This window comes from Capricornis sumatraensis, chromosome 13 (assembly GCF_032405125.1).
Source record: "Capricornis sumatraensis isolate serow.1 chromosome 13, serow.2, whole genome shotgun sequence".
Taxonomy (NCBI): Eukaryota; Metazoa; Chordata; class Mammalia; order Artiodactyla; family Bovidae; genus Capricornis; species Capricornis sumatraensis.
The window spans coordinates 7604564-8181279 of NC_091081.1; the positions used below are offsets into that span (position 1 = coordinate 7604564).

The 576716-nt window shown below is 39.9% G+C and overlaps 2 protein-coding genes, 1 non-coding gene and 1 pseudogene across 4 annotated transcripts; 2 read left to right on the plus strand and 2 right to left on the minus strand.

Annotated features, from left to right (window-relative positions):
- The first annotated feature begins 8775 nt into the window (after positions 1 to 8775).
- Positions 8776 to 46259, plus strand: TTK (TTK protein kinase). 2 transcript variants are annotated; one of them, XM_068985448.1, is made up of 21 exons: positions 8776 to 8914; positions 11693 to 11915; positions 12274 to 12380; positions 12759 to 12902; positions 14009 to 14120; positions 14281 to 14353; positions 14444 to 14538; positions 15860 to 15947; positions 17007 to 17127; positions 20355 to 20527; positions 27066 to 27202; positions 28551 to 28677; positions 31569 to 31661; positions 36751 to 36908; positions 37033 to 37184; positions 38381 to 38505; positions 39846 to 39926; positions 43208 to 43384; positions 43841 to 43925; positions 44452 to 44549; positions 46134 to 46259. In XM_068985448.1, exons 1-21 carry the CDS (start codon positions 8776 to 8778, stop codon positions 46218 to 46220), a joined length of 2595 nt encoding a protein of 864 aa, XP_068841549.1. In that variant the 3' UTR covers positions 46221 to 46259. The 2 variants fall into 2 exon arrangements, with proteins under 2 accessions (XP_068841549.1, XP_068841550.1); XM_068985449.1 differs by having other exon boundaries at positions 27069 to 27202.
- Positions 46260 to 113735: 67476 nt separating this feature from the next.
- On the plus strand, positions 113736 to 385910 carry BCKDHB (branched chain keto acid dehydrogenase E1 subunit beta). The gene is made up of 11 exons (XM_068985095.1): positions 113736 to 113931; positions 124634 to 124711; positions 126614 to 126682; positions 171300 to 171433; positions 171656 to 171811; positions 174806 to 174914; positions 206512 to 206609; positions 209876 to 209986; positions 317860 to 317946; positions 383831 to 383977; positions 385660 to 385910. The coding sequence occupies exons 1-10, from the start codon at positions 113736 to 113738 to the stop codon at positions 383969 to 383971; spliced, it is 1179 nt and encodes a 392-aa protein (XP_068841196.1). The 3' UTR covers positions 383972 to 383977; positions 385660 to 385910.
- Positions 158896 to 159307, minus strand: LOC138089483 (UBAP1-MVB12-associated (UMA)-domain containing protein 1-like; annotated as a pseudogene).
- Positions 169506 to 169577, minus strand: TRNAW-CCA (transfer RNA tryptophan (anticodon CCA)). The gene has a single exon. It is a non-coding gene; the product is annotated as a tRNA-Trp (tRNA).
- Positions 385911 to 576716: the final 190806 nt, after the last annotated feature.

The window sequence follows — 576716 nt, forward strand, 5'->3', positions numbered from 1 at the left end:
CTTCAGCATCATGTATACCTAATCATGTATAACTAAGAAATCATATATATCTAATATGTACCTAATCTATAATAATAAATAATAATCTATTATAACCTATAAATAATGATTATACCTAATCATTTATACCTAATACATCATGTATACCTAGTATGATTGTTGATGAGTGGATTTAATTTTATTTTCTCTTTTTTTAGTCTTTTCTCCCTGACTTCTGCTTCATTTTTTATTAATTGAACATTTTGATTTTTCCTCTTCTGTTCACTTTTTAGCCATAATTTTTTTTTATTTGTCTGCTTGTTTAGTTTTACTTGGTTTTCAGTGTTTTACTGAATTTAGAGGGTTTTTTTTAATACTGTTTTTACTGCTTCAGAGTTTTTAACAACACTATCTGATATAAGATGTGAGCCACATATATAATTAATATTTTTTCTAATAGCTGTATTAAGCAAAGTTAAAAGGAATAGGTGAAATTTTAATACTTTAAAAATCTAATTCAATATATTCAAATTATCATTTCAACCCATAAGAGTACTAAACTATTAATGAGAAATTTTAAATTATTTTTTCCACTATGCTTTTGAAATCTGATATGCATTTTACACTTGTAGGCTATTTCCTTTCAGATGAGTCACATTTCAAGCGGTAAAGAACTATTTGTAGCTAATAGCTACAGAGGTAGACCGTGGGGGTTTATAGAATGCATTCTTATCACAAGCGATAGAATACCATTTGACATAAAGTAGAAAAACCTTAAGCAAAACACCGTCCCTCCCCCCGGCCTTAGTGCATTCAGTGTCATTTGTTTTTCTTTTGTATAGACACGACTAAGCGACTGAACCGAACTGAACTGAACAACATGTTATTATTGTTATTATCTTTTTGCTTTGTATATTTTAAAAAGATTTTTACAGTAAGAAAAATGTCTTTTATATGTACTCATATTTACCATGTTCAGTGTTTTTTGGTTTTTATGTAGATTCAGATTTTTTTCTGTCTGAAGGACTTCTTTTAGTAGCTCTTATACAAATCTACTGGTGATTAATGCTTTCAACTTTTGGATATCTGAAAACATCTTTATTTTTCCTTCATAGAGAAAAATATATTCATAGCCTATACAACTGTAGGTTGATAATCTTCTCTCTTCAGTATAGGCATATCTCATTTTACAGTGCTTCAAAGATATTGCTTTTTTTTAAATAAATTGAAGGTATGTGGCAACCCTGTATCAAGAAAGTGTATTGACACTATTTTTCCAATAGAATTTGCTTGCTTCAAATTTGTCTGTCACATTTTGATAATTCTTGCAATATTTTAAACTTTTTCATTACTGTGTGTTATGGTAATCTGTGATCAGTGATCTTTGATGTTACTATTGTACTAGTTTTTGGGTGCCATGAACCACATCTATATAAGATAGTAAAATTAATTGATAAATCTGTGTTCTGGCCACTCTCCCAACCAGCAGTTACCCCATCTCTCTTGAGGGATCTCCATATTCCCTGAGACACAATGATATTGAAATTAGGGCAATTAGTAACTGTACAGTGGCCTCTGAGTATTCAAGTGAAAGGACAAATTTCTTGTCTCTCACTTTTGATTTAAAGTGAGAAATGGTTAAACTTAGTGAGAAGGGCATGTCAAAAGCAGAGATAGGCAACCAAAGGTAGGCCTCTGGCACCAAGAGTTAGCCAAGTGTGAATGCAAAGGAAAAGTTCTTGAAGGAAATTAAGTGTGCTGCTCTAGTGAACATGAACGATAAGAAAGAAAACCAGTCTCACTGCTTTAAACAGTCCCACTGCTTTTCCTCTAAAGAGAAAGTGGTCTGGATAGAATATTAAACCAGCTTCAACATTCCCTTAAGCCAAAGCCTAATCCAGAACAAGGCCCTAATTATTTCAATTCTGTGAAGGCTGAGAGAAGTTAGGAACCTGTAGCACAAAAAATTAAAGCTAGCAGAGGTGGGTTCATGAGGTTTAAGGAAAGACATTTGTCTCCAAAATATCACAGTACAAAGTGAAGCAGCAAATGCTGATGTAGAAGCTGCAGCAAGTTATCCAGATCTAGCTAAGATGATGAATAAAGGTGGCTACATTAAAAAACAGAGGTTCAATGTAAATGAAACAGCATTCTATTGGAAAAAGATGCCATTTAGGAATTTCATAGCTAGAAAGGAGAAGTCAATGTCTCTTCAATGCTTCAAAGCAAAGGCTGACTCTCTTGTTAGGGGCTGATGCAGCTGGTGACTTTAAGTTGAAGCCAGTGCTTACTTGCCAGTCTGAAAATCCAAGGGCTGTTAAGAATAATGCTAAATCTACTCTGCCTGTGCTCTATATATGGAACAGCAAAGCCTGGATGATAGCACATCTGTTTACAACATGGTTTACTAAATATCTTTAACTTACTGTTGAGATCTACTGCGCAGAAAAAAAAGATTCAAAATTTTACTGCTCATTGACAATGCACCTGGTCACCCAAGAGCTCAGATAGAGATGTGAAATTAGCTTACTGTTGTTTTCAGGCCTGCTAACACAACATCCATTCTGCAGCCCGTAAATCAGGGAGTTATTTTGACTTTCAAGTCTTATTTTCAGAAGTCTTAGGTGCAGAAGGTCTGTGGGTAAGAAATACACTTCATAAGGCTGTAGTTGCCATAGAGAATGACTCCTCTGATGGATCTGGGTAAAGTCCTTCTGAAAAGGACTCATCATTGTAGATGCCATGAAGAACATTCATGATTCAGCAAAGAGGTTAGAATATTAACAGGAGTTTGGAAGTGATTCCAACTCTCATGGATGACTTTGACAGACTCACGACTTCAGTGGAAGATATAACGATGGATATGGTAGAAATAATAAGAGAACAAGAATTAGAAGTGGGGTATGAAGATGTGGCAGAATTGCTGCAACTTCAAGATAAAACCTGGATAAAACTAGCTTCATAAGGATGAGCAAATGATGGAATCTACTTCTGGTTAAGATATTATTAAAGATGGTTGAAATGACAACAGTGTTTATTTTTCAAAGAAGCCCCACACTCATTAGCACCCTATTTATTTGTTTATTTAGCTGCACTGGATTGTAGTTGTGGCATGCAGGCTCTTTAGTTGCAGCATGTGGGATCCAGTTCCCTAATCAGGGATTGAACCTGGGCCCCCTGCATTGGGAGCATGGAGTCTTAGCCACTGGACCACCAGGGAAGTCCTGACAACAGAGTGTTACCTCAGCTTATTTGAAACAGCAGTTGCAGGCCTTGAGAAAACCGACTTCAATTTTCAAAGTTCTGTGGGTAAAATGTCAACAAACAGCATTGCATGCAGATAATGCAGAGAACAGAGAAACGATTCACTCAAGCAAGAGTCGATTGATTTAGCAAACTTCCTTGTTTTATTTTAATAAATTGCCTTAGTCATCTCAATCTTCAGCAAACCACTGTGAACAGCCAGCAGCCTCAACATCAAGGCCAGACCCTCAACCAGCAAAAATGTTATGATTTTTTGAAGGCTCAGATGATTGATTGATTGTTAGTACTTTTAGCAATAAAGTATTTTAATTACTTTGTATATATTTTAGACATAATGCTATTCCACATTTAATAGTTTATAATATATGTGTTTTGTATGCACTGAGAATCAAAAAATTATGTGACTCACTTTATTGCAATATTTGCTTTCTTGCAGCAGTGTGGAGTCAAATCTGCCATGTGTCTCAGGTTTGTTTGATCTTAAAGATATCGCTCCATTGTCTCTGCGCTTACGTTGTTTTCGATAAGGAGTCTTCTATTAGCTTTATGATTCTTCTGTATGTGTTGTTTCTCTCTGGTTGTTTTTTTAAGACTTTGTCACTAGTTTTGAGCAATTTAATCATGTGCCTACATGTAACTTTTATTAAGTTTCTTGTGCTTGGGATTTGTTGAGCTTCCTTGATCTGCTGGTTTATAGCCTTTACCATATTTGAACAATTTGGGGCCATACTTCCTTCAGATATATTCTTAAGTTCTCCCTCCTTTCCTTTGAAAATTCCAAATTTTAAGAATTTTTTATTTTGGAGTAATTTTTGATTACACAGAAGCTGTAAAGGTAGTGCAGAGAATTGACATACATGCCTCTCTCCATTTCTCTACTAAGATCTTATATACTGTTGTACCTTTGTCAAAATTAAGAAACCAACACTGGCACATTACTATTAACTAAACTTTAGTTACTTATTACTTGAATTCCATCAGTTTTTCCATTCATGTCCACTTTTTGTTCCAGGATCCAATCCATAATACCTCCTTGCTTTTATTTGGCAAATCTTCTTAGTGTCCTCTGGTCTGTGACTGGGGATATTAATTTTAACAATATATTTTAAGACTATATCAAAATATCATTTCAAACTGTGATCAGTATTTTTAAAATTATCTATTATTTTACATTATTTTTTTCATACTAAATCTTTAAAATCTAGTGTGTATACTCACAGCACAAATTACACTCTCTTTGGAAGTACTTCATCTGAATTGAGAGCTCACAAAATTTACAGTTGAAAAAGCAGACTAACATTCTCTGGTGGTTCCAATACACTTAAAATTCTTCCAATAATTGCACTATCAGTTTTTAAATTAAAATTAATTAATTAATAAATTTAATTCCTCAGTTGCAATAGCCATATTTCAAGGGCTCAATTGCCCTATGTGGCTAATGGCTACCATACTAAATAGTGCAGCTCCACACCACTGTAAGACTTTCGACATTTATTATGACCTCTCAAGTGGAAGAGTTAGTCGCCCTGTCGTGTCTGACTCTTTGCAATCCCATGGACTATAGCCCATTAGGCTCCTCTGTTCACGGAATTCTCCAAGCAAGAATAATGGAGTGGGTAGCCATGCTCTCCTCCAAGGGATCTTCCTGACCCACAGATCAAATCCGGGTGTCTGCACTGCAGACAGATGCTTCACCGTCTGAGCCACCAAGGAAACCAAGTAAAGGAGTGACGGGATCTCAATGAAGTTGACTCTGCTCTGCTGGAGAACAAACTGAAGTGAGGGCAGAAGCAAGGAGTCCAGCCAGGAGGCTACTACCATAACCAGGTGAGTGGTGAAGGTGTCTCAGACTAGGGCAGTAGTAGTGGAGGTGGAAAAAAGTGGTAGGATTCCAACATTACCTTGTTAGACCTGACACAATCTGCTTATGGATTAGATGTGGGATTAGGAATGACACCAAAGTCTTGGGCTTAAAAAAATATTATGAATGTCTTTTACAGAGATTTTGTAAGAAGCAGATTGAGAGCAGGGAGATTAGGGGCTATTTTGAACATTCGAGTTTAGGCTTCTCCATCCATGGGATTCTCCAGGCAAGAATACTGGAGTAGATTGCCATTTCCTTCTCCAGAGGATCTTCCCGACCCAGGGATCGAACCCAGGTCTCCCGCATTGGAGGCAGACGCTTTAACCTCTGAGCCACCAGGGAAGCCTCTATAATATCTACTTTACATTGACATGTTAAGTAGGCAGTGGATATGAATCTGGGGTTCAGGGGAGAGAGGTCTGCTAGAGTAATGCATTTGGGAGTCATTAATGTGTACATGGTATTTTAAAATGTAAGAGTGGAGGCTATCACTGTAAAGTGTTAGCAGTAGCATTTTCAGAAAAATGCAAGTTTTGGGGATTGGGTCCAAGAGCTCAACAAAAATTGGTGGCTCAGTGGTAAAGAATCCACCTGCCAAGCAGGAGACAGGAGCTCTGGTTTGGGAAGATTCCCCTGGAGAAGAAAACAGCAACCCATTCCAGTATTCTTGTCTGGGAAATCCCATGGACAGAGGAGCCTTGCCGGCTACAGTTTGTGGGGTCACAAAAGAATAAGACACGACTTAGGGACTAAACAAGTTATCTTGTCTAAGCTCGCTCTGCTCGCTTTACAACAGGCCAATGAATTGCAGAGGATGAGACAAGGAATACAACTTTATTCCGAGAGCTGACTGACCGAGAAAATAGCAGACTAATGTCTCAAAATAACCATCTTGTTGGGGTTTGGATGCCAGGTTCTTTTATTGATCAGAGATGGGGGGAGGTGAGGAAACAAAAAGGCCATTAATCTTGCAGCTATCTCCTAGAATGGCAGGCCTCAGGCCGGGTATATGTTCCTCCTTCCTGCCATCTAGAGGTGGACAGGTCTCTGAACAAAGGCACTTTAACAGGCACAAGGGCATGATTCTCTGAGGTAAGCCATTATGTATGATTATAATAACAAAGCAAGGAAAAGCAAGTCCACGACAGTTCCAACAAATTGGCTTTTCCCTGCAATAGCAGCAGCAGCAAAAGCAGGTGCTGGACTCAACAATGCAAAGGCAGGGATGAGCCAACCAGATACAGTAAATCATTTTGCTCTGATGAAACAAAAATACAGAGCCAGAAGGTATTTTAAAAATGTACTCAGTTGGGGCTGGTGAACGGTGATGACCCAGAGAGATCTTATGGGGAGGGAGGTGGGAGGGGGGTTCATGTTTGGGAACGCATGTACACCCGTGGTGGATTCATGTCAATGTATGGCAAAACCAATACAGTATTGTAAAGTAAAATAAAGTAAAAATAAAAATTAAAAAAAAAATGTACTCAGTAAGGAAGGGCTTTCAGGCTGGCCGGGTGGCTAATCAAGAGCTGGGAACGCGAGGGTTCAAAAGACAAGCTTTGGCGTTAACAAGGGACAGCTGCAGTTAAGTTTCTTACACGTACACAAAACCGACCAACTTCTCCTACCATAGAGCATACGTCATTCTGCTGGTACAACAGGCATCTCGTTTCCAAGAAGGAGAGAAAGCATCGCCTCCTACCGCAAAGGAACTTAGCAGCCAAGCCAGCCCTCGCGGAGGGTACTTGAGCTCTAAAGTGGGACAGGCTCGGAGGGGGGTTAGGGAAGCTGATAAGGCGAGTTCAAGCGTAGAATCTCGGTGGGCGTGTGTGTTCTGCGCTGAATTCTGACAGAATGGGAGGACCTTGGCTTAAAGAAAAGGCAAAGGGTCATTTAAAGATAGTGGAAGGACTAAGATTAGTGGAAACTCAAGGACAAAAAGCACTGAGACTTTTGAGCTGGCGGCTGGGCTGAAGGCATTGCGATCGACCCGCCCCTACCACATCCTCCGGCACCGAGGACCGGGAAGGACCAGTAAGTGAGGCGGCGGAGGGGGCAGAAAAAGGCCGACTCACCAGGCACCTTTAAGGTCCTGATGCTGAGAGCAGCGTCTGCGGGTCCTATCTCCCTCTCACCGACTAACTCCTCCCAGGAGTGGCTCCTAATGGGGCAAAACCCTGGCCCGGTTTTTTAACCGGAAGGTGCCGAGAAGCTGGTCTATCTATCCGCTCCTCGAACTTCCGGGGGGCGGAGCCGGTGGAGTCAGAACGGAAGACCCCTGCCGCGAGGGACGTTCGCAGAAAAAGGGGCGGTGCCGGCGCGCACCGACCAATCACAGAAGACGATTTCACGTGGCCAGCACTGGCCAATAGACGACCGCGTCGGTAGCGGCGGGGAAATTCAAACGTGTGTGTGGAGAGGGGCTGGAGTTCCCATCTTTTCTTCTCAGCTCCGCTTTTCCGCAGAGAGTCCTACCTTGGTGGCGAACGGAGGGGCGGAGGCGGCCGGGGTCTGTGGGCCCTTGAGCCGAGCCGCGCTGGCCGGTGAGCGGTGGGGACGAGGCGGGAGGTCCCCGAGCCTGGAAGAGGACGTGGGGTGCGGCTCACAGGCCGGAGGGGGAGGGGCGGGCCCGCTGCCCCGGCCGGTTCTCCTGTTAGTGCCGGGGGTTGATTTGTCGAGAACCCAGGAGGCGAGAGGTAGGTGTATGGACTTGGCTGGGAGAAGGGGCCTGCTAGGGCCTCTGCGGGAGACTCCTCCTCTTTTGTGGTGTTTTAGAACCAGAAGAGGAGCCGGTGGCCGTGGTTCTGACAGTTACCTTTGGAACCTGGCTTCAAGGGATGATACCAGGCACCGGCTTTGTCGCTCCTTTTCATTAACTATGGTCGGGGGCGGCGTTGATATCAGTGACCTTGGGTTACTGGATTGATGGGTGTGAGAATCATCACAAAGATGACTGACGGGAAGAAAGACTGCGGACCCTTTGTGGACTAAACGAACATCAACACCGTGGAGATGGAACAAGTACTCAGTACTGTACAAATACTGTAGATTCTTGGTATGGGAATGATTAAGGTAGCACATCACCTTTCTGCCAGATATACAGAAGAATAAGCCTGCTGATATCCCATTTGTGAATAAAGGGCTGTGATGTATGTGTTGTGCTTTGTAACCACTTGCAACGTGCAAGTTTACTGACATAAAGCAGGTGAATAAAGGAATGGTTTTTATCATTGTCAAAAGGATTTTTTATGCCTATATGTTTCTACCAGAATCCAAGCAAATATACTATCACATTTTTAAAAAAGACTGAATTTGCAGATGGCCTAGAGAAAATAATTCTGGAAAAAGAGTGAAAGGAAGGCATAGAAGAAAGTTTGAAAGGGGGCAGCAACTTCCCTGTTGTGCAATACCTTTTTGAAGTTCTGATGGAAAGAAGGAGAGTACTGAATACTTAACCTGTTGGAAACCTTGCTGGACAGATTACAAAGACATGCAATTGTTTTTGTGCACATAGCTTTCCAAATACCACCCTGATAATATCTGTGTTGAAATGTGTTCATTTAACTAGTGTTTTAGTCACCTGGGTTCTGAAAGGCTAGTTGCAACATTTTTTTTTTAATGCTTGTAAAAGTAGGAATTATGATTAGTTCGATTTTTTTTTCTTAGAAATGGAGGCTGAGGAGTTAAGTGGCAGAGAGTTGACAATTGATTCCATAATGAACAAAGTGAGAGATATTAAAAATAAATTTAAAAATGAAGATCTTACTGACGAGCTAAGCTTGAATAAAGCCTCCACTGATACTACAGGTGAGTTGCGTTGTTTTGAGTGCCTTCTGAGGTAGAGGAAGAAAATGTTAGCTGATTGATGCTCACCAATGAGAGCACAAACATTTTATGTTTTAATCCTTTTGTGTGAAAATAGTTCCACGATTTTCCACTTTCTTAAAAAAGGAAACAACACTATTTATTACAGTGTGCTCAAAGGTGGTTTTCTTACTCTTCCATTATTGGCAGCTGTCATTTCTGCTCATATGCTTGCCATCAATAGGTACTCCTTCCCCCCCCCCCCCATATTTTGCTGCAATCTGAGAATGTCTCACTAAATACACCTTAATAAAACAGTGTATAAATTTAAGGCTAACCACACAGTATATGATTTGAAGAACCTTTCTGTTACCCTCCCAGCACTTTTCCAGGCTTCTTTCTTTCCTGTTCTGCTTTGCTCATTCTGTTTCAGCCGTAGCAGCTTCCCTACTGTGTCTCCTGTGTGTTGGACCAACCCCTACCTCAGTACCTTTGTTCTTGCTCTCTGCCCATTCTTAAACCTTCTTCAGGTTTTTCTTCAAATGTCTTCTCAGCAAGGCCCTCTCTAATCCATTTATTTATTTAATTAAACTTTTTATTTTGAATTGGGGTATAGCTGATTAACAACGTTGTGATAGTTTCAGGTGGACAGCAAACGGGCTTAGCCATACATATACATGTATCCTTTCTCTCTCAAACTCCCCTCCCATCTGTGCTGCAGCATAACATTGAGCAGAATTCCCTTTGCTATACAGTAGGTCCTAACCCACGTATTTAAAATAGCAACCTGTTGTATTATTTTTCTCCACTGTGGTAATCGCCTCATATCTCCTTTGTTGTTGTTCAGTCACCAAGTCATGTTCAATTCTTTGCTACCCCGTGGACTGCTTCCCTGTCCCTCACCATCTCACTGAGTTTGCCCAAGTTCATGTCATATCTCCTTTACTCATTTGTTTGTTGTCTGTCTGCTCCACTAGGATGTGAGCTCCATGAGGGCATGGTTTTTATCAGTGGTGCTTTATCTACAGAACTAAGAATGGTTCCTGGCAAGTAGTGGGTACTTAAAATATTTTTTGAATGATGAATGAGTGAAAATACCCAAAGTTTAATGTCTTAGTTTTATGAAAAGTATTAGCTCAGAAGCTGAACTCTTTACTATATTTTAGATTGTTGAAAAAGTCACCTTTAGATAAGTTTTGTTTTATTTGTACTAACCATTCAATGGATGAGGGATTGGAAAGCAAAGGGAAGAATCTATCATATAAATAGTCATGATGGCAGGTCATATTCCTTGAAACAACTTAGGGACTTATCATTTTGGTATTAAGCAAATTTTTTAATGGTGATAGAATAAACACATACTTTACTTTGTGTATTTAAGTAGCACCAATGAAGGTTATGGCTTCCCTGGTGACTCAGTGGTAAAGAATCTACCTGCCAATGCAGGAGATGTGAGTTCTATCCCCGGGTCAGAAATGTCTCCTGGAGAAGGAAATGGCAACACACTCCAGTATTCTTGCCTGGGAAATCCCATGGACAGAGGAGCCTGGTAGGCTACAGTCCATGGGGTGACAAAAGAGTCGGACACGACTTAACAATAAAGCTTGTTTACAGTAGGGTAGATGAGTCCTTATTTAAAATCCTTAGCTTGCTCAAAACTGTGAATATGTAACACGTTGATAAGTGGGATATAAGACATTATAATACTGAGTAAGGTTAAACCTTGTTTCTAGATGAGAGGAATTTACCTATTTACCATGCTGCATTGTAATACATGTTTAACTCAAATGACTACTGACATAATAGAGACAGGAAGTTTTGAATAGAGAGAGCACAGTGCATGAGAAATAATAAGACTTTTTTAGAAAACTTGAAGACAAATTTGTTAGGGAAGTGATGGGAAATGAAACTGGAAAGTGAAGTTAAGATCAGAACAGATTACAGGTAAAAACAAAGTTCTGAATCTGTTATGTTTTAGTAAAAAGCAAAAGCAGTAATTTTGTTTGTAAAAGGAAATATTTAGCCCTTGTTGAAGGTAACAAACTAATAGAAGGGATGATAGTTTCTCTTAAAAATCTAAATTTAATAATGTTTAGTAATGACTAAAGTAACCTGACAAGGACACTGACATTAAATCACGTTATCTTTTAAAATCTATTAACACCAAAGAAAATTAAAAATAAATTACAATGTGAAAATTATGGAGAAATGTGGGTTACTTGGAAGGAGAAGAAAATGACCATAGGAGTTGCTTATCTTCTGTAAACTGGTTTTGTTTGATTGATTGAAAAGTAAATTGAGTATGGAGATAATATTGGATGGATAAGGTTGTAAAGAAGGTTATGTTAGGGCTAGGACCATACAGTTTCTAAATTTTTAACGAGTCATTGATGAATTTTCCAGGAAAGTTGGTACTGGTGGTGGTAGGAGAGGCTGAGGTTTTCTTTGACTTGGTAGGATGCTAAAGTAAAGTTAGGCTGCTACAGGATAGTTTTCTTAGACTGCATATGGTATTTTAAAGCTACTTATAAACATTTCCAAATTCTCTTTTCTTCAAAATATGCAGCTTTTTACAGTAAAACATACCTTCTTAAAAGATATATATGCAGTAAATAAGTTGTTTACATTTACATGAATTGTTAAAGTTTTAAAAAATATTTTAAGGAGTTTGTGTGCATTCGTACTGAGAGTATAAATGATTACCTGTAATTTGAGAGAAAAGTGCAATTTGGCATTTGTTTTTTGACTTTCTTTTTTTGCTATATTTTGTCCCTTATTCAGATAACTCAGGAACTGTTAACCAAATAATGATGATGGCAAACAACCCAGAGGATTGGTTGAATTTGTTGCTCAAACTGGAGAAAAACAGTGTCCCTTTAAATGATGCCCTTTTAAACAAATTGATTGGTCATTACAACCAAGCAATTGAAGCACTTCCTCCAGATAAATATGGCCAAAATGAGAGTTTTGCTAGGATTCAAGTGAGATTTGCTGAACTAAAAGCGTAAGTATTAGCATTTTAATTGTATTCAGCCAACCACATTACATAATACATAACTACATCACCCAAAGGTAAAATGAAAACATGTTGTCAGAACTACTTGTAAGAAGTTTAATATTTTTTTTACCAAGTCTTTTTGTTTATAATTAACAAGTGAATTTGTAAACTTTCTTTACAATGTACATATTTCCACAAAAATTACATACTCTAGACTCCACCTAAAATTTTTTTAAAATTAACTTATTTAATTTTACAGACAGAAAACAATATTCTGTGTCTTCTGGGAAATAGGATGAGGAGTTATCAAACAGGCAACTGTGTTTTTTTTTCTTAAAACTTAACTCTGAAATCTTTATTTCAGTATTCAAGAGCCAGATGATGCACGTGACTACTTCCAAATGGCCAGAGCAAACTGCAAGAAATTTGCTTTCGTGCATATATCTTTTGCACAGTTTGAACTATCACAAGGTAATCTGAAAATGTCAAGTCCAGATATTAAGTAAAAGATAACTTCCTATTGTAACTTAAATCATGTGTGTGAAATAGAAATAATGAGGCAAAAGGCATGAAAGTTGATCAGATGAAAATTCAGGGAAGGATGCTACATAAGTGTATGAAATATTTGTTATACTAGCCCTTTCACTTGCACATTACACAAGTTAAACTGTTTAACATGAATTGTTACCAGAAGTGAGAAATTGCTTGTTTGCTTATAAATAAAATGTGTGAGACTTGGAATAAATATTTTTGCCTGAGACTTTAAAATTTTTTTCCTAGGTTCTGAAGAATATGTATCTGGGGAGTAAAGGTTGCTGAATTAAAATGACGTATTTTTTACTTTGTTAGGTAATTTCAAAAAAAGTAAGCAACTTCTTCATAAAGCTGTGGAATGTGGAGCAGTGCCACTTGAAATGCTGGAAATTGCCATTCAGAATTTAAACCTTCAGAAAAAGCAGCTGCTTTCAGAGGAGGAAAGGAAGAGTTTATCTGGTAAATATGTGTGTGCTAATACTTTTCTGTGGTGTTTAGTCCTGCAAAAAAAGGGATTCAGGATAATATTTTATAGAAAAATATTGTTTATTTAGAATGATCAAAATCTAAGGTTAAGTTTTAGATGTAAAGGCGGTAAGACTTGCAGAAGTAACAAAGTCATTACTCTCTTATCGGCATTTTTTTTTTCCTAGTTAAACTCTAATTAGTAACACATTAAAACAAGTCAGTAAAAACAGTAAGGTCCTGGGACTCCCCTGGTGGTCTGGAGATTGAGACTTCTGCTTCCACTGCAGGGATACAGGTTCAGTCTCTGGTAGGGGAACTAGGATCCCATATGCCACAAAGCATGGCCAAAAAATAAATAAATTAAAATTGACATCTACAAAAAAAAAATACACTTTAAAGTAAAACAATAAGGTCCTAATGTATAGCACAGGGAACTATATTCCATATCTGCAATAAATAGTAATGGGAAAGAATATGAAAAGGTGTATATATATGTATATGTATGTGTAATTTAATTACTTTGCTGTACACCAGAAACTGACACACCATTGTAAATCAACTCTATTTCAATTAAGAAAACAAACAGGGACTCCCCTGGTGGTCCAGTGGTTAAGAATCTCCCCGGTAGTGCAGGGGACCCAGGTTCCATCCCTGGTTAGGGAGTTAAGATCCCACATACTATGGGGCAGTTAAGCCTGTGAGCTTCAAGTACTGAGCCCTGGGTTCTCTGGAGCCCGCGCACCGCAAGGGAAGATCCTGCATGACGCAGTGAGGATCCCGCGTGCTGTAATGAAGACCCAAGGCAGCCAAATAAATAACAAACCAAACAAACTTGATCTAGGCAAGCGAGCGAATCACCTTTTGCTGTTAGAAATAAGGAATGTGCCTTTACTCTGGGTAAACAGTTACGTAATTATGAAACAATTATGAAGTATCCTTGGAGAATTAGCATCACAGCATCTTCATATCTGAATATCTTATTTAGGGACAAATATTTACTATGAGTTGACTGTTAAAGTATTATGTATGAGATTTTTGTGTGTGTGTGTATTCCTTATGTCTTTACAAATTTAATTACAGTTTCAAAATGTTTACAGCATCTACAGTATCAAGTGTGCAAGAACCATTTCCCAGTACACATGGACATTTACAGAATAGGAACATTAGTTGTGATTCTAAAGGACATACTAAAGCCTGGTTCTTATATGGGTAAGGAAACTGAATTCATTTTTAAAATATTCATCCTACATTTATATTATTTATACATCTGCATATATGTTTTCATGTTATAATAGTGTTTAGCAGTTGATGAAAATGCTTGTATCAATATTATTCTTTTAAAAATCAGTTTTTCTTTCTTTTTCTTTAGAGAGAACATCCCCCCTCAAGATGCAGAGATAGGCTATCGAAATCCCTTGAAACAAACAAACAAGGCTAAACGGGTAAGTTATTTTTTACTTTGATTAAAGCAGTAGTGGTGAGGTCTATGCTTATTTCCTAGTTAGTTACTTAATCTTCCAAAACATTTTTAGTCATGCCCATTTGGAAGAGTCCCAGTTAACCTTCTAAGTAGCCCGGATTCCCATGAGAAGATGGATGTTTCAATTGCACCACATTTTACTAAAAGGTATGTTTGAGTTTTAACTTTTATTTCCAAAACTTGAAGACTGATGGCAAAATGATCATAAATTCTCTTACTACGTAAAAGTGGTTACGAGTACATTTTTATTTAGAATGAGGAATGAGTGGGAAATATGACTTTATTTTGCTTTTTCTCTCATTAAAAATATTCATTAAAGCAACTGATAAAAAGTTAGGAAAAATAGAAGAAAAAGTATTGTTAATATGAAGCTTACAGGACTATGCACAGACGAGCCCAGCAGTAAAAACTCATGACATTTGAATCGCTTATGGTAGCCTCTCTGGTAAGACACTCTAGTGTGTGTGTGTCCACTGGGGGTGGGAAGTCTGAAAACAATTTTCTCTGCAGCTAGTTCAAGGAAAAAGCAGCTATTGGTAGGAAAAATGATTAACTCACTCATTTGCTTCTGAGCCTAGGGCTTCAAGAAGTGGGGCAGGGTAGGTAGAGATGAAATATTGTCCACCACACCTGAAGTGTTCTCCTTCCTTCAGTTTGAAAAATGAGAATCTCATAATCCAGTTTAGCTAAGAGTCTTCATTTTTCTGGTGTATTTTTAACTCTAACCACTGTTCATAACATTATTTCTTATGTAAAAGACTCCTGGATTCCACAGAATCATTTTGCCAGTAAACTTTAGAGATAAAACACCGGTGTCTTCTCTACTTAAATGCTTATTATACGTAAGGTTTGACAGAATATTGATATTAAAGAGGATTTTGGATATCAAGGTTAAGCTCTAAAAATCTTACGAGGTGACTATTTTCCGGTTATCTTCAAGTACTAGCTCAAGAATAAAGGAGACTTTCTCCACTCCAAAAAAAAAAAAAGAACAAAAACAGCCATTTTCTTGGTGCTTGTATTGATAAACTGAGCTAGGCACTGTGGAGGCCAATAGGAGGGTCTACACCCTAGTTCTTATCCTTAAAGCTATTTACAACCTGAAATGTAGTTTAATCTACACACTGCTGTTTCCTTATTCTTTCCCATATTCATGCCTTGACTCCAGCTGTTACTTGTTATGGAACAGGGGAGGCAGTCAGTCACCTGCTTACTACTCATCTCTGTCACTTTTGTCACTGCCTACAACCTGATTTAGTCACATTTATATTGGAATCTTGTTATTGTTAAAAACACCTTTTCAAGTGATTTTTCCAGTTAAAAGATAACTTTAAAATGAAAAAGATTAAATGACTTTGCTAATTCTAAAAAATAATGCTAATAATAAATAAAATGAAAAAGATAATACCCTGAATTCCCTGAAATGATTGATTTCAAGTTAAACAATTGTTTTGTTTCATGGTAACAGACATATCTCTGGGTCAGAGTGCCGAGATACAATCACACCTGGATCTAAATCAAGTGGAAATGATTCCAGCGAATTGAGACATTTAAAGGTTTTTCCATTTTCAAATGTTTATCTGGAGCAAGGGTTCCTGACCCGGGGTTCATGGAGCTTTTTCTGGGGAAGGGATCCATGATTTATGTATCTCCAACAGTGTTCCTAAAACCCCAGGAGAGGTCGGGCCACTAATGGGAAGTGACACAGAAGTCTTAAACTGTTTCTCCTCAGTGGAAGTGGGAGGGCAAGGAATGACCGTCTTCTGTTGAAGCAGTATTTATTATATAGTGTTTAAGCAGGTTAGTTGGCCTGGGTTTGGGAATAATGGGGCAAGCATTGTCCCCCAGCTTTTGTTTCTTGGTGTGTTGAATCATATGATCTGACAGAGCAAATTAGACAAAAATGAGAGGGTGTCTTTGTGGTGGAGCAGAGGTGAGGGCTTTAAGATAATCAATCCTGACGTCTTGATATGGCAGACACATGAACTTCCAAGCCAGGAGGTAGCTTTAGTCCCTGGTGCACTGATTTTTAGGGGTTATACTATTCTTACTGAAGTTCAGTTAGACCCTTGGCATCATACTGTGGGTCTTTTCAGCTTTACATTCTTTGTAATTTCTCTCTCTCTTTCATGATAACATCCTTTTAAATGAGTTTAACTAATTTACAGCTATCTTAGGGAATAGCACATAGTTGTGTCAGGAGTTTACTTTTGGGATTTAGAATAAGTACTGTCTCAGACTTCTACAAATCTTAATTTTGACCAATGCTGTTATTTTTGGTGATAATATAGTAACAAAATAGTGAAGCATGTTTTATATTGAATTTAAGCTTTCTAACCTCCCTTTGTAAGTGAATATGTCTTATTATTTGATAATATGTCTCCTGAAAGCAAAATGGCTAAATCTATCATTATGGCCATTCCCATTGCTCTAGTCAATAATTGAAGAAGTTATTTTTGTTGGAAGTTTGTGAGTCTACATATAATTATGATAATTTTCCTAGCAGTCTTTTCATATAGATGAGACTCTAGTATGTTGAACACTAAGATTAGTACTACTTCTGTTTTTAAGACTTTGTCTTACATCAAATTGAAATAAAATCTTACTCTATGTAGTCTGTTCAAAATATTCGTTCCAAGGAACCTGTGATGTCAGATGAGAAGAGTTCTGAACTTATTACTGATTCAGTAACCCTGAAGAATAAAAGTGAATCAAGTTTTCTAACAAAATTAGAAGGTAAGAGTGACAAAATAGACTACCTCTTTAATTAAGAGAACCACTTTTTTACTTGTGAAAGTTGACCAGCCCCCTAACAATTGCCATGGAAGAGTAGGTTCCTTTATCTTGTGTTTTGGTTAAATTCTATACAGCATATGAAAAGTTTTAAATTCTATAGTAGAGGATTTAAAAGGTGTGTAAGAGAATAGAGGGAAAATTCAATGGCATTGAGTCAGTTTTCTCAGTTGGCTTGAGAAATATTTGGGAAAGCACATGGAACGTGTATTTATATGACAATTCTCTCTTTCCTCTTTTGTCAAACGTTTGCTTTTCCACTATATGTGTGTACTATGGTGAATATTCTAAGAGCATATAAATGAATGAGACAGGTTTTAGCCCTGAAAGTCCCATGTCTCAGGAAACCCTGAAAACTGGGATGCAATTATTTTGATTGGGACCATCAGCATTCCTTGATACCTGCAGGGAATTGTTTCCAGGATCCCCCACGGATGCTCAGATCCTAGAATGCTCAAGTCCTTTATATAAAATGATGTATAGTCAGTTCTGTGGAACCTGTGGATATAAAGGGCCAGCTATAGATTCCTTTTCCTGATATTTGGGGGAAATGATTTTATTTTATATTTTCATGGCATCTGTTACAAACTGATATGATTGAAAAAGCATCTTTACCAGAAATACTTGTTTATAGTACTGATCTGGCACCTAATTTAATGCTAAGTGAATGCTTATTGAGTACCCACACTATGTTAATGGTATTTTATTATGTAGTAAAATTTGCAATCAGAAAACTACCCAAAGCATAAGAATACAGCCCAATGAAATATTTCTTTCACATGCATTTCTGTCAAGTATGTTCAGGGTGGGGTGGTCAGGTTCACAGGAATTGTATACATTCAGCTCATCGATAGTACCAAGCAGTTTTCCAAAGTGTTGTGTTTGACCAGCACTTATATTGGCTCTTACTCCATATTCTTCCCAATCATTTTATTGTTGGTTTTTAATGTTACACATTCTGATTCTGCTAAGTAATGGTTCATTTTGGTTTTAATTTGCATTTTCCTGTAGTCTAATGACGTTGAATGCCTCTTTGTGTTTATTGGCCATTTGGGTATTACCGATTTTTCTATTGAGTGTTCTTTTTTTTTCTCAATGATTTTTTGGTCTAGATACAGTTCCTTTGTTGGGTACATGTGTTACAAATAACTTCTCCCATAATGTGGTGGAGACTTGATTAAATTTTAAATTATCATGCATTTTAATTTATCAGTCTTTTCCTTTGTGGTGAGTGTTTTCTTTGTCTTTTAACAAATCTTCCTACTCCTAGATCATAAAGATATTTCTATATGTTTTGGAAGGTATCATTTTACCTTTAACATTTAGACTTGTATTCTACTTGAATTTAATATTTATGTATGGTTAAGATGAAGGGGCAGGATTCACTTTTTTCTTCTCCATGTAGATATCTAGTAGACTCCAGCAGCATTTATTGAGAAGACCCTTTTTCCCCCTCAGTGAATTGTTATAAGTTAGATGAGTCTGTTTGTGATGTCTGGTTTTTGGATAGTTCTCTGTTCCATAGTCCTTTTATGACTTTGTGCTAATTCTGTCTTAATTATTATATCTGTCAGTGTAAATCTTCCAACTTGTTTCTTTGTTACAGACTATTTTAGCTATTCTAAGCCTTTTGGATTTCCATATAAATGTTAGAATCTGTCAGATTCCTTTTTTTTTTAAATGGTATTTTGTTTGAGTTCTAGTGGGACAAGTTGACATCTTAACAAATAAATTTTCTAGTCCTCTAACCTAGCATACCCCTTCATTCATTTAAGTAGTCTTTAAAACATTATTGAAAAAATTGTTTCCTGTATAGAGATTTTGCATTTCGTTTGCTAGAGATATACCTAGATATTTGATATTTTTGATAATACAATGATGAGATCTTTAAAAAAAATTTTATCCATACATTGACATGAATCCACTATAGGTGTATACAAGCTCCCAATCCTGAATCCCCCTCCCACCTCCCACCCCATATCATCTCTCTGGATCATCCCCATGCACCAGCCCCAAGCATCCTGTATCCTATATCGAACATAGACTGGCACTTCATTTCTTACATGATAGTATACATGTTTATGTAAAGTAAAATAAAGTAAAAATAAATAAATAAATAAAATAAACCTACCAATGCTCCATCAAAAAAAAAATTTTTTTTATCCTTTGCTTCTTTGTTGCTAGTATATAAAACTACAACTGATTTTTAACTATTGTTCTCGTTTATAGAGACATTGCTAAAATCACTGTTTACATCTAATATTTGCCTATGAATTCTTTCATGTTGTTGGAAAATAATATAACATTTTTTTCTTCCAATCCTTTTACTTTAATTTCTTTGCTGTGTTGCACTTATAACCTCTAGAATAATGCTGAATAGATTGACAGGTGGCATTTTTCATTCCTTAGAGAGATACTTTCACTGTTTTACCCTTGTATAATAACTGGCTTAGAGTCTTAAAGCTGTTCTTTATCATATATCAAAACAGATTGAGGTTAACAGTTTTTTTGTGACTGAATGTTGAATTTTATGAGATACTTTTTCTGTGTTTATTGAGTCGGTCATGCACTTTTTTTTATTATTATGCCAAATTAATTTTCAGTGTTAGGCAAACTTTGCATTTAGGAATAAACACAGCTTGGTCATAATTTATTGTACCTTTCGTATATCAATTGCAAATATTTTGTTTAGAATTTTTGCATTTGTCATGATAGGGATAGAATAGTGACACTCATAAAATAGCCAATATTGTTGAGTCTCTTTTGTTCAGAGACCCTTAAGATAGTAAATTACAGGCTAACTTAAGGTAAAATTTTTGTTAAAAAAACTAGATCTATAAAAAGTAGTGAACTGGCTTTTATTAGACTTTATGATATATGTTTTTGGACTTTTGTGTATTTATTTCTTTGTTTTCTGGTAAAAAACAGAAGTATTTAAACTGAGAATTGTCTCTGATAAAGCTCTAGATAACAACCTAGGAAGATGGCTGTTGCAGCTTTGTAAAGTTGACTTGCTAAAAGCAAATTGTCAGTAGCTAGCTAAAGCTTTTAATTTCTGTTTTTAAGAGCAAAACACTAATACAGTTTGTAACATGTTCTGTTGTTTAGGTTTAATTTTGTTATTATTCAATATTTTTGTCCATTAATGACAGCAATACATGCAATTGCAGAAACTAAAGAACATCAAGAACTAAAGGTTCCAGAAAGTGATCTGAAACAACGGCAATCAAAGAGGAAGTCTGAATGTGCAAACCAGCATGCTGCTGCACCTTCCAGTCAGCGGCAGATTCCAGAGGTAATCCCCGAAGTCGATACAGAGGAAACTTTCTTTTCCACATCAAGTGTAGTATTTTTCATAATGTGATGATCATGTTAAATGTTTTCTTCTTGTATTAAATTCTTTAGTGGAATAGTTTGCTCAGAAGTATGTGTGTGTGTGTTTTAAATTCACAAAACAATGATCAGTAACAAACTAAACAATAGGTTTAGTTTAGTAACAGTATATATCAAGCTGAATTCTTTTCTGCTTTCAATTAGTATTTCTAGATTGCTGGTAGACTGGTGCAGAGGTCAGCAAACTACAGCCTAGGAGCCAAATCTCTTTCCCAGCCTGAATGTAAACACTTTCTGGGAACACAGCTATGTCCATTTATTTACTTACTGTCTTTGCCTGTTTTTGAACTATAAAAGCAGAACTAAGTAATTGCAACAGAAACCTCATGGATAAAATAGAAAAATACAGACTAGATAATGTGAATTCATAACGAGTTGAATGATCATTCCCCATGGCTGGGGTCTGTGTCAGAAGAAAGGATCTATTAGAGAGGTACATCTGAATATAGTCCTTGGTCATACTCTCCTTAAAATTAATTTTCAATTGTAGTCTCGCTCAGCAGTTCTCAGATATTTCAGTCTTGGGATCCTCTTTTATATTCTTAATTGTTGGAGCCCCTAGAGAACTTTGGTAGGCTATGTTGATCTCTTTTTGCTATATTAGAAAGTAAAACCAATAAATTTTTAAAGCATTTGCTAATTTATTAAAAATATCAATAATAAGCAGATTACATGCAAATAATACTGTTATGAAAAAAGTGTTTTGTTTATTGAGGTATAATTGATATATAACATATTAGTTTTAGGTATATGATGTTATGATTCGATATTTGTATATACAGTTGACCCTTGCACGACATGGGTTTGAACTGTGTGGGAACTTATGCATGGATTTTTTTTCAGTACATATGTATTATAGTACTACATGATTTTCTGTTGATTGACTCTGAGGATGTGGAATAGTGGATATAGAACTCCAACTGTAAAGTTATACATGAATTTTTGACTTTGTGGGTAGTCAGTGCCCCTAACTTCTGAGCTGTTCAAGAATCAACTATATTGCGAAATGATCACCACAATAAGTCTAGTTAGCATTCATCACCATACCTAATTACACATTTTTTCTTCTGATGAGAATTTTTGATATCTATTCACTTAGCAACTGTCAAATGTGCAATACAGTATTATTAATTATAGTCACCACATTGTGCATTACGTCCCAATGATTGATCTGTTTTGTAACTGGAAGCTTGTACCTTTGATCCTCATTATCCATCTCCACTCCTCCCACCCACACCCCTTGGCAAGCCCCAAACTATCTGTGAGCTTGGTCTTTTGCTTTTTTCCCCTCCAGATTTTACATGTAAGTGATATAATGCAGTATTTGTCTTTTTCCGGCTATTTCACTTAGTATGATGTCTTCAAGATCCATCTGTGTTGTCACAAATGGCAAGATTTCATACCATTTATGGCTGAATAATAGTCCATTGTATATATGTACCATATTTTCTTTATCCCTTCAGCCATCAATGAATATTTAGATTGTTTCTCTTTCTTGGCTGTCATAAATACTGCTGCTATGAACATGAGAGTACAGACATCTTTTCAAGTTAGTGTTTTCCTTTTCTTTGGATAAATACCTAGAAGTAGAATTGCTAGGTCATATGGTAGTTCTGTTTTTAATTTTTTGAGGATCTTCCATACTAGTTTCCACAGTGGCTGCACTAATATACATTTTCACCAACCCTGCACAAGACTTCCATTTTTTCCACATCCTTGGCAACACTTGTTATTTCTTATCTTTATGATAATAGACATTCTGACAGGTATGGGGTAACCCATCATTGTGATTTTGATTTACGTTTCCCTGATGATTGGTGATGTTGAACTTCTTTTCATATCCATTGGATATTTATTTATATGTCTTCTATGGAAAAAATATCTAATCAAGTCCTTTGTCCATTTTTAAGTTGGTTATTTGATTTTTGGTATTGAGTTGTAATGAGTTCCTTGTTTATTTTGGATGCTAACCTCTTAATGGATATGTGGTTTGCAAATATTTTCTCCTATTTCATAGATTGTCTTTTTTATTTCGTGATGGTTTCCTTTGCTGTGCAGCTTTCTAGTTTGATGTAGTCCTATTTGTTTATCTTTGCTTTTGTCTTTACATTTGGTGTTTGATCCAAAAATTCATTGCCAGTACCCATGTTAAGGAGCTTACCACCTGAGTTTTCTTCTAGAAGGTTTAATGTTTTAAGGTCTTACATTCAAGTCTTTAATTCATTTTGAGTTAATTTTTGTGTGTAGTGTGAGAAAGTAGTCCAGTCTCATTGTTTTCCAAGTGCCTGTCCAGTCTGAAGACCATTGATCTGTGTCTGTTTCTTGCAAATATCATATTGTCTTGAATACTGTAACTTTGTAATATGGTTTAAAATTAGGGAGTGTGGTGCCTCCAGCTTTGTTCTTTCTCAAGATTGCTTTGGGTATTCCAAACTTTTGTGATTCTATACAAATTTTAAGATTGTTCTATTTCTGTGAAAAATGCCATAGGAATTTTGATAGGGATGGCATTGTATCTATAGATTACTTTGGGTAATATGGTCATTTTAACAATATTCTTCCAGTCAATGAGCACAAAATATCTTTCCATTTATTTGTCTTCTTCAGTTTAAGAAGAAGACATCAGTGTCTTACAGTTTTCAGTATACTAGTGTTTCACTTACTTGGTTAAATTTGTTCTTAGGTACTTTATTATTTTTGATGGGATTGTTTTCTTAATTTCCCTTTCTGATAGTTTATTATCAAGGTATAGAAATGTAACAGGTTTTTGTATATTGATTTTGTTTCCTGCAACTTTACTGAATTTGTTCATTTTTTCTAACAGGTTCTTTGTGTGTGTGTGTGTGTGTTTGTGGCATCTTTAGGGATTTCTGCATATAATATGTTATCTGCAGATAGTGACAGTTTTACTCTTTCCTTTTCAATTCTGATACCTTTCATTTCAGCTTCTTGTCTACTTGCTGTGGCTAGAATTCCCAATACCATTTTAAGTAACAGTGGCAAGAGTGGGCATCCTTGTCTCGTTCCTGATTTCAGAGGGAAAGCTTTCATCTTTTCACTGTTGAATATGATGTCAGCTGTGTGCTTGTCATATGTGGCTTTGTTATGTTGAGATATGTTTCTTCTGAAAAATAAGTATTTTTCAAAACAAACTAATTACAGTGAGGAGAGTGATATTTGTTTTACAGTCTTTACAGTTTTTTTTAATGGTTGGCATTAGAGGGCTAGATTTCTTGTATCTGCTTTTGCATCCAGTCTGTTTCACTATCACATGCCTTGGGAAAACTTTAGTTTATATTCATGAAAGAATGAAAGTGAAAAAGGCAAATAATATCTTAGTATGATTATGAAAATAGTTTTAACCTCTCAGACTCCCCGTAAGTATCTTGGGGAAACACCAAACTTTCTGCTATTTCTGGGTCACTCATTGAGAACTGTTTATCTAAGTAGTGGAGTGAATAATAAATGTTAAATGAGAAGAATCCTGACAGGTTGAATTATGGACAATCAGCATCTCCTGTATTTTTCTTTTTAAAAGTTATAAACTAATAGAATGGTGAAAGGACTTAAAACTATTTATTTGTCATTAGGGAGATTCAGACTAAAACCACAATGAGGTGCCATTTCACCCACACCAAGATGTCTGTAATTAAAAAGAAGTGTTGGTGAAAATGTGGATAAATTGGAACCCTCATACAGCATACACTGTTACTGAGGAGCTAAACTGATACAGTCTCTTGAAAAATGGTATGGCAGTTCCTCAGAAGGTGTAGCAAACAGTTCCTATATAATTCAACAATTATATTCGTAGGTATATACTCAAGAAAATATATATCTGCAAAAAACCTTGTATGTTAATGTTCATAGCAGCATTATTCGTAATTGTTAACCCAAATAGCCATCAACTGGTGAGTGAGTAAACAAAATGTGGTATTCTGATTTTATTTCATTTTCTTACTCAACAGTAAAAACTAGTGAACTTTGGGAAGGTCATGTAAAAAATGCTATATGTAAAATGGATAGCCAACAAAGACCTATTGTATAGCACATAGAAGTCTGTTCAACATTATGTGCCATCCTGGATGGAATGGGGGTTTGGGGGAGAACGGATACATGTATGTATATGACTGAGTCCCTGAAACTACCACAACATTGCTAATCGGCTATACCCCAATGCAAGATGTTTTTGGTCTTAAAAGAAAAACATTTTTTAAAAAGTAGTGGAGTGTTGATAAATGCTACGGCATGGTAAGTGATAGAAACCTGTCACCAAAGGCCATATATTTTGTGATCTCCTTTATAAGAAATGCCTGGGATCGGCAAATCCACAGAGACAAAAAGTAGACAGGTGGTTGCCAGAGTCCAGGAGGAGTAGAGGTTGGGGATAATGGCTAATACAGAGTTTCTTCTTAGAATAGTGAAAATGTTCATAATTTAAATCGTGGTGATGATTGCATACTCGTGAATATACTGAAAACCACAGAAGAGTACACTTAGGTGAAAAAGAAAAGACCAGGCAGTTTTTTGTAAAGAATCCACAGGCAGTGCGGGAGACCCCGGTTCCGTTCCTGGGTTGGGAAGATCCCCTGGAGAAGAGAGAGGCTACCCACTCCAGTGGTCTTGGGCTTCCCTGGTGGCTCAACTGACAAAGAATCTGCCTACAATGTGGGAGTCTTTGGTTCGATCCCTGGGTTGGGAAGATCCCCTGGAGAAGGAAATGGTTACCCACTCCAGTATTCTGGCCTGGAGAATTCCATGGACTGTATAGTCCATGGGATCGCAGAGCAGGACACGACTGAGCCACTTTCAGTTTGCTTCACTTACCTTACAGCAAGCTATAAGCTCCCCCTAGCTATGTCCAGACCATTTCTTCCCTTGTAAAAACCCTGTCCTTTTCTTTTGGCGGTGTATGCTGCATGCAAGATTTTAATTCCATGACCTGGAATCAAGCCTGTGCCCTGTGCAGTGGAAGCGTGGAGTCTTAGCCACTGGGCCACCAGGGAAGTCCCAAAACCCTGCCCTTCTGAGGTGCCTTCTTTTGGGCTGTGCTCTCCTGCAGTTGCTCATTGCCATCATCTCTGAACATCCTCGTGACTCCCCATCATTCTCTGAAAATATTAGGCTCTGGATCACTTCTTTCAACTTCAGCCCAACAACTGTCATCGTGTTTTGTTAGCTTCTGTACCCCTATGTATCACTAGTCCTACACCAGGCCTCCAAATTCATAACTTCTTCCTCTTTCATGCCTACTTTCTTAATTTCACCTTAGCTACCCATTCCTGTGTCCTCAGTTCTGATCTCCAAAATCTCAAATGCAAACATCTAAACCTATGGTCATGAGTATAACCTTTCCCCTTTCCTTACTAAATAATCTTGCTACCACAGTTTCTCAATACCATTCTGGCTACTAATCCAAATATGTGTGTGTGTGTATATGTATATACACACATATGCATATATATATATACACATATATATGTGTGTGTGTGTGTGTGTATATGAGGAAATCTTAAATGGAAAATTTATCTGGGAAAAGAGGTATAGTGGCCAAAAACACAAAAGACTGAAAAGTAGAAAATAGTTTAGATTTATCCATTGTGGATCTCCAGAGTATAATGTGGACCCAGTGGGCTGAAATTGTAGAATCTGATTTAACCTAGATATCGGTGAATACTTACTAATAACTAAAGCTGTCCCCAAATTAAAGTAGAGGTAGTGGGTGATCAGTCACTAATAGTGTTCAAGCAAAATGTGATTTGCAGGAGTTGGCAAGATTTTCTGTAAAACCTTTGTGAGGCAGATGGTCACTGTTGTAGCTTTTGAACTCTGCCATTATTGCGTGAAAACAACCAGAGACCATATGTAAACAAATGGCCTTTGCTGTGTTCCAATAAAACTTTATTTACAAAAACAAACAACAGGCCGAATTCAACCTACAGGTGGTACTTTGCCAGTCTCTGCTGTAGCGGATGTTCATTCATCATTGCTTTGGAATGTGTATGAGATAAATTCAATTGTAAGCTATATGTCTTTTACAAAGGAGAAGAACACTAGATAGGTGTTTGCCATTTCAAATGTTGCTAAATAATTAGTATTTGATCATTTTCCCTCCAAACATAAAAGTAGGGGATGATTCTATTTGTAAAGACTGGTTTTCTGAAGCACAGAATACTTATTAATATAAGTCCAATGCTATGACAGTAGCCCTAAAGAGAAAGGATATTTAGATCCTGTTTTGTTCAGCACTGCTGTGTGCCTTCCCTCTAATTGCAGTCTCTTTGAGGAAAGTGTAACAAGCTTCAAAATTTAGAGTAAGAGAGCTTTAACTGAAAAGTTATTGAAAGCCTATAATACATACATCTACTTATTTTAGCATGTTTTTGTATTTCATATTTTAATTTTCTCTTAGAAGTTTAATATTTGTGAAATTGTTGAACAGGAGACTAATTAAAAAACCCAAAATCATGATGTTTTTTATTTTGATCTAGCAGAAACAAATCACTTTTGAGCAACCTGCCTTTTCCGTTTCAAAGCAGTCACCACCAATATCAACACCTAAATGGATTGACCCAAAATCTATTTGTAAGACACCCAGCAACAGTGCCTTGGATGATTACATGAGCTGGTAATTCCTTTTGGTTCTTAGCTTGGTACAACATGTGCTTTGGGGCAAACAGATCTGGAGGTGAATCCTGCTCTGTTACCTGAAAGACTTTCTAAATTCATGTTATTTTTCTCATCATCAGTTTTTTCATCTGTAAAGGAAGGGAAGGTAGCCACAATATATTTTTAAGGATTGTTATGAAAGTCTCTGTCATTGTAATCTGTACCTACTCTATGTATATGCTTTTTATACCTATAGGTCTATAGGCAGTACCTTTAAATACTTTGAGTATGCAAAAATTCTTGTCAATCAAGCACTGCCACTTGTATATCTCTCTAACTGAGAGACTTTAAAGATTACCATTCTTACAGTAGATAAAGGGTGGGTGCATATTGTAGGGAAGGAGGTGTTAATTGGAGTGTGAGAGAGGTTGGTAGCATAACTCACCTAGTTCTGGGCTTGTTCAAGATCGGAGTAGCTGCTAATGAGAAATGAGTGAAGAAGCTGATCAGTGCTGATTGACAGAAAACATAAGGGATGTTGAAAAGCAAATCAGTGGCATTTCTAAGAAAGAAAAGAGGGGATATGGCATGTGATATCCTTCAACTAGTGGCTATATTTTTAGTATAGTTTTAATGTCTTAGAGGATAACTGAAGTTCACGTCTTCTGCTTTTCATTTTCACAATGTGATCTTGAATCCTAATCAGAACTGGCCTTGGAGTTTTATAACTGATTCTATTAAATAAGTAAGCTATTTAATACAATTTTGCTATTTATTACCTCATTTTATTATACTTAGAATACTTTAAAGAATGACTGCTAACTAAAATAGGATATCATTATTTCTTATGAAGTTATTTATTTTCAACAAATATTTGTAGAAATCCTTTGTGCCAAGCACTATTCTCGGTGTTGAAGATACAGTAGTGAATAAGAGAAGCAAAGCACAAATGCGAGCTGAACAGCTTTGTGTTCCAAGGTCAAACTCTCATGTAATTGGCTTTCAGATATTTCTAGTAGGTTGTCATAGAACATTATTATTAAAAAGCACTCATAAAATCTATGATAGACTGAGCTTTGTCTTGGCTAAATTTTATAAAATAACTCTTAACTGTATTTTTAAATGACATCATATTTATTTTAATAAGGACTTCTTGTCTGGGAACAAAAAGTCCATTCAGAAAGAATTCCCCCAAAGTGAAATTTCTGGTGATAGTGAATCTGAAATAAATATTTCAGATATATTAGGAAAACTGACTTGGGTTCTATTTGATATAACACATTTATATTCACCACACAAAGTCTGAGTCACAGTCTTGTTTTTAAAGCTTTAATGTTTTAAATTTTAAAAAATATATCTTTCCCCAGTTTTAGAACTCCAGTGGTAAAGAATGACTTTCCACCTGCTTGTCAGTTGTCAACACCATATAGCCAACTTGCCTATTTCCAGCAGCAACAGCAGCAGATACCTGTTACTCCACTTCAGAATTTACAGGTTTGATAAACTTTATTTATGATAGTACAGTTACTCCATTTCAGAATTTACAGGTTTGATAAGCTTTATTTATGATGGTACATGATACAGTGTGATCAAAGATTTTATTTTTGCAGGATTTATTTGTTAAGAACAGTGTTAAAAACTTATTCAATCTTAGTCCCATTAGGCCAAACTGATATTATGATAAGGGTCCTCGTGACTTTGATAGGTTAGTTACTGAAGAAACTAATGAAGTATTTTTCATTAACTTGCCCAAAGTATCTAGTCTGAATAGCTAGATAAAATTTCTTTTGTAATCTAGGTGATTTTTCATTCCACTTAACTATTTAAACCAGTTGTTAGTGGGCAGCTTCATTTCATTAGATGATTAATATACAAGTATATATATTAATATATATACAAGTAATATATAAGTTTTTAAGAATATCAGAATAGCAATATGAGATGCTGCTAGAATATATTATTTTAAAAAATCCTTTTTTTGCTGGTGAGGCGATTGTATTGCCATCTGGAAAGATAATTATTTAGATACTCTTGATATCAATACTAAAATTAATTTTTAATAACTATCTGAGAAGCAGCTGAATATTGGTAGAAAGAATAGGCTTTGGTGAGAGTTTGCCTGGCCTTGACTCTTGGCCTCACTACTTACCAACTATGTGACCTTTTGCAAGTTAATTAAATTCTGTTTCCTCATCTATAAAATAGGGATAATAAAGCTCTCTGTCCCATAGGATGACTATGAAGATTAATTTAGTTAATATATATGTAACTCTTACAACAGAAACTAGTGCTTGGTAAAGAATAAAAGTTGGTAGCAGTTGTTTAAGAAAAACAGCAAAAAAAAAAAAAGTAATGAACTAAACAAATCAAGAGATTAAAAAATTAGCTGACAGAAAATAAATCAGTGGTAACCAGGGGCTATAGGAAGAGGAATGGGTTTCAGTATGAGATGAGGAGAAGGCCTGGAGATGAGTGGTGGTAATGTTGGCACAGCGATGTGACTACTCCATGCCACTGGATAGGACACTTAAAAACAGTTAAGATGGTACATTTTATGGTATGTAAATTTTACTATAAAGCAATGGAACAAGAAGTTTAGCTGACAGTAGATTATGCTAGAAGAGGTAATAGTGTTTTGAGGGTTGATTCAACAGTATAGTAAACTACAAAAAAGAGAAAGAGAAAGATAGCCTGGTTTGCCCATCATGTTAATTCAAAGAAAATTCATTGAGGAATTACTCATGTCAGGCCTTGTTTGAGCTGAACTCTGAAAGGCAAGCCAGAGGATCCTTCTAGAGGAGCCTGGTGTCAGGAGGAAACTGAAAGGCCAGAGTGTGACTGGAGTTCACCAAGGGGCAGGGCGATCCTCAGGGTTCTGCTGGGCTCTTTAGGCTTTGATCTGAGGGAATTAGGAAGCTGTGGAACAAGCTGGAGTCGGGGAGTGAAGCAGTCTTACTTGTATTTTGGAGAAATCTACTCTGGTCATGGGTGAGGAGGGTGGACTGAGCAGGTTGCGGGGTGTCCTGGGTAGGACACTGAACTTCACACTGGTGTTGAATCAGACATAGGTCAGAGTTACTGTATTCTAAAAAGTCAGCAGCTAGGAGGAAAGGATATTGGACTGCTTCCTTTGCTCTCAGAAATTTTCATAGGAGAGGAAGCTCCAGAAGGAAGAGTAGGGAAGGGCAGTGAAGGGCAAGTCAGTGGAAAATAAGGTGTCCATATGTCAAAGCCTAACACTTTCTTACAGAAAACATACTTCATGGCTCAACAGTGTCTTTTCAACCCTAAAAGTTAAAGAAGTTACAGTCCTCTTTTATATCGGGGCTTCCCTGCTGATGGCTCAGCAGGTAAAAAATCTGCCTGCAATGCAGGAGACACGGGAGACCCGGGTTCTATCCCTGGGTTGGGAAGATCCCCTGGAGGAGGAAATGGCCACCCATTCCAGTATTCTGCCTGAAAAGTCCCATGGCCAGACGATCCTGGTGGGCTACGGTCCAAAGGTTGCAAAGAGTTGGATATGACCAAGCACGAGCACGCTGTACCAGTTACATCATGTAGAAGGAGAGCACCCGAGAAAGATTCTACCGTTTGGGATCTAAAGCAGGACTTAGTTGAAGAACTGAAGTTCATTTAGACCTTGTTTCAACTTGGTTAGTCAGCTGATTGGGTGGTCTCTGGGTCCAGCTTCCTGCTCAGCTCAGAGTAAGTCCTCACGCTCTCCATCTATTCAGAGCATTTATAGGTCCACAAAGGGCTCTCACGTCAGGGAAGGGAAGGCATGCAAGTTGAATATGGTGCATTAGTTGAGAGTTTGCTGAGGAAGATGCTCAAGTTCAAACTAAGCATTTCGTTGAATATTATCCAGCATAAAGGGGACATTGCTGAAATCTGCCTTTGTCTGATTGACTCAGGAACACTTAGCACTTTAGCATGCCGCTTCCTTTATAATGTTAGGCTAAATGAGAAAAAAGAATATGATAAAGTTGTGTGTTTGTTTATGTATATATGTATGTATGCAAGTAAAGAGGTTTGTATAAGAAAGAATAGATGAGAAAGATGAAAAGTGACAGCTTGTGAATTTGTCTGTTGGACATTAAGTGGGGTTTTTTTCCCCCTTAAAGTTTCTGTTTATGTATGTAAAGTCGAGATAAGTTAGACGAGGAAACTTTGAATCATTGCCTATATATTAATTTAATAAATTTATTTCTTTGACTGAAGTACGTAAATTGCTTCTGTAAAATATTGAAATATTGTGACATATCTGATTGCTTAAGATTTCAGATAACTTCAAAATTGGAAATGTTTCACTGTATTAAATGCAAGTTAGTTTCTCAGGCATGTTCTATGAATGTTTGAAGCTTTATCTTATTTTAATTATTTAGATTTCAGCATCCTCTTCAACAAATGAATGCATTGCAGTTAAAGGAAAAATATATTCCATATTGAAGCAGATAGGAAGTGGAGGTTCAAGTAAGGTAAGTTTCTTAAATTTTTAAGGAATGAATGAAAATATTTTAAACTTTTCCTGTTTGTCTGTGTACCTTTTGGGGCCTTTTTTCTTAATTTCTAGTGGCCCATATTTCCCTTGAGCCAAAAAATCCTTATCCCTTTCTCCCATTTCCCCCCGCCTTAGCACATGGCATATTTCTTTCAATCTCAATTCCCTGCTCTTCCCCTCCAGTGGCCTATGATTCCGTATTTCTTCTCTAAATAACATTAACATTGACTGGGGGATGGCAAACGACAGCTTTGTGACATTCCCAAAGAATCTTTCTGAAAGCGAGGCCGACGGTGATTAAATAGTTAGTGTGCTGAGTATGATTCAGCAAGCTTTCTGATTAATGGGTCTTGTTTTGAGTTTTTCTTTTCAAAAAACAGAGTTTAGCAGCAAATGATTCTCTAGAATTGGACTAGATCATTCTGAAACTTATCTCAGTTCTAAATCCATACGGTTCTAGTTCTCTGGATAGAAGGCATCTCAAAAGAGTTTCCAACTTCAGTACTTCTCTTTCTGTTCTCTTCAATTCACTTAAAACAGATTTTTATTTTTACCTTCTTTGCTCTTCAAAACAATTGTTATCAAAATCACTAGGACTTTTCTGAGAGTCCAGTGGTTAAGAGTGCATGTTTCATTTGACAGAAAACAATAAAATTCAGTAAATCCTTCAGTTAAAAAATAAATTTAAAAAAGACAAAGAGTGCACGCTTCTACTTTGGGAGGCTTGGTTTTGATCCTTGGTTGGGGAACTAAGATCCTTCATGCCACACAGTGTGGCCAAAAAAAAAAAATCACCAATGACCTCCATATTTTTACCAAAACCAATTCTTGCCTTTGATTCTGGGCTACACTGCAAATGGGACTGCTGATCACTTTCCTCACTGAAGCTCTCTTTCCTTCTTGGCCTCTCCATGTTTCTCTTCTCCAGTGGCTGTTGTGTTTTCCTCATAGCGCTGACCTCAGTGGAGCAAGGCCCCTGAGCTCGGTTTTGACCTCTTTTCTTCTGTCTCTAAACTCACTCACTCCCTTGGTGCTGTCATCCAGTCTCGTGGTTTTACATACCATGTATACGCTGACAGTTCCCAAATTTGTATTTCCAGCTCAAACTTCTCCCTTGAATTCCAGCCTTCTGTATCCAGTTTGACTGCTCAGCATCTCTTCTTGGGTGTCTCTAGATATTTAAAACTTAAAACAAGCATAACTCTTGTTTCATAGCCTCTCATTTCAGTAAATGGCAGCTTCTTCCTTCCAATCACCAGGCCAAACACCCTGGGTCATCACTGACTCTGCTTACACTCACACATTCATCCAGCTCATCGGCAGGTTCCACCTCAAAGTCCATCCAGAATCTGACTCTTCCTCATCACCTCCACTGTTGTCCCTTTGGCCAAAGTAGCTTCATCTTTTCACCTGAATTCTTAAAATCGCCTCCAAACTTGTCTCACTGACTGTTGCTCTCCTTGTCTACTTTAGCGTAAGGGTTTAGTTTCCTCCAGATACCCTCACATCTTTGCTCAGGTATCTTCTAGATCAGGCCTTCCCTTGACTACATTCTAAAACCATCACTCTTGCCTTCCAGTCCCCAGCACACTGTATTCTCTCCTGCTGTACTTTTCTCCTTAGCTTGTCTAATATGCTCTGTAAGTTACTTACTTGGTTTTGTTTTTTATGTCCCCTTGCACTTGAATGTGAGTTCCATCAGCATAGGGATGTTTGCTTCATTATCTAGAACGGTGCCTGGAACAGAACAGTGACTGAGGTGTTTGTTAAATGAATAAGCTGACCCTCCTCAGCTGTTTCGCTGCTCTAAGTTGTTATGGATGATATATATGCAATAAACCATATTGGGTTCATTTTAATCTTAACAGTGTTTTAAACATTATTTTCCTTGGAAGATAATGATGATGTAAGCTTGGTTAAGTCAAGGGCCAAACGATAAAGTTATGACCAGCCTGTATTTTCTTCGTGCAATTAAATTATTTAATTATTATGATGGCCTTGCCAAATTCAGTATGCCCCAGGGAAAAGAGGGTAACATGCTTTATGAACCTAACATTGTTTATGCTCTGTCTGCTAGAGTTTAGACTGTAGAGTTTAGAGTTTAGAGTCTACAACTTAGACTGTATTAAGAACATTTTAGAAGATTCATGGGGCTAGTAGAAATGGTCAAGACATTGACCTTTCTATTTCTTTCATACTTTGCGTGAAACTGAAAAATTATAACTGACACTATCTCTAACTGGAAGTAAATGCTCCCTAATCTTTTTCATCAGCTATTGCCAGAGCAGGGACATTAGGGGAGGACAAGCACATACAGGGAAAAAACTGATTTAGAAGTTGCACTTGCTCAAGATTTTTGAGATCTTTGTTTTAATATCCTGCAAATCTTTTTTTCTGATATACCTGACAATGGTAATATGTTTTGAAATATCCACTTTATTCTATCCTAATTGTCTCTAATAATGGTAGCCAGTGGTTGCTACACACAAACATGTCATCAGCATCCTTCCAGCCCTGTGCAGAAGGTACTCCTAACATTCTAATTGTATTGAAACAGAATAGTAGATACTCTAAATTCTCTGAGAGGTATAAGGCTGTTTGTTGTTGTTTCGTTGCGAAGTTGTGTTTGTCTCTTTAGGACTTCATGGACTGTAGCCCCATAGGCTCCTCTATCCACGGAATTTCCAAGGCCAGAATACTGGAGTGGGTTGCCATCTCCTTCTTCAGGGGCTCTTCCCAGCGCAGAAATCGAACCTGCGTTTCCTGCATTAGCAGGCAGATACTTTACAACTGAGCCACCAGGGAAGCCTGTAAGGCTGTTTGCTGCTGCTGCTGCTGCTGCTAAGTCGCTTCAGTCATGTCCGACTCTGTGTGTTTACCTCATGCCAAATAGCTTTGTGCTGTTTTTAAATTGTTTTTCTTTCCTTCCTTGCTGTGTCTGCTGCCTCTTGCCCTATCACTGTTTTATCTTCCTCCCCGTCTAATTTGCTTTCTGTGCAAGTAAACCAACAATACTTTGTTAGAGTTTTGTATTTAAAGTACAGGTAATTGGATGTAGCCAACAACCTGATAGACTCTGCTTTCAGTGCAGTTTTAATGCATGAATCTCATTTACTCTTGGGCTCTTTTCTTATTTCTTGCCACTATTTGCTGGATCAGTTCAGTTCAGTTGCTCAGTTGTGTCTGACTCTTTGCAGCCCCATGGACTGCAGCACGCCTGGCCTCCCTGTCCATCACCAATTCCCAGACTTTACTCAGACTCATGTCCATTGAGTCGCTGATGCCATCCAACTATCTCATCCTCTGTCGTCCCCTTCTCCTTTTGCCTTCAATCTTCCCCAGCATCAGGGTCTTTTCCAGTGAGTCAGTTCTTCGCATTAGGTGGCAAAAGTATTGGAGTTTCAGCTTCGGTGTCAGTCCTTCCAATGAACACCCAGGACTCATCTCCTTTAGGATGGACTGGTTGGATCTCCTTGCTGTCCAAGGGACTCCCAAGAGTCTTCTCCAACACCACAGTTCAAAAGCATCAATTCTTTGGCACTCAGCTTTCTTTATAGTTCAATTCTCACATCTATACATGACTACTGGAAAAACCATAACTTGGACTAGATGGATGTTTGTTGGCAAAGTAATGTCTCTGCTTTTGAATATGCTGTGTAGGTTGGGCATAACTTTTCTTCCAAGCAAGTGTCTTTTAATTTCATGGCTGCAGTCACCATCTGCAGTGATTTTGGAGCCCCCAAAAATAGTCTGTCACTGTTTTCACTGTTTCCACTGTTTCCCCATCTATTTGCCATGAAGTGATGGGACCAGATACCATGAGCTTAGTTTTCTGAAGGTTGAGTTTTAAGCCAACTTTTCCACTTTCCTCTTTCATTTTCATCAAGAGGCTCTTAGTTCTTCTTCGCTTTCTGCCATAAGGTGGTGTCACCTGCATATCAGGAGACGGAAATGGCAACCCACCCCAGTATTCTTGCCTAGAGAATCCCATGGACAGAGGAGTCTGGTGGGCTGCCGTTTATGGGGTCGCACAGAGTCAGGCATGACTGAAGCGACTTAGCAGCAGCAGCATCTGCATATCTGAGGTTATTGATATTTCTCCTGGCAATCTTGATTCCAGCTTGTGCTTCATCCAGCCAAGCATTTCTCATGATGTACTCTGCATATAAGTTAAATAAGCAGGGTGACAATATACAGCCTTGATGTACTCCTTTCTTGATTTTGGAACCAGTCTTTTGTTCCATGTCCAGTTCTAACTGTTGTGGATAGTCAAGGTTACTTGGCTTTTAAATAAATGATGTTTTCTTTAATGTTAAAAGAGATAAGTTAAAATTTCTTGCTTATACTGGCATTCTGTATCTGAATTTATACATTTTAGAAGCCCCATCCCAGTTGCACATTTGCTGAAAGTTAAACACCTTACCAGTGTTTTTCCAAATGTATTATCTGCCTTATAAACATTGATTATAAATTGACTGTCATTATAGCTAGAACAGTTTGGCCTGGACCTCACCATGCTTATAGCAACATCTTGTTACTGTCAACTTGATTTTGAAAATTGAAACTCAATCTACTTTTCACAAACAAATACACTGATAGCTTACAATTAGCACTTATTTTTAAATATTGTTTACCACATGGATGAAATTGTCAACTCCAGTCATAGTGGAATCAATACCATCTGTGAAATGAATTACTTTTTATTCCTTATTCAGCCTTTAGTGTTCCTTGGCATTTTTTAATGTCTTTTTCTTCAGATTATTTCCCTGGTTATGACATCTAACAGAGTGTTATGAATGTCTATGAAATTTAAATTACCTTATATGTTAATAGATGTTTTATTAGATTTATGCTTTGGAGTAATTCAATACCCATTGTCATAGGTAGTTGAAAAGGTACTGTTATTCTCCTAACATTTTTTTTTTCCTTTCTATACTCAGAATAAGGCCAAATATTTTAAATTATTTACATCAGTAATCCTTAAGTGTCTGTCTAATAAATGTAGAAGTATTGTGACAATATATAAATAGTTTTTTCTAAACTTTTTCCTTTGTTTTACTGTATAGGTATTTCAGGTATTGAATGAAAAGAAACAAATACATGCTATAAAGTATGTGAACTTAGAAGAAGCAGATAGCCAAACAGTTGATAGTTACCGGAATGAAATTGCTTATCTGAGTAAACTACAACAACATAGTGATAAGATCATCCGACTTTATGATTAGTAAGAATTTTTCAGTTTAAAAGAAAACTTTTTTTTTTTGCTTTAATTCTTATGATAAACACTTAAATCTTGGTAATATAACCTAACCATTTATTGTTTTGTTTTCATTTATTTTTAATGGCAGTGAAATTACAGATCAGTACATCTACATGGTAATGGAATGTGGAAATATTGATCTGAATACTTGGCTTAAAAAGAAAAAATCCATCAGTCCATGGGAACGGAAGAGTTACTGGAAAAATATGTTGGAGGCAGTTTACACAATTCATCAACATGGTATTTTAAAATCTCTTCATATATAATGTTAAAATATTCATTAGTAGTGCCATCTTAGAGAAAGACACTTATAATTTTAAGGTATTGGTTATTGGCAGCTTTAGGCTAAATAAATATTTGGCAGTTTAATAAAGATGAAGAGATGACACCGTTTCTTTAAAATACTGTTAACAAAAGAATACAGGGCATGAACTCAAATCCCCACATTCATGAAGCATCCATAACACCAAATGTTTCATTATCAGTAATAACATAGTCCCTAGTCCTGGGTCTCCAACTATTTGAATAACAGCAGATCTGAGACTAAGGTTCAGGCATCCTAAAAATCTTAAATCTTCATTTTACTCATTCTAGTTGTTTTGTTTGTGCACCTGTGTGAGAGGTTTTTTTTTTAACTACTAGCTCTACATTCTGGGTTGGCTTTTTACTTGGACTTGGTTCTTTTTTGTTTGTTTGTTTTGCTTTTTTGTTTTATTTAAAACTCTTTAATTCTGTCATGGCCTTATATACTGTACAGAGCAATTGTCTCTTGTTTTTGCATCCCAGTCTCTCCCTGCAACCCCTAATCCATTTCTCTTTCCTCATAGAATCCTGAATTTCCTTCTAACTTTTCAACAGTTTGGACTTTTTTTTTTTTAGTGCTTCTTTGCCTTTTCCTTATTTTAAATAACTGATAATATAGGTAATTGTAAATTATCTCCTTATGTCTCTTTTCCTATAAGTTAGAAGATAATTCACCAGTGATCAAGATCAGGCTTAGGGGTGGGTACGTGAGGGGCATTAGAGTCCTACCATATGGCAGCGTAATTTACAGTACTGTCTTGTGGTCAGAGAACCACAGTGGTTGTTAAGAGCATAAACTCTGAAGTCAGACTGCCTGGTTCAACTCATGACCTTGTTCCTTAGGCTGTGTAGCCTTGAACAGATTGCTTAAACTCTGCCTTAGCTTCTGCAACTAAAAATGGGGATAATAATAGTACTTGCCTCAGCATTGGTATGAAGGTTGAATGGTTCAATACAAGCTACAGACTTAAAATAGTGCCTAGTGTGTAGCAATTTGCTGTATGTTCACAGAGTATATTAAAAATGAATATTTAATTTGACTAAAGGAAGCAACTCATGAGTAGACTGTGCAATATCTTTGTACTTAGAATGTTTGACATTGTTTGATTTTGTACTGGGTTTTTATTTTGAAGGTATTGTTCACAGTGATCTGAAACCTGCTAACTTTCTGATAGTTGATGGAATGCTAAAGCTAATCGATTTTGGAATCGCAAACCAAATGCAACCAGATACAACAAGTATTGTTAAAGACTCTCAGGTAATGAATGACTGGTTACTACACAGTAGAGTTCAATTCCTTTTCATCTTTGAAGTATTAGTTTGCTAATGAGGATTTTATTTTTCCCTACTTCATTTTTCAAAGGATTTGAAACCTTTTTTATAAGAATAGATATTATAACCATAAAAAATAAATCAGTCACACAGTTAATACAATTTAGTATAGAAAGTCAAGACCCAGTAGACATATATCCAGCAATTTTGGATGATTTTCATTTAGCTGAGGTAGAGAAGCAGTGATACCTGCCTTGAAATCATTTTGGTTTTCTAAAATTCACCTAAAACTTTGTCTCAGTTTCCTGGTAGCAGCCAAAGAGAATTGCAGTTTTATGTTTTTCATTGTCCTTTATGAGGTAAGATTATTTCATTCTTCCAGAGAAGTAAAGCTTTCCCTATCACTTAACATTTGAAAAAAATTCTTAAGTGGGCCTTCATATTGGAAACAACATAACAAATATTGTACTCAGCCACATTTTTATAATAAGATATGCAACAGCAGTCTTAATAAACTTGTTCCCATAAAAACATTCTTTGATGACAATCAAAGAATGACTAAAAATAATCCTGCTTAGAGCCAGGACAGTGTGCTCCATGTATGCAGATCTCTGATGTGGATCTGCCTGAATCCTAGGAATAAAACTGGATTTTTTTTAGGGGTAGCTGGGCAACATGCCCTTCAAACAGTTCTGTTTGACAGTTACTTCTTTTTATATCAAAAATACAGCTGAACATTTTGTTGTAAATTGGTCTGACGATAACTTCTATGGCAAGGCTCTAAAGTATAGGCAATTCTATATTTGAAAGCAGAACCATTTTAGAATAAAACAAATGCAGTGTAAGGTTGGCATGATCCTGCTGCGGAAACTGTTGCATGATGTAGACACCCATCCTGTCTCTATTTGAACATGGGCCCAGGGAGTACTTACAGACAAACTGGATTTTTGGTTGATTGGTTGGTTTATATTGAAAAGTGTTCTGGGTCTGTTCCAGCACAGAAATGAGTAACTGATCAATTCCTTCAAAGTTTATGGCCATTAATAAATTTTATCCTGTGAAATGTTATGGTCCCTGCCTACCATAATCATAGAAATAGCTCAGCATTCTGAAAGGAGTCAATTTTTTGATTTTGAATCTAATTTATTTTGCTGGAAATGTGAAGAAATTTGTTTTAATATTTTTGTCAGTTATTTGAGTTTCACAAATATATTGCTGAAATCTGTTAATTATTCAGGTTGTCAAGAATTTGGTATTCATGTTCTTAAAAATAGCAGACTGAAGTATTTTCATTGATTTCTGTGTTTTCTGTGATTTGGCAAGTAGGTTGGGACAGTTAATTATATGCCACCAGAAGCAATCAAAGATATGTCTTCTTCAAGAGAAAATGGGAAGTCCAAATCGAAGGTACTTTAAGATTATTTATATCCCATTTATTTGGCACAAACAGGAAATGGGCTGGTCTCTGACTAAATTAACAGATAACTGAAAATTTATTTCTTTAAGTTCTAAAATTAGGCCGTTTTAGAGACCTTGCCTTATTAAGCAGACTGTCCTGGGATTCACTTTTACCCTTCTTTATTGATTTGAGATTGCTCTTTTAATATTGTGCTTTTAATGTGGTGATGCCTTACAATGTGCTTCTATAAGAAATGCACATTGGATATGTTTTTAATTTTAAAAATAAGACTAAATTAACTCTGATATGGACATCTTAATTAACACTGAACTGATAACCTTAGAAGTCTTTATTGTTTGTTTCCTCTGACTCCTAACGTTTTATTTCTTACCATTTCTTCATTTTTAAATTTTACATTTCCAAGTACAACTCTAGCAGGTGATTTTTTCTAGGTACTTTCCCACTTCCCTTATTTCGCTACCACTGTGAGCTCTCATGTTAGTCTCGCTTTGTTGAGTCAGCTTTGCCTGCCATGGTGCCTCTGGCTCCAGACTCATCCTTCTTCTGCTATAGCAGTGTAGTCTAACGGATACAAGCGTACATCGCTGTGCAGTCCCTGTGTTCAAGTTACAGATCTACCTCATTATCAACTGTTTTTGTGACCTGACTTGCCTGTTTCTTTGTCTATCAGTTAGGCTTCCGAATAGTACCTATTTTAAAAGTATTTGAGGATTAAATGAGAAAGAATATAAAGTGTTTAGTACATTGTCCAGCTGAAAACAGTTGCTTAATAAATATGCTTTCACTTGCTAAATTATACTTTCCTCCCGAGAAGATTGTGGTTTCTAAATACCTTTTCAAATAACTGCCTAACAGTTTCTCTTATAAAAATTCTTCTTAAATCTCTTTAGCTTCTCCTTTTAACACTTAGATTTGTCTGCTCTTTTTTCTTGATTAGACTTGCCATAGTTTTGTTAATTTTTAAGAGCCAGGTCTTGGGTAGAGGTAGGAGGGAGGCCCTAGAGGGAGAGCATGTATGTATACTTATAGCTGATTCATATTGTTGTACAGCAGAAACTAACACAGCATTGTAAAGTAATTATCTTCCAATTAAAAATAAAAAAAGAACCAGGTCTAGATTTCACTTATTATATTTTCATTTGCTAATTAATTTCTGCTTTTATCTTTGTCATTTGTATTCCCTTTAGTTTTTTTTTCCGCTTCTGCATTTAAATAATTGCTATTTTAATTTTAGTAGTCTTCCATATAAAGTTTTACTGTTGCTGCTACTGTTACTATAGTGTTTCTTATTTTCCCTAATTTCCAAAATTCTTGATTTCAGGTTTAAATTTTTCTTTAAAATAAAATTGGGTTTGAGCTGCATGTAATGTTCAGATCTTTTTTTCAGTTGTCAACTCAGTACCTTAATATGTAATAATGGGAAATATCAATTCCATTGTATCACCTGCTCTGCAGTGGCCTTAGGGATTCTGAATAGAAGATAAATTTTTATCCCAACATGTAAGCTCATCGTTTCTATAGAAGAGCTCAGGGCCCCTCCCAGTCTAGCTCTGTTCTGAAATTGCTTTCCAGTGAACAGCTAATGGCTACTTGGGGCTTCTGTTCTGAGGTCTGTCGGGCACATTGATTACTTTTCTCTGCGTCAAATGCCTCTACCATGCAGGACTTGTGGCTGTGGGTGGTTTGTCTCCATTCACATTCTAGTTTTATTGTAAATATTTTCCTTATGTTTATGGTTTTGCTACCAGGCAGCTCTGTCTAACTTATCTGGGGATTTGGAGAGTTTGAAAAACTATGCTGCCATAACACTGCCATTTTCCCAGAATCTGAAATTCTTTTTAGCCTGTGATTTAGGTTTAGAAATGGACTTAAATTTCCAAGTGATTAAATTGGAGGAAAAGGTTATTTATTATTATTATTCATCAGTTTTCTTTGTGTGCAGATAACGAGATCTATTTTCTTGCTCGTGTTCTGAAGAGCATGTTAAAATTTGCCCCCACTTCAAAGAATTTAATATAGTTGCTTAATATAGGACTTCCCTGATGGCTCAGATGGTAAAGCGTCTGTCTACCATGCGGGAGACCCGGGTTCGATCCCTGGGTTGGAAAGATCCCCTGGAGAAGGAAATGGCAACCCACTCCAGTACTATTGCCTGGAAAATCCCATGGACAGAGGAGCCTGGTAGGCTACAGTCCACGGAGTCACAAAAGAGTTGCTTAATAAAAAAAATTTATAGTTGCTTAATATAGTTCTATTAAATGTGGTTTCAGTGCATAAAAATTCATAACATCTCTTAGTTGATTATACCTTTTATTACAGTGAAATGACTTTCTTCTCTTAGGAGCATTTTGCTGTGTTCTCTTTTTCTAATATTAATATTGTCTCTTCTTTTCCTTTTTTGCATTTGGTTATATGTGTCCTTTTTTCCCCCCTCTAGCTTTCTGTGTCATTTGGTTTAGATTAATCCTTTGTATAGAACATATGGTTACTTTTGTTATACTATATATTGAGTATGTATCTTTTAAAAGAGGAGTTTAGCCATTGTCATTTACTATATCACTGCTGTGCTTTGTCTTAATCATGTTTTTTTAAAGTCAAAAGTAGAATTGTGTTGTAACATTGCATTACTTCTAATAAGGTTATTTAATACAAAGAACATTTAATAATTAATATTTACTGAGAACCAGAAACTATTCTCTGTTTACCCATATCTCATGGTTGTTTAATGTGCATGACAGTGTCCTTTTACTATTTCTGTTTTGGAAGTGAGGAAACAGATAAGGAGAACTACCAGCTAGTACTAAGGTAGGGATTCAAGCCTAGCCCAGCCCAGTCTGGCTCCATAGTTTATGTTCTTAGTTTTAGGGTAGCTTTAAAAAGTCCATACATAGTTACATATTATGAATTTATTTAAAACCATATTTTAATCCAGTAATTTTGGGGAAAACAAGTAAATTTCATACTTGCAGTTATGATTTTTAGCTTTGTGTTTTCACAGACTGAAAAGAATGTAATATTTTGTTTCAGTTGATCAATTTAAATATGAGTTTGTTGAATTTTTTCAGGAGCTCATTTCTTTTGATAAAATAGCCTAATGTAATAAAAACTAGAAAAGGATGTTTTGTAATGAACATCATTTAATACTTGACACATGTAATGAGGTTTATTACGATTTTAAATATGAGGGTAAATGTGTGTGTGTGTGTATAATACTTTAATTTTATGCTAAAATAACAGTAACTTCTTTTCTTTTTTTTTTTATACTTAGATAAGCCCCAAAAGTGATGTTTGGTCCTTAGGTTGCATTTTGTACTATATGACTTATGGAAAAACACCGTTTCAGCATATAATTAATCAGATTTCTAAATTACATGCCATAATTGACCCTAATCATGAAATTGAATTTCCTGATATTCCAGAGAAAGATCTTCAAGATGTATTAAAGGTAACATTAATAGTATATAAATATAGAAGAAATATATTTCATATAGTACTTAATTGTTTACTTAAAGAAATAGCTGAGGGAATTCTCTAGTGGTCCAGTGGTTAAGACTCAGCACTTTCACTGCTGTGGCCTAACTTCAGTTGATTGCCAGGAAACTAAGATCCCGCAAGCCGCATGCATGGCCAGAAAATGAAAGAAAGAGAAATAGCTGAAATGATTGGAATTATGTATCTGGAGTAGATAAAGCTTGTCTATTGAAAGTTCATTTTGAAGGCTTTTAAAATGTATGAATACTTGGAGATTTTGAAGACATGGTGTGTAAAATTATCTTGTCATTTCTGAGTAGGCAGAAAGCAGCTTCTGTAATATGATGCAATCTGGAAAAATACTTTATCAATATTGCATAAGGAAACTTGCTTTGTTTTTGTTTTAAAAACTTAACCTTTATGTTTATAGCATTGTTTAATAAGGGATCCTAAACAGAGGATATCCATTCCTGAGCTTCTGGCACATCCGTATGTTCAGCTTCAAACTCATCCAGGTACTTCTTTAAAAATAAATTTGTTACCCAATTGGTAATATCAGCAACCTTCTGACTACTCTTTTCCTGCATGCCTCCTTCCTTAAGGAAGTTCCTTAATGCTAAATACTAAAATAAATGAGATTGCCTTCCTTTACTTGCCGGCATTCATTTTAACTTATCCTAGGAAAGGGACTATGATCAGTGATAAATTATAAGAATGTGGTTATTGTGCTTTTAAGCAGAATACACATTTATATATGAACTTCTATTTTTCTTACTTGATACCAGTGTGCTATGAATTCTATATATATTTTACACCTGGGCTTCATAGGTGGCTCAGTGGTAAAGAATCTGCCTGCCAAGCAGGAGATGTGGGTTCAATCCCTAGGTTGGAAAAATTCTCTGGAGGAGGAAATGGCAACCCACTCGAGTATTCTTGTGGGAGATCCCCTGGAAGAGGAGCCTGGCGGGCTATAGTCCATGAGATTGGACATGAGTCAGACACAACTTAGCAACTAAACAACAAAACCAAATTATTTTATAGGTAACCAGATGACTAAGGGAACCGCTGAAGAAATGAAATATGTTCTGGGCCAACTTGTTGGCCTGAATTCTCCTAATTCCATTTTGAAAGCTGCTAAAGTGAGTATGTCTATGCTCTGTCTACACTATCTTGTTTTATATAGTTTAGTGAGTTAGGCACTTAAACAGGTAAACCAAAGGAAAATTGGCCCAGTCATTAGATCAGCTATGAAGTGTGTTTCTGTATTTAGATACTTAATATGTGCTTTTTAACAAATACAGATTTATTTGATTTACACTCTTACAATGGGCAGACAGCTTAATTGAAAATGGATTGTCATATAAGGTGCATTGAAAAGATTGCTGTCAAGTAGGTCTCAACTAGACTAAATTCAGTAAAGAATCTTTTAAATCAACCCCATTTTTAACACAGCTTTTGAATTTATTTGTTATAGCCAATTTTATTTTTAAACCATCTTAGACAAATCACAGTATCACATATAATGACTTTTGGGTAGATGTATATAGCAGTCAGTACTTTTCTCAAAGCAAATGTCTCAAACCTGTTAGTCTACCAGTGCCTGTTTATACCATAATGTTTTGGATCTCACTGACATTAAATACCTAATCATTTAACACTGTATACTTAATTGACTTTAGTTACTAGTTTAATATTTCAGCTATAACATTATTGTAAAATTACAGTAACTTAAACTAAAAAACACTTTTAGCTCTCTGGATAGGGATAACACCAATCTAAGATGTTAAGAACTTCAATACATTTCTGGAGGGATTTATTACATATTTACCATTATATTTGCATTTATATAAGATAAATTTTTTTCTTAAGTTTTCTTGAGTTCTAATAGCTAAATCAATGGCTTTAGGAATTGAAATTGGACCAAAATTTGTTATGTAATTTTTCTCTATATTTCATTTCTCTAATTCTACCAGTGTATTGTTTAAAGCCTTTTATAAATAAAATTAGGTGGATTACATTTATCACTAAGGCTATGTATTCCTTGATGGCAAAGATATCTTCTTTCTTCATAAATTAGATGTTGCCTTAGCCTTAAATCCTTTACTAAATGTGTAGATTTTAGTATATTAATTAGACTTTTTTATATAGCAGTTGTATTTTTTAATGTCTTCCATTGTTTAGTTTAAATATCAATGAAAAGTATATTTCCTGTTGATTTTATTTTACAGTATAGGGCTTTATCTAAGACTGGCTTTATTTAAGAAAAAGTTAGGTATCTTGTAATAACATAATGAAAAAGAATATATAGAGGAACAGACAGATATAAATATATCTGAATCACTTTGCTATATACCAGAAACTAACACAATATTATAAATCAACTTTATAATACTTCATTTAAAAAGTTTTGCTATGTAAAACTATGTACATCAGCTATAAAAGAAAAAGTAAGGGAGATTAAGGTGACCTTGAGGATGCATCCATACACTTAAAAATAACTGTTACATTTTTCTTCCAGAAAGATTGAGCTGCATCTCATGATAGCTGATTCTTAGGCCAAGCTAGGTGTTTAAAACCTTTAATTATCTCCAATAGTGTATAAAATAATTTGTAATTATAAGAACAATAGAGAAATATCTTACATATTAGAAGATATGAAGTTAATTAAACCTTTGTTAATCTGATTTATAAATATTACAAATCAGATGTGTTTTTAATTTCAGACTTTATATGAGCAATACAGTGGTGGTGAAAGCCATGATTCCTCTTCATCATCCAAGACTTTGGCAAAAAAATGGGAAAGAAAATGATTTGTGGTTACTCATGAACTGTCAGGTATCACCTGTAAAATATCGGGACTGTTAAACTCTTGGTTCTCTGTGGAAATCTCTTGAAGACAGCTTCACTCTGAAATGTTACTGACAGAAAAACCTAGTGGATTATCCTCAAAAGAAAACTGTAAAAACCTGCTAATGGCACTGTATGTATTGAATTGTAGAACTGTTTTCCCTTTTATGCTTCCCTGTAAATCTAATCTATTTGATAACATTTTCACACTTGGGGTAGTAGATGGAAAATGGAAATGTATTCTGAAGAACTATGTAAATAGGCTTTGTATAATATAAAATGACACTAAATTCTCAAAGCTATAGAATTGTTTTCTTCAAGCGAATATACTGTTGGTGGGGCAACAGATTTCTTAAGACAATGGATTAAGGGAAACATGAGAGTAGACCTTCGGAAATTAACTCTGGGGGAAAATTCCACAGGTTTCAAATCCTAAAAAAGATTTCCCGTTGCTTCATGGTACTGGTAGTACTTCATCATTGTGGAGCTGCACTTGGCTCTTTTAATTCTCTTTGCTTCTTCATAATCTCTTTGCTTTGGGTGTTCAGAGTGTCACGCTGGATTCCTAGAAGTAGGCAGTATAGAGCATGACCTCATTGTATGAGCAGTTACAAATGTGGTCCCAGAATTTCTGAGTCTAAATCTAACAGGTTACTTAAAGATATTATCATATAGTATTCTTTTCCCCAATTTTTTCTTTAGATTTTGATAGACTTTTTTTTTTCTTAATGAAGACTTTTTTAGAATAGTTTTGGATTCACAGCAAAATTGAGGGGAAGGTGCAGAGATTTCCCATTTAACCCCTGACCTGACACATGCATGGCCTGCCTCCCTATCAACATCCACCACCAGAGTGGTACTGTTGTTACATTTAATGAACCTACATTGACACACTAATAGTCACCCAAAGTCCATAGTATATATTACAGTTCTGTCTCGGTGCTGCGTGTTCTAGGGATTCAGACGAATGTATAATTACACCCATCATTATGCTATTTTAAGTGTTTTCACTGCCTGAAAAATTCTCTGCGCTCCACCCGTTCATCTCTCTCCTACTTCTAATCCCTGGCAACCACTGATCTTTTCACTGCATCCATAATTTTGCCCTTTCTAGAATAATCCCATATAGTTGGGATTGTACAGTGTTTAGCCTTTCAGATTAGCTTCTTTCATTTAGCAATATGCATTTAGCCTAGTAACATCCACCTTCCTGTCTTTTCATGGTTTGAGAGCTCATTTCTTTTTAGTGCCTAATAGTATTCCATTGTCCAGATGTACCACGATTTATCCATTCACATACTGTAGGCCATCTTGATTGCTTTCAAATTTTGGCAGTTATGAATAAAGCTGCTCTAAACATCTGTAAGTAGGTTTTTGTGTGATATTCAGCTTCAAAGAGTTGAATAGCAAGGAGCATGATTGATATGGTTAAAGTATGTTCAGTTTTGTAAGAAACTGCCAAACTGTCTCTTTGCATTTTTTCTAACAGTGAATGAGAGTTTCTGTTGCTCCATATCCTTGTCAGCATTTGATGGTGTTCATCATGTTCCAGATTTTGGCCCCTCTAGTAGATTTGTTGTGATAGCTCATTGTTCTTTTTATTTGCATTTCCCTGTTGACATACATTGTGTAGAGAATCTTTTCATATACTTACCATCTGATAGCTTCTTTAGAGAGATCTTTTCTCCTTTTTCAAAGATCTGTTAACTATATTTATGGGTAGTCTATTTCTGGGCTATCCATTCAGTTCCAGTAATCAGTTTAGCTTTTCCTTTCAATAAACGCTGTCTTGATTATTGTCACTTTATAGTAAGTCTTGAAGTCAGGCAGTGTCAGTCTTCCAACTTTCTTCTCTTTTAGTAATGCCTTGACTGCTCTGGGTTATCTGCCAATTCATGTAAACTTTAGAATCTCTTTGTCAATATCCATAAGGAAACTCTTGCTAGAATTTTGGTTGGGATTGCATTGAATCTGTAGATCAGATTGGGAAGAACTGACATCTTGACAATATTGAGTCTTCTTGTTCCAAGAACATTTATTCTCCATTTATTTAGCTCTTCCTTGATTTAATTGTTCAGAGTTTTTCAGCTTTCCTCATATAGACCTTGTACATACATTGTTAGATTTATACATAAGCATTTCATTTTGGGCAGGGGCTGGCTAATGTAAATGGTTGGAGAAGGAAATGGCAACCCACTCCAGTATTCTTGCCTAGGAAATCTCATGGACAGAGGAGCCTGGCGGGCTACAGTCTATGGAGTCTCAAGAGTTGGACACTACTAAGCAAGTAAACCACCACCAATGTAAATGGTATTGTGTTTTTAATTTCAAATTCCACTTGTTCTTTGTGGTTATATAGGAAAACAATCAATATTTATATATCAATGTTGCTGTTGTTGGTTATTTGTTTCAGGAGTGTTTTATTGATTTTTTTTTAAATTTTCTGTATACATGATAAAGTTTCTCACTATTAGGTATGCTGTTTGCTGTATGATTTTTTATGGCTATTCTTTATCAGATTGAGAAATCTCTGTTTCTAGATTGCTGAAAGTTTTATCATAAATGGGTATTTGATCTTATCAAATGCTTTTTCTGTATCAATATTAATAATGATTATGTGATTTTTCTTTTTTTAGCCTGCTGACGTAATGGATAACTGTATGGCTGTTAGTGTAGCTGACATCATCTTGGGCCCTTCTAGTTTCTCCTGTCCCCCTGCTGACCTTAAGCAGGATTGTACTGTGTCTTGTTTTCAAGCCCCTGCCCCTTCCCTAAGTTAGCTGTGCAATTGCCCCAGTGGCCCCTCCAGTGCACAGTGCAGCTGTCAATGCTTTTGCCCAGTCCCACCCTATGATTAACTTACCCTATTAATTTTTACTGATCTGTTTTCAGAAAAAATCAGCTGTTGGTTTTGTTGATTTTTCTCTTCTGAGTTCCTGTTTCCAATTTCAGTGATTTCTCCTCTAGTTTTTATTAATTTTTTTTCTTCTGTTTGGATTTAATTTGCTTTTCTTTTTTGGTTTTCTAAAGTACAGACTTAAATCACTGATTATAGATCTTTCTTGTATTCTTATTTAATTTTGCTGTAAATTTTATTTTATGTACTGCTTTTACTGCATCCCATAAATTTTGATAAATTCTATTTTCATTTCTATTAATTGAAATATCTTAAAATTTCTCTCCAGGGTGTGAATTCTAGGAAGCAGAGATCATCAGGGGCTACTTTTGAGACTCACTACCAGCAAATGTTAGCTTTCTTTATGATTATTTTTCCCTATTTCATACAGATTTGAAAACTTACCCTTAAGAGTGTTGGGCTAAATTACCTTTTCCTTTTTTTAAAAAAAGTAACTGTTTTACATATGTATATATTCTTAATCAGTATATTGATATCTCCTTAATTTGTTCTTGAAAAATCAGATCTTCTATGTAAAAATAACATTTCATAAAATAGTAAAACACCCTTAAACAAGGGACAAGCTATCAAGTTAGGATTACAGTGTTTAAAATAACATCTTCTGATTGCTGGATTATGTCCAGTTTTGCCCTATGTATTTTGAGACTATTTCACTAGATGCATACAAACTTGGAATTTTTTTTTTAATCTTCCTGTTAAATACAATGGTCACCATTTCATTGGGATTCTCATTGATTTCTAAATATATATTTGTCTTGGCCTTTCTATGTTTCTTTGGTTAATAGTTTGCCTCATACACACATATATTCTTTAATTTCTGTGTCCTTTTAGGAATATCCCTTGTAAATAACATACCTGAATTTTACCTTATATTGTCACTGGCAATTTCTTTCTTACCTGACAAATTTAATCTATTAATATTCATTATGATTATATTAAATGTGTTCCTACTACATATGCTTGTATTTCTGTTTAATCTATTTGTTCTATGCTTCCTTTTTTTTTAGTCACCCTTCCCATCTTTTTTCCTAGTTTTTTCCATCTTTTTCTATTTCATAATTTCCCCACCAATGGCTTAGAATTTTATTTCACTTTTTTTCTTTTCAGTTGTTAGTCTTAAATTTTACCATGCTTATTTAACTTAACAAAGATTTAAGCAAATATCTCGACTTCCTGCCAGAGAATTCAATGACTTTAATGTATTTTAAACAGATTAACACAACTTCTGTGGCATCGTGGTGTAACAGTTTTATCCTACTATAACCCCATAGACTATTATCATTTTGTACAAACAATATTTATTTAAGATTCACGTAAACATTATTTTTTTCTGGTCTGAATTCTAAACTGATAGCTATTTTCTCTTTGCACATTGAGGTTATTATTTTACGCCTGGTTTCCATTATTGCTATTAGAAACTCTTCTATCCATCTCATGATTATTTCAAAATAAGTGATCTGCCTTTCTCTTTGGCTGATTTTAAGATCTTTCTACCTTTTGTAATCTGCTATTTCACTAAATTATGGCTAGTCTTTTTTTTTTCTTTTAATTGTTTGGTACATATTATGCTTTCCAAGTGTTTGGAATCACATATCTTCTTGACTCAAAATTTCTTAGCTATTATGTCTTAAAACTTTTTCATTTTTAAGAATTCCATTTGGTTATTTTTCGAATGTGCCCATTTTTCCTTGCTGATTTCTTGCTTCTTCCTCAAATGTGTGATTCTTTAATGTTTTTATGTTATTATTCTTTAATCATTTTACATGGAACAATTTTACATTTCATACCTATGATTCCAGTCACATTTCTGCATTGAAATTTTTTTTTTTTCCTAACTCTTATGGTGATTTTTTTTTTTTTCTTTTTTACTGAATTGGAGATCTCTAAGACCACTCCCAAGTTTGATGATTTGCTCAGAGAATTCAGAGGATTCAATGTATGGTTATGGCTTATTCTAGTGAAAGGGTATAATTAGCAAAGGAAAAGGTGTGTGGAGCAGAATCCACAGGAAACAAGACATTAGGTCCGAGGGTCCTCTCCCAGTGGTTCACATAGGGTGCATTTAATTTCCTAGCAACAATTTGTGACAGTACCGCAGAAGTGCATTAGGGAGTTGGCACCTTGGGTTTTTAGTGGGGCCTGATCACATACTCACCCTTTGTCTGGGATGTACCAAAGTTTTAGGCTCCCAGAAGGAAAGAAGATGTTTAGCTTAAACCGGATTGCTTGTTCGTCACAGTTTAGGCATAGGGACCCATTCTTACTACTTAGGTAATGCTGGGAACCCTTCCAAAATCCTAGTTCCCAGACTCCAGCCAAGGGCCAGCCTTACAAGAAAGCCTTTTTAAGGACAGCAGTCTCAGGCTTGCCATGTTGACTCTTCTGTACGCTTCCCTTCTTGTGAGTTTTGTTGGTCTTTGTTTGTGATGTATTTGCTTGATCTCAATTGTTGGAAGTCCTTAAGGAAGCTGGTGTTTGCTGTTAAACCAGTATTAGTATCAATCAGAGTAGGTTATTGTCATGGTAACAAGCAACCCTAAAAGTATTAAAAGCTTTAAGCAATAAAGTTGTTTCCAGCTAATATCTATGGGGGAGGAAGGAGGACACTTTTGGGTTGTCCTTACACTCTCAGACCCAGACTCAGGTTGCCATGGCAGACAGAAAGGGAAAGTGTGATAAATTTTACACTGTCTCTTAGAATTACTCCTTGAAAGTGACATCCTTGACTTCCATACACAATTCATTGGCTAAAGAAGTTACATGGCTTAATGTAATAACCCTGTGTTCAAAAAAGAAAAGGCTAAAAATATATGATGAACAACACTAATTAAAAGTTAACAGAAGATATAGCAATACCCTTTCTTATTTTGCTTCAAACAGGGGTTCCTACCCTGTAGTTCAGGGCTTCCCAGGACTGCTGGGCGTGGAGTGACACAAAAAGAGAGTAAGAAGTATTGTCTTTTTTTTGGCTCTGTTGAGTCTTCATTTCAGCTTTTCTCTACTTGCTGCAGGTGGAGATTGCTCTCTAGTTGCAGTGCTCGGGCTTCTCATTGTGGTGGCTTCCGTGGAGCACGGGCTCTAGGGCATATGTGCCTCAGTTGCTGTGGCACACGGGCTTAGTTTTCCCATGTTGTGTGGGATCGTCCCAGATCAGGGGTTGAACCCATGTCTGCTGCATTGGCAGGCGGATTCTTTACCATCAAACAACCAGGGAAGCCCAGAATAGAAGTATTCTCTTTTGTGTCACTTTGGTGGGTTTTTATCTTATGCTCCTTTCCCAAAGAGCAACTTTGGGGTGCTCTCCATGGTGTTCTCCTTCCTCTTTCTTCTTTTCTTTCTTCCTTCCTCTCTGCTCTACTTCTACACTTTTACCTCCAGGGAGAAAGTATATTGTACTGAAGAGGAAAATGTATTTGTAATGACACTACCTAATTGTTTAATAGTGAAAGTAAGAAATAACTTTTATTGGGTTACAATGTTTGTAGAGCCATAATTGTGTGTGTGTGTGTAAAATGTATGTATATATGTATAGATACTGAGTTAGTCAGAAAGTACATTTGAGTTTTTCCATAAAGAACTTTTTGGGCAACCAAAAGTTGTATATAACCAATTTGTATACTGTTATTAGAAATGTACTAAATTAGTGCATTTGAGAGAATAAGGTCATAAAGGTCCTCATAGCCACAAATAGGGTAAGGAGGAGGTGATTGTGGATGGTTGTTTTATATTCTGGCTACAACTTCACCACTGAGGTAAAGCAAGAACACAGTTGGTACTCAAGCAAGTAGAGCAGAGGGTCCAGCCCAAACTCTGTAAGAAAGTCTTCACTTAGTTCAGGGATATTATAATGTCCTTATAAGATACATATTATGTGTATGTGTGTATATATATATATATATATATATATATATAAAGAGGTATAATATGCTTTTTTAAAAGCATTTGCAAATAAAGAACAGTGATAACTAGTCATGGAGCAATGGTGGACTAGCTAACTCTACCCAGGAGGAAAGTCTAACGGAGTTTGTGGTGGTGGTGGAGTCAGGGTGGGGTGTGTTGAAGGCAGATAATGGAGCAGTGGAAAAGAATTGGAGAAGGGTTAGGAACCACACTGGGAAGGCATACTGGGGGAGATTGAGCATGCTACCTTTCTTCCTTTGGTGGGACAGATCAGAGGGCATCACAGGGCAGACACACTGAAACCATACTCACAGAAAACTAGTCAATCTAATCACACTAGGACCACAGCCTTGTCTAACTCAATGAAACCAAACCATGCCTGTGGGGCAACCCAAGACGGGTGGGTCATGGTGGAAAGGTCTGACAGAAGGTGGTCCACCGGAGAAGGGAATGGCAAGCCACTTCAGTATTCTTGCCTTGAGAACCCCATGAACAGTATGAAAAGGCAAAATGATAGGATACTGAAAAAGGAACTCCCCAGGTCATTAGGTGCCCAATATGCTACTGGAGGTCAGTGGAGAAATAACTCCAGAAAGAATGAAGGGATGGAGCCAAAGCAAAAACAATACCCAGTTGTGCATGTGACTGGTGATAGAAGCAAGATCCGATGCTGTAAAGAGCAATATTGCATAGGAACCTGGAATGTCAGGTCCATGAATAAAGGCAAATTGGAAGCGGTCAAACAAGAGATGGCAAGGGTGAACGTCGACATTCCAGGAATAGGCGAACTAAAATGGACTGGGATGGGTGAATTTAACTCAGATGACCATTATATCTACTACTGCGGGCAGGAATCCCTCAGAAGAAATGGAGTAGCCATCATGGTCAACAAAAGAGTCCAAAATGCAGTACTTGGATGCAATCTCAAAAACGACAGAATGATCTCTGTTTGTCTCCAAGGCAAACCATTCAATATCACAGTTATCCAAGTCTATGCCCCAAGCAGTAACGCTTATCACAGTTATCCAACTCTATGCCCTAACCAGTAACGCTGAAGAAACTGAAGTTGAACGGTTTTATGAAGACCTACAAGACCTTTTAGAACTAACACCCCAAAAAGATATCCTTTTCATTATAGGGGACTGGAATGCAAAAGTAGGAAGTCAAGAAACACCTGGAGTAACAGGCAAATTTGGCCTTGGAATGTGGAATGAAGCAGGGCAAAGACTAATAGAGTTTTGCCAAGAAAATGCACTGGTCATAGCAAACACCCTCTTCCAACAACACAAGAGAAGACTCTACACATGGACATCACTAGATGGTCAACACCGAAATCAGAAAGATTATATTCTTTGCAGCCAAAGATGGAGAAGCTCTATACAGTCAACAAAAACAAGACCAGGAGTGGACTGTGGCTCAGATCATGAACTCCTTATTGCCAAATTCAGACTCAAATTGAAGAAAATAGAGAAAACCGCTCGACCATTCAGGTATGACCTAAATCAAATCCCTTATGATTATGCAGTGGAAGTGAGAAATAGATTTAAGGGCCTAGATCTGATAGATAGAGTACCTGATGAACTATAGAATGAGGTTCATGACATTGTACAGGAGACAGGGATCAAGACCATCCCCATGGAAAAGAAATGCGAAAAAGCAAAATGGCTGTCTGGGGAAGCCTTACAAATAGCTGTGAAAAGAAGAGAGGTGAAAAGCAAAGGAGAAAAGGAAAGATATAAGCATCTGAATGCAGAGTTCCAAAGAATAGCAAGAAGAGATAAGAAAGCCTTCTTCAGCGATCAGTGCAAAGAAATAGAGGAAAAGAACAGAATGGGAAATACTAGAGATCTCTTCAAGAAAATTAGAGATACCGAGGGAACATTTCATGCAAAGATGGGCTCGATAAAGGACAGAAGTGGTATGGACCTAACAGAAGCAGAAGATATTAAGAGGTGGCAAGAATACACAGAAGAACTGCACAAAAAAGATCTTCACAACCCAGATAATCATGATGATGTGATCACTCATCTAGAGCCAGACATCTTGGAATGTGAAGTCAAGTGGGCCTTAGAAAGCATCAGTACGAACAAAGCTAGTGGAGGTGATGGGATTCCAGTTGAGCTGTTTCAAATCCTGAAAGATGATGCTGTGAAAGTGCTGCACTCAATATACCAGCAAATTTGGAAAACTCAGCAGTGGCCACAGGACTGGAAAAGGTCAGTTTTCATTCCAATCCCAAAGAAAGGCAATGCCAAAGAAGGTTCAAACTACCGCACAATTGCACTCATCCCACATGCTAGTAAAGTAATGCTCAAAATTCTCCAAGCCAGGCTTCAGCAATACGTGAACCGTGAACTCCCTGATGTTCAAGCTGGTTTTAGAAAAGGCAGAGGAACCAGAGATCAAATTGCCAACATCCGCTGGATCATGGAAAAAGCAAGAGAGTTCCAGAAAAACATCTATTTCTGCTTTATTGACTAACTATGCCAAAGCCTTTGACTGTGTGAATCACAAGAAACTGTGGAAAATTCTGAAAGAGATGGGAATACCAGACCACCTGACCTGCCTCTTGAGAAATCTGTATGCAGGTCAGGAAGCAACAGTTAGAACTGGACATGGGACAACAGATTGATTCCAAATAGGAAAAGGAGTACGTCAAGGCTGTATATTGTCACCCTGCTTATTTAAGTTATATGCAGAGTACATCATGAGAAATGCTGGACTGGAAGAAACACAAGCCAGAATCAAGATTGCCGGGAGAAATATCAGTAACCTCAGATATGCAGATGATACCACCCTTATGGCAGAAAGTGAAGAGGAGCTAAAAAGCCTCTTGATGAAAGTGAAAGAGGAGAGCAAAAAAGTTGGCTTAAAGCTCAATATTCAGAAAACGAAGATCATGACATCCAGTCCCATCGCTTCATGGGAAATAGATGGGGAAACAGTGGAAACAGCATCAGACTTTATTTTTTTGGGCTCCAAAATCACTGCAGGTGGTGACTGCAGCCATGAAATTAAAAGACGCTTCCTCCTTGGAAGAAAAGTTATGACCAACCTAGATAGTATATTCAAAAGCAGAGACATTACTTTGCCAACTAATGTCCATCTAGTCAAGGCTATGGTTTTCCAGTAGTCATGTATGGATGTGAGAGTTGGACTGTGAAGAAGGCTGAGCGTTGAAGAATTGATGCTTTTGAAATGTGTTGGAGAAGACTCTTGAGATTCCCTTGGACTGCAAGGAGATCCAACCAGTCCATTCTGAAGATCAACCCTGGGATTTCTTTGGAAGGAATGATGCTGAAGCTGAAGCTCCAGTACTTTGGCCACCTGATGCGAAGAGTTGACTCATTGGAAAAGACTCTGATGCTGGGAGAGATTGGGGGCAGGAGGAGAAGGGGACGACCGAGGATGAGATGTCTGGATGGCATCATGGACTCGGACGTGAGTCTGAGTGAACTCCGGGAGATGGTGATGGACAGGGAGGCCTGGCGTGCTGCGATTCATGGGGTCGCAAAGAGTCGGACACGACTGAGCGACTGAACTGAACTGATGCCTGGTAAATTGCCTCTTCCATCTCATCTCTTGGGATAAATATAAACTAATCATGTGTTGTGTTAATCGCTCAGTCGTGTCCAACTCTTTGTGACCTCATGAACTGTAGCTCAGCAGACTCCTCTGTCCATGGAATTCTCCAAGCAAAACAGAGGCTTTTCCTTTTGAATATGTGATTTAGTGCTTTTTGTTTGTTTTGCCGGAGTATGGTTGATTTACAATGTTTTAGTTTCAGGTGTACAGTGAAGTGATTTAGTTATGTACATACATATATCTGTTCTTTTTTAGATTCTCTTCCCATATAGGTTATTACAGATTATTGAGTAGTTCCCTGTGCTATATAATAGGTCCTTGTTGATTATCTATTTTATTCAGTGTGTTTTTAATTGCAAAAGGAAAATAGTCTCATCTTAATCTACCTGAGAAGTAAAAGAGAAGCATAAATAATGCCTAATCCCATCACCCGGAGTTAGTTACTGGTAACAGTTGGCATATTTGCACAATTGAGATAATATATTAATAACTTTATACTCCTGCTTTTTTCACCTGCCTTTCTCATAAGCATTTTCCTAAATCATTTAAACCTTTCATAAATATAATTTTGATTCCTATGAAATATCATGTGAATGTAAATAATATATATTTTTTAAATTTTGTGTTAAATAATTCAGAATAAACTATAACAATTTTTGTTAAATAATTCAGAATAAACTACAACAAAGCTGTTTTGCTTTTAAGGAATGGATGTTAATCGTTTGTCCTGAAACATAACTAATAACATAAATCCATAAATATATAAAGACTGTGACACTGTCATGGATTTTTTTTTTTAATCTATCAGCAATTTGATATTAGATTTGGAAACTGAGATTTGATTTTACATTTAAACCATTCCTGATGTGTAGTGGTCAACCCAGTGCCTTTGTAAGTAGATTCAATTTAACAATATTTTGCTGCTGCTGCTAAGTTGCTTCAGTCGTGTCCGACTCTGTGTGACCCCGTAGATGGCAGCCTACGAGGCTTCCCGTCCCTGGGATTCTCCAGGCAAGAACACTGGAGTGGGTTGCCATTTCTTTCTCCAGTGCATAAAAGTGAAAGTGAAGTTGCTCAGTCGTGTCCAACTCTTCACGACCACATGGACTGCAGCCTACCAGGCTCCTCCGCCCATGGGGTTTTCCATGCAAGAGTACTGGAGTGGGGTGCCATTGCCTTCTCCAACAATATTTTAGGGAGAAGAAAAGGCTGTCTAACCAGAAAATCCTGTTGGTTCCACTTTCAAGGTATATCTCTAATTGGAAGTCCTCACCCACTCCACCTGTATCCCCTTGGATCACTGCAGTAACTTCCTACCTGTTCTCCGTTTCTCCCTGCTTCCACTGGCGTTGCTCTGTACTGTGCTCTTCACAGAACATGCAGCTCGAGTTGCTCCTCTGCTCAGTACCCTCCACCTGTGTATGCACGCTCAGTCTTGTCTGACTTTGCAACCCCATGGACTGTAGCCTGCCAGGCTCCTCTGTCCATGGGGATTCTCCAGACAAAAGTACTAGAGTGGGTTGCCATTTCCTACTGCAGGGAGTCTTCCTGAGCCAGGGATCAAAACTGTCTCTGCACCTCCTGTATTGGCAGGTGGATTCTTCACCACTGCGACACCTGGGAAGCCCTGCCGTCCACCTGAGGCACATCTAATTTAACATAAATGCTCATTGTCTTGAAGGTGGGGTTTCTGTATGCAGTCATATCTGGCCAAGGCCTTAGGGCCTTTGTCCTTGCTGTTCCCTTTCCTAGAATGCTTTTACCCCAGTAGTCACTCTGCTTATTCCCTCATCTCTTTATGTTTGTTCAAGTGTCGTTTTCCTAAGAAGGCCTTGCTTAAACAGCACATTTAAAATCACAACCCCCTTCTCCCTGTGCTGCATAATCCCTTTACTTGCTTTATTACTTTTAATATCGTTTATCCTCCTGAGTGAAAACTGAGTGATAGTCGCTCAGTCGTATCCAACTCTTTGCGACCCCATGGACTGCAGGCTGCCAGGCTCCTCCGTGGGGATTCTCCAGGCCAGAATACTGTAGTTGGTAGCTGTTTCCTTCCCCAGGGGATCTTCCCATCCCAAGGATTGAACCCAGGTCTCCCGCATTGCAGGTGGATTCTTTACCAGCTGAGCCACCGTTCTAACATTCTCTAACATCCTCCTAACATTATCTATAATGGATTTAACTTTTTACTGTTCACCTCCCTCCATTGTAATACCAGGCTCAGAAAGCAAACCGCTTTTATTAGTTTTCTTCATTGCTGTATCCCCAGTGCCTAATGCAGTGCCTGGCCGGTAATTGCCACTTGATACATGTTAGTTGAAAGCATGAAAAAAGCTTTTCTTCCTGGAAAGGAAGAATGAGAACACATTTCTTGTGGAGATACGATAGGAGCCATGTTCGCATTTTCTTCCCACCCCAGGCTGAGGCTCCCGTGGCTCCACATGCTTGGCTGGCTGAGAGGGCCCCCTGGTGGTAAGGGTGGGAGGTACTAAGGGTGCCGTTCACCCCAGAAGTTTGGAAGCCCGTGGCTTAGTGAGTCAAGGTTCACAACCCCCAGGTTGGGTGTGGAGCAGCAGCAACAACATTTGTGTTTCTGGTCTTCAGCGGGAATTTCTGGTTTGGGTGTGAGTCTGCACCAATGACTGACTTGAAACTCTGCTGTAGGTCTTAGCCAGGGACCGGCTTGCTAAGTGGGTCAGGTCAGGTTGAAACACTGACAACGATTGCTGGTTACCCAAATCTGTCTGGTCATTGCCCAGAGAACTTTCCTTGCGTTGTTGCAGATCATTGCATTCGCTTTGTCCTCAGCAACTGGTCCTTGGTGCTTAACCTATGATTGGGGCAACATGGAACAAGTCAAGAAGGGTTCAGCTCAAGCAGCAACTCCTTATGACGAAGAATGATTTTTTTTTTTTTTTGACAAAGACTGAGTTTTTGGTCTTCTGATTATCAAGATGGCTCTACAGCCAACATTCTCCTTTTTTTTTTTTTTTTTTTTGCTGTGCCGTACAGCATGTAGGATCTTAGTTCCCCAACCAGGATCAAACCCATGTCCTCTGCAGTGGAAGTGAGGAGTCTTAACCACTGGACCACCAGGGAAGTCCCCACATTCTCTGTCTTTTTTCTTGCCACTTCAGTCCACAGATTTGAACTCTGAACAATTTTGTCTCCCTTTCCCCCCACTTTTCCCATACCTATCCCAACCACACACCAAATTTGTAAATAACTCCCTCCCATTCTTGCACTCTCGTCTCTAAACCACCTTCTTCTCCTGACACTCCCGTGTCCTCCATTCCATCCTGTACAATGGTGGTTTTCAAATTGTGCTTCCTCGAGTAGCAGCATCAGTGTTGTTTACCTGAAAATTGGGTTTTCCTCTTAGTGGGTGTCGAGCTAAAAGATGCAACCAAGTCAGGAGAAGGAAGGATTTTTATTTGCAGTAAGTAAGGAGAACACTAGGGATCTTTCCCAAAACAGTGTCTCCTGGAACAGCAAAATTGGGGAAGTTTTAATTTAAGGGTACATGCATATTCGTGAAAGTGCTTGAGCAGAGGAGAATTCAGCATAGAATTGGGGCAAGGGTTGGCGGAGTCCAGGCTTTAGTCGACTGAAGTCAAGAAGGTAATACTATCATTCTTTCCTCCAACTGGGTGGGGGCCTTACTTTGTGCAGAGCTCAAAGACATGTATCAGATTGTTCTGTGTATCTGGAGGAGGATCTAGGGCTTTGTTTTGTTGCTGAACTATTATTTTTTAAATTAATTTATTTTTAATTGGAGGATAATTGATTTATAATATCGTGTTGGTTTCTGCCATGCATCAACATGAATTAGCCATAGGTATACATATGTCCCCCTCCCTCTTGAATCTCCCTCCCACCCCATGAACTATTGTTTCTTGACTTGCTTTTCCTTTCTTCCTGCATTCTCTCCCTTCCCTTAAGTTCATTAATTAACTGAGGCCTGTTCAAGGGCAAGCAGTGTGGCCAGGCTTAGATCACAAAATGGCTTGGGCAAAAATGGCTTCTCTTATGTCAAGAAAGCCATGCCTGGTTTTCTCATCCATGGACACCCTACCCTATCTGCTTACAGTATTGTTTGGGAACTTGTTAGAAATGAAGTTTTTGGGGCTTCTTCCCAGACCTCCTGAATCTTAGGGGGTGGGGTTTAGCTTTGGGCTTTAACATGCCCTCCAAGTGAGAACCCCTGAGCTGCTAATGAACCTTGTAACCATATTCACCTGCTAAAAACATTGTTTCATCAGTTCCTTCTTCAGCTCAAGTGTCTTCAATGACTGTACCTTACAGGTGTGAGTTTGAACGGATCAACTCCCATCCTGCATTTCCTTTGCTCGGGTCAGACTCCTGCTCTCCCACATGTTTCTGCCATTCTCCACCCCATGCCCTCCATACTTACACATCATCTTTGAGTCTCCAGCAGCAGAACCCAAGTCTTAATCCTGAGCCCAGGCCAGAGCTCTCTTCTCCCTCTGAACTTATTCTAATCTTGTATGGTCTAATGCACATTTGCCTCTTGTTTATCCCACCTTGTATTGACAACCATTGCTTTCTGTATATGGCTTTGGTTTCCTCAAATAGATGATTAGCTTCTTAAGGTTTTATAATATTGAACATCCTAGCATTACATACATAAGACCTAATTACTTCCTTGTCCATCAGTCTTCCAAAACTGGCCTTATAGTAGAACCCCTGGTGCATTTGTGAAAGGTGTGGGCTCACACCCTCACCCCCAGCCATAGACCTTTGGAACTGGACTCTTCAGGGGAAGGTCTTAACGATCCATAGTTTGAATAAGTACCCAAGTGCTTCCTCATCATCAAGCCATGTGTGTGAAATACCACTGTAAACATTGTGTCCAAACACTGATTTTTGCTGTTGCTGTTAAAATGACTCTTTTTTTTCTTTTTAAGATTTATTTAGGTATGGCTGTACTGGGTCTCCATTGCTGCACACTGGATTTTCTCTAGTTTGGGCCAGCAGAAACTACTCTCTAGTTACGGTTCTTGGGCTTCTCATTGCAGTGGCTTCCCTTGTTACAGAGCATGGGCTTTGGGCCCGTGGGCTTCAGCAGTTGTGGTTCATGGGCTCTAGGGCACAGGCCAAGTAGCTGTGTCACATGGGCTTAGTTGCTCTGAGGCACATGGGATCGCCCCTGACCAGGGATTCAACCTATGTCCCTTGTATTGGCTGGTGGATTCTTTACCACTGAGCCACCAGGGAAGCCCAAGATGGCTTTTTGATTGAAAGAAACAAACAGAAAGATAGGAGGCTTTGTTAGACACACCCTGTAAACACATGATAAATACTCGTTGAATGCCTGAGTCTGAAAAGGGAGCTGAGAGGACATCAAGGAAGGTGAATGGGGGCGTCAGATACCAGAATATACCAGTAAGAGGAAAGAGGAGTGACAGGAAACCAGTGCAAGTGGACAGTTTGATTTAGATAACACCCTGTTTCTCCTGAGAGGAGCATGTCACCTTCATGCCAACTGGTGACTAGGAATTCAGGTTGTAAGGCGAGCACATGAGTAGAAATCAGGGGAGATGATGACCAAAAAAAACCATTTTGTCTTGCCTCATTTTGTGAGCTGAGTGACTTTGACCCTCAGGAGTCAAGGAACTGCTTCCTTCCTGAGTTGTAATTGTAGAAATGCCTAAAAAGGGCAGTCTTCTTAGAATATGTCACTCAGTAGATGAAGAAACAGCTATGAAAATTAGCAAGTTGCCCAAGGATGTGCTGCTGTTTCTTTTCAGAGTAGAAACTAGGATCCAGATCTTGACTGACCATCCTAGACCTCTTATTTTTTCTTGAAATCTCTATAGCTTTTTTTTTAAAAAGAAAACTATGTTAATTTTTAAGAGTCTGTATCTTATGAATCTTTATTTATCTAGGTGAGAGTAATTAATACCTAACTTGATCCTAGATTTTCAGAAGTGAGACGTAATTTTAAAAAAGGTTTAATAACTGAGATGAACTTAAATTATGAGGTAAAAGCAACTGTCAGAGTGATTGGCATAGGCTTGGCCTTTAATGCCTCTGTTTTTCTAATCTTTGAATTATAATTCAGGTCCTCACCTGAAAGTTTCTCCTCATCCTTTGTTTGCATAATTTAGGGCATTGTCTTTGGAGTTATTCAGATATGAATTTGAACCCTGGCTCTGTCATGCTCTGTGTAATTTTTTCATAATTGCTTAATCTCTCCAAGCCTTGCTTTCTCCACTACAAAATGAAACTGACAGTACCTTATAAGTTTTATCAAGAGAACACACCACACTGGTCATAGCAAACACCCTATTCCAACAACACAAGAAACAACTCTACACATAGACATCATCAGATGGTCAATCCCGAAATCAGATTGATTTATTCCTGCAGCCAAAGATGAAGAAGCTCTATACATTCAGCAAAAGCAAGACCTGGAGCTGACAGTGGCTCAGATCATGAGCTCCCTATTACAGAATTCAGGCTTAAATTGAAGAAAGTAGGCAAAACCACTAGGACATTCAGGTATGACCTAAATCAAATCCCTTATGATTATACAGTGGAGGCGATGAATAGATAAGGGATTAAACCTGGTAGAGATCTCAAATGCCTGAAGAACCATGGACAGAGGTCGATAACATTATGCAGGAGGCAGTGGCCAAAGCCATCCCCAAGAAAAAGAAATGCAAGAAGGCAAAGTGGTTGTCTGAGGAGGCTTTACAAATAACAGAAAAGAAAAGAAGCAAAAGGCAAGGAAGAAAGGGAAAGACATAGCCAACTGAATGCAGAGTCCAAAGAAAGGCAAGGAGAGAGAAGAAGGCCTTCTTAAATGAAAAATGCAAAGAAATAGAGAAAAACAATAGAATGGAGAAGACTAGGGATCTCTTCAAGAAAACTGGAGATACCGTGGGAACATTTCATGCAAAGATGGGCATGATGAGGGACAGAAACAGTAAGGACCTAACAGAAGCAGAAGAGTTTAAGAGGTGGCAAGAATGCACAGAACTAACTATACAAAAAAGATCTTAATGACCTGGATAACCACGATGGTGAGGTCACTCACCTAGAGCCAGATGTCCTAGTGATTGAAGACATGCTACCTCAAGTGGGCCTTAGAAAGCATTACTACAAACAAAGCTAGTGGAGGTGAAGGAATTCTAGCTGAGCGATTACAAATCCTAAAAGATGATGCTGTGAAAGTGCTGCACTCAATATGCCAGGAAATTTGGAAAACTCAGCAGTGGCCACAGTGGAAGAGGTCAGTTTTCATTTCAATCCCAAAGAATGTTCAAACTACCATACAGTTGTACTTATTTCACATGCTAGTAAGGTTATGTTCAAAATCCTTCAAGTTAGACTTCAGCAGTATTTGAACTGAGAAATTCCAGAGGTACAAGCTGGTTGTAGAAAAGGTAGAGGAACCAGAGGTCAAATTGCCAGCATTCATTGGATCATAGAGAAAGTAAGGGAATTCCAGAAAAACATCTACTTCTGCTTCATTGACCATGCTAAAGCCTTTGTGTGGATCACAGTAAACTGTGGAAAATTCTTAAAGATATGGGAATACCAGACTACCTTATCTGTCTTCTGAGAAACATCTATGTGGGTCAAGAAGCAACAGAATCAGACATGGAACAACTGACTGGTTCAAAATTGGGAAAGGAGAACGAAAAGGCTGTATATTGTCACCCTGCTTATTTAACTTATGTGCAGAGTACATTATGGGAAATGTTGGGCTGGATCACTCACAAGCTAGAATCAAGATTGCCGGGAGAAATATCAACAACCTCAAATATGCAGGTGATACCACTCTAATGGCAAAAAGTGAAGAGGAACTAAAGAGCCTCTTTGAAAGTGAAAGAGGAGAGTGAAAAAAGTAACATTCAAAAAACTAAGATCGTGGCATGCAGTCCCATTACTTCATGGCAACTAGAAGGTGAAAAAGCGGAAGCAGCAACAGAGTTTAGTTTCTTGGGCTCCAGAATCACTTTACATGGTGACTGCAGCCATGAAGTTAAAAGATGCTCCCTTCTTGGAAGGAAAGCTGTGACAAACCTAGACAGCATATTTAAAAAGCAGAGACATCACTTTACTGACAAGGGTTCATATAGTGAAAGCTTTTCCAGTAGTCATGTATGGATGTGAGAACTGGACTATAAAAAGGCTGAGCACTGAAGAAATGATGCTTTCAAATTGTGCTAGAGAAGCCTGTTGAGAGTCTCATGGACTGCAAGAAGATCAAACCAGTCAATGCTAAAGGAAATCGATCCTAAATATTCATTGGAAAGACTGATGCTGAAGCTCCAATACTTTCAGTTCAGTTCAGTGGCTCAGTCATGTCCGACTCTTTGCGACCCCATGAATCACAGCACGCCAGGCCTTCCTGTTCATCACCATCTCCCGGAGTTCACTCAGACTCATGTCCATCGAGTCTGTGATGCCATCCAGCCATCTCATCCTCGGTCGTCCCTTTCTCCTCCTGCCCTCAATCCCTCCCAGCATCAGAGTCTTTTCCAAGAATCAACTCTTTGCATGAAGTGGCCAAAGTACTGGAGTTTCACCTTCAGTATCATTCCTTCCAAAGAAATCCCAGGGTTGATCTCCTTCAGAATGGACTGGTTGGATCTCCTTGCAGTCCAAGGGACTCTCAAGAGTCTTCTCCCACACCACACTTCAAAAGCATCAATTCTTCGGCGCTCTGCCTTCTTCACAGTCCAACTCTCACATCCATACATGACCACAGGAAAAACCATAGCCTTGACTAGATGGACCTTAGTCAGCAAAGTAACGTCTCTGCTTTTGAATATACTATCTAGATTGGTCATAACTTTTCTTCCAAGGAGTAGGCGTCTTTTAATTTCATGGCTGCAGTCACCATCTGCAGTGATTTTGGAGCCCCCCAAAATAAAAGTCTGACGCTGTTTCCACTGTTTCCCCGTCTATTTCCCATGAAGTGATGGGACCAGATGCCATGATCTTCGTTTTCTGAATGTTGACCTTTAAGCCAACTTTTTCACTCTCCTCTTTCACTTTCATCAAGAGGCTTTTTAGCTCCTCTTCACTTTCTGCCATAACGGTGGTATCATCTGCATATCTGAGGTTATTGATATTTCTCCCAGCAATCTTGATTCCAGCTTGTGTTTCTTCTAGTCCAGCGTTTCTCATGATGTACTCTGCATAGAAGTTAAATAAGCAGGGTGACAATATGCAGCCTTGACATACACCTTTTCCTATTTGGAACCACTCTGTTGTTCCATGTCCAGTTCTAACTGTTGCTTCCTGACCTGCATACAGATTTCTCAAGAGGCAGGTCAGGTGGTCTGGTATTCCCATCTCTTTCAGAATTTTCCACAGTTTCTTGTGATCCACACAGTCAAAGGCTTTGGCATAGTCAATAAAGCAGAAATAGATGTTTTTCTGGAACTCTTGCTTTTTCCATGATCCAGCAGATGTTGGCAATTTGATCTCTGGTTCCTCTGCCTTTTCTAAAACCAGCTTGAACATCAGGGAGTTCATGGTTCACATATTGCTGAAGTCTGGCTTGGAGAATTTTGAGCATTACTTTATTAGCATGTGAGATGAGTGCAATTGTGCAGTAGTTTGAGCATTCTTTGGGGTTGCCTTTCTTTGGGATTGGAATGAAAACTGACCTTTTCCAGTCCTGTGGCCACTGCTGAGTTTTCCAAATTTGTTGGCATATTGAGTGCAGCACTTTCACAGCATCATCTTTCAGGATTTGAAACAGCTCAACTGGAATTCCATCACCTCCACTAGCTTTGTTCGTACTGATGCTTTCTAAGGCCCACTTGACTTCACATTCCAAGATGTCTGGCTCTAGATGAGTGATCACATCATCATGATTATCTGGGTCGTGAAGATCTTTTTTGTACAGTTCTTCCGTGTATTCTTGCCACCTCTTCTTAATATCTTCTGCTTCTGTTAGGTCCATACCATTTCTGTCCTTTATCAAGCCCATCTTTGCATGAAATGTTCCCTTGGTATCTCTAATTTTCTTAAGGAGATCTCTAGTCTTTCCCATTCTGTTGTTTTCCTCTATTTCTTTGCACTGATCGCTGAAGAAGGCTTTCTTATCTCTTCTTGCTATTCTTTGGAACTCTGCATTCAGATGCTTATATCTTTCCTTTTCTCCTTTGCTTTTCGCCTCTCTCCTTTTCACAGCTATTTGTAAGGCCTCCCCAGACAGCCATTTTGCTTTTTCGCATTTCTTTTCCATGGGGATGGTCTTGATCCCTGTCTCCTGTACAATGTCATGAACCTCATTCTATAGTTCATCAGGTACTCTATCTATCAGATCTAGGCCCTTAAATCTATTTCTCACTTCCACTGTATAATCATAAGGGATTTGATTTAGGTCATACCTGAATGGTCTAGCGGTTTTCCCTACTTTCTTCTATTTCAGTCTGAATTTGGTAATAAGGAGTTCATGATCTGAGCCACAGTCAGCTCCTGGTCTTGTTTTTGTTGACTGTATAGAGCTTCTCCATCTTTGGCTGCAAAGAATATAATCTTTCTGATTTCGGTGTTGACCATCTGGTGATGTCCATGTGTAGAGTCTTCTCTTGTGTTGTTGGAAGAGGGTGTTTGCTATGACCAGTGCATTTTCTTGGCAAAACTCTATTAGTCTTTGCCCTGCTTCATTCCGCATTCCAAGGCCAAATTTGCCTATTACTCCAGGTGTTTCTTGACTTCCTACTTTTGCATTCCACTGGAGAAGGGAATGGCAAGCCACTTCAGTATTCTTGCCTTGAGAACCCCATGAACAGTATGAAAAGGCAAAATGATAGGATACCAAAAGAGGAACTCCCCAGGTCATTAGGTGCCCAATATGCTACTGGAGATCAGTGGAGAAGTAACTCCAGAAAGAATGAAGGGATGGAGCCAAAACAAAAACAATACCCAGCTGTGGATGTGACTGGTCATAGAAGCAAGATCCGATGCTGTAAAGAGCAATATTGCATAGGAACCTGGAATGTCAGGTCCATGAATCAAGGCAAATTGGAAGTGGTCAAACAAAAGATGGCAAGGGTGAACGTCGACATGGGTGTATTTAACTCAGATGACCATTATACCTTCTACTGCAGGCAGGAATCCCTCAGAAGAAATGGAGTAGCCACCATGGTCAACAAAAGAGTCCGAAATGCAGTACTTCGATGCAATCTCAAAAATGACAGAATGATCTCTGTTCGTCTCCAAGGCAAACCATTCAGTATCACAATTATCCAAGTCTATGCTGCAACCAGTAATGCTGAAGAAGCTGAAGTTGAACGGTTTTATGAAGACCTACAAGACCTTGTAGAACTAAGACCCAAAAAAGATGTCCAGTACTTTAGCTATCTGATTCAAAGAGCCGACTCATTGGAGAAGACCCTGATGCTGGGAAAGATTGAGTGCAGGAGAAGAAGGGAGTGGCAGAGGCTGGGGATAGTCAGATAGTATCATCAACTCAATGCACATGAGTCTGAGCAAACTTCAGGAGATAGTGAAGGACAGGGGTGCTTGGCTTGCTGCAGTCCACGGGGTCACAGACATGATTTAGCAACTGAACAACATCAGTGCTTTACATGATTACTCTGAAAAGTGAATGTCATGATGCTTCAGAGTACTTAGCACAATACCAGACACTTAATAAGTACTTAATATATATGGCTTATTTTTTTATTATTGATATGCAATTAAACTTTAGTCCAATCTATACTTTCTCATTATGATGCAGTAATGGAAAGAGAGTATGGTTTGAGGCAACTACCTGAGGTTGAATCTTGACCCCACTGCTTACTACTTGTGTGATCTTGGAAACATTACTTAACTATTCCAGGCCTCAGTTATTGTCCCCATTTTACAGATGAAGGTCCTGTTCCTAATTTGCAGGGTCACAGTGGGCAATGAATGAGTCAGTACATGAAAAGTGCTTAGATAAGTGCATGGCACAGCAGAAGTACTCAGTAAATATTCGGATTAATATATTTCTTTCAGTACGTATTGGCTTGAGATTTTTCTGACTTTGAAGAGATCCCTTCCTCTTGGCAAGACTGAACTTGAAAAACTCTTTTCTTGTCATTCTCCTATTCTATGTCTGTATTTGCACCTGATGGCCTACACCTCCCAAATCTTTTATTCCCTACCTTTCTCCCTGTTGAAGTTAGAGGAACTCTTTGCTCCATGATCAGAAAATAACCCATTATGCATGAAAGAAACGGTCGGCAGTAAAGGAACAAGAAGACTGCTGATAATGTTAGCGGTTTAAAATAATTTTAAAAAACGAGAGGACGTACCTGATGTTCCAGTGGTTAAAACTCCATGCTGTCACTGCTGGGGGCATTGGGATAATCCTACATGCCGTGGGGCATAGCACCCCCTCCAAAAAAAAAAAAACTAAGGAAAATTTGAGGATGTTAAAAAAGAAATTAATGATCTAGACAGAATAGAAACTATGCTAGATTATTTCCTATTTAGTTGTCATGTGAAGGAAATAATACATCTTTCTGCTTGCCCAAAGACGCATTCTTTTATTCATTCCTTTTTTTCTGTATTTTCAACAAGTAGCGCAAGAATTCTCATTCTGGTCTGCCTAGCTGCCAATCCAATCTTGTGCCCATCCAGTACTTCATGTGACACCCTTCCTGGTCGGCTTCTAGAGGGTAGCCACCTCCCTATCCTGTGTGCGTACGGCAACCACACTAACTGCCTGCTCACACCTCTTCCCTCTTTCTGCCTGGAAGCAGGGCTCAGGTTCCACAGAGGTGTCCAGACCCCCCTCCAAGGGACTCAGAGAAAACTAGCTCTGTCCCTGGCTCTAGGAGTCGATCTTGATTGGCTGAAGCCCTGCTTGGTAGTCTCATTCTTCTGCCAAAGACAACTTCAGTTCTAGGCACGGATCTCAATTCTGGCAAATGAAATACAAAGGGAAGTCAGGGAGCTCTTGGAAGTATATCCTAGTGGTAAAAATACACTTGTGGAAAGAAGCAGTACCTGGTCTTCTGGATGTAGTCATGTCTGCACTGATCTTAAACTAGTCGCTCCCCTGCAACTGTGAAGGGGATTAGAAAGAGGAGGGCAGACCAGAAGGGTGGGAAAAAAGCATGGATCCTTGGAGATGTACCGGAGCATGAGGTTAGCCCTGAAGCCATCTCACTGTGGAAGTTCTTGTTTTATGGGATAATAACTTTTCCTTAAGCCAATTTGGGGACTTCCCTGGTGGTCTAATGGCTAAGACTCCATGCTCCCTACATAGGGGGGCCTGGGTTCGATCCTAGGTCAAGGAACTAGATCACAACTCAGAGTTTGCTTGCCACAACTAAAGATCCCGTGTGCTGCCACTAAGACCTGGCACAACCAAATAAGTAAGTAGGTAAATAAATAGTTTTCAAAATAGTTATAATCAAGCCAAGCTGCATGTCATCTGTTATATGTAGTTGAAAGCATCCTAAAATAGCACACATACCTTTGTTCTGCTTGGACACAGACATCTTCTTCACTTCTACTGCCTCGGTGAGTATCCCAGCCCAGAATAACAAGCCTCTCCTTTGAGCTCCTTTATCCACTCAGTGTGGCCTCTCCATGTTTATCTCTTCCTATAAATGCAAGACCCTGATATATCTTTTTGGTTCCCAATGTCCAGCATACTGCCTGAAAAACAGACACTTAATTGCCAGGGGTACTTAGGATGGAAAGAGAACAACTCTGGCCTTTACCGTCTGCATGTTGGTTGGCACTCATTTGCATGGTCAGCAGTATGTTTTAATGGAAAGAGGGTAGATTTAGGGGTTGATGGACTTGAGCCCCAGCTTCATCACGTGCTAACTGCAGGTTCTCCTGCCACTTTCTTAACCTCTCTCAATGCCTTTTCCCCCTTATGTGCAATATGGTGAACAATACCTTACCGCATTATTTTGAGAATGAAGTGGAGCAAGGAATATAAAATGACAAGGACATACTGGACACTTGATGACATCGTATACAATAGCTGATTCTATGTGACTAGATAGGCAACTTCTCCCGAGTTTGTGATTTCTAAAGAGAACGCATGGAAAGAGGACAGTCAGCAGTGGTTGCAGGAAGTGAAGAACTGGCTATTTCAGTAATATATGTAATTTCACTAATATTCTGAATATACCAATGAGGAAACAGGCCCAGAACTGTTCTAGGACTTAAGTCTTACTGCTCTTGGATGCTTTTTTTTTTCAGTCTTTGGCTGCGCTGGGTCTCCTTTGCTGCACATGGCCTTTCCCTAGTTACTGCCAGCAGTGGCTACTCTGTTGCAGTGCTCAGGCCTCTCATTGTATTGACTTCTCATTGCAGAACACGGCTCCTAGGGAGTGCTGGTGTCCGTACTTGTGGCTCAGGCGGTTGGTTGCCCCGAGGCACGTGCATTCTTCCCTGACTAGGAATCGAACCCATGTCCCCTGCACAGGCAGGCAGATTCTTAACCACTGAACCACCAGGGAAGTCCTCTTGGGTGCATTTTAATGTACACAAATGAGCTTCTTGCCCCAGATTAAGATACATTTACTCCTCAACTTTGTCCCTTCTTGCATTGAGGCTCAGGTCAGGTGACAAAGAAGAGGATGTCAATATGAAATACTTTCAAGACCAGGCTAAGTGAAACTGGGTAAGAAAGAATCTGTTACGGGATCTATAAAAAGAATCATTGCATCCTTCCTGAGAGACATGATATGAAAATTGGTATCGTGAAGTAAAAGAGCAAGAAGTAAGGGGAATCATCTCTGTTTGACACCAGGAGAGATGTTTTAACTGCAGCAATTTGATTAATCTTATTTCCCTCATCTATAGATGCTTTTGCTCTCTAAAGCACATTCTCTCCTTGTTATTTGAAAGATCACAGTAAAGGAGAGGAAGAGAGTGGAGAGCAAGGAAATTAAGAACATGGGACACCTTGACACCTTGGTCCCCACGAAGTCACCCAGTCATTAAATGCCAGCAGCCCACAGGAGTTGCTCAAACTCTCACACCCTTGACATTTGCTCAGAGGAACACTCAGGCCTCTTTTGCAATCCAGGGTTAGAAGGCTTTGTAGAAAAAGTGATGCTTAGATTTTGGTTGTGCTCTTGGCCTGTATGTTTAACATAGCAGATGGCCCTGGACAAGGGGTCTGAATGTGTTTCCAAACTCAGAGGCCATGACATAAACATTCTACCCTGGGGCTAGTCATTGCTAGGATGGGGAGGGGAAAGAAAGCCCAAGTAGGTCTTGGGTTCTCAGAGCAGAAGCAGAGGAGTCTTGGCTGTTGCTGTACCTGGTTACAAGGGAAAGACAATGGCTGTTGCACGAGTGAGTCATGATGCATGATTACATGAGTGAGCCAAGAGCGTGATATAATGAATATGAAGTATTTATACTTTAAGAAATCCATTTCAGAAGTCAGTCGCAGATCTTGGCCAATCTTTCTCTTCTTTCCACAGCACAGCAGAAATATTAAAAAGGAAATGGATATGTACCATTCAGCCAATTGTTCCATACTCTTACTTGTGTTGTAGAAGAATAAAACTTATATTGATTATTCATCGGTTGTCTTCCTACTTTAAAATGTAATTTTTTTCATTTTAAATTCAATTATTTAAATTCTTTTATTTCTCACTTTTTTTCTGACTCCCTAATTCTTGTCAAAGATAGCAGAGACTACACTTCAACTTTTTATTGCAGTGACAGTTTCTCATTTAAATTGTTAGAATTTTTAAAGCTTATAAGACTAAACAAATATTCACAGAGAAGCATTCAAGGATGTTTCTGTCAACACATTTGTGGGCAAGAAATTGGAGGCAATCTGTCTTGGAAGAAATGGGGAAATCAATGGGGGAAATGCCAGTAGCAGTATACTAGTTGTCCATGAGCCACCGTGCAGAGATCTCAAAAATAGTGCTTAGAAAGTGAGAAAGAGAAATAAGAGCATTTAATTAAATAAGTGCACACAGAGACATCCCTGGTGGTCCAGGGATTAAGACTTCATGCTTCTAACACAGGAAGCCCAGGTTCAATCCCTGATCAGAGAACTAGGCCCTGAGAACCTAGTTGCAGAGAACATGCTGCAACTAAGACCTGGTGCAGCCAAATAAATATTTAAAATATAATAATAAAATAAGTACACAAAAATATTTTTATAAAGAAATATATAACTTAAATGGTGAATAAGTGAAAGTCGCTCAGTCGTGTCTGACTCTTGGAATTCTCCAGGCTAGAATACTGGAGTGGGTAGCATTTCCCTTCTCCAGGGGATCTTCCCAACCCAGGGATCGAACCCAGGTCTCCGATATTGCAGGCAGATTCTTTACCAGCTGAACCACAAGGGAAGCCCCAAGTTAAATGGTATTCAAAAATGAAAATAGGTATTTATTTGGGGGAAAGGCAATGCTAGAGAAGGAGGGAAAACAGTTAATTGATGGCAAAATTTAGAGAAGATATTTACATGTATTAGCAATGAGCATGTGCCGTAAATGGCACAGGAATAGTATCAGTATAGAGTAACTCAGCTGTGCACTGGAGGGTCCAAATAAATCTATAAGTAAACAGAAGAGAAGGGATTATCTATGGTGGAAGAGCTGAGAGATGTTTTTGAATGCTGTTTCTATAAAGGCAGACTTGATGTGTCCCAGGAATTGTATCATCTAAGGCCAGGCGAATGACGGTTCGCTATCTGTGGGGTAGCTAGAGTGTGATTTACCTGGTGAGCTGACATGACTACATGAGCACCCTACTGGCAGGAATGACTGCTGAGAGCCATGGACTCAGTCTTGCCAAAAGACCACAGAAACGTTGAAGGTTGCTAAGAGTCAGACACGATGAGCGACTTTACTTTCACTTTTCACTTTCATGCACTGGAGAAGGAAATGGCAACCCACTCCAGTGTTCTTGCCTGGAGAATCCCAGGGATGGGGGAGCCTGGGGGACTGCCATCTATGGGGCCACACAGAGTTGTACACGACTGAAGTGACTTAGCAGCAGCAGCAGCAGAAACGATAATACCTTCCATGTGTATGACATTTCACATTATTCAAGGCACTTTTGTGTTTACAGATTCATCTGATTCTCCTGAGAGAGGGTAAGTGAGATATTATCATACATTCACAGATGAGGACTCTGACACACAGTGTGTCTCAGTTACTGTTCCAAGGCCACACAAGCTAGTAGAGGACCGAGATCTAGAAGACATGTCTCCTGAGCAACTGCTGTGCTTCTGTTCTTTCTCCTGGCGAGAACAGACAGTTGAATGGGGCATACCCCTTTTTGCTTTGGTTCCCAGGAAGCTTTTCTGAAAGAATTATATCTGGGTTTTTGGGGTAATATTTATTTATTTATTTGCTTGTCCTGGGTCTTAGTGGCAGCAAACAGGATCTTCAGTCTTCATTGCAGCATTCAGGGTCTTTCGTTGCAGCCTGTGAACTTCAGTTGCAGCATGTGAGATATAGTTGCCTGACCAGGGATCGACCCTTGGGCCCCCTGCATTGGGAGTGTGGAGTCTTAGCCACTGGACAGCCAGGGAAGTCCTGTATCTGTTCTTATCATCTGCACATTTATTCTTTTTCCCTTGGTCTTGACCTTTGCTTTTTTTTTCCTTATTTTCCTGGTCATAGTTCTTTATTCCTACTTAAGTTTTACCCTGATTTTATTCTGTGGCCACTACAGACTACATGAATTCATTTGTACAAGAGGTAGGAGTATAAATAAATGCATGAAAGTAAAAATATGGGGTCCACAGCTTTACATAAAAATAAGAAGTTTCCACAGTGGCAAGATAAAAAGCACATTTTCCTAGGATGCTCAAATAGCTAGCTCTAATAAGGCTATATTAGAAAACCACGTTTAGAAAATCATAAATGCTTGGATTGTACATGGTTTGATTAGCATTTTGAAAACCATGGCAAAGAAGAGGACAACTTCTCTAACACTAGATTAAGACCATGATGTAGATTTTGAAACTTAACAAATCAAAATGACCCTGGCTCAGTAGTCCTTGTTGCTTCATGGATAAGGAACAGTCCTCTGTGGAATCCCCCTCTGTGGAGTGGCCTGGTTTCAGAGCATCAGACTGGCATGCTGGGTTTGCAACTCTTGTAGGCTTTTGATGTGGATCATTTTTACAGTCTTTGTTGAATTTGTTACTCTATTGTTGGTTTTATGCCTTGGTTTTTGGGCTGCAAGGCATGTGGGATCTTAGCTTCCTGACCAGGGATTAAGCCCACACCCCCTGCGCTGGAAGGTGAAGTCTTAATCACTGGACCGCTAGAGAAGTCCCTTCCATTTATTATTTAGATTGCCCTTCACACCAATCACTGACCTCAGCCAACCTGTCCAGCTTCCTTTCCATCCCTTCCCCTGACGTTCCATCTGGCGCCTACTTTGCCATGGATTCACCATCTCCTTTGCCAGTATGCCCACTGAGTCCTGTGATGGATCTCCCTTCAAGGCCCAGTTCAAGTCACTTCCCTTGAGAAACTGGTTTAGGCTCCTCAGTGGTCCCATCACTAAGGCAGAAGCTCCTTCCTGGGGTCAGAGCATTTTGAATATGCTGCCATAATTAGTAGCTAATTTATAACTTTGTCTCTCCTGCTACATTTTGAACTCCTTCAGTCAAGACCTGTTTTACATCACCTATGCCTTCTGACCTAGCATAGCACTTGTTATGTAGGAGGTACTCAGTTGATGTACTTGATGATGTGATTTACAGGTGGCTGAAATGGTGTCCAATGAGTTGCCACATGCAGGGGTCAGCCAGACACTCTACCAGGTCACAGCTGCAAAGGGTCAGGTGTGCACTCCTTGGAGCCTGATTCTTGGGCTTCAGTCACAGCAACTCCTTGCCTTTCTTTGTGGTCTTACTGTGGTCTTCTTTACCCTCTATTTTCCTAATGATGAAGCTAATCTTAAAAGCCTAGATGCCTGCTTTAAAAGTTAATTTTTAATTATCATGATTTAATTTTTTAAAATATCATTTTTTTTTAATCTGGCAAAAAAATATAAACATCAACATGTTTATCATGCTAAAAGATATGTAGGTTTTTAGGAAATAATATTTACAGTCTATGAAAAACATCTCTGTGTGTATACATATATATTAGTATATACACACAGAAACATATATATGTGCATGCATGCATGCTCAGTCATGTCTGACTCTTTATGACCTCATGGACTATAGCCCACCGGGCTCCTCTGTCCATGGGGTTTTCCAGGCAAGAATGCTGGGGTGGGTTGCCATTTCTTCCTCCAGGGGATCTTCCCAACCCAGGGATTGAACCCTAGTCTCCTACATTGGCAGGCAGATTCTTTACCACTGAACCACCTGGGAAGCCCTATGTATATGTACTTACATGTTTTAAATACGGTTTCTACAGTTGGTTCAAATTGAGTTTCTAGCTGAAATTTGAAGTTTCACTTTTACAGTCTGAAAGCAAATTTGAACCATTCATAGAAAACCTAGAGCTGAAAATTTTCTTTTTGCTTTTTAAGTTTGTGCTTGTTATTATGCGTGCAGGCATTCCTGCCTTCTGCAGATATTTACTGAATCTAGGGCTGGGGACACAAAAGTAAATAAGACAGTCAGTTCAGTTCAGTTCAGTCGCTTAGTCGTGTCCAGCTCTTTGTGACCCCATGGACTGCAGCATGCTAGGCCTCCCTGTCCATCGCCAACTCCCAGAGTTTCTATCCCAAAAAGCTGGTAGGGGCATAGCAGGAGCTGGAGTGGGGAGCAAGGGACAAATCTGAGGAACTTGTAGACCACAGGAAGGAGTTACTTCTTTTCCTGCCACCTGCTGGGAACCACTTAAAGCTTTAAAGCAGGACTGAGAATCAGTTCTGTCTCTGCTGCTGCTGCTGCTAAGTCGCTTCAGTCGTGTCTGACTCTGTGCAACCCCATAGACGGCAGTCCACCAGGCTCCCCCGTCCCTGGGATTCTCCAGGCAAGAACACTGGAGTGGGTTGCCATTTCCTTCTCCAATGCATGAAAGTGAAAACTGAAAGTGACATCGCTCAGTCGTGTCTGACTCTTAGCGACTCCATGGACTGCAGCCCACTAGGCTCCTCCATCCATGGGATTTTCCAGGCAAGAGTACTGGAGTGGGGTGTCATTGCCTTCTCCACTTGCACTTTAAAATGTCTTTCTCATTCTTCGAGAAAAATGGAGTAGTGGGAACATAAGCAAATAAGATGATTGCTAAAGGCTGTGTCATCAGTGAGACAGTGAGGGCTGCAACTATGGCTGTGGATTAGGGTGGAAAGAAGAGGAATTCAGTAAATACGAGGTAAAAGCAATAATACGGGGGGCTTCCCTGGTGGTCCAGGGGCTAAGACAGTTCTCCCAATGCAGGGGGGCCTGGGTTCGATCCCTGGTCAGGAAACTAGATCCCATATTCCCCAACTAAGAGTCTGCATGCCCCATTTGAAGCTCTCACATGCTGCGAAGATTAAAGATCTCATGTACCTCAACTAACACCCTACAGATCCAAATAAAATATTTTCTTTTAAAGCAATAAAGTGAAAGTGAAAGTCGCTCAGTCGTGTCCGACTCTTTGCGATCCCATAGTCTATTCAGTCCATGGAATTCTCTAGGCCAGAATACTGGAGTGGGCAGCCTTTCCCTTCTCCAGGGGATCTTCCCAACCCAGGGATTGAACCGGGGTCTCCTGCACTGCAGGGGGATTTGGTCACTTTAACTGGGGAAAATGACAAACGAGGGCACTAGTAGCTTTCTGGCTTTTGCAGTGTGGGGCTGCTATTTGTGGGAATTAGGAACACAGAAGACCAAAATAAACTAAGAATCTGTATATAACTACTTCTCAGAAATAGCCACATTTGAAAGTGAAGTCACTTGAATGACTCTTTAGAGGTCAAAATCCTGAAAGCAGCACTTTACACTGTACTTCTGAGGGGACTGCAGGAGAGGGTATCGGGTTTCTTTGGTCAGTCTGTGTTCTTCCCTTCTAGATCCTCAGACGCAACTACACCGCTTGAGTGGGAAGCGAAGGCTGACCAATGCCTTGGGCCCAGTTACTCTGAATCTCAATGTGCTGTACCACCTGGGGGTCTGTGCTGGATCCCATCAATACACTGACCACCTGGGGCTGGTCACACATCAAACTACTGAAAACATTACTAGTAAGTTGGGAGCAATAAAATTTATCTCCCCAAGTCTAATGTTTTAAATCCCTGGCTCATGTTCCTCATCAACCGTTTTGCAAATATATGTCACACAGAAAGTCCAAGTTAACTAAATATGCATGATCAATATAGAAAATACTAGTAGTAGCGTAATTTATGCCAGGAACTATTCTAAATAAAGGGCTTCCCTGATAGCTCCGTTGGTAAAGAATCCACCTGCAATGCAGGAGACCCCAGTTCTATTCCTGGGTCAGGAAGATCCGCTGGAGAAGGGATAGGCTACCCACTCCAGTATTTGTGGGCTTCCTTTGTGGTTCAGCTGGTAAAGAACCCGCCTGCAGTGTGGGAGACCTGGGTTCACTCCCTGGGTTGGGAAGATCCCCTGGAGAAGGGAAAGACTACCCACTCCAGGATTCTGGCCTGGAGAATTCCATGGACTGTATGTGCAGTCCACGGGGTCGCAAAAGTTGGACACAACTGAGTGACTTTCATTTCACTTCATTCTAAACAATCTCAGTGAATCATCACAACAATTCACGGAGGTAAGAACTATTATTTGACCACTTAGTAAATGGGGGAAGGGAGTTGTAAGATTTACCCAAGGCCATGTATTAGTAAGTAATTCAAGCTAGTACGGCCTGACAACCAGATCCTTAAATCATTACACTCACTGGAGTAAATATGACCCCATAATAAAAATTTTAAAGTATATTTTTGTGGACAGTAGCTCATCATTTTACTATGAAAAACCCAGGGAAAGAAAAACTCAACATATGTTGGGCCACAAGTAAGTGTTAAGCACAATTAGTAACAGAACTAGGTTATTTATAAAAAGGGGCTTCCCAAGTGGCCCTAGTGGTAAAGAATCCATCTGCCAGTACAGGAGTCGTCAGAGACATGGACTCGATCTCTGGGTCAGGAAGATCCCCTGGAGAAGCAAATGGCACTCCACTCCAGTATTCTTGCCTGGAGAATCCTATGGACAGAGGAGCCTGATGGGCTATAGTCCATGGCATTGCAAAGAGTCGGATACAACGGAGTGTCTGAGCATAGCACAGCATTTATAAGAATTCAGCATTCATTCTGTAATTCTCAAATCCATTCTGTAATTCTCAAATCACTGAATCACAGCATTAAAAAAAACTGGACAGAAACTGCTTTCATTGTAACTGGTTTACTTAATATTTGTGCACTTTGGGAAGAGTTTGTCCTTCACTGAAGATTAAAGTGTTACTTTTAAAGGTTGTGGACCTGTTAGGCAAAACACACTGACTAAATCTGCGCACCCTGATCAGGAACCATAATAACCATTTTTGTGAGTTATTTCAACACAGGAGGTCCTGATAAGGAATGCAGAACTAACAAGACACCACCAACCAGAAGAATTCGGGAAAGGTCAAAAGAAGACATCAAGTGTCCTACCACCTCCCAGAATCCTTGTTGAGTCCATCTTGGCTGAGCAATGAAGGCAACGCCAGGAAGGACCCGGAGCCAGAATGATTGGCTAAAGACAACCCGGAAACTAATCCCATCTTCATAAAACCCAAGACGGCGAGCCTCTTGGCAGAGCAGCTCTCCTGGGTTCCCTTACCCTGCTGCTCTCTGCCCAGGTGCCCCTTCCCAAAACGTCTCTTGCTTTGTCAGCACGTGTGTCTCCTTGGACAATTCATCTCCAAGTGTTAGACAAGAACCCCCTTTCTGGTGCTGGAAAGGGGTCCCTCTTCCTGCAACAGACCTGTTGCTTTCTCGCCACTCATGCTGGGGACCAGGAAGAAGTCATAGTGGGAAGTTCCCATCAGTTACAATGAACACCCATGAATCATGCCTTTGCATCATGAAAAGTGCTCTCAGACCCTTCCTCTGAAATCCGATTTTTGGTTCACATGACCTCCCTCTGAACCACACTGGGCATGAAGTATCATTAGAGTGGCCAGAGGTCATGGTTTGTCAAAGACCTCCCTGGTTGTGTCACTAGAAGCGTCACAACCCGGGAGACATCTCAGTGCTAGTTGATGGTTCAGACCTGAGCAAGCCTGGCCAGCTGAGGTCCCTTGCTCTATAGCTTGGTCGGACCTTAGCATCCAGATGAGCCAAGTCCTGGGGAAATGCCAGGAAGCGTATCTCTCCCTGGAATCTTTGCTTTCAGTTTACTTTTTCCAGTGCCAAGTTCCTCTAAGCTTGCTTATCCTTTCTAGAGTCTGAGGCTCTGAGACCATCATTGATATCTCCAAAGTCATTCCTAATAGCATGTTTATTCTCCCAGGTTTTGGCATTGACTTTTTAGTCTCAATTCTTAAAGTCCTTTCAGGGAATTAGGATGGGTGTGGCAGGTCATTTAGTGAGGGTAGCCATGCCCCTGTAGTAGCACTACAGAATCAACAGGGCAGACAGGCACGCACATCTTGTTTTCCGTGGCTCCTCCCTTTCATTTATTTAATGGGGACTTTCCCATTCCTGCTTGTTGTTCAGTCATTCAGTTGTGTCCAACTCTGACCCCATGGATTTCTGCACACCAAGCTTCCCTGTCCTTCATTATCTCCTAGAGCTTGCTCATGTCCATCGCGTCATTGAAGCCATCCAATCATCTCATCCTCTGTTGCCCCCTTCTCCTCCTGCCCTCAATCTTTCCCATCCTCAGGGTCTTTTCCATGAGTCAGCTCTTCACGTCAGTTGGCCAAAGTATTGGAGCTTCAGCATCAGTCCTTCTGATGAATATTCAGGGTTGGTTTCCTTTAGGATTGACTGGCTTGATCTTGCAGTCCAAGAGACTCTCAAGAGTCTTCTCCAGCATCACAGTTTGAAAGCATCAATTCTTTGGCTGTCAGACTTCTTTATGGTCCACCTCTCACATCTGTCCATGACTATGGAAAACCATAGCCTTGACTATATGGACCTATGTCGGCAAAGTGATGTCTCTGCTTTTTAAGACGGTGTCTAGGTTTGTCATAACTTTTCTTCCAAGGAGCAAGTGTCTTAATTTCATGGCTGCGGTCACCGTCTGCAGCGATTCCTGCTTACTGTGCACTTGACCTGCCTTTGCTGGTTCACTATGGGCCAAAATAGGCCACTCTTACTTTAAGAGAGAGGATCAGTGAGAGTGGTAAAGAACTGGTTTGAAACAAGTATAACTTTTCATGTGAATGCCAAAAACAAACCAAGGAAAAGAAAATAAGGCATGAGACACCAAGACCCTTTACTTTTTAAACAACAAAACGAAATTAAATGCACAAAGGTTGATTTACTGTTGAAGGTCTAGAATTGAGGAGTCTCTTACGTGGGCAAAGGCTTTTCTTGTTTCTAGTGTTGTCTGGGTATTCCGTTAGAGCTATAGTTACTTCCTCGCCCTCCTATTCTCAGAACTGATATTTTTCAGGCAGAGGCAGAAGTACAGGACAAATAGTCCAGAATCCCTAAGAGAGTACAACCAAAGAGACTGACCAGATAGTGATGTGGAAGTGGGTTCAGGGGAGTAAAATTAAGGGAAGATTGGGTAAGGATCAAGAGCTTGTGAATTCTAGCTAGTGGGGTGCAGGTGGCTTGGCGTTTGAAATGTACGTTTGTAACAAAGATGGTGACAAAGGGTATCAGAAAATAATTGAAATTAAATGAACAAAACTCTAAAATAGGTTCATTACTTGAAGGAATTTTAATTACATGAGTTGCTTCCAGTTATAGTCAAAAATGGTATATGGTTATGCAGCTTGATAATCTTCTGTATGTAACAGGTTAACCTGGTGGCTTCTTGTGATTAAATCAGTAAATTCTATTTGTGTGTGCTCTCTGTGAATTTTTATTTTTATAGCATGACCCTTTGTTCACCACTTGAAGCAGCAGGGCAGAGATTCCTCAGAATTAATTTTAAGCACATGTATCTGTAAGGTTGGACATTGTCTTGAACACTTTACAAGTATTAGCTCATTGAATTCTGACAACAATCCTTTGACGTCCTGTTATTAAGGCCATTATTCGGACTGACATATATACACTGTTGCTGCTGCTAAGTCGCTTCAGTCGTGTCCGACTCTGTGCAACCCCAGATATGGTAGCCCACCAGGCTCCCCCGTCCCTGGGATTCTCCAGGCAAGAACAGTGGAGTGGGTTGCCATTTCCTTCTCCAATGCATGAAAGTAAAAAGTGAAAGTGAAGTTGCTCAGTCGTGTCCAACTCTTAGCGACCCCATGGACTACAGCCTACTAGGCTCCTCTGTCCATGGATTTTCCAGGCAACTACCATATGTTAAATACACAGCTAGTGGGAACTTGGTATAAAGTTCAGGGAGCTAGTGTGGTGCTCTGTGCTGACCTAGATGGGTAAGATGGGAGGTGGGGTGAGAGGGAAGTCCAAGCAGGTGGGGATATATGTATACACATCGCTGATTCACTTCATTGTACAGTAGAAACTTAAATTGTTTCTATTTAGTAGAAACTATTAAATGATAGCTTAATATTTGGTACTATTAAATAGCACAACATTGTAAAGCAATTATACTCCAATTGAAAAAAAAAGCAAACGAGGCATAGAGAGGTTAAGCGACATAGACAAGGTGAAGTACTGTGTAAATGATGGCAGAGGCTGCATTTGAACCCAGGCCTTGTGTCTGCGGTGTGCACTCCACTCTCAGACATGGAGGTGCACTGGGGAGAACCTCTCTGGGGAGAACTGCGCTCTGGTCCCTTGGTTCTCAGTGGAGTAGGAGCAGCATTAGAAGACAGGCTTACTCTAGAGCTGACCCCATGAGAGCTTGCGGCTTAATAGGAAGAGAAGAGGCAAAAACAATGCAATGAAAAGAAAACAGATTTCACAAAAGCCAAGTGCCCTGGGATCATTTGTGAACATGGCTTTTGCAGAAAGAGTTAAGTCCCATTGGGAAATTGAGGGTGTTGTTTCGGATTTACAAAGTCATTTCTAAGGGAAGAGGCTTGAAATTCTATTAAGACAGTCAATCTAAACTATCACTCAGCCGACTTTAGTCCAGGAAAGCTTTAGGCACAGGTAAGGTAAGGTAAGGTGAAGTCACTCAGTCGTGTCCGACTCTTTGCGACCCCGTGGACTATAACCTACTAGGCTTCTCCATCCATGGGATTCTCCAGGCAAGAATACTGGAGTGGATTGCCATTTTCCTTCTCCAGGGTATCTTCCTGACGTAGGGATCAAACCCGGGTCTCCTGCATTGGAGGCAGATGCTTTAACCTCTGAGCCACCCGGGAACTCTTATGCACAGGAGAACCCAATAATAACCAGGCATGATGATGACCCTGACTCAAAGAGAAACCTCCTCAATCCACATACATGACTCATAAATACAACTTCATAAGGCAAAGATGTGTGTGACCCACTTTAAAACATTTCCATGAATTGGAATGAGATGCATCCTTACGTAAATAACCCATATGTGACATTTCTTAACTCCCTGATTCTTTCTAAATGACCTTTAGAACTGTAATTTAATGAAGTATAATGCATAGTGTCTTGGTCTAGAAACGTCACCTGTACCAATCCATCCAACTTCAAAAAATTATCAACATTTGAGCCCCTCTATCATCATCTGTATCACCTCCATCCACTCCCCACCCCTTATTATTATTTTCAGAGTTTGTTTTATGTAAAATGTATATTGTTGTTGTTTAGTTGCTAAATCGTGTCTGACTGTTTTGAGATCCCCTGGACTGTAGTCCCGTGTGTCCATGGGATTCTCCAGGCAGGAATACTGAAGTGGGTTTCCATTCCCTTCTCCAGAAGAGGATCTTTCCAATCCAGGGATCGAACTCATGTCTCCTGCTTGGCTGGCAAATCCTTTACCACTTAGCCACCTGGGAAACCCTTGATTGAAATGTACAAATCTTCACTGTACGGTTTGACCAATGTATATGCATGTGTAACCCACATATTTATCATACCGTAGAACATTTCCATTTCACCAGAAGGTTCCTTCTTAATCAATCCCCAACACGTTATGGTAGCCAGCCTCTAAGATGGGCCACAGAGACTTCTACCATCTGCCCTAATAGTCTCCTCCCACACTGAGTTAAGATAGCTCAGGTGACTGTAGGATACTGTTGAAATGATGGCGTATATTTTTAAAGATGCAGACTTCACCTTGTTCTATTTTGGATGGCCTGCTCCAGGAGAAGCCAGCTGCCAAGCTGTGAGGACACTCCAGTAGGCCTATGGAAAGATCCCCTGGCAAGGGACCAAGGCCTGCTGCCCACAGTCAGTGGGATGAGAAGCTCTCTGCCAGCTGCCGTGTATGTGAGTGAGCCATCGGGAAGGTGAATCAGCCAACCCTGCTCAAAGCTTCAGATGGCTGCATGCCTGGTCAATGTCCCGATTTCAGCCTCACAAGGGACCCTGACCGAGAACCACTGGGCCATGGCACTCTCAAATTTCTGAGCCATAGAAACTGTTTGATAATAAATGTCTGTTATTCTGCACTGATAAATTTAGGGTCCTTTATTACAGAGCAGTAGATACTGCTGTATCCTCACTCTCTCTTGATTTTTTATCTTATTAATAATTTTGCTGATTTTAGAACTTTATATAAATGGAATCAGGCTTCCCAGGTGGTGCAGTGGTAAAGAATCTGCCTGCCAATGCATGAGACGCAGGAGACATGGGCTCAATCCCTGGGTGGGGAAGACCCCTGGGAGAAGGAAATGGCAACCCACTCCAATATTCTTGCCTGAGAAATCCCATGGGCTGAGGATCCTGGCAGGCTACAGTCCATGGGGTTGCAAAGAGTTGGACGTGATTTAGTGATTAAATAAAAACAACAACATAAATGGAATCACACTGTGTGTCATTAATAATTGATTTTAAAATGTAATTTGATCCTTAGTAGCTTGAGCTACTCCCTGAAATAGCTTGAGCTATTCCCTGAAAAATTTCTAAAGAACTTTTTGCTCACGGGATTAGAGAGGCACCTCTTAATTGCTTTAGCAATTTCTTATTTGTGTGTATGTATTTCATTATTTCACTTTCATCAACAGGCTTTTTAGCTCCTCTTCACTTTCTGCCGTAACAGTGGTGTCATCTGCATATCTGAGGTTATTGATATTTCTCCCAGCAATCTTGATTCCAGCTTGTATTTCTTCCAGTCCAGCGTTTCTCATGATGTACTCTGCATATAAGTTAATTAAGCAGGGTGACAATATACAGCCTTGACGTACTCCTTTTCCTATTTGGAACCAGTCTGTTGTTCCATGTCCGGTTCTAACTGTTGCTTCCTGACCTGCATACAGATTTCTCAAGAGGCAGGTCAGGTGGTCTGGTATTCCCATCTCTTTCAGAATTTCCCACAGTTTCTTGTGATCCACACAGTCAAAGGCTTTGGCATAGTCAAGAAAGCAGAAATAGATGTTTTTCTGGAACTCTCTTGCTTTTTCCATGATCCAGTGGATGTTGGCAATTTGATCTCTGGTTCCTCTGCCTTTTCTAAAACCACCTTGAACATCAGGGAGTTCATGGTTCACATACTGCTGAAGCCTGGCTTGGAGAATTTTGAGCATCACTTTACTAGCATGTGAGATGAGTGCAATTGTGTGGTAGTTTGAGCATTCTTTTGCATTGCCTTTCTTTGGAATTGGAATGAAACTGACCTTTTCCAGTCCTGTGGCCACTGCTGAGTTTTCCAAATTTGCTGGCATATTGAGTGCACCACTTAAAGAGGAGAGCGAAAAAATTGGCTTAAAGCTCAACATTCAGAAAATGAAGATCATGGCATCTGGTCCCATCACTTCATGGGAAATAGATGCGGAAATAGTAGAAACAGTGTCAGACTTTATTTTTGGGGGGCTCCAAAATCACTGCAGATGGTGACTGCAGCCATGAAATTAAAAGATGCTTACTCCTTGGAAGAAAAGTTATGACCAACCTAGATAGCATATTCAAAAGCAGAGACATTACTTTGCCGACTAAGGGCCATCTAATCAAGGCTATGGTTTTTCCTGTGGTCATGTATGGATGTGAGTTGGACTGTGAAGAAGGCTGAGCTCCGAAGAATTGATGCTTTTGAACTGTGGCGTTGGAGAAGACTCTTGAGAGTCCCTTGGACTGCAAGGAGATCCAACAAGTCCATTCTGAAGGAGATCAACTCTGGGATTTCTTTGGAAGGAATGATGCCAAAGCTGAAACTCCAGTACTATGGCCGCCTGATGCGAAGAGTTGACTCATTGGAAAAGACTCTGATGCTGGGAGGGACTTGGGGCAGGAGGAGAAGGGGACGACCGAGGATGAGATGGCTGGATTGCATCACGGACTCAGTGGACATGAGTCTGAGTGAGCTCCGGGAGATGGTGATGAACAGGGAGGCCTGGCGTGCTGCGATTCATGGGGTCACGAAGAGTCGGGCACGACTGAGCATTTGAACTGGACTGAACTGATTTCATTATTTAGCATTTTCATCACATTTTTTCTTTAATAAAAATAGTTATTTCATCCATAAGCGTGATCCTTATGCGGTGTCTCATATAACCTGGTGTCCCAGGGCCTTGAACCCAGGAATTACTCAGTTGATACACAATAACTGCGTAACTAAATCAGTGTTATTGCCAACCACTCCAATGACCTGAGTGATTTAAAAAAATTCAGTATGTGATCCTTCCTCTCAGTGCTGCACTTTGTCATTCATGATTTCTGACCTGTAATCCATATCATATCCCAAGCCATTCAGAAATAGGTGTTTGAGGGGGCCGTCTGAGCTTTCTGGAGCAATCAAAAGCAACTGGAAGAGCATCTTGCATCACTGTGTACCTGAAATATGTATTTCACTTACTAACTGCAGACTTTGGCTGGAAATTCCTCCCTCAGGAATGTCACAAAGAGGGACAGGACACAGTCTGTCTTTGCTGAATACAAGTTTTACCAGCTTCTCTGAATCATTCTGTTATTTGTTTTGGAGAACACATACATTGTTTAATTCCAAAGATGTCAAGATAGAAAAAAAATCTAGGTCTGTTTTATTTGCAACCACTCCACCAGCACTCTTGCCTGGAGAATCCCAGGGACGGAGGAGCCTGGTGGGCTGCAGTCCATGGGGTAGTGAACAGTTGGACATAACTGAGCGACTCACTTTCACTTTTCACTTTCATACATTGGAGAAGGAAATGGCAACCCACTCCAGTGTTCTTGCCTGGAGAATCCCAGGGACGGGGGAGCCTGGTGGACTGCCGTCTCTGGGGTCGCACAGAGTCGGACGCGACTGAAGTGACTTAGCAGCAGCAGCAGGAGGTATGAAAATGGTAGTCTCTAATGAAAACTTGGAGAGGAGACTCTAGGTTGTTACTTAAGGAGATAGATGGGAAATTGTCCAATTCTGGCTTTAGTTAATAATGATCTCAGTAGTCCCTGGGTCTTTTTCTCACCCCCTTGGGAGACTAGTTCAAATCTAACTCTTTGCATCCAGTTACAAGTGAATCATGAATTCAAAACATTGGGAAGATAGTCCCTTACAGACATGCTTAAAAAGCTGAGTTCCCCTTGTGTTGACTTTTTTGCATTTTTAAAAAATTATATTCCTCTCATTATAATTGTTTTATTTATGCATGTCTAAGACTGGGCCACATTTCTTCAACCCGAGTCACTAGGGAAGAGTCCTGCAGAAAGCAGGAAATCAGAATGCAAACTCTCCAGCCTCAAAACAGGACGAGAAGACAAGAGCCAAGTTGAAGGGACTCACATGAGCTAAACTGGAGACAGCTGAAGCAACACAATTATTGATGGTGTAATGAATTATAATCCATGTGAATAAAATAATCCATGGATCCAATAAATAATATATAAATAAATGTTGAATAAATAGTTAAATGAAGGACAAGGAAAAGCTAGTTATTAAGGTAGAATTCTAGGTAAAAAGTATGGAACGAATGATGAAAATAGAAAAATCGTATTTTTCAAAAACCACAGTAATCACTGCCTGAGGCAAGTAGCATCAAGCAATGCTAAAATTAGCTCATGAAAGTGTTTACATAGTTTACAATATCTCCCCACAAGATACTTTAGATACAAAGAGAAAAATAGTAACATTGTGATGCAGAAACTTGGCAGACACTTTAATCAAGTGATCAACACCTTGATGGGGACACAATGTCATTTCCGTGAAGTCCTTGCCCACAAAAATGTATAACCTGAATTTAATCATGAATAAGCACTGATCAAACCCAAATGGAAGGATTTCCTACAAAGTGATAGCCTTATATTCCTCAAAAGTGTTAAGGTCTTAAAAGACAAAGATGAGTACGTTGTCTAGATCAGTGTCCTCGAACTCTAGCACACATCATAAACCCTGTGGGAGGGCTTGCTAAGGCACAGGTTGGTGCTTCCTTAGTTTCTGATTCCTAAGTCTAGGAAAGGGTCCCCAAATTTACGTGTCGGTTTTTTTCCATGATATACAAGCTGATGGTCTGGAGACCATTTTGAGACACATTGGTTCAGGATGAGCAAGCTATAACCCATCAATCTCACCAGGTGCTGGCTTTTCCATAAAGTTATATTAGAATACAGCCACACCCACTTGTTTATGTCTTGCCTATGGCTACTTTTGCCCAGGTTGATGGCTCTAATAGAGACCATCTGGCCTGTGCAACAGAGAATAGTTACTATCTGACCCTTTTCAAAACACATTTGCCAACCTCTGGCACAGAATCTAGGTTAAGTAGGTAAAGTGATAATACAGTTTGCCCCAGCTGTCCAAAAGTAGGGCATCCCTATGACACCTTCTGTAAGTGGAAATAAAGGGAAGAGCAATTACCCATGAGTACATCTTGGTAGAAAGTGAAGAGGAACTGAAGACTCTCTTGGAGAGGGTTAAAGAGGAGAGTGAAAAAGCTGACTTTAAAACTCAGCATTCAAAAAACAGATCAGGGCATCTGGTCCCATCACTAAATGGCAAATAGATGGGGAACAAGTGGAAACTGGCAGGTTTTTATTTTCTTGGGCTCCAAAATCACAGCAGATAGTGACTGCAGTCATGAAATTAAAAGACGCTTGTTCCTTGAAAGAAAAGCTATGACAAACCTAGACAGCATATTAAAAAGCAGAGACATCGCTTTGCTGATAAAAGACCATATTGTCAAAGCTATGGTATTTCCAGTAGCTTGGTTGCTCCGTGTCATGTGGGATCTTCCCAGGCCAGAGACTGAACCCGTGTCCCCTACCTCGGCAGGCGGATTCTGAACCCCTGGACTACCACGCAAGTCCCAGTCTTCTCTATTATTATTGTTACTACTCCTGTGCTTGACTTTGTGGCAATGAAATTCCCAGCCTGCCCTATGGTGTCTCTGTAAGGCCCAAAGAGGTACTGTTGGGACAGACCTCAGGCTTTGCCCAGCTCAGGGACTGGAGCTTCAGGGGTGGGGAATGTCTTCAGCTTGGAGGGCACCCCTTTCCCTGTGTACCTCGCTATACCCTGTGACTGGGCTCCTCTCTCATCTCTCCCTACAGATACAAAAAAGGGATTCATTCCAATTTTCTTTCTTCCCTACCCCAAGCCTTGTGAAGCCATCACAGATTCTTTCTGGGAACAAAACAGTTCAATGATTTAACCATATTAAGCCAACAGCTTCAGTGATTTCTAATCTCACACAAATTGACAAATAATGAAATATTTTTTTCTAGAAACAGGGTGACATGCAGGTGTTTGTCTCACAGCTTTTCACTTTCAGTTTGCCCTTGAGATTTTTGCCACTGATGTCTCAGGGCCAGGCTCTTGGGTCATCTTAGACACTGAGGTCAGAGAAACACGCAACCTGTGAAAACGAGGCCCCCCAGCCGGAGGTCCCCTGCTCCCATTTCTTGATTGTGCTTTCTGGGTGACCCAGGCCTAAACTTCTGCCCTCCTGAAATGTTATGACCAGCCATAGACAAGAGGAGAAGTAAACCAGAGTCAGCCCTCTCCCAAACTGGATCCCAGGGATAAGCTGGGAGCCAGGCGAAGCGCATTCCACCCAGACGACCTCGTCCTTCTAGAATGGCTTCTAGCGATCCCCCTTGCATACATTTTCTCGAGTCTTTGCCATGCTGACACCCATGAGACGAGGCTTCTCTCCTCATTCACAGCTCAGCAAACCGAAGCTGAGGGATCAAGGACTTGCCCAGGACTACATGGCTCGTAAATCATGGCTCTTTCATCTTTAGTTCCGTTTCGTTTGTTACTTTTTGTTTTATTGTCGCCACGCAGCATGCCGGATCCTAGCTCCCCCACCAAGAATCAAACACTGGAAGCACAGAGTCTTAATCATCTTAACCTCTGGAAGAGCAGGGATGGCCCTCTCTTTTCTTTCTATTTTTGTTTCTTTTTATCAGAGGTTATAGGTCATATGCTAGGAGATTTGTTCAGTTCAGTTCAGTTGCTCAGTTGCGTCCAGCTCTTTGCCACCCAGTCGACTGCTGCACACCGGGCTTCCCTGTCCATCACCAACTCCCAGAGTTTACTCAAACTCATGTCCATTGAGTCGGTGATGCCATCAAACCATCTCATCCTCTGTTGTCCCCTTCTCCTCCCACCTTCAACCTTTCCCAGCAATAGGGTCTTTTGTAGTGAGTCAGTTCTTCACATCAGGTGGCCAAAGTATTGGAGTTTCAGCTTCAACATCAGTCCTTCCAATGAATCTTTAGTACTAACTCTTTAGAATACACTGGTTGAATCTCCTTGCAGTCCAAGGGACTCTTAAGAGTCTTCTCCAACATCACAGTTCAAAAACATCAATTCTTTGGCACCGAGCTTCCTTTATAGTCCAACTCTCACATCCATACATGACTACTGGAAAACCCATAGCTTTGACTAGATGGACATTTGTTGGCAAAGTAATGTCTCTGCTCTTGAATATGCTGTCTATGTTGATTATAGCTTTCCTTGAAATGAGGAAACGTCTTTTAATTTCATGGCTGCAGTCAGCATCTGCAGTGATTTTAGAGCACCCCAAAATAAAGTCTCTCACTGTTTCCATTGTTTTCCCATCTATTTGCTATGAGGTGATGGGACCAGATGCCATGATCTTAGTTTTCTGAATGTTGAGTTTTAAGCCAACTTTTCCACTCTCCTCTTTCACTTTCATCAAGAAGCTCTTTAGTTCTTCTTCACTTTCTGCCATAAGGGTGGTGTCATCTGTGTATTTGAGATTATTGATATTTCTCCCGGCAATCTTGATTCCAGCTTGTGCTTCATCCAACCCAGCATTTCACATGATGTACTCTGCATATAAGTTAAATAAGCAGGATGACAATATACAGCCTTGCTGTACTCCTTTCCCAGTTTGGAACCTGTCTGTTGTTCCATGTCCAGTTCTAACTTTTTCTTCTTGACCTGCATACAGATTTCTCAGGAGGCAGGTCAGGTGATCTGGTATTCCCATCTCTTTATTAATTTTCCACAGTTTGTTGTGTTCCATACAGTCAAAGGCTTTGGCATAGTCAATAAAGCAGAAGTAGATGTTTTTCTGGAACTCTCTTGCTTTTTCCATGATCCAGTGGATGTTGGCAATTTGGTCTCTGGTTCCTCTGCCTTTTCTAAATCCAGCTTGAACATCTGGAATTTCACAGTTCACAAACTGTTTAAGCCCGGCTTGAAGAATTTTGAGCATTACTTTGCTAGCGTGTGAGATGAGTGCAATTGTGCGGTAGTTTGAACCTTCTTTGGCTTTGCCTTTCTTTTTGGGATTGGAATGAAAACTGACCTTTTCCAATCCTGTGGCCACTGCTGAGTTTTCCAAAATTGCTGACATATTGAGTGCAGCACTTTCACAGCATCATCATTTAGGATTTGAAATAGCTCAACTGGAATTCCATCACCTCCACTAGCTTTGTTCGTAGTGATGTTTCCTAAAGCCCACTTTACTTCTCATTCCCGGATGTCTGGCTCTACATGAGTGATCACACCATCGTGGTTATCTGGATCATGAAGATCTTTTTTGTATAGTTTTTCTATGTATTCTTGCCACCTCTTCTTAATATCTTCTGCTTCTGTTAGGTCCATACCATTTCTGTCCTTTATTGCGCCCATCTTTGCATGAAATGTTCCCTTGGTATCTCTAATTTTCTTGAAGAGACCTCCAGTCTTTCCCATTCTATTGTTTTCCTCTATTTCTTTGCACTGATCACTGAGCAAGGCTTTCTTATTTCTCCTTGCTATTCTTTGGAACTCTGCATTCAGATGGGTGTATCTTTCCTTTTCTCATTTGCTTTTCGCTTTTCTTCTTTTCACAGCTATTTGTAAGGCCTCCTCAGACAACCACTTTGCCTTTTTGCATTTCTTTTTCTTGGGGATGGCCTTGATCCCTGCCTCCCATACAATGTCACAAACCTCCATCCATAGCTCTTTGGGCACTCTATCATAACTAATCCCGTAAATCTATTTGTCAGTTCCAGTGTATAATTGTAACTGATTTAATTTACATCATACCTGAATGTTATGGTGGTTTTCCCTAGTTTCTTCAATTTAAGTCTGAATTTGGCAATAAGTCTTTCATGATCTGAGCCAGAGTCAGCTCCCGGTCTTGTTTTTGCTGACTGTATAGAGAGAGCGTCTCCATCTTTTCCTGCAAAGAATATAACCAATCTGATTTTGGTATTGGCCACCTGGTGATGTCCATGTGTAGAGTGTTCTCTTGTATTGTTGGGAGAGGGTATCTGCTATGACCAATGCATTCTCTTGGCAAAATTATGTTAGCTTTTGACCTGCTTAGTTTTGTACTCCAAGGCCAAATTTGCTACTCCAGGTATCTCTTGACTTCCTACTTTTGCATTCTAGTCCCCTATGATGAAAAGGACATCTTTTTTGGGTGTTAGTTCTAGAAGGTCTTGTAGGTCTTCATAGAATCGTTCAACTTCAGGTTCTTCAGCATTACTGGTCGAGGCATAGACTTGGATTACTGTAATATTGAATGGTTTGCCTTGGAAATGAACAGAGATCATTCTGTCGGTTTTGAGATTGCATCCAAGTACTGCATTTTGTTGACTATGATGGCTACTCCGTTGCTTCTAAGGGATTCTTGCCCAAAGTAGTAGATATAATGGTCATCTGAATTAAGTTCACCCATTCCAGTCCGTTTTACTTCACTGATACCAAAAATGTCGATGTTCACTCTTGCCATCTATTTGACCACTTCTAATTTACTTTGGTTCATGACCTAACATTCCAGGTTCCTATGCAATATCGCTCTTTACGGCACTGGACTTCCATCACCTCACATCCACAGCTGGGTATTGTTTCTGCTTTGGCTGTGTCTCTTCATTCTTTTTGAAGTTATTTCTGCACTGATCTTCAGTAGCGTGTTGGCACCTACTGACCTGGGGAGTTCATCTCCAGGAGATTTGTAATGGATACCAAACAAGGTCCCCCACCTTCACAGTTTTAATCGGCTGACAGAAGTCTTTCTGATCACTCCCTGCTGTTTTCTGAGTCCATTTCCACACAAATCAAAATTTAGAGCAATACATATACACAAACACACACCCTATCTCAACAGACACTTACAACATCAAACACTTATTAACATTAAGTGACACCAACACAGCTCCTCCGTACCTAGATTCATTGACTATCTTCCCTTGAATCTCAGCAGCCCCTTGGAACACACCCCCTTCCTACACACCTTCTCCCATTCAAGCCTCACTTACCTTAAGGGCATCTTTGGAACAAAAAGCCTCCTGCCAAATGGCTCAGGGAAGTGGCTTTTGGTGGAGAGGATCAGAGATAACCTTTCATCCTGGGAGTGGGCGTTCACATTTGGAGGGAGGACACAGGCTGACTGTCCCGTATCCACTGTCACCTGATGACTCCACCTGCAAGCCCTGGAGACTGTCGGAGACAGCCCACCGTTGTTGTTTGTCCTTTGTTGAATCTGAGGGCATCTCAAGATTTCACAGTTGGGTACTGTGTTGCGTTTCAAAAGAATGCCCTCAGCAAAATTAATTTTTCCCTAGATTTTAATTAAAAAAAAAATCACTGTAAGAATTTAAAAAGTTGTTGTGTGATGATAGCACTATGGTTATGTAAGAAAATATGAATATCTAAAAAAATTAGAAATAAATGAGGCAAGTGGGCAAAATCTTGATATTTGTTTGGATCTGGGTCATGGATAAATGGAACCTCATTGGGCCATTAGCTCTACTTTTCATTGTGCTCTTAAGGTTTTTGTAGTAACAATTTGAAAGAAAATGCAAAGGGATGATCCTTGAAGATGTGTACAGAAGGAGAACAAAAAGCATCATTTTCAAGCTTCCCCAGATTCCTTTGGAGGCTGTCTTATTTTTAAATTGTATTTAATTTTTGAAAATTAAAAAAATTTTTGGCCACACTATGTGGCATGTGGGAGCTTAGTTCCCTGACCAGGGATTGAACCCGTGTCCCTGTATTGGAAACAATGAATCTCAACCACTGGACCACGAGGCAAGTCATGGAGGCTGTTTTATACTCAAACCATGTGGCACCTTGCTGCACCTGTGTGAACTTAGGTAGGTCACCTAACCTCTCTGAGGCTTCATTTTAAACATATCTGAGTCTAAACCATGTGGCACCTTGCTGCACCTGTGTGAACTTAGGTAGGTCACCTAACCTCTCTGAGGCTTCGTTTTAGTCATATCTGAGTCTCTTGGTTTTAAAGTCATTGTATTTTCAGGATGTGACAAAAAGTGTCATAAAATCCAAAAAATAAGGAAAAAGAGTGGAATTTCTAAAACACTGGCACTCTCTGCTTGAGTCTCTGCCATATTGCTTAGAGCAGAAATTCAATTCTATCTTTAAAGCATTAAATGAAAAGCTGATTTTCAGGTAAAAACAATGTCAAATATAAGAAACACTTGTATTTATGTTAAGCAAGGTAATAACATTGACATAATATGTAGTACAATACAATACATAATTTACATGATAACATAAGAAAGCTGAGCACCAAAGAACTGATGCTTCTGAACTGTGGTGTTGGAGATGACTCTTGAAAGTCCCCTGGACTGCAAGGAGATCCAACCAGTCCATCCTAAAGAAAATCAGTCCTGAATATTCATTGGAAGGACTGATGTTGAAGCTGAAACTCCAATACTTTGGCCACCTGATGCGAAGAGCTGACTCATTTGAAAAAACCCTGATACTGGGAAAGATTGAAGGCAGGCAGAGAAGCGGACGACAGAGGATGAGATGGTTGGATGGCACCACCAACTTGATGGATAGCAAGCTCTGGGAGTTGGTAATGGATTGGGAAGCCTGGCAAGCTGCAGTCCATAGGGTTGCAAAGAGTTGGATACAACTGAGTAACTGAACTGAATATAGTATTACAATGCATGCATGCTCAGTTGCTTCAACCCTGTCTGACTCTCTGCGACCCTATGGACTGTAGCCTGCCAGGATCTTCTGTCTATAGAATTTTCCAGGCAAGAATACTGGATTGGGTTGCCATTTTCTCCTTCAGGGGATGTTTCTGACTCAGGGATTGGACCTGTGTGTATCTCCTATATCTTCTACATTGCACACAAATTCTTTATCCCTGAGCCACTAGGGACGCCCACAGTATTATAATAACTATTATTATTTTCATAGATTATTATGCTGATTAATTAAAAGCAAAAGTGTATGATAGATATTGGTACCCCAACAGTGCTCTGGATACCTCTGTGTACAACTGAGGAGATAGCAGGAGGCCAAGTGACCCCAGCTTTCAAGCAGTGAGTTAGAACAAGCTGTGGTAACAAATCCCACTTGCTTAATCAAATCGTCCTCCTTCTCACTCATGTCACAAGGTCTTGGGAAACAGACATCTAAACATCTTTGTCAGATTGCCATAGCTGAGAAAGAGAAGACTGGAGGATCAATTGGTCCAGAAGTAGGATTTGTCCCTTTTACATATCAGTCCATGTTCTAGAACTAGTTACAAAGCTCCATCTGCCTGGAAAGAGAGTGGGAGAGAGGGGTGTGGCCATTCAGGGGGCTGTGCATTTCTCTGATACAGGTGGATATATTACAAGCATAGTTCCAACCTAGATCTGAAGATTGGAGAAGCCCTTCTGCCTACAAAAAGCCTTGGGAAAGAAGCACTGGATCTTCCAGAATACATAGTCTCTGGAGAAGCAGAGTGGGAGTTGCAGATAAAGGAACAGCACAGAATAATAAAATATTACATGTTTTAGAGATATATTTTGCTAGAAAAGTCAGGCCCCTTAAGAAGTATGGGAACAGGGAATTTGCTGGTGGCCCTGTGGCCAAGATTCAGTGCTCCCAATCCAGGGGGCCTGGGTTTGATCCCTGGTCAGGGAACTAGATCCCACATGTTGGAATGAAAACCTGGCACAGCTTAATAAATGTTGTTCAGTTGCTAAGTCATTGTCTGACTCTTTGCAACCCCATGGACTATAGCAAGCCAGGCTTCCCTGCTGTTTACTATCTCCTGGAGTTTGCTCAAACTCATATCCATTTAGTCAATGATGCCATGCAATCATCTCATCCTCTGTCACCCACTTCTCCTCCTGCCCTCAGTCTTTCCCAGCATCAGGGGCTTTTCTAGTAAGTTGGCTCTTTGCATTATGTGGCCAGTGTAAATAAATAAATTATATATCTAATTATGACTGATTTGTGCTATTGTATGGCAGAAACCAATGCAACATTGTAAAGCAATTTACCTCCAATTAAAAAATAAATTTTAAAATAAAAATAAAAATTTAAATATAGGTATGAAAGTGTAAATAAATAAATATAAAAAAAATCTGGGAACAAAGTCTGGAAATCACTAGTCAATTGTATAGAGCCATATATACCATGCTAATGGGCTAATTAGCTAGTATCTAGACAAATTTATAGAGAAGGCAATGGCACCCCACTCCAGTACTCTTGTCTGGAAAATCCCATGGACAGAGGAGCCTGCCTGGTAGGCTGCAGTCTGTGGGGTCACAAAGAGTCGGACACAACTGAGTGACTTCACTTTCACTTTTCACTTTCATGCATTGGAGAAGGAAATGGCAACCCACTCCAGTGTTCTTGCCTGGAGAATCCCAGGGACGGGGGAGCCTGGTGGACTGCCGTCTATAGGGTAGCACAGAGTTGGACACGACTGAAGTGACTTAGCAGAAGCAGCAACAGCAGACAAATTTACTGAACATTTTGAACTTTGAATGGATATTATGCAATAGGAAGAGATAGTCTAACCTTGCCACACTGTGGAGAAGATGGCCCCACACCCAGGAAGATTAAGTGGCATGCACAGGGTCATATAGCTCATTAGTAAGAGAACCAGGATTAAAGTCCCTGTTTCCTGACTCCCATTTCAGGTTTTGTGTGGCAACCCTATGATCATGGCCTGATGTGGAAGACTAATCTGGAAGTGATGCTCAGAATGGATGAGATGGTGGGAAGGCCAGAGATGGGAAAATCCATTTAGAGATGACAACATTTTCTTAATGAGGGTGGAAGGACCCTGAGCTAGGCCAGTGATCAAGAGATAGGAACCAAGATGGGGTTGGAGGGAGAGTGAGAGGATTAACTCCCCACTGGAGCATGAGACACTTTCTTATTCCTTCCACTTCACATGTCGGCACTTCCACTAGGGTTATACACCTACCTCTGCATAGGTTGAGGAACAGATGAACTTGTGTGGCTCATTCTCACATTCTCTCTTTTATTTTTCCTCTGCCATGGGTTAAGGGCAGGAGATGTGGGACTGTGGTGGTGAAGTTCAGCCTTGACTTTAATTGAATTTAATTGTGTGTTGGGAGGGAGAGTGTTAGCATATGCATGAGGCCATGGGTTCAAATTATATATTCAAACTCAGCATTATCAGTAAGTATATCCTTCCCTTGGTTACCATTTGTCTCTCTCTAGTGTGTTTTACTGATGTTGAAACTGAAACTCCAATACTTTGGCCGCCTGATGTGAAGAGCTGACTCATTGGAAAAGACCCTGATGTTGGGAAAGATTGAAGGCGGGAAGAGAAGGGGCCAACAGAGGATGAGATGGTTGGATGGCATCAATGACTCAATGGACATGGGTTTAAGTAGACTCCGGGAGTTGGTGATGGACAGGGAGGCCTGGCGTGCTGTGGTCCATGGGGTCGCAAAGAGTTGGACACGACTGAGCGACTGAACTTAACTGGACTGAGTGTGTTTTATTTCTTAATTTGTTCTAAACTCAGGGAGAGAAAGGTAGTTATTTATTATCCCCACTCAAACTGCAACAGAAGGAATAGAGGCTTCAAAAAGAGAGACAGAGACAGAATCATAATTTTGGAATGAAAACTTCAGAGAGTTTATGGGTCAACTCTCTCCATTCGTAAGAAAAGGAATTGAGTTCTGAAAAGTTTGGCCTACCTGAGATGACAGGTATGCTCTTGGGTTAAGTGTTGAATACTAGTTCAGAGATCTTTGTCCTACTTGATTATGGGTAAGATGGTGATGGGAAGAGAGCAAACTATAAAGAGACCTAGGATGCAAGCCAGTAGCATGGATGGGAAGGAGGTGGAAATATAGGCTTGGAGCTATCGATGTAAGATTTTTTTTTTCCCCTCCTGGAAGTTTGATGTTTTGGGTAGCCAAGTCTGTCACTAATTTATTTATGCTTTCCACCTTTAGTGGCATGTATTGAAAGTCCTTCCCCATCCTCTATGTTATACAAATGTAACCCTGAAAATACAAGTCAATACAGAACACAGCAGAGTCTTTTCCTGCGAGTCAAGCTCTTCTGACTCGCAGGAAAAGGCCCTGATGCTGGGAAAGACTGAAGGCAGGAGGAGAAGGGGGGTGACAGAGGATGAGATGGTTGGATGGCATCATCGACTCAATGGACGTGAGTTTGAGCAAACTCAGGGAGATAAAGAACAGGGAAGACTGGCGTGCTGCTGCAGTCCACGGGGTCCCAGAGAGTTGGACACAACTTAGAGACTGAACAATGAGCAACAAGAACAGACTTGCAGAACAGCAGCCGTTCCCACTGACTTCTGAGTGATAGTGGACAGAGTTAAGATCTGCGAGAGACAGAAGTAGCAACCCAAGGACAGGACTGTGAAGGATGCTTACATTCAGAAGGATGAAAGGAGGAAGAGGAACTCCTGCAGGAGGCAACAGTGTGGTAGTGGAAGGAGAAGTGGCAGACAAAAAGTGGGAAAACAGCTGATCAGCAGCATCTAATGTTTCATATCAGTCTAGAGAGATGAGTGCTGGGGAAGGGCCAGTGAATGCCATTTCCTGCTTCCTTTACAATGACAGTTTCACTGGCAGGTGTGTCTGGGCAGAAGCCAACTAGAGCTGAGGAAGGGTGTCATGGTGGTGATCCCGTTTGCCGGTTCTCACTGATTTACTTCTTTTAGCTAATTGCACATGACATCTCAATCTGCTGTGACTACTTGTAAGAAGACAATGTCAATCCAAGGTCAGCAGTCATCAATTTGAGAGTCTTCCTGCCTTGTTTAACTAGAGTGCTTTGGTATCCTGTGGTCTAAATAAACTGCTTTCTTTGTGGTTGTTGTTTCCTTGCCAAGTCATGTCAGACTGTTTGTGATCCCGTGGACTGTAGCTCGCCAGGCTCCTCTGTCCATGAGATTTCCTAGGGAAGAATGTATCCCCTTCATTGGCAGGCAGATTCTTTACCCATTAGCCACCAGGGATGCCCAAACTATACCTGTATTTCAAAAAGATACATGATTGCAAATACAACTGTGTAACTTTTTGTGTTCAGTTCAGTTCAGTTCAGTCGCTCAGTCGTGTTCGACTCTTTGCGACCCCATGAATTGCAGCATGCCAAGCCTCCCTGTCCATCACCATCTCCCGGAGTTCATTCAGACTCACGTCCATCGAGTCAGTGATGCCATCCAGCCACCTCATCCTCTGTCGTCCCTTCTCCTCCTGCCCCCAATCCCTCCCAGCATCAGAGTCTTTTCCAATGAGTCAACTCTTCGCATGAGGTGGCCAAAGTACTGGAGCTTCAGCTTTAGCATCATTCCTTCCAAAGAAATCCCAGGGCTGATCTCCTTCAGAATGGACTGGTTGGATCTCCTTGCAGTCCAAGGGACTCTCAAAGTCTTCTCCAACACCACAGTTCAAAAGCATCAATTCTTCGGCTCTCAGCCTTCTTCACAGTCCAACTCTTGTGTAGAAATGCTTAATAATATTTTAAATGTTAATACCACCAATTTAGCTCCACCATTTCTGAAAGAGTTAGATTTTCAGCCACCTCACTATTTTTGCCAGAATGTTTCTTTGTTTACTTACTTCTAACTCTAAAGAAGAAGATAACCTCCTTAGAACGATTCCACCAGCAAACCTTCTACAGGCTGCTGACACGGCAAAGTCATTGATGGTAACTGATCAGCCCTCATTCACACTTTAATCATCCCATGGGCTCTTTCACCTGTGAGCTAAGGGTACTGAACATAGAAACGAGGCTAGAGAATCTGCCATGGTGAGAGATTCTTTCACAGAATGAGATTTGAGACAAAGTTAAAAATTTATGGAGATGTTTTCAGTATGAGACAGTCTTTCAGAGGGTCATTGAGTCCTTCTTCAAGAGACAGAAGAATTTTTCCTTGACAAGGAGACTTGTAGGGTCATTGACTAAAGAGACAATTAAAGATCCCATCTTTTTCAGTCACGTCTCATGCCCCTTTCCCTTTGGAGTCTAGCATATTTCAAGCATTTTCTTCAAATGAGAGGTTACACTCAGTTAAACAAGGTGGGGAGACACAGAGCTGACTGGCCTCTCGTGTGCTGCCAGATTTTGCAATCGTAGTTTGAAAACCACTATACTCAATCTTTGTCCCTGCTGATAATCTATGGCTTTTTTGAACAAAAGAAATCCTTCCTTTGAGTTTATTCAAGCTTGAGGGGATTGTGAAGATGGAAAAATAACCCAGTGGGTTGGGTTGGTGTAGGACCACAGTAAACCTGGCTGGAATCAGTGTTGTATCTTAACTCATTTCCCAGCTCTGAAGAGAGAAGTTCACCCTCCCTGGCATGACATATACAACTCTTCTGACCTGAGCCTATGGACCATTCCAGCTTTATTTCTTACTAAGGACTGTCATGCATCCTTTGGCCCACTCCAAAGGACTTGCTCTTACACTCTGCTTTGCCTTTGTGAAGCTACTGTTTTCCTATGGTGAATGTTCTTTCCCTGTATTCACGGCCTTGATTCAGTGACACTCCCCTCCTTGATTCTCTTGGGTAAAAGAAATTCTCCAATATTTCATTTTCAAACTTGTTTTTAAAGCACAGTCACCTAATGAACCTGTTAAAAACCTGATGTGGATTCCCTGGCCCTATCCCAGGGGCTACGAACTTGGTAGGTCTGGAGTAGAGGCCAGGGCTCCATACTTGACTTACCTTCTAGCTGATGACGATACAGACGTCAGGGACCACACTGAGGAACACTGCTGTGCTCTTTAAGGATGTTATTACTTTACAGTTTGTTTTACATACTATGTGGGTTGAAAGATGGTCTCTGGAATGGTTTAGCTGTATGGTAAGTCCCCTATATACAAATGAGTTCCATTTGGGGAGTACATTCATGTCGGGGTCCTTTAATGAACTGGAACCTGGTGGTCCAAAGTCGACCGATAAGAAAGTAAAGGAGAGAGAAAGAGGCTGATATTCCTTGGTTTACACAGAAAGCCAATAAACCCCCTGCACGGGACTTGCTCTGTTGACGAAGGCCTCAGGTGCCCTCTCGATGGGGTGAAGGCACAGAGTGCCTTCTCAAGAGGGTCTTAGAAGCCTGGGGAAGGAAAGTGAACCCAGAGGACCTCTGCACTCCAAGGAAATAGCCTGAGAGAGAGAAAGAGAGTAAGAAAGCAAGACATGGGGACCAGAGTTCTGATGGAGCAAAGGTGTTTTCATCAACATGATGTGGGCACATATACTGTAGTTATTCTCAGCAAAGATAAAGATTAAAATTCCACACTTATGAAACATAGGCGGTCCATATTAAAGAGAGAGAGAGTTGTAAATAATCACTTTTACCATATGGTTCATAAAAAGGAAGAAGGTGCATATCACTGTATAGAAAAACTAACGAAGGAAATGCCTGGATTCCTCAGCAACCCGTCCCCGCCACCCCGCCCCACCCCCCAGAGAGGCTTGCCTCTCCCTCTCCTCTTAATTCCAGAATATTCAGGAATTAATAAGGAACAGAGGATTCCTGACAGATCCAAAACAGCACACAGGAAGCCTCCTGTTAAATGCTTCCTGACACATTCATAAACCCAGTTTGTTTATAGGCCAACTAAGTTAGCACAGGTACCCAACAAGTACAATCAGCTATATAGTACTGTTGGGCTTCCCAGGTGGCACTAGTGGTAAAGAATCTGCCTACCGATGCAGGAGATGCCAGAGATGTGCATTCAATCCCAGGGAAGATCCCCTGGAGTAGGAAATGGCAACCCACTCCAGTATTCTTGCCTGGAGACTTCCATGGACAGAGGTTTATAACACTTTCCACACAAATGAAAAACAAACACACACAAAATAAAGAGAACGTTTTAAATCTTACAGTGCAGTACCTTGAAAAGTACAGCAGCACAGTACAACAGCTGGCACACAGCGGGTGGCATCGAGTGAACAGGCAAGACGCGTTACTGGAGGAGGGAGAAGCGGGGAGCGATGCGAGAGCTGAAAGATCGTCAGCAATAGGAGACGGAGGGCAAGCTGGAATTTCACGCACACTGGATGTTGATGGCATAAGTTTTGGTCCCCTCTTGAAAAAACAATCCCGTGATGGGTAATACTGTACCAGCTACATCACTGCTGCTTTTACGCTTGCGTCTGGACATCCTGGGCTTGAAATAAAGATGCTTTACTGTTCTACTCTATACAGTACTGTACAATAAAGTACAAAAAACACAACCACTTGTAGAGAATGCAAGCATGCGGCAATGCACAGCAAACTCATGAACTAACTGACACCATCAGATATGTCGATGCACATTTGCATCTCTGAAAGTTTGAAACTTGAAGGTTTGTTTTAGGGGACTTAACTGTATCTATCCTCAGGCTTCCCAGGAGGCGCTGGTGGTAAAGAACCCGCCTACCAATGCAGGAGACATAAGAGACACTAGTTTGAACCCCGGGTGGGGAAGATTTCCCTGGAGGAGGAAATGGCAACCCGCTCCAGTATTCTTGCCTGGAGAATCCCATGGACAGAGGAGGCTGATGGGCTACAGTCCATAGGGTCACAAAGTCAGACACGACTGAAGCGACTCGAATGCACGCATGCACTGTATCTGTCCTAGCTTACACACATTTCCAATGAATGGACATCTCTGCACCAAGGTTTTTACGTCTGGGAAGGAGATCGATGTTGGTTGGGAAAAGAGCAGTGATGATCCATCTCTGTCCTCCCATTCCATGGCCCCAGGACAGGACCTCATTAAGGTCTGGAGTGCTTCTCCTTCAGGAGACAGATGTTGGGGACAGCTCTGGAGCTACAGAGTTAGGTCATGGCATCATCTCAACACAAAGAACTAGTGTTCAGTGAATGAAAAGACAAATAAATAAACATTACTTTGGTCTAGGGAACTAAGCACATGCGCATTCTAAAACCAAGTTCAAGATGGGTTTGGAGGGAGCAACTTTGATTAAATGACTTATCCCCATATGTACAGTGTTCCTTCAGTTGTAAATGGAAAATTGTGATGCCTGTTCACTATATATTACTTACTTTAAAACCACGAAGTATTTTAAAACTCTTGGATATGAGTGTTATATATGTTTTTTGCATTATTAATAGTTTTCAATTTAAAATTCTTCATAATATGCCTGTTAAATTTAATACTGTACATTCATATGCAAACTTATAAAGCATAATAAGCTTGGAGATTTCTTCTTATATTTCCTTGAAAAGAGTTACTTTAGTTATTTCCTGATTCACACTTCTTGAGAGAAATTAAGGACCATAGGAGAGCATGCAATAGACATTTTTCAAGGCATTTCTGTCAAACTTTGGTTTGCCCTAGCTTCAATTTTCTCCTCTGTTAAGTAGAGTTAATACCTCAGTTCAGTTGCTCAGTTGTGTCTGACTCTTTGTGACCCCATGGACTGCAGCACGCCAGGCTTTCCTATCCATCACCCACTCCCAAAGCTTACTCAAACTCATGTCCATCGCATCAGTGATGCCATCCAACCATCTCATCCTCTATCATCCCCTTCTCTTCCTGTCTTCAATCTTTCCCAGCATCAGGGTCTTTTCTAATGAGTCAGTTCTTCCCATCAGGTGGCCAAAGTAGTGGAGTTTCAGCTTCAGCATCAGTCCTTCCGATGAATTTTCAGGAGAAATTTCCTTTAGGATGGACTGGTTGGATCTCCTTGCAGTCCAAGGGACTCTCAAGAGTCTTCTCCAACACCACAGTTCAAAAGCATCAATTCTTTGGTGCTCAGCTTTCTTTATAGTCCAACTCTCACATCCATACACGACTACTGGAAAAACCATAGCCTTGACTAGATGGACCTTTGTTGGCAAAGTAATGTCTTTGCTATTTAGCATGATGTCTAGGTTGGTCATGCTGTCTAGGTTAGCATGCTGTCTAGGCAGGAGTTAATACATACCTCCCAGGAGAGATGAGGATAAAATAAAACCATGTCTATAATGTTTGGGCTTGGCTTGTCATTACTTGATGGAGGCAAAGGCAGATACACTGAACTGCTAAAATGAAATTAGTTCACCAGAAGGTGAACTGATAAAGGCATTTCAAAATTTGTGTGCTGGGATTTCCCTTGTGGTCCAGTGGCTGAAACTCTGTTCTCCCAAAGCACTGGCCTTGGGTTTGATCCCTGTTGGGGAACTAAAATCACACATGTCTCAACATGGGTTCACATGCTGCAACTAAGACTGAGCACAGCCAAATGAATAAAAATATATATTTAAAAGTTGTGTGTTGACTTAGGAAATTTGAGTGTCAACTTTTCAGGAACAAATGTAGGATGAAAATCTGTAATATTTGCATCTTTGCTTTTCTACTCCAAAGTGGCAATTTTTATTATCTTCTGCCACCTGGTGCCTTGACCAAGTTACTACAACCCAAAAGTATGAGTTGCTAATAAAAATAATCATAGTAAATATTACTTAGATATCTTTTTTTCTGGAGTAGTCACTGTATCAAACCTTTTATACATAAATTTTTAGCTAATCAATGAATTTAACAACCACTTATTGAGCAACAACTGTGTACCAGCAACTTTTATGTGTTACGTGGTTTTATTATCATGACATCCTTTTAGGTAAGTTTCACATTCTCCCCATGAGACTCAGACGGAATAAGTGATACACCCTCCAAGGTCATACAGCCAGAGAGGGAGGAACTGAGATTTAAACCAATTATTTTTCTCGCTGCCTTTATAATATATGGTGGTTAATCTATTCCAATTTATTTATGTAGCAATTTTTATTTCATGGGATGATGATGACTCCAATATAACAACCTTATCAATCAAACTTTATCACTGTCTACTTAGACTCAATATCAAACCACCTCATACTAATAGTAAGAACACATGAAGTTGGAGTTTTTAGACTTCTGTGTGTTCTAACTCTTCTGGAGATATAGATTGCATGTTTTTAATTTGCTTTCCCTTTTACTCAGTTTCTTTTTTAGAAGACGCAGAGGAATTCAGATTTATTCTGCAGAAATTCAGACACATATTAAAATAGGCTTATAGTCTAGTTTCACTCTAGTTTGAAGAATTCTGAGGAAGGATTTTTGTGGTGAAATTTTTACAACTGGAGGGACTACACAGGCACCTCCAGGAGGGTTTCTTTTGAATTCTAAACACAATGTCCACCTCTGGTTGACAGCAGCTTCTTGATTTATGTTTGGGTAATCCTCTCTTTTACTTTGCATATAATCTTGGTCAATAAGATACCTTTCTTCTCTTTAGTCAACAAACAGCAATCAACTAATTTGGGCTAATCAGAATCTCTCCCTTGAGAGCTGAATCTCAAAAAAAAGTCAGTCAAAGACAGTAATAGTTGGAGTCAATTCATCCTTTAGAGTTTTAATATCCTTGTAAGTCACTAAATCACCTCCAATTACCTGGATCTTTGGGGCTACCTTGTTTTATGCTCTTTCTGAGCTGTTTGCTGCTTCCATTTTGGTGGGTTATCTCATATCTTCTGATTACTGTTGTTATTGCTGTTTAGTCGCTAAGTCACGTCTGACTCTGCGATGCCATGAACTGTAGCCTGCTAGGCTCCTCTCTCCATGGGATTTCCCAGGCAAGAATACTGGAGTGTGTAGCCATTCCCTTCTCCAGAGGATCTTTCCAACCCTGGAATTGAACCTGCGTTTTCTGCAATGGCAGGCAGATGCTTTACCACTGAGCTACCAGGAAAGCCCCATTCTAATTATAGTTCTGCTTAAATCAGTGAAATAACCCTAACTGATGAAAGAGGGAGCAGGGTAAGAGTGCTGTTCTCCTGATAGGGAACACAGTGTATGGAAAGGTTATATTGAAGTTATGGGGTTTGTCTGCATAGTGTGTGGACTGTCCATATCAAAGACACTGGGTAGAGGAAGCTTGTAAGAAATGCAGATGCTATGTGAATCAACTATATTTCAGAAAAAAAGCTCAGATGCTTTATTCTGTGCTTAACAGACAAGAATTTCTCAGTGTGAGGTCCAGGGAGTCCGAAATTTTAACAAGTTTCTCAGGGATTATTCTGAAAAATACATTTGAGAACCACATAAGGGCACAGGTTTTGAAATTTGAAAAACATGCATTGGAACGATTTAAGCTGTGGTCAATCCATTAGCTCTCTGATTCTGTTTTGTCATCTGTAAAATGAGAACAGTCAAGACTTTATTCATTAAGTTGTTTTAAAAGTCTGAAATGTATATAAAGGACTTTTATATTGCCTCAACAGAGAAGAGTTGCATCATTTTTGGGTGTTTAGATTCCCAAACCTAATACGTCCAGGTAAAACTGTGAGTAGCCAATATTATGGATGAAAACCATGTAAATCCACGGTGGCAACAACTGGCTACATGTATGCATCATGTTGTGGACAAATGTATGGTCTTCGTCTCAGTTGTGACTTAGGGAGAATTTTCCTGAAGGATTAGACTAGGTTGCATGTGTGCTCAGTCGAGTCTGACTCTTTGAGATCCTGTGGACTGTAGCCCGCCAGGGCCCTCTGTCCATGGGATTCTCCAGGCAAGAATACTGGAGTAGGTTGCTATTTCCTCCTCCAGAGGGTCTTCCCAACCCAGGGATTAAATCTGTATTTCCTGCATTGGCAGGCAGATTCTTTACCATTGAGCTACCTAGGAAACACTTAGAATAGGTGAGAAAAATATCCATGCAAAATAGTTGGCCTGCACTTAGAAGTCATGTTCTATTATTTTAAAAAAGAACCCACACTTTACATTCTCAGATTATTTCTCACTCATGCTCCATGTCAAACGAGGTGGACGGGGGCAAATGATGCTCCTGGTAATGTCACTCCAGGAACAGGCTGATGGCTGCTCTAGCATCTGGAACACTGTGAGCTGATGAGGCGGCAGAAGAAAGCACAGGGCAGTGGCCACCAGCTCTTAAACTCTTCCCCCAGAAGTTCTCCACACCCGTGCTCAAGTTCACTGGCAAAACACGTCAGGTTGCCATGCCTAATTTCAGGTGTCCAGAGACGTGCCATCTGCCTAAATCCTTAGAAGCAGAGTAAAGTGAAATATATGCGAGTATCACTGATGGCTACCCCATGGGGCCTGGACATCAGTGTGTTCTGAAATCTCCCCGAGGGATTCTAGTGTGAAAGTTAAGGACCTGGTCTTGGGCTTGCACGCTTTGACAGGAAGGGAGGTAAAAATCACCTGCACTATTTAAAGCCTCATATGAACATGGGCAGGTTCAATGTGCACATAAAGTGATCTGGGTGGACTTCTACGTCACTAATATCTATGGGTGGCTTTACATGATGGGGGGACAAATTACTGAGGGTCATAGGCGGTGATCACTGCTCACCTGCCCCTGCTGTCTCCCTTCCTTTTTCACACTGGTCACCACCAGGCATAGCCAACAGCTTCATAAAGTCTCCGATGCCTCCAGGGGTATGGTTGTTCAAGGTTTTGAAATCATATAAATGGGTAAAAGTCACAACAGGGGACTTCTCTGGTGGCCCAGCGGTTGAGACTTCACCTTCCAATGCAAGGGGTGTGGATTCGATCCCTGGTGGGGATCTAAGATCCCACATGCCTCTTGGCCAAAAAACCAACACATGAAACAGAAGCATCACCAACTCAATGAACACGAGTTTGAGCAAACTCCAGGAGACAGTGAAGGATGGGGAAGCCTGGCCTGCTGCAGTCCATGAGGTTGCAAAAAGCGGGACATGATTTAGGGACTGAACAACAACAACAAAACAGAAGCAATATTGTAGCAAATTTAATAAAGACTTTAAAAATGGTCCACATAAATTTTTTTTTTAAAAGTCACAACAGAAAATGAAGGGAAGGTAAAATATGAGTCTCAAAACTTTCTTGCAGTCCCTACTCATAATTCTGTCAACCATGAATAATAAGGCTTTTGGAAACCTTGCAATACTCACTAATTATCTTGGGAATTAAAAAAAAAACTTACAACTACCAGGCTGGCATGTTTTTTGTTTGTTTGTTTGTTTACAGATAAGTGACCATCTCTGAAACTTGGTTATGCATACAGGCAGGTATCAATATTTGGAGCGGTAATCCGAGGCATCATTTGTTCAGTTCAGTTCAGTTGCTCAGTTGTGTCTGACTCTGTGACCCCATGAATTGCAGCACTTCAGGCCTCCCTGTCCATCACCAACTCCCAGAGTTCACTCAAACTCACGTCCATCGAGTTGGTGATGTCATCCAGCCATCTCATCCTCTGTCGCCCCTTCTCCTCCTGCCCCCAATCCCTCCCAGCATGAGTCTTTTCCAATGAGTCTAGCCTACAAGACCTTTTAGAACTAACACACAAAAAAGATGTCCTTTTCATTATAGGGGACTGGAATGCAAAAGTAGGAAGTCAAGAAACACCTGGAGTAACAGGCAAATTTGGCCTTGGAATGCGGAATGAAGCAGGGCAAAGACTAATAGAGTTTTGCCAAGAGAACGCACTGGTCATAGCAAACACAACAACACAAGAGAAGACTCTACACATGGACATCACCAGATGGTCAACACCGAAATCAGATTGATTATATTCTTTGCAGCCAAAGATGGAGAAGCTCAATATAGTCAGCAAAAACAAGACTGGGAGCTGACTGTGGCTCAGATCATGAACTCCTTATTGCCAAATTCAGACTCAAATTGAAGAAAGTAGGGAAAACCACTAGACCATTCAGGTATGACCTAACTCAAATCCCTTATGATTATACAGTGGAAGTGAGAAATAGATTTAAGGGCCTAGATCTGATAGATAGAGTGCCTGATGAACTATCGATGGAAGTTCGTGATATTGTACAGGAGACAGGGATCAAGACCATCCCCATGGAAAAGAAATGAAAAAAAGGAAAATGGCTATCTGGGGAGGCCTTACAAATAGCTGTGAAAAGAGGAGAAGCGAAAAGCAAATGAGAAAAGGAAAGATATAAGCATCTGAATGTAGAGTTCCAAAGAATAGCAAGGAGAGATAAGAAAGCCTTCCTCAGAGATCAATGCAAAGAAATAGAGGAAAACAACAGAATGGGAAAGACTAGAGATCTCTTCAAGAAAATTAGAGACACCAAATGAACATTTCATGCAAAGATAGGCTCAAAAAAGGACAGAAATGGTATAGACCTAACAGAAGCAGAAGATATTAAGGAGAGGTGGCAAGAATACACAGAAGAACTGTACAAAGATCTTCATGACTCAGATAATCACGATGGTGTGATCACTCACCTAGAGCCAGACATCCTGGAATGTGAAGTCAAGTGGGCCTTAAAAAGCATCAGTACGAACAAAGCTAGTGGAGGTGATGGAATTCCAGTTGAGTTATTTCAAATCCTGAAAGAGGATGCTGTGAAAGTGCTGCACTCAATATGCCAGCATCATTTGTATCTGAGCACAAATGCCAGGTATGTCTCTTTGAAGGATGCCCTTTCTGCAGTGTCTGCTCACAGGCTTTCTTCCATGCAGGCTGGTTCAGGTTCCTGAGGGACCAATCACAGGGCATCTCATGCCCCTGCAAGAGATGAGAAGCCAGAGAGAAATTGTCTAGATGCTTAGGAAGGGTGGACAGAGGGGTTACTCAGTAACTCACACGCTGGGTGAAGAGGTGGGTTAGATCCAAGGTTTGGCTTAAAATAAGTTTCATTAAAACACAGGACCTGGTGCATGGAAGGCTCTGAATACACACTCATGAATAGTAGAAACCAGATTCTTAAAAACTAGAAAGACCCTAAATGTTAAAGTGTTAGTCACTCAGTCACAGCTGACTCTTTGCGACCTCATGGACTGTAACCTGCCAGGATCCTCTGTCCATGGAATTCTCCAGGGAACACTGGAATGGGTAGCCATTCCCTTCTCCAGGGGATCTTCTCAACCCAGGGATCGAACCCAGATCTCCTGCATTGCAGGTGAATTCTTTACCGTCTGAGCCATAAATGAAATGAAGCATAAATCATTTCATTATTATAGTCTTCATAAAGAGATTCCTTCAATGGTGTTCATCCAGTCTGTACTTGACAATCTCCAGTGATATGGACTTGATTACAGTTGGTCCTCCACATCTGTGAGTTTTGTATCCATGGATGTAATGCAATACAGATCAAAAGTATTTGGGAGAAAAATTCCAAAAAGCAAAACTTTTATTTGCTATACAACAGCAATTATTTATGTAACATTTACCTTGCGCTAGGTATTATAAGTAATCTTGAGATGACAAAGTATGAAAGGATGTGCATAGATTATATACAAATACTGTATCATTTTATACGAGGGGCCTGAGCACCCTGGATTTTGGTACCCTTGCAGGATTCTGGAATCAATCCCAGGGGGATACTGAAAAACGATTGTACTTCCTAAGACAATAAAAAGAGTCTACTTAGTAAGCTCTTTTTATTCAGCTGGCATTTGCTTCTTTTGTTTCTTGTTCTTTCCTTTGAAACTCATTGAACCAAGTGAAGCTTAGTGTAAACTATGACGTTTGTGTGATTACAATGGGTATATACTCATTGATCGTAGCAAATGTACCACTCTAGTGTGAAATGTTGATAGTAGGGGAGTCTGCCTTTGTGTGAGTGCCGACTGTCAGCAAACTGAGAAAACGCAACTTGATGGGTTTTTATTCTTGCTTTTTGCCCTCTTTTTTAAAAATTAAAATTTGACTATATACATGTAATTTTATTTTGTTGCCCTCTCCCTTCATTCAAATAAAATAAAAAATACCCTTCACTTACATAAAAATACACAATATAGTGTGCATGCATACACACACACACACACACACACACACACACCATGAAACAGAAGAGGTGACCATAACAACAAAAAATGACAAGATGAAAAATCCTCAAAAAGTTGAATCTGGGGGGCTTGATAGGAACAATGGAGACATAATTCTGGTGCTCTCTTGAGCAGTTTTAAATTCATGTCTCCCACCCCTGCCCCTGGAATAAGTGCTACTTCTTTGAAACAGACCACTGTGCTGAGTGACTTGAAGTCTCTTCACTGGAGGACTCATCTCCACGCTGTCAGAGCTGTTCCTGACGATGCTGCCGGGGTCCTTGTTTGACCAGAGGGCTGCTGCCCACTCATGCTTGTCAAGAGACCTGTTGCCAGACTGTTGCTTGCGCTGTGATACCTCCTTCCAGGACTTCTCCTTGGAGACTCAACTGTGTTGGTACTATTTGCAATAAGCTGAGTGATTTATGAATGGGGAAAAAAAATCTCATCTCTTAACCCCAATCAGAAAACAGGCAGCTGGCGCCTCTCTTTGCCTCTCCTTTCCCCATTTCTCCTTTTTGCTGTTGTTCAGTCACTAAGTCATGTCTAACTCTTTGTGACCCCATGAACTTTAGCTCGGGAGGAATATCAATAACCTCAGATATGCAGATGACACCACCCTTAGGGAAGAAAGTGAAGAGGAACTAAAAAGCCTCTTGATGAAAGTGAAAGTGGAGAGTGAAAAAGTTGGCTTAAAGCTCAACATTCAGAAAATGAAGATCACGGCATCTGGTCCCATCACTTCATGGGAAATAGATGGGGAAACAGTGGAAACAGTGTCAGATTTTATTTTTGGGGGCTCCAAAATCACTGCAGATGGTGATTGCAGCCATGAAGTTAAAGGACGCTTACTCCTTAGAAGAAAAGTTACGACCAACTTAGATAGCATATTCAAAAGCTGAGACATTACATTGCCAACTAAGGTCCGTCTAGTCAAGGCTGTGGTTTTTCCAGTGGTCACGTATGGATGTGAGAGTTGGACTGTGAAGAAGGCTGAGCTCCGAAGAATTGATGCTTTTGAACTGTGGTGTTGGAGAAGACTCTTGAGAGTCCCTTGGACTGCAAGGAGATCCAACCAATCCATTCTGAAGGAGATCAGCCCTGGGATTTCTTTGGAAGGAATGATGCTAAAGCTAAAACTCCAGTACTTTGGCCACCTGATGCGAAGAGTTGACTCACTGGGAAAGACTCTGATGCTGGGAGGGATTGTGGGCAGGAGGAGAAGGGGACGACCGAGGATGAGATGGCTGGATGGCATCACGGACTCGATGGACGTGAGTCTGAGTGAACTCCTGGAGTTGGTGATGGACAGAGAGGCCTGACGTGCTGCGATTCATGGGGTCGCAAAGAGTCGGACACGACTGAGCGACTGAACTGAACTGAACTGTAGCATGCCAGGCTTCTCTGTCCATTACTATCTCCCTGAGTTTGTTTAAAATCATGTCCATTGAGTCAGTAGTGCCATCCAACTACCCTATCCTCTGTCTCCCCCTTCTCCTCTTGCCCTCAATTTTCCCCAGCATCAGGGTTTTTTTTCCAATGAGTCAGGTCTTCGCATCAGGTGGCCAAAGTCTCCTTGCAAAACCGAAGGTGAGCTGGGAGGTCAGGAATAGCACAGGGGAACATCCTTTCCCCTGCTCCTTCCCTTTCATTATTTCCCTTTCTTCTCCAAATTCTGCTTGGGGCCTGTTCTTTTCCACTCTCATCGGATGGAAACACTTCCATTCTTCTCTCTACCATATTTTGCTGTAATGCGTAAACTCATCGATAGAGAAGGTATCCTTTTATTTTTATTTTGAAAGTATACTTTGAAACATTTGAGTTTTTAAGAGGAAAATTTACAAAGCTGATTATTTTAAATGTAAATTAAGAAATTCTTAAATTCTCCAGGTCTCTAAGCTAATCAGGTCATTTTTGCTGCACCTGGGCAAAAATGCACCTGAATTCCTATGAAGTGGATTTGCAGGTAAAATATGTTTTAGCTCTTTTCCTCTCGTTTAAACCCAGAAAAACAAAGTTAATAAAGGAAAATCAATACATACTTATTAAGCACAAAGGGAGGGTTTGAATAAACAGAGGAGGCTTACAGCACTGTTTCCCGCAGTGTTCTGAAACCCCAAACTAATAACCAAATACCAATCCATAACCCTTTCCATCTCTTGGAGGATAACAGAGGTAAAGAATGGGAGAGGATAAGAAAGGGTTCCATTTCCAAAGAAAACAGAAATCTTAAGGTGATAAAGCCTCACGGCGCAGATGACAATGGAAAAAGCAGGAACCCAGGCCTAGTGGGGAATTGGCGGACAGGCGTGCGGAACCGCTGACCTCGCAGCGGACCCTAGCAGGACTCCACCTCTGGGAACCATCTCATTGGAGCTCACCTGTCAGCTTGCACCCGCCCCAACCCCCTTACCGCATGCGCACCACAGGCCAAAGCGACTGGGTCGTCTCGCAGCACGACCCACCCCCCGAATTCCTGGTTCTCATTGGTCTGAGTGGCAGGTCCGCCCCTTCGGCCCAGCCAATGGAAAAGCCGCCTCGGCGCTCCGCCCTCCCGGCCGGCAGCTGGCGGCCCGGCAGCCTGCGAATCCTGGTGGTGAGCCGGGATGGCGGCTGTGGCGGCGTCCGCGGGCTGGCTGCTGCGTCTCCGCGCGGCCGGGGCCGACGGACCCTGGCGTCGGCTGTGTGGCGCGGGGCTGCCGCGGGGCTTCCTGCAGTCCGCCTCGGCCTACGGGGCTGCGGCCCAGAGGCGGCAGGTGGCTCACTTCACTTTCCAGCCTGACCCGGAGCCCGTGGAGTACGGTGAGCGAGGGGCTGCCCTGTCCGCTCCGCTGCAGCCCAGTCTCGCAGGCCCGTGGGAGGTCACTGAGGGTGCCGCCCTGCCCGTCCTCGGCGGGGGCCGGTAGGCTGACCTCCTTGCATCCCAGCAGAGTCCCTGCCCTGCGCTCGAGAGTCCGCTACCTGTGTGTCTGTGATTTCCTCCTTAGTTCCATGATCGTGCTTTCGAGAGGCAGCCCCATCTCACTCGAGATGGGTGAGAGGGCGCGCGGGGTGTGCTAGGGCCGGAGAGTGGAGGGGCGTGCTTGGGAACGCCTCCTTGTCTCCGCTCTCTTATCCTTGATTTTCCAAGTCCGCCCCCCCCTCCACCCCAGAGTTGTCCCAGCTTGCCCACGGGGGGCCCACAAACTGCAGGCAGAGAGGTATGTTTAAAGAAAAAAGCAGTCCCCGCCCCCTTTTTTGTTTTTGTTTGCTTTAGTAGAGAAAACAGAGGGACTAAAGTAACGGAATTGGTTTTCCCAAGGTCACAGAACAGCTTCTTCCTAGAGATGCGAAACAGCCATCTTCCTTTCTGTCTGAGCCTAGCACTGAGCTTGTGCTGGGCATGGCTGCCACTTAGCCAAGGAAGGGTAAGCGGTGTGGGTGGGTAATGAGCGGAGGAAGCCATCGAGTGCTTCCAACTGCGGCAAAGAATCAAGCACCTCTCACACCTCGCCGAAAGGCAGTTGCATGACTGTTGCAGCTGAGTTTTCTGTAACCTCCGAAAGATCCAGGGCCTATCATCGCAACGTTGGGAACAGTAGGAAAACAGTTAACTTTTCCTTGGCTGGTTAATCACTTCTCACATACTGGAGCCGACTTTTGGGGAGGTGTGTCAGTATTTACTTGTGAGTAATAAAAATGAATATTTATTGAGCGCTAACCACAGGCAGGCCCTGGACTGAGAAATTTACATTCATTCTCTTATTTGATGCTTAGGACAATCTTAAGAGGTAGGTAATCTCCTCCCCCCGCCCCGCCCCGCCCCTCAGTTTTTCAGTTGGGTAGCTGAGATCTTGAGATAGTTTGTCCTGGATTACACAGAAAAGTTAGTGGTATCTTGTCTCAAGAGTGGGAGACCACTGAAGCAGCTTAGCATGCACACAGCTTTAATTTAATTGTTTAGATTCCAGAGCTTCCATTCTAAACAATGTGCTAAACTGCATGTGGAAACTATTTACTAAGAGGTGTTCTGGTTTTGTGAAATAGTAGACACCATAAAGGTGAACACAATTTTTTCTCACCAACAAAATGAACCTTGAATTCTGTCTTCAAAGAAACTAGCCCAATACTTGAGAAATACCGCATAGGTGTTCTTAACCTCCTTCCATAATTATGAAATCCCTATAGCTTGAGTAAATGATAATAAAATGCTTGTTCTTATTATAAAAATAACGAAAGAATATTATAGATAACTTGAATAATAGAAAAAACAAAAAAGATAATCTCAACACCCACTACTGTAAATATTGCTAATATTTCTGGATGTATCCTTTTAGGGATTTCATTCCAGTTTAGTGGAATTAAAGAATTCCACTGGTAAAATGGGGCTTTCCAGATGGCTCAGTGGTAAAGAATCCACCTGCCAGTGCAGGAGACAAGGGTTGGATTCCTGGGTTGGGAAGATCCCCTGTAAGAGGAAATGGCAACCCACTCCAGTATACTTGCCGGGATAATCCCATGGGCACAGGAGCCGAGTGGGTACAGTCCATAGAGTCATAAAGAGTTGAATACAACTGAGTGACTGAGCACACACACGCTAAGATGAATGGAATAAAAATTTCCCATAATTGTAGTTTTAATATACAATCTGCATTATTTAATCAGAAGCATTTCCCCATATTGTTATATAGTTTTTTATAGCTTTCTTTAGAAGAAGACATGTTTTGGGAATTCCCTGGCAGTCCAGTGGTTAGGACCCCATGCTTTCACAGTGGAGATCCTGGGTCCAATCCCTGGTTGAGGGACTAAGATCCTGTAAGCTGTGTGACATAACCACCCCTTCCCCCCACCAAAAAATCCCAACGAAACTAAAAAAACCTGTTTCTGTTGAACAGAAACTCTATATAGGTCAGTGGTTAATATCTTGGCTCTAGAATCAAATTGGCCTAGGTTCCATCTTTATCCTTACCTATAACTTTAATAAACTTATCACTTAACCCTCTATAAGCCTCAGTTTATGAGGACTTAATATCTATTTTGGAAGGCTTTTATGAGGACCAAATAAGGATAATGTATATAATGTACTTAACACAGTCTGACTGCTAAGAAGCAATCACTCAGAAAATAAATGGAAACTTATACCCTTATACTTTTGTTGTTACAGTTTTTCAGTGTTATAAATAATGCAGATGGAAACATTTCTTGTATCTTTTATGTATCTGAGATTATTTCTTTAGGATAAAGAATAAATCCAGGGGTGAGATTTCCTACTTGAAGATATGAACACTTCATTGGATTTTTAATGCATAATTCAAATTACCAGTTGATACTCGTATTTGCAGTATGAGTGTGAGTACTGGATATCATGCTAAAATCACAGGTGTGCTGTGATCCTGTGATTTGTGGTAGGAAACACGTATCTGGTGTTTGTTCTGTTCCTGGAACAGAACCCTTGAAAATTCCCATGATGATAGCAATAAAAATGTCTTTAGTTGTATTACTGTTTGGTAAGCCCTGAAGTTACCTAAGGGGCTTCCCAGGTGTGCTAGTGGTAAAGAACCCACCTGCCAATGCAAGAGATATGGGTTTGATCCCTGGGTCAAGAAGATCCCCTGGAAGAGGAATGACAACCCACTCCAGTGCTCTTGCCTGGAGAATCCCATGGACAGAGGAACCTGGTGGGCTTCTGTCCATGGTGTTGCACATGACTGAAGCACTTAGCATACAGCACATAAAGTTACCTAAGGATGGGGATTATCACCAGATGTGCTTAGCGAGTTGGAACTTTCAGTCCCACCCGGCTCACCTCTGGAAAGGGTAGGGGGACCTCCAGGTCAGTGGATTGCCAATGGCCAGTGATTTAATCAGCCATGCCTATCTAGTGAAGCCTCCTTGAAACCCCAAAGGACAGGTTCTGAGAGCTTCCAAAGGAGTGATGCTCTCAGAGAACATCTCACATCTTTCCACACACCTTGCTGTTTGCAGCTCTTCCATCTGGCTGTTCCTCAGTTATATGTATTTTATAATAAACTGGTTATCTAGTAAGTAAAATGTCTCTGAGTTCTGTGAGATGCTCTAGCAAATTAATTGAACCCAAGGAGGAGTTGTGGGAGCCTCTGATCTTATGTCGATGGGTTAGAAGCACAGGTGACAACCTGCACTTGGGGTTGGCACCTGAATTGGGGGAGGGACGGTCTTATAGGACCAAGCCCTTAACCTGTAGGATCTGACATTATGGGAGATCGTATCAGAATTGAGTTGACACCTGGTTGGAGACTTGCTCGGTTATATGTTAAAAGACCCACACTTTGGAATTGGTGTCAGAATTGTATGTGCTCATGCACACGCGCGTGCACACACACACACTCACTATGGGGTATTTTGTGCTAACTGCACTTTGCTTTAATATGCATTTATTTCATTTCTATTGAATATGTTCCCATATATTTGTTTGCTAGATTTCTTTGCACTTGTGTGAATTGAACGTTCCTTGTCTTTGTGTACTTTAAAAGTTTGTACATGGTGTACTTTTTTCTGTCAATACTAATGCTACCTGCCATTTTTGAGCAGCTGCCCTATTCCAGGTGGTGTTGTAGACATCAGTCTATAATCCTCCCAGTAGCCCTGTTGAGTTAAAGAGCATTATGCTTATTTTACAGATGAGAAAATTGAGGCTTAGAGATGTTGGTGTCTCGCCCAAGTCTGATAAGTAGCAGGACAAGAATTTGAACCCAGATGCGTCTAACTCCAAAGCCTCCGATACAAATGTACTAATGTTTTGTGTGGTAAAGATACTAATGAATATATTTATTCTCTCTCTGCCTTAATATATTGTTATCTCTCTGACTTTCATTTGTGCTGCAAATAATTTTTATTCTTTTGATTATTTGACACATGAGAGGGCCTCCCTAAATAGAATAGTGGTCAGAGTGGACTCTGAGGAGGTGACATTTAAACTGTACTGTAAAGAAAAGTAAAGGAATCATTTCTGCAAGGACCAGAGGGCAAGTTTGTTTTCCAGGAAGAAACAAGGGCAAGCAAGGGTGAAGTCCCTGGGGTGGGGTGAGTTTGTGCTGCAGGACCTGAGAAAGCCACTGTGGTTGGGATGTTCTGAGTAGGGGATGGTAGGCAGCTCTCAAAGGTCAAGCATAGAAGGAAGAGTCCTTGTATTGTGGAGATGAGGGTGTTCTTTCCAGTACAGTAAGTCCCCAAAGTACCAACGAGTTCTGTTCCGAGAGCATGTGCAAAGTTCAGTTTGTTGGAAAGTCCAACGAAGTTAGCCTAGGTACCCAACTAACTCAATCTGCTGAACAGTACTGCACTGTAATAGGTTTATAATATGTTCACATCTTTGAAAATTCACAACTTGAAGGTTCACATGTAGGGGACTTACCGTATTAGAATTTTTAGTATTGGGAACAATATAAGTAACGAGATTAGAAAGCATAAAGTTTATACAAGGAACAAGAATTAGTTTATTTGGAGGAAAATGGGAAGGGGTAGGAAATAAGTTTGGAAAAGTAAATGGAGGTGCCAGGCAGCAGTAATTGCAGGGATTATCTTATTGAGTGGGGGAGGGAAGGTTAACCAGTGCAGAGTAGATGGTCCGTAAATATTGGACATTTGATAGTAGTTACCTCACTGAATTCTCACAGTCGTCCTGCATCTTAGATAGCATTACCCATGTTTTGTAGCAAAGGAAGCTGAATGCCCGTAAAGAGCCTTCCCAGAATCACACAGGGAGTGGCTAGCATGCCGTGGTCTCAGGTGCTTTAGCTCTGTGGATTGTCTCTGTCTCCCTTCCGTGCTGCGAAGGGAACAGTTGCTCAGAACAACCGAGTACTGCTCATCAGACTGGCCCTGCAGCATCGCCTTCCCTCACTCCCCTTTGCCCGGAATTGTCTTTGATGTGTGATGTTGGTAGAATTTTTTTCCCTGCTCCGTTCCTCTGTTTTCAAGTGGTTGATGAACAATTTGCTCTGTGTATTTTTTAATTTTTAAGAAATGGCCTCATAGGTTTATTTGCTCAGCCATTCACTCAGCAGATATTTACTGAGCACCTGTTACACATTAGATACTGTTGTAAGGTCTGAGCACCTTGCTATGATCAAAGGCACTTAAGAATCCCTGCCCTCTTGGAGTTTATGTTCTATTATGTCCCTTACATCCTGCCAGCATGCCACTTTATTTTTGCAGCAATGATAATGACCTGGCTTATTTTTTATTTAAAATTAAAATATTTTTTATTCCTTTCCAGTATAGTTTATTATAGGATATTGAATATAGTTCCCTGTGCTATACAGTCTATTTTATGTATAGCAGTTTGATCTGCTAATCTCAAACTCCTCATTTATTGCCTCCTCCATCTTTGGTAACCATAAGTTTTGTTTTCTACGTCTGTGAGTCTGTTTCTGTTTTGTAAATAAGTTCATTTGTAGCATATTTTAGACTCCACATATAATTGATAACATAATATTTGTCTTTTTTTTTCTGACTTAATTGGGCTTTCCTGGTGGCTCAGATGGTAAAAGATTCTTCCCGCAGTGAGGGAGAACCAGGTTTGATCCCTGGGTCAGGAAGGTCCCCTGTAGAAAGAAGTGGCAAGCCACTCCAGTATTCTTGCCTGGAAAATCCCATGGACAGAGGAGCCTGGTGGGCTACAATTCATGGGGTTACAAAGAGTCGGACACGACTGAGCTTTGAACTCTGACTTAATTCACTTAGTATTATAATCTCTAGGTCGATCCATGTTTCTGAAAATGGCATTATTTCATCCCTTTTTTATGGATGAGTACTATTCCATTGCGTATATGTATTGTATCTTCTTTATCCATTTGTCTGTTGAGGGACATTTTAATTGCTTCCATGTCTTGGCTTTTGTAAATAGTGCTGCAGTGAACACTGGATTACAAGTATCTTTTTGAATTAGAGTTTTCTCTGGATATATGCCAAGGAATGGGATTGTAGGATTATATGGTAGCTCTAATTTTAGTTTTTTAAGGGGCTTGATACTGTTTTCCAGTGCGGAAAACATCCCCACCATCAGTGTTGGGGCGGGGGGTTCCTTTTCTCCACACCCTCTCCAGCATTTATTTGTAGATGTTTTAATGATGGCCATTTGACCAGTGTGAGGTAATATCCCATTGTAATTTTGATGTGCATTTCTCTAATAATTAGCAAAACTGATCATCTTTCCTTTTGCCTGGTGGCCAGATGATGGCCTGTTTTTTCATGATGTTCTACTTAGGACAGTTTTGAGGAAGCAGCTCTGAGTGAGTGAGTGAAAATCACTCAGTCGTATCTGACTCTGCGACCCCATGGACTATACAGTCCATGGAATTCTCCAGGCCAGAATACTGGAGTGGGTAGCCTTTCCCTTCTCCAGGGGCTCTTCCCAACCCAGGAATCAAACCCAGGTCTCCCGCATTGTAGGCAGATTCTTTACCAGCTGAGCCACAAGGGAAGCAGCTCTGATCTAACCATGAAACACTGTTTTACCAGAGGATACCCTTTAGCTTTCATCTTTGGCTTGGGAAATTGCACTGCTGTGTATATTTAAGTTTGTTTCATTATAACTTTTTATCTTAGGAAAGAAGAGTCATCAGTCCAGCTTTGAAATTTTGCAGCCAGTTAATGATACTGGTAATTGTGTGATTTGGCAACTGGATTTAATAATTTTGTAGTGGTGTTCAGAAACACTTTTCTTTTTTTTTTTTAAAAGTCTTTCCAGTGGCAGAGCTCTGATTAGATATGCTCAGTGTATGTTTATCTTATTAGGAGGGAAGATTAGGCATACTTTATCAATAGTTTTTGCTGTCACCTCCAGGAAAATAAATAATTCTAAGGAAAAAAAGCAAGAGAGTTCCAGAAAAACATCTATTTCTGCTTTATTGACTATGCCAAAGCCTTTGACTGTGTGGATCACAATCAACTGTGGAAAATTCTGAGAGAGATGGGAATACCAGACCACCTGACCTGCCTCTTGAGAAATCTGTATGCAGGTCAGGAAGCAACAGTTAGAACTGGACATGGAACGACAGACTGTTTCCAAATAGGAAAAGGAGTACGTCAAGGCTGTATATTGTCACTCTGCTTATTTAACTTACACGCAGAGTACATCATGAGAAATGCTGGACTGGAAGAAACACAAGCTGGAATCAAGATTGTCAAGAGAAATATCAATAGCCTCAGATATGCAGATGACACTACCCTTATGGCAGAAAGTGAAGAAGAACTGAAGAGCCTCTTGATGAAAGTGAAAGAGGAGAGTGAAAAAGTTGGCTTAAAGCTCAACATTCAGAAAACGAAGATCATGGCATCCGGTCCCATCACTTCATGGGAAATAGATGGGGAAACAGTGGAAACAGCGTCAGACTTTATTTTTTTGGGCTCCAAAATCACTGCAGATGGTGATTGCAGCCATGAAATTAAAAGACACTTACTCCTTGGAAGAAAAGTTATGACCAACCTAGACAGCATATTGAAAAGCAGAGACATTACTTTGCCAACAAAGGTCCGTCTAGTCAAGGCTATGGTTTTTCCAGTGGTCACGTATGGATGTGAGAGTTGGACTGTGAAGAAGACTGAGCACCGAAGAATTGGTGCTTTTGGACTGTGGTGTTGGAGAAGACTCTTGAGAGTCCCAAGGAGATCCAACCAGTCCATTCTGAAGGAGATCAGCCCTGGCTGTTCACTGGAAGGACTGATGCTAAAGCTGAAACTTCAGTACTTTGGCCAGCTCATGTGAAGAGTTGACTCATTGGAAAAGACTCTGATGCTGGGAGGGACTGGGGGCAGGAGGAGAAGCGGACAACAGAGGATGAGATGGCTGGATGGCATCACCAGTTCGATGGACGTGAGTCTGAGTGAACTCTGGGAGATGGTGATGGACAGGGAGGCCTGGCATGCTGCGATTCATGGGGTCGCAAAGAGTCGGTCATGACTGAGCAACTGAACTGAACTGAGGAGAATAAATATTTAAATGATATTACCTCTGAATAACTTGTGATTTCTTCCTGATTCATCTGTAAATCATACTGCATATTTAAAAAGAATCAAAAGTAAATATTGCTCTATTAAAAATTGTCATTTAAAGCTTTTAAAACCATCTAGTAGAAGAGTAGTTAATCTAAAACCCCAAAATTCTGATTCTGATTCAGAAAAATAAGTATTCAGGAGTGAAAGAGTATGTGTTCATATGGAAATATAACCTTTAAATACCCTTACCTGTAAATTGTTTTCATATAAGATGAGCAAATTCTTTGTGGTTATGAAGCAATACTGTCCAGATTCACTCTGTATGATTTCTATTATTAGAGTCTTTACTTTATTCTTGTACTGGAAACTTGCCAAGCTGCAGTTCAATGAGATATCTTAGGGGCATTCAGTATTAATTCAAATGATCAGCAGACTTGAAATAAATACTAGCATAGATGTTTAGGCATTTTCATTTTCCCTAGGGTCTTAGCTGTGAAAATCCTCATAGATTTTCATAGATGAAAATCTTACTTTAGGAAATGTTTGAAAGAGGAGAAGGAGTGGGAATGTCATGGTGGTTAAGAAAACAGTTTACCCTAAGCCATCATCATTTGATACCCGGCACCAGTCAACTCTTCCAAGAATTTTTCTAGAATGGAGAAAAGGATTTAAGCAAAGTACCGATTAAATGATATAGACTTAGCCTGAAGAAAAATAATTTGTGAGGTAATTATGGACACGGGGTGTGATGGTGATATGACAACAATTTCTTGAATAAATTCCTATTCTCCACACCAGAAATATGAGTAGAAACAGGCTTTATTATGGGCTCAGAAGGCAGCAGGGCAGATCTGATTGAGTATTTGTTGTTCAGTTGCTAAGTCATATCCGACTCTTCGTGACCCCATGGACTGCAGCACACCAGGCTGCCCTGTCCTTCACTATCTCTTGGAGGTTGCTCAAACTTGTGTGCATTGAGTCGGTAATGATACAGACTGTCATTCAGCAGTGTGGAAGGGATCAGAGAGATGTGTGAGCCCAGAGCTGGACAGAGAATCAGAAGGCTGGGTGTCAATGGAAGATGGCAGATTGGTGGTGTCCTGAGTCAGAGCCTGCTGTGGAGCCAGGCTGTTCTGGGGATAGGTCTCCAGGAAAAGGACAGGTGATGAGGGTCTCATGGCTGCAGGTTGAAGGCAACAGCAGTTGCTGTTGTGATCCAACCTGGAAATTAGACCTTGGCTTTGAGGACACACAGGCAGCTGACGTTCACAGAATTTAGGTGGACCAGTGGTTGGGGAATAAGCAGCAGGCATTGGAGGGATTTGATAACTGCATAGCTATGGATTAAGGTGCATGGATCAGGCACTGACATGAAGACAGTGGCGGTTTAGTCGCTAAGTCATGTCCAACTCTTGCGACCCCATGGACTGTAGCCTGCCAGGCTCCTTCCTCTTTCCATGGGGATTCTCCAGGCAAGAATACTGGAGTGGATTGCCATTTCCTTCTCCAGGGGATCTTCCTGACCCAGGAATCAAACCCAGGTCTCCTTCATTGCAGGCAGATTCTTTATCAACTGAGCTACGAAGACAGAGCTTGAGCATCAGAGAAGACATGGACAGAAAGGAACCTTTTTTTTGCTCTGAGTTGTGTTTTCACAGATGATTTGACCCTAAATTTCTAGGAAGACCGTGGGCACTGGGCAGCAGTGAGGCTTAAATCAAAGCCCTAAAATCATGATTATTTTTGAACTCTGAAATTTGGAACTTTATCAAATAAAGCTTCATACCATTCAGAATAATGGCCAAGGTCAAGATGAAGGACACAGACACAGTCCAGAGTCTAACAAAAATTAGCTAATATTTATTCAGTGCTCACTAGTCACGCACTCTTCACTGTTCTGTGCATTTATTGTTCCATTTAATCATCTTAACAGCGCATTTAGGGAGATAGAGATTGGCTGACAGAGATTCTACTTGAGCAGTAAGATAATAGGAAGGACCAAGCTGTTGTGTTAAGGCATGGGATTGTAGAGTTCTCCAAACAGTTCTGGGCGCTGAAGTTCTTTCAGCCTTTCTCATTGTTTATGGTCCATGGCTATTTGCTCTTGTGGGCACATTTAACACATGCCATTGGTCATGCGTGTGTGTTATGACCTGTGTTCCTAAAACCCATCCAGGGCATCTTCCCAGACCCCTCCCACTCTGCTTGCTTCTCTTTACTGACTTTCTATAGCTTTTATTTATGTGGCCATGTATTTGTTCAACTTCATTGTATTCTTTCTTCCTTTTTTTTTAATAGTTGTTTTTAAATTGTTTAATATGTTTCAGTTTTGGCTCCTCAACAAGCATTTTAAAGTTGTATTGCTTTTATATCTTCCACAGAGACCTTACCATGGTAAATAATCCAGTAAATTTGTGTAATATATTCCATGCTTTCCTTTCTACCTTGGCTTTAATCAAAGTTTAATTGACTGTTAAAAAACTGATTATTTTTTATGTATGTTATAATACATGGTTTTTCTTTTTTTTTTTTTTTTAAATTTTCACAGGGCAAACTCAGAAAATGAATCTCTTCCAGGCAGTAACAAGTGCCTTAGATAACTCATTGGCCAAAGATCCTACGGCAGGTAAACTTCCATGGTGCTTGTGGTTATTGTTGTTTAGTTGCTTAGTCATGTCCAACTGTTGTGCAACCCTATGGACTGTAGCCCCCCAGGCTCCCCTGTCCATGGGATTTCCCAGTCCAGAATACTGGTGTGGGTTGCCATTTCTTTCTCCAGGGGATCTTTCTGGCCCAGGGATCGAACCCTCATCTTCGGCATTGGCAGGCAGATTTGTTACTGCTGCGCCACCAGGGAAGCCCTGCTTGACTATGTTGGTTGTGTTAATTCAGAACTGAAGATCTGCCAGAAATATTTGTCTGGAGCTCAATGGATAGCATTATATCTACCTGAAATTTTTACAAGACCTGAACAAATGCTTAAGGCTAAATAATAAAATTATGATATTAAACACATTTTTATCCTCATTATGAATTATTTCTCATGCATATCTGACACTGACATTATTAAATTAATTTTTTTCCATGGTATGTGTGGTCCTGATAATACATTAACATAATACCTTTTAAAATATGTGCTACTGTTCTCTAGCATATAGAAAAAATGGAAGATAGCACTTTGTTCAGTTATCTATTTATTGATATAAAATGAAAGTTTAGTTCTGTGCTTTCCTTTGGGATACATTATCATTCAACTTGTAAGATTTTTTTGGAAAATAGCTTTAATATTGATAATTAACTTTATAAGTACCTTATCTTATTAAATTATTGATATAAAAAGAGTTGTACTGCTGGGTGTTTTCTAAATTAGACTGACTTGACTTTATATGTATATTTAGTATACCTTGGGTTTCCCCCTTGAGAATCTCCGGTTTTAAGGTCAAGTGGAAAGCAGATTAGTTTTTAGGAAAAGTGAGAGCTGGACTTGCTTTGTTTTGAAAGAGAATGACTGATATAGTCACGTAGATAAGGGTGAGTTATTTTCTTGAGGTCTTTGAAGCAGGTGAGGTGCATTAATGGGACTAGAATTCAGCTTTGTGAACATCCCTTATTCAGTTTAATTTGCCTTGCCTACGTAGCACCTCTGAGTTTTCACCAGAACTATTCTTTGCCTTGCTCTTTACATTCCATTATACTTGCAGTCTCTGTCACTTTCCTACTTGTGACTATTCTCTCAGCTTGAAATGCTGTTCCTTCAGCTTCTTCAAATTGCTGATTCTCATTGTATATTGTCTATTGAAAAAAAAAAAAAAAAGAAAATCAGGGGACTTCCCTGGTGGTCCAGTGGCTCAGACTTCACCTTTTGATGCAGGGGGTGTGGGTTAGATCCCCAATTGGAGAGCCAAGATCCCACATGCCTTGCAACCAAAGAACCAAAAACATAAAAACAGAAGCAATATTGTAACAAACTCAATTAAAGACTTTAAAAATGATCCACAGGATTCTTTAAAAAAGGGAGGGGGAATCACGAACCACTCCCCACCCCCCCAAGCCAACAGAAACAGCCCTCAAAAGCCACTGCCCAAGGGACACAGAAGCCTAGTGTGAGTCACAGTTCTGCCTCTTGCTTTCTGGCTTATTAAGTTACTCGACTACTTTTCTGACCTTGCTTCCTTCATGGGTGAAACACGATGAGGTTCCAGATTAGTGTTTCTTTCTCAGCGGAGGATTCTCCGCATGCACTTCTCACTGTCTGAAGACCCTGTCGGCTCTTGCTCCTGTGCGGTCAGCGGCCCACCCGCTGCACGGAGACCAGGCGTGTTGCTCTGTGTCTGCAATGCACAGGACAGGCCACTAGGACAAAAGGATTATCCAGGCCAAAGTGTCACTGACATCGAAATTGGGAAACCTTGATTTAGATCTCGGGATCCATTTCTGTTTTCTAATTTCATATGTAGACATTTACATTACTTATTGTTAGCCTCCTTTAGGAATGATTAGATACAACATGTTCTTTATTGTTTTTCAGTAATATTTGGTGAAGATGTTGCTTTTGGTGGAGTCTTTAGATGTACTGTTGGCTTGCGAGACAAGTATGGTAAGTTAGCATCTTTCTATACTCACAGTATTCCTGTAAAGTGTACACATCTTGGCAGTACAAAGTATGCCTGTAATGCTTGCCATGCCCTTATTGCATCATCAGATTCCTTTTGTTTCCACAGCCACCCCCAGACTCCTTTGGCCTAGGTTTCACTGAATGTGTTCTAACTGTAGCTTCCCTGTGGTCTAGTTCCTATTCTAAGTATTATAGATTCTAAAGTATTCTTCATTAAATGTATTGTTTGCCATGTCATTCATACGTCTGGGAATCTTCAGCCTCTTATTGCTGCCCTGCCTTTGCCAATTTCAATCCCATTCAAAGTTCTGCCCTGTTGGTCACTGCTAATAGATTTCATCTTTTATTATCTGCATTAGGATTCTCCAGAGAAATCGAACCATTAGGATATACCTATATGTGGGTAGATGCGTGTGTGTACAAAAAATGCACCTGTATATGTGTGTGTTTTTATATCTATGTGTGCTGTAGTGTGCTCAGTCGCTTCAGTCATGTCCAACTCTGTGACCCCATGGACCTTAGCCCGCCAGGCTCCTCTGTCCATTGGATTTTCCGAGCAAGAATATTGAAGTGGCTTTCCATGCCTTCCTCAGGGGGCCTTCAGGACTCAGAGATCAAACCAGCATCTCCTGTATCTTCTGCAATGCAGGTGGATTTTTTTTTTTTTTGCCTCTGAGCCTCTGGGGACACCCCGTCTATATCTATGTTTATACATGTACATGCTTCCAAGATGGGGCTAGTGGTAAAGAACCCGCCTGCCAATGCAGGAGACATGAGAGACACGGGTTTGATCCCTGGGTTGGGAAGATGCCCTGGAGGAGGAAATGGCAACCCATTCCAGTATTTTTGCCTGGAGAATCCCATGGACAGAAGAGTCGCGGGTTACAGTCCATAGGGTCGCAAAGAGTCAGACCGGACTGAGGCGGCTTAGCACAATACATAAATCTATATTGAGAGAGCAAGAATCAGAGATTTATATTTTAAGGAATTGGCTCACAACTCAGAAATCTGTAGGGCAAGCCAGCCGACTAGAAAACCAGGCAGTCTTCAGGACAAATTTCTTTTGGTTTGGGAAACCTTGCTGCTGCTAAGTCACTTCAGCCGTGTTCGACTGTGTGTGACCCCATAGACGGCAGCCCACCAGTTTCCACCGTCCCTAGGATTCTCTAGGCAAGAACACTGGAGTGGGTTGCCATTTCCTTCTTCAATGCATGAAAGTGAAAAGTGAAAGTGAAGTCACTCAGTCGTGTCTGACTCTTCGAGACCCCATGGACTGCAGCCCATTATGTACCTCCGTCCGTGGGATTTTCCAGGCAAGAGTACTGGAGTGGGGTGCCATTGCCTTCTCTTTTCCTTTAAGGCCTTCAAGTGATTGGATGAAGCCCATCCTCATTAAGAAGGATAATCTGCTTTGCTTAGATGTTAATCACGTCTAAAAATACCTCCCCAGTGTATCTAGACTGGTATCTGACAGCCTGGCCGCATCACCTAGCCAACTGGACACCTGTCAGTAAGCATCCTTTCACAGCATCCTTTCACGTTTCATCCCCGCCAGTCAGTGTCTTCTGCCTGGCACGTGAGCCATTTCTGCCCATTGCTATCACTTGCTTCATTCAGCTCAGACTTAAAGCCGTCAGAAGAGGCATACTGGCCCATTCCAACATTCTCACAGCAGATTTGCTCTGTAAGGAATGTGTTCCGGTGCCTTGTTGTTGCACTGCCTTCCTTGGAGGCACTTTGACCTTTCATTTGTTTCCTCAGTCTTATCTAATCTGGAAGTCAAAGCAGTTGAGCTTGGGTAGGAGTTGACACTTGCCTTCCTTCTGGCCTTGACCACTGCACTGTAAAGCTCATGTGGGTAGAAAAAGGAGTGAGGGGCTTTAAGATTTTGTTTTCCTCCCAGTTGTTCCTTCTTGCTGCCCTCTTCCTCTGATGTTATACTTGCATCCAGGAAACCCTAGCTGAATCCAGGAAATCAAGTGTTCCATCCCGCTTGTTAGGAGCTCTCAGGTTGTTCTTTTCCTTTCCCTTTATAGCAGTTTGGTTTGGGTCCCATCCCCCTCTGCTTTCTCCTCGCTGTCTATTTTAGTAGAGTCGAGATTGTTGGTTCCATCTCAGCCATCTCAAACTATCTTAGCCCCAGCTAATTCTGACTGCTAGAGACTTTAGATCTTCAAAAGGAAGTCAAAGGGACTTCCCTGCTGGTCCAGTGGCTGGAAATTTGCCTCCCAATCAGAGGATGTGTGTTCCGTCCCTGGTTGGGGAACTAAGAGTCCACATGCTGTGGGGCAGCTAAGCCCTGTGCACTGTGACCGCTGAAGCCTGCAGGCTCTAGAGCCCATGCTCTGCACCAGGGGCAACCTGTGTCCTGCAACTAGAGGAAGCCCTCACACTGCAAAGAAGACCCAGTGCAGCCCCCCCCCAAAAAAATTAGAAACCTTTATGCATTTGATGTCTAAATGCATATGCATTGTGGAAAATTTGGAAGATGTAGAACAGCATAAAGAAGAAAATAAAAATTGCCCAAAGCAGCAGAGAGAAACTCGAGAAAATCACTATACCTATCTTGATATTATATACACTTTAAGGACATATTTGAATATATTTATCTATATTAACCTATATTTAAAGCATAGAATTAGCCTTTTTTTTCCTTAGGATTTTAAACTCTGTTTACGTTGCCCATCTGTTGTTGCTTGCTGTCTGTTTTGTCCAGTAGAGACCTTAGCATATTAATCATGTGTGTGTGCATGCGTGCCTGCTGAGTCGCTCAGTCATGACTCTTTGCAACCCTATGGACTATGGCCCTCCAGGTTTTTCTGTCCATGAGATTCTCCAGGCAAGAGTACTGGAGTGGGTTGCCATTTCCTTCTCCAGGGGATTTTCCAGACCCAGGGATTGAACTGGCGTCTCCTGTATCTCCTGCATTGCAGGCAGATTCTTTACTGCTGAGCCACCAGGGAAGCCTAGCATATTAATCATAGTTGTTTTAAATCCCCAGTCTGATAATTCTAGCTTCCTTGCCACATCTGGTTCTGATGTTTGCGCTGTCTCTTCAAACTGTGCTTTTTGCCTTTTGGTGTGCCTTGTCATTCTTGAACCTGCTGTAAATAGGCCTTTAGGAATGAGGTGGGGAGGTGTTTGTGGGGTAAGGGACAGTGTTCTCTAATCCTCTGATTCGGTTTGTCTTTTAAGTGAGCCTGTGCCCTTGGACCATGAACTTCCCAAATGTTTCTCAGCTTTTTCTCTCCACCTCTGGTAGAACTGGGTGGCTAGAGAGAGCTGGAGTTGGGTCTTTTCCTGCCTTGAGGTCAGCTGGGTTCTGATGCTACACAGGCGTTTGGGCTCTGGTTAACCAGCGGGTTTTACTTGAGTGCTCAGGCTTGTTTCAGAATGGTTCCTCGTTTACTTCGCCTGCTGGAGGCAAGAGGGGATTTTCTCTGACATTTACTGTGAAAACCTGATCGAGCTCCTGAAGGGAAACTTCACAAAATTGTAGGGGGGGCCCCCTTATGACTGGGTCTTCTGAGTTTTTAACTCTCAGACTTGTCCTCATGGAAGCTCCAACAATTCCTCAGCCACAGCCCAGGTTTCCTGCCCTGCTTCTGGTCTCTGCTCTGTGTCGAGAGTCCCTGAATTCACTGGTCTGCCTCTCCATTCTTGGGGACAGCCGTGTGCTCTGTGTCCTTGCTTCTCTAGCGGGCCCAAGAAAAGTTGATTTTACAGCGTGTTCCGCTTTTTACTTCTCGTGAGGAAGGCTTGGCGACTTCCAAGCTTCTTCCGAATTTCCATCTCCAGTCTAGACCTCAGGCCTGAGCGTCACCTGTGTGTACTGCCCCTCACCCCACTGCCATCTGCACTTTGGTGTTCCCGTCACTTCAGCCTCAGCATGTCTAAGCTCATGTTTTCAAACCCAGCTGAATTTATTCTGTTCTCTCAGAAAATCTCCACGCCTCCTCCTACATTTCTTAGCGAATATACCGTCGTCCACTTGGTTACTTAAGCCGGAAAACTGAGGAGGTCCTGGTCTCTTCCCTCTTCCTCATTCGCCGCGTTCATCAGGTCCTCCGATTTTATCTTCAGAGTTTGTCTTTACCATGGCCTCTCCTTTCCATCCTCACTGCCTGGAGGCTCACTTTGGATCCGAATCGTCTCTGCTTGCTTCTCTTAGTAATCACCCTCCCTCCCGTCCCAACCTTGATGTCAGTGTGATCAAGCTAAAATGTGCATTTCTTGGCAGAATCTGCAGGAGATTTTGAGATCTGCCCTCTTCCCACTCACCTGGCCTCATTCCTTTATTAAAACTGAATCGTTTCCCCTTAAGTCTATGTGGTTTTCATCTCTCTTCCATTGCGCGTGCAGTTTGGATCTCCCCCGCCCCCACCCACTTAATTCCCTGGGGAAACTCCTGTTTGACCTTCACAGGTCTTCTTTTTAAGGCTCTTCCTAAAAGAAAACAACCAATCAAAAAGTGGGCAAAAGACTTCAACAGACATTTCTCCAAGGAAGGCCAAACGGTACATGAAAATTTGCTCAATGTCACTAATTCTTAGAGAAATGCAAATCAAAACTACACTGAGATATCACCCACCTCACACGGTCAAAATGGCCAACATCAAAAAGTCTACAAATAATAAATGCTGGAGAGAGTGGGGAGAAAAGGGAACCCTCCTACACTACTGGTGGGAATGTAAACTGGTACAGTTAGTATGGAGAATGTGAAGTTTCCTTAAACAACTAAAAAGTATTTTTTACTTTGATCACTGGTATTTCCCTGGTAATCCAGTGGTTAAGAATCTGCCTGCCAATGCAGAGGACATGGGTTCGATTCCTGGTCTGGGAACTAAGATCCCAAATGCCACGGGGCAGCTAAGCCTGTGGGCCACAACTGCTGAGCCTGTGCTCCCGGAACAACTAGAGAGAAAGCCTGTGGCCATAACTCCTGAAGCTCATGCGCCCTGGAGCCTGTGTCCTGCAACAAGAGAAGTCACTGCAGTGAAAAGCTGTGCCCGGCAAGTAGGGAGTAGTGCCTGCTTTCTGCAACTAGAGAGAGCCTGCGTGTAGCAGTGAAGACTCAGTGCAGCCCAAAGTAAAAAAATAAAAAGCAAGCAAAACTAAAGATGAAGTTGCCATATGATCCTGCAGTCCCACTTCTGGGCATACATCCAGAAAATACCATAATTTAAAAAGACGCATGGACCCCAGTGTTCATTGCAGCACTGTTTACAGTAGCCAAGACGTGGAAGCAACCTAAATGTCCGTCAGCAGATGAATGGATAAGGAAGATTCAGTACATACACATGATGGAAACTTCGCCATAAAAAAAGAATGAGATAATGCCATTTGTAGCAACATGAATGGACCTAGAGATTATCACACTAAGTGAAATAAATCAGATGAAAGATAAATAGCACGTGATATCACTTAGATGTGGAATCTAAGAAAAAGAAAAAGGTATAAACTCATTTCCAAAACAGAAAGAGACGCAGACATAGAAAACAAACTTATGGTTACCAAAGGGCAAAGGATGGGAGAGGGATACGTTAGGAGTTTGGGATTAACATATACACACTCCTGTATATAAAACAGATAACCAACAAGGACCCACAGTATAGCACAGGGAACTATGCTCAGTGTTTTGTAATTACCTGTTAACATAAGGGAAGAGAATCTGGAGAAGGAAACGTATACATATTTTTTCTTCTTCAGACTCTCAAATTCTTCTTCATATATATGAATATATGAATTGCTGGGCTGTACACCTGAAACTGCTGTTGCCAAGAAGAGAGAAAAAGGTTCTTCCTGACTCTCCGAGCTTATCCAGTCACTGCTTTATCGCTGTCCAGATGTTTACATCTTTTGCATATTGCAAAATTGCAATTACATGTTGTAATTGTCTTCCCAAGAGATTTCTACACCGGGCAACTTCTCCAAGGCAATAGGCATTTAAGTCATCTTGGATCCTTAGCTTCTAATATATATTCTAATACTATCAGACAGTATTGATTGAGTGAATGTTGCTGAGTGTCGTTACCCTTCACTTCTTTCACCAAGATGGGCCTGGTGCCTCAGAAAGGGGATTTCCTTATTTCCCTCTAATGATTTTAGTTGGTCCCATTTTTCCTTAAAAATAGCTTAAACCAGGGAGAAACTAGCTGTCATTTGAAAAAGTCCACTGCTCGTAGAAGGCGCTGGCAGACTTATGTTTACGTGACGAGGAGTTGAGCTAATTAACAGCTATTTAATTCTTAGCTTTACTGTAAGTGGATGTTGTGAATTTTTACACTAGCTTTAGGACTATGAATTCGAATTTTGAATAATTCCAGATCAATATGAACAATTAAATCACTATCACTCTAAGAGGAAATGAGCTTCAGTTTTCAGGAGTGAAGAACAAAGGAAATGGGGAAGAGAAATCTATCCAGACAGAACTTTTTGTATATTAAAGAAATAGCACATCTTTAAAAAATACTGTTCTACCCTTTTGAGTATACTCTGGGAATTTTAAGCTATACAGAAAGATGCTTAAAGGTAGTCGCTTTTTTTCAAGTTAAAAGATTTCATATTTATTTTATTTAAAAAATTTTAATTGAAATTGCTTTACAGTATTGTGTTTGTTTCAGGTGTACAACAAAGTGGTTCAGTTATACATATTTATATGTATTCAAATCTATATATTTTTAAAAAGATTCTTTTCCATTATAGTGTATTACAAGATATTGAATATAGTTCCCTGTGCTATACAGAAAATCATTGTTGTTTAAAGATTTTGTATTGAAAAGAATTACAAAGATTATGTTGATGTAACTGAATGCTTTGAATGACATAGCAGGAAAACCTCTTGAGGTGAATTGATTCCCTTTCTGCGGAGAGCTGGGTGTTGAGAAGGGATCGGCCAGTAGGTGGCAGCCTACACTTTGAAATGAGACCGTCCCTATCGAGGGTTTTAAATTCGATCAGAAGAGTTTGGATTGAGGGTTACTGACATAATAAACATTGTGAAGCTGGATACTACTTAATATTAAAAATAAGAAATTGGCTCATTAGGGGCAATCCTATTAAAACAAACGAAGGGAGATAGAAGTTAAAAAAATTTTTTTTTGCATGCCATGTGGGATCTTATATCCTTATCAAGGATTGAGTCTGTGCCCCTTGCATTGGAAGGGCAGAGTCTTAACCCCGGAACCACCAGGGAAATCCCAAGAGAGAGCTGTTTCGTACCCCAGATAACCCAGATGAGTGCGAGTTTAGCATCACCAATCTGCATTTCTGCTTCCTTGTCCTTTGCCAGAACAGAGAAAGAGTGCTTGGAAACATTCGAAAATAGAAGAGCATAACCTTATCAACACATGGCAGGTTTACCTTTTTATGGGAGATAACTCTTTGATTGCCAGTTCGATCCCTAGGTCAGAAAGATCCTCTGGAGAAGGAAGTGGCAACCCACCCCAGGATCCTTGCCTGGGAAATCCCATGGACAGAGGAGCCTGGTGAGCTCCACTCCGTGGAGTGTCAGAGTCAGACACAACCGGGTGACTGAGCAGGCACGCACGGAGGTGAGAAAAGGGACAGCAGAGGGCTTGGGGAATTCGTTCACAGGCCTGTACATCTGCCTTTTCGTGGGGTTTGATGTTTTTCCATGACTATTCATTTCTCGACTGTGGCTTGTAGCAGCTTGGGAAAAGGAATATAATCACTCACTTGTTTTCTTATGTAAACTTCAGAGAAATTGTATAACCAGATGCTTTAAGACACTGAATTCGGGAAGGAAGACTAGGACAGGCCCGGGGAGATGGCGAGTTTTCTTCTGTCATCTGCCAATATTTGGAAATTGACTTTGAGCTCCAGCATGCTCGTTGGTAAAGTGCAAGGAGAGCATATGTTCAGGCATTCTTTATGCTTTTATCTTCTTTTAGAAAGAGGAGCACGTTTGCTTTAGGCTTTAGTCTCTTCTACATTAAGAGGTTCTATGAGTATAATAATTAGGCCATCCTAGAACTGTGGTCTGCTCTGGGCGCTTCATTCTCTCCCTCTTTTTAATATTGTTGGGCTATTGTTGATCTACAATGTTGTATCAGTTTCAGGTGTAGAGCAAAGTGATTCAGTTATACATCCACATATATTCATTATTTTTCAGATTCTTTCCCCATGTTAGGATTACAGAATATTGGATAGAGTTTCCTGTGCTATACAATACCTTGTTAATTATCTACTTTAGTAGAGAGTAGTTATGGATTTCTTAATTTTCTCTTAACAAGTCCCCTTTCCAGTGTAAGTTTTAACTGTGGAGGCTGAAGGCAGAGTCTTTTGACATATCTCATGCTTGTACCTGAAATAGGAAATTAGCATCTTCAGCAGGAAAAAGTGAGCTTACATTACATGTTCCTCCTGCAAAGAGAGGGCTACTCGAATGGTGACCATTCTCTTGGATCCCGTGTCAGGTTCCACTGAAGAAATGGAACCTGTGAGATGGGGTTTGGCCTCTGGGCAGTTAAAACTAATTTTGCTGGGGAAAAAAATAATTTGGTAAACTAATGATAATTCTTTGGGAATATGGACTACCTGGCTTATCTCCCCTATTGAAGTATATTCATTTAAGACTTCAGGACAGACTGAATACCAGATTTAGATTGTAAGGTATCGTAACTGGTCCATGAATTTGGAGCAAAAACAAGAATTCATAAGATGGTGTAAACTTCTTTTTTTTCTAATATGCTTAAAAACTATTTTAAAAGGGTTGCTAGTAGTTGTGTTTTTCTTCCTTCCTAAAAGTCAGGCACTTCACATTGCTCCTGCTATTATAAGGCCCCTTTGCTTACTAAAAGCACACATGTAGATGAATTAGTTAAAGAACATGTCAAAATGCCTTTCTTTTTATCCAGTTGAAGGAGTTGTCCTCAAAAATGGGATGAATGTATTGTTAGCATGTACTTTACTTGTATTGTACACTTTACGTGTATTGGTCTGATTTCTGGTAGGGCCGAGTTCCAGTCCTCCCTTCTCTGGAGGCCCAGGGAAAAGTCCCATAACGCTTGGGTATCTGTAGGTGGCAGGAGACATCTGTAAGGCCACCCCTTTCGCCTGCTTCTCCCGCCTCCTCCCCCTTCTTCTTTCAACCTGGCTTCCTTTCCTCCCTTGGAAATCTTTGATGTTAGTACTTGGATCTGAAGTTCTGTGTCTCTAGAGGAGGTTTTCTGAGAGAATGTATTCTTGTATTTAAGGGTTTCCCTGGTGGCACAGAGGTTAAAGCGTCTGCCTGCAATGTGGGAGACCTGGGTGCGATCCCTGGGTTGGGAAGATCCCCTGGAGAAGGAAATGGCAACCCACTCCAGGATTCTTGCCTGGAGAATCCCATGGATGGAAGAGCTTGGTGGGCTACAGTCCACGGGTCGCAAAGAGTCGGACATGACTGAGCGACTTCACTTTCACTTACTTGTATCAGTTTCCTTTACATATTTCTTTAACGCCCTTTTGTAAATTTTCATTAAAGAAAAGTATATTAGAATTGGTACAGTCGCTGTATTTCAACTTCTGTAAAGATCACACTGAATATCATCACAGTCATCATGATGGCCAGTGAGTTAACAAATAACATTTAAGAGATTTAGATATTTAATCAACTTTGTACGGTGTTAGTGTGTGTATGTGCTCAGTCGCTAAGTCGTGTCTGGCTCTTTTGCAACCCCCTGGACGGTAGCCCACCAGGCTCCTCTGTCTGTGGGATTTCCCAGGCAAGAATACTGGGAATGGGTTGCCATTTCCTTCTCCAGCGGATCGTCCCGACCCAGGGATTGGACTCTTGTATCTGGCATTGCAGGCAGATTGTTTACCACTGAGCCACCAGGGAAGGCCATGGGATATTAGAACTGGAGAGAAATTGAGTATATATCTTGTTCAGGGATTCTCGGCTAGGGTGGATTTGCCCTCCTGGGAGCATCTGGCCACATCTAGAGAGACAGTTTTGGTTGTCGCATCTGGGGATTGCCACTGTACGCAGCGGGTAGGGGTCAGGAATGCTGATAATCATCTCTTGGGGCAGAAGGGAGCTGTCTAAACAAAGAATGATTTGACCCCAAATGGCAAAGCTCTGAGGTTGAGATACCTTGATCCAGTCCTTCTTCACATAATATAGAGACTGAGGTTCTGAGAGGTTAGATGCTGTTACCAAGTTGCCCAGGGGCAAGTGGGGGAACCACAGTCAGAACGCAGTTCTGAGCTCTTGGTTCTACATTGTTTTTTGTTTTTATTTATAAATGAGCAACTCACTGATATCGAAAAGCATGAGAAATATAAGGAATTGATAAGGAATTTTAATAAAGCTTAAGGGTTTGGATTGTTCATGGGGTCAGAAGCAGCTAGTCATCAGTAATCTGTATTAAAAAGTTTTTAATGACATTTTTTGTGACTTCTGTGGACAGATTTTTTAATGCATTAAGCTGTTCTGAGGTGGCAGCTGGTGCTTTAATGTTTTTTTTTATCTTAGTTGATTAAACAATAAATGTTAGAACTGCCAGCAGGTGTTCTCTTTGACATTTTCAGCATCAGGTGTAATGCCCTTAAGCCTTTTTTTCTCAACATTGTTGACAATGGCAGGCTTTTAAAATGATCAGATGTAAGTACCAGCAGGGGATTAGGAGATGGGCTTAGACTAAATAGCCCAGGAAAAATGGGAATAGAGGTCATTATTGTCAGAAAGGATGAACTTGATTCATATATCTTTTTAAACATTATCATTAAAATTTTTGAAAAATGGAAGTATATCAAGGACAACTTAGATTAAAAGAGAGTAAAAAGTCTTGTTTTATATTTTCACTGTCAAGTATAACATATCTCATTTGTCCATTTATTATCAGGGATAATGTTGCTACGTAGCTTCCTAAATCTGGTGCTAGGTCTTATGAAAATCCTCTTCTAGACTGGCACTTTTTAAAAAATTTTACTTTTTGGCCATGCTGCAAGGCATGTGGGCTCTTAGTCTCCTGACCAGGGATTGAACCTGAGGCCCCCACGTTGGAACGGCGCAGTCTTAGCCACTGGGCCGCCAGAGAAGCCCCAAGGCTGGTACTTTGAACAGAGGGGAAAACACTAACTTCTTTCTTCAGCATGTCATATTTTCTGGATTAAGATGTGTTTGGTATTTTTAATTGTTTTAGTTGGGACAGCTTACTTCCTAATTTTTACATATTACAACCAGCAATGTTTTCTAACTTCATTTTTCATGGTTTCAGAATTGCTGCTCATTTGACTCGTCTAATTTTTGAATTATAAGGCTTCATTTTAGATCCCAGATATGAATCCCAGATTCATTTCATTCCCAGGGAATGAAAGATGACCAGTAATTATTTTTATATGGGCAGTTCAGATTGCTCTGTGTCTGGGAATCCTTGGCTTTTCTCACCCTCTTTTATTCATCTTAAGGAAACAGATCACAAACCCATTAAATTACAACTGAGAACGCTCTTTCTTCTAAAAGTAGCGTGCCCCGTGGCCGTGGCAGCTTAGCTTTGACATGCTCCAGTGTGGAGCTATTGTTGTCACTTACTATCTCAGGAGGTTTGAATCTAAATGTGTAAGTGGTTACATGGCTAGACAGTCTGTGCTTCAATTCTAACTCGAAATTCCACTGGTTAGCACCTTCCATGGAGAAGGCAATGGCACCCCACTCCAGTACTCTTGCCTGGAAAATCCCCTGGATGGAGGAGCCTGGTAGGCTGCAGTCCATGGGGTCGCTAAGAGTCGGACACGACTGAGCGACTTCACTTTTGCTTTTCACTTTCCTGCATTGGAGAAGGAAATGGCAACCCACTCCAGTGTTCTTGCCTGGAGAATCCCAGGGATGGGGGAGCCTGGTGGGCTGCTGTCTGTGGGGTCGCACAGAGTCGGACACGACTGAAGTGATTTAGCAGCAGCAGCAGCAGCACCTTCCATGCCATTACAAAGTCATGGAACAATTAAATCCCAACTTTCTAGTCAAGTTGGGAGCAGCCAGTAAAAGCAGCCCCGCATGGAGAACAAATATTTATGTCATCTGCAAGATCCTGTGGCAAGTCAGAGATGATGGGAGCCCATGCTTTGTTTTCTGTTCCTAGTGTGTGTCTGCATGGCTTCGATTGGCAAATAGGATGAGGGATCAGTTAGGTAAAGGTTGGTGAGTGTCATGTGCTAAGGAATCACTTGGGAAACCTGTTGGACAAAAAGTTTTTGGTTTCCTGCTGAGCAGCTGTACCCAAAGGCAGCTTCAGCAGTGAAACGCCTGACCTTCTCCAGGGGCATCCTGCCAGCCCTCTCCCCGCCGAGGGCCTCTGACTACCAGCCAGAAGTGGTGGCATCGGGGCAATCTTAAAATTAGCCAAAAGGTTCTTTTTCTGTAGTTTTGCTTCTGGACACTTAAGCACTGCTGGTAACAAGGGACTTCTCCTCGTCTCTGCTTCTGGGCAGGCTGCTTCTCTTCCCCCTCCTCTTTCTCCTCCTCTGGTTGCTGCTGGCTTGGAGTGCAGCAGAAACAGGGAAGCTCATTTCTCAGCCAGAAGGGCACACACACCAACACAGTACTGCATGCTAAGTTAATCAGCATCCTGCAGGTGCTGAACTTGATCAGTTTGTTCTTTGAAAATGGAGAGGTTCCTCAAAACTCAAGAAGAAAACCTTTATATGGCTTTAGGAACATGTTAGTTCATTCATCAGAGGGAGAGAGGAACATGTGAAATGGCATAAACCCATACTATCTGCTCAAATCTAAATTAAATACCAGTAGACTAAAGGGAAAGTTCCACGGCCTTCTGAACAAATTCCTGAGTCCAATAGGGCAACTTAGTTATTTGCCCAAAGAAGGTACCTTTTCCTTTCTTAAATATTCTACTGAGTTTCTGCCTAGGGACCTTCTGCTGCTGCTGCTGCTGCTGCTGCTGAGTCGCATCAGTCGTGTCCGACTCTGCAACGCCATAGACGGCAGCCCGCCAGGCTCCTCCGTCCCTGGGATTCTCCAGGCAAGAGCACTGGAGTGGGTTGCCATTTCCTTCTCCACTGGAGTGGGTCACCTTCTCCGCCAGGGACCTTCTAGTTTTTTATTATTCTGTGTATGTATGTGTGTACATGTGTATCTCAGGGCTATGACTCCGCTTAGTGTTTAACCTTTATACAAAATGAGAAAAGTTGGATGTGGTGGCACCCACTTACTGCACTCGCCGTGTTCTTTTAAATGGCCTTTCTTCATCCCAGTCTGTTGATAGGGACTCATATGGGGAGCCAGGAACTTCTTGCCTGCGCAGCCTCTCCTGGTTTCTCTCAGATAATCAGAAGCAAGATTTAAGCCAAATAGTCTCAATGAAGCGTTGCCCTCACTCCGTCCTCGCCAAATTACTTTCATTCCCCTTCGTACCTAGTTCCTGTTTTTTCTTTCTTTTTTTAAATTTTACTATTTATTTTGGCTGTACTGCATCTTCTCTGCGGTGCACGGGCTTCTCTAGGGTTCTAGAGTGCATGGGCTAGTAGTTCTGGCACGTGGGCTCAGCTGTGACTTGTGGGATCTTAGTTCCCTAACCAGGGATTGAACCCGGGCCCCCAGCATCGGGAGTTCAGATTCTTAACCACTGCACCACCAGGGAATTCCCCTGTTGTTTCTGCAGGCAGAAGGCAGCTCACTACTCAGCTTTAGCTCCCATTAACACTTAAGGATTTCAGTAAAGTAAAATTTGGGTAAAATTGTTCCCAGTGTTTGCAGGCTGGGCGATCCTGTATTGTTGTTCAGTCACTAAGTCGTGTCTGACTCTTTATGACCCCCATGGACACACCAGGCTTCCCTGTCCTTCATTATCCCCCGCAGTTTGCTCAGACTGACGTCCGTTGAGTCGGTGATGCCATCCAATCAGCTCATCCTCTGTCGTCCCCTTCTCCTCCTGCCTTCAGTCTTTCCCAGCATCAGGGTCTTTTCCCATGAGTCAGTCCTTCACATCAGGTGGCCAAAGTATTGGAGCTTCAGCATCAGTCCTTCCGATGAATATTCAGGATTGACTTCCTTTAGGACTGACTGGTTGGATCTCCTTCCAGTCCAGGGGACTCTGAAGAGTCTTCTCCGACACCACAGTTCAGAAGTATCAGTTCTTCAGTGCTCAGCCTTCCTTAGGTGATTCGTGTTTAGTGAGGGAGCAGTAGCCCAGTGACTGAGAGACCTTCCACAGTTTACACCTCCTGGTGGCAGTGGAGTGCTGCTGCTGTCAGCTATGTCCGTCCACTTCCCATTGTCTCAGAAAAGTCTCTGCAGTCCAGATTTATAGGATCAGAGAGCAGACATGGTACTTTAGATAAGCTGTAGATGGCGCTCAGTGGGAGAGGGGTTTAACATACCAGTATGTCCTTGCTGCAGGTCCCCTTCTGGTTTGATCTGTGTCTCTTTGTGGATTCTCATGGGGTCTCAGTTCAACTGCAGGACCCTTTCGTCCTTAATTTCAGCAGGAGTGCTAAGGACTCAGGCCCAGTTGTTAGGCTTTGATGGGGTTTCTCTTTTCCTCTGGGGGAGTCCCTCTGGTGGAGGCTTCAGCAGTTGGTCACTGTCTTGCCTTGCCTGTCCCCTTCTAGCCCCCTCTCTGTGCGCAGCTGTAAGTGGACCAGTGTCCAGCCTCTGGAGAACAGCTGAAGGAAGAAAATGAGGAGGCCTGTGTCGATGGTTGCAGTGACATGGATCTCTGGTCCCTGACTTTGCTAGCATGGGGGTCTCAGGGGTGCTCAAGGCGACTTTGATCTTCATCACTTCCCCCAAATCATCTCCTGCCTACATAGAATCTAAGTAAAAATGATGCGCTAGCTATTGGAATATAAGATCAAGACAAGCCACCTGCCTTTAGTCTCTAACTAGAATGCTTCTTCTGTTCTCCTCCCGTATAGATATTCTGGGGCCTCTGCTGCCTGGCAACTGCAGCAGTTTCTTTGTTTAGGTCAGTTTTATAATTTCTGCAGAGCTGAAAGGTTGCCACTCAAAATAGCCCCAGGTCAGTTCAAGCATGTGATAGCCATGTTAGGCCAAGTAATGGATAATGAAGGCAGCGACCGGCTGAATTACACTTAATGGGGAAAGACTGGCACTGACTGTTATCATTGCCACATTGACTAATGGGCACAGGAAATAGATGGTTAATATTAATGTGTCATCTGACAGGTAGAAAACACATCCTCAAACTTTGTCTTGGGCTGAGGCACTTCTTTCAGATTTCCTTGGATTACTCAGGTTGTTTTCCTGGGTACAGAGACCAATGCGCTAGGTCCAGAAGCTTGTTGGAGATGCATCTTAGGAGGCTTGATGCCTTTCAGTGGCATGGTGCTTATGTGGGATAAGTGTCAGACATAGGTCTCCAGGTGACCATACCATTCTCTACCCAGCACTGATGCTCAGCTGTGCCCATAGGTTGCAATTCTGATACTTCAGTTTCACCCCAGAGATTTTGAGTCACTGGTCTGGGGTGTGGCTGGGGTGTGGCCGGGGTGTTGGGAGTTTGCAGAGGTCCCCAGGTGGTTCAAATGTGCAGCCAAGTTTGAGAACTCCTGTTCCAAAAGGTACTAAAAATTTTCAACATGTAGTCTCTGCCTTTTAGGACATCCAGTAAACTTGGTCTGCCAGAGCATTGCCTCCATGGTGAGTAAAATAACAGTGTAAGAATGAAGTGACAGTATGAAACGATGGAAGACATGCCTGGCAACTTTCCTTTTAGTCCAGAATGTACATGACAGAGGGTGAATGAAATTGTGTGCTGAGAATTTTGGTAGAAAATGGCAGCTGAGTCTTCTGGAAAAAGAGCGGGATATAGACATCGACATTCATTCCCTTCTGAATTCCCACTAATATGTCGAGTGATCTTCTTCTGTAAGAGGCTAAATTCATAAGGATGGGGACAGTGGGACTGGGGACAACATGAATGGCAACTCACTCCAGTATTCTTGCCTGAGAATCCCATGGGCAGAGGAGCCTGGCGGGCTACAGTCCATGAGGTTGCAGAGTCAGACATGAGTGACCAGCTAACTGAGCAGCACAGTTTCAGAAAAATTTGATTTCAAATTAATGTTGTTGAATGTATTGGTGTTGTGTTCTCTGTGTAAGAAATTATCTATGCCTGAAAAATAAGGATATTGCTAGTTTTATAAAACTTCTATGTCTGTACAAATTCAAGTAACATTAGAATGCGAATTTAAGTTAACATTTAATGTCTTTTTTGTTTAAAGAGTGTTTACATATTTTGAATCCTGTTGTAAAAGGTGGTGGATGACATAGTTAAATTGATCGTTTAGGATCTAATGCTGGCCACAGGCGTGGGGACACTGAGACATAAAGGACCAATAGCAGGATGATTCCTGATTACAGAGGTTCTTAAGTTTTAGTGCACATCAGAGTCACCTGGAAGGCTTACTCCATCATAGATTACTGGATGCTGCCCGCAGAGTTTCTGATTCAGTAGGTCTTCCGTGGGGCCCAAGCATTTTTTACTTCTAGCAAGTCTGCAGATGCTGCTGCTGCTGGTGGTCCAGGACCTGTAGTTTGAGAACCATGGAGTCTGTCTGAGAGGTAATGAGCATCTGACCCGTGGCAGTGGAGGAAAGGTGGAGCCAGGAAGGGGTCAGTGAAGAATCAATCGGGCAGAACCAAGAGAACACGTGATTGTTTGCAGGTGGAGGCAAATGGAAAGTAAAGGATTTAGAGCAGTTGTCAGGGGTTAAATATTGAAATATTGACCATAAAGTTTTCATTGGTTATGCAGTTAGGAGGCCCTTGATGACTTGTGACCTACAAAATAAAATAATTTTCATGGAAGAGCGGGGTCAGAAACAGATTAGATGGCTAAAGTTTTGAGGAGATATCATTATCTTGTAAGAGTGTATAGAATATAGATTTCTTTAATTCTGAAACATTGGATCGTCCTGTGTACCATCGCTTATTTTAGCTGGCCATCTGGTTTGGACCAAACTAAAGGCTTCATCAAATTGCACATTGTGATGCTTGCTAACTTTCCCCCTGACCTCTTGTTTAAAAATGGACTGACGTTTAAAAGGTTTATTTCAAGTGCAACTCATCCTTCTGAATGTATGTGTATTGGTTTTAAATCAGTGTGGCAACTATTTCTCTTTCATTTCGTTACATGCAGTGACTTTCAGGCTGCCTCTTGGATCCTGCTCCGTGGATTCTCGAAACAAGCCAGACTGAAAACTCCAGCTATGGAGTTCTTTTTTCTTTTCTAATTGTTTTTCACTGGAGTACAGTTGATTTACAATTTTGTGTTAGTTTCAGAGTTATCGAGTTCTGATGGTTCTATATTGGGGTTTCTCTCACTACTGTCCCTACTGTGACTGTTAGAATCCACTCCCTCCTTACTTCTCTTTCCTCTTTTAAAAATTTTAGAAATTGAAGTGTAGTTGATTTATTGGGTTTCCCAGGTGGCAGAGTGGTAAAGAACCTGCCTGCCAATGCAGGAGATGCAAGATACTCGGGCTTGGTCCCTAGGTTGGGGTGATCCCCTGGAGCAGGAAATGACAACCCTGAAAAATTCCATGGACAGAGAAGCCGGTGGGCTTCAGGCCAGGGGGTTGCAAAGAGTCGGACATGACTGAGCACAAGTTTATTTATAACGTGTTAGTTTCTGGTATACAGCAAGTGATTCAGTTATACATATATATATATAAATATATACATATTCTTTTCCATTGTGGTTTGTCACAGGACATTGAACGCGCTCCCTATGCTGTACAGCAGGACCTTGTTGTTTATTCATTCTATATATGCTAGTTTGCATCTCCTAACCCCAAACGCCCAGTCCATCCCTGCCCCCCCCCACCCCGTGGCAACCATAAGTCTGTTCTCTATGCCCGTAGGTCTGTTTCTGTTTTGTAGATAAGTTCATTTGTATCATATTTTGGATTCCACATGTAAGTGATGTCATATGGCATTTTTCTTTGTCTGACTGACTTCACTTAGTCTGATCATCACTAGCACCATCCATGTGGCTGCAAATGGTGTTCTTTCATTCTTTTTTATACCCCCTCCTTTTGTCTGATCTGAATGATTGCAGTCTTTGTCTTGAGTCTGTTCTTACTCTCCTCCCTACTCTATTTCGTGTTATATATATCAGTGAGATTAATTTTTCCACAGTGCAGCTCTGATCATCATACTTTCTTGCTTAAAATGTTCCTCCTGTTGAATGGTAAAGTCCAGTTTCCTTAGCCTGTGTTTGAGACTGTAGGGTGGTCTGGCTCTGATTTTTCTTTCCAGCTTTGGTCCCCCCTGCCCCACCACACTCCTGGCTGTATCCACACTGTTGCCAGTTGCCCCTCTGTGAATATGGTGTTGTTTCTGCACCTCAAAAAGTCCTCCCCTGCTTCAAATCTGACCCTACACCTGACCCAGTTCTTCTTTTTCAGCCTTTGCCATGTCAAAGTAATTTCTCTTGATTCTTCTATTTCCATCCAACATTGCATCCATAACTCATATGCTTATATGGTCCCATGTTTTACTTATATTTACAGTTCATCTTCTTATCTCTCATGAGGCCCAGAATAGCGCCAAGCATGGAAATTGGTTGAATGAATGCAAGAGTGGGCAGCTGGTTGTCAAGACTTAGTGCAAATAAAGTGATGATTCATTTAACTGTCACAGCAAGAGAATTACCTATTAGGAATGACTTCTAATGGGATTTTATTTTTATAGCTGCTGTGAGGAGGGCTTAAGGGACTTCCTTAAGGACAGTTTGTCAACTTCGTCAGATCTTTCTTCCATCAGAAATCTTTTTTATTCAACTTAATTCTTACTTTTTGATTGTGTCGCAGGTGGTTCAGTGAGCTGAATACTATTCTGATGCATGTGGGTTGTCACTATATTCTATTATGCCATTTATGGCATGCTTATTAAGTATTGCCTGGGTGACGCATATTTATGTCTATGTGACACATGACTGAAATTAATTTGGTAACCAGCTGTGTTTTTCCACACAGTGGTTTATAGGTGGGTTAATGGGTTCACTAGCTTCTGCAATGATCACCAGGAATGTTCTCCCTTTCTGAAAAATTAATTTTTTTTCGGAGAAGACAATGGCACCCCACTCCAGTACTCTTGCCTGGAAAATCCCATGGATGGAGGAGCCTGGTGGGCTGCAGTCCATGGGGTTGCTGAGGGTTGGACACGACTGAGCGACTTCACTTTCACTTTTCACTTTCATGCATTGGAAAAGGAAATGGCAACCCACTCCAGTGCTCTTGCCTGGAGAATCCCAGGGATGGGGGAGCCTGGTGGGCTGCCCTCTGTGGGGTCACACAGAGTCGGACACGACTGAAGCGACTTAGCAGCAGCATGGTTACATTACACTGTTGTGTTAGTTTCTGCTGCACAGCAAAGTGAATCAGCTGTGTGTGTCCATATAGCCCCCTTTTTCTGGATTTCCTTCGCACTTAGGTCACCACAGAGCGCTGAGTAGAGGTCCCTGTGCGCTACAGGAGGCTCTCGTGTTTCCTGTCTTATGCACAGAGTCGGTCGTGTATACGCGTCAAGCCCAGTCTCCCAATTCATCGCACACCCGCGTCTCACCTTGGTGTCCATGTTTGTTCCCTTTGTCTGTGCCTCTGTTACTGCTTTGCAGAGAAGGTGAATCTTTACAGTTCTTCTAGATTCTGCATGCATGCATGAATATATGATATTTGTTTTTTTCTTTCTGACTGACTTCATAGTCTCTAGGTCCATCCGCGTCTCTGCAGATGGCCCAGTTTTGTTCCCTGTTATGGCTGAGTAATACTCCCTTGTATATATGTACTTCATCTTTATTCCTCTGTTGAGGGACATTTAGGTTGCTTCCATGTCCTGACTATTGTAAACAGTGCTGAAATGAATAGTGGGGTGCATTTATCTTTTTGATTTGTGGCTTTCTCTGGGTGTTTGCCCAGGACTGGAATTTCTGGGGCATGTGGTAGTTCTATTTTTAGTTTTTTAAGGAACTTCCATATGGTTCTCCATAGTGGCTGTTCCACTTTTTGATAAAGTCCATTGATGTTTTCTGACTCTACTTTTATTTTCTCACTGAAGTGTGAACTGGAAAAGTGCTGTACACAAGTACTTAGACTGTACAAGTGCCATGTAGGATTTTTTTGTTATCATTGATTTTAGAGAACAAAATCCAGCTAGCAAAGGAAATGATAATGCTATAGGTTATAAAAATTATGAAACTTTTCAGATTTAGAAGAGAATGATATCATTAAATCTTCAAAACTAACTTCTTCTTGATTTCAAGTACTTGGGCCTTTTAGACTGTTTTACTTTGGGGACCATGTTATGGATTGTAATTTATGGTGTCTGTGTTTAGCTGTGCCTGAATATGGACCTTGAGTTATATCTCTAGCCCTGTGATTCACAGATACTTTAAAAAGGGCTGATAGAGTTAGTGAATGTTATTTATTTTCTAGTTAAAACTGGTCCTTCATTCTCTTGAGCTTTATTTTATTAATAGCTCTTCAGTTTGGACTTAGAATTGGTTTAATGTCAACTTTCTCCTATTTACAAAGGGGAAAGCTCATTTATTTTTCATGCTTCTTTGTCATGTTGTTCCCTCTGCTTCTGAGAAAAGGGCACCAGCCTATTTAGACAGGGACGTTTTGGCTATTTGTAAAGTGGAGCAGGTTAATTGAAATTGACAGCTTGGTAATGTCCTCCGTGGTGAATGACGCACATGGATGATGTCGGTCTGCTGTGTGGCCTTCTAGGCAGGAATCTGCTGGAGGAATGTGTGTGCTTTGAGCTCTGGTTTTGACGTAGGTACTGGGTATGGATATGTTTTAGGAAACATCTCATTTCCATATAAATGAAAGAAGATTAAAAAAAGCTTTTTTTTTCTAAGATGATTTTCCCTGAAATTCCAGCTGCTATCACAAGGATGGTGAAAATGTTTCTTTTGCTTTTCTGGAAAAACAACTTTAGATATTATTCATGCATAGTGAAGTCATTATAGGTTTATTCAGAAATACATTTTGTATTTATTCATTGGAATCTTTTTTCCAGTGTCAGCTATGTGTACATTTATTTGAAAAAATATGTGTTTTTGTATACATTTCTCTAAACAACACTCTAGGTTCTCAATAAGTTTTAGATAGCTTCACTTAATATATTTGTATAGTTTCATCAATAAGTATGTCCATTTGATTATCAGAAAAGGAAGAACCAAATAGGTCATTTTCTTTCTTACATGATAAAACTCTGGTTCTTCTTCTGAGACATAATAAAACATCAGTTTGACTAAAATGAGTTTTTGTGTTTTTCTTTCCATGTGTCAGTTAAAGAAAAGTCTTATTTAACCTTAGAGGGTTGTATAGTACCTATCCCCTAAAACCCAGGCATTCAGATTACATTTGTTTAGATTTAGTTTCATGCAAGACAAGGTGATTTTGTTAGTGGGAAATGGGTCTCCTTAAATCACACTGATCATGCTCAGAAACAAAGTTTCAGCTTACACATAAGTGTTAAAATACCAGTGGTTGATATTCCACTTATACTTGGTCCCCTGTGGGCCTGTAGCCCTCATCACAGTCAGGGTTGGGCGATTCCTGCAGATGCCCAGGGCTCTGGGGTACTGAGTTGGTTCTGTTCTGCCAGAGTCAGGTGGTTAACTCTGTGGATCATGTAAGGAAGGGTGTTACTCAAATGCCAGGTGAGCAGCACGGAGTTCAGGACCAGACATTGGTTTGCTTATGCCCAGTCAGGATGGTGGTGCAGAGCCCTGGCACCAAGTGGCCAACTGCTTGGATAGAACTGCAGTCCATCAGAATCAGCTGGCCCTCGTTTCCAGGCAGTGTCTTAGAAGGCTTTGGTCGCCTGGGGCTCAGTCCTTAACTTGCATCGTCTCCAGGCTTCTGCACATATACAGCTGCAGCCACAGAGCATTTGTTCTCCATCCAGGAGCTACCCTTGATTGGCAGCCCTTCATTCCCACTCCTAGGATATCTTTTTGTTGTTGTTGTTGTTATTATTGTTATTTTTTAATGGAAATATAGGTGATGTGCAATATTATGTGAGTTTTATGAAATGATCATCACTATCACTTTGATCACTGAGACCATTTTGACCCTCTGTACTGCTGGGATATATCTCACTTGCGGAAGGTTAGCAGTGGCTGGGCCTCTTGTGTGTAGGGCTTCTGAGGTGGCTCAGTGGTAAAGAATCCGCCTGCAGTGCAGGAGATGCAACAGACGTGAGTTCAGTCCCTGGGTTGGGAAGATCCTCTGGAGGAGGAAATGGTAACCCGCTTCAGTATTCTTGCCTGGAGAATCCCATGGACAGAGGAGCCTGGTGGGTAACAGTCCACGGGGTCGCAAAGAGTTGGACACGTCTGAGTGTCTAAACATACACGGGTTTGCATGTGTAGCCCTCCTCTGCCCAATGGTAAACCTCTGTCTTTGATGAAGGTGGGTGCCGGCCTCCTGCTGTGCCTATTCATGGTCTTGCTAATGGAACAAGATTGTGATTTCTAGGTTACAGTTGCTTGTCACAACTCTGCCACCATGACTGACCTTCCTTCCTTACCCCTCTCCAGCCATCACCCTGGATGGAGAGAGTACTCACTGTGCCCTTGACTTCACCTGCCATGCTGAGTAGAGTCCTCCAGCTGGTGGTCTGGGGGTCTTGAAGACTGCTTCTGGGCCCCTGTGCCTCAGTGCCAGCCCTTAGGATTTCTCTGCTCCCACTTGCCTCTTCTCTCACAGTGCTTAAATCCCATTGATTTTCCAGTGTCATGCAGGCATTTTCTCCATTTTATTTTCATTACCACTATCCTGATAATATTTTACATTCTTAAAATATTTCTGGTTTGCAAAGCACTTGTACATGCCTGTTGTGTTTGATTCTGATTGGTAGGCAGGTTAGTGATTTTTATCCTAATTTTATGAATGAAGAGACTGAATCCCAGTCTAAGATCACACACTCAGAAAGTGTGAGCTCTGACCTGAAGCCCACATTTTTGACTACCCTACTCACTAGTATATATGGGTCACTAAGATCCCTTGGAGACAGAATTGGCCATGCATTCCAGTATTCTTGCCTGGGAAATCCCTTGGACAGAGAAGCCTGGCAGGCTACAGTTGGTGGGCTTGCAACGAGTTGGACAACACTAGGGTACTGAGCACTTCCCATCTTTAGCTGCCATTACTCTCTAGTCTAGTCAAGGCTATGGTTTTTCCAGTGGTCATGTATGGATGTGAGAGTTGGACTGTGAAGAAAGCTGAGTGCGGAAGAATTGATGCTTTTGAACTGTGGTGTTGGAGAAGACTCTTGAGGGTCCCTTGGACTGCAAGGAGATCCAACCAGTCCATTCTGAAGGAGATCAGCCCTGGGATTTCTTTGGAAGGAATGATGCTAAAGCTGAAACTCCAGTAATTTGGCCACCTCATGCGAAGAGTTGACTCATTGGAAAAGACTGATGCTGGGAGGGATTGGGGGCAGAAGGAGAAGGGGATGACAGAGGATGAGATGGCTGGATGGCATCACTGACTCGATGGACGTGAGTCTGAGTGAACTCCGGGAGTTGGTGATGGACAGGGAGGCCTGGCGTGCTGCGATTCATGGGGTCACAAAGAGTCGGACACGACTGAGCGACTGAACTGAACTGAACTGAACTCTCTAGTCTCTTTGTACTTCATCTGCCTTGATTCACTTCCCAACTCTGAATTTGCACATTATTTCTTGCCTCTGTGTCTTTGATCGCTGTTCGTTCTTCTACCTGTGCCTAGTGAAATTCTGCCCATTTTTTCAGTGCCCAGTTCCACCACATTCTCTTTCATGAAACTTGGCATGATTCCTCCAGGCCTGAAAAAATCTCTTCTTCCCCCTCCTCTAATAATATTTTATTTTTGCATCTCTTTTCTATATCATAGTTATTTATATTTGTCCTATCTCCTTTTTACCTTGTAGGTTGTTTGAATATTTAAATGTTGAACATTCTTTAAATGGTATCTCATCTCTGTCATTTATCGTACCTTGTATATGGCCAAGTACACATTGTGTGAATGTTTATTCGATTGGGGGAAATACATTATATCAAGTAATATGTTCACTGGGTCAGAGTTGAAGTTCTGATGGTGTCAGAAGGATGCAGGGCTTGATAGTACACCTTGCCACATCTAATAACTTAGTTAAATTTGAGGTACCTCCCTTTGTTAGTATATCCTCAGTTTATGCTATTTCATAGGTATCCTAAGCTCATTTATTGAAGAGCTTATCTAACTTGGAACAAATCGAGCACATTGTTCATCTTAAAAAAAATTTTTTTTAAATTGAAGTATAGTTGATTCCCAATGTTGGGCTAATTATTGCTATATGCACAGTGATTCAGTTATACATACATATATATATATATATATATATATATATATATGCACACACATATATATACCTTCTTTTTAAAAAATATTCTTTTCCATTATGGTTTATCTTAAAATTTCATTTCAGTGTTCCATATGTTTAGTAGTCTCCAACTGATTATTGCTAATATTATTGCATTTCTTGGCAAACAGATGATCCAACTTTTGAGTCCCAAAGTCATTTTTATTTTGCCCTTTATGATTTCATTATCATTCATTAGAAAGTAAAAAAATCTTTTTAAGATTTATGCCCAGCTTCCAAGAGCATAGCAAGTAGGAAATGTTGAATTTAATTAAAATTTTTGAATAACTCCGTCATAATTAAGATCGTGTGAACTGTGATTGGCATACTCAGTTGGAGATATTTAGTTGAATCTAAACTGATATGCAGAGAAGGCAATGGCATCCCACTCCAGTATTCTTGCCTGGAAAATCCCATGGATGGAGGAGCCTGGTAGGCTGCAGTCCATGGGGTCGCTAAGAGTCAGACACGACTGAGCGACTTCACTTTCAGTTTTCACTTTCATGCCTTGGAGAAGGAAATGGAAACCCACTCCATTGTTCTTGGCTTGAGAATCCCAGGGACGGGGAGCCTGGTGGGCTGCCATCTATGGGGTTGCACAGAGTCAGACATGACTGAAGTAATTTAGCAGCAGCAGCAGCAGCAGCAGCAGCAAATTGATATGAGGACTTTCCCTGAAATCTCCCTTATATCAAAATTTTCCATATATCTAAGTACATAGAAATTATATCCAATGAAATAGATATAAGTATAACTTTACTCTCTGTAACATTGTAGTTTTATGTACAAGTTTATAGATTTCATTGGATGAAATGTGGACTTCCAGATGTTCAAGCTGGTTTTAGAAAAGGCAGAGGAACCAGAGATCAAATTGTTAACACATGCTGGATCATTGAAAAAGCAAGAGAGTTCCAGAAATACACCTATTTCTGCTTTATTGACAATGCTAAAGCTTTTGACTGAGTGGATCACGATAAACTGTGGAAAATTCTGAAAGAGATGGAAATACCAGACCACCTGACCTGCCTCTTGAGAAACTTATATTCAGGTCAGGAAGCAACAGTTAGAACTGGACATGGAACAACAGACTGGTTCCAAATAGGAAAAGGAGTATGTCAAGGCTGTATATTGTCACCCTGCTTATTTAGCTTCTATGCAGAGTACATCATGAGAAACGCTGGGCTGGAAGAAGCAAAAGCTGGAATCAAGATTGCCGGGAGAAATATCAATAACCTCAGATATGCAGATGACACCACCCTTATGGCAGAAAGTGAAGAAGAACTAAAGAGCTTCTTGATGAAAGTGAAGGAGGAGAGTGAAACATTCAGAAAACGAAGATCATGGCATCTGGTCCCATCACTTCATGGGAAATAGATGGGGAAACAGTGGAAACAGTGTCAAGCTTTATTTTTTGTCTCCAAAATCACAGCAGATGGTGATTGCAGCAATGAAATTAAAAGACACTTGCTCCTTGGAAGGAAAGTTATGACCAACCTAGACAGCATATTAAAAAGCAGAGACATTACTTTGTCAACAAAGGTCCATCTAGTCAAGGCTATGGTTTTTCCAGTGATCATGTATGGATGTGAGAGTTTGACTGTGAAGAAAGCTGAGCGCCGAAGAATTGATGCTTTTGAACTGTGGTGTTGGAGAAGACTCTTGAGAGTCCTTTGGACTGCAAGGAGATCTAACCAGTCCATCCTAAAGGAGATCAGTCCTGGGTGTTCATTGGAAGGACTGATGTTGAATCTGAAACTCCAATACTTTGGCCACCTATTGCAGAGAGCTGACTCATTTGAAAAGACCGTGATGCTGGAAGGATTGCGGGCGGGAGGAGAAGGGGACGACAGAGGATGACATGGTTGGATGGCATCACTGACTCAATGGACATGAATTTGGGTAAACTCAGGGAGTTGGTGATGGACAGGGAGGCCTGGAATGCTGCAGTTCATGAGGTCGCAAAGAGTCGGACACAACTGAGCAACTGAACTGAAATGAACTGAACTGAACTTGTAGATTTCATACTGCCTTTTCAAGGTAGAAACATGTATACACTTATGCAGAGTAAGTGTGCTATATTGCAATGCAATTAATTATTGACTCAAAGTTTTAAGCACCTCTTTTCAAGGTTCTTGTAAAGAAATTCTCAGGTGGTTTCTTGATCATTTTTAAAATCACTAGTTTAAAGATGCTTTTTGTTTTACTTTGTTGTTGGTAAGTATGTTACATGCTGTGATGGCTTAAACCTGCTATTTTATTTGCTTTAGTTTTTAGAGAAACATCAGGGAATTTGAGGATATTGTTTATAAAGAATTTTTACATTCAGATTAAATGTTCAGAATTATTTTGCCTCTGTGACTGTGGTGCCAGATCATTAAGTTCTAATTTGATATATTTTAGCATTGATGAGTTGAGTAATTTGCAACAGCCAATTTAGGAAAGAAACTTCTCTAATAGAATAGAACAAGTCTTTGTAAAGGAACCAAGGCTACACTTAAATCAAGCCTCAGTTTCCTTTTTTGAAGATGTGGAGCTGGTGAGAAGATATTCAGCAGTGGTAGGATATGATGATTCTATAATTGGTTTTCCTGCTTTCTGCCCCTTTCATTTGTTGCTATTCTTTAGTTGCTAAGTTGTATCTAACTCTTTTGCAGCCCCATGGACTGTAGCCCACCAGGCTCCTGCCAATGGGATTTTCTAGGCAAGAATATGGGAGTGGTTAGCCATTCCCTTCTCCAGGGGATCTTCCCAATCCAGGGATTGAACTGTGCTAATACTAATAGCATCTCTGTGTGCCATACCCAGAGAAACCAGCATTATAGCAATAACACATTCAAGTCACAGACAGATCAATTTCACAGATTCCATTTAACTTTCAACAGTTCATTAGTAGTTGGTATATCAATAATTAAACACTGAAGAATTTTCTATACCTGATTCCAGTAGTAATTGAATATTTACACATTTGATAAGGATTTCAATGTGGTTGTGATACCAACTTTATTTCAAAGTACCTTCCTTAAAATTAGCATTCAAGGAATGCTGTGGGTGTTTTTTTCTTCTTTCTTTAGTATGAGATCTGATTATCAGTTATCAAAGAAAGCCATGAGGTTACATACATTATTATATATGGTGAATTTAAGTGAAAAGGGATTTTTTCATCAGAATGATTTGAAAAATGAAGATTATGTATAGAATCTGATCTGACGCTACATTGCTACAGCAGAAAACCATTATTTGTTATACTTCAGTTTTGCTGTTAACTTGAATTTAATTATCAGATGTTTATTTTTTTGCATTTAAGATTTTTGCCTTTTTCTTTTAATAAGGGTAATAAATGCTGAGTTTAATTTTATATGTATTAAAATTGATTTAAGTTGACATTAAAAGTACAAGAGAATATCTTTCCCTTAAAAGTTATCCATCTAGTACTTCGTCTGAGAAATCGTGGTCTCGGATATTGAACGTCATTATACCTCAAACATAGTGCTCATCCCAACCAGATGTTCCCTATTTCAGTTTCTATTCACTGATTTTATAATTTCCCCAAATGTTGGCTATCATTTCTCATTTTAATGTTATTTTGGTCATTCAGTTTCTTCATTTATAACATTTTAAAAATGTTACATGTTAAAGACGACATAAGTCACTAGGATGACTGAAGATAGTTCTCTTCTTTATGCCTGGGTGAGTCTGTAGTCCCTTCACGGGCACATCTCCCCATTATTTGAATGAAAAGTTTCATGTATGTATTATTACGTATCGATTTCAACTAAACTATTGTCTGCCTTCCTGGCATATCTCTGTTTAGAATGCTTGGTGGATCATTGTTGAAAAGTTGTACTGAAAGTGTTAGTTGTTCAGTCGTGTCTAACTCTTTGTGACCCCATGGATTATAGCTTGCCAGACTCCTCTGTCCAAGGAATTCTTCAGGCAAGAATACTAGAGTGGGTTGCCATTCCCTTCTCCAGGGCATCTTCCTGACCCAGGGAACAAACCTGGGTCACTACACCCTCATTGTCACAGACTATGTGCCTTTTAGCCCAGGCATGATGGGCCTTTTAAATCTGGTCACTCAAGCAAAACTATTGAATGCATTGTGCTAGGTACTCCTGAGTGTTCAAAGATGAGTGACATGTAGTCTGTATTCTCAGTAGAGGAGCTCATGGATTCTAATCTGATCCTTAAATCCTTGGAACTGATTTGGACTTCGCAGGATCTGGACATTGCTGGTTCTGCACCTAGAGTTGTAGACTCATTAGTTACAGTGAGATGTCTGCATTTCATCTATCCATTCATTGAGTAAACATTTACTAAGCACATTTGCTCCTGGTTGATTTTTATCATCTTTAATTCTCCTGTCTTATCGGTTATAGTAACCCAGATCTATTTCCCAGTAGTATTCACAATATAATAGAGGTAGAATCTATAGGACAAGACACCCAAACAGCACTTTCTAGCTATTGTTGCCTAGAGGCTACAATTTGGAGAATGTTGCTATAAGATCATTGTAAATAGAGGCAAACTTACTAAATCTGGAAACCCTGGCACCTGGCACCTTCTGAAAGCAGAAAGGAACTGTCCAAAAGGGTTACAGTTCAAAGGATGGCCTTGGCCAACCTGTGGGATCTCTGGAGCCATGATGACCCTTTTGAGTTGTCCCTAGTTGAGCTGAAATGATCAGTCCTTTATACTCACACTGATCAATTATTGGATAGTGGCCACCAAGCATGACCTTGAATTTGGAGGTTCGGTGTGGTTGAGGCAGTCTCTGAAGGGGTGACAGCTGGTGTCGGTTTGCTGAGAGCACCCTTAGGAACCAGAGCAACAAGCTCTTCACACAGGGGAGCTGGGCTGCATGCCTCAGAGTGCCCCTCCAGGTAGTACACCATGATTACTACCTTGATGGTGGGAGTGCTAAGTCAACTCTTCCGTTTTCTAGTTATGGATCATGAGTAGCCTAATTGAGGATGCTAATCAATGGCAGATTAGTTATGGCTAAGTACTTGGTTTATATTTCCCCTGTAAGTTTCCACTTGTGTGTATTAGTTGTTCAGTTGTGTCCAATTCTTTGCAGCCCCCTGGACTGTGGCTCTCTAGGCTGCTCTGTCCATGGAATTCTCTGATCAACAGTTGGAGTGGGTTACCATTCCATTCTGCAGGGAATCTTCCCAATCTGGGGATCAAACCCGGGTCTCCTGCATTGCAGGCAGAGTCTTTACCATCTGGGCTACCAGGGAAGCCTAAGCTTCCATAATATTCCTTACTCTAATAATAAGTTTTGGTTTACCAAGGACAGTCCCGTTTTCCTGGGACTACTCAGGTTAGGACTGTTGATCAATTAACATCTGTTAATTATCTTTGGTATCCTAGCATTCCCAGACATATTTTCCATTTGGATGATAACTTGTATACTCATCTTGCTTAGTATGTTTAGAAAATTTTATTTGCATATTTATCCTCTAAATGTCTCTCTGGCCTATTTATCTAATGAATGCAACATTCTGTTCTTTTCTTTCTCTTATTTTAAAGAGGCAGAAGTGATCTGGATTAACTTTGTATTTTTACTTTGTTTGACCCACAAACAAATGCCTTTCATCTTGATTAAATTCTTCATCAGCAAACTTTAAACTGTGAAATCACAGCATATTCCAAAAAGTGTGTGACTAAAATTTCTTGTCATTAGGTGCTAAGTTGTGTCCAGCTCTTTTGCAACTCCATGGACTATAGCCTGCCAGGTTCCTTTGTCCATGGCATTTCCCAGGCAAGAATACTGGATTGGGTTGCCATTTCCTTCTTCAGGGGACCTTCCTGACCCAGGGATCGAACTTGAGTCTCCTGCATTGGCAAGCGGATTCTTTACCACTGAGCCACCAAGAAGTCTATTGTGATTAAAATGACTGAAATATACTTCCTGTGTCTCCCTATCCCTTGCCCCATTAAAATTGTATTGAATATGTATAATGACATTGATATCCTGTGGTTTATTTTGTATCTGAGTCACAAATGTTTATGTCCTTATTTATCTTTCTATCCAAGGAATCTGGGACTTGAGCTATTTCTCTGAGGAAGTTGATCTTTTTTCTGGAAGGATAGTCTGACCTATTCAGATTTGTGTCCTGAGGAAATACTGCTTACTTAGAGAAAGGCAGTTTTACAGCTGCTTTTTCATAATTTTTTTTTTTCAGTTTTTTAAAATTCTTGTTTGCTTAAATATCTTTTATAGACAAATTAAAATACTTATATGCATAGTTATGACACAGTAGACATACATATAAATGAACTGTATAAGTACTTTAGACAAAATTTAATACATATTAGACAAACGGATAACATGCTTACATTTGGTGTTAAGGTATATTTACATGAATATTGAAAAAAAATGTTTTCACAAAAACTGCTATAAAATATTCACTTTTGTCTTATAATAAGTTAGATTTCCTACACTGATGTTTTATGAAAATTATGTAAAGATCTAATTTAGGCATTCACCTCATATGGTACCATTATTTGTAAATAAAGCATATTTTTGTCAATAGAAATGTACATTTAACTCTTAATCATGTAACAGTTTATCAAGACCATGCCACATTTATTAAACAAACATGCATGCCACATTAAAACTTAATTCATGTACTTTTGTACACAGTGTTTAGTTTTGATATGGCACTCTATCTTTATGAAAAATATATTTAAGATTTGGTACAGAATCAATAAATTGTATTGGCACTAATCAGAACAAATATGATTTAAATTTTCCATGGCATAGAAAATACTCTATCATAATCTGTCTCTTCCCTTTATAGCTTATGGACCAATGGCAGTTTTCTATTTTGGTCAGAATAGACAGTGGATATTCACAAATTAAAAGCCCTAGCTAGGTGTTTTGCCTACACTCTAGCTGGAAATGAATCAGCTGTAGTTTTTCTGGCAGTTAAACTTTTCCTTCTGTATTGTGGCCAACAAATGTCTAAATAAGGGCTTTATCAGCAATAATGCATATCATAAGCGTCTTTTCTTTGGGAGGCAGAGAGGTCGGAAGGAAATGCGGGTCTCTTTATAAACTGTAAATACAAGAGGTAAGTAGAGAAAATGCCAACTGAAGCAGAAGCAGGGGATGTTCTTGTAAAGCTGGTGAGAGAGCAAACCATGAAGTAGCAAACAATAAAGACAGGAACCTGGGTCTCCATCAAGGTGGAGAAGACTGCCATGGGCTTAAGGAGAATCTGCCATTCAAAAGAAACAGTATCCAGAGCATTCTTCATACAGCAGTCTTGTCTCAGCAAACTACTATTGCCTTCCAGGAAAAGTTGTAAATTTCCACATCAATGTCTAAATTAAGACTGAAGAAATTGAGCTAACTAGCAACTTTTTTTTTTTTGGTCTGAATTCATTCATAAACACAGTGAAAGGAGAAAGGGGATAGCATTAAGTTTTCCTCCAAACCAGGGAAGTCACACTCTGAGTAGATATTTCAGAGTTGTGCTAAAAAAAAGTCTCAGTTCTTTTTCACAGTTTTTCCAAGATAAATGTGAAGTGCTATATTTTGAGAGACTGGTTGACAAAATCTCCTTTCAAAAAGCCTTGATAAATTAATCTTTATATTTATTACTAGAGGAAAAGGAAGTTGATCTTAGGTTTAGTTTTTATACATATATGCTTTATTCTAAAAAAAATAGAGCAATGAATAATATGTTATTATTTTCTTTCTGATAACCTTTAAGAGCCTTTACAAAAAACATCAGACGAGTGAAATAAAATCGGCAAACTTTTGTTTTAAAGTTTGTTAAGGTGCACATAGACATAACGATTACGAACCGTAGAGTACTGAGTTTTCGAGAGTGAAATCATACCAGAACCTTGGTAAGGTTTCGCTGACATCATAGGAGAGTAAGTGTTCGGGAAGGTCACTGACAGTGCCCTGCAAGGCACACGTGTGGGGCCAAGGTGAAGGGTACGTCGCTCAGAAGCTCAGCCATTAGTGAGCTGTTCTCCAGGATCTGGCCTCCCTTATTTTCCATTTCAGGCCCTGCCACAGTCACACTGGATGGGTGTTTCTTTGCCAGTTTACATTGTTAATTCCTCGCAGAGATGAATGATGACAAAAATTCAAAACCAGTTCCCTCATTCATCTGTGGGTTTATCCCCCTGAGCTGTGAATGACCAGGCTCCTCCAAAGGCTGGTTGTCTTCTACATCTGAAGTGTTGCCTCTTGCTGCCATTCTTTGTTCATGTGCTCTATCTCCTAAAAGGACAGATCCTTCTGCTTCTATCTCTGGTACCGTCGGCTTTTTAGATCAGGAGGCTTTCTGAGGAAGTGAAACACTGCTGCCGCTGCTGTTACCCGATGCTCATGCCTCAGTCCACCTTGCTTCCGGGATTCAGCTTTTTCAGAAAACTTTATTGGAAAATATTTAATTTTTACCCTGGGTAGATTTAATAGCTTACAGGACCACTTATTCACAAGGAAAGCTAATTTAGAACTAGCTGTGGGTTCTGAAGATACTGAGGTCTTCAGTTTTTTCAACCTACCAGGAGGTAACTGGTTGTCAGCTTAAACCACGACTACTTCTTTTTCCTAATTGTTGTTTCTTTGCACTCTTCTCACTGTTTCTGGCCTTTGCTTGTGGCAGAGATGTCATAGGGAACTGGGTTCACTGCTGGACTCGATTTGCTCATTTGTGATTCTTTGGACAGAGAAGTCAGCCGCTGTTGTTTTGATGTTTGGCGTCATTTAGTGGATGATAACTTCAACAGAGAGTATGCTGCCAGGGATGTCCAACTTCTTAATCACATTCTCTTTACAAAAAAAAAAAAAAGTTAGAAAGTGGTGGTATGACTTTATACTTAATCTTTAACAAATGAGAAGTTGAAGTCCTTTATTTAAATGGTCAACCATCTACACTAATGCATTCTTCACATTTTCATTGGCTCAGGGGGTCATGGAGTTACACAAAGATATTAGCCTAAAACTTAGGCAAAGGCAGCAAAATATAAGAAGATGGGATGCTGTGTGAATATCTTTTCTCACTTTTTAATTTTTAAAATTTATTTTTTAGTGTGTTGGAAGTATAGTTGATTTAGTATTTTGAAGTATAGTTGATTTACAATGTTGCATTAGTTTCTGGTGTACTGCAAAGTGATTTAGTTATACATATATATATATGTATACATATATACATATGTATACACATATATAGTTATACATATATATGTATAGTTATATACATATATACATATACACATATATATAGTTATACATATATATGTATACATATATATAGTTATACATATATATATATTCTTTTTCATATTCTTTTCCATTATGGTTTATCATAGGATATTGAATATAGTTCCCTGTGCCATACAGTAGGACCTTGTTTTATCCATCCTATATATAATAGGTTGCATCTGTTAATCCCAAACTCCCAATCCATTCCTACCCGCTCCCCAGCCCATGCCCCCCAACCCTGGGAACAAGTCTATTTTCTATGTCTGTGAGTCTGTTTCTGTTTCACAGATAAGTTCATTTCTGTTGCATTTGATTCTACATATAGGTGATATCATATGGTATTTGTCTTTCTCTTTCTGACTTCCCTCGCTTAGTATGATAACCTCTAGTTCCATCCATGTTGCTGCAAGTGAATATCTTCTATTCCTGTTACTGTATTATCAGTAACCATAAGTTTACCTGAAATGTTAATCTTACTCAGTTATCTTAAGTTCAGTAAGAAGTAATTCAGATGTTACTTACTCTTTTCTGACTCAGTCCAAGGCTGTTGGGCATTGAAGAACTTTCAGAGTAGGCATACTTTTTTCTTTCATGTGAACTCACAGCCACTAATCACCTAAGTAAACATTAATTGAGTTTGTTTGCAGTACTTTGTATCCGTCCCTCTTACAACTGTTGCAGGAAGAGGGAACCCCTTCCAGAGCCCGAAACTGGGCTCTTGTCTAACACTCGGAAATGAATTGTCTGAGGAGACACATGTGCTGACGAAGCAAGAGATTTTATTGGGAAAGGGCACCCGGGTGGAGAGCAGTAGGGTAAGGGAACCCAGGAGAACTGCTCTGCCCCGTGGCTCGCAGTCTCAGATTTTATGGTGATGGCATTAGTTTCCGGGTTGTCTTTAGGTAATCATTCTGACTCAGAGTCCTTCCTGGTGGTGCACGCCTTGTTCAGCCAAGATGGATGCCAGAGACAAGGATTCTGAGAGGTTGTCAGACATGTGGTGTCTCCTTTTGACCTTTCCTGAACTCTTCTGGTTCCCTGTTCCTTACCAGGACCTCCTGTTGTAAAACGACTCATGCAAATGGTTACTATGGTGCTTGGCCAGGGTGGGCGGTTTCAATCAGTATGCTTCCCCTAACACAGTGATCTTGGAGCCTCAGAAATAGATTTGTCCTTATAGCCTTTAGCTGCCATAGGAATTGCAGCTTATTTTAGGTTTTGTTTATCACTTGGTTGAATATGTTAAATTATCATGTGTTTCAGGAATATCCAATTTTTGTACCACCTGACCTAAGGTGACCATGTGGTCTCTGTGAGATTATGTAATCACATCCTTAATGCATATATATAATCACTACTTAAATGTACTGAATTCTAGAAGTTTGGTTCCAAATAGCAAAAAGTTGAGTTTGGTTATTTCAGAAAGTAAAGACACAGTCATATAGATTTGATTGCCTTTTTTTTTTTTTTTTTGATGTGAACTGTTTTTAAAGTCTTCATTGAATTTGTTACAATATTGTTTCTATCTCATGTTTTGGTTTTTTGGCCTCAAAGCGTGTGGGATCTTAGTTCTCTGATCAGGGATTGAACCCATATCCTCTGCATTGAAAGGTGAAGTCTTAATCACTGGACTATCAGGGAAGTCCCTAGAGTTGAATTCTAAATCCAAAGAAGCCTAGCTCTTATTATCTAATTTAGTCTCTCAAAATAAACATTTATTGAATGTTTGCAATAAATAATTCAATAATGTATTGAATAGCAAGTGCTAATGCTGTCCTTCCTTGGTGCCTGCTGACTCCAGGCCAGTCCTCTCTGTTCCTAGCGTGGCTCACCGCCAGCCTCACCAGCACTCCTGTCAGTATCCACATGGATGCTCTTCTTACTTTTTTATCCTTTGCTCTAGGGATCTTGTGTTCCATCCCACCTTGGCTTTTCACTCTTATGGTCCTGCCCCAGACTGTCATTCCTAGTCCCTCCATCCTCTCAATATGAAACCTTCTCAACTCTGACCTCCACCTCGAACCTCCCCAGCTCACTGCCTCTCATGCCTCCACCCTAGCAATCCTTTGACTGTCTTGATCCTTGAAATTCATGAATCCTGCCACCCTACCACTGACTCTCACTCCCCTGATGACCTTTCTTCCCTTTATACCCACTTTAAATTCCATGCCACGATTTGCTTGGCAAAATTCAATGCTGGTTAAATCCATCATTGTCTGTATCCTCAATCCTGAGGTGAATATTGTTGGAGCAAAACATATCATCTTGTCAAGTGAACTCACTTTCAGATCAATACTGGTGACCTTCAGGGCCCACCCAGCCTACATGTTCCCGTATGACTATTTCATATGCTCTTTTCTCAGCACTGCCTCCCCAGAATTCCCTAGTGGCCCAGTGGTTAGGATTCCACACTTCCATCCTGGGGGCACAGGTTTGATCCATGGTCTGGGAACTAAGATCCTGCATGCCACAGTGCGACCAAAAAAAAAAAAAAAAATACACTGCCTCCCCCATCCTTGTGTGTGTGTGTGTGTGAGTTGCTCAGCTGTGTCTTTGAGACCCCATGGACTGTAGCCCACCAGGCTCCCCTATCCTTCTCTTAGCAAATAGTCTCATTCACATTTTACTAAGACAGATGGAGAGAACAGAGAACTTTGGCAGACCCTCCACTGCATCTCCCCGTGTTCCAGCATCAGTGCCCACACGTGCCTTCTCTCTGAATGAACGTAAGGGTTCCTATCACTCTCCACACCGGACCCCCTCTTCCTCTGTCACCGTCTCAAGCACATGGTTCCGCTTGCTCATCCTTCTCTCCATTTCATTAGTTTTCTCAGTCATCAGTTTCCACCCCCCACCCCAACTCATCATTTCTACCAGCCTGCAAATATCCTTCTGTTTCTTCCATATTAAAATAACCCCTCCACTGATTCCATATTCTTCTCCAGCTAGTTGTTGCTGCTTTTCTCTTCTTTCCTTTACAGCAAATTTCTCCAAGTGAAATTGTTATTATTCCTTGTCTGCAATTTCTATTCTCCCATCCCTCTTGAATCAGGCCTTTGTTTTTTCCCTTTCTCTCACCTGGCAGACACTGTTATATCCGGGTCACCAGTTAGAAAGTGGTCAGCCCTCATCTCAGTTTTCTTTTTTCTTAATTAATTTATTTTTTATTGAAGGGTAATTGCTTTACAGAATTTTGCTGTTTTCTGTCAAACTTCAACCGGAATCAGCTGTAGGTATACATGCATCCCCTCTCTTTTGAACCTCCCTCCCATCCCCTTCCCCATCCCAACTTCTAGGTTGATAGAGAGTCCCTGTTTGAGTTTCCTGAGCCTTACAGCAAATTCCTGTTGGCTATCTATTTTACTTTCCAGTTGACAGCACGTGGCTAAGGTCACTGTAGTCTCTTAGGATCACTTCGTCTGACTTGTAGGCCAGCACGTTCTGCTAGTTTGCCTCCAAATTCTGGCTGTTTTGTCCTTTCCAAGGTTGCTAATTATTTTTCACATCTTGTCTTTTAAAAATGAATGAATGAATTGGCTTTGTCGGCTTTCAGTTGAGGCACTTGGGACCTTTCTTGCGTCATGCAGGGTCTTTCATTGAGGCACGTGAAATCCAGTTGTGATGCTTGGACTTTCTAGTTGTGGCGCGTGGACTCTAGTTGTTGTGCGTGGACTCTCTAGTTGTGGCCTATGGACTGTCTAGTTGTGGCGCCTGGACTCTCTAGTTGTGGCCCGTGGACTCCCTAGTTGTGGCGCATGGACTCCCTAGTTGTGGCGCCTGGACTCTCTAGTTGTGGCCCGTGGACTCCCTAGTTGTGGCGCCTGGACTCTCTAGTTGTGGCCCGTGGACTCTCTAGTTGTGGCGCGTGGACTCTAGTTGTGGCGCGTGGACTCTAGTTGTGGCCCGTGGACTCTCTAGTTGTGGCGCGTGGACTCTAGTTGTGGCCCGTGGACTCTCTAGTTGTGGCGCGTGGACTCTAGTTGTGGTGCGTGGCCTCTCTAGTTTTGGCCCGTGGACTCTCTAGTTGTGTCGCGTGGACTCTCTAGTTGTGGCGCGTGGACTCTCTAGTTTTGGCCTGTGGACTCTCAAGTTGTGGCGCATGGACTCTAGTTGTGGCGCGTGGCCTCTCTAGTTGTGGTGTGTGGACTCTCTGGTTGTGGCGTGTGGACTCCCTAGTCGTGGTGCGTGGACTCTAGTTGTGGCCCGTGGACTCTCTAGTTGTGGCGCGTGGACTCTAGTTGTGGCCCGTGGACTCTCTAGTTGTGGCGCGTGGACTCTAGTTGTGGTGCGTGGCCTCTCTAGTTTTGGCCCGTGGACTCTCTAGTTGTGTCGCGTGGACTCTCTAGTTGTGGCACGTGGACTCTCTAGTTTTGGCCTGTGGACTCTCAAGTTGTGGCGCATGGACTCTAGTTGTGGCGCGTGGCCTCTCTAGTTGTGGTGTGTGGACTCTCTGGTTGTGGCGTGTGGACTCCCTAGTCGTGGTGCGTGGACTCTAGTTGTGGCGCGTGGACTCCCTAGTTGTGGCGCGTGTAGTCTAGTTGTGGCCCGTGGACTCTCTAGTTGTGGCCCGTGAACTCTCTAGTTGTGGTGCATCGACTCTCTAGTTGTGGCGCGTGGACTCCCTGGTTGTGGCGTGTGGACTCTAGTTGTGGCAAGTGGACTCTCTAGTTGTCATGCGTGGCCTCACTAGTTGTGGCGTGTGGACTCTCTACTTGTGGCGCGTGGACTGTCTAGTTGTGGCACCTGGACTCTCTAGTTGTGGCCCATCGACTCTCTAGTTGTGGCATGTGGACTCTAGTTGTGGCGCGTGGACTCTAGTTGTGGTGCGTGGACTCTAGTTGTGGCCCGTGGACTCTCTGGTTGTGGCCCGTGGTCTCTCTCGTTGTGGCCCGTGGCCTCTCTAGTTGTGGCACGTGGACTCTAGTTGTGGCACATGGCCTCTCTAGTTGTGGCACGTGGCCTCTCTAGTTGTGGCACGTGGACTCTAGTTGTGGCCCGTGGACTCTCTAGTTGTGGCATGTGGCCTCTCTAGTTGTGGCGCGTGGCCTCTCTAGTTGTGGTGCGTGGACTCTCTGGTTGTGGTGCGTGGACTCCCTGGTTTTGACGCGTGGACTCTAATTGTGGCCCATGGACTCTCAGCTTGTGGCCCGTGGAGTCTCTAGTTGTGGCCCGTGGACTCTCTAGTTGTGGCCCGTGGACTCCCTGGTTGTGGCATGTTGACTCTAGTTGTGGCGCGTGGACTCTCTAGTTGTGATGCTTGGACTCTCTATTTGTGGTGCGTGGTCTCTGTAGTTGTGGTGTGTGGACTCTCTAGGTGTGGCGCTTGGACTTTAGTTGTGGTGCATGGAGTCTTTAGTTCGGTGCTCAGGTTTTCTAGTTCTCGGGCTTCATTACTGATGTACGTGGGCCTGTGAGATCTTAGCTTCCCAACCAGGGATCTAACCTGTGTCCCTTGCATTATAAGGTGAATTCTTGGCCACTGGACCATCAGGGAAGTCCCACACCATGTCTTTTTTAGCACTGGGTATCTCCTCTCCATGTACGCATTTAAATATACTTGGGAGTCTCATCAGTCCCATGGTTTTTAATCTTCATGCTGAAGACTTCCAACTCATACACCTAACAGTCCAAAGAACGGCTTTCCCTCTGTGTCTAAAGGCACAGCTCAGACGTAACATCTCCACAGTGGGACTTCTGATCTCTCACCTCCACCTGCTTCATAATTTTCCCTTCCTTGAGCAGTGGTAACTGTCCTCGGGCTGCCCAAGTCAAAAAGTCTCTAAATTGCCCTGCGCACTTCCCTGACTCTGCTTCACGCCCATTTCCTCAGTAAATCCTTCTGATGCTGTCTTTAGACTGTCTGTCTCGATGCTCACACCTTTGCTGCTCTTCTATGTCATCATCTCTTGCGGGGGTGATTGCAGCCTCCTGTTATCAGTCTTGCCGGGTCCATATTTGCCTATTTACAGGCTGGTCACCAAGGACCAGCCAGAGGGCTCCTGCTGGAATGTGATTTGGAGGATGGGGTGACTTTGCTCCATGTCTTCCCGTCTTGCTCACGTGCTTACTGACTCATTCTCACAGGCAAAGTCAGAATGTTTACTGTGACCACCCCCCCAACCCTACAAGGCCCTGTCTGACCTCTCCCACCTCCCCAGCCCATCCCCTTCACTCTTCCACTCCATGTCTTCCCACAATTTCTCTTACTCCACACCAGGCCCTCTGGACTCGATAACTGGCCTCTAATATGCTGAGCATGTTCATACCCCAGGACCTTTGCACTCACCAATCCCTCTGTCTGGAACACTTATGCCCTGGGACGTATGCACAGTATATTTCCTCACCTTCTTCAGCTCTTCCTTTAAATGTCATCAGGCAGTGGTGCCTCCCTGATCTTCCTGGCTACGACCACTGGAGTCCCACGTCCCCTCCCCTAAATGCTCCCTGCTTTAGTGTTCTCTCTAGCTCTTGTCATGCTCTCATGCACCATGTATTTTATTTATTTATTTTGATTAATTAAGTTTATTTATCTCTGCCTGTGCTGGGTCTTTGTTGCTGCACACAGGCTGTCTCATTGCCATGAGTCGTGGGCTACTTTCTAGTTGCGGTGCAGGGCGTCTCATCGCGGTGGCTTTTCTTGTGGAGCACAGCCTCTAGAACACGAAGGCTGAGTAGTTGTGGTGCATGAGCTTAGCTGCCCCCGGCATGTGGAATCTTCCTGGATCGGGAATTGAACCCGTGTCCCTTGCATTGGCAGGTGGATTCTTAACCACCAGATCACCATGGAAGTCCTTTGTCATTTATTTTGGTTTTATTGTCTGTTTTCCCTGACTAGTAAGTTCCATAAGGATAGGACTTTTTTTTTTTTTGGTTTTGTTTGCTGCTGTGTCCTCTGTATCAAGAATAGAGTCTAGACAATATTAGGTACTTTATAAACATTTGAACAAGTGTATGAATTGTTTTAATCTTTTCAGTATTGTGAGCGATTTGTTGCAGATAATGGAACTGAGGCTTAGGAAGTGTAGTAATTTGTGGTGATAGTACTTAAACCCAGAACAGGCTTGACTGAGAGTGCAATCCCTGTATGCAGTAATTCACCCATTGAAATATGGCGTGTAAGAAGTTACCAGTACTGTGCTTTTTATTTATGCTCTTACCCTCCATCATGACATCTTTGAGAGATAATAGAAGCAGATTTTTAAAAAATTTATGTTTTTCTTTTCTTTTCAAAACAGATTTTTAATATTTAGTTCTTGTTGAAGCAGTTTCTGGAGATCATAGGAAGTCATTGGAGAGAGTTATTAAACAGTTTCCTCAAACCATTTTGAAGTAAGAGCTGCAGGAAACTCCACTTTTGCCTTCTAGCAGTAAAAAGGGCTATACTAACTGAGATGAAAAATATCTGAATCTGGGTGCTTAAAGCAGCAGAGAATAGGTAGGAACCCTGTTCATCTGGTGATGGTGCTTCCAGTATTTCAGGGTTCAGGATTCTGCCCTTGGCAGCTGGAATCTGTGTTCATTTTCAGTTAGTGAGTTGCACTTGGTCAGTGGAAGCCTAGCTCTTCAGCAGTTATCAAGCTACTTGCAGTCAGATGGAGAGCTGATGAAGGATGGAGGTCATGATCTTAGTAGATAGTCCCAGGTCCCAATGAGTATGAATCATGCTGCAAGTTTCTGCAGCTGCCTTGAGAGTGTTTCCCAACACTTCCCCTCTGTGTGGGTCACTGTCAAAGGAATGATTGAACTGAAAGTGAGTTCTGTGCACCGAGAAGAATGGGTATCCTTGGGTTATGAACGTGAAACATGAATCCTGATCAGTCACCAGACTTTTGGTCCCCTGGCTAGATTGTTGGCTAGGCCGTTGCTTATGTCTGGCTAGCTCTCTGAAATGAGAATTTTTCATGAAATCCTGATACTGGCCAAGAGGTGGTGAAATTTCAGGTGACAATTGAGTTGTATGATGTAGATAATGTATCCTGCAGATTAATAGTAATCAGAGCTCCCGATGTAGGGGGCCAGGGCTCAATCCCCCCCCGCCCCGGTCATGGAAGTAGATCCCATATACTGCAGCTGAGAGCCTGCATGCTTAAATGAAGATCAAAGATCTTGTGTGCCGCAACTAAGACCTGGCACAGCCAAATAAATAAATAAATATTAAAAAAAAGATAGTACTGAATCTGTGTGTCTTCGTCTTAGCTGTCTCAAGTCATTTAGCCTGGGCAGGTCTCCCAGGGGAGCCCGTCCCGCCCGTGCTTCCTTTCCTTCAAGAGTCAAGTCTCCTTCTGTTCAGGCCTGCTTTTTTGTTCTCCCATGCCTTTAAGTAGTTGTTGGTTATATTCTCTCCATGTTTGAATCATTTGATGTGGGAGTGTTTGAGTGAAGAAAGCTATTCTGCCATGACCGAGACTGGAATTTTAATAAGTATTAAGTGAAAGTGAATGTGAGGTTGCTCAGTCGTGTCCGACTCTTTGCAACCTCATGGGCTGTAGCCTACCATGCCCCTCCGTCCATGGGATTTTCCAGGCAAGAGTAGTGGGTTTCCATTTCCTTCTTCAGTAAGTACTAATGCATAGTTTTCTCGTGCAAAATACTTTTTGGTTTCCATTATAATTTCTTCTCTGGGACATGGGATATTTAGCCATGTATTTAATGCTTTTTTTAGGCTTAAAATTTTTTTTGAGGCATTGTCCTCTGTCATCCCCTTCTCCTCTTGCCTTCAATCTTTCCCAGCATCAGGATCTTTTCTAATGAGTTGGCTCTTTGCATCAGGTGGCCCAAATTATTGGAACTTCAGCTTCATCATCAGTGCCTCCAATGAATATTCAGGATTGTTTTCCTTTAGGATTGACTGGTTTGATCTCCTTGCTGTCCAAGGGACTCTCAAGAGCCTTCTCCAACACCACAGTTCAGAGGCATCAATCACAGAAAACTAACCAAAGTGATCACATGGATCATAGCCTAATCTAACTCAATGAAACTATAAGCCATGCTATGTAGGACCACCCAAGATGGTTGGGTCGTGGCAGAGAGTTCTGACGAAACATGGTTCACTGGAGAAGTGAAGTGAAGTCGCTCAGTCGTGTCCGACTCTGCAAACCTGTGGACTATAGCCTGCCAGGCTCCTCTGTCTATGGGATTCTCCAGGAAAGAATACTAGAGTGGGTTACCATTTCCTTCTCCAGGGGATCTTCCCTACCCAGGGATCGAACCTGGGTCTACCGCATTGGAGGCAGATGCTTTAACCTCTGAGCCACCAGGGAAGTCAAGGGAATGGCATACCACTTCAGCATTCTTGCCTTTAGAATCCCATGGGCAGTATGAAAAGGCTGTACATTACATGACTTTATTTTGTAACTGGAAGTTTGTAACTTTTGACCACCTTCACTCATTCTTATTAACCCTCATTCCTACTTCTGGCAACCACCAACCTATTCTCTTATGAGCCTGGGTGCTTATGAGCCTGGGTTTTTGTTTTTGCTTCTTTTTTTCCCCCCTCCAGATTATACGTATGAATAAAATCACACAGTGCTTTTCGTTCTCCGTCTGACATATTTTACTTAGCAAAATACCCTCTAGGTCCATCCAAAGATGGTTGCAAACGGCAAGATTTCATTCTTTGTTATGGCTGAGTAATATTCCATTGTGTGTGTGTGTGTGTGTGTGTGTGTGTATCTGTATCTGTCTATCTATTTATCTATATGTGTCACATCTTCTTTATCCATTCATCAATCAATGGACCCTCAAGTTACTTCCATATCTTGGCTATTGTAAACATAATAGCAGTGAACATGAGGGTGCAGATGCATAGATCTTTTAAAAAATTTGCTACTGGCTTCTAGCTTAATTCCACCATGGTCTGAGATTATACTCTGTATGATTTTAATCTTTTGGATGTTGTTGATTGAATATATAGCTTGGTCTGTAGTCAATTGGTGTCTGTGTATTCTGTGTTTACTTGAAAAGAATTTATATTCTTAGCTCTTGGGTGCTCTATGTCAGTTATGTTTGTTAACCATGTTCAAATATTCAACAGTTTTTACCTTTAATAAGTATTAAGTGAAAGTGAATGTGAAGTCGCTCAGTCGTGTCCGACTCTTTGCGACCTCATGGGCTGTAGCCCACCATGCCCCTCCGTCCATGGGATTTTCCAGGCACGAGTAGTGGTGCTTTTTCTTTTATTTGATGTGCTTTTCTGTCAGTGAGACTTGTCCATGAAAATCTCCCACTGTATTGGGAATTCTATCTAATTATCCTTTTAATTCTGTTAGTTTTTTCTATTTATTTGCAGTTTGTACTATTATATGGGACTTCCCAGGTGGCTCAGTAGTAAAGAATCTATCTGCCAAGCAGGAGATGAGGGTTTGATCCCTGGACTGGGAAGATCTCTTGGAGGAGGAAGTAGCATCCCACTCCAGTATTCCTGCCAGGAAGATCCCATGGACAGAGGAGCCTGGTGGGCTACAGTCCATGGGGTTGAAAAGAGTCAGGCATGACTCAGAGATTGAGCATGCATGTCACTTACATGAGTATAAATTTAGAATTATGTCATCCTTATGAACTGGCTCCTTTGACAGTGTGGATTTTCCCTCTTTATCTCTGGTAGTACCTTTTCCCTTAAAGCCTAGTTTGTTTGCTTTTAATGTAGTGACATCAACTTCTTTTGGTTTAGGTTTTTCATTTTGTGTGTGTATTTTTTTTTCCTTTTCCTTACATTTACTTTATTTATTTTTTTAAGTAGCTGGGTTTTACTTTCTTTTCTCCTAGTGTGACAATCTTTCTCTTAATTTAGGACATTTAGGTCACTTAGTTAATATAATTACTATATTTGCATTGAAACCAACCATTGTACTATTTCTTGACTGTCTCATTCACGTGTTGCTTGTTTCCTCTACCTCAGGGTCATTAACTCTGCATTTTCCGTTGTATCATGCACCACATTACTCTCATTTGTCATATGAGGGTGACTTTCTTATCTTTTGTAGGTAAAGATAGAGTTTTTAATACCCCACTGTGTGAACAAGGAATCGTTGGGTTTGGAATTGGAATTGCAGTCACTGGTGCTACCGCCATAGCAGAAATTCAGTTTGCAGATTATATTTTCCCTGCTTTTGATCAGGTGAGAAAATTGCGTTTTGCCATAATGGAGCATTTCTAAGGCAAGTCCGTGAAGTTTGGAACTTTTAACTCCAGTCTCCTGCCCCCTATCTTAGGAACTTTTTGTTACGTTTGAGCTATTTTGTTGTGGGCATATATTTAAAGATTAGATAAAATGGCTTAAGAAAATGGATGGGAATAAAAGAACTCATCATGAGATATCTCTTCTGTCTTTTCCCTTCAGATTGTTAATGAAGCTGCCAAGTATCGCTACCGGTCTGGGGACCTTTTTAATTGTGGAAGCCTCACCATCCGGTCCCCTTGGGGCTGTGTCGGCCACGGGGCTCTCTATCATTCCCAGAGTCCTGAAGCTTTCTTTGCCCACTGCCCAGGAATCAAGGTATTCTCACTAATGTACTTCGCTTGCTCTCCATTTGATGTTTCCATTTTGGTTCATTCTATTAGTATTAACTAATCTGCTTATCTAGAGAAAAGCAATGAGAATTTTTGGAATTTATGTGAATTTAATTGTTTTTAAGAAAGAGAGCTTTTATTTCTTTTAGATTAAGCACCCAGCCTAGGTTTATAGACTGTTCTTTTTGAAGTGACAATGGCTTGACCCGAATGTTAATTTCATACACTTCAAATAATAAGACTGTCTCTTTCAAAGCTCTTTCTATTTTTTTATGCAATAAAAATCATATTTATTTATCAAAATAGCATATTTTACCAAGACATGAAAAATGAAAATGACAAAGTAAGATATACATTCCTATCTATCTTTGGTACATTTCACAAATTTGTTCAATAGAAAGGCCATGCTTGCAAATTCCATTTGAGCAGAAAGCTCTGTTTCTTTCTTCTGTGTTTTTAAAATATTTTTATTGGCGTATAGGTGATTTACAGTGTTGTTAGTTCCAGGTGTACAGCTAAGTGAATTGGTTAGACATATACATATATCCACTCTTTTTTTTAGATTCTTTTCCCATATATAGAGCATTACAGAGAATTGAGTAGCGTTCCCTGTGCTATACAGCAGGTTCTTAATGGTTATCTATTTTCTTAAGAAAAGCTTAATTTTGTATTGGGGTACAGCCAGTTAACAATATTCTGATAGTTTCAGGTGTACTGCAAAGGGACTCAGCTCTACATATACATGTATCACTTCTGCCCCAAACTCCCCTCCCATCCATGCTGCCATATAACATTGAACAGAGTTCCATGTGCTATACAATAAGTTCTCGCTGGTTATCCATTAAAAACATAGCAGTGTGTAAAGCTCTGTTTCTTTCTAATGGAGCTTTCTCACTTAACAGTTGATTCTGGCGTAATTTTAATAAATCTACTGCTTAGACCATATTGACCTCATAGTCAGAGGAGTAAAACTTTTGCTTTCAGTCTCTTACTTTTTAAATACAGTGATGTAAGACTTTTTTACCTTGGTGTGTTTTCTAGTCCAGGGTAAGGTAATACTTCCTCAAGCAATTAATTTTGCAGTCTCTCTCTCTTTTATAGCCTTCCACAATAATTTTAGGTCTTTTGATTAAAAAAAAAAATATATATATATATGCTTATTTTATGTCCCAATTTTTAATAATATTTTCTTTTTTATTTTCTGAAAAGCTTTCCAGTGAGTCATTATAGAAACTCATAGATATGTCTACCCAGGGCTTTATGCCTGTTTTTCAAAAACAGGAGTCATTTGTGGATGTGTGTGTATGTTTTACTACTTTTTCAACCAAATCAAAGTTGTAAAATTTTGTAGTTAAGTAATGGTTTGCATTACTTAGTATTAATTATTAAAATTAGTATTAAAATTAGTATTAATTTTTCAATATAAGCTGCACGTGGTAGTTTGGGACAGGAACATTTCAGTCAACAGTTATTTTTGTGCTTGAGCTGAAGATCAATTCATGTTTAATGTCTGTATTTTTAAGACCTCGCTCCCCTCCACATTTTCCCTTTATTTTATCCTAAATGAGAATATACATATAGTACAAAAGGCTAAAAATAAACATGAAGAAGGCAGATGAAGAAAAGCTAAAACAGGAACATAAGATGAAGACATGGTGTGTTACAATGAGCTGTTTATTTAGCAGTCTATTTTCAGAAAATAGTGAGATTTGTGCTATTTTATTTTTTAAATAAAAATCCTTCACTAAAACTGTATAAAAATGATTTTGAAAGTCAAATACAGTTTGCTTCAAGCAATCTTCTTTGGGTCTTTGTGATAAATTCAGATATATTTTGATGATACCTCTTCCTATGTGACACTTAGGTGTATGCAGTTATTTAAAAATCATTAAACTGGACAACAGCTTGTGATTTGAACCAAAGTGATGTAGAAGTTAAGAACCTGATGAGTCAGAACTGGTGAAAATCTCTGATGTAGCAAGTGATGTAACCTTGGACAAGCTACTTGGTTCCTGCTTACACCTCATTCTTTTAATTTCTAAGTTGGAGAAAATAATAATAGCTACTTCATGGAATTGCTATAACAGTAAGTGAATTAATCCACATAGTGAGTTTAGTCCAGTTAACACACTTGCTACCTGCTGCCTTTACTATCACTTTCCTCATTGTCAACCTCATTTTCAAGAAAGTCCTGAGCCCTTTCTCCACCTGGAAGTGTGCTGGATCCACACTTTCTTTTTGGAAAAGAAAAAAAAGAAGTGAAAGTGTTAGTCCCTCAGCAGTGTCTGACTCTTCTGACCCCATGAACTGTACCCTACTGGGCTCCTTTGTCTGTGGAATTTTCCAGGCAAGAATACTGGAGTGGATTGCCATTCCCTTCTCCAGGGGATCTTCCTGACCCAGGGATTGAACCTGGGTTTCCTGCATTGCAGGCAGATTCTTTACTGTCTGATCCACCAGAAACTTTTGCAGTAACTACATGTTATATTACCTCAATCATAAAGTTCAGTGGATTATTTTTCCACTTAAGAAGTGAAGGCCAGATTTATCATGGGAAAAGAGATTTTATTTAGCATGTTAAATTTGGAGAAGAAACTTGCATACCTTTAAAGCAGCAGTAGAATATTAGCAGAAAAGACTTTAGAGGTCAATACAGGAAGATATTGACAACTTTACTCATTTGCTTTGGTGAGTGTTGTTTGTGGTTTCCTTTTATTTTTTAATGTATGTGGAAGTTTAGCTCCTTGAAAAAATAACAGTATCTTAATTACCAGAATATGGTGGGCATGTGATAAATATTTGTGGAACAAATGGAATTGTTTTGGACAATATGTAAATTTTATGATTAATAGTAATTAGTCTAAAAATACAAGATTTCTATATTAGTAACAATTGGTTATTTAAATTTTGACTCTTATAAATGAGTTTACTGGGAGACATTTTCGCTTAAATTGTCTTTAAAAATAATCTGTTTTTGCAGGTGGTTGTACCCAGAAGCCCTTTCCAGGCCAAGGGACTTCTTTTATCATGCATAGAGGATAAAAATCCTTGTATATTTTTTGAACCTAAAATACTTTACAGGGCAGCAGGTAAAAGTTTTTTTTATTTTATATTTATAAACATCTTTATGCATTTTTTTTGGCATAGTTCAAAATTAAAATTTTTCTCTAATACGCTTGATTTGTATTTTCATTTTGGAAAAAGATCTGATTTATTCTATACTTAGTTTGTCCTCATCTATATATTTTAAGTTAACTTTAGGGGAAATCCTGTAGTTATTTAAATCTTAATTTTGGAAACAAAGAAGCAATATGAAGTGGTAGCAAGAATGTAGGGATTATGTTTGGCTACACAGTAGATGTTAAGTGGATGTGAGTTGAATAAAAAGGTGAATGAACTCATTGTACTAAATAATAAATGCCCTTTTAGCCAAAGTGTGTTTATAGGTCTTCATCTAAATTAGGATTCCTTTGAGAGTGAAATTGTTGTTCAGTCAGTCATGTCCGACTCTTTGTGACCCCATGGACTGCAGCATACCAGGCTTCCCTGTCCTTTACCATCTCCTGGAGCTTGCTCAAACTCATGTCCATTGAGTTGGTGATGCCATCCAGCCATCTCATTCTCTGATGTCCCCTTCTTCTCCTGCCTTCAGTCTTTCCCAGCATCAAAGTCTTTTCCAATGAGTCAATTCTTCACATCAGGTGGCCAAAGTATCGGAGCTTCAGTTTTAGCCTCAGTCCTTCAAAATGAATATTCAGTGTTGATTTCCATTAGGATTGACTGGTTTGGTCTCCTTGCTGTCCAAGGGACTTCTAAAGAGTCTTCTCTAGCACCACAGTTCGAAAGAGAGTGAAGGGGCCACTATTAAGCTGTGACATAAGGTCTACAGTGGGATGGGCGTCTGAGGCAGATGAAGTGTTTGGTCACCCTCCTAGCTCATCATCTAGAATCATCATTCTGTAAACACTCATCCATGATAGCTACTTTTTTAGCCATAAAGGACATTTAATCATCAAACTGTTTATTCTGCCTAAAGTGTATCTTTATTTTGAATTTGAGAAACAATTGCTTTGGCAAATCATTCTTTTCCATGAATAGTTAAACTGAGAAACATTTTGTTTTATGGTGATGTGAATTATGTACATTTCAATACATGTGTAAAGATATTAAGTGTTCAGTTGTATAGATTTGACAGTCTTATGTGTCTACATAACCACTCTGTAAAATAAGACTGAAAAATTTTCATGGCTCCAGGAAGCTCCTTCCTGCCTTCTCTCTGCCAATCCCTTCTCCTTACTTTCTAATTGCTTTTAGCACAGATTAGCTGCACACAGTTTTGAGGTTCATCTAAACAAATCAGTGCTGTATATATTCTTTTGTGTTTGCCTTCTTTAGCTCAGCAGGATAGTGTTGAGATTCATTCATAATGTTACTTGTATCAGGGGTTTATTCCTTATTACTGAGTAGCATTTCCACTGTATGAATATTTCACAGTTTATCCTTTGTTGACGAACAAATGACCATCATTGTTTTTAGTTTTTGTCTATTTTGTACAAGGCTGCTCTGGACATTCTTGCATAAGTGTTTTTGTGAACATGTTTCTTTCTCTTTTAGAGGTGGTGGTGGGAAAATAAACATCTAGGAACAGAATTGGTGTGTCACAGAGTAGATGTAGGTTGAATATTCTAAGACTCTACTGAAGCGTTTTTCAGAGTGCTTTTGCATTTTACATTTCCCTTGGAACTTTGTCAGATTTTCAGTTGCTCTTAAGCATACTTTAAATTGAATCTATATACTTTTAAAGAGCTCTACTATTATCTATCCCATTATGGAATGAAAAGTGACTAACAAAACAATTTGTAATCTTAGGTGAAGAGGAGAACATCAGTGTCATACAGAGTAGCTGTCTGATTTCTACTTACTTTGAATACTCTATGAGTATTGTATTTGTCAGGCCAACCAATTCAAGCTAATCAATTAATACAGGGTTTTTTTTTTTTTTCAGTATTTAATAATAGAGACTGAGTAAGAAACATTTGGAAAATATTCACTTTGCTACAGATTTTGAAATTGGGATTGGTGAGAAAAATGTTTAATGTTATAGGATTCCAGCTAAGAGAATGAGCTTGAGGAATTTGTTTTAGGTTTGGTGCTGGGAGCGATTATGAAAGAGCCAGATGAAGATTGGGGCTCGAAAGTTTTTCCGCAGATTCTGTGCCATTTCAGGGGCTCGTTTCTGTTGCTGTGTTGTGGTTTGGTTTTTCTGGCCACTGCCCGTGACTTGCAGGGCCTCAGTTCCTTGATGAGGAGTTGAACCTGAACCCTTGGCAGTGATAGTGCTGAGACCTAACCACTGGCCTGCCAGGGAATTCCTTCAGGGACTCTTAACTGAACCTTTTCTTGATCCCAGTTTGGTGTGTTAGTTCCTCATCAGGGCTGACTCTTTGTGACCCCATGGACTTTAGCCCATGGGCTAAAATAATGTGGTTTGACTTGTCTGCTTCTAGGGATTTATTTCAGAGTATACTGATAAAAGTCTGAGAAAATGATACATTGGTACAAATGGTTCATCACAGCACCATTTATAAGAACAAGGACTGGAAACAACCTGTTTGCCCATACTAGGCGACTTGGGGTTGGTTGTGTAAATTAAACTGGCTCCGTTTGATGGATTATACTTCACATCTCTGACACTCTCTGTCAGTCGGGGTCTGGTCAGGCCTCACAAGAGTCCCACGGATAAAGTCCCGAAAAGAAGATAGAGTCTCTTTGAGGAGGAACAAGAATAGACAGTGACAGCCCCTTTGAGACTTCAGATATTAGAATATCAAATAGAGAATACAAAAAAAGTAGGTTTTCTATTTTAAAAAGACACCTGAAAATAGAAGTAGTAGACAAGCAAATTTGAATGTCTAGGATGTCTAGAAAAGGGAAATAAAAGATGAAAGAAAAGAAAATGCCCTCTGATTTAACCAGAAATTACAAACAGATAAAGGAAAAATTAGTAAACTAAAAGATAAGGTAAAAAAAACTAAAATGACCAGAAGGTCGTCTAGAGAAGCAAAGAGAAGGAGAATAGGAAAGATACTGAGTATGAAGGGAGAATGAGGAGGTCTGAATATGTCTAAAGAAGAGAGTTGAGTAAGATTCTTAATAAAGTTCATTAATAAAATTTTGCTGACAAAGAAATTCCCTGTCGTCTTTTTGCTGCTCTATACAATCGGAACTAGATGGATACAATAGGAAATATTTCAGGGGAGCCTCAGCTATTACTTATTTTGCCCTCCAGCAGTTATTTTCCCAAATATGGAGTCATGTTTTCTCTATGATTCTTGAAGCATTTAAAAGATACTAAGTTAGGAGTTCCTTAGGAAGCTAAAGTATTAAGCATCTAAAAAAAAATGCAACTTGCCAACTCAAAGATGTGTTTTCCCTTAATGGAGAATTTTTATCTATGTATCACTGAATCCTATTCAGAAATGATTCAGTTATAGAGCGTTAACAGTTATCCAGGGCTTTAGCTTGTGTGCACAGCTGTCTCCCAGTAGGTAATTTTTCGGCGTCTGTTGGTCCTTTATTTTCCTGCGGGACATCTTCCCATGGGCACTGCTCCTAGTCTGCTGCGTTTGGTTCTGGAGGAGCTGAACTCCCATCATCTCAGGGAACGGGTATGTGGCTCCAGCCCAGCTATTCTCACTTTTCTGGGACTTTCTGTATGGAGATGCAGCTGCACTTCCTGTGGGCAATTTGCCTGGGGTGATGTGGGACTGCAGCCATGTCACTTGGTAAATGATGGTCTCTAGTAGAAGACTGTGAGGTCAAACAAACGTGTTCACTGTGGGTGGAAAGAAATAGGAACCCAAAGTGAAAATCTGCGCCATTCCTATTCTTTAGGTTAGTCCCTAAACTTCTCTGAGCTCCTTATTTCTTTTTTAAAAAAGTTATTTGTATTTATTTATTTATTGGCTGTGCTACACAGCATGTGGAATATTAGTTTCCTGATCAGGGACTGAACCTTTACCCCCTGCAATGAAAGCACAGAGTCTGAACCACTGGACCACCAGGGAAGTCCCCTGAGTTCTTTATTTCTTGAATCTTAATTTGACTAATGAATTTCCCCCAGGTCCTTCAATTTAATCTCACTGTAAGTCAAATCGCCTTTATGTTTCAGTCTTCCGTGTAAACTTTGCTGATAAAAATAGGTAACCTTGACTCATCTAACCTGATAGAGAAAAGATATTCTCTTTTAAAATGAAAACATCCCCAGTTGGATTAGCAAAATAAGCCGTGGCCTTTCACAGCTTGATGTAAATGCTACTTTTGTCCTCAGGCTAAAGCAGGATGCTCATCTGTTTATAATAGTACTTATTACTTCATAAGGTTGAGATAATCCGTGTGTACTGTTTATGTATTTTACAAATACTTATATGCTAGACACAATGCAGTATTATGTAGGCCAGTTATTAATCCTCAAAATAGCCTTGCAAGAAATTGTTGCTATTGCTACTTTATCCGTGAGGAACCTGAGGATGAAACAACTGCCCAAATCCACACAAACAGGATTCAAATCCAGACAGTCCATCTCTCAAGTCGAGTACTGGGCGTCTATTCACAGATGGTTCTATTTAATTGCCTCAAAAGCTCTGCCAGGTGGTATTATCCAGAAACGGAAGTTGAGAGAGTTTAAGAAACTTGCTCACAGAGGAATGAGTGATAGAGTTAGGTTTTAAACCAAGATGTTCTGACCCCAGAGGTGGCTTTTTGTTGAAAAGCTTACCCTAGTTTACATCCCATTTAAACACTATTGAGTAGAGGGCATCATTGAAACAGTTTGCTTTGGTGTCCTAGTTTCATGCGAAGAAATATACTATTGAAAAAAAAATTTCCTACAGAATTAAAATGATTCACTTTTTAATTGAATGGAAATATATGCTCTCAATAGCCATTCATAAGGCTGTGAATCCTTCCTCCAGTGTATGGGCCAAGGTTTGACTGTATACTGACTGCGTTAGATTCTCCATTGGCATAGGGTTAATTTGCTTCTTTGAAAGTTATAAAAATTACATGACACAGTCCGTTGTAGTCACAGGTGCTCTGTGCTGTCATTAAGGGACTTGGTCTCAGGTTCCGAACTAGAGGCAAAGGCAGCTGAGAAATGTAGTTTTCCTGCATTTCAGGGAGAAGGGTAGAACTGTGTGCCTGTCACAGCTCCTCTGAAACTCTTTGATCCCTCATTTTTGGACCTAGTCCCCAAACACTGGTCTATATTCAAATATCTGTGCTGTGGTGACTCTCCTGTATGTCTGGTCCAGAACATTTAGCAAGGGTTTCTTGCAGTTCAGCCACTAACTTTTTATAGTACCAAGATGAAAAAGAGGTCGGTCATCCATTCTTTAGACAGCAAATTTCTTGAATTTTATTTCTACTTGTTTAGAATATACAATAGATATAAACCTTGTACCTTCTCAATCTGGAAGGAAAAAGGAAATAGTCCTTGGGAACACATATTCTGATTATGACATTTAAACTTTTAGAAAATGGCAGAGGGACATTTAGAAGAGGCAGATAAGGAAGAGCCATCTCGACAGTGTAAAAAATGTACGAAATAGGTTCAGTTCAAAAAGAAAACGGGTCAGTGACGTTGCCACATGTAAGCATCTTGTGGAGAAGCTGTTCTTGTATGTCTTTTGAACTTTTTGGTTTTATTTAATTGAATAATTCAGGACATTAGTGATACTGAAGGAAATATGACTTTCATCTCTGATTCTTCCTAGTGTGGAAAAGTAAGACTAAAAGCTTTTGCTACCTTATTTCCTGAAATCATGCTACCCTTTAGGACAAAAATAGATCATAATGACAGCGAGGATTTTCTTTTCTTCTCTTTTAAGCAAATACACAGATTATATATGAATTCACACATTCTGAAGAGAAGAAAATTGTTTTAAGTAGTTTTTGAATGATAGTAGACTTAAAAATATTTCTGCCAAATACCAGTGTACACAAAAAAGAATTTGTATTTTTTGTTATAAATTTGTTTTGATTGGCATCATTAAGCGCATTATTTTTGTGTGGACTAGAACGTTTAATACTAACTATGCTCACTGATAAGAATTAAGTTCCATCCAGTAATGAGAGAAAATTCATTTGTTGGATGTTAGTTTTTAAATTAAAATGATGCATAGGATTTAAAAAAGCAAATAATGTTACCAAAAATGGTAGTTCCTCACTTCAGCCTTTAGCAAATTCATGCTTCTTTCCCCACAGGCAATCATTTCTAGTAGTTTCTTGTAACATTTTAGATCATCATATCTGTATTAATAAATAATATGCTTACACAGCTTTTTAAAATTTTAAGCATTATTATTTAACTTTCTACATCATGAGAAATGCTGGGCTGGAAGAAGCACAAGCTGGAATCAAGATTGCTGGGAGAAATATCAGTCACCTCAGATATGCAGATGACACCACCCTTATGGCAGAAAGTGAAGAGGAACTCAAAAGCCTCTTGATGAAAGTGGAAGTGGAGAGTGAAAAAGTTGTCTTAAAGCTCAACATTCAGAAAACGAAGATCATGGCATCTGGTCCCATCACTTCATGGGAAATAGATGGGGAAACAGTGGAAACAGTGTCTGACTTTATTTTTTTGGGGCTGCAAAATCACTGCAGATGGTGATTGCAGCCATGAAATTAAAAGACGCTTACTCCTTGGAAGAAAAGTTATGACCAACCTACATAGCATATTCAAAAGCAGAGACATTACTTTGCCAACAAAGGACCGTCTTGTCAAGGCTGTGGTTTTTCCTGTGGTCATGTATGGATGTGAGAGTTGGACTGTGAAGAAAGCTGAGTGCTGAAGAATTGATGCTTTTGACCTGTGGTGTTGGAGAAGACTCTTGAGAGTCCCTTGGACTGCAAGGAGATCCAACTAGTCCATTCTGAAGGAGATCAGCCCTGGGATTTCTTTGGAAGGAATGATGCTGAAGCTGAAAGTCTAGTATTTTGGCCACCTCATGCGAAGAGTTGACTCATTGGGAAAGACTCTGATGCTGGGAGGGATTGCGGGCAGGAGGAGAAGGGGACGACAAAGGATGACTGGATGGCATCACTGACTCGATGGATGTGAGTCTGAGTGAACTCCGGGAGTTGGTGATGGACAGGGAGGCCTGGCATGCTGCGATTCATGGGGTCGCAAAGAGTCGGACACGACTAAGCGACTGAACTGAACTGAACTAGAATTTAGCCCATCACTTCATGGAAAATCGGTGGAGAAAGTGGAAGCAGTGATAGATTTTATTTTCTTGGGCTCCAAAATCACTATGGATGGTGATCGCAGCAATGAAATTTAAACATGCTTGTTTCTTGGAAAGCTGTGACAAACCTAGACAGCATATTAAAAACCAGAAACATCGCTTTGCCAACAAAAGTCTGTATAATCAAAGGTAAAGTTTTTCCAGCACTCAGGTATGGACTTGAGAATTGGACCATAAAAGAAGGCTAAGTGCCGAAGAATTGATTTTTTCATATTACAGTGCTGGAGAAGACTTGAGTCCCTTGGACTTCAAGGAGATCAAACCAGTCAATCCTAAAGGAAATCAACCCTGAATATTCATTGGAAGGCCTGTTACTGAAGCTTCAATAGTTTCTCCACCTGATGCGAAGAGCTGACTCATTGAAAAAGACCCTAATCTTTCTATCTGAGAAAGATTGCAGGCAAAAGAAGAAGTGGGCAACAGAGGATGAGATGATTAGAGAGCATCACTGACTCAGTGAATATGAGCAAACTCCGGGAGATAGGGGAGAGCAGAGGAGCCTGGTGTGCTGCAGACCATGAGGTCACAAAGAGTTGGACATGACTTAGTGACTGAACAACAGCAACAACAAAGAATTTAGCCACCTTCTTTCCACCAGCTCCATGCCATTCCTCCTCTTCAGAATATCCAAACTTTTAAAAATATCCCTATAGAATTACAGTGGAATGTGAAGTCAAGTGGGCCTTAGAAATCATCACTACAAACAAAGCTAGTGGAGGTGATGGAATTCCAGTTGAGCTGTTTCAAATCCTGAAAGATGATGCTGTGAAAGTGCTGCACTCAATATGCCCAGCAAATTTGGAAAACTCAGCAGTGGCCACAGGACTGGAAAGGCCAGTTTTCATTCCAATCCCAAAGAATGCTCAAACTACCACACAATTGCACTCATCTCACACGCTAGTAAAGTAATGCTCAAAATTCTCCAAGCCAGGATTCAGCAATACATGAACCGTGCACTTCCTGATGTTCAAGCTGGTTTTAGGAAAGGCAGAGGAACCAGAGATCAAATTGCCAACATCTGCTGGATCATGGAAAAAGCAAGAGAGTTCCAGAAAAACATCTATTTCTGCTTTATTGACTTTGCCAAAGCCTTTGACTTTGTGGATCACAATAAACTGTGGAAAATTCTTCAAGAGATGGGAATACCAGACCACCTGACATGCCCGTTAAGAAACCTATATGCAAGTCAGGAAGCAACAGTTAGAACTGGACATGGAAAAACAGACTGGTTCCAAATAGGAAAAGGAGTACGTTAAGGCTGTATATTGTCACCCTGCTTATTGAACTTCTATGTAGAGTACATCATGAGAAATGCTGGGCTGGAAGAAACACAAGCTGGACTCAAGATTGCTGGGAGAAATATCAATCACCTCAGATATGCAGATGACACCACCCTTATGGCAGAAAGTGAAGAGGAACTAAAAAGCCTCTTGATGAAAGTGAAAGAGGAGAGTGAAAACATTGGCTTAAAGCTCAACATTCAGAAAACAAAGATCATGACATCTGGTCCCATCACTTCATGGGAAATAGATGGGGAAACAATGGAAACAGTGTCAGACTTTATTTTGGGGGGCTCCAAAATCACTGCAGATGGTGATTGCAGCCATGAAATTAAGACGCTTACTCCTTGGAAGAAAAGTTATGACCAACCTAAATAGCATATTCAAAAGCAGAGACATTACTTTGCCAACAAAGGACCGTCTAGTCAAGGCTATGATTTTTCCAGTAGTCATGTATGGATGTGAGAGTTGGACTGTGAAGAAGGCTGAGCACTGAAGAATTGATACTTTTGAACTGTGGTGTTGGAGAAGACTCTTGAGAGTCCCTTGGACTGCAAGGAGATCCAACCAGTCCATTCTGAAGGAGATCAGCCCTGGAATTTCTTTGGAGAGAATGATGCTGAAGCTGAAACTCCAGTACTTTGGCCACCTCATGCAAAGAGTTGACTCATTGGAAAAGACTGATGCTGGGAGGGATTAGGGGCAGGAGGAGAAGGGGACAACAGAGGATGAGATGGCTGGATGGCATCACTGACTCGATGGATGTGAGTCTGAGTGAACTTCGGGAGTTGGTGATGGACAGGGAGGCCTGGCGTGCTGCAGTTCATGGGGTCGCAGGGTCAGACACAACTGAGCAACTGAACTGAGCTGAACTGAATTTTTTAGTGTATAATTATAGTGCATACTTTTTGGTCAGGTCATTATTTAGTGTTTACCTTGCTATGACTATATTGGTATGATTCACAACTGAGCCAGAAAACTGTGTGGTTTTATTTCCTCTTTGGTACACAACACTTTGTTTTCTCTGAAATCTTTTTTTCTCTTCTCTTTTCATTTGCTTGATTTCTTATGTTTCTATGACTAATATAATTCCTACTATCCTCAACGTAATCTTGTTTTTTAATTATATTCAGACACATTAGGTGGTCAGTCTGGTTCTTCTTTTTCCCATAGGCAACTCTCTTTTTTGGGGCCATCGATTAATGTAGTTAAGATTGTAGATTTTTGAACCATACTGCCTGAGTTTGAAGTACTTACTCCACTGCTGACCAGTTAGGTGACTTTTGGCAAGCTGTTTAACCTCTGTGTTTTAGCTGTCTCAGCTATACAATGAGGATAATGACAGTACCTATCTCATCAAGTTGATTTAAAGATGAATTGAATAGATTTGAAGATACCAACATAATGAAAGTTCTTAGTCAGTGCTGCTTGTAGTTGATGTGACTCCCAAGGATAACTCAGTTCTATCATTAGTCTTCAATATGTGATTGAAAAAAGTCTATTTTTATATCAGCTATTTTATCTATACATATGAGGGCAGTGATAAAATTTGTTCAATGCAACTTGAAAGTCAAACAAAGTTCAATTACTCCATCTGATCTACTTTAGTTTTCTCTTTTTTTCCAATTAAAAAAAATATGCCTATTGAAAATAACATGTTTTATATTTCAGTGCAGACAACATTATAGTTATGTGGTTAGCAATGCCTCACATTGTTTTCTTAAAAGGATTAGTTTTTTATCATTATAAAAGTACCTCATGGTCTACTGGCAAGCTTTGATGTTTAACAAACCACTTAGGGGCCCAAATCAACTTTCTGTACCGCTTGTGTACAGGCCAGCAATGTAGGCTGAACTCACCTGAACAGGTCAGGTTTTAGGTGGGCTCTCTAATAGGTCTGTCATCAGTTGCAAGTCAAGTGTGGGTTGAATTTGCTGATGTTGGTTGGGCTGTCTCACGTACCTGGAGCTGCGGTTGGTGCGCCTTGGTCTACCTGTCTCGTTTTCCAGCAAGCTAGCTCAGACTTGTTCACATGCTGGAAGCAGCTGTCACAGAGAGCAAGCAGAAGCATGCGAGGCTTTTGAGTGCTAGGCTAGGAACTGGCATACCATCTCCTCCGCTAGAGTGTGTTGGCCAAAGCAAGTCACATGGCCGGCCCCACGTTCAGGAGAGGGGCAAAGAGATTTCTACCTCTCCATGGGAACAACTGCAAAGTCACAGAGCACAGGGTGTGGACAGACGTTAAAGGATGATGACTATTTTTTAATCTCTTGTGTGTTTGTTGAAGCTTCTGAAAAGTACAAGAGGCATCATAAAAGCAGCTCATAAATCCATCCCCTGACTGCTGTTGGTTGCTGTGCATACTGCTAGACTTTTACCTATAACGCTAGACATTTTATGACTGTCAGTATATTTGTTTTCATTTATTTGATTGCAAGTAACTTTTTACTTTTCATGTTTTTAGTTTCATATTTGTTTATTTTGCATGAATTGTTCACATAGACTTCAGTCTTAACCTTGGGAAGTAGCATTTATTGTAAACTTAAGATGAGAAGAAAATGCAGTGAATAGACCATTATTCCATTTTGTGTGAAAAGGCCTTGAACTACTATTGAAAAGCAAGAAGAATCAGAAGGTTTACAACAACTACAAAATTACCTTGAATTTGTTTATATATATTCTGTGATTGAGCTGGTAAGATGAAATATTCATGGACTGGGGCCCACTAGAATTTTCCTAATACTCTTTATACTGTTCATTCACTTGTTGGGCTAATTTTGAACATTAAACAGATGTCTATTTTTGATCATTGGCTTAATCCAACTGGGTGCGTTCTCAATGCCTGAGCTTACCCTATATATATAAGATCATACTATAAACATTGTTCGGTACTTTGCAAATCTTTTCCCATACATTTACACTTTTACGAATGTGTTATACAGAACACACATATACAAATAATAAGAATAAATGTGTTATGTGTAACTATTCTATAATTTGCTTTTCTTCTCAGTTTATTTTGGATACATTTCTGGTGTCAGTTCACAAATATTTAGCTGATTTTCAGCTTGTAAAGTTTCTTGGAATATACTATAATTCATTTTTTCTCCTATTATGGAGCTTTGAATTTTCTGTAAATTCTGCCCGTTCTAAACAGTGCTAAACTAAACATTCCTACTTATATATATTAGGCATATGGAAGGAGAAAATTATAAGCCTGTTTTTTTGTAGTATAAACTTTTTAATCTATATTTCTTAATTTTATTCTTGTTTTCTGTAAGCTTCTTACATTCTTTGATTAAGCCCTGAGTAATAAATAATAGATGAAGGCGGACACTGCAAATCTCCAAATGGCAACTAATGAAAAATTGGAAGGATCAGGTATTACTGACACAGATACTGTGGGGAGACAAAACTCAATATATAACTACTTATAACCTGAACTAAAAATTGAAAGCTGGAAATGTTTGTAAGACATTTAACTTGGAAATACTAAGAATAAAATGCTTGCATTTTTATTTTCCTGTGTATCAGAATTTAGCCTGTTCTTGTATTTTTAAACTTTCTCTTTCTGTGTTCTGTTATAAAAAGTGTCTTTTTAGTCTGTTTATTAGAAGTTCATCTTGTAACAAGTAGATCTCAATAGTTTAATGTTACCTTCTGGGAAATGTCACCATTCTATCTATATGGGCTATACCCATGGGCTGGTTGTCATTGAGAGCAGCATCTATCCTGTTATTTGGAAATACATATTTGTTTCCAAAAATATATTATTTGAAAAATATGTAGTTTTTAAGGTTTTTTTTTTTTTTTAAGTTGGCAAAAAAATTAGAACTTTTTTCTTCTGTTCTTTGCAGCTTGCCTGTAATGATTCTTCTTCTCCAAGAATGTGGTTGTTTCTGTTTATTAAAACTTTTTATGTTCATGAATAAATTCTGTAGGTATTTCCATTATGTTTGGCACACTTTATTGTTAGGGTTATTAGTAGGTGTTTCATTTTGTTGTTGTTGCTGTTATGGGTAGGATATTTTTTCCAGTATGTATTTCTGATTGGTTATGATTGGTTATTATTGGTATATGGAAAAGCTGTTGATTTTGTTTATTGTGTTAATATTGCATTTGGAGACCTTACTCGATTCTCTAATAATATTTCAGATAATAATAGTGTTAGTAATATTAATTATCTTAGATGTTCTAGGTAGAAAGTCTTATTCTCCATAGCTAATGATAATTTTACCTCTTTTTTCCTCCAATAATTGATGAGACAGTTCTTTTTTCTTTATTAGAACTGTCTCATCCTTTTAAAAAATTTTATTGAAGTATATTTGATATACGATATTATATAAGTTACAGGTATGCAATATACTGATTCACAGTCTCTAAAGTTTATACTCCACTTAAAGTTATTAAGTATGGGCTATATTACCTGCGTTGTAGTAGCTGGTTTTATACATAATACTTTGTTCTTCTTAAATGTTTCATTCTTTCTTAACTTTGAACCTAATTGGTACTCCATCTCTTATTTTTAACTTAGAGGACCCTCCCTCCCACTTCTCTTTATCAAGAGAGGAAATATAAAATTTCCAATTTGAACCTCACTTTTTAGATACAGTTTTCAGTGACATAGTTACCAACATTATACATATCTTTCAATTTTTTTTTTTCCTTTCTGAATTGTTCTAGTGAATAAAGGCACCAAGCGTCTGAGTGAGGTGAAAAATTTGTGTGCAGTGTTCCAAATGATCTCTTTGCTGACCTCTGTTTTACAGTAGTACTTGCTTGGGTGGCATCAGTGTGTGTGTTTTCTGTTGTTTTTTAGCTTACAGAATACTGAGGGCAAATATAATAACTAATAGGACAGAAACATTGCTATATATTGTCACAATATTATTAATAATATTACTGTCAAAACAGAGCTGTTAACATATAGGGATGTTTTGAACTGATGTGTTCATAGCTGATCTACAAAAATTCAAATTTGGAGTAAAAGACACACAAAAAAAGCTTTTTCATTTTTCATTCTCAATATATACAAGTGTGTGTTGTGCAAAAGTTGAAACTGTGTGAATTGAGGTCTGCCCATGCCAGTAGGTTAGAACGGTAGAAAGCACTGAACACGTAAGTCCATTAAGGTTATTTAGGAATTCTCATACATATTTACTTTTCACAGATAGAAATAAAGCTGTCAGGTTTGTAAAAATTACCATTGGGAACTTTTTCTCAATTTAAAGCATTTATTAATTTTATCTTTACTCTTTCAGCATCTTCCAGTGTTGTCTTTGAATTTATGGACTCTACCTAATTTATCTTTATCTCAAGCACTGAGTATGTCTTGGGTGTGAAATGATTATTTAATCAATGATATTTGTCTTCCTTAAATCACTGAACTATATATCATAGTTTCTGGCTGTATATGTATGCCCAGTGTTCTTAGTTATTTGGTAGTTTTAATCCATGATTTGATATGAAGGAACTTATATAAAAGAAAAATACAGAATTCTAACAGAGGAGTGACATAGAGCTATGCAGAGAGGCAGGTACTGAGTTGATATGAATGTAGACATTTTAAAGGATTGATTTATGGGATAAAAAGCCTACTTAGTGTATAAATTTGAGAAAATAGACAACCAACAAGGACCTTCTGTATAGCATAGGGAACTATACTCAGTATTTTGTAATAACATATAAGGGATGAAATATATATATATATTTACTATATAATATGTAAAATGGAATCATAGTGCTATATAGCTGAAACTAGCATGATATTATAAATCAACTATACTTCGGTCAATCAGTTGCTAAACATCAGATAGCATAAAAGCCCCACCTATTTTTTGGTCTCTGTAAACATTCACTTGTTTATCACTTTGGCTGCACTGAGTCTTCGCTGCCGCATGGGCCTTTCCCTAGTTGCCGCTGGCGGGGCTACTCCAGTTGTGGTGCGCAGGCTTCTCACTGCAGCGCTTCTCTTGTTGCGGAGTGTAGGCTCTAGGCCCTGTGGGCTCAGGAGCTGTGGCACACGGGCTCAGTGGTTGCAGGCCTCGGTCTCTGGAGCATAGGTTCAATGGTTGTGGTGCACGGGCTTACTTGTTCCGTGGCATGTGGAATAATTCCAGACCAGGTATGGAACCCATGTCTCCTGCATTGGCAGGTGGATGCTTTACCACCAAGCCACCAGGGAAGCCCCTATTTTAGAATTTCTTAATGGATTCATTTAAAAAGTGCTGCATCACTGATGGGCTTGCTGACGCAGAAAGGGGTATTCTGTAGAGAACGGGCACACTAATGATTATTAGTCAAAAAGTGAGTGGGAAGAATTAGATTCTGAAATTAGAGTCTGACAGATGGCTTAACTAACTTATTTTGCTTGTATTTTGTTATGTAATATATAAAGGTGATCTGTAATATTCACATCAGATTAAGTCTAAAGATTTTTTCTTTGAATAAGAAATAAGAATTTAAAATATTTTGTGTTTAACTCACTGTTCAACTACATTTAACTGTTAGTTCAATTTTCTTTCTTAGAGGTTCATAATATAATGGTGATTTTGCAATTTTCTGTGAAAATGAAAATGTTCTTTTTCTATGTCCACATAATTCTTTTTGTTAGGTGATTTTTTTTTTCTTTAAACTCTTGACATGCTGATGGAGAATGGCTTTAAAATAGTGCCTCCCCTCCAATTCAGCATTGCATTATTTTCTTTATTATTTTGCCACTTTTTCTTGTAAGAATCTATATGAATGAATTTCATTCAAATGTATCTCCTTACTATAGCAAATGTATAGGAAACTAGTTACTAAAGAAATTCTAGTGTCTTAAATATGAAAAATGGACAATTGCTACTCAAATGGTTGATGGGTGAACTTATATGAGATATGTTATTCAATGCTGTGCCATACAGTACATGAGGAAAAAACCCTGAAGAGTAATTGCAAAGATTTAACAAAGTATGTTACGAGTCTGGTTGAATTTTGGCATATATACTAAATACACTGATGCACACTGTGGAATAATATCCATCTCATAAAAGCTTTTCTGTTAAATTACATGAGACAGGAAAATGTAATGAGGCTAACTTTGAAATTGTGTCAAGGAATACGATGGTTGTTTTTATCACATCTTCGTTTTTGTGATATATTTTTTGCAAATTATTTTGAGAGGAAATCTTATTTGTCTCATTGCCCCAAAGTACTAGAAATGTGGGGTTTTTAAGATAACTAAAAGAAAAAGAATTAGCATGCATTTGAGTTTTAATAGACCCAGGACTTTTTGTTTCAAGTTAGTCCAGCTATTCAGTTAAAAATAATGGGTAAATTAAAAAGCAGATTTCAGTGGTAAGTGACATGACCTCCTGAAACAGTAACACTTGTAAAATAGTTGAAATCTTACAATCATATCTGTAAAAGTTAGTGTGAGAAGTTTCCTGGCTATATGTAAGATATTTGCTGATTCTAGCTTGATGTTGTATTTATATTCAGACAGTTTGATGGGTTATTGGTCTTTATTTAGCAGTTAAGAGTCTCTAGCTAAAAGTTGATGGGTGTGCACACACAGATACTAAATTTATGTCTTTCCACCTTCTTGTCTTTAGATAGTCAGAACTCGCTCCAACTCATCCAAATAGATTAGGAGTTCACAAATGCAACACTAAATGTGCCCTGACTTCTTTTATAGTTGGATAGGTTTATTGAGATCCTCATTTTCTCTATTTGTACCAGCATTTCCAAACACAGAGCTTATTTCACAAGATCAGGCTACAGTGCCTCTATCATGGCTCTCATGAGCTCAGTTTCCCATAGTTGGTTTTCAAGGACATTTCTAATTCCTCAAATATGTGTGAGGCTTGCTAAGGTGGGTCAGCTCCTTTTAAAAAACTTAACATTAAAAATTTAATTAAATGTTTCAGTTTTAGTAATTAAAAAATTCATTTCATTTGAACTTTCAAATAGAAAGGTTTCAGAAATTGTGCAGAGGATTCCTATATATCCCTTTCTCAGCTTCCCTGGTTATTAACGTCGTGTGTAACCACAGCAGTAATGATCAAACCCAGGAAATTAGCAATGATATAACACTGTTAACTCTGCTACACACATAACTCAAATTTCATTAACAGTTCCACTCTGTTTTGTATTTATTTACCACTGGCTGTGCTGTGCCCTGTGCGGGATCTTAGTTCTCTGACGGGGGATTGAACCTGTGCCCTCTGCAGTGGAAGCACCAAGTGGTAACCACTGGACTGCCAGAGAAGTCCCCACTTAACATTCTTCTATGGATCAGGAACTGATCTAGAATCTCCACTTATTGTTACTTTTCCATAGTCTCCTTTTTTGGGGGACAGATTTTTTTTTTTTTTGTCTGTTGTGATCTCTGCGTTTAGTTTGCTTTCTTGTAGAATGTCTTTTTTCATGCTTAAATTCAGGTTATGCCTGTTTTTGGTCAAGAATCCATACGAGTGATGCTATACCCTCTTAGCGCATCCTGTGAGATGATGGATGGCCTTCCTTGTTTACTCATTTTGTCGTTTCCGTTAGTCGTGTATGGTACTACGCTGCTTAGAATGCCAGCTTTTTGCCTTTGTGCATCTATTTTTCAGGACCTACCTTTCCTTGTGGTTTCCTCTGTTTGCTCCAGTTCATCTGATTTCTCACTTTTCTACTTTCCTCATTGCCTTAAGGCAGAGCTCATCACGTGGCTGTGACCTTTAACCAGTATGTCCCCCAGGATGCATCTCTTGGTTACTCCCTTGTGGTAGTGAGGCTTATTATTACTGAAAAAAGATGACAACTTGAAGAGTTGTGAGTTAAGTTTTCAGTTCAGTTGAGTTCAGTCACTCAGTCTTGTCCGACTCTTTGCGACCCCATGAATCGCAGCACGCCAGGCCTCCCTGTCCATCACCAACTTTATTTGGGGCAAAATGAGGACTGCATCCTGGGAAGCAGCATCTCAGATAGCTCTGAGAGACTGCTTCAAAGCAGCAGCGGGGGAAAGCCAATATATACGGCTTTGGTGAGGGGGAATTCAAACACCATGAAGCACTCATTTTACAAAAGGCTTTTTGCGAGTCATGAGGAGCTGACGTCACCATGAAGGGGTACTGCTTCTCTAGATGTGAGGAGATGCAAGGATTGAGATCAGAAAATCTGTTCCTGAGTGCATCCAACTATCTAAAGACCTGTCCCACCAGATTTCCTGGAGCACACAGTGCATCACTCCACTCTGAACTCCCTCAGGGGTTGAGGGGCAACAGCTATAGCAACATGGGGTTCTGTCTCCGTAAGAGGCAGATGGCAAGCGCCTTTGTTCAGCTGCTGGCAATGCTCTCGGTAAGTGCCAGTTTGTAGTTGACATTACCCATTTTGTGCTGTCCACACATGTTCCCAATGATAACATGGTTTCAGTAATATCAAAGTATAGCACCTAATAATTTTATTTATGGAAAGTTAATTTTATTTTCTAATTAGATAGTAGCATTTAATATTAGGGGCTTCCCCTGTGGCTCAGTGGTAAAGAATCTGCCTGCAATGCAGGAGCCTCAGGGGCTGTGGGTTTGATCCCTGGGTTGGGAAGATTCCCTGGAGGAAGGCATAACAACCCACTCCAGTATTCTTGCCTGGAGAATCCCATGGACAAAGGAGCCTGGCAGGCTACAGTTTATAGGATTGCAAAGAGTCAGACACGACTGAAGCAACTTAGCATGCACACACTTATTAATATTATAACAAATATATTGACAAATATAGACAAATATGATAGACCAATATTATGATAGTATATTGACTTTCTAATTTAAACTGTTAATCTTTAGATCTTCAGTAATTTGAGGGCCAGAGGACGGGGAGATTGTGTACAACAGTATTTGATTGGTAGAAGAAACGACGTTTAGTTTTCTTTTTCATGTATTCTTATCTGTAACATCAGTGTTAAAAGTATTTGTTAGTGTAGAAGTGAAAATCACCAAGAAATATGACCGTCATTAATACCCTCAAATTTAAAAGGAGTATTCGAGAAAGTAACAATGTAATGTAGAGATTAAGTTATGATTACAGATCAGTTTTGTATAGCAAATGGTAATAGAAATAAGAATAGTGTTCTTAGAGTGAAAACTTTAGAGTCTTAATGACTGTACCATTGAATTATTTTAAACTGTAAACCTGTTTTCTTCCTAAGGACTGAAAGAACATCTACAGCAATTAACTTAATGTGTCTTTATTCTGCTTCTGTGATGTGGCAGGGAGACACAGGCTGCTTTTCATGGTTTCCAGGTGAGAGCCTGGGGCACAGAAGTGATAGGATGCTTTGTCAGAGATTGGCGGATTAGATGCAGACACAGGGCTGGGAATGGGCTCTTAGGTGGGTGCCTGCCCTCCCCTATCAGACTGTAAATCCTGGCAAATGAGAGAGACTTCCTCGGGTATGGAGACTTTGAATCTGCTGATAGTAATCAACAAGAGTGAAGTAATTCAGAAATACACTTTCTTTTTAAAAACAACATTTAATGTTTTATCACAGCATCATGTATAATGCAATATGATAAAGCCCCACTGAGCTTGACATCTGTGGGGAAACGAGCATTACTGTAGATTAGTGCCAGGGCAGAGAAATGACCCTATTATCTCTGTAATGGTAATACTGTGCCTCCCAGGGAAACTTGCATCATTAAGAGTGAGCTGTTATTCTCTTGCTGATTCTCCACAGGTTGTTAATATATTAAATCAGAAAGCATTAGAAAGTTTTTCAAGGAGCTTGGGAATATAACTCAAAAGTTTCACTGTTCAGCTTGACCTGAAACGTCAAGTATATGTGTGTTAACACATGTATACGCAAGTCTGGACATAAACACTTAGACACATCTCACAGCTCCATTTCTTTGTACACACCTCTTTGTACGTGAAAAACCTCCCTTATTTTCTCTTAAGTACTTCTTTATCTCTAAGATCTTTGCTTTTTCAGTTTCATGATCTAGCATCTTGCATGATGTCTGCCTCTGTTGGGTACAGAGTGACTGTTAAAGAAATAAGCATATATTTATATTCTATATCACATAATATATCTGTAATTTATACACTCTTCCATATTTTAAAAATATGGTCTTTAAGAAGACCTGTAAGCATTCTCTTCTCTCCCTGTTCTATGTCAGCCAACTTAGCATAGTCTAAAGTCTTAGCATGCAACCGCTTGAGTCCTTCAAGAATACATCTGACATCTGTCCCTAAATTAGAAAAAAATTGGGAGGAAAGAAGGAAGAGAATGGGAAATTACAAGGGGCAAGTGTAAACTAATTCATGCCGTGAGCCCATCAGTGTGCATGTAATTTGATGTGTGTATTTGCAGTTACAAAGGGAGCATGTCTCTGGAACTTACAGTATACATTTAACAATCCATCTTGTCTGATTTTTGAGCAAAAAATTGCATCTTTTATTTGGTCTTGGAAAGCTCTGTCTGTCTTTAAAGGCACACATTTTTGTCAGTCTCTGGTGCTGAAGGGTTTCTCTGTAGGATGCTCATTTGTGCCAAGATTAGAATGTAATCAGCATGTGGTGAAATGGAGGGGCTCAGTTAGTCCCACTGCTGTGAAAACAGTAATCTGTATTGTGACTGCATAGGGGTCCTTCAGTTCCTGAAGTTTCACACTCTAACTCCTCTTACGTGCTCTCTTTCATAAAGAGATTTCATAAATCCATGGTATAGGAATGATGGTTGGAAGTAATCTTTTTGTGAAATAAGTATCTTTTTAAGGTAATAAAACAAAAAATACCTGTGAATTACAGCTTGCTTTCTTAGATGACCTGTTTGCCAAGTTTAAATAAATGAACATATTAAAATTGTATTCTTTTTGTCGAAATATAGTTGATTTACAATATTATATTAGTTTTACATATACAACATAGTGATTCAGTAATTTTATAGTTCATACTTCATTTAAAATTATGACAACATAATGGCTATAATTCCCTGTGCTGTGCAATGTACCTTGTTGCTTATCCGTTTTGTGCACAGTAGTTTTATCCCTTAATCCCTTACCTCTCTCTTGCCCTTCTTCCCTCTCCCTGTTGATAGCCACAAGTTGTCTATATCTATGAGTCTGTTTCTATTTTGTTATATACCTTTGTTTGTTTTATTGCACATGTAAGTGATAAAATTCAGTATTTGTTTTTCTCCCTTTGACTTATTGCACTAAGTATAATAGTTTCTGGGTCCCTGTATGTTGCTAGAAGTGGCAGAGTTTCATTTTTTTTTTATTGCCGTGTAATATTCCATTGTATTTGCAGTAGCTGTTCAGTCACTAAGTCATGTCCAACTCATCATCTTTATCCGTTCATCTGTTGATGGATATTTCAGTTGCTTCCATAAATTGACTATTGTAATTAATGCTGCTGTGAACATTGGGGTATTTGTATCTTTTCAAATCAGGGCTTTCATTTTCTTCAGATATATATGTATACCCAGGAATGGAGTTGCTGGATCACATGGTGGTTCTATTCTTAGTTTTTTTGAGAAACCTCTGTACTGTTTTCCACAGTGCCTGCACCAGATTACATCCCTATCAACGGTGTACAAGGGTTCACTTTTTCCACATCCTCACCAGCATTTGTGATTTGTAGACTTTTATTTAAAATTTACTTAATTGAATGAAAGTTTCTTTAAATTCTGTAGGGCTTTACAATTATCAGAATTTTTATGCACATGATTTTGTGCAGTCCCATAAAAACCCTTTTCCCCCCTACTCCAGTATTTCCCCTCCCTCTTCGCTCTCCCTATGGATAGCCACTAGTTTATTCTCTATATCTGTGAGTCTGCTGCTTTTTTAAAATTCACTAGTCTGTTGTATTTTTTAGGTTCCACTTAGAAGTGATAATCATATAGTATTTGCCTTTCGCTATCTGACATTTCATTTAGTACAATACCCTACAAGTCCATCCATGTTGCTGAAAATGGCAAAATTTCATTCTTTTCTATGCCTGATTAGTATTCTGTTATATGTAGTGTGTGTATATTATATATATATGTATCTCACAGCTTTTTAATCCATTCATCTGTTTATGGGTACTTAGATTGCTTCCATATCTTGGCAATTGTAAATAATGCTCCTGTGAACATTGGGATGCATGTATCTTTTTGAATTAGTGTGTTTATTTGTTTGTTTGGATATATACACAGGAGTGAAATTGCTGGATCATGTGATAGTTCTACTTTTAGTCTTTTGCAAACCCTCCGTAACTGTTTTCCGCAGTGGCTGTGGCAGTTGACATTCCTACCATCACTGTACCAGGGTTCCCTCTTCTCCACCTCTTCACCAGTGTTTGTTATTTGTGTTCTTTTTGATGATAGTCGTTTCAGCAGGTGTGAGGTGATATCTTCTTGTGGTTTTGACCTGCGTTTCTCTGATGATTAGCGATGATGAGCATCTTCCCCCCTCCCCCCACCATTTTTTGGCCATGCCTCATGGCATGTGGGATATTAGTTCCCCAACGCTGAACCCATGTCTGTCTTAACCGCTGGACCACCAGCAGAGTCCCCAGTGAGCATCTTCTCATATGCCTGTTGCCCACCTGTATATTTCCTTTGGAAAAAATGTCTGTTCAGGTCTTCTACCCTTTTTTAAGGATCATTTCTTTGCTTTTTTGGTTATTGAGTTTATGAGTTGTTTATATATTTTAGATTTTGGTCATATCATTTGTAAATATTTTCTCCCATTCAGTAAATTGTCTTCATTTTGTCACTGGCTTCCTCTGCTGTGCAAAAGCTTTTAATTTTAATTAGGTTTCACCTGTTTATTTTTGCTTCCATTTCTTTTGCCTGAGGAGACAGAGCCAAGAAAATACTCTTCTGATTTATGTCAAAGAGTGTTTGGCCAATGTTCTCTCCTGGAAGTTTTATGATTTCCGGTCTTACATTTAGGTCTTTTGTGTGTGAGTGTGTGTTTAGCAGAATTTTATTAAAATATGAAAAGTGACAAAGAAAGCTTAAGACATAGACATCAGAAGGGAGATGGAGAGTGCCCCCCCCCCCCGTCACTAGTCTAAGTAAGGGAGTTATATACTTTTTAAACTAATTATTACAACAAATCAAAAGAATGTCTCAAGGTTGAAAAAAATTTATCAGATGCACTCCCACAATTTACATTTTAAGGTAACAGGATTAGAACTTAACAATAGAAAGATCTTACCAGACCCACTCCCATAATATACATTTTAAGACGGCAGGACTAGTCAGAGGGTTTTCAGGAGGAGAAACTGTCCTCAACCAGGATACATTGTTGTTACCTAATCCTTAGTACAAAGTTTAAACAGAGTTGTTTGTTGTATAATCATCACTTCAGGGCTTAAAGAAAAAACATTTTATGTGACTAAGACTAAGGAATGTAAAGACAAAAAAAAAGACATTTGTCCTTTCCTCCTCCATGAGAATTTCAGGCCCCTATCTCTTCCTTGAGAGCCCCAGATCCCTCTCCCCTCCTTGGGGACCCTGGACTTCTTATCAACCTGCCTAGGAATTGACTCTCTCATTCCCTGCTTTTCTTTTAGGAGAATATGGCTGCCAAGGGAAAAGGGGCGTCACTCTCTTTCTGTAACTACTTCCCGCTCTCCAGGGGCAGAGGCCTTAAATTGTTGAGGCAGCATATTCTCCCGACCCTCATATTGAGGGTCTCTGATCCAGGGGCACCAAGTTATAATTGGAGGAGGTTGTGGCTCTTGTAGGAGCCTGGACACCCATTTGTAACTTAGAAGCTTTCAGACCGTTAGAAACAAATCCAGTTATACAGTCATAGATGTAAGGCAAAATAGTCATTAAACCAAGCTAAAACATAATCAAAATTAAAAGTTACATTATGTCCATGGTTACAGCAGTCCATCTTAGGATTGTTAGATGTCATCAGATCAAGAAGAAGGGTCACATATGATTGTTGTTGATGAAGGTATTCACAGAGCTGAAGAAGGTCCTTTTTTTGAAGCAGAGAAACCCACCATGGGAAGCCTGCAGTTGATGAGAAGGGGGAGTGCTGCAGAGATCCAGCAATTAGACTGATTGTGGAGGCTGGGTCGGGAGTCACCTCCCAGGGTTCTCGTAATGTCTGTTGAAAAGCTGAAAGCTGAATCACATAGTTAATTTTAAGGCTTTAGGATCTATGACAATATCTGTGTGCAAAAATGGTCTGCCACTGAGACAGTCCCTTCTTAGGAACAGTTTGAGCCCTCATTAAAGCTATGGGTAAAACTTTAAACCAACTATCTTGTGTTTCCTGAGTTAGCTTACACAGATGCCTCTTAAAAATGTCATTAGCCTTTTCATTGTGACAATAGTCTATCAGTTCAGTTCAGTTCGGTCACTCAGTCGTGTCCGACTCCTTGCGACCCCATGAATCACAGCACACCAGGCCTCCCTGTCCATCACCAACTCCCGGAGTTCACTCAGACTCACATCCATCGAGTCAGTGATGCCACCCAGCCATCTCATCCTCTGTCGTCCCCTTCTCCTCCTGCCCCTAGTCCCTCCCAGCATCAGAGTCTTTTCCAATGAGTCAACTCTTCGCATGAGGTGGCCAAAGTACTGGAGCTTCAGCTTCAGCATCATTCCTTCCAAAAAATCCCAGGGCTGATCTCCTTCAGAATGGACTGGTTGGATCTCCTTGCAGTCCAAGGAACTCTGAAGAGTCTTCTCCAACACCACAGTTCAAAAGCATCAATTCTTCAGCACTTAGCCTTATTATTGTCTGAAATAGGAATTTCAGACAATAAAGTATAAGGATTAGGCACCACGGGGTGTAAAGGAACTGCAGCCTCATTTATTATTTGTGAATCTTGAACTACTTCTGCTGCTAAGTCGCTTCAGTCGTGTCCGACTCTGTGCGACCCCATAGACGGCAGCCCACCAGGCTTCCCCGTCCCTGGGATTCTCCAGGCAAGGACACTGGAGTAGGTTGCCATTTCCTTCTCCATGTATGAAAGTGAAAAGTGAAAGTGAAGTTGCTCAGTTGTGTCCGACTCTTAGCGACCCCATGGACTGCAGCCTACCAGGCTCCTCCACCCATGGGATTTTCCAGGCAAGAGTATTGGATTGGGGTGCCATTGCCTTCTCCGGAATCTTGAACTAGTCTCCATTTATCATTTGATTTCTTTTACACCCAAAATAGGAGTGCTGCATGGGCTATTACAGGGAATTAATAGTCCCTGTTCTTTTAAATTTTCCATGATGGGTTTTAACCCTTCCTTAACCTTGGACTCCAGTGGGTACTGCTTTTGACGTGGACATAAGTGTGGATCTTTGAGCTTGACAACTACAGGAATAGCATTTTGTGCTCGACACACAGTTTTTCATCAGCCCACACTTTAGGATTTGCATTTTGTCCAATTAATGGAGAGAAAGAGCAGGCTCCACTTTAACGAAAACAAAGGGCTGGACCTTGTTCAGTACATCCCTCCCCAGAAGGGGTAAGGGAGACTCTGGCATGATCAGAAGCTCGTGAGAAGACAGCACGGAGCCCCAGCTGCAGCTTAAAGGATGGCTGAAATAGTAGTGTTTCGCTCATCCTGACAGTCCCGTTACCGTAGTGGATCAGGAGGAAAGTGGACCAGGGGCTTCAGTGAGCAGAGAAAGTTGCCCTGGTGTCCAAAAGAAAATCCACTGATTGGCCCCCCACAGTTAGTAATACCCAGGGTTCCTCAGTTGCAATTAGGATGGGAGCTTGTGTGGGGGCCCCTAGGCACCTTCAGTCCTGATTGCCTTGAGAGTCTGATCGCTGGGGCCTACCCTTCAGAGGGCAGTCTCTTCTCCAGTATGGTCCTTTGCAGACCAGACAGGGAGCCAGGTTCGGCTTAGATGCCTGCGGGCAATCCCACTTGAGGTACCCCCTCCTATCCACAGTAATGTGAAGTCCATCCCTTTTTATCCTGGGTCTCTCTGGGCATTTTCCCTCAGGCTGTTTCAGAGCTGATCTAACAGCCATTTTGGGGCTTCAGTCTTTTGCCTGGTTTGTTTTTTTTACCTTTCCTCCTCATATTTTCTGCCATAATAGATTGTCTGAGCCAGTTGGAACAGATTATCTAAAGACTGATTTGTTCCATATGCCTGTTTTAGTAGCTTACGGTGGATATCTGGAGCCGACTGAGTGAGAATCTATCTTTTAAGATTATTTCTCTCTTTGAATTTTTGGAATTAATTTCAGTAAACTTGAGGAGAGCCTCCTGTAGTCTATCTAGGAATTTACCAGGAATTTCCTTCCCTCCCTGTTCTGTGTCAGCCAACTTAGCATAGTCTAAAGTCTTAGCACTCAATCTCTTGAGTCCTTCAAGAATACATCTGACAAAGTGGCTCTGTTATGGGAATTTCTTGGCTCCCAGTAAGAAGGAGGGCTATTTCTTGTTCCCTCTTTCCTCTTGTCTCATGGTCAAGCCATTCATCTCCAAAAGTAGTAGCTTCTCCCAAAACTCTAAGTTTTTGAGGGGTCAGTGTCTATTCCAAGACATACATTACATCTCTCCAAGTAAGGCCATAAAGTAAAGTTAGTTCTGTAAAGGCTTCTGTGTACTTTTTTGGATCCTCTAATAGGCTCAACCACAACTGGGACTGTTGGAATTTCTACTGAGACTGAGGCAACCCCTCCTTGGAAGGGTGCTCTGACTCTCAGCCTGTTCGGTTGGGAGCCCCAGGTACAGGGGCAAAGTTAGAAGGCAGGAGGGAGCTGAAGGTTTCACAGCACCCTTAGGACACAAGTCTGGCATGTCTTGAAGAGGGATAAAGAGCAACACATACGGCGCTTCTACCCATTTCTCTTGTTTTCTAACTACTGTTTTAGTTGTAAAACAGTAATAATTGAGACCTTTCAACCAGTCAGTGTTCCCTCTTCCAAAGGATACTGTGGCCATTCAGTATCACAGAAAATTAGGTGTGTCTTTTTTTTTAAACTCGGGGGATCAAACTTCTCCCAGTTTTTTAAAAATACATTTTAAAGGAGTGGTTATGGAACCGGAGCTAACCAGAGCTAAGAAAAAAGCGTCATCCACAGCTGTGGCTTCTTTCCTCTGGAGACGTCCCTCTGTGCTCTAGATGGGGGTGTAGACAGACTTTCCACGGAAGCTTTCCTTCCCTGGTCAGACTTAGTCTGTCCCTTACTGACGCAGGCATCTTACTCGTCCCTCCTGGTTCTACCACCAAGGCGGGGTGGAGATGCACCAGGGGTAGACCTGATGGCATCGCAAATGGATTTCGAGTTCCTTACCACTAAGACCTTTGTTTGATTTGCCCTTTTCTCTGATGCCACCCCGAGTGTAACAGAGTAGCTTTCCTGGAATGTTTCCCAAGCTAGGACCACCAGGGGACGCATCCGTCTTCCATGTGCTTGTGCACATTGCTGAGTTACATTCCTGACCGCAGTAGAAACGGTGAGTCATCAAGGGACGAACAACAACCAAGATGTCCCTTCTGAGTGTCGCCACGCCGGTATAGCAAAAGAGGTGGTGGAGGGCTGGCCAGAGAGGAAAAAGTGATTTTTGTCCTCCAGCTACTAGGGCCAATCCTTCCAGTTCATTTCCACAGATTCCACACACACAGAAGATATCTAAGGATTTGAGACAAAAGCCGTCAGAGAGCTTCCTTGGATCCACTGAGAGCTAGCACTGCCAAAGGAAGAAGCCCATTGCACTTCCAATCTGACCAGATCCTGCAATTCCTGACCTGTGTTCTCAAAAACCTCATGGTCATCAGCAGTGCTTCTATCCATATAGATGGGAGGCACAGCCGTGATGAAGACTCACTTTCAGGTTGCTGGCCCCTGAGGCAGGCAGCCAAGAGCGTGACCTCTAGCCTGAGAGACGTTCTTGGGGCTAGAGCTTCACCTTGCTCCCAAACGTGCTCCTGTAACTCGGCTCGTAGCAAGGCTAGGCTTCCATACATGGGGTCTAAGTAAAAGTCCATAGTAACAGCATGGATTGCAAGTCCCTTGAAAGTCCATGATCTAACAGATTAGGTTAGTAGTTCTAATTCCCGGGCAATTACGATATGGTCAAAGGGACCAGGAAAAGCTGACCGAGGAAGGGAAGTTCGGTCCACACGCTTCGCCCATTTCTGGCTGCTCCCCTTGCAGGGACATTGGGTGTTTCCTGGTGTGGGCAGGTTGGTATAAACCCTCAACAAGGCTCCCTTTTCCGGGACTGCCTTCAGTCATTACGAGGCGCCATGAAACCGCTGAGAAGGGCTCTTCACTTGCTTCGTGCGGAGTATGTCATTCATTCACACAAGCACACTGAAGCGTTAGTAAAGCAGAAAACGTGTATACTGAGAAAGCAGAGAGGTCAGCGCTCTGAAGTGTTCTTGCCTTGTCCTGAAGATCCCGGACGAGCCCCCAAGGTGATAGCTTACAGTGGACGGTGTCGGATTTGTCATCTCTGAATAAGACGATTTAGCTTTGGGACCAGGGACCAGGCTTGATCACTCAAGAGCTTTTGTATATCAGAGTTTTATTGAAATATGAAAAGGGACAGAGAAAGGTTCTAACATAGATATCAGAAGGGGCACAGAGAGTCCCCCCACATTTAGGTCTTTAATCCATAAAACTGTAATCTTATTTTTATGCTCTCAGGATTAAATTTATGCAAATCCAAGGAGATAGGTTTTTTTAGGTTCATTTTAATATGTCTCTTCTTGAATCTCGTTCTTGGCATGCTTTTATTTTTTTAATGGAAGATTAAGCCTTGTTTGCCATGTTGTCCCTTAATTAGTTGTTAAAGTAATGAAGCCTTATTATTCTGCGTAATTTATTGAATACAATGAAGCAGTTAGTTAGTCAGTCACTGGCAGTTTTTCAAAGGAGGTGGGCCAAGATGCCAACCCACTTCTTTCGGTGCTCCAGCCCTTAGAGTTGTGTGTTCCAGGGATTTGCTAATTACTAGCTGGCACCTGATTTACAAGGCGGGAAAGACTGAGCTCTTGAATGGTGGCCACTGATTCACAGGCAGGGCGGAGCGTGTGCTGGCTTCTAGCCTTGACTTTTGGCATGCAGACCCTGCAGCTTGGGGAAAGAAGACTTGATGATGGCGAGGAGCCTGTGTGCTACCTTTGGCATGCTTGCCAGATGTTATCACTGTTGTTCTTAACCGTCACTTTAGTGCTGAGCAGCTGAGAACTGCTAAGTAAAATATATTATTCCAGTTGAATATGTCTGTTTTCCTATTTGACTGTTTCTTTGTCCACCCATCCCTTCATATTTCCATTGGTCCATCCATTCATCTGATACTGGATTTAAGCCATCAACGAATGGTCTGTAATTAACCTCTGAATGCACTGTTTAGAATTGAGGCTGGGAAACGCTTTCTGTAAAGGGATAGGCAATAAATGTTTTAGGTGTATAGGCCAGGATGTCTCTTGGAACTACTCAGCTTTGTTGAGGAAGGGCGAGAACAGCCATAGGTAATATGTAAATAAACAGAGGAGGTTGTGTGCCAAGAAAACATCGTTTACAAAAGTGGACTTGCCTACTCTTGGTTTAGACAGTTGGAAGTATCTGACTGAATGAACCTAGTTTGTGTGCTACACACACACATAAACGCACACAAAGAAAAAAGCCTTTATAAGTGTTTCTGATGCTCTTCTAACAGCTGTGAGTCAGGTTTCTTGGCTTAATCGTCATCTGTGTTGAGGTTTATCCACAAAAGTAGTTTTATAAGTTTTGCTATTTTATTTGTTCATTTATTTCATTAAACATACTGATGATTTAAAACGTTCATTTCTCTCTGGCACTGGTTAAAGACAAGTCATTGGATTGGAAGTATACAAAAATACAAGGAATAAAATTTTCTACTGTATCACTGATAGCAGCACCATTAAATTTTATAATTTTTAACTTACAAATATGATTTCAAGACTATACTTTTGATGTGAAAATATGACCAATATATACTGTTGAGTGGGAAAGGAGATTATGGAAGGGTTCTAAATAGCATGTACAGTGTGATTATATTTGTGGAAAGAAAACAAGATTTGCATATGTCTTTGAACTGTGCAGGTCCAGCTATGTGCAGATTTTTTGGACAGTACCCATTGCTGTGTTACTACAGGGCCAGAGCTGGTTGAATCTGAGGATGTGGAGGATCAGCTCTAAGCTGTATGCAGATATTTGACTGCACAGAGAGTCCTCGCCCTTAGCCATAATATTGTTCAAGGGTTAACTGTGTATGCATACTTACATACTGTAAATATCTGAAAAGATAGTGATAGCCAGGGTTCTTAATTTTTAAGTGATGAGATCAACTTTGTCCAATATAAGCAGAAAAGATTCATTAAAGGATAACAGGTAGCTCAGAGATCCCTGGAGTACCTAAGAACCAGGGTTGTGTGTGTGTGTGTGTCTCTGTGTGTACTCAGTCATGTCCGACTCTTTACAACCCTAAGGATTGTAGCCCGCCAACTCCTCTGTCCATGAGATTTCCCAGGCAAGAATACTGGAGTGTGTAGCCATTTCCTTCTCCAGGGGATCTTCCCTGCCCAGGGATTGAACCCATGTCTCTTGCATTGGCAGGTGGATTCTTTACCACTGAGCTGCCAGGGAAACCCTGTGTACCTAGATTCAGTACCCCAAATTTCACTGCGTGACTGGTGTTGCAAAGATATCCCAGCAGATGGCCGTGGACATGGGACTGGGTAGATGTCTGAACCACTGATCCCACTGAGCTTGGATGCTGGATCTGCCTCCACAGTTGCCAGGATTCTGAAATACTTGCTGGTCTCTTGTGTCATTGGCTTCCGCTTCACAGTCTGTCATGGGCGGGAGCATTTGATGGGCAGAGCCCACATTTTATGTCCTAGCTGTGTGGGAAGCTGGGAAAGTGAATATGTAGACCTGACTTCTGTAGTGGACAAGGGGCCCTGCTTCATAAGGATCATAGGAAGGATCATAAGATCTTGTCTTAAAGATATTTAAGATGTTGTTATCTTGCTGGACAACAGCAAGAGTGAGAGCTTTCCACTGCAGACACCCAGGAAATTGTTGGCATTGATTACTCCTGGACAGTGGAGTTGGAAGGGCTGATTGGAGAGCACAGGGAACCTTTTATTTTACTCTTCTGTGCTCCTTGAATTAAAAAAAAATTTCATATAATTTGTACAGCAGAAATTAACACAACATTGTAAATCAACTGTAATAAAATTTAAACAAAACAAAATAAGGCAAATTCATATAACAATGATAATGAAAGGACTCTGGGGGAAAATGAAGAAAAGGGAGTGACCTTTTTTTTCTTATCTCTTCCATTGTTATCCTGCTTCATGTGGTAGTTCAAGAAGACTTCCCATCATCGTGGGAGCAATTTGGTTTACTCAGTTTCACTTAAAAAATCATCATACCATTTCCTCTTGAGTTTGATCAACTCTCGGTTACTTGCACTTTGCTGGGCAGAGATATCATGAAATGGTTTTCTCTGGGATACCAGTGATGTATTCTTCCTTTGGCTTGGGGGAGCTGATTCAGTTTGTCTCTGAGGTCTACAGAATTCAGAGTTGAAAACTGAGGTGTTGTCATCTGCCGTGGTTGGTGAAAGTGTCCATAGTTGCAAGACGCAAAAATAAAATATGCTTAGAAAGTAGGCCATATTATGTGTTTTTTTCCTGTTTTTCAAGCACTCATCAATTTCTTTACTCTTTGATAGAAAAGTTATCTGAGTACTTAATTCAGTCCAATAAAGTTTTAGCAGGCATATTAAAATCTTTTTAAACTTTATTTTTGTATTGTTTTATGTTTACAGAAAAAGTATGAAGACACTACAGAGTTCCCATATACCCCTTTATTTGCATCTTATGTGTGATATACTTGGCATAATTAATGAACCAATACTGATGATATTATTGACATTATTATTGACTAAGTAACAGACTTTATTAAAATTTTCTTAGTTTTCCCCTATAGCTGATTTGATTGTACTTTTTCATCCATGTAGTGCTGTCATATAGTAATTCTATTTCAGTTATAAATAACTTCTGGAATTTGGAGGAAGAATAAATGAAATAAAGCTTTGCCACAATGAAGTTCTTATATTCTTTTTGCATAAATGTCACATAAGGATGACTAACCTTACATTTTTTCCCCCCCTCGTTTTATGTTCAGTGGAGCAGGTTCCTGTAGAGCCATACAACATCCCCCTTTCCCAAGCTGAAGTCATCCGAGAAGGGAGTGATGTTACTCTAGTTGCCTGGGGCACTCAGGTCAGTAACCATTACAGCAAGGGTTATGCCATTGGTAATGCCATCTTGTGTGTGGAAGCTCTCATTAAAAAAAAAAAAAAATTATTTATTTTTAATTGAAGGATAACTGCTTTACAATATTGTGTTGGTTTTTACCAGATATCAACATGAATCAGTCATAGGTTTACCCATGCCCCCCTCCCACTTGAACATCCCTCCCACCTCCCTCCCCCATCCTACCTCTCTAGGTTGTTACCGAGCCCGAGTTTCGAGTTCCCTGACTCATACAGCAAACTCCCATTGGCTGTCTATTTTATATATGGAAATGTATGTTTCCATGTCACTCTTTCCGTACATCTCACCCTCTCCTTCCTCCCCACAGCACGCCCCCACCCCTAGCTGTGTCCATAAGTCTGTTCTCAATGTCTGTGTCTCCATTGCTGCTCTGCACATTGGAAGCTCTCATTTAAAATTCTGATTCTCTGAAGCATGAAAAATGTCTCCCTTATTTCTCATATTTAAATCTTGTTTGATGCTCTGTCTGTATCCGGTACTGATTTCTGGTTGAAGGCAAGATGCCTTTCCATTCATATGCACATGGTGAAGCCTTTAAAAATATGTTGATAGTTTACAAAAATGTATTCATTAGACACTTTCTTTTGAAGCACACATTAGGCATCCTCACTACTTGTTGCTGCTTTTGACATCCTCCTTTTTTGGCCATTATTCTTATTATTCTATTGAATTAAAGATTTAAAAATTCTGTAGTGCTTTAGAATTTTCAAAAGTTTCACACACAAGACTTCATATAATCCCATAAAAATCCCTCCTTTTTTATCCCCCATCCCTGTAGTTCCCCTCTGCGCTTCTCTCTCCCCACAGGTAGCCACTAGTGTGTTCTCTGGGTCTGTGAGTCTGCTGCTGCTTCTGCTTTATTTACTAGTTTGTTGTGCTTTTTAGATTCCACATGTAAGTGATATCGTGCAGTATTCTCTGTCTGATCTTTTTCACTTAGCATAATGCCCTCCAAGTCCATCCATGTTGCTGCAGATGGCAAAATTTCATTCATTTTTTTTTTTATGGCTAAGTAGTGTGTGTCTGTCTATCTGTCTATCTATCTATCTATCTATCTATATTTCACAGCTTCCTTATCCATTCTATTGATAGATAGGTTGCTTTCATACCTTGGCAATTGTAGATAATGTTGCTATGACCAGTGGGATACATGTATCCTTAAAATTAATGTTTTCCTTTTTCTTTTTTGTATGTATACCCAAGAGTGGAATTGCCAGGTCATATGGTAGTTCTAGTTTTAGTCTTTTGAGGAACCTTTGTACTATTTTCCAGAGCAGTTGCACCAACTTACATTCCAACAGTGTACAAGGGGTCTCTTTTCTCCTTTTCCTTGCCAACATTTGTTATTTGTGTTGTTTTTGATGATAGCTGTGCTGACAAGTGAGAGGTGATATCACGTGGCTTTGATTTGCATTTCCCTGATGGTTAGTGATGTTTTCATCCCATCTGTTTCCATCTCTTGTGATTACTTTGCTGGCTACATGGACCCATCCACTGGTTTAGCCTCATTATATCATACCTTCCCCTAGTGAGTGGATCTGTCTTAGTTTTCCTCAGAGCTTATTATCATATTGCTCTATTTCCAAACTTTTAAGCTCAGAACTCATTCTCTGGCCATAGCCTTCTATCTCTCTTTGGGACTGACAAGTATACACTACTATATGTAAAATAGATAACCAACAAGGACCTACTGTTATACCACAGGGAACTGTAGTCTTTACTCTGTAGTGGTCTATATGAAAAAGCATCTAAAAAAGAGAAGATATGTGTATATGTATAACTGATTTACTTTGCTGTATACCTGAAATAACACAACATTGTAAATCAACTATTCTCCAATAAAAATTTAAAAAAAAGAAATGATCAGTTTTTTTTTTTTTCTGTGAAAAGGAGGTACTTCTTATTTTAGAAAATTTAATACTGTAAAATACAAAGACAATCATGAAAATCATTTGCAATCTGACCGCTTCCTTCTCTCTTCTGCACTTGATTTGTGGCCTGGAGAGCTGCAGCCCTCATGGTTTCTCACCTCCAGTGCATAACCATGCTGGTTGGTGCGTCACATCTGATGATGGTGCCCATGGTGGATTTTTGCAAACCTTTTCTGCTCTCCTTGAGTCCTCCTTAAAAAACTCACCCTCGGCGTGTGTCCTTGCCGCTCCTTTTACTAGATACGTTAGAGAGTGTTGGGTTGTAACTGCAACTTGCTTTTCCTTCACACCATCACCTCTGCTGCCAGTTATTACCTCTTTTTCTTTTGTTTTCCAAGAAGTGTCTGGTTTTCACAGCTACCTTTCCAGATCTGTTTCAGAATATATTCTGTTTCTCCTTCTCCAGGACTGCTTGCTATTCATCAGCTGGTCCCCCTCTCCTGTGTCTTCAGTTTCTCCTTTCCATGTCCTTCTTATTAAAAACAAAATGTGTCTCTCTCTTTTCTATTTAAAAAAATACTTTTCTCTCTGCCACCTTTCCTTTAAATATCAGTGTATCTTCCTCTTTTATCATTAAACTTGAGCAGCTACTTTCTATTCCCTATGTTTAATTCCTTCATTATTTTTTAAAAAAACTTATTTACCTATGAGTTCTGTTTCCTCTAGTTAAAACTCTTTGTGCTAATATTGCTAATCTTTCTAATTGCTAAATCCAGTCCTTATCTCATATTACTGTAGTATGAGACACCAACTGACTGCTGTCTTTATGAAGCCTTTCTTTAGTTTCTGGGATATATTGCCTTCTGGTTTTCTTTCTGTTTCTTTAACTATTTTTTTGCTTGTTTTTATTCTCCACCTCCTCCTTTCCCCTTTTCTTCTTTCTTTTCCTCCTCTTCCTATTCTTCAGCTCCTGTTCCTCTACTTTCCTCTTTAATGTGGGTCATCTACAGGGGCCTATGATTTTTGCCCTTTACTTCTCCAACATGCCTTTTCTAGAAACCCAACCTATTCCTCTGACTTGATTAACCTTCTCTGTGTTGGTATCTTTGGAATCAGTATCTCTGGCACTGACTGCTTTCCTTTTCTCAAAGAATCTCTTTCCAGCTGTTTTCTGGACGTCTATATCTGATTATTTTGTTGGAGTACTGGGCTTCTACATCTAAAAGAAATTCTCCTTGCAAGTCAAGTCCCCTGACCTTAAACACTGTCTCTTTTAGGAATGTCAGAATTCACCTCGCTTTTCTCTGTAGTCACCCTCTGCCTGTTTTCCTGTTTCTTCAGGTTCACGTGATCCGAGAGGTGGCTGCCATGGCTCAGGAGAAGCTTGGAGTGTCTTGTGAGGTCATTGATCTGAGGACTATACTACCTTGGGATGTGGATACAGTTTGCAAGGTAAGAATATAGTGTTGGTAGTGTCCTTTCCTCTAAATCTGTTTACCAAATACCCTTTCCCAAATTTGTTGGGTCCTTGCAAATAATTATTTTAAAATTGTGAGCTTCCTGAGCCTTTTCAACCGATTTTAAAACTTCAAAACTTCTACCCTGAATGAAATGTATGAGCTTGCTGCTCAAGGAAACAAATCGCTTCAGGATTTTTCCCTCCCATGGTTCTGTGTTTAAAATATTACAACTCCTGTTCTGCATGCAGCCAGCTCGGGTTGACTTGTGTGCATAATGGACCAGTGCAAATGAGAACACATCAGGGCTGTTGGAATCACCTGGGTTTTTAAACTTCTTATTGGTTATGGTTCTGTAAGCCAGGTTTAATACAGCCAGCTAAACCGTTTGGCTGAATTCTCATTTTGTTACTTCTCTGAAAGAGAAGTGAGGTGGATTTTTTTTTTTTTATTAAGCAACTTCTTTATATAACTTTAATAATGTGGATCACAGGTTCATGTTCTGTCATGGGATTCTGGCTGCTCTGATTTACAGTTTTCTGTCTAAGTAGTCTCAAGAACTTTGGCTTGTTGAGATTGATCTTGTTCTTACTGTCAATAGGATTCATGTAGTCCCCTCTCAAGAATACAGTTTAATTCTCACTTATTGGCTGTAACTGATATCTTTCGCATTAATGTCTAGATGAGTTGGAGTGCGTCTGTTACCAGATTGGTGCATAAGGAAGGTTAAGTTCTTTTCTATGTAAGTGATGATCTTATCTACTAAAGTTTAGGTCACATTGCATGTAATTTTTCTTGATCTACTTTTATAGCAAATGAGTCATAAGACTGAGAGCATTTCACGTTTATTATATTCAAGAGTTTTGGCATTCTTGTAGTTTTTATAGGCTGTTTCTTAGGTTATTACGTAGAAATAATCTGCAGTTACTGCTGCTATTAAAGTACAGCATAGGGTGTTTGCGCATGCTTAGTCGCTAAGTCATGTCCAACTCTTTGCAACTCCATAGACTGTAGCCTCCCAGGCTCCTCTGTCCATGGGATTTTCTAGGCAAGAATACTGGAGTGGGTTGCCTTTTCCTTCTCCAGTAGCACAGGGTGTTTTTAGGTAGCGATTGTTTGATAATTTAGAGGAAGATTTAACATTTGTTCAGTAAATGTTCAGTAGACGCACTGGACACTTTGGAATCACTTGAGATGATTACAAATGGCTTCAATAATATTCTAAGTCCTTATATTTATAGTTTTCAGAATAAAGGGCAGTGTTTTAGGTTGAGCTACTTGTAACTACATGAAAATAACACTTTTAGCAGGCATTTTCAAGTCATGTCAGACATTGTTTCCTTTCAAATAGCCAGTGTTCCAAATTATGGTTAAACCCAGGCCGATAACCTTTGCCCCAGAGGTTGGGCAAAGGTTTGGGCTTCTTGTTTGCAGTGTGTCTCCCTGACTTGGGGGTTTTATATTTATAATGTGAATGGTGCTTTTGCATGAGCATATGATGCTATGTCATGGTGCAGTGGAGAGTACTGATGTATGGTTGGAACCATACATCATGGGTAAACCGTATTTAAATATTTATATACGTTATATAGTCAAAAAATTTGAAGCAGCTTATGGTAAACGCAAATGAAGTAACACTCCAGTTAGTAACCATGAAAGTAAAGTGAAAAGAAGTAGAGGAAGAAAGAAGTGGAAAACTATTTTTATATCAGTTTGTGTCTGTGAGCATGAACCCTGTCTCCACCCCTACCCTTTATTAAATCTAGTGGGTGCGTCTTTGTAGGATCCTGGAATGTAGACCCTGTTCCTTAGGACTCTGTGTGACTGGAGATGATGAAAGAGGAGGCTAAAAGCCTCTACTGGACAAGGAAGAGATGCAGCGAACCTCTGACTGATGCTTTCATCATGTTATTTTTCCAGCTGATGACCCTCCAGTTACAGCAGTGAAAGCCAGCTTATCATTTCTTGATGACTTTGAGTATATTTGTGCCTCCCTTCATTGTTGATCATGGTACATCTTCAGTTTTCTTTTCATGCACAAAAGAAAATTTTTGATACTTGGCATCTTCTAGAAATCAAAGATGATTTTAAGAAAGAGGACCCTATAACTAGACACTGATTTTAAAAATGAGATTTTTTTTTGTTTAATAATAATAATTCAACTATTAAATAATAACTACCAAATAATAATTCAACTTTTTTTTATTTTTATGAATTCTATAGTCATCAAGATTTATGTCTATCTCTTTCAGTTAGTGCTGTTTTATTGGAAGTTTTTGTCTTATGACAAAATGAGATCTCTCAGCTTTATTCATTACATGTTAATCTCAACACCAAAATACATCGCTTGGAATACCTAGTCAAAAAAAGCCTATTAAAGGTAAACATAATTTATTGAACATAAACATTACCATACTGTGCATAGTACAAGGACTCTGGAACATTGGTTAACGTGATCTAAATTTCACTATGGTTTTGAAACGTTGTCATACTTTTTGCTTAAGCTTTAAAGCGTTGTTTAAAAGTTATAAACTGGAATAGTTGCTCGGAGGCAGGACAACAGAGTTTTTTTTTTTAAATTAATTTTTTATTGAGGTATAGTTGATTTACAATATTATATTAGTTTCAGGTGTAGAACACAGTGATTCAGAGTTTTTATAGATTATATGCCATTTGAAGTTATAAAATATTGGCTACATTCCCTGTGCTGTGGAATATATCCTTGTAACTTATTTATTTTATACATAGTAGTTTGTACCTCTTTTCTCCTCTCTTGCCCCTTCCCTCTCCCCTCTGGTAACCACTAGTTTGTTTTCTCTATCTGTGAGTCTGTCCTTTTTTTGTTATATTCACTAGTTTGGTGTACTTTTTAGATTCCCTTATAAGTATTTATCTTTCTCTGTCTGAATTATTTCACTGAGTGTGATGTGCTCCAGGTCCATCCAAACAGCCGGGTTTCTGATTGTTGCTCAGAGAAACTGTAAAGTTGGAGACTGGAGTGGGCCTAAGAACCATAGTCAGTTTATCTACTCAATTCTGAACCTGATATTAAACAGTTAAGCCAGAAGCCACTGGAAAGCAGAATAGAAATCCTTGAGTTTTGAAGTATTTAGGAGACAGGTACCTACGCTGAGGCCTGGGGGTTTCGGTAGGGGAGCAGTGATGAGGGTGCCAAGACCCGAAATGAGTGGTAAATTGACACTGACCTGCAGCTGCTCTTTACCTGGGGACACCAGTTTGTCTCAATTAGAAGCTGAGAATCCAGGTGTATAGAAACTTTGTTTCATGGAGTTGTAAATAGCTTAGTTGGTAAAGAATCTGCCTGCAGTGCAGGAGACCCCAGTTGGATGCCTGGGTCAGAAAGATCTGCTGGAGAAGGGATAGGCTACCCACTCCAGTGTTTTTGGGCTTCCCTTGTGGCTCAACTGGTAAAAAATCTGCTGGCAGTGTGGGAGACCTGGGTTCGATCCCTGGGTTGGGAATATCCCCTGGAGAAGGGAAAGGCTACCCACTCCAGGATTCTGACCTGGAGAATTCCATGGACTGCATACAGTCCATGGAATTGCAAAGAGTTGGACACAACTGAGCAAATTTCACTCATTCACTCAAGGACAGAATTGGAAATTTGAAGGGTCTTAAATACATAGTCTCTGTCTCAAGATATTTGCCAAATTCTAGGGCTCTGTATGATGGCAGCTAAGCAGAATGATCTGAAATGCCAAGCTGTCACTTGAGGCTGAAGTGACAGAGGCCCATCATACTTTCCACTGAAAGCTGTGGAGTCAGGTCTTTGTTTAGAGGCAGTCAGAAATAGATCACATCTTCCCAAACCTGCATGCACCTCTATCCCTCTCAGTTCCCTATTGAATTAATGTAATTTACCTTATGCTCTTATCTGCCTAGAGCACGGAGGCATCTTCCCATCACCTGGAACCTTTTGTTGTTGCTGTTCAGCTGCTCAGTCATGTCTGACTCTTTTTGACCCCATGGACTGCAGCACACCAGGCTTCCTTGTCCTTCACTGTCTCCTGGATCTTGCTCAAACTCATGTCCATTGAATCAGTGATGTCATCCAACCAACTCATCCTCTGTTGCCCTCATCTCCTCTTGCCTTTAATCTTTCCCAGCATCAGGGTCTTTTTTAATGAGTCAGCTCTTGGCATCAGGTGGCCTAAATATTGGAGCTTCAGCTTCAGCATCAGTCCTTTCAATGGATATTGAAGGTTGATTTCCTTTAGGATTGACTAGTTTGGTCTCCTTGCAGTCCAACAGACTCTCAAGAGTCTTCTCCAGCACCACAGTTGGAAAACATCAGTTCTTCAGTGCTCAGCCTTCTTTATGGTCCAGATCTCACATTTGTACATGACTACTGGAAAAACCATAGCAGTGACTAGACAGACCTTTGTTGGCAAAGTGATGTCTCTGGTTTTTAATATGCTGTCTAGGTTTGTCATAGCTTTTCTTTGAAGGAGCAAGCATCTTTTAACCTCTTAACAATCAGCATTCAATAAAAATTTTTTTTGCAAAGTATATGAAGAGACAGGACCAACTGAGCAAAAACCAAGAGAAAAATAAAGCAATAGAAAGCAGAAATTCAGGTGATCCAGATATTGGAGTTAGCAGATGAGGACGTTATGATTATTATGGTTAGGAACATAGAGAAAAAAGAAACAAAAGAGGTAAGAAGGTATAGAATTAGTCTAGATAATTGAAGTGAGTGTGTATGTGTGTGTGTATCAAGCATTGTAGAACCAAAAAAGATTTTTTTGACAGAACTCAATGGATGTGTTTAAAAGCATATTGAACTTAGCAGATGATACAATTAATGAACTAGAAGGCAAGTTAATAGAAAATGTCTAAACTGAAGCACAGGCAGGAAAAACAAATAGACTAAAATAGAAAAGAGCATAAAAGACATTTGTAATGTGATCAGAAGATCTGTTGTAGGATTGATAAAGGAGAAGAGAGAATGAATTGCTCAGATACAATATCTAAGAGTATTTGTCATGAAACTTTTGTAACATCAGCCCGCAAATTCAAGATGCTCCATGAACCGCTAAGAGGGATATATTGAAAGAAAATTACACCCATATACATGATGGAATGACATCTCAAATTGCTGGAGATGCCAACCTAGAATTCTCTACCCAGTGAAAACATTCCTTTAAAATTAAAGTGAAAGAAATAGACAAATAGAATTTGAGAGAATTTATCAGCAGTGCATTTTCACTAAAAGATATAATGATACATGTTGTAATCTCTAGAGTAACAACTGAAATAATAGTGAAACTGTATATCCAGCAAATTAAAAAGGGAAGTGTAGATTGATAAAAATATTGACTAGACCACAAGAAAGAGAGGAATACATGTGCAAAAAACAGTTGTGTCAATAGAAAACAGTAAGGTGACAGATAAAAATCCAGGTATTTTTGTAAAGATTAAATGTAGATGAATTAAATAATTCAAGTAAAAGACTGAGATTTTCAAACTTTATTAAAAAATGATAGTGATAAATGTGCAGCTTAAATGAGATACTTTAGGGACTTCCCTGGTGGTCCAGTGGCTAGGACTCTGTGCTCTTGGTGCAGGGGGCTCGGGTTCAATCCTTGGTCAGGGAACTGGATCCCATATGCTGCAACTAAAATCCTGCATGCCACAAACAAGGTCAACAGTCTCATGTGACACAGCTAAGACCTGGAGCAAATAAATAGTAAAAAATAAAAGAGAATAACAAATTAAAAAAAAGAGAAACATACCATAAGTATGAGGACACAAAAATTAGAAAAGTATGGAAAAATAAAGCTGCTATAGTTATACTAGTTTTGAATAAAATTTTAAGGCAAGAAGTGTTACTAAAAATAAAGAGGACTATTTCATAATGCTGAAGGGATTCATTGACCAGAGGATGTCACATTCTTAAATCTGTCATGTCCTTAATAGCATAGCTTCAAAATATATAAAGCCAAGGAAACAAAATCAAAGGAAATAGACATATCCACAATCACAGGGGCAGACTTTGACCCTTCTCTTAAAGGCTGATCAGGCAAGCAGACAACATCAGTAGTATGGAAGATCTGAACAGTTAGTACACTTGTGCTCATTGTGCACCCAACTATGAAAGAAATCATTCTTTTTAATTGAATATAGAACATTTGTCAAAAGTGACCAGATGCTAGGACATAAATATAACCTTATGGGTTTCCCTTGTGGCTCAGATGGTAAAGTGTCTGCCTACAATGTGGGAGACCCGGGTTCAATCCCTGTGTCTGGAAGGTCCCCTGGGGAAGGCAATGGCAACCCACTCTAGTACTCTTGCTTGGAAAATCCCTTGGACGGAGGAGCCTGGTAGGCTATAATCCATGGGGTTGCTAAGAGTCAGACAAGACTGAATGACTTTACTTCACTTCAAATATAATCTTAACAAATTTCAGAGTTTGAACTCATTTAGAATGTGTTCTCTGACAATAGTAATATTCCGTTAGAAATTGAGAGGGAAAAAAATAGACATCCAGAAAAGCCCCAGTTCAGTTCAGTTAAGTTCAGTCGCTCAGTCATGTCTGACTCTTTGCGACCCCATGAATCGCAGCACACCAGGCCTCCCTGTTCATCACCATCTCCCGGAGTTCACTCAGACTCACGTCCATCGAGTCAGTGATGCCATCCAGCCATCTCATCCTCAGTCATCCCCTCTCCTCCTGCCCCCAATCCCTCCCAGCATCAGGGTCTTTTCCAATGAGACAACTCTTCGCATGAGGTGGCCAAAGTACTGGAGTTTCAGCTTCAGCATCATTCCTTCCAAAGAAATCCCAGGCTGATCTCCTTCAGAATGGACTGGTTGGATCTCCTTGCAGTCCAAGGGACTCTCAAGAGTTTTCTCTAACACCACAGTTCAAAAGCATCAGTTCTTCGGCGCTCAGCCTTCTTTACAGTCCAACTCTCACATCCATACATGACCACAGGAAAAACCATAGCCTTGTCTAGATGGAATTAAATAATTGATATTTAAAGAGCCATGGGTTGTAAAAGAAAAATTGCAACAAAAATTAGAGAAGACACTGAACTGGATGGTTATGAAGATACTACCTGTCAAAAGTTTAATGACTCAGCTAAGCTCATGCTCAGAGGGAACTTTATAGTTACAGATACGTTTATTTAGGAAAAAAAATAATAACAACAAAATTAATCTCAGTTTCCATCTCCAGAAAAAAGATCAAACCTAGAGAAAGACAGAAGAAATTAAATAATAAAGAGTTGAAATCAATGAAACAGAAAATGTGCAATAGATGTATTTAATGAACTTCAGATCTTTGAAGAGACTAGTATACTTGATAAACTTTTAACAAGACTATTTGAGTAATACACCTGATAAATCTTTAACAAGACTAATGAAAAACATGGATCAAACAAAGTGACAAATACTAGGTATAATTAAGAATGATGGCAGAGTCTACAGACATTAGAAAGGCAATGAAAAGGTATTATGAATAATTTTACAAATAAGTTTTGGGTGAAATGGACAAATACCTGGGAAAATACAAATTTTTCAAAATTAATCAAAGAGGAATTAGAAAACCAGAATAGTCAGGTATCAAAGAAATTGAATCCATTTTTATCAAGCAAATACAAGCAAGCCCTAGGCCCATATGGCTTTACTGGGGAATTCTTTAAAACACAGCACTTTTTTTTTTAAATTGAAGTATAGTTGATTTACAGTGTTGTAAAACACAATTTAAGTAAAGTTTTGCAGACAGTAGAACAAGAGGGAAAACTTACAGATTCCTTTTATATAACCAGCTTGATCTTTGTATCATACCTGTTTAGGGCTGTATATAAAACAAAAATATAGACACATTTTTCTTGCGAACACAGATGGGAAAATGAGAAACAGAATACTGGAAAATCAAATCCAGCAATTGAAAAGGCCAACATGAGGGTTTATTTCAAATGAGCAAGGGGTGTTTGAGACCGTATTCACAGAGGGGTTGATGCAATTCCCCACATGAACAGAAAATGGCAAAAATAATCTCATTGTCTTGCTAATACAAAAAAATTGATTTGTTAAAAGTCAAATTCATTCATGGTTCAAATATCTTAGCAACCTACAAATGTGAAAGGGAATTCTATATTAACTTGGTAAAGAGTCACTTTATCTTTGTTTTATAAATGAGATTTAATCTGATAAAAAATAGGTTTATCTTATATCTACAAAAATAGCTATAAAAAGCCTGTGGACAAAATTTCCCAGTGAAATTTTGACAGTTTCCCCCTTGAAATCAAGACTGCAATAGGATCAGTTCAGTTCAGTTCAGTCGCTCAGTCGTGTCTGACTCTTTGCAACCCCTCATATTTAAAGGCAAGAGACATGACAGTTATATGGATTGAAAAGGAAGAAATAAAACTTATCCATAGATAACATGACTTGTTTACAAGAAAGATCAGTAGAATCTACAGGAAGATTATTGGAATTAAATGAATTTACCAAGGTCCCTGGAAGCAAGGTCAACATACGATTGTATTTTTGTATATTGATTGTCAGTACAATCAATTGTATTTTTATATACCAGCCACAGAAATTGATACTTAAAATTTGATAATAATGGAAATGTTTGAAATTAACTTGAAATATAATTAATTCAGAAGTTGATAATATTTTTAAAAATATCAAAAATCAAACACCTAGGGAGAAATGGAGTGATATGTGTATGAAAACTTTATGTAGAAAAACCACAAAATATTTAGAGAAATTAAAGAAGATCCACCCAAACAGAAGAACATAGTATTCTAATTATTGCTTTGGCTATTCTTGGCCTTACAGTCTTGAAGAAGAATAAAGCTAGAGGAATTAATAGTCAAATATGTTATAGGCAAAATGTGTTACAAGGTTGTAGGAATTGCAACAGTGTATTGGTGTAAAGGTGGGCATATAGACCAATGGAACAGAATAAAAAGTACAGAAACAGACCTGTTGGTTGTTTGATTTGGGACAAAGGTGATTGCAGTTCAGAGAAGACAGATGGACTTTTCAGAAAATGGTGCTGTTTTGGATACCGCAGAAAATAATTATGTTAACCTGTAAAACACAAATGTCAGTTTCAGAAAATTGCAAATCTAATTGTGAGAGAGAATATGATAAAGCTCTTGGGAGAACAGATGAATGTCTTTATGATCTTGTACAAAGATTTCTTAACTAGAACAAAACAAAACAAAAATGCAGAAATGCTAACATTAAAATAAATTGTTGAAACTGGATTTCATTAGTTCAATTTTGTTAAGAATTTATTGGGAATTCTCTGGTGGTCCAGTGGTTAGGACTCTGTGCTTTTACTGATGAGGGTGTGGGTTCAGTCCCTGGGCTGGGATCTAAGATCCCACAAGGCATGTGGTGTGGCCAAAAAAATACAAAAAACAAATGAACGAGAAACTTATTCATCCAAAGGCCTCAAAAGTACATTGACACACTTAGAGAAACTTAATGGAAATTTATGTTCAGAAATATAGAGTACTCTTACAATCAAAAGAAAAAAAAGACATCCGAGTAGAAATATGGATGCAAGTCTTGATAAGTTACTTCATGAAAGAATATATCCAAATGACTGATAAACATAGGGTAAATTGCTCAATTGCTTTAGTCATCAGAACATGCAAATAAAAACCACAATATTGTTGTTTAGTCGCCCAGACATGTCCAACTCTTTGTGGCCCCATGGACTACAGTACTAGGCCTCCCTGTCCCTCACCTTTTGCCAGAGCTTGCCCAAGTTCATGTCTACTGCATTAGTGATGCCATCCAGCCATCTCATCACAAATACGATGTGATACCATTAAACACACCATTCTGGCTAAAATGAAAAGTACTCCTCAGAACCAAGTGTGGCCAAGGATAGAACAATTTATCTTTCACATATTGCTGTTGGGGATATTAAGTTGTTACAACCATTTAAAAAATAGTTGGGCATTATCCAGCTGATTGCTATGACCCAGAAATCCACTCCTATGTATATACCCAACAGAAGTTTATAAAAGATAAGTTCAAGAATGTTCATAGTGCTTCACACTATTAGATGCACACCAGCCAGAAGACGGAAACATTATCATAGGATATTGTTCAGCAGTGAAAATGGATTACCAACAAATTTAATGGAACAGTGTGTATGCACCTCACAAACAGTTTGACTTAAAAAAGCTAGATTTGAATGAGTACATACTGTATGATTCTGTTTATATAGTGTGCAAAGACAGATACAACTCATCTGTGGTGTTGGAGTCAGGTAAGTGTCATATGGTGGTTAATCAGGAGGGCACCTGAGAAGTATGGGATGCTGTAACAGTTTCTTGTTCTGGGTGCTGGTTATATAGGTTCAATTTTGAAAACTGAGCAGAGCACTCATTTATGTGCTTTTTGTGTGTGTGTATGTTATCCTTCAAAAGAAGGTAAAAGAAGAAAAAAAATGAAAACATGGAAAAAGCACTGTGTTCCCACTGATTAGTTTCTTTGAATTTGGGTTGTGGTGGAGTTTGTGTAGACTCAGGGAAAGCTGTGGTGTGCTCTGGCCAAGGTAAGTTTCTCTTGTCATTAAATGTTGTTCTAACTCAGCTCAGCTGTCACATTGATGAAAACAGGAACTCTCATCCCAAGAGCAGTAGCTCTGCTCTTCCCAGGAATGAGAACAGTGGCTAAGTGCTGTGCCTTAACACTAAGCTAAGGGCTGGAATGGTCTTCCCTGCTGAGATACAGACCTCATTCAAAGGCATTTATTTAGAAGTGAAATGCAAGCTAACAAAGCAGTGGACAGGCTCAGAGTTAGCCGTTGAGGTGCTGTCCAGCTGGAAATGAAGATTCTTTTTTAATGAGCAGAAATTCAGAGTAATTGCCCATGAAAAACAAGAATTTGATTTTGGTAGGAGAATGATGGGCTTTGAAAGAAACTCTAGATTTCAAGTATCATATGGGCTTCCCTGGTAGCTCAGCTGGTAAAGAATCCACCTACAATGCAGGAGACCCCATTCTGATTCCTGGGTCAGGAAGATCCCCTGGAGAAGGTAGATTACCCACTCCAGTATCCTTGTGGCTCAGCTTGTAAAGAATCTGCGTGCAAGTGGGAGACCTGGGTTCAATCCCTGGGTTGGGAAGTTCCCCTGGAGAAGGGAACGACTACCCACTCCAGTTTTCTGGCCTGGAGAATTCCATGGACTCCATGGGGTCGCAAAGAGTCAGACATCACTGAGTGATTGTCACTTTCACTCTCATTGTCATTCAGCTTAGAATACAACATTCAACACTGTGAAAAGGAATAAGAAATAACCATTTACAAAGTGTAGGTGATTTCTGGGAGAAAGATCAGTCACCTCAGATATGCAGATGACACCACCCTTATGGCAGAAAGTGAAGAGGAACTGAAAAGCCTCTTGATGAAAGGGAAAGAGGAGAGTGAAAAAGTTGGCTTAAAGCTCAACATTCAGAAAACTAGGATCATGGCATCCAGTCCCATCACTTCATGGGAAATATATGGGGAAACAGTGGAAACAGTGGCTGACTTTATTTTTGGGGGGCTCCAAAGTCACTGCAGATGGTGATTGTAGCCATGAAATTGAAAGACGCTTACTCCTTGGAAGGAAAGTTATGACCAACCTAGATAGCATATTGAAAAGCAGAGACATTACTTTGCCAACAAAGGTCCATCTAGTCAAGACTATGGTTTTTCCAGTAGTAATGTATGAATGTGAGAGTTGGACTGTGAAGAAAGCTGAGCGCCGAAGAATTGATGCTTTTGAACTGTAGTGTTGGAGAAGACTCTTGAGAGTCTCGTGGACTGCAAGGAGATCCAACCAGTCCATTCTAAAGGAGATCAGTCCTGGGATTTCTTTGGAAGGAATGATGCTAAAACTGAAACTCCAGTACTTTGGCCACCTCATGTGAAGAGTTGGTTCATTGGAAAAGACTCTGATGCCGGGAGGGATTGGGGGCAGGAGGAGAAGGGGATGACAGAGGATGAGATGGCTGGATGGCATCATGGATTTGATGGACGTGAGTTTGAGTGAACTCCAGGAGTTGGTGATGGACAGGGAGGCCTGGCGTGCTGCAATTCATGGGGTCGCAAAGAGTCGGACACGACTGAGCGACTGAACTGAACTGAACTGAACTAATAGAGAAAATTGACAGCTAATTTTGGTATGCTTACACTTTAATTGAAGATTTTTTGTTGTTCACTTGCTAAGTTGTATCCAACTCTCTGCAACTTCATGGACTGCAACATACCAGGCTTCCCTGTCCTTCAGTGTCTCTTGGAGTTTGTTCAAATTCATGTCCACTGAGTCAGTGATGCTATCTAACAATCTCATCTTCTGCTGCCCTCTTCTCCTTTTGCCTTCAAAATTTCCCAGTGTTAAAGATTAAATAATGCTAATTATTGAAATAAATAAGGGTCTTCCTTTATATCTTGGGAGTCTCTGATTTCTCTCTTTCTCTCTGGCTCTGCTTTCCCACATTTAATTCCAAAGCAGACCCCCCTGGCTTTGTCTACACAATATGTACAAAATCTGACCACAGCTTCTACTGCTATTACCCTTGATCCTAGTCCAGACCACTAACATTTCTCACCTGGGTTTTGGCCACAACCTCCTAACCACTGTCCCTGCTTCTGTCCTATCCTTGCCACAGGCAGTGGTGATCCTTTGAAAGGTGATTCATATAATATCCCTTCTAGTCTCAAAAGGCATCAATGTTTCCCATTCAACTCAGTGGAAAAGTCAAATTCCTAATCAAGGTCTACAGGGATTCACCTGATCTCACTGCACTCCACACCTCACTGCCCATCCACTCTTCAGGAAATGCTCCTGGTTGATTCTTGTCAACTACAAATTGGCACTAGCCATATACTTCTACAAGGATTAAATCATCTGCTGCTGCAGCTGCTGATTTTCACTATTTCTTGAAAGAAGTTCAGGGTGGAGAGCAGAAGGGAAGCACTCTGTGCTTGAGAATAACTGGCAGAACAGGTCTTCAGATAGCTGGATATTTTCAGGAGCCGACTTTATGAGCCCAATTCTTGTATCTCCTTATATCTGTGAAAGCACTAAAATCCTTCATGGTGGTGACTGCTCACTGTGAAGAGCAGAAATCCGCAAAATTATGTGCTTGATTGTGTGTACTCCCCCTTCACCAAAATCACGTATATACTGATCTTTTCCTACTGCCTCTTTGGAGCAGTTTCTCAGAGCTGTCTGAGGTGCTGTCTCCTGGGCTATAGTCCTCATTTTGCCCCAAGTAAAGCTTAACTCACAACTCTCACATTATGCTTTTGTTTTTAAAGTTGACACTCTCAAACAAGGGACTCTGTTAGGTCATCACTCAAGTATCATTTTCTCACGAAAGCCTTCCCTGACCAGCTTATTTGTAAAGACTGAATCCCATTGTTCCTGCCAAGACTCCTTTTCATCTCTGTTTTCTTCTAGAAAGGTGAACACGATCTAACATATTAGGTAACTTTTGTATTGTTGATCTTCTCCCATTGGAAGGTAAATTTTGTCAGGTCAGGGATTTTATCTGTTGGCTCAATGCTGAACTCTCAGTACCTGAAACAATGCCTGGCTGGATGCTTGGTGTTTGATAAAAAATTATTGAAAAGTTATTAGGAATGATAGCAAGAGAAAGTTTGATAATATGCTACGAAAACCATTATAGTATTAAAATGTTCTGAATTTGGTGCTTTTTCTTACTCTTGGTGCTTTATACAAAAGTTTGAAAAGTAACTCTATAATATTGCTCTATGAATAAATCCTCGAATTTATTCTAAGTCAAAACATTTAAGTCTTAAGTTGACCTTTTTTAAAATACATTTTTCATAATGATGTATAGAATTTACTCATTTGAATCAATTTAAAATAGGACCAATATATCTATTCTGAAGAGCAAAGTGAAATTGACTACAGTAAACATCAGCCATCTGTAATTTCTGAGAAGTGACTTCTTAGGACAGTTTTTTATTTAGATGACAACTATATATTCTTTGTGGACTTCTCTGATAGCTCAGATAGTAAAGAATACCCCTGCGATGCAGGAGACCCTAGTTCGATTCCTGGGTCAGGAAGATCCCCTGGAGAGGGGATAGGCTATCCACTCCAGTATTCTTGGGCTTCCCTTGTGGCTCAGCTGATAAAGAATCTGCCTGCAATGCGGGAGACCTGGGTTTGATCCCTGGGTTGGGAAGATCCCCTGGAGAAGGGAAAGGCTACCCACTCCAGTATTCTGGCCTGGGGAATTCCAAGGATTGTATAGTCCATGCAGTTGCAAAGAGTCGGACAAGCCTGAGCAACTTTCACTCAACACTCAATCACTATATAGTATTTGTAGCAACTTTTAAAGAAGAGTCAGACATGACTGAGCGACTGAACTGAACTGAACCTTTTGGATATAAAAATTTCTAAAACATTTTCGCAAAGAAAATATGATGGATATAACTTCATCTCTAACAGTCCAATAGAGAATAGGCTGGTGGTTGCGAAGAGGGTGGAGTTTGGTGGAGAGATGGAGTGGGAGGTTGGGGTTCACAGATGTAAGCTTTTATATAGAGAGTGGAGAAGAACAAGGTCCTACTGTATCGCACAGGGAACTATATTCAATGTCCAATGCGAAACCATAATGGAAAATAGTATAAAAAAGTATATATATGTATAACTGAATCACTTTGCTGCACAACAGAAATGAATACAACATTGCAAATCAACTATACTTCAATAGAAATAGTAAAACTGAGAAGAAGAAGCCCCCCAAAACCAAGAAAAACCAAGTTCAATAAACTCAGATTGTCATACTCTATTGACAGTTATATTTATTGAGGTATTTAGCTGTTTGCTTCACTGATATGTTTTTATGCTTAATTTCTATGGTTTTAGGCCTTTTTAAATTTAAATTTTCTTTTATCCTCTTCTTTGCTGTCACATTGTTCCAGATGACCAAACTTTGTAACCAGAACACGTACATTGGCCAGGGCAGGCCTGTAGTGTTTCCTCATGAACTGAGAACACATGCTTCACTCTTCAAGCCTTGTGATATCAGTTTGGGCTTTTCAGAACCTTTCTCTTGTTATTTCCTTGTCTGCATTGCAGGTGGGTCATGATCGTGGAATTTAGAGCTGGAAGAGGCTGGTCTGGGCCTGTTCCCTTGGGCCTTCTTGCTGGCCCTAGGAGAGGCCTGTGACCTCTGCATCCATCACAGCTCTTAGGCACTGCTTCTGATCAGGGGTTTTCTCTGTTCAAGGGCGCTGTGGGTACAAAATACTGTGTTGAAATCTCACCCCCAACTATAATCTACTTTTTTTTGAGTATAATCTACATGGGAGGTGTTTTTGTGTTTTAAACAAAGTTAGGACATGACATAAAAAGAATCTTCTCTACCTCCTTCACTTTTCTCTCCACCTCTCTCTTTTGCTTTCCGTCTCCTTTCTCTCTTAAACCTAAGTGATGTAACAAAAGATAAGGATGCGTCCATAGATGCAAATGGTTGTTCTTTGGCTACATACTGAGGCAACTGTGGGCTTCCCTCGTAGCTCAGACAGTAAAGAATCTGCCTGAAATGCAGGAGACCCAGGTTCTATCCCTGGATTGGGAAGATCCCCTGGAGAAGGAAGTGGCATCCCACTCCAGTATTCTAGCCTGGGAAATTGCACGGACAGAGGAGCCTGGTGGGCTTACAGTCCATGGGGTCACAAAGAGTCGGACACGACTGAGTGACTAACATTTTCATTCTGAGGCAGTTGTAGTCTCCGTATTTCTGAGTTTAGGCTATCAAAGGAGCAGGTCAGGGCCTCAGTATTACTAGAGTGCAGGACAGAAACGAAGTAATTCAGCTGGGGCAAGGGAGGGACCACAGTTAGGAGGGAGGGCTCAGTGCTCCTAGATTTACCATCCTATCATCCTACCCAGTGAAGAAGGCAATGGCCCCCCACTCCAGTACTCTTGCCTGGAAAATCCCATGGATGGAGGAGCCTGGTGGGCTGCAGTCCATGGGGTCGCTAAGATTGGGACACGACTGAGTGACTTCACTTTCACTTTTCACTTTCATGTATTGGAGAAGGAAATGGCAATCCACTCCAGTCTTCTTGCTTGGAGAATCCCAGGGATGGGGGAGCCTGGTGGGCTGCCATCTATGGGGTCGCACAGAGTTGGACACAACTGAAGCAACTTAGCAGCAGCAGCATCCTACCCAGTCACCCTAGTTTTTTTCCATTCTTGCTTCAAAAGACTTCACTGGGACCCTAGATTAAGGTAAGGCAGGTTCTCAGGCTGCCAGGGAGGAGTGGGTGTGGAAGGGTTTTGGAAACAGAGGGTGCTTCTATACTCAATCCACGGGATATTGTAGGAGTGAAACTGGGAAGGTATTAAATGGTCATCTGAATATAATTTATACATCAAGAACCAAGTTTGTTTGGTCTTTGTATTTGCACCTGGTGTTAATTAGCGTTAACTGTGAACAGTGCGAAACATCTTTAGAAGACGCATAGTACCACTGAAGATAAACATAAAAATATATGGGTTGTATTTTAGGGCTGTTAAGTCTTACTTTGTTGTGTTTGTTTTTATCGTGATAGGGTTGGCTAAGACTACCATAGATTTCACTTTTATTAAGAGTTCAAGCCTAGCAAGGTAATGCTAAGGTCTGTGCTCTGTACTGAATGGTTCTAAATTGGCTTTATGACAAAGTTGGAGAATTTGCCCTTAGAGAATCCGTCATGGCACAGTACTACCAGTTATATCCATCTTTTTAGTTGATTTCTGGACTTCATTGAGTAATTCAGTGATTGAATACTAGCTATTTGCTTGAGGCTTTATATTTGTGAGGGAGAAGGGAGAATATGAGATTGAGTGAGCATTAGACTTGACCCAGGAGTGGGGGTTGGGGGAGAAGCGGCGCTAGTAACTGCTATCACCACTAGAGGCCTCTCTTAAACCAAATTTCATGCTCGATATCACCAGGTTTTCTCAGAGGGGCCTGGCTCCATCATTGTAAATTAAGAATATTTTCAGTTATGGTTCTGAATAAATAGTATGATAGAGCTTTTATTCTCGAACATATATTATAATGTAACCCAAATGTTTTCTATAAAGTATGTATCTTAACATCTCTGATCTATTAGTCTGAAAACAAATGAGGGATCTTTTTCTGCTCTTCACTTTCACTGTCTAAATAAGCTTTTTAGTGAAAACATGTAATCAAAGACTATGGCCAGATGAAAATTATATATCTCCCTGACTATGCAAGGATATTAGGCTGAACATTATTACTGATTTAACATGTGTTTAATCTTTGAGCACAGTTTATATTTTGCGGTCGGTAGACTATAAAATTAAGTTATATACTAAAAATTGCATGTATTCTTTTGTGATTATAAGAAGCTTCTAATATTAAAAACCTGTTTAAGAAATGATTTGAAAATCTTTCTAGATTTCATGTTATCTGGGGTAAAATTAAGTGCTTTCCTTTAGAAGTAATGAAAATAAGTCTAATTTTTAGTTTGGAATTATTTTGCATGTAGGTTGACCTTGGTGAGAAAGCAGGCAGGTGGGGCAGGATCATTCCATGTGGTGAGAATGGTTGTTCTGTTCCAAAGTTGGAACTTTATTTCACCTTCCATGTCATTGTTCCTATTGGATTTTCTTTGTTGTGACCACAGCTAGTTAGTTGTTACACTAAATGGAGCAAGTTCCAGGTTGTTGGATGCTATATCTAGAAGGTAACTAAGGATGTTTATGGGCCTGTGTGGTGGCCTTTGGCCAATTCCTCTGAGTTCCATGAAGGCAGGGAGTTTTTGTAGATCTCGCTTATTGCTGTGTGTATCTCTAAGAATCTTCAAGAGTGTCTAGTATGTAGAAGATCTGCAGTAAATTTTCTTGAATGATCTTATTGAACTGCAAAAATAACATGTAATAATAATTTGCTTTTTCAGTGAAAGAAGTTAAAGGAGAAACTGGTTAATTCCTGTAGAAAAAAATACATAGCAAGTATCACTCCTGCCCCCTGGCAAATTTTTGATATGACTTAGGATTTAGATATGTTTTGAAGAAGATTAAAATAAAAACTGGGTTCTGATCTAATTTTGTGTTGCGGGCATGCTAATCTGCTTCAGTTGTGTCTGACTCTTTGCGACCCCATGGACTGTAGCCTGCCAGGCTCCTCTGTCCAGAATTCTCCAGGCAAGAGTACTTGAGTGGGTTGTTGTGCCTTCCTCTAGGGGATCTTCCCAACCCAGGGATTGAACCCACAACTCTTACGTCTCCTGCATTGGCAGGCAGGTTCTTTACCACTAGTGCCCCCTGAAAGTGAAAGTGAAAGTGAAGTCACTCAGTTGTGTCCGACTCTTTGCCATCCCATGTACTGTAGCCTACCAGGCTTCTCTGTCCATGGGATTTTCCAGGCAAGAGTACTGGAGTGGGGTGCCATCGCCTTCTCCCTGGCCTTCCCTAATTTTGTGTTATATATTTTATATAACAAGACTTAAAGTACTGTCTGCTAATTGGTGAATAAAAGAAATTAAAGGGACACGTTTTACACATATCTCCCTCAGTATGCATGACAGTTCTTCTAATTAGACATCAGTATCATTATTTGATAGGTGAGGAAACTCAAGTTCAGAAAAGGGAGAGTAACTTGCTCCTACCAGCTCCTACCCAGCTGATGAGAGGCAGAGCTGGGCTCCGCCCAGATTACTGAACTCAGAGGCTTTCCTTTTTCTTTTTTACACCATGCAGTTTCTCAAGCAGAGTTTGAGCAGAATCTTTTACGTGTCTTTCAAGATGTGATGAAGTAACTGATTTGTGATGTAACTTGGAAGTATAAAAGATACTGGCTATAGAAATTTATTTCCAGAGATGGGTAGTCCTTTTGTCCATGTTTATTTCATGTGGGCTTTCTGTCAGAACTCCATATATTCTGATTTAATCCTTTCAGTTATCCTATATGCTAAGAATTAGGACTCCCGTTTTAGAGATGAGGTAACTGAGTCTCAGAAAAATTAGTAATGTCCCTAAGGCTTTTGGCTAATAAGTGGCAGAATTATGGTAGTTCAGTCCCAGATCTTCCTGAACCCTGCTATTTTTACAGTACAACAGTGCCTCCTGTTAGAGTAGTTATTTTAAAGTTAACTGACTTCATGCTTTAAAAATTATCATTTGAGTTTTGCTGATGAAATGCTTCTAAATTTGAGCTTGCAACATCCCAGTAATTTTCTTTCACATTTGCCCACCAGGATAACACTTTGAAAAGTATGTAACATTCTTAATACAGCATAACCTTATAAATCACACTATCTTATTTTGTTTCATTTGGCATTGTTATTTTTCTTCCATGTAGAACTGGGGAGAGCAAGGTTGACCTACTAATTGTATTTTTCTATTGCTAATCCTTTTTGATGGGTCCCCTTATACCGGCATACCTCATTTTATTATGCTTCACAGTGTATTACATTTTTAAAAATTGAAGGTTTGTGGCAACCCTGTGTCCACCAAGTCTGTTGTGCCATTTTTCCGGCAGCATCTGCTCACTTTGGGTCTCCGAGTCACATTTTGGTAATTCTTGCAGTATTGGAAGCTTTTTCATTATTATTATATTTGAGATGGTAGTCTGTGACTAGTGATTTTTGATGTTATTATTGTGATCTTGTGGGGACAACAGGGCGGAAGACAATGAGCTTAACTGATAAATTTGGTGTGTATTCTGGCTCTTCACTGATCAGCTGTTCCTGTCTCTCACCATCTCCTCAGGTCTCCATATTCCCTGAGACACAAAAATATAAAAACCAGTCCAGTTAATATCCTTACAAGGCCTCTAAGTGTTCAAGTAAAAGAAAAGGTGCTATGTCTCTTGCTTTAAATCAAAAGCTAGAAACGATGCAGCTTCGTGATGAGGGCATGTCCAAGGCTGAGAATGGCATAAAGCTAGTCCCCTTGTGCCAAACAGTTACCCAAGCTGTGTATGCAGAGAAGTTCTTTTTTTTTTTTTTTTTCTCCTCTTGGTTAAGCAGCTTGTAGGATCTTAGTTCCCTGACTAGGAATTGAACCTGGGCCCTTGGCAGTGAAAGTGCAGAGCCCTAACCAACTGGACTGACAGGGAGTTCCTACAGAAGAGAAGTTCTTGAAGGAAATTAAAAGAACTACTCCAGTAGAAGCACAGATGATAAGAAGGCAAAGCAGCCTTATTGCTAAAATGGAGAAAGTTTTTGTGCTCTGGATAAAAGGTCAAATCAGCCACAACATTCCCTTAAGTCAAATCCTGATCCAGAGGGAGACCCTAACTGTCTTCAATTCTATGAGGCTTCAGAAAGATGAGGAAGGTGCAGAAGAGAAGTTTCAATCTAGCCGAGGTTGGTGTGTGAGGTTTTTTTTTTTAAAAAAAGCCATTTCCCTAACAACAAAGTGGGACCATAAAGCAGCAAGTGCTGGTGTAGGAGCTGCAGCAAGTCACCCAGAAGATCTAGCGGAGGAAATGAATGAAGGTAGCTACACCAAATGACAGATTTTCAGTGTAGACAAAACAGCCTTCTGCTGAAAGAAGATGCCATCTAGGGCTTCCATAGCTAGAGAGGAGAAGCCAGCGCCTGACTTCAAAGCTGCAAAGGACAGATTGCCTGTCCTGTTAGGGGCTGATGCAGCTGATGGCTGAAGTTGAAGCCAATGCTCATTAATCATTCTGAAAATCCCAGGGCCCTTAAGACTCATGCTAAATCTACTCTGCCTGTGCTTTGTAAATGGAACAATAAAGCCTAGATGACAGCCATCTGTTGACAACATGGCTTACTGAGTATTTTTAGCCCACTGTTCAGAAATACTGCTTAAAAAAAAAAAAAAGGAAAAAAAGAAAAACAAAGATTTTCTTCAAAGTATTTACTGCTTATTGACAATGCACCCAGCCACCCAAGAGCTCTGTTGGAGATGTACAACAAGATTAACGATATATTCATGCCTGGTATTATAACATCCATTTTGCAGCCCATGGATCAAGGAGTAATTTTGACTTTCTTTGAGAAATACACTTCATAAAGTTATAGCTGCCATAGATAGTGATTCCTCTGATATATCTGGTCAAAGTCAATCAAAAACCTTCTGAAAAATTTTCACCCTTCTAGATACCATTAAGAGCATTTGTGATTCATGGGAAGAGGTGCAACTGTTAACATTAACAAGAGTTTGGAAGATGTTGATTTCAACGCTCGTGGATGACTTTGAGAGGTTCAAGCCTTCAGTGGAGGAAATAATTGTAGATGGGATGCACATAGCAAGAGAAAGTGAAAGTGAAGTCGCTCAGTCGTGCCCGACTCTTTGCAACCCCATGGATAGTAGCCTGCACCAAGCTCCTCCGTCCATGGGATTTTCAAGGCAAGAAGTACTGGAGTGGGTTGCCATTTCCTTCTCCAATAGCAAGAGGACTGGAATTCAAAAAGGAGCTGAAGGATGTGACTGAAGTGCAATTTGATGATAAAACTTGAAGAGATGAGGAGTTGCTTCTTATGCATGAGCATAGAAAGTGGCTTCTTGAGATAAAATCTTCTCCTGATGAGGACACTATGAAGATTATTGAAATGACAACAAAATATTTAGAATACACTATAAACTTATTTGATAAAGCAGCTGCAGGGTTTGAGGAGGCTGAAAGGATTTCCATGGGAATGCTATCAAACAGCATTGCTTGCTACAGAGGAATCACTTGTGAAAGGAAGAGTCAGTTGATGAGGTAAACTTCATTGTCTTATTTTAAGAAATTACCACGGTGACCCCAGCCTTCAGCAACCACCACTCTGATTAGTCATCAGCCATCAACATCAAGGCAAGACAATCTACCAGCAAAAAGATTATGACTTGCTGACTTTTGTCGATGGTTAACATTTTTTAAGCAATAAAGTCTTTTTAAATTTAGGTCCATACATTGTTTTTTAACACGTCATGTTACTGAACACTTGGTAGACTAGAATGTAGAGTAAGCCTAACTTTTATGTGCACTGAGAAACCAAAAACTTTCGTGTGAATCACGGTATGGTGACAGTCGCTTTTTTGCAGGGTCAAGGCAGTGGCACCCCACTCCAGTACTCTTGCCTGGAAAATCCCATGGACGAAGGAGCCTGGTGGGCTGCAGTCCATGGGGTCGCGAAGAGTCGGACATGACTGAGTGACTTCACTTTCACTTTTCACTTTCATGCATTGGAGAAGGAAATGGCAACCGACTCCAGTGTTCTTGCCTGGAGAATCCTAGGAATGGGGAAGCCTAGTGGGCTGCCATCTGTGGGGTCACACAGAGTCGGACACGACTGAAGTGACTTAGCAGCAGCAGCAGGAACCCAACCCACAATATCTCGAAGTATGCCTGTACACTTAAATGATTTGAGTTTTACTCAAGATTTTCATTTTGTTTAAACTCTCTGCTTTTGCTTTTAGGAGCAGCATGAAAAGAAAGAACTTCATTACTTCATTTATGGTGAACAAAGATCATAGGTACATTGTGTTCAGAGGTTAACATTTGAGATGTTATGTAAGAAATCTACATTTATTGAATTTTTGTGTTTCTCTCTGGTGACTCTCTAACATACTTTCCCATTAAATTGGTATTCGCACTTAGGAAATTGTAGCATTTATGCTACCATCTGTAACTTTTTTTTTGCCTTTTCTAAACACAGTGGTTTTGTAGTATTTTACTATTAAAATTTAACTTAAAAATTATTGAAACTGTGGTCTATAAAGGTTTTAAAAAATAAAATTAGAATGTATGCCATTTACCTGTTTAATTTATTTAATCCAGAATTGAGGCTACTGTTATCAGTCACGGATAGTCAACCCTTCCAAATATGTACACTTCCTGTCACATGTTTAACTTGACTTTTCTTCCAGAAGCTTGTTTTTGCTCTCTACTTGTTTATATTTTCTTTTATATCTGTAATTAAATATATATAGTTTCTTATGTAGCTGTTTGACATTTTAAGTTTATTTTGTAGTGCTTTGTTGATATTGTGAATAATGTAATTTTTCCCCCTTTTTTGCCCTCATGTTTCTTTTTTTGAGTGTGACAGTACCAGAGATGAAAATATAAAGTAATACATTAACATGATGGCCAAACACATAGCACCGCAGAGCTTGTAATGCAAGATAATGTTTTCTGTCTCTGTCCCTAGGCCCAACCTCTGAACCCATAAAGTTTAGTTGATTTACAATGCTGTTAATTTTTACTGTACAGTAAAGTGATTGAATATGTATACTACGGTGTTATATTCTTTTCCATATGGTTTATCATAAGATGCTAAATACAGTTCTCTGTGCTGTACAATAGGACCCTGTTGTCCATTCCTCCTAGATATAATAGTTTACATGTGCTAACCTCAACTTCCCACACCGTCCCTCCCCCACCACCCTTGCCCTTGGCAACTACAAGTCTGTTCCCTGTGGTCCGTAAGTCTGTTTCCGTCTTGTAGATAGGTTCATTCCCACATATAAGTGAGATCATATAGTATTTGTCTTTCTCTATTTGACTTCACTTAGTATGGTAATCTCTAGTTGCATCTATGGTGCCTCTGAGGGCATTATTTTGTTTTTTTGTCTTTTTAAAATGGCTGAGTAGTATTCTACTGTGTATATGTATGACATCTTCTTTATCCATTCATCTGTTGATGAACGTTTGGTTGTTTCCACGTCTTGGCTGTTGTGACTAGTGCTGCTATAAACATAGGGGTGCATGTATCTGTATCTTTTTGAATTAGCTTTGTTTGGATATATGCCCAGGAGTGAGATTGTAAACACAGCTACTTTTAGCCATTTCTCTTTTTTTCTTTTGATAACTACTTCTGTATCTTTAAGTAATACATTGTACAGGTATTTCTGCTGTAAGGAAATTTATTTATTTCTGAAAAGTCCTGAATTCTACAGAAATACTCACTAAAAAATGACATGGTTAATGGAAAAAATAGGTTGGATAGACTACTTAAATTTGTCACTTGGTATCTGGATCAAGAAAGAATTTATGACTAGAGTCAGGAAGAATTGAACCTGCTGAGTTATGGAGTTAAGGTCAAAATGCATTTAAGTTGGGGAGAACCATGTAATAAATACTTCCAAAACAGAGCAGATGGGCCAACCTGAGCCAAGAGGTATACTGTATGGAATGGTCTTTCTCTGAGACTCTCAGCTCCGTGGTTATGCTTTTTCCCATGTTTCTTTGTGGCATGAAACATTAATGTGTTAGGGCAAATTGCTTGTGTTCCAGCATGCCTCTGTCAGTTGCTGCTGCCTTTGGCCCCAAAACACATTCCACACCTTGTGCCCCAAACATGGGCTCCTCTCACCCAGTCCCTCATGTGGCTCACTGATGAATTAGTCTTGAATGACAGAGCCTCAGTTACATCTTTATCTTAGCTGTGATGGAGACTGGAAACTAGGTTCTTATATTTTACCTTGAGAAAGTGGGGGTAATAGGAAAGCTGTCATAGTGGAGAGTGTGTTCAAAAGTTTTGGGTTATTGGGAATAAGGTCCAACACATGTATATGTGCATATGTATATTCACACACACACACATGTATCCTTGAGCAAAGATCTTCATTCATCAGTTTTAAACATAATTTCCTCTCTACTCTGATACATGAAGATTCAATGTTCTCACATTACCTCAGCTTCACCTCATCATTTCCTCAATTTTGAGTTATAATATTTTATTTTTTCTACTACTTGTCTTGATTTTTTATTATTTCTTTAAATCTCTGTGATTGTGTTCCAGTAACTCTTCTCATCATACATGGACCTTTCACTGTGTAAGAAGGTGACATTAAAGTCCTCTCTCTCACCTCTCCACCTCTTTCTTCCTTTCTAATTCACACTTTTTATCAGTTACTTATTTTTATGTTGCCAAAACGTAACATTAAATTCTGCTCTATAACTGCAATAAATTTTCTTATCTTTGTCTGTATGTTGATTCTAAAAGTTAAAAACCAGTAAATACTGGTTGCTATTATTCTGATAGCATAAATATTTTTCACTATTAAGCTGACTAAGGGGATAAGATTCTATTTTCTAAATTTAGGCCAAGTGTTCTCTGCCCCTGAGCTCCTCAAAAGATATATTCTTATAGTTTCTTAGAGTGGATAAATTATATATAAAATCTTGCCACATTTTAGATGCTTCATATTTGGACCATTGACATTCTTCTAGATCATTTTGGATTTTTTAGAGTTTCAGACTACTGTTTGTTTCCTCTTTGAGAAAGCATAACCAGCCTTTGATATACCTTCAGGAGCAATAATATCTCTTGGAATCTACTTTTCTTTCTGCTTCTCAAGGGAGTCCTCTGGTCTCCAGTTCCAGGCTTGACTAGGCTTTACTACCATTTTGTAAATCTTCAGGGATATTTCTCCATTTCACTCTTACAGATATCTTTTTATGAGTCTTCCTTATTACATGGCTTTCTCCCTCATCTTGCCTAGGTAAGTACATAATTAACTTCTTCAAGCAGAAGGTATTTGGATGAGGGAGACTTGTATTTTTTTGTACTGACACTTGATTGATAGTTGGCTGTGCTTATAATTCTGCACTGATAGTCACTTTCACTTAGAACTCTGAAGAGGATGCTTCATTATATACTTACATTATATTGGGGTAAAAAAGTTTCATGCCAGCCTGATTCTCTTTCTTTTGTAAGTGATTTCTCTGTGTGTTTGTTTTTCTGGAAATTTTTATGAATTTTTTTTTCTTTTATACTGAAATGCCATAGGTCTCTGTTTAAATGCCTATCTGTTTCACTTACCTTAATTTGCCTCTCATGACTTTCCTCTGGAGACTTATTACTTACTTAAAAATAATTACGTCCTTTCTCTTTTGTACATTATTTTTAAAAAAACTCTTACTCGTTGGTGAGCAGACCTTCTAGACTGATTCTCTGTGGCTCTTATCTTTTCTGTCCTCGTTTTGTCCCATTGTGTTCTTGCATTATTTGGGACATTGCCTCTCTTTTGTCTTTTAATTCTTCCTTTGTCTGTTTTAATTTCAGCAATCAGAACTTTTTTTCTTATGCTCTGTTCTTTTTGAAGCATCCTGTTTGTGTTGTTTTATGTCATATCTTCTTCTCTTGTTCTGGGTATACTGACATGAATCACATTTATATATAATATAAAAAACAACTTTTTTTTTAACAGTTCTGTTCCATACATTATCTCTGTTTCTTCAGAAGTGTGGTTTCTTTGGTAATATTTATTTTTCCTTCCTGTTGACTGTTTGGGAGAGCAGACATACAGTTCTCCCATAGGTCTCTTTGCTCAGTAGGTGTCTCGTCCGTGGTGAAGTGTAGATCTGTGTACATGGGTGAGACTCTGCTATTCAGGGTGAGTGAATGGGCAGGAGGGGGTGCCTCTAGATGTGTAGCAGAGCTAAGATTGACTCTTGGACATCAACCTCCACAGTAGAGGCCTGTCTTTATAGGCAATTTGAATGGTTTTGTCAGAGACTAGTTTCTTTGGATTGTCTCTGGGGTCAGAATTGGAAAGATGTGTTTTATTGGGGCTGTGGGGCAGTTGGTACAGCTGTTTAATTTAATTCCCCTGTTTTCACTCCCTGTTCTTACACCCACCTTCCACACCTGCTCATGAACCCATAGGGGTCTCTGAGGACACTGGCTTCCTCTTTCCCTGTCCACCCCACTCCACACCCCGGGTCTGGGCTTCAGCTTGCTCTGCCCTTAGCCTGCGCTCCACCCCACACTCCTCAGAGGCTTCTTTCAGTCTCTTTTGCCTCATAATCACTACCCCCTCCTCCACTTTGTTGTTTTGGCTATTACAGGTTTTTTCCCCCTTTGTATTCATTTCCTGCTTTGGGAGAGAAGGAAGACAAAAGCATATATTCAGTCAGTTATCTTGAGTTGGAATGCTTCTCAGTTATTATTATTTTTTTAAAACAGGAAGCCTGATGATTTGTATGTCTTAATCTATATGTTATTTCACCCCAATTTTACTCACTTCAGTAGTTTCTTACATGATTATTGTCTGATTTTCTTAGTTTGTAATCTTATTCTGCAAGTGAGACCAATTTTGTTTCCTCTTTTAAAATCTACACACACACACACACACACATATATATATTTATTTATTTATTTTTACTTATTTTTTTTCTCATTTGGCCAGAACTGCTGAACAATGTGGAGTGTTATCTGTGAATGTGATGTTTCTAAAGCCTGATCTTGAACTGATTGAATTGTTAAGTACAACATGAAAAGTGTCAACTGCATTATATATTGATTTCTTGCTTACTGAGAAAGGTGTTAGAAATCTCCTGCACAGGTAGTGTTTTTGAGTGAATGGCTTTGGGACTTATCACCTGAGTACCTCTTATACTTCTTTAGCCGACAAGCACAATTGCAGACTAGGGGATGGGTAAGAAGGGAAAGTTAGCTTTCTAAAATAAAAATCTTTCCAATTAAGTTTTGTCAAATTTTAGATGACAAAGATGGTAAATTATCATTGGGCAGCAAGATGGATATTATTTCTTGACAGTAAATCAAGCAAAATAAGTCACTTAACTAGCAGCTGTAATGGATCTTCTATCCTAAAGCCAATAAAGTGTTAAGGATTAGTTGCTCAGTTGTGTTTGACTCTTTGCAAGCCCATGGACTGTAGCCTGCCAGGATGCTCTGTCCTAATTCTCCAGGCAAGAATACTGATATGGGTAGCCATTCTCTTCCTTAGGAGATCTTCCTGACCCAAGGGTCAAACCGGAACCTCCTGCATTGTAGGCAGATTCTTTACCATCTGAGCCATCAGGGAAACCCTAAAAGCCAATAAAGACCCAGGGAAACAAATTTAATTGGAAAGATGCCTGCCTGTGATAAATATGGCAGCTAAACAATGGGTCATTGCAAGGACAAAAAAATCCGGTTATTGATTATCATGTAGAAGAAAAGAACCACTTGATTTTTTTATTTTTTTTAATTTTTATTTTTACTTTATTTTACTTTACAATACTGTATTGGTTTTGCCATACATTGACATGAATCCACCATGGGTGTACATGCGTTTCCAAACATGAACTCCCCTCCCACCTCCCTCCCCATAACATCTCTCTGGGTCATCCCCGTGCACCAGCCCCAAGCATGCTGTATCCTGCGTCAGACACAGACTGGCGATTTGATTCTTACATGATAGTATACATGTTTCAATGCCATTCTCCCAAATCATCCCACCCTCTCCCTCTCCCTTTGAGTCCAAAAGTCCGTTATACACCTGTGTCTTTTTTGCTGTCTTGCATACAGGGTTGTCACTGCCATCTTTCTAAATTCCATATATATGTGTTAGTATACTGTATTGGTGTTTTTCTTTCTGGCTTACTTCACTCTGTATAATCGTCTCCAGTTTCATCCATCTCATCAGAACTGATTCAAATGTATTCTTTTTAATGGCTGAGTAATACTCCATTGTGTATATGTACCACAGCTTTCTTATCCATTCATCTGCTGATGGACATCTAGGTTGTTTCCATGTCCTGGCTATTATAAACAGTGCTGCGATGAACATCGGGGTACATGTGTCTCTTTCAATTTTGGTTTCCTCGGTGTGTATGCCCAGCAGTGGGATTGCTGGGTCATAAGGTAGAATAAAATACTTAGGAATATATCTACCTAAAGAAACTAAAGACCTATATATAGAAAACTATAAAACACTGATGAAAGAAATCAAAGAGGACACTAATAGATGGAGAAATATACCATGTTCATGGATCGGAAGAATCAATATAGTGAAAATGAGTATACTACCCAAAGCAATTTACAAATTCAATGCAATCCCTATCAAGCTACCAGCCATATTTTTTCACAGAACTAGAACAAATAATTTCAAGATTTGTATGGAAATACAAAAAACCTCAAATAGCCAAAGCAATCTTGAGAAAGAAGAATGGAACTGGAGGAATCAACTTGCCTGACTTCAGGCTCTACTACAAAGCCACAGTCATCAAGACAGTATGGTACTGGCACAAAGACAGACATATAGATCAACGGAACAAAATCGAAAGCCCAGAGATAAATCCACACACATATGGACACCTTATCTTTGACAAAGGAGGCAAGAATATACAATGGAGTAAAGACAATCTCTTTAACAAGTGGTGCTGGGAAAACTGGTCAACCACTTGTAAAAGAATGAAACTAGATCACTTTCTAACACCGCACACAAAAATAAACTCAAAATGGATTAAAGATCTAAATGTAAGACCAGAAACTATAAAACTCCTAGAGGAGAACATAGGCAAAACACTCTCAGACATAAATCACGGCAGGATCCTCTATGATCCACCTCCCAGAATTCTGGAAATAAAAGCAAAAATAAACAAATGGGATCTAATTAAAATTAAAAGCTTCTGCACAGCAAAGGAAAATATAAGCAAGGTGAAAAGACAGCCTTCTGAATGGGAGAAAATAATAGCAAATGAAGCAACTGACAAACAACTAATCTCAAAAATATACAAGCAACTTATGCAGCTCAATTCCAGAAAAATAAACGACCCAATCAAAAAATGGGCCAAAGAACTAAATAGACATTTCTCCAAAGAAGACATACGGATGGCTAACAAACACATGAAAAGATGCTCAACATCACTCATTATTAGAGAAATGCAAATCAAAACCACAATGAGGTACCACTTCACACCAGTCAGAATGGCTGCGATCCAAAAATCTGCAAGCAATAAATGCTGGAGAGGGTGTGGAGAAAAGGGAACCCTCCTACACTGTTGGTGGGAATGCAAACTAGTACAGCCACTATGGAGAACAGTGTGGAGATTCCTTAAAAAATTACAAATATTTTTGTTTTTTAAAAGTGCTTTAGAAATTGCCTTTAGCTATTAAAACCAATTCATGATATGAAAACCCAGAGTATAATATTTGGAAATGCTTGGTGGAAGTTGCAGGGAAGCAATCTTATGTCAAAGAGACTGTGTACCAGTTTTATCCACAGAGGGACTAGAAATCATTTGGAACTGTCAAAAAATGAAATGAGTTGCCTCTTGTGATTATGAGACCCTCACTGATGGGAGAAACTTGATGATCCATCTGGCAGAGATGTTAAGAGAAGAACTGGAGAGGGTGGCCTAAACAGCCTTCTGTGTCAAAGGTTGTGCAAACTAAAGAAAAATCATCCTTTAGCATTTTGGGAAATAATAAATATTATCTCTCAGTATAAAATACTATAATAAAATAATACAGATATATAAGAGGTTATCTATTTATATAGAATTTCTTTCTCATTTTTAATAAAATACCTAAGAGCACAGACTTTTCTTAACTTAATCTTCCTTTTCTCATAATTGAATGGTCAATTATTTCTTCAGTTCTGTGAGTAGAAGAGAGATCCACTAGTTTTATAGTGATTTTTGTGTCCATATATGTGTTTATTTTTAAACTGAAGGATAATTGCTGTACAAAATTTTGTGGTTTTCTGTCATACATCAACAGGAATCAGCCATAGGTACACCAATGTCCCCTCCCTCCTGGACCTCCCTCCCATCTCCCTATCCCTCCCTTCAGCCTGTCACAGAGCCCCTGTTTGAGTTCCCTGAGTCATACAGCAAATTCCCATTGGCTATCTATTTTACACATGGAATTGTAGATTTCCATGTTACTCTCTCTATACAGCTCCCCTTCTCCCTTCCCCCCATGTCCATAGGTCTGTTTTCTATGTCTGTTTCTCCATTGCTGCCCTGAAAATAAATTCTTCAGTGTCATCTTTTCAGATTCCATATATATGTGGCAGTAGATGACATTTATATTTCTCTTTCTGACTTACTTTCCTTGAGGAAAACCAAAATTGAGAAAGACACATGTATGTACCCCAGTGGTCATTGCAGTACTGTTTACAATAGCTAGAACATGGAAGCAATCTAGATGTCCATCTACAGATGAATCGATATAGTGATTTTATGATAAATCTCTGACAGTTGCCTTTAAACTTTCCCCAGCTACTCTCTCTCCACCCTTCCCAGCTGCTCACCACCCGCCTCATTGGGGTTATCCACTTTGATTTAGACTGGATCACCTGTGGTACCTCTTGAACCATTCCTTGCATTTTCCACGCCTTACTTAAGCCATCATGATTTCTCTCTAGGACATAGTGTCCTCTTGCTTTTTTGAAGCCCATCCTTCTTGCCAAGGTAATTTTTCCAAACTGAAGATCTGCATGAGTCCCTAATCCTATAGTTCAGTCCTGTCAGTGGATGTGGGTTGGCCTCAAGATAATGGGTCCTCCAGTCTCAGAGAAAGCAATGGCACCCCACTCCAGTACTCTTGCCTGGGAAACCCCATGGATGGAGGAGCCTGGTAGGCTACAATCCATGGGGTCGCTAAGAGTCGGACACGACTGAGCGACTTCACTTTCGCTTTTCACTTTCATGCACTGGAGAAGGAAATAGCAACCCACTCCAGTATTCTTGCCTGGAGAATCCCATGGATGGAGGAGCCTGGTGGGCTACAGTCCGTGGGGTTGCACAGAGTCAGACACGACTGAAGCGACTTAGCAGCAGCAGCAGCAGTTCCCTGAAAACATCATGTTCTCTGTTGCAGCAGCCCCTTGGCACTTGTTGTTTTCCTCTGTATCTCTTTCCCCTGGATGGATCTGAGGTCTAATGCATCTTTCAACACTCAGTTACATTTACCCTCCTCCAGGAAGCTTTTCTGAACCTGTTTTCCCATTGTCTGCTTTGGAGTCATTCTCTGTGTTGATGCAGCACTTGCCTTGCATCTCTGAGAGCAGGTTTCCCTTTCCTCGTCTTATTCCCGTTAGGCTCTTCCTCTTATCTCTGTATCTTTCACAGCTGCTAGTGTGTGTATGTAGTACTAGCACATGTGTGTGCTCAGTCATGTCTGGCTCTTTGCAACCCCAGGGACAGTAGCCTGCCAGGCTCCTCTGTCCATAGGATTCTGCAGGCAAGAATGTTGGAGTGGGTAGCCATCTCCTCCTCCAGGGGATCTTCCCGATCCAGGGTTTGAACCTATGTCTTCTACATTACCACTGAACAACCTGGGAAGCCCATGTAGTACTAGTTTATCTTATTGGATGTGTGAGATCAAAATTCCTCTCTCGTCCTGTGAACTCTCTACTTATCCAGAGGTTAGGTTTCTTAGACTCTGTTTTCTAAGACTCTTGAAGCAGGTAGAAAAAGACTTCCAAGTGCTTACAGTTTGTTGTCATAAAACCTATCCATAAAAGCACACACATTGATTCTATTGAGGCCTTTAATCACGTACCTTCAACTTTTACTTTACATAGAATTCTAACAAACTTGTTTACTTAATGTTGTAGCTCACATTACATCAGAAGCAACACATGAGATCAGGAAAAGCTGACAAAGGTATGTTGACAAGACTAAAGCTGACATACTCAGAGTCTAAAAACAAGGCACTCTTTAGGAAAAGAAAAAAAAACAACAGTAAAAAGTACCTAGAATATCTTTTTAAAAAAAGTTATAGTAGTTTGTAGTCATTTAATTTAGAAACAAGGTAGATATCTACCTTGACTGCATAGTATTATAATTGATGTCCCATATCCTATCCATCATCATGAAGAGATTAATTTTTGTTTTCTGTACTGTGTTTGAAATACAATCTGACTGCTTAAAGGTATGAGTCAGGTGAACTCTCAAATGTGTTGAATAACTCAACTCCCTATAGTACTGGATAAATGAGTTCTTACTGAGTCTCTTTCTAAAAGCTGCAGGATGACGGGAGCTTTGCTTTTAATCATTAATTTCCCTTTGGTTATATCCACATTACTAATACTGTTATGTAGCAATATTCTGTTAGGGCTTTTTTCTATTAATTTCTAATTTCTCATGTCACACTTAGAAAGTAACAAAATGACCCCTTCTCTTGGCTCTTCCTTTCTTTTTTTTTTTAAGTTCTTTCAATCAGGGAACTGTTCGTGAATTTTTGGCGGCAGAAACCTCAGTACATTATTAATTCTGATACTACCCTGTATTCATTTTCTCCAGCATTTTCTAAGCTTTGCTCTAACTAGATTGGTGGGGAGGAAAACGGGGAAGATTAAGTCTCAATGTCCATAGATTGGGATATTGACATGTGACACACACCATTTGTAGTTACAGTACTTCAAGTCCCCATGCTGGGGCTGGGACTGTTAATTTTCTTGGTGTGACTCATTTGAGACGTGATTCTTCTGTCTCTTGGTGTGGTTAAACTCCTCCAGCGGAGGTGGTGCCAAAGGGTGGAGGGGGGTTGACTAATCTGCTAAGTAGCCTTTTATCTGAGAGTCTAGTTTCTCATTAGTACTTCTGACCAAAAGTGTTGATGGTTGGAAATACGAATTTTTTTTGTTTTGTTTTGTTTTTAATTAGTCTCTCGGGGATGAGAGGCTTATTTTGGAAGAATGGAATTTTAAGGAAGCCTGACAACCCCAGTTTCCATTTGACTGAAACATTTTGGCAACTGAAAAAGCTTTCACAAGTAGGAGCGAGAGGCAGACTTTCCACTGGGAGTGAGACCCACGTGGAACCTGTCCCTCTACTCTGGGGTTACAGCGGTTCCCTTGGGACTTTTTTTTCTTTTTAAATTTATTGGCGTATAGTAGATTTACAATGTTGTGTTAGGAAACACAGCATTTCAGGTGTACAGGAAAGTGAGTCAGTTATATGTATATATATATTCATTCTTTTTCAGATACTTTCCCCATATAGGTTATTACAGGGTACTGAGAAGAATTCCCTGTGCTATACAGTGGGTCCTTGTTGGGGTGTCTGTTTTATATATAGTAGTGAAAGTGAAGTCGCTCAGTTGTGTCCAACTCTTTGCGACCCCATGGACTGTAGCCTACCAGGCTTCTCCATCCGTGGGATTTTCCAGGCAAGAATACTGGAGTGGGTTGCCATTTCCTTCTCCAGAGGATCTTCCCGACCCAGGGACTGAACCTGGATCTCCCGCATTGTAGGCAGACACTTTACTGTCTGAGCCTGGGGTTTTTTTGACCACAAAGCAAGGCATATGGGATCTGAGTTCCCTGACTAGGGATTGAACTCATGCCCTCTGCATTAGGAGCTTGGAGCCTTAACCGCTGGACCACCAGGGAGGTCCTATATAGTACTATGTGTATGTTAATCCTTTGAGACTTTTGTACTCCTTCCTCCCTAATGATTCCAAAGGCTCTCATGGGGTTTCACTTGCCATCCTGGAGTGAGTTCCATGTCTTTGGATATGTTAAGCAGATGCATGTAATGTCAGGGATATTAGAGATAAAAAAAAAAAAAAAATAGAAAGCATATTGAGTGTCCTTACTAAATAAATTAAAATGTCTGATTAAAAATACTTCTGTGAAATATCAGCTGTAAAATATAGAGCATATTAGGAGATGATCTTGGGGATGCTAGTTTGCTATTTTCTCAGGTTGAAGGCTTCCTGAATAAAGCATCTTTTTCCACCAAAAAAAAAAAAGGCATATTAGAATGTGTAATATTGGAATTAATACTTGAAAGTATTCTTTTCTTAGAAGTGATAACATTATATCGCTTAGATATTTTTGTTCTTTGACCAATCACTGAATCAGCTTGGAGGGATATTTTGCTTCTGTGAAAGACTGCATCTTTTGCCAAAAACCTTTAGTTCATAAAAATTTCGTTGACCTTTCCCCTTCATGTCTGCATATAGCGCTTTAGTTTTCTTCACATTTGTCCACATTATTTACTTATTCTTTTTTTTTTTAATTTTAAAATCTTTAATTCTTACATGTGTTCCCAAACATGAACCCCCCTCCCACCTCCCTCCCCATAACATCTCTGTGGGTCATCCCCGTGCACCAGCCCCAAGCATGCTGTATCCTGAGTCAGACATAGACTGTCGATTCAATTCTTACATGATAGTATACATGATAGAATGCCATTCTCCCAAATCATCCCACCCTCTCCCTCTCCCTCTGAGTCCAAAAGTCCGTTATACACAGCTGTGTCTTTTTTGCTGTCTTGCATACAGGGTCGTCATTGCCATCTTTCTAAATTCCATATATATGTGTTAGTATACTGTATTGGTGTTTTTCTTTCTGGCTTACTTCACTCTGTATAATCGGCTCCAGTTTCATCCGTCTCATCAGAACTGATTCAAATGAATTCTTTTTAATGGCTGAGTAATACTCCATTGTGTATATGTACCACAGCTTTCTTATCCATTCATCTGCTGATGGACATCTAGGTTGTTTCCATGTCCTGGCTATTATAAACAGTGCTGCAATGAACATTGGGGTACATGTGTCTCTTTCAGTTCTGGTTTCCTTGCTGTGTATGCCCAGCAGTGGGATTGCTGGGTCATAAGGTAGTTCTATTTGCAATTTTTTAAGGAATCTCCACACTGATCTCCATAGTGGCTGTACTAGTTTGCATTCCCACCAACAGTGTAGGAGGGTTCCCTTTTCTCCACACCCTCTCCAGCATTTATTGCTTGCAGATTTTTGGATCGCAGCCATTCTGACTGGTGTGAAATGGTACCTCATTGTGATTTTGATTTGCATTTCTCTAATAATGAGTGATGTTGAGCATCTTTTCATGTGTTTGTTAGCCATCCATATGTCTTCTTTGGAGAAATGTCTATTTAGTTCTTTGGCCCATTTTTTGATTGGGTCGTTTATTTTTCTGGAATTGAGCTGCATAAGTTGCTTGTATATTTTTGAGATTAGTTGTTTGTCAGTTGCTTCATTTGCTATTATTTTCTCCCATTCAGAAGGCTGTCTTTTCACCTTGCTTATATTTTCCTTTGTTTTGCAGAAGCTTTTAATTTTAATTAGATCCCATTTGTTTATTTTTGCTTTTATTTCCAGAATTCTGGGAGGTGGATCATAGAGGATCCTGCTGTGATTTATGTCTGAGAGTGTTTTGCCTATGTTCTCCTCTAGGAGTTTTATAGTTTCTGGTCTTACATTTAGATCTTTAATCCATTTTGAGTTTATTTTTGTGTGCGGTGTTAGAAAGTGATCTAGTTTCATTCTTTTACAAGTGGTTGACCAGTTTTCCCAGCACCACTTGTTAAAGAGATTGTCTTTACTCCATTGTATATTCTTGCCTCCTTTGTCAAAGATAAGGTGTCCATATGTGTGTGGATTTATCTCTGGGCTTTCGATTTTGTTCCGTTGATCTATATGTCTGTCTTTGTGCCAGTACCATACTGTCTTGATGACTGTGGCTTTGTAGTAGAGCCTGAAGTCAGGCAAGTTGATTCCTCCAGTTCCATTCTTCTTTCTCAAGATTGCTTTGGCAATTCGAGGTTTTTTGTATTTCCATACAAATCTTGAAATTATTTGTTCTAGTTCTGTGAAAAATATGGCTGGTAGCTTGATAGGGATTGCATTGAATTTGTAAATTGCTTTGGGTAGTATACTCATTTTCACTATATTGATTCTTCCAATCCATGAACATGGTATATTTCTCCATCTATTAGTGTCCTCTTTGATTTCTTTCATCAGTGTTTTATAGTTTTCTATATATAGGTCTTTAGTTTCTTTGGGTAGATATATTTCTAAGTATTTTATTCTTTTCGTTGCAATGGTGAATGGAATTGTTTCCTTAATTTCTTTTTCTACTTTCTCATTATTAGTGTACAGGAATGCAAGGGATTTCTGTGTGTTGATTTTATATCCTGCAACTTTACTATATTCATTGATGAGCTCTAGTAATTTTCTGGTGGAGTCTTTAGGGTTTTCCATGTAGAGGATCATGTCATCTGCAAACAGTGAGAGTTTTACTTCTTCTTTTCCAATTTGGATTCCTTTTATTTCTTTTTCTGCTCTGATTGCTGTGGCCAAAACTTCCAGAACTATGTTGAATAGTAGCGGTGAAAGTGGGCACCCTTGTCTTGTTCCTGACTTTAGGGGAAATGCTTTCAATTTTTCACCATTGAGGATAATGTTTGCTGTGGGTTTGTCATATATAGCTTTTATTATGTTGAGGTATGTTCCTTCTATTCCTGCTTTCTGGAGAGTTTTTATCATAAATGGATGTTGAATTTTGTCAAAGGCCTTCTCTGCATCTATTGAGATAACCATATGGTTTTTATTTTTCAATTTGTTAATGTGGTGAATTACATTGATTGATTTGCGGATATTGAAGAATCCTTGCATCCCTGGGATAAAGCCCACTTGGTCATGGTGTATGATCTTTTTAATGTGTTGTTGGATTCTGATTGCTAGAATTTTGTTGAGGATTTTTGCATCTATGTTCATCAGTGATATCGGCCTGTAGTTTTCTTTTTTTGTGACATCTTTGTCAGGTTTTGGTATTAGGGTGATGGTGGCCTCATAGAATGAGTTTGGAAGTTTACCTTCCTCTGCAATTTTCTGGAAGAGTTTGAGTAGGATAGGTGTTAGCTCTTCTCGAAATTTTTGGTAGAATTCAGCTGTGAAGCCGTCTGGACCTGGGCTTTTGTTTGCTGGAAGATTTCTGATTACAGTTTCAATTTCTGTGCTTGTGATGGGTCTGTTAAGATTTTCTATTCTTCCTGGTTCAGTTTTGGAAAGTTGTACTTTTCTAAGAATTTGTCCATTTCTTCCACGTTGTCCATTTTATTGGCATATAATTGCTGATAGTAGTCTCTTATGATCCTTTGTATTTCTGTGTTGTCTGTTGTGATCTCTCCATTTTCATTTCTAATTTTATTGATTTGATTTTTCTCTCTTTGCTTCTTGATGAGTCTGGCTAGTGGTTTGTCAATTTTATTTATCCTTTCAAAGAACCAGCTTTTGGCCTTGTTGATTTTTGCTATGGTCTCTTTTGTTTCTTTAGCATTTATTTCTGCCCTAATTTTTAAGATCTCTTTCCTTCTACTAACTCTGGGGTTCTCCAATTCTTCCTTTTCTAGTTGCTTTAGGTGTAGAGTTAGGTTATTTATTTGACTTTTTTCTTGTTTCTTGAGGTATGCCTGTATTGCTATGAACTTTCCTCTTAGCACTGCTTTTATAGTGTCCCACAGGTTTTGGGTTGTTGTGTTTTCATTTTCATTAGTTTCTATGCATATTTTGATTTCTTTTTTGATTTCTTCTGTGATTTGTTGGTTATTCAGAAGTGTGTTGTTCAACCTCCATATGTTGGAATTTTTAGTAGTTTTTCTCCTGTAGTTGAGATCTAATCTTAATGCATTATGGTCAGAAAAGATGCTTGGAATGATTTCGATTTTTTTGAATTTATCAAGTTAAGATTTATGGCCCAGGATGTGATCTATCCTGGAGAAGGTTCCATGAGCACTTGAAAAAAAGGTGAAATTCATTGTTTTGGGGTGAAATGTCCTATAGATATCAATTAGGTCTAACTGGTCTAATGTATCATTTAAAGTTTGCGTTTCTTTGTTGATTTTCTGTTTAGTTGATCTGTCCATAGGTGTGAGTGGGGTATTAAAGTCTCCCACTATTATTGTGTTATTGTTAATTTCCCCTTTCATACTTGTTAGCATTTGTCTTACATATTGCGGTGCTCCTATATTGGGTGCATATATATTTATAATTGTTATATCTTCTTCTTGGATTGATCCTTTGATCATTATGTAGTGGCCTTCTTTGTCTCTTTTCACAGCCTTTGTTTTAAAGTCTATTTTATGAGATATGACTATTGCCACTCCTGCTTTCTTTTGGTCTCTATTTGCATGGTATATCTTTCTCCAGCCCTTCACTTTCAGTCTGTATGTGTCCCTTGTTTTGAGGTGGGTCTCTTGTAAGCAGCATATAGAGGCGTCTTGTTTTTGTATCCATTCGGCCAGTCTTTGCCTTTTGGTTGGGGCGTTCAACCCATTTACGTTTAAGGTAATTATTGATAAGTATGATCCCGTTACCATTTACTTTATTGTTTTGGGTTCAGGTTTATACACCCTTTTCGTGTTTCCTGTCTAGAGAATATCCTTTAGAATTTGTTGGAGAGCTGGTTTGGTGGTGCTGAATTCTCTCAGCTTTTGCTTGTCTGTAAAGCTTTTGATTTCTCCTTCGTATTTGAATGAGATCCTTGCTGGGTACAGTAATCTGGGCTGTAGGTTATTGTCTTTCATCACTTTAAGTGTGTCTTGCCATTCCCTCCTGGCCTGAAGAGTTTCTATTGAAAGATCAGCTGTTATCCTTATGGGAATCCCCTTGTGTGTTATTTGTTGTTTTTCCCTTGCTGCTTTTAATATTTGTTCTTTGTGTTTGATCTTTGTTAATTTGATTAATATGTGTCTTGGGATGTTTCGCCTTGGGTTTATCCTATTTGGAACTCTCTGTGTTTCTTGGACTTGGGTGATTATTTCCTTCCCCATTTTAGGGAAGTTTTCAACTATTATCTCCTCAAGGATTTTCTCATGATCTTTCTGTCTTCTTCTTCTGGGACTCCTATAATTCGAATGTTGGAGCGTTTCATATTGTCCTAGAGGTCTCTGAGATTGTCCTCGTTTCTTTTAATTCGTTTTTCTTGTTTCCTCTCTGATTCATTTATTTCTACCATTCTATCTTCTATTTCACTAATCCTACATTCTGCCTCCGTTATTCTACTATTTGTTGCCTCCAGAGTGTTTCTGATCTCATTTATTGCGTTATTCATTATATTTTGACTCTTTTTTATTTCTTCTAGGTCCTTGTTAAACCTTTCTTGCATCTTCTCAATCCTTGTCTCTAGGCTATTTATCTGTGATTCCATTTTGATTTCAAGATTTTGGATTATTTTCACTATCAATATTTGGAATTCCTTCTCAGGTAGATTCCCTACTTCTTCCTCTTTTGTTTGGTTTGGTGGGCAACTCTCCTGTTCCTTTACCTGCTGAATATTCCTCTGTCTCTTCATCTTGGTTATATTGCTGCATTTGGGGTGGTCTTTTTATATTCTGGTAATTTGTGGAGTTCTCTTTATTATGGAGCTTCCTCACTGTGGGTGGGGTTCTATCAGTGGCTTGTCAAGGTTTCCTGGTTAGGGAGGCTTGTGTTGGAGTTCTGGTGGGTGGAGCTGGGTTTCTTCTCTCTGGAGTGCAGTGGAGTGACCAGTAATGGGTTATGAGACATCAAAGGTTTTGGAATAATTTTGAGCTGCCTGTATATTGAAGCTCAGGGGAGTGTTCCTGTGTTGCTGGAGAATTTGAGTGATATGTCTTGTTTTGGAACTTGTTGGCCCTTGGGTGGAGCTTGGTTTCAGTGTAGGTATGAAGGCATTTGATGAGCTCCTATTGCTTAATGTTCCCTGAATTCAAGAGTTCTCTAATGTTTTCAGGCTTTGAATTTAAGCCTCCTGCTTCTGGTCTTCAGTTTTATTTTTACAGTAGCCTCTAGACTTCTCCATCTATACAGCACCGATGATAAAACATCTAGGTTAAAGATGAAAAGTTTCTCCACGTTGAGGGACACTCAGAGAGGTTCACTGAGTTACAAGGAGAAGAGAAGATGGAGGGGGTAGTTAGAGGTAACTGGAATGAGATGCGGTGAGATCAGAAGAGGAGAGAGCAAGCTAGCCAGTAGTCAGTTCCTTATGTGCGCTCTATAGTCTGGACCGCTCAGAGGTATTTACGGAGTTATACGGGGAAGAGGAGAGGGAGGAAGTAGACAGAGGTGGCCAGGAGGATAAGAGAGAAGAATGAGAAGGAGAGAGACAAATCCTGCCAGTAACCAGTTCCTTAGGTGTTCTCCACCGTCTGGAACATACAGAGATTCACAGAGTTGGATAGAGAAGAGATGGGGGAGAAAAGAGACAGAGGCCACCTGGTGGAGAAAAAGGAGAGTCCAAAGGAGAAGAGAGTGGTCACGCCAGTAATCTCACTCTCAGGTAAACTTGGGTAGTGAAGTTTGGGTTTTTAAATGTACAAAATTGACAACAAAAACCTAAGAGCAAAGATTAAAAATCTAGAGTAGAGGTTGGATTTTCAAAAATACAATATTAAAGAAAAGAAGCAGAAGGAAAAAGGAGGAAAGAAAGAAAGAAAAAAAAACAAGAATTATTAAAACAAACAATACAAAACAAAACAAAAACAAAAACAAAAAAAAACAAAAAACCACCAACAACCATCCAAAGGCTATATATGGTGTTTGCCTTAAAAAAAAAATTTTTTTTTAAAATAGTAATAATAGGTTATAGTAATAAAAATTAGAGGAGAAATAGAAGACTTAACAATTTAAAAAAAAGTTAGAAAAAAAAAGAAAAAAAAAAGGAATGATTTTAAAAATAATAAAAATATTTCTGGCCCTTCTCTGATGTTTTGGGCCGTGTGGGATCACTTCCAAGGTGGTTCCCTCTGTTTAACTTCTTCCGTTTGCTGGTTTTTTAGGCTCACTAGTTCAGTCGCGCTGTGGGGAGGAGGGATGCTGCAAACAAATAGCACTATCGTGTGCACACAGTGTCTCAGCCCCGCTTGACCTGTCCCTTCTCGCGGCGCACAATCCGCTCCGGCTCTTCGATGCTCAGCCGGGAACCGTCTGGGGCCGGCCCTAGGCTGCGTGCACTTCCCCGGTCCAAGCCGCTCAGGTTCGGCGCTCAGGCAGCCCTCAGAGGCACAGATTCGGCTGGGACTGCGCTTTGTGCCCTTCCCAGGTCCGAGCAGCTCAGGAGTTTGGCGAGCGCAATCGCCGTGGCTTGTCACCTTTTCTGTCGCTGCTGCTCAGCTTTCTGGGTGGACCGCTGGCGTCCCCCGTGAGGCAGATTGTGACTGTCCAGCACCCCCAGAAGTCTTAGCAAAGAAGCCTGCTTGCAGTTAGGTAAGTAAAGTCTCTCCGGGTCTGCAATTGCCCCTTTCCAGTTCTTACGGCTCTGGCTGCCTGTCCCCGGCGGGGGATGGTCTGCAGCCGGCTTTTTCTGTTCCGTCCTTTGTTCTGTGCTCGGTCCTGGCGGTGTCTTATGTTCGAGCTTTTCGTGTGGTAGCTGTCCCACAGTCTGGTTTGCTAGCCCAAGTTAGATGGTTCTGGTTGCGCGTGGGGCGTTCCTGCCGGATTCTTACAAAGCACTGCAGCCCGCGCCGCCCGCGCATCCCTGCCCTGCCCCCACTTCCCAATGGCGGATGCAGGCGTCTGTGCTGCTTTTCCGCTGGGGGAGTTACTGTTGGGCTTGTAATCTCTTGGTCTTAATTATTTCTTTATTTTTCCTTCCTGTTATGTTGCCCTGTGTGTTTCCAAGACTCACCACAGACTCGGCAGGGAGAGTGTTTCCTGGTGTTTGGAAACCTCTCTTCTTAAAATTCCCTTCCCAGGACAGGCTTCCCTTCCCGGGACGGAGTTCCCTCCCCACCTCCTTTGTCTCCTTTTTCGTCTTTTATATTTTTTCCTACCTGTTTTTGAAGACAATGGTCTGCTTTTCTGGTTGCCTGATATCCTCTGCCAGCCTACAGAAGTTGTTTTGTGGGGTTTGCTCAGCGTTGAAATGTTCTTTTGAGGAATTTGTGAGGGAGAAAGTGGTCTTCCCGTCCTATTCCTCTGCCATCTTTATGCTCGGTCCTTATTTACTTATTCTTTATAGAGTCAACATATAGGGGAATACAAATAGATTGTTACATCTTAAAAAAAAACACCCTTAAATAGCATTTTTATAGCATTGTTTTGTTTATTACCAACTACTCACCCATTTCTTTTATGAGAGTTATGTTAACTGTGTTTTCTTGTAATAGATGATTGGAACTGTTTATCAGTAATATGTTTGTCAATGGAATATTGTTTACACTCAATGTCAAGTTATTGAAATATATATTGACCTTACTAAAAACTTGGGGCTAGGTAGATGAGACGTGCCTGCTCAGTCACTTCAGTCGTGTCTGACTCTTTGCAACCCCATGGGCTATAGCCCGCCAGGCTCCTCTGTTCATGGGATTCTCCAGGCAAGAATACTGGAGTGGGTTGCCATGCCTTCCTGGAGGGGATCCGACACAGGGACCCAACCTGCATTGCCTGCATTGTCGATGGTTTTTTACCCACTGAGCTACCTGGAAGCCTGGGTAGCTGATAGATTTTGCTGCATGATGGCAATGAGAGCTTTTGTGGTGTCTATTTTAGGACAGGTAATTTCTTAGTGACTATGTTAGCAATTTTCTACTATAGTGTATAGAGTCTTATTTTTTTTTTTCCCCATGAGGTGATTTTTAAAATGTGTGGCTGTTGTGAGATATTCAGTCCAGTAATGTTGCTTATAAGGACTCTCAAGAAGAGGGTTTTTGAATTAAAATGAATGGATGCTGGAAACCCAAAATCTCCCAAGCAAATTGTGGTCTGTAATAATTCCACGCTTGGGAAAGGGAGGCTCCTCAAAACTTCCATGACTATTAATCTTGAGAAAGAGCATACATGGTCTAGTTGGACTGAATCCTCTAGCCATCTTATCAAGCCAAGTCTGTAAAAGTAGGGTCAATGGGCATCCCTTTTGGGCCCATTAACCACAATGAAAATAGCAGGAGTACGTAAACGGCATGAGTGTTCCTTTGACAAGCAAGTATAGGGTGTGTTTCATGAATTCTTCCCATTTCTTGATTTTACTAACAGTCTCCCCAGAGTCACTCCCCAGAAGTGAATAGTAAGAAGTGAGTTTGCTTGGATTGCTTCACTCGTTTTGGAGAGTGGATGAGAAGGGGCTTCCAACTGGAGCCTCTTTTTTCTTTTTTTTTCCCTTTTCTGCAGCAAGCACCTGCCTTTAGCCTTTTGTGAGGATAATCTGATACCCTCTTTACTACCATGAAACATCCTATCCTGATTTCTGTACGTTGCCAGTCTGTGCACGGTCTGGGTAGTTCACCAAGCTCTGAGTGCTTCTCATGGGAGAAGAAGCTCAGGCCCTGGTGTTCAGCTGGTTGCTCTTGCCTTGGGCGAGTGAGTCAACTGCTTGATTTTCTCTCCTACTTTATGAAAGTGAGACTTTCTTTTTCTCCTAGTCTTAAAAACGTTTGCAACAACTAAATAAAAGATAAGTTTCTTGAGTGAGTTAACATCTATCTGGATCCTTTAGCTATATATAGATGGGGCGACTTTTCAGATTACTAGGATAAATAGACAAAATACCCCGACATGGGTTCAATATGTATTCCAGATTGTCTGTGTTAAATAAGGGATGTGAGTCTGGTTTAATTTGTAACAACCATTTCAGTCTTTTTTGAGGAAAAGCAGTGTAGTTATTTTTGTCGTTTGTGTAAATTATATTACATTAAAGAACTTCAGGGAACCCTGAAGGATTGTTTAGTCACTTGAAACGTTAAACTCCCTTCAGGGAGACTAGTCGATTCATGTGGACCCTCCAGAATCATTAGTTAACCAGATTTGAAAATTGCATCAGGATTACTGCATCTCTTTAGGGCTTTCACTTTTTAATTTAATTTTACGTTCTTTAAACACACACACACACACACACACACAGAAAATGACTTATGCTTAGCTTGGGAAAGTGTAAGCTTAATTCCACTTTTTGTGTCCCAAAAGTCTGTTTTGCCTTTATAATCCTATTAGCTCATTTGCACTCTATTTCTTATATTTGGGAACCCATAGACTTCAGTAACCAGAGCTGCAGTCTGCAGTTTAATAATGCATTCTGCTCTGAGGTTTATGACCATAAAGTTCCTTTATGGGAATCCTCTGTTTGTGGCTCTAAAAGTGTTATACTTGAGGTAACAGTGGGCTAAAGTCTAATGTGAGAAGGTTTTCAAAATTCTAAAGTGTTAGTGTTGTTTAGTCATGACCGACTCTTTGCGACCCCATTGACTAGCCTGCCAGGCCCCTCTGTTCATGGAATTGTCTATGCAAGACTACTGGCCTGGGTAAGCATTCCCTTCTCCAGGGGATTCCTCCAACACAGTGATTGAACCCAGGTCTCCTGCATTGCAGGAAGAGTCTTTACCATCTGAGCCACCAGAGAAGCCCAGGAATACTGGAGTGGGTAGTCCATCCCTTCTCCAGGGGATCTTCCTGACCCAGGAATCAAACCCGGTCTCCTGCATTGCAGGAGGATTCTTTATCGTCTGAGCTACCAGGGAAGCCTTCTAAAAATGGTAGAACTGTTATCAAATAAATGTAAGTCTGTGACTCACTGTATTTCCTTGGCTTTTTATTCCCCATGAACTGGAGAAAGAACCACTGTAGGGGGTTGGAAATGTTCTTTTCTAAGGTTGTGGCATGACAGAGTGGTTGCTTTTTCCAACCACCATATGTGGTGATGAGGCTCTTCGGAATGACATTGGGGTCCTCCCTGAACAAACAGCAACAGCCTTCCAAATAACTTATAATAAATGAGGTATGTAGGACGTTTTCCCCAGCCAGATGTGATTTTCAATAGGAAATTAATACATTTAAAGTGACCTCCTATAGGAAAATTTGGGATAAATAGCTAGAAAGGGAAAATGGCCAAAAGACCCTATTCATAACCAAAACAAACCATAGTGCAAATACATTTTACAAAAGAAGTGAATGTATGCAGAAAATAAAACCTTTAAAAAGCCTTAAAACAAAACTTGAACATACTGTATTTTTTGATGCCCAAGTATATAAATGCCATTTAATACAACCCCAATTCCAATTCTAATGGGAGTTTCTAGTTTTTTTTAAACTGCCTAAAAATATATGATATTTTATATAGAAAAATAAATGCCTCAAAATAGCTAAGAAAGAAGAGTGAAGGAGATTTTCCATTAGCTGAAATTAAAGCTAACTACAAAGCCATGTGAACAATCTATGGCTTGCAATAAACATATAGATCAGGGGTTAGCAAACTTTTTGTGTATGGGACGAGATAGCAAATATTTTGAACTTTGTGGCTCAAAGTTCAAAATATTTGCTGTCATAGTATGCAAGCAGTTATATGGGTTTGACTGGATTTAGTTTTTAAACCATGGTTTGCCAATTCATGGTATAGACACCTTACAACAAGATAGTGTTCACAAGCAGATAGGAAAGTTGTGACAGAGGTGGTATTTCAAGTCATTTGAAAAAGAGAATTTAATAAGTTGTGCTGGCAAAGTTTATATTCATCTGAAAAAATTAATATTCTTAAAATATAAAAATAAATTCTTGGTATATGAGATTTAAATATAAAAGGTAAAAAATATAATAATATAAGAAAATGTAAGAGAATATTGTATAATCTGTGAGTGGAGGCTGTATTTTTAAACAAGACAACAAACAGAGAAGCTGTAAAGAAAGAGAAACATTTGACTACATATAAATGAAAATTTGTATGGCAAAGTTATAAACTTTGATGACTTATAAACAAAATATGATAGCATATAATCTATTAACAAAGAAGTAAAATGACAGCCTATGAAAAATGTTTGTAACATAGTGAAGAAAAGGGCTAAAGTCCATAACATGCAAAGTGCCTCTGCACTTAGCTCAGTAAAAAAAAAAAAAGAAGTACAAAGAGAGTGGTTCTTGAAAACTAGTGGCCAGTGGTTGAAAGAAAAGATGCTCAGTGTCACAAGAGGCTGTACTCTTCTTCTGTAAAATGGGATAATTATGGTGCCCACCTTATAGTGTTGTTGGAAGAGTTAAATAATACAAGTAAGGTACTAAGGGCTGTGTTCCACAAGTGTTAGTTTAATACCCTGTAGAGATAAAAGCCGCAGAAGGCAGTGACACCCCCCACTCCAGTACTCTTGCCTGGAAAATCCCATGGACGGAGGAGCCTGGTAGGCTGCAGTCCATGGGGTCACTAGGAGTCTGACACGACTGAGCGACTTCCCTTTCACTTTTCACTTTCCTGCATTGGAGAAGGAAATGGCAACCCACTCCAGGGTTCTTGCCTGGAGAATCCCAGGGACGGGGGAGCCTGGTGGGCTGCCGTCTATGGGGTCGCGCAGAGTCGGACACGACTGGAGCGACTTAGCAGCAGCAGCAGGGAGAAAAGCATGAGTAGGCAAAGACTGCTGATAAAGGATGTTACGGTGTTTTGTTTGTAGTTGGGAATAGCTGGAAATACACTAATGGAAATTAACTGAAGTATAGTTAGTTTGCAACATTATGTTAGCTTCAGGTATACAGCAAAAGGATTCAGTTATACATGTATCTAGTCTTTTTCAGATTCTTTTCCATTATAGATTATTTTAATAAATTATGTATAATTGCTATGGAATTTTATGAAGTTATTTAAAATAACTACTTTAAATGTATTCCATAAGTTTAGAAAGCATTATGATGTATTGTTTAAGAGAAATGCAGATTTTAGAGAAATACAGACACTATGGCTTCAGTTTTATAGAATAATATGACAAAAATCCATTGACATGTTTTTATATGATGCTGAAACATTCAACTTCTATGTCTCAAAGTCATTGCTTTAATTAAGAATATTCTAAGAGCAGACTTTACAGTTCACTGCTTTCTTCCAATACACCTTCCAATATTGGATCTCATGTTAGACCTCCTCCTCCTTCACTAAGTTGTAAATGTGTATTGAGTTTTATTCAGAGGGCTCTAGAAGTTATACCTTGTATTTCCTGAAATTCTAAACTCAAGTAAGTCAAACAGGACATACAGGGCAGTAGTTGTATGGTACACGTAGAGTCAGTCAGTCACTACCACCTTGTCTTATTTATTATTCCATGAAGAGACCAAGGTATAGTTTCAAAGAGCATTGTTGGTATTTAGTTGGTTATTGGTAGTTGGGGACCTAACTTTCCATTGGCTGTTATCAGAGATGGAATAGGATACTATAGCTGGAGGGGCAGAAATTTACATCTGTATGTGAATTCAGCACTTGGGCAAAGATTTGGGTAGGTTAGTAGCTTGATAATAAATGATATCTTAAAATTATGTTGTTCCTTAGTTTTGAGAACAGATTTTAGCAACAGCAATAATAGTAGTTAATACTGTGTCTGACTTTTTTGCAACTCCATGGACTATAGCCCGCTAGGCTCCTCTGTCCATGGGATTTTCCAGGCAAGAATGGTGGAGTGGGTTTCCATTTTCTCCTTCAGGGGATCTTGCTGAACCAGGGATCAAACCCACATCTTCTGCATTGCAGGAGGATTCTTTACCACTGAGCCGCTAGGGAAGCCCAATACTTCCAGTGTTGAGCATTGGCTGAGACATTACACTTGCTCCTCTTTTAATCCTTCCAACTTTAAAGGGATAGATGCTGACATTTATTTACTTTTTATTGATGTATTTTGATTTATAATATCATGTTAGTTTTAGCTGTATAGCATAACGATTCAGTTATATATCTATATATTCAATATATATTGTATAATTATGTTATAATTAAATATATTATATATTATTACCTGGAGAAGGCAGTGGCACCCCACTCCAGTACTCTTGCCTGGAAAATCCCATGGACGGAGGAGCCTGGAAGTTGTATTTATGTATATTTATTTTCTTGTATATGTATATATATGTTCATTTTCTTTTTACTTTGAGGAATATGTATTTAGATGAGTTGAGTAACTAACCTTTGGTTACTTGTTAAAAACACAAAAGCCAATTCCTAGACTATGTTTCTACCTAGTAGAAGAGCTTATTTTTGAATCAGTGTCTGAGCTGAGATTTGAACTTGGGTTACTATTAATACCAAATTCTATGTATGTTGTTGATCTTCAAGGTCTATTTCTTCTTATCGATTGCCACATTAATTCTGCCCAAAGACTAGCCATTTAGATGTCTTATTATTTCTAATAAAATTTAAGGCCACAAATTAATTGTTGCCTAGTATCTTTATTGTTGCATTTTGGTGTTGCCCAAGCACTTTATATCTACAGCTAATGCATTAACCATATTATGGTAATTTGTTTGCATGCATATTTCCAGCCTAGCCAAGGACTGTTTGAAAGAAGAGTTGTCTTATACAGTTTTGTGTTATAATGAGTGGCAGACTTTTAGGTGATCAGTTACTGTTGAACTGATTTTGACGGTAAGGTTGCAATCAGTTTTGCCTTTGTTGTTCAAAATGTACATATGCGTTCACTTAAATTTAACCCAGACCACAGGTCTCAGTTTAGCTGGAAAAATGAAAATTTTATCTATGAATATACAACAAGTCCCCTGCATATGAACCTTCAAGTTGCAAACTTTTAAATATGTGAACGTGCATTTGCATGTTCAGTCACGTAAGTTAGTTCATGTGTCTGGCATATACTGTCTTGTGCCTGGATCCTCTGCAAGTGATTGTGTTTTTGTCGACTGTACAGTACTGTATGGAGTTCAGTAGTACAGTGTTTTTATTTCAAGCCCAGGATGTATGAAAGCAAGTGTAAAAGCAGTGGTGTGGAGCTGATTGTCTTAGTTACCTAGGCTGAATTTTTGGACTTATGAACAGATTGGACTTACCAGCGCACTCTCAGAATGGAACGCGTTTGTATGTATGGGACTTACTGAAAATATAATTTTGGGTCTCATATATGGGCTTCCCTGGTGGCTCAGAGGTTAAAGTGTCTGCCTGGAATGCAAGAGACCTGGGTTTGATCCCTGGGTTGGGAAGAGCCACTGGAGAAGGAAATGGCAACCCACTCTAGTACTCTTGCCTGGAGAATCCCATGGAGGGAGGAGCCTGGTAGGTTACAGTCCATGGGGTTGAAAGAGTCGGACATGACTGAGCGACTTCACTTTCACGGTCATATATTTCCATATATAGCCTAAGGCTGTCTATAATTTATATGGAAGAAATTAATGCCCTTACTTTTTAACCGTTTCAAGCTTTTCACATGTAGTAACTCATTTATCCCGTACCACCTCCGCATGAGATAGCTGCAGTGAAAATACTGATGTATGCAGAGGTCAGATGACTAGCCCGAAGCCACATACCAAGAAGGGTTGAGCCAGGATTTGAACCTGGGTAGTCCAACTTCAGTGTCTTGTCCTCTGAACCAATGCTCTATGCTGCCTCACTGGCCTATATGTGGTGCATGCATGTATGTGAGTCTTATACCCAGAAAGAAAGAGAGATCGAAAGAGATGTTCTTTGATACTTTGCAATGGACTTCATTATCACATCTTTGGAAAATATATAATGTTTTGCAGAAAAATCTGATTTTCTAAGGTCAACTTTTAATAGGATGTAAAATAAAATTTGTTCATATAGATTTACTGTAAGAGAAATTTAGGTAATTTGGGAAGAGTTTGGAAGGGAACCAACAGAAGAGTAAGGAAATTTAAGTCATGTTATCATAGAAAATATTGTAAAGATTTCATCTTAAGGATGTTTTATGAAGGAATTGAAAGTGTTTTTCAAATATGTAAAGATAGAAGCTGGTGAAGAGTTTAGGTCAGTTCTTTATAGTTTGGGCAGATAAATTTAGGACCAATTGGTGGATGCTTTAGAGAAATAGCTTTTTGCTCAGTGTAAGGTGGAAACTTCTGCACTGATGAACTTAGAAAATGATGAGGTTTTTCTTTCCAAAATGATCAAAAGTAGAATGGAAACAGGGAAGCCACTGAGAATAATCAAGTGTTTAGCTTTTCGAATAGCAGAACTTGATGACCAGACATGAAGTTCCTTCTAAACCTACAATTCAGTGATTCTAACACCCTACACAGAGGGCATTCTGCTCTATTATTATTATTTATTCTAATATTTGTTGTTATTTTACTCATAGTATACACCACACCCCCTGGAAAAGTTCTATGTAAGTGATTTCCAGTGAAATCAATCCATTAGATATAGGAAAAAAATGCCTATCACAAAGTCATCACCAAGAACAATGTCAAAAGAGCTTTCCCCCTGCTTTCTAATAGTGTTTTGGTTATACTTCTTTTGTTTAAGTCCTTGGTCTGTTTCTATAACTAGCATGGTTTTTGTGAATGGTGTAATATAGGGGTCTAATGTCTCTTTCCTACATGTGATTGTCCAGCTTTTCCAGTGCCTTTACTGGAGAGAATATCCTTTCCCCATTGAGTATTCTTGGTTCCCTTGTCAAATATTAGTTGAACATCTATGTGAGGGTCTATGTCTGGGCCCCCAGTTCTGTTGCATTGGTTTATGTGTCTATTTTTATGCCAGTTCCATACAGTTTTGATTACTGTAGGTTTGTAGTGTAGCTTGAAATCAGGGAGTATGATGCCTCTGGCTTGTTCTCCATTAGGATTGCTTTGGGCACTTGGAGTCTTTTGTGATTCTATACATATTTTAGGGTTGTTTCTTCTCTTGCTGTGGAAAAAAGCCATTGGAATTTTTAAGTGTGTGTTAATCACTCAGTTGTGTCTGACTCTTTGCGACCTGTAGACTGTGGCCCACCAGGCTCCTCTGTCCATGGAATTTTCCAGGCAAGAATACTGGAGTGGGTAACCATGTTCTTTTCCAGGGAATCTTCCTGACCAAGGGATCAAACCCGGGTCTTCTGCATTCCATGAAGATTCTTGTGCTTACTCACTCAGTCGTGTCCAACTCTTTGCGACCCCATGGACAGCAGCCCACTAGGCTCCTCTGTCCTTGGGGATTCTCCAAGCAAGCATTCTGGAGTGGGTTGCTGTGCCCTTCTCCAGGGCATCTTCCCAACCCAGGGATTGAACCCAGGTCTCGCACATTGCAGACAGATTCTTTACTGTCTGAGTCACCAGGGAAGCCCCATGCAGATTCTTATAGGGATCATATTGAACCTGTAAATGTCTTGAAGTATAGATATTTTAACAATATTACTTTTTCTGATCCAAGAACATGGGATTCCTTCCATTTATTTGTGTCTCCTTCAATTTCTTTCAATGTACAGATCTTTCACCTTGTTGATTAAATTTATTCCAAAGTATTCTTTTTGACTATTTTCTTTATTTTTGCTTCTTTCTTTTTTTCATTTTTGGTTTATATTAAGCCACCTAATTTCTGTGCATTGATTTTGTGTCCTGCATCTTTACTGATTTTGTTTAGTTCCAACAGTTTTTTTGTGGAGTCTTTTGGATTTTCTGTATGTAAGATTATATCATATGTAAACAGAAATAGTTCTACTTCTTTCTGATTTGGATATCTTTTATTTCTTTTTATTTCCTAATTGCTCTGGTGAGAATTTCTAGTTGAGTAGGAGTAGTGAGAGAGGGCACCCTTTTTTGGTTTCTGATTTTAGAGGAAAAGCTTTCAGACTTTCACCATTGAGTATGATGTTGGCTGTGGGCTTATCATATATGACTTTTAATATGTTGAGATTCATTCCTTCTAGACTCAATTTGTTAGAAGAATTTTTATCATGGAAGATGTTATGTGTAGTCAAATGCATTTTTGGCATCCAGTGGAATGATCACATGATTTTTAGCCTTAAGTTTTTATAGTTTTACTGCACTTATATGTGTAACATTGCTTTGGCTGTTTTATCTTTTTAAAATATGGTTTAAATGACCATCATCAAAAAGTATAAAAACAACAAATGGCAGGATGTGGAGGAAGGGGGGACCTAGTACACTGTTGTTGGGAATGTAAATTGGTGCAGTTACTATGGAAAGCAGCACAGAAGATTTACCTTTTCATAAGTGAAAACTAGAATTACCATATGATCCAGCAATTCCACTCCTGGATACATAGCCAAAGAAAATGAAAACACTAATTCAAAAGATACATGCACCCCACTACCCCAGTATTCATAGCAACATTATTTACAGTAGTCAAGATAAGGCAACAACCTAAGTGTCCATTAACAGATGTATGGAAAAAGAAAATGCGATATGGGGTGTGTGTGTGTGTGTGTGTGTGTGTGTGTGTGTGTGTGTGTGTGTGTGTATGTGTATGTATATGTATAGTTATATGGGATGTTAGCTTTAAAAATATGAAATTCTGCCATTTGCAACAGCATGTATGGACATAGACGGTATTGTGCTGTGTGAAAGAAGTCAGAAGGAGAAAGACAGTGCACAGTATCACTTACTTGTGGAATCTAAAAAATAAAAGTGATTATAAGAAAATCAAAATAGATTCACCAATACAGAGAACAAACTCTATTGGTTACTAATGGGGAGAGGGAAACATAGAGAGGCAGGATAGGACTGGGGAATTAAGAGATAGAAACTACTAGGAATAAGGTGAATAAGCATCAAGGATAGATCATGAAGCACAGAGAATGTAGCCAATATTTTATAATAACTATAAATAGAGTCTAATCTTTAAAAATTTTGAATCACCATATTGTACATCTGAAACTGATATAATATTATAAATCAATTATCCTTTCATAAAAAGTATGGTTTCTTACTATATACATTTTCTATAATTAAAATATCCATTATAATTTTTAGAATTTTTAATTCAACAGATATTTATGGAGCACCTGCTTTGTGCTAGACATTGTTCTAAGTGCTTAGGGTGCATCAGGTGAACAAAAGAAAGATTCTTTTTCTTTTGGCATTAATATTCTAGCTAAAGGAGACAGATAATATATGTAATTAATATATGTAATCAATATTTTAAAAAGTTAATTATATGTATGTTAGAATGAGACATTATAAGGCAGAAGAAAGTTGATTAGGATAGAGGATTAGAAGTATTGTAGGGGTATGGGATGATAATTTTAAATAATTGGTAAGGATAGGCCTCCTTGGGCAGGCAGTTGAGTGAATTTTGAAGCAGTTGAGGGAATTAGCCATACAGCTTTCTGGGGGAAGAAAGGCAGAGTGGGGTCAGAAGGCAGAAGTGTGCCTAGTGTACTTTGGAACAACCAAGGAAGTTTGTGTGGCTGCAACATTAACAGTGACTCCAAATATGGGGTGAAGTGAGAGAGGGTGGCGTGTTAATACTTCAGCTTTGGGGAGGTTCAGGGAGAGAGGGGACATGTGAATACCAATGGCTGATTCATGTTGTTGTATGGCAGAAACCAACACAGCACTGGAAAGCGATTATCCTCCAATTAAAATTTTTTTAAAAAATATAGAAAAATTGAGGCAGGATTCTATTAAACAAATTCATGCTGTTTAGAGTGAAATGCTGTAATGTTCTGCAAAAAGCTTGTCTGGTTACTGTGTTAGAATACGCTGAGCAGAGTCTGGGAGATGATTTAGGGGACTATTGTCCCCTAAATTTGGAAGAGAGGTGGTGGTGATTTAGACCAAGATGGTTAACAGTAAAAGTGGTGAAAGAAGTGGTCAGGGTCTGGATGTTTCTTTTAAGACAGAGACGGTGGGATTTATGGACAGATTGGGTGTAGGAAATGGGAAAGAGGAGTCAAGGATGACTCAAAAGTTTTGACCAGAGTTTTAACTCTGCCCTTTCGGAAGGGCAGAGTTGCTGCTGACTGAATGAACTGATGGTGAGGATACGCTTTGAGGAGGAAAAATCAGGAATGAGGTTTGGACTGTGTTGTGTTCCCTCTGGCTCCTATGAGTTGGAAGTTTGGGAAGGAGGTCTGAACCGGGAGTCATCAGTGTATAGACGGTGCAATCCATGAGGCTGGGTGAGATTGCCAGGAGAATGAACATTGACAGAATGCATACAGGGAGGCAGCCTTGGGCCACTCCGGCCTTTGGAGATCGCGCAGAAGGGAAGACACCAGGCAAGGAGGCCGAGGAGGGGTGATGAGTGAAGTCGGATACCCGTGCTGCATGAAATCCTGGAAGCCAGTGGAGTAAGGATCAAGGAGAAGGGTGTGGTCAGCTGTGCCATATGGTGCTGCTAGGATGAGTGCTGAGAACTGAGCAATTGGTTTGATAGCGCCGAGGTCACTGATGAACTTAATGAGAAATATTTTAGTGAACTGTTAGGGGGGAAGAAAGTCTGACTGTGGTGTGTTTAGGAGGAATAAAAGGAGAGGAACTGAAAACTGCTAATAGAGAAAATCATCAGGGAGTGTTTTGGCAGAGGGTAAGAGAGGAGGATGATGTAGAATAGTAGAAATAGGCTCAGGAGAATGTTGTTGTTTTCTTTATTTTTAAAAGGTGGGGTAAAGAAGAACATGATGGGAATGGTCCAGTCAGAGCACAATTTTGAATTGTTTACTTATATGTATGCAAAAATATTTTTTCTAATTTATTCTAACTGCTAGTGTTCTATTGATGAATACCTTGATTTATCTATTCTCTCCTTAATGGAGATTAAAGTTGATTTCTAGTTTTCTCTATTGTATATAATGCTTCAGGGAAGTGGGTATACACAATATTTTTCTCTAGTAAATACCTGCAAATGAAACTTTTAGGTCATACTTTATCTGTATTTTCCACTTTAGTAGATACTGTCAAATTGTTCTGTTGATACAGTGTGGTTGCAACATTTCTATGCTCACCAGCAATGTATGAGATATCTTGCTGTGATAAATTCAGTTGTGTGAAAATGGTAACTTGCTGGGCTCAGTTCTGTATTTCCTAACTATTATACATCCCAAGGTTGAATGTCTTTTCATAAGTATATTGGCCATTCTAGTTTCTCCTTATAAGTTCTCTCCCATTTGTCTACTGGGGAGAAAATTTCTTAATGATTTATGGAGTTCTTTATATTTTCTATCAGTGCCTATGATGGTATCTATATCTATTTCTTTCTACCTATCTATCCCTCATGTATACTTTCTCAGTTTGTGGCTTCCTTTTTCATTCTTTTAGTGTCATTTTTTGGTCTACCAAAGTTTTATAGTTTGTCATGGTTATATTCATCTTTGCATTTTAGTTTGTGCCTTTTCTGTCTCACTTAAATCTTTCCTCATCCCAATATTATATATTCTTTTATATTTGAGTAGTTTTAGAGTTTTGCCTTTCAAACTTAGATCTTCAATCTCCTTCAGTCACATGTGATGTTTTTAGCATGGTTTAAGGTAGGAATCCTGTTTTGTTTTTGACTCTTTCATGTATTGACTTGGAGAAGGAAATGGCAACTCACGCCAGTACTCTTGCCTGGAGAATCCCACGGAGGGAGGAGCGTGGTAGGCTGCAGTCCATGGGGTCGCAGAGAGTCAGACACGACTGAGTGACTTCACTCACTTTCACTTTCATGCATTGACTAGTCTGCCTTTTTCCGTGATTTGTAAGGCAGCATCTGTCTTCACCTCATTGTCATATATGCATGGGTTTGCTTGTTTGTTCTGGTGTGCTTCTCTGCTTCTTTTCAGAGCCTTCCTCAACACATCACTGACATAACAACTTTGCTCTATAATAAATGTAGATGTCTGGTAGAGCGAGTTTCCCTAGCTTGTTCTCCCTACTCTGTCTTGACTAGTTTTGGTCCTTGAGTTTTCTGTAGAAATTTGAAGATAATTTGTCAAGTCACATGCACACACACACCCGTTCGGAATTTTGATGGGAATTGCATTTAATTTATATATAAATTAAAAGACACTTACTCCTTGGAAGAAAAGTTATGACCAACCTAGATAGCATATTGAAAAGCAGAGACATTACTTTGCCAACAAAGGTGTATCTAGTCAAGGCTATGATTTTCCCAGTGGTCATGTGTGGCTGTGAGAGTTGGACTATGAAGAAAGCTAAGCGCCGAAGAATTGATGCTTTTGAACTGTGGTGTTGGAGAAGACTCTTGAGAGTCCCTTGGACTGCAAGGAGATCCAACCAGTCCATTCTGAAGAAGATCAGCCCTGGGTGTTCTTTGGAAAGACTGATGCTAAAGCTGAAACTCCAGTACTTTGGCCACCTCATGCAAAGAGTTGACTCATTGGAAATGACCCTGATGCTGGGAGGGATTGGGGGCAGGAAGTGAAGGGGACGACCGAGGATGAGATGGCTGGATGGCATCACAGACTCTATGGACGTGAGCCTGAGTGAACTCCGGGAGTTGGTGATGGACAGGGAGGCCTGACATGCTGCGATTCATGGGTTTGCAAAGAGTCGGACACGACTGAGCGGGTGAACTGAACTGAAGTGAACTATATATAATATAGGGGCAACCACATTTTGACACACATTGATTCTTCCTTTCTATGAATATCCTTTCTTTATTTATTCTAGCCTTTTAATCTTCTCTCTGTTTTCCCACACACTTCTTGCTCGTATTTGGTTAGATTTATTTCTAGATACCTTAGAGATTTAATTGCTGTGATGAATGGGATCTGTTTGTTCCTATTACATTGTCTGCTCCTATTACTGGTTCTATGGAACATTGTTTATCACTGTTAGTTAGTTAGTTATTTCAGTCGTTCAGTCGTGTCCGACTCTTTGCCACCCCATGAATCGCAGCACGCCAGGCCTCCCTGTCCATCACCAACTCCCGGAGTTCACTCAGACTCGCGTCCATCGAGTCAGTGATGCCATCCAGCCATCTCATCCTCTGTCGTCCCCTTCTCCTCCTGCCCCCAATCCCTCCCAGCATCAGGGTCATTTCCAATGAGTCAACTCTTCGCATGAGGTGGCCAAAGGATTGGAGTTTCAGCTTTAGCATCAGTCCTTCCAGTCAACACCCAGGACTGATCTTCACAATGGACTGGTTGGATCTCCTTGCAGTCCAAGGGACTCCCGAGAGTCTTCTCCAACAATTCTTCGGTGCTTAGCTTTCTTCACAGTCCAACTCTCACATCCATACACGACCATTGGAAAAACCATAGCCTTGACTAGATGGACCTTTGTTGGCAAAGTAATATCTCTGCTTTTCAATATGTTATCTAGGTCAGTCATAACTTTCCTTCCAAGGAGTAAGCATCTTTTAATTTCATGGCTGCAATCACCATCTGCAGCGCTGAGTATTAGTCATGGAAAGGGCACTTTGGAGGAGGCAGCAGCTCCTTAAATAGAGGGGTCGTACTGAGATATGAACCATGTAGCATCAGAAAGAAGAGGGTCCCATAGCTGACTGAGGCAAGCAAACATGGTGAACAAGGACGTGAACAAAGAGAGACCGGGAAGTACGATAAGGGAATGATGGATGATCTTGCTGGACGAGATTGGGTGCATGAGAGCAAGTATTGAAGAGCGATAGCTGAAGGTTCATTTGAGGATGCATTTTAGTCAAGCCACTCTGGTTGTAAGGCCTGGAATTCATGAGCGTTAGCTCAGGAGCAGCACGGACAGCATTGTGTGCATCCAGTGGGCGTCCAGCTGTAGGAGCTGGCAGTCCAACCAGGCCTCAGGGCTCTCTGTCAGGTTTTGATTCCCCACTTTCCACGTGCCAGCTTCATCATCCTGACTTCTTCAGCTCTGATTCAACCTTTCAACCGTAGCACCAGCGCCCAGCGAGCAGTTTTCCTACACATCTTTTTAAATTAATTAATGTATTCATTTTTTTATTTGGCTGTGCCACGTCTTAGTGGCCGCACGCAGGATCTTCAGTTTTTCTTGTGGCCCACGGGATCTCGTTCCCTGACCAGGACTGAACCCAGGCCCCCTGCCTTGGGAGCGTGGCGTCTTAGCCACTGGACCACCAGGGAAGTCCCCGCATCTTATATTAAATTACAAACTGTGACGTTGGCCCAATCATCTTTTCAACCAGCGTCCTAGATTGCCTGCTAGCCCACAGATTGGCTGTTTTTCGTTTTTGTTTGGTTGGTTTTGGTCTAGTGCTCACCATTGGTTTAGTCCTTTGTAGGACGATGAAACATCCCAGTTTGCCCAGCATAATTATTGTTTCAGAACAATAATTTTCTTTCTCAGTTTTTAAAAGTTTTGAAGTATAGTTTATTTACATTGTGTATTAGCTTCAGGTGTCTAGCAAGATGATTCAGTTATAATGTACATATGTTACAATGTATTATATATTGTTGTGTGTTATATTTATATATTACACGTAAGATGGTATGGAAAAACTTGAATTTTTTTGGCTAACCTAATATGTATATTTCAGATTCTTTTCCCTTAAGGGTTATTACAGAATATTGAGTATAATTCCTTGTGCTATACGGTAGGTCCTTATTGGTTATCTAGTTTGCATAACAAGAACAATTAATAATAATGCCTTTGAAACTCTCTTAGTTCAAACAGTACATTATTTGGTTGTATTACTCACTAGTCTCTGGGGCCTCAAAACATGACTACATATTCCCAAAATAGGGACTGTGGGACAGGAGTGTGGTGCTGGTTGGAAAGGCCAGGGAGGGTGGTACTGAGTAGCATCTCTGCTCTGTGTAGGGCACAGTAATGGTAGCTGTGAAGCATCTGTGAGATGTCCAGAGATGCTCCACTGGCAATGGGGTCTCATGTTACTGGAAGGGGACAGATAGAGTGTGGCCTTTAGTTGGGTGTCCAGAGACCCAAGTCAATCGGCGTAAAGATAGATCTGTAGTCTGAGTATTCAGATCAGATCAGAGAAGAGAATGATTTGGTATGTGGTTAAAAGTGGCACATCTTTATCAAGCAAAGGGTTTTTCCCTCTTGATCAAGGGTTAAGGGGAGAGGACTGAGGCATGGAACATCAGAGCTGTGGTACCACGTTCCAGTCCCAGAGTGACTGGGCTGGGTCTAGTCACTGAGAGACTGGACAGCACGATCAAATCGAGCTGTGAAGTGACAGGGCAGAGGAGGAGCCACGACTTAGCAGGGGGGCTCAAGTACAGGCATATTTGGAAGATGATACTGAGCTGGATTATTCCCAGAAGACAAAGCTTATTATGCTTTATTTATTTATTTGAAGTATAGTTGATTTATAATATTGTGTTAATTTCTACTGTATAACAAACTGATTCAGTTATACATACTAATACACATATATATGTATATATATATATTCTTTTTAAAAATATGCTTTTCCATAATGGTTTATCATAGTATACTGAATGTAGTTGTCCGTGCTCTATGGTAGTACCTTGTTTGTCCATGGAGTTCTCCAGGAAAGAATGCTGGAGAGCAGGTAGCCATTCCCTTCTCCAGGGGATCTTCCTGACACAGGAATTGAACCCCAGTCTCCTGCATTGTATGCGGACTCTTTACCATCTATAGGGCTTTTTAAAAAAATTTTTTATTTTTACTTTATTTTACTTTTCAATACTGTATTGGTTTTGCCATACATTGACATGAATCCACCACGGGTGTACATGTGTTCCCAAACATGAACCCCCTCCCACCTCCCTCCCCATAACATCTCTCTGGGTCATCCCCGTGCACCAGCCCCAAGCATGCTGTATCCTGCATCGGACATAGATTGGCGATTCGATTCTTACATGATAGTATACATGTTTCAATGCCATTCTCCCAAATCATCCCACCCTCTCCCTCTCCCTCTCCCTCTGAGTCCAAAAGTCTGCTATAGACATCTGTGTCTTTTTTGCTGTCTTGCATACAGGGTCATCATTGCCATCTTTCTAAATTACATATATATGCATTATTATACTGTATTGGTGTTTTTCTTTCTGGCTTACTTCACTCTGTATAATCAGCTCCAGTTTCATCCATCTCATCAGAACTGATTCAAATGTATTCTTTTTAACGGCTGAGTAATACTCCATTGTGTGTATGTACCACAGCTTTCTTATCCATTCATCTGCTGATGGACATCTAGGTTGTTTCCATGTCCTGGCTATTATAAACAGTGCTGCGATGAACATTGGGGTACATGTGTCTCTTTCAATTCTGATTTCCTCGGTGTGTATGCCCAGCAGTGGGATTGCTGGGTCATAAGGCAGTTCTATTTGCAATTTTTTAAGGAATCTCCACACTGTTCTCCATAGTGGCTGTACTAGTTTGCATTCCCACCAACAGTGTAAGAGGGTTCCCGTTTCTCCACACCCTCTCCAGCATTTATTGCTTGTAGACTTTTGGATCGCAGCCATTCTGACTGGTGTGAAATGGTACCTCATTGTGGTTTTGATTTGCATTTCTCTCTTAATGAGTGATGTTGAGCATCTTTTCATGTGTTTGTTAGCCATCTGTATGTCTTCTTTGGAGAAATGTCTATTAGGGCTTTTAATATTCTTTTTAAAAATATTCTTCCCATTATGGTTTATCATAGGATACTGAATAGTTCTCTGCACTATATGGTAGGACCTTGTTGTTTATCCATTCCATTTGTAATAGCTTACTTATTATTATGCTTTATTCTTCAGCAGCAAAGTGAAGGCAGGGATGTCAGTGAGGATAAATCCAAAGGTAGAAATATCCTAAGGATGGAAAAGAAGAGGGAGCGGGAAGCACTGTGTTTTGTGATAGACGATGATCCTTGATGAGCCCAAATCAGTAAATGTCCGATACAGGAAGATTCAGGGAAGTTAGAAAGAACATTCTAAAGTCATGTCTGGATAAAACCAAATTAAATGAAGCACTGTTTGACAGCAGCTAAGAATTAGTAAGAAAAGACTTCAGGTTATCTATAATTTAAAAAATCTTACTATAGGTGGATCTCAGTGTTCGTGTAGGCCCTTAGAATTATGGAGGTTATGTTTATATTTGTCTGCTTGAATAAATTTATATAAAGATAAATGAACAGCTCAATGTTTTCTTTCAGTCAGTTCTGTGTCACAGCTCTAAATGTAAGCAATGTGTCTCTGAAAAAAATACACTATTTCCTGCTGCCTCATTCTATAAACATGAGTCTATAAAATGACAAAAGCTACTGGGCTTTTATGCTGGGAAACTGTCACTGGGAAACACATGTTAAGTAGTGATATTTGGGGAAGGCTGAGGTGTCTGATGACAGATGGAGTTGAGGGCTGGTGAGGTATGGAGAGAGAGTTCTTGAGATTACTCTCTTGTGTGTAGTTGTGAGTCTGGAACCCCAAAATAGTGTAACCTAGAGGTATGTGTTGTAGTTGAACTAAGAGGTGGTTTAAAATACCTGTTAGAAAATTAAGTGTCCTTTTGAAATAGTATCCCATAGAGACACTGAAAGGCGTTATTCATAAGTCAAATCTTAGAGGGTTCCAACATAATTATATTTAAAAAAATTAGCTCTGTTAAAATTACCATTAAGAGGATTAGGCAGACATCTTTTTGTTTTGTTGTTATTATCTAAATAGAGACCAGAAATGTCTTTGTTTCACAGGAAAAATGAGTAGCCGTCCTTTTGTTTGTGAGGTGTGTACTTTTCTGTGTGCGTCTACTCTAATAGTAATAGATAATGTCTTTTTACAACTCATGGAAAGAATTTGTTTCTTCTCAACCAAAAAGCTAGCCTTGTGGGATCTGACAAAAGTCATTATATTATTATGTTTTTTGGCTCAAGAAACTAATGATATCTTGGAAAAAGTGAAGGAGTGTGGCAATGAAAGAAAGACATCTGTAATGAAACAGACAAATTATTAAAACAAAAGATACTGTGTTTCTTTAATTGGATTCTCATGGCCTATGGCTTTAAAACATGCTGACCAAAGGCAGTGTCTGGAAGAAAGGAACTGTGGATTTTTGAATCACAGCTTTTCCAGTTTGGGTTTAATAGAATTCAGCAAACTTTTATTGAGCATCTACTCTGGAGCCAGACAGCCTGAGTTTGATTCTTGGCTGTATTATTTTACCTCTCTGTGCCTCTGTTTCCTCATCTGTGAAATGGAGAGGATGACTGTAGTCCTTACCCTTTGTAATTATTTTAAGGAGGAAATGAATTTTAATACGTGTATTCAGACCTGTGCTTACCACTTTGATTCAAAACTGAACTGATTAGAGACTGGGAATTTAAAGATGCTCGTGTTGTGTTGAGAGAGAGACAGGAAAGCTGGGTAAGCGACCCTGCAATTTCAGTATTTTCTGATGGTGACAAGAAAGCATGGTCAGAAGCTGCTGTGGGAACCTAAGGGTGGGACAGTTAGCAGTCTTAGGGGGGTGGTTTTATGGAGTAAGACTCAAGGCAAGCTTTCTATAGGAAAGGAAACAATATCCCTCCAAGAAGTCCCAGAGACAAAAAGTAGATGAAGCCAGAGGCTGGGAGACTTTCATTTGCAGCTTTTTGAGCTTCCTTCCTCGGTAAACACTGCATCTGGCCACTGTGGCCACTGTTTAGACACTTGGTAAAACCATGACTGAGATGGTTTTAAGTTCTGGCATGCCTTTCGCTTGTGTCCTCATAGTCTAGTTGAATCTAATGGGATTGTGATAACTAGAACTGCAAATGACCATTCCTCCGCCTAGTTTTCAGGACTTCCCAGGTGGCACTGGCGGTAAAGAACCCACCTGCGAACGCAGGCGACGTGAGACGCGGGTTCGATCCCTGGGTCACAAAGATCCCCCGGAGGAGGAAATGGCAACCCACACCATTATTCCTGCCTGGAGAATCCCATGGAGAGAGGAGCCTGTTGGGCTATAGTCCACAGGGTTGCAGAGTCGGATACGACTGAAGCAACTTAGCACGCATGCATGCAGCCTAGCTCTCTGTACTGTTGGGTAAAGTACTGCCTTCTGGGTTAGAAGAATGCCATGAAGAATGGTCAGCAATTTCATGTCATGGCTCTTCTCTTCTACTCTCTGTCAGCTCTAATGAATGAAGGAGGAAAGAGGTGAGAATTGTTATAACAAGAGAGAGAGAGAGGATGACATTTTTAAGACCAATGTGTGGGAGTCATACTTTAGGGTACTCTGGATGTTGACATAATTTGTTATTCTCTAACCTGTGAAAACTTTAAACTGTTAAGCTGAAATAAAAAAGTATCTCATTTTATTATACATTTGTGGATGTGCCGAAGTGTGACTTTATTTCCCTGGACTGAATTCAGTGTAGCTCTGGAAACTTTTTTTCTGCCAGTAGTGAGAAAGTATGTCATGTTGCTACTTCAAGTTAGTATCTCTTTATGAAGCACTTGGGGGTAACTATTCGGCCAACTTTAAGGTGTGACGCAGTCTGAAAAAATTTTGGTCATTCTTAGGGCTGCTGCTCCCATTCTGTGGTTCTTGCTCCACCCCTGCCTTCACCCCCACCCCAGTGTGCTCCAGATGGAGTCTCAGGGCTGGGAGAGCTCTGGGAGAAGGGAGGTGTCCATCCAATTCGTGGTCCCATGGCCTTTCTTGTGTGTCTCATTTTGCTTGGACTTTGGCCTCTCTCTTCATGTTGTTCCTTGTTGCTATGTCAAAAGCTAGGGCATCTTTTGCTGATCCATTGGCTGGCTCTGTAGGCCTCATGTTCACTATCCTTACCCCCCTGGGGCTTCCCAGGGGGCACTAGTGGTAAAGAACTCAGCTGCCAGCGCAGCAGATGTAAGAGACACAGTTTGATTCCCTGGTTTGGGAAGATCCCCTGGGGTAGGAAATGACAACCCACTGCAGTATTCTTGCCTGGAAAATTCCATGGACAGAGGAGCTTCGCAGGCTACAGTCTATGGGGCTGCAAACAGTCAGAAACTGCGGGGTGCACACTCACGCACACACACATCCTCACCCCTACCTCTAGTGTAGCAGCGAAAGCTCTGCCGGGCTTCCCTTGAAGGGGCTGTGGGAATGGTTTGGGATCGCCGACAGCCCACGGGAGCCAGGAGGACAGGAAGGCTCAGCGTTCTCACTCCCATTCTACCCTGCCGTACTTGACCACTGCGGCTCTGTGATATCTACCAGCACTGACTTGGAAGACCCATGAAATAGTGAAGGACGGGGAAGCCTGGTGTGCTGCAGTTCATGGGCTCACAAAGAGTCGGACATGACTTAGAGACTGAGCAAAATGGATTCAGATTGGAAGCTGTGCAAACCCCTTGATGTTTGTGGATACGCTCAGTCCATCTGAATTTTTTAAGCCATCTCACCACGCCATCTCCTGTTCATCCCTCACCCAGACACACGCTTGCATATGCACACCTTTGAGGACCTAGATGATGTTTAAATTTAGTGAGAGACTTTGGTCCGTACCTCTTCTTGCAATCCATCAGACTTTTGTCTCTCTTCCTAGAGCCAGGAAAACTGCTCTCATATCATGTTGCGCTACTGCTATGCTCTCTCGATATCTTTCTGATAAACTCTCAGTTCTACATGTTCCAAGACAAACGCTGTTGGAACATCAAACATACTGTTTTTCTTTGAAGCTCTCACAGTAGAAAGTGTGGGTTCAAGACAGTTAACGTCTGCTGATCTCGTTTAAACAATTCTATCTTGAAAGTTAGAATTAAACAGCTTTGCCTTTGTTCTTGGCTGTGTCAACATGCCTGTCCCTCTAAACTGAAGCTGTCTCAGCTTTACTGGGTAGAACAAAAAGATCAGTAAGAATGAAAAACAAATCAGATGATATTAAAGAAAAACAAACAACCCACCAAACCCACCTCACCTGTCAGATCTTATTGCCTCTGTCTGAGTTGTTACACCACACAAGAGGAATACTCAGCCATTTATAGCCCTAACTTTGTGAGGATGAGTCAGGCTGCAATCCATGCATATTTATAAACTGAAGTGTTATTTTGTCAAAGATGTGTTAAAATGAGCTAATGTTAGATACAGAGGGGAAATTGTTGGTCAAAGTTTAAATTCTGACTCCTCTCTGATTCACTTGCATGTCTTTACAATTTATTGACACCTTCCGGACTCTTATCTCTAAGACAGACTTAATGACTCACTTATGACGATAGCACATACTGTTGGTGCTTCTGGAGACAGTGGAAGAATGTCACCAGCCGACCAAATTCTATTATCAGAGACGAAAAATGAATAGAAATGGTTCTTGAAATGGCCCCTGTGTGGTTCCTGAAATAGCTTCTTGGATAATCACCATTGTGAATTGCTGCTGATGGCTATTACCAGAAGTCTGAGGGGTGATGAGGACCACTTGAACACTGGCTTTGTCAGGGTGGTTTGAGGCTTTCTGCTACTTAACATTCAGAATGATCCATGATTCTTTCTAAATTGCAATTCAAAACCTCAGGATCTTATCAGTGGGATTCTAAGTATCATTGCCCAATAGTTATAAGTCATGCTTGCCTGCCTGAGAGTTTTTCAGAGAATAACGTGTATGAATGGTGCAAACTTCAGCACCGTGCAAGTGTTAGGTGATTGTTATGATTTTCACTATACTACTGTACTCTGGTTAGCCAAAAAGTTTGTTTGAGTTTCCCTGTAAGATCTTGAAGAAAAACCTGAATGAACCTGTTGGCCAACCCAATGTTTTTCCTTCATCTATTCCCGTTTCATTTCAGTGTTTTGGGATAGTCATGTCTATTAACGGAGAAGGCAATGGCACCCCACTCCAGTACTCTTGCCTGGAAAATCCCATGGATGGAGGAGCCTGGTAGGCTGCAGTCCATAGCGTCTCGAAGAGTCGGACACGACTAAGTGACTTCACTTTCACTTTTCACTTTCATGCATTGGAGAAGGAAATGGCAACCCACTCCAGTATTCTTGCTTGGAGACTCCCAGGGATGGGGGAGTCTGGTGTGGTCACACAGAGTCAGACATGACTGAAGTGACTTAGCAGCATCAGCATGTCTGTTAAGCTTGAATTTTAAAGAAGGTCATCTTTTCTCAGAGTCAGCACCCTAGCTGGTCAGGTGGTGGTTTGTTCACTAAATCGTGTCCAACTCTTGCAACCCCATGGACAGAGGAGCCTAGAGTCTGCAGTCCTTGGGATTCTCCAGGCAGGAATACCGGAATGGGTTGCCATTCCCTTCTCCAGGGGATCTTCCCGAGCCAGGCATTGAACCCGAGTCTCCTGCACTGTAGGCAGATTCTTTACCATGTGAGGTACAAGGGAAGCCTAAGCTAAGCTGGTCAGAGCCATCTGTATTTTTTCTACCCTCTAAGCCATGCCCTGGGACTTCTTTGCTTCCTATTGCGTCTATTATGCTGTTTTTTGAGCATGGCGTACATTTCCAAAGGTGCTGCTCTTTGAACAGGAACTACACTCTCTCCTGCCTGGTTTTATTTATTTATTTATTTTTTGTCTCTAGTCTTCTTTGGGCTCATCACTTATCAACTGGTTTGAAAGAAGATTAATTTGTATTCAACATGTGGGTCAAATGGCAGTTACATGCAAAATTTAGTGATTGTTCTGGGGAGGGGAATGACCAAGGCTTCCTACATGGTCAGTGGTGGTGCTGCTCCCCAAGGCTGAGAGTATGAGAGGTGAAATGGAGAAGGCAGGGAGGGTTTGGGCAAAATGGGGGGTGGGGGAGTAAAGAGAGCTTGCTGTTAGCTTTGGATGTGGTGAAGGCTGGAGGCGTCCTGTCCTGTGTGTGAAGCCTGGGAGAGGCTCTGACTCCAAGTGACAGAGCTGGGAATCATTAGCATAGAGACTGTGATTGCAGCCAAGGGAATGAATGAAAGAAAATGAAGATGAATTGCCTGTTGAATAACTACCAGGCTTCCCGTGGTTATTCTTCTGTAAGCAGATATCCTGGTGGGGGAGAGGGCCTCAAAAATAGCAAGAGTGAAGCTGACATACATTATGTTGTGCTGAGTGTCACTGATCAGCTTTCTGGAAACTACAGTTTTGAAAATCAGTGACAACCTTAGGACAGAGCTTCTCAGCCTTGGCACTGTGTGCATGGTATTTCAGATGAGTCCATGTGGGGGCGCTGTGTACACTGTAGGTGGGCCCTACCTGCTGGATGGTGGTAGCCTTCCACCTCCTGCCACTCCCCCCCACAGCTCCCCCGCCCGCCCCCGCCCCCCACCAACTGTTGTGACAACCGGCACAGCCTGCAGTCATTGCTAACTGTCCCCGGGGCTAGACAGTGCCATGTGAGCAGGTTCTCCTCTGAGTTGCCCTCAAGCATTTGAGGAGGAGCCCTTCTGTTCCCAAATAACTGCAAAATGCATTCACTTCTGTAATTATTCTGACCGCATTAGGAAGCAGCTTCCTCATCCCAGAGGATCAATTGAATCATTTTATAGTTTTTCTTTTTTTCTTTTAAAATTGTGTGCTGCACAGAAAAGCACTCACAGTTCTATTCTCAAATCGAATCTCATCTTTCTGTATGTGCGTCTCATTGTATACATTTCTGCATGTGCGTCTCATCGAATAAATTACTGTATGTGCGTCTCACTGTATACATTTATTTCTGTATGTGCGTCTCATCGTATGCGTTTCTGTACGTGTGTCTCATTGCGTTTCTGTATGTGCGTCTCATTGTATAAATTACTGTATGTGCGTCTCACTGTATACATTTCTGTATGTGCGTCTCATCGTATACATTTCTGTACGTGTGTCTCATTGTATGCGTTTCTGTATGTGCGTCTCATTGTATAAATTACTGTATGTGCGTCTCACTGTATACATTTCTGTATGTGCGTCTCATCGTATGCGTTTCTGTATGTGTGTCTCATTGTATACACGCTGTATTCCAAAGACTGATATAGCTGTGGTGAAGACTCAGCCATTTCACAGAGATGGCTGTCATTCCTCTGTGTCTCAAGAATTTTGAGGCAGACTGTCTAAAAGGGTTACCTGAGAGTATGCTTGAGGATGGAGGTAAGAGCGTTTGTGGTTCAAGTGAACTGAACCTTGTTCCAGTAATTTGAATGTAAACAATTTTTTAGAAACAAGGACTAGTACTTAGTATTTTTAAAGTTACATTCTTCTCTAGTTCATCAAGAAAAAGAATATGAGAAAGTCATTGAATAAATAACCTATCTAAGTAGCTGAATCAGCTTATATAAATTCAAGTTTACAGAAACATAGGGTATGGTTGATTGCAAGCACGCGAAGTGGTGCTATTAATACTTGGCAGCCTCTGAAAGCAGTTAGCATCTGCTCCACTCTTGTTTCTTCCCTGACCACTGGCCGCTGCGTCATAGACTGGTATTCCTGACACTCCATTTGGGGAAGGAGCTGAGGCAAGGGGTTTAGACCATGGGGCATTACCTCTCGTCATAGATCTCCTGGCGTTTATTCCTCAGCTCTTGTGAAATGGTGGTGGCTGTGCGTTTTATATACCTCATTGTTGTTCAGCCACTCAGTCGTGTCCCACTCTTTGTGACCCCATGGACAGCAGCACGCCACGCTTCCCTGTCCTTCACCACCTCCTGGAGCTTGCTTAAACTCATATCCTTCAAGTCGGTGATGCCATCCAACCATCTCATCTTCTGTGACCCCCTTCTCCTCTTGCCTTTAATCTTGCCCAGCATCAGGGTCTTTTCTAATGAGTCAGCTCTTCGTATCAGGTGGCCAAAGTATTGGAATTTCAGCTTTAGCATCAGTCCTTCCAATGAACATTCAGGACTGATTTCCTTGAGGACTGACTGGTTTGATCTCCTTGCAGTCCAAGGGACTCTCAGAGTCTTCTCCAACACCCCAGTTCAAAAGCATCAGTTCTTCAGTGCTCAGTCTTCTTTATGGTCCAGCTCTCACGTCTGTACATGATGATTGGAAAAACCATTGCTTTAACTATATAGACCTTTGTTGATAAAGTAATGTCTCTGCTTTTTAGTATGCTGTCTAGGTTTGTCATAGCTTTACTTCCAAGGGTCAAGCATCTTTTAATTTAATAGCTGCAGTCGCCATCTGCAGTGATTTTGGAGCCCAAGAAAATAAAGCCTGTCACTGTTTCCACTGTTTCTCTGTCTATTTGCCATGAAGTAATGGGACTGGATGCCGTGATCTTCATTTTCTGAATGTTGAGTTTTAAGCCAGCTTTTTCACTCTCCTCTTTCACTTTCATCAAGAGGCTCTTTAGTTCCTTTTCACTTTCTGCCATAAGGGTGGTATCATCTGCATATCTGAGGTTATTGATACTTCTCCCGGCAGTCTTGATTCCAGCTTGTGCTTTGTCCAGCCCAGTTTCACATGATGTACTCTGCATATACGTTAAATAAGCAGGGTGACAATATACAGCCCTGACGTACCTTTTCCCCTATTTTGAACCAGTCTGCTGTTTTATAGGATTGTGTTTAGACTTCTAGCTCCCCTCTTAATCTTCTTATTTGTAACATGTATTAAGCTTACACTCAGAGCCCCATAGCTGCTTTCTCAAAATCTGATCATGTCCTGTGATTAGTAGAAACAAGAGGGAAGGGGGAAAAGGGAGGGAATACCAGAATTTGGAGTTCTTTCTGCTGCTTTTCATCTTAAAAAATGGGAAGAGTGGGATCTAGACAGTTAGGGGAAGTGAGGGTCTTCTCTGTCATTTGATTGAAATGACTAAGGTCACTTTGAAACCAGAGCAATATTTTATCATTTAAGGCAAAATTAGGTTTGGGCTCATCTAGTCTTATTTGGAATGGGGAAGATGGAGTGAAGATAGTATGGCTAAACCAATGGAGAGATCATGCTTTTCCAAGCTTAGTGACTTTCTACCTGTGTGTACCTGGTTGAGTTACTAAACGTCTCTGGTCCTGACTCCTCATCTATAAATCCTACTCAAGATTCTGTAAATTTAATGTAATTATTACATAAAGTACTTAGTAGTTGTAGCCACAGTTTTTATAGTTTAAATGGTGAATGTATAAATTGTTTGCTTAGGAACTGTATAATAACTATTTAAGAATTGTTCTCTGATTGTTCAAGATTTCTATTTTGACTTCACCACTAACTAGGTAGTATCCTTGGTGAAGTCATTTCATTTTGTGGCCCCTGCCTTGCTTGTAGTGTTCAAAAACCATTAAAATGGATGACCTTTCATTTTCTAAGCTCCGAAAATGTTTTGTTTGGCTATTTAAAAACCAAGATCTCTTTTTGTTAAAAAAAAGATAGACCTATTAACTAACTGGAGTTTGACTCATCTGCTAGGTTAAGTAGCCTTTGGCAAATAATCCTATCATTTTCCAGGTAAGTACTCACAAATAGAGTAAATAGCTTTCCTGGTATTTTACCACTTAATTATGTACTAAAGAATCCTATTTAAGATTAGAGTATGGTATAAACTTAGTTAAAATGTCACTAGGACACTCAGTCTGTCTCAATATGTGACAAAGGCAAAATTCTACTAAGAGACATCTGTAACTAAATGCTGTTAATTTCCAGGCACTCTGTTGCTGCGGGGTGGGCTTGGGAGGGGAAATCATGTGTCCTTTCTGCATTTAGATTTCCCCTCCTCTGCCATGCGTGTATTGTTTAACCAAGGAGAGTGAGTGCCGTTAAGAGACAGCAGCTTCCACTCCAGGCCTGGGGTTCTGAGTGTCTCTCGTTCTGTCTGGCGGAGAAGGCAATGGCACTGCGACTCCAGTACCCTTGCCTGGAAAATCCCATGGACTGAGGAGCCTGGTGGGCTGCAGTCCATGGGGTTGCGAAGAGTCGGACGTGACTGAGCGACTTCCCTTTCACTTTTCACTTTCATGAATTGGAGAAGGAAATGGCAACCCACTCCAGTGTTCTTGCCTGGAGAATGCCAGGGATGGGGGAGCCTGGTGGGCTGCCGTCTATGGGGTCGCACAGAGTCGGACACGACTGAGGCAACTTAGCAGCAGCAGCAGCAGCAGCAGCAGCATTCTGTCTGGTCTCATGGCCACTCTCACTGTCTGAAACGACCGACTTGTCCTTTGATATATTTCTGTTTGTTTATAGTGTGTGCAGCAACCAACATCAACAGATGGTGGACTCCCTCGTATATAATAGTTTTAACGATAATGATAGGGAGTTAAGTTATTAAGTCTCAAATCTAAGCCACAAAAATACTTTCAGCATTAGCTTATTGGACTTCACTGCTACTAAAAAGAGTAGGGACTTTATTATGTAAGAATTTAAAAAACAAAGAAAATAAACACAGAACAAAACCTCAGTTCTGTGCCCTCACAATAACTCATGTTTCTAGAATGCTTACTGTGGTTCTGGGCATTTCTTTAAGAGCTTTAAACATCTCAGGGGTAGAAAACAAACATATGGACACCAAAGGGGAAAGGATGGGGGTGGGATGAATTGGGAGATTGGGATTGACATATACACACTATTGATATTGTGTATAAGTAGATATTACAACTAATGAGAACCTACTGTATAGCTCAGGGAACTCGACTCAACACACTGTGGCGACCTGAGGGGGAAGGAAATCTGAAAAAGACTGGCTCTATGTATGCATGGAGCTGGTTCACTTTGCTTTATAGTAGAATCCAACACAGCATTGTAAATGCAACTATACTGTAATAAAAATGTTTAAAAAATAAGAGCTTTAAACATCTCAAGAATGCCTCCAGGTAGGTGTTATTATCCCATTCATTTTATAGACGAAGAAACTGAGGCTCAGAGTAAGAAACTTGCCTGAGTTCACACAACTCATGAACAACAGGGCTAGGGGTTGATCCAAGCTGCCCAAGTCCAAGTCCAAAGTTCATGATGAAGCTGTTTTTAAATTCCAGTTTCCCAAATTTCCTTCATGCAACACTGAGACTTATTTTTGTTTGTATGAATTGAAGTGGCAAATTGGGTGGTTTCTGGAGAAATTCAAGTCCAAACAACATTATTGCTGAGATCATTCAGATGATTTTTGTCACTAGTATTTGATGAATGAGACTGTGTCACGAACTGGACGTGGTTATAGAAGAATTAGGAAAGTACATTAGCCCTCCACTCACTGGCTTCTCAGTTGTGAAACCGCTCTTTGACAAGGTTATTGGTCACAAGTTATTTTAACAAATTTTCCAAATCTTCTGAACTTAACAGAAACTGAGACAGTTTTAAAATTTGTTTTATAAAGCATCAAATGAGCTGAAGCCAGTATAAGCAATGTATTTTGTATAAAACTAGGGTGTTGTATGGCCACCATCCTAGATGGTTACTTATCCATGAAGATGTAATATCTAATAATTTAAAGCAATCTAAATTGAGTTTCTTAATATTGAATTTTATGCAGAGAATGATTACATATATTGATAAATCTAAGAGAAGAACAAATACTAAAAGTAACATTAAAAATGGCATTAAAAATGTAGTTAGACCACCGAAACCTAATATCACACCATTTAAACCAGGGTCATTTAAATGTATTTGTTGGTAAAGTTCCTTACATTGTAGGCGTGACTTTCCTCCTCTTCCTCTTCTCCTTCCCCACCCTTTCCTCTTAGCAGCATCACTGCCACCACCATCCTCTCCATCAGCTGGACCCTCACATCTACATCAGTGCTTCAGTTTCAAGCGACAAAAACCTACTCAGGCTTAGTTCAGCAAGGAGCAGTCTGTTTGGAAGGACGCCTTGTAGTGTGTAGACTGAGTACAGTCTGAGGACTCAGGCCTCTTGGAGCTGTGCCGAGGCACGTCAGCATGCTTAGAATGGGTTACAGGTGAGAGGAGATGTTGACGCCTCAGTCTGCGGTCAGCTGGGCGGGTCCTTGGGCCAGTACTTCTGGCCTGTGAGCAGCCTAGCCCTCTAACCGCAGTGTGCCATGCAGATGTTAGGTTTTCACATACGCTAAGACTTAAGAATGCCTGGAAAGTATCTTAGAACAGAAGATACAGCGGATAGATAGAACAGAAGCTAGAATGGGCTATATGTCCATTCCTTGGTCCAGAGGATGTTGGGTGCTTTGGTTTATGGTCCTTTCAAATCTGTCATCTTATGGAGGAGGATAAACTTCCGAAAGGAATGTTGCCTAAGGGAGAGAGGGCGTGGATGGCAGATGGGGAATTGGCACCACGTCATGCTGTGCCATCTTGCTTTATCATACATAAAAATATTTATCTTAAGTTGTTAATCACAGATGATCTTTGGCCTAAAATTCATGACTACATATATAATATTTTATGAATATTATGTAGTTTTCATAATAAACCTTGACAAAAGAAGGTTTTCAACCATATCTTGTTTTTAATTCTAAAAGAGAAAACAGGATAATTTTAGCTTTTTTAGATCATTGATTTCTGTCAAGGTTCCTAAAATTATTATGAGGATATAAAAGTTTTTAAAAATCTTTAAAACTTGAATCAAATTATCTTTAGGCAACATTTCATAAGTCATTGTTTCTTTGTTGAGATAACGTGGTCATTTCTGTATTATTGCAAAATAACTGTCTAGGTTGTTGTATCAATGACAGTGCCTATGTTTGATTCAGGCTTATATACTGTACGTATAGGGTCAGCAGGATGGGGCATAGAAGTGCCTTTTCTCTTTTCAGAATCAAATCTGTAAAAGCAATAATTTCTGCTCTGATTTCTTCTCTGATTTCTTAGTATCCTAACATATTAGTAGTTTATGTCTGTTTTATCCTAATCCTATCCTCATCTCTTTCAAGTGTAAACTTTTTTTTTCTCACATCATTTTTTCCCTTTAAAAAATTTTTTAATTGGTGGAAAATTGCCTTGCAGTGTTTTGTTTGTTTCTGCTTTGCAGCAGCTCAAATTGGCCATAATTACATCTCTATATCCCCTCCCTCTTGAGCCTCCGTCCCCTCCGCCCCCTATCCCACCTTTCTGGTCATCACAGAGCACCAGGCTGGGGTCTTTGTGTTATATAGCAACTCACCACTCACTCTAAGTTTAGCACAGGATGGTGTATATATGTCAATGCTGCTTTCTCAGTTCGCCCCACCCTCACCTTCCCCTGCTGAGTCCACAACTCTGTTCCCTACTAGGTTCATCAGTACCATTTTTTCTAGATTCCATATATATGCATCAGTGCACGATACTTGCTTTTCTCTTTCTGACTTGCTTCACTCTGTAAGGGCTCAGATGGTAAAGAACCTGCCTGTAAGGCAGAAGACCTGGGTTTGTTATGCCTGAAGTCTGAGTCCCCAAAACTGAGAGAATAAGACATCCACAGCAATGCAAAAGCATAAAGGGGTTTTATTGCTAGCTCGAGCTAGGGCTCAAGTCTCATCCAGCGCAGTGGAGGCTTGACGAGAGCCCAGAGCTCTGAATCACAGCTGTTTTTATACAGGCGGTTCCTTGCTTCTGTGACAGCGTAGCTGGCGGGTAATGATTAGCTAAGCTGTACGCGCCCGTGAATTTTAAATCCCGCATCCTTATCCGGATTGAGAGTTTGGCGCGAGTGGGACTTTCCTGATTGGCTCGGGTTTGGCATGAGCGGGACCCTCCCAGGGTGTAGCTTCCCGGAATCGTGACTCAGGTTTACAAGAACTCGAAACTTAGGCCTAGTGTAGCTCGTTGAGCCTGTCATGGCTCAGGTCTGGTCCCTTAACAGGTTCAGTCCCTGGGTCAGGAAGATCATCTGGAGGAGGAAATGGCAACTCACTGCAGTGGTCTTGCCTGGAGAATCCCGTGGACAGAGGAGACTGGCGGGCTACAATGCACGGGGTCCTGAAGAGCTGGACACGAATGAGTGCCTTTCACTTCCGTTCACTTCACTCTGTATTAGAGGCTCTGGGTCCATCCCCCTCACTACTACTGACTCAGATCCATTCCTTATTATGGCTGAGTCACATTCCATTGTATATATGTGCCGCAGCTTCTGTATCCATTCATCTGTTGATGGTTGTCTAGGTTGCTTCCCTATCTCGGCTATTATAGAAATTGCTGCAGTGAACATTGGGATACACTGTCTTTTAGAATTGTGGTTTTCTCAGGGTGTATGCCCAGTAGTGGGATTGCTGGCTCATATTGTAGATTTATTCCTAGTTTTTTAAGGAATCTCCACACTGTTTCCTGTAATGGGTGTATGAGTTTTCATTCCCACCAACACTGCAGGAGGATTCCTTTTTCTTCACGTCCTCTCCAGCATTTATTGTTTATAGATTTTTATGGTGGTCATTTTGGCATGTTATTTTTTAAAAAATCAGATTCTTTTTGAGGTGTGGTTTTCCTCTCCAGCTTCTGCATTATGAAGTACAGTTGTAAAGTTGTATTAGTGATCTTTTTAGTTGTTCATAAATATTATAAATAATATTAAAAATAATTTAAAAATAATGTTAAAAAGCAGAGACATTATCATACTGACAAAGGTCCATATAGTCAAAGCTGTGGTTTTTCCAGTAGTCATGTATCAGTGTGAGAGTTGGACCATAAAGAAAGCTGATCATGGAAGAATTGATGCTTTTGAATTGTGGTGTTGGAGGAGCCTCTTGAGAGTCCCTCCTTGGACTGCAAGGAGATCCAACCAGTCCATCCTAAAGGAAATCAGTCCTGAGTATTCATTGGAAAGACTGATGTTCAAGCTGAAGCTCCAGTACTTTGGCCACCTGATTCAAAGAACAGACTCATTAGAAAATACCCTGATGCTGGGGAAGATTAAAGGCAGGAGGAAAAGTGCCTGACAGAGGATGAATGGTTGGATGGCATCACTGACTTGATGGACATTAGTTTAAGCAAGCTCCAGGAGTTGGTGATGGACAGGGAAGCCTGGTGTGCTGCAGTCAATGGGGTCACAAAGAGTCAGACATGACTGAATGACCGGAACTGAACTGAAATAAGTTTTAAAAACAATGCCAAAAGAAAAATTCTAAATATTCTACAAAAGCCTTATGATTAGAATAACAGAGACTTTGGGTAAGTCTTTTGAAGAATAATATTTGAGTTGTATTATATTATCCTTCCAGGTGTTATTTGTTTTCTCTATATACTTCAAGGAATATATTCAACAAACTTCTAGATTGTCAGCTCCTTGAAGGTGAAGCCCAATTATTATTTATATTGATTTTGTACCTTATTGGTTTTTGCTGATTTAAATTGTGCTTCCATTAACTGCAGCATGAAAGAGACAAGTGCCATATATAATCCTTTGTGGGAATTATAACATAGTAATCATTGTAATTTTTTCAAGATCAGTTTAAGATAGCCATCCTTCCACAGTTTTCCAAAAATCAATCTTCCATGTCAGGGTTTTTATATCCCATTCCTTTTTTGTCACTAGTGTGTGTGTGTGCGTACGCGTGCACGCACACATTCAGTCATGTCCCACTATTTTTGACCCCATGGACTGTAACCCACCAGGCTCCTCTGTCCATGGAATTTTCCAGGCAAGAATACTGGAGGGGGTTGCCATGCCCTCCTCCAGGGGATCTTCCCGACCCAGGGATCGAACTCATATCTCTTGTGTCTCCAGCATTGACAGGCGGTTTCTTTACCAACTGTGCCACCTTGTCATTAATAGTGACCTCTATTTTTCTGTATTCAAAAACTGCTCTGGCATTCATTTCTCAAATACTTTGATTTACAAAAAAAATAGAAGGATAAGAATTCAGATCAGCCCAGTCAGTTTCTCCCTAAGGAATCTGCCATTATTATATAGTGTGCAGTGGGGAAAATCTCCATTATGGAGAAAATAGTTTTCCATGTTATAGGGTCATAAACTAGAAGGCTTTTAGGCCTGTCTTGCAACATATAGTGATGCAAGGCGTGGGTTTGGCTCCATGTGATTAGAGAACAATGGAAATTTAGTTTTCCAAATTGAATTGTGTTATGTAATTTCCTATGGGATATGTCTTAGCCTCCTGAGCATAAAGGAAATGCCTCATGTACTGTGCATAATGTTTTTTGTTCTTATTAGAGAAAACACAAAGGATGTAAAAATCTTAAATATATTATCCTAGTCACTAAAGTTATTTATGGCCAACTAATAAGACAATAAGCCAGATGCAGAAGTTTGATTTCTGGATTTTGGAAGCGTGACTCTGCCATCAGGGACCTGATCTGTGCCTGATGCTGTGTGCCTTTGTTCATTTCCCCCATATTGGAAACACCTTCATTTCCCCTTCTTCTGGGTCTCCTTTACTTTCTCACTGCAGGAAGCCCCTTACATGTCAACGAGTTCTGTTCTGAGAACACATTCGCGAGACCACTTTATTTGTTAAGTCCAACAAAGTTAACCTAAACCCAGCTAATACAATTGGCTGTATATAGTTCTGTACTGTAATGGGTTTCTAGTACTTTTCACAGAAATAATACACACAAAAAACCCAAAAAATTAAAACATTTTTAATCTTACAGTACAGTACCTTGAAAAATTGTTGTTCAGTCACTCAGTCATGTCTGACTCTTTGGGACCCCATGGACTGCAGCACGCCAGGCTTCCCTGTCCTTCACCCTCTCCCATCTTGAGTTTACTCAAGCTCATGTCTATTGAGCCGGTGATGCCATCCAACCATCTCATCCTCTGTCACCCCCTTCTCCTCCTGCCCTCAATCCTTCCCAGCATCAGGGTCTTTTCCAGTGAGTCAGCTCTTCTCATCAGGTGGCCAAAGGATTGTTGCTTTAGCACCTTGGAAAATACGGAGTGCAATCTAGCAGCTGGCACACGAGGGCTGGCACTGGGCAAACCGGCAAGAGGAGTTACTGACCGGGCTACTCCAGTTGTGGCGGATGGCCTTCTCATTGTGGTGGCTTCTCTTGTTGCCAGGCACAGGCTCCAGAGAGTGCAGGCTCAGTAGCTGTGGCACACGGGCTTGAGTTGCCCACGGCATGTGGAATCTTCCCGGACCAGGGAGCAAACCTGTGCCCCCTGCATTGGTAGGCAGATTCTTAATCACTGGACCACCAGAGAAGTCCAATCTGGTAGTTTCTAAAGTTACTTACAAGCGTGAATACCTACATTCTTAACAATAAATTTCATACAGAGAAAGGCAAAAAATGATCTCATTTTCATATGGAATTTAAAAAATCTTAAATTCATAGAAAGAACAGACTGATGGTTGCTAGGGTGGAGGGAAATAGGGGTTGGAAGAAATTGGTGAATGTGGTGAAAGAAACTTCTAGTTAAAAGATGAATAAATTCTGGGGATGTGACTTACAGCATGGTGACTGTAGTTAACAATGCCGTATTGTATACATGAAGGTTGCTGAGAGAGTAGATCTTCAAAGTTCTCATCACACACACACACAAACAATTGTTAACTATATGTGAGGTGATGGATGTGTTAACTAAATTATCTGTGGTAATTGCTAATCATTATGTTACACGTCTTAATGTATGTGTCAATTTTATCTCAAGGAACGTGGGGGAAAGAAAATAAGTTTAACCACTCGTGTTATAGTTTTTTTTTTTTAACTTTTTAAAAATAGACATGTAGTTGATTTACAATATTGTGTTAGTTTCAGGTGTACAGCAAAGTGATTCAGTGTTTTATATCGATATGTGTCTTTTCAGATTATTTTTCATTATACATTGTTACAAGATATTGACTATAGTTCCCTGTGCTATACAGTTCATCTTTCTTGCATATATATTTATGTTTAGTAGAGGGTATTTGTTAATCCCAAGCTCCTAATTTATCCTTCTCCCTCTACCTTCTCCCCTTGGTAATCATAAGTTTGTTTTTTGTCTCTGAGACTGTTCTGTTTCGTATAGAGATTAATTTGTATACTTTTTTTCTTATTTCACATATAAGTGACATATATAACGTCTGTCTTTCTCTGCCTGATAGAATTCACTTAGTATGCTAGTCTCTAGGTATATTCATGTTGATGGAAATGACAATATTTTATTTATTTATTTTACAGCTGAGCTATGTTCCGTGTGTGTGTACACACATATCTATATGTAACACATCTTCTTAAACCGTCATCAGTTCATGGATACTTAAGTTGCTTTCATGTCTTGGCTATTGGAAACAGTGCTGCTATGAACGTTGAGGTGCATTTGTCTTTTTTTTTTGAGTTAGAGTTTTCATCTTTCTTTGATATATGCCCAGGGATGGGGTTGCTGGATCTTATGGTAACTCTACTTTTAGTTCACTAAGGATCGTCCATTTGAATGGAGAGTTCCAAAGAGGAGCAAGGAGAGATAAGAAAGCCTTCCTCAGTGATCAGTGCAAAGAAACAGAGGAGAACAATAGAATGGGAAACACTAGAGATCTCTTCAAGAAAATTAGAGATACCAAGGGAACATTTCATGCAAAGATGGGTGCAATAAAGGACAGAAATGGTATTGACCTAACAGAAGCAGAAGATATTCAGAAGAGGTGGAAGAACTATACAGAAAAGATCTTCCTGATCCAGATAACCATGAGGGAGTGATCACTCACATAGAGCCAGACATCCTGGAATGTGAAGTCAAGTGGGCCTTTGGAAGCATCACTATGAACAAAGCTAGTGGAGGTGATGGAATTCCAGTTGAGCTGTTTCAAATCCTAAAAGATGATGCTGTGAAAGTGTTGTACTCAATATGCCAGCTAATTTGGAAAACTCAGCAGTGGCCACAGGACTGGAAAAGGTCAGTTTTCATTCCAATCCCAAAGAAAGGCAATGCCAAAGAATGTTCAGACTACTGCACAATTGCACTCATCTCATATGCTAGCAAAATAATGCTCAAAATTCTCCAAGGCAGGCTTCAGCAATATGTGAACCATGAGCTTCCAGATGTTCAAGCTGGATTTAGAAAAGGCAGAGGAACCAGAGATCAAATTGCTAACATCCATTGGATGATAGAAAAAGCAAGAGAATTCCAGAAAAACATCTACTTCTGCTTTATTGATTACAGCACAGCCTTTCACTGTGTGGATCACTACAAACTGTGGAAAATTCTGAAAGAGATGGGAATACAAGACTACTTTACTTGCCTCCTGAGAAATCTGCAGGTCAAGAAGCAGCAGAACCAGACATGGAACAACAGACTGGTTCCAAATTGGGAAGGAAGTATGTCAAAGCTATATGTTGTCACACTGCTTATTTAATTTATATGCAGAGTACATCATGCGAAATGCTAGGCTGGAAGAAGCACAAGTTGGAATCAAGATTGCCAGGAGAAATATCGATAACCTCAGATACGCAGATGATGCCACTCTAATGACAGAAAGTGAGGAGGAACTAAAGAGCCTCTTGATGAAAGTGAAAGAGGAGAGTGTAAAAGCTGGCTTAAAACTCAACATTTAAAGAACTAAGATCATGGCATCCAGTCCCATCAATTCATTTCAAATAGATGGGGAAACAATGGAAACAGTGACAGATTTTATTTTGGGGGGCTCCAAAATCACTGCAGATGGTGACTGCAGCTATGAAATTAAAAGATGCTTGCTCCTTGGGAAAAAAGCTATGATCAGACTAAACAGCACATTAAAAAGCAGAGACATTACTTAGCCAGCAAAGGTCCATCTAGTCAAGCTATCGTTTTTCCAGTGGTCGTGTATGGATGTGAGTTGAACTATAAAGAAAGCTGAGGGCTAAAGAACTGATGCTTTTGAACTGTGGTGTTGGAGAAGACTCTTCAGAGTCCCTTGGACTGCAAGGAGATCAAACCAGTCCATCCTAAAGGAAATCTGTCCTGAATATTCATTGGAAGGGCCAATGCTGAAGTTGAAACTCCAATACTTTGGCCACCTGATGAGAACTGACTCACTGGAAAAGACTCTGATGCTGGGAAAGATTGAAGGTGGGAGGAGAAGGGGACAACAGAGGATGAGATGGTTGGCTGGTATCCCTGACTTGATGGACATGATTTTGAGCATGCTCTGGGAGTTGGTGATGGACAGGGAGGCCTGGCGTGCTGTAATCCATGGGGTGGCAAAGAGTTGGACACGCCTGAGCGACTGAACTGAACTGACCTGAACTGAAGGATCCTCCATTCTGTTGTCCAGACTGGCTGTACCAATTTACACTCCCACAGTAGTATAGGAGAATTAGAATTATAGCTTCTTTAATGTTCCTTATGAGACTACTTTTAAAAAGGAAAAAAATTATAATTTATAACTGTTCAATAAATGTTTATGGAGCAGCTGTGTACCAAGGCACTAAGACACAGCATGAGTCGCTTCTGTCATGGGGCTTACATTCTTACGTAGGGCTGGCTGACTCCTTTTGATTTAAAATCCTAATTTCTCCTGTCTGTAACGTCATTTTCCACTCACACCTGCATGTTGTTGTTGTGTAGTTGTGCAGTCGTGTCTGACTCTTTGCAACCCCATGGACTGCAGCATGCCAGGCCTCCCTGTCCCTCACCATCTCCTGGAGTTTGCCCAAGTTCATGTCCATTGCATTGGTGATACCTGTATCACACCTGCATACCCATCCCTCAGATGTATACATACATATGCATACACTATACATATGATACTATCTATATACATATATACTATTACATCATATATTATTGTATTATACACAAATATGTAATTATTGTATATTATATAATCTGAAAGATAATATATAAGAATATGATAATATATAATACAGCAACATATCCTGTGTGGGGTATCGCATACATATATTTTATGCTTTTGTGTTTAAACCTATAATCAGAGAATTAATTATGTGTAACTATAATGTGTATTTTAAGAATTTGAATTCTGCCTTTAAATATTCCCTCTTTTGTATCCCAAATTTTCTAGTAAATATTTTGGCTCTATAATATGTCTGTCTTCCATATTTCTTTGTTCATAGACTTTGTAGTTTTCCTTGTGACTGAATCAAAGGAAAACATGGTGACTGATGAAACTGCATTCTTTTTCCCTGCAAGTCCACAAGTGTTCAATGATCAGGGACAGATTCTGTTTTCCCCAGCTTCTGGTCAGCTGAGAAGAGGTCACTAGACTGAGTTACGGATTCATGTTTTCAAGAGCCTTTGGCACTTGAAGGAACTTTGGCGTTTGTTTAATCTCACTGGGAAAAAAACAGGTGGAACTCTGATTACAAAATGAGGCCATGGCATTGGGTTAAATTACTCCATTCTTTATTGAGAATGGTAGAAGAGAAAAGCAATGAATACCCAGGACTGATCTCCTTTAGGATGGACTGGTTGGATCTCCTTTTGTACCAAATTTTATCTTTACTTAAAAAATTCAGCCTTGTGGACATTCTTTATCTTTTCATCATTAACCTACAGTTCTGTGGAATCAAACATTCCAAAGCAGCAAACAGTGACTGCTAACTCTCCTTTTCCTGCCTTTTGTGCACGTTGAAGCTTGTTCTTCCTTCCTCTTGTGGTTGGATTGATGCATTGGGGTTACAGAGAGGCGGCAGCCTAAACCCAGGCAGTAACCTCATTGGCAGTCTTGGTGATGTTTTTGTAGATCTGAGCGAAACAAAAGCCAAAATGAACAAATAGACTTACATCAAACTAAAAAGCTGTTCAGTGAAGGAACCGATTATCAAAACAAGAAGGCAGCCTAGTAAATGGGAGAAGATATTTGTAAATGATATATCTGATCAAGGGTTAATATCCAAAATAGGTAAAGCATTCATACAATTCAACAACAGAAAAGAAAGCTGGTTAAAAATGGGTAGAGGGTCTGAATAGATGTTTTTCCAAAAAAGATATATACATGGCCAACAAGCACATGAAAAGATGTTCAGTGTTACTAATTATTAGGGAAATGCAAAGCAGAACCACAGTGAGATATCACCTCATACCTGCCAGAATGGCTAATATTGAAAAGAAAAGAAATAACAATTGTTGGAGAGTTTGTGGAGAAAAGGAAACACTCCTATGCTGCTGGTGGCAATGTAACTTGGTGCAGCCACTATGGAGAATATTATGAAGGCTACTCAAAAAATTAAAAATAGAACTATCATATGATTCAGGTATTCCACTTCTGGGTATTTCAGTTCTGTCGCTCAGTCATGTTCAACTCTTTGTGATCCCATGAACCTCAGCATGCCAGGCCTCCCTGTCTATCACCAATTCCCAGAGTTTACCCAAACCCATGTCCATTGAGTCGGTGATGCCATCCAACCATCTCACCCTCTGTCATCCCCTTCTCCTCCTGCCCTCAATCTTTCCCAGCATCAGGGTCTTTTCAAATGAGTCAGCTCTTTGCATCAGGTGGCCAAAGTATTGGAGTTTCAGATTCAACATCAGTTCTTCCAATGAATACCCAGGACTGATCTCCTTTAGGATGGACTGGTTGGATCTCCTTCCAGTCCGACGGGACTCTCAAGGCTCTTCTCCAACACCACAGTTCAAAAGCATCAATTCGTTGGCACTCAGCTTTCTTTATAGTCCAACTCTCTCATCCATACATGACCACTGAAAAAACCATAGCCTTGACTAGACAGACCTTTGTTGACAAAGTAATGTCTCTGCTTTTTAATATGCTGTCTAGGTTGGTCATAACTTTCCTTCCAAGGAGTAAGTGTCTTTTAATTTCATGGCTGCAATCACCATCTGCAGTGATTTTGGAGCCCAGAAAAACCAGACCACCTAACCTGCCTCTTGAGAAATCTGTATGCAGGTCAGGAAGCAACAGTTAGAACTGGACATGGAACAACAGGCTGGTTCCAAATAGGAAAAGGAGTACATCAAGGCTGTATATTGTCACCCTGCTTATTTAACTTATATGCAGAGAACATCATGAGAAACGCTGGACTGGAAGAAACACAAGCTGGAATCAAGATTGCCGGGAGAAATATTCACGTAATGCTCTGAAGATAATTTTCTTTCTGTAGAACACGGAAACACTAATTTGAAAAATATATGCACCCCTACCTTCATTGCAGCTTTATTTACAATAGCCAAGATAGGAAAGTAACCTGTGTCCATTGATGAATGAATGGATAAAGATGTGGTATGTATATACAATGGACTATTACAGAGCCTTAGAAAGAATGAAATCCTGCCATCTGCAATGACATGCATGGACCTTGAATGTACTATGCTAAAGGAAACCGATCAGCTGGAGAAAGACAAATAGCTGATGATTTCACTCATATGTGGAATCTAAAACAAAACTGAAACTCAAAGAAATAGAAAACTGATTAGTAGTTACTACCAGGGAAGGGGTCAGGGGTGAAACGGGTGAAGGGAATCAACCGTTGTTAGTCGTGATCATTCTGTACTGTATACAGATGTTGAATGATAATGTTGCATAACTGAGACTTACTGCTACTAATAAGAAGTTAAAGGAAAAAGAAACAAATAAAAGAGGCAGGCTGCCTATATGGCTCTTGGTCTCACCCAAGCACTAGGAGAATCAAGACGTACCTTTCCCAGCCCAGGTTTCCTGATTCGTGAACCTGATGAGAATAGACAGTAGACAATCAGCATTTATTCCATGAGGACAAGAGTTAGCAGAGAAAGCAACATTTCGGCAGCACTAGCACCTTTCTATCACTGAAGCTCAGGTTAACACATGAAGCCATAAACCACATTCTTCACAGTCATGCTGTACGTCTCTGGGTTGTACTTCTCTCCCAAACTCATCGCTAGAACTTTCTCTCAATCTGGAGCTAATTGGAGCAGATGTTGTTTCTCCTCCAATTATAGTTTGCTTTATTTGCATGCGTTTTTTCCTTAATAGAGGACCGTTACTATAAGAAGTCCTGGGGTAGTATCCTGTGACCAGGGCGCCAGGAATGGAGAATGTCCTGTATTGTTACATGGACCAAGATTGTTAACCTCTTTTAGGTCAGATCCTGTCCATGTTCTTGGCAACGTTTCTCTCTTGGCTTCTTGAGCATAAAGAATATGCTTAATATGCTATATCTGTGAAAAAAAACTTGACTTCCCAGGTGGTGCAGTGGTAAAGAAACCGATTACCAATGCAGGAGGCACAAAGAGATGTAGGTTCAATTCCTGGGTTGGGAAGATCCCCTGGAGTAGGAAATGGCAACCTGCTCCAGTATTCTTGCCTGGAAAATTTCATGGACAGAGGAGCCTGGTGGGCTACAGTTCAGGGGGTTGCAAAGAGCTGGGCATGACTGAGCACACAGACATGCCATTTTATCCTTGTTTTGAGGCTATCTCAGGAGCTAAGACTCAGGAGATGACATTAAATTAATATTGATGTTAGAAATTTTATCACTTTTTAAAAAATGTTTGAAATTTCTTTGCTTTATGATTGTTTATGAGCTATAGGCACAAAGAACATATTTTTATTTTGTGCACACTTGTTTTGTAAGATTAATCTAAATTAAAAAAATATTTATTTGTTTTAATTGGAGAATGATTACAATTTTGTGATGGTTTCTTACCATACATCGCCATGGATTGGCCATATTTATGCTCACGGGTCCCCTTCCTCCTGGACATCCCTCCCCACTCTCTCATAAGAATAATTTAAATTTATAAACTAGTTTTGAGAAGTTTTCTTCTAGAGGATTGGTTTTCTCAGAACATTAATCAAATTGAGAAACACTGGGCCAGGCTTCTGTGAGCGCAGGTTGCACAGTGCTGGCTTGGAGGATAGGCACTGGGAAAGCAAACTCTCTGTCTGATGACTCCTATCTCCTGGGGCCCCACTGTTGCTCATTCTTGAAGCCAGATGGTGATTTGGGGCCTGCAGTTATACCCTCTGCCCTCAGTGAGGGCTTGGAACCCATTTGAGCCCAAAGGTCACCTTAGAAATAGTTAACTCAAATGAGGTTAAATTTGATTAGGCATAGTTGCTTTTATTTGAATCTCAACGTTTGTATTGGTTAGGCCATCTCTCCTTTTATGACTAACTTCCCACTCTAGAGTGTTTATGATAGGATAATTTGGGGGTGTGGTGGTGGTTTGGTCACTAAGTTGTGTCCAGTTCTTGCGACCCCTTGGACTGTAGCCAGCCAGTCTCCTCTGTCCGTGGCTTTTCCCAGGCAAGAATACTGGATGGGTTGCTGTTTCCTTCTCCAGGAGATTTTTCCCAACCCAGGGATCGAACCCGCGTCTCCTGCATTGCAGGTGGATTCTTTAACGACTGAGCCACCTGGGAAGCCCAGATAATTTGGTGATGATGATAATACTTGTGACTTTCCTGGTGGTCCAGTGGTTAAGACTCCATGCTTCCCTTGCAGGGGATGTGGGTTTGATATCTGGTTGGAGAAGTAAGATCTGACATGCTGTGTGGAACTGCCAGAAAAAAAAGAAAAAAAAAATGATGTTAATAATGGCAAGAGCTACCTTCTGCCCTCTACCTCCTGCCCTGCCTGTGTGCATTTCCCTGTTTACATTGTCTCTATTTCAGAACTAAATGTATGTTTCTTAAAATATGGGCATGTATACTAGGGATTCCTCTTTGATAACTGCATTTCTCTTTAGAGTATTTTATTTAAAAAATGATGATTAAAGTATAGTTGCCAGCTTCCCTATCTCATTTTCTGGTTGACTTCTTATCTTGTGGTTTGAAAAAGTCATGCTGAAACAGTTCAGTATTGAAGGTAGTGCCGATATGTTTATTAATATTACTGATCTCACCACTTACTTTCAACGGAATGGCCTTTTGACACTTTTTTCATGTTGAATACTGGCTTTGAATCACTGCAGCTTTTTGAGAATTTGCAGATTTATGTCTCGAATGCCTTTCCCCAGCCCCACTGCCTTGCTTAGTGAGCAGTTTAACTTCCTGATGCAGGCCAGCTTCAATATTATGGCTTCAGTGTCAGTGATGCAGAGCCAGCTGTGTTCTGATTTCAGGATTATGGTTGGCTGTCCTGGCATAAGGTGATTGCTCTGGCATCCTGAAACTGCAGGATCAGGGAGCAGAAGGTTATGATAATATGCCACCTTCGTTGAGGTTTCTTGTTTCCACTCAGGCTGAGGTTTAAAATACATGGACTTCAAATCATGTAGATAAAAAAAAATGTGGAAAAGGTGTGCATATATAAACACAAGCGCACATATTTTAAAGGCCATACCTTTTTTTTTTTTTTACAGTAGATGTGAGAAATGTTTTGTTGTTTCTTTGAGACCGAGATTTAGAAGTGGTTACTTTTGAGTTATTTAGGACTATGAATAGTCACAGGAATAACAGTATAACAATATAACCCTTGTATATTTCCCTTACTTTATTAGAAGTAATCATGTGAGTCACCATCAGAACTGAAGGGGTAGTGTATCATGGATTTAAAAACATCAGCTTATCTACTTAAGGAATGGATTTATGATTAGTGAAGACCAAGATCCAATCTGATCATTGTGTCTCGGTCTAGTTAAGATGTGCCAATTAGGGGACTGGTAACCTTTGGGAGGATAGATGGTAACAGTGATGCTGAAGTGCTAAAAATCTGTTTTCCTGAGCCCACACCATGACCCTCTGAGAGAACCCGTAGTCTTATCCTCATCATTTTGATCTTTGGATTTTCTAGTCCTTTTTCTGCATGGATCCAGAAGAAACCCAATTATTTTCCTGGTGGCACCTTCATTTTCTTCTTCTGCTTTAAAATGTTGGCCGTGACATCTGTGCTTCCCCTTCCTACCTGTTCCTTGTGCCTGAGAGACACACCAGCTCTGGGCTTTAGTCTCACTGCTGTTGGCCTGGCCCAGCTCCCAGTACTGCTGGCCAAGGTTAGCAATTTACATTTCCCAGAACTGGTGAAAGCGGTGGCAGTGGGTGAGTGTGTAGGCAGGGGTAATAAAAAAGAATTCTATAGGTTGCCTTTTCTGTAAGAAAATTTGCTAGAAAATTATATTTTGATAGAATTAGTAAAGTTTCGTAAACAAAAATACATCTCATCAGTGGCAGATTTCTTGGTGTAGTGTTTCTCCTATGGAGGACTAAATTTAGTTAGCAAACTGCGTTTATTCTTTCGCTAGAATGTGAACACTCTGGAGGTCCCCTGGTAAGGCCTTGAAGGATACTATGAATGCTTCAGGTGCAGGGTTGCCAAGTGCATCGTGCAGAAGAGTTTCAGAGCAGCAGGTACTTTCTTCCTGTACATTTAAAATTTAAGATACTGCAACTGTCCACTTATGATGTCACTTTGGAACCTACAGCAGGACGTCTGAAAGCTGAAACTTAACACGTCATCTTGGATAGCTTATTGTTTTTCTGGGTTTTGGAAACACGTGATGAAGAAAACGCTCAAATATCTTTCTTTTGAAACACTGAGTCTGCTCTGCTAAATGTTACGTTCAGTGAAATGGATGTTTACACGGGTCAGTATCCACAAAATGTTTGGGAAGACCAGAATGGAAGGCTGCCTAATTCAGTGTATAATTTTGTGGGTAAAGATAACATGGCAGAGAGAACATCTTGACATTTGAAAAGAAGTGTCGTCTTGCCAGAAAGATGTTTCCTTAAAGTATAGGTTGCAAGCTCTTGGGCAAAATCCAGCTTGGAGACATATTTTGCTTGGCTTTCACATATTTAAAAAACAAGCAAAAAAAGAGTTCGACCACCTAAGTCAGAGACGGTGTTCTCTGGTTGTCCATACCCCGCCTTGCATGTTGACTCTGTTACTCACATTCCTTCCTGGGGTTCTGAAACACTGGTTTTGTGTCTCTTGCTAAAGGAAGTTGCTTTATCGGCAGTCTCTCATTTCTGTGCCTTATCTTTTAATTTGCTGTCAGACCCGGACACCTGGATCCCTTCCGCCTCATGCTCCTTTCCTCTTGGCTCCAGTTCAAGCAACAGCAGGCTCTTGGGAAAAGGGACAGTGGACGGAGGCGAGGAGGATGCTTGTCCCGGTTTCTCTGGTCGTGGTCCTCAGGCATCCGCAGGGATGCGGGGAACCCATGGAAGGCTCCTATCTGCTGTACTGCTTCGTCATCTTGCCATCCTCTCTTAACTCTTGCCCTTGTATTTTTGTTGCTGTTGTTGACACTTTTAGGAAGCAAGTTTATCCATATTCATTCATTCTTCAGGTAGTTTTGAATTCCACTGAGTGGGTAGCATAATGCTGGGCAAGCAGAGGGCAGAGACCCAGGTACCCAGAACTACCACCACCGCTGCTGCTGCCAAGTCGCTCCAGTCGTGTCTGACTCTGCCACCCCATAGACAGCAGCCCACCAGGCTCCCCCATCCCTGGGATTCTCCAGGCAGGAACACTGGAGTGGGCTGCCATTTCCTTCTCACCACTGTAGGTTTCAGTTATTCCAGTGGTTTTTAGTTATTCCAGTGGGCTTCCCAGGTGGCACTAGTGGTGAAAGAACCTGGCTGCCAATGCAGGAGATGTAAGAGATGCAGGCTCAATCCGTGGGTCAGGAAGACCCCCTGGAGAAGGGGATGGCAACCCGCTCCAGTATTCTTCCCTGGAGGATCCCATGGACAGAGGAGCCTGGTGGGCTCCAGTCCATGGGGTCGCAGAGTTTGGACATGACTGGAGTGACTTAGCGCGCACACAAACACAGTGTGGTTCTAGTTCCCTCAAGAGATGCCAGGTCTTATCTGTAGATTCCGTCTCTTGGAGGTGCGTTCTTGTGTTTTTTTTTTTTTTTCCCTCTCTCTCTTTTAATTGGAATCTAGTTGATTTGGGGCTTTCTTGGTAGCTCAGTGGTAAAGAATCTGCCTGCCAATGCAGGAGATGCAGGTTAGATCCCTGGTCAGGAAGATCCCCTGGCGGAGGAAACGGCAGCCCACTCCAGTATTCTTGCCTGGAGAATCTCGAGAACAGAGGAGTCTGGTGGGCTGTAGTCCATAGATCACAAAGCGTCAGACGTGACTTAATGACTAAACAACAGCAATAACAGCAACAACAGAATGGTTCATTTACAATGTTGTATTAGTTTCAGGTGTATAGCAGAGTGAATCAGTTACACATATGCATATATCCAGTTGTTTTTTGTTTAGGTCTTATATTCTCTTGAATGCACAATAGATAACATGCTCTCCTAGATCTCCAGTAGATGGTTTTCAGAGGCATGCTTTTTCTTTGAGTCATCAGGATAATTTCCAGCATTTTTTCCCCTAATAGGCTGTATGGTTTATTGTATGTTTTGCTTCCTTTATTCACCTTTGAATAGATGGGGTGATATCATTTTGTCCAGACTCCTCTGCCAAAAAGCAGGGTGAGGCTTTACATTGATTCTGCTCTCTGTAGCTAGGAGATAACCTTCCACAAATTTTCAAGCCAGAGGGTAAACTGTTGCAGCTTCCAGCCTTGTCATTCGGGACATAAGCTCTGCTTATGGGGAAGAGCTTCTCTTACACTGCCAGCCCTACCAACTCAAGGGCCTGAATTATTGAAGCCCCTGATTTGAGGTGGTATATAATGTATGATAACTGTGGCAAGCATTTAAATGGAATATTTCTAAAGTGCTTTGTCCTTTTAAACAAAATTAACTCTTTTGACTCAATACATATACATGATATATAAGATTATGTTATTTTTTTGAAATTTAAAAATATATATTTTTTGCCACGCTGCATGTCATGTGGGATCTTACTTCCCTAACCAGGGACACTTAGTTCATGCCCCCTGCACTGGAATTGTAGTGTATTAACCACTGGCTGCCAGGGAAGTCCTCATAAGATTATTTTGTATTTTTTTTAGTATACATTTATTTATATTATTTTAAAATTTAATTTAATTTCATTTTTTTTTCACTCACAGCTTTACTAAAGTATTATTGGCAAATGATGACTAGCACAGGTCAAAGTGTGCAATCTGATAAGTTTTGACAGGTGGGCATCTGTGAACCCATCACCACAATCAAGTTAGTGAGCACGTCCATCAGGGGTCCCTTTTACTCCCTGTCCCGCCCACCCCCCATTTCCAGGCACATTGTCACTAAAGATTAGTTTGCATTTTCTGGAATTTTGTATAAATGGAATCATGCACCCGAAACTCTCTTTGTCTAGCTTTATAAGTGAAATCCTTTGGTCTTTCTCTGACATTTTCACTTTAGCATAATACATCTAGGTCCATCCATATTGTCACAAATGGATTATTCTTTTTTTATGACTGAGGATATTTCATTTTATCTATTTATGTATATCACATCTTCTTTATTCACTTATTTATTGATGGACGCTTGGGTTGCTTCTATATCTTGGCTGTTGTAAATAATGCTGTAACAGACATAGGGGTGCATATATATTTTTGAATTAACATTCTTGTTTTCTTTGGGAAAATACCCAGACATGGAATTACTATGGTAATTCCATAGATGGAAATACCACTGCAAAAGAGATTGCAGATTTCTTCCACACCAACACTTATTTCTTGTCTTTTTGATAACAGTCATTCTAACAGCTGTTAAGTGATATCTCATTGTGGTTTTGATTTGCGTTTTCCCATTGATTAGTAATACTGAGCATTTTTTCTTGTGCCTGTTGGTTCTCTGTATGTCGTTTGGAAAAATGTCTGTCTATTCAAGTTCCACTTTTTAAATTGAGCTGTTTATTTTTTTTTTATGTTAAGTTTTATGCAATGCAGGAGACCTGGGTTTGATCCTTGGATTGGGAAGATCCCCTGGAGAAGGGAATGACTACACACTCCAGTATTCTTGCCTGGAGAATTCCATGGACAGAGGAGCCTGGCAGAGTACCGTTCACGGGGTCACAAAGAGTTAGAAATGACTGAGCGACTGACACTTTTCATACTTTTTTATGGTTTTTTTGTCTATTTTGAATATCAACTTCTTATCAGATGTATTGTCAATTTCCTCTTCCATTCAGTAGGTTGCCTTTCTTGCTGTGTTGATAGTTTCCTTTGCTGTGCAAAAGCTTTTTCGTTTGATGTAGTACCATTTTTTGATTTTTGCTTTGTTTCATTTGCCTAAGGATATCCAAAAAAATATTGCTAGGAGTGATGCCAAAGAGCATACTACCTGTATTTTCTTCCAGGAGTTTTATGTATTTCAGTCTTTAATCTATTTTGAGTTGAGTTTTGTACATGGTGTGAGACAGTAGTTCAGTTTCTTTGCCATGTGAATTTTGTTTGTTTGTTTTTTCCAGAACCATGTTGTTTTGTTTAGTGGAGTTTTGTGGTATAGTTTGAAATCACGGAGTGTGATATCTCTGGCTTTGTTGTTTTTTCTCAAGATTATTTTGTCTAATCAAGGTCATTTGTGTTTTCATACAGATTTTAAATTATTTGTTCGAGTTCTGTGAAAAGCACCATTGTTATTTTGTTAGTGATTGCACTGAATCTGTAGATTGCCCTGTTTAGTGTGGTGACTTTAACAATATACTCCTTTGGAAACAGGAGCATGGTATAGCTTTCCTTCGTTTGTGCTGTCTTCAGTTTCCTTCCTCAGTGTCTTATAGTGTTCTGAGGATAGTTCTTTTATCTCCTTGGTTAGATTTATTCCTAGATATTTTATTCTTTTTGATGCAATTGTAATTTGTGTTGTTTTCGTAGTGTCTCTTTCTGATAGTGTATTGTTAGTGTATAAAAGCACAGCAGATTTCTATGTATCAGTTTTGAAACCGGCAACTTTACTGAATTCACTTATTAGTTCTGATAGTTTCTTGGCTGGCATCTTTGGGATTTTCTACACACAGTGTCACGTTATCCGCAAACTGCAATGGTTTTACTACTTTCTTTTCAACCTGGATTCCTTTTATTTCTTTTTCTTATCTAATAGCTGTGCACATGGTCACTTTAAACCAAGATGTCCAATATTTTACAGCTTTAAAATTCTTTTCTGAGGATAAATCTTAGAACTGATGTTGCTTATTCTAGGAATCTGGACTGTTACTAGCTTCTGTTAAATATATTCCCAGTCTTCCTCACAGGATTTATGTCAGGCAATGTCAGCAAGATTTTATGATAGGCTTGCCAGAATTAAAATTTAAATTATTTTGTGATTTTAATGGATGGGGGGGTGCCATTATATTTTTACTTTTTAAACTTATTTAAAAAATTATTACAGCACTGGAACATTTTCATTAGTTAGTAATGATTTTCTCTTCTGTAATAAAAATTTATTTCTCTTTGGTTCATTTTCCCTTTTATTTTTGGTTATGTAAGCATTTTGTGAATATAGTCTTACTGTATAGTTTTATGAGTTTTAGCACATGTATTGATTCCTATAATCACCAATATTTTTATGATACATAGTATTTACATAACTTCAAAAAATTTTCTTGAGCATTTTCTTTGTAACCACATCTACTTCTGATCTCTGGAAGCAGGGACATGTTCATGGTTACTATAACTCTGAGTTCCTGAGAATGTCATATAAAAGGAATCATGCACTATGTAGTATTTTGAGATATAGTCAAATTATTGTTTAACTCAATAATTCTTAAAAAATTTTTTTTATTGGAGTATAGTTGCTTTACAATGAATAGTTTATTTTTTAATTGCAGAGTAGTATTTAATTATATGTATATAATACAGTTTTGTTAACTGAAGTATAGTTGATTTACATTATATTTGTTTCAGGTGTACAACTATGTTTCAATATTTTTCCTTTTTCTTTTTTAAAAAATTTCTATTTTTGTATATAATTTTTAAAGGTTGTACTCCTTTTACAGTTACTACAAAATAGCAGCTCTGTTCCCCACATTGAACAATAGATCCTTGTAGCCTTACAGTCAATAGTTAGTACCCCCCACTCCCCTGCCCCTGTATTTCCACGCCCCTGCTAACCACTAATTTGTTCTCTTTATCTGCAGGCCTGCTTCTTTTTTGTTATATTCACTAGTTTGTTTTATGTTTTAGATTCTGCATATAAGTGATATTATATATTATTTGTCTTTCTTTGTCTGACTGATTTAATTTAAGCTTAATGCCCTCCAAGCCCATCCAGGCTTGCTGCAAATGGCAAAAAAATTTGTTGTCTTTTTTTTTCGGCAAGGTAGTATTCCATTTTGTGTGTGTGTGTGTATATATAGATATATACACACACACCATAGCATACGGTATATATATGTATACCATAGCTTTTTTATCCATTCATCTGTTGAAGGACACTTAGGTTGCTTCCATATCTTGGTGATTGTTAATAATGTTGCTATAAACATTGGGGTGCCTGTATCTTTTCAAATTAGTGTTTATGTATATTTTGGATATATACCAAGAGTGGGATTGCTGAATCATATGGCTGTTTTATTTTGGGGTTTTCGAGAAACCTCTACACTGTTTTCCACAGTGGCTGCACCAATTTACATTCCTACCACCAGTGTAGAGGGTTCCCTTTTCTCCTCATTCTGGCCAATGTTTGTTATTTGTATTCTTTTTGATAAGTAGCCATTCTGACAGGTATGGGTGCTGTCTGATTGTGATTTTGATTTGCATTTCCCTGATGATTAGTGATGTTGGAGGATAAGCAAAGTGATGAACTTATGATAAAGTAAGTTACCAAGCATAAAATCTTCTTGGATTACTCTTCAAAAAAATGTTTCTTTTTTTTTTTTTCTTTTGAAAAATCATTTACAGCCTAAGTTGTAATAGGTATGTCTCACTTTTTGTGGTATCATGGCCATGATCATCTTATTCTATTTTATTAGTTCTTGTCAATAAAAGAGTTGCAGAATAGAGATTTGTAAATCCAGCAGGAATGGGTTATTAGTATTTTTGTAGTTTACAAGGAAAGAAAGTAAAGAAAGTTTCAGAATTATTTCCCTGAAAAAAAGGCTTAAGTCTAGGTGTAAATTTATTTTTAGATATTGAATTGTATTTCTGGACAACTATTATTATTGCATCTTAGCTTCTTATGCATATTCCTTCAGTATGGAAATTTGACACTATAATTCTTAACTTGGAGATTTCTATGCCTCTCTACCCCTTAGCTACTCTATCAAGTAATTAATGAATGTTTTGTAGACAGATATTATTATTTCTGCTACAGGAATTATTTTCCTGAATCCACCTGTCATAGAAATAATTTTTCCCCATCATCTTGGTTAAAAGGAAAGAATGAAATTTATGTACTTTATTTCTCTCTGTACCATCTTAGTTATAGATACTCAAATATATGTATAACTTTTGCTGAAATATCATATGAATTTTCCTTTACCACCTTTTTGAGTCATAAAAAAGACCCAAAAGGTTTTAAGTTTTGCCCATATAGTATGAGCTACACATGATTTTTGTTTCATAATGGACTAAAAATCCATTTAGTCCAACAGCTTTGGACCAGGTTTTAGAAAATAAAAGCATTTATCCATGGTGATGCAGAGTGTAGCAGTGTTTATACTTTTGATCATTCCTTAGAGAAGTATTACCTTAGTAGACAACCAGATGGCTTCAGGGAAAATTGTACCCTCGATACATGCCTAAAACAGCAGTGTAAAATGTAACTGGCTGACAATCTTGGTTTTGGTTAGGGCCACTTCTTTATTCACGGTATGCTGGGAACTCAGGGGATGATGTCAGTCTCTACCCTTAAGACTCTTATGATGGCCAGACATAGTATTTCCCTCTGTCGTCAACACTTGAGAAAAGCTTGCCAAATGGAGACTTATGAATAGAAAGGGAAAGAGTATTAGTAATTGTTTATATTAAGAGAGAAAAATTCATTTTTTTCTGTATTACTTTTAAAAAGAGCTTAGGGGTTGAAATTTAAAATTTAAAACAATTTGTTTTCACCAAAGATAACTTGATTATTAATTCTCGTGTTCTGCCTTCAGTTCAGTTCAGTTCAGTTGGTCAGTCGTGTCGGACTCTTTGCGACCCCATAAATCGCAGCACGCCAGGCCTCCCTGTCCATCACCAACTCCCGGAGTTCACTTAAACTCATGTCCATTGAGTCGGTGATGCCATCCAGCCATCTCATCCTCTGTTGTCCCCTTCTCCTCCTGCCCCCAATCCCTCCCAGCATCAGAGTCTTTTCCAATGAGTCAACTCTTCGCATGAGGTGGCCAAAGTACTGGAGTTTCAGCTTCAGCATCATTCCTTCCAAAGAAATCCCAGGGCTGATCTTCAGAATGGACTGGTTGGATCTCCTTGCAGTCCAAGGGACTCTCAAGAGTCTTCTCCAACACCACACTTCAAAAGCATCAATTCTTCGGCACTTAGCCTTCTTCACAGTCCAACTCTCACATCCATACATGACCACAGGAAAACCATAGCCTTGACTAGACGGACCTTACTCGGCAAAGTAATGTCCCTGCTTTTGAATATGCTCTCTAGGTTGGTCATAACTTTTCTTCCAAGGAGTAAGCGTGTTTTAATTTCATGGCTGCAGTCACCATCTACAGTGATTTTGGAGCCCCCCCCAAATAAAGAAAAAAACAACCTGTAAATTAATTTCTTTCTTTATTGAGCATGTTTTGTTCTGGGACATTGTGGCAACCCATATTACAGTCCTATAGGGACCTGGGTTAACTCTTCTGTGTTTTACCAGTATTGGCACATGTGAGTGGCTCAATAAATTGTCTTTGACATGAACCAGTGACCTTTGAAACTTATACAACATTAAAAGATAATTGGGAAATTGTGTGTAATACTCAAATATGATGATGACAGTGATTTTCTGGTTTGTACCAATGTTTCAAACTGTCTTAGTTGACATTATTCTATCTTCTAGTTATTGGAAGAATATGGAGCAAAGAGATGGGACTCTGAGCTTATATAATATGTAACTAGACTCTGTTGTTGCCTTGGATGGTGATTACCAAGGTCTCATTACTGATTACAGGTAATCTTTGTGATTCCAATTAGCTCTCTTACCACTGAAGATTTTTCAAGATAGGAGTGCTGTCTTAGATAATCAACTGGGCAAAGGATTTATGTGACATAAATCATCTTAGGAAAAAATGTCCTTGTGTATGTTTCAAAATAGAGGTTTGTGAGGAAATCAGATGTAATGCGTTTTCAGAAAAGACATAGTTAACAATTGAGTTTGCTTATATATATATTTTTTATAGGGTATATCATATTCTGAGAAGATTTTATTTCTGGTCCCCAGAAGGGACCAATTAAAGATATTCAATGCATTAAGCACTTAGAAAACACCATCTGTATCAACAATAAAAGTCAAAGAGCCTGATTCAACAATTAAAAAGATTTAAAAAATGATTGATTATTAGACATCACTTACCATTAGGAGGGACTGGGGGCAGGAGGAGAAGGGGACGACAGAGGATGAGATGGCTGGATGGCATCACTGACTTGATGGACGTGAGTCTGAGTGAACTCCAGGAGTTGGTGATGGACAGGGAGGCCTGGCGTGCTGCGATTCATGGGGTTGCAAAGAGTCGGACACGACTGAGCGACTGAACTGAGCTTAACCATTAGGAAAATGTAATTCAAAACCACAATGAACTATACCCCGTACCCATTAGGATGGCTACTATCAAAAAAGTAAAAAATCAAAAACAAGTGTTGGTGAGGATGTAGAATAATCAGAACCCCTGTACTTTGGTGGTGGGAATGTCAAATGGTACAACTGCTGTGGAAACCAGTATGGCTGTTCCTTCAAAATTAAACATAGTATTACCATGTGATCAGCAATTCCACTTCCAGGTATATACGTCAAAGAACTGAAAGCCAAGACTCAAATAGATATTTGTACACCCATGTCCGTAGAAGCATTATTCACAATAGCCAGAAGAGTCTGAAAGCTGAATGGGTAAACAAAATATGACTTATAACTCTAATGGGTTACTATTCAGCCTTAAGGAAGGAAATTTTAACACAAGTTTTAACATGGATGACCATTAAAGGCATAATGCTAAGGGAAGAAAGCCAGTCACAAAAGGATAATACTGTGTGATTCCACTTAGGTGAGGTTCCTAGAATAGTGACAAATTCATACAGACACAAGTAGCATGGTGGTTGTTAGGGCCTAGGGGAAGGGAAGGATGAGCAGTTATTATTTAATGGGTACAGAGTTGCAGCTGGGAAAAAAATTGAAAAAAATTCTGGCGTTGTATGGTGGTGATGGTTGTACTATGAATACACTTAATGCCACAGAACTGTACTTAAAAATGGTGGAAATGGTGAAGCAAATAGAATTCCATATATGGAATTTTCATTCAGCTCATAATCATAACCTAGATGCTAAACTAGGTACATAAGCTGTCTGTGAATTATCAGCCTCTTCCCTCAATATGTATATAATAGCATGGTAACAAGTTATTACTTGAATGAAAGGCAGTCAGTTCAGTCACTCAGTCATGTCCATCTCTTTGCGACCCCATGAATCGCACCACGCCAGGCCTCCCTGTCCATCACCAACTCCCGGAGTTCACTCAGACTCACGTCCATTGAGTTGGTGATGCCATCCAGCCATCTCATCCTCTGTCGTCCCCTTCTCCTCCTGCCCCCAATCCCTCCCAGCATCAGAGTCTTTCCCAATGAGTCAACTCTTTGCATGAGGTGGCCAAAGTACTGGCGTTTCAGCTTTCGCATCATTCCGTCCAAAGAAATCCCAGGGCTGATCTTTAGAATGGACTTGTGGATCTCCTTGCAGTCCAAGGGACTCTCAAGGGTCTTCTCCAACACCACACTTCAAAAGCATCAATTCTTTGGCGCTCAGCTTTCTTCGCAGTCCAAGTCTCACATCCATACATGACCACAGGAAAAACCATAGCCTTGACTAGACGGACCTTTGTTGGCAAAGTAATGTCTCTGCTTTTGAATATGCTATCTAGGTTGGTCATAACTTTCCTTCCAAGGAGTAAGCGTCTTTTAATTCATGGCTGCTCCCTAAATTAGTGAATAATAAATGTAACGAAATGGCCCCACCAATGGTCTTTGTTGCTAAATCAGGTTCTTGATTTGCCAAGTAGTGTGTACAGAAATCGTACTACCGCTTTCCATGTATTACAAGAATATAAGCAATTTACAGTAATATTTAAGTACATGGTACTTCTGAATGTTTCCTGCCAGTGGGCTTGATGGGTGGCTCTCGTGGTAAAGAACCCACCTGCCAGTGCAGGAAACATAAGAGATGCGGGTTTGATCCCTGGGTCTGGAAGATCCCCTGGCGGAAGGCATGGCGACTCACTCCAGTATTCTTTCATGGAGAATCCCATGGACAGAGGACCCTGGTGGGCTACAATGCATAGGATTGCAAAGACTCAGACACGACTGAAGCGACTTAGCACGCGTGTATTGCACACTTCAGAGAAGCCCTGAAGAGCTAAGGATGCGCTAAGAGTAGAAGCTGTAGGAGACACAACACCCTGATTGTGCATCAACGTACAGCTTGACTTTTTAAAACAAATGAATTTATTTTGTTTTTGGCTACACTGGGTCTTCGTTGCTGTGCGTGAACTTTTTCTGTTGCAGGGAGTGGGGGGGTGCAGGCACTTCTCACTGTGGAAGCTTCTTGTTGGAGCACGATCTCTAGAGTGCATGGGCGTCCACAGTTGTGACATGCGAGTTTAGTAGTTATGGCTCATGGGCTCTAAAGCCCAGGTTCAGTAGTTCTGGCACCCAGGCTTAGGTGTCCCAGTGTATGTGGGATCTTCCCGCACCAGGGATCGAACCCATGGTGCGTACATTGGCAGGCAGGTTCTTAACTGCTGGACCACCAGAGAAGTCCCTCAGCTTGGCCTTTTAATTGTCTTTGTGAGCAACTTTCTAAAATTCTGCAACATGGAGGTCAATAAATATTTAAATGACATGTTGTAATTTCTCCTTTTCGTAAAAAGATATGGAGTTGTAGTGGAGATTGGGTGTAAGTTTATGGAAGTATTTTAATTCTCACTGAAAAAAGATAGGGCAGTGATAAAAATGAAGATTAGAAAACAACGTGGGAAATGGCTGCCTTAATCTTTCAGAATTTGTTTTGGCACACAAAAAATTATGTTGATCCCTCTTGGTGATTGTTTAAGCTAAAGGGGAAAACGGAAAAACAAAAGAACTTTAAAGAGATATTTACTTAAATTTACCTATGTTTCACTACATATCTAATAAACATCTACCAGTCCAATACCTTTATCACATGGTATGTGAGCTATTGTCAACAGGAAAGAAAATTTATGTTCAAAATTTACGTTCAGTACCAAGGAAAGGCAATGTTGTGTGTGTTCTTCCAGTCACGCATTTACAAAAGATGCCTGCAAAAGCAGAAATGCATGTAGTACTGCTAACTTCTTATTCTAAAACCGATCTAGAGTAGGAGAAATAGGCAGAGCTGGCCCAGGGTAGTCCTTAACTAGAATTAGAATGATGATTAGAACTTAATTTTTAGGACTTCCCTTTCAATGCCTTTTATAGCATGATTAGTCCCTCTGGAGAAGGAAATGGCACCCTACTCCAGGGTTCTTGCCTGGAGAATCCCAGGGATGAGGGAGCCTGGTGGGCTGCCGTCTATGGGGTCGCACAGAGTCGGACACGACTAAAGCGACTTCGCAGCAGCAGCAGCAGCAGCAACAGCTTCAAGGCAACGGAAAATTGGAAGCTTGTTGGTGATTCATTTAAATCTCTGTAATGCTTTTAAAAAATCAATATTAAGAACATTTATTGAGTATCTACATTTATAATCGCATATAAAATATTGTGATTAGGTACAGAATACTTGATATTTTCTAAATTTTGTGCTCTTGAGTGATTTGGAGTCTGCTGGCGGAGACAGTAGAGAGATACACACACCTCCTCTATTAAAAAAAAATCCCCACATGAAGAAGCGAAAAAAAGATGCTTAGGTAATTTTTCAAACTTTTAATTTTAATAACATATGTGTTTGTCCCCAAATAATACAGTGAGCACAGTTTGCTCAATTTAATGGAGATTTTGTCATGTGCTGTGTTCTGCAGTAGACACAGGTTTAAATAAGAGTCCCTGTCTTTGAATTTATGGTTTTGAGCGTGGTTGGTAATGGGACAGATGGACTCAGGGCTCTCCTAGAAGATATATTGCTGATGCTCCTAAGAGAGATATGGCAGTGAGTGCTGCCTTGACCTAGTACCTGATTCTTGCCCTTGAACCCTTTCAGACTCACAGAATATCCTTGCCTTGTTGGCCACCTTAAATTCTATTAGGAAATGATTACTAGGAGGTATATAATTGTGTTGTTGTTCAGTTGCTTGGTCATCTCCGACTCTTTGCGACCGCATGAACTGCAGCATGCCAGGCTTCCTTGTCCTTCACCAGTTCCTGGAATTTGCTCAAACTCATGTCCATTGAGTCAGTGATGCCATCCCACCATCTCATCCTCTGTCCTTCTCTTCTCCTCGTGCGCTCAATCTTTCCTGTCTCTTGGCATCAGGTGGCCAAAGTGTTGGAGCTTCAGCATCAGTCCTTCCCATGAATATTCAGGATTGACTTCCTTTAGGATTGACTGGTTTGATCTTGTTGCCCAGGGGACTCTCAAGAGTATATAGTATGTGTATAATTTGATCAGAAAAAAGGAAAAGGGTAACATAGGGTTTAAAATAAGGAAAAGCCTAGCTAGTTGGGGGGATCAGGGAGGGAGGGGTTGTGTGAGATGATGCTGAAAAGAGGGTTAGGTCACAGTTAGCCTCCAGAATTTGGGGAACAAACTCAGAGGTAGGAAAGTATGGGTCACAGGCATGGACTAGCGAGTAGCCTGATGTGCCTGGAGCCTGGAGGGACTATAAGGACACAAACTGGGAAGGTAAGGTTGAGTGATGGCAGAACGTTCGTCTGACATGCTTTAAAATAACTTTCAGAAAGACTTCCACTTTTAATTTTTGCAAAAGTGTTTTTTTCCTAGGCTCGTCAGCTCCGATTATGCCAGTAACTCAGGCAAGAGTGAACCAGTGAAGTTGTCTGACATTTTCCCAAACCCTTCATGCCTTTGTCAGAGTGATTTGCTCATGCTTCTTCTGTTGACTTTATTCAATTCTCTTTATGCTCTGCTTGCTCCCTTACCTCCTTTTTCCACATGGGTGAGAAAGCTCTGAGGATTTAGTTTTTCTCCGTTTACACCAATTTCCTATGATACCAAACTCTTTCTAACCCCATTACTCATAGCCTTGCCAAAATGGAGTTTTCCAAACTTTCTCTGGAGTTCACGACTCTTCCTTCTCTTTCAGCACTGGTATTTCTCCAGAGGACTATCAGCCAGTGGTCTGATTGTGTGTGACACTCTGGCAGATTAATAGCAGTTACTAGGCATATATGAATGCATTTGTTAGCCTGTGACTGATTGTGAAGTTTCTTTTCAGCTAATGTGACAAATGCACTTGGCTACTAAACAAGAAAACATCTCAAAAATTTAATTTATCTTAGTGATATTTGGGGCTAATTAAAATCATGTCCTTAATGCTCCTAGATTATTTAGTTGTTATGGACGTGCTCTTGATTAATGAAACAAAGATGCAACTTGACTCTTCCTTCTGCTCATATGTATTTATAAGCAGATTTGGTTTCGAAAGGAGCTAGTAAAGGCCAGCTCTGAGGTTTCTTTTGCTTTTCATTATCTTTATATTCAGATAAAAAATGTTAAAAGGGCTGTAAATTGCCTATCCAGTGTAGTATTCCTACTTTATCTTGTCAGTCATCAGAATAAGCCACTGAACTTGGTGTAGGTCAGGTTGATTTACTTTGTAGGAAGAGGATCTTGCTATAGGTTTTGAATCAGAGATTTTAAAAAAAAAAATACATTTTTGCTTTTTGAATGTGTGTTACACTTTCAGACATATGCAAGCTTAATGGTCTGCCTTTCTGTATCATTTTCTCCTGGAATGACAGCTTAACAGTTTTCCTGGTTGGATTGTGCTAAAATCTTTAAAGGCTGCATTCACTAAAACATATGTCCCGTGTTTGGGCAAGCCAAAATCTGTGCAATCATTTTACCGGAGTTTAACTTCTCAACTCTGCTATTACTACAGATATCTTATTGTTAAAGCTCCATTAAAATGTCCTCAATTTAGAGTCTGTTATTTTGTACAGACACTGTTCTGGGATGTGCTGAAGTATGCCATTGTGCTATCTTGAAAGTAGATTTTGCTAAGAAAGCAGTAGCTTCAAGACATTAAAGAAGGACATACTTAATATAGTTTAATTACTTTAATGAATTTTTAGCTAGTTGACTTTCCTGGAGTGTCTCCCATAGTCTAAGCCTTGGACTAGATGTCCCACATAGATAGCTTGACGTTGTGGCCATTAGTAGTGATGTCTGGGCAAAAGATGCGCAATGGGAAAAAGTCAGGAACAAACTAGGAACAAGGTATCTTGAAGGTTCTTTCAGAGCAGGGGTGCTGTGATCTGTTGGTTGTGTGTGTGTTAGCTGCTCAGTTGTGTCTGACTCTTTGCAATCCTGTGAACTGTAGCCCACCAGGTTGCTCTGTCCGTGGAATATTCCAGGCAAAAATACTGGAGTGGGTAAGTAGCCATTCCCTTCTCCTGAGGATCTTCACGACCCAGGGATCGAACCCAGGTCTCCCACATTGCAGGCAGATTCTTTGCCATCTGAGCTGCAATGTCCTTGCGCATTCAGCATTAACCTTTTGGTGGCTCCTCATAGTTCCCCTCGTGTTGATGCCCTGGGGGAGGGGACGACAGAAAGAGTGAGAATCTCTGGGAGAAACCCAGGGCAGACTTGACGGCCGTAGGTTGTTTCACTCCTTGCCTTTCAGAATTGCTTTCTAAGTTTTCTTGACAAATTTCTCCAGCCCTCACAGGGAAAGCCCGTTCGTTTTCTGGTCAGGAACACTGATGGAGAAGGGAATGGCAACCCACTCCAGCATTCTTGCTGGAGAATCTCATGGACAGTGGAGCCTGGCGGAGTCGCAGGAGTTGGACACGACTTAGTGACTAAACTATGACTACTAGGGGACACTGACATGTTATTTGGGGTCCTCATCTTGAATTGGCTCAGCTTTTCCTGGTGCCATTAGCGTCTCTAACTCATTACTGCTCCCTCTGGCTGAGGCCAGGATCCTGGAACAGGTCTCAGTGGCAAGAAGCTGAAGAAGCAGATACTGGAAAATCCAGCCTTATGTGATCTTTCCTGGCTGTGATAGGTTTAGCTTTCCTATTGAAAAGTTTTTTAAAAACTCTTAAATTTTTTTTTTTCAAGTGGAGCATTACATTTATCTCAGAAGAAAACTTGAAACTTGAAATATCACTTTTTTTTTTGTAAAGAAAAGGAATAGTAAACCCTTATTAGTGTTTATATCTACAGTGATTTATTTTTAAAAGGTTAATGGCTATCTCTGTTGAAAGGCATCATATTTTTACTATCTAAGTAGGTCAGAATGCTAAATTTGGCCAGAAAAATTTCCCAGCAGCTGGATATCAGTGTGCCTTAATGTATGAAAATGAAATGCCTGTTAAAGTTGACAGAAGATGTAGTTTAATCAGAATGTCTGGTTGAATCACCAAGCATGGAAAGAGTAACACTTTACTTTGTATATTTGCAGTGATCTCATTATTGTAATGCTAACAGTGTTAATAGTTTCTGAAATAGAAAAGAAGCTATCGTCAGAAATTTTAGTAAGTTAAAATTATGAATGATAAGAAGCACATACCAAGTTGAACTTATACTTGTTCAGTGATCATTCACTAAGTCGCGTGTGATTCTTGGTGACCCCATGGACTGCAGCACTCCAAGCCCCTCTGTCCTTCTCTATCTCCCAAAGTTTGCTCAAATTTATGTCCATTGAGTCAGTGATGTTGTCTAACCATCTCATCCTCTGCTGCCCTGTTCTCCTTTTGCCTTCCATCTTTCTCAGCATCAGGGTCTTTTCCAATGAGTTGGTTCTTTACATAAGATGGCTAAACTATTAGAACCTCAGCTTCAGCATCAGTCCTTCCAATGAATATTCAGAATTGATTTCCTTAGGATGGACTGATTTGATCTCCTTGCTGTCCAAGGGACTCTCAAGAGTCTTCTCCAGCACTACAGTTTGAAAGCATCAATTCTTTGGCACTCAGCCTTCTTTATGGACCTTACAAAATCTTGCAATTCTGTTTATAGACTCAGCCTTTTATGATGGATGTTATTATTTTGAAAATGTCAATGTTTTGTCTATACTTGGGCATTTTTCAGAATTTGATGTAATTTTATTTTATACATTTTAATACTTTTCAGGGACTAGATGAATTTAAGAAGCAGAAATGAAATTTAGGTGCAGTCACAGTTAAATAAATTAAAAGACTAGGCTCAGAGCCTAACACAAGAGCAACCGCTGTGATAATCAGTGGTTTAGGGATTTTGATTATTATTTCTGACTCCTCTCTTGTTGCTGTAGCTTCACTTTCTCACTGGTTCGGGTGCTTTGACAATTTCCATAGACTCGCAGCATTGTTAACATTTCATTTTGTGTCTACCCTTTAAGTCTTGGTGTTTTAAAAATTTCTAGAATTACTTTCAGAACTGTCAGCATAACTCCTGATTCAAGAACTTGCATTTTTATGTAACATGCTTGCAGAGGTGTTGAAGAACTTCACCTTCTCTGATGCTAATAGCTGATTTCCCATTTTGTCTGGGATCCAGCTTGAAGGTCAAGAGATGGGCTGGTTATGATCTTGACATTCAGCTAGTCATACAGAGCCTGGCACAGGGCTGGCTGACTCCCTATGTTTTCACTTGCCTCTTTGCTGGTGGAGTTTGGGATCTCAGGGTTCCCTTGTATCTGAAGCTACTCCTAAAATAACATAAAAATATTATTTTTTTGAGATTATGACTGTAACATCACATGCATTTGTTACCTTCAGCATCAATTGGAAAGATCCTTCCTTTTGTTTTTATTTATTTTAGACTTATTGAGAATATTTTCAATAACATAAATGTACTTTTCACAGAAAGTATAAAAGAGAAGCAAAAGTTTTTCCCCCCACACTCCCTTCACTGTCAGTGTGCAGGAGAAACAAGTTTTGATAGTTTGGAATAAATTCTTCTAGACTCTTTATACATGTTGGCTCAATGTATATGGCTATATTTACTGGTGTCCCCACTAATGAGGTGGTGGCTTTTCAGAAAAATGAGATGATGCTCTTCTGCAATTTGCTTATTTTATCAACTAGCTATCACAGGCACTGTTGCATGCCCTCAGTTTTTTTCATGACTGTGTAATACTCTGCTGTACTGATGTATCTCGTTTTATTTAGCTTTTCCCTGTTGACAGAGTTTATCTGCTTATGCATCATGTTGCATGAACGCCACAGGTTGGAAACTTCTACCTTGAGTACATGTGTGTGTGCTTAGTGTCCCTACTACCTTCTGCAGGCTAGAGGAAGGGTAGGCCACTGGCCTTGGCTGCTTATTAGCCTTTTGAGAGCATCCTCAAGTTTGTCATTTGATCTTGGATAAGACTCAGTTCACATAAAAAATACCAGCTCTGTTGTATGAGGTTTGAACATAATTACAGCATTTTTATAGATGTTTCTCATTTCTACCCACTAGCTAGGTTGCACAGTCTAGCTGAGATGGATTTTGACAGTATCATTCTTAGACGCTCTTATGTTGGCAGAGTTCTGGGTTTCAGAGCTTTAAGAAAGGTTTGGTTGTCAAATCTGTTTATTGAATAGGCAATCTTTGAACTCAGGACACCTTTTTAGGAAATGCTTTGAGAATGCATTTATTTTTTTCCTGATTGTGGAATATTTTTGGCTTTATATTTCTAACCAGGTGCTTTAAAATTTAATTTGTGCCTTTCACACTGGCATAATTAATCATAGTCATAAAATTCAAAAACCAACATGTTCCAAGGTTAATATTTCATTAGTAGGCGATGGTGTTCTTTAAAGTGTTCATAAAATTTTACATTCTTCAGTCACTATTTACATAGTAGATATAGTAACTTATTTTTGTCGTGGCTACTGGCCATATCTTAGAGTTTTACATCTGCAGGCTGAAACTGCTGCATGCTCTTGAAATTCTAAACTTTAATTGCCTAGAATGAAGGAAATATTTTAATTTATACACAGGCATACCTTGGAGATATTGAGGATTCGGTTCCAGACGGCCAAGATAAAGCAAATACTGCAATAAAGCGAGTGACATGAATGTTTTGGCTTCCTAATGCATATAAAAATTATGCTTACACTACACTGTCTATAAAGTGTATAATAACATTATGTCTAAAAAATGTATGTTATCTTAATTAAAAAAATATTGCTAAAAAATAATGCTAACCATCATCTGACAATGTCAACTTCAGTTTGTAAAAACTGCAGTTACGTGCACAGCGCAGTAAAGTGAGGGGCACTCAAATGACCTCTGCCTGTAAGCTTTCTGTTTGGAAGGCTTTTATTTCATGTTTCTAAAATAGTAATGTAGAATTTAAAGAAGATGATAGCAACTGATTGGAAATGTAGAGGAGAAACTACAACTTCTCCTTTGTGATATGGTGATTGTGTAACGTATTTTAAGCAGTAACTTGCTGTTGATTTTAATATTTCTTAACCTTCCGCCACCCTGGCATCCTGCTATGATATCATAGCTCTACTTTTTGATTTATTATTGTACAGAGTATGCCATGCACACCACACTAAGCCAGTGTTGAGCATATGTCCTTATTGTCTGTGACATTTTCTACTTTAAAATGGACTTGTGGTCGTTAACCAAATTTCAGTGCACTTGAATGAAGAGAGTTGTAATTGCCTTTACTTTCCTGGTGATTTCTGCTTGCTTGGTTTTCTTTAATGTCTAGTGGCTTGAGCTTTTCCTTTGTTACAGTTTTTACATGCTATTTTTATGTTTTCCTTCTCAGCACCCACACAAAAATGTCCTAAGACTACGTATATATGTGCACATATGTTCCCAAATGGACAAAAAGACACTTTCATTCTTAAAGTCATATGATGAAAATAAATGATACTCAGGAAAATTTGAAATACAATAATTCCATTTATAGCACAAAAGTACATTTTTAATGACATACATAGAATTACAAATCTCATTTTTCTTTTGCCATAGGATTTTAAACTACTGAAAACTTTTTTAGCAGTGCAGAAATCAAACAACTGTCCAGTTGAAAGGGAGTTACTACTTATTTGGCATAAAATTGAAATGCTAATTTTAAATTGTTTATTGAATATAAATAATTATTTTTATTACTTAAAACTACCATTGTATACTTGAAATATGAGTTGTCTTCAGTCTCAGACTTCCTTTTCTCTTTCAGTCTGTGATCAAAACAGGGCGACTGCTAGTAAGTCACGAGGCTCCTTTGACGGGCGGCTTTGCCTCCGAGATCAGCTCAACGGTTCAGGTAGAGTAACTTTTTGGCACTGATGTAAGCATTTGTGCAATTGCATATGTCTATTCCAAGAACAAAATTACTTATCACAATATGTAAAAGTATGCACTGTTTAGAAATGTACATTTTTGTGTTTGACTCCTGTTCACTGTCCTTCAGATAATGGTCTGATTACATCTTCTTAAAAAGAAATCTTGAAAGCTGAAAAATTCCGTAATAGGAAGAAGGAAGTTTGAAATGATCTTAAGAAAATTATGTGGGCTATGTTTGCTAGGATAACCGGAAAAGCAAACTCTTAAATTTGAATGTGATGTTTCTCTTTTGATAGAACTTTTCATGATAAAGCTTATCAGGAAATGGTTTATAAGACTGATTTTAATAGCCTTCACCTTACAAAAAAAAAAAAAATGAATCTGTCAAAAGTCAGTAATTTAAATTCAGCAAATAATTTTACAGTCAATGATTAATTTATTAATTTGATTAACTGCATTACAGTATGCTATTGAACACTTTTGAAATGGTTTAAAAGCCTCTTTTTAAAAAGTATTCAGTTAAGATGCCGATTATCAGGAAAAAATTCTACAGATCTCTTTAGAGGATTTTTACTTGAAACTTTCATTCACGTTTATATTTAGATATGAATAAGATTATTTAAATGTTTCATCTTTACAATTTTTTAAAATAAAAAATTAAATAACTATATTTTAAGTGGAAATTTGCATGAATTTTAAATTTAGAGTATCTTTGTAGCTGGCAAACATTTTACCTTACTGGTGGTAAGATGATTCTATTGTTGAGATACATATACATTGAAAATTCTTTAAGAGTTTAAGTTTTAAAATTTTGATATGAAATTATGAGATATGAACCTTGATCATTTCTACCAATAAAATATCTTTAAATATGAATTGACAATGTTATAAATATTTTAAAATTAGATGAATCAAATTAAAGCATTAAAACTAGATCAAAAGAATTCATAATTGTGATAAAAATTATGCTGTTATTTTTACATATTGTATATATTACCATTAACAAAATTAAGAAAATACTTGAGTTTTGTAGATTTGTTTTCTTTATTATAGAGACTACAATTTGAAGCATATTGCTTATCGTTATGTAATATGAATACCTGGTATTTACTGTGCATTTTATTCATGAATAATGTAATGTACTATCTTTGGAAGGAAAAAAAAAAATGAGGCTTGCAAGAATGAATCACTAACACCAAGATTCCATTTCAAGTCAAGGGCAGACTGGAAAAAGAAACTAGGATTTTCTGATTCCTACTTAATATGTGGTCCACTAAACCCATTTGAATGAGAGGAACTGGCTGTTGCTAATGGAACCTCTGTTTGACAGCCTGTTTCATTTTGCCCACTGAATATCATCTTACTGTTATCTCAAAAATTTCACTATCATTTAAAGGTAAAAGGAAAATAAGTAGAACATAGAATTTAGAAATTATAACTAAAATCTGATTTCTCTAAATATGCTTTTAAAATTTGAATTCCATTAATTGTTATAAGCTGAAATAGAATGTAACATATGTTTCAGTGTGGAAAAGAATTAGAAAGATTATCTAACCTAGTGTCTACTGGTCTTGAAAAATATGTGGACTTGTGTTGAAGGAAAATTGTCTCTCGGGCTCCAATAGTAAACCAGTGAATTCTAGTTTGAGGAGTATCATATTATGAGCTAAATACAGTCAGTGTAAAAAGTTAACACCAAGGTCATAAACACTGTATCAAAATCAGATCCTGAAGTTATATGATAATAATCAGTGATCAAGTTTGTGAAAGAGATGATCCAGAATATGGTCATATTTTTTATCATAATATGAAGACACCAAAACAAAGACCATACCTTGTAATACTCAGACTCCCAAAATGCCCACTGATCCTGAGTGTCTGAGGTCTGAGAAATTTTGAAGCCAAACCAACTGTGTTCCTTTAACAGATGAGTGTTTGTCATTCATAGTGCTCGTGATTGAACCAATTTAAAAATTAAGTGGAAGATTTGGGTCTAGGATAGGAGTCTTGAGTAAATGTTGAGTGCACATTCTTTATTCAGAGTACCCCTCCTGCCACAGGAGGAAGATAGAAATTTTCGATTCATTATAAAATGTTCTCTGTTTCCCATGTGAGAACTTTTCTACCAACAAATCACAAAATGATTTAAGGCAACAATGTAAAATCTGTAGTTTTGGGGAATTTGAATTTGGATTTATTAATACGAAAAAGATTTAGAAAATGTTCACAGTTGTTTTTGCCAAATTCAGATATTACTTGTACAAATGGAAAGGATAGAAAGTGAATTTTAGCAAAATATAATCAGCATAGTATCTCTGAATAGTCTGCCTGTTGTGGCTTTTGTGTGTTGACTAGAAAGAAAAGAAATGCTAAACACTTTGAGAGGGTTAAAAAAAAAATTTGGTGGTAATGTCTGCATAAAATGTAGAATAATCTGAATAATATAATCTACTTTTCAGTAATTGTTTCATGCACATATTCAAATAAATGCGGCATATCGTATTGAGCCTCTTCTTTACGGAAGATCGGTCACATTCCCTATTGTAAGTGAAGCCTGTATCAAATTACCCAGTGCCTGGGTTTGTTTAAACTGAAATCACTTAAGTGTGAGGTGCAGCTGCTTCCACCACTTGGAACAGTTCATGCTTCCCTGTTTCTTTTTGTTGTGTATATTTTGTAAGGTCAAATAAGATAAAGCAGGGTTAAGATTTTGAAAGCGATTTTCTGGGGCACAGGGAAAAGGTACATAGAGAAACCTTTCATTGTTGTCCTAGAAAAGAAGTTTGAAATTAGGGATGAGAGTGATCTGTACACGTGAGCACTAAGGATTAAAATGCTGAGTTATTCTTGTTGTATCAACGAATTTAAATTTTATGTGAAAGTGAACAAACACAAACAAAATGTACTCCCCAAGCATCGTTTTGTGGAAAACATTTGGTAGTTCTTTAAGAGCTCGTGCTTAATCTTATGAAATTGCTCTTAAAAATATAATATTTTGAGAGAACGACTGTTAACAACAGAACTATTGTTTTAAATTCAAAACTGAGAGCACGATTTTCTATTTTCCTCAAATTTTGAATTATATCCCATTTTAAAAATTAAAAATCTTGAAGAGAATACAGCACTTTAGACAATATTTCTTTAAGTTTATAATTGATATTTTTTGATGGAAAAATTATATCATGTTGTGTAATATTGAATGTCAAGTAAAGGAAGTTTTTGCTAGTATGGGAAGTATTGCTGGCTTTCCTACTGATGATTTTTAGCTAGATAAAATATGAAAAGAATGAACATAAAATATGTCCATATTTTATTTCTATAACTTTCCAATTTATAGCAGATGGTTCTTCTATCATACAAGGAGTTCAGTGTACACAAATTTTCTCATGCCCGTTGCGTCTTTTTCCTAAAGCCATTTATTTTATTATTTCAGTAAATATTCACTGTTACCAGTCTCGGTTGGGACTAATGTTAAAGTCACAGAAGTGTTTAGGAGGGTACTTTGTATTAATTAAAGCTAACATTTGAAACATATCTCTCAGTAGTTTCTTCATAAAATTTATGTAAATGCTTAGAAAAATCAAAACCAATCCATCAAAGCTGAGCACTCCTTTGCATTCCTGCTGGATTAATTTGGAAGTTAACTGAAGGGCAGAACAAGCTGAGTGAGGTCTGGTATATCTGGCTCCCTCAGGGGATGATTTCTGGGTCGGTCATCCAAGGCTTCACTGTCTCTTCCCATCTAAAACTTGACATTCCCATCTGTTCTCACTTTGGGGTGAGGGAGCTTTCCCCTTCTTTCCTTTGACACATACCGAAACTTGGAGGAGAGCTGCTTTTAGGGAGTTACACGTTCCATTCTGTACCCTGATTTGTGGAAAAGCGCAGAGACAACAGAGTTTAGCTAATTCATTGACCTCATTGTGGAGTTTGAGTGAAGATTGTGTTGTTTTGGAAAATTATGATTTAATTTGATGTGATGTTTGTATTCCTCAGCTTTGTGTAATCACAGCTTAAAAATAAAACACAAAAAATTTATTGTGTAGAAAAATATGTCAACCTCATCCATTTAAATATTTCCCCCAATTTATATGTATCATATATCCTAGAATACAGTATTTGGAATAGGCATTATTTATCAATATTAAGACTAAATAGTTTCTGGTATTTTAGTAGTTTTAGAAAGTGTAATTTCTTTAAGCCTTGTAGAAACCAACTTTATTATTAATTTCTAATGCATTCCCATAATGATCAACTAAATCTTGACTCAGATAAGCTTGGGATAATAATACAATTTTTTTTTTTCTTCTCTGGATTTAGTGCTTAATAAGAGTGCCAAAAATTTTAGGGATTGGGGCTGCTTAAAGATTTGAAATTTTTTTTTTTTTTAACACATGGAAGCAATAAGTCTGCAATAAAGAGTCCAACTGGAGAGGATGGTGAATTTCCATACCATTGTTCCATCCTTTCTGTGCAGTCTCTATTTCTTAGGATGAGAACCCAGAAATTGTGCATATAGACATATATTTTTAAGGTAATCATATTCTAAAAGTTTGAGAGGGCTTTTATAGGGTTTACATTAGCCCACGTAAAAGGAAGCTTTCATGATTTTCAAGTAAAGAATTTTGTCTTTTTCACTGTTTCATGTTAGAAAGGATTATGCAGAAGGATATTTTTTCCTATAAACTTATTATTACCACCAAATTTCCAACCCTCTGGTTTAAAAACATCAATCTGAAGAAGAGGGAAAACATCCTAAGTGGTCTTGAGTTTTTTACCATTGTGAAAAACATGTTGAAATAAAATTACTGTGTTGATAAAGAGTCATCAGAGGAAACTGTCAAGGCAGTAATCGGATGAACAGTTAACGACAATTTCATAATCTTGTTGCTCTTCTTTTTCTATGAGTGATTCGAAGCATTTGCCAACAACAAAAAGAGCCATCAGGAAAAGTGTACTTATGTACTAACGTCTATCTAGATGGAGCCAAAGCATCAGAATAGAGTACTCAGATATGCAATGACCTTCTTAAAATGGAACTTTGCCCTGAAGCCTGTTGAATGTTCAGTGAGCAGCTTCTGTGGTCATAAATATAAGCCAGAGACAGTCTTTCTGGGGATGCATTATGGGCGGAGCTGCTGCATCCCCGTTAGAGGTGAAGCGCGTGCTTTGCTCTGTTGGTCTTCCCCCTTGCTCTGCCCACTCATTGCCTCCTCCAGCGTCTCTTTCTCCTTTGCTCCTTAGCGTGCACGTGGCCAAGCTTCTCCCATCAGCCCTCTTTTTCCTCTCCCCATTCTTCCCTGGGCGATCTCAACCATTTGCGAGGCTAGTCTTAAAACCTTCAAATCTGAAACCTTCATGATTCACTCTGCCTGTGGGGCCTTAGACTGAAAACTCCAACTTCATGCTGATTTTGGTAAGGATAAGAAATTTGTATGATAAAATGGTTTATGTGGAAAGATTTTTAACTTGAGACAGGGAGAAAAGGTAGACATCAGTATATGGATATCTCCCAGTTTCTGGAAATCAGCTCATCTCAAAATGAATTCTCTTTCTCTCAGCTCTTTCTGGGCCTATTAAATTGTCTTCTTATCACTGTCCCTAAGCCTCTCACATTGTATCACTTTACCATGCATTATTTTCTTAACACACACATCAGAGGTTGTCCCTCATCTGTTTGAAAACCTCCAGTAGAAGTTCTCTGGCTATAGGAATAAGATCTTTAGGTCACAATCCTTATCTGCCCCAACCGTTTGCAGTGTTATTACTCACATCCTTTTATGATTCTGGTACCAGTGGTCATGTTGCTGGTGAATTTGAAGTTCATCATGTCTCATCACAGAAAGAATTTAGTGAGAGACAAAGTCATAGGTAAGAAGTGGATTTATTTAGAGAGAACAGAATGTGGGCCATCTAGAAGGTGAAACACCTTGGGAGAAACACACCCCACAGGAAGAATGTGGGCCTTCTCAGAAGGAGAGAGAGCCTGAAATATGGTGGGGTTAGTTTTTATGGGCTGGGTAATTTCATAGGCCAATGAGTGGGAGGATTATTCCAATTATTTTGGGGGTGAGGGCGGGGATTTCCAGGAATTGGGCCATTGCCCAATTTTTGGCCTTCTATGATTTGTCTCAGAATTGGCATGGTGCTGGGTGAGTATGTCACTTAGCTTATGCTATTGTATTACAATGAGCATACACTGAGGCTCGAGGTTTACTAGAAGTCAAATCTTCCACCATCTTGAACCTAGTTGATTCTAACCAGCTAGGTCTTTGTCATATCCTATAGCTATATCATTCTTTTAAAGGTTTTACCCTGTCCCCCTCCCTCCTATTTCAATCACAGTGGCCTGTTAGGCATTTCCTGAATGATAATTTTTGCAACCAGCCTTTACTGAATCTTCCGAGCATATCCTTAATTTGGACCTTTCTTTCAAGAAATAGAGTCCTTATCTTATAGACAGTTAACATTCAGTTGAAGAAATAGACACTAAACAGATAATTATACTGTGGTACATATTAGGATAGAGAAATATTCAGAAGACTATGCGGGGATTATAAAATACTTGATGGCTAAGTTAACTTGGAGAAGTGAATATGGGTGAGGATTCAGGCAGAAGGAACAATATAAATAAGGAGGCAGGAAAAATATCTGATATTCTAGAGTTTAAAATGGGTTTGATATGGGTGAAGTGTAGAATGTGATGTTTGTAGCATGAGGTAAGGATCAACAGGTAAGTGGGAAAACCTTACATGTAATCAATCCTAAGCAGCTTGTTTTTGTGTAGAGGAAATAGACAGGACAGAGCAGAACCAGCCACATAGATACAAATTCCAGCTTAAATACATCATATATGCATGTAAAGTACACCTTATAAACTTCCTGGCAAAAAGGAAGTTACACAAATTTAAAGAACAATGGTCACAATTATCATTAGTTAAGGCAAAGGGGTGTAACTGAAGGATTTTAAGCAGGAGGTTAACACAGACAGATTTACAATTTAGAAAAACCTCTGGCATTTTATGTTGAGGATGCATTGGGTGGGGTGAGATGGGAAGTCACAGAGATTGATTAGGAACCTATTTGGGTAATTTAGATGAGAGATTTGAAGGTCTTCTAAACCAAGGACATAGAAGTGAGGTTGGAGAGAAAGGTGAATTTTGGAGAGAGGAGGAGAGTATGAAAGAAAGTCTTGCTGACTGATTAAGGAGGAGTTGGGCAGGGAAGGCTTAGCTTGATTTCCAGTTTGGGCGAATTTTGAATGGAGGTGCCCTTTTACTGAGTCAGGGAATATCATTGGAAAACAGGTTTAAGAATATCACCCGTGGAAGATGATGAATTCATTTGAGACTCGTATGCTTTGGGATGAGGAAGGGAAGTGTGTCTTGGAAGCTCCAAAGAGATTCTAACATATAGGATAGGACTAAGCGACCATCTTCTTATGTTGCTGGCTGAGGTCGAATAGATATGGTATGGTCACACAGGAAAAGGACAGTCTTAAAAAGGGGAGTTACTGAAGCAGTCCTTGCCAACATTTCTGAGCAGAGAGCGAGAGCTATAGAGGAGGGTAAGATGCAGTGACTGGAGAGGAGGAAGGGAAGGGGAGCGGGCCACTGCGGAAGACCAGGAGGGAGACTTTCACTGCGGAACACGTGGCCAACAACATTAACTGCTTCCAAGGTTGTCAGCTAGACCGATGGTCGTGCCTTGAGTGTGGCAACCAGAAGACACTGGTGACTTTGAAAAGAGCACATGCATGTGGTCTGGTGATTGAATGGTGAAGAAATAAACAGAGACAACTATTTCAAGAAATATGACTTAGAGTGAAAGAGGAGGGATAAAGTTGTTAGAAATGGGCTCAGTCTCACAATGATATTTGCTGAGCATGGGATGCCATTTTGTCGATTTGAATCCTTCCTTGGTGTTCTCCTGAACCTCCTTCCCCCCATCCACATCCTCTCCCTCCACCTCTATCCAGCTAGCAATCGGGTTTTCAGTCTCTCAAACCTGCCCTTTGTTTTCTGTTCCCCTGATAAACTCTAAATGACTCAAACAAATACCCTGTGTTAACGCATGTATGTGGAATCTAGGAGCGTGGTATGCATGCACGTGTGCTAAGGCGTTTCAGTCGTGTCTGACTCTTTGTGACCGTATGGGCTGTAGTCCACAGGCTCCTCTGTCCATGGGATTCTCCAGGCGAGAATACCGAAGTGGGTTGCTATGGTATAGATGATCTTACTTGCAAAAACAGAATAGAGACACAGACATAGAGAGCAAACATATGGACACCAGGGAGGGATGGTGGGAGGAACTGGGATACTGGGATTGGCATGTAGATGCTATTGTTGCTGTGTATAAAATAGATGACCGATGAGAACCTACTGTATAACACAGGGAGCAAGCTCTACTAAATGGGAAGGAAATCCAAAATAGAGGCGGTATGTGTAGACATGTCGTTGATTCACTCTGCTGTACAGCAGAAACTGACATAGTGTAGCAACTTACTCCAATAACAATTAATTAAATAAATAGAGTAGAAAAGAAAAAGAAAAGGAAATCAAACTACAGAATTTAAAGGAAAAATGTAGAAAATAACTGATTGATATGGGCAAGAAATTTTTTGAGCAGAAAATTAAAACGCAGCAGGGTCAATCATATTATCACAGATTAAAGTATTTGCATAAAGTTACAAATGTTTGTGTGACAAAAGCAAGCACAGTTAAAAGGAGAATGACATCTGAAGAAGTGTTGGAACATATGGCAAAAGATAAATATGTGTACTGTGCTAAACATTCTTAAATATCAATAAGGAAATTAACAGCCCTGTATTTGAAGGTCAGAGGCAGATTATTTTTAGAACATGAAACTATACACCACTTATTACAGTTAAAAATGCAAATTTCAAAATGGGATATTACTATTCTTTGTTACCCATAAAAGTGGTACTACTTACACATAAATTATTTTTATTGTTGAAATGGTGCAAGGTGAATGTAGAAACTGATGATTCATCTTTCCAGGAAATTGGTTTGGTGATGTGTATCAGCACTCTGACTTGTGAATTCTACAGCTCCTCAGTTTAGAATTACACACAGAAATGGATAAGGGCATTCTTCTCCGTGCCATGCGTTTGATTAGTAAAATATTGGAAGCAGTTATCAATTGCAACAGGAATATAGTTGAATAAATTATTTATTTATTTTGGTTGTGCTGGGTCTTCATTGCTTGCAGGCTTTTCTCTAGTTGCCGTGAGCAGGGCTACTCTCTATTTGCAGTGCGCTGGCTTCTTATTGAAGTGGCTTCTCTTGTTGCAGCACCTGGGCCCTAGGGCCCACTGACTTCAGTAGTAGTTGCGGCTCCCAAGCTCTGGAACACAAGTTCAATAGCTGTGGCTCACGGGCTTAGTTGCCTTGAGGCACATGGAATCTTCCCAGATCAGGGATCGAACTCGTATTTCCCGCAGTGGCAGGAGGATTCTTTATCACTGAGCCACCAGGGAAGCCCTAGTTCAATGAATTATACCGAACATTGTGGATTTATTAAAACCATTGAAAGAATAGTTAAAACCATTGTAGCATAATGAAAAACTCACTAGGCAAGCCTACAGGTGTTTTACTTGCCCAATTTTGTGAAAAGAAAAAAAATATACACACATGTATGTTTAGTCACTTAGTCACGTCCAGCTCTTCTGCAACCCTTTGGACTGCAGCCGGCCAGGCTCCTCTGTCCATGGGGTTTTCCAGGCAAGAATACTGGGGTGGGTTGCCATGTCCTACTCCAGAGAATCTTCCTGATCCAGGGATCAAACCCCCATCTCCTATGTCTCCTGCAATGCTGGCGAATTCTGTATCCCCTGAGCCTTCGGGCTTAGGAAAAAAATAAAAGTAAAAATTTCTATTACTTTTATTTTCTCTCTTATAATTTATTTTCTATGTACATATATCATAATTTATAGTATTGATAATTAAGAGCTTTCTTATAATTAGATATCTCTCTCACAGACATGGTAAGTCTTCTAATTCTTCCTAAATTGTTTTAAATAAGAAAGCTCGTTTTGCTCATCAGTTCAGTTCAGGTCAGTTGCTCAGTCGTGTCCGACTCTTTGCGACCCCATGGATTGCAGCACGCCAGGCTTTCCTGTCCATCACCACCTCCCGGAGCTTGCTCATAGAGTTGATTTTTTAAATTTCATATTTCACATTGGTGTGGTTTCTTCATCATGTACATTTGAATTTGGGGACTTATCATTCATAGTGGTAATCCTTAACTCAGGTTTGTGATGTGGGACAGTTTTAAAACCAGTGAAGCCCCAGCACATAGATTTGGTTATTATTCAAGGTAGTTCTTTCCCCACATGCATGGTATATTTGATTCATTGCTCTCATTGTAAAAGTGAAAGCAGCATAATATTGGGATATTCAGATTATTTCATTTTCCCAGGTTAGACAGTGATACTGGAACTAACATTAATAGTATGTAAGGATACCAACATTGGATCCCCTGCTGATTTTTCTTCCTTTCTTTGGTATTAACTTTACGTTGGATTGCCATCTTTCTTTCGGAAATCCTTTTGGACGTAAGCCAGTCAGAAAAAAAGGATTATCCACATTCCATCTCTCTGGGTAATAAGAAAGTGCTCACTTTCTCTCATACAATCCTTAATATTTTTCCAGTCAGAAGTAGTCCCCTTTGAATTCAAAGGTGCATTTACACTAAACCTCCTGTGCATTTTTATCCCTTTCTTTGGAAACTCCGGTTAATGTTTTGTTGTGTCCTTTTGGTGATGTCCCAGACCACTCCTGTCTAACCCTCTTAAGACCAACAGATCTTCCAGTTGGATGGGAAAAATTAATTCTGCTGGAATGTTTGAAAATAAATGTGTTCAACTGAAAGGTTATGTTATAAAAATGTAGTCCTAAATCATGGGGTAGAAATTATTTAAAGGAATATATGGATTCTCCAGGACCTCAGTTTGGAAATAGCATCTCCACAGAGGGCCCCTGAGGCCGCATCAAAGGAGCTCCGCATCAACAGGAGCGCCGCAACCCAGAGTCTTCCTCCATCCACACGGCTCTATCTTCCTGTCCTCGTAGCCTGAGAAATGTGTGCAGGTGTCTTGTTGATTTGTTTAGTGTCTTTCTTCCCTCCAAAGAAGGCAAGCTTCATGTTTGCTCCCGTAAGCCTGGTGCCTAAGAACCCTGCCTGACACTAAGCAGGTGCTTCTCCCCAGGCATCGCCGTTGTTAACAATTCCTTTGAAGAATGACATTCTTGCTGCCTTATATTGTGTATAGAAAGCCTAGTCACAAAGCCTGCTGGATTGAAGTGTTGTCTTTTTGTATGCCGCCACTCCAGTTTGTTGTCCTCTGCTCTCCGCCCCTCCCCAAAAATTTAAATAAAGAAAAAAGATTTGCTCTGTGTTTGTTGAGTTAACCTCTGAAATAAGCACTGATATTCTGCGCTGAAGAATTTCACAATTCTACTTCCTGTCCTTTCGGCAGAAAGTAACTTCTTTTGAATAGTCTCCTGGTGCTTTTTTTCCTCCTCATAATTGTCTAGTGAGGCTAAAGGAAACACTTACTTTTAAATAGTTACCAATAAAGCTTCATCGAATGAACAGACTATTTAATGAGTAACATAGGTTCTCAGAATCTAAGGCATTACTTTCTTTTAAAATTTAGTTTTGAGATTGATATTTATACATTACTATATTTAAAATAGTTAGCCAGTAAGGACCTACAGGTATAGCACAAGCAGCTCTGCTCAACACACTCTAATAACTCAAGTGGGAAAATAATTTATAAAAGAAAAGATACATGTATATGTATAACTGAATCGCTTTACTGTACACCTGAAACTAACATAACATCGTTACTCAGCTATACTCAAAAAAAAAAGTTACTGATTTCCGTGATTTGGTACCTTTAAATTGTATTTCAGCACCTAGAGAGTTATAGCTGCCTTCGGAAGCAGTAATTCTTGAACATCTGGTTGTATTATCAAAAAGAATTACAACTGATTTAAAATAGTTCTTTTTCTTCATTGCTGTCAAATAGTTTCTCACATATTAAAGATAATTGTATCAAGTAAGGCCTTGTCTTAATATTTTTCAGACCACAATAAGGTTATTTAAAATCTTGTAAATGAGATGCAGCAGAGCATGTATCCATGATGGGGGCAGTGTTCTTGGTCACCTTGTGCAATGTCCTCAGCAAATACGGAGAAGCTTTTTATGTCAGGCAAGAAATTTTAGGCAGGCTTTATCTGCATTGTATTCACCGTCAGGAGCTGGTCAGCCTTCTGGAGATAGAACTAAATTTCTCAGCTGCTTTGTCAGCCTCTTGGTGGGCAGTAAAGTTGCTGCTGTTGAAAGTTCGTTTTATTTTGGTAATTTAAATAATTAAATGTATAGTTCAAATTAGTTTACTTGTTGTTACAAGGCCTGTCATCTCTCTCCATGAATGAGTTCACAGCTCGCCAAAACACAGTTGAGTTGAAAATAGACACGAAAATAGAGATTAACTACTGCTAATGAATTTTCTGCTCAATTTGAATCTAAACACTTGTGAAAATTAAGACAAGTTACAATCAACACTTAACTGCCAAAACAAGCAGTCGAAAGTGAAAGCTGTAAACAGAAATCATGTAGTTTATAATTGTTTTGATTTGAAGCAAATCTATCAATATTAATGAAATCATTCAAGAGGTTGTTTTAATTTGCAGAAATGTCTGAAAAATTACATTTGATTGGGGAAGTGTTGAGTATTTGATTATATTCTTTAAAATTACTTTGAAGAAGGGATTTTATTTTTAATTCTTGATCCATTTGAAGAGACTTACCTTCTGTTTTTAATCCTTGAAAGGATCATATAATGATGTTTACTATTAAAGATAGTTTCATATTGCAGATGGCACCATGAATCAATTTGTCTTTAGCAAAATTGCTCGGTGAAATGATAATTCATGTCTGTACCATTAAAAGCATCTAATTATTTGTGTTTTAAAAAGTGCACTGAGATGGCTAACATTTCAAAATTCACATTTATAACCCACAATCATAGTTATGCCATTGTTTAAAACAAGTTCTGATTATTTCCTTTCTCTTGATAGGACTACTTCACCATCAAAATATCTACATTTTTGTGTTTCTTTACTGAACTTATTCTTAATATGCAGCTTAGAATGCAGGTATGAAATACTTGCTATGCCTGTACTGTTGAATGCTTTCTGGACCAGTCAGACAATCTGTTTTCCCTGAGATGACTTGTAATTTTAAATGTTCTAGCACCATTTTTCTCCTTTATTCTACTTGCCTTTTAAAAATAGTACCAATGGTTATTCCAATTTGTATTAACAGTTAAGAAAATTGAAATTTGGTCTTACCTTTGCAGCTCATTATGGAAGAATCTCCAGCCTCTGCACTCTGACAATAAATTTATGCTTTCGCTTTTTAACCATGAACTTTTCTGGGCATAGGTTTCTACCTCAGAGTGCACGGCAGACCCAGTTGAATGTATTTTGTGAATAATATTTCAACATCACACCATCCTATACTTTATTAAAACCAGGTTTGCTGTGGCAGTTCCAAAAACATAATTCTGGTACCTTAAAAATAATGAAGTACTATACAGATGTTGATAAAAATAGTCTTTTATTATGATGGAATGTTTTATTATGTATGCAGCTATCAATTTACCTAATAAATAGTGTTCATTTTAATACAATCCATGTACTTTAGAAAACTAGTACATTGATTAACCCATATTAACAATGAGTCATGAAAGGTACAGGTGAAGCTAGAAGCCGCTTGTTGGTCTGGATGCTGCCTGGATATCTTCTTAGCCTTTCAGAGAACTACAGTGTCTTCTTTCTCTCCTTTTCTTCCTTCTTTCCTCCCTCCCTCCCTTTCTTTCTCTTTGCTTTTCTTGACAGTATTCTCCATGCTGGTCTCAGCAAGCCCATGAATCTTTGCAGCAAAGTTGTAATTCTACACTATCCTTTTAGACAAGAATCAGAAGTGCCCTGTAATACTAGAGGAAGTTAAAGGATTGAGGTTGGATGTAGGCATATATTTTCTTTTCACATAGTTGGTCAAAAATGGCATTAAAAAATTATAGAATTACTTAATACCATCTGAAGAGCATTTTAAAATTTGATCACACACACAAAGTGTGTGTATGTGCTTCCCGCCAAAGAATATCTGATTTCGCCTTTTTACTGATGGTTTCTTAAAATGGTATCATTGAGTAGGGTGTTATATGTGAAACTTCTGCCTACATTGTTAATTTCCTCCAAGGATAGCATAGCTAACAGTAGTTTTAAGGATATTGTTGGAGGATAATTTGCTAAAGTTGAAATGAGGGGGATCATTATGACACATAATTAAGAAAGACAGTCTTTTCCACATATCAAGAGAAGAACAAAAACAAGCAGAGCCCATAAAACATTTTATAATGATTCTCCAAAGAGTAAGCCCAATTCTGATTTTTTTTCCTTCAGAACAAATCTCTTCCAAAAAAAAAAATCCCACTTTGAAATGTTGATTATGCCATTTGAAGAAATTTGCTAAGTAGTTGAAAAGTTCATTTAATATGAGTTTTCTTACTGCCTGCCTTATTACTCAAAATTGAGACAAAATATTACTTGTTCATTGCCGAGACAGCATTTAGCTAAGAATGGAAGATAGAGTTATAATTAGCATCATCATTGTGTTGCTTCTATTGAAAAAGTTCTTTTAGAAGGAAGCCTTGGCTCATATGCTACCTGGCTAAAAATTTGTTTTCATCGGAGACAAATACCCTTAAAACAGTGTTTCTTGAGAGGACAGAATTCTAGGTTACACAAATAGAGATGCTTCCCTTGAGATACTGGAAAGGAAAGGTGGACTTATCAGGTGGATACTAGTGTTTGTTGAGAGTCCTTTCCCTTACAACAGTAAAGCCAACAGGCTATTGTCTCTGGCATTTTAAAAATGGTAGCTGTTCCATAGATAAAATATAAATGATAACTGTTTCATAGATAAAATATAAAGACCTTTGTTATCAGTGAAGATTTTGTTAGTGAAAATTTATTTGGTTTTGGGGGGTCACAGATGTGGGGAATGATGACCTGTAATCATATTGATCTTTCTGTGCCATCTACAAGTCAAGCATTTTCAGTGTGACTTCATATTTGCATTGATTTTCATGAAACCCTTGGTCATCGGTACATCAGATAGAGCTGGCATTTGCATTTGGGTATATTTATCTAAAGAAATGCTCAGTATGTACAGTAAGTGACCATAGAGTTCCAGCTTCTGTGTCAGTCTAGGGAGAGAGAATGGAGAAGGCAATGGCACCCCACTCCAGTACTCTTGCCTGGAAAATCCCATGGACGGAGGAGCCTGGAAGGCTGCAGTCCATGGGGTCTCTAAGGGTCAGACAGGGCTAAGCGACTTCACTTTCACTTTTCACTTTTATGCATTGGAGAAGGAACTGGCAACCCACTCCAGTGTTCTTGCCTGGAGAATCCCAGGGATGGGGGAGCCTGGTGAGCTCCATCTATGGGGTCGCACAGAGTCGGACACAACTGAAGCAACTTAGCAGCAGCAGTAGCAGGGAGAGAGAGGAACTGACAGGGAGTTGGGAAATGAGATCCACTTCTGTTGGCCCATTAGGGCCAGCTCTTAAAATAGTTGTTTTGTTTATCAGTTCTCATTTCCCATTGTCTGGATAGGAAGATTGTCATAGGAACAGACAAGACTTGAGCTGGTAGTGGAATAAAGGTTACTGTATACTTTGTCTTTCAACCTTGGACAGCAGGAGTAAACTAGTTTCATGCAAGCCAAGATACAAAACCAAGATGTTACCTATTTATGCTACTTTATGGGACGACGTCACCTACTACATTTTACAATTAAATCTTAAGTACATTAAATCTTAAGTCCATTAAGTACAGTGGAATTAGAACTATATAAGAAGGATTCTTATTAAATTAAATCAAATCAAATTTAGATCTCATAAATGTCCAAGAGATAAAAAACATAATGAAACTCAAGAACATAAATGCCATTTCATTGTTCAGTGATTATTTCTTTTAAATATAATGTTAAAGAAAAATTTAAGGTGGGTTATTTTTGCTAATGGCTGCTGCTGCTTTTTCTTACATGTAATTTATTTTTAGTTGTTGGCAAACTACCTGGGAATTATTAAATGACTTGGTATTTGTTGTGTTGGAAATTGTCATCTTTAATAGCTTGAAAATGTCAACAAGTACCAAATATATTGAAAATAATTTAAAACATGTCTCATTCCCCCAAACTAGGTGTTTAATTTTTTGTGTTATGTACTGAATGGAGATGAAAATATAATTATATGTGCCTTTAAAAAAACTTTTTGCTGATCTACCAATCAGTGAATGATAAATGACCTTTTCTATCAATAACAACTTTTGTTTTTTTACAAGTTTGGCTTTTTGAAACAATTGCCAAAGGGAAAAAAAAATTTCATTGTTCCCTAACAGTAAATTAAGGATCCGGAGAGATCCACTAACTGTTTCAGTATGTTTCATATTTCAGTAAACTTTCTTTTCATTACATTGAATCATATTATTAAAAACTGAAATGATTCTATAAAAATGTATTCAATGGCACACTGACTTTGGGGAGTATGTTTTTGAAAAATGCCTTGATGAGAGAAACTCTGTTGGCAAGATCAAGATCTCACAGAAAACAGAGATTTAGAAGTAAATAAATAAAATACTTTAAGTATGTATTTAAAATAAGGTAAATGAGAATACTGCTTCCAAAAGACACTAATCATAGGTATAAGGCTAGTGTAAGTACCTCTCCTGAATGCCCTTCAGTTCATAATGTGCTGATGAAAGGTACATGGTATTAAGTACATTCTCCCATGTTTTGTGTTAATACAGACTATACTTCATCTTAAGGATTTTTTTAGACCAACTTTTATTGCATTGCACCTTTTTGGGGGTATACACACACACACACACACACACACATTTATTTTCCTTAAAATCCAGGCAAAATACTTGTGAAAGTGCCCAGCCTTTTTACAAATTATTCTGGGACTGAAGGTTATGGTTTTCCTTTCCTGGTCTTTGTTCATTTATGGAATGGCTGAAGTAACACAGTGTTGGGAAGACTACCGTCGGGGTAGAGGTTTAGGGAACATGAGTAGCTAAGTGTCCTTTTGTTTAAGGGGCAGAATATAACTGTGTGTCATAAATAGATCTCACATTTTAAAATTCAGGTGAACAAGTATGAAGTTATGTTCTCAAAACAAGAGTTGGTGAAATCCTCATTGCTAATAGATTATTGAATGGCCATGTTTATGTTTAGAACTTTCAATCCTCCCCCTCCTTTTTTTTTTTTTTTGGTGAGGGAGGGAAGTTTCCTGGTGTGATATTTTTTGTGATTCTAGTAAGGCATTTTTAGATAATATAGTTGCATATAAAATTTCATTGCATAGTCTAAAATTTAAGCTAAAAACAGTCACCTTTTCATTGATTCCATGAATCCCTTAAGGGTTATATACAGTACAATGTTGAGTTTGTTCTTTTTGTTCTTTAAAATAGTAAGCCTGCCAGTTATATCAGCAGGCAGAGTAATTATCAAATTGCAATTGCAAACAGGATCAATGAACAAACATGTAATGATAATAATAATTTTATCAATGAATAAACATGCAATGATAATAAATTTTATAAAATCGTAATCATTTGTAATCTTAAGTGATAAATAGCTAACAAATAATTTGTCTCTTAGTATAGTTGGTCAGTTCATATAGCATCTTGGTTTGCTATAGTAGAAAACTTACTTGAATGTTTTTAGGGATGACAGATACTATCCCACATGTTAGTACTTTCATTGATGGATAATTCTTATTGGATTCTTCAGGGAAAACCATCGTGCTAAAATAACTGATCAAAGAGAATTTCTGCTGTATACTGTAATTATAATGGCTTTTTATAGTCACTCTGGTAAAATCATTTAAAGAAGGTTACTTTTCAAATTCATTTAGTGAGGTTCAAAACAAATATTCTAAAATATTAGCAGATATTTCTTTCTAGGTAGAGGGTTTATATTATGAATTATTTAAATTTTATCCTTTATCCTTTTCTCCATTTTGCAAAATTTCCAGCTGCTTACTTCCTTCTCAATTTGGCTGTCTATTAAGTGTGTCAAAAAAAAAACAAAAAACCCAACCCTACTATTTTCTCAGTGTTCGCTACCTCAGACCAGAAACTGGAAAGTGAAAAGAAAGTGCATTTCAGGCGGATTCTTTATCATCTGAGCCTCCTAGGATGCCTCATTAATGCCTGACTTTCCCTTACACCCTGCATTCAGTCCCGCTGGTGGAGCAGAACTCTTAAAAACAAGTCTCTAACCCAACCATTTAACTTAGTATCTCTGTTACCTCAGGCTTCCCTGGTGGCTCAGGTGGTAAAGAACCTGCCTGCAATGCAGGAGACCCTGGTTTGATCCCTGGGTTGGGAAGATCCTCTCCAGAAAAGAATGTCAACCCACTCCAGTATTCTTGCCTGGAAAATCCCATGGACAGAGTAGCTGGGTGGGCTATAGTCCATGGGGTTGCAGAGTCAGAGGCAACTATGCAACTAACACTTTCACTTTGTTACATCAGTGAAAACCACCACCTTTCTTCTCTGAACTATCACTTTCTTCTCAGAAGTGCTTTCTACAGAATAGCTTGAATGGCCTTTTCAAAATGCAGATGAGATCATGGCAATCCCTTGTCCCCATGGTGTCCCATCACCCTCACAGTGAAACTCTAACTCCTTATTTTCTAGCCCTCTCTGCCCCCCTTCATTCTTCTCTGTCCTCGGGGATCTTTTTGTTCCTTGAATGAATGTAATTGTGGTCAAAAAACACCAGCCTAAAAACATTTCCTTCTGACCATAGTTTCAGAATATCTTACTGAGCAGACAAAAATAGAAAAATTGATCAGATAGGACAAAAATGCCCTGGATGAGTGATTTCAGTATCTTATGGTGTGATGTGATTATTATTATTATTTTCTTTACCTTTTTCCTGACACCATATTTTGTATAACATTTAGAACTTCTATAGCCAAGGCTGATTATGTAATTATGAAAGTAACTAGGAAAAAATTCTCTTTTAGTTTCTTGGATAAATGCTAATTTGGTCACATATGATTCAGATTTTCCTATAATTTTAATCACCAACTCAGTAATCATTGAACAGAAAGTTAGTATATGATTTTCTTTTTATTTCTGTGTTTGCTGTTACTTCTTTCAAATGATGATAAAAGTAGTCCTCAATTACATTCCATTAATACTGTTGCAAACAATGTATGGCAAAACCAATACAGTATTGTAAAGTAAAATAAAGTTAAAATAAAAATTAAAAAAAACAAAAAACAAAGATCATGTTGTCATTGAGGGAGAGGAGAGAGATTGGAAATTCAAAACCAGACAGAATCTGTAGATAAGTACAGAATAGCCAGAGGAAAAGAACCTAAAATATGACGTATAGGGAATTACACTACAAGTGGTGACTTGTTTCTAATCAGAAACAATGAAAGCCAATGTATGACATTTTTAAAGGGATGGAATGAAGCAGGGCAAAAACTAATAGAGTTTTGCCAAGAAAATGCACTGGTCATAGCAAACACCCTCCTCCAACAACACAAGAGAAGACTCTACACATGGACATCACCAGATGGTCAACACCGAAATCAGATTGATTATATTCTATACAGCCAAAGATGGAGAAGCTCTATACAGTCAGCAAAAACAAGGCCAGGAGCTGACTGTGGCTCAGATCATGAACTCCTTACTGCCAAATTCAGACTCAAATTGAAGAAAGTAGGGAAAACCTCTAGACCATTCAGGTATGACCTAAATCAAATCCCTTATGATTATACAGTGGAAGTGAGAAATAGATTTAAGGGCCTAGATCTGATAGGTAGAGTGCCTGATGACTATGGAATGAGGTTTGTGACATTGTACAGGAGACAGGGAGCAAGACCATCCCCATGGAAAAGAAATGCAAAAAAACAGAATGGCTGTCTGGAAAGGCCTTACAAATAGCTGTGAAGAGAAGAGAGGCGAAAAGCAAAGGAGAAAAGGAAAAATATAAGCATCTGAATGCAGAGTTCTAGAGAATAGCAAGAAGAGATAAGAAAGCCTTCTTCAGCGATCAATGCAAAGAAATAGAGGAAAACAACAGAATGGGAAAGACTAGAGATCTCTTCAAGAAAACTAGAGATACCAAGGGAACATTTCATGCAAAGATGGGCTCGATAAAGGACAGAAATGGTATGGACCTAACAGAAGCAGAAGCTATTCAGAAGAGGTGGCAAGAATACATGGAAGAACTGTACAAAAAAGATCTTCACAACCCAGATAATCACGATGGTGTGATCACTCATCTAGAGCCAGACATCCTGGAATGTGAAGTCAAGTGGGCCTTAGAAAGCATCACTACGAACAAAGCTAGTGGAGGTGATGGAATACCAGTTGAGCTATTTCAAATCCTGAAAGATGATGCTGTGAAAGTGCTGCCTCAATCTGCCAGCAAAATTGGAAAACTCAGCAGTGGCCACAGGACTGGAAAAGGTCAGTTTTCATTCCAATCCCAAAGAAAGGCAACGCCAAAGAATGCTCAAACTACCGCACAATTGCACTCATCTCACATGCTAGTAAAGTAATGCTCAAAATTCTCCAAGCCAGGCTTCAGCAATACGTGAACCATGAACTTCCTGATGTTCAAGCTGGTTTTAGAAAAGGCAGAGGAACCAGAGATCAAATTGCCAACATCCGGTGGATCATGGAAAAAACAAGAGAGTTCCAGAAAAACACCTATTTCTGCTTTATTGACTATGCCAAAACCTTTGACTGTGTGGATCACAAGAAACTGTGGAAAATTCTGAAAGAGATGGGAATACCAGACCACCTAACCTGCCTCTTGAGAAATCTGTATGCAGGTCAGGAAGCAACTGTTAGAACTGGACATGGAACAACAGACTGGTTCCAAAAAGGAAAAGGAGTACGTCAAGGCTGTATATTGTCACCCTGCTTATTTATCTTCTATGCAGGGTACATCATGAGAAACGCTGGGCTGGAAGAAACACAAGCTGGAATCAAGATTGCCGGGAGAAATATCAATAACCTCAGATATGCAGATGACACCACCCTTATGGCAGAAAGTGAAGAGGAACTCAAAAGCCTCTTGATGAAAGTGAAAGAGGAGAGTGAAAAAGTTGGCTTAAAGCTCAACATTCAGAAAACAAAGATCATGGCATCCGGTCCCATCACTCATGGCAAATAGATGGGGAAACAGTGGAAACAGTGTCAGACTTTATTTTTTTTGGCTCCAGAATCACTGCAGATGGTGACGGCAGCCATGAAATTAAAAGACGCTTACTCCTTGGAAGAAAAGTTATGACCAACCTAAATAGCATATTCAAAAGCAGAGACATTACTTTGCCAACTAAGGTCCGTCTAGTCAAGGCTATGGTTTTTCCTGTGGTCATGTATGGATGTGAGAGTTGGACTGTAAAGAAGGCTGAGCACTGAAGAATTGATGCTTTTGAACTGTGGTGCTGGAGAAGGCTCTTGGGAGTTCCTTGGACTGCAAGGAGATCCAACCAGTCCATTCTGAAGAAGATCAATCCTGGGATCTCTTTGGAAGGAATGATGCTAAAGCTGAAACTCCAATACTTTGGCCACCTCATGCGAAGAGTTGACTCATTGGAAAAGACTCTGATGCTGGGAGGGATTGGGGGCAGAAGGAGAAGTGGACGACAGAGGATGAGATGGCTGGATGGCATCACTGACTCGATGGACGTGAGTCTGAGTGAACTCTGGGAGATGGTGATGGACAGGGAGGCCTGGCGTGCTGCGATTCATGGGGTTGCAAAGAGTCGGACATGACTGAGCAACTGAACTGAACTGGAGTTTAAAAAAACCTAACCACCTAAAAATCTATATTCAGTCAAACTATCCTTCAAAATAGTGGGAAAAAAATTCAGATAAATGAAAAAGAAGAGGATTCACTGCCATCAGACCTGTACTGCAAGAAATATAATACAGAAGGAAATTATTTTGAATTCATGTTGAAAGGAACACCACCAGTTGTTAAATGTGTAACTAAAAACTGCAGAACATACTTTCTTTTAGTGCACATATCTGTTACACCATAAACAACTTTTAAATAGGTGTAAGCATTTAAGATTGTTTAAAATGTTGTCTGACTACAATAAAAATTAAACGAGACGTTAATAACAATGGAAAACCTAGAAAATAAACAAGCATGTGGAAATTTAAAATATGTCTAAATAATGATGAGTCAAGGAAGAAGTAACGAGAAATTATACTTTTATGAAATCAATAATCAGTTCAATTCAGTCGCTCAGTTGTGTCCGATTCTTTGTGACCCCATGGATGGTAGCACACCAGACTTCATGTCCATCACCAACTGCCGGAGCTTGCTCAAACTCACGTCCATCGAACTGATGAATAATAGTGAACATGTTACACAAAATTTGTGCAAAGCAGCTAAAACAGTGCTTAGATGAATATAAATAACTATAAATTATATATATATATATTAGAAAGAACAACAACAAAAACAAACCTTAAATCAACGTTCAAAGTTTCCACCTTCAGATAAGGAAAGAAAAGCAAAATACAGCTATAGTAAGTAGAAAAAAGAAAATAAAGATAAGAACAGAAATCAATAAAATAGAAAAAAGACCATAGAGGAAATAAAAAAGCAAAGAGAGCAGAAAAAGAAAATTGATTCTTAGGAAGGATTAATAAAATTGATAATCTGCTAGTAAGACTGACCAACGAAAAGAGAGAGAAAACATAAATCACCAGTATAGCCGATGAAAGCAGGAATATCATCACAGACCTAGCAGACATCTAGACGCTGTAAGGGAATCACATGAATGACGTGGTGTGCTGGGCATGCCTTTACCTGGGTGCTCTTATCAGTGAGGGAGCGCCAGGAGCAGGCTCAGGAGCGGGTGGAGGAGGGGAGATACTGCGCCGCAGCTGCTGTGTGCTCTTTGCTGTGCTGCTACGCACCGTCTATTTAATCCTTTCAGCCTCTTAATTAAGTATCTGTTATGCTCATTTTTATAGATAGGAAATTGAGGCTCAGGAAAGGTAATTAATTTGCCCAAGGCTAGATAGCAGGCAAGTAGAGGAACTGGAAACTGCCCCACATCTGTCTCACAGAAGGATCCACCGTGCTCCCCTGACTCTTTTAATGTGTTGAGAACATAGCAATAGTTAATCTCAGGAAATAAAGTACAGAGCTCATGGAGCACATGAAGCTGGATTTCCCGTGTGGGTGTTACTTAGCCTTTTGTCTGATGACCATGCTGTTTCCTCTTGTTCATTTAATCCAAAACACAGTTGTTCCAGTTTAGTATGCTCAATACCCATTTTCTCTATTTGTACAATGAAATCCATTTAAATTAAGCTGATCATTGTTTCAAAATATATTGAATGTTATGAAAACTTTTATTTTGCCTTAAAGATTAAAGTGCGCCCCTACTGCTCACGCTGCACCATGGATATGAACATCATTTTAGTAATTTAAATGTTGATCTTATGAAGGAGGTATAATAACACTGAAAAATAGATTTTATTTTGCTTTCTTCTAGGAACTGTTATTTTTAAAAGTGGCAATTAAGCTTTTTTACAACTCTTTTTCTGATACATTTGGGAAAGGCGGCTCTTTTCTCCCCTTTGAATCTGGCGAGTTTAATGTAAAATATTTTGGGACATATTTTAAAATCATGAAAGGTAAAATAGAATGCATTTTTGTAGGTTTTCTTTTTACAGTGTGATTAACTTATAGTTTTGAAGCATTTATTAGAAAATGAATTAATAGTGTTTCTATGATCCATCTCAGAAATGCATGTGAAGCTCATGTAGAAAACTCCAGGAGAACAGTATCTTGGCATGTATTAAAATATATTTCATGTTAATTACATAATTAAAACTATTATCCTAAATTATTTTTGAGTATGAACCATACAATTTCTTATGAGTATTGTAACTGATCTCTTGTGAATGCTGAAAGCTTGTTACACACCTTTTTATTTTGTAAGATGTGTGTTTCTGTAACCTTGATATAATTAGCATGAAACATATTGGAGGACTGGATGTTTGAAATGCTCACTTCTCTAGCAAAGCCATATGTTGTCATATTTTCTGATACAGCTAGCTCAAGTTATGTTTGTTATATGTCATTGTAATCCAAAAGAATTCGAGTTTTCTAGCTAAGGGAGACTTTGAAAACAACCACCAATTCTACCATTAATTGCGCTTTTTTGTCTTGCTATAAACTATATTTTGGATTCATTGTTTTCTTCAGTTATGTTTGATAGGAAAAATATTATATGTAGTTGTGTGGAAACAAAGCTCTGGAATAAAATGAAATATGGGCTCTGCTGTGAAACAAACATTGCAATGTGCACATATGGAACGAAGCAGCGTTTATGGGAAAACTGAGATCTGTGGTGTGACAGCACTACTTATATTTAAATTTCACAAATAGCATTGCTAGCTTAAATGAGATGATGCTTTAAAAGAAAAAGAGAGCAGAATGTGGAGGAAAAGAAACCTCCATGCACTGTTGCTGGGACTATCAGTTTGTGCAGCCACCACGAAAAACGGTTTGGAGATTCCTCAACAAGTTAAAAATAGAACTACTGTATGGTCTTGCAGTTTCACTCCTGGGTATTTATCCGAAGAAAATGAAAACGATAATTAGAAAAGATATATGCACCCCTATGTTCATCGCAGCATTATTTACAATAGTCAAGATATGGAAGCAATGCAAGTGCCTGTCAATAGATGAATGAACTAAGAAGATCTGGTATGTTTATATATACAATGGAATCTTACCCAGCTTACAAAGAATGAAAAATCTTATCCATTCTTACAAAGAATGAAATCTTGCCATTTGTGATAACATAGAGGGACCTAGAGGGTTCTAGGCTAAGTGAAACATCAGACAGTAAAAGACAGATACTGTATGGTTTCACTTATGTGTGGAAAAAACAGCAAAATAAATGTACAAACATCAAATAGAAACAGTGTTTTAGATACAAAAAACAAACAGGTAGTTGCCAGAGGGGAGGGGAATGGATAGAAGAAAGAAATAGGTGAGGGAGATTAAGAGGTACAAACTTCCAGCTGCAAAATAAATTAGTCACAAGTATGAAATATACAGGCTTCTCAGGTGGCTCACTGGTAAAGAATCTGCCTACCAGTGCAGGAGATCCAGGTTCGATCCTTTTGGTCAGGAAGACCGCTGGAGAAGGAAATGGCAACCCATTCTAGAGAATGTCCTAGAATGTCCTAGAGAATTCCACGGACAGAGGAGCCAGGTGGGCTACAATCCATGGGGTCACAAAAGAGTCTGACACGATTTACTGACAAAACAGCACAACAATGAAATGTACAGTGTGGGGAATATAATCAATAACTATATAATAGTTTTATATGGTGACATATTGTTAACTAGATTTATTGTGGTGATTATTTTGAAATCTACATAAATACAAAACCATTGTGTTGTGTAGCGGGAACTAACAGTGTGGTAGATCAATTATATTTCAGAAACAAACCCAGAAAAGATATCAGATTGGTTGTTACTAGAGATGGACAGTGGGAGGAGGGGGAATTGGATGAAGGAAGTCAAAAGGTACTTCCAGCTAAAAGATAAGTCCTTGGAATATAATGTACAGCATGATAAATGTAATTGATAGTGTTATATGTTTTATATGAAAGTTGTTAAGAGAGTGAATCCAAAGAGTTCCTATCATAAGGAAAATAAGTCTTGCCATTTCTCGAATTTTGTGTCTATATGGGCTGTTTACTAGACTTACTATGATAAACATTTCATGATATATGTAAGTCAAATCATTCTGCTGTACACCTTAAACTTATACAGTGATGGATGTCAATTATATTTGCGTAAGACTAGAATTAAAGAAGGTAATGTTTCCAATGTGGATAGGGCCTTAAAATAAAATTATATAGGGAAAAGTTTAGTATGATATTGCCTGAACTCAATGGATAGTTCTGTTATATTTTATGACTTCAGTTAGTGGTATTTACATAATCCTATGTCAAGATCCTTTAGTGTTGAGATAGGACTACTGTAATAAACCTAGCACACCGATGGAGAAAAGTAGGTATTTTTCAAAACTATCCAAGTTCACTTCTGAGTTGTAACTGAGTTGTCTGGCAAAAATATATGAGAGAAAAAAGGAACTGATAATTAGGATAGAATATATGATATTAAAAAAAAAAGAATCTTAGAGAATGTCCAATTCAGCTTCCCACTTCTGTTCTAATCTCTCTTGATCCCCTTGTAATTTCTTGGCACACCCACGAGTCTGCTCCCGGAAAACTACCTGTGGGGCAGACAGGCATCTGCATAAAAATCAGCAAGGGTCTTTAGCTCTAGAGCAAGTTAAGAAGAGACTCTGCAGAGTCAATTCTGCCTGTACCAGGTCTCTTTTTCAAAAAATCAGTTCATTATAAAATGAGAATAGTGAGAGTGCTGTCTCTGCCTCCCTGTCGCCTCCCTCCACTTTCCTCTGCCTCCTCTCTCTTATTTCATGGAAATAGAAACTCTTCGGATACTTAAATACTTCCTTTGGAAGGTCAGTCCTTTATTCTACGCTTTCGTTCATCTTCTATTATTCCTGTTATATACATTTTCCTCATATTAACTGAGGATGTTAACTGGTTTTAATGCCATTGTCAATGATTCAATGAAATGTACATTGTCCATTTCTTTGTTTTTGTTTAGGAAATTGTATCAATTCATATGGTGATGCTATAGACCAATTTTTTCATTATTGTGCAGTTGTTTTAACTCTTTATAACTATGTCTCTCTTTTGTCTTTGCTTTTTTACACAACTAAAACGTCCACTTAGGTGGGTTCCAAGAAAATAGTTAATAGAAACAGCCTGTCCTAAAAAAGTGTTCCAGGAATGTTCAAGATTTCTAATCACGTCTTAAAAATCTTATATATTTCAAGGTTATAAAATGTTCGAGCTAAGTCATAGGCTTTCAATTGTAGGTAATAATATTGGGCTTTTGAAGTTCAAACTAGATAATTAACTTGAAAGTGATGCATTCCTTTTCTAAAGGGTTTTCCTCCCTTTGTTGTCTGACTCTTTGCGACCCCATGGACAGCAGCACGACAGCCTTCCCTGTCCTTCAGCATCTCCCCAAATTTGCTCAAACTCCTGTACACTGAGTCAGTGATGCCATCCAGCCATCTCATCCTCTGTCGTCCCCTTCTCTTCTTGCTTTTAATCTTTCCCAGCATCAGGGTCTTTTCCAGTGAGTCGGCTGTTTGCATCAGGTTGCCAAAGTATTGGAGCTTCAGCTTCAGCATCAGTCCTTCCAAAGAGTATTCAGGGCTGATTTCCTTTAGGGTTGTCTGCTTTCATCTCCTTTCTGTCCAAGGGACTCTCAAGTGTCTTCTCCAACACCACAGTTTGAAAGCATCCGTTCTTTGGCACTCAGCATTCTTTATGGTTCAACTCTCACAACTCTACATGACTACTGGAAAAACCATAGCTTTGACTATACAGACCTTTGTCAGCAAAGTAATGTCTCTGCTTCTCCCCCTTAAGTTCATTTTTTAACCATTTGTTGTTCATTGACCAGTAGTCTGTTTCGGGAAAATGACAACAAATGAAAATAGAGCGAAGAATGTTTGGCCAATAGTTATCATGCCAAACCCCTTTCTAAACTCTTCACTTGGGTTATTTCATTTAAAATACTGTTAACACAAAACTGTAACAAAAGCCAATACTATGAAATAGGAACCACTGTCATCTCCATTTTTACAGATGAAGGGACTGAAACACAAAGAAGTTTAGCACCTTGATCAAGGGCACACAGTGAGTTCTGTTGTTTGGCTGCTAAGTTGTATCTGACTCTTTGCTGCCCCGTGGACTGTGGGTAGCATTGAACTTTGGCCACCTGATTCCATGTTGTTAAATTTCCCTAAAATCTGTCTCTAACAGAAAACCCAGAGGCTGTATCCTTGGTAAAAGTTGAAAAATGCTTATATTAAATATTTATGAGAATATTTATGGAGGATTTGGACTCTTGGAATTGGTTTTACAGTGGCTTTTCAGTTTGTTTTAATATGTGTCTGATACAACTTTTATTGGTTAAAAATATACTAAAAAGAATCTCTAGTTGAATAATCCTTTTTTTGTGGGAGTAAGCATTATAAAATTATCAAATTATGCAACAGATGATATTGTCATAAGTTTTGGTGAATTTTTTTCCCATAAGAAGGCATTATTTATAACATCATGTCTATGATACTGTTTTTTTAAATTTCTTTAACACCTAAAAGATTTCATTATCTTTTTGAAAAGTTGTCGGTAATCTAAGTTTTAATAAACTTTCATATTACTGATAGGAGAAATTTGGTTAGGAGAATTTCTGGCTTTGTTCACAATTCTTCAAAGGCAGTGAGTGAGTGAAAGTTGCTCAGTCATGTCCAACTCTTTGTGACCCCATGGATTATACAGTTCATGGAATTCTCCAGGCCAGAATATTGGAGTGGGGAGCCTATCCCTTCTCCAGGGGATCTTCCCAACCCAGGGATCAAACCCAGGTCTCCCACATTGCAGGAGGATTCTTAACCAGCTGAACCGTAAGGGAAGCCCAAGAATACTGGAGTGGGGAGCCTATCCCTTCTCCAGGGGATCTTCCCAACCCAGGATTTGAACTGGGGTCTCCTGCATTGCAGGCAGATTCTTTACCCACTGAGCTGTATAGTTAACTGTTAGATGGTTTGTCTGTATACTGTGAATACTGAGTGTGAAGGGCTTGACCATTAATTTCATGTTCACCTTGTATTGTTATTTCACACCATTGGTTAATAACCTTTTTTGTTAGATGACCAGATCCTCGCCTAAAACATAGAAATATAACTCAAGGAATCTTTTCTATATTTTAATATTCTATAAAATTTATATTTTTCTATGTTCCAGAAGACTGGAAAAGCAATAATTTTAAAATCAACACTATAAAAGAAGTGAAATATACAGCAAGTTTATTGTATGCTATTTCTTTTTTAAAAAATTGCTTTTACACTCTCAACAAATGTGAACAAGAAGCTAGATAAATAAGATTCATTGTGAATCTTTATACTTTGGAAAGAAGTATAGGTTGTTTTATTTTTGTTACATTGCTTACTCAGTTCAAAGTCCTTAGTTAAAAATAACAGCATCGAGAAAGCACAACAGACTTTTCTGTGCCGAGTACTTTCTAGTCACTAACTGATTTCTTTGGACTCATTTTGTGCCCAGGTTTTCATTTTAGTAGTGATTATTTTATTTGAGTTAATTGTGAATAGATTGGAAGTACTCATAAAACTTTTAGGGAAATTGTATCTTACTTTCTTCAGAGCACTTTGAGATGGCACTTCTTTTGCTGGTTAGACAGAGCTTATACCTCGGCCTCCCAGGAGGATGTTGATACATCCTTAAGCTGTAAGCATCCCTCTAGGAAAGGGAGAAGGGAGCAAGGTCTTTACTTCGGGTCTGTTTTTACTCTCATTTTTGTTTTCAACTTCCTGTTGCCTTAACCTTCTTGTTATTGTACCATCTTTATATTTTCTATTAAATGGAGAAGAAAGGGTAGACACAGAGGTTCTTAGATGAGTTTGTTTGCCTGTGCTGATATTTTAGGGAAGTTGGCTAACTCTATTTCAGCCTACACCTGGTGGAGATTGCAGGAACCTCTAAGATGTCAAAGTGAAAACACTGGACATGATCTTTTAACAGCTCAGGGTAAATTGGATGCAGTTGAAAACCATCTGTGAATGCCTTTGAGACTGTCACATAGTCTTTCTTTACTGTTCATACTTGTTTTTCTCAATTAATGAATTCCTCCCCTACTTTTTTCTCTTTCTCTCTAAACCACACTTTTCTCACTTCACACCTTCTTGACATTTACTGTTTCTTTCCTAAGCCTTTAAAAATATTTTGTAGGCCATTTAAGTATCCTTTTGGGGGCTTCTTAGTTGTCTTTAAAATTCCCTTCTGTTGTGGAGTTGATGACTGAGTTGTTTGGTAGCAGTTTGGGAGCTCAGTGTGCCACTGATCGAATTTACCTTGGTCTTGAAGATGAACAAGGTGTCACTTCTTTTAAGACAGCTATTGTCTGAAAATGTCAACTAGAGTACTTTTTGTAAGGCTTTTAGAAAATATGAGTTTTATATTCCAAATCCATTATGGTGTTTTAGAAAACCATAGCAAGAAGTAATTTCTTTTATTCCAAGATTCTAAAGGACTCTTTAAGGTAACAGTGCTCTAGCATGAGCTTTGAATGGAGAGGGGGTTAACTGGAGGTGTCATAAAGGCATACTGTGTACATTTTTAACTTACAAATTCCTTAAGTTTATTTATTGTACCTCATCTTTCTTTTCAGAAATTCAAAGGAAGAAAAGGTAGATTGCTGACACATATCAGTTACATACATGTATGGATTTATAATGTTTCTCTGATTGACATATGTGAAAACCTGATGTTTACTTTTAGTTAAGACTGAGGCATGACTCTACTTAGTGTCTTTTTGTTGTTGTTTAGTCGCTAAGTCTTGTCCGACTCTTTCCCTGCCAGGCTCCTCTGTCCATGGGATTCTCCAGACAAAAATACTAAAGTAGGTTGCCGTTTCTTCCTCCAGGGGATCTTCCTGACCTAGTGATCAAACCTGCATCACCTACATTGGCAGGTGGATTCCGTACCACTGAGCCACCAGGGAGGCGCTTGGTGTCACAGTTTTATGCAGTTTGACCCACATCTTCCTTAAGTTGGGATGCTAGAAATGGGAAAAAAAGTAAAAAATGGAACCAAACTGAAGATTGTTTCTTGGAAACAGGAATGTTGGGGGAAAAAAGTGAAGTTTAGAAAATAATCTATAATTTGCTGAAGATAGGGAAGGCTATGGTAATAATAAGTGATTAATTGAAAAGTAGTTACTGTCCTAAATGCACTAAATACATTTGTAAAAATGTCAAGAAGTCTAAGAAAGTGGACATGTTATCCATGTCATGGTCCTCTCATTGGTTCTTTACTTATAAGGGGCTCTTGGTGGCTCTGATTGTCTCGTTATCTTTGGTGGGACAGACACCTGTTGATCATCTTTTCCCATTGCCACATTTTGGACTTTGGACTTCTGGAGCTGATTTACTGGATTTTCTATACATTTTAATTTCTTCTTTACTATCCCCCAAACTTCTGAATTTGATTTTTGTGAATGTCAATTAATTGTGTACTTCTGATTGTCCTAGAAAAGTAAAAAGCTGTCAAAATTAACACAAGAGAAGAAAACTAAAATATTCTTCTAGTATGAAAGAAATTGAGTCAATAGCTTATCTTCCCTTAAAGAGAGCATTGGGTCTAATTGATTTTATAGGTGAATTCTACTGGCGTTGAGTTTTATAGACAAATTCTTTTCAAGAGGATAGAAGAAAGAACATGGTCCTTCTCATTTTATGGAGTTAGTATAACTTTAAAGCCAGACAAGGACAATTCAGTAAAAGAAAACTGTAGGCCATTCTCACTCATAACCTTAGAGGCAGGTTTTTTGTTTTTTTTTTTTAATAGCAGACTGAAGCCAGAAATATTCAAGACCAAGTTGAATTTATTTCAGGAATGGCAGATTGGTTTAACATTAGACAATCTATTAATATAATTCATTACATTAGCTGACTAAAAAAAGGAAAACTACATTATCATCTCAGTGAATGCAGAAAGAACAGTCAGAATTTTTCCGTACCTGACACTAATGAAAAGAAGAAAATAAAATTCGTAGCAAATTAGTAACTTCTTTTACCTGATAAGGGTTATCTACCAAAACCTACAACAAACATTATATTTAATGGTAAGTATTGGAAGCATTACTTTTAAAATCAGAAACCAAGAAATCCACTGTGACTAATTATATTTATTGTTGGACTGGCTGTCCAAGGCAAGATAGCAAGATGAGAAGAAGAATTACAAATATTTAAGGAGAAAAGAAGGAAATGTCATTTATTGACAAAGGGTGAAAGTGAAAGTTGTTCAGTTGTGTCTGACTCTTTGCAATCTCATGGACTTCTCCATGGAATTCTCCAGGCCAGAATACTGGAGTGGGTAGCCTTTCCCTTCTCCAGGGGATCTTCCCAACCCAGGGATCGAACCCAGGTCTCCTGCAAAGGGTATGAGTTTCTATATAGAAAATTTAAGCTATACATTGCTTATTAGAATTAATTGGAGGATATAACAACATGTTGTAGATAAACATCAAATACAACTGAAAATATAATTTAAAAAATCAGTATTTACAGTGGCAGTTATAGATATATGGAAATAATCTTTTAAAAAGTCATCTGAGACTTTTTTGGAATAATTGTAAAACTTAACCTCATTAGAAGAACAATTTTAAGTGACTTTTTTTTAGAAAGATTATATTTACAGATAGATTCATTATTATCTAATTGATCTGTAGATTGAGTTCAGCTTCAAACAGAATCCAAGTACGTATTTTCCTTGAAACTTGTCAAGTTGATTCTAAACTGTATGGAAGAATTAGAGCCCCAAACGCTACAAACAGGTCAAATGGGGCAAGGGATAATACCCTGTTGATGTGAAGAGCAGCCCACGTGTGGATAACACCGGCACCACGCATGTCTGTGTGGTCACAAGGCACTCAGACACACAGCCTTGACAGCATGTGCCCTTCCGCTCACCTGCAGAGCCGTGGGGCCGGATCGAGTACGTTCCCCTTTACTTCTCCTAGCGTGTTCCTGCTGTCTTACAGTCTGCTTCCAGGGATATATAAACAGGAAGGAGTATATACATGACCAACTGTGAGTAGCTCAGAGCAAGGTCTCTAGAGCCAGACCGCCTGGATTTAAATCCCTGCTCCACCTCTTATTAGTTGGATGATCTCATGGTAATTTCATCTTCCTCTGCTTCAGCTGCTTCATCTGGGATATGGGGGCAGTAACTACTCTTTTGCGTAGTGTCATTGTTAGGATCAAATGAGCTAAAATGCATAAAACTAGCAGAGCATTGTCTGGTAGACAGTAATATTTCTGTTTTCCTTTCTTTTTTTAATTTATTTTTTACTTGGAAGTTAATTGTTTTACAGTGTTGTGTTGGGCTCAGGCTGGGCTCCCTGTGTTATGTAGCAGGGTCTCACTACCTATCTCTTTTACACATGATAGTGTGTATATCTCGATGCTGCTTTCTCTGTTCCTCCCACTCTTTCCTTCCCCCACTCTTTGTTTTTATTTCTTTACACCGTTATTCTTTTTCTCAAAAAGCTTTCATCAGTGTGTCGTTTTTTGACCCCCTTTTGCATCAGGTTTAATTCAATGTTAAATTGCTGGTGTTCAAACAATATGTTCCTTAAGTGCTAAAAACAATGGCTAGTGGATTTATTTGACACATGAATATAGAAACTTCTTTAAAAGCTGAGGGTTTAAAGAACTGTCAGGCCAAAGATCAGTTTAGTTGGGCAGAGATATTTGTCCGTGAGATACCGATACAGTGGGAATAGGTACACAAACACAATCTAAATACAGAAACAAGGTGCTTGAAGGAACCTAAAAAAAAAAATCGGTCCTGCCCGAAGACTCATAAAGAATGTAGGATTTTCTCTGAGATTTGAAGAATGAGGAAAAAGTGTCCTGGGCATGTAAGCAGAGAAGCCAGGGCTGATAAGACCAGAATTCCGTTCATAGGAAGTAGGTATTTAGTGACCTTTACAAGGTTGGGGCAATAGGATGTGTGTTGATGGAAAGATGCCGGCAGACACAGGTGAAGAATTTAGTTTCATTAACGGTAGATGATACAGATACTTACGGACACAAATAACTCAGGTGATGACATAGCATGCTGTCACATAGAGATACAGGTTTGCCTTTTCCCTCGGAGTCATGCCGCCATGGATTGATGTTGGGACCCCAGCTTCCTCCTGAGAGCTGGCTCCCCGCCCACTTAGAGGTCCCTCTGGAGACTGGCCCCAGGTCTGCCTGCAACCAGCAACTAGTGGCTGGTGCCATAAGTCCCCTACAGACAAACCTTTCAAGTTACAAATGCTCAAAGATGCGAACTGTGCTCACATTGCGATCACGTAAGTTGGTTCATGTGTCTGGCTTACATTGTCCTGTGGGTGCGTCCTCTGCAAGGGGCTGTGCTTTTGTGTGCTTTACTGCACAGAGGACACTAGTGTATTTTTATATTATGCCCAGCATGTCTGGAAGCAAGAGTAAAAGCAGTGATGTAGCTGGTACTCTGCTACCCAGACATCACTGGATCCTTTTTCCAAGAGGGTAGATACAGTTGAATCCAGTGAGAAATCTGAACCTATTACATCAGCATCAGGCGTGAGTGAAACTGCAGCTTGCCCTCCATCTCCTATTGCTGACGATCCTTCAGCTCCACCATCTCCCACCTCCTCTCTCTCCCCCAGTGACTCTTCTCACCGAGTCACTCGATGCCAGCCCCTGTATGCCAGCTAATGTACTGAACTGCTATACTTTTCAAGGTGCTGTATGGTAAGATTGAAATGTTTTCTTTTTGCATGTTATTTTATGTGTTATTTATGTGCAAAGTATTAGAAACCAGTTATTACAGTACAGCACTATACAGCTGATTGCGTTAGTTGGGTACCTCGGCTAACTTTATTGGACTTAGGAACAAATTGGACTTACACATACACTCTCAGAATGAAACTCATTCATAAGGGACTTGCTGTATGAATAAAGCATAATACAGTTCTGACTGGTGTTTACTGTGAGACTGAGTGAGGTGAAGGTCACTTTCCAGAAGCATTCCTCATCAGGTCAAGTACCAGCCCATCTAGATCGGTTCATAAAACTCCTTCTCTACCCTTGAAGCAGAACCTTGGTCCTCAAGTCTCTCCTATCATTTGAATGATGTAGTTAAGTGTTAAATGTTAGTTTCTCAGATGTGTCCGGCTCTTTCCGACCCCATGGACTGTAGCCCACTAGGCTCCTCTGTCCATGGAATTTTCCAGGCAAGAATACTGGAATGGGTTGCATTCTCTCCTTCAGGTGATCTTTCTGACCCAGGGATCAAACCTGGGTCTCCTGCACTGCAGGGAGATTCTTTGCCACCTGAGTCATGAGAGAAGCCCTTAAATGATGGAACTAGCAACTTATTCGGACACTTCCTCCTCGTGGAGTGTAGCCCACCAGGCTCCTCTGTTGATGGAATTCTCCAGGCAAGAATACTGGAGTGGGTCATCATTTCCTGCTCCAGGGGCTCTTCCCCACCCAGGGATCGAACCCCGTGTCTCCTGCATTGGCAGGCAGGTCCTTTACCACTGCGCCACCTGGGAAGCCATATTGAACTTTAATACGGAACATGACCTAAATGGCTAAACTTACATTTGTGATATCTTGTCTTATTCTTTTTAGCAGAATGTGAATTTTATGCAACACAATGAAGTAGATTTAAAAAAAAAAAAAAGAGGCTATAAACCCATTTAAAAAGAAGAAGTTTAGTGAAATTGTAGGCAGTCTATCCAGATGGAATTGTGTCTAGATGTGCTTTGGACACACTTACTGCTATAAATGTGCCTTCACATAAAAACAAACTTTAAAAGATAAAGAAACCCTTCTTAAAGGAAAATCATAGACTACCTTACACTTCATTCGGTTTAATCTAAAACTTTGTGAATGACAAATACTGCAAAAGTCTCTACAATTGCAATGTAAAGGATGATTCCTGGCCTCACAAAAGTTTGCAGTCTAATGAGAAATAAAACACACACTGATTATATAACATAGAATTAAATGAGCAAAATTGAAAAAGATTACGCTAAATTCTAAAGTTTGTGAAGCAATGACTATTCGTTATCATATTAGTTCCTGTGAACCTAACTGTATGTGTGTATCGTTTTAGTTTTATGCTGTTGGGATTTTCTTGTGTGCCTTTTGTTTCTTATCATTCCCGTCTGCCTCCGTTGGCATTATATCATGACGTCCTATAGTCTTATGTTCAAAAATGTTTAATGACTATCAGGTGTTCCATTATATAAAAATAATGTAAGCCTTCTGTTTGATCATTTAGGTTGTCTGTCCATCACTTCAAGCTTGAGCAAAAATGAAAGCAGAATTTTGCTAATGTTTATTTTTGACATAAAATATATTCAGATCTCTTTTCTACTATATACATCAAAGTTTCCTACCTTTGATCATTACATTGTATTTCAACAATAAAGTTAAATACCTTATGCATATAATTGTTAAACAGTACTGTTCAGATCAAATGACAAAAATAGCTAGGTTTTCTTATTTACTAATTTAGTTTGCCATTCATATATATATATATCTATGTTGTGTATATATATATGTATATGTATGCATACTCACATGATTTTGTAATTTTACTCACACTAAATAATATAACCTGTTTTATACCTGCTATTATTTATTATACTATAACTCCTTTGGTGGCTCAGACGGTTAAGCGTCTGTCTACCATATGGGAGACCTGGGTTCGATCCCTGGATCGGGATGATCCCCTGGAGAAGGAAATGGCAATCCACTCCAATAATACTGCCTGGAAAATCTCATGGACAGAGGAGCCTGGTAGGCTACAGTCCATGAGGCCACAAAGAGTCGGACACGACTGAGCGACTTCACTTTCACTTGTTTTTTATTATTTTATTATTATTAAAATATTTCCTATTGGTTAGTTTTTGGTCTATTATTAAAAATATGGGCTTCCCTGAGAGCTCAGTTGGTAAAGAATATACTTGCAATGCAGGACACCCCGATTCGATTTCTGGGTTGGGAAGATTCACTAGAGAAGGGATAGACTACCCACTCCAGTATTCTTTTGGACTTCCCTGTGGCTCAGCTGGTAAAGAATCTGCCTGCAATGCGGGAGACCTGGGTTTGATCCCTGGGTTGGGAAGATCTGCTGGAGAAGGGAAAGGCTACCCACTCCAGGATTCTGGCCTGGAGAATTCCATGAACTATACAGTCCATGGGGTCACAAAGAGTTGGACACAACTGAGAGGCTTTCACTTCATTAAAAATATGGATCCTTGACAGTAAATTTGAAAAGTAAGAATATGTTTGTCCTACTATTTTTGTCTGTTTTTGGTAGCCTCATCATTAATTTGATGACATTATTTCTCTGAAATATTTACTTGTCAGATATTATTGGCTTTTAGTTATTTTAGTTAGCAAGGAAGTAGAATTATCCTGTATTTTAGCCTGGCATTTTTTTCATCTATAAGACGTAGCTGGTAATGTTTCATTGGAATGAAGTGAAGAGAGCATGACTACTGGAAAAAAAACCATAGCCTTGACTAGATGGACCTTTGTTGGCAAAGTAATGTCTCTGCTTTTGAATATGCTATCTAGGTTGGTTACTATCTAGGTTAACTTGCCTTCCAAGGTGTAAGCGTCTTTTAATTTCATGGCTGCAGTCACCATCTGCAGTGATTTTGGAGCCCCAAAAAATAAAGTCTGATACTGTTTCCACTGTTTCCCCATCTATTTCCCATGAAGTGATGGGACCAGATGCCGTGATCTTCGTTTTCTGAATGTTGAGCTTTAAGTCAACTTTTTCACTCTCCTCTTTCACCTTCATCAAGAGGCTTTTTAGTTCCTCTTCACTTTCTGCCATAAGGGTGGTGTCATCTGCATATCTGAGGTGATTGCTATTTCTCCCAGCAATCTTGATTCCAGCTTGTGCTTCTTCCAGCCCAGCGTTTCTCTTGATGTACTCTGCATAGAAGTTAAATAAGCAGGGTGACAATATACAGCCTTGACAAACTCCTTTTCCTATTTAAAGTCAAGGCTATGGTTTTCCCAGTAGTCATGTATAGATATGAGAGTTGGCCTGTGAAGAAAGCTGAGACCCTTGGACTGCAAGGAGATCCAACCAGCCCATCCTAAGGGACGTCAGTCCAGGGTGTTCATTGGAAGGACTGATGCTGAAGCTGAAACTCCAGTACTTTGGCCACCTCATACAAAGAGTTGACTCATTGGAAAAGACTCTGATGCTGGAAGGGATTGGGGGCAAGAGGAAAAGGGGACAACAGAGGATGAGATGGCTGGGTGGCATCACCGACTCGATGGACTTGAGTTTGAGTGAATTCCGGAGTTGGTGATGGACAGGGAGGCCTGGCGTGCTGCGACTCATGGGGTCGCAAAGAGTTGGACATGACTGAGCGACTGAACTGAACTGAACTGAAGAGAGCATGCATGTGTGCTCAATCAGTTCAGTCATGTTCGACTCTTTGTGACAACACGGATTGTAGCCTGCCACTCCTTTGTCCATGGGAGTCTCCAGGCAAGAATACTGGAGTGGGTTTCCATGCCCTCTTCCAGGGGCTCTCAGCCACCCAGGGATCGACCCTGAGTCTCTTGCATCTCCTGCATTGCAGCAGATTCTTTACCCACTGTGTCACCTGGGAAGCCCGTGAAGAGCACATTTTAAAAAAATATGTAAAGCTCCCACCACAATATCTGACATGTTGTAGGCACAGAAGTGACTACGTCATTCTCTTTCCTGTCTGTAGTATAAGGTCACCCATAAATTGGAGAAAATTCTATAAGGAAAAATGCTCTGTCAATTGGAACCTTTTAAAAACTGAAAATATCTGTCAAGGATGTTGCTCCCATCAGGCAAGTTGCTGGACTAGAGTGACTAATAAGGTTTCCTACATATTCTGTATCTTCAAGGTTCTGAAACAGTCAGAGTAACTGGTAGGCTTCACTAGGTAGTACAGTCCCAGTTGAGGATAATTTAGTTTGACAGTTAAATCATAAAACAGATGTTAAAACATTTACAAACCTCAAGGAGCTCTTTTTTAATTGAGAGTCCAATCATCTTAAGAACTTAAGCTATTCTTGTCTTAGAGTTTCCTTGAATCATAATAATTTAATTTGTTTATAAAAGTAATCCTGGTTCTGTATCCTTAGGAGACAAAATATTCAATGAAACTCAAACATAAACCTGTTATTTTTTTTCTTATTTTACATTAGTTTTTTTTTTTTTTTCCGCATTACATAGTCATTATTCTAACTTTTTACAAGGATAAAAATATACTTCTTTCCATTAAAACTTAACTTCCCAACAACCACTAGGTTCACATCATCTAATTATATACAGGGTAACAACATAAGCAAATGTGTATATGGTGTCCATCCTTCATGCAGTTCAATTTCCCTTGTCATTAAAGGAGAAAATCTTGAAATCAAGATAACGTTTCACAAAGAGCTCTTAAACTGCTTCGTAGCACCAACTATTGTCTTATGATTTCTGCTTTCTTTGCCTAAAAGTACTGGCAGAAGTGACAAGAAAGTAATCTTACTCGTTTTAATCCCTCAGTGGTTAGCTGTTGTTTCTCTGCCTCCTGGGTGCAGATTGGGTTACAGAAAGCCGTGCGCAAACCCCTCTGCCCTTGGATTGCAGAGGACAGCAGAAACCATTTAGGAGCACCTAACAGAGTGGCTTTTATTCTGCTTTGTTTTTTTGCTGTTCTAAGTTGGATCAAGTCAGGCTTCTCAGAAGAGAGGCTTGGAGTAGGGTTTAGCATTACAGCAGCCTTTCTCCCAAGATGAAGACGATTTACCTTGTCACCCTTTGACTTTAGGCCCTCTTTCGGGGCTTGCATTAATTCTTTAAAACATTTTCCTGCAGGTCCTTTCAGCCTTTGTTGAGCTGTCGGGCTCCCAAGTGGCCTTCCCTCTAGGCCTGGGCTTCTCCCACACACCCTGGGGGTCTCCGCGGCTTCTCCCTCAGCCCTCCAGAGGGGCAGACGTGACCTAGAATTGGAAGAAACCTTGTTTACTTTTCCTCCGTCGCCTTAACTAATGACCCCAAATTTAGGAGCTTAAAACAACACAGATTTCTTATTTTGCACTCTGTGGATCTGGAGTCCCACATGAGTCTCACGGGGCTCACACCAGGTGTCAGCAGGGCCTCATTCCTTTCTGGAGGACTCTTTAGGGCTCACGTTTGTTTTCCCAGCTCCCGGCATCTGCTTGCTCTGCTTGGATCGTGGCACTGCCTCCCTCTGTCTCCCTCTGGAGTTGCATCGCCCGCTCACTAACCACAGCTGGGGAAGGTTCTCCAAAATGAAGAAAATGAAAGCGAAGTCGCTCAGTCATGTCTGACTCTCTGCGACCCCGTGGACTCAGGCTCCTCCATCCATGGGATTTTCCAGGCAAAATACTGGAGTGGGCTGCCATTTCCTTCTCCAGGGGATCTTCCCGACCCAGGGATCGACCCCGGGTCTCCCGTGTTGCAGACAGATGCTTTACCATCTGAGCCACCACGGAAGCCCAATTCATGTAATTCAAAGGGACCCTGCCCCTGGACCACTCCTTCCCATCTCAGGGTCTGGAACCGCTTCTGCCAAGTCCTTAGTGCTGTTTAAGGGAACATAGAGTTGCTGAGTTCTCGAATGTGGGCATTTGTCAGCACAGTTATTCTTCCTGCCTTGACCTCCTCGTTTTTGTTAGTGGGCCCCATGAGGCTGGGGACTTGAAGGAGAGACTCCCGATCTCCCTTCCCCCTCCCCACAGTGAGCCAGGATGTAGTCTCCCTCAAAGCCCCAATCCCAGTGTGTCTGGCTCCAGACCAGGGCTCCTCCGTCTGCCTGTTTCCCTTCTGTTCCACAGGAGGCCGGAGTTTTGGCTCTCTCCCTCTGCTTTCCTCCGGCAGCTCTAGATCTTGTTTGGAGCTCTTCCTGCAGCTTTCTGCGCCTTGCCACATCGGGCACACACACTCTCCTCCATGGACAGGGCAGTAGAGTCCCAGCAGTGGGGGCATTTGGGCAGCAGTCCCTACCCCCGCCAGGCCCTACTCCTTCGCAATGCAGCTTTGCTCTTTTAAAGAGCAGTTTGGAGTTCCTAAAACCCAGATGAGGCATTTAAACAGTTCAACGTTCAAATGTGCGGTGCTCAGTCACTTCAGCTGTGTCCAGCTCTGTGCAACCCTATGGACTGTAGCTCGCCAGGCTCCTTTGTCCATGAGATTCTCCAGGCAAGAATACTGGAGTGGGCTGCCATTCCCTTCTGCAGGGGATCTTCCCCACCCAGGGATCGAACCTGCATCTCTTATGCCTCTTGTATTGGCAGGCAGGTTCTTTACCACTGAAGATAATTGGAGAAAAGAGGCAGTCCCTGACCTCAAGAAGCTAACAGTTTGAGTGAGATACTCAGTGTGATCATTGCTGTGTACAGGATGGATGTGTGTGCATATGTGTATATACATATACGTACATGTGTGTTATAATGGGAGTTCAGGAAAGGTGAGCCCTCAGGTTCCCCTGGGGGATTCAAGTAACGTTGTTTGAAGGAAGCTGCGATTGGACAGCCAATAGCATGACCATCCTAACCAGAGAAGTCTTCTTCTTCCCCTCAGTCTTTATGGAGAGAGCTCTGCTTGTGGAATTTTTGCTATGGAGAAAATTACAAGTCACAACCTGTATTTCTCTTCTCTCTCTCTCACCCCTTGTTTTTAGGGGGAATCATTAGGAAATCAGAATACTGGCTGACCCCTAGCTAAGAGTTGGTCTTGCATACATTTCTTTTCCCTCCTGTTTTCCCACAGGTGGTACCCAGGTCACCACATTGTTATGTTTGAATGAGTTAATAATGTTGAGCTTTCAGAATGGCAGACAGCATGCAGAAAACATTCAGTAATGTTCTTGTAAAGTATTGCTGTCACCGTTTATCATCATGATCTGTTTTGAATCACTTTCCCACCATAATCATATGGAAGAAATGTCTTGATTCAGGCCAGCTTTTCTCTTATTTATGGTTCAGGAGTTATCCTCTAGGATGTCTAAGGAAACTCGTAGTCCTCTGGTTATATTATGTAAGTGGGTGTGTAATGGAGCCATGTGGCTACCACTTCCAGATGAGGTGTTGTGTTTGTTTAGGAGTCAGACATGACTGAGTGACTGAACAAATTGTCAGTTTTCTATAAGATCATTTATAATGCTCAATTTATATTAGAAAGTTGACTTCACATTTTTTCTTTAAATTATGTAATTATTGTTTTTAAGAGATAATGAGAATGATTTTTTAAAAGATACTGAGTTTTACTCTAAGCTATATAATTATCATCTTAAAGTGATCTTTGAAGTAACTTCTTTTAAAATATTAATAGACAAAGTTGTAGAAACAGGTTTTGAGGGGGTTGTCAACCATATGTTGTATTTGCTTATAAATCTTTAATGAAATAGAAAACATTGTATAAATGTTGCTGAACGTAGATATTGCCAAATTAAAGATTTACTAAATATGAATACTTTCTCCTTATTCTTCAATGAACAAAATGAAAGCTAAGTCATATCAAAGTGAACACATTTGTTTTTTTTAATGGGGAAAACTTGAATTCAACTTTTATAAAGCTATTATAAATGAGTCAGTCCTTGTTTCTTCCAAATTTGATAGAGTATGTTAACCTTTTAAAATTTGTTTTATTACAGTGTCATATTGTGAATAGTGGCATATATGCGTTTATATCATTTTCTTCCAGCTTCTTCCTTCATAATGTCTATAAATAGTTTCTTATGACATTTATACATGTACAAGAATGACTGTATTTTTGAAATATTAATCAAAATATAATGCCTTCTCAGAGAGAGAGTTTTTTGGGCCACTGATTCAATTAAACCTTCTATACTCTCACAAAAATGAGATATTTTCTCCTTGTTCCTGGAATACGACCCCCAAAAAAGTATGTAATTTATAAAAATCTAGTAAAAATACCGAGGCACACGGTACCCTCAGGATAGAGTCTGTTGTGACCTAAGTTTTCATTGTGAAAAGTGGCAACACTTTCAACAGAGAAAAAGTTGGACAACACAGGGGTCAGGTGCGCTGCCTCTCTGCATATAGCTTAGAGCTGGCCCTCCGTATCTGTGGGCCTCCTCTCTCTCTGTGGCTCCGCATCAGGGTATGTGTAGTTCCATAATATTTATTATTTAAAAATGCGTATTAGTAGACCCGAACAGTTCAAACGCCTGTCATTCGAGGGTCAGCTGTAGCTAAGCTAGGGCAGACAGCCTTTCCCGCACCAGGTACAGCACTCGTGGTAAGAGCTACCTGGAGTATGGGCTGAGAAGGTTCCCGGGCTCAGAGAAGAAGGGTGGGCAGGACCTGTTAGTGGCATCCTCCATGGGTGTGGACTGTTAGCCCTGGGTGGGGAGCGGCTTGTGTTTTCCATCCTTGAATGAGAAGGGAAGCAGAGGACAGTAGCCCTCTTATCTTCATCTTCTGATTTGTAACTTGGGATCTTTCCCCAGTTCTGCTGGACGCTCTTTCCTTTAAAACCCTGCTTCTGTAGGCACAGCCTTCCTCAAGGAAGATGCCCTGAACAGGATCCCTGGGAAATGAATGGTCATGGCAATTTAATCTACTGGGAAGCAGACGAGTCGCCATCCTTGTGGTTGTGAGAATGATGTTAGATTCCTAATATGTTCTTTTCAAACCTAAAAGTGTTTGTATTTTTCATTAACATGTCCATAATTGACTGAATCCTCTGAAACTTTAAGAGAACCCAGCTTGCCTAAATTTTAAAGAAGGGATCACACTTAAACAAAGAATAGTTCTTTATTCTGATGGAGTATCATCCTTAATGTATCTCAAGAAATGGGAAACTAATGTCTGATATCCCTGGGAAATGTAAAATATACAGTAGTAATTAAAACATTAAGTGTTCCTCTCCTGATTCTCTATCCCTCTGTACTACCAATAACATTTTATAAAATATAAATAATTACATCTGGGGTTTCCAGTAGGAGAAGAGCAGTCATGAAATCACATGTATCTTCTTATATGTATATATATATATATATATTATATAGTATTTTGGTGAACATCAAATTTTAAATAAGCTCAGCAGATATTTACATGAAGTGGACCATGTGTGGTGGGCAATAGGGAGTCAGTGCTAGGTAGAAAATGGTACCTGCCTTGGGGAGCATTTATTTGCGAGCAGAAGTCTTCCAGTTTGGATCATCACTGTGTAAAACAGGTACACTAAAGCAGGTATATATGCATTAATTAGCACCTACGAGGTGAGTACTTATGTAGAATGCTGCCATCGTTTCTCTTTTGTTCACTATACGGCTATCGTCCTCAGGTCCATGGAAGCCAACCTGTGGTGTGTGTGTTCTGAACAAAAGTGGATCCATTAGGATTTGGGATCTGCCTAGCCATCTTTAGCTAGAGAAGACTTTGGCCTGGTGACTTGTATTTGTGTGGAAATGAAAACCAGAGTTTTGGGAAATATAGTCACAAAGGGAGGACTTTAAAATTGCAAAAATAGCATGAATCAAGAAGAGTATAAAATCATAATTTCTCCATCATTACCAATAAACATTTATGGGGGCTCCCCAGCGTGACTGTTCTGGATTTTACATCTTGGGGCTAGACTTGCCTTTGCCGTTCTTGCTGCCCTGTAGTTGCCCAAAATGTTCTCTGTAATTTGCCAGTGACATTTAAAAAATATAGGCCAGTGTGTCTATGGGTTTTAAAAACATTAAACTAATTTTGGTGAATCTATAACAATTTATAGACAAGCATAACAATTAAGGCCTCAGGCTCTAGAATTGGGCGGTTTGGTTTCAAATATTGTTTCTGCCACATGCAAACTTGGACCAGTCACCTGCTTTTCTAAACTTCAGTTTTCTCATCTCTAAAATGAGATCATGAAGCTTCTTCCTACTTATAGGGTTCATAAGGATTAATGAGGTAACACAAGTCACATAACTTACGTCTGCTTCTGTTATGTGCTCATAATATTATTAGTGTTATTTTAGCTATAGAAACACAACTTTTTATTTTGTTTTCTGCTAGTAATACCTTTTGAGTTATTGTGTTATGTGCGAACACATAATACAAATTGATCTTTTTTTAGAATGATCATTTTTCTTTCTGAAATTGCACAAAAAAGTGATAAATTCTGTTACTTCACGTTTTCTTTTAACACACGCACCACCTCCCAACACAAATTTTAAGCTACTGAAACACCTTAAAGAGATTTTCTTAATCGGAATTTAACAAGTGGGTCTATACCCCAGTAGAGAGACCTACTTCAAAGTGTTTCAAAGTAACGAGAAAGTTGTCAACAGTTTTATACACAGCTATTTTTTTTCTTTCCCCATCAGTATTCCCCTAACACATACTTTCTCAAAAACTATTTTTTATCATAAAACTCTCACCCTTAGCCACCATGTTCACTTCTACATTCCTAGAGTTCTTTTCTGCACGTCGATTTTGCCACTCCTCTGTTTCCAACTTTATGAAATCTTATTCATGAGAAACATATTATTTCTCCTGTTTCGTGACTATTTTCCCCACCGGGTCAGCTTAAAGTAGAGACAGCAGAGGAAAAACCCTTGATTTCAGTGATTCAGAGGTTATTTGTACCAGCCATTTAGCAGTGCGCTGGTTCTCAATCCTAGCTAAACGTTAGAATCTCCAGGGTTTTCAAAAAAAATCCTGATGTAAATGAAGAGAGATCCCATAATACCCTGGCCTTATCCCAGAATAATTAAATCAGAGCTTAGGGACAGGAGTGGAACGAGACATCTGTGTTTATAGCTTTTCAAGTGATTTTTTTGTTCAGTCAGTGAGACCTGCTCTTGGAGAGGGTTCTGTGAGGCCCGATTAGATTGGAGTCGTCACAGGAGCAGGTGAACCAGCAGGAAACCATGGCAAGAAATGTGGGCCGCCATGCTGATATGTTTTGGTGGGGAAGGGAAGACGAGGGATGGGCCTGTACCTCAAGGAGCTCCAGCAGGAGATACAGTGCCTTCATACCAGGAATGCAGCTTCCCAGGTGGCACAGTGGTCAAGAACCCACCTGCCAATGCAGGAGATGGAAGAGACATAGGTTCAGTCCCTGGGTTGGGAAGATCCCCTGGAGGAGGAGGTCATGGCAACCTGCTCCAGTGTTCTTGCCTGGAAAGTCCCATGGACAGAGGAGCTTGGTGGGCTACAGTCCATGGGATCACAAAGAGTCGGACATGACTGAGCAATTGATTGCTCATGTCAGGGATAACCCACTAGCCTGTCTGTGCTTGCCTATATAGCAGTGAGGCTCAGCCACTCCCTAGGGCAGGGAGTCAACCATTTAGAACTTGGAGGTGCACCAGTAGTTTGTGAAAGTTTCTAGATAATTTTAATACACCTGTCCTTTCCTCGCTTTCCTCCTTTCTCCCCTCTTCCCTCTCTCTCCAGCCTACCCCCCTACCTTTGGCTATCTTTCCATTTTCTTTTAGATCAGAAAGGAGGGGCCCGGGTATCAGATGCAGGATCTCAGAGTCGGCTTCCCTGTTGGTGGTCAAAGATCTGTAACAATTCCAAGCGAAAGTTCTAGATTAAGTCCTATTAGATCAGGAGGTCACACTTCCCGTACCAGTGACTGAAGGCAGGGAATGGAATATGCCCATTTGCTAGGTCAGTGGAGACCCACCCTTTAGCTGGAGGAAATGTCAACTTCCTGCCAAATACGTGGGAGGGTATAGGAAGAATGGAACCCTACAAGGAATCCGGAGATTATTATTATTTTTAAAAACAGAACCTGTAGAACCCATCCTAGGTGTTTTGTCGTTGTTTATGAGTTTTTAGAAGTATTTGTTTATTTAATTGTTTAGCTACCTTGGGTCTTAGCTGCAGCCTGTGGGAATCTAGTTCCTTAACTAGGTGGGAACCTGGGCCCCCTGCACTGGAAGCGTGGAGTCTTAGCCATCGGATCACCAGGGAAGTCCCTGGAGTTATGAGAAGAAGAAAAGATGGCAATGGGTACTCCTAGGCAGCCAGTGCTGCCCACTGCATACATAGACGTCACGGTGATTCTGTACAATGAATTACTTTACATGTGTAAATTATTGATAGTTTTCTATAGGGACATTTTGAATGGCATACAGAAACTACTACAGTGTTAACTAGAACTTGTCACCATTTATCCAGCCTGCATTTGCGTGTGTGTGTGTGTGTAGTTCTGTGCAGGTTTATCCTGTATGCAAACTTGAATAGACATCACCACATCCACCAGGATACACTTTCCCTGTCCCCAATTTACTGGCAACCACCAAGCTTTTCTCCATCTGTATAGTTTTGTCAGTTCAAGGCTTATATAAATGGAATATTTGAGACCTGACTTTTTTTGTTTATTCTCATGCCCTTGACCTGCATCCCTGTTGTGGTGTACATCAATAGTTCATTCCTATTTATGACTGATTAGTTTTTCATGGTGAAGTGAAGTTGCTTGGTCGTGTAAGACTCTGTGATTCTGTTGACTGTAGCCTACCAGGCGCCTCCGTCCATGGAATTTTCCAAGCAAGAGTACTGGAGTGGGTTGCCATTTCCTTCTCCAGGGGATCTTCCTGACCCAGGGATCGAACCCAGGTCTCCCGCATTGTAGGCGGATGCTTTACCCTCTGAACCATCAGGGAAGCAGATATGATTGTACCACAGTTTTTAAGCCATCCTTCCATTGAAGAACACTTGAGTTTTTTTCAGTTTTTGGTACTATGAAAAAACTGTTGTGAATATTTGCGTACACATTTTTGTTTGGAGGTAAGTTTTCACTTCTGTGAGATAAAGGCCCAAGAGTGCAGTTGCTGAGTTAGCTGGTAAGTTTAGTTTCATAAAAAACTGCCAAACTGTCTTCCAGCGTGGCTGGGCTATTTTATCTTTCCACTACCTATGTCTTTGAGATTTCATATCCTCACTGGGGTTTGGTGTTGCCCCTGCCGCCGCCTTTTTTTTTCTGTTCAGATAAGTATATAGTGATACATCATGGTGGTTATAATTTTCATTTCCCAATTCCTAATATGTTGAACATCTTTTGATGTATTTATTTATCTCTCCACCTCCCCTTTAATGAAATGTCTGCTGTTCCTTTCTTTTGCCCACTGTCTGATTGGATCATTTATTTTTTCACTGTTGATTTTTGAGAGTCGTTTACATCTCCTGTGTGTAAGACCTCTCTCGGATATTGTACTTTGCTGATATTTGCTTCTAGCCTGTCCTGTGCCTACATTGACTAAATCTGTAACATTTGATGGTTTTCTAGAGGTTCTGATCTTCCCTTGAGGAGATGGCTCCTACTTTTCAACCAGGAAATTATTTTTTGCATTTTACCACTAAGAAACATTTTGTCAAACTTTCTGAGGTTTTATTACAAAAGAAATGATGTTTCCTGTTTCTCTGTACTCTCTATTCAGTAAATTTGTCTGCTTCCTATACAGATGTCTTTCTCACCCATTTTGTTTATGGTGATAGGATTATTTTTCACCAAGATGGTCAGCTCTCATGTACTTCTTGATCTTGTTACTGTGAAGTTAGCCTTCTTCAGTATTTATCAGAGTAATACCTAAAACAAAAACATTTTGTGACTTGGTAAGGTCCTAGGGTTTTCTTTTTGCTTGTTGTGTTTTGGCTATGTGGCCGTCTATATTTTGTTGCCCTTTTTGCCACTTGTGTCAAAATGGTCATCAGAGACAGCATTCTAAGCTTTGTCAAAAATTCAGGGTGAAGTCCTTTTGGTTTGAAATCTATTACCTCTGTTATCAGTGTTGAAAGGCTAACAGCTCTGAAATCCTTGCCTCTCTCCAGCTGGAGAGATGTGAAGATAAGTAAAAACTGAAAATTTTCGGGTGAACTGCTTCTGATTAGTGAGTGCCTGCTGTGTGCCAGACATTGCATACTAGGATGACTTCTGTTAACAAAATTCAGGAAGGGCATTTTCTCTTTCAGAATTGGAATTTAATTTCATTTATTATCTTTCTGATCATCGTATACCTGCAGTATGAATGATGGGGAAAAACTAGAGCCACCCTGGCTTGTCACTTATCTAGCTTCTACCGGGCTCAGGACAAGGACCTAGGTCTTCTAGTCTCTGCTGCTGCTGCTGCTAAGTCGCTTTGGTCATGTCCAACTCTATGCAACCCATAGATGGCAGCCCACCAGGCTTCGCCGTCCCTGGGATTCTCCAGGCAAGAACACTGGAATGGGTTGCCATTTCCTTCTCCAATGCATGAAAGTGAAAAGTGAAAGTGAAGTCGCTCAGTCGTGTCTGACCCTCAGCGACCCCATGGACTGCAGCCTTCCAGGCTCCTCCGTCCATGGGGTTTTCCAGGCAAGAGCACTGGAGTGGGGTGCCATTGCCTTCTCCACTTCTACTGTCTAGAACAGTATTAATCTGAAACCCAAAGAAGTCAAGATGTTTTATTGTCAGAGAATGTTTTTCTTTCACAACACAAAAAGATAGCTAATTAGAATTTAATTTTCTAAGAGGCCCCAAATAATAGAATTTTTAAATAATCAGAATTTTCAATCAGAAATAAAATAAACCTTAAGCAAAAATATACCCTTCTAAACATTGGGTAATGTGTACCTAGAAAACTTTCTAGTCATATTTCACCTTCATTTTTAGATTACCCCACGATTATCAACATCTTAAGTTGCTAGGTCATGAAATTATTTTGGGACTAGCTCAGAATTTGTTATATTATAATCAGCTTTGGTCGCAGAAAAAGTCCGAGTTGTGAGGGGCGAATGTGATACGGGGGAAAGATTTCTCCCTGCTACCCCGGATAAAGCATGTGAAAATCTGTTTCTATCTGCAGTGGATTTCTACTTCTCTTGCCAAAGGAACAGTAGATAATGTTTCTAAAATATGATCTCTGTACATGTTGCTAGGTTACTCAATTTGGAGTCTTTTTTCTTTACGATACATAATCATGAAAAGCCACTGGGAGAGATGTAGAGATAAGAGACAGGGAGAGGAAGTCAGTAGGGTGAATAAATGGGAGATTGATGTTATCATTAAGGTACTGGCTGCTGCTGCTAAGTCACGTCAGTCGTGTCCGGCTCTGTGCAACCCCATAGATGGCAGCCCACCAGGCTCCCCCTTCCCTGGGATTCTCCAGGCAACAATACTGGAGTGGGTTGCCATTTCCTTCTCCAGTGCATGAAAGTGAAAAGTGAAAGTGAAGTCACTCAGTTGAGTCCGACTCTTCACAACCCCATGGACTGCAGCCTCCTCCGTCCATGGGATTTCCCAGGCAAGAGTACTGGAGTGGGCACTGGACATGGTAATAAATGTGTCACTAGAAAAGATATTTGAATCCTAGCCAAGATGGGGTCCCATGTAGCTTCAAACTCTAGTCAAATATTTTCAATTTTAAAATCTTTGGTTTTTATTTTCCAAACTTCCTCAGGAGTGAGCGTTTCTGTGTAGACCCTTCAAAAGTCTTCTTAGCAAATGAAGTGATAGTTTCCTCGAAATTACACACAAGAAATGGCCTGTCCTGCCGTGTACTCACTGCCCTCATCCCTGTCTTTGTGTCTCACTCACATCATCAGCAGCTCTAGCGTTCATCTCTAACGATATTTCTGATTTCCTATCAATGAACCCTGAGTTTACCTGAAGAATCTAAGTCTCCATAGCTGCTCTTGTATGTTCTCTGAAGAACACAGATACGTAAGCCATCAGAACCACCTGTCACGGTCTTCCTGCCAGGGCTGGTCTGTTGGCCGTCTGACCTTCTGGCCCCCTTCCCTTCTCGTTGCTCTGTCATCTCTGTTTGGGTGTGTACTCTCCCCACTCCTGTTTCGTGAGCTGGTGGGGATGCTCCTGGTTCCTCGTGGTTTTCAAATGTGGCCCCCTTAGGAAACCCCTCCCTGAGCACATGCAGCTTGCTAACTGTTACAGACCTCTGCCTGCTCCCTTTCTTTTCTTTTCTTTTTTAAATTACTTATTTTTAGCAGTCCTGGGTCTTCGTTGCTGCCTGGGCCTTTCTCTCTTGCAGCGAGCTGGGCTACTCCCTAGTCGCGGTGTGAGGGCTCCGCGTTGCCGTGGCTCCTCCTGCTGCAGGGCGCCAGCTCTCAGCACGGAGGCTTGGTAGTTGAGGCTCCCAGGCTCAAGTGCTCAGGCTCAGTTTTTGTGGTGCACAGGCTTCGTTGCTCCGCAGCATGTGGGATCTTCCTGGATCTGGGTGAACCTGTGTCTCCTGCATTGGCAGGTGGATTCTTTACCACTGTTCCTGCCCCTTTCCTAACATTTCCTCGTACCTATTTCTCCCACTGGAATGCAAAGCTCTCTGGAGGTAGGCTCTGAAACGTTTGATGGATGAATGATGGAATGCACTAATTTGAAAAGCCGTTTTTGGCCGCGTGGTCTTGCTGCACGCAGGCACTCCTTCATTCTGGTGGGCTGGGGCCACTCTCAAGCTGCGATGCATGAGCCGTCATTGCAGTGCCTTCTTCTGTTGTAGAGCTTGGATGCTAGGCACGGGGACTCTAGTGGTGATGCATGGGCCTGCTTGCCCCACGGCATGTGAGATTCTAGTTCCTGGACCAGGGATTGAATCCCTCTCTTCTGCACTGGCAGATGGATTTTAAGCACTGGACCACCAGAGAAGTCCAAATGCATGAATTAAAAAAAAAAAAAAATCAATATCAAAGTCCCCAAAGCACCTTGAAAATCTGTACTTGAACTGAATTTGAAAAGTGATCTGTGTGACAATAGCAAGGAATAGTGTTAGAAAGTAGTCAGTTTGGGGCCTTCCCTGATGGTCCAGTGGTTAGGGTGCTGAGCTTCCACTGCAGGAGACATGGGTTCGATCCCTAGTCAGGGAGCTAAGATCTTATATCCTTCATGCCATGCGACTTGGCCAAAAGGAAAAAAAAAAGTTTTGGAATGGCAGTGGGCCTGTGTATGTCTGCACCGGGCTGGAAGGGAAATGAGGATAAAGAAGAATAAGCTCTGGGGAGCCAGGAAAAGCTTTGAACCTAGGGAGGGACCCAATTTCAGTGGCAGCAGTGTGGCATCTGGTGGGTGAGTAAGAAGGTTCCGTTTGAATCGCTGAGGAGTGAAAATCTCCACACCCCACTTATCGGCTTGTTGATTTTTCTGCTTCTTCTGTGACTAGGCTTCTTGACACCCCAGAGTGAGACAGAATAGAAGTGAAAACTGGAAGGGTTGGCTTAGCCGATGTTTACAGATGCCTACTCTGTGTCGCACAGTGCACCTCTGTGACTGTGGGCTGTAAAAGTCAGCATTCAGGGTGCTTTGCGGTGGTGGTTTTGCCAGCATAAAAGGATTCACATCTTAAAGATTTAGCCATGATGCTTGAGCCCGTGAAGACAAATAATTATCTCCTTACATAGGAGTGGGTTGTATGTAACTTCATAAATGTGATCAACTTAGGTAATTACCTTGCACCGTAATGATTGTGTGTCTGGAGACAACTACAGATAAGAAACAGAACTGTTGAAATGTGTGCTTCTTCTCCGAAACTTCCAAGAGCTGCTTGGAAGCCTGCATTGTTTTCTTGCTCCCAGTGTTGCTTTTGACACGGCATATGCTCTCTGGAAATCTGATTTTCTTCTCCTGGCTAGACCTGCACACATAACCCACTCTGTAACGTCCTGAGATTACTTATGCCATAGATTTGACCGTGTTTTAAAACGGAACTGGAGTGTAATGGCTGACTTCACTATTTTTTGCATTTATTTACAAAGCTGCATTCTGGGGAAATAATTCAGTCAGCAAAGATACTGTTTTAGCATCAAGAGTGGTCATTTCAGACTCGAAACTAGTTCGTGGTGTTGTCTCCACAGAAAAGGAAGCTGTGTGTGTGTGTTTGTTTTTCAGAATATTAGTGTTCAGGGCTGTTGCTTATTGATAGGATCAGAGTGGTTGCCATGGCAATCGAACAGCCTCTGCAGGGAGTGTGGTCATGGCCTTAACACTTCCGGTATCCCACCCAGTTTGGAGGGAGCCCCTCTGAAAAGAATTTCCTTTCATGGAAATTGCGTTACTGAAATAAAAAGAGTTGAATTTCTGTAGCTCAGATGTGTCCATAGGTTTGTGTTGCACACTTACTGTGATAAAAAGAAAAGCATTTATTAGTTGTGTGAATGCACAAACGAGACCAGAGGGACACATCAAACTGTAAACCACTTGTGATGAAGGAAGACCTCATTGTTTTGCCTCTTGTGTTTTACCCACGTTAACTTTCAAGAAGCAAGTGTTCTTTTAAAAACCTTTTTTAAAAAAAGCATTTATAACACACACAGAATATGGGATTTTCTTCAGGAACGAATTTCAATCTATTGCATTCCCTAAATAGGCTCTCAAACATCCAAAGCCACCTTTCCTCTTTTTCATGTGAGCTACAGGACTGGAAAGCCATTTCAGCAAGATGCTGATCAGATGCTTTTATCAATATTTGGGGTTTCTGGCATTTCCGTGAGTGTTCTCAGGTAGAAGAAACTCACGGCATGTCGCAATCTGCCCAAGCTGTGCTGGGCGAAACAAATGACTTAATACTCACATATAATCCTCATATAACTGTAATAGAAACCAGCAATCATTGGGTCTGCCTCCGAAATTGCTCGCAGGGCAGATTGATGTGTGAACACTATATTTACAGGACCAAAACCCCACCGCATTTGCTCTGCAGCTGTGTTTAACGGTTATCAGTTTGGCATGCAGCATGATTGTTTTGGAGCAAGAATAGACGCTTCAGATTTCCTTTTGGCGATTCTGGAGTCCCTGAAATACCTACTGCTGAAGTGAATCATACGAACTTAATTAGATTTGCTACATCATTAGCATTTGAGGAAACCTAAGGAAAATCCTTGTGGGTTGGTGATTTGCAAGGTCACATAGAAGCGCACTAATTGAAAACGATGACATTCTAATGTAGCATAACCCGGGTATATTCTCTATATAAATCATTTTTTAATCCAGCTGTCAAAGTGATACTTTCCCAGGGATGCCCAAATTGCTTGTCTCAGACCACGGGGACCTCTCCACTTCCACACAGGAGATGGACCCCTCTGTACACGGCCAGCTCCACTTGAGGACACGTATTATGTGTGTATGACAAGCTTCACACCTAGAATGAGAGCTCCCGGCTATTTAATCAACATCCAGGGCGAGCTATGTGGACTGTGCCAATTAGCACTAATCGAAGCTGGCAGACCCCATACCACGTTTACATTTACATTTTAACTTGAAGATGAACTTCATTGCAATGTCTGGCCTGTTGTCACTGGAGAAAAATAATTTACTTTTCTTCTCAACAGACATTTCTTTAAATGCTCCAGAAACTTTCTTCTGTAGTTTTAGAGTTGTACAAAGTGACTTAATCGTGGAGAAGAGCCATAAAGTATTTACTGTGAGGAGAGGATTACATTTCATATTCCATCTTAAGTCTAGGATACAATTTGTAGCCTATGTTTGCTGAAACGATTTTCGCAATCTATCAAGAAGCCGTTGCATTCTTTATCCAATGACTTAGTTACCTTAAGTTCATCTAGACACTGTCAGCGATAAGGAAATAAATGAAAGCAAGCAAATTTAATTTCCTGGTGAAGCACTTTAATGATATGTGTATTTTTTGAAACTTTTAAAAGAAGAAACTTTAGACGTATAGCCTACGGTGGACTGAACATTCAGTTTTTCCTAAGAATGTAGGATCAGCTTCAGAACCCCAAAGTGGCAGCTTGTGCCCTAAACTCAAGCAAGCTGCTGACAATTAACTAGCAACAAGTTCCAGTCTGGTCCCCACTGCCCCTCAGTGTCTCCCCAGTGAATCTCTAAAACATTCAAAACACATACATCTGAGCTTGTCTTCCTGTAACTCTAAGAGATCCATCTATTTCACATCACCCCCCACCCCCACAAAGGCCCTAAACTGCTAAGCTTTTTATTAAAATTGAAAAAAAATTCTTGATCAGATTTGACATAAACAAGCCAACAATTCCACCAGTTTCTGTTTCCCAGGTATAATGGTAGCACTGGCTACACATTTTCCTTGTATCCAAGCAAGACTCTCTTGCCCACTTTTAAAGTCTTTTGCAGCTGCACCCAAGGGTAACCACGCCAGCTGGTTCAAATACCACCAGAGCTTGCGTGCACTTACGTGACCTTGTTTGCCTCACTCAACCTTCGCCAGCCTTAGCGCCTCACTTGCTCCTGCCACCGAGATTGTTGAAAGGATTACATAATTACACTTCTTATTAAAGAATATCTCTTGGTTTCTATTTCGTGAGTCTCTGGGCTTTCCTGTGCTCTGCCCACACGTTAACATGCTCCTCTTCCTGACCGAGAGGACGTGTCGACAAACAGCGTGTCTTCCCTGCAGCCTCTGTGTTGCTTCTTAGGATATCCATCATGTGTTGACCAAAGATGAAATTACTTGTTTGTGTGTGTGTGTGCTTGCGTGCATTGTTATCTGTGCTATGAGACAAATACGGGCTCTGCTGTGGTCTCTGAGGGATCAGTGCTGTGTGCTTTAGCGGGCTGCCTAGTTGAGGGACCTGACTGAAGTTTTATACAGCTCAGATTCAAATAAGGAGATTAAAAAATAGCAAGTAAATGCTCTGGTTATATTCCAGATAAAACATGTGAACATCGCCTCTTTATAGGAAATGTATAAATGTAGTTCATCAAAAATGCATTAGTGAACAGTGTCTCTGGGCATTTCTAATATTAAATTTTTGCGCTTAACTCTAAAAGTAACCAGAAGCAGGTCTCCGCTACTGACTACACCTTCACTGTTGTATCTGTGGTTTAATCAGGCTCATTAGAAATTTGTCCACTCTGAGCATGCAATACAGATTTTGTGAGAATCAGCATACAGTTTATACAAAATTTGAAGTAGAAAAGAAGGGCGTGTGTATTATCCCCCTAATTCTCAAATAGCTCTGGATTCTTGAAATTTCAACTGTATGCAAATGCATAGACTTTCAACCAGGAAAACTTCTTTGTAAGAAATATTAATCAACTTTAAAGGTAGAAACATACATATGTAAACACAGTAAATAGGAAAATATATTTTTGATTCTGTATGATATTTTTATTGGTTGCAGGCCATAATTACAATGGCTAGACTTACTTTGTGAATAGATTAAACTCATCAGTTAGCAAAAGTTATCTGCATATCAATAATGAGCGCTCTTACAAGTCTTTTTCTTTACTCAGGTCAGAGACTCCTTCCCAAAACTTGTTTGCTTGGTTAATTTATTCAGTTACTAAAGCTTGAGAATGCTACTACAACTGGGATCCAATTAACAAGTTTGGGAAGAAATCTCCCTAATAATTGATGGTAGCCTAAAACATTTGTTTCTGTGCTTTTCTTATTAAAATCGCAGTGATCTGGTAAACAGAATTAAACTGCTGAAAAATAGCTTGCTCTGATTTATTCATTCAGCAAAACCAACCTTAAAGGCTGTGTTGCCATGACACCTAAGATTAACTTTAAAAAAAAAAAAGTAGGTTTAATTTCAGTGGAAACATTGACACATCTCTTTTGGCATTTATGTAGATAAAGTTGATTTTCGCCTTTTCCTTAACTTTTCCTTTACATTTAGCAAGTTGTTTTGGCATTCTTTTAAACATAAGCTAAAACATACACTAGAGATGTAACATGAAGAATAAGAAAAAGCAGTAAAGAAGAAAGCATTGTAACAAAAGAGTATCATTTGTAAGATAGCGAATATTTTAGAACCCCCTCCTTTTTATTTTAAATCCAGCTTCTTAAACTTTTTAGAAAGATGGTGCCAATCAGGCAGAAATCACTCTATTTTAGTAGTTTCATTTTATAATTACTGTTGAAACTTAAAAAACAAGTTGCAAAATTGGGACACTGACAGATCCTACTAGAAATTTTCTGAGTGCAGGTTCGATCCCCCAGATTTGAAAAGAATATGTTTTCTACATCACGAAACAAAAGAATCATCAGGTCACTTTAGCCAGAATTGATTTCTGCCTGCCGAGCACCATTTGGTGGAGTGAGAATGTAATACAAAGAATTTTGTTGCAAAACAAGCAGAAAAATCGAATGCTTTGTAGGATCATCAAAAGTTGCTTTACAAGAGCAGTTTAAATTTCCTAGTGCCAAGTAAAGCAAAAGTCCTACCTTACAGAGGGCGGTTTGTTCCTGAGACGACCCAGTGCTGCCGGTCGCTTATGTTTATCATTATGCATTCACATTCTAGGGAAATTCCACTTTCAAACTTTGCTGCTGTGTGGATGCTTTCTTCTATAGGAAGAATTTTGAACTATAAAATTTGAGAAGCTTTAGCGTCTGTGGAAACTTGAGAGCATTGCCTTTTTTTTTTTTTCCTCTCTCTATTGAATGTAAAGTGTTTTAACAAAAGCGGTGTAGCCACAGTACATAGTAAATGTCCAAATTTGCCCATAGTATATCTCAAAAGAATTTAGACTTCTAACTTTTTAAACCTCAGAACATCATTGAAGATGGATTGCAGCAAATCAATAGACTGTGTTTCAGGAAGATTTAATGAAGAAATTATTATAAATGGTGAGGCTGCTTTAGGTCATAGTTTAAGAGTATATCTGGGGGAAAGTTTGAAAACAACCATACCAAAGTGGTTTGGATGGGATGCTAAGTTTTACCTTTGTGATTGCTAATTTAGTGTTTATGAAAGATTAAAAGGAGTTAATATTTGTGAAATATTGGGCCAAAATGAGCACTGTGTACTTTTTTAAAAAGTGAGTTCAGATAAGATTATAAATTATAGAAAGTTTTCACTTGCTTTCACTTCTTTCCTATTTTAAAATAGTGAAATTTACAAAAGTATCATTTGGAGGGAAAAAAGGCAGTTTCTATTATATAACAAATTATTGATTTTAATGTTAAGTTTTTAAAAATTTGCTTGACCTCAGTTTCTACAATAATATAGTTAATGTGCTGAGATTCATAGATAACTTTATATTAACATTTTTATATTCTAATAGAGCTATTGAATTTGAACCATGAATCATTTCTATATATATCTTAATATCATTCAACCTTGTGTTAGGTAGCTAGACTGTATCCAGTTTAAATCAGAAATTATATTTCTAACTTCAGAAAAGAAGCTTCCATTTGAAAAATGGAGTTTGAATTTCAGTGAATATCCTACTTTAGAATTCAGTTCCATTCTTTGTTATTATTAAAGTCAGCAGACATTGAAGGTGTTCTAATAAAGTTAATAGAGATCTTAGCTTTTAATATAGTCAAGGTTGTGATTTTAAATGAAAGCTTTGCTAAAATAATTGGGATTGAGTGTAATGTTTTAGGTGCTATAGAAATGTGGATGAAATTATATTATTCATATACTGTCTTATTGAGTTATATTCGTTCAACTGTGTTTTAGAAGTGAGAGACATCATATCAACCAGTGTTTGTTGAATGCATCTCATGTGCATAGTATTAGAAAAGTAAAATAAAAAGCTGTATTAATGGGAAGCACCCTGTTAGTTTGGAGATAGATTAGGGACTCAGCTGTCTGTGAAGAATAAATTTCACAGGTCTATGTCATAGGTCTGTGCAGAAAATTGGTATAGACGTAAAATGTATATTTTAAGCTCCGTTTTAAAAATGTGATACCTTCTGTTTAAACCATTAACTTAAATGAAACCTACTTCATTTTGCATTAGTAAAGTTGTATTTATTTAATCCAGTAGTGAAATTAATTTGCAGTTGCTGGCATAGTACCTTCACAGGTTTCTGTGACTCATTTGTCATTCAAGACACCAGCATCATTTTTTTCTCTGCTGCTGAAGCTGTTTTGACTATGGGCACATTTTCATGGTAGATTAAATCTACATTTATTAATAACAAATATTCTCTGATAGTATTTGGAAGCCAGATGATGTCTCACCTTACATGAATAACTAGAACTAATCAACCTAAAACCAACACGTAAGTCTCTAAGTTCATGGACTTCCAAGCTATCAAATATGCCTCATTTTGGTATATTAATTTAGTTTTTCTCATATTTTTTTTAGTTTAACTCTTGTCCTGCTCATTATGATCCCTAGACAATGTATTGCATTTAGAAGAAAGTATCCTTAATTTAATTTCAAAAAACCATTGAGAAAATTGATTTTTAAATGACTTTAAGGTCCAGGTTACATCACAGAAACATTATTGCTAATAATAACTAACAGGGACTAAATGGTAGTGGAATTTAGGTTTAAAACTTCACAAAACACTTAAAGCTATTTCTTAATGTTTTCCCCTCTAGAAGAAATGATAACTCTGTGATCTATATGTCTTGTTCAGTACTTACCACATGTATAGCTTATTTTACCCTCACCCCAACCCGCTCTTAGAAACAAAATATGTTCCCCTAGTTTAAATGTGTTATGATGACAAAATGTTTATGTGATGTAACCCGGACCTTAAAGTCATTTAAAAATCAATTTTCTCCATAGTTACTTGGAATTAAATTGTGGAATAATGCTTCTCATTGTTCCAAGGAAGACCATGATATCCAGATTTATAAGGTAACCCTGTAGGCAGTGTACTTTGACTTTGATATGTTTCTCATTGCAGTGACCTGCTTGTCTACCTTTCCATTAAATGTTTAGGAAAATTAATTGAATAGTTTTTCAGGAAAGTGAAAGGAACTCTTCATCCTGTAATCAGCTGTAAGAAAGTAGAAACACATATGCAAGACCTAAATTTTTCTTATCACACTTTGAACTTCACAACTTTCCAGCTCAAGATACTATGTAGTCTTATACAGTAGGCCATATCCAGCTTTCTGTCATTAGAAGGACTGGATAAAAAGTATTGCAAAGTTGCTCTTAGAAAGAAATGTGAGGCTGAAATTGCATTGAAAAAAAAAAACCATAAGCCAAACGACTGCTTTAAAAATAAATCAAATGATGTTATACGGTCTTTATTCTTCACTGTTTTTTGGAGTGTTCGTGCCTTGGTTACTCACTTATCTGTTGGGCACATTTTCACATGGAACCTTCCAGTGCCTGACTGACAGGCTACTTTTCTACAGTAATGCTTGGAAATTGCGTTCTTTTGCGGGGTGCGGGGGGATTTTTCAACCATTTCCAGAGTTTCTGACTTAATCTGTCATCTGGCCACACTTAATCTGTCCTTCTAGGCCCAGGAACTGACAGGGTGTAGGCTCCCTGCTCCCCACCAGGGGGCAGCACCAGATCCTGTCTTTCATTGGTTGCAGCCTGGCTCCTTCAGTAACCTCAGTGGTCCCCACCCTCCTTCCTCATAGCGCACTGAAACTTGTTTTGGTATTTTGTTACATTTTTAAAGGCTTAGTAAGTGTCCAATAAATGGTAGCTGTCGGTCACTGAGCTATGATGGATATTACATCTCAATCTATCTGACGGTTCTGTGTACCCGAATCTTTATCTTCGATGATGATTTGGGCTATTTCTAATACCTTGTGTTTATTATTGCTCGAAAATTTTTAAGAGGAGAACAAATCCTAGCAATTATTAGGTCCATTGTACTTCAAAAACAAACTCACAGAAAAAGAGATCAGATTTGTGGTTACCAGGGGCAGGAGATGGGGGAGGGGGAATTGAATGAAGATGGTCAAAAGACACAAACTTCCAGTTTGAAAATAATTAAGTACTAGGGATGCCATGACCAATATGATAAATATAACTGTAAATAACACTGCTGTTTGTTATACATGAAAGCTGTTAACAATTAATCCGAAGAGTTCTCTCACAAGGAAAAGATTTTTTTTCTATTTTGTCAAGTTTGTGTCTAGATGAGATGATGGATATTCACTAAACTTCCTGGGATAATCATTTCATGATGTACGGAAGTCAAATCACTCTGCAGTACACCTTAAGCTTATACAGTGCTGTATGTCTGTCATAGCTCAGTAAAACTAGAAGGAGAAAAAAAACAAACAAAAACCCTACAATTATTGAGCACTGTGCTGTGTCAGGCGTGCAAAGCAGGTACTTCTCACAGGCTGCTGCCCGAGCTAGGGAGGCAAAGAGGCAAGGCAATAGTAGAGTATAAAAACGATAGGGACAGAATTTTTAATGCTTTTGCTGTTGAGTAAACAGAGCCTTGGAAAGATTAAATCCTAGTAGAACAACGATTCCCTTCGGATAGAGTTCCAAATTACATGCTGTATCAATTATATTATACGGCCTTGCCATGAAAACAACAAAAAGGTTTGTTGGGAGTGACCACAGCTACAGTGCGAAATGTTGAGACTGATTTCAGTGCTGTAACTGCTGCGACACAGTGGCAGGAGAATTTATGGCTGGATGTCCATAAAACTTGCATGGGGAAGTGAGGTTAACGTTGAGACATTTTGAGCGATCCCATGAAACCCCGTAACATGTATGTATTTACGTGCACATATACTAACATATAATCTGTATTATATTTATGAAAAATATATGAATAAATGTAGTATTCAATTTTTTGTGTGATGAGGACTATTAATTAAGATCTACTCTCTTAGCAACTTGCAAAGATGCAATACAGTGTTAATATAGTTACTATTAAGTACATTTAATTTTAAAATCTATCAATATTTTATCTTAAGACAACCATGAATCCTATTTTATTAATTTTTATTTGCCTTAAAAATTTACAGGATCTCTGCCCTCTGCAGTTTCTGCAGAATACTTAAATTTTTATTGTGTTTTGGTATAGAAGATAGGCAGATAAAGAAATGCCCTTGCCTGCATCTATGACTTTTATGATTTGGAACTGTTATTTCACATGGTTTGCTTCCTTTTCTGGTTATAACATGCATAGCAACCCACATGGCTTGTATGTAAATAATTTGAGTTATGCTTTTCTAAATCATTTAGGATAGCCTAGGAGTTTTCTGATGCCCAGGACCGTGTGTTTATTGCTCCGTGTATTACCTTCACGCTTATGCTTATGTGTGCTGTTAGCCTTCTCACGTGTCTTAACCTCTGCCTTCCTTTTATGTATGAGACAAGTTTCTTAGACTGAATTTAACCTTCCCAAGGCTCTGTTGTGAGCCTTTAATCCCAGCCTGCCTCCTGTTTTATTTACTCATTTGCTTCCTGTTGTTGCTGTTCTCAGTGGTCGTGCCTCAACATTTGCAGAATGAAGGTGGTCAGGCTGGAGTCTTGTCTTGGCTCTGTATGAGCTCTCCAGCCTTGGGCAGCTTCCTTCACCTAGCTTGCTCATCTGTGAAATGGATTATCATACCTACCTCATAGGTGTGTTGAAATGTTTAAATGAGATAGGATAGAACTCATTTACATCAGAAGTACTTGTTACCATTGTCATGGTTAACATATTTTGGAAAGAAAATTTTCATACTTACAGAAAGACATATTCAGAAGTAAATTCAAATACCACGTACTGGAGTTTCATGCAAGGGTCTTCTGGAAGAAATATCTGTTTTTCTCAAAGCATCTGAGTATTTATGTGAAAGCACATCCCACAAGCGCAGTATGTGGAAGTGTTAGCCACCTGATAACATTAGGGTTTGCTTTCAATCCTTTTCGCTGGATCCAAGGTGAAACTTTGGATCATGAATAGCTGGAGGAAAGTTTCCCTTGGCACCTGCCTGGGTTCTCTTCTGTTGCCCCTGGTTACCTGTTCCACTGTGATCTGCTTTGGAACCTCACCATCCCATCTGTCATTGTTCCATGTCACTTGAGCCAGTCCACATACAGGCTGTCCAGGAAGAGAGACCAGAAACTGGTGCTTCTCATCTTAGCCCCAGTGATGGAAACGACCTGTAATCCTCTCGACAGCCCCGCGAGTTAGGTAATTATTCATTCCTAATATTATGCGGATTGCTATTTTGGAATCAAAAAATCATTACAGTTTGAAAAGTATGAGTGTAATAATGGAAAAGAAGAATAGGATGAATCTAGAGTATCTTGAAAATTCAGAGCTTATGGTTGCTATAGTTACGGTGTTATAATGTATTTAATGAAAAGAGGTATACTTTGTGTGGGATTAATCTGGCCCATTGGTCTACAAATCTGCCAGTGAGTTTCAAATATTCTTTTTCTGTGTTTGTGTGTACAGCTTCAATGTGGAAAATACACTGAGCTTGGAAAAGGATGCTTATTTTGATCATTGACCAGAAAAACATAGAGTCACATATAAATCATTTGTATATGAACCAGTTCAGTGGGAAGTAACTGTAAAGCAGCTTGACCCAAACATCTTATTTCCACTTGCTTTAAAAGGAAATTTTAATACAAGTCCGTAGAAGAGATTTGTCTCTTTAATGCACTTTACTTAGCAAAGCTTTAAAATTTCATACTGTTTTCATCAGTTAAGATATATCTTTATAAAGGTGGCACTAGTGGTAAAGAATCCTCTTGCCAGTGCAGGAGATATGAGAGACTTGGATTTGATCCCTGGGTTGGGAAGATCCCCTGGAACAGGGCATGGCAACCCACTCCAGTATTCTTACCTGGAGACTCCCATGGACAGAGGAGCATGGTGGGCTACAGTCCATGGGGTCACAAAGACTTGGACACGACTGAAGTGATTTAGCACACACACACACACACACACACACACCCCTTTATAAAACTGAATCATATATTTTTGAATTATCTTCTGTGATTTTTTATAATATATATTATATATTTATATATAGTACTTTATAATTATTTAATTCCACATACCTAACAGTAATTGTTTCCAAATTTAGAAAGTGCTATGTGTAAAATCACAAATTTGTGTAACATAAAATGGGAACTTTTATTCTCATAAAATGATTCTTCTTTTTACTCTTTTGTATCAGTGCCAGTTAATTACAAAAGTAATCACTCAGTTGCTAAATTGTGTCTGACTCTTTGCAACCCTGTGGACTGTAGCCCGGCAGGCACCTCTGTCCATGGGATTTCTTAGACAAGAATACTTGGAGTGGATTCCCATTCCCTTCTCCAGGGGATCTTCCTGACCCAAGGATCAAACCTGTGTCTCCTGCGTGGCATGTGGATTCTTTACCACTGTGCCCCCTGGAAAGCCCACAAAAGTAATACCGTGTTATGAAAGCTTCAGCAGTACGTATAATGTACACATGGAGTCTGCTGTCCCCTCCTTGTCACTCCAAACCTCCAAGGGTGACCACTGTTGACAGTTGAAGGGTGACCTCACAGACCTTTTTCTATGCCCCTGAAAACATGTAGATGTCTTCCTATAGAGTGATTCTTACATTCCTGCAGAATTAGAAGCATTGTTAATTGAAAAAAAAAGTTTGGTAATGTTGGTCTTTCTGCTAAAAGGAGTGGTTTTCATGAACACTGGAGCATCATTTTATCATAAACCAGCTTTCCAGGGAACTAGTTTGAAAGAATAATATTTTATAACAGGTGTAAAATGAAGGGCATTTAAGTGAAATCCTTTGCCTTGGCTTTTCTGTATTTTGCAGTACCCATGGATAAGGTTATGAAAAATGTAGTATTCAGGGGAGGTAGAAAAACAGCTCATGTCAACTAAAGTAATAAACTGAGTTAGTCCCAAGTTGACAGTTAAATGCCTTTAAAATTACTTATTTCAGTCAAGAAGCAGTCTACCCAGTCTGTCATCTCTTTTGAGCTTATTAGTAGTGGAATTTCTTAGGTGACTCTTCAAACCCTATGTCTGCAACGTTCTCAAGTTATTAATGAGGATTTTCTGTTGGAAAAGCCAACACGATTTGTTGTTTGATGCTTTTTTTAAAATTTATTTTTATTTTTTTAAAAGCAAAAACATTTTGTATTGGGTATAGCCGATTAACAAGTTGGGACATTTTCAGGTGAACAGTGAAGGGACTCAGCCATACATATACATGTATCCATTCTCCCCAGACCCCCTCTCATCTAGGCAGGCACATAACATTGAGCAGAGTTCCATGTGCTGTACAATAGAGCTGTGTTCCTTCTCCATTTTAAATATACCGGTGTGTACATAACCTTCCCAAAGTCCTTAAGTATCCTTTTCTCCCCAGCAACCATGAGTTCATTTTCTGTCTGTGAGTCTCTTTCTGTTTTGTAAGTTCATTTGTATCCCTTCTTTTTAGATTCCACATATAAGCAATGTCATATGATGGTGTTTGAACACCTGGTCGCAGTGGTTTTGGGGTGCAGGGAGAGTGTAAGGGAGCTGACTCTTTCTGCCTGGATGCCCTTGTCACTGGAAGAAATATATACAGAAGATAGGGACAGCGCATCAGCCCTACTACATTCAAAGCTTTCTGCTCAAGTGAAAATGGAAAAATACACTTAGTGAAATAGAAGAAAATGTGGACCTTTTCAAAGCATTTTTGACACAAGCCAGTGTAGAAAGTGGATACTTAAAAACCAAAGGTTTGATTTCAGGTAATAGCTGTGAATGGTAACTTCATTTTCCGAAGAACAGTCTAATCATGTATCTCTTTTTAGTTTTTTTTTAACTCTCTAAAAATTTTATTTTTAAGTTTGAATTTGTACTTGAATAATTTTTTTTTCTTGACGATAACTTTCTACAGGTTTCCTGTGATTGAGATCTTACTATTTTTTTAGTTAATTAATTTACTTTTTTATTGATGTGCACTACAGTCCATAGGGTTGCAAAGAGTTGGACATGATTGAAGCAACTTGGCACACACACATACTTATGAAAGTAACACGTTTATGGTATATAAAATTTGAAAAATGCACGAAACAGGAGAGACACATACCATCATTCATTTCAAGCTGCAGAGTTTACTGTGAGCATTTGTCATGATTTTGTCATACATTACATTTATATTTGTAGAATGACCTGTTAGGTATAATCACATTTTGTCTTAAGCAACAGATATGTATGTAGGCATAAAATGCACATACATATATGAAAACATATCTTCAGTAAAACTTGGATAAGGTTAAGCATACTGTGTGTTACCTCCTTTTTTCACCTGTTTTTTTTTTTCACATTATAATATACATAACTATTTTAATGCCATTGTATTTGGAAGTGAAATGTTTCATTTCTGTGAATGAGAAGTTCTTGAAGTCAACCATCTGGATTCTTCTCTGCAGGAAGAATGTTTCCTGAACCTGGAAGCTCCTATATCAAGGGTGTGTGGGTACGACACACCGTTCCCTCACATTTTTGAACCGTTCTACATCCCAGACAAGTGGAAGTGCTATGATGCCCTTCGAAAAATGATCAACTATTGACCGCGGGTAAGTCTGCCATGTGTTTTAAGGAAACTAGTGAGCGCCCCTGACATTAATGTCCGGTTGACCAAGAAACAGCTGTCATCAGTGTGTGTCTTTTCATAAATGGCAACTTCCAGAACAAAGTATGGATTTCAGAAAAAAAAATTAACGTACGATACTATGTTTATTTTTAATAGAAACATATCGAGTATATGCGTTACCTGATTTCTAGAAAACAGATACATTCATATGTTACCACTGAATAATTAGGGGATGCACATGCCATCTGCCATGACTCTAAATACACCTTACCTCGTTTTTCCAACTTTTACCATCATTTCCATATATTTTTATCAGCAATTTAAACCATTTGTGAATAGAGGTAATTTCTGTTATATAAAGATAACTTTAAGCACCATTCGTTTGGACCCCAGCTGTTTAACCTATATGGTGTGATCCATAGCATTCTGAAATTTGCCTTTATATTATCTTGAAAGATAGGTTTGTTGAGCAGGAAACCTATCTATTATGTATAAGGGAAACTGTAACTTAAAAAAAAAGAGAGAAAAATCCAGTGCCACTACCATTTCCAGAACCTTTCTTGGCTAGTGAATGTTTTAAAATGGGGGATAATGCATGTTATTTATTCATTGTGATTTTCTAGGTCATGCTTTTCTGTTCCTCCAGCAGTGTTATTCTAGCAAAAAATGAAAACCCATTAAGTTAGTTTTCAGGGTTTTAATATAGAAGGTGCTATCAACGATACACTGATTTATTTGATCTCTAGCATTTTTGAAATGGTTCAAATGTGTAGCTAGGGATTAAATGCTTTACATTTTAATATCTAGGTTGTCCAAATAATAATATTATTAATACATTTTGAAGAGCCATCATCTTTGAAAGGAAAAGTGAGGATGGGCTTCATATAATAAAGCCCATATGTTTTAAGATTAGAAAATACTATGATTCTTAAACTCTGTGTGTGGGTAGTAAATCAGCTCACCTCAAACCAGAGAAGGAGATACCTTTCCATTTAGGCATATAGAGGAAGTAATGCCTTCTCTGCCACCGGGATCCCCACCATTTTTTGTAGTTTTATTCTGAGGATCCTGGAGAAGGGAATGGCTACCCGCTCTAGTATTCTTGCCTGGAGAATCCCATGGACAGAGGAGCCCGGCGGGCTACAGTGCATGGGGTCACAAAGAGTCGGACACGACTAAGCAGCTAACACATTCTGAGGATACTGTCATAGGTGTCAGTAGGGCGAGGAGTTTCCATGCCGCGGAATTCTCTCAGGCGCGCAGAGGCAGGCGGTGGACGCTGCATTTCTGATGTCCTCTTAACGTCTGTGAGCGCGCCCGGCGCCAGCAGTCTCGCTCAGGTCTGGTTGGAGGACTTCCTCACTTTTACCTGCATCTTGTTCCTTCTGTGCACCATCCATTAGGGACAGTCCAGGTAATGATGTGCAGCTCGGTGCCTTGTTGGTATTTTTAAAGTGATATTTAGGTGCTGATTTTAAATTTGAGTATGTGTTTCTTTTTAAACCTAAAAAAAAAGTTTAGACCTTTCATGAGATTATGAAAAGACTGCTCTTCTATGCTAAAAATTTAAAGTGGCCTTAAAGAAAGTAGTCATGTAATTGAGAAAATCTGTGTTTAATTCATGGTGGCCAGAATGTCTATAATTGTTATTGATTTCTTTTGCAGAAAAACTGGAAGATTATGACTAGATATGGAAATATTTTTTCTGAATTTTTTATATTCCTTCTTCTTGAAAATAGAGTTTTTATGAAATGAACCGACTTGGATATTGGCTGAAAAATCATGAATTAATTAATGTATTCACACATATGAATTGATCATTTCCATTGAGTGTTTCAGATTCATTTTAAAAAACAGTGCCCATGGTAGGCTTATAAATTTCATTCAATTATGTCTGTAAATACTGGATGTAGGACACTATTCAATAAAGCAAAAATCAGATTGTCTTCAGCGTGTGTCTTTTCTTTCTATTTAGTTAAAAAAACTTTTGTGGAAGAGTGAAAGAGTCCTAGTAACTTGTTAATTAAATCTGAATGAAAGTGCAATGTTCAGAAATGTTGATTTTTTTTTTCAACTTCACTGTATTTGGTTTCGTTCTTTATGGCTAAGGTGGTTGTATGTTGGCAAAACTTCTGGAATGTTTTTCCTTTTCTTCCGTCTCATTCCAACAAGGTGGTGTAGTAAGGGGAACGCACTTTTTCTCCTGCGCGTAGCGAGGCAGGATCGTCCTTGCTGCCTCGCTTCCTTTCTCGGGAGATGGACATCCTCAGCCTGTCTTTTGTTACAAAATCACCACGCTTTTGTTTCCTTTTGGTTTTGGCCCTGATGTTGCAAAGCAAATATGTTTTTCCATGGCCTTTATATTTGTGATGCAGCTAAAAACAACATTAACAGCTACGATAGGAGGAAGCCTCCTTGCTGAGGGCTTTCTCAGGGCCCCTTGTTTCCGTCTGTATCTTTCCTGCCCTTCACCATAGTTCAGAGGGGCCTCACAGCAGCATCAGGGACCCCTTTGCAGAGCCCTCACCCCCAGCCCTGTCCCCGAAGGGCTGCCTTCCCTCCCATTTACCCCAGAAGAGCTGCTCCTCACCAGTTCCAGTGGAAAGATCCCTGCCTTCCTCCTCCAAAAAGCAGAGAAATAACATCAAATAATGTTTTCCCTACTCTATGAACACTGGAAAAAAATGGACTTTTTTTTTTATGATTGAAAATGTATATGTTACTTTAAAACTGAAATTTAAAAGTTGTGTTCTGTTTATTTTTATCAAATATTTGGAGGAGGATATGGAAAGTGATATTTGCAGACTGCCAGAAACTTGGAGGAAAGTAAAGGCACATTGGAACAGATTCTAGAGAGCAGGGGCTAAAATAAAGAAGCAAAGCATTTGTTAGGGGTGAAAATAAGGCCCTGTCCTTGGTTTAAAAGTAGAAATACCTGTTCAGTATAAGACAGGAAAAGATGTACTAGTCAGTGAGAAGTTTGGAAGATTTCGGGAATCCATTTGACTTACAGTTCAGGACATTCCGAGTTGAAGGCGCCAAAGCTCGGTATGAACCTTGGCTTTGTCCCTTCACTCTCCACTGAGTCTCCGAGCTTCTTTGCAGGGAGCTTTGTGCTCACGTGGCCAGTCCAGCAGAACAGAGAATGTGAGCTGGTCATCCACGTCTTGGCCGATAATGGTTTTTTTAAGAACATCTTTTAGTTGCACTTATTCTTGTAGTTGATATTATTTATGATTTCAGTTGAAGTTACTTGTTTTATTGCCATTGGTATCCTTTTTAATCCTATTTTTAAAATTCATTTGTTATTGTAAGAATTTTCCCTTAGCTATTTTAAAATTATTTTCTTTGACTCTGCTTCCCTCCTCCAGTTAGCCCTGCAGTGCCCACCAGTAAATGACCCCTTCTCTCCAAAATAAACAGCTTACAGTTCATGTTAAACTCAGTATATAGCATGTGGCATCTTCATAATTATCTTAAATACACTTTTTTTTTTAACATGAAACAAACTGTTCCATATTGTAAGAATAAGAAAATAGAAATGGGAAGACACTAAAAAGAACTCCGCACTACTCCCAGCTTCAGGATAAAGCCTGCTCCTTGTGACAACATGAATGTATGTACAGTCAATGTAATCTTCTGTAGTTTCAATTACCCAGTTCCTTCAGGGCTTCCCGGTGACCCAGTGGTAAAAGAACCTGCCTGCAATGCAAGAGATCTGGGTTTGATCCCTGTTTCAGGAAGATCCCCTGGGGAAGGAAATGGCTACCTAGGCCAGTATTCTTGCTTGGAGAATCCCCATGGATAGAGGAGCCTGGTAGGCTACCATCCATGGGGTCGCAGAGTTGGACACGACTGAGCAACTAACACTTTAGGAAAAAAAAATACCACATTCATGTTCTATACAATCAATAGATGTCATCCAAGCTAAATAAACATTAGGGGGAGAAAATGACGCATAGGAGCAAGACAGTGATGTCATTTCAGTGCCTAGAATTTAAATCACGGAAGCTAAAATCTCTTGTGGGATCCTGTGAAGATGTCCCACGGGGCATCCACACTCAGTCTCGTGAAGCCTCCTTCCCGTCAGCCTGCCCGTGTTGGGCTCGTGTGGCTTCTGGCTGCTTGGCCTCCCCGCCCTCACTTCTAGTGAGGGCTGTTTGTTTAAAGAACTCCCTCTCCCAATGCGTGTGGCTCAGGGGGGGCTGCCAATCCCAGGGCATCCAGACCAGCCACAGAGATGGCCCCGGCCCAGGCTCGCTGGGTACCACAGATCAGAAAGTCGGGTTACTCATGCAAAAGCACAGCTTAATGAATCTAGGCCTAACCTTGTCAACGAAGCTAAATTCTAAGTTCTCCCCCTTTAACCTGCTCCTTGTACACTAGGGATAGAATCAGTACGTGTACACCCAGGTAGGCACACAGCCCTGCCTTAGCAGAGATGCTTGGCTGATGAGGAACATGACCTCAAAGCACCAAATTGGAATTTCTAGAGAAACGTGAGGTTTGGAGACTCTGATATGTTTTCTTAGGCCATTGAATTTGGAAAGTAATAGGAAACATTCATATAGGGGCAAAAATTTGGAAACCCTGATACCTGATGTGAAAGTGAAAGTCACTCAGTTGTGTCCGACTCTTTGCGACCAAATAGACTATAGAGTCCATGGGATTCTCCAGGCCAGAATACTGGAGTGGGTAGCCGTTCCCTTCTCCAGGGGATCTTCCCAACCCAGGAATCGAACCCAGGTCTCCCATATTGCGGACAGATTCTTTTACCAGCTGAGCCACAAGGGAAGACACCTGATACCTCCTTGAATGTGGTAATTAAAGATATTCGCCAGGATAATAAATAAAATTAGGACAAGAATGAGGAAGTCATAGGTGAAAAAGACTAGAAGTGAAAATGGAAACAAGCTAGATGAAAAGATATAAATCAATAATTGTCATAAGTACACCTTTTTTTTTTTTTTTTTTCTTGGCTGAGCCACATGACGTGTGGGATTTTTGTATCCCAGTCAGGGATTGAACATGGGCCCTTAGTAGTGAGACTGCAGAGCTTAACCACTGGACTTCCAGGGAATTCCCATAAACGCACTTTTTATGGGTAGCAAACATCCTATATTTGACAAAAGGAATATATCACAGTGAAAATATAACAGTTAAAATTCTTTACATTCTAAATGCATACTATTAAAATAGCTTATAAATGGAAAGGCTGTGAACAGAATGATTGTAGAAGGCTTTGTCACTCTGCTTTCAATTTGATAGGTGAGGTAGACAAGAAGAAATAAACGGTTAAGTCAATAGAAATATATTTTATACATTGTATCTTCAAAAACAGAGAATAGATTGCCTTTTAGCCTATAAACAGCAGTTTAAAAAATTGACCATATACTGTATTAAGGCACAAAGAAAAATAAAAGTTCCTCAAAAAAAAAAGATCCAAGGTACCACATCCCACTGAGAAATAAAAAAGCACCTAGCCAAGTAACTGTGAAACCAAGAAGGAAAACAATTACAGCATAATTAGAACATAAGATCACTGATGTACTTCAGCCAAAATTTTACTTAGTGGTAAATTCATAAATTTTAAATCTTCAAAAAAAAATAACTGAAAATACAGGGATGAAGAATAAAGACACACAAGACGAATGAAAAGAATAATAAGGTTAAAAGCAGAACATTCCAAATGAGAAAAATAAAACCATAAAAGTTTTTTTTTTTGGCAAAAATGAAAGTTTTTCTTTCATTTTTTCATGTCTATTTCCTACAAAGATGGACGTTTTTATGTATTCTCTGGTGGCACTAGTGGTAAAGAACCTGCCTGCCAGTGCAGGAGCCACAAGAAACATGGGTTTGATCCCTGGGTCTGGAAGATCCGCTAGAGGAGGGCATGGCAACCCTCTCCAGAATTCTTGCCTGGAGAATCCCATGGGCAAAGGAGTTCAGTGGGCTACAGTCCATAGGGCTGCAAAGAGTCGGATATTACTGAACCAACTGAACATGCATGCATGCACTAATGAAAGAAAATAAAGGCTACATAATGGCTGTTCCTATATCAGTTAATAATTCCCAGGGTCCTTTGTTTGAGGATAGGAAAAAATATGGCCAAACCTAGTTGTTTATCCAAAGTATTGATAAGCAAAGATCTTTGTATTACAATATTTTATTCGGTCATTGTAATAAAATAATTATTAAGGTCTTGTTTTCCTAAGTCCTTCAGTTTCTTGCTGCAGCCTACTTGGCTACTATAAATATTATGTTAACTATGAATTTTCATAAGATACAGTGACTGTTGTCAAAGAACTTTTGATCAGTCAGTCTAAGAAAGAACTGGAAAATTTTATTCAAGTCAAATTTGAGGATTATAAACCGGGAAGAGCATCTCAGAAATCTCTGAGAACTGTTGTGGGGATGATTCCCTGGTGACTCAGATGGTAAAGAATCTGCCTGCAATGCAGGAGGCCTGGGTTCGATCCCTGGGTCGGGAAGATCCCCTGGAGAAGGGACTGGCAACCCACTCCAGTATTCTTGAATGGAAAATCCCATGGACAGACGAGACTGGTGGACTACAGTCCATGGGGTCAAAAAGAGTCTTAACTGTCCCATTAGAAGTCAAGGCACAGTTGTACCAGTTTTTTGAGGCAGAGGGCTGTACATTAAATGATGTATTGTTGAAAGGTACACAGTTCAGATCTAGGTATCAGATCTATGGCCCCTTACAATACCAAGAAGGAATGCTGTCTTTAAGACACTGTGGTCTGCCTTGTAAGAACCTGCCTTGTAGTGCAGGGGGTGGGCGTTCCATCCTTGGTTGGGAAATTAAGGTCCCAGATGCAGAGCTACTGAGCCCTGTATGCACCACAACTAGAGAGTCAGAGCACCACAGTAAAGGTCCTGAGGGCTGCAGTTAAGACCTGACGCAGCCAAATAAGTAATTTTTTTTTTTTAAGTTGTCTTGTTGATGCTAGGAGAATTTTGCTCTTTATGGTTGAGCAACATTTCTCCCAATGGGAAAGGTTTGGTTGATTCAAAATGCAGATTAACAATGCACAGTGGAGGAAGAAAGGTCAAAGGGCAGAGAACATTTTTATGTTTGAACTTTTCTAGTCTTGCCATACAATATGAATTTTGTTTCATGTTATAAAGAATTAGAATAATTCTTAAAAAAATTTTTTTTGATCATTTGGAACATCTACCTAATTATTATCCTGGGGGTTTTCCCCTTGCATTCCCAATTTTTTAAAGTTGAGGTATAGTTGAATTACAATATTGTATTAATTTCTGCTGTAAAGTGATTCAGTTATATGTGTGTGTGTGTGCATGTGCGTGCTAAGAGCTTTAGTTGTGTCTGACCCTTTGCGACCCCATGGACTATCGTCCACTATGCCCCTCTGTCCATGGGATTCTCCAGGCAAAGATACTGAAGTGGGTTGCCATTTCCTTCTGCTATATATATATATGTGTGTGTGTGTGTGTGTATACATATATATATATACATTTTAATATACACATTCTTCTTTAATATTCTTTTTCATTGTGGTTTCTCATAAGATTCAATATAGTTCCCTGTGCTTTGTACAGTAGGACTTTGTTATGTATCCATTCTAGATATAAAAGCTTACATCTGCTAACCCCAAGCTCCCACTTCACCCCACCTCCAACACCCTCCCCAGTGGCAACCACAAGCCTGCTCTCTATGTCCATGAGTCTGTTTCTCTTTTGTAGATAGGTTCATTTGTGTCATAATTAGATTCCTCATGTTTTACTGGTTCCACAAGGCTTTGGTGTGTTTATTGCAATTCTGCAATGCCTGGAGGGGTCCTGGTCTACAGAGGCTCTCAATGTGCTGCTGAACAAACCAATGAAAGGAAATGCAGTTCTATACCTGAATCAGACCTATACCTGAAAAGCACTTAGGTGAAGCTCTCTTTGAGAAGTATAGACATTTAAAGTAATATATTGATAGTGTTTGATGTTTTATACCAATTGATATTCCAGACCATCAGAGACATAGGGTTATGTGTCATTTCTTAAGGCATTTCAGGAATAGAAGCTATCTTTCCTGTAGGGCTTGACCTCAAAAGTCCCCAAGAGATGAGTATTGTTTCTATACTTTTAGGTCCATTTCTTCAGCTAGATTTCAAAACTGTGCATTTTTTAAGGGGCGCTAAGATAATATTGTATATTAAAATGTATCTGTGAATGGACAAACCAGAATAGAATGCTCATTCAAAACTGTTCCTTTGAGGGTGATGAGATTTTATTCATCTCTGTTCTTGCAGTCACAAATGGAGAAACAGCCTGGTTCAGAGTTATTGTCCTAATGGCCCATCTGTGCTGTTCCCCTTTCTGGTTGGTCTGCAGACTCAGAAATGGATCAAGGGCAGGACACCATCTCCTTGGCCACAATGACTGGTGGAGGAAGATGACCCAAACCAACCAATCCAAGCCCTTTTCAGGGTTTTTCAAACAAGCAAACAGATCTGGGATGATATTATTCTGGAAGGACCTACTGTTGCCTTCCTTGTGGAGGAAGGCCATGTTTATCTGAGAAAGAAAGGAACCAATGTACCAAGCAAAGATGCTATACAAGATGGGGTCAGTCATGCCCCTGGCTGATCGACCAGCTCCACTGTTGCCGTGCACAGCCTCAACTCCCTTTCACTCTGTGAGGAACCACCCCAGGATCCTTCCACTTATTTTGTTCTACGTCCTCTCTGTTGCTTGCAAGTAGAAACATCCTAATTCAGTCATTCTAATGCTTTGGAATACATTCTGTTTGAAAGAAGAAAGTCCACATGTTTTTAATACAGTATACTTGGGGAAAACCTTCCATCCTTGGGACTAGTCTGTGTGTGTATCATGCTTGATTTTTTTCTTATCTACAACATGCAAATTAGATGCAGATATTGTTGTATTAATATAAAGTATCTTAGCCATAAAATAAATGAATTCAGGCTTCCAGCCTGAAAGTTGAACACTGATAACCTTCCCTTAGGCCAAGAAAACCAGCAGTTCCAGAGCATCTGTCTTTGGGAAGCCTTACTTTTTGGAGGCTTATTCATATAAAATTCTTTACTGAAGTCATGAGACCTTAGAACTGTTTTTAAATGTATCCAGATAGCCCCAAACAGCCCTTGAGAGTTTTCTTTTTCAAAGAGGTTTAATATGCTTGTGGTCATTCTAATAGCCAATGTTTCTCTCAGAATACTTTATCTAAATTCCCCATATTTTCCTCCTCCCATTGAATCATGTGTTTACTTTCACCCTATTTCATCTTCTATGTGAAATGTTTCAAGGCAGTCAGAGGATAAACGTATCGTGACTGTTCGAGTACCTTTCACCAAATGTGAAGATTGCAAAGTACAATTCATCTTCCCTAAGGCTACCCTAACCAGAGGAAAAATTAGCATTAATAGCAGCAGTGGTTTTCTTTTTTTTTTTTTTTTAATTCTATTCAACTGCTAGACAGCCTCCTAAAGGTTTCCCTAATTATTCGGGGGAATTGCTGGAGGGTTGCTTGAACCACCCTGTGCTGTCCACAGTTCTCTGGCTGCAGGTCTCTGATGAGGTGTCTGTTCCCGGCAGCTACTGAAGGCGGCGCAGGGCTGCTGCTGTGACAGGGGCCACCTGCAGCTGACACTTGCTCCCCTGAAGCCCTCAGAGGCCCCTCCCCAGGGACGAGGTGTAGGTGTGGATGCTGAGGCTGCTGTTCATCTTCGGGCCCCTAGAACAGAGATGGCACTCTGTGTTCTTCCTGGGAGCAGGAAAATCTCATCTCCCATTGAGATACATGGATCCCAAAAGAGTGCAGCCATGTGCCCCCAACAGCTCGTGGATATTCGGTGAAACAGGCCATGTGCTGTTCACCAGCTGTTGTACTTGGAGGCTCTGTCCTCGGGAGCTCAAGCATTTTTGGTCCATTCTGGGTTCCCAAGCTGCTTCTTCTTTGAAACCAGGCTCATCTGCAAGTCTCCTCTTTTCTCTTGTACAGGGAAACCATTGACCAACTTGCCCTCCTATCCTGCAGACCCATTAAAGTCAGGGCAGTGTACTTTAGTCCTAATTTGGTTTACTCTTCAAGGAAGGATCTCATGTCTCTTAGATTTATTTGTTCTTGTTGTGTGCATAGTAACAATTTTCATAGAGATTATGAGAAAAATTGCTTGGAAAATGGAATAACAGTGGTTTGTGATTTATGGTATATCTGTATGATTAGGTACAATATAGAATTTGCAGTAATGAATATGAAGATTATGTAGCAACATGGAAGCATGCTCAATATATACTTTTAAATGGAAAACTCAGGATGTGGAATTGTATGTTTATTATAATTACAACTATTATTTTGTATGATTATGACCATTATTACTTATGATTTTTCTTGTGTAGGACTAGTTACAGACTACAACAGCAGTGTTAGAATGAGGGCCATGAGTTATATCATAATAAAAAGGTATTTTTTACCATGTTGGTTATGCAAAGTAATAAAGGTACTGAATACATACTTTACTAAACTGTTGGCAAGTATTAAGCATACTTGTGTGTGTTTAGTTGCTCAGGATATATGAGTTATTGCTTTTTTATGAGTTTTATTGTGTTCTCTGAATTGTATTGTTTCCTCTGGTTTCCATTCTTCTACTTTTTTGGGTTTCTCTCTTTTGTCTTATGTATGGTGATTCCAGGTTGATATTTCATAAGACTGAGCATCCGAAGCCAACTTGGATTGTGATGGATACCTGCAATGGAATATTATTCAACCATAAAAATGAACAAAATTCGGATACACATGGCAACAGGGGTGAACTTTCAAAACGTGCTGCATAAGAGACTGTGGACACAAAGGGGGATGTGTGATTTCGTTTATATTAAGGATCCAGAATAAGTAAACCCATGGAGACAGAGTGCAGCTCAGTGGTTGCCAGGGGCTGGGAGAAGGAGTGAATGGGAAGAAAGTGCTTAATGAGTACAGGTAAGGGGTCTTACTTTGGAGTGATGAACACGTGAGAGTAAGTAGAAGAAGAGGGTTTGTGTTGCCACCAGATTGTTTATTTTGATGCAGTTCATTTTGTTTCGTGACTATCACATCAATAAATTACTTTTTTAAACCTGACGGGAGAGTTGTGTATGTGTGTGTGGCAAGATGAGCAGTGGCCTTCATTTCCAGATGATTAGTCCACTGCTTCGGCCACCTGATGCAAAGAGCCGACTCATTGGAAAAGACCCTGGTGCTGGGAAAGATTGAAGGCAGGAGGAGAAGGGGATGACAGAGGATGAGATGGTTAGATGGCATCACCAGCTCAATGGACACGAGTGTGAGCAAGCTCCAGGGGTTGGTGATGGACAGAGAAGCCTGGTGTACTGCAGTTCATGGGGTCGCAAAGAGACAGACATGACTTAGTGACTGAATAACAACAAAGGCAGGTAGTCCCCCACTTTGAGAGCACCCCAACATTGTTGGCACAGGAAAGGGTGTCCTCTGGGGCTGTCTTCCAGAAAACATGTCCTAATCTCCCGCCTAGAGGGTGACAGCCTAGTTCATTAAGCACCACTTGGCCGTGGGGTCTGGATGTCCCATTCAATTCCATGTTTTCTACCTTGGGCATCATTCCATTCTTACTCTGGACCACATTTTCCTGATCCCAGAGGCTGTCTCTCTCAACCTGTCCAGAGGATAACCCCTGGTTTCCATAGGGCAGGCAGACACCCAGTTCTCTTTGTAGGGGTGAAGGAAGGAAATGCCTCCAGGTTCTCCCCTGGCCTCACCTCTGCTGTGGACCACACCAAGACCCTCCAAGGGCAGCCTCTTTCAGTGACTGGTCCTGCTCTCCATTGTCTTTCCCATTCTGGGTTGAGGCTTCCTTAGTTGCTCAATCATGTCCAGCTCTTTGCAACCCCATGGACTATAGTCTATGGAATTCTCCAGGCCAGAATACTGGAGTGGGTAGCTGTTCCCTTCTCCATGGGATCTTCCCAGCCCAGGCATTGAATCCAGGTCTCCCATATTGAGGTGGATTCTTTACCAGCTGAACCAACAGGGAATCCCAAGAAGACTGGAGTGGGGAGCCTATCCCTTCTCCGGTGGATCTTCCTGACCCAGGAATCGAACTGCGGTCTCCTGCACTGCAGGCAAATTCTTTACCAGCTGAGCTAGCAGGGAAGCTCTTCTTGGAGGCAGCACCTCTTATTTCATTCTTCTGACCTTACACTCATCTCCCCTCTCCTGTTTTTTTTTTTTTGTCCTTGGGGCTTATACTTTATAAAAACATTTTCTTCATTATCATGGTAATGCCTTCTCAGGAAGGAGAGGTGAAAAACCTGTTTGTTGTTCAATAAGCTGGTTTAACTCGTACCTTTTTTTTTTTTTTGCAAAACTTTTCAGGGGAAATTTTACCTAAAAATGAAAAGAATGGTCAGCTCAGAAGTAGACTGGGTTCTCAGCCAAGTTAATGATTTGCTGACCTTTTCTTATGATTGTTTTTACTGTTACAGTGATCATGGAAAGTGGTAAGAAGTGGCAGGATACAGAAAGGCCCACGTTTATTAAATGCCACTTTTGTGCCAAGAGAACAGCATGATACCTCCTCAGGCTTCAGGTGAAAATTACAGAGATTAAGCTAATGTTTTCCCATCTTGGGTGTTTGTTCCTGCAAAGTATCAATTCTCATAACTCTCTTTGATGTAGGTGAAAATTAAATAAGGAAATGTCTGCTGAGGCCCAGAACCTCAGCCCATGCCTCCAGGACAGGCTTCTCACATGCCATTGCCATTGATCTGTTTATGCCTTTGACCCCCCCAGCCTCCAGCAGGAAGAAATCCTGCCTTAGTTATCACCACGCACAGAGCAGCCCACTGAATAATTGTACAATATACTTGGCACTCCTGCTATGGGAGCAATTTAAATGGAAGAAAATAAGTTGGTAAATGTAACGTGGCCTTAGAACTTCTTATCAGCTGTGACAAACACTAAAAGCTGGATATTCACAGGTCACTATCTAATGGCCCTAGTTGTACTCTTGAGAAATCTGCTGATACATGTGTGTTTCATTGCAGGGACCAGAGACCTACACACATTAATTTATGCAAAGCAGAATTTGTACTAAGAAATCTAATTGCAGGAGAACTCCAGGACTTAGAAGAATTAGAAAATTACACACATTTTAAAATAATTCCCCTCCTTTCTCTCTATCTTTCGCTGGAGGCTTTGGGTATTTCCTCTCTGCCACTTGCCAGCTTCATTTTTTTTTTTTTCTCTCTTTGTTGACTTCCTCAATTCACTCAGCACCTTATGCTTGGCTGCCTTAAAATGGCAGCCTCTACCTGGCTTTCTAGCTTGGCTTCACATAATTAATGCACTTGATATTTGTTCATTTTAATTCCAGGTTCCCAGGAGTAGCAATAATTGGGCCAGCTGGGGTCAGGTGTCTCCTGGTCCGCAATGGGGACGGGTGTGCCGTGCCCGGCATACAGAGGCCGGGGAAAGATGGCGTCTCCAGGAGAGCGTGCTTGACCGGTCCCTCTCTCTCTGGGGGAGATGATTGTTATTGTTGTCCTTGTTCCTGTTTCTTCCTAAGTATTTTATCCAGAACTTGGTGAATAAAGGTTAGGTGACAGGTGAATGACAAGTTCTCCTTTAGAGAGGTGTCTGAGGGGTGGGGGTTCTTTCAAGCCCTATCTGGTGCTGCTTAGTGAGTGAAAGTCTCTCAGTTGTGCCCCAGTCTTTGCGACCCCGTGGACTCTACAGTCCAAGGAATTCTCCAGGCCAGAATACTGGAGTGGGTAGCCTTTCCCTTCTCCAGGGGATCTTCCCAACCCGGGGATCGAACCCAGGCCTCCCGTGTTGCAGGCAGATTCTTTACCAGCTGAGCCACCCGGGAAGCCTCTGGTGCTGCTTATACTGTGGTCAATAGGAGCACACACGCACAAGAAACAGTTCTTGTTCTCTGCTTCAGCCGGATTTCTGAAAGGGTCATTCAGCTTCTAGCAGCTAATAAGGCATTGGCAACTAAAATTTAGGAAAACGGAGCCTCTGTTACACCAAGCTTTGGGAGCCTCACATGGACAGAGGGATTAGCAAGTTTCTGACTCTGTGACCCTCTAAATGCCATCTTGGCACACAGAGGCCACATGTTTTAGATATTTTTAGAAAACTTGAACCATTTAAAAATTGAAATTAATTTTACAATGTTGTGTTAGTTTTCAGGTGTACAGCAAAGTGATTCCTTTTTTTAATATATATGCATATTCTTTTTCAGATTCTTTTCCATTAGAGGTTATTAAAAGCTATTGAGTAGCGCTCCAGGTGCTTTACAGTCCTTGTTTATTTTATATAAATGTACAAATTAATCCCAAACTTCCAATTTAACCCTCCCCTACCATCCCCTTTGGTTAACTGTAAGTTTGTTTTCTGTGTCTGTGAGTCGACTTCTGTTTTTTAAATAAGTTCATTTATATCATTTTTAAAGGTCTTACATATAAGTGATATTTGTCTCTGGCTTACTTCGCTTTCTATGATAATCTCTAGCTCCATCTATGTTGCTGTGAACGACATTTCATTCATTTTATGACTGAGTAATAGTCTATTGTGTATAAAAATAAACCACATCATCTTTATCCATTCATCTATCAATGGACATCGAGGTTGCTTTCATGTCTTGATTATGGTAAATAGTGCTGCTATGAACACTGTGTGCATGTATCTTTTAAAATTAGTTTTCTCTCCGTGTATACCCCAAAGTGAGATTGCTGCATGATATGACAATTTTTAGTTTTTATGAGAGACTCCGTATTGTTCTCCATAGTGGCCGCACCAATTTACATTTTCACTGACAATATAGGAGGGTTCGGTTTTATCCAGGCCTCTCCATAATTTATTTTTGTGGACTTTCTGATCATGGCCTTTCTGAGTGGTGTGAGGTGCATACACTATAGACTGGAAACGGGACTAGAATCGGAGGTAGATTCTGAGAGGGAGTCAGGCACCTGGCATGTTGGCGAGCTGGAGAGCTGGTGCGAGGAGGAAAGGTCGCCTTTTGCGAAGAAATAGTGGTCCTGAATATTGCATAATTAAGACAATGTACAATGTGAAGAATATAGTCCAGAGCTATATAATATCTTTGTGTGGTGACACATAAAAAAAGTGGTTATTTATTTCAGTTCAGTCCAGTCACTCAATCATATCTGACTCTTTGCGACCCCATGAACCGCAGCATGCCAGGCCTCCCAGTCCGTCACCAACTCCCAGAGTTTACTCAAACCCATGTCCATTGAGTCGGTGATGCCATCCAACCATCTCATCCTCCGTCATCCCCTTCTTCTCCTGCCCTCAATCTTTTCCAGCATCAGGGTCTTTCCAGTGAGTCAGCTCTTCGCATCAGGTGGCCAAAGTATTGGAGTTTCAGCTTCAACATCAGTCCTTCCAGTGAACACCCAGGACTGATCACCTTTAGGATGGACTGGTTGGATCTCCTTGCAGTCCAAGGGACTCTCAAGAGTCTTCTCCAACACCACCACCTCAAAAGCATCAATTCTTCGGCACTCAGCTTTCTTTATAGTCCAACTCTCACATCCATATATGACTACTGGAAAAACTATAGCCTTGACTAGACAGACCTTTGTTGACAAAGTAATGTCTCTGCTGTTGAATATGCTGTCTAGGTTGCTCATAACTTTTCTTCCAAGGAGTAAGCGTCTTTTAATTTCATGGCTGCAATCACCATCTGCAGTGATATTGGAGCCCAGAAAAATAAAGTCAGCCACTGTTTCCACTGTTTCCCCATCTATTTCCCATAAAGTGATGGGACCAGATGCCATGATTTTTGTTTTCTGAATGTTGAGCTTTAAGCCAACTTTTTCACTCTCCTCTTTCACTTTCATCAAGAGGCTCTTTAGGTCTTCTTCACTTTCTGCCATAAGACTGGTGTCATCTGCATATCTGAGGTTATTGATATTTCTCCCGGCAATCTTGATTCCAGCTTGTGCTTCCTCTAGCCCAGCGTTTCTCATGATGTACTCTGCATATAAGTTAAATAAGTAGGGTGAGAATATACAGCCTTGACGTCCTCCTTTTCCTTTTTGGAACCAGTCTGTTCCATGTCCAGTTCTAATTGTTGCTTCCTGACCTGCATACAGATTCCTCAAGAGGCAGGTCAGGTGGTCTGGTATTCCCATCTTTTTAAGAATTTTCCACAGTTTATTGTGATCCACACAGTCAAAGGCTTTGGCATAGTCAAACCAAAGCCTTTGGTTATTTATTTACTGTATCATTACTTAGATTGTACTCTGTGTGCTAGGATGTCTGTGAAACATGATGATTAATTGCAAGAATAGGTATGACTGAAACAGGAAGCCTGCCTGGGCTCTGAAGCAGCACTAGGAAACTGACTTCCTGTTTCTTCTTTGTGACGGTCAGCTTAATTCTTCCTTTCATGCTCTCTTATTTCTTCTCTTACCTTCAGTCCTTCAGATCAGGGAAATCTGATTTCATTTTTACTCAAACTGAAATCGTGAGCCCCCCATTCTTCAGTTTCCTATAGCCAGGATGGAAGTGGTTTTATAGAAGGTACATCAATGCTTTCCTCAAAAAGGGGTCTTAAGAGGTCAGGGTACATGATAGGCGTCATAGTGCTTACTGAGATCCCTGTGTAATCAAAGGTTGATATCATTGATTTTTCAGCCCTTCAACCAGCCAGGAAGCCTCCCACAGTCCCTCTCCTGGGGCTGGCATAGCAAGGGGTTGCTATTGTAAATTCTCTGGGGATAAGGACCATGGAAGATTGTCATAGGACCTGCCAAATCTTGTCTGGTGGGAACATGATCTCTTGGGGTGCTCTTCTAGAGGACAAAAACTTTAGTAGACTCTGCAACCCAAAGGTGGAGTTAGTGGTAAAGAACGCTCCTGCAGAGGCAGGAGACAGAAAAGAAGTGGCTTCCATCCCTGAGTGGGGAAGATCCCCTGAAGGAGGGCATGGCAACCCATTCCAATATTCTTGCCTGGAGAAGCCCATGGACAGAGGAATCTGGCAGGCTGCAGTCAATGGGGTCACAAAGAGCTGGACACGACTGGAGTGACTTAGCATGAACGTACAGTGGGAGAGAGCAGGTAGATCGGATCACAGGCGAAACTTGATGTGAAAAATAAGGAGGTCAAGCTGGCCTCACAGTGTTAAATCACACTTTTCTCAAAAAAAAAAAAAAAAAAAAAAAAAGCCTGAAACTTTCCAAAATTGCAGTCTGCTTTAATTTTAAATGTAATAAATGTTGTTAACTTTCTCCCTTGAAAGGGAAGTTGCATTAACCAAAGACGTGCCTTTAGATGTAAGTTTAAATAAAGCACCTCTAAAGAAGACTACAATTCTATGTAATTTTACATAATTAACTGTAGCTATTTTGTCATACTACAATTTTCCGCTTTGCTCCTTGTGTCTACAATTTTGATGTTCGTCATGGATTTGGATGGTTTATTTCAGTGCAAGCTTACCCACATTTGTAGGGTGCAGATGGTAATTACTCGCTACCCAAAACCAGACAAGATGCCCCAAGTTTTCAGTTTGATGACACTTGGAAAATTTTTAGCAAAGAAAATAATGACTGCTCTTCAAATCTGAGCACAAACATGAAGGCAAACGTTGTTTCAAAAGGTTACTTTTATTTCAGCCTCTATTCTGCGTTTCCCACTTCTCTGGCTTTTCACTGGTGAGACATGATTGAGCACATTGACATGAGCCTTTCTCGAAAGGCTGAGACTACTATACCATGTCAAGGGCTAATATGGTTTTGATTACCAGAAATTATGTTTTCAAGAGCCTATCTTCGGGAAACATTTATTTTCTTGTCTCTTCAAATAAAAGATCATGCAGAATGTGAAATTCTGAAGTCTTCAGAGTCTTGGATGCAATTTTTTTCTCATTTTCTTTCCATCACACATGAAAATTAATATTTTGAATTTTCTATGCTTTGGGTGTAGAATATTCTTCATGGACTAATCTCTTTGAAGTTAGAAAAGCTGACCTCATTCTCTGAGCATTGTTGTACAAACTGTATTATTGCAAGCCTAGCATAGGGCTGTGGCCAAGGAGATTGCAAAAGAAATGTAGGATCAAATCCATGCCTTCCAGAACATATAATCCAGAGGAGCAAAAGGAATACAGCATTCTCTTACTAAAGTTTTAAGAGGACTATGTGTGTGCGTGTGTGTGTGTGTGTGTAACCACTTTGATGTACACCTAAAACTAACGCAACATTGTAAATCAACTATACTTCAATGAAATTTTTTTAAAGTTCCATCTGAAAATAAAGAAAAAACCTGACAACATTTAATTAAGTAAAAATCGTTTCCTTCTGAAATAAATAAACTTGACTTTCTAAAACTCTGAGGAGGTCTGTAGGGTAAGGGAGTTAGAGAAGGCGAGGTTCAGAAAAAGAAGGAGACGGCATTTTGCAGGAACAGATCACCTTTAATGAGGCGAGAAGGGGCAGTGGTCAGATTAGTGGGCTGCTGCCCTAAGTCAAGAAGAGAGTAGGTATATAAAGAAAACATATATATGCAGAGATGCATCGTTTTGAGGGGGTCTGTTTTTCCTCATGATTGCTTTTGATTAGTTAGCTTTCAACAACTGAGGTGAGGAATTCCTGAGACCGGCCGGAGACTGGGATCGGCTCGAGCTGAACGTTATCAATCTTAATGTCCATTCCTTTCTTCAAGGGAGAAAGTTCTTTATAGAATGGTGGGGAGGACCTGGAGGGGAGTTTTAACTCCAAGCTATTTTGAGCCGTGCAGCTTTCCTTCAAGGTCTGCATAAAAATACTGAGATGAAGAGTACAAAGAGTATGTTAATGTGGCAAAAATTTTGTAGGTGGTTGACATTTGGGGGACCCTGTGCTTGATAGATATGACTTCACAGAGAGCACTGGAGCTACTTTTGGGAACTCCAGTATGGCTGTTAGTTCTACTGTTGACACACATTGGAGGCAGTGAGGTGAGAGTTACAAAGAATTCATGAATACACCCAACCTTCCTTATGATGTTTGGAATGACTAAAAGCTGTACAACAGTGATATTATGCACCTTTTTAAATCTGAATGTGTATGAGTCATGTGCACTTGGATTTAGAAAGTATTTATCACTGACATATCCATTTTTTTTTTTTCTGATGTGAACTCAAACATGCAGTGACCCAAACCTGACACTAACAGGACCAACTGAGGAAAGAAAGAACAAGTAGCTAGCATCCTCAAGACACACTGCAACTAACCAGGGATCTGAAATAGACTGCTGGCTTGCAGAGATGCACAGATAATTGAACTGGGCATTACTGTTGGGTCTGAAATGGGTATTTGATGGATAGGGAGACAAAGGAGCTCCAGGTCCTGTCTATCTTGATGTGGGGTGGGGAGGTCCTGAGGCATGAAGTGGTGGAAGCAGGACATTTCTGCTCTCTGATAGTTCAAACTAATTGTCAGATGAGTATTATTCTACAAGAAGTAGAATCTCTGTGTTTCAAAAGTAAGTAGAACATCTTTTCCTTCCTCCCCTTTCCCCCTCAAGCCTCTTTGTTACAGCCACTGACACCACAATAGGTAAAGCCATCATTTGTCAGGAGCCTCAAACTCGGTGGCTCTCAACTGAGATTAAAACCCAAACTTGTTCACGCTGTGAAAACAGATGTGATAACAGGACCACGAGTTGGCAATTCAGAGAAAGATAGGTTGGCTCCTACTGTGGCTTTCCCTGTATAATCAATGAACCTGTTGAAAGCAAAGTTAGGGCCAGGAATTCGTTCTGAATGGGAAGCTATAATACGACACCCTTGGAAATATTTGAAAAGCAAATGATCTCACTACAACGCGTATTGGTCCTTCAGGTGTAATCATTCAAAGATGCCTGTGGTATGTGCAGTTTGTGTTTTTATTAGTACAGAGTGTGTTTCAGTTTTCTGCAAGCCAATTTCCGTCTCAAGGCCAATGCCATAAACTTGAACCTGGAATAATCAAAGCAGGAATTTCCCTGTTGTTTGGCCTTGAGCTCTACTCGTTAGCTGTTAATGAGGTAGAAGTTGTAGGGCCAAGTCCCATGTGGGCTGCTTGGCTTTATGTTGAAGGAAGCATCTTTCAAAGGCACAGATTGAATTCCCATCTCTAGGCAAACATCAGGCCGATTCCTATCGTGGGATACAATTTGCTCCTGAGAAAGACTATGGATGTTGAGTTTACTGTAGCCCATACCTACCACTGGACTGCTGCTGCTGCTGCTAAGTTGCTTCAGTTGTGTCTGACTCTGTGCGACCCCATGGACAGCAGCCCACCAAGGCTTCTCTGTCCCTGGGATTCTCCAGGCAGGAATACTGGAGTGGGTTGCCATTTCCTTCTCCACCACTGGACTAAAAGTACCAAATATGGCCTGCTGTCTAGAATAGCCCTGGTGCCTGTCCATAGGCATAGACAGCAGCCTTTCCTTTTCATGGTGAGAGGAAAACCTAGCAAACAGAAAGGAACTGACCAAGTTACCTATGTATGAAAGTCCAATTTTCACTTATAAACCAATGTCCTATTGACCTAAAAGTGATATTTTGTTCCACATAGAATTTTTTTGCACAATATTTTTGCTGTAGCCCACGTGTTCCGGGAATCAAACTCACTGAGAAGGACAATGCAGATAGTGGAGTGCAGTTTATTACACTGGCAGGCCCAAGGCAGAGTCTGCTCTTAGCCAAGGACCCCAACCAGTTTTTTTGAAAACCGTGTATACCCAAAGAGTACGTGCCCAAAGCCACCTCCCCAAAGCTTTAAGCCACCTCCACTTAAGCCTGGATAGTTAACAGTGGACAATTATCAATAGGCCTGTGGTCATACCCCAATAAGCATAATAGAATTTATGATTCTATTTGGTTACACAGATAATTAAAATATTCTTCAGGCAACAGAGAGTCTAGGTACAAGCCCTGGGGCTTTCCATCCGGGGGGTCTGGTTTTCCAGTTGGTATGTCATTTCCATAGATACTGGGCACATAGCTCAAAGTCCACAGTCTGGCCCAAGATGGAGTCCTGCTTTCAAGACGGAGCCTGTTCTGTTTCCTCTTTCATTTTCAGTGATGTTCTTGGGTTTCAAATATCTTATTACAAGAATCTCCCATTTCCCATTTCATAATATATTAGTGTTGCTGCTGCTGCTAAGTCACTTCATTCTGACTCTGTGTGACCCCATAGATGGCAGCCCACCAGGCTTCCCCGTCCCTGGGATTCTCCAGGCAAGAACACTGGAGTGGGTTGCCATTCATCTATAGAATGGGAATTATTTAAGTCAGTTTATCCACCCATCTGTTCATCCATCCAGCTTTCCCCCATCTACCTGTTCATGCAGCCTCCGTTCATCCAGCCATCCGTTTCAGTCCTCTGCCTATCCATCTATCTGTTTCCAGTATACTTCTTTTTTTTTTTTAATTTTTATTTTTACTTTATTTTACTTTACAATACTGTATTGGTTTTGCCATACATTGACATGAATCCACCACGGGTGTACATGCGTTCCCAAACATGAACCCCGCTCTCTTCTTGAGGGTGTAGTTTATCCTTGCTGCACTCGTGTTCTCTTTGCTGACTCCCTAGTGTTTTGAAACTGGCTTCCAATCCAACTACTCTCCCCATGCTGCTGTCTCAAAGATTACCAGATTAACCTCGTGCCGCATGTCTGTTCTCAATCCCCAGCCCAGAGACAGAAGGGAAGGGAGGTGGACTGCAGAGGGGAGCCGTCTTCCTTGGTCTCTAGCCCTCTGCTGGCAGGAGGGCAGGCATGACAAGTCTTGTCCTACCCACTGCCAGCAAGAGAGCTGTTGCAGGGCTTGTATTTGAACAAATGACCCAAAGCTCACTCTCTTTCTCAAACACATTTCCTTTTCCTTCCATGACTGATGATAATGATTCCTCTTCAACCTAATGACCGTCTCAGAGTCAGCTCCAAAATCCGTGGGGCTGAGTGCGAAATGGAAAGATGAGTTCCCTTGTTCAGAAAAGAGGGAAAAGTACTGTGAAAAATACTAAAAAAGCCTTTTCCTTTCTCATGATTTCTCTCTTCACTTGTGATGGTGTCTTTTAATTTGCTATTTAATGTTATTCTAAATAAAGAAAAATTAAAAATAAAAATTTTTAGTGTGAAATTTAACCATTCATCTTTATTTTCTACACCACCAATTTTATTTTATTTTATTTTTTAATTTTTATTTTGACTTCATTTTACTTTGCAATACTGTATTGGTTTTGCCATACATTGACATGAATCCACCACGGGTGTACATGAGTTCCCAAACATGAACCCCCCTTCCACCTCCCACCCCATATCATCTCTCTGGATCATCCCCGTGCACCAGCCCCAAGCATCCTACCAATTTTAAATGTAAATTTAAGAACATTTAGTTTATATGTAGAATCATTGAAATTGCACAGTTAGAATTTTTTAGCTGATACATGCGTATTCATTTCATTTTTTCCAGAAGAGTGGAATCACTGCGCAAAACAAACTGCTGTTTTTTTTAAGTCCACTTATTGATATGCATGCATTCTATTGACACTCTACCACAGGTGAGTAAGGAAGGACTGAGAGGCCAAGGAACTGTGGGTCACCTGATTGATCCCTTTCCGTCTGTGTCATTTTCAGCGCAAGCAATGGGCTAATACAGGGACGTAGCAAAAGTAAGAAAAGATAAGAGGGTTTCATGGTAATTCATGTTTCTCAGAAAGGCATCGATTTCTTTCAAGCCAGCAAATTCTGGTTTGAACAGAAATCATGGTCTCTTGGGGCTTTCAGCCTTCCTGCATGGCCCTCTTCCTCAGCTGAAGATCACCTGGTACTCACTTTGAGTCTTGCCAAACTCCCTTCTGCACATCTTGGGTACTGGAATTCTGTGTCGGGGGACAGCATGACATGCGATGGGAAGGCGAGGAGGGGTGAACATGTACAGGGTGTGTATCCCTCTGCTTATTCACATGCTCCATGCACCCATCCAGCTTTGCTTACAAAACAAGTTCAGAGATCAGATTATGAAGAATTTGGAGGCTGTAGTAGCACAGACTTTCACTAGACTTGGAGCCCTTGAGACAGCTCAAGTCACGGCCCTGAAGCCGGCCCTAGACTCTCTGATTTCTCTCTTTCATCCTGCCCACCTATAAGGGTCACGTGTAATCTGTCATCATCTCCTCATTTATTTATTTGAAATATAGCTGCTTTTTATGTGTTGGTTTCTGCTGTACAGCAAAGTGAACCAGTCACACTTTATCAGTATATCAAGGTATATGTATATTGCCTCTTCCTTGGATTTCCTTCCCATTTAGGGCATCATCATCATCTTTTCTTTGTAGATTCTATTCACCCTTAGAGATTCAATTTACACTAGTGTCTCTGGTTCCCAGCTTTCCCCTAGGCTCTGAATATCCAAATGCCAATTCATCCCAACACAAAACATGTCTCAAATAAAAGCCACCAAGTTCCTCCTAAAGCTGTTCCTTCCTGCTTCTGCTACTGAAACCAAAATTTTCAGTCACTTGGTTCTGAGTGTGCACAGTGCTGATAATGCAGTGCCTGTTCAATACACACCAGTTTATTGTTTATTTTGAAAATCTGCTCCCAGTTACAAATTTTCAGCATTCAGTCTCAACCACTCAGAAGTTGATCGTCCTGGTGGTAGAAGACCCATGTCTCTATTTCTATTCTCTTCCACTTTAAAAATTATTTTTATACTGTATCTTCAACACATTGTACAGAAACAATGAATTACTGTAAAATCTAACCATCCATTTGTATTTAACCCTCACCGAAGTCTTTTAACAGAAAAAGCATTGATATTAATAGTTAAAATGGATACTGAGGCTTGGAGTGGATTTCACTTACATATGCTTGCAACTTTGCCTTTCAATCATTCTCAAATAAGCAGTTTCATTTCTTCTTTTCTATTTCCCGATTTATATATATTTGCAGTTTTTAAAAAAATGCCAGTGGACCTCAAACTTAATCCTTTCAAAGCCGCATTGGCTAGTGTTTTGTTATTTGTATTCTTTGCTGCATGAATTGTAATTGGATGGATTTTAATTATGGTGTCTTGATATTTTCAGTGCTTCCCACTTCTGGTTAGGACAGTAATACAATGGCAGTATTTGGTGGTGGTGTTTTTTTGGCACTTGCAGTTCAGACTAAAACCCAGGAAAGGTTCAACGGTGTTAAAAACAACAATAACAACACACAGACAAACAGAACTAATAAAGATGGGGGTTTAGATGATTTCAAACCTTATGCTGGTATTTGGTTTCTATTTAAGTGAAGTTCGAGTCAGTTTCTGTTTTTATAGGACCCTCCAAGCCAATTCCTAGCCATCTTTGCTCTAGGTTTGGCAAGGGGAATGACTAAACTGCCTTCTTGCTTGACTGGGGCTCATCCAGTCATTAACTGCCTGCAACACAGAGGTAGAATTTTTCCTTTTTTCAGATGGCCCAGGCACTGGAAACAATGTGCTACTTGTATAATAAATCCAAAGAAATCCAAAGAAATGCCAAAATAACATGTGGCTTCCAAAAGTGACCCAGAGAGCTGTTAGGCACAAGAAATTGGAAGCCAACTTTGAATCCAGTATCGACCACTCCATCCAAATATGCATTCTGGCAAAAATAAAAGTGCTAGTTATTTGTGAAATTTGAAAGTCAGATTTCACATAAGACTTACTTTTAGGCTGCTCTATGATAGATTTCATTTATGGTAAACTTCTAATTTGAGGATATCCCAAACTATTTTACACTACTCCTTTAGGCAGTCTTAACAATTCTGTGACATTTCATTATGCAACATCAAAGCCAATAAAACAAGATATTAATCAGTTCAAAAAACTTGATTGAACTTTTGATGCATCTATCACAGGTATAAAAGAGCAGTAAAATGAATAATTCCTACCTTAAAAAAAAAAAGAGTCAATCCTTTTGAGGTTTAAAAACACGACAAAGTGAAAGTGTTACTTGCTCCGTTGTTTCCAACTCTTTGTGATGCCATGGACTGCAGCCTTCCAGGCTCCACTGTCTTTGGAATTCTCCAGGCAAGAATACTGGAGTGGGTTGCCATTCCCTTCTCCAGGGGATCTTCCTGACTCAGGGATCGAACCTGGATCTCCTGCATTGCAGGAGGATTCTTTACCATCTGAGCCACCAGGGAGACCCAGTAGATGAATAATTAAAGGGTAATACAGTATAGTATATAGTTCTATGTTATATAAAGCACAGAACAATATAGTATTTAAATGGGGTCAGAAGAGGAAGAAACTGTCCCCATGGGGAGGAGAAAGTGAAGCTTAAATAGTCTTACTCCTTGCAAAGTTGGTAAAGACCAGAGAAGGCATCCTCAGAGGACTTGTGAAAAACAAAATACCGAAACGGTTTTAGAGATTGATAGATGCTGCATGATATTTTGCATTTCTTTAGCTGTAAACGACACACTGAGCAGTGTGGAATAGGGAAGAGCTGGAATGTGACTCAGATTATAGAGGAATTAAAGATTTTGAAAGTGTAGCTCGTCTTGATAGAGTAAAAATCTGCTTCTCAGTGGGAGTGAAGTGGCAGAGGGACACAGAATGGTCTATTCTGACTCTATTTTTAACTGGATTCCTTTTTGAATATTAAGTTGGAACAGTCCTTTATATAGTCTAGATATAATTATATCAGATATATGATTTGCAAAGCAGATTTCTCCCATTCTGTGGATTATCTTTTCACTTTTTGTGTCTGTGTGTGATGTTCTTTGAAGCATAAACGTTTTACATTTTCAAGTCCAATTTATCTATTTTTTTCCTGTGTTACTCATGCTTTTGGTATCATATCCAAAAGTCACTTGAAACCCAAAGCCATTAAAGATTTACTCCCATGTTTTTTTTTTTTTTTCTAAGAACTGTAGCTTTATTTCTGACTTTTATGCCTTTTATCAGTTTTGAGCTGATTTTTGTATATGGTGCGAGGAGGAGTTTCACTTCATTCTTCTGCATGTGGTTTTTCATTTGTTGCAGTGCAATTTGTTGAGGAAATTATTCTTTCATCATTGGGTGGCCCTGACACTGCTGTCAAAAGACCAGTTGACCATGGCTGCATGAGTTTATTTCTGGACACAATTCCATCCCATCGGTCTTCCTGTCTGTCCTTATGCCAGCACCACACTGTTTTGATTACTCATGTAGCAAGTTTTGAAATGGAGAAGTGTGATTCCTCCTACTTTTTCCAGGCCCCCTCTCCCCCGAATTGCTTTGGCTATTTCAAGTCACTTACAATACATGTGAATTTTGGAATCTGTCCATTTCTACAAAGAAGTCTGCTGGGATTCTTGATAAGGACTGTAGATTAGTTTTTTGAAGGATTATTGTCATCTGTTTTATTTCTTTGTTGCCATCTTAACATTAAGTCTTTAGATCCATGAACATGGATGTTTTCCCGTTTATTTAGATCTTTAATATTTTTACAGTGTTTTATAGTTTTCAGAGTATATGCTTTATACTTCATTTGATAACTTTGATTCCCATTTTATTCTTTTTGATGCAATTGTGCATAATATTGTTTTCTTAATTTTATTTTTGGACTTTAAAAAAAATTCTGATGTTATACTTGAATATAACTGGTTTACAACTTTATATTAATTTCAGGTGCACAGCAAAGTGATTCTGGACTGTTTATTGTGTAGAAGTACAACTGATTTTTGTGTATTGCTCTTATTGATATAGCCTACAACCTTGCTGAACACATTGATTAATTCTGATAGTTGTTTAGTGGATTCCTTAGGATTTTCAACATACAGGATAATGTCACCTGCTAATAGAGAGTTTTCCATTTTCCTTTTCAATCTGTATCAGGAAAATATGATTGATATCCTAGTTCTGGAGAGTAGGTATACAGTTCAGGATACAAAATTATTTTTCACTGCCCCCCCCCCCCCCCCGCCCCGCCCTGTATCTCTTAGGTGCTTTCTAGTCTCATTTCACCTTATTTGTATGGCCCATTGTAAAGACTGTTATTCTAACATCTCTTTTGAATAAAGGATAACTTCCTACACTGGATAGGCCCCATCTCATCAAGGTCAATGACACCTCTGAGGATAGAACTACCAAATGCTAATGTATGTCCATAACCCTGGACCCAGAATTAGGATGATTCTAGGTGTTCAATATATTAGCTCCCTTTTTTGTGTTGCAGTTAAATACAGTTCGCTTTTCATTAACAACCTATACAGCCACAAGCGGAAGAAAGTTTTATGCATGAGGTTTTTTCTCACCATCTGTTACTTTTAGCAGTTACATGGTGTTTGTCATTCATTCCCTCCAGAGTCCATCGTATTTAAATATTAAACTCACTGAATGAGGTCAGCAGGTTTCTAACAAGAGCATTTTCCCTGATCTTCATTGAGATATGTCTTGTGTTTCACGCTTTCAGCAGCTTTTATATCTAAAAACATTCCACTAAATTATGCTTCAGTGGTTATTTTTGATAACCAAATATTTAAAATAAATTCTGCATCACTTCTCTGTTAAAGGACATTTCTTGCCACCAGCTATAAGGTTTATAAGGTTTATTCTTCATTTTCCTGAGTTGCAAAATGGTGAGCCCTGTAATTCCCTTAACATCTATTTTATTAGCAATAGCTATATTCTTAGAAAAGGTGTTTCATATTTTGCATATTCAGTGTAATCCTCTGAGGCTTGAGGAAATTTCTAACACCTGATTAAAAAGGTAAACATGTCATACGTTTTCTACATATTTTTTGCTATGTTTTTATTAAATTCAGTCTCTCTCTCTTTAGTCACTAAGTTGTGTCTGACTCTTGCAACCCCATGGACTGTAGCCCGCCAGACTCCTCTGTCCATGGGATTCTCCAGGCAAGAATACTGGAGTGGGTTGCCATTTCCTTCTCCAGGGGATCTTCCTGACCCAGGAATTGAACCCGAGTCTCCTTCATTGCAGCTGGATTCTTTACCAACTGAGCTTTGAGGGAAGCCTTCATATTCAAATTCAGTCTAACTTGTGGTAAATTACAACCCATGTAGTAAAAAGCCTATTAATGGTCAATAGATTTCTTATGATAATGATAGCATATTCCAGAAAGAGGAAGCAAATTTTGAAAAAGTTTACCATCATCCTTGATGCATTTTTGACAATCATGAACTCCACACTAAAAAGTATCTCTTTTGTATTCCTTTCAACCATCAAATCTATTTAATAGGATTTTAAAGATACAAAATTAATTTATGATATTTAGGGTTCTGGAGGTATCAAGGCATAAATTGTGGTTTATCAATTTTGGCTTTGATAAAATTGTGTAAGAAAGAAAACTGTAAGAAAGCTATTGAAACAGCATTGAGATAACAATTGTTATTTGAAATCTCTTCTCATCTAGAGAGCCTCCGATTCTAATTATATGGGGCCTGGGGCTGTCTTGATTTCCTAGGTGGCGCTAGTGGTAAGGAACCCGCCTGCCAGTGCGGGACACATGAGAGAGGTGGGTTGGATCCCTGGGTCATGAAGATCCCCTGGAGAAGGAAATGGCAACCCACTCCAGTATTCTTGCCTGGAGAATCCCATGGACAGAGGAGCCTGGTGGGCTACAATTTACGGGGTCACAAAGAGAGACAACTGAAGTAACTTAGTGTGCATCATGCATGCGTGCAGGGGCTATCTTCATTAGATTTGAAATATATATATATATATATATATATATATATATATGTGTTACTAACATCTACTGTACGGAGAAGGCAATGGCACCCCACTCCAGTATTCTTGCCTGGAAAATCCCATGGGTGGAGGAGCCTGGTAGGCTGCAGTCCATGGGGTCGCGAAGAGTCAGACACGACTCACTGACTTCACTTTCACTTTTCACTTTCATGCATTAGAAAAGGAAATGGCAACCCACTCCAATGTTCTTGCCTGGAGAATCCCAGGGACGGGGGAGCCTGGTGGGCTACCGTCTCTGGGGTCACACAGAGTGGGACACGAATGAAGCGACTTAGCAGCAGCAGCAGTAGCAACATCTACTGTATGGATACATTTTACTGAAAATCTCTATATAAAATACCTTCACTTGGCATCAGTGAAACGTTCATGCCTTGGGTTTCCATTGAATCTCTGTAGATGCTTTAGTTCAGCACCCAAACTACTGCCCTGACCTGCACCTCCCATCTGTTCAAATGTCCATCCTGCTCTCCAGGGTATTGCATCTTCCTCAATTCTCTCTTCTCTCCACCACAACCCTGGAAGTCTTCTCTTTCTTTGACATATAATTATAATAAGAATAATTGTATCACATGCCATCACTTTTATAAATATTTCCCTGTTTTGTTTGCTTTCCAGTCTGCCATTTGGCTTTAAATGCATAGAGAATAATGTTTTTAAAATGCAACTAATTATATTAAAAACTTCATTCTTCAAATGACTATATAGTTTAAATGCCCTTTTGCATAATAAAATTAAGTTCACTAATAATTTTCAAGGGTGTTAACAGTTTCACATTTTGTGTTTAAATAGTCAATTAACTTAAAATGTGTGTTTATAATATGAGGAGAGGATTTAAGTTCTTTTTCCAAAATATTCATCTCTTTTTAACTAATTTTTGGATGAGAATACATTGATAGGTTTCAAAATTTTAAACGTGCAAAATAACATGGACTTAACGTACAGACAATTGTCTTTTCTTTATAGACCTTCTATCTTGAGAATTATTTTTCTGTATTTTGTTGAACAAGATGGTAGACTTTGAACAATTATTTAGAAAATCACGTTTTATCTGCCAATACTTTATACCACAGTTTCATCATTCATGAGCTCTTGATTTTATTCTCTTAATCAGCTGGAAGATATTTACAAGTAATTTTTTTTCAAGAAATTAACATAGGTGGTATAGTGAGCTGAATGGTGGCCCCAAAGATATATCCATATTTTAATCCCTAGCGCCTGTGATCATTACCTTATTTGGCAAAAGATCAAATCTTGCCTGGAATGGCAAAACTCTGATGAAGTTGAAGAGCTTGAAGAATTTATCTAGGGTTATCTGGGTGAGCTCAGTGCAGTCACATTTGTCCTTATTAGAGAGAGGCGGAGGGAGTTTCAGCAGACATGAATAGAAGAAAATAGAAAGAGAGAGGCAGAGACTGGACTGATGGAACTCTGAGCCAAGGAAAACCAGGGATGCCTGGAAGCCATCAGATGCTGGGAGAGGCAAGGAGTGGATTCTTCCTCTGAGCCTCCAGAGGGTGCATAGCCTAGCCGCCACCTTGATTTTAAACTTTTGGCTTCCAGAACTCTGAGAAAATAAATTCCTGGTGTTTTAAGCCACCAAGGTTGTGGTAATTTGTTACAGAAGTAGTAGGAAACCAATAAGGTGATGTTTAATGAGCAAGGGTATAATAAATAAGAATGTCTTTAGAAAACAAATATGGTTACCAGAAGCGAAAAGAGGCGTGGGAAGAATAAATTCAGACTTTGAGATTAATAGATACACACATATAAAATAGATAATAAGCAATAAGTTCTTACTGTATAGCACAGGGAACTATATTCAATATCCTGTAATAAGCTGTAATGGAAAAGAATATGAAAAAGAATGGAAAAAAATATGGAAAGTGTCTGAATCATTTTGTTATACACCAGAAACTAAAACAAGGTTGTAAATCACCCATACTTCGATTAAAAAAAAAAGAAAGAAAAGAAGTGACAATGTCTTTTTTTGCTTTAATGTATGAACTACAAACTGGCAAATTATAAAATTGAAAGAGGGCTTATAAAATTCAGGTGGCTCAGCAGTAAAGAATTCGCCTGCCAATGCAGGAGCCACAAGAGACAGGAGTTTGATCCCTGGGTCAGGAAGATCCTCTGGAGTAGGAAATGGCAACCCAACCTGGTATTCTTGCCTGGAAAATTCCATGGACAGAGGAACCTGGTGGGTGCCAATCCATGGGGTCTCAAAGAGACAGACAAAACTGAGCAACTGAGCGCACACACACATAAAATGGGTGGGTTACACCCTTATTCCGCTAACATTCTCAGGACTTTGCTTTATTGACCATTATCCTCAACCATCATTCTTTTCAAGGGAACATAAATTTTCCTCCTGATTATTTGTAAGATCTTTTTTTCTTCTGCCTTTCTTTTTTTTAGGGGGTGGGGTGGCGGTTAAAACTTTTTCAAGAGTGTGCTTCTTTATATTGATAAACTTTCTAGAATAGAGGGAGCCTCTCGATGTACAGAGGTTGTTCCCTTCAGCTCAGAATATTCTGTCCTACGAGGGTTCTGTATTAGTCTGTCCAGGCTGCTGTAACACCATAGGCTGAGTGGCCTATGAATAACAGAAATTTATTCTTCACGGTTCTGGAAGCTGGAAGTCCAAGATCCAGGTACTGGTAGACTTGGTGTCTGGTGAAGAAAGACGTCTTTCTGATTCTGTGCTTTCTTGTTTGTAGATAGCCATGGCATTGCTGAAACTTGCATAATGAAAGGGTCCAGAGTGTTCCCAGACCTCTTTTCAGTTCAGTTCAGTCTCTCAGTCGTGTCCGACTCTTTGCGACCCCATGGACTGCAGCACGCCAGGCTTCCCTGTCCATCACCAGCTCCCGGAGCTTACTCAGACTCAAGTCCATTGAGTTGGTGATGCCATCCAACCACCTCATCCTCTGTCGTCCCCTTCTCCTGCCCTCAATCTTTCCCAGCATCAGGGTCTTGTCCAATGAGTCAGTTCTTCACATCAGGTGGCCAAAGTATTGGAATTTCAGCTTCAGCATCAGTCCTTCCAATGAACACCCAGGACTGATCTCCTTTAGGATGGGCTGGTTGGATCTCCTTGCAGTTCTGTTTTATAAGGGCACTATCTCATTCCCAAAGTTAATCACTAGTTACTTCCCAAAGGCCCTTTACCTCCAGTATCATGACATTGGGGATTTAGTTTCAGCATATGAAACTTGAGGGGGAAATAAACATTCAGCCCATTGCTGGCCCTGGTTATTACTTTTGTTTTGAGCTTTTCTTTATGAACACTGCATCTCATATAGGTCCTCTCCTCTGACTTACATCTCCATGATCTTCCCATCATTTTCATCTATCGTCCCTTTCCTCCATCTTCTTGGATGGCTGTTTAGGTTTGTCCTCCATAATATTGCTTCCATTTTCTGCGACAGTTCTTATCTTGCTTACAGTTTCCGATATTTTCATGTGCTTACCTCTGTTTCAATCTTTTCTAATTGCAAGTTTTCTTTTCTATCATGTTTGTTACTTATGATTTTTGGAATCTTGTTTATAGAGGTTTTATCTTATTTTTAATTGAGGATGCTGAACATTTTCCTGAAAAATTCTTCTGAATCCTGCAGTATATTGTTTTCAGACTTAGAATCTTCCTCTGTAAAATTCAGATGTTTTTATCATACAGTTATTTCCTTTTTCTTATTGGTGGTGGTTGTTTAGTCACTAAGTCATCTTGTGATCCCATGGACTGCCAGACTCCTCTGTCCATGGGATTCTCCAGCCAAGAGTACTGGAGTGGATTGCCATTTCCTCCTCCAGGGGATCTTTCTGACCCAGAAACGGAGCCCGGGTTTCCTGCATTGCAGGCAGAAGGTTTACCAACTGAGCTATGATATTTAATATTCTAGTTAAAATGACAGATAGCCTGTAACAAGTTTACCACAAAGAAAAGCAATTATCTGTCTCACATTGGCTCAACTCTGACCATTTCATCCCCCCATCCAAGGACAACACTTCTGAACATCATCTTTCAGTTTCTTCTGATTACCTTCTTAGTTTAAACAGCCTGCTTATATTGTTATCTCTTTACTGTTAGTCTTTATCATCATACTAGAATATAAGGGTGGAGAAGGCAATGGCACCCCACTTCAGTACTCTTGCCTGGAAAATCCCATGGACTGCGGAGCCTGGTGGGCTGCAGTCCATGGGGTCGCTACAAGTGGGGCGTGACTGAGCAAGTTCACTTTCACTTTTCCCTTTCATGCATTGGAGAAGGAAATGGCAAGCCACTCCAGTGTTCTTGCCTGGAGAATCCCAGGGACAGAGGAGCCTGGTGGGCTGCCGTCTATGGGGTCACACAGAGTCGGACACGACTGGAGCGACTTAGCAGCAGCAGCAGAATATAAGAGTTACCTTCTTAGTATTATCTCTCTAATACTCTCCACCCTCAGTATCCCACAAGAGCATTTTCATAGTTTTTCTATCGATCAGTGTCTAATGTTCACATTATTATGATTAGGTATACTTTCCTCATTACTGTGTTGTTGTTCCGTTGCTAAGTTGTGTCTGACTCTTTGCTGATCCTATGGACTGTAGCCCTCCAGTCTCCTCTGTCCATGGGCTTTTCCAGGAAAGAATACTGGAGTGGGTTGCCATTTCCTTCTCCAGGGGATCTTCCTGACCCAGGAATCAAACCCGTGTCTCGAGCACTGTAGACATATTTTACCACTGAGCCACCAGGGAAGCCCATTATCCATATACTATAGCACGAAGACAACTGTTTTGCTCTCCCTAATGCTTATTTATTATTTTATTAACTTTCATATGTGTGTGTGCTTAGTCGCTCAGTCATGTCTGATTCTTTGCAACCCCGTGATCTGTAGCCTGCCAGACTCCTCTGTCCCTGAAATGTTCCAGGCAAGAATACTGGAGTGGGTTGCCATTTCCTACTCCAATTTTCATATATCTACCATTAATTCATACATAGACTTTTTCACTGAAGATTAATCTCCTCTTAAATTGTCAGTCTTATGTATCTCCTGGAGGTGTCCTTTCTCCTTTGATTGGGACTCTCTGCTCACTGGACCAGCAGCACAGTTTTGAAGGCTTTGCTTCCCTACTATGTTAAATTCCCCGTTACCATCATCATCATCCTCATCCCCTTCATCAGAATTCACTTATTTCCTGTGGCAAACCTTTCTTTCTTGGACTCTTGTGTGTCTCTTTCTTGGTTTCTTTCCTTGCTTCAGTTCAGTTCAGTTCAGTTCAGTCGCTCAGTCGTGTCCGACTCTTTGCAACCCCATGAATCGCAGCACGCCAGGCCTCCCTGCCCATCACCATCTCCCGGAGTTCACTCAGACTCTCATCCATCGAGTCAGTGATGCCATCCAGCCATCTCATCCTCTGTCGTCCCCTTCTCCTCCTGCCCTCAATCCCTCCCAGCATCAGAGTCTTTTCCAATGAGTCAACTCTTCTCATGAGGTGGCCAAAGTACTGGAGCTTCAGCTTTAGCATCATTCCTTCCAAAGAAATCCCAGGTTTGATCTCCTTCAGAATGGACTGGTTGGATCTCCTTGCAGTCCAAGGGACTCACAAGAGTCTTCTCCAACACTGTAGTTCAGTAGAGCTAATTTTCTAGGAGCATCTGAGAGAGGGTAGAAGTGAAGTAAACTTTTGAGAATTTGAAGGTCTAAAGAAATGGTGTTGCTGTTACTCTACCATCACATTTTTTTGCCCCTTTGGCAGGGTATAGAACTGCAGTTTCTACATATTCTCTTTTACAACTTGACATTTCTGTTTATTTGTGGAGTCTAGCATTACTTTGAGGAGGCTTTCGGGATCTTTATCTCTGAGGTTTCTTGAGTGCCACAACCAAATAACTTGGGAAGTGTCTTTGTTCACTGAGACATTTGAAGCAGGCCCTCAACCTGGAAGATCATGCTATCTGGTTCTAGAAATTTCTATTTCAATTTGATATTTTTCTCTTTTTTGCTTTCTTTAATCTTTCTTGTCCTTCTTTTACTTGGCTATTTATCATCCTGGTTAGTATCTCTAACGTTCTTATGTTTTCCCTACCGTTTTGTTTTTTCCTGGCAGATTTTTTTTTTTTTTACATTTTAATTGAATGTTGCATTTATTGTATCAAATCCTTAATATCCAGAAGTTTCTTCATGTTTCCCTGAACATGTCTTAAAAGTAGAATTCTAGTTTTTTTTTCTTTTGGAGTCAATATTTCTTTCATCTTTCCAGAGAATATGAATTAATCATTTTTTTCCAAAAAATTTACTTCTGTTGTCTCTAGCTCTCTTGAGGTTCCTTGTTTCTGTTTGGGTATTTCAGTCTCAATCTTTGAGATTCTCTACAACCTCCAGTGATCCTGGGCCCCTTAAGGCTGATTGTAGCTGTGTGCAGTATAAGAGGCTTTTCAAGTAACAGCTTCATTAAAGTTTGGGTGGACAGAGATTCAGACAGCTTTCTGGGAGGGATCCCGAACTGTCTGTACCTGCACACCTTGCCGCTGGTGCAAGTGTGTTTCCCCAGTGAGGACTCCAATCCCTGCCTACAGGGCGTAAATGCAGCTGCCACAGTTTAGAGCCAAGAGCCAAGTGGGAAGAGAGAGCCTGAGTGTCACAGTTGTGTATGCTGGACCTCTTGGTTTGAACTTCTAAGTCTTGTAGAACTCTAGCTGTGCTCTTAAAATTTCCAATTCCAGAATTTCCAGTTCAGCTTGGCCAAACAGGAGTGAGTGTTGGCCAGGCTTCACACAGTTCGGGGTCTATCCACTTCCCTTTATACTCTTAAGCAATATATCTGCTCTTAATGCTAACTTACAAAAGCCTAAAGGCTTTCCTGGTTCCCGTGGTGCCCACTGACTTGTATTTATTTACCTGCTCCTTGAAGGGTCAGATACTTTCTCTGCTTTTCAGTTTTCAAATTTTTATTCCTATTTCTTGCCTACTCTCATCTTCTCTTTTTCTCTTTGTCCTCTTGAATTTAAGTTAATGTCGTGTGTGCTTGTGTATGTTTGAAATTCCTTTAAATAATTTGATTGGTCTATCAAGAGAAAGCAGAGGTCGTTGTGTTTTCAATCTACCCTGGAGTCCCGAATGTGACTTTATTCTTTCTCTTCTGCAGCACTTTTTTTTTTATCAGCTCTTTGTTGTCAGTTTCCTCTTAGTTTCTCTCCTTCCATATTTTGTAACTTGCAGGCATCAGCTGGGTTACGTGATTATCTCACTCTGCTCATCACTATACAGATCTATAGATTTATAGCAGGTTCATCTCCACACCTCATGAATCTGTCCCCGTTTCTATATTTCTTGCTTTGATGGAGTGTATCTCTGCTTTGTTCTAGCAGACTTTCTTTTTCTTTCTTCCCCCGACACCCTCCTTTCTTACTTCCATCCCCAGTAATTAGCTTATTGTTCATTTGAACTGATAACAGTGTCTGAAGGACTATACTGTAGGCATGCGCTGCACTTTTGTCTTTCCTCCCCAGGTACTTCGTCTGCTATCAGGACTACCTGTCTCAGAAAATGCACGACACCCAGAGATTGTCTTTTACTTTGTGTCTGAGTTTTTCCAGGACTTTGCAGCATCTGGAGTTAGGCAGAGGATACTCTGGTTTAGAGACCATCTCTCAGTGGGTAGAGAGATATTTGCAGTGTCCTGGTGGTTATAGGTCCTGGGACTCTGAACACATGGATGGTGGCAGAGGCAGGAAGCTCGTTCTTTGGAATTCCGTTCCATGAAGCCAAGTTAGAATGTGCCAGAAACTACAGCTCCACCAACTGTCTTTTAACTAGTGCTAATTCCTCCCAGATTCTAAATGTCTTTCAGTCTTTGTTTTCATTGTTGTTGAGAATTTTCATCAAATTTTATTTTCAACAGCTATTAAGTTAGAAGTTGAAAGAGGGTGATGGGGATTGCCACCCAGATTCTCTTTGAGCCAGAATTCTTACCATATTTGAAAATATACTTGTCATTAACTTTAAACTTTAAAAGCATCCTTTTAGCCCAAAGTTCCCTAATTTTCTTTCTAACATCAAGACTGAATGGTGCATTTTAAAGAATATTGAAAAATTTCGCTCCACAATTCACCTCTCATCCCTATCACCACTTCCTAGTTTCTGGTAATAAAAGCCAGATTCATGTAACTACATTCTTTTAAATTATATATTTCCTTTTAAGAATTATCTTGGACATTTGCATTCAGTTTTGTAAAGACACAGTTTAAAAATTCTAAGCTATGTTTCATGTGTTTTATTTTGTTTCTTTTTTCTTTTTTTATTTTCTTTTTATTTTTTAATTTTTATTTTTACTTTATTTTACTTTACAATACTGTATTGGTTTTGCCAACATACATGAATCCACCACGGGTGTACATGCGTTCCCAAACATGAACCCCCCTCCCACCTCCCTCCCCATAACATCTCTCTGGGTCATCCCCATGCACCAGCCCCAAGCATGCTGTATCCTGCGTCAGACATAGACTGGCGATTTGATTCTTACATGATAGTATACATGTTACAATGCCATTCTCCCAAATCATCCCACCCTCTCCCTCTCCCTCTGAGTCCAAGTTTCATGTGTTTTAATATTTGCTTTCAATACTAGGTTTTACCCATAAGACTCTCATTCTTGAGGCATTCAATTTGATTTGCACTCATTTAGAGTATGCTGTTCAGTGAAAACATTTTGTTTTTGTTCTATCTTTCCCTTGTTTACTTTGTAAAGTATTACTTGAGTCAAATATTTCTGAATTCTACCTTTCTTGAGAATTTTATTCTGCTGTCTTAGCATTGAAACATTGACTCTTCCTATAAAATTCTTTTTTCATCAAAACTCCTTCCCCCAAATCAAAAGATGCTGCAACATTGTCTCCTGGGATCTCAAGAAGCAGAGGAAAATAGTTCCTAATCTAATTTCGTTGCTTTGTTTATAATCTGTTATTGATTTGTTTCCTTCATGTATGCTTGTAGGGTTTCTCTTTTCTTATCCTTCTAACTCCAAAGTTCTTTCACATGTATTTTACATGAGTATCTTTCACTACATTTACCTGGACCGTGGTTGGCTATTCACATCTGCCTATTTGGGCCTCTTGTTTTAAATTTTTTTTCTCTGGTGCATCTTTGCTACTTTCTGTCTATTCTTTGTTCCGGTTTCTTCTTTTAGAGACTGAAATGAAAATCTCTATTCTCACGTCTCCTCTTTCCATGTCTGTTGTTTTCTTTTACTATTTTCAGATCTTTTTCTCCCGTATTCTGGGCAGGCTTCAGAAGTTTCTTCCCTATTCTGCCATTTCAGTTATCCTCTTTGCTTCCTGCATTGGGTTTTGTTTGCTATTGCTCTTTTATTGCCATCATTATCTCCCTCAGCCCCTCATTCTCCCTAGGTGGTTGTATGGGCATTTCATTTTGTAGGCCTTTTGTAGTCATGGTGCTAGAGACAGACTAGCTGTTCACCTAACCTGCTTCTCCTTTCTCCTGCACCCCCACTAGACAACATTTCTCAGCCCCTCTTGAAGTTATGTGATCATATTTTACCAAAGAAGTATATGAAGAACAGATTTAAAATCACTTCCACACCTGGCCTATAAAAATCTCCCGCATGCAATCTCCCATGCTAATTCTCATTCCACGGCAACCTTAAAAGCCATGTGTTGGAGATGGTGGAGCCACATGGTAGAAAGAACCTAGTTCCCTGAACTGCCAGTTGGAGGAGAGCCATCTGCTAATCAGGAGCATCTGTTTTGCATTTCACATACCAGAGCAATAAACTTTTATTTCTTGTCCCACTGAAATGTAGGGGTTTATTTGTCATAGCAATCAGTATTATCTCAGCTAATATCCAAGGCCTGTTTGTTCATTATGCATTTCTTTTTCTCCCTTGCTTTCCTTGTAAAAGTCATATATCTTTGACATCATTTTGAGAATGACCAAATTTCTCTAATTTTCCATCATCTGAGTCTTGTGCTGTTCTCTTTTCCTTGCATTGTCAAATTTATAAGTTCCGTGTTAATTTTTGTCTCTTGACTCATTCTTTAAAATGTAGTAATTTTTGCAGAACGGAGGTTGTCAGTAGACAGTGTTGTTTTTACATGGCTATGTTAACCTTACACTTACCTTTATGGAGGCATCTCTTTCTAGGATCTTTACCTGTTGAAAGGTTTTCAGTATCTGATTAGCATCCATTTAGAGCTGCTTTAATGCATCAAGGTGCAATTCTATATTACTCCCGTGATTTGGTCCTTAAGTCTGTGAGCCATGCACTGCTGCCAGGGCTTGCTTGTTCCTGCTGCAGCTCCAAGGCTCTACCTCAGGACAGAGCTAGTGGCCCACCCACTGCCTCCACAGCCGCGTGTTATGGCAGCTGCAACTTGCCAGGGCTATATTGGACATGGTAGCGTGCCTAGTCCTCAGATCATCCCACGGTGTTTTTTAATTTTTTAAGAGGGGACAGATACACAGTTACTTTTTGATATGAACTTAGGTGGCTCAGAGGGTAAAGGGTCTGCCTGCAATGCAGGAGACCTGGGTTCAATCCCTGGGTCAGGAAGATCCCCTGGAGAAGGCAATGGCACCCCACTCCAGTACTCTTGCCTGGAAAATCCCACGGACGGAGGAGCCTGGTAGACTACAGTCCATGGGATCGCAAAGAGTCGGACACGACTGAGGAACTTCACTTCACTTAGGCCTTTGATTTTTCTTAAAATACAGATTCCTAAGCCCTGCTATGGAAATTTTGATTTAGCAAATCTAGGGTTAAGCCCAGTAATCTGTATTCTTAAAAACTACTACATGATTTTGACATGTGGCCAACGACCTGATTTGGAAGGAAGTTAGCACTATAGCAGATAATCTGTTTAAAAAATCAATTTCCTCACAGCACAAGTTTCTGTTGACAGATAAGTAGTATTTATACAAAGACTATTATTCAGATTTAAGAAGGAAGGGATTTCTGATACATGCTACGATATGGACGAACCTTTTTCTTGTTTTTTAGTGTTCTAATTGAAGGGTTTACTGAATTCTATGGTTTTCTGTCAAACATCAAGAATAAGCCATAGGTACGCCCACGTCCCTTCCCTGCTAGACCTCCCTGCCATCTCCCTCCCCGCCTCACCCTTCAGCCTGTCACAGAGTCCCTGTTTGAGTTCCCTGAGTCATACAGAAAATTCCCATTGGCTATCTATTTCACATATGGTATTGTAAATGTCTATGTTACTTGAGGATATGATGCTAGTAAAATAAACTAGTCACAGAAAGGACCGATATTGTGTTACTTTGCATATACGAGATACATAAAATAGTCAGAATCATGGAAACAGAAAGTAGAATTGTGGTTGCAAGGGGCTGAGGGCAGGGAGAAACAGAGTTATTATTATTCAGGACTGAAAAAATTTTAGTTTTGGAAGATGAAAAATTTCTAGAGATGGTTCATGGTGATGACTGTACAATGTAGATTACTTCATACCACTGAAATATGCACTTGAAATGACTCAGTTGGCAAATCTTATATTATGCACCTTTTACCACTTTTTTTTATTATGTATCCTTAATCTTTTACCATTTTTAATATAAAACAAATAGAAATTATTAAGTGATCTCCTTACTCTAACCCTTAATTTTTTACATCATTTGAAATCATGAACTTTGAGATCTCAAAAGCTCTTAGAGATGTGAGACCCTGAGAGATGAGGAGCTTTACATAAGACCAGCAAGTAAATGAGAAATAAACACAGAACAAGCTATAAGTCTTGGCTGTATTTACCAGAATACTGTATTTTAAGTATTGAGTGTCTCTTTTTTCCTGGTAAGGAGAGTTTGTTCTGGAAACTAATGAGACTTTCATCAGTCCCCTTCTTGAAACAGGAAAGTATCTTCAGTTGCAAGAGATATGGTTGACCTCATTTCTAGTAAGTCCAATAAAGGTCTTGGACTATTGCAAACTATTAATATTGTTAGAAACAGGTGTTTCTGAGGCCATTTCTCAGGTTGATTGGAGGACTCAGGAGTTGAAGTCATGGTTGGGTCCTTAGCATGGAGAGCCCTGTGCTCTGGAGTGGAGAGTGGAAAGGAATTCAGGAAAAGCTTGTCCTTCTGTCTTCCTAGCTTCAAATCTTCCAAGGGAGCTTAGATGGATCCCCTGTGGTGTTTTATGACTAATTAAGTTATAATTACAGAAGGCGAGAAATGACCAACATTATAGATGACTATTCGGTAAAGACTTTCCCAGACTAAAGAAATGGAACAACTCACTGATAGAGAATTTAATGAATTACAGCTTGGAAGAAGCCAAACAAAGATGAGTTTACATTAATTTGCCACACACAAAACATTCTCAAAATATACAGGGGATAATGACTAAGCCTTGTGTAAGGGAATTAAGTGGGTTATATGTACACCACAAATTGGGAAAAAGAGACTGCTAACATTCCTTAGGCCACACTGGAATCAAGACCAAATACTTAACTCCTCCAATGGTTGAGTATAAATTGTGCAACCACTGCGTTGCCAGAATTTCCTCTGGTTATGACTTGTTACAGATGCAATTGCCACATGTCATGAGAAATTGTAACAGCTTGGTCATGTCAACTGAGAAAACATGGATTCAAAGAATTTGCTCTTTACAGCATTTTTCAGAATAAACCACTTTGTGGTCAGTGAAGGGATTACATCTGGAGTGCCTGAAAATAAAAGTCATTGCAAAAGCAGGATGAAATGGAAGGATTTAAAAATGTCATGTATAGGGTTAGGTTATTTTATTCCCAGGAAGGCATGACAGTTTTGGACACTTTGCATAGCAGGTGATGACAATGAAACCTAGGAAACCCAATCACTTTAGCATGATCTTCTGCAAGGGTCTCAAAAGTCCTATCTCATTAATTCACATATCAGTGAATTTCATTTTCTTCTTGTTCACAGTATTATTGAATCTAAGTTCATGTGCCCAATAAAGCAAAGCAGTGGAATTTGGAGAAAGGTTTATTGCAAGGATCAAGCAAGGAGAATGGACACCTTTTCCCCAAGATGTTCTGCATGACAGGCCAATGAATCCAAAGGACAAAGTGTTGAGGCAAGGAATACAACTTGATGCAGAAAGCTGGCTGACTGAGAAAATGGAAAACTATTGTCTCAACCATCTTCGTGGGGTCTGGTTGCCAGATTCTTTTATAGAACCAGAGAGAGAGCGGTGAGCAACTAAAATCCAAAGACGGAGTAGAGAGGGAGAGGCAATGAGGAAGTGAATTGAAAAAGGTCTCTAGTCTTACAAAACATTTCTGGGAATGGCCATGTGCCAATCTCTTCTTTCCTGCAGACATTCACAGGTGGGCAGGGTCAATTACCTCCCTGTGAGATGAACAAAGGCACTTTAGTCCAACAGTCAGGCAGAGGGGCAGGGTCCTCTGAGGCAAGCCATTATGTATGATTATAACAACAGCAACAAAAAGCAAGTCAACGAATCAGTTCCAACATGGAGTCAGACTTGATTCTTCTCTGCAACAAAAGGATTTGAACTCCCCTGTGGTTTTCAAGAGTTTTGTAAAGGCAAAGTTTGGGGTGAGCAGTGCAAGGCATACGACTTTCTTCTGATTAATTATTATGGAAGTAAAAATGTGGCTTGCAGGAGTTCCAGTCATCAGCCTTCTGATTCCAACCAGGGGCTTCCCTGGTGGCTCAGAGGGTAAAGAATCTGCCTGCAATGTAGGAGACCCAAGTATGATCCTTGGGTCAGGAAGATCCCCTGGAGTGGGAAATGGCAATCCACTTCAGGATTCTTGCCTGGAAAATTCATGGACAGAGGAACCTGGTGAGCTACAGTCCATAGGGTTGCAAAGAGTTGGACACAACTGAGCCAATGACACTTTCACTTCTCTGGGACCAACCAGTTTGTAGTTCACATGCTTATGCTCATCCTGAAGTTACCATTCTCCACCTGGGTGGGGCCCTTAGTTCTTACAGAAAAACTCAGAGATATGCATCGGAGTGTTACGTGCATCCCATGAGGAGGAGCAGAAGAACTATACAAAAGAGATCTTCACGGCCTAGATAATCACGATGCTGTGATCACTCACCTAGAGCCAGACATCTTGGAATACGAAGTCAAGTGGTCCATAGAAAGCATCACTATGAACAAAGCTAGTGGAGGTGATGGAATTCCAGTGGAGCTGTTTCAAATCCTGAAAGATGATATGCCACTCAATATGCCAGCAATTTTGGAAAACTCAGCAGTGGCCACAGAACTGGAAAAGGTCAGTTTTCATTCCAATCCCAAAGAAATGCAATGCCAAAGAATGCTCAAACTACCACACAATTGCGCTCATCTCATACACTAGCAAAGTAATGCTCAAAATTCTTCAAGCCAGGCTTCAACAGTACATGAACCATGAACTTCCAGATGTTCAAGGTGAATTTAGAAAAGGCAGAGGAACCAGAGATCAAATTGCCAACATCTGTTGGATCATGGTAAAAGCAAGAGAGTTCCAGAAAAACATCTATTTCTGCTTTATTGACTATGCCAAAGCCTTTGACCATGTGGATCACAATAAACTGTGGAAACTTCTGAAACAGATGGGAATACCAGACCACCTGACCTGCCTGTTGAGAAATCTGTAGGCAGGTCAAGAAGCAACAGTTAGAACTGGACATGGAACAACAGACTGGTTCCAAATCGGGAAAGGAGTACATCAGGGCTGTATATTGTCACCCTACCTATTTAACTTCTATGCAGAGTACATCATGAGAAATGCTGACCTGGATGAAGCACAAGCTGGAATCAAGATTGCCAGGAGAAATATCAATAACTTCAGATAGGCAGATGACACCACCCTTATGGCAGAAACTGAACAACTAAAGAGCCTTGTGATGAAAGTGAAAGAGGGGAGTGAAAAAGTTGGCTTTAAACTCAACATTCAGAAAACTAAGATCATGGCATCTGGTCCCATCACTTCATGGCAAATAGATGGAAACAGTGGAAACAGTGACAGACTTTATTTCTGGGGGCTCCGAAATCACTGCAGATGGTGACTGCAGCCTTGAAATTAAAAGACGCTTACTCTTTGGAAGAAAACGTATGACCAACCTAGATAGCATATTAAAAAGCAGAGACATTACTTTGCCAACAAAGGTCCTTCTAGTAAAAGTTTTGGTTTTTCCAGTGGTCACGTATGGATGTGATAGTTGGACTATAAAGAAAGCTGAGCACCAAAGAATTGATGCTTTTGAACTGTGGTGTTGGAGAAGACTCTTGGGAGTCCCTTGGAAAGCATGGAGATCCAACCGGCCCATCCTAAAGGAAATCAGTCCTGAATATTCAATGTAAAGACTGATGATGAGGCTGAAATTCCAATACTTTGCCACCTGAGGTGAAGAACTTACTGGTTTGAAAAGACCCTGATGCTGAGAAAGATTGAAGGTGGGAGAAGAACGTGATGAGAAGGTTGGATGGCATCACCGACTCAATGGACATGAGTTTGAGTAAGCTCTGGGAGTTGGTGATGAACAGGAGCACCTGGTGTGCTGCAGTCCATGGGGCTGCAAAGAGTTGGACACAACTAAGTGACTGAACTGAACTGAACTGATTGTTTCTTGGCTACTTTTCCTTTGTATTGGCATTCCCTTCCTCCCGTATTAGTAACTGTTTGAATCTGTCCTTTGGAGGAAAGATATAGGTGGCTGAAGCCTTTTTCCTGCAAACTATAAATGGAGGACACAGAAAGGCTTTTGTATCCCAAGAATGTCCCGCCATGTTCTGCTTGGTTTCAGTAGTACTCTGTGTCGTACGTGGAAAAGGGTTAGGTACTGTTGTGAGTTGAAACCTCTTTCTCTTGGTTTGAAAAATCAAATGAGACAAATATAATATTGCTGTTTTGAAAGTGAGAGGATTTCTTTTTCAGTTTAGAGGCTGACAGAAACATTTTCTTCAACTTTGTATGTTAGAAAAATGGACCTATTTTTCTGTTTCATTTCAGACCTTCCTGGCAAAGACTGACTGCTGACACGGGTCTGGAACAGGCTGGTATTTTCCTCCTGGGTTATACTTTAGCAGAGTCACATTATGGGTTCAGCTCCCACATGCATAATCACCCTGCTTTGCAACCAGGCAAAGTTAGATGGCCTATTTATGTCTGTGTTGGATTTTCTGGAAAACAGAAAGGAAAATGTTTTCTAGTAACAAGGATAAACAGTAAGACTGTATCTGCCAGGGACTGAGGAATTCTTTGTGATTAATGATAACGTTTGTATGAGGTGACTTGATACTGTACCAGATAATCTGTTGAATTCATTTTGCCTTCTTGGCCGGGCACAATCATTTCTAGAAACTAGAGCTTAGCTTCATTTGCTTTCTTCACTGTTTTACGGTCTCCCTCTTATTTCACCTTTATTAATTGCTTCCTTCTTTTTAATTTGGGTTTAATTCCTCCATCTGGTTCTTCTTCATCTGGTTTATTAAAATGAAAAGTTAGATCACTGATTTAAGAAGCTCTTTTCTTATATAATCATGTAATGCTATACATTTTCCTCTAAGCATTGCTTTAGCTGCTCTTCATCACTTAGTAATTCATATTTTAATTTTTTTAATTTCCCAATGTTTTAAAATATTCCATGAGACGTCTTCTTTGGCTCTTGGGTTGTTTAGAAGCATGTTTTTAAAAATTTCCAAATATTTGGGGGATTCCTCAAACATCCTCTTGTTTTTAACTTCTAGTTTAATATTTCATGGTCACAAAACATATTTTATAATAATTTTACTTTTTAAAAATTTATTGAGCCTTTTTTATGTCCCAGAATATACTCTTATTTTGTAAATGTTTTGTATTCGTTTGAAAAAAAATGTTTATTCTATGGTTGTTGGGGAGAATATTCTATAAATATCAGTTAGATCAAGTTAGTTGATAGTGTTGTTTGTATTTTCTATATTCTATTGATTTTTTCTCTAATTGCTCTCTACTATTGCAAGAACGTTTTGGCAATATTTCAGCTTTAATTTTGGATTGTCTATTTCTCTTTTCAGTTCCGTCAATATTTGGTTCATGTATTTTAAAGTTCAAAATGTATTTGTATATACCTTGCATACATAAACATTTGGAGTTACTACATCCTCTAGAAGAATTGATCCCACATTAATTTTGAAGCGTCCCCTATTATTCCTGTTGGACATCTTTTATTCTAAGATCTACTTCACCTGAAATTAACATAGCCACTCCAACTTTATAATGCTTAATATCTGCATACTATGTTTTATTCCATTCCCTTATTTTTAACTTATTTGTGTCTTCATATTTAGACTGGCTTTCTTAAAAGCAGAGTAAAACTGAGTGGTGCTTTTAAGTTCAGTGTGATGGTCTCTGACTTTTAAATGGAGCATTTAGCCATTTGCTCAGCGCTTTTTCTTATTTTTTATTTGTCCCATCTATTCCTTGATACTTTAATTCCTATTTTCGGCCTTCATTTAAATTAAGTATTTTCATCATTCATTTTTTAAATTGGCTTTTATTTTTCTTAGTGATTGCTTCAAGTTTTAGAGTACACATCTTTAACTTATCATAGTCAACTTTCAAATAATAATGTTACACCACTACATAGAGTATAAGAATCACCTAGTTATTCTTACTATGGAATGCTTTCATTTCCCTCCTTCTGATCTTTTTTCTGCTGCAGGGATCTATGTTTCTACAAGCTCTAAATCCCAAAATACATCATTATTTTTGCTTAAAATAATTATCTTTTGAATGTATTTATGCTGGGCTGGAAGAAGCACAAGCTAGAATCAAGATTGCCAGGAGAAATATCAATAACCTCAGATATGCAGATGACACCACCCTTATGGCAGAGAGTGAAGAACTAAAGAGCCACTTGATGAAAGTGAAAGAGGAGAATGAAAAGGTTGGCTTAAAGCTCAACATTCAGAAAACTAAGATCATGGCATCCAGTCCCATCACTTCATGGGAAATAGATGGAGAAACAGTGGAAAGAGTGGCTGACTATTTTGGGGGGCTCCAAAATTACTGCAGATGGTGACTTGCAGCCATGATAGTAAAAGATGCTTACTCCTTGGAAGGAAAGTTATGACTGGCCTAGACAGCATATTAAAAAGCAGAGACATTACTTTGTCAACAAAGGTCCATCTAGTCAAGGCTATGGTTTTTCCAGTAGTCATGTATGGATGTGAGAGTTGGACTATAAAGAAAGCTGAGTGCTGAAGAATTGATGCTTTTGAACGGTGGTGTTGGAGAAGACTCTTGAGAGTCCCTTGGACTGCAAGGAGATCCAAACAGTCCATCCTAAAGGAGATCAGTCCTGGGTGTTCATTGGAAGGACTGATGCTAAAGCTGAAACTCCAATACTTTAGCCACCTGATGTGAAGAACTGACTCATTTGAAAAGACCCTGATGCTGGGAAAGATTGAGGGCAGGAGGAAGCTGAGGGCATGAGGAGAAGGGAATGACAGAGGATGAGATGGTTGGATGGCATCACCAACTCAATGGACATGAGTTTGAGTATACCCCAGGAGTTGGTGATGGACAGGGAGGCCTGGTGAGCTGTTGGTGATGGACAGGGAGGCCTGGTGTGGTTCATGAGGTCGCAAAGAGTCAGACAGGACTGAGGTCTCAAAGAGTCAGACACGACTGAGCAACTGAACTGAACTGAATAAATAAGAAAAATAATTTTTAAAAGGATTTCACCTTTACCATATTTTTGCCACTGGTTTACCATTTTCTGATTATCACTGTACCATGTGATAAGGCTACACACACACACACACACACATATATGCAAATTGTTGTTCAGTCACTCAATCATGTCCTGCATTTTGTGACCCCATGGACTGCAGCATGCCACGCTTCCCTGTCCTTCACTATCTCCTGGAGTGTGTTCAAACTCATGTCCTTTGAATCAGTGATGCCATCCAACCTTCTCATCCTCGGTCACTCCCTTCTCCTCCTACCTTCAATCTTTCCCAGCATCAAGGTTTTTCCAATGAGCTCTTGGCATCAGTTCAGTTCAGTTCAGTTGCTCAGTTGTGTCTGACTCTTTGACACCCCATAAATCGCAGCACGCCAGGCCTCCCTGTTCATCACCAACTCCCGGAGTTCACTCAGACTCACGTCCATCAAGTCCGTGATGCCATCCAGCCATCTCATCCTCGGTCGTCCCCTTCTTCTCCTGCCCCCAATCCCTCCCAGCATCAGAGTCTTTTCCAATGAGTCAGCTCTTCTCGTGAGGTGGCCAAAGTACTGGAGAATCAGCTTTAGCATCATTCCTTCCAAAGAAATCCCAGGGCTGATCTCCTTCAGAATGGACTGGTTGGATCTCCTTGCAGTCCTAGGGACTCTCAAGAGTCTTATCCAACACCACCACCTCCAAAGCATCAATTCTTCGGCGCTCAGCCTTCTTCACAATCCAACTCTCACATCCATACATGACCACAGGAAAAACCATACCCTTGACTAGACAGACCTTAGTTGGCAAAGTAATGTCTCTGCTTTTGAACATACTATCTAGGTTGGTCATAACTTTCCTTCCAAGGAGTAAGCGTCTTTTAATTTCATGGCTGCAATCACCATCTGCAGTGATTTTGGAGCCCCCCCCAAAAAGTCTGACACTGTTTCCACTGTTTCCCCATCTATTTCCCATGAAGTAATGGGACCAGATGCCATGTTCTTCATTTTGTGAATGTTGAGCTTTAAGCCAACTTTTTCACTCTCCTCTTTCACTTTCATCAAGAGGCTTTTTAGCTCCTCTTCACTTTCTGCCATAAGGGTGGTGTCATCTGCATATTTGAAGTTATTGATATTTCTCCCGGCAATCTTGATTCCAGCTTGTGTTTCTCCCAGGCCAGCGTTTCTCGTGATGTACTCTGCATAGAAGTTAAATAAGCAGGGTGACAATAACAGCCTTGACGTACTCCTTTTCCTATTTGGAACCAGTCTGATGTTCCATGTCCAGTTCTAACTGTTGCTTCCTGACCTGCATACAGATTTCTCAAGAGGCAGGTCAGGTGGCGTGGGATTCCCATCTCTTTCAGAATTTTCCACAGTTTATTGTGATCCACACAGTCAAAGGCTTTGGCATAGTCAATAGAGCAGAAAGAGATGTTTTTCTGGAACTCTCTTGCTTTTTCAAGGATCCAGCGGATGCTGGCAATTTGGTCTCTGGTTCCTCTGCCTTTTCTAAAACCACCTTGAACATCAGGTTGTTCAAGGTTCATGTATTGCTGAAGCCTGGCTTGGAGAATTGTGAGCATTACTTTACTAGCATGTGAGATGAGTACAATTGTGCGGTAGTTTGAGCATTCTTTGGCATTGCCTTTCTTTGGGATTGGAATGAAAACTGACCTTTTCCAGTCCTGTGGCCACTGCTGAGTTTTCCAAATTTGCTGGCATATTGAGTGCAGCACTTTCACAGCATCACCTTTCAGGATTTGAAACAGCTCCACTGGAATTCCATCACCTCCACTAACTTTGTTCATAGTGATGCTTTCTAAGGCCCACTTGACTTCACTTTCCAAGTTGTCTGGCTCTAGATTAGTGATCACATCATCATGATTATCCGAGTCATGAAGATCTTTTTTGTACAGTTCTTCTGTGTATTCTTGCCACCTCTTCTTAATATCTTCTGCTTCTGTTAGGCCCATACCTTTTCTGTCCTTTATTGAGCCCATCTTTGCATGAAATATTCCCTTGGTATCTCTAATTTTCTTGAAGAGATCTCTAGTCTTTCCCATTCTGTTGTTTTCCTCTATTTCTTTGCACTGATCGCTGAAGAAGGCTTTCTTATCTCTCCTTGCTATTCTTTGGAACTCTGCATTCAGATGCTTATATCTTTCCTTTTCTCCTTTGCTTTTCGCCTCTCTTCTTTCCACAGCTATTTGTAGGGCCTCCCCAGACAGCCATTTTGCTTTTTTGCATTTCTTTTCCATGGGGATGGTCTCGATCCCTGTCTCCTGTACAATGTCACGAACCTCATTCCATAGTTTAGGTGGCCCAGTATTGGAGCCCTAACTTCAGCATCAGTCCTTGCATTGTGTATTCACTGTTGATTTCCTTTAGGACTGACTGGTTTGATCTCCTTGCAGTCCAAGGGACTCTCAAGAATCTTCTCTAGCACCATAGTTCATTTTCAGTATTCTTTATTCTTTTCTGTAGATTTTAGTTTCCTTTGTTACCATCTTCCTTATGTCTAAGCTCTTCCTTTAATATTTGTTTTTGTGTATGTTTGGTAACAATGAATTTTTTCAGCTATTTTTCTTTCTTTCCTTTTCATTTGAAAAAAAAATCTTTAATATGCCTCATTTTTGCCAGATATTTTTGCTCATTACAGAATTCTTAAGTGCTTCAAAGATCTTATATCATTGTGTTCTGGCTTGTATACTTCTTTTTTTTTTTTTGATATGACATTTTTTTAATCTTCAATCTTTTCTGTGATTTTTGTCATAATGAATGACAGAACATCATATGAAAGTCATCATTCTATAACCTCCTAACATTCTCATTCCCTTGAGTATTTGTTCTACTGTTTTCCTCTCCACTCCAGTCCTATTATTAGCTTCATTGTCGAAGTAAACAATCCGTAATCCTTCTAGTATGCTGAACCTTCAGCCATTTTGCTATCTACAAACAAACTTGAAAATCCTCATATCTTGTTTCTTCTCTCTCTACAGTTTTGAATGCTGAAATTTCTCTACCTTGAAAATGAAGAAATATACTTCTTGACAAAAATTCTGCTATAATTCATATCTTTGAAAAGATGGAAAAACATGATGGAAAAACATGTTTTCTCCATCATGGCTAATTTTAAGTTCTTTTTTTTTCTTTATCACTGATTTTCAGTAATTTTGTATGATGTGCAATTGTGTGAGATTCCCTTTCTTTGCTTTAGATTCATTAAACTTCTTGGATATTTGGGCTAATTGGTTTTATCAAATTTGGAAAAATTTCAACCATTATTTCTTTAAATGTTTTCTCTTCCCCCTACATTCCCATTTCTATGATTTCAATTGCACATGCACTAGGCCACTTCACACTGTTTCACAGGTTACTAATGCTCTATTTCCAGGTGGGGGCAAGTATCCTTTTTAGTCTTTTTACCTCTCTAGCTTCCTTTTGAATAGTTTGTATTTCTGTGTTTCGAATTCACTGATCTTTTTTATAATCTATTGTTAATCACATCCAATATAATTTTTTCAATTTCAAATATTGCTTTTTTCATCTCATGAACTTCTATTTTTTTCTTTTCTTTAATGAGATTATATTGGGTGATTTTTTTATGTCTTCCATTTTTCTCTTCATCATTTTAATGTGTTTCTCTGCTTTGTGAATACATGAACCATTTATAACATTCCTAACAGCTGTCCTAAAGTCTTTGCAGTTTTATCATTTCCTTTGCATATGGCTCTGTTTCTGTTGATTGATTTTTCTCTTGATTATGGGACAAATATTTTCTTTACCCTTGCACATGTGCTCAGTTGTGTCTGAGTCTTTGTGACCCCATGGACTATAGCCCACCAGGCTCCTCTGTCCATGGAGTTTTCTAGCTAAGAATACTGGAGTGACTGCCACTTCCTTCTCCTGGTTCTTGCAGGCTGGTAATTTTTTACTCGTTTGAATATTGTTATTCTTTTCATTGTTAGATCTTTTAAAATTTTCTTTAAAGAGTGTTGGTTTTGTTCTAATGTGTAGTTATTTGAAAACAGCTTAATTCTTCTGAGGCTTTCTGAGGTCCAAAGCCTCTTGTCTCAAGCTAACTTAGCCCTACTACCAGGGCTAAGGGGACTCTACTCATTTTCCTGTATATTACAAAATTTTTCTACTCTGGCTGGCAGGAATATGAACTATTTCCAGACTTATTTGAATCTACAACTTGTTTACCTTCTGCTTTTCAGTGATTCCACCCCCCTCCCAGCTTTGGGTAGTTTTGTCTTTTGCATTCCCAGAACTGTGCTCAGTCATAGACTCAACTGTACTTTTCTATAGTTCTTTGGAGCTTTTTCTCTTTATAGTTTTCTCCTCTCCAGTACTCTTTTCTACAATTTCTATCTATTTTGGCTTTCTGAATGCTGATCTCAAATTTAGGGAGACTGCCAGGCTCTATTTGGATTTCCCCACTCTGTACTTCAGCCTGGAAACTTCTAGGCAGCCAGTTGGCCTAGAAGTTGGTCTTCCTCGTGAGTTTCCCTTCTCTTAGGGATCATAGTTCTGTGCTGTTTATTGTCCACTGTTTTAAAACCGCTGCTTCATATGTAGCTGTCTCACGGCTAGCTATAGCAATCTGCAACTGGAGACCGTCATGTCATTCCTCAACTATTATATCTCATTTGATTTTTTATATTCAGGAGCCAGAATAGAGTAATGAGAAAGAATCAGGCCATGGAAACAGACAATCCAGAGCTTAATCATCTCTCTCATTAAATATGCATTAATTTAGTTATTCAACTTATTCATGACAGTATTCTTTTATTTTTATAATAGTGAGTATTATTTTGTGCCGGGCATTGTGTTACGTTCTAGCCTGAGTTTGCCATCTATAACATAGGGAGAAATAGCACCTACCTCGCTGTGGTAGGGGCTTCCCTGGTGGCTCAGTGGGTAAAGAATCCACATGCAGTGCAGGAGACCTGGGTTCAGTCCCTGGGTTGGGAAGTTCCCCTGAAGAAGGGAACAGCTGCCCACTCCAGTATTCTTGCCTGGAGAATTCCACAGACAGAGGAGCCTGGCAGGCTACAGTCCATGGGGGTTGCAAAGAGTCAGACACGACTGAGTGACCTTCACTTTCACTTTCATTGTGATAGATTGCAAAAATGGCGCAAGTTATTCCAACTTTTCTTTGTGACCTTGTAATGTGACCTTGCAGCTTTTTCTACCAACTTCCTTTACTCATTACATCTGGGCTCACCTGTAACTTGCTGGGGTCTGTATCCTGTGGAAGAAGCGACATGTGTGAGTTCTTAAGCCTGGACCTTAGGAGACCTTGCAGGCTTCCCTTCTCTTTCCTAAAGCCTCGTGCCTGCCAAGTGAATAGATCTGAGCTGGCAGGCCAAAGAATGATGACGGAGAGAGACACATTGGTTATCCTACCTATGCTAGTTAAGCTATTGTAAACCAGTCAGCCCCAGCCTACCCACTAATCTATATGTACCAGACACAGTGCTATGTTCTAGTCTCAGTTTTTCAATTTAAGTTATCCCAGTTAAGATGTATTGAGCAGTATTATGTGTTATCTGTGAATGTATTGGTTAGTTGATGATTTCTAAAAGGAAGATAAGTAGGCTACATAGTTGTGCACAGTTATTTTTGAGTAAATAGATTTAAAATTTCAGCTTAGAAGTCATTTCCTCAGGGAAATTTTGTTGACATTTCTTAACAAGTTATATTTTCCAACTATATTTTTTGGGGGCTTCCCTGGTGGCTCAGACAGTAAAGAATCTGCCAACAATGCAGGAGACCCAGGTTTGATTCCTGGGTTAGGAAGAGTCCCTGGAGAAGGGAATGGCAACCCCCCTCCACTATTCTTGTCAAGAGAGCTCCATGGACAAAGGATCCTGGCAGGCTACAGTCCACTGGGTCGCAAAGAGATATTCTTTTAGAGCCAACAATTGAATAATGATTTCTCCAAGACTCTTACCTGGAGAATTCCATGGACAGAGGGGCCTGGCAGGCTATAGTCCATGAGGTCGCAAAAGAGTTGAGCACGACTGAGTGGCTAACACACTACCTGTAATTCATTAGTAGCCAACTCCTCTATTCCAGGATAAACTCTGCTTCAACATTTATACCTGGCATTTAATGCAGTGCCTGACACTTAGTAGATATTTGGCAAATATTGTTTGGATGTATGAGTAAGAGGTAAAAGAGGTTAAGGACTGAGAAATGTCACTTGGGTTTAATAACAAAGAAGTCATTAACACTCATGTTTATAGCAATTTCAGTAGATTGATGGGAAAAGACATAAGACCACAGGTGAGTGCATATTGCAAAAAGCATTGAGAACAGAAAATAAATCCGTTACTACCTTTATTTCAAAATGACAGATTCTTTTTACACTTGATTATTTTTTTCTTTTAAATTACAAAATTTAAATCTAAAGTGTCAGGTAAAAAAAATCAAAATTATTTTTATTAATTTAATCATTAACGTGTCTCTGAGAATCAGCACACAGAAGCTCTTAGTAAGTGGCAAGTGCTGTCATAATATTAACCTCTCTCAGTTTTACTTGCACATTTGTTTTGAATGCTCCAGAATTTGACAGTCAAGAGGCCATGGCGTAATAGAATAAGGCAATATGTTCAATATGGTTGCTGCTGCTGCTGCTGCTGCTAAGTCGCTTCAGTCGTGTCCGACTCTGTGCGACCCCATAGACGGCAGCCCACCAGGCTCCCCCATCCCTGGGATTCTCCAGGCAAGAACACTGGAGTGGGTTGCCATTTCCTTCTCCAATGAATGAAAGTGAAAAGGGAAAGTGAAGTCGCTCAGTTGTGCCCGACTCTCAGCGACCCCATGGACTGCAGCCCGCCAGGCTCCTCCATCCATGGGATTTTCCAGGCAAGAGTACTGGAGTGGGGTGCCATTTACTATGTGCTAATTGAAGAGGCTCCAGAGAAATGATCATTTGGATATTTGAATAAGAATCCCATTTAAAAATACCTTTCAGGACCCGATATGTACATTTTATTTACTTCTCCTCTGGTAGAAAGGACATGTCTTTGTGTGTTGACGCTCTGTCTTGGAAACTGATTTCGTTGTTTAAAGTGTCAGTTTTAATCATCATGCGAAGTGAAAGACCAGAATGGAATGACCTTTACTTTCAGTGCCATAAATATTTCAAAGGAAACAGAACTTTTGAGTTCAGAAAAGGGTGTGTCAGATGAACAGGGGTCAGTGCAGGCTAATGCGTTGTCTTTCATCACTGACCCTCTGGACTGTAATTTGGCTTGGGTCATACGTGTACAGAAGATTGGTCCTCTCCATCCTCAGTCTCTCAGAACCATCCCCCTATTAGAAAGTCGTCAGATCAATAGTCCATTCAGAACCCTCTCATCGGTCTCCTAGAGAAAGACTGGCGTTGGGATAGCGAGAAAATTAAAGCCAGATCCTTGAGCAGACAGTTGGCTTGGACACACTTTTCCTTTTGTATCATGCTTCCCAATAAGCAACTAATGAGTCCTTGTCACAGGTGAGTGGCATTCAACTGGAAAGAGAATGATTACTAGTGAAGGGAAGTCCCAGAGACACATTTTTGGAAAGGAAAATGGACCAAGCCAAACACATGAGTAAAATATATCTTTAGGTAACAAACCTGGGCATGTGGGAGGGTTATGAGCATGAAGAGACTAATCAGTGTAATCTACAAGGGGCAGAGGATGGAGGTGTGAGCATCTCCAGAAAAAAATGAGCAAAGTTTCTTTAAAACATTAGAAGTCCTATTAAAAAAAAAAAAAGGAGAAAAAAACATGCTGAAGTAGTTGTCCATTCATTCTCTTCCTTTGATTCTTTTTACATAACGTTCACTTATTATTTATGACCGTGCTTAAAGGAGCCATCTGGTGAATTCAATGGTAAACTACCTTCTCCTCTGTTCTATGTCGAGAACTTAGTCATTGTATCACCTTTTATACGGCCTTGGCTCGTACACGCATTCCACAGAATCCCTTGTTTATGAGGTCAGAATAAAGCTGGCTGCAGGCTCAAGTCCTGAAGTTACCTTGATGGGTGCTTATTTTGGAGTCCTTCTTCCTCTAAAGATAAACAGGCCTGCCAGGCTCAGTAGAGAGTGATAGCACATCAGAAGCTCTGGTAACATCTCCAGCAGGAAATCTTGATCACATTTATGCATCTGATATTACTGTCATTATTCTATTTCCAAAGTGCCCTTTTCACATGGCCATTTTATTGCTCCCTTCGAGTTGCCAAAGTTCCCTGACTCCGTCTCTTGCTGCCAAAAAAGGCATTAAACAATTCAGCTGGTCTTATCATCTTCCAGAAAACAATAAAGGACCTTTTGTGTGTCTTTAGTGAAATGTGTTCAGTGTGCCAGCAAGACCGGAGTTAGGCCTGTCTTCCAGGGCAGGCTTGAGTCCAGCCAGAGAGGATTACGGCTTCCTCAGTTCTCTCTCTAGCCCAGACCCTGCTTGGAAACTGACATCTTGCTGTAAGTAGAGCATACTTTTGGTGGCTTTTCTTCTAGACTCTAAATTCTTTTCAGGCCTGTTTGTGTCTGCTTTTCAAAATGATAAGTTATTGCAAATTCGTTTTTGAAATGTGGCCCAGAATTGAACAGTCATGAGAAGAAACTGTCACAGATTGAAGAAACATGGGTGACAAGCGGGATGTCCTGGGACTTCCCTTGTGAGTCATTGCAATGTTTAGAGAACTTTTCTGCAGATAAGGATAAATGACTAGGTTTTTTTTTAAGACAGGAGGGGACCTGGACCCTTTGCTGCAGTGCTGCAAAGCTTGCACTTGGACACACCTCTTCTTGAGCTACAAAATACAAAGAAACTGTATAGAACTAAAAATGACTGACTTCACGTGCAGTTGGGGCAAATTCTGGACCCAAAGATATATATACATAAAATAAACGACCCAATCAAAAAATGGGCCAAAGAACTAAATAGACATTTCTCCAAAGAAGACATACAGATGGCTAACAAACACATGAAAAGATGCTCAACATCACTCATTATCAGAGAAATGCAAATCAAAACCACAGTGAGGTACCATTTCACGCCAGTCAGAATGGCTGCGATCCAAAAGTCTGCAAGCAATAAATGCTGGAGAGGGTGTGGACAAAAGGGAACCCTCTTACACTGTTGGTGGGAATGCAAACTAGTATAGCCACTATGGAGAACAGTGTGGAGATTCCTTAAAAAACTGGAAATAGAACTGGCTTATGACCCAGCAATCCCACTGCTGGGCATACACACTGAGGAAACCAGAATTGAAAGAGACACGTGTACCCCAATGTTCATTGCAGCACTGTTTATAATAGCCAGGACATGGAAGCAAGCTAGATGTCCATCAGCAGATGAATGGATAAGAAAGCTGTGGTACATATACACAATGGAGTATTACTCAGCCATTAAAAAGAGTACATTTGAATCAGTTCTAATGAGGTGGATGAAACTGGAGCCTATTATACAGAGTGATGTAAGCCAGAAAGAAAAACACCAATACAGTATACTAATGCATATATATGGAATTTAGAAAGATGATAATGATAACCCTGTATGTGAGACAGCAAAAGAGACACAGATGTATAGAACAGTCTTTTGGACTCTGTGGGAGAGGGCGAGGGTGGGATGATTTGGGAGAATGGCATTGAAACATGTATAATATCATATATGAAATGAATTGCCAGTCCAGGTTCGATGCAGGGTACTGGGTGCTTGGGGCTGGTGCACTGGGATGACCCAGAGGGATGGTATGGGGAGGTAGGTGGGAGCAGGGTTCAGGATGGGGAACACGTGTACACCCGTGGCAGATTCATGTTGATGTATGGCAAAACCAATACAATATTGTAAAGTAATTAGCCTCCAATTAAAATAAATAAATTAAAAAAAAACCCAACTGCCATTTCTAAAGAGCCTGGAGTAAAATGGGTGTCAGGGGCATAAAACAGGGTACTGGGCATGCCCCCCTCCACTCAGCACCACAAAGGTGAGGGAAAACCGCCTATGCCACTTCTCCAGTCTGACCCATGGACACACCCCTACCCTCACCCCATGTAAGGAATGAACACGCCTCATTTTGAGGAAAGAACAAGGGAGCCTGTTACTTGTTTTCCCTCCATCCTGCAGCCAGTGCAGAAGCCCCAGTAAAGACCTGCCTGAATTTCTTGTCTGGCCTCTTCTCAATTTCTATTGACTGGGGCAAGTCAACAAGCCTAGTCAGTATCACCTTTAGATGGCACAGGATGGACCACATAGCTGTTGTTTAGTCACTAAGTTGTATCTGACTCTTTTGGACCCCATGGACTGTAGCCTGCTAGGTTCCAATGTCCATGGGATTTGCTAGACAAGGATACTGGAGTGTATTGCCATTTCCTTCTCCAGGGGATTTTCCTGACTCAGGGATTGAACTTCTATCTTTTGCATTGGCAGGTGGATTCTTTACCTTTAGATGGCATAAGATGAACCTCATAGTAGTAAACATTTCAACAAAAAAATCATTGGAAGAAAATTTCTGAGTAATTTGAAATGATGTGCTCTGTTTGTATCAAAGTCTGTGTGTATTTAAAGCATATGTTTATAAAAACACTACCTTTTGAATATAGCAGCTCTGTCTTCTCCTGGATTTGACTTTAAGAAATGCTTTCTCCTTAATTTAGTTTAGTTACTGAATCACTACTATGATATCTGGGGGTGTAATAAGTTAGGCAAGACTGATAGCTCCACCAAATCCATTCTCCCCTTCTGAAATGAAAATGGAATTGTGGTTGAGACCAGGCCTTTTGGGACTGGTGGCTCAGACGGTGTAGAATCTGCCTGCAATGCAGGAGACCCAGGTTCCATCCCTGGGTTGGGAAGATCCCCTGGAGGAGGGCATAACAACCCATTCAGTATTCTTGCCTGGAGAATTTCATGGAAAGAGGAGCCTGGTGGGCTACAGTTCTTGGGGTCCAAAGAGTCGGAAATGACTGAGCAACAAACACTTTCACTTTCCAGGCCTCTTAGCTTTACCACATTTCCCACCCCTGCTGCAGTTAGATAGCCAAGTTCTTGTCAACAGAACGTGAGCAGAAGTGATGTGTCAGGATGTGGAAATGAAAACATGGGGCAAATCTCCTCCAGACTCTTTCTAGATATGGTTGGGATCCAGCTTTTGTAGAGGATGGAGAAGCAACAAGGTGGCAGGAATGTGGTCTCTGAATGATTGCACGTAGTTGATCTGTCCTGTCCATCTGAGCTGTTCATTTCAGTTCTGTTACGTGAAAAAGAGAGGAATTTCTATATTCTGTAACTCATTATATTTTGGGTTCTCTTTCTTGGAGGAGCTAACTCTTTAATATAACTAACGCAGTTCTAACGTCATTTAATTGGGAAATGGTGTGGTCTGCTTATATCAAAGTTTGTGGTTTTAAAACTTAAGAAACAAACTTCAAAAATGTTTCTTCTTGAATTGGAGATACAAACAATAATATGCATGTTTCATAATTTATTTTTCATATATCTATAATATAAAGCTTTCTCCTTTGTTATTCAGCATTGATAAGAGTATGAGGAATCTTGGACTTTCATACAGTGTGGAATGTAATTAATTACTGCAGTCTTTTAGAAGCTATTTTGTGGTTACCTGTCAAAAATAAAAGACTGCATCACCTTTAGGTTTTACTTCTTGAAACTCACCTTCCAGAACTGTTTGCACATGTGAAAAGGTAAGAATTGAGATTTTTTTTTTTTTTTTTTTGGTAACAGGAAAGCTGTAGACAACCCAAGCATCTATCAATACAGAAATGATTAATAGGTTTCGGGAAAAGCTGTGCTTTGAGATTGTCATTAAGAAAGATGAGGCACAGTCACATGTTCTGACATGGTAAGAGGACTAGGAAATAGTAAGATAAATGTGTCACAGAACCATGTGTATAAAATGACACCATTTCAGTACAAATGCTTCTGAGTGTGTGTGCATATGTGTGTGTGTGCATATGTGTGTTTCCGAGTGTGTTTATGATGAGAGGAAGAAATCAAGGCTGAGATAATGTGCTTTTGTGCTTCTTCGTTTTCTGTAGTATCTCACATATAATGGAAGCCAGATGTTGACCCAGATATAATGAGCTTCATCTCCCCCATCAGCCAAAGTGTGAAAAGCTGCTTCCGCGTGAGTCAATAGGGAAAAGGACAGGAAGACGACGTAGCAAGGTTCCTTCCGTCAAGGCGAAAGGGATTTGCGGCATAGACTGGAACACAAAGGAGGGACTATCACTTTTCCGTTCTATATATTTCTCTATCTTTTAACTTTTAAACTAGGTCCCATGGCTCCTCAACTCAAGTATAGCGTAATATTTAGAACCACAAAACATTTAAAGTGTTTGGTGAAAATGTATGCAATGTAGGAGTTTTTCCAGAGTGTCAGATGCTGCGGTGGTTCTCAAAACCACCAGCTTCAAAGAAATTAGTCTTGATCTAAGGCTCTGGATCAGAAGAAAATAAAAATGGAAAATATGACTTACACTGGAACTCTTCAAGCAACTTTTGGCTTTTTCTGTGAGAACACTGCAGCTTCCCTGTTGGTAAACTTGGGAATCATAGAGAAAGTGTCGTGGGCTGAGAGTTTCTAAGCTAAATGCTTCACTGCAGCTGGGAGATTGTTGTTCAAAGAGAGCTGAAGAAAATAGCAGGTTAACAAGCAGAGGAGCCTGCTAAATGTAGCTTCTCGAAAGTCAGGCTCTTTGCAAAAATGGAGGTAGAGACACATCCCTTGTTAGGTTTCCAAAGAAGAGATTAATGAGTATTATTAATTTAAAAATTTTATTGAAATACAGTTTATTTACAATGTTGTGTTACTTTCTGCTGTACAGCAAAGTGCATAAATGAGTACGTGCTGTTCTAGGCTAAGTGGTTTCAGTCACATCTGACTCTTTGTGACCCCGTGGCTCGTGCCCCACCAGGCTCCTCTGCCCGTGGGATTCTCCAGGCAAGAGAATCCAATTAGTTAGTTCAGCCGCTCAGTCGTGTCCGACTCTTTGCGACCTCATGAACTGCAGCACGCCAGGCCTCCCTGTCCATCACCAACTCCCGGAGTTCACTCAAACTCGTCCATCGAGTTGGTGATGCCATCAGCCATCTCATCCTCTGTCATCCCCTTCTCCTCCTGCCCCCAATCCCTCCCAGCATCAGGCTCTTTTTCAATGAGTCTTTTCCAACTTCACATCAGTTGGCCAAAGTACTGGATGCTTTAGCATCATTCCTTCTAAAGAACACCCAGGGCTGATCTCCTTTAGGATGGACTGGTTGGATCTCCTTGCAGTCCAAGGGACTCTCAAACATCTTCTCCAACACCACACTTCAAAAGCATCCATTCTTTGGCGCTCAGCTTTCTTAACAGTCCAACTCTCACATCCATACATGACCAAAGGAAAAACCATAGCCTTGACTAGACGGACCTTTGTTGGCAAAGTAATGTCTCTGCTTTTGAATATGCTATCTAGATTGGTCATAACTTTCCTTCCAAGGAGTAAGTGTCTTTTAATTTCATGGCTGCAATCACCATCTGCAGTGATTTTGGAGCCCCCCAAAATAAAGTCTGACACGGTTTCCACTGTTTCCCCATCTATTTCCCATGAAGTGATGGGACCAGATGCCATGATCTTCGTTTTCTGAATGTTGAGCTTTAAGCAACTTTTTCACTCTCCTCTTTCACTTTCATCAAGAGGCTTTTTCGTTCCTCTTCACTTTCTGCCATAAGGGTGGTGTCATCTGCATATCTGAGCTTATTGATATTTCTCCCAGCAATCTTGATTCCAGCTTGTGCTTCTTCCAGCCCAGCGTTTCTCATGATGTACTCTGTGTATAAGTTAAATAAGCAGGGTGACAATATACAGCCTTGATGTACTCCTTTTCCTATTTGGAACCAGTCTGTTGTTCCATGTCCAGTTGTAACTGTTGCTTCCTGACCTGCATATAGGTTTCTCAAGAGGCAGGTCAGGTGGCCTGATATTCCCATCTCTTTCAGAATTTTCCACAGTTTCTTGTGATCCACACAGTCAAAGGCTTTGGCATAGTCAATAAAGCAGAAATAGATGTTTTTCTGGAACTCTCTTGCTTTTTCCTTGATCCAGTGGATGTTGGCAATTTGATCTCTGGTTCCTTTGCCTTTTCTAAAACCAGCTTGAGCATCAGGAAGTTGACAGTTCACGTATTGCTGAAGCCTGGCTTGGAGAAATTTGAGCATTACTTTACTAGCGTGTGAGAATCCCATGGGCTTCCATAAATGAGTATAATGAGTATCCATAAATGAGTATTCTTTAGTATTAATACTTCTTTGAAACATCCTTTTCAGAAATAAAAATTGAAGTGCAGCAACAGCTTAGACGATTATTTGTGACTGCTTAGTGATATACATGCACCTATAAGTATATACGTGGTCTTCCCAGGTGGCACAGTGGTAAAGAATCTGCCTGCCAGTGCAGAAGATTCGAGAGACGTATGTTTTGATCCCTGGGTTGGGACGCTCCTTTGGAGAAGGAAGTGGCTACCCACCCTGGTATTCTTGCCTGGAAAATTTCATGGGCAGAGAACCCTGGTGGGCTACAGTCCTTAGGTTCAGAAAGAGTTGGACATGAGTGAGCATGGTTGCCATGCCATAAGTAGATATATAGGTATAAATAGATGATATATGTATCAATATAGCAAATCATGTATATCTATCTATCTATCTATCTATCTATATATAAATCTAAACTTTGTGATGGTTTTAGGTATTTTATTCAGGGCCAGCTATAATGTGAACACTGGGTAGGACTCAACTTCTGAGACAGTAGGATTTTTCAGAAGTTTAGAAATTCAGACTCAAATCAAATCAAATATTATTTCAAATGCTCTTAACCACTAAAGAAAATAAAGCAATACCCAAATCTTCCTTTCCTCATCTAGTAATATTAGGGTGGGTATGTTAAAATCATTTAAATAAGTTAAAAGGAAGCTTACATCCAAAGGTTATTTCCACAGACTGCTCTGGAAAATACCAGTGCTTGGCATGAGTGGTTCTGGACTGTTCTGCCAAAGCCTTCAGTAGAGTAGTAACAATCAACCTGCAGTTTGGATTGTCTTAGCATAAGAGTAAAATATATTGTCAGAAAAAGCAAGCCTGCTATCGGGCATTTATTCAACACATATTCATGAATCTCCACATGGATTTAGGGAAACAAAGTTTAAATAAGCTGTAGGTTTCCCTCAAAGGGAAAGAGAGTATTAATCCAATACTTATAAGGTGAAAGCCCTGTAAATAACACTGTTAAAATTCTTTGGGATCTTAAGCAAGGGTAGAAAAACCCCTCAGCATTGTTAATAGTTTCACAGAGGAGGTGAAATTTAAAAGAGTTTTTCAGGGTGCCTAGGATTATCTCCAAATATAGAAAGAGCCATGTGAAGTAGAGGCTTGTATACATAGCATGTCTTAAATACAGACTGTAGGTAAAAATGTAAAATTATAACAGGGTATCATTTTGAAAAATTAGACTGTTGCATTCAAAATAGAATTTTGCCAACAGGCAATAAATTGAGAGAATAAGGACTTTAAAAATTATTTTAGTTATTATTTAACATCAAGGACTGAGTCTGATGGCTACCATAGCTATTTTTCTGAGTGTATAGAAGAGATTACTTTAACCAGTGTTAGGCTTAGCTGTGAGAATGGAATTGAGCTGGTGGGGAAAGAATGCCTTTGAATACTGGAGAAGATATGGAACTTCAAGAACCAGGGAGACTTAGTTCTGTTCTGAACTGAAAGTCATTCAGTTGTGTCCAACTGTTTGTGACCCCATAAGACTGTACAGTCCATGGGATTCTCCAGACCAGAATACTAGAGTGGGTAGCCTTTCCCTCCTCCAGGGGATCTTCCCAAACCAAGGCTCAAACCCAGATCTTCCACATTGCAGATGGATTCTTTATCAACTGATCCACAAGGGAAGCCCAAGGATACTGGAGTGGGCAGCCTTTCCCTTCTCCAGAGGATCTTCCTGACCCAGAAATCGAACTGGGGTCTCCTGCCTTGCAGGCAGATTCTTTACTAACTGAGCTACGAGGGACGCTCTGTTCTAGAAGGAGATAACTTGTAGGCTTCCTCCAGATCAGTTGAGGGACATTTCCATATTGTAGATAAACATGATAGCAGAGGGTGATTAAGCAGAAGGGGGCTATATTCGTCTTTATCGAACATTTTTGATTCCTGTGTTATGTGGATAGAGGAAGTTGCTGCAATGGAAACGAGGAATTCTACAGCAAATGGTTTGGATTGTACCATCTGGGAAGGGACCAGGGGGATAACATAGTCATGTTGCAAGAAACAGAGTGGGATGCGAGAGGATGGTCACATCCCAGATCATGTCTGAGTCCCTGGGCTGGCCACCAAATGTGGGCTCTTGGCTTTGTGCAGGAAAGAACTCAAGAGCAAGCCACAGTGAGGTGAAAGAAGGTTTATTCAGGCAGGAAACACACTGCAGAGACAGACTGTGTGCCATCTTGAAAGGCAGGAGAGGCAGGAGGGTATGGGGTTTTCAATTCTTATAAGGGTGGGCAATTTCATAGACTAATGAGTGGGAGGAATATTCCAACTATTTAGGAGGAAGAGTAGGGGTTTCCAGAAATTGGGCCATTGCCCACTTTTTGACCTTTATAGTCAGCCTTGGAACTGGCTCGTGTGGCACCTGTAAGTGTGTCCTGGAGCTTGCTGATGTGCTACAATGAGCGTGCAGTGGGGATCTAGGTCTAGTGGAAGACCACTCATCGGCCATCTTGGGCCTTTGTGGCTCTAATGAGTTTATGTCATGCCCTCTGGCTGTGTCATTCTTTTAAAGTTTGTGCCCTGCCTCTTTCTTGTCTCAGTCAGACCTCTGTATGGTTGGGGTCCAAAGAGACACCAGAGCTAAGAGGAATGCCAACTGTCCCAGCAAATGTATAAAGTCAACAGAGGCCAGGCAGTCAGAGCATTGGCGAGTACATGAGGTGTTTAAGTATCACCTTTCCCAGCTCCTAAAACGCACTGAGAAAGACACCAACTTCTAATGCCAACCCTATTCTCCCTTGCCATTAATGGGGTCAGAACGCCAGATCATCTCTTCTGGTTCCTCTTTTACAGATTCGGGTGAATATTTGGCCAAGTATTTATCAATAAGATGTAAGCAGAATTTGCTGGAGTGGGAGGGGTGGCTTCTGTATAATGATTTTTAACCTAGATAAGATAGAGATATGGCTAGGAGCACCCCCTTTTATTTTTTCAACTGTGAATATGTGCTGGAAGCTTCCATTTTTTGTCCATGAAGCTAGATACCTGAGGAAAAAGCCAATATGCTAAGGGTGTGGAATGAAAACCAGAAAGAGCCTCTCAGTCATGTTATTACTAAACAGATAAGCTAAGAATAACACTTGCTAAACTTTGGCTTTCTTGTCTTGTAAAAACAAACTTTTAAAAATACAGTTCATGACGTTCTCACAGCAAGTATACTGGAGTGGTTTGCCATTCCCTCCTCCAGCTATTCAAAATCCTAAGAGATGATGCTATCGAAGTGTTGCACTCAATATGTCAGCAAATCTGGAAGACCCAGCAGTGGCCCCAGGACTGGAAAAGATCAATGCCCATCCCAGTTCCCAAGAAGGGTAGTACTAAAGACTGTGCTAACCATCAGATAATTGCACTCATCTCCCTTGTTAGTAAGGTCATGCTTAAAATCTTGCATGCTAGACTTCAGCATTATGTGAACGAAGAACTTACATAAGTCCAAGCTGGGTTTAGAAAAGGTAGAGGAACCAGAGATCAATTTGCCAAGATTTGCTGGATCATAGCGAAAACAAGGGAATTCCAGAAAAACATCAACCTCTGTCTCATCGACTATGCTAAAGCCTTTGACTGTGGATCATGACAAACTGTAGGAAGCTCTTAAAAAGATTGGAACACCAGACCATCATACATGTCTCTTGAGAAACCTGTACACGGGTCAAGAAGCAATAGTTAAAACCCTGTATGGAACAACTGATGGAGAAAGGAGTATGAGAGGGCTGCCTGCTGTCACAGTGTTTATTTAACCTATACGGTGAGCACATCTTGAGAAATGCTGGGCTGGATAAGTTACAAGCTGAAACTAAGATAGGTGGGAGAAACATCAACAACCTCAGATATGCAGATGGTACCACTCTAATGGCAGAAAGTGAAGAAGAGCTAAAGAGCCTCTATGAGGGTAAAGGAGGAGAGTGAAAGAGTCACCTTAAGTCTTAATATTAAAGAAACTAAGATCATGGCACCTGGCCCCATTCAGTTCAGGTCAGTCACTCAGTCATGTCCGACTCTTTGCGACTCCATGAATCACAGCACACCAGGCCTCCCTGTCCATCACCAACTCCCGGAGTCCACCCAAACTCATGTCCATCGAGTCCGTGATGCCACCAGCCATCTCATCCTCGGTCGTCCCCTTCTCCTCCTGCCCTCAATCCCTCCCAGCATCAGAGTCTTTTCCAATGAGTCAACTCCTCGCATGAGGTGGCCAAAGTACTGGAGTTTCAGCTTTAGCATCATTCCTTCCAAAGAAATCCCAGGGCTGATCTCCTTCAGAATGGACTGGTTGGATCTCCTTGCAGTCCAAGGGACTCTGAAGAGTCTTCTCCAACACCACAGTTCAAAAGCATCAATTCTTTGGTGCTCTATTCTTTGTGGATATGTGTTCAGTCATTCAATCCTGTCTGACTCTTTGCAACCCTAAGGACTGTAGCCCACCAGGTTCCTCTGTCCATGGGATTTCCCAGGCAAGAATACTGGAGCAGGTTGCCATTTCCTCCTCCAGGGGATTTTTCTAACCCAGGGATTGAACCCGTGTCTCCTGCATCTCCTGCATTGGCAGGCAGATTCTTTACCACTGGACCACCTGCTAGGCCCCTCCTCTTTATTTAGGTCACAGGTAATCATTGATCTGTAATTTTTAGCCTTTTCATCAAAATGTTACCCAAAATTTTACTATCTGATAGTCATGTAAGCACATTGAGAGTCTGTCTAATGAACAGTGTGCAAGATCCTCCCTTAATCTCATATATGTAGATACGCAGAACACAGATGTCTCTGCTGGAGTCATCTAAGCCCAGACTCAGATTTCTAAGAGTGATTGAAGCAAGCTTTCCTTCTATGTAGTACTAAAAGCCAAAATAAAGAAATAATATTTTCCACTACTCTATAGATTGTAATATGGGTAAGTTGATAGTCCTATCATAAAATGTTTAGGAATTACGAGTTTCAGTGAGCTGGAAAAATATTTTCTTTCTTGGTGTGAGGGGTTGGATTGGAGGTAAATGAGACTAGAAGGGTTAAGTGCCAGCTAGATTGTGAAGACATTTTTATGCTGCAATTTAAAAATGGACTTTTTTTTAAAAAAAGGGAATCTTCTTTCTTTTTATTTTTTTAAATTATGAAAGTATGATAACACATTTACAAGAGACTTGGAAAATACAAAGTTACATATAGTTCCACTATATATTATAGCTATTTTTTAAGATTTTTAGTTGGAATTTTAATATCAAACTCTCATAAATTAATATAATGAACAGACAGAAAAGTAGGATATAGTGGACCTGAAAAGCACTGTAAACTGTCAGGAAGCATTTAACAGGAGGCTTCCTGTGTGCTGTTTTGGATCTGTCAAGAATTCTCTGTTCCTTATTAATCCCGGGGCTGAGGAATCCAGGCATTTCCTTCATTAGTTTTTCTATGTGGTGATAAGTACCCTCTTCCTTCTTGTGAACCGTATGTAAAAGTGATTGTTTACAACTCTCTCTCTAATATGGATCACCTATGTTTTGTACGTCTGGAATTTTAATCTTTATCTTTGCTGAGGATAACTACCTTGTAAGACAGTATATATGCCCACACCATGTTGATTAAAACACCTTTGCTCCATCAGAGCTCTGGTCCCCATGTCTTTCTTTCTCTGTCTCCCTCTCTCTTTTTCAGGCTGATCCCCTGGAGTATAGAGGCTCTCTGAGTTCACTTTCCTGCCCGGGCTTCTAAGACCCTCTTGAGAAGGTGCTCTGTGCCTTCGCCCCATTGAGAGGGTGCCTGAGGCCTTTGTGAACAAGAACAAGCCCCGTGCAGGGGCTTTATTGGCTTTCTGCATAAACCAAGGAATATCAGCCTCTTTCTCTCTCCTTTACTTTCTTATCGGTCAACTCCGGACCACCAGGTTCCGGTCCATTAAAGGACCTCAACAGTAAACCAATTCAACATAATAAAGATTTATACAATTTTCACACAATAGTGGGATTCAAATTCTATTCAAGTTCTCATATCATAAACCAGAAGACACTGAAACATATCCAGGGACAGAAAATAGGGTGCAAAAACTTCATGGTCTACAGATTTTGAAATCACACAGAGTCTGTTCTCTTATCACTATGGAATTATGTTAGAAATCAGTATCAAAAGACATTTGAAAGTAACCCACATATTTTCAAGAGCAATGTGATTTAAAAATGAACTTTGAAGAGAATATCTGTCTACCTATCTATCATCTATCTGAATAACTTTGCTATAAACCTGAAACTAACATTTGTAAATAACTAATTCAATAACAATATTAAAAATAACTAAAAATTAAAATTAAAAATAAAATCTGACTTATATGTCATTGAGAACCATGGAAAAGTTTGAAATAGAAGATTAATACCAAATTTGTACTTTAGGAAGATTTTTTTTTTTTTTTTTTGGTAACTATGCAGAAAACGAAGATCATGGCATCCGGTCCCATCACTTCATGGCAAATAGATGGGGAAACAGTGGAAACAGTGTCAGACTATTTTTGAGGGCTCCAAAATCACTTTAGATGGTGACTGCAGCCATGAAATTAAAAGACGCTTACTCCTTGGAAGGAAAGCTATCATCAACCTAGATAGTATATTCAAAAGCAGAGACATTACTTTGCCAACTAAGGTCCGTCTAGTCAAGACAATGGTTTTTCCTGTGGTCATGTATGGATGTGAGAGTTGGACTGTGAAGAAGGCTGAGCGCCAAAGAATTGATGCTTTTGAAGTGTGGTGCTGGAGAAGACTCTTTAGAGTCCCTTGGACTGCAAGGAGATCCAACCAGTCCATTCTAAAGGAGATCAGCCCTGAGATTTCTTTGGAAGGAATGATGCTAAAGCTGAAACTCCAATACTTTGGCCACCTCATGCGAGGAGTTGACTCATTGGAAAAGACTCTGATGCTGGGAGGGATTGGGGGCAGGAGGAGAAGTGGACGACAGAGGATGAGATGGCTGGATGGCATCACTGACTCGATGGATGTGAGGCTGAGTGAACTGCAGGAGTTGGTGATGGACAGGGAGGCCTGGCGTGCTGCGATTCATGGGGTGGCAAAGAGTCGGACACGACTGAGCGACTGAACTGAACTGAACTGATGCAGAAGGAAGAATGGAGGGGAAACAGAACAAGGACAGTGAGAATTATATTATTGATATTTTTGGAAAGAATTTGACCTTTAGTTCTGAATTTGCTTAACATTGCTAACATATGAAATATTAGCTACAGATGACAAAAACTCAAAATTTAAGACTTTTGTTAGGGGAAGCACACTGATTGAAACTGCCCACCCTGGCCAGGCGCCATAGTAACCATTTGCATGAGTTGTTTTATGACAGGAGATCCTGATAAGAAATATGGAACTAATAAGCCACCACCAACCGGAAGAGTTTGGGAAAGGTCTAAAGGAGACACCGTGTGTCTGTCCACTTCCCAGAATCCCTCTTGCTAGCATCCATCTTCACTGAGCGATGCGTACGCCACCAGGAAAGACTCTGAATTAGAATGATTGGCCAAAGACAACCTGGAAACTAATCCCATCACCATAAAACCCGAGACTACGAGCCACGTGGCAGAGCAGTTCTCCTGGGTTCCCCTACCCTACTGCTCTCCACCCGGGTGCTCTTTCCCAATAAAATCTCTTGTTTTGTCAGCACAACACATGTGTCTCCTCGGACAATTCATTTCCAAGTGTTAGACAAGAGCCGAGTTTCAGGCCCTGGAAGGGGTCCCCCATCCTGCAACACTTTGTTTAAAATTACTTTAATATAATCAAAATATTTGCTATTAGCACTTCTTTTTCATGACTAAATAAAACCACATGATTGTTAAATTTTAAAATTGAACTTTATGTGAACTTGTATGTATTGTCTTTATCTCAGCAGGTGCGCAAAAACTGTTTGATAACTGACCAAATTGAATTCAGCAGCTTCTTACTATATTCATTGCATTTGCAAACAATTTTTCTAACGTCTTGTCTATGGATATGACCACTATAACATCCAGCTTTTCTGAGGCAAATATAAGCTTTCAATTTTGTGTTCTATCATTCTCAGAAGCATACTTATCCTTGTCAAATTATGTTTCAATTTTTGTTTCAGAAATGTTAGTCTGTATTCTTATATTTTAGCAAACTTTAAGAAGTGACCTGAATTGCTTACATTTTCTTTGCCTTTTTGCCATAGAGACAAATGAAAAAAAAATGACCTCCAACTCCCTATGCCACAGTTATACATATAGAAATGAATATCCTAAAACAATCATTTGAGTCCTTCTAACCTGTAAGGTTTTGTTTTCAAGCAGTAATCACCTTTAGTGTGCACAAAGTGAGCCCTTGCCTCTTGTTTACATGTCCTCCAATTGCCAAGATTAAAGTAGTTCATAAAAAGTTGATCAAACTGTTGCCTAAAGTAAGTCTGTGTTGGTTGCTGTGATTGCCCCTTTTGCCTAAAGGACAAGACCTGTGATGATTCACTCACAGAGCTAGTAAGACTGTTAGTGAGTGCTGATTCCCACGGCAGAGTGGACAGCATGAAAGGAAGCACTGGGAAGAGGAAATAAGCATGGTTATAAACATATCTGCATCTATACCTATGTTAAAGTGTAAAGTAAAGCCGCCACAGAACTTAACAATTCCACTCCTGGGCACGTGTCCAGAGAAAATATGGTTCAAAAGAATGCTTGCAGCCCAACGTTCACTGTTGAGTTCAGTCGCTCAGTCGTGTCTGACTCTTTACGACCCCATGAATCGCAGCATGCCAGGTCTCCCTGTCCATCACCAACTCCTGAAGTTCACTCAGACTCACGTCCATCGAGTCAGTGACGCCATCCAGCCATCCTCAGTCGTCCCCTTCTCCTCCTGCCCCCAATTCCTCTCAGCATCAAAGTCTTTTCCAATGAGTCAACTCTTCGCATGAGGTGGCCAAAGTACTGGAGTTTCCGCCTTAGCATCATTCCTTCCAAAGAAATCTCAGGGCTAATCTCCTTCAGAATGGACTGGTTGGATCTCCTTGCAGTCCAAGGGACTCTTAAATGTCTTCTCCAACACCACACTTCAAAAGCATCAATTCTTTGGCGCTCAGCCTTCTTCACAGTCCAACTCTCACATCCATACATGACCACTGGAAAAACCATTGTCTTGACTAGATGGACCTTAGTTGGCAAAGTAATGTCTCTGCTTTTGAATATGCCATCTAGGTTGGTCATAACTTTCCTTCCAAGGAGTAAGCGTCTTTTAATTTCATGGCTGCAATCACCGTCTGCAGTGATTTTGGAGCCCCCCAAAAAGTAAAGTCTGACGTTTCCACTGTTTCCCCATCTATTTCCCATGGAGTGATAGGACCGTTTGCCATGATCTTTGTTTTCTGAATGTTGACCTTTAAGCCAACTTTTTCACTCTCCTCTTTCACTTTCATCAAGAGGCTTTTTAGTTCCTCTTCACTTTCTGCCATAAGGGTGGTGTCATCTGCATATCTGAGGTGATTGATATTTCTCCCGGCAATCTTGATTCCAGCTTGTGCTTCTTCCAGTCCAGCGTTTCTCATGATATACTCTGCATAGAAGTTAAATAAGCAGGGTGACAATATACAGCCTTGATGTATTCCTTTTCCTATTTGGAACCAGTCTTGTTCCATGTCCAGTTCTAAGTGTTGCTTCCTGACCTGCACACAGATTTCTCAAGAGGCAGGTTAGGTGGTCTGGTATTCCCCTCTCTTTCAGAATTTTCCACAGTTTAGTGTGATCCTCACAGTCAAAGGCTTTGGCATAGCACTGTTTATAACAGCCAAGACATGGAAGAAATCTAAAGTCCATTGACAGATGAATGGATAAAGAAGATGTGGTAACACATATACAATGGAATATTACTCAACCATTAAAAAGGATGGAATAATACCATTTGCAGGAACACGGATGGACCTAGAGATTATCATACTAAGTAAAGTAAATTTGGACAGTGAAAGACAAATACCATATGATATTGCTTATATGTAGAATCTAAAAATAATGATACAAATCAATCTATTTACAAAACAGAATAGATTCAGAGACCTAGAGAATGAACTTTTGGTTACCAGTGGGGAAAGATGAGATGGCAGGGTAGATTGGGAGTTTGGGACTGACATGTACATGCTGCTATATTTAAAACAGAAAACCAACAAGGATGAAAATATTAAAAAAAAAATAGTGTAAGAAAATCCCCAGTAAACAGAAACCTCAACCAAATAGAATTGGGAATCCAGAAGAGGGAGCTCTCATGCCCTGAGATAACAGCAAAGCCCAAAATGAAGACAGAGTCAGCCAATGAAAAGCTACTACTCATGTTTACTCCTGCCCTCCCACTTCTGTTTCCCCCTATAAAAGTGTTCATGTTCCCTTTCTGTGTGGAGACTGGCATGTGGGTCACCAGGGAGGCAGACCCCAAATTGCAGTTCTCAGTTGCTCCCAAATAAACCCATCTTTGCTGGAGAAATACCCGATAGTCTATTCATTTCAGGTCAACAAAGGGTATTCCAACACTCCATGGAGTGTAGGACCTGATGCAGCTGATTTTAAGGAGACCACATCTGACATATCAAAAGCCCATAAAGGTTTGTGGCATACGTGTGTTTATATCAGACTGTAGAATCGGCCCTGAGGATCCCACTTTATGCAACTTGGAGATGAGGGCCAACCGAAGGGAACATCCCAACATTTCAGTTCCCTTTGACAATATATGCTCTTTAAAATTCAACACACATTTATTTTATTGCCTTTTTCTGCAAACCAGCCTCATCAAACTTTTAGGTTTGAGGTAACGCATGTAAGTGAATAAATGCATACCATGGGCCATCTCTGTGCTGTATTGTTCAAGAGAGCAAGGGTTTGGAGAAGGGAGTGCTCCAAGGAACATTCAGGAACCTGAGTAGAATGTAAGGTGCACAAAGAGCTGAAGAATGAGATTTGTTTGGAAAGATGGGTTATGGAGAATTTCAGGGACTGCAAGGTTTATTGGCTGTGGTTGCACCAGAGAGTTAAGAAAGCGCTAGGAGTGAAAATAATCTCTGGATTCAGTGGCATAAAAAGTGAATCTGTCAAAGCAAGTAAACATTGACTCATTCCCCCCAAATCCAAATAAGTTAAAGGATCTCCATAGATGAAGGCATCTTAGATGGATCATTGACTGCACAGTTGTATTTGAGATGTTGACTTAGTTGCTCAACTTTGACAGTGTGTGTGTGTGTGTGTGTGTGTGTGAGGTTGCCGGTTCCACAGCCTGAGCCCTGGGCATTGTCTGATGTGGTGGGATAATTGGGCTGCTCCACCACAGCCCTTCCGGAGAAGGCCCAGAACACATTGTACGTGGTTTCCTGTGTTTGTACAGCATGTTGGCACCAGGACAGCAGACCTGCTCTGCCTAGGAGAGCTGGGTGGCCTGGTAGGCAGCACTTGGCTGGGTCCCAGAATGTAGAGAGTGAGCAGGTCCGGAGTGGGAGCGACGGATGACGGTGATGAAGCTTGTAAACTTGGGTGAGGATCATAGCAGATGTTGGAGAGTGAAAGTCAGATTTTTCTGGGTGTGAATGGCTGTGTTCAGATAAAGTCCAGATGAGAGTCACGTTTCTGATCTGTCCTTCTGTGCCTCAGTTTTCTCATCTGCTAAATGGGAACAATAATTCCTGCCTGATAACATATTAGTTATTATGCAGATCAGATGTTATTGTGAAGATCAGGAAAGAAATAGAGGCCATTTATCAAACACCCATAATGCACCAGCAACTGGACCAGGCACTCTGTTTGTTACTTTGTTTAACCCTGTATAAACTCTTTAAGGTGAATATTGTCTTCTCCCTTCCACAGATGTGGAAACAAGTTTGACAAAGTTAAAATTACCTGTTCATGTGTGATTTAGCACATTCACGTTGAGCACCCGCATGTGCATGCTCAGTTGCAGAGTCGTTTCTGACTCTTTGCAAGGACTGTAGCCTGCCAGGTTCCTCTGTCCGTGGGCTTTTCCAGGCAAGAATACTAGAGCATGTTGCCATTTCCTGCTCCAGGGGATCTTCCTGACCTAGGGAATGAACCCGTGTCTCTTTTTTCTCCTGCATTGGCAAGCATATTCTTTACTGCTGAGTTACCTGAGAATCCCACTGAACACCCAATATGTGCCAAACATGGTAACAGACCCTAGGAATAGATGGTGGATCAGCTATGTAAGGTCCCTGTGCTACTGGAGTTTATATTTCACAAGGGCAGATGGATAGTTAAAAATATCAAACATCATTAATACAGAAAAATAATACAAGATTATATCAAACAGAGTCTACTCGTTCATGTTACCTATAAACTCAAAGCTACATCTGAACTCTTGATTCGATGCCAGTTCACCTTTCCTGTCGAGAATCCTTCATAGGTTCCTACGAACTTTGTATTACATCACATCAGGGGGCGCCCCATGTCTGGGTGTCCTATTTTTAGAGATGATGACATGGACAGTCTGGCCCCTTCAGTGTAAAGTTGTATGTCACTTTTTATAACAAGGCATCAGCCCATACCATAATAGTTTTACACAATGCAAATACTCAGCTCCCCATCAATGTCTTACCAAATGGTTTTAGAATTTGTTACTAATCATTTCCTGAAAACATTCTTTTATTAGGGGTTGTAAAATTACAATTGTATAATATGAATAAATAATTATCTATTGCAAATTCTTTACCTGGAATTCTCCTGTCAAGAAGAACCTTCCCCCAGCAAACAGTACTATTTGTTTTGCTGGAAAAGAATTTATATAGTCCATATTGAAATACTTAAGTGTGTAATTTTTCCCATTAGTTTCCAATAAAATTTGGTTCCCAGGCTATCTCAGTGGTGACTAATAAGTTTATTTTTGGCTTTCCTTTTTTTTGAGAATTACAGTGAACTCATGGATTTTAGTATAATAATATATTTCAAACTGTTACAGCCCTGTAGTCTTTTTGCATTCAAGTTGGTTGACTGGGTGGAGTGGAAGGGGAAAATTGCCTCTGATAGAAAGAGTTGCAGAAAAAAAAAAATTCTTCCTGGGGGAGTGTTTCATATTTCCCAAGATGAAGTAGTTGATAAAGTGGCAGACCTACTTGATACCAACGCCCACTCTCCCGTTACGCCCAGTTTTTTCTACAAGGGAAATGTAAAAGTACATTACTCTTTAGTAATATCCTGCTTAGCATGGATACTAATCAGCTTGTGCTGTGATAACAAACAATCCCCAAATCTCCGTGGACTGAAGCAACAGTTTGTTCCTTCTCATAATATGGTCTCTGGCGATGAGCTGACTATGGCTGGTGGGCATCCGCTCAGCTCCACTCCAAGCGTCTTCCCCTTCTGGGATTCAGGCTGTAGGAGTGGCCACTATTTGGTGCAGTCTTGTGGTGGAGCTGAAAACTTGACAGAGCTTCAGGAAGTGAGGATGTCTCTTAAATCTTGCAGGGGTGTTTTTACCACATTTGCTCACATTCCACTGACGGAATGGTATCATATGTCCAAGCGCCATTTCACAGGGTAATGATGTACATTTCTCTGACAGAGGAGACACTGCAAATCACATGGCAAAGGCAGGAAATTAAAGTTTTATTACAGGGAAGGGGGTTGGTGCAAATACTTGAGAAAAAGATTGCAATCTATGGTAGACTGTCATTATGTGATATCTTTCAAAAGAGGAATAGAGATATAATATGGCACTATACAAACATGTTTTCCAAATGGTCAAAATAGATGCAGGGCTGTAAGAATTAAAAGTGGTCACAAATGTAAAAATAAATGCAATCCTTTCTATATCGTAAAGGATTATGAAATGTTAATTTTATTAGTTTGGAAGGTGCACATGGGACTCCTTAACTTCTTTCTCACAGAGGTACTTTCAGTCCCCCATTCAAAATCTAATTGCTCTTAATTTACCCACAGTTCTAAGATGTACATTAGAAGTAGAAAGCTGGTTGTGTGAACAGGGAGCACTCTGAAGGTAAACAGTGACAAAAAGAAAGCAGGACGGCTGATAGCAAAGGAAGTCGTAACAATGGCTAAATCAAGTGCAAACAGAATGTCAGGAACCAGAGCTATTTGGGATGACTTGGAGACAAGCAATTTTGTGAAACTTAATACCCCTTAGCATACAAGAAACTCTCTTAAAAAATTTTTTTTGCAATATATATATATATACTTTTATTGGAAAATACTTGTTTCACAGTGTTGCGTAAGCGTCTGCTATACAACGATGTGCATCGGCTATACGTATACATATATCCCCTCCCTTTGAGACCTCCCTCCCAGCCCACCCCCATCTGCCGCTCGAGGTCATCACAGAGCAGGGAGCTGAGCTGCCTGGGCTTTGCAGCCGGTCCCCACCAGCTGTCTGTTTCACACATGGTGGTGTATATATGCCAAGCCTACTCTCCCAGTTCATCCCACCCTCACCTCCCCTTACTGTGCCCACCTCTCCATTCTCTACATCTGTGCTACCCTGAGAAAGTCATAATTCAAATGCACGCACATACCCTAGTGTTCATCGCAGCATTATTAAGAAGAGCCAGGACATGGAAACAACCTAAACCCTCCATGGCAGGTGAAGAAACTCTCATTTACTGTCAGGGTTCTACCTTCATGTGTCTCAAAGTACATTCCCTTCCGCACAAGACACATACACAGACATACACACAGACATGCCCCCATGGACCCCCATATATGGAAACCACATGCATTTATCTCCTGTTTTCAGAAAAAATCACTGTTAGGGTACATATGTACATCAGTTTGGAGAGACCACGCTCTGTTCACAAACAACTCCCAAAATGTTGGTGAATAAAACTAACAGAGCTTTATTCCTTTCTCCTGCTTCATCTCCAACAAGGTTAAGTGTGTGTTTTGCTGGGAGGGTCTGCTCATCATAGTTACCCAGGGCTTCTGGCTGGTGAAGGTTGCATCTGAACACAGGCTCTATTGTGACTGAAGAAGCAAAGTGGCAGATAGTGAGTGAGTCAGGCACAGGCATGGAAGCTTCTGTGTGGAAAGGCCACATGTCACTTCTTCACATCTTGTGGCCAAAATAAATCATGGGACCACTTCAAGAACAAAGGGAAAAACAAGGTGACAGGATAGGACTGTTCAAGGGCAGGAAGCTGTGACTGTGCTGTACATCCAAGGGGAAGAATGAGAAATATTTAGTGAAAGGTGTTAAGGACCAACACAGTGAAACCTATGTGTCTGGGCCTCCTGGAAACACAGAACAACTTAGCTGAAAAGACAGTCAGAAAGATGCAAGGCCCTGAGAACTTTGGATACTTGGTTGGTGAGGTTTGAAGGGACATGGCAAAATAAAAGGAGGGGCATGAAGTGATGCCAAGACGAAGCCCAAATATCACCGAGTCCAAGCTCGTTCTGCTTGCTGCATGACGGGCCAATGAGAGACAAGGGGCCAAGAATAGCGACTTTATTGGGAAGGCCAGCAAAGTGAGAAGATGGTGAACTAGTGTTCCAAAGAACCAGCTCACCTGAGTTAGAATTCAGGAATTTTTTATATTGAAAGGGGAGGGGGTGTGGCTGGTTGTTACAAACTTCTTAGTGTCAGAATCCTTTGTCCTTGCAGCTGTCCATGTGGGTCAGTTCAGGATCTTCCTATAAACCTCCAATAAGAGGTAATTCTCTGTTCTGCAACTTCTGTCTATATGAATGGAAAAGTGTTATTCCTTTAATGGTCAGAGCCTTGAGAATGGGCTATCTTGTATGTTTCGGGCTACTGGCAACATTCTCAACTGGAAGCAAAAGCAATAGACTACAAAGGTTAAAGTACAAGAAACAGATCCAATATGGAGTCAGATTTGTTCCTCCCCGACACGAAGAGGCTTCCCTGGTGGCGCCTGCAGTGCAGGAGACCTGGGTTCGATCCCTGGGTCGGGAAGATCTCCTGCAGAAGGGAATGGCAACCCACTCTAGTATTCACTCCAGTATTCTCGACTGGAGAATTCCATGGACAAATGAGTGTGCTGGGCTACAGTCCAGAAAGTGAAAAAAGTGTTAGTTGCTCAGTCGTGTCTGACTCTTTGCGACCCTATGGACTGTAGCCCACCAGGCTCTTCTGTCCATGGAATTCTCCAAGCAAGAATACTGGAGTGGGTTGCCATTTCCTTCTCCAGGGGGTCTGTATATTTATATATAGAGAATTCTCAGGTGGCGCTAGTGGTAAAGAACGCACCTGCCAATGCAGGAGAAGTAACAGACGTGGGTTCTATACCTATGATGCAGAGACAGCCTCACCCTCGAGAAGGGAGCAGGTCCCCACAGCTTCAAAAGTTTTTGTGCATTTCAACGTTTTCTACATCTCTTCCTGCTTTACCTAGATACTCACTGAGCTCCTCACAGTAGTCCCCTGTCCCCCGATTTCCATTCTCCTCCTCCAACACTGTCTGGGTCAGCTGGCCCCTCACCCTCTGCTGCACGCCGCTGCCTCGGATTTCCACAAGCACAAGTCTGAGTGACGCTCTGCTTCAGTATTTCATCTTCTCTTTGCAGGGAGCTTAATGATGAGAGGATCTGGGCTCCTGTTAGAGGATCATGAATTTATGTAGCCTCGCCCCCTGAACAAATCTGCTTCCTCCACTCCACCTGCCCAATTTCCATTTAACTTTGGCAAATGTGGCTTTGAGATCAGGATTGAGCTCAGGGGGTGTCCAAGAGGCCGAGACTGTGGAGCACAGACGAGGCAGGAACACAACTTCAAGCGCGGAGGAGAATTTGAGAAGCAGAGCCTGTGCTAAAAAGCCCACGGCTCCCTGAGAGGATCGCACAGCGAGGAGACTGAACATGCGCTCTGTCTCTTGAGAACAGAACCTCACCATCTGCCCTGGTTCTCCTACGAAGGGTGTTTCCGGATCACCGTTCTTTCCAGTTGCAATTAGTCACACTCGTTTCCTTGGTGGCCTGATGGAGGTGCTGGGCGCACACCATTGCGGTATGTGAACTCGCGGAGCTGGAGGACACCACGCTCTCACACACTGGCCCGCTCCACTCCTGGGGAGCTTCGCTTTCTGTTTAATAAGGCAACGAGGCTGGGAGAATCTCCAGTGTGAAACACTTGTGGGAGGATGTGCTGTGTGTTGGTAAGTCTCTTAAATAATAGAAGTCAGGATCGCTGACCTCACGGCCTCTGCTCTTCCACAGAGACCTGGACGGAGCTGAGCATTGTCTGCAAGGTCGCGGATGCCTAACTCTCTTTCCAGATGTGTCCTCAGGAGACGAGGGCCCAGAAGACCCCTGCAGTGTGAGCACGGATCTGTCTGCAAGACCACACACAGTGTCAGCGGTCGCCCTCTACACATCTCTAGCCCTGCCCAGACAGATCCTCTAAGGTTAACACAGACCTTTCCATGCTTTTCAGGGGCGTTTGCAAGCTATTCTGTCGTCTGGCTCTGGTTTGTCCTTCCTCATTTGTGCCCAGTTTGTCCTTAATGACCCTCCACTGTGGTTTGTGCTTTCCTCACACATTATCCCTTCAGTGTCATTCTGATCCTGATCTTTAGCATTGAGCTCAGACCTCACTTCACCCATGAATCCTCCTCAGTCACTCCTGCTAGAAGGCATCTTGCCTCCTATTTCCTGTTTTATACGTTGACCAGAAGTCTCACCCCTACCCCCAGTGCTCCATTTATCTCTTGTACATAGAGCCATCTTGCATTTAACGTTATGAGTGTGTCGCATATTCCCAAGGGTAACATCGTTAGAGACCAGGGTTATATGTGTGGGAAGTGAGGGGAAAATGTAGACGTGCAAAGACACCTTACTTTCCTTTATGTACTGTAGCTGTCAGCTGAAGTTTGGTTGTTGTTGTTTAGTTGCTAAGTGTGTGTCTGATTCTTTTGTGACCCCACAGACTGTAGCCCACCAGGCTACTCTGTCTGTGGGATTTCCCAGGCAAGAATACTGACGGGGGTTGCCATTTCCTTTTCCAGGGGTCTTCCTGACCCAGGAGTTGAACCCACGTCTCCTGTGTCTCCTGCATTGCAGGCAGATTCTTTACCCGCTGAGTCATCAGGAAAACCCATATATATATATATATACTGGAGAAGGCAACCCACTCCAGTATTCTTGCCTGGAGAATTCCATGGAAAGAGGAACCTGGCAGGCTACAGTCCAGGGGGCCACAAAGAGTCGGATATGACTGAAGGACCAACACGTCCACTTTCCTTTCTTTATGGTCTCATTCCTGTAATTCTTTACCCTCATTTCCATTTCCTATTTGTCAAAATCTCACACATCTCCAGAGAGTTTGCTTTGTCTCAGCTCTGCACCAACTACACATATATGGGCTTCCCAGGTGGAACTAGTGGTAAAGAACCCACCTGCCTGCAGGAGACTTAAGAGACGGGGATTAGATCTCTGGGTCAGGAAGGTCCCCTGGAGGAGGGCTTGCAACCCACTCCAGTATTCCTGCCTGGAGAATCTGACGGACAAAAGAGTCTGGTGGGCTATGGTTCATAGGGTCCCAAAGAGTCAGACATGACTGAAGCAATTTAGCATGCATGTATATATATATATATATAGGCTTCCCTGACGGCTCAGAGGGTAAAGAATCCACCTGCAATGTAGAATGCAGAAGACACAGAAGACATGGGATCAATCCCTGGTTCAGAAAGATCTCCTGGAGAAGGAAATGGCAATCCACTCCAGTATTCTTTCCTGGAAAGTCCATGGATATCTATAAAACTGTTTTTCAGATTCTTTTCCATTATAGGTTATTACAAGATATTGAATATAGTTCCCCATGCTATCCAGTAGGACCTTGCTGTTTCTCAGTTCTTCTTTCTTTCAACATGTAGATGCTGATGAGGATTATCTGCTTTGTGAAAGCATTATGCTTGGTGATACCAAAAAGAAAAAAAAGATATGAATATATCAGAATGAATAGCAAACTTGCTTCTTAAAGTACTGAGTTGAGCCGCATGAGTAGCTGATGAGCTTCTCTTTAGCGTGCTACCTTGACGTGCTACTTTGCTTTGGGAGTGACAAGTGAGGTACCCAGCCTGTGCTTGGAGGTGCGCTGGTCAGAAAAGAGACAGCTGAATTAGTTTGAAAAGAAATTAAGAGGAATGTGGGGAATGGGGACTTCTGTGCTCTTGGAGACGTGGACAGGAAAGGGCCCATCTCATGGCACAGGGCAGGTCTTGGGGAGAAAGTTTAGTTCATGAGAAATTTCCTGTCAAAGCTGCTGAAATGACCCTGAAGAAAGGCTGTATCAAATATCCTGTTTTTACTATGTGCTGCCAAAAGGAGTCTAAGGGCTACTTCAATATATTATGCTACTACAAATGCTCTGTGTGAGCAATATTATGAGGGAAAGCTAAGCAAATGAACAGTTGTGGCTTTCTCCAGTTGCACAGAACTGGCACATCTCTTGTAGTGCTCAGCTTCTTGTTGAGTTGTGTGGGCTTTCTCTAGCTGTGGTGCATGGGCTTTGTTTCCTTGTAGCATGTGGGATCTCAGTTCCCCAGCCAGGGATTGAACCCTCATACCCTGCATTGGAAAGTGGATTCTTAACCACTGGACCACCAGGAAAGTTTCTAATCTTTTATATTGAAATATAAAAGTCTGTCTTATAATGCTAATGGCATGTCTACCACTCTCTTTTTCAGTCATTCAACAGAAATCAGCAAGTTCTTCCAAGATCCAAAGCAAAGCAGCTAAGTGCTTAACTATGAAGGTAATAGTTGGGCAGAAGCTCCTGCCAAATGTCCCTTAAATGCCACTTCTTTAGTGGCCCAAATACCATGCTGCTGCTGCTAAGTCACTTCAGTCATGTCCGACTCTGTGTGACCCCATAAACGGCAGCCCACCAGGCTCTGCTGTCCTTGGGATTCTCCAGGCAAGAACACTGGAGTGGGTTGCCATTTCCTTCTCCAATTCATGAAAGTGAAAAGTGAAAGTGAAGTCACTGAGTCGTGTCCAACTCTCAGCGACCCCATGGACTGCAGCCCACCAGGCTCCTCCATCCATGGGATTTTCCAGGCAAGAGTACTGGAGTGGGGTGCCATTGCCTTCTCCACCAAATACCATAAAACAGTATTTTTCCAAGTGAGTTCTTAGGCCTGTATCAAAATCACTATACATGCTTGTTGAAAATACAGATTCTTATTGTATCAGAATCTATGAAGATTCTTATTGTTTTCTTAATAAATTCCATGGGGGATTCTTATGGTTAAAAGCATGCATTTTTTCATCTCTGTGCTGAAGAGAAGCAAATTCTTCCCTTCTTAGGACAAGTACATTTTCTGTCACGAACCACCTGTTTTCTTATGGAGGAAAGGTTGGGTTCATTATGCTGTGCTGACAGCCACATGCTTTCCTGTGTTATTTCTGTGTTGGCCACAACCAGCTGTTGTATTTTTCTTTGAGGATAATCCAATTAGACCTATTCATCATTAACAGATTACCATGCACAACCTCCTCTGAGGTTGACAAATGTATCTAACATACTCTCCTTTCAAATATATAGCTTGATAGCAAACATGAAGTGCATGGATGCATTTGGTGGTATCCAAAACCACAGGAGGAGATGAGCTAGGGGATGGAACCTCAGCTAGAATGTGGCTTGCCATTGGAAGTACTGACTGTGGTCCCCCTTATGTGAGCTTGGGACCTGTGGCTGGCCAGCCACCTCTGCTGGATTTCATCTTTATGCTTTGTTTGGAAGCAAGCCTCTGGACCTACAGAACCAGGAGAAATGAATGTTGGTGCCCCTGTGGAATATTCCACCCACCCAGTCACCTACAGCTACTGCCTGACTCCTGAGAACTCACCTCCAAGGCAAGTCCTAACCCAGTGGATTGTGTGAGCTCTGGCTCGGCGTCCAGGCTAAGCTGGTACATACTCCCTCCTGTCTGTCTCGGTGACTCACTGAGGGTTCAGAGCACATTTTCCCTTCCCTGGCTGCCAGCTGTAGCTATTGGCTGGCTCCTCTCTCTTTGGAACGGCTTGGCACTCCCGTGCTAATGCAGTGACCTGAACTGATGTGCGATTGTACAGAGGCCTGCCAAAAAGTGCAAGACTCTCTTTACCGCGAGGATGCAGCCTGGGACTCATCACATCTATGGGAACTTCAGACCTGGATCCTTCCTGCTGTCTACCTGTTGCTACTCACTAATCCTCCTTGTGGCTGTCTTCTGGTTTCCCATCATTCAGAAACCTCACAAATGGCAAAGATAGGAGAGTGCCAGTGGTCAGGAAATCAAAGGCAAATTGTCCCCTTTCATCTGTGTCTTAGAAATGAAGGGCTTCTGAGTCTAGAAATAGGGGCAATTTTCCTCCCTGCTCTGCTGTCCTTGGCACTTTTGTGTAGTTTGGAGATCATTAACTGAAAGTTGTAGGTGGGCATACGTCTCTTGTAAGTTACTGATCTTTCCGACTAGACTCCCTTTTTCATCAAGAGCAGGGATCCAGTCTCTGGGGTCTTTTGTGACTTCCCCAAAGCCTAGTTTAGGGTTGGGTTTAATGCAGCCTTAGAAACTAGGCTTCCCGAAAGAATGAATGGGACAAACTCCCCTGGAAAAGCCAAGTGTGTTGAAGGAAGGGCTGGCTTGCCAGTCATATTAATTTTTTCCACACACTTTCTACACCATCAAAGGAAAACATTTCTTATTCTTGGATGAGAGAAAATGCATAATAAGTCAGTCTGCAGTAACCTAATTTCACCTCATGGGTTAAGCCAATAGCCAGAGTGAAATTTTGAAGAAAAAGTGTTTGTAGGCATCTGGGCACATGGCAGAGGCTGGGTATTTTCTGTGAATTTGTACTTGGGTATGAATGCTTAGACTTTCCAGTTATTGTTCAGTAGATGGAAGAGACAGTTGGGTCTCTGTAAATACAGGCAGTGTGCACAGTGGATGAGATAATGTTGAGGTTTGACAGAAAACAGCAAAATTCTGTACAGTAATTATCCTTTAATAAAAAAATAAATTAAAAAGAGAAAAAGAAAGAACCTCAAAAAAAAAAATGATCTTGGGCTCTGGATTCAGAGACTGAACCTTAGTTAGGCCGCATTCTAGCTGACTGAGTATGTGTGACATCACTGTTATTCTTTAGTTCTTGGGTGCTTCATTTATCAAGTGTGTGTCATAGCAACCCCCTCATAGAGTTGTGATTAGGAATCAATGATATTATTAACACCAAGTGCCTAGCCATGTAGCTGATATAATCAACAAACACCCTATCAACAGTAGCTATTATTATTAACGGCGTTTGACTAAAAATGCAGGATTTGAAGGATGAGACAGTAAGACTGATACCCAGGTTTTAGTTTGTTTCTAATATTAACCTGAATTTCTGAGCAGTTCCCACTGAGAGAAAAGGGAAAAATGACCAAACACTCATGGAAAACAAAGCTACAGTAAACTAAACAGAAGTGTCTCCTGCAGTCTCCTTGGCCTATTGTTAAGGCTTTACCTTTTGGAAAGCTGGCTACCTAAGGACTTGGTGGAAGACAGATTTGTTCCACCACTTTTATTCCCAAATATGTAACTAGTGTTCTTACAGACTCTTTCAAAGGTTGAATTTCAAGCTTATGTAACCGCGTGGAAATACTCAATGGTTTCAGAGATTTCAATTCATTGTGACAACTTGGATCTATAAGCCATTCCCCTAGCCATCCCAAATAGATAAAGATCATCTACTGTCAATACAACTGGGATCTAAGTTTTAAAAATTGGAAGAAGAGAAGTTTTTCATGTGGTTGCCTGGTTTTTGAGGGCTGTCCATACTGAGCTATCTGGGTATTGATTTTACCCCAATGGCTTCCAAATGAAAATAAATGTGAGAAGTATGCTCACTGCTTATACATTTAAAGTCTTCGAAATGAGCTAAATGATGGGGAGATATTTATAGCAAGAAGCTTGGAACTTGCTGGGAAAAATCACATTTTATTTTTCCAGTTGAACTGCTTTTAGAAATGATACTGACTGTGTCTTATATAATGCTAAGTCAAAGTTCACATACTTAATGAATACTGAAATTGCTCACAATACCCTTTAAAAGCCAGCTTGGAGAGAAGCTTTTTCATAAGAAATGGGTATTTCTGGAACAGAATAAATGCCAATGTAGGCGCACTTGCTTCTTAATTTATATTTCCCATGAACTCTATTTGAACTTTACTTCAAGGACACACAGCAGAAAAGCTGTCTAGAATACCCCACCCTAAACAGAGAATGAATGTGTTACATCCCAAGTATAGACTACACAAGTATTGGCTCACTACTTGATAGAGGAAGAAAAATAAAAATACTCCAAGCCCCTTTTGTTTAGGATAAGCTCAGTTTTCAGGTTTATCCTCAATAGTTTGAAGCTGATGGGACTTGGAGCTCTGTGGCTGAGTGGTGTATTTCAGCTGTGAATAATAAGAAATATGAAAAATTGGTTGTTGTTGTAAAAAGCTGGCTAGCTCTGGTCCAGAGTGAATCAAAACTCTGCAGAGATACTACTTTTGGTCCAAGACTTGTCTTCTTGGCTTAAAATTGCTCTGAGTCAGATGGACACTTTTCGGGCTTTATCTCCCTGGAACACTCTATGACGTTTGACATCGTTGGTTTGGATTGTCCTCTGTGAATCGCTCTTCTTTGGCTTCGGTGATTCTCCACTCTGCCCGGTGATGGCTCTTCTTTTTCGGCTCATCCCTTAATCGTTAGCCTTCCTGCAATGTTTTTTATGATCTTGTTACATCTCACACTCCACACCTGGTGATGTCATTCATTTAAGGCATCATCTACTACACAGAGAAGGGAACGATCAAAAATGTATATTTCCACCTTCTTATTAGACTTTTTTTTTTCCCCTTGATGTTCTTCTGGGACCCCAAATTTAACGTGTCCCAACTGAACTCATAATTTTCTGCCCCACTTCTCCTGGTCTTCCTTCCTCAATGAATACTATTAATTAACTGCCTAATTAAAAAAGCCTGGGTGTCATCTCTGACTCCTCTACTTCCATTGTTCTCTGCAAAGAGTGATCTCCAAGACCTGCTGTATCCACAGGCTACTCCTCTCTCTCGATTATCCTTTTCTGTTCATATCAGTGTCTGAGTCCAGGTTCTTGTCATTGGCTCTTTGAGAACTACCTCAAATGCCTTTCCTGGCTTTTCCCTGACTCCTTTCTTCACGCTCTAGAGTGTAATAAAGCGTTACAAAGTAGACACTGGGTCATTTCTCGTGTCCTTATTAAAACCCTTCTAAAACTTACCATCAGCCTTACGATAAAGTTCAAATGTGTAAGTATTAGCATAAAATATCATGTATGCTCTGATTCCCCCCTTTTTTTTTCAAAAAAAAAAAAAGGTCTTTAACTTCAACTCTTGACATTTCTCCTCTTGAACTTTGCCCTCCAGCCATGTTGAAGTACTTGAAGTTACTGAATGGGCCATTTTCTGCCTTTCCTCTGGGCCTTTACTGTGTTTTCCTCTCTGCCTGGAACAAGCTCTCCTTGTTCGTGCAGCTCACACCCACCCATCCTTTCAGCTGAGAGGGCATCTCATCTGGGAAACCTTCTCTGACCCTCTTTCCAATCCCAGACCTGAGTTAGATGTTCCTCCTTGTTGCCTCTTACAGCACCCAATGCATTTATATTCTGAAGTTTATCGTCCTCCAGTCAGTGAGTCGGGTCTGACTTTTTGCGACCCCAAGGACTCTGGGCTTCCCTGTCCTTCACTGTCTCTCGGAGTTTGCTCAAGTTCATATCCATTGAGTCAGTGATGCTGTCTAACAATCTCACCCTCTGCTTCCCTCTTCTCCTTTTGCCTTCAATCTTTCCCAGCATCAGAGACTTTTACAATGAGTCGGCTCTTTGCAAAGGTGGCCAGAGTATGGGAGCTTCAGCATCAGTCCTTCCAATGACTCTTCAGGGTTGATTTGATCTCCTTACCAGGTTTGATCTCCTTATCAAAAAATATTATCAATGCTTATTTACTTATCTTTCTTCTCCAATATCTATTTGAGGTCAGGACACATATCTTTGCTACATTGTATCCCTAATGTTCTCCTCAGTCCTAGGTACATAGAAGGCACTCAATACATATGTTTTATTTATTTAAGATAGGGTTTCGATTTTTTTAAAGTCTTAATGACTTAAAAACTTCGTTGCAGTATTGCTTCTGCTTTATGTTTTACTTTTTCGGCCCCAAGGCATATAAGATCTTAGCTCCCCGACCAGGGATTGAACAGGCAGCTCTTGCATTAGAAGGTGAAATCTTAACCACTGGACTGCTAGGGAAGTCCCCAATACATACGTTTTAGAATTAACTACTTAATTGCTGAATTACAACTCATGGAGAAGGATGTGATTCAAAGATCTTGCTTTGTTTTGGAAACACCAAGCATTAGTAAGGCTCTCTGGGCAGCTTTCTATAACTGCTGTACCCTCCACTCACATTCTAGACATGAGAGCACTAAAGAGGTAATTGACGGCTCACCTGAGGCTGCGATGGCTTCAAAAGCCTGAATTCCGGGAGTCATCGCTATGCCCTTCTAAGGAAACAAGAGAGAACTGCTTCACTGTTCTTGAAGCCATTATGTGCCCCATGGTTTCTGAAACCAGAGGAATATTTAACTCCACGTTCATGGCTTTTGGGAACTCATGTGGAATCCAGAATGTTGGATCTGATGCTCCATGAGTTTGTGGGAATCACATAAAGGTTGTCAGTGGCTACAGACTGCCAAGAGGGTTTGATATTTCCATCAGGTTTTCTTCTTCCAAATGAACCTTGGGGTTATTTGTCTATAGTTCTGCCAAAGGCGGTGATTCGTTGGGAACAAGCCACCGTGAACGTACTCTCAGGTCTCCATCAGGCTGCTGTTGTGTGAGAAATGGGACTTATCAAACACGCAGCAGAGCTGAATTCTCTGAATTCTACCAGACTGCTCAGAAACTTGGAACAACACACACTCACAATTAAAACAGAAAAGAAGGATGAGTAAGTGAGGAATTGCAAATCACATATTTTTCTAAATTAGATTTATCTGTAAAGCTTAAATGTGTGCAAACATATTTTGAACGATCTGGTATGAACTACAGTTTTGGTATTAGATATCTCATTTTGCTTTGTCCTTATATGTGAGGTAAAAAGAGACTTACTTTGCTGAATATTTGTCTTTAGTAAGTATTGGATTTTGAGGGGATATGAGTCTTTTTAGCCAAATTGAAAAACTGCTCAGAATTTAAAGAACACTCCATCTGAATTCAAGCTGTGTTTGGGTTTGGCAACATAGATATATATTTTTTTCCTTTGGCAAGGAAAAGGGTGTTCGATTCTTATGAGCTGGTGGATCTCAAGCAGGTTCCCATGCAAGCATGTGGTCCTTATGATAAAGAGAGTTTTGGAGGGAATCTATAGATGAGGGCAAGATTTGCCTCAAAATGAAGCAAACCAATGATGATTTTCAAGGAGAGGAATTGTTTCCAATCAAAGGCTTTGAGATGTGAAGCTTCTTTTAGCTTGATTTTCAATATTTTTTGAATTGCAAAATTTACTGGATTTTCTCATCCCTTGCAGTTTGTTGTCAGGTTCCTCTGCATAAATAGTAGAATAAAAGTGGTTTGGTTACTTTCAAGGCTTAGAAGAAAAATAAGTACTACCTGTGTGTGTCTGTGTGTTCAGTTGTATCTGACTCTTCACCGCCCCATGGACTGTAGCCCACAGGCTCCTCTGTCCATGGGATTCTCCAGGCAAGAGTACTGGAGAAGGTTGCCATGCCCTCCTCCAGGGGACCTTCCTGACCCAGGGTTCCAACCTGTGTCTCCTGCATTGCAGGCAGATTCTTTACTGCTGAGCCACCAGGGAAGCCTAACAACAACCCATAAGCACCTATTGTATGCCATGGTGCTTCCCTGGTAGCTCAGCTGATAAAGAATCTGCCTGCAATGCAGGAAACCCCAGTTCGATTCTGGGTCAGGAAGATCTTCTGGGGAAGGGATAGGCTACCCACTCCAGTATTCTTGGGCTTTCCTGGTGTCTCAGATGGTGAAGAATCCACATGCAATGTGGGAGACCTGGGTTTGATCCCTGGGCTGGAAAGATCCCCTGGAGAAGGGAAAGGCTACCCACTCCAGTATTCTTGCCTAGAGAATCCCACGGACAGGGGAGCCTGATGGGTTACAGCCCATGCTGTTGCAAAGACTTGGATACAACTGAGCAACTAATACTTTTACTTTCACAAGTTGAGTCATCGAGCTCCTTTGGTGGAAACTTGGGAATCCACATGGTGGCTCTTCTCCAAATCTAAAAGAGATGGAAGGAGTGGAGACTCCAGGCATGGAGTGATACCCTTTAAAAGACTGACTTTGGGGGCCTGCGTGGATACATATGCAGCATTAGTGATGAAAGCTGGATAAACAGCTGAGGACCTCAGAACCGGTAGGACAACAGACTCTGAAGAGGCATGTAGCCGTATCCAGTGCATTTCTACCTTGTCCATCCAATTCTTTTCTCTCTTTGCACTATTTTCTGTCATGAATCCCACTACTTTCCCAAACTGTGGTTTAACTGGTCCAAATGTCTTGGACCTGGAGGATATGCTGGTAAGTCAAACACAGCACAACAAGTAAAACCCAATTCATGTCATACTTTTCTATCCAAACATTTCCCTTTCCTGATTTTTTCCATTTCTCTTCATGGCAACATTAACACTTACAGTCATGCAGGTCAAAACTTCAGAGTCAACTCTGATTCCATCCCTCCTTCCTCATCTAGGCAAGGTCAATTATGTAATGATGATGATGAAAGTCGCTTCAGTCATATCTGACTCTTTGTGACCCCTTGGACTGTAGCCCACCAGGCTCCTCTGTCCATGGAGTTCTCCAGGAAAGAATAATGGAGTGGGTAGCCATTCCCTTCTCCAGGGGATCTTTCTGACCCAGGGTTCAAACCCGTGTCTCCTGCACTGCAGGCAGATCCTTCACTGTCTGAGCCACCAGGGAAGACCACTCATTATGTAAAGCGAAAGAAGTGAAATCTCTCAGTCGTGTCCGACTCTTTCTGACCCTGTCGACTGTAGCCTACCAGGCTCCTCCATCCATGGAATTTTCCAGGCAAGAGTAATGGAGTGGGTTGCCATTTCCTTCTTCAGGGGATCTTCCCAACCCAGGGATTAAACCCAGGTTTCCAACATTGCAGGCAGATGCTTTACTGTCTGAGCTACCAGGGAAGATCTATTATGTAAACATATCGGCAAATCCCCAGCAGTATGACAAGAACACTCTAAGGCACAAATTACACATTCAGCAAGAGTTTGAATAAAATAAATGGATGTCTTTGCTTTTCAGTTTACTGCTCTCTTTGTGCAGGAAAGATTTTTTACTGATAAAGAAAGAGAAGGAGAAATAGACAAATCAGAAAACCAAGTATGATTTTTGCTACAAAGCAGCCACATCTCACACAGTTAGAAACTTTTGCTAGAAGATAGGTTAGGTACTTCAGGTCCCTGGTTGCTTCCTGATATCATTACACCATTACCAGGCACTGTGATTAGAACTGTAGGCGTATTTGGAAATAAACCAGGAGGACATTGAAAGGATACGAGAAGTATTACTTGTCATAATCACCTACTTTGATGGATGAATCTCAGAGTTAAGATGGATGAATGGATGTTTTAATGGATGAATCTCAAGTTAAGAACTTCACTTTAACTTGATGACCTCAGACCTTCATTCCAGTGCTGAGGTCCTGTAAAATTTCATAAGTTCTTACTGGATAATGTCTGCCTTCTCCAATAAAGCAGGAGATGGATTCTATGAGAAAGTCAAGTATATTTCTAACAAAGCTCATCTGGTTCTCCTCTTTACATATATTGTTAACGAAGGAATTTTGGAAGATTGGAGGGAAAAGATACATAGGCACCTGGGATTTTAAGAGAAAGAGCTTGTCAGACTTGGGAGTTTGAAAATTTTGGACACGTTAACAAAAATGGTGAATGAAAGCTGTCTGCTTGAAAACAGTAAAAAAGAAAAAAAAAAAAGACTCTACATTCCTACTGTCAACACCTACTTATCAGAGACCCATTCTGAAGGAGTCATCATTCCTTCACGTTGTTACTGAATCTCTCCTCTATAGAAAACTCCCTTTGAGTAAAAGAGAAAAATTAGAATCCAGAAGTGATATTTTGCCAGCAACATCTCTAATGGCCTTTTCATCTCTCTGATGAATTCACTGTAGCTATAGAAATTCTAATTTCCTATCTTGGGTCAGCTTCAGAAATGTGCTTACTTACGTACTTCAAATGGACTTATCAACTAATGAACCAAGAAATAATTTTTTTTTGGCCATGTTTAAATATCTCTTGCTCAAACTTTAAAGATTAGGGCATTTTGGGGTCAGGTTTGCTCCATAATTTTTCTATGCAACATATTCACTTCCCATTAAAATCTTTTTTTTTTTCTAACAAGAAGGTGTTAGGCTTCTGATCTCTCATGGAAATTGCACTTTGCATGAGCATTACCTCATCCAAATGTATATTCCCAATGAACCTGTCATCAAGTGGACTTAAAGCCTTCATTTTTTCCTTTTCAGCAAGATGCCTGACTCATTACTTATGCAGGGCTTGCTAATAAAATTGGGGTGGGGGAATAAAAGGAATTAAAAAAAAAAAGGCAATTATTGACTTTAGACCTGAGTGCAATGATTCCTGCAACATCTGAAGCTGAGATTTTGGGGTAAACGAAGTTGTTCTTTTAGAATCAAAATGAGAGCAACTGGAGTCTGTTTATATAACACTTGAGTCAAGTTCACGAACTCTACAGTTACAAAGATAACTGTGCCATGGATTTTGCTCTCAAGGATGCTAAGACATGCCCATGGTTTAGCTATTCATTCAATAAATACTTTCTGAGCATGTTTTGCCTATTGAGGTCATCTCTGCAGGTGCAATGGCATGTGGGGCACATCCTTACAGATGCTGAGTGTAAGCCCTGATGTCAAGTACTAGACTGTGAGTGAGGAGCAGAAAATGAATAGTAGGTATTTAAGAGATATAGTAGCTTCATGCATGTACCTGGGACTTAGTCTTCATGAAGGAGGTAGTATTTGCCCTGGGCCTTGAAGGACGGGCATGATTGGAAAGATAGGAAAGATGATCCACAATGGAGGAAATGTGAAGCATCTCAGCTGAGGATGCCTCAGTCTCTAACATTCTCTAACTGGGTGATTCCAAGTGCAAGTAGAATCAGGGCTCCTCAGAACTGTGGAGGACTGAGGTCAGTGGTGGAGATTCTGCTCTCAGAAGAACCTCACCGGTCAGAGGAACCACCCAGAAGATCAACTCCCATGAGAGTCTAAGTCGTAAGGAACCATTTTCTGTTTGGCCATGTTTTCTCAACAAAATTTCTACCCATTCACTTCCTAAATGGTCTTCCCAGGTGGCTCAGTGGTAAAGAATCTGCTTGCCAGTGCAGGAGAGGGAGGTTTGATCCCTGGGTAGGGAAAATCCCTGGAGTAGGAAATAGCAACCCACTCCAGTAGTTTTGCCTGGAAAATTCCGTGGACAGAGGAGTCTGGTGGGCTACAGTCCGTGGCGTCGCAAAGATCGAACACGACTGAACGACTGAGCATATATGTACCAGCTAAATACTTAACGAACTCGTATTCTGAATTCAGAGGCTTGGAAAAAGTCTGGAATTCTTTTACAGAGAACTGGATAAAACGAAAGCTGCTTTTTACTGCACACATTATATAGGAAGCAGGTTAGTCTCCATTATCAGAAAGTTCTGAGGGAGAATCTGAAATAGGACACCTAACTCAGCAGCCAACAATGATATTTTTTGTTGACATTTTCCATCTGCCTTCAGTTCTGTTTATTTCAGTGATCCTAATTCACTTTCAAGATCCTTTAATCAACTAGGATACCAAGTGATACCTGCAGACTCGTTAATTCAGGTTTGTAACCACTGAAATTGTGAAAGAACGAAATTATTATTTTAATCCATCAAGTTTGTGATGCTTTGTTACAGTAGCCAGAAACTAACAGAAACCTCATCTGTAAAATGAATAATACCAACCCACTCAAAGACACAGAGAGAGCATTGAATGGGAACATGAATATGCAGAACTTTGCCTTATCTGGTCCAGAATAGTGTTAGTTGTGCAGGCCTGTCCCACTGTTTGTGAACCACGTACAGGCTCCTCTGTGCATGGAATTCTCCAGGCAAGAATACTGGAGGGGGTGATCTTCCCAACCCAGGGATCAAACCTGGGTCTCCTGCGTTGTAGGAAGATTCTTTATCGTCTGGGCCCCCAGGGAATAATTGATCACTAAGTCTTATCTTTTTGGATCGCATTTTCCAGCCCATGTCGCTATGCCAGTTTTGGATCTTTTTCTTTAGCATACACATCTTGCACAGGCTGTCGCTTCAGTCATGTCCCACTCCTTGTGACCCCATGAACTGTAGCCCACCAGGGTCCTCTGCCCATGGGATTCTCCAGACAAGATTACTGAAATGGGTTGCCGTGCCCTTTTCCACGGGATCTTCCCAGCCCAGGGATCAGACCCACATCTCTTATGTCTCCTGCAATGGGAGACAGCTTCTTTACCACTAGCGCCACCTGGGAAGCATATACATAGCATACATATTCACACACAGCTGATTCCAACCTGCTTCACTCAGACCTCGTTCCAGTCTTCCCCTATGATCTCAGCTATGAACCTCTCAAGAGTTTCTCATATTTTTGAAACTGCACACATCTGAGAGTTTCTCCGCTTCAAACCAGATTTCATATAAAAGAACATCTAATGCTTTCTTTCAAATACAAGAAAGAACCCTCTTCTCATACTAAAGGTCCAGAAATAGTGAGCTGTGCTAAGAAGGAAAAACATTCATCAGTAGTTAATGCTTCCTTGGTGATTTTTCACTGTTAGAAAAATCTTGCACACAGTTTTTTTTTTTTTTTTTTCAGAATAAAGAAAGAAAAGTACAGTGGTTTGCACTGTGGTACTGCTCACTTCGGACCAGCCTGAAAGCAACAATCTCACTTCATGTTAGGAGTTTAACCAGTAGTTTAGCTGGGCCAGTTTAGCCAAAACCTTGAAGGGAGGGGTAGAATGCTGTGAGAAAAGTTATATTTAATCTTCTAAGCCCCAAGATATTAATGTTTCTGTGAACTGGAATTAAAGTGTGCTTTGAAATAAATTCTAACATGAATGAAGACAAGAAATGAACGTTTGAACCAAGAGATACTTGTTTTAGAAGGTCACTTTTTTTCCCTGTCGTCTCCTTGTGTCTTTTAATGGGTAAAGCAATGACAACAATGTTGTGTGCTGTTATGGGAAGCAACGTTTTTACATGTCCCACTTCTTCAAATGCATATTGATGCCTTGAGGATAATCCTAGGAATAGTGTATGAATAAAGAGTAAAGTCCTGGGTTGGATAATAATGTCTTAATTTGAAGGTTGATTGTTTAACTCTAGACTGACATCAAATAGGGAGAGAACTAGACCCATTTTTTTAAATGATGTATTCTATATCAAGAGAAGTTTATTTTTCCTTTCCTTTAACAGCTTGTACTATAGTTCAATTTACACAGTGATATAACTTTATTCAATGACGTTAATCGAGAAAAAAATGCCTCAGTCATACTTTAAAGAATCAAATCAACTAATATCTATGAAGAATCTTTTAAAAGTCAGTGGCAGAAAAGACTCTTTACTTGTAAATATACAAGACTCTTGGAAATTCGTTCATTCATGAGTTTATTAAAAATATTCATATGTTTTTAAAACATTTATTTCACACTGATAGCAAAACCGATACTAGGTACAGGAATATAGGCTGGGGAAGAGATAATATACAAATTAAGTAAATAAAATATACAATATGTAAGATGTTGATGAGAAATTTGGAGGAAAATTAACTTGAGGAAGAAGATGAAGAGTCAAGTAGTGTGCTGCAATTTTTGGAAGGATGGTCAGGGAAGGCCTGAGAAGGTGTCAGGTGAGCAAACACCTGAAGGAAGGAACATAGTAAGAACAGTTGTTGAGGAGGAGGGATTGGGATTTGGAAGTCTGAATTATTGGGGAGAAGCCTGAGCTGGAGATAACTGACATAAACATGTTTAGATACATTTATTTAGAGTATTAAAAATCATTTTTTTCCATTTATTTATGTTTTTAAGCATCATTTATTTATCGAATATTCTGGAACAATATAAAATTTCCAGCTTATTCTGAATCCCTTTCTCCACCAGCCTCCACTCTAGAACTGATTCTAGTAATTTGACTGAGGGCATTGACCATAGGCCATTAGACGTACATGCTGGTGTTGATTGTGTATGCTTGTGTTGTGACTTGAGCTGTCGTCTATTTTTTTGCAGTCTTGAAAACACTGTGAAGTGCTCTGGTCCATTCAAAATGTGAGAAAACTTAAGTAAGGGACACGATTATACCTGGTTACTTCAGGCTCTTCATATGCACAATAAAAGATTAGGTTTTAAAAAGGAAATGTCTGGTTCACAAATTTCATGATTACATGACATTTGCCTTGATTCTTAAGTGGAACATTTTAAACGGTGAGCATATTTCTAGCAGATATTTTAAGAAGAATTTTCTTTACTCCTGTTAAAAATGACTCTTCATGTACTCTTCTCAGAGGACTTCTCTCACTGAGAAAACTTATTTACAAGTTTGATTCTGGACTGAGGGAAACAGAGATGCTATCTGAGATGACCTTAAAATATTTCATAAGGCAATCATGAGATTTTTCTGCCTTGGTCCTGATGATGTTTAAAGCAAAATGACTGTAAACAACATATTTTTGGATCCTAGACATTCATTCAATTTAGAGCAACTTTAGACTTTCAAGGTCTTGGAACTAGCATCTTCTAGTTTATTTTAGTTTTTATCATTGTTGAAACAGCCATTACTTTGTCAAGTCCTTAAATCTCATTATAAAACTGGATTTTTCTTCTTTGTCTGTTTCTCCTTTACCTCATCACTTTTCAAATCTGTTCCTCTGTCATTCAAAAGTAAGGGTATGTATACTTGCTTAGCTTCAGAAGCATAGTTTATTAGTGTCTGGTTATTGCTTCCCTTTGAAGTGTTATCATTGAAAAATCAACTGAATGATGAGATTCTTCCTTCTCTAAAAAATAGTACACATCACAGACTGAATCAGGTGAAGCAAAGTTTAGAAAAACATAATTGACTCACTTTGTATTGTCGTGGCCAGTCACATGATTTAAAGCCTCTCAGGAAGTTCATATTCTAGGAAGGGCTGAGAACAAAAAAGGTTGGTGCAAGCAGGAAGCTCGTTTAGCAGGTTGGCACATAGTGAATACTCAGTAAGTATTAGTTGAATGAAATAACATTATGTACATTTAAAAAATCCACTCTCTGAAAAGAAAGTGTCAAAATGAACTTTAACAAATTATAGAAGAATTGATGCTTTTGAACTGGGGTGTTGGAGAAGACTCTTGAGAGTCCCTTGGACTGCAAGGAGATCAAGCCAGTCAATCCTAAAGGAAATCAACCCTGAATATTCATTGAAAGGACTGATACTGAAGCTGAAGCCCTACTATTTTGGGCACCTGATGCAAAGAACTGACTCATTAGAAAAGACCCTGATGCTGGGAAAGATTGAAGGCAGGAGGAGAAGGGGCCGGCTAAGGATGAAGTGGTTGGATGGCATCCCAGACTCAATGGACAGGAGTTTGAGCAAGTTCTGGGAGTTGGTGATGGACAGGGAAGCCTGGTATGCTGCAGTCTGCAGAGAGTTGGACACGACTGAGTGACTGAACTAAAACTAATCTCTTTGTTTAGATTTTGCAACCAGAATAGGCTTGAAACAAGAGGAATAAAAGCATCGTATATGGAATCACTGTGCTGTGATGTGTACTCTTAAGCAGAAATAGAAGAAATCCTTACAGAGAGAATCTTCTGAGATGAAGAGTCACCATGGGATGATGATAATGATAATGACTAGTAAGCCTTAGATTAAACATTTTCCATAGATTATTATTTCATGTAATCTTTACAACTAATTTGCTAGGGAGGTAGCAATTTTAGAATTTTAGAAACCTAAAAAAGCTTTTCCTATGTTCTTACAGCAAGTGGTAACACTTAGGTGAGAATACGTATAGTGTGTTCCAGAACCTGCATGCCTATCTACCACATTCCAGTGAAATTTGTGATATAAGGAAGAGTCCAAGAAAACTAAAAACTAATAAAAAAGCAAGAGTAAAGCAACTCTACTCCAAAAAAAAAATTTTTTTGAAACGCAGAAGTGGAAATAATTTATATGAATGAACACCTGCAAAGCAGGCAATAAAAGGACAATTGCAAGTATTAAAAATCTGAATCAGTGACGTGGAGATTCCTTGAAACTATTACCACAAACAAAAAGAGGAAACTATTAAGGGACGTGATAACAGATGCAGTGGACAGAGAATGGAGATCCAGCCTGAGAGTTATATGAACTTATGACGAAGTAGCCACGAGAAAGGAGAGCACATCGTGAAAGATTTACATGGATCAGACTCTTCTTTTTTTTTTTTCCAAAGTGGAAATGCCCTAGAGATGCCAATCAGAAGGGCTCACTGAATTCCAGGGTAGAGGTGCGGTGTGTGTGTGGTATACAACACTGCTGCTGCTGCTGCTAAGCCACCTCAGTCGTGTCCAACTCTGTACAACCCCACAGACAGCAGCCTACCAGGCTCCTCTGTCCCTGGGATTCTCCAGGCAAGAATACTGGAGTGGGTTGCCATTTGGGTAGACCTAGTCCAGCCTTGCAACATTTTGAGTTGACAAAGATTTAAAAAAAGATCGCAGGTTGACATTAAAATTTACCCCATCCAACAGTAAATATCAGAGAACCATGTAACAATCCACAGAGTCATTCATGTGTGAAGGCAACAGAAAAACATTGTCAAGTACTCACAGGCTCCAGAAATATACTAACTGCACCCTCTTGAAATTTACTTGAAGACAAACATTAACTCAACTGTGTAAGATTTAAAAGGGTCCTGTCATGAAGTGAATACCTAGGCATTTCCCCCTCCCTTTTAGAAATCTAGATAAAGGAAATAAATGACAATGCATAAAGTAATATATGTGAAAATTATGGTCTCTACAATATTATAAGTTATAGGCGAACATGGAAAATAACCAAAGGTTCCCTATTAGAAGAACATGAGATGTCATTCAGTCATGAAAATGATTAATATAAAAAGGAATTAAATAACATAGAAAAATCATTTCACAGTTTTCATTTTGTGTGATCTCATTTATGTGAGACAAATACATTGAGGATTTCTTGGAGGGATATAGTTCATTTTGGTTATGTCTGAGTAGACAGGATGATGGATATTTATCTGCTCTGTCACTTATTTTCTGTTCTTTACACATATTTTGCAATAAACCTAAGAATTTGGCAGCAATGAAAAGTAGAAAATAGTAGGGATTGAAACCTTCACACTTAACTTGGGGTTAATTTTAGGCAACAAGAGTTCTATAGGTTGTCTAAGCTGGTCATACCATTGAAACTGGGATCACCTTGTAAAAGTGTAAGTAGTATAGGGATGCCACAGGCCACAGGCCACAGGTCACGTGCCTGAACAACCTTGGAAGCCAAATTCCCTTTGGCCATGAACTTTGGAAGAAAATGTTCTCTTTTTGGAATATTTGCTATTCTCCTCTTCCATGCTTCATTTCTTTTCTTTTTTTTTTTTCTAACTGAATTGGAACTTCTGCTTTAGTTTCCTTCAACCTTGCAATTTCTTTAAACCATTTGGATGCTAACATCTCCAATAACAGTGAGATTCCCAATAGTTAACTTCAGAGTAACTTTCTCAAAGGTAATTTCTCCAAAGTCATCAGAATTGCTCTCTTTGCAGCAGAAATCTTTCCTTTCAGTGATATTTACATAACATAAAAATCTGCTGTTATATGCAGAAATATTTTGTCCAGTGGACCAGTTTTTATTCCTTTTCCTAAAATACTTATATAAAGAAATTATCATTTGAACAAAGTATGCCAGCCTATCTGCTTTTCCCAGAAAGGCTGAAAAGGATCTGTTAAAATGATGAACTGTCATTCCAATCCTACCTCATATCCCAAAACGTTTGTAAAACATAATGACTGGGTGGAGGTCTGCAGCATTGCTTAGTCCTTTATGCATATTAGAGTGCCTTGAAGCTATAGATGATTAAACATAGAAAATTCTGAAATAAAAAGCAAAATGTATTTTCTGAACATTTTTTTCAATAATAGCTTAGTTTCTATTTTTTTTTTCTATAGAACTCCTTCTCTGTATTTCTTCCCTCATCCTATCTTTACCATCAGTGGCTTTCTCTCCTTTTTAAGTGTCTGGTTTTGTCTTTCATGAGTAAATGTTAAACTTCATCTCTTTTGTATTTTTCTTGACCCCACATTCATTATCTTTTCTTCCCTCCCCAAGCCAGTACTTCCAAGTACAAGCAGTTACTTGATGCTTTCAATAAAGCTTCCCTTCAAATAATCCCAAAGCCATTTACTTATGGTCCTATGCAATTTGTTTACACATATGACATGTTAAAACAAAACAAAAAGCAAAATTGAAGAGCATACAGAGATCTTTTTGAGAGTCTAGAAACATTTAGTTTTAAGTGATTTATTGTGCATGAAAGTTGTTACTTGTTGTTTCTGGAGTTTTTTCAGACCTAAATACTAAATATTATTACTGGTTGTAGAAGTCCTGTGATTTGTACAATCCTGAGACCTGAAATGAATTTTGAGACTGTTTGCTTTTAGAAGGCAGAATAGTACAGAGGCTAAATTAATGGACTCGGGAACCAAATTGCCTAGGTTTGAATCAATTTCTTCTCTGCCACTTTCTAGCTATCTGAACTTGAACTAATTATTTAGTATTCTGTTTGTTTCCTCAGTTAATAAAGTGAAGATAATAATAGTATCTACTTCATGGGTTAATTGGACTTCTCCAGTGGCTCAGTAGTAAGAGAATTCCTCTGCAAAGGAGGAGATGTGGGTTCAATCGCTGGGTTGGGATGATCCCCGGAAGGAGGACATGGCAACCCACTCCAGTGTTCTTGCATAGAGAATCCCATGGACAGAGAAATCTGGTTTTTATAGTCTGGGCTATGATTCACGGAGTTGCAAAGAGTTGGACACGACTGAGCACATATGCACACACACATGCTCAATTAATACAAATATTTAGAAGAGTTCCTGGTACTTGGTAAGTTATATGTGTTTAATATTACTACTTTCCAAGTTGTTATTTTTAAGATTAGGATTTTCCTAAAGTGCCTGTCATTCCATATACAGGTGAATAGGATGGATTACTTAGAGGATTAGTCTTCTTTCATAAGAATGATATTAAACATTAAATTGTTCGTCTCAAGCATATAGCTACTTAACAATTTCCACACTGTTTAAATTTCTTTTTCCTATTTCAATTACATAACATCTTAGCTGAAAGTATCTGGAAACTCTTAGCAAATAAATATTTTGTTACCAAAGTGTTTTTTTAAATTTAAGAGAGTTATTTAATCTAATTAAGGATAGAGACTGTTTTCAGCTGCAAGAACTGGCAAAGTGAAGAAAACAAGAGAGAAAGAGAAATTTGGAGAGAGATGGAAGTGAGTCTTGAAAAACATAGCTAAAAATCTCTTCATCAATAGTTCTTTCTTCACTCAACCAGTGTTTTTTAAAACACTGTTTAGGAAATGAGTGGCAAACACTACTTCCTGTCTTCAAGGTGTCTGTTTTTATAAGTTAATCTTTACTGGAGTACAGTTGCTTTACAATGTTGTGTTAGTTTCTGCTGTATAGCAAAATGAATCAGCCATGCATATACGTATGAAAGTGAAAGTGAAAATCACTCAGTCATGTCCGACTCTTTGTGACGCCATGGACTATACAGTCCTTGGAATTCTCCAGGCCAGAATATTGGATTGGGTAGCCTTTCCCTTCTCCAGGAGATCTTCCCAACCCAGGGACTGAACCCAGGTCTCCTGCATTGCAGGCAGATTCTGAGCCACAAGAGAAGCATATATGTATACCCCCTCCCTTTTGGACTTCCTTGCTCTTCAGGTCACCATAGTGCATTAAGTAGGGTTCTATGAGCTATATAGTATGCTAAAACAACTTATCTATTCTACACTTAGTACTAACAGTGTATATGTGTCAATACCAATTTCCAGACTCCTCCCACCACCCCCTCCTTTACCCTCTGGTACTCATGCATTTGTTCTCTACTTTTGTGACTCGATTTCTGCTTTGCAAATAAAATCATCTATATCATTTTTCTGCTTCCCTTGTGGCTCAGCTAGTAAGGAATCTGCCTGCAATGTGGAAGATCTGGGTTCAATCCCTGGATTGGGAAGATCCCCTAGAGAAGGGAAAGGCTACCCACTCCAGTATTCTGGCCTAGAGAATTCCATGGACTATACAGTCCATGGGGTCTCAAAGAGTTGGACATGACTGAGCAACTTTCACTTTCATACCATTTTTCTAGATTCCATATATATGTGTTAATATAAGTTATTTGTTTTTCTTTTTCTGGCTTACTTCACTCTCTATGACTTTCTCTAGGTCCATCCACATTGCTGCAAATGACCCAGTTTTGTTCCTTTTTATGCCTGAGTAATAATCCGTTGTATTACATACCACATATTCTTTATCCATTTATCTGCTGATGGACATTTAGGCTGCTTCCATGTCCTGGCCATTGCAATTAGTGCTGCTATGGACGTTGATGTTTAGGAGTCTGTTGCTGAATAACAGCTCATTGTGGTAAATGTTTCTGGGGCATTTTGCACATTCTATCAGAAATAAGTCTTGCTAGACAAAGACAAATATCATATGATATCACTTTCTGCAGAATCTAAAAAAATGATACAAATGAACTTGTTTACAAAATAGAAACAGACTCACAGATTTAGAGGATGAGTTTATGGTTACCAGGAAGGAAGGGTAGAGGGGGACGGATAGATTGAGAGTCTGGGATTGACATGTACACACTGCTATATTTAAAACAGACAGCCAACAAGGGACTACTATAAAGCACAGGGAACTCTGATCAGTATTCTGTAATAACGTAAATGGGAAAATTTTTGAAAAAGAATAGATACATATATATGTATAACGGAATGATTTTGCTATACACCTGAAAATAACCCAGCATTTAAAATCAACTATACTCCAAAATAAGAGAAAAATTTAAAAAATGTCTTACTTAAGGAAAGGCTTAAAGATAGACTTATTGGTTCAGTCCAGAGAAGGATTCTTCAGATTGGACTTGCTAAAATCTGCAAAAGAAATTGTTGAGAGGGAGAAACCCCACATTCTGCATTGAGAATTATATAAACTTTAATATTGCCATTGTAATAGCTAATGCTTTATTGTGTGCTAAGTGCTTATAATTACTGTGTGCTAAAAACAATTCTGTAAGTTTATTATACTTTTTGTTGTTGTTGTTCAATCGCTAAGTCGTGTCTGACTCTTTGTGACGCCATGGATTGCAGCACACCAGGCTCCCCTGTCTTTCGTTATCTCTGGGAGTTTGCTCAAATTCATGTCCCTTGAGTCGGTGATGCTATCTAACCATCTCGTCTTCTGCCATCCCTTCTCCTTTTGCCTTCAATCTTTCCCAACATCAGGGTCTTTTCCAGTGAGTCAGATCTTCACATCAGGTGGCCAAAGTGTTGGAGCTTTGGCTTCAGCATCAGTCCTTCCAATGAATATTCAGGGTTGATTGCCTTCAGGATTGACTGGTTTGATCTCCTTACAGTCCAGTAGACTCTCAAGAGTCTTTACCAGCATCAAAACTCGAAAGTATCAATTCTTTGATGCACAGCCTTCTTTATGGTTGAACTCTTACAACTGTACATAATTACTAATCACTGTACAGGTACCAAATTGAAAACTGAGAAAGGAGAAGAAGTTTATTTGGGGTCAGGTGGCCTGTCAGTGGTCTCAGAGAGGTCTACCTGAAATCATATCTAAAGCACATCCCAATCAGGCCTGTCCCTCTATGACACTTTAACCTGTTCTGTGTCCTTCATTTGAAATTCTATTTTATTTATTTATTTACTTATTTACTTTTGTCTCCCTGACACGATCCTGTATATCACACAAGAGCAGGGCAGTGACTGGTTCCCAATAAGTGACATTTTATTACATGAATTAGGGTTTACCAGTACTTCATAAAATTCTTAAAATAACCGCATATCATAATTATTATTTTAGTGTTATTTTCTTTTTACAAATAGGAAAATAAAAACAGGTGGGTGGAAACAGAAGACCGCAAAGCACACTATGGATTCAAACACACTTTGGGTTCAAAACTAGATTAATTTTTACCGAAAGTTCATTCATTTTCCTATATGCACACTAAGTCTCTGCTCAGAAACACCCCTGAAACAAAGCTGATAAAATATAACAGTAGCAAATAAAGAGGATAAAAAAGAATCAATTAAAATATGAATGAAGGAGAAGGAGGGAGTTCCAAGAGGGAGGGAATATAAGTATGAATATAGCTGATTCACTTTGTTGTACAGCAGAAACTAACACATTATAAAGCAACTATAGCTCAATTAAAAAAAAAAGAACATGGGAAGACCCAAAAAGAACAAGATTTTTTTTAGAGTATCATTTTGTTTGGGTATCAGATTAGTCTTGTTCCTTTAGAACTGTCAGAATTGAAGTTTGACCCCATCAAGTGACTTATGCTCCTTGCTTCAAAATAGAGTATATTAATAAAAAATTGAAGTAGAGTGAACCAGAGATCAAATTGCCAACATCCGCTGGATCACTGAAAAAGCAAGAGAGTTCCAGAAAAACACCTATTTCTGCTTTATTGACTATGCCAAAGCCTTTGACTGTGTGGATCACAACAAACTGTGGAAAATTCTGAAAGAGAAGGGAATACCAGACCACCTGACCTGCCTCTTGAGAAACCTATATGCAGGTCAGAAAGCAACAGTTAGAACTGGACATGGAACAACAGACTGGTTCCAAATAGCAAAAGGAGTACGTCAAGGCTGTGTATTGTCACCCTGCTTATTGAGCTTCTATGCAGAGTACATCATGAGAAATGCTGGACTGGAAGAAGCACAAGCTGGAATCAAGATTGCCGGGAGAAATATCAATAACCTCAGATATGCAGATGACACCACCCTTATGGCAGAAAGTGAAGAGGAACTAAAAAGCCTCTTGATAAAAGTGAAAGAGCAGATTGAAAAAGTTGGCTTAAAGCTCAACATTCAGACAACTAAGACCATGGCATCTGGTCCCATCACTTCATGGGAAATAGATGGAGAAACAGTGGAAACAGTGTCAGACTTTTTTTGGGGTGGGCTCCAAAATCACTGCAGACGGTGATTGCAGCCAAATTAAAAGACGCTTACTCCTTGGAAGGAAAGTTATGACCAACCTAGATAGCATATTCAAAAGCAGAGACATTACTTTGCCAACTAAGGTCCGTCTAGTCAAGGCTATGGTTTTTCCAGTGGTCATGTATGGATGTGAGAGTTGGACTGTGAAGAAAGCTGACCTCCGAAGCATTGATGTTTTTGAAGTGTGGTGTTGGAGAAGACTCTTAAGAGTCCCTTGGGCTGCAAGGAGATCCAACTAGTCCATCCTAAGGGAGATCAGTCCTGGGTGTTTTTGCAAGGACTGATGCTAAAGCAGAAACTCCATTACTTTGGCCACCTCATGTGAAGAGTTGACTCATTGGAAAAGACCCTGATGCTGGGAGGGATTGGGGGCAGGAGGAGAAGGGGACGACAGAGGATGAGAGGGCTGGATGGCATCACTGACTCGATGGACATGAGTTTGGGTGGACTCCGGGAGTTGGTGATGGACAGGGAGGCCTGGCGTGCTGTGAATCATGGGGTCACAAAAAGTCGGACACGACTGAGTGACTGAACTGAACTGAGCTGAACTGAAGACCAACAGATCAGTAGACAATTCCTGTGAAGAAGATGGTTGTTTACTCAGTTTTCAGGAGAAGGGGGATTACCATTCCCGTGGCCACGCAGGGAAGTAGCAGACTGGTTACAAGGCAGCAGGAGGCATCAGAACTGTAGACAAGGACCTGTATTGTGGTTTCTGTGGGAAGAATGGGCCAGGCATGGTGAACCATCTTACAACTGGAGCGTCTGAACAAGTTCAGCAGGCTCTTCCATCTAGGGAATGTCCCTAGGTGTCTGGTACCTGGCCCTGATGATTAGGGATTAGGAACAATGGATAGTGGCCTAGAGTGCAAAGACCCTATATAAGAGACGGTGTAAGTGTGAACTCTGAATTGGTTTGTATTTGAAAAGCACACTCGTGGGTGAGTTGTTTACTATCTCTAGGAATTGGCTAACCCTGATAGGAGAGCCCCTCTGGGGACAGCAAGACTCCAAATGTCAAAGCATCAGAATACAGGAAATAAAAAGATACGGTGAAGACATTCCTCAGCTGTGCTTCTGAGACACTGATTACAGAGCAAGCACTAAGACCACATTTTTTGTCCACTTGGGTTACAAGTAGTCCCTTGAAACAGCAGATTTATATGCAATGGTTTGTTTTTTATGCAATTCACAAAATTTGTGTTTTATGGAACCAAGGTAAAAATGTGTGGCATGTTTTCTGTGTTACCTTTTTGCAAGCTTTCTCTAACTTCTTTCATTTAAAGCTTATTTTTAGTTCTTTCTTTATTTTGGCTGCACCACACAGCATGTAGAACTTCCTGGACCAGAGATAGAACCCACACCACCTGCAGTGAAAACATGGAGTCTTAACCTCTGGGCCACCAGGGTGTCTTCTCTAACTTGACCTTTATTTTCCAGGAGAAGAAAAAATTATTTAATATATTGGAGTGGTCCTAAACTGGGGGCAGTTTTGCTTTCTCCTGTGGCTCAGCTGGGAAAGAATCTGCTTGCAATGCCAGAGACCCTGGTTTGATCCCTGGGTTAGGAAGACCCCCTGGAGAAGGGAAAGTCTACCCACTCCAATATTCTAGCCTGGAGAATTCCATGGACAGTTCATGGGGTTGCGAAGAGTCAGACACGACTGAGTGACTTTTACTCACTTGTTCCCTGAAGGGGCATTTGGCAATGTCTGGAGACGGTTCTGGTTTTCACAACTGGAGGAGGATATCACCATCAAAATTGCTACTAGACATCCTACAATGAACACAGAGAATAATGGCTGCAACAAATAATTATCTAGTTCAAAATGTCAATAGTGCTGAGGTTAAGAGACCTTGATGAAATAGAGTGATTCTCAGTTTACCTATTTTTTTTTTTTTTACCTCCTTCTGGGATTTCCCAGGTGGTGCTAATGTTAAAGAGCCCATCTGCCAATGCAGGAGGGGTAAGAGACTCAGGTTCGATCCCTGGGTTGGGAAGATCCCCTGGAGAAGGGCATGACAACCCACTCCAGTATTCTTGCCCGGAGAACCCCATGGACAGAGGAGCCTGGTGGGCAACAGTCCTTGCACTTGTATCTGTAGGCATTTGGATCCATAGGCATCTTTCTGTTCTGACATTAGAAAATAAAGCATAAACTTGAAAATGAATCCAGATTCTGATTTCTCCTGTTGCTCTTCACGTTCTTCCTGCTCTTTGCCTGATTTTGGAGATAGAATTCAATTCTATGTTATGTAATTTCAATACTTATATTTAAAACTCAAATGACTCTTTTTCAAGACTGTGTTATAATTGCTAAATTACGTTAAAAACAACCTTTAAATTTCTGTATATAAGTTTTTGAAAAGGAACGAGAAAAATTGATGGCAAGGGTCATTGTATGGAAATAACTTACTTATTCAACATTCAGTGTATCAATCTTTGCTGAATGAAAAATTAGTTTGATAAACCTATAGCACTGAGCAGTGTGGATGTTATTTATTTTGCCTGAAGCTTTCTTTTCAGTAATAGCCTGGATTAAAAGTGACACCTTTACTGTGGTTCTCTAGTTTCTTTCTTAAAAAGAAAGTGAAAGTGTTAGTCATTCAGTGCTGTCCAACTCTTTGCGACCCCATGGACTGAAACCCGCTAAGCTCCTCTGTCCATGGAATTCTCCAGGCATGAATACTGGAGTGGGTAGCCAGTCTCTTTTCTGGGGGATCTTCCCGACCCAAGGGTCGAACCCGGGTCTCCAGCACTACAGGCAGATTCTTTACTGTCTGAGCCTGGCAAGCCCGTTTCTTTCTAAAATGACATGCAAATAGTGGTCAAGAATTAAAACACTGAGGTCACTGAGAACAAGGGAAAAATCACATCAGGGACTTGCCTGGAGGGCCAGTGGTTAAGAATCTGCACTTCCACTGCAGGTGTTCAGCTTGGATCCCCGGTCAGGAACTAAGATCCCACATGACTTGAGGTGTGGCCTCCCCCAAAAAATATCAGTTGAGAGGAAAATGAGATAGTTGAAAGAGAAGGAACCTAGAATTTGTAAACCCCAGCAAAACAAATTGTCAGGTAGAAAGATCTACAGCTTATGGATCCTAGTGCCCAGAAGACTATGATGCTGGCCCTGAGCTTTTCAGCATAGTAAATTCAAGTATTATTTACTTCTTTAGGGCTTACAGCTCTAAGTTTACAAAGCCAAGGAATAAGAAAATTATTTACGTGTATATAATTTTATATTATCTATCTTAAAAAGTTCTATAAACTTTGGCAACCCACTTGAACATTTTAGTTCTCACATTTATAAAATGATGCAAGCCTTCACATATATGAAGAGTTTTATAACTGAATTATCAGGATATCCATGTTGACATGTTCCGCATATGAATTCATTGTGTTGGAAATAACAGGATTGCATTTAATTTAAAAACAAGAACAAAAAAGGAAGTGTTTTTTTTTACACATAGAGGACTTTTTCAAACCCAAATTGTTCAGCACTGCCCCTTGCCAGAGTTTCTGACTCAAAAAGTCTGGAGGGGGACCTGAGAACCTGCATTTCTAACAAGATGCGGTGGAAAATGCTGGTGCAGACACACTTGGATCTATAAATGTAGTGGTTCCCCACCCATGATGTTATTTAATCCTCACCACAATCCTGAGCAATGGATATTATTATTCTCATTTGATACTAGTACACACTGAAGCTCAGAGAATTGAGTAGGTTACCTAAGCTTGCCTACATGATGTAACAAGAAAGAGCAAGAGGGAATTCTGTCTGTCCTGGTCCTAGTTTTCTGGAATCCCCTCTTAGTCCTTCATTATTTACAGCAGGTGCTCTTGATGTCTGATCCAGGCATTTTCTTTTACTGTTACTATTAATTTGTTTATTTTTCTTGCAGTAGAGTTGATTTGCAGTGTCCCGTTAGCGTCTATTGCGCAGCAAATGAATCAGTCATGCTGTTTCTGCTGATAGTTGCTATGCTGTGTCAGATTGCTTGACACCCCATGGACTGTAGCCCGCCAGGCTCCTCAGTCCTTGGGATTTCCCAGGCACGGATACTGGAGTGGGTTGCTGTTTCCTTCTCCAGGGAAGCAATATTCCAGACTTAGGGATTAAACCCGTGTCTCCTGCATTGGCAGGTGGATTCTTTACCACTGAGCCACTTGGGAAGCCCTGTATCAGTCATATACATTTAAGCCCTGCTGCCGTTGGCTTTCCCTCCCATTTAGGACACCACAGTGCATTAAGTGGAGATCCCTGTGTTACACAGTGTGTTTACATCAGCTGTCTGTTTTACATATGGTATCAATAGTGTGTATGTTTCAATCCCAATCTCCCAATACCTCCCTCCCCACTCCTTTCCCTGTTGGTATTCATACATTTGTTCTCCACCTCTCTGTCTCCATTTCTGCTTTGCAAGTAAGGTCATCTATACCATTTTGGGTATAATATACCATATCTATTTTTCTCTTTCTGACTTCACTCTGTATGACAGACTCTGCTGCTAAGTCGCTTCAGTCGTGTCTGACTTTGTGTGACCCCAGAGACGGCAGCTCACCAGGCTCCCCCGCCCCTGGGATTCTTCAGGTAAGAACACTGGAGTGGGTTGCCGGTTCCTTCTCCAATGCATGAAAGTGAAAAGTGAAAGTGAAGTCACTCAGTTGTGTCTGACTCTTAGCAACCCCATGGACTGCAGCCTACCAGGCTCCTCTGTCCATGGGATTTTCCAGGCAAGAGGACTGGAGTGGGTTGCCATTGCCTTCTCTAATGACAGACTCTAGTCCATCCATTTCTCTCAAATAACCCAATTCCATTCCTTTTTATGGACGAGTAATATTCCATTGTATCTATGTACCACACCTTTATCCATTCTTCTGTTAATGGACATTTAGGTTACTTCCATATCTTGGCTATTATAAATAGTTGCTGCAGTGAACATTGGGGTGCATATGTCTTTTTGAATTACAGTTTTCTCCTGATATATGCCCGAGAGAGATTGTTGGATCATATGGCAGCTCTATTGTTAATTTTTTAAGGAACCTCCACACCGTTCTCCATAGTGGGTATATCAGTTTAAATTCCCACCAACAGTGCAAGAGGGTTCTCTTTTCTCCATATCCTCTCCAGCATTTATTGTCTATAGATTTTTTTGATGATGTCCATTCTGATTGGCATGTTGTACACACACTGTAGGTTGAAAAATGTTGAAGAAGAGGTAGATTTGAGACAAAATCAGGAAACTAGCATGGTTGAGCATGAGAAAGCTGGATTAAGAAGTAAAGGTTACATTTTGTCTAGAAATAGGAGGAGCTCTGGTCTACACAGCACTTCCTCCTTTGTATACAGCAGGTGCTATATTTATGCCTGACCCAGGTATTTTTATTCTTCATTCGTGAATGAAACACTGTGCCACGAGATGGAAAAGTCTTAAACGTATAACAGACAGAAACTGAGTTTCCGAGAGGGTGTGGATGAGGTTTTTATTACTTACTTTAGATCCAATGGTATTTGGCCTGCTGTCACCTGTGCAGTTATTACCACACTCTCTCTATTGCCAGCTATGGACTTGAACTTTTGAAGCTGAAGTTGCATTTGAATGTTTAAAGTTGAAGTTTAAAGGGTGAGAGTAAATTGACATTCATTTAATGTTAATTAAATGACTTAAGCTGGACACTTTATTAAACCCACTATTTCACCTGATTTCAGTAAAGAGGACAAAGAGCAATCAGGAGACTACGGTAGGGCATGGATACGTGGGCACAATTAGAGTGTTCTTCATGAAGATGAAGAACTAAGAGTATCCTGAAGATGAAGAACTAATCAATTCTCCTTAATGAGTTAAGGAGAGTTTTAGAATGCTTAATATGCTAATATGTTATAACTCAGATTCAAATCAAGTAACAATGGACTGTACTTTCTGAATTCCATCTTGAGAGGCAAAATTATGCCTGTTTTCAGAGTTTGGGAGCTCAGTAGTTTTCAAATCTATAAAGTTTTAAAAAATATTTTATATATATTCATATTTATTTCCAGGCAGTCTGCCTACTTTTGTTTTGGTCCTTCCATTTTTTTCCCCCTTTTCACTCTTTTACTGCTCAAGTCCAACACAAACGGTTCGCTTTCAACACACGGTTCTGTTCATTATTTAAGATGGAAATAAGGCTAGAAAGGCATTTTCTCATGCTATTTCTAGGACACCTCAAATTCAGCTTTGCCTTTAGGCCAATTCCTATGGAAAACCCAACCAAAAGCTTCTGGAAAACCTAACCAGTGTCTTCAGCAAAAGAAGTTTAAGATTCTGTGGCCCATTTACCATTTTCTCCTGTGAATAAAAAAATTGGTTGGACTGTGTTGCCATTACAGGACTATCATAGCAGTAAATTTTATGGAATAACTTAACCATAATTACAAAGAAAAACCCACATAGCAATAAAGCAATTTTAAAGAGTATTTCTCATTTAGACCAGATTTTCTATTCTCGGAAAATGGTCATCGTAAACCCAAGAAGGGTCAGCGTGCAAGAGGCAAACAGCAGAGTGCTGATGTGTTCCTTAAAAAACACCTCTCCTCCCATGAGGGCTTGGATTTAGGCTGTCAAAAGGCTTCCTCTAGTTTTATGAGAACAGAAGTCTCTCCAGGGTAATGAGGGTGTAGCGTGTGTTCTCACATGAAGGATCTTCCTGGACTATAAAAGTATGATTGTTCTTTATATGCCTTGCAAAGGCTTGTAGTTTGGACAAAGACACTGAAAGAAAGCACAGGGCTCACCATGAAAGCTGGAACTTTAGTCTCCAAATGGATTAACTTGTACTCCACTTGGTCTGATGGGGCACTGAGTGTGTTAGCTTCTTTTTCTTTCATCGTTGGTTTGTCCAAAGCTCAGTGACTTCACTTTCACATTTCACTTTCATGCACTGGAGAAGGAAATGGCAACCCACTCCAGTGTTCTTGCCTGGAGAATCCCAGGGATGGGGGAGCCTGGTGGGCTGCCATCTCTGGGGTTGCACAGAGTCAGGCACGACTGAAGTGACTTAGCAGCAGCAGTAGCATGACCAATTGCTTTAAAAAAAATTGTCTTTTCTATGCCCTGAATTATTTTTCCTCTTTCCTTTTCTGATAACCCTTTATTAAACACCTCCTTTATATATAGTTCACATTATTAGTTTTTTTTTATCATCATGATGAAACTTAAATTTCCTTGTCTCCATTAACTTTAACACAAATCCAGATTTTCTTCCTGATGTAATGGCTGTTTGTTGTTTTAACTTAACACTTCATCATATGTTTAAAGTTTATACATTCATTTTTAAAATGTCTGGATTGCATTAAGTTCTATCACAGAATGACTGTAGAGGCATAAAGTGAAGTCGCTCAGTTGTGTCCAACTCTCTGTGACCAGATGGGCTGTAGCCTATCAAGCTCGTCCGTTCATGGGATTTTCCAGGCAAGAGTACTGGAGTGGGTTGCCATTTCCTTCTCCAGAGGATCTTCCTGACCCAGGCATCCAACCTGGGTTTCCCACATTGCAGGCAGATGCTTTACCATCCGAGCCATCAGGGAAGCCCCATGGTAAAGGCATAGAGGTGAGTATTTGAGTCCAGCAACGTGAAAAATAAAACTAGACAATAGGCTTCCCCATATACCCTTCTTTTGCTTTATAGTTATTTCCTGGGCTTGTGCAAGACTACAGCACCTTCAGTGCTCTGGAGCTGGGACCTGTGTTCGTTGTCTCAGTCTCCAACCTTCCCCTGGCATTGAGACCTGCAAGGTGGAGAAGGGGAGAGCGCTGTGTAGCCTGATGGTTAAGGGGATGAGCTGTAGTGCTGGACAACGTATGGATTCAAATCCATGTTCTTTTGCTCCTTAGCTATGCAGCTCTTTGATTCTTATTGACCCACAGTCTTATTTTTAAAAATAAGATTAGACAATTTCCTACTCAAAGTATTCTGTTGAATGTGAAATGAGGAAATATGGGTAAAACGCCAGCAATAATGGCTGGCCTAGAGCAGGCACTCAGTATAGAATAGCTCACTGCCACCTGGTTCAGTGGCAGTGTTGTTTTAATGTATATTATTGACATCTGTTGTGGTCAGAATCACTCTAGCCCTGCCCAACTTCTCCCTTTCTCAGTTTACTTCTTCAGGCTTCTGATGCATTTCTTCCATAACTCAGTATGACAAGGAATGAATTTGATGATGGCTGAGGACAAAGGCAGGTTCTAAGTCCTTCCAGAACATATGAGTCTTCTGCAGAATTGGTCCCCACTTAGTTTTAAAGGGATGTTAAAGGGAAAGCTGGGCTTTGACAAACAAGTATGAGAGTTTTAAAAGATGAATTAGTTGTGTGCCTGCTTTTTGTTGTTTAGTTGCTAAGTTATGTTGGACTCTCTTTTGCGACCCTATGGACTGTAGCCCACCAGGCCCCTCTGCCCATGGGATTTCCCAGGCAAGAATACTGGAGTGGGTTGCCATTTCCTCCTCCAGGGGCTCTTCCCAACCCAGGGATAATTGAACCCACCATGTCTCCTGCATTGGCAGGGAGATTATTTATAACTGAGCCACCAGGGAAGCCCATAGTGCCTGCATACTGGAATGTAAATGACACTGTTTACCCTCACACTTAGAATTCATCTGTATAGACATTGTTGGGAAATCCTCCCAGCTGGTTAACGCAGCTATTCTTTGAGCAGAGGACAATAATTTGTCCAATTGAAGGGAAACAATTTGCAGGTCACGAGAAAATTTCAGTGCACAATTATATTAAAGAAACTTAGCCATTATCTTGAGCCAATGTCCCATTAATTTCTGGACAATGAGTGAGGGGTGATAAAGGGCAGATTGGTGACTGGAAAAGTAGAGAGAAGGTCTTTCCTGGTTCTCCTCAGAACTCTCTAGGTCTTAGGGCCCCAACTCTCTCACAGTCCTGTTTTGGCCCTTGTACCTCAAACACTGGCGTTTCCAGGACTCTTTGCTCACACAAGTGCTGTTCTTACTGCACACACTGGAGCGACCTCATCTCTGTTTGGGATCTTTTTGTTTACTAATTTAATTTTAAAATTTATTTTTGTTTATTTTTAAACAATTTTAAAGGTTACTTTTCATTTATAGTTATTACAAAACATTGGCTATATTCCCTGTGTTGTACAATACATCCTTGAAGCAATCTTATACTCAATAGTTTCTACCTCCCACTCCTTAACCCCTGTATTTCTCCCCCTCCACTGGAACCACTAGTTTGTTCTCTGCATCTGAGTCTGCTTTTTTTGTTATATTTGCTAGTTCATTGTATTTTTGAGATTTTGCATAAGTGACATTATACAGTATTTGTCTTTCTTTGTCTGACTTATTTCCCTTAGCCTAATGCCCTCCAAGTCCACCCACATTGCTACAAATGGCAAAATTTCATTCTCTTATGACTGAGTAATATTCAATATATAATAGAGAATATTCTATTATATATAAGTGTGTTCATTATATAAATGTTTAATATTCCATTATAGATAAATATACACTTAATATTCCATTACAGACAATATATACATAATATTCCATTATTGTTCAGTCACTAAGTTGTGTCTGACTATTTGCTACCCCATGGACTGCAGCACTCAGGCTATATACATACATATATGCATATACATATATATGTGTGTATGTGTGTGTGTGTGTGTGCACGTGCACACGCTGTGCTCAGTTGCTTCAGTCGTGTCTAACTTTTTGTGACCCTATGGACAGTAGCCCACCAGGCTCCTCTGTCCATGGGATTCTCCAGGCAAGAATACTGGGGTGTGGGGGAGTTGCCACGCCCTTCTCCAGGGGATCTTCCTGACCCAGGGATCGAACCCGGGTCACTTATGTCTCCTGCATTGACTGGTGGGTTCTTTACCACTAGCTCCACCTGTATGTGTGTATATATATATATAAATCTCAAATTTTCTTTATCTGTTCATTTGTTGATGAATATGTAGGTTGCTTCCATACCTTGGACATTGTAAATTGTTGCTATGAGCATTGGGGAGCATGTTTCTTTTCTAACTAGTGTTCTCGATTTTTTCTGGATATATACTCAGGTTGGAATCACTGGATGATACAGTTCCCACTGTCTGTTTATATTTTCTTGTGAGTTTCACGGGCTGCTCACTTTTAGCCCATGTCAAAGTAAAACCTTCATGGGACTAACTCAGCTAGCTCTTCCCCCTACTGCTGGTAGACTCTCAGTATGACTTCTGTCCGCCTGTTACCTGGCTGACAAACAGGAGTTATCTGTGGGGCCTTCCTTCCCTCAGTATCTACATTCACTGAAATCTGACATTTTTACTTTGTATTTACTTCTTAAATACGTCTCTTCTAACCTGTATCCCCCTTCATTGCATTATATTATTATTACTGTTATTATTATTATTTCTGTGTGTGCAGTTCTTGCAGTACATGTATAACTAGACCTATCCTTCATGTAACTACCAGGCTGGTGAGGCTGAAATGTAAATCTGGTCATTTTTCTCTCCGTCATAGTATAGAGTCCACACCCGTAAGGTAGTACGAAAAGCCATTCATGGTCTGGCACAGGGTGGACCCTCACTCTCCATACTTGATGCTCCAGCCATGAAAGGAAGTGAATGAATCTCTGTTGATTTTGTCTGTGACTGAATGGAAGCATTGTTGATATTCTGTTAGAAGCATCACAGTTTAATGATCAGCAGGGCCAGTTTTCACTTTCTCACTAATCATCACCATCATGAGTTAGTCCATAAATCCTGTTACATAGGGAAAATTGAATAACTAGGGTATTTGTACTTAATTTTAAGGATTTATGATTTAAAGTAATTTCCACTAAAATAGAGTTACAGATAAACTTATGTCAGTCACTTTATTGATAAAGCACCCCAATTTTTTGACAGAATGTGGTCCACTGGAGAAGGGAATGGCAAACCACATCAATATTCTTGCCTTGAGAACCCCATGAACAGTATGAAAAGGCAAAATAATAGGATACTGAATGAGGAACTCCCCAGGTCAGTAGGTGCCCAATATGCTACTGGAGATCAGTGGAGAAATAACTCCAGAAAGAATGAAGGGATGGAGCCAAAGCAAAAACAATACCCAGTTGTGGATGTGACTGGTGATAGAAGCAAGGTCCGATGTTGTAAAGAGCAATATTGCATAGGAACCTGGAATGTTGGGTCAATGAATCAAGGCAAATTGAAAGTGGTCAAACAGGAGATAGCAAGAGAACATCAACATTCTTGGAATCAGTGAACTAAAATGGACTGGAATGGGTGAATTTAACTCAGATGACCATTATATCTACTACTGTGGGCAGGAAACCCTTAGAAGAAAAGGAGTAGCCATCACGGTCAACAGAAGAGTCTGAAGTGCAGTACTTGGATGCAATCTCAAAAACGACAGAATGATCTCTGTTCATTTCCAAGGCAAACCATTCAATATAACAGTAATCCAAGCCTATGCCCCAACCAGTAACGCTGAAGAAGCTGAAGTTGAATGGTTCTATGAAGACCTACAAGACCTTTTAGAACTAACACCCCAAAAAGATGTCCTTTTCATTACAGGGGACTGGAATGTAAAAGAAGGAAGTCAAGGAACACCTGGATTAACAGGCACATTTGGCCTTGGAGTAGGGAATGAAGCAGGACAAAGACTAATAGAGTTTTGCCAAGAAAATGCACTGGTCATAGCAAACACCCTCTTCCAACAACACAAGAGAAGACTCTACACATGGAGATCACCAGATGGTCAACACTGAAATCAGATTGATTATATTCTTTGCAGCCAAAGATGGAGAAGATCTATAGAGTCAACAAAAACAAGACCAGGAGCTGGCTGTGGCTCAGATCATGAACTCTTTATTGCCACATTCAGACTTAAATTGAAGAAAGTAGGGAAAACCACTAGACCATTCAGGTATGACCTATATCAAATTCCTTATGATTATACAGTGGAAGTGACAAATAGATTTGAGGGACTAGATCTGATAGAGTTCCTGATGAACTATGGACTGAGGTTCGTGACATTGTACAGGAGACAGGGATCAAGACCATGCCCATGGAAAAGAAATGCAAAAAAGGAAACTGGCTAAGGAAGGAGGCCTTATAAATAGCTGTGAAAAGAAGAGAAGTGAAAAGCAAAGGAGAAAAGGAAAGATATAAGCATCTGAATGCAGAGTTCCAAATAATAGCAAGGAGACATAAGAAAGCCTTCCTCAGCGATCAATGCAAAGAAATAGAGGAAAAGAACAGAATGGGAAAGACTAGAGATCTCTTCAAGAAAATTAGAGACTCCAAGGGAACATTTCATGCAAAGATGGGCTCGATAAAGGACAGAAATGGTATGGACCTAAGAGAAGAGGTGGCAAGAATACACAGAAGAACTGTACAAAAAAGATCTTCATGACCCCGATAATCACGATGGTGTGATCACTCATCTAGAGCCAGACATCCTGGAATGTGAAGTCAAATGGGCCTTAGAAAGCATCACTACTAACAAAGCTAGTGGAGGTGATGGAATTCCAGCTCAGGTATTTCAAATCCTGAAAGATGATGCTGTGAAAGTGCTGCACTCAATATGCCAGCAAGTTTGGAACACTCAGCAGTGGCCACAGGACTGGAAAAGGTCAGTTTTCATTCCAATCCCAAAGAAAGGCAATGCCAAAGAATGCTCCAACTACCACACAATTGCACTCATCTCACATGCTAGTAAAGTAATGCTCAAAATTCTCCAAGCCCGGTTTCAGCAATACGTGAAGCATGAACTTCCAAATGTTCAAATTGGTTTTAGAAAAGGCAAAGGAACCAGAGATCAAATTGCAACATCTGCTGGATCATGGAAAAAGCAAGAGAGTTCCAGAAAAACATGTATTTCTGCTTTATTGACTATGCCAAAGCCTTTGACTGTGTGGATCACAAGAAACTGGAAAATTCTGAAAGAGATGGGAATACCAGACCACCTGACCTGCCTCTTGAGAAACCTATATGCAGGTCAGAAAGCAACAGTTAGAACTGGACATGGAACAACAGACTGGTTCCAAATAGGAAAAGGAGTATGTCAAGGCTATATACTGTCACCCTGCTTATTTAACTTATATGCAGAGTACATCATGAGAAATTTTGGGCTGGAAGAAGCACAAGCTGGAATCAAGATTGCTGGGAGAAATATCAATAAGCTCAGATATGCAGATGACACCACCCTTATGGCAGAAAGTGAAGAGGAATTAAAAAGCCTCTTGATGAAAGTGAAAGAGGAGAGTGAAAAAGTTGGCTTAAAGCTCAACATTCAGAAAATGAAGATCATGGCATCTGGTCCCATCACTTCATGGGAAATAGATGGGGAAACAATGGAAACAGTTTCAGACTTTATTTTTGGGGACTCCAAAATCACTGCAGATGGTGATTGCAGCCATGAAATTAAAAGATGCTTACTCCTTGGAAGGAAAGTTATGACCCACCTAGATAGTATATTCAAAAGCAGAGACATTGCCAAGAAAGGTCCGTCTAGTCGAGGCTATGGTTTTTCCTGTGGTCATGTATGGATGTGAGAGCTGGACTGTGAAGAAAGCTGACCTCTGAAGCATTGATGCTTTTGAACTGTGGTGTTGAAGAAGACTCTTGAGAGTCCCTTGGATTGCAAGGAGATCCAACCAGTCCATCCTAAAGGAGATCAGCCCTGTGGGTGTTCTTTGGAAAGACTGACGCTGAAGCTGAAACTCCAATACTTTGGCCACCTCATGTGAAGAGTTGACTCATTGAAAAAGACTCTGATGCTGGGAGGGACTGGGAGCAGGAGGAGAAGGGGATGACAGAGGATGAGATGGCTGTATGGGAATACTGACTCGATGGACATGAGTTTGGGTAAAGTCCGGGAGTTGGTGATGGACAGGGAGGCCTGGCGTGCTGCGATTCATGGGGTTTCAAAGAGTCAGACACGACTGAGTGACTGAGCTGAACTGACCCCAATTTTTTTTTCAGTGGATACTGTCAAGAGATTTATGGCATAGAGTTGGAATGGTAATCTGATTGATGCAATAGCCTGGTCTCACTTGACATGGTACTACTCTGCTTGCGTGGATCATGGGAAGAAGGGAGAGAGAGCCATCAAATGTTTTTTCTTTCAAGAGACCAGATTTCCAAAAATGACCTTTACTTACTCAATGGAACTCAATGATCAGTAAAGGTTCTTGTACAAAGCAGATGACACACTCAATTGGGTAGTTTCAAGAAAGGGTAATAGGGAGCTCATTTTTCGAAGTCACTCACTTCATAGTCTTTTCTAAATTTTTTCATTTTGTAGTTCATCTACAATGTTTTGTTAGTTTCAGGTGTACAGAAAAGTTACTCCGTTACACATCTATCTATTCTTTTTCAGGTTCTTTTGCCACATAATTTTATGGACTATTGAGTAGAGTTCCGTGTGCTGTACTCGTTTGTTATCTATTTTAAAAATAGTGTGTTTGTGTCAATCCCAAACTCCTAATTTATCCCTCAAGCCCCTGCAGCTTTCCCCTTTGGTAACAATAGATTTGTTTTCTCAGTCTGTGAATCTGTTCCTGTTGTATAAATAAGTTCATTTGTTTAATTTTTTTAGATTCTACATGTAAGTGATATGATATGATATTTGTCTTTCTCTGACTTACTTCACCAAGTACATCCATGTTGCAGCAAATGGCATTGTTTCATTTAAAGAGGTCATTTTACAAGATGTGGAGGGAATTTCCTGGTGGTCCAGTGGTTAGGACTCCTCACTTTCACTGCTGAGGGTGCCGGCTCAATCCCTAGTTGAGGAGCTAAGATCCTGCAAGCCGCATGGCATGTTTCCCTTCCCAGAAGTGGGCAGCACACAAAGAAATATTTAGGTAGTCGAGGACCTGGGGCTGGTGGAGACTTTGTAATGATTCTTAGGCCTGAAGGAGTCAGGTGGTGGCATGATGGTAGAATCTAGAGACAATGTGGAAAGGGCAGCCTATGAAAGTGATCTTCACTCAAGATGTTGAGCAAACGGGTAATCTTCCTCTGACAGGGCCAGAGAAAAGGTGTCCAGACTTCGTTCTCCTTTCATCCTCCAGTATCTTACTGCTGTTCCCATTGGTCAACCCTTCAGGAGGGTAGAGGGCAAGGGAGCTCTTTGATAAGGTCCATTTTCGTCAGCCTTGTGAGACAAAGAGCAGGGTGGGTATGGAAGAAAGTAGACCTGAAGGGGCAGTGGCAGAAATCTGACACAGCCCATAAGAGGTCTCTGAACTTACCTTTTCTGAATTGTCATACTTACATCAACACAGAGGAACATGACGCAAATTGACCCAGGGAAAAAAATCTGCTGTGGATAGCAGTGTTCTGGCAACTTGCTGCTTTTGACCATAAACTATCCTTCTGAAGATAACTGAAGTGGCTTTTTGCCAGAATATGATGTTTCCAATTACAGGTAAAATAATAGTCTGTGCTAACAGAAACTGAGATTGCAATCATCTGTGAATATGACGACAAGTATGCCCATAACTTCTGTCTAGTTATCTTGGGAATATTTGTACTTGGGTCATTTTACGGTTGTTTGTGAACATCCCAAAGGATTGTTCTGAGGTTATACCCTTGTGTTATGGCATGTGGATTGATCTAAAGATTTTCAGTAAACCTTAACATAGCTAAGTAGAATCAAGACCCCTGCAAAAAGATATAATTGTGTATCATGTATAGAACGTAGAGAATGTAGCTTTGAACTGAGAGCTACTTGGATGGAAAAACAAGCAAAGGAAAAACACCTAGCAATTTTCTCATTGGTAGATTTCATTGCTACAGTCTCAGAAGTCCTTGACAATAGGGGGAGGGTGTTTGTTGGGGGTAGAATGAGGAATGCTATGTGAACAGTTTTTCAGGAAAAGATCAGTGGCAAGTCAATTAGATGAAAAGATGAGAGAAGATTCTTAACTAAACAAAGCTAGGTATTTGTATTTACTACTTACATCATTTCCTTCTCTATCTATAGAGAGTGAAAGAGCAAAGGCCATATCTATTAACTAGTAATATAAGAAATATAGAATGACTCCAGGCAAATTGCCTTCCTCAGGAATAGAGGAAATTTCTTTGAAATCTGAGAACAGGTATAGTTACTAGGTATTTCTATGAAATTGATATGATTAGATTTGTATGTGTTAAAAAGCATCTTCTGGGAAAACATGTTAGATTGATTATAGGTATGAAAGTTAAGAGGAATAAAGGAAAATTTTGAACAATCCAGCATAGAGATGTCAAGAATAATGGGGAAAAATAAGTGTGACCAGTGTGATAAACAATATGGAAAATGGTAAATGAATATTACTGAGAATTCAGTGGTACATCCGGATCTTCTTTTTTTAGGAATACATGACACATTAAATATATTTTGGAGGCATTACCAAAGAATGGAAAAAATTTTAACAATAGGAACCATCATAGTCCCTGAATGGACCTGGTGACTTGGGGCAAGTCCCTGAATCTGTTTGGTGTACCAGTTGCTTTGTCTGTGAGGAACAGAGTTGAGACAGGCATTCTTGAAGGGTTTTTCTTTCTTTCCTCTCCTTTTTTCCTCTTTTTGCATTTTCGTTCTTTCTCCTCCTCCTCCTTTTTTTTTTTTTTGGGTTTGGCTGTACCATATGGCATGTAGGATCTTAGTTCCCAACCAGGGACCAAAAACCTGCCTCCCCTGCACTCGAAGCTCAGAGTCTTAACCACTGGGATTGCCAGGGAAGTCCCTTGAAAGATTTTTCTAGTGCTAAATAGACATTATACTAAGAACCCTGAGGTCTACCATAGATACTTCCTTTACTCATGTATTGAATGAAGTGTGACTCACAAATAGTAAGTTTTTACATGCCCAAATCTTCTGTTTAAGTTCTGTGAATTTTCATGTACATCTGTAATTACCAAATCAAGACAAAGAACATTTCTAGTGCCCCAGAAGGTTTCTTTATGCCCCTTCCCAATCAATGCCCTCCTACCTAAAGATCGTCATCTAATCTGACATTTATTTCGGTAGATTTGATTTGCCTGTTTTTGAACCTCATCAACATGGAACCATACAGTATTCAAAATGTTATTGTGTAACTTAGTTTTTAGTATTATTCCAAATAGTAGTGCAGTGTTCTGCAACTTTTTGTGCTCTTTGTGTTTTATACACCTACGGTGGTTCCTGTAATTTTATTTATTGTGCTGAAAGCTATTTGGGTAATTTTCTTCCAAGTGAGACTAGCCTCTCTTCTGTCCAATTTTCACTCAATATCAGGAGCCAGTTCAAGTTCACTGTCTCTGTGAAGCCTTTTCATAACTGTTCCGGTCCATATTATTGCCTTGCTTTCCGACCTCCATGTAGTTCTTAGCCTATAATACTTAGCAAGGACATTAATCATACAGTACTTCTAAGTATTTGGCTGTTCCACGTAGTTGCAGTGTCTTCTTTCTCAAAAATTGCATGTGCCAATGAAAACACAGATTGATCTGTTATATTTTAAAACCCCAGAATAATACAAATACCACTGAATAGAAATGAGTGACACCGTGCATGTGTGTTTTTCTCCCTGTTACATAATCCCTGTTTCAGAACGTGGGCTCTGGGGTCAGACAGCCTGAGAATGGGCTTATGAGCCATTACTTTTAAGACTTGATTTTACCATCTGTAAAACAGAATTCATGGCAGAATTTGCACATGTATATTCAGTGCTCAGGACTTTTGTCTTGACTAGGATTTTCAATCTTGTTCCGTCCTGTCTTTCGAAAAACCATCCTTTCTATGTGATTCTATGACACCCACTAACTGTTCTGGTTTTAGGATTGAGTGAGTGAATTGTGTTTAAATACTTATCCCTCAGAAAACTGTTTCAGAGTCACATCTTTTAGACGATCAGTTAAAAAAGCTTTCTTTCCCACTCAGGGCCTGATGCATTGGTTTTAATCCATGCTACTAGCAGGGAGTGCTTACATTCTGATGTCGCATTGACTGGGCTCTTAATAGTTGCTAGTGCTGTGACAGATGTGTTTGTGCAATGTTAACATTTTAGTTGGTCACCTGGGTCCTGGGTAACTTACTGGGTATGATATGAAGTATCACTATCCAAATATCTAGAGTAGGTTTATTTTTTTTTAGTAAAATCTTTGAAACTAATAAGATTAGAAGTAAAATCTTAGAAAAAATATCAAGCTATGTTTTTTTTCTGAGTGACTTTTAATCACTTTCAAACTCAAAGAAATGAGAAGTGTATTTGTATCCAAAACTGTAATAAAGATTATATAATTCAGCTGAACATTTCCCAGAGGAAAATTAGACCAACATAAATGTTACAAATAAATACAATTTTTCTCTTGAGGATTATGATGGAAATGAATGATATTCTTGCCTACGTATGTCCTAAAAGTAGTGACTCTTTTATTTATTTTATTGATGTATTTATTTTTAAAATTTTTTTGATCACAGGCACTACAGCATCTTAGTTCTCCAACCAGGGATCAAACTTGCATCCTCTGCATTGGAATCATGGAGTCTTAACCACTGGACCACCAGGGAAGTCCCTGACTATTTAAAATTAACCTTGAGATGCAGGTTGAGGGAAAGTAGAAGCAGATCTCTGCACACTGGTGTGGTCACAATAAGAGGTGTAAACCTGTGCAATGGATCTTTTTCTAAATCAGTCTTATGCTCAAGCCAGTGTGCCATTAGACAAACAAACAAACAAAAACAAAAACCCTTTTCATTTTTTGGTGGACTTTCAGATGGATGTGGTTTTCCTACCATATTAGAACTAATTGAATTCTGACATAATACCCCATTTTTCTCTTCAGTTCCAATTCTTGGGTATTTGTATAGCAATTTTGGTCATATTTTGGTAATGATGTAGATTTATAGAGGATTATAACAATGATTCATACAAAATCTTTCTTTCTTTCTTTTTTTTTTTCATTTCTGGAATCCTCTTGGCAAGACTTCCAAAACTTAGCCACTAATAGGACATAAATACAGAGTGGCTATGTTTCTATTTCTAGAGAAGAGGAGAGTAACTATAGTTCTGAGGTCCTGGGGGTGGTTGGATTTTGGTTCTTCCAAATTGGCAAAACATACTCATTTGCAGCGTTTTAGGATCATGTTCATTCTGTGTTTATCTTGGTGCTTTGTCAGAACACGGCTGGACTTTGGCAATTCTGCGTGCATATACATTTTGTATTTTTTTCCTTCAAATATTTCCTACTTTACTTTTGGAAAGATTCATTTGTTTTCTAAAACATTCTGGGAAATTTGAGAATGAACAGGTGTAGAGCAAGCATGTTAAACGTCTAGGCGTTGTTTTTGTTGACCTTGCTAACAACATTTTCATATTTCTTTCTTCAAAACATTTAGCTCTTGCTGTCTACATGTCCACCAGGTAACATGGTATTAAAGTTGGAAATAGGCTTTATTTTGATATTCTTGCTATGGAAACAAATCTTTTGTATTTAAGGGAGAGAAGAATCTGTCCCAGTCTATAAAATAAGACAGAAAGAAAGACTACACAAACCAGAATATGTAAGTTTAAATATGCCACTTAAAAATGTTTATTTCACCTTTTAATCTAAATTGGAAAACAGCCAATAACCAGATTCCTTCGTGTTTTCCAGGGAAAGCCAACTTGCCATTTTAAAAAGCAGATTTATAATCCTTTCAACATTCACCAAATCTATATTGAAGGTGTGTGATGTTTTGTTAAGACCCAGAGACTCAGTGGTGAGAAGAGATTATTTCCTTCATGTCTTTTTAAAAATCTTGCAATGTAATTTACAGAATAATTGCATCTAATTTACTTTCAACATAATATGTATATATGTATGTTCTTAATTATATCACATAAATGATGACTGATTCAAGCGTGCAGTGATTCAAAATATTATGCTTAGCTTTTATGAACTGTATCTTTATTGAAAAGAAATCTATATTAATTCCCAGTGTCTTTGAATGTTTATATTTTATTGCTGTCAAGTAAAGACACAAATAATTGCTAAATAATGCTGTCTATAAATATTCATAATGAGACAAAATGTTTGTATATCCAAATTGTATTTTAAACACATACACTTTAATCAAGGGCAGACTCTAAAATGATAATTACTATAGCTGGCATTTGCATTAACAAAGGACATTTATAGAAGGTACATTTATCAAGTTAAGCACAATTATAGCACATGTGGTTGCTGGTTAATTAAAATAACGTTTGCATGAGAGTTTACATTAGAAACTGACACAGGGAAATATTTTCATTTCCATATGCTTTGAATAATTGTATTTTAATATCTTTTCTTCTCAGTAGTAATTACTTCATTTACTTTTTTATGAGAATTCAATATATTTAAATTTGTTCTTTTTCCAGATATATTAAGGAACTAGCAGATACTATAACTCTGAGCTGTATTTACTCCTAGCTGAGACATATCTGATAATTTTTGGTGTTATATGGATGGACTGGGTTTGGTTTGGGTGTTACATTCTTTCATTTCTGTGTCCCTCTCTGAAAAGATCATGAGTGTTACATTTTCTGCCTACATACTTGGTGGACTGTGTGAGGTGCCACTCAGATCCCTTTTCTGAATTACAGGAAATATTCTCTTAGCTGCTGCACGTGATGTTGGAAGAAGGCATCAGTTAGCATCCTTTGAGGACTGTATCAAACTCCCTGCCCTGAGCAGCCCACAGCCACTGGCTAAGCACCATAGGGTATAAAGGCCCAGGTGGTCTCTCCAGTGTCTTCTGGCTCCAGAACTCCTGTGGGGTCAGCTGAGGCTGTTAGGGGCTTGGAATTGCAGTGCAGGTCAATTTCTCTGCTATCTACTCACTTCCACAGGTGTTGGTGCCAAAAGCCTGGTGAAAGAAACCCTCCTTTTCAGAGGGTGCTTCCTGGGAGCTCAAGCTGTGGAATCTGCCCAGAAGTCAAAGGTCTTGATGGCAGTTGTACACTGACAGCTAGTTCTAGCAGCTATTACTACACTGACGTTTATCCTGGTCACTGAATCAATCAGTATTCATGAAGATAGAGCAACTTGATTTTGCTCATATTTTTGGACTCTGTAGCAATCAGCTTCTTCATTTCATCATGGTTAGCTGATGAATAATATGGCAAATAATTGAACTAATCAGAAAAGTAAAACAAATCTATAGTAATCACATTTTTATTTAGTGGCTAGTTTTGTGCTCTTCAACCTGCAGATTGAGCAGGCTGTGGTGTGCTTTTGAAACAAAGGAAAAGATGAAACAGATGCTTGTTAATCATGCTGGAACTTCTAAAACAGCTGTTGCCATGGGAGATATTGTTCTAGTATTTCTTTTGAATTTTACATGAGGACATTTGCTCCCTCCTTGGCACTGCAAATTACAGGAGTGATTGAGGTATTCTAAAACCCCTAACTCCCCTTCCCCATTTGAATGCCTAGCATTGCGTTTTGGCATTAATTTGAGCTGTAATGCCTTTGCAGCAAAGCAAGGAAAAGTCTGTGAACTATAATTGCTCACTGCAAAAGTGTTTGATGATTAGCAACAATCTCTCGAGCAAGCTGTAAAGTATAGAAACTGTGCTTAGGGAGTTAATAAAACAATCCCGCAGTTTCCCTAGGCAGTTTTTCCAGGTGCAACGTCTGCCCTTCTCAAGCAAAATCTACAGCTTCGGAATACAGTGAGCCCCGCGCAAGGATCAATGGTCAAACTCAGAGAGTGGGGCTCATCCAAGAGAAACAAGAGGAAAAATTCAACCAGAGACAGAAATCTGGACGTGCACCAAACAACTTTTCATCAGTATGTCTGTCCGGGAGGAAACATTTTCCAGTGGCCTCCTTCCTTTTTTCTTTCGAAATGAGCTCAACTGCAGTGTTTCCCGGAGAAGGCAATGGCACCCTACTCCAGTACTCTTGCCTGAAAAATCCCATGGACAGAGGAGCCTGGTGGGCTGCAGTCCATGGGGTCGCTGAGTCGGACACGACTGAAGCGACTTAGCAGCAGCAGCAGCAGTGTTTCCAGGCGCTGTAACCAACAAACTGCTTTAGGCATGGAGGAGCATGAATAAGTGATGCTGTCTGTTCAAGGTATCTTACCTGCTCCACCTCCCCGACCCCCACCCCCAAGTCAATTCAAACCTAATGATAAACCAAGTCTAGCAAATTTGTCTGCAGTCCCCGTGGGGATTTGCGGGTGTGGTTTCCTAACGGTGCAAGACTCGGAGTCAGGCGAGCAGGGCTGACGTAGAGGGGAAGAAAGCACTATGATATAGGCTGACCTCTGTTAGGGAAAGGGCAGAGTTTGGGGAATTTGTTAACTGTTGTCTCTCGTTCATCTGCTACGTATGTGCCCTCCAACTTCAGTTGTGGATTCCGTGAAAGCAGCCGCAGCTGGCCTAGTACCAGCATCGGGCACCTCCCTGAATCTGAGGGTAACGAGGCAGCCACCGGTCCATCGGAAATGTACAAACAGCTTCTTCCAGGTGCTGGCCTTAGTCTCAATGCGATGCTCTTTCGCTTAGCGGATAAACCGCCCCATCAGGTGGGACCATTTGGAAGTGACAGTGAAAATACACAGGGCTCAAGTGTTTTGCACCCAGCGGTGTTTACAGGAACAGGAAAGCCTGGTGAGTCATCTTCTGTTTTTAAATGGGAACTACGAAGAATTCATACGTGCACATTGCCACTCCATGCATTTAACTTGACTGAGCAGTTACATTTGAAAGTGTTCAGAGGATAAACAGAAGGCAGCTTACTGGCGTTACGTATGTTATTCACTATACTATATAACAGTAATAGAGTGATTTCAAAAGTCTCATGAGAAGATGGGGAATTAGAAAGATAATTTTGTCCTAGCAGTTTCATTTTTATCCCCCTGGGCAATAGGGGGACTGTTTCCTATTCAGAAGGTCGCAGGGACCACAGAGGTCACTGTCATCAGCATTCCTGAATTACAGCAAACACATTGCAGATGGCAAGTTGTCCATAAGTCATGATTCAGGTGGTAGCCTGAAATAAAGAAAAGGAAGCAGGGCTTACGGAGGGAGAGGAGGAGAAAGGCAGTGATGCTGGTGGAGAATTCAGGAAGGGCTGTGTTGCTCTCTGAATGTTTTATCGAGTTGCTCTCCTTTCCATACTTGTGCTCCACGGATGCCTTTCGAGTTATTTCACCCTGCACCTTTGCAAGGTCCCTCAACTTCTTATCAGAAAATTGGATGAGTGTACCTATGGCGTATTCCTTCAAGCGATGCAAATAGTGAACAGAAAGGGAGCTATGGGTATGTATCAAGGAATCTTCCTCTGAGGGGACCTTGTGTCATTAGTCAGGATTCTTTGACATAGTTGTTAAAATACAAGTCTGGCTAATTGCCTTAATTCAACTTGCATGTCTTATGTTATCTATGAGACCAAGACTTGCCAAGTGACTTGCTGAATAATGGTACATTTTGCCATTTTTCCCAAGGCAGTGCAATAGAGTATGAAAGCACAGAGTTTATATATACAGTCTTCCACTTTATTTTATTAATTTTTTATATTTATTTTTTATTTGGAGGATAATTGCCTTATAATGTTGTTTTGGTATTTCTGCTGTATAACAGGGTGAATCAATTCTAAGTATACACGTTTCCCCTCCCTTCGGAGCCTCCTTCCCACCCCACTCCCCTGACCCAGCCCTTTAAGTCATCACAGAGAACAGAGCTGAGCTTCTGAAGCACAGACTTTCAAGCAACCCACCTGAGTTTGAATCTGGGCTCAGCTACTTAATATTAGCTGTGTGTCCTTGGGCAAGTTACTTAATTTCTCTGTGCCTTAGTTTGCTCATCAGTAAAGTGCAGATGATAGTGTATCCCTTCTAGGGTTTCTGTGTGAATGGGATGTGCTAGCAACAAGTGTGTATTCCTAGAAATGAGCACTGAGTCTGTAGTCACTGATGGCCAAGCGTTCGCTGTCATCCACGTCATCATTCTCACTAAACAAATGGCGAGCCCATCCTAATGTTGGTATCAAACCTGTGTGGCCACCCAAGATCACTGTTCACTTCGAGGAGCACACAAAATAAATGTTTAAAAATCAGTTCTAGAATGTTCCTGCCAATCATTCCTGTTGAGGCCTCCCTCTTTTACAGCATGGATTATATGAACTAGGAAATAAATTGTCAATGAAATTAATTGTCATTAAAATATGTAATGAAAAGCAGTTATCTAAGCTATGTGTTCTCCCAGAAGAGAGCATAAATAGGTTTTTTCTACCAGTAGCTGAAGTTTTCACAGCTGGGGAAAAGCATATGGTTCTGCCATAATGCTGGGTGTCCTTGAATAAATTACTCTATCTCTCTGAGCCTCAGGTTTAAATTTTTCCTTTGTCTTCTTGTGAAGTAAGAATGAGGATATAAATTTCTTGTATTCATTTTTTCCAAGGCACTATATTGAGTAACTAATATACACCTTGCATAACCAGGTTCTAAATGTATTTTTATTCATATTGAACAGTGAATATCTTTGCCACCATAATAAAGATATAAAAAGCGTCTATAATGTTAAGAAAGAAAAACTGCTATAGGGATATAAAGCCTATATTGGACCTGAACTTAGGTCTTTTTCTTTATTTTCTTCTCCAATGGGCTTGTCTGAATTTCAAACTATGCTCGTTTGCTTAATTTGGCTGGATTTCTTTCCTTCGTTGATTAATTCTTGATGTTAGATGGTAGTTTGTACTAATATCATTTTCAAAGATTTCCAAAGAGATCGTTCAGGGAGTATCCTTAGCTTACAGATGATATTCTGGGTTTCTCCAAGTGTATGAGCCTTGTCAATGTGAGAATAAGGGGCTTAAGAGTGATATGGAACAAGGCGCAGCAGATACGATAGATTTTCTGATAGTGGACATTTGTATGTTGGTGAATTCTTAGGCATATATAACACTATAAATTTTTGGACTGGAACTAAGAGGTGAGGAAATCTCTTTTAAAACTGTCCATCAGACACTTGAGGTTCTTCCCCAACTATGTTCTTTTGGAAGCTCCCATAGCATAATTTGTGATGCGATGGGGGCCAGAGTAGGGGGTTTTGAAGGATAGCGGCTTGCCCCCCAGGTAAGAAGCATGGACATGCCCATTTGTGAAGAAAATAAAATAAACAGACAAGTTGTTGACCTGGTCCTAAAGAAACGGGCATTTGTCCGTGTTTTCATGGCTTCAGTATCTCTTCCTGGGAAAAGAAGATAATGATGTTTGTCATTATTTTAGCAATGAATTGTTTGCTCTGAAATCACTTTAAATAAAATCAACACTGGAATCACCAATATTTTCCACCAGACACTTTCATTCTCACCTTGAAACTCCTCAGGTGAAGCATCAGTGATGGACAGATGGACTTTCTTTTTACCCTTCAGGACGTTCTCCAGAGAATCTGGAAACGCCCTTGGGCCTTTTCATTTGCTGTAGCTTAGAAAGAGCACAGTGCCGCTAGAGACAGCGGCAACTGAAAGCAATTTCTGGGCTATTTGAAATGCTTAATAAAAACTCCAGGAAACTTGGCCCCTTAAGCGCAGCATATGTGATCTTAACGCGGGGCTGTTGTTCATCTGGCAAGACCCCCTGCAACACAATTGGATGTGTTCCTCAAGAAGTGTCAGCAAGGCGCCGAAAGGATTCATAGACTGAGCTTTGGTCAGAACTTGTAGGTTTTCTCGGACTCCAAATTGTCCATGACGGGTACAAAAGACCCCCTGCAGACCTGTCCTCCCAGCATTCTTGGGGCAATTTCATTTTTTTTTTTTTTTGGCCAGGTCCTTACTCTTTTATGATTGAAGAGCTCTCAATGTGTAAATAACAAATGGAAATTGGACAGAGAGATTGGACCTGAACTTAGGTCTGTTTTCTTTATTTTCTTCGCTAATGGGCTGGTCTGAATTTCAAACCATGCTCGTTTGATTACTTTGGCTGAATTTCTTCTATCTTTGGGTGATTAATTCTAGATTTTAGATCTCAGTTGTACTAAAGCATTTTCAATGATTTCAAGAGTTCTTTCAGGAAATATTCTGGGTTTCCCTTCCAAATTTATGAGCCTTGTCAATATCACCCAGCACTTGGTTGTCTGAATAGGCCTCCCATGCAGTACTTTCTCCTGGCTTTGCCCTTTGAATGTGTTCTATGGAATAGATCCTGGGTTTTAGATTCAACAGGGCTGCTAAGCCTTGCATTGGCTTAATATTTCTTATGGGTGCAGTTGGACAGATGAATTATGTAAAATAATTGTTGCTGACTTTATAAAGTTTAAAGTTCTCTTGTGTACAGGAAATATGTTAAAACACTTTGAGGTCTCTTTAAATTTGCACAACACTTGAGTACGTCATCATCACCACCAGGCCACCTACTCTGGTTCAATGCTATCTTTGAAAGTGCTTCCTGTGTGGACTTTGAAAAATGCAGGTGGGATGAAGCAGAGTAAAAGTCCTCATTTCTTCTCTTCCAGGATCAGATTACATGATAGTCACTTAGGTGATATCCTACGCAGACAAGGTACCTTTGTGTGCAAACATGGATTTTAACATCTCTGTAGATACACCCTGGGCCAGAGAAGTCAAAAATTTGTGGTTTCTCCCAAAAAGGTACTGGCAAGCCCATGGGTGATAGGAATGTGAACAGTGAAACAGACCTCCTACCCATGGTGATCAGAAAAGGATGGATGCCTAGCACCCAAGGTACTAAAAGGCAAAACTAAGTGGAAAATGTCCCAGGAGGTACATATGTCTACCAGGGTGACACTGTTTGCTTCTCTTTCTGGGAGTTTCCCATTATATTTATAACCCCCCTCCTCCCTTTTCAGAACTGTCAATTAAATTTCATTCAATACTCTGTCATTTGGTGCTAAGTACCGGTTCTTCTGGTGGTGCTCCGAGAGAGATAGGATGCTCTGATCTGTGTCTCAGCAACACCTCCATTGCTGGTCTGTCGTTACCCACATATGGGTGGTGTTGAGAGATTCGAAATGGGAGCGGAGTTTGCAGACAATTTCCTTTCTCTTCTCTTTCTGGAGTGTCTACAGTGAAGATAAGATAAACCAGTAACCCCTGTGCAAAGCATTGCCAGCTTCTCTGGTGATGGAAAAGGGCTTCTGAAAGTCAAGGAGAGAGGGAGAGCCAAGGCCTATATCTGTTCCTGGTTAAATTTCCCTTAATTTCAGTGCCAACAGCCTTTACACTCTATCCCTTGTTTGCACTCAGAATAAAAACGTCTCTCTTACAAATGTTTAACCTGCAAACTTCACAGATATTAAAAGTCCTACAGAGCCCAGCAAAAGGAACCTCACCTCTGTAAGCAGCACCCCCCCCCCCCCCACAATGGTGTCGTGGGCTGTTTGTTGAGGGTTACTTTGAAGGTTCAAGCAAATAGATTGAGAAACAGCTTTTTGAAACTTAATAGATTCTTAAATAGATTGTAACTGGATTATCAGGAAAATCCCCAAGAAGCTGTCTTAAACTTACTTTGTGTATAATGTCCAAGAATTTTATGAAAGTTCCTTCTCCATCTCTCTCTCCCACCACCCTCCTTCTCAAATTCCCTCATCTGATTTATTCTCGTAATTGGTAAGTGAGCCGTTTTCCTATTCTGTTAGAATGTCTATGAAATGATAAAGAGAAAAAAAGTTAATTAAATGGAAGAATTTGTGGAGGGATATTAGGTTCAGAAATAAATTATTTCAACATGTGAGGTTTTCACTGGGCTGCCAAAGAAAATCCATGCAGTAGGTCACAAGAATAGAATCAGTAGCTCGTAGGCTTAAATTTCCTGGTTTAGAAAAACTTAAGATGGGTGTTCAGATATGACGTTTTCTAAGTTGGGTGGTTTGGAGTAGAGTATGTACTTACAAGTATAATTTCAGAAAACAGATTTTGGCAAACTAGATTAGAAGTGAATTTAACATTATTAATCTTTGCATTAATAAATGAGGCACTGTATTTGGTGATATTTTGTTTTACTATTTTAAATTGCAAATACTGTGCTAGATGAAAGGAAAGTGAATTATAGTTGTAATTTTGTCACTAGCAAATAATGTTTTGGGAGAAAATTTATTTAAATTGTAGGGGGCCTTGGTTTACCAAAGATGAAAATTTTAATGTCTGCTTAGATACTTGCTAACTTTCCAGATCTAAGATTCACCCCAAACAAAGTAGAGGTATCACTTTAGGTCTGTCCTCTGCTTTCCAATCAGATTCGGTTAGAAATAATACCACATTTCTGGATGCTATTTAGTTATTACAAGATTGTGTTATCACACAAGTTATGAATAAGGGCTGCTACAAACTTAAATAACTTCTCCAGGTTTTCCAGGATAAATGACATTGATTTCTTTTGTAGGCAAGAAATATTTTCGGCATGATTTTGAATTATACGATATTTTTGTTCTTGTTTTACATTTCTAAAAATCTAGTTTTGAGAATACAATAGGCTTATATGACAAGTAGTAAAACAAAATTAAAAAGCTTCATGAAGTTGGTCATGGTAATTAAGAATCAAAAAAAGAGATAAAACCACAGGATTCATAAAAAGTTGCAGTTTTTAACCTTTTTGAATTATAGACTTAGAAAGTCTGAGTAGAGCCTTGGAAACCCTCTTACTACAATAGGTATTAGCATACACACACGCTTAGACGCAGCCTCAAGAGATTCAAAAGCAAAAGAACTACTTCAGGGCTTTCTGTGTCCCAATAGGTGGTCTCTTTGTATTGTTCTTTGCAGTAATATTTGTCATCTATACGGTGGTGTTAGAGGGAACTAGGGCAGATAGTGACAACTCTGAGTACCCAAGTATGGGAAAAGCATAGTAGCCCAGATAAAACAAAATGATGGATGAGTCTCAAATTGTTTCTCTTTGATCTTGTAAAGGCTTCTTTTGCTTTGTGCTTATGTTAAAATCTGGCCTTCTTGAGAACACATGAGTTGTTAGTTAGCCATATTTGTGGTGAGTTGCTGGGGGCAAAGCCAGCTTGAATTTAAAATATGCTGTGGATGGTCTACAAAGTGTATGCAGAATATGTGGATAATTACGAGCTTTCAACAGGTTTTTATGTATTAATAAACCATTTACTCCAAGGAGAAATCTGAGCACATTCAAAAAAGTTGCAGTAATTTCCACATAGAAAAATACATTTTACCACAGCATGTGAATAGACTTCAGAGGGGGGCTAAAAATTCCCTTTCCAGATTTTTCATATCATAATAATCTATATTTGGAGGTGTATTCTGCTATGAATGACGTGGGAGAGAGCAAAATAAAGTATTTGTTCTCTGTCCCCTCTTTCTTCCCCAACCATGTTTTATTTTCTCCTCTATTTCCCTGTGGTCACGTTCTCTTCTCAACTTCTGAAGACAGTTTAGTCTGGGTCTCACTCAGTGTGTAGTGCTGGAGGATGCTTGGGGCACCCTAACCTAAAAGTCATGCTGAGTCTGATTCTTATTAGGATCAGAGCTGCTGAGCAAAATTTTTAAATAAATGAAACCATTTGTAAGGGTTTCTCTTGATAATGCTTGTCTCATTTATTTCCCTTTTACAATGACATTCTCTGGTAGATGTTATTAATAGTGTTTTATGAAATGTTAAGTCAGGACCCTAAATGGCAGAGCAAATTGTCCCCAGCCACTAAGGTTGTAAGGACAGAACCAGGTCCAATTAACTGCACATCTACATTCCCTTTAAATATCTTTAGCTTCAACTCCAAGCTGGGGTGTACCAGATGCCCAATTAATATTTAGGGAATATTGTTTGAAAGATAGAGCTTCCTTCAAAACTGCATTAGTTTCCTGATGGGATATCTAGCCAAACATCCTGCCATTCATCATCCTCTGCTCTTGTTACTGAGTTCAAGTTTTTACTGTCTGCCTCACGACAGGCCAATAAATCAAGAGATAAGCTGTTGGGGCATGGAATAGCGACTTTATTCAGAAAGCTGCAGACCCAGAAGATGGAACTATCTTAATCTAGTCTGAATTCAGGCTTCTTTTATATTGAAAAGGGTGGGGGTGACTTCCCTGGCAGTCCAGTGGTTAAGACTCTGGGCTTCGGGTTCAGTTCCTGATTGAGGAACTATGATCCTGCATGTTACATGGTGCAGCCAAAAAAAAGGGGAGTATGGGGTGTCACTGGCTGTTGCAAACTTCTTGGTGCAGGAACCCTTTGTTCTTGCATCTGTCCACCTAGGTCAAGTCACAGTGTTCCCGTAAGCCTCTAAGAAGATAAATATTTTTCTGTCTCCTGAAACATTTTATCTCTATATGAATGAAAAGTATTACAGCTTAAAAAGTGAGAGCCTTGAGAATGGACAGTCCTGTATATTTTAGGCTATAGGCAACATTTTCAACCTGTAGCAAAAACAATTGAATAAAAAGGTTAGAGGAAAAGTAACAAGTCTAACATGGAATCAGTTTTGTTCTTCTCTATTACACTCTGGACTGGATAGTGAGTTTCCATGCTCTTGGAAGCTGAGTGGTGGACTAGACAACCCCGGCTAGAAATTCATGTCCTGAAACCTGTAAAATTGAATGACTTCCTCACTAATAAACATTCTTTGAAGTTGTGGGTGCAGTAATTTAAGAAATACACCTATGTCTTTTAGTCAGATAATAGAAGATAGTTAAAAAAAAATCTGGAGTATAGTTGTTTTCCATTGCTGTATTAGTTGCTTCTGTATAGCAAAGTGAATCAGCTATATGTATATTCATATTTCCTATTTTTTGGATTTCCTTCCCATTTAGGCCACCGTAGAGCATTGAGGAGAATTCTCTGTACCATACAGTAGGTTCTCATCAGTTATCTGTTTTATACCTAGTAGTGTATGTATGTCAGTCCCAGTCTCCCAGTCCCCTCTTTTTCCCTCTTGGTATCCATACATTTGTTCTCTACATCTGTGTCTTTGCTTCTGCTTTCAAATAGTTTCATCTGTACCATTTTTCTAGGTTCCACATAAATGCGTTAACATAAGATATTTATTTTTCTCTTTCCAACTTATTTCAGTCTTTATGACAATCTCTAGATCCACCACATCTCTGTAAATGGCACAGTTTCACTCCTTTTCATGGCTGAGTAATATTCCATTGTATGTGTGTGCCACCTCTCTTTTATCCATTGCTCTGTTGATGGGCATTTAGCTTGCTTCCATGTCCTCTCTACTGTAAACAGGGTTGCAATGAACATTGGGGTGCATGTAATCTTTTGGAGTTATGGTTTTCTCTGGGTATATGTCCAAGAGTGAGATTGTTAGGTCATATGGTGGTTCTGTTTTTAGTTATAAGAAACAGAAGACAGTTTTAAAAATATACCAAAGAGTAACTGAGCCATTTATGTATGTTGGTTTAATACAATCCTAAGAATATTTTGCTAGAATATCTTGAAGAATTTAGGAAATATTATGTGTTGACATTTTAGAAATACGCTACTACTTCTTTCCCACTAATGGTGATTTTTTAATCCTGGAAAACATTCAAGTAATTATAGTCAGCTTTCATGTGTCAGTGAGTATTCAAAGTAACATTCTTATATCTGATATCTAGCTTGACTTTATAATAATATCTATATTAGAAAGTTTTAGAATGTCTTCCCATTATGTTTTGAAGCCAAAAAACTTTCAACAATGCTATAATTATTTTTTAAATTTGAATATTTATCATTGGTTATTTCTATTATTAGTTCATATCAAGTCTCTTAAATTTTTCAATGTTAATGTAAATAATAGCTTACACTAAGGAAGTTTCCAGGCTAGGGATTCTTAAACATACTGACTCCTTGATCACATTCTCACCCTGGTTGTTGGTTGTCTGCCTGCATTAAAAGATCAAAAACAAATAAAAACTGCGAGTGAGAGACTTTTCATAATTCTTTTGCTGTTGAATTGTGTTTCTTTCTTTAAATTCCTGTTCCTTAGTGAATGAATTTGGCAAAATCCTTGCCTGAATGTTGAAAGGAATAACAGTAAGAAATAACAATGGAGAACAAAATGCCAGTTGATTTTTTAATCTTTATTTAAGATTCATAGTGGTATTCTCCATATCATTGACCCCTTGTGTTGCTGACAAGGGGTTGTTGTCTCCTTAATCAATAGAAATCGATCAGAGGCCAGACAGGAAATGCAGACAAGGCTTTACTGGGGTCTCTGCTGCAGCAGGGGAGAGTGAGAACAAATAACAGATCCCCTTGCTTGCTTGCTCCCTGAGGAGGAGATGAACTTTTCCCTTAGTGGAGCGAGGGTAGGGGTGTGTCCAGGAGGCCCACTGGAGGGGTAGCTTAGATGCTTTGCCCACCTCTTAGGTGGTGGTGTATACAGAGGGCAAGGGCATTACACTGCTTTTGCTCAGGACTCTTCAGAAATGGCAGTTGGATCTTTTGGCCTCTTTGTATCTTTTATCCAGAATTTGTCCTTACTGCACATGCATGCAGTTATTTTTAGTCCCATATAATTTCTTTGTATTTTGTTGCTTAAGAAGAGGTGTGTCTAGCTGCAAGCATTGCAGCACTGCAGCAAAGGGTCCCAGGTCCCAAGCCTGTCTCACTAGAATGCTCATTTCAGGAGGCAGAGGGCAGAAATGGGTATCATAAGTTGAGCTTCAGTTCAGTTCAGTTCAGTTGCCCAGTCGTGTCCGACTCTTCGCGACGCCATGAATCGCAGCATGCCAGGCCTCCCTGTCCATCACCAATTCCTGGAGTTTACTCAGATTCACGTCCATCGAGTCCATGATGCCATCCAGCCATCCCATCCTCTGTTGTCCCCTTCTCCTCCTGCCCCCAATCCCTCCCAGCATTAAAGACTTTTCCAATGAGTCACTCTTCGCATGAGGTGGCCAAAGTACTGGAGTTTCAGCTTTAGCATCATTCCTTCCAAAGAAATCCCAGGGTTGATCTCCTTCAGAATGGACTGGTTGGATCTCCTTGCAGTCCAAAGGACTCTCAAGAGTCTTCTCCAACACCACCACCTCAAAAGCTTCAATTCTTCGGCATTCAGCTTTCTTCACAGTCAAGCACTCACATCCATACATGACTACTGGAAAAACCATAGCCTTGACTAGACGGACCTTAGTTGGCAAAGTAATGTCTCTGCTTTTGAATATGCTATCTAGGTTGGTCATAACTTTTCTTCCAAGGAGTAAGCATCTTTTAATTTCATGGCTGCAGTCACCATCTTCAGTGATTTTGGAGCCCCCCAAAATAAAGTCTGACACTGTTTCTACTGTTTCCCCATCTATTTCCCATGAAGTGATGGGACTGGATGCCATGATCTTCATTTTCTGAATGTTGAGCTTTAAGCCAACTTTTTCACTCTCCTCTTTCACTTTCATCAAGAGGCTTTTAAGTTCCTCTTCACTTTCTGCCATTAAGGGTGGTGTCATCTGCATATCTGAGGTGATTGATATTTCTCCCGGCAATCTTGATTCCAGCTTGTGTTTCTTCCAGTCTAAATAAGTAGGATGACAATATACAGCCTTGACATACTCCTTTTCCTATTTGGAACCAGTCTGTTGTTCCATGTCCAGTTCTAACTGTTGCTTCCTGACTTGCATACAAATTTCTCAAGAGGCAGGTCAGGTGGTCTGGTATTCCCAACTCTTGAAGAATTTTCCATAGTTTATTGTGATCCTCACAGTCAAAGGCTTTGGCATAGTCAATAAAACAGAAATAGATGTTTTTCTGGAATTCTCTTGCTTTTTCAATGATCCAGTGGATGTTGGCAATTTGATCTCTGGTTCCTCTGCCTTTTCTAAAACCAGTTTGAACATCAGGAAGTTCATGGTTCACATATTGCTGAAGCCTGGCTTGGAGAATTTTGAACGTATTGCTGAAGCCTGGCTTGGAGAATTTTGAGCATTACTTTACTAGCACGTGAGATGAGTGCAATTGTGCGGTAGTTTGAGCATTCGTTGGCATTGCCTTTCTTTGGGATTGGAATGAAAACTGACCTTTTCCAGTCCTGTGGCCACTGCTGAGTTTTCCAAATTTGCTGGCATATTGAGTGCAGCACTTTCACAGCATCATCTTTCAGGAGCTGAAATAACTCAACTGGAATTCCATCACCTTCACTAGCTTTGTTTGTAGTGATGCTTTCTAAGGCTCACTTGACTTCACATTCCAGGATGTCTGGCTCTAGATGAGTGATCACACCATCGTGATTATCTGGGTCATGAAGATCTTTTTTGTACAATTACTCTGTGTATTCTTGCCACCTCTTCTTAATCTCTTCTGCTTCTGTTGGGTCCATACCATTTCTGTCCTTTATCGAGCCCATCTTTGCATGAAATGTTCCCTTGGTATCTCTAATTTTCTTGAAGAGATCTCTTGTCTTTCCCATTCTGCTGTTTTCCTCTATTTCTTCGCATTGATCGCTGAAGAAGGCTTTGGGTCTAAACCAGGAAGTAGAGCTAGATCTGCCTAAGTCATATTGTGATTGACTCTAAAGATCTGAAAAGAGCTTGAAAAGCAGGGGTCCTTTTATACTTGCTTCCGACTGCGGGGTCCTGGCAGATGTGCCTGGCTTAGCCTGCTTGCTCTGTCTCTAACTTCATCTAAGTACATCTCCAATGACAGAAAATGTCTCCCTACTTAGACTTTCTAGGCTTTTCTTAAAGGTTTGTAAAACTGGGTGAGGTATGTGGTTGGGGGCGGGAGGGAAGCAAAGATAAAGAGTCAGCCACAGGTGTAGCTTGTGGAAGACACGTGCCATGTTGCTGTGCTATATTTTGGGGGGAAAGAGGACAAGGATACTAGGACAGGATGTTTAAGAACACATCCCCATATATTCTGCAAGGGATTCAGCAAACAAGGTATGTCAGATGCTGTTCGGAGCTTAAGAAAGACCTGCACAAACACTGTACAGGAAGGCCACTCATAGGATGGTGATTGTCTCTGTTGGGTAGGTGGCTAGAGGAGAAGTTAACAAACTATTTTGGGGAAAAGACCAAACCTGGGATTCAGTCCCTCTCTAGGCTATGCAGATGCTAACTTCTGCTGACGCTTGGGTCTTGAGTAACCCTAAGTTACTGAAGTTAAGCACATTTGAGGCTGTTTAGCACTCTATGATTTGAGGATGGTCCTCTATAGTGTTTTTCATTGTTTTAATAAAATCTTTTTTTGTGTGTGCCTAAAATGATCTCTCTTGAACAAAGACAGATGCAGGTTTTCTGCACTCACTGCTTATAATTTTTGGAGCCCTCTTTAAGAAAATAGCACAAAATTACAAATACAAAATAAACTATAATAGTGACTAATTCTTAGAAGGTAGAAAGAAAGCGCAGTACATCAGGAAATTTAAAAAGCTGACAATCACTTAAAGCATAATAAATTCAGAGAAATAGCACAATGTTTGTATTGATAAACTGCCAGACATATTTCTCCTATGCTTTTTTCCCCTTTTTATTATTTTTGGCTCCATAATCTCTGATTTCCTTTTTTTTTTTTTTCCGAAGACAAGTTCGTAGAGCAGTTTTAGGTTTATAACAAAATTGAGAGGAGGGTACAGAGGTTTCCCTTAGATCTCCTGCCCCAGCACGTTGACAGACTCCTTCATTATCAACATTACTCATCAGTGGCACATTTTTTTTTTTTTAACCAAGAGTGAAGTTCATTGACACATTGTAATCACCCAAAGTCCATAATTTAGTTTAGGGTTCAATCTTGGTGTTGTATATTTTGTTGGTTTGGACAAAAATATAAGAACATATATCCATAATTCTAATATCAGAATATACAGATTCTTTTCACTATCCTAAAAGTCCTCAGTTCTCTTCCCCTCATCCTCTGGCACCACTGATCATTTCACTGTCTCCACAGTTTTGCCTTTTCCAGAAAGTCATATATAATTGAAATCATACAGAATCCAGCTTTCTCAGATTGGCTTCTTTCACTTAGTAGTATGAATTTTAGGTTCCTCCATATCTCAACAGCTCATTTCTTTTAAATGCCTAATAGTATTCCCTGTCTGGATGTACCACAGTTTACTTTTCCATTCATTTCCTGAAGGACATCTTGGTTGCTTCCAATATTTGGCAATTATGAATAAAACTGCTCTCAGTAATTATAGGCGGGATTTTTATGGATATGCATTGTCAACTTTTGGGGGAAAATATTAACAAGCAATGATTGCTGGGTTGTATGATAAGAGTATATTTGGCTTTTTAAGATCTGATTACTTCTTTACATGACAACAATTTTCTAATGTCATTTTCTTTGGAGAGGGTGATTAAGTCTTTCCTCTTATATGATGGAATGAAAACTTTTTTTCTAATCAGTGAGAGTTGGGATGCATGAAACAGGTAATTTCATATGCAGATGTACTTCTTGCTAGTAGCTGTGTTATAGGTTTGTGTCCTACAGAGGGTCTGGTAAATTCTGTCTCATGATTGCCATCCAAAAAAAGGAAAAAAATAGTTCAGTGTGCTTATAACTGTTTGCTCTGTGTCATCAAGTATATTTCTGTCAGGAAAGAACTTCATCTGAGGCATACTAAACTACCATTTCCTCTGTGCACAATGTTAGAAGTCTTATGATCAGAAGATTTTTCTGCAGATTCGCTTCTGGATCTTTACGTATCAAGACTTGTTTCTCCATATAGGATCCACAGGTTTCTTAGGCTGTGAATTGTGGGCATGCTTATGTTCTATAGGCCTGTCCTTAATGTCGGGTTAGAGAGTGTCAGTACAATGATGGGAGGGGTCTTTCTGGAAGTGGTTCCTATGCTATGAAGGGTTAGGCACAACAGTATACAGAGGTGACTGCAGATCACAGAAATGTATATCACTAAGCCCAACAAATGTGTCCCCAACTTAATTTCTTCTTAACTGAAGCACAGATACCCTTGGCCATTCCAATTTATAAAAATTGTATGACTCTGAACACACTCCTAAGCCTGCTCCCAGAGCCTTGGAAGTGTCTGGTATAAGTAAAGAACCCTGAGGCTTAAGTTTCATTAGCTTCATGATAAGTTCACTTTTCCTTTATACAGTTCATGAGGTTCTCACGGCAAGTATACTGGGGTGGTTTACCTTTCCCTCCTCCAGTGGATGGAGTTTTGTCAGAACTCTCTGCTGTGACTAGTCCGTCTTGGGTGGCCCTGCGTGGTATGGCTCATAGCTTCACTGAGTTACGCAAGGATCCGTGAAGGGGATCACTTTTCTACTATTGGATTTTACCCTTTTCTCCTACTGATTGGTCTTATAGACCTTCATAGTATGTTGCTTGTACGTGTGTCATCGGGAAGAACAAATCCAACTTCACATTAGACCTGTTCCTTCTATTTTAACCCTTGTGCTCCATTGCCTGTGCTTAGCTATGCTGGATTTGAACCTTTTGTAAAAGAATGTTGCCTATAGCCTGACATGTACAGAATAGCCTATTCTCAAGGCTCTTACCTTTAAAGGTATAACACTTTTTCATTCATGTGGAGATTAAAAAATTGCAGAAGAGAGAATAATATTTGTCTTGCTGGAGATTTACAGGAACATAGTGACCGTGGATCATAATAAACTGGAAAATTCGGAAAGAGATGGGAATATCAGACCACCTGACCTGCCTCTTGAGAAATCTGTATGCAAGTCAGCAAGCAACAGTTAGAACTGGGCATGGAACAACAGACTGGTTCCAAATAGGAAAAGGAGTGCGTCAAGGCTGTATATTGTCACCCTGCTTATTTAACTTACATGCAGAGTACATCACGAGAAACGCTGGACTGGAAGAAACAAAGCTGGAATCAAGATTGCCGGGAGAAATGTCAATAACCTCAGATATGCAGATGACACCACCCTTATGGCAGAAAGTGAAGAGGAGCTAAAAAGCCTCTTGATGAAAGTGAAAGAGGGGAGTGGCTTAAAGCTCAACATTCAGAAAATGAAGATCATGGCATCTGGTCCCATCACTTCGTGGGAAATAGATGGGGAAACAGTGTCAGACTTTATTTTTTTGGGCTCCAAAATCACTGCAGATGGTGACTGCAGCCATGAAATTAAAAGACGCTTACTCCTTGGAAGAAAAGTTATGACCAACCTAGATAGCATATTCAAAAGCAGAGACATTACTTTGCCAACTAAGGTCTGTCTAGTCAAGGCTATGGTTTTTCCAGTAGTCATGTATGGATGTGAGAGTTGGACTGTGAAGAAGGCTGAGCGCCGAAGAATTGATACTTTTGAACTGTGGTGTTGGAGAAGACTCTTGAGAGTCCCTTGGACTGCAAGGAGATCCAACCAGTCCATTCTGAAGGAGATCAACCCTGGGATTTCTTTGGAAGGAATGATGCTAAAGCTGAAACTCCAGTACTTTGGCCACCTGATGCGAAGAGTTGACTCATTGGAAAAGACTTTGATGCTGGGAGGGATTGGGGGCAGAAGAAGAAGGGGACGGCCGAGGATGAGATGGCTGGATAGCATCACTGACTTGATGGATGCGAGTCTGAGTGAACTCCGGGAATTGGTGATGGACAGGGAGGCCTGGTGTGCTGTGATTCATGGGGCTGCAAAGAGTTGGACATGACTGAGCAACTGAACTGAACTGAACTGAGTGACCTGACCTAGGTGGACAGCTGCAAGAGCAAAGGATTCCTGCACCAAGAATTGTGCAAAGGCTAACCATGTCCCTCCCTCATCTTGCTTTTAAAAAATGCCTTGTTGAAACCCTTCGAGGAGTTGAGGGGTTTTGGAGGCCATGAGCCACCCATCTCTTTGCTATCTCTCAGAGTCTTTTATGACCCTGCAATAAACCTTTCTCTGGTCCATATTCTGACATTTCAGTTTGTTTGACCCCACTCTGCCTCAGGCACATTAACTTGCATTTGGTAACACCTGTCTTCCAGTTGCATTCATCTTATCTTACACTGTCTTGTCTATAATACTTAAGTGTAAAAAAAAATTTACACACATACGCCTCCATATATATTTATTAACTACATGTATTTACTTCCTTCTTCAAGACTGATCTCAGAGTCATTTCCTATATAATATTAATCTTTGTGGAAAAATCATTCTACATATATATAAACTTATCTATCATTGATGAGCAAAGCTCTGGACATTTTAAAAGGCTTTTTGATACAATTTTCACAATTATCTTCATTTATCCTTGTGAACTTTCCTACCAGAGATATATTGTTTTATTACATTCTCCAAAAATGACTGTCATGCATTTCTCCAACAAAGACATGCATATGGCCAATAAGCATATGAAACGATGTTCACTATCACTAATTATTAGAGAAATGCAAATTAATACTATGATAAGATATCACCTCACACCAGCTAGAATGTCTATCATCAAAAAATCCACAAACAATAAATGCTGGCGAGGGTGTAGAGAAAAGGGAACCCTCTTACACTGTTGGGAGGAATGTAAATTGATATAACCACTATGGAAAACAGCATGGAGGTTCCTTAAAAAGCTAACAATCGAGCTACCATATAACACTGCAGTTCTACTCGTGGGTATATCTCCAGGGAAAAAATATAATCCAAAAGGATACATGCACACTGGCGTTCACTATAGCACTGTTTATAACAGCCAAAACATGGAAGCAATGGATATGAAGGAACGGATGAAAAAGATATGGAATATATATATACACTGGAATATTACTCAGCCATTAAAAATAATAAAAGAATGCCATTTGCAGCAGTGTGGATGTACCTAGAGATTGTCACACTGAATGAAGTAAGTCAGAGGAAAAATATCGTATGACATCCATTCTATGTGGAATCTAAAAAGAAATGAACTGACTCACAAAACAGAAACAGACTCACAGACTTCTGGTTGCCAGCGGAGGGCAAGAATGGAAGGAAGGGATAGTTAGGGAGTTTGGAGTGGACATGTCCATACTGCTGTGTTTAAAATGGACAACCAACAAGGGCCTACTGTATAGCACATGGAATTCTGTGTGTGGCAATATTATGTAGCCGTCTGGATGGCAGGGGAGTTTGGGGGAATGGATGCATGTATATGTATGGCCGAGGCCCTTTGCTGTTCACTTGTAAGTGTCTCAACAGTGTTTGCTAACCTGCTATAGCCCGGTACAAAATCAAAGCTGAAAGAAATTTAATAATTCAAGTTCCAAAACAATCCCATTGTGCAAATTCATTTGGAATAATTTTTATTTTTACTATATTGAGTTTTGCCATTTGGGATCATAGTTTTTTCATTATTTAGGTAATCTTTGTATGTCTAAGCAAAATTTTACCATTTTCTCTCTATATGGTTCATGCATTCTTATTAAAATTTTTCTGGATATTTCATACTTTGCTGCTATTGTGAAGAATACCTTTTTCCTCTTAATTTGTTTAAACTTTCATTGCTGGTATATAGAAAAACTATTGATTTTTGTATACTTATCTTTTAGTTATTTTGACTTGCTAACTATAATAGTTCTTCAGTTAGGATACATATTCTTTGAGGAAGTATTTTATTTGGTTTCTTAGAGATTCAGATATGAAAATTGACACAATGTTTTTTGGCTTGCATAAAAATAATCATATTTAATCATATTCTTTAAATCTACTTACATGATAAATTTAATTAAAGTGTTTATTTTAAGTCATAATTTATTTCTGAATAAATCCTTTTTGGTCCTGGTGTTTTATTCTTTTAATATTCTACTGAACTTTTTCCCATAAAATAACGTAGACAGAGGTGTAGCTACAGAATGCTTATTACAGCATATAAAAGAAAGCAAAGAACTATAAACAAAGGAAATGTTCAAAACTAGGATGTTAGTTAAATAAATTAAAGCATATATTTCCAACTGAGACTGAGTAGACTTCATAAAGATATCATAAAGCTGTATTTCCTAGCTTGTCTATATTATTTGGTGAAAAAGCTGTAAGTATGGAATGAGACCATTATAAAGTTATGTGTGTGTAGGTGTTTGAGTCTGTGAGTGTGTTTGTGTGGGAGTATATGAATGTGTGAAAAAATGTGTCTGTGTGTATGTATCCTTCTGTGTGTGTATATACTGAGAATGATCTATACTGGATTTTAGCAATGAGATTTTTCCAGGTGAATGGAGATTATACTCTTTGTTTTATTATTATTAGAAAAAAATGACACTATGGATTTATCCAATTGAACAAAAAGTACAGTTAATATCCCAACACAGAAACAATCATTACTAGCAGTAAATGAACATCATTCCAGATATCTCTTACATACATATAAATACATATACATAGATGAATATATGGACAAAAATACTTTCAAAACTGTATTCATATTTGGTTCAGTTCAGTTCAGTTCAGTTCAGTCGCTCAGTCGTGTCCGACTCTTTGCGACCTCATGAATTGCAGCATGCCAGGCCTCCCTGTCCATCACCAACTAACTCCCGTAGTTCACTCAGACTCATGTCCGTCGAGTCGGTGATGCTATCCAGCCGTCTCATCCTCTGTCATCCCCTTCTCCTCCTGCCCGCAATCCCTCACAGCATCAGACTCTTTTCCAATGAGTCAACTCTTCGCATGAGGTGGCCAAAGTACTGGATTTTCAGCTTTAGCATCATTCCTTCCAAAGAACACCCAGGACTGATCTCCTTTAGAATGCACTAGTTGGATCTCCTTGCAGTCCAAGGTCTAGTCAAGTCTATGGTTTTTCCAGTAGTCCTGTATGGATTAATATTTGGTATTCTATTTTAAATATTTTTTATTGGTTGCATTTGTGAAAAGAGAATAAATTGAAACTAAATAGATTGCTCAACATCAGAATATGGTCAGTATTAGTTTGCTATGGCTATCATAACAAAATACCACAGACTGGGTGGCTTACAGAACAGGAATATATTTTTGCAGAATAATTCTGAAGGCAAGAAGTCCAAGGTCAAGGGGTCAGTAGCTGTGGTTTCTTCCAAGGCCTCTCTCCTTGGGTTGCAGATGGCCACCTTGCTCTATCCACACATGCTTGCCCTCTGTCTGCCTTTCTGTGGACTAATCTCTTAAGGACATCAGTTACATTGGACTACTGCCCATCCTAACAATAGCGTTTAAACTTAATTACCTCTTCAAAGTCCCTGTCTCCAACTGCTGTCATTCTGAGGCACTGAGGGTAAGGACTTAACTTCAGCATGTGAATATTTGGACAAAGGAACACAATTCAGCCCATAACAGATTCTTTACTGAAAGATGCTTTAATACCTGGGGCTTCCCATGTTGGCGCAGTGGTAGACAATCCTCTTGTCACTGCAGAAGGTGTAAGAGACGTGGGTTTGATCTCTGGTTCAGGAAGATCCCCTAGCATAGGAAACGGCCAACCTGCTTCAGTATTCTTGCCTGGAAAATTTCATGGACAGGGGAGTCTAAGGGCTACAGTCCACGGGGTCACAAAGAGTTGGACACGATTAGATGGCTGAGCACACACAAACACTTTAATTCCTAAACATCCGCTCAAAAGATAAGAAAAATGATTGTCGATACACTGGAAGATAGCTGGGCTTTCTTTCTAAAAGTCATACGTTATATTTCTTCTACTTCTTCCCGCCTTCCTTTCCTTCACCTGTTTTGTATATATATGTATCACTTTTATGTTGTCAAGATTTATATTGTTTGCGTTGTTACTCGAAAAGTATAATTCCTATAGTCAATGATCAGTTTTGTATTTAAATTTGTTCAATGCCCATTACCAGTCTTAGCCTCGGACAGTTTAGTCGCTCAGTTGTGTCTGACTCTTTGCAGCCCCATGGTCCGCAGCACGCTAGGCTTCCCTGTCCATCACCAACTCCCGGAGCTTACTTAAACTCATGTCCATTGAGTCAGTGACATGAATAAGGTAAGATACAGTAAGAAACTAGTCTTGCCCTAGTTTCACTATTTTATCTATTGCTCAGGTAGAATTTTCAAGGAGGGTTGACAAGTACTACTGTTTTGTGAATCTTTCACAGGGAAGATCGTTGGGCCTTTCTCAAGATCCAAATGACCGGGCACACCTTGTTAGAGCCTATTTTATTTCTTGTCCATAGGTGATAGGATGGTTACTTGCTGGCCATTCTGGCCACCTGTTGAAGGAGGTCGTTGAGAGGATGTGACCATTGGGTCAAGTTGGACCCAGGCAATTGAGACTCCTAACTCCCTCCCAGGCCCAGAATGTGTGCTCCACCTACCATCCCCGTGCTAGCAGTCCTTTGGAGGAAGCAGCCTTGTGAGTAAGGTGTGGTTGTGATTCTCCAGGACTACCTTGGCAGTTCAAAGGTTAAGACCCCTCACTTCCACTGCAAAGGGCATGGGCTTGTTCCCTAGTCAAGGAACTGAGGTCTCACTTGCCACATGGCCTGATCGTCTGGACTGAATATGTGACTGATCCCAGATAAGGCCTCCATGTAAACTTTCAAGATTCTGGGGACAGATGTGGAAATCTACTCATTCTGCAGCTGCCAAAGGTGAGCCTTGCAGGTAAGTTTCCTTGCTTGTTACGCCTGCCACCTGCTCATCTGGAGCCATCTGTCTCCTTCAGTCTCTCTTCGCCTTCCATGTATGGGCACCAGTTTACAAACCTACACTGACAGACATGTTCTGTTTCCCTCAGTGAAGTTTAACAAAATCGATTTTGTTGATGAAATTTTAATGTTGGGAGAATTAAGACAAAAGTTTGGATTTCTGGGTTTTCTTGAACATACCAAAGAACTGATAATATAACATCCTTTTAACTGTTTCTTATTCTCTGTTTTTCTTTTCTTGGGGGGTTTGGAATTATGTCTATTGATCAAGTATATTTAGCAAAATCTGGATTTAAAAGCTTAATGGACTACTGCAGAATTTCTTAGGCTTTCAAAACGTATCATAGATAGCCAAGAAACAGGATGAGCAGTATTTTCCAAACATTTTTTTTTACCATAGAATTCGTTTCTTGAGAAGAATTTTTTGTAGTGTATCTTACAGGGAAATTTGAGAAATGCCCATTCATGTCAAATTGCTTTATTTTTGTGTGTGTCTATTTCCTGTTTGCCTTTTGTTAGCCTTTATTCTTTTATTTTAATTGGAGGATAATTGCTTTGCAATGTTCTTGTTCTCTTAAGGCAAAATTGGCTGGAGCTGTCTTGTTTTGACAGCTTTGTGTGCTCCCCAGTCATCAGGTCTGATCACTTACACGTCCTGCCTCATTCTTGATGGCATTAGTTTGCAAATTCAGTCTTAGAATTTTTTTTGACATTACTCTCTTATTTCCTGGCACCAAGTATTGAACTAGTTAATTTTACTACACTTTCCTCTTTCATTTCTTGGAGGGCTTGATTTATTTGCTTTTATTGTCTTCCAGAAGGTCTCATGTATTATATTTCCAAAATTCTTTCATGTTTGAGAACATCTCCCTGTTGCCCATATTCCGAAACCAGTGTGTCTTGCTGTCATATATTTTGATATATTATAATTGTTTTACCTTCAGGGTATCATAGGCTTAGTATGTTAAGTCTGAAACCAACCTGATTCCCTTCCTTTTAAGGTGAGTTGCTTTTTCTATCTGGATGGCTGAAAAAAATATTTCTATGTTCTTGCATCTTAATAACACCAGGATATGTTACAATGTTGATCTTTATCTTTTTCCTGGTAGAGAAGGCCTGTCCTTTCATCTGTGCTTATTTTTACTTTCAGGGACTTAAATATCTCTGAATATTTCTTCTTTTCATTCTTTGGATCACAATTACAAGGGTATAAAATAGCCTTCTATTACACTGGCTTTGGTCTCTGTCAACTGTTTTCTAACTTTTTTGGGGGGGAGGGAGTGGATGAGGCAGGTTTATTTACGTTTTTATTCTTTTAAAAATTTTCTCTATAAGCTGCTAGCTTTTAAATTGGAGTGTAATTGCTTTGCTTTACAAAATTGTGCTAGTTTCTGCTGTACAATGAAATGAATCAACTATATGTATACATATATCCCATCAGTCAATAAAGTATAAGTAGATGTTTTTCTGGAACTATCTTGCTTTTTCAATGATCCAACAGATGTTGGCAGTTTGATCTCTGGTTCCTCTGCCTATTCTAAATCCAGCTTGAACACCTGGAAGTTGTGGGTTCATATACTGTTGAAGTCTTGCTTGGAGTATTTTGAGCATTATTTTGCTAGTGTGTGAGATAAGTGCAATTTTGTGGTAGTTCGAACATTTTTTGGCATTGCCTTTCTTTGGGATTGGAATGAAAACTGACCTTTTCCAGTCCTGTGGTCACTGCTGAGTTTTCCAAATTTGCTGGCATATTGAATGCAGCACTTTCACAGCATCATCTTTTAGGATTTGAAATAGCTCAGCTGGAATTCCATCACCTCCTCTAGCTTTGTGCATAGTCAAGAAGCAAGTTAGAACTGGACATGGAACAACTGACTGGTTCCAAATTGGGAAAGGAGTACGTCAAGGCTGTATATTGTCACTCTGCTTATTTAAATTATATGCAGAGTACATCATGCAAAATGCCAGGCTGGATAAAGCACAAGCTGGAATCAAGATTGCCGGGAGAAATATCAATAACCTCATATATGCAGATAACACCAACCTTATGGCAGACAGTAAGAACTAAAGAGCCTCTTGATGAAAGTGAAAGAGGAGAGTGAAAATGTTGGCTTAAAACTCAACGTTAAAAAAATGAATTTCTTGGCATCCGGTTCCATCACTTGATGGCAAATAGATGGGAGAAACAGTGGAAACAACGACAGACTTTATTTTCTTGGGCTCCAAAATCACTGCAGATGGTGACTACAGCCATCAAATTAAAAGACACTTGCTCCTTGGAAGAAAAGCTATGACCGACCTAGACAGCATATTAAAAAGCAGAGGCATTACTTTGCCAACAAAGGTCTGTCTGCTCAAGGCTATAGTTTTTCCAGTAGTCATGTATGGATGTGAGAGTTGGACTATAAAGAAAGCTGAGCACCAAAGAATTGATGCTTTTGAACTGTGGTGTTGGAGAAGACTCTTGAGAGTCCCTTGGATTGCAAGGAGATCAAACCAATCAATCCTAAAGGAAATCCATCCTGAATATTCATTGGAAGGACCATTGCTGAAGCTGAAGCTCCAATACTTTGGCCACCTGATGCAAAGAACCAACTCATTGGAAAAGACCCTCTTGCTGGGAAAGAAGGTGGGAGGAGAAGGGGTTGACAGAGGATGAGATGGTTGGATGGCATCACTGACTCTATGGATATGAATTTGAGCAAGCCCCAGGAGTTGGTGATGGACCGGGAAGCCTGGCATGCTGCTATCCTTTGGGAGCGACTGAACTGAACTGATCCCCTCTTATCTTAAGGCTTTCCTCCATTCAATTAATACAACTTTTAACTCTTATTTTCTTGCTCTTTCTAATTTATTGGGAGACGTGTAGTGGTTCTAATGGTGCTCTTGTTAGTTGATCTCTGCAGGCTTTCTTTTTATTGACTTCTGTTGTTTTGTGTTCTTTGTTTCATCATATCTCAATCAGTTCTTGCACATTATCAATCATGTTCAGAGAAGCTCTTATGCTCTTATTTTTTTCATTCATTTATTTTTATTTATTTTTGGCTGCACTAGGTCTTGGTTGCTGTGCATGGGCTTTCTCTAGTTTTGGTGAGCGGGGGCTACTCTGTTGCGGTGCATGGGTTTCTCACTGTGGTGGCTTCTCTTGTTGTGGACTGTAGGCTCTAGGTGCCTGGGCTTCAGTCGTTGCAGCACATGGGCTCAGTAGTTCTGGTGCTCAGTAGTTCTGATGCTCAGTAGTTCTGATGCACAGGCTTGGTTGCCCCATGGCAAGTAGCAACTTCTGGACCAGGGATCAAACTCGTGTCCCCTGCACTGGCAGGTGGATTCTTGTTCACTTTACCACCCGGGAGGGCTTCCCTGGTGGCTCTGACAGTGATGAATCTGCCTGCAATGCAGGAGACCTGGGTTTGATCCCTGGGTTGGAATGATCCCCTGGAGAAGGAAATGGCAACCCTCTCCAGTACTCTTACCTGGTGAGTCCACATGGACAGAGGAACCTGGCAGGTACAGTCCGTGAGGTCGCAAAGAATCGGACACGACTGAGCAACTTTCATTTACTACTAGGGCAGTCCAGTATGCCTTCTAAATGAGATTTTTCTATCAGTCATGTAGGCCATGTCACGTTTTCCTCCTATGTATTTGCTGTGTTTATGCATGATTGTTGCTGTTAAGTCACTCAGTTGTGTCCAACTGTTTTGCGATTCCATGGACTGTAGCCCGCCAGGATCCTCTCGCCATGGGATTTCTCAGGCAAGAATACTGGAGCAGGTTGCCATTTCCTTCTCCAGGGGATCTTCCCGACCGAGGGATGGAACTCCCATCTCCTGCATTGGCAGGCGGATTCTTTACAGCTGAGTCTCAGGGAAGCCCATGCATAATGGTAAAGCCATTTAAAAAAATGTTGTTCATGCCTAACAAGGGCAGTGCCCAGAACTTTGATTTGCTCTGGAAGCTTGTCTATGTGAATTTTCGAGGATACTGTTTCCTCAAGATCTGGCCACTTTGTCTTTCTCTCTTTCAGCTATTGTCTGAGGTCTGGATGTTATCACTCAGTTTTTCTCTAGCCTCAAGTCATGAGAGTGGGGAAGGTAGAAAGTTCAGACTCTGCTTTTTCTTCTTGGATTTGGGTCAATTTCCTGTTTCACAATCCATTCCATTTAATGGGATATGTTCTCTTCCTGAGCTCATCAATGTGTGATGCTCCCAGTAGAGAGAATTCCTTTAGGTTTTCCTTGTTTCTTATACATGTTTCTCCCAATTATCTTCTGTGTATTCACTCCTCCTCTCCAGTCAGAATAGGAAAAAATAATATTTCCTGTGGGATTTAGGCATATCTTATGGTAACTGGGGCACCAGAGGGGTTTCACCTTCTGCTTAATCTCTTAAACATTTGTCTCTTGCAGGCAGTTTTTATTTTTTCTTATTTATCTGGTCCTTTGTATCCAATTCTGCAGCTATTACTGGAGCTCTTTCATGCCCTCTTTTTCTTCTTTGGCTGGAAGAAGGCAGATGGCCGTTCCTGGCAGGGTTTTTCTTTATGAGTTCCTTCGGTGGAGATGTTTGCAAAGATGTTCGCTAGACTTTCCCATGAGCAGCCTGTTTTCCCAGCTTCTATTTTTAGGAATATTAGTAACATTTTTGAGGACTTGGCCGAATCATCTACTTTCCCTACCATCTCATCTGAGAGATGCAGATAAGATGAAAGTACTTCCTGAACCAAATAAGCATCTTTTATTTATTTGCTTGGCCGTGTCTTTTCAAAATCGATGTCATGTATTTTTGTTCCTCTCATTAAATGTTGGAGCAGGCAGATTCCTTCATTGTCTATTTTAACTGGAAGTCTGAAGTATTTTGCCATTTTTTTCTTTCCTTTTCTCCTCCCTTTAAAAAAAAGTGATGTAGGCCAATGTATGCTTATTTATTTAAATTTCTTCTACCATGGAAATATATCTACTTGGTTATTTATTTTAAAAACTGAGTAGTATGTTGAAATAGATTTTATATCATTTATTTAAGATTGTATGATTATCTGTCTAGCACATTAGACCACAGTTTCTTTTTGAGATACTGATGTCAGTTTTGCTATCAGAATTATGCTGGGTTTATATAAAGACATGGAAGTTGAAATATTTTTATGCATTTTGAAAAAGTTTAAACAGCATAGAAATTATTTATTCTTACAGATTTTCTTCAATTCACTCAGTTATCTGTCTGGTCCCAGTAGCCACTTCAGGAGTATGTTTTGATAACTGTTTAATCGTTTTCCATGGTTATCAGTATAGTTTTGATTCTAAGATTAATTTTGGTAACTTCCTGGATAATGGCATATTTCATTCAGGTTTTCCATATTTGGCATCTCAAATTTTTATAGTCTTTCTGTGTTTATAGGCATTTCTCATATGCATATTTGTATCGCATCTTTTAAATCACTACATTTGTTAAATTTTGTTATTTTTTTTCTGACCTTTCCAAAAGACAAAAGTTTAGATTTTGATATTGTTTAGTCTACCTGTTTCCTAATACATTAATTTTCTTCTTTATTTACTGGTTTGAATTTGTATATATTAGAATAGCTTTCTCACATTTTAGCTGGGCAAATATTTTATGGATATTTTTTATCCTTCTCAAATGTATAGATTTTCACTATCATCTTTTAGCTTTTGATATTTTAGAGGAAACTATGAAAGCAGTCTCTTTTTGTGCTTTTGTATATGACATGACAATTTTCTACCTAGATTTGTTTTATTAGTCTTTTATCTTTTACAATGATTTTTATTGAAGGATGGTGGCTTTACAATGTTGTGGTGGTCTCTGCCATACATCAGTGGGGTCACTCATAATTATTTGTGTACCCCCTTCTGAACTCTACCCCCTCACCCCTCTAGATCATCACAGATGTCGGGCTGGGGTCCCTCTATCTGTTATACAGAGTGAAGTAAGTCAGAAAGAAAAAAACAAATATCATTTATTAACACATATATAGGGAAACTAGAAAAATCATTCTGATGAACCATTTACAGAAAAGAAATGGAGACACAGACATAGAGAACAGTCTCATCGACACAGTGGGGGAAGAAGAGGGTAGGACAAATTCAGAAAGTAGCATTGACAGGTATACAGTATCATGTGTAAAAGAAATAGATTTTTATTTTTTACATCCCCTTGTTTTTGTAAAAGGAAAAAAAGGAAAGGGGTATGATGTATCATTACTGGTCTTTTAAAATTAAAGTATAGTTGATTTGCAATATTATCTTATTTTGTATATATTATATATATTTCAGGTGTACAGCATAGTGATTCAATATTTTTATAGATTGCACTCCATTTAAAATTATTACAAAATAATGTTTTATAATAGTTATTTCACTGTGCTCTATGACATATACTTGTTGCGAATCTATTTTTTTTGTCAAGCTGTTCTTTTTTTTTTTAATTTTTATTTTTACTTTATTTTACTTTACAATACTGTATTGGTTTTGCCATACATTGACATGAGCGAATCTATTTTATACACCGTAGTTCGTATCTCTTATTGTCATACCCCTATCATGCCCCTCCCCCTTACGTCTCCCTCCTGGTACTGATGCTAAGTCGCTTCAGTCATGTCCGACTCTGTGCAACGCCATAGACGGCAGCCCACTAGGCTCCCCCGTCCCTGGGATTCTCTAGGCAAGAACACTGGAGTGGGTTGCCATTTCCTTCTCCAATGCATGAAAGTGAAAAGTGAAAGTGAAGTCGCTCAGTCGTGCCCGACTCTTAGCGACCCCATGGACTGCAGCCTACCAGGCTCCTCCATCCATGGGATTTTCCAGGCAAGAGTACTGGAGTGGGTTGCCATTGCCTTCTCCGAACCACTAGTTTATTCTCTGTATCTGTGAGTCTGTTTCTGTATTGTTATATGTATTTGGTTTTGCTTTTCATAGTCCATTTATAAGTGATAACATAGAGTATTTGTCTTTATCTGCATCTCACTAAGCGTAATACCCTCTAGGTCCATCGACGTTGTTGCAAGTGGCATCGTTTCATTCTTTTCATAGCTGAGTAATACTCCATTGTGTGTGTGTGTACCACATCTTTGTTATCCATTTATCCACTGATGGATGCTTAGGCAGCGTCCATATCTTGGCTACAGTGAATAATGCTGCTGTGAACACTGGGGTGCATGTGTCTTTTCATTTTCTTCCTCCCATATATCCAGTGGGAGGGCTATTGGATCATATGGTAGTTCTTATTTTTAACTTTTTGAGGAAACTCTGTACTGTTTCCCATCGTGGTTGGACCAATTTACAATCCCACCAACAACGTACTTGGTTCCCTTTCCTCCACATTCTTGCCAACACTTGTTATTTGTAGTCTTTTTGATGAAAACCATTTTGACAGATCTGAGGTGAAATCTCGTTGTGGTTTTGATTTGCATTTCTCTGATGATTTGCCATGTTGAGCATCTTTTCATGTGCCTGTTGGCCATCTGTATATCTACTTTGGAAAAACTACTCAAGTCTTCTGCTCATTTCTAAAATCAGATTATTTTTTGGAAATTGAGTTGTATGAGCTGTTCATGTATTTTGGGTATTAACCCCTTACTGGTCATATCATTAGCAATTTTTTTTCCAATTCAGTAGATTGTCTTTTTGTTTTGTCAATGATTTCCATTGCTGTGCAAAAGCTTTTAAATTTAATTAGGTCCCATTTGTTTCTTTTACCTTAAGAGACAGATCTAAAAAATATTAAATGCTTTTGTCAAAGAAATTTCTGCCTATGTTCACATCTGGGAGTTTTATGTTTTCCAGTCTTACATTTAGGTCTTTAATCCATTTTGTGTGTTTTTTTTTGTATATGGTGTGAGGAAATGTTCTAATTTTATTCTTTTGTATGTGTCTTTCCAGTTTTCCCAGTATCACTCATTGAAGAGAGAAAGTATATTTTCTTCATTATATATTCTTGCTTCCTTTGTGGTAGGTTAATTGATCGTAAGTGCATGGATTTATTTCTGAGCTCTCTATTCTGTTGAATTGACCTATGTGTCTGTTTTTGTGCCAGTACCATGCTCTTTTGATTACGGTAGATTTTCAGGATAGTCTGAAGTCAGGGAGTGCGATACCTCCAACTTTGTTCTTTTTTGTCAGGATCGCTTTGGCAACTTGGGATCTTTTGTGGTTCCATATAAATTTCAGGATTACTTGTTCTAGTTCTGTGAAAAATGTCATGGATATTTTGATAGGGATTGTATTAAATTGTTTGGGGTAGTATGGACAATTTGACATTAATGATTTTTCCAGCCCAAGAAAATAGGATATCTTTCTATTTCTTTGTCTCATCTTTAATTTCCTTCATCAGTGTTTTGTAATTTTCAGAGTATAGGTATTTTACCTCATTTTAAAGTATATTTTTAGAGATTTTATTTTTTTGGTGCAATTTTAAATGGGATTATTTTCTTGCTTTCTTTTTTGTTGTTCACTCAGTCATGTCTGACTCCTTGCCACCCCATGGACTGCAGCACACCAAGCTTACCTATCCTTTACCTTCTCCCAGAGATGGTGAAAGACATCTTTCTCTTTTCTCTTTATGATAGTTTATTATTACTGTATAGAAAAGCAACTGAATTCTATATATGAATCTTGTATCCCACAGCTTTATTGAATTCATTTATTAGTTCTAATAGTTTTTCGATGGAGACTTTAGTTTTCTGTGTATGGTATCGTGTTGTCTGCAAATAGTGACAGTTTTACTTCCTCCCTTCCAGTTTCTTTTTCTTGCCTGATTGCTGTGGCTAGAACTTCCAATACTGTGTCATCATTGGCTCTTTTTTAATGGTCTTTTTTTCAGTTCAGAAAAATGTTCTCCTGTCATATCTTTGATTATTGTTTTGGTTCAATTTACTTGCTTTCCTTCTGAATAACAATACGTATTTGAATGTTGGCTCCACAGTCTCTGTTCTCCATATCTATTCTCTTTGCACTATCAACTTCCTCTCCCCTAGAATAATCTGTGTTTTGTAGAGTCCATGTTCTTGTATCTTTACAGCCTGTTTCTTTGCAGGAGCTGTATTTTACAGAATACATATTTCCATTAGAACCCCCACTGCCCATCTTTTGTTTGGCTTGAGCACACTGAAGATGATCATAATTGCCCCCTTGTCTTCTGGGTGGGTGGGGGTGCTGTTTGAGCAAAGGTAGCTGGATTAATAGGAACTCAACTATGGCAGAAGAAAGAGCACACACATGGCGGAGTATTGGGTGTCCAGCATCACGCCCACAGAGCTGGCCAGAGACAGGAAGAGAGACACACCCATGGTGGAGGATTGGGTGTCCAGCATCACGCCCACAGAGCTGGCCAGAGACAGGAAGAGAGACACAAGGGCATGAAGGGAAACATCTCTGCTGGGTCAGCACCATTTAAGGAATGTCACTGACAGAAGTCAGTCTCATCCTCACACCCAGGTGTCAAGGTTGCTGGAAATATAGTTTTGTTTTCGGTTGCCATATACTCATCAGGAACATCAGGGTCCTGAGAAGGACAGGTGGGGGCCAGGGAGGGGGTACAGAAGCTTGTGTAGGCTCCTGGCAGTCCTTGTCACAGCCTCGATCTGAGTCTGAGCTAACTGCAGAAGGGATTAACAAATGTTCTCTGTTAGCCACCATAAGCAAGAGCTAGAATTCATTGTTTCTTCTCAGGTTTATTTATCTGCCTTACATGATCTTCAAACTTGTTTTCTCCTCCATTTCTGATGATCTCATGGAGCTGGCTATATTAGAAAGATGACACGAACAGTTAAGGTGGAACTCATTTTTCCACCTCCTCACTTTTGAAGGCCAGGTTGTTTATTCTCTTCCTTATGGGGCAGTGACTAGCAGATTATTCATACCGTGATTAGTCAGCCCTGGTTCCCTCGTCTCACATCCTCCCCTTCCCTCACTGCCTCTGATCACAGGGTCCTGACACGGCTGCTTTCCTCTTTCCTCTTTCCTGCTACCATCACAGCTAATCCCCATTGCATCTTCCTTCTTGCTTCCCACTCCATTCCTAATAATAGCTTTCATACCATCTACAGCAATGACTAACATTTTTATTGTTATTTACTCCTTAGAGAGTGCTTCCTCAAACTTTTCCTTTATTGGCACCTCATGACCATCCTGCAATCTTTTCTCTTAAATCTTTGCTAAGGCATATGTTTGAGCGGTTAGTAATTAAATGCATATAGACAAGGGGTGGACCTGTCGCTCCAACCCAGTTCTCCTTACCCCACTTCTCATGACCTTTCTACCCATGTTGTAAATGGCAGCTCTTCTTATGCATTGCCTCTCAGCAGTAGTGGTCAAGTGATGAAAAGTCTTGGATTGGTGGGTCCATGCAAAGAGAGTCTATCACATGCGCCTAATTGAAACAGAGACCATGGGGCTCAAACCAGTAAAGAGGGTCCTTGCTGCAAAGTAGGAATGAACCAAGGTCCTCAGATATTCACGCTTATAAACACGTGGACTCCAAAATATTTTCTCTTCTAAACTATTCTTCAAACTGAACAAACTTTGCAGGGGTTCATAAATAATGAACAGCTGTCATAGCAAACCTTTTCTTCCTCTGGAGTGTTCTGTCAGAGCTTGTGTGCTAAATGCTTCACCAAGGGAAGCAATCCATGGGTGGACGCAACCACGCAGATCAGAGACGATCAGCTTTCTTTCCAGTGTGTCAATGTCTTGTAGAATGGCTTTAGATAAAGAACGAAGCAGCAGGCAGAAAACCGTGAACTCCAGAGGCTGGCTGAAGCAGAAAGGTGAACAGGTGGTAGCAATACAACCATTATTTTTTTTTTCCCCAAGGGATAGTCAAGTTTGAAAGCTTTTCAAAGCATGTGAGAAGCACCACACAGAGTAGTTCAGGTCAAGTTTTCAGCTTATAAACTTGGGTTTCTCACATTATTTCTTGACTTTCTTTGAAATCACTGGCATCTACAATAACACTTCATATTATTCAGATTTCTTTTTATTTTAGCCACTACACAGGCCACAGTCAGATATAAAACTTTAGGAAAAAAAAACCAAACACGTCTTTTAGCTTCAATTTAAGCTTCTCTGGTAGCTCAGTCAGTAAAGAATCTGCCTGCAATGCAGGAGACCCAGGTTTGATCCCTGGGTCAGGAAGATCCCCTGGAGAAGGAAATGGCAAACCACTCCAGTATCCGTGCCTGGAATTCAGGCTTCTCTAGTGGATCAGCAGTGAAGAGTCTACCTGCCAAATAGGAGATCTGGGCTTGATCCTTCAGTCAGGAAGATCCCCTGCAGAAGCAAATGGCAACTCACCCCAGTATTCTTGTCTGAAGAATCCCATGGACAGGCACCTGGCAGGCTACAGTCCGTGGAGTCACAGAGTTGGACACAATTTAGCGACTAAACAGCAGCAGCAGCTTCAGTTCAATATATTCAACATTTCATCAGGTGTTTCTAATTTCTTCCCATGCCCAGCCAGTTGTGTGGTGGACAGTGCAAAGAAAAGGTCTTAGTGCTTGGACTCCACCAGGCTCCTCCATCCATTGGATTCTCCAGGCAAGAATACTGGAGTAGGTTGCCATGCCCTCTTCCAGGGGATCTTCCTGACCCAGGGATTGAACTCACATCTCTTACATCTCCTGCACTGGCAGGTGGGTTCTTTACCACTAATGTCACCTGGGAAGCCCACTTTATGGAGATATACAAACTTGTAAATGTCCCTTATCCTTGATCTTCTGCCATGAGATTTTCAGTGCAATGTGGTATTTATTCAGCAGTGTAACTTGTGCAGGCTAAAGACAATAGAGCTGGATAACCTTTTAAGATAACACTTTACTTCTTTCAGTTATGCATGCATGTATTTCTTCATTCAATCAGTCATTCAGATATTTCCTGGGTGCTTCAATGGTGTGCCACCTGCTGGGGACGCAGCGCTGATGGAGACAGACAAGAATCCCTGCTTTCAAGAAAATAGTGACTGCGCTATATTCAGTGCCTCAGGAATAACCAAGAAGAAAAAACAAGCATTACATTTTTGTTTTCTGTAAAATGGAGCCATATACGACAGAGGATGAGATGGTTGAATGGCATCACCGATGCAATGGATGTTGAACTTGGGAGAACCTGGGAGACGGTCAGGGACAGGGAAGCCTGGCTTGCTACAATCCATGGGGTCACGAAAAGTCAGACACAAATTGGCGACTTAAAAACAATGAAATGGAGCCATATTCACAAACAAGAAGCCTGCTGCTCCGTTGGCCTCAATATGTATTGTTTGGCCTCGATGGTTGAAAAGATTAATATTCCTGTTTTTCAAGTTTCACTCCCTTTCCAGCATGGCTCTCTGCATCTTGCTTTGTCATATATGCCTGAGCTTCTTCTCTTATTTGGCGCTTGTGGCTCCTGGGGGTTTTGGACTTTCAGATGTTTGGACTTAAATCCTGAGCATTTAAAAGCTGTGAAGGAAGGACAAGTGAGAGAAGGGTTTTTGGATCCCAGAGAAGGATGGGGAAGTCAGGAATGCGTTTCCCAAACATAGGCTGGAAAGAGGTTCCCCTCCAGCCCGAGGGAGAGGGAGTGAACAGGCTTGGGCAGCTCTGCTTCCTGGGAGGGAGTCATAGGGATGTGGAGCAAGATGGCTCTGTGGGGCCGTTAGTCAGACTGGTCCGTAGGGAAGTCAGAAGATCCTCCCAACGTAGCCCTGCACAGTGCAGCAGATGGGGCCGCGGCAGGGCTATCAGGAGGGCCAAAGATTGATATCTGAAGATCATAGAGTGCTAAACCATGGGCCATTCCTGGACCTGGCCTGCACTCCTTGACTTTTCTGTACCATGACCCTGAGGTCAGGGGGATACGTGAATATCACGGAGGGTGTGTTTTGCCAGCTGGCATAGCACTTGGATTTGGCAGTTCCACTGTGTACTTGAGGGCTTCTCAAGTGGCGCTCAGTAAAGAACTTGCCTGCCCGTGCAGGAGATGTTAGAGATGTGGGTTTGATCCCTGGGTAGGGAAGATCCCCTGGAGAAAGGCATGGCAACCCACTCCAGGATTCTCGCCTGGAGGAGCTCCATGGACAGAGGTGCCTGGTGGGCCACAGCCCATGGAGTTGCAAAGAGTTGGACACGACTGAAGCGACTTAGTATGCACACACGCACTGAGTCCTGACTAATCGGGAAAATGGTGTTTCAGGGCCATGTCAGTCAGTGGACAGAGATTGCCACTTGTTTGACTTTCTTGCAGAAGGAAGCTTCCATCATGTTCCATGAGAGTGGATGAATGGAAAACTGGAAATGATCCTATTTTCCCTTGTAATCTGTCTCAGTTGCTGCCATTTGCTGAAGGACTTGGCCTGTGACCTCTCTGTTCTTTTGTAAATTTTTCTGGCAGTTCTTTCCCTTTGCTGATGTCTTCCTCATTCTCAGATGCCTTGGTTCAGTGTGGTCACAGGGAGCGTTTCTAAGACCATAATTCTCTTTCATAGTTGGGCTGTCAGTGTTGCCCCTTGATTCTCAGTCTCACAGACGCACCTTCTTTCTACCACTCTCTCCTTGTCCCTCTATTCACTCCCCACAACTCTGGCCACTTAGCTGCTCTAAAACACTCCCTCGGAAGGCTGGTGTCCAAAGTGTGCTCATCAAACCGGCAGGGTCAGCAGCCCCTGGGGACTTGTTAGAAATGCAAACCCTCAGGCCAGACCCTAGACCCAATGAGTCAGATGACTGTGGGTGGAACCTCACTGTCTGCATTTTTACAAGCCCTCCAAGGAACTCACATGCTTGCTGGAGTCTGAGAACCACTGTTGGCAAAGGAAGCCCTCAAAGAATGAAGTGTCCCATGGCAGAGAGCGAAAGGACGTGTCCCCTGGCGTCAGAGGACAGCTGTTCTTTATGAAAAACATACACACTCTAACCCAGGAGTGAATCTTCCAACTCTCTTAGAAAAGTTGCAGCTAATTTCCTCTTCACATCAACCACAGTTAAATGTTTTGACCTCCTGAGCAACTTTTCAGGAGGCTCCTAAAGTCTAGAGATTTCACTTTATTTTTAGTCTCCCTTGCCACAGTTTCTCAGTGACTGGATTTTCTAACGCATCATGAGTATTTTCATTGATCTATGCTGAATGTTATTTGATCGTCTTAGCGCTGGTAAAAGAGAAAGAAAGAGAGGAAAGAGGGAAGGAAGGAAGGCAGAAGGAAGGAAGAAGAAAAGAAGAAAGAGAGCAAAGAAAGAGAGAAAGGAAAAAAAAGAAAGAAAGAAAGAAAGAAAGAGATTTGCCTTTGCAGAAAACATGTGGAACGATAAACGGAAATTTTTATGTGGAGTGTTATAAAAACATTATAGTGTATTTTGGTCATTCTGCATGTTCTTCATGAAACTCTTCAAAAAAAATAGAGTGCAGAAAGATGAGATTTTAAAAAACTGAAACCTGAACAAATTTAATATTTCCAACAAGAGAGTCAACAATCGGCAGGACTTATTTTAGCTTCCATGTTCATATAACATGCAGAGATTGCTGTTTACAAGTTTATATTGTCACCCAGCAGGCTAACATGAATGGTGTGCTTCACTTCTTCTCAGACAGCAAAGTATTGATTTTGCATCACAAAGGGAAAATATAAATGCAGGTCTTTCTAAGATGACCTCAACCACAATGTTAGAAAATTGCTAAGTGTTAGAAATCCCAAGTACATTATTGGCAGAGCGCAGAGGTTCGCAATTTGTGACACATAGTGTAAAATCCCTAGACTCTGTTTTTAATAATCAAACTGAATCAAGATGATGGGGCCATTTAAATCACTATTTAAAAAAAGCACACAAAACAGGACCATCAAACATCCAGGGTGATACATTTGAAAGGATGTCAACTGTCCATAGAGATGACGAAGCATGAATCGTGAACATTCTCGAAGCTGAAAATAAAATTCCCAGTGGGTCAATGATTGACTCTAAAGAAATCTGGTTCCTGAATCTGCCCCAAATACTGATTCTTATTAAAAGTACATTTGGGATGAGGGCTGCATCTTTCAATATATGAAAAAAGTTGACTCCTATGTTCTAGTAGTTCCGTTTTGAATATGTCCTTCTCTTTTGTAGCAGTAACCAGCCACTCAGAGAAACTGGCATCCTGATGTGCATTGAATTTTAGCTGGTGGTGCTGTTTTATATCAGCTTTTGCTGGCTTTTGTCTTCTCTTTTCATTTCCTTGAGGGAAAGGTGGTATTTAGGCATCAAATTATTGTTTTAAAACAAAGGATGGGGTTATTGATCAGGAGCAGTGAGAAGATTTACTTTATTACCAGAATTAGATTGTTTTGAAGCAATTCATCCGAAAGGAAGCCACGTAGAAACATTCATGTTTCAATCAGGAGAAAAGTAAATATTGTTTGTTTATGAATAAATACACTAAAGGAAAAATAAGGCATTGTAAAGTGCAGAGCAATTGTGTTTGAGTCTTTTCCTTATAGTATTTGCCAACATGACTAATTTTGTGTTAGATGCTAAATCAGGTTGGATTTCCAATTTGACAATGTTCCTCCTTCTTTCTCCCACCACCCACCACCCCATCACCTATCCCTCGCATCACTTTGTCATCTGGCCTATTTACTTGGAGGATGTGGGCATCGTTCAATTAAAAAATTACCTGCTATAGGCGAATAAATGAGCTGGGTAGGAAGTGAATGAAGTGGAAGAAAAGTGGGCTCCTGAGAGTAAACGGAAGTGCAGAACTCAAGGAGCTAACAAGTTAGCGCTGATGCAGACATAGATGCTTAGAGTTATAACCCAGGGCACAGCATATAATAGAACTACAGACATAGTTTTGTGGCCTCATTCCATGGTATGGAGGGGATGCATGTTTGTTTCATAGAAGAGATGGTTTTGAACTGGACCTTAAAGTAGAGACCGTATTTGAAAGGTGACGATGGAAAGACATGAAGATAAGAAAGATGGATAACATGGCTTATGGACAGGAATGTATATGTCATGATTTATGGTTGTGGAAGAATCATTAATTTAAAGATAAAAACTCAGACTATAACAAAGACTTTAATAAAGGGGTTAAAAAAAGACAATGAAAGCTAAGTGTTTGGCAAAAAGCCTCAAAGATGGACAGCATGGATTTGAGATGGTTAGTTACACCTTCTCACCCATCTCCTCTACCCCAGTGACAATGGCACTGTTCTACTTGAGAAATACATTGTCTAGTCTAGAAGCCAAAAGGCAGGGGTGGTCATCGGGGCATGGATTCCAGGAACTCTGAGCTCTATCAATCTGTCAATAAATCACCAAAGCATCCAAAAATCTCAGGACACTGTTAATCAAATGGACACTCAGTGTATATGCTGTTTGTATTATTTGTCCAAAGCAGTTAAATTCAGATTTAACATTTCATAAGCAAAATTAGCCAGGTCACTGAAACAAATTTTAGAATTAAATGTACTGGATATTTTGGAATCATGTAGACCCAGCCTATACAAAAAAAAAAAAAAATCCTGGCCAGTGAGTTGGCTGGAATTCTTATTAAACAAAAGCCATAGCACTTTGTCATGGGGTTGAGTTCAGTTTTCCTACCACATCTTTTTTGCAAGTGAGTCACTAGAACAACATCCTGACCCCACAGTATGTTACCAACAAAAGCACATCTTTATTTTTCTCTGGTTTCTCTTTGCAGCCAAGCAAGGCTCTGGCCATATTATATTCATCAGCAAGAAATCCCCAAATACCAAGCAGCATACCAGCATCTGCATGGGCCGTGGATTCAGGACAGCTTTCAAATCCTGGAAGAGAGACTCAATCTCTCTCTCTTCTTGGGCATGCTCTAGAGCAAACAGTGATTTCACTGACCCATGGCCAACGTAATACTTTGTTTCTCTGACACAGAAGGGGATCTCCAGCAGGTCTTACTTGTTGAACATGGCTGTGTACAGAGCACAAAACAGGAAACTGGCCTTTGCAATGTGCAGAAACAAATCTTTGGCTTGGGTGTACGGTCTTGTTGAAATCTCTCAAAGCCGGCATTCCCACTGAGACTTACTCTGAGTGTTTACATGTTAAGACCAGATGAAACTATTTCCCTTTTCCAAGTCAGCACTGCTGTGCTAAGAGGTCAGTCAACAGTGTTTACCATTAGCAGTGGACATTGCAACCCTCAAAAAATTGTGTACTGGTGTTGAACAGATGGAGACTCATTTATCAGCCTCTAGGAGGCTGAGTATCCATACAAGTAGACCTTGATGAGGGAGTAGTGTTTTCATTGAGCTTGATCCCAGATTACAGCAGTGCAGTCTCCTCCGCAGTGAGCTCCTGAGTGGCCAGCGAGGACCAGCATGAGATGGACAGGCATGCCAGTTGGGTTTGACTCAGGGTAAGGTGTGGCTTTCCATACACATCCACAAGCCTGGTGCAGCCAGAAGGAGTAGACATGGGCTTTTGTTGTATTTAAGCCAATGGTTTTTTTCTCCTCTGAAAAGCAAAATAAGAAATTCTCTGAGTCCTTAGACTGAAGGAAGACAGAAATCATAATCATTCTTTGAGATCTCCTGAACAGAGAACCTAAAGGTCTAAAATAGTTTATGGTGGGAAAAAAAAAAGCATATTTAGCTCCACTATTGACCTAGTATTGAAACATGGTTCATCTACTCTTTATGTTAGGCTAGAATTAAAAGACAGCATCTGCAGACAACATCCAAGAACATCCTAGGTTCCCCCTCACCGCCCCCGCCGGCACCATTGTGCTCTCTATGTCTTTAAAAATTTTCTCATTGCATAAAAAGATCTAAGATCCTCCAGAGGATATGTTTTGATTATTTTTTTCTTTCATTTCCCTACCTTTAAAGGGAGAAATTCTTAACCAATGTTGACAGTTGAGTCTCCTTGGAAGTCTTTTGGGTTCATCTTCCTCTGAAATGATTAGAAGATCTAGATTCTCAGGTTCCGTAAAACTCAGGGTGTCCTGCGTGCTTTGTTTCCTGATACGTTTGGCATAGAGCTCTGCTGCTTACATGACATGGATGTAAGTTCAAATCTTGGTTCTCCCATTCCTAATTGTGCGAACCTGGGCAACTTATTGTTGGGAGACAGTTTCCCATGGTTCTCTGTGTCTTCACATCTTTCAGGCAGAAGGAGCGACTGTTTTTGTTTTAGACTGTTTCAAGCATGTTTCTTAGTAAATAACCTTTGAAGAAAGAGACAACGTCTCCTTCTGGGACAAAGGGCTGGCGTATTTTACAAAAATTCCTGTAATGCATTATTCAATTCTTGTAATTCAATCTACACTGTGCAGGTTTCACCCAACTCTGTGTTGCTCTGTGGGACTGGGATTCAGAAAATTGGCCAAAGAAAATGCTGGTACTCTGTCTATTGCTACGACTGTGCATAATCATGTCTCTGACCCAGAAGTCTCCTGCCTTCTGCAAGCTTCGATGAAACTAGTCTAACTTGTTAGCTTTCATGTATGGTAACATATCAGACCCTGGACAGTTTTGGACACCCTTGAGAGTCCCTTGGACTGCAAGGAGATCCAACCAGTCCATTCTGAAGGAGATCAACCCTGGGATTTCTTTGGAAGGAATGATGCTAAAGCTGAAACTACAGTGCTTTGGCCACCTCATACAAAGAGTTGAATCATTGGAAAAGACTCTGATGCTGGGAGGGATTGGGGGAAGGAGAAAAGGGGACGACAGAGGATGAGATGGCTGGATGGCATCACTGACTCGATGGACGTGAGTCTGAGTGAACTCCGAGAGTTGGTGATAGACAGGGAGGCCTGGCGTGCTGTGATTCATGGGGTCGCAAAGAGTCAGACACGACTGAGCGATTGAACTGAACCCTCAGTTTCCTCATCTGTAAAACAGAGTTAAACAGTACTGACATATTTGTAGTGAAGAAACTAAGCTAACGCAGGAAGTGTTGAGATGTGGGTTCGATCCCTGGGTTGGGAAGATCCCCTGGAGGAGGAAATGGCAGATCACTCCAGTATTCTTGCCTGGAAAATCCCATGGACAGAGGAGCCTGGCAGGCTACAGTCCATAGAGTCGCAAAAAGTTAGGCAGGACGTAGCGACTGTGCACACACACACAATCTTATACTAAAAAGCCCCCAAGAAATATTTGCTATCATTGTTATTAAAGTGATACATTCACCTGCTAACTCAAATGTGTCAATTCTTATGTGTAGTCTTATTTTGAAAGAGAACTTCTGTTCAGAAATTCTGTTAAGAAATGTATAACTTCAAGATATCCCTCCTCAAGTGTAGTTACTTTTGAAATCAATTTCTTTCATCTGTGAGATTCACACTTTCTTTTCTCAGCTTTTTGCAGCACAATTTTGTATAAAATCTTGGATGGATCTAATGTAGAAACTTACATTCAAAAACAAAACTAAAAACACTTCCTTTATTTGTATCCATGGAAAGAAATGAGTAAAAGGAGATTTGTAGAATAATTTTCTTAGTTTAGTTTGACTTATGATTAAAATTTTAACTGCTAAAACATCTTGCCTTTATTCCTCAACAGAACTGGGTGAAGGCACAAGGATAAGGTGGTTTCATCTGAACATATCAACATGATCACTGAGAGCTTACATGTCATATGTAGCTTTATTGCTGCCTTTGATATATGGAGATGAGAAAGACATACATTGTAGAGATAATTGTTTTGTTTTTCTATTTTAGTAAAATTGTTTACAACATTGTGTTAATTTCTGCTGTACAAAGAAGTGAGTTAGCCGTATGTATACATAATATCTCCTCCCTCTTAGACCTCCCTCCCACCTACCCATCCTGTCACAGAGCACCAAGCTGACCTCCTTGTGCTATTCTGCAGCTTCCCACTAGCTAGCTATTTTAAACATAGTGATGTATATACCGGAGTCCTAATCTCCCTGTTTTTCCCCCTCACCACCCCCACCTTGTCTGCATGTCCAGTCTCTCCATCTGTCTCTCTATTCCTGCCCTGCAAAAAGGTTTATCAGAACCATTTTTCTAGATCCCACTTATAGGTAATATTCGATATTTGTCTTTCTGATTTACTTCATTCTGTCTGACAGATTCTAGGTCCATCCACATCATTACAAATGACCCAATTTCATTCCTTTTGGTGACCGATTCTTACGATGCCTCCTTGGATCCCTTTGATCTACAAGACAAGCGTCACAATTGTTTGTCCAGGTTTTACAGGCTCTTCCACTCTGTCCAGCTTTCCCTTGAGTACGTCTTCTACTTGAACTCTTTTACTTCTTCATAGGTCCCTGGACACTTTGTGCTCTTCAGCTTTGCTGTATATTTTAGACCTGTGTCTATCCCTTCTTTCTGTCCAACACAATCCCATTCAGCCCTGAAGGGTCAGTTCAAGTTTCTCTTTCTCTGGGAGCCTTCCTTGCTTTATCCAAGTATAAGTGTCTGATCCTTTCTTTGCCCAACTCACATTTTTAGTTAATATCACTATTCCTACCTTAAAGGATCACTCTGGATTTATTTGGCTATGGTCTACTTGACCTAACTGTTTGCTAGTTGCTTAAGGGTAGAGATTGTCTTATTAATTTTTTTATGTCTTCTTTGACATGCACAGTGCCCGGCAGATGTAGATTTTTTTCTACCAATGGGGAATGCAATGGGACTGGTCAGCTTTTTAAAGATTTAAGCCATAGGATTTGTTTCATTGGTGCTTGGTTAAACCTCAGAGTTTCTCAACACTAGTTGCTCACTGGAACACATAGAGAGCTTTGGAAAAATTTCCGGTGTGTGAGCCCAGGGACATTGACCACACCTAATCTTCATGGATTTGGATTTAGTTGGTTTGAAGTGGAGTCCAGGGACTGTTAATAATAATAGTAATCACTTACATAGCTCTTACTATAAAAGGCAGTATTGCAGGCACTGTTTTAAGCACTTCATTTGCATTAATTTATAAGCATTTTTTTTTTGAAAGCCAATGTTGAGAACCACTACAGTCTGGCTAAAAGGCTAGAAAATATAATCACTGAGGTTGAAGTAGAATAATGACCCAGAATGATAGAACTAAGCTGGATTATGTTAGCAGAGTCTGTATTTTTTCTTTGTTTGTTTGTTTTAGTTTTTAATTAAATAGGGGAGTAAAAAAGCAATCCAATCCAAGTGGGTACACTTGTGATGAGTTGTGGTTAGACCAGAAGGGATTTTCAGCGGCTGCAGGAAGAATTCAGACTGCAGAAGGAGATGTTAAGCCTTAAGAACCACCTTTCTAGCTGAAGGTCCAATTCTCATGAGACAGCACTTTATTAACCAATTTGCCATAAAAGTTTGTCTTTACTTGCTGGAGCTTTTCACTTCTGAAATGCAAAGGCTAATCTGATTTGACATCTTTGCAGTTACTTAAAAGAAGTGTAACATCTGGAAAAAAAGAGACTGTAATGAGGAAAGTAAAGGGATGTTATAAGAGATTGGACTGAAAATGGCCCTTGGTTAAAATAGTAAGTGTAGAGCAGTAAAAGGGGGAATTTTATGTACCATATTTAATTATAAAAACTTTTTTTTCATGCAAAACACATTATAAAAATAGTTTGCTTTTGCATTCAAACATATTTTTCTAACTTTCTTGAGGAGCGTGATTAGTATGGTTTGGGCCACCCTCAGTACTGCTCATAGACTCCTCGCTACCCTTTCTGGGTGTTTTTTTGTTTCCTCCCATCCACTCTTTCTGCCTGCCAGTTATCTGTCACCACTTACCCCAGTTGTGCAGGGAGAGTGAACCTCAGTGAGGCAAGGCACACACGGCCCTGGACCTGGAAGGAATGTGCCCACTTGGGTGGCACAGGGAGTAGGAAGAGCCTCACAAAATCCAGTGAATCCAGTGTCTACAGAGCAAGGCAACAGGGAATCAGCTGATGGCAGCCACTGGGTATCAGCGGAAGCTGGAAGAGCATGACCACGTGGCAACCAGATCTAGCAAGATTGGAAGATGCACCCCAGACAGGCCATGGCCAGAGCAGTTGGATTTTACTTCTGGTGGTAGATGAAGGTTGTTTCAGGAGTTAGCTTCTATCCCATGTGTCCTGAGGTGTCAGTAGGACTATAAATAAAGGGAAAAGCCAAGGCCTAATTACTAGAATTGAGAATGAGGTGAAGGTAGTCTTAAAATAAAGCAAACAATTATTAGCCAATGGGCATGAACTGAGAGGCAGGTCAGTCACAAAAATGACTTGTTCCTAGGTCTCAGAATAAGACCAGAGTTCCTTAAGGGGCCATGTTTTACATAGGTGATGATGGTCAACTGGTTTAGATGTAGGTAGAAGATGGATGCAATGTCTGATATACAGAAAAAGCACATCATCTAAACACCTACCTCTGGTCTTTCTGATCCATTTTCTTCAATTTTTTTCCTGTTAGTTATAGAACAAACCAGTCTCATTAATCTGAAATGCAGGCCTTCTATAATCTGGTTTCACTTATTTCATTTTTCACTTTTCCTTACCATATCTTCTTCCCCCAACTTGCTTTGCTTAGAGCCTACAATTCCATAATCCAGACTAGTTAAATATTCTTCTTTGTCTGAACACAGCCTATACTTGACCAGCTTGATGCTTTTCTCAAAAATGTCTCCTTCTTGTCTACCCATTATTTAGAAACCATTCCTAAATACCAAATGTTAGTGGTAGTTTATTTTTTCTCTTTTTTTAACCACTGTACTATTGACATGCCTTTTCAAGCAAAGCCTCATGTTGGTATGATTCATCTTCATGCTGCTCTTGAAGCCCAACATAGTGGGAAAGACAAAAACACAGGTTTTTAGAGACCAAATTTATTGACCTTATTCTTTGCCATTATATATATATTAAAAGTCACATTCATTTACACATTTTGAGTTTTTGTAGACTTTATCAGACTTGAAGAAAACCCCATATACTTTTTGAATGAACTCTGATGTCTTATCACTAGACAAGAATAGTTTGAAGAATTCAGATGTTTCAGAACTTTAATATTTAGTTGCATATCATTTGTATGTATATTGTAAAGCTGACCCTTGAACAACGTAAGTTTGAATAGCGCAGGTCCATGTACATGTGGACATTTTAAAATAGTAAATCCTGTAGAATTTACTACAGATTTACAACCAAGCACTACATGATGCTTGGTTGGTTGAATCTGCATATGGTACTATAGATACAAAGGAACTGCATAGATGGAGAGCTGATTATAAGTTATAGATGGATTTTCAACTGTACAGAGGGTTGGTGCCCAACTCATGTTGCTCTGGAGTCAACTGAATATTTATCCTGCTATGTGATACAAAGACTTTTGTGTATAATTGGATTTTCATGATATTCAGAAGAGGCAAAACCATGTTAAAATCATGTATTGTGAACTTAAAAGGCAAATAATTAGCTTGGATTAAAACATTCAACAATAGATCTACTCCTTACTGTCAACCATTAGTTTAGAGTAATAGCAATTCCTGGATGATTGCCTATGAATGAAAAGGGGTTGATCAATATTCAAAACTTATCATCAGTTTCATAGAGATCAATGGCTCTCAAGCAGAAATGATTTTGACTTGCCTTTAAGGTGTATCTGACAATGTCTGGAAAAATTTTAGGCTTTCACAAATGTGGGCAGTGTTACTGGCGTCTAGTTGGTAGAGACCAGAGGTACTGCTAAATGTTCTGCAATGCACAAGCTAGTTCCCCACACCAAAGACTTAATCTGGTCCCTAATGTCAATGGTGCCGAGGCTGAGAAACTGGATATAGACCAAGACTAACGTTTGGTCTATTGAAATTGACTATATATATATATATATATATATATATATATACACAATACTTTATATATATGCTTTTTATATATAATACTTAAAAATACAATATAAAATATATACAATAAATATGATATAATATCCATACATTATACATAACATATGTACAATATGATGTATATAATATATATTTTTAAATGAAATTATCAGCCATAGAAATTTATTAGTTTCAGAAAGTAAACTAAAGTTAACCAAAGTGTGCATTACATAAAGCATAATTAGATGTAGAATAATGACCTTTTAGAGATTGCAAATTTTTTTTAATATATATTTTATTGAAGTATAGTTAACTTACAATGTTTCAGTACACAGCAAGGTGGTTCAGTTATACAATACATGTATATTATTTGTGAAATTATTTTCCATCATAGGTTATTATAAGATACTGACTATAGTTCCCTGTGCTATATAGTGAACCTTTGTTGCTTGTTGCATACCTATTTTTTAATTAGAAATTTATCATTCTATTCATACTAACTCAAAAAAGTGGAATCAAAATGTCATAATTTTTTTAGGCAAAAATTCATAAGTTTTCTAATATATATATATTTATATATGTATACAAAACTTTTCTACTACACTTGGTAGAGACTTGAGAAAGAACATCAAGAAAACAGAGAGAAGAGATGGAGAAATTGGAGATCATAAACTAAATGAAACAGGAGCACTGCATATGAAATAGAAAAAGTGAAGCAAATTAGATGAAAGTAAAAGATCATCATATAGTCCAGTTGTTTTCAAACATGACTGTTCATTAGAAACATACCTGGGGCTCTGCAGAAAAAAAGCAATACCAGAGCATTTGTATTTTTCCAAAAAATTTCAAGATAATCCTGATATACATCTGGATTTCAAAAAGTGACAACAGGTTTTCCTATTAGATCCTAATTTTGGTAATATAGAGTTCTATTATTTTTCTGCTGACCAATCATGATACAATGGTATTAAGTGAGTAATAGTTACATAGTCACAACAGTAAAAAATGTTTATACATTTGCACAATTAATAGCCAGACAAAAAATAAAAGATAATTACAATTGTAAGCCGTACTGGGAACATGATTAACTTAACAATATAAAATAATTACATACAACTTGGGGGCAGGGATCAAGCAGAGAAAGTGGCAGTGCATACATGCACATGTTTTCATCAAACCAGTCTATGTCTTTTGGTTGGTATATTCAGTCCATTTACATTTAAGGTAATTATCAATATATATGATCCTCTTACCGTTTCTTAATATTGTGGCATTTATTTTCTGTAGATCTTTCCCTTCTCTTGTGTTTCCTGCCTAGAGAAGTTCCTTTAGCATTTGCTGTAAAGCTGGTGCTGAATTCTTTTAACTTTTGCTTGTCTGGAAAGCTTTTGATTTCTCCATCCAATCTGAAGAAGAGTCTCCCTGGGAAGAATTTTCTTGGTTGTAGGTTCTTCCCTTTCACCACTTTGAATATAGCTTCTGTTGAGAAATCAGCTGATAATAGCCAGATGGGTGTTCCTTTGTATGTTGTTTCTCATTTTTCCCTTGTTGCTTTTAACATTTTATCTCTGTCTTTAATTTTTGTCAGCTTGATTACTATGTGTCTTGGTGTGTTCCTCCTTGGGTTCATCCTTCCTGGGACTCTCTGTGCTTCCTGGACTTGGTTGACTATTTCCTTTCCTCATGTTTGAGAAGTTTTCAACTATTACGTCTTCAAATATTTTCTCAGGTTCTTTCTCTCGCTTCTCTCCTTCTGCTACCCCTATAATGGGAATGTTGGTGCATTTAATGTTGTCCCTGAGGTCTCTTGTGAGTGAGTGAGTGTTCGCTCAGTCATGTCTGACTCTTTGTGACTCCATGGACTGCAGCCCACCAGGCTCCTCTGTCCATGGGGTTCTCCAGGCAAGAATACTGGAGTGGGTGGCCATCAGGCTGTCTTTATTTCTTTTCATTCTTTTTTCTCTATTCTGTTCTGCAGCGGTGGTTTCCACCATTCTATCCTCCAGGTCATTAACTGTTCTGCCTCAGTGATTCTGCTGTTGATTCCTTCTAGAGGATTATTCGTCTCTGTTTCTTTGGTCTTCATTTCTTCTAGGTCTTTGGTAATCATTTCTTGCATCTTCTCAACCTTTGCCTCCATTCTTTTCCCGAGATCCTGGATCATCTTCACTATCCTTATTCTGAATTTTTTTTTCTGGAAAGTTTCCTATCTCCACTTAATTTAGTTGTTTTTCTGGGGTTTTATCTTGTCCCTTCATCTAGGACTTAACTTTCTGCTTTTTCATTGTGATTAACTTTCTGTAATATTGTTTTTGTGTTAGCTACTATAAGGTTGTGCTTCTTCTTGCTTCTCCTGTCTGCCCTCTGATGGATGAGGCTAAGAGGCTTGTGTAACCTTCTTGATGGGAGGGACTGGCGATGGGAAAAACTGAGTCTTGCTCTGGTGGGCAGGGCCTTGCTCAGTAAAGTTTTAATCTAATTATTTGCTGATGGGTAGGGTTGCACTTCCTGGTAGTTGTTTGGCCTGAGGGGACCCAACCCTGGGGTCTGTGGGCTCTGTGGTAAGGTTAATGGTGAACTTATGTCAAGGGGGACCTTCCAGTTCCCCTGTCCTTGCGGTGAGCCCCTGCTGACCCACACCTCCACAGGAGGCCCTCCAAACTTAATAGGTCATTTTGGTTCTTTCTCCTATGGGGTCACTGCTCCTCTCCTCTGGATCTTGGTGTGCACAAAATTTTTTTGTGCCCTTCAAGACTGAAGTCTCTGTTTCTCCCAGATCTCTGGAAGTTCGATAATTAAGTCCCACTGGCCCTTAAGGCCAGATTCCCTGGGGATTCCCAGTCCCTTTGTCAGATCCCCAGGCTGGGAAGACTGACATGGGGTTCCGAACCTTCACAACAGTGTGAGAACGTCTTGGGTATTATTTTTCTCTAGTCTGTGGGTCACCCATCTGGCAGGTGTAGTATTTGATTTTATTGTGATTGTGCCCCTCCTACAGTCTCACTGGACCTTCTTTACTTTTGGACAAGGGGTCTTTTTTGGTGGGTTCCAGCATCCTCCTGTCAGTGGCTGTTCAACAGCTACTTGCAATTTTGGTGCTCTTGCAGGAGATGAATGCATGTCCCCTACTCTCCCATCTTGAACTGGAAGCCACAGATTCTTATTATACTTAAATGTTCTGATTTGAGTTTAGTGTAAATAAATGAGCCTGATCTTCAGCAGAAGACATATGTTAATAATGCCCAGGCTTTTGTGGTGGTCATGTAAATTCTGATTATTTTTGTTCGGGTTCACATGTGGTTAAGCTACATGTTTCCATGGTTTCACTGAATTTCAGGATTTGCTTGATGGAGGAAAATGGGAAGACGGAAGTAAGGTGATGAGTCTTCTAATTAGCTATAACTTTGAAACTTTCTTCCCTTTTAAAGTTTTGCGTAACTTGGGCTTTTAATACTTTCTGTCATATATATATAACTCAAATGATTTATAAAAAAACTGCAAGGTGAGGTCAGCATGCACTTTGAGACCACGGCTGAAGACTCCGCTCTGCCATTTATTTTTGCTGTTTGGTTTGGCCTCATCCATTAAACAGGATGATAAGCAGGGCACATATGCTGTGTGAACTGACCGGGCCTCCCAGCGGGCCTGAGCTGTGGACTCTGAGACCTGCTGCTGTGCTTTCATGTTTGAGTTCAAAATTCTCCTACTTGTTCCTGCATAGCAGAGGCCAGGCCCTTCTAAGCTCAGCAGGAAGCAGCCACTTGGAAATCCAAAATGCTCATCTAGGAGAAAACACCTTCAGTGGCAAAGGCTTTTTCGTCTGTCATCTGCTTTTCTCTTTCTTTTTGTCTCTGGGCTCCCAATTCCTGACTCAGCCTTGTGGGAAGTTCCCATTTTGAATCCAGTTTTGGGCCTCTGGGTTGAATTTCCTTCTGGCTAGCCTTGTGGCTGCTCCTGGAGGCAGAGAAACTACTCTCTGGATTTGTAAAGATCAGGAACACCAAAGCCATCTCTGGTGTTGCTAGTTATAGCTCTGGGCCAGGGGGTAGGTTTAGCCTGGGACTGTGGTCCTGTGATTAGTGGGTACACTGATCCCATCAAGGATGAACATCCTCATGAGATGATGTGAATCAGGCCACTACTATCATTTGTCTGTTTTTGCTTCTGTTGTTCATGATCATGGTAACTTTCACATTTTATACAGTGGTCCTGTGTTTTGGAGGCTGTAGTGGTTTTATGAGCTGGTCAGTGGCTTTGGAATCAGAAAGTATCTATCACATGTTAGCTGAATAAACTTGAAAGTCACTAGCTCCATTGAGTCTCAATTTTCTCATCTCAACATGGATAGAATAGTGCCTCCCTAACCAGATGAGATTAGATGCTGTATTGTGTTGTGGTAAGAGTAGGTTCTCTAGAGCCAGAGTGCTTGGGATTCAACCCCAGCTCTTCTGCTTGGTGGTGGTGGTGGTTTAGTTGCTCTGTCTTATCTGACTCTTTGTGACCCCGTGGACTGTAGCCCGCCAGACTCCTCCGTCCATGGGATTTCCCAGGCAGGAATACTGGAGTGGGTTGCCATTTCCTTCTCCAGCTCTTCCACTTTCTTGCTGGCTGGTCTAGCTGGTCTTGAACACAGTGCTTTCCCTTTCTGTGCTCTGCTAAGTGCACGCTAAGTTGCTTCTGCTGCTGCTGCTGCTAAGTCACTTCAGTTGTGTCCGACTCTGTGTGACCCCATAGACGGCAGCCCATCAGGCTCCCCCGTCCCTGGGATTCTCCAGGCAAGAACACTGCAGTGGGTTTCCATTTCCTTCTCCAGGGAATGAAAGTGAAAAGTGAAAGGGAAGTTGCACAGTCGTGTCCGACTCTTCGTGACCCCATGGACTGCAGCCCACCAGGCTCCTCTGTCCATGGGATTCTCCAGGCGAGAGCACTGGAGTGGGGTGTCATTGCCTGTTGCTTCACTCATGTCCAACTCTTTGTGACCCCGTGGACTGTAGCCCACCAGAGATAATAATAGGATCCACTTAGAGAGTTGTCAGGATTAAGAGACTGAATCACTTAGTTGTGAAAGTAGCTTTGCCTGAAACTAGCACAACATTGTCAATCAACTATACTCCAGTAAAATTAAATTTAAAAGAGGGAGAGACTATATGTGCAGATCACATAGAGTAATGTTGGGTATCTTAAATACTTAGTGACTTTAATTACTTAATTACTTGGCTAAATGATAATTTTGAGGGTGAAAATACTTTCATAAACAGAAATATTTTTATGTGTTCATTCCATACATGTGCAGCATTTATAAATGCATCAATAGTATATAAAAACTCTTAAAAGCCCTAAATTATTGCATGATCTGGGTAATTTCTGTTTTCCATATGTTGAGAAATTATTTCAGATATATAAACAGTCACTTATTAAAGTAAACCAATGTGTTTGATCTAGTTTTTGAACTGGGTAAAGTTCAAGAAAAGTGTATACAAACTTGCCCACGTGTTTTGTAATGGATGTAGATAGGAATTGGGTCTAATTAAATCAAGATATTGAAGAGAAACTGTCACAGCTCAAGAAGGTCAGAAACTCTTGGTTATAGATACACCTGTGAACTGAAGTTCCCTTTCTACAATGACTCTAAATGATCTGCTCTGCAATTAGCAGGCGGCTCAGTCTGTAAAGATTGCACCTGCAGTGCAGGTTCAATCCCTGTGTTGGGAAGATCCCCTGGAGGAGGAGATGGCAGTCCACCCCAGTATTCTTGCCTGGAGAATCCCATGGACAGAGGAGCCTGATGGGCTACAGTCCACAGGCTACAGGTCACAGAGAGTCAGCATGACTGAAGAGTCTGAGCATGCGGGCACAATTGGCAAGTTACACTGGAATTAATGAATTAATCAACTTGAAACGCAGTTGATGTACAATATCATGTTAATTTCATGTGTACTATTTATTACATAGTCATATACTTTTCCAGTGGTCATGTATGGATGTGACAGTTGGACTATAAAGAAAGGTGAGCGCAGAAGAATTGATGCTTTTGAACTGTAGTGTTGGAGAAGACTCTTGAGAGTCCCTTGGACTGCAAGGAGATCCAACCAGTCCATCCTAAAGGAAATCAGTCCTGGGTGTTCACTGGAAGGACTGATGTTGAAGCTGAAACTCCTATACTTTGGCCACCTGATGCGAAGAGCTGACTCATTTGAAAAGACCCTGATGCTGGGAAAGATTGAGGGGGACAACAGAGGATGAGACAGTTGGATGGCATCACCGACTCAATGGACATGAGTTTGGGTAAACTCCGGGACTTGGTGATGGACAGGGAGGCCTGGTGTGCTGCAGTTCATGGAGTCGCAAAGAGTCAGACAGGACTGAGCAACTGAACTGAACTGAACTGAACTGATTACATAGTAATTTGACATTTGCCTACACTATGAAATAATCACCACAATAGTAACAGTCTATTCCCAATTATTGCAATATTATTGACCATATTCCTTATACTGTGTATTATATCCTCATAGCTTATTTATTGTATAATCCGAGATCTGAATCTCTTAATCCCCTTTACCACTTGCCGTTACCCCTACACCACTCCCTTCTGGCAACCAACCCGCAGGCAGGGCTGGTCTCTCTAGCAGTTGGCTGTGAGCCCCTGCTGTGTGAGGTGTCTCTGGGCCCACTGGAGGGCAGAGCCAGGTCCCAGTTGCTAAGTGCAAAGCCTGGGGGCCCTGAGGTTTGATGATGGCCCAGTGTTTGGAGGAGCTGCTGTCTGAGCAGCCTGGGGGTTGTGGAGCTGGTGCTGGCCCTTTGATGGCTGCTGCCAGGTCCCCACAGAGCAGTTTGAATGACCTAGCAAGTGTGGAGCTGACCCGCTGGTGGATGGGTAAAACCCTGGCACTAAGAGGCTGGAGGGGGGATTCCAAAATAGCACTTGCCAGCAGTTGTTACTATAGTAGAATGCACTCCCTTAAGGGCTTCCCCAGGGGCTCAGTGGTGGAAGAAATCACCTGTGAAGCAGGAGATGCAGGTGACGCAGATTTGATCCCTGGGTCAGGAAGATGCCCTGGAGGAGGAAATGGCAACCTACTCCAATACTCTTGCTGGGAAAATTCCATGGACAGAGGAGCCTGGCAGGATACAGCCCATGGGATTGCAAAGTTGGACATAACTGAGTGACTGAACAAATGTGAGCTCCCCCAGATGGCTGCTGCCAGGGTCTCCATCCTCAGCGGGGTGGGGGCTGGGGGGGGGGGGTCCTGGTTTCCTCCTGCCTCTCTGTGAGGCACTCCATGATCTGCAAGTGGGTCTGACCCAGGCCGCTTTCAAACTGCTGCCTCTGTACTGGGACTTGGATCTTGTGAGCTAATGCATACACCCTAAAAGAGTGGGGTCTGTTTCCCAAAGAAACTCCGGCTGTCCTAAACATGAGCCCTGCTGGTTTTCGATATAGGATCCCTGGGCTGGAGAACCCAGTGTGGAGTTTTTAGCCCTTGCTCCTTGGGGAGGACAGTAGGATCAGCATATTCCTCTCATTCATGGGTCATCAATCCAGGGGTCATCAATCCTGTAGGGCATCTCTGCCCCTCCTACTTATTTCACTGTGGTTCGTTCTTAATGTCTTTAGCTATGGAAAAGCTTTTCTGCTAGTCTTTATCTTTGTAGATAAACTTTGATAAGCTTTTTTAAGATAAACTTTTATAGATAGACTTTATTTTTATAGTCTTTGTTTTATAGATTGTTTTTATAGAGAGTTGCTCTGTGAGTAGCTGTAATTTTGGCATGCCTGCCGGAGGAGGTGAGTTCTGATTCTTTCTCCTCTGCCCTCCTGGCCCTGGAGCTCTGTCAAGTTACACCTGTGATTTCTCCTTCACTGTCATGGCCTTGGCCACCCCCAGAAAACCCCCATGGATCATCCCTCCCAAATCCCTATCTCTCTTTTTTTAATGTAGTCTAATTTTTAAATTTATTTGTTTGTAAAAATGTATTTATTTTTAATTGGAGGATAATTGCTTTACAATATTGTGTTGATTTCTGTCATACATCAACATGAGTCAGTCATAGGTATACATATGTTGCCTCCTTCTTGACCCTCCCTTCCACTTCCAACCCCATCCCACCCCTCTAGGCTGTCACAGGGCCCCAGTTTGAGCTCCCTGCTTCTTTTCAGCAATTCCCACTGGCTATCTATTTTACATACGGTAATGTGTATGTTCCCATGGCACTCTGAATTCGTCCATCTCCTCTTGAACTAGCCATTAATTTCTAATTCTTTTCTTCTATACTACTCTGACTGAGACCTCAAGCTCATTTACAGCATGCATGTTTTTAAAACCCTTAAAAGGAAGATCTGTTTATTATTACACTGTTCTGACAAGTTTGGGCCTTCAATCCACTGCAGGTACACTTTCTGGTTGGTATTTTGAGATGTTATATGAAAAGAGCATTGGTCACTTTTCTTCATGGATTTCTTGAAATCTATTATTTGTTTGAAAAGAACAAAGAAATGCAAAACGGATTATGAAAATCAATGTATTTTATGTCTTTCTTATGTTGCTGCTAAGTCACTTCAATCGTGTCTGACTCTGTGCAACCCCACAGACTGCAGACCACCAGGCTCCCTCGTCCCTGGGATTCTCCAGGCAAGAACACTGGAGTGGGTTGCCATTTCCTTCTCCAATGCAGGAAAGTGAAAAATGAAAGTGAAGTCACTCAGTCGTGTCCGACTCTTAGCGACCCCATGGACTGCAGCCCACCAGGCTCCTCCATCCATGGGATTTTCCAGGCAAGAGTACTGGAGTGGGGTGCCATTGCCTTCTCCATTTCTTAAGTTCAGTTGAGTTCAGTTGCTCAGTCGTGTCCGACTCTTTGCGACCCTATGAATCGCAGCACGCCAGGCCTCCCTGTCCATCACCATCTCCCGGAGTTCACTCACACTGACGTCCATCGAATCCATGATGCCATTCAGCCATCTCATCTTCGGTCATCCCCTTCTCCTCCTGCCCCCAATCCCTCTGAGCATCAGAGTTTTTTCCAGTGAGTCAACTCTTCTCATGAGATGGCCAAAGTAAAGTTTCAGCTTTAGCATCATTCCTTCCAAAGAAATCCCAGGGCTGATCTCCTTCAGAATGGACTGGTTGGATCTCCTTGCAGTCCAAGGGACTCTCAAGAGTCTTCTCCAACACCAGAGTTTGAAAGCATCAATTCTTCGGTGTGCAGCCTTCTTCACAGTCCAACTCTCACATCCATACATGACTACTGGAAAAACCATAGCCTGGGCTAGACGGACTTTAGTCGGCAAAGTAATGTCTCTGCTTTTGAATATGCTATCTAGGTTGGTCATAACTTTTCTTCCAAAGAGTAGGCATCTTTTTCTTAAGTTAGCAAAGTTTTATTTTCAGATAAAAAGAACCACATGTTGCTGGATGGATAAAATAATTTATTGAGAGATAATACATGTATGATGGCTTAATGTCTCTTCCAGAATATAATTAGGCTCTAGGTCATAAAAAGATGCTAAAATAAGATGTAAAAATTTCAAAGATTATTGAAAATAAATTTTGATATTGTGTAATTTGGCTTCATTTAAAGTTTATCTGCCATATGCTATGCTTACCAAAGGGAAAGGGGGGTAAATTAGGAGTTTGGGATAAAAATATATGCACTGCTATGTATAAAGTAGATAACCAACCACTGTAGAGAACAGGGAAGCATACTTGCTATTTTGTAGGCTCCTCCATCCATGGGATTTTCCAGGCAAGAGTACTGGAGTGGGGTGCCATTGCCTTCTCCGATCTATAATAGAGGAGAATATAAAAAAGAATATATTTATACATAGGTCTAGCATATACCTATGTATAACTGATTCACTTTGCTGTATACTTGAAGCTAATACAGCATTGTTAATTCAACTGTATTTTAGTAAAAATTTTTAAAAAAGAGAAAAAAAAAGATTTAGTTGCTTTCAGTAAGGTAAAATAAAAAGGGATTGTCTTTCTAGAAAACATCTAGAAACACAGATGTTTTCTAATTAGTTCATCCAAATAAATCCATAAAATGTTTTGTCTTATTTATTTAATGAACTTAAAGAAGTGAAATGACAGCTTTTAACTTTCCACGTGTTTGGAAAGATTTTCAAAGAAATGGTGCCATCACAATGAAATTAGGGCATGAGGAGGAAGGATCTTCACAACTTCAAGACTTCCTTCAAAATAGAAAAGCATATTTTAAATTGTTCAGGTTTTCCAGTTCATTTGGCCTGGGCAGCTTCCTGTAGGTCTTGTTATAACTACCATGTTAAATTTAGTCATATGTTCAGAAAATGGAGAAAAATGTTCACCACTGGCAGGTGAAAACAGGAAATAAAAATATTGACTCGGGATGTTCCCAGGACAATTAAACAGCTAATGAAAGGACTGTATTTCCTAAGGCCACTGTGAATAGGAATGTGGGCATAACTACCTCATTTGGCATCCAGTTGATTCCAATTCATGGTGCCTATAATTTCTGGCTATGCAACAAGGCAAAATAGCTTGCATTACAGTAAAATAAAAAAAGTGCTCCCTGAAGGACTTATATTTTTAGGATGACAGCAGAACTTTTCTTCTTTAGGAAACACCTGGAATTTTTGAATATGCCCAGTCTTTCATTGTTATTTCAGGTCTAAACAAAAGGAGTGTATACCTAATCACCAGAGACGTTGTTTCCTTAGAGCATTAAGCTTTTCAGATCTAATATAACCTCCAACTAGAATTGTTAGATGTGATGGTAACACTATCAGAAATTAGTATATCATTTGTTCAGGTTCCAAATAGAGCACTATGATAAATTATTTGAAAAGAATGTCTTTATGGAAAAGCTATTCAGCTAACAATCTTTTATGGAGGAATTACCATGTATGAGGCACTATGAAAAAAAGAAAAAAAATAGTGTTTACATTTTTTATCTAGAAAAGTTAAATTTGGTGGAATTTACTGAGAGGTGCTGACTTTTTAAAAAGCTTTATTTTATTGAAGTATAGTTGATTTACAGTGCTGTGTTAATTTCTGCTAGACGTGATAAATTTTACTTTCAGAAAAATATAAAGGCAGTTAGCCATTTTTGGTAGTGGTTTTCAAGACTAATGGCAAAATGCATCAAGTGCTTGCTCAGAATACATTTTGATGATGGTTTTAATCATTCAAACGGTGGCCAATTTTTTGGCAAGAATTGTTTGTTGAGTCCCTTTCTTACAGATGACATCAGAAAGACAACTTTTGGAATAAATTACGTTTAAGGGATTAGACAGGAACTCTCAGTGCCAGGGGAAGGGAGCAGAAAGGGGAAGTTTCAAAAGCAAGAGAGTAAATCACCGAAGTTCTCAGAGGCTAGGAGTCTCAGAGGGACAGCCCCTTAAACTCCCACCAGATAAAAAGATGTTTGGGAACATGAGAGGTTGGAGGACTTTATTTGCCTCTTTCTTGGAGCCTGGGAAAATGACCGTGAGCCCTGCCTGATGACCTTGTCGTATAATCAAGATACCAGAATATTTGGCCCTCAAAATGAAGCAAGATTTACTTAGAAACCAGTGATTCCTGAAGAGTTCTCTCAGTGGGGATGAAGGGATGCCAGGGAGGAAGTAGGGCAGGAGAGGTGGCTGCAGACAGCTCAGAGGATGCTGAAGTGGAAGGGCGATCAAGCAAGAGGCTGAATGCCAGCCTCACTCTAGACTACTCCACCCCCTTCCCATAACTAGACACCCCATGTGGTGTAAATTGATGAAGTTTGTCTCACTTGAGTAAGAAAACTCTAAAGTGACTGAGGAAAAAAAAAAAACTTGGAATGAGTTTAGCTAAGTTTCAGTCATCCAGCAACTAAGCTCCATTAGAGAGAGATACGTTATGTTACACATCTGAATTTTGTTAATTAAAAATATTGTACTTCCAAAGATTGCCATGACTTCATGGAATGTGCTTTATTTCCTGTGTATATGCAGAAAATGATTTTGGAGCACTTGCTTGACACTAGAATCAGCTTCATAGTTAGGAATGTAAACTATTTTACAAAAGTCCCCTTAATAGATTCAGTGGAGAGAAGTTAATTACCAGATGTTGCTATGCTCAGAAATGTTCATATAACCTATCAGTTGATTGAGAATATTTAAAGTGATTAATGTTTTGAGTAAGAAATCACCAAGATCAACCATCTCTTTCTCTCTATGCATGTGCTCAGTCATGTCTGACTCTTTGTGACCCTCTGGACTGTAGCCCTCCAGGCTCCTCTGTCCATGAGAGTCTGCAGGCCAGAATACTGTGGTGGGTTGGCACTCCCTCCTCCAGAGTATCTTCCTGACCCAGGGATCGAACCTGAGTCTGTTGTGTCTCCTGCACTGGAGGGTGGATTCTTTACTACTGCGCCACTCGGGAAGCCTGTATCCATCACAAAAGCTTCAGAACTTTGCCTGTCAATTTCTAGAAATGACCACAAGATAATAGATTCTGTTTTGTGGACAGTGTTTGGAGTTGGTCCTGATATCCTAACTTTCTTCGTAGGTATAAGACCAATGAAATAAGACCTATGCTTTTGAATAAAATTGCTATCTTTTTTTGCTTTTATGACTTTTTAGTGTAATTAAATAAAAAAATTTTAGTGAGAATTTCATTTAAGAATGCATTTGTTCACATACTTGGTAATTAGTCGTTTCCTAGAGGGCTTTGGAGACAATAAAGTTCTGAATAAGACTTGGACGGCTTTCCCCAATCACAGAATTGCAATGATCACTAAAACATATCATAGATCCTAGAGAATTATGTCTAGACAAGCTCTATGCTCTGAGACTTCAGTGACTTAGGGTACCTTCTGAATTTATATAACCTATAGTAACCAAGGATTATTTTGCAAGATTTTGACTAGAAATTTGGAATGTGTTCAGTCATTATCTTTCTAACCTTAATCTCTTTTTTCTCTGAGTCAATTTTCAGATACATTTTCTTGACAGGAGTTGTATCATGCTTATTGCTAAAATCCCGAAAGATTACTTCCTCTTGGTTTTAAATGACTAGTTATAAAATTGCATGTATTACTATGGGAAACCTGGGATGGGTGGTGTTTCTAACAGCCTGTAACTGGGGCCTGAAAGGATGAATTATATAAGTTAAAAAAAGTTTTATTTATGTATTTTTGTAAAGATTGTTTCTTTTGATGTGGACCATTTTTTTAAAAGTCTTTACTCAATTTGTTACAATATTGCTTCTTTTTTTATGTTTTGTTTTTTTGACCAGGGATTGAACCTGCATCACATGTGCTGGAAGGCAAAGTCCTAACCACTGGGCCTCTGGGGAAGGTCCTCTGTATTGTTGGTGTATAACTAACTGCACACATTTATGGTGTAAAATTTGAACATTTTGTGATATGTGTGCATCTGGGAAACCCATCACTACAGTGAAGACAGGGAGCATATTCATCCTGTTCGAGAGTGCCCTGTGTCTTTTGACAGCACCTCCTTCCTGCCTTCCTCTGTCTTCTCTCTTCATTGCCAGGGATTGTTCTGAATCTATAGATCAGATCGATAAGAACTGACAGTTTGACAGTATTGAGCCTTCCTATCCATGAACATGGAATCTCTCTATTTATTTAGTGCTTTGATTTCTTTTATCAGAGTATTGTAGTTTTCCACATACAGATCTTGTACCTATTTTGTTAGATTTATCCTTAGGTTTCATTTTTTGGGTACCAGTGCAAATGAAGTTGTGTTTTTAATTTCAAATTCCACTTGCTCACTGCTGGTAGTTGACAACACTTGGTATGGTCAATTTTTAAAATTTTAGCCAGTCTGATAGCTGAATAGTGGTATCTCATTGTAGTGTTAATTGGACTTCCTTAACGATTGATAGCATTGAACATCTTTTCCTGTATATGTATTGCCTGCCTTTTCCTATATTTTCTGATATTTGTATTGCCATATGTATTTCATGCAGTATGTGTTAAACTCTTTTAAAATTTTCTTGTATATAACTCAGAGGCCCCAAGATGTTTGGTGATTTGCTGAGAATACTCACAGGATGCAAAGTCAGACGTACTCATGAGTATGTTTTAGGAAAGTGATCATCAACAGAAAAGGATGTACTAGGTAGTCTGGAGAAACCTGAGGCAGAGTTCCAACATGCTTCCTTTTAGGAGGGGTTACACCCAACACATTCCTTTCACCAGTACTGAGACGCAGCAGTATAGGTGCAGTATTTTGGTCCAGGGAAGCTTGTTTGAGACTCGAGAGTCCACAGTTTCCATTTGGGGCCAGTCTTACAGGTACTCGTTGCTGACATAACCAGCTATAGTACCAAAATTTCAGAAGAAAAGTAGATAGTTACCATGAATCACATTTTTTGTACAGTCATGGCAGCCTGGTGCAACAGGGTACAGTGCCCAAGTTGAGCAAGGTGGCCTTATTAATGTATGAAATGTTCCAAAAGCCAAGTCCTCAGATACCAACCAAAGGCCAACACTGCAAACAGATCCTTCCAAAGATTTGTTGTTATTCAGTTGCTAGCTCATGTCTGACTCTTTGTGACTCTGTAGACTGTAGCATCCCAGGTCTCTCTGTCCCTTACCATCTCCCAGAGTTTGCCCAAGTTCATGTCCATTGAGTCGGTGATGCTATTCAAACATCTCATCCTTTGCCCCCTTCTTTTCTTTTTGCCTTCAATCTTTCCCAAAGATAGCAACCTCAAAAGTACTGTGTTAGCTCTTTCTTGATAGACCCATGTACACACTTTTATTTTCATCAAAACATTCTGATTGCTATGGGACATCCAGGAAAAAGTTAGGGTATAGTGAACCAGGAAAAAAAAAAAAAAGCATTGGATTGAGAAAAGTTACAAGTATAATATACAGGGTAGTAAAACTTCTAGGAATGTGGTATTTGCCTTGGGTCCATAGACACTGGCATTTGGGTCAGAAATACGTTTATAGTATTATAGTAAGAAATCCACTTCATTTAAAAATAGAACCTGCTTTAATTGATGAGACATTGAGCCTGGGAAGAGAGTGAGATTTACAAAAATAGAAAACTTTCTCCAGATAATTCTTTAGGATGGCTGAAGGCCCACAGGGAAGACTGGAGACTAAGTAGAAAATGAATCCAGAGGGAGATTGCAGTGTGGTGGCACCTTAAGACCCGGGAAGAAGTCTGGGATTTACGTTTTCCTCACCCAGGAAAGCTAGAGGATCTGACTTTGGAGACATGAATCCTCTATATAAAGCTGTGGTGCTGTCTTGAATTTACTCTGATTATAGTGTTTCTGAGCAGCTTACCTCAAATTCTCTACCTTTCTCCTCATGAAGGCTTATTGTCATGTATTAAACAATAACCTGTTCAACATTCTGATGGTAAAAAGTACTTCTCATAAGGCTGTTTCTTAAACTACGTCTCAGTAGAAGCCAATAAGTTAGGAAGGAGAAAGGGAAATATGTGCAAATTAGTAGTTCAGTCTAAGTGGGCAATGTACTACTTGCTGGTTAATCTTAATCCAAGGACAGATTTTGGAGAAGGCAATGGCACCCCAGTCCGGTACTCTTGCCTGGAAAATCCCATGGATGGAGGAGCCTGGTGGGCTGCAGTCCATGGGGTCTCTAAGAGTTCGGCACTACTGAGCGACTTCACTTTCACTTTTCACTTTCATGCATTGGAGAAGGAAATGGCAACCCACTCCAGTGTTCTTGCCTGGAGAATCCCAGGGACGGGGGAGCCTAGTGGGCTGCTGTCTCTGGGGTCGCACAGAGTCGGACACCTGAAACCACTTAGCAGCAGCAGCAGCGAGGACAGATTTTAGAGCCTTTGGTGGCACTGACTCCTGGCATCTCTCAAACATTAATAAATATTGCTTTTCTTGGCTTTTGATAGTCATTGTAAGACACCATGTTCAAGATTAGGTTTTCTGAAAAGTACTCAGAAAATAGGCATCAGAGGCATTTAGATTAATAGATAGAGGCACGGGTTTTGTATTCACCTTGTGAAATGAAAATAAAAGCGGTCAAGAAAGATGTGCCCTCTCTTCAACTGAGAAGATGCGCATTTTTCAACCTAAAATAAGGAGGTGGTTTTCAAAAGAATGTTACTATATGCAGACAAAATAATCTGACCTTGAGAATATGATCACTACTTCGATAATTTATAAAAGTTGTTGGTTAAGAATGGAAAAGGGGCTAACACCAGACATGTGTCTTTGATGAAAATAGAAGTATTTAGATTATGGGCCATAAAGTGTAGTTTGATTGAATGGATTTTCCTAGGTCATATTATCAATTATATTATCATCTTATATCAATTATATTATCATATTATCAATAACATCATATTATCATATGATATCATATTACCTGTCCTTCATAAGAAAAATATATTTTGGTAACTATCTTTTTTAACTGTGTTAAACATCAAAAAATTAGAAAAAATCAAACAAACAGTTCCTATAAAATCTTTCAGCCCTAATGGGAAACATCAGTTGATATAGTTTTATTTTCCAAATTCTAATTTTGTTAATTAAAGACAATTTATTTTGGCACTGTTGTTATGGTGGAGCTAATGTTGAGTTATTGGTGTTAGCTTACTGTCCTAGAGTCATAAACTTAGTGAATTTTTCTATTGTTTTGGGTCTAATTGCTTGAAGCCTTAAAAAAAATATATATATTACTCATTCTAGTATGAAAAAGCATATAACAAGGATATTATGGCTAAGAATAAAAGCCCAAATACAAGGCTACTTAGAAACTTTTGTATGTTCTATAACAGTAATGTATAGTCCTGAAGTATTTTAATATTGCATTTCATTCATGGTAGAGAGAGTTTTTACACACCTTTTGAACATGCTTCTACTTCAAATATTAAGATGACTGATTGAATTCATTTAGTTTCATGAAACAGCTCAACATTTCTTGAAATCAGTTGTGCAAAAAAAGAGGAAAATAATTGCTGACAAAGGGAAATACTAGCCATGAAAATCAACATTATGACTGTATCTACAGGAGCAGAAAGTGAGGTGAGAGTTTGGTGATCATATGATTAATTTTCTCAGAGTAAGTACAACCTCAGAAGATAATGATGGTGATGATGATTGTGATGGTGGTGGTGGTGGTGATGGTGAGATGGTGATAATGATAATAATATTAACAACAAGTGTATCAGGCATTGTTCTAAGCATTATTCTTGCACTAATTCATTTGATCCCCAAGGATCACTAATCAGTTCAGTTCAGTTCAGTCGCTCAGTCGTGTCCAACTCTTTGCGACCCCATGAATTGCAGCACGCCAGGCCTCCCTGTCCATCACCAACTCCTGGAGTTCACTCAGACTCACGTCCATCGAGTTGGTGATGCCATCCATCCATCTCATCCTCTGTCATCCCCTTCGCCTCCTGCCCACAATCCCTCCCACTAATAGGTATTATTTTTACCCCTATTTTTACAAATGAATTGAGAAACAGAGACTATTAATAATGTGTTTGAGGTCACATAGTAATAGTGGTAGAGGTATGACTGAACTCCAGGTGTTTAAGTTCTGTTCTTGAAACCCGTACTTTTTATATGGAAGAGTGATAAGTCCGACGTTTGTAATTCCCCAACTATCTCATGTGATTGTGTTCAGAGACAAAGAAGTTGGTGAATGGGAAGCATTTTGCAAACTTAGACTGTAGTAAACAATGTAAGGGTAGATGATTTAATCAAAACCATTTATGTAAAATTTTAGCAAGATATTTAAAGTGACGACAGACTGACTTGGTTTTACAGGTAAGTTTTTATATCCAGGGCTAAAGACACTGCTTCAGTGTGCTTTAGTCGGAGTTTTCAGAGAAGTCTAATGTGTGAGTCAAGAAGATGATGGTCAACAGGCAATGTTTAAGTCTACTGGAAAGACTTTCTTATTTCCAAATTGTCGCTAGCAACCTCTCCTGTTGCCACTGGAGGCAGTGTAGTACAAGAAGGACTATTTCAGAGAGTGTCAGGACCAGTGTGGCAGGCAGTAGTGTGACAGCAGGGTGGAGAGGCAGGAAGATGAATTTGGCTTCAGTTCCTTGTAAATTAAAGTCTTTTCCACCTTTAACACTCTTTGAGGGAAGGTAATGATTGTTAAAATGCACAACCTCTTGGGATTAATAATCAAATTAATCACTAATACCTAGTGAACATTGACTAATTAAATTTTTTCCCAGGTAGAATATGTGTATTAATATATATGTATATATATAATATATGTGTATGTATTAATATATATGTTACATATATACATATATATGTATATATAATATATATGTATTAATATATATATACACATATACACACATATATATACATATATATATTAGAGAAAGATATATATCACGATGAATGACACTGATGAATAGTCACTCGGAGGAAGTCTGATGGAACCTGGGGGGTGCCATAGAGCCTCAAGGGGGTGCTATGGATCCTTAAGAGGGTGCTATGATAAGAGCTGTCTTTTTTTCTTTTTTTGATTCATTAAAATTTTTTTGACTGTGCAAGGGTCTTTTTTGTGGCACACGGGTTTTCTCTAGATGTGGCGCTCAGGGGCTGCTCTTGTTGTAGTTCATGTGGGGTGAACTGTGGCCCCAGGGCATGTGGGATCTTAGTTCCCCAACCAGGAATCAAACCTGTGTCCTACATTGGAAGATAAATTCTTAACCACTGAGCTACCAGGGAAGTCCCCAAGAGCAGTCAGTTTTTAATTCCATAACATTGCTTTGTCTATCATTGCCGTAATTCCACTGCCCACCCCACTTCCTCATAGTACCCTGAAGCCTTCCGCTTACCTCATCAAAGTTCTAAGGGTTCCTTGCCATGGCCTCCTGTTCATTAACCCCCTTCCTTCCTCCGCTCATCAGGATTAGTCCTGCAACTTGTGTTTTGATCAGACCTTCCAAATGCACAAACTCTGGGAAGAGACTGAGCGGTAGAAAGAGTATGTCTGAGACGGTTGATCTTTTACCCTCATTGTTTACTCCTTTCTTAGTGTACAGGACTGTCTTCTGAACCCTGTAGGTAAAGTTCAGGAGTTGGAACTTTAGGTTTTGCCCAGGGACTCTCGAGTCACAGTTTTAGAGTTGAGCCTGGAAGGCTGCAGTCCATGGGGCCGCAAGAGTCGGACATGACTGAGCGACTTCACTTTCACTTTTCACTTTCATGCATTGGAGAAGGAAATGGCAACCCACTGCAGTGTTCTTGCCTGGAGAATCCCAGGGATGGCGGAGCCTGGTGGGCTGCCGTCTCTGGGGTCGCACAGAGTTGGACACGACTGAAATGACTTAGCAGCAGCAGCAGCAGCAGCATGACTATAGTTTAGAACTTTTTAAAAAAGGAAGGAGTTCATGCAAACCCCAAATTTAAGACTTCCCTAAGATGTGGAAAGTCTTCTGATTTCTATTACCATGACATTTCCATTCCACCACATCTAAATATTAGGTGCCCACCTGTTTGGGTACCAACCTTCCAACATATCTCGGCACACTTCCACACTACCATTGGCCCTAAAACCATTCCATGTACCTGGACTTTCAGTAATGGAAACAGTTCTATTATTTTCATGCACAGTGGAGTAGAAAAGATATGTCAATCAGGTCTATGATTTGTGAATGGTTTAAAAAGGTGGTTACTATGTTAAGTGTATCTAGTTTGTTCATGTATCCAAGCACAGGTCTAAAAAGATTTATTTCTCTTCATTATGTCAACATTCCTAAGTGGCACCGGATGAAATTTCAGACTGGGACATGGTTACCCTGGTTACATTCCATTATGCATTGTGAAATGTTAAAGAGAGAAGGATTTGTGTTTGTGTTTTGTAAAACTTAGAATTAAAATCTCCTTAAGGGCAGGGGTTTTTGTCTGTCTTGTTCACTGGTGTTTGTCAGCACCCAGAGCACTGGGGGCTCTGAGTCAATAATTATTGACTGAAAACAGCTTCACCATATGTCTTAATCTTTGCAATGGAATTAGGCGCTAGAAATATAGTGCCATGTTTCCATACTTATCACCTGAGTTGCCTCACCCCAACCTCCAACTTATTTTTTACCATAAAATGATCAGAATTCACCAGGATATAATTAAGTCACTACTATTTTGTTGATTATTTAGCAAAATCTATATAACTATTTTTAATACCCAGAAAACTCTGGGTGGTAAACAAAATTAATCTTGGTACTGAATGTCTCAAATAATATCCAGACTTGAATGAAAGTGTGCAGTATACACTATCATGACCACCATGTTAGCAGGTGCCAGTGTGGTCAATTTATTCGGGTGATAGGATATTATTTCATAGAAAGCATTGCTTTTGCTTTATAGTTTGGGTAACTAAAGAAGAAAACAGATCTTCTCTTGCTTTTGACTTCTTAAGTCTTAGAAAGGGGATGGATACAGGAAGTCAGACTCATCCTTGTCTCTCTATGAAGATAATTTAAAAAATCATGAATAAGTTGGGTGTTTAGAATCAGAAATGATGGCATATATTGCTGTTCTAAACAGTAGAAAGTGAAAACTAATTGGATTTCCTTGGAGATGAAAAGGACCCTGTTTCTCACTGCTTTTTTAGAGGTAAAAAACACCACTGATTCTGTAATGTTAGATTTGACCTAGGTTAATAAATGCTTGCTTGTTTTAAACTAATTTAGACTTCAAGTGAGCAAACTTCTTGTTTTGGTGTGATTTTATTTTAAAGGTTTGGAAATATCCTGAAAATATCAAACAACTATCAACATATACCATGTTATATTTTGGACATCTGATTATTTGATGAGATGTGGACCTATACTGAGTCAGAATACAAATTTTATAACTTTAATTTTTGCTCATGGGATTGTACATTTATTGAAGGAAGGGCAATAACATTGAGAATTCTAGAAGTGGTAAAAGTTGGTAAATGCAAAAGACATTTTTCTTTGTTTAAAAAAATCTTTAAAAATAATTTACTGTTTAAAGTCAACAGCGATGAATTATAGGATTTATGACATATGTAGAAATAAAATGCATGACAATAACAGCATAAAAGATAGAAAAGAGAGATGCAAGTATACCGCCATATCCTTTTTTTACAGTACGTATAATGACAAATGACATAACGTCAGCATGTGATAGGTTACAGAGTTATGTTGTAATCTCTGATCAACCATTATGAAGGAAAAAACAAAGAAGCATGGCTAATAAGTCATTAGAAAAGATAAAAGGGAATAAAAATTATTTAAGGCGAACAAGGTGCAAAGAACAGATGGGACATAGAAACCTTTCGAAGGATGGGTAATTTTTAACCAAATTATGTTTATATTTATATGATTAGATATAAACATATTGTAGTGGTATCACATGTAAAAATCAGATTGACTAAAAAGTAAGACCCAGCTATGTCCTGTATACAAGAGACTGATTTTAAATATAAGATCATAGGTACATTAAAGGAGAAGGATAGGAAAAGATACATCATGAAAACACATCAAAAGGAACCGGAAGACTG

What these genes read in the sequence shown, in the direction of transcription:
- TTK (XM_068985448.1), top strand. Translation starts at nt 8,776, where the DNA reads ATGGAGGCTGAGGAGTTAAGTGGCAGAGAGTTGACAATTGATTCCATA. An exon ending in AGCCTCCACTGATACTACAG is followed by an intron (nt 8,915 to 11,692) that starts GTGAGTTGCGTT and finishes TCCCTTATTCAG; the next exon opens with ATAACTCAGGAACTGTTAAC. An exon ending in GAAGTGGAGGTTCAAGTAAG is followed by an intron (nt 31,662 to 36,750) that starts GTAAGTTTCTTA and finishes TTTACTGTATAG; the next exon opens with GTATTTCAGGTATTGAATGA.
- BCKDHB (XM_068985095.1), top strand. Translation starts at nt 113,736, where the DNA reads ATGGCGGCTGTGGCGGCGTCCGCGGGCTGGCTGCTGCGTCTCCGCGCG. An exon ending in CCCGGAGCCCGTGGAGTACG is followed by an intron (nt 113,932 to 124,633) that starts GTGAGCGAGGGG and finishes AAATTTTCACAG; the next exon opens with GGCAAACTCAGAAAATGAAT. An exon ending in TTTTCCCTGCTTTTGATCAG is followed by an intron (nt 171,434 to 171,655) that starts GTGAGAAAATTG and finishes TTTTCCCTTCAG; the next exon opens with ATTGTTAATGAAGCTGCCAA.